We start from the raw sequence: 409,823 nt of genomic DNA, 5'->3' as shown, positions 1-409,823 counted from the left end.
GATTGAAACAAGTGCACACTTTCTGCAAGTAAATAAAACCTTTTAAATTCTTGTGTTGGCTAGAAGTGAACTAAACAAAAACCCACTTCTTATTTAAAGTCATGCTGCTAGAAATATAGAGAGAATACGCCACTAGTCACAACCCCTTTCTCTTCCACTTTTACTCTATCCACACAACACCCAGGGACATATTTTGAAAACAGCACACTGCCCTGGCCTGAGTTGAGGTAAAATGTTAACAGTCAGCATGCCCTATTACAGATGTGTTGACCCCACGGCAATCATGAGCTCACATTGGCCTGAGATCTGCACATTAGTGAAAGGTGGACCAATTGCTGGAAGTAGTCAGTCAATTTTTCACAGGCAGCAACATGGTCTGCTATTATAAAATGGCAGAGATCCCCTTGCAGTGAGTGACTGCACCTGCCTACAAGGGAATGCATGGGGGTGGACCTCGACACCTTTCCCCACTTTTAATCGGCACTTCCTTAAGAGGTCATTTCTCTGTGATGCAGTCAGTGCGTCTCCTGACAGCTTCTTTACCTCTGTGCCTATGTCTTTAATATGGCACTGGCGCAAAGTATTTAGTCATCTGAATGGGACTACACCCCAATGCAAATGAGGAAGCACCCCCTTATGAGCTTGTTAACACTATGAGTGCAACATCACAATCTTTATTACAGAAGGGGCTTCACAGGCATCAGCATTCCTGTGTATAATACTGATGTGCGCTGGGGCATCAAAAATGGGCGCATATGCCGGTTATGTTCCCAAGCCACTTGGTGTAATGCGGCCCCAGCTCCTTTCCCCTCCTAATCTCTAAATGTAGCAACTTGCCTCTGCAACAGAAGGAAGGGGGAGCAAGAACTTAGTTACCAACACTAACATTCTGTCCATGCATTAGTCTTTTTCAACCACTCCACGGATCACTTTTCTCTTCATCTGCTGTACCATCATGGAATAGTCACTCATCCTTGGATTTTGATGGTGTTATTGAATTGGCTTGTTGTAAATGTTCCTAACCATGCCACAACTTTTAAATTTCGAATGGCGTCGTCCTAATTCCTCTTCCTTGACTCTCAGAATGATTTCCCTATGTTCTTGTTTTGTTTCTCCTGTGATCTCCGTCACTATATAGTATCTTCAGGTAATGACTAGGAATCCTCCCTGCTCTCTCAATTTCATCAATGGCCGGTTCCTTTCGGTTGCTAGCACTCCTGTGCTCCCACTGGATACGCTTTTTCTTGCTGACAGTGACAGTGTCGCAACTGGCCTTCACTGTCCATGGATTCATATTTCTTGTTCGATATTGATGCGGCATGTGTATATTGTAATCTGTATATATGAATTGTAAATGCGGCATTTATAGAGTAGAATCAGTCTTGCAAGGGGTTGTCTGGCGTCCTCCCTTATTGGATAGCACTAACTTTGTCTTTAAATTGCAGGTATCTGCAGGAACACATTTCAGACAAGACAAGCGAGTCAAAAAATATGCATAATAAACTGATGCACCAAAAATGTATATTAAAATAATTTATTTGCTTTGTACATTTCGTATCAATGTAATTGACAGCCGAACCCAGTATTGCAGAGCAATCCGATATTAAAAATGTTGGGATTTTAAGGTGGAACGGTTAATTTAAGTCCATGATGTGGAAAACACATTAATGAATGTTTAAACCACCCAAACATACGTGTTTGAATGGAATCACACTTTCCCATAGTGCAAGTCTTCTGAGGACATGGCACTGTATCGAAAAAGCTCAGTTCAATGTTGTCTCCGATATGTCTTTATTCCTATGCGTGGAGAAATACAAAGTTCAACCTGTGAATTAATGTCCCACACAGTGAATTACAAGTTTCATCTATTCCTACGCTTCTCCTTTTTGATTCTGGCGTTTGTCGGCTCAACCTCAGGAGACGCCTGTAGTACTGTTGCGTGACCTGTAGCCTTCAGATGATCAAAGAGTTTATTCCGAGATGAAAAGTTAGAACGGCAAGTAACACAATGTAGTGGTGCTTGGACCTAGAGGGAGAAAAAAGAAATATTTCTTCTTAGGAAGTACAAATCTTTAGACAACTGGTTTGCATAAATATGTCCTAAAAGCACAGATTTATCTGACCGTAACAATGTTTCAGATGGATAAGAATATGTTACTGACCTGTACCGCTAGTTTTCAATCTTGCCGGTATCTCTATTGTTGTATTGTTAGTGTTCCTATGCCCACTTCTGTTAAATTTGTTTTGATGAAATGAAAAATTGCCTCATAGTTGCTATGTGTAGAACCCTACAGTGATTTAAATCCAATGCCATGATGATAGGTTTGTGTAAGTGCTGCACCCAAGGATCTAGCAATTATACCAAGCAATTTCCTCTGGGAGAGTGTGTTTAGGTTCCACATCAAGCTATGAAGGAAACCAAACTGGAAAACTAATGCTCCAGACATGTAACTGATTTGTCCGCAGCACAGAATTTCAACTGTAGATGCTTGCACTCTGCAAGTGTCATTCAGATCAGGTGAGAGCGATGCAAAGCAGGAATGCCTAAATACATTGTGTACCACAAATTGACCCACTTCAGAATCAGCTGCTTAACTAGTATTGTCTTGGTAAAATAAGTAGAATGCATCAAGTCACTCCTCTTTAGATTTTTGGCCTTGGAAGCAATAAATAATCGCAACTTATTTACACAACCTGGGTCCTATGCTACTCTTCCATTGACTGTTGCTCTTAAAGCATCAAAAGTAGACTAGAAATCCTAGTAAAAGCACTGCAAGCCATGTAGAGCCAGATTTTTAGTTTTGTTGACACAGAACAGCCATAAGCCAAATTTCGCTGGGACCCGGGTGTCTTTTTTTGCCTAAACTGCTTTTACTGACAAGGTTGGATATCCAACCATACCATGGAAGGCATGACAGATCATATGAAGACTATCCCGAGCACACATACAGATTGAGATTAGACAATGCAATTAGTGAAAGAACAACAAAATGGTTTCCATCCAACGATGGTGTCTTGTATTTTCTTTTAATTGGTGGTTCTACACAACGCAGCCAGCCGACACGTGTTTCATCAGAGATAAAGTTATCTCTGAATCTTCAGGGCTGTGTGGCGCGTTCCAGCTCTGTGTAATCCCACAGCCGGTGATACTTCCAACCCAATGGGGTCTAAGTACATCAGAGGAGTAGCTCATAAAATGAGTACCGTATGCTGGATCAGGCCGATGGTGGCAGGGAACATGAGCGCAGAGAAGAAGCACATCCAAGTCGAGGATGCTCACTTGTCTAGTGAGGTAGAAGCTATGGTAATCTAACTAGTACTTAAATGGTCCATAACGCCAGTACGATCACACCAAAGAGTCAATATAAATTAAAAGCGTGGGTCCTAATAATGGTAATAGGGTTCAAATAGTGCAGCACAGTAGCAAGGCGGAACACGGGTATTGTGTCCGTAAATTGTTCAGAAGTGCGGCGATCGTGTCCTGGCGGCTCCACCTCAATACCATGGAAGCCATGACAGATCACCTGCCATTTTTTTTCATTTTCAAGGGCGCCAGGCTGTTGTCAGAAAATGCACAAGCATTGGTAAAGCCAATAAATCTGGCATTGTTTACCAGCCTTTTAGCAAATCTTATTTTGTTTTGTCATGGATTTTGCAAAAGTGTGTTTGGTAAGCTGCAGGGCATTACCATAGTTCTCCTTGGCACGGAAAGGAATTACATTGGGTGGATGCACTCCTTTTTAAAGGGAAGCATGCCTTAACTCATAGATGTCAGCCAGTGACTAAAACAGCCACTGCCCCTTAGTGTATGCTCGATTGGGATGGAAAAACTGTGAATGACACAACCACAGACAAATAGATGAAATGTGGCTGAAAACCCCTATACGCAACGATGCCCTACACACAATTCTATTAAAATCAAAAGGTCCTGGTTAACACTGAATGAAAGAAGGAAAGAAAAAAGGAAGGAAGGGAAGAAAAGAAAGCAGGAAATAAAGCAGGAAAGAAGGTTAAAGAAGGAAAGAAAGACAAGACAGAAAGAAAGACTAAAAATGACAGAAAGAAAAAAAAGGAAAGGAAAGAAAAGTCACAAAACAGGAAAGTAAGAAAAGGGAATAAAATTAGCAATAAAAGATAAATAGAAAAGTTAAGAAAGCATGAAGGTCTGAAAGAAAGCAAGAAAGACGGAAAGAAAGCAAGGAAGGCAGAAAAAGTAAGCGAAGAATGAAAGGAAAAAGAAAGCAAGGAAAAGAAAGAAAAGAAAGCAAGGAAAGAAAATAGAAAGAATAGAAAAAGGGATAAAATGAAGGAAAGAGGGAAGGAAAGAAAGACAAAAATAACAGAAGAAAGAAAAAAGAACGGACAGAAAGGTAGAACGAAAGATGGATGACGGATAGAGAAAGAAAGAAGGAAAAAGTGAAATAAAAAAGAAACAAGTAAAGGAAAGAAAGATGGAAACGAAACAAGAAAGATGGTAAGAAAAGAAAGATGGAATGAAGAAAAGAAAAGAAACAAGGATGGAAGGAAATAACGAAAGCTGGAAGGAAAGAACGAAAGATGGAAGAACGAAAGATGGAAGAAAGGAAAGAAAGATGGAAAGAGAAGGAAAGTAACAACAAGCATTTACAATGCAACGGTTTCGCCTTTGCCAAAGTTAGAGCTATTGGCATTGTAAATGACAAAATTTTTATTTATGTGTTGGTTTTGAAAACAGATAAATAAATGGCATTGTCATTTACATTGCCAAGCTTAATCTCTTGCAAATGTAAGACCTATTGTACCCTACTGGATTTCACTGAAGAAATTCAGAGTCTGGTCTGCAGGTGTCACGTGACAGACGGCCAATTGACAGCTGAGGGGGTTTAACCGTGCTGGGGTGGCACATTAAGGCAACGCTTGCTGTCCGTGCTTGTGAGGAGGTAGTGCACCTGTTGAGGGAGAGAGAGTGTGTTTGCATATGTGCGTGCATGCATGTGTGTGTGTGAATAAGCACTTCCAAGATTTAGTGGGACTAGAGTTTTTATCTACAAATCATTGTTTTCAGCTGTGTTCTAATGGAATCAAAACAACACTACACCCCCCATAATGCATAGTGTGATCACATAAAAGTACAGAACTGGAAAGAGTGTCCATAATGACCAGCTAGACGGTTGTCACCCTAAGAAGGATGTGCTTCAGTCTCCAGTGCCACGGGCGAGTGGAAACACACACTGTGCTGGTGGAGAAGTAGAAGAAGTACAAGTGTCCATAGAAGAGCAGTAGAGGGGATGCACTCTCCACTCTCTATCCACTCTGCACTCCCTATGCACTCTCCACTCTCTATGCACTCTCCACTCCCTATCCACTCTCCACTCCCTAGGCACTCTCCACTCCCTATCCACTCTCCACTCCCTATCCACTCTCCACTCCCTATCCACTCTCCACTCCCTATCCACTCTCCACTCCCTATCCACTCTCCACTCCCTATCCACTCTGCACTCCCTATGCACTCTCCACTCTGCACTCCCTATGCACTCTCCACTCTGCACTCCCTATGCACTCTCCACTCTGCACTCCCTATGCACTCTCCACTCTGCACTCCCTATGCACTCTCCACTCTGCACTCTCCACTCCCTATGCACTCTGCACTCTCCACTCACTATGCACTCTCCACTCCCTATGCACTCTGCACTCTCCACTCCCTATGCACTCTCCACTCCCTATGCACTCTCCACTCCCTATGCACTCTCCACTCCCTATGCACTCTCCACGCACTATGCACTCTCCACGCACTATGCACTCTGCACTCCCTATGCACTCTCCACTCTGCACTCCCTATGCACTCTCCACTCTGCACTCCCTATGCACTCTGCACTCCCTATGCACTCTGCACTCCCTATGCACTCTCCACTCCCTATGCACTCTCCACTCCCTATGCACTCTCCACTCCCTATGCACTCTCCACTCCCTATGCACTCTCCACTCCCTATGCACTCTCCACTCCCTATGCACTCTCCACTCCCTATGCACTCTGCACTCTCCACTCCCTATGCACTCTGCACTCTCCACTCCCTATGCACTCTGCACTCTCCACTCCCTATGCACTCTCCACTCTCCACTCCCTATGCACTCTCCACTCTCCACTCCCTATGCACTCTCCACTCTGCACTCCCTATGCACTCTGCACTCCCTATGCACTCTGCACTCCCTATCCACTCTGCACTCCCTATCCACTCTGCACTCCCTATGCACTCTCCACTCTGCACTCCCTATGCACTCTCCACTCTGCACTCCCTATGCACTCTCCACTCTGCACTCCCTATGCACTCTCCACTCTGCACTCCCTATGCACTCTCCACTCTGCACTCCCTATGCACTCTCCACTCTGCACTCCCTATGCACTCTCCACTCACTATGCACTCTCCACTCTCCACTCACTATGCCCTATCCACTCTGCACTCCCTATCCACTCTGCACTCCCTATCCACTCTGCACTCCCTATCCACTCTGCACTCCCTATCCACTCTGCACTCCCTATCCACTCTGCACTCCCTATCCACTCTGCACTCCCTATCCACTCTGCACTCTGCACTCCCTATGCACTCTCCACTCCCTATCCACTCTGCACTCTGCACTCCCTATGCACTCTCCACTCCCTATGCACTCTCCACTCCCTATGCACTCTCCACTCCCTATGCACTCTCCACTCCCTATGCACTCTCCACTCCCTATGCACTCTCCACTCCCTATGCACTCTGCACTCCCTATGCACTCTGCACTCTGCACTCCCTATGCACTCTGCACTCCCTATGCACTCCCTATGCACTCTGCACTCCCTATGCACTCTGCACTCCCTATGCACTCTGCACTCCCTATGCACTCTGCACTCTCCACTCCCTATGCCCTCTCCACTCTCTATGCCCTCTCCACTCCCTATGCACTCTCCACTCTGCACTCCCTATGCACTCTCCACTCCCTATGCACTCTCCACTCCCTATGCACTCTCCACTCCCCACTCCCCACTCCCTATGCACTCTGCAGTCCCTATGCACTCTCCACTCTGCAGTCCCTATGCACTCTCCACTCTGCACTCCCTATGCACTCTCCACTCCCTATGCACTCTGCACTCCTTATGCACGCTCCACTCTGCACTCCCTATGCACTCTCCACTCCCTATGCACTCTCCACTCCCTATGCACTCTCCACTCCCTATGCACTCTCCACTCTGCACTCCCTATGCACTCCCTATGCACTCTCCACTCTGCACTCCCTATGCACTCTGCACTCCCTATGCACTCTCCACTCTGCACTCCCTATGCACTCTCCACTCCCTATGCACTCTCCACTCCCTATGCACTCTCCACTCTCCACTCCCTATGCACTCTCCACTCCCTATGCACTCTCCACTCCCTATGCACTCTCCACTCCCTATGCACTCTCCACTCCCTATGCACTCTCCACTCTGCACTCCTTATGCACTCTCCACTATGCACTCCCTATGCACTCTCCACTCCCTATGCACTCTCCACTCTGCACTCCCTATGCACTCTCCACTCTGCACTCCCTATGCACTCTCCACTCTCTATGCACTCTCCACTCTGCATTCCCTATGCACTCTGCACTCCCTATGCACTCTCCACTCTGCACTCCCTATGCACTCTCCACTCTGCACTCCCTATGCACTCCCTATGCACTCTCCACTCCCTATGCACTCTCCACTCTGCATTCCCTATGCACTCTCCACTCCCTATGCACTCTCCACTCCCTATGCACTCTCCACTCCCTATGCACTCTCCACTCCCTATGCACTCTCCACTCCCTATGCACTCTCCACTCCCTATGCACTCTCCACTCTCCACTCCCTATGCACTCTCCACTCCCTATGCACTCTCCACTCTGCACTCCCTATGCACTCTGCACTCCCTATGCACTCTCCACTCTGCACTCCCTATGCACTCCCTATGCACTCTCCACTCCCTATGCACTCTCCACGCTCCACTCCCTATGCACTCTCCACTCCCTATGCACTCTCCACTCTCCACTCCCTATGCACTCTCCACTCTCCACTCCCTATGCACTCTCCACTCTCCACTCTCTATGCACTCTCCACTCTCCACTCCCTATGCACTCTCCACTCTCTATGCACTCTCCACTCCCTATGCACTCTCCACTCCCTATGCACTCTCCACTCCCTATGCACTCTCCACTCCCTATGCACTCTCCACTCCCTATGCACTCTCCACTCCCTATGCACTCTCCACTCCCTATGCACTCTCCACTCTCCACTCCCTATGCACTCTCCACTCTGCACTCCCTATGCACTCTCCACTCCCTATGCACTCTCCACTCTGCACTCCCTATGCACTCTCCACTCCCTATGCACTCTGCACTCCCTATGCACTCTCCACTCCCTATGCACTCCCTATGCACTCTCCACTCTGCACTCCCTATGCACTCTCCACTCTGCACTCCCTATGCACTCTCCACTCCCTATGCACTCTCCACTCTGCACTCCCTATGCACTCTACACTCCCTATGCACTCCCTATGCACTCTGCACTCCCTATGCACTCTGCACTCCCTATGCACTCTGCACTCCCTATGCACTCTGCACTCCCTATGCACTCTCCACTCTGCACTCCCTATGCACTCTCCACTCCCTATGCACTCTCCACTCCCTATGCACTCTCCACTCCCTATGCACTCTCCACTCTCCACTCCCTATGCACTCTCCACTCTCCACTCCCTATGCACTCTCCACTCCCTATGCACTCTCCACTCCCTATGCACTCTCCACTCCCTATGCACTCTCCACTCCCTATGCACTCTCCACTCCCTATGCACTCTCCACTCCCTATGCACTCCCTATGCACTCTGCACTCCCTATGCACTCCCTATGCACTCTGCACTCCCTATGCACTCTCCACTCTGCACTCCCTATGCACGCTGCACTCCCTATGCACTCCCTATGCACTCTGCACTCCCTATGCACTCTCCACTCTTCACTCCCTATGCACTCTCCACTCTCCACTCCCTATGCACTCTCCACTCTCCACTCCCTATGCACTCTCCACTCTCCACTCCCTATGCACTCTCCACTCTCCACTCCCTATGCACTCTCAACTCTCCACTCCCTATGCACTCTCCACTCTCCACTCCCTATGCACTCTGCACTCCCTATGCACTCTCCACTCTGCACTCCCTATGCACTCCCTATGCACTCTCCACTCTTCACTCCCTATGCACTCTCCACTCCCTATGCACTCTCCACTCCCTATGCACTCTCCACTCCCTATGCACTCTCCACTCCCTATGCACTCTCCACTCCCTATGCACTCTCCACTCCCTATGCACTCTCCACTCCCTATGCACTCTCCACTCTCCACTCCCTATGCACTCTCCACTCTGCACTCCCTATGCACTCTCCACTCCCTATGCACTCTCCACTCTGCACTCCCTATGCACTCTCCACTCTCCACTCCCTATGCACTCTCCACTCCCTATGCACTCTCCACTCTCCACTCCCTATGCACTCTCCACTCTCCACTCCCTATGCACTCTCCACTCTCCACTCCCTATGCACTCTCCACTCCCTATGCACTCTCCACTCCCTATGCACTCTCCACTCCCTATGCACTCTCCACTCCCTATGCACTCTCCACTCCCTATGCACTCTCCACTCCCTATGCACTCTCCACTCCCTATGCACTCTCCACTCCCTATGCACTCTCCACTCCCTATGCACTCTCCACTCTCCACTCCCTATGCACTCTCCACTCCCTATGCACTCTCCACTCTGCACTCCCTATGCACTCTCCACTCCCTATGCACTCTCCACTCCCTATGCACTCTCCACTCTCCACTCCCTATGCACTCTGCACTCCCTATGCACTCCCTATGCACTCTCCACTCCCTATGCACTCTGCACTCCCGATGCACTCTCCACTCTGCACTCCCTATGCACTCTGCACTCCCTATGCACTCTCCACTCCCTATGCACTCTCCACTCCCTATGCACTCTCCACTCCCTATGCACTCTCCACTCCCTATGCACTCTCCACTCCCTATGCACTCTCCACTCCCTATGCACTCTCCACTCTCCACTCCCTATGCACTCTCCACTCTCCACTCCCTATGCACTCTCCACTCTCCACTCCCTATGCAATCTCCACTCTCCACTCCCTATGCACTCTCCACTCCCTATGCACTCTCCACTCCCTATGCACTCTCCACTCTCCACTCCCTATGCACTCTCCACTCTCCACTCCCTATGCACTCTCCACTCCCTATGCACTCTCCACTCCCTATGCACTCTCCACTCCCTATGCACTCTCCACTCCCTATGCACTCTCCACTCTGCACTCCCTATGCACTCTGCACTCCCTATGCACTCTCCACTCTCTATGCACTCTCCACTCCCTATGCACTCTCCACTCCCTATGCACTCTCCACTCCCTATGCACTCTCCACTCCCTATGCACTCTCCACTCCCTATGCACTCTCCACTCCCTATGCACTCTCCACTCCCTATGCACTCTCCACTCTCCACTCCCTATGCACTCTCCACTCTCCACTCCCTATGCACTCCCCACTCCCTATGCACTCTCCACTCCCTATGCACTCTCCACTCCCTATGCACTCTCCACTCCCTATGCACTCTCCACTCCCTATGCACTCTCCACTCCCTATGCACTCTCCACTCCCTATGCACTCTCCACTCTGCACTCCCTATCCACTCTCCACTCCCTATGCACTCTCCACTCCCTATGCACTCTCCACTCCCTATGCACTCCCTATCCACTCTCCACTCCCTATGCACTCTCCACTCCCTATGCACTCCCTATCCACTCTCCACTCCCTATCCACTCTCCACTCCCTATGCACTCTCCACTCCCTATGCACTCTCCACTCCCTATGCACTCTCCACTCCCTATGCACTCTCCACTCCCTATGCACTCTCCACTCCCTATGCACTCTCCACTCCCTATGCACTCTCCACTCCCTATGCACTCTCCACTCCCTATGCACTCTCCACTCTCCACTCCCTATGCACTCTCCACTCTCCACTCCCTATGCACTCTCCACTCCCTATGCACTCTCCACTCCCTATGCACTCTCCACTCCCTATGCACTCTCCACTCTCCACTCCCTATGCACTCTCCACTCTGCACTCCCTATGCACTCTGCACTCCCTATGCACTCTCCACTCTCCACTCCCTATGCACTCTCCACTCTCCACTCCCTATGCACTCTCCACTCCCTATGCACTCTCCACTCTGCACTCCCTATGCACTCTCCACTCCCTATGCACTCTCCACTCCCTATGCACTCTCCACTCCCTATGCACTCTCCACTCCCTATGCACTCTCCACTCCCTATGCACTCTCCACTCCCTATGCACTCTCCACTCCCTATGCACTCTCCACTCCCTATGCACTCTCCACTCCTGCACTCCCTATCCACTCTCCACTCCCTATGCACTCTCCACTCCCTATGCACTCCCTATCCACTCTCCACTCCCTATCCACTCTCCACTCCCTATGCACTCTCCACTCCCTATGCACTCTCCACTCCCTATGCACTCTCCACTCCCTATGCACTCTCCACTCCCTATGCACTCTCCACTCCCTATGCACTCTCCACTCCCTATGCACTCTCCACTCTGCACTCCCTATGCACTCTGCACTCCCTATGCACTCTGCACTCCCTATGCACTCTCCACTCTGCACTCCCTATGCACTCTCCACTCTGCACTCCCTATGCACTCTGCACTCCCTATGCACTCTCCACTCCCTATGCACTCTCCACTCCCTATGCACTCTCCACTCCCTATGCACTCTCCACTCCCTATGCACTCTCCACTCCCTATGCACTCTCCACTCCCTATGCACTCTCCACTCCCTATGCACTCTCCACTCCCTATGCACTCTCCACTCCACTCCCTATGCACTCTCCACTCCCTATGCACTCTCCACTCCCTATGCACTCTCCACTCCCTATGCACTCTCCACTCCCTATGCACTCTCCACTCCCTATGCACTCTCCCTATGCACTCTCCACTCCCTATGCACTCTCCACTCCCTATGCACTCTCCACTCCCTATGCACTCTCCACTCCCTATGCACTCTCCACTCCCTATGCACTCTCCACTCCCTATGCACTCTCCACTCCCTATGCACTCTCCACTCCCTATGCACTCTCCACTCTGCACTCCCTATGCACTCTGCACTCCCTATGCACTCTCCCCTATGCACTCCCTATGCACTCTCCACTCCCTATGCACTCTCCACTCCCTATGCACTCTCCACTCCCTATGCACTCTCCACTCCCTATGCACTCTCCACTCCCTATGCACTCTCCACTCCCTATGCACTCTCCACTCCCTATGCACTCTCCACTCCCTATGCACTCTCCACTCCCTATGCACTCTCCACTCTCCACTCCCTATGCACTCCCCACTCTCCACTCCCTATGCACTCTCCACTCCCTATGCACTCTCCACTCCCTATGCACTCTCCACTCCCTATGCACTCTCCACTCCCTATGCACTCTCCACTCTCCACTCCCTATGCACTCCCTATGCACTCTCCGCTCCCTATGCACTCTCCACTCCCTATGCACTCTCCGCTCCCTATGCACTCTCCACTCCCTATGCACTCTCCGCTCCCTATGCACTCTCCACTCCCTATGCACTCTCCGCTCCCTATGCACTCTCCACTCCCTATGCACTTCCTATGCACTCTCCGCTCCCTATGCACTCTCCACTCCCTATGCACTTCCTATGCACTCTCCACTCCCTATGCACTCTCCACTCTCCACTCCCTATGCACTCTCCACTCCCTATGCACTCTCCACTCTCCACTCCCTATGCACTCTCCACTCCCTATGCACTCTCCACTCCCTATGCACTCCCCACTCCCTATGCACTCTCCACTCCCTATGCACTCTCCACTCCCTATGCACTCTCCACTCCCTATGCACTCTCCACTCCCTATGCACTCTCCACTCCCTATGCACTCTCCACTCCCTATGCACTCTCCACTCCCTATGCACTCTCCACTCTGCACTCCCTATGCACTCTCCACTCCCTATGCACTCTCCACTCCCTATGCACTCTGCACTCCCTATGCACTCTCCACTCTGCACTCTCCACTCTGCACTCCCTATGCACTCTCCACTCCCTATGCACTCTCCACTCCCTATGCACTCTCCACTCTCCACTCCCTATGCACTCTCCACTCCCTATGCACTCTCCACTCCCTATGCACTCTCCACTCTCCACTCCCTATGCACTCTCCACTCTCCACTCCCTATGCACTCTCCACTCTCCACTCCCTATGCACTCTCCACTCTCCACTCCCTATGCACTCTCCACTCCCTATGCACTCTCCACTCCCTATGCACTCTCCACTCTCCACTCCCTATGCACTCTCCACTCTCCACTCCCTATGCACTCTCCACTCTCCACTCCCTATGCACTCTCCACTCTCCACTCCCTATGCACTCTCCACTCTCCACTCCCTATGCGCTCTCCACTCTGCACTCCCTATGCACTCTCCACTCCCTATGCACTCTCCACTCCCTATGCACTCTCCACTCCCTATGCACTCTCCACTCCCTATGCACTCTCCACTCTGCACTCCCTATGCACTCTCCACTCCCTATGCACTCTCCACTCCCTATGCACTCTCCACTCTCCACTCCCTATGCACTCTCCACTCTGCACTCCCTATGCACTCTGCACTCCCTATGCACTCTCCACTCTGCACTCCCTATGCACTCTCCACTCTGCACTCCCTATGCACTCTCCACTCCCTATGCACTCTCCACTCTCCACTCCCTATGCACTCTCCACTCCCTATGCACTCTCCACTCCCTATGCACTCTCCACTCCCTATGCACTCTCCACTCTCCACTCCCTATGCACTCTCCACTCTCCACTCCCTATGCACTCTCCACTCTCCACTCCCTATGCACTCTCCACTCCCTATGCACTCTCCACTCCCTATGCACTCTCCACTCTCCACTCCCTATGCACTCTCCACTCTCCACTCCCTATGCACTCTCCACTCTCCACTCCCTATGCACTCTCCACTCTCCACTCCCTATGCACTCTCCACTCTCCACTCCCTATGCACTCTCCACTCTGCACTCCCTATGCGCTCTCCACTCTGCACTCCCTATGCACTCTCCACTCCCTATGCACTCTCCACTCCCTATGCACTCTCCACTCCCTATGCACTCTCCACTCCCTATGCACTCTCCACTCCCTATGCACTCTCCACTCCCTATGCACTCTCCACTCCCTATGCACTCTCCACTCCCTATGCACTCTCCACTCCCTATGCACTCTCCACTTCCTATGCACTCTCCACTCCCTATGCACTCTCCACTCCCTACGCACTCTCCACTCTCCACTCCCTATGCACTCTCCACTCTCCACTCCCTATGCACTCTCCACTCTCCACTCCCTATGCACTCTCCACTCTGCACTCCCTATGCGCTCTCCACTCTGCACTCCCTATGCACTCTCCACTCCCTATGCACTCTCCACTCCCTATGCACTCTCCACTCCCTATGCACTCTCCACTCCCTATGCACTCTCCACTCCCTATGCACTCTCCACTCCCTATGCACTCTCCACTCCCTATGCACTCTCCACTCTCCACTCCCTATGCACTCTCCACTCTCCACTCCCTATGCACTCTCCACTCCCTATGCACTCTCCACTCTCCACTCCCTATGCACTCTCCACTCCCTATGCACTCCCTATGCACTCTCCACTCTGCACTCCCTATGCACTCTCCACTCCCTATGCACTCTCCACTCCCTATGCACTCTCCACTCCCTATGCACTCTCCACTCCCTATCCACTCCCTATGCACTCTCCACTCCCTATGCACTCTCCACTTCCTATGCACTCTCCACTCCCTATGCACTCTCCACTCCCTATGCACTCTCCACTCCCTATGCACTCTCCACTCCCTATGCACTTCCTATGCACTCTCCACTCCCTATGCACTCTCCACTCTCCACTCCCTATGCACTCTCCACTCCCTATGCACTCTCCACTCTCCACTCCCTATGCACTCTCCACTCCCTATGCACTCCCCACTCCCTATGCACTCCCCACTCCCTATGCACTCCCCACTCCCTATGCACTCTCCACTCCCTATGCACTCTCCACTCCCTATGCACTCTCCACTCCCTATGCACTCTCCACTCCCTATGCACTCTCCACTCTCCACTCCCTATGCACTCTCCACTCTCCACTCCCTATGCACTCTCCACTCCCTATGCACTCTCCACTCCCTATGCACTCTCCACTCCCTATGCACTCTCCACTCCCTATGCACTCTCCACTCCCTATGCACTCTCCACTCCCTATGCACTCTCCACTCCCTATGCACTCTCCACTCTCCACTCCCTATGCACTCTCCACTCTCCACTCCCTATGCACTCTCCACTCCCTATGCACTCTCCACTCTCCACTCCCTATGCACTCCCTATGCACTCTCCACTCCCTATGCACTCTGCACTCCCTATGCACTCTCCACTCCCTATGCACTCTCCACTCCCTATGCACTCTCCACTCCCTATGCACTCTCCACTCCCTATGCACTTCCTATGCACTCTCCACTCCCTATGCACTCTCCACTCCCTATGCACTCTCCACTCCCTATGCACTCTCCACTCCCTATGCACTCTCCACTCCCTATGCACTCTCCACTCTCCACTCCCTATGCACTCTCCACTCTCCACTCCCTATGCACTCCCCACTCCCTATGCACTCTCCACTCCCTATGCACTCTCCACTCCCTATGCACTCTCCACTCCCTATGCACTCTCCACTCCCTATGCACTCTCCACTCCCTATGCACTCTCCACTCTGCACTCCCTATCCACTCTCCACTCCCTATGCACTCTCCACTCCCTATGCACTCTCCACTCTGCACTCCCTATCCACTCTCCACTCCCTATCCACTCTCCACTCCCTATCCACTCTCCACTCCCTATGCACTCTCCACTCCCTATGCACTCTCCACTCCCTATGCACTCTCCACTCCCTATGCACTCTCCACTCCCTATGCACTCTCCACTCCCTATGCACTCTCCACTCCCTATGCACTCTCCACTCTCCACTCCCTATGCACTCTCCACTCTCCACTCCCTATGCACTCTCCACTCCCTATGCACTCTCCACTCTCCACTCCCTATGCACTCTCCACTCCCTATGCACTCTCCACTCCCTATGCACTCTCCACTCCCTATGCACTCCCTATGCACTCTCCACTCCCTATGCACTCTCCACTCTGCACTCCCTATGCACTCTCCACTCCCTATGCACTCTCCACTCCCTATGCACTCTCCACTCCCTATGCACTCTCCACTCCCTATGCACTCTCCACTCCCTATGCACTCTCCACTCTCCACTCCCTATGCACTCTCCACTCTCCACTCCCTATGCACTCTCCACTCCCTATGCACTCTCCACTCTCCACTCCCTATGCACTCCCCACTCCCTATGCACTCTCCACTCCCTATGCACTCTCCACTCCCTATGCACTCTCCACTCCCTATGCACTCTCCACTCCCTATGCACTCTCCACTCCCTATGCACTCTCCACTCCCTATGCACTCTCCACTCTCTATCCACTCTGCACTCCCTATCCACTCTCCACTCTCCACTCCCTATGCACTCTCCACTCCCTATGCACTCTCCACTCCCTATGCACTCTCCACTCCCTATGCACTCTCCACTCCCTATGCACTCTCCACTCCCTATGCACTCTCCACTCTCCACTCCCTATGCACTCTCCACTCCCTATGCACTCTCCACTCTCCACTCCCTATGCACTCTCCACTCCCTATGCACTCTCCACTCTGCACTCCCTATGCACTCTGCACTCCCTATGCACTCTCCACTCTGCACTCCCTATGCACTCTCCACTCTGCACTCCCTATGCACTCTCCACTCCCTATGCACTCTCCACTCCCTATGCACTCTCCACTCTCCACTCCCTATGCACTCTCCACTCCCTATGCACTCTCCACTCTCCACTCCCTATGCACTCTCCACTCCCTATGCACTCTCCACTCTCCACTCCCTATGCACTCTCCACTCTCCACTCCCTATGCACTCTCCACTCTCCACTCCCTATGCACTCTCCACTCTCCACTCCCTATGCACTCTCCACTCCCTATGCACTCTCCACTCTCCACTCCCTATGCACTCTCCACTCCCTATGCACTCTCCACTCCCTATGCACTCTCCACTCCCTATGCACTCTCCACTCTCCACTCCCTATGCACTCTCCACTCCCTATGCACTCTCCACTCTCCACTCCCTATGCACTCTCCACTCTCCACTCCCTATGCACTCTCCACTCTCCACTCCCTATGCACTCTCCACTCCCTATGCACTCTCCACTCCCTATGCCCTCTCCACTCCCTATGCCCTCTCCACTCCCTATGCCCTCTCCACTCTCCACTCCCTATGCACTCTCCACTCCCTATGCACTCTCCACTCTCCACTCCCTATGCACTCTCCACTCCCTATGCACTCTCCACTCCCTATGCACTCTCCACTCTCCACTCCCTATGCACTCTCCACTCTGCACTCCCTATGCACTCTCCACTCTGCACTCCCTATGCACTCTCCACTCCCTATGCACTCTCCACTCCCTATGCACTCTCCACTCCCTATGCACTCTCCACTCTCCACTCCCTATGCACTCTCCACTCTCCACTCCCTATGCACTCTCCACTCCCTATGCACTCTCCACTCCCTATGCACTCTCCACTCCCTATGCACTCTCCACTCCCTATGCACTCTCCACTCCCTATGCACTCTCCACTCTCTATCCACTCTCCACTCCCTATGCACTCTCCACTCCCTATGCACTCTCCACTCCCTATGCACTCTCCACTTCCTATGCACTCTCCACTCCCTATGCACTCTCCACTCCCTATGCACTCTCCACTCTCCACTCCCTATGCACTCTCCACTCCCTATGCACTCTCCACTCCCTATGCACTCTCCACTCTCCACTCCCTATGCACTCTCCACTCCCTATGCACTCTCCACTCCCTATGCACTCTCCACTCCCTATGCACTCTCCACTCTCCACTCCCTATGCACTCTCCACTCCCTATGCACTCTCCACTCCCTATGCACTCTCCACTCCCTATGCACTCTCCACTCCCTATGCACTCTCCACTCTCCACTCCCTATGCACTCTCCACTCTCCACTCCCTATGCACTCTCCACTCCCTATGCACTCTCCACTCCCTATGCACTCTCCACTCTCCACTCCCTATGCACTCTCCACTCTCCACTCCCTATGCACTCTCCACTCTCCACTCCCTATGCACTCTCCACTCCCTATGCACTCTCCACTCTCCACTCCCTATGCACTCTCCACTCTCCACTCCTTATGCACTCCACTCCCTATGCACTCTCCACTCTGCACTCCCTATGCACTCTCCACTCCCTATGCACTCTCCACTCCCTATGCACTCTCCACTCCCTATGCACTCTCCACTCTCCACTCCCTATGCACTCTCCACTCCCTATGCACTCTCCACTCCCTATGCACTCTCCACTCCCTATGCACTCTCCACTCCCTATGCACTCTCCACTCTCCACTCCCTATGCACTCTCCACTCTGCACTCCCTATGCACTCTCCACTCTGCACTCCCTATGCACTCTCCACTCCCTATGCACTCTCCACTCCCTATGCACTCTCCACTCCCCACTCTGCACTCCCTATGCGCTATGCACTCTCCACTCCCTATGCACTCTCCACTCCCTATGCACTCTCCACTCCCTATGCACTCTCCACTCCCTATGCACTCTCCACTCCCTATGCACTCTCCACTCCCTATGCACTCTCCACTCCCTATCCACTCTGCACTCTCTATCCACTCTCCACTCTCTATCCACTCTGCACTCTCTATGCACTCTCCACTCTGCACTCCCTATGCACTCTCCACTCTGCACTCCCTATGCACTCTCCACTCTGCACTCCCTATGCACTCTCCACTCCCTGTGCACTCTCCACTCCCTGTGCACTCTCCACTCCCTGTGCACTCTCCACTCCCTGTGCACTCTCCACTCCCTATGCACTCTCCACTCTGCACTCTCTATGCACTCTGCACTCCCTATGCACTCTCCACTCCCTATGCACTCTCCACTCCCTATGCACTCTCCATGCACTCTGCACTCTCCATGCACTCTGCACTCTCCATGCACTCTGCACTCTCCATGCACTCTGCACTCTCCATGCACTCTGCACTCCCTATGCACTCTCCACTCTGCACTCTCTATGATGCTCTTCAGCGCTTTGCAGTGCGGTTAGGATATGAAGCGCTATATAAATTCAACTGTAATGCATTACGAAAAATGCCAAACCATGAAAAAACTCCCTGTTGCAAATCTTATGAGCAGTTTTACAAGTGTCTCACGAGGGGCACGAGATGCTTAGCCCATACGAGTCTATTTAGGCCGTTTGGGTACTGAACACCCGCAGTTTTAAGGACATTATTAAAACGGACTGTAAAGTCGAACTGAAAGAATGAAAAGTTATGCATGCTGCAACAAAGGGGATCAGCCGAGCAATTTCACATCAGACAAACCACTGCGTAGTCCTCACTACAAATAAAGGGGCAAAAATTAGTTTTAGCGCCCATGCACTTGATGAACAGCCAGATCGTGGCCTGTGTCTTCATCATGTATTTTTAACTAATGTACACTGAATTCACGTGCTCCACCACTAAAAAACAAGCACTCACCTGGGCTTCCTCGCATGGAATGACCAAAACAAACACAGAAGGAAAAAAAACGAAGCTCCGCCCACCGCCGCGATGACGACATCGCAGAGGCGGAGAGGGAAAAAATCGCGGGAACGCCCCCGAATCTGGTCCGGCCTTGACGGACAGATCCGGCTCCCAATGGCTAGCCTCCATTTATGGAGCTAGCCAATGGGAGGTGGGGGACGTTCCAATAGCCAATATGGTAAACAAAAGATTTCACCTGCGCGAACTGCTTGCGCAGATCGCCAGGTCGAAACCTAAAAAGGAAACAAAAGAAAAAGATGATGGAAAAGAAATAGGCAAGAAAAAAACCAAGAAAGAAACAAAGGAAGAAGGAAAAAAGGCAGAAAATGTAAGTGTTACAAGTTCTGCAATTTAAACACGATGAAGGCCGGTTTTCATCGTGGGCATAGTTTATTAAAGAATCACTGGTGAAATCAAGTCCAGAATTAATGCGTTCTGAAGAATTGTTCGTTTATGAATTCACATGGGTAATATTGAAGCTTTCGGTTGGTGTACTGCATGCATAATAAAAAGAGGATAACTTACTACAGAAAGTTTCAATTTCATGCAATCAGCTATGCTTGAGAAATACCAGCAGACAAATAAAGGACACTCGAAGAGGAATTTACAACAGTACTGGTAGGAGGCGGGAACTATGCTCACGTCTGGTATAAAGCACCCTGCTTTCACCTCAACTCTAAACACAAAGGCAACACTAAAGTGATTATAAAGTGAAACCAAAAACACTGCATTGAAGGGAACTCCATGTGTGCGGATGTTGTTATTGTGAGAGCAAAATACAGTCATTCAAAGTGATGTTAACCAGTGGTTTGAGGAGGCTAAACCATTGTCCTATGCTGTTTATTGTACGTTGTAGTGGGCAGAAGCAAAATGTGGATGTCACAACCCAGACCAATGGATGAAGAGAGGTGGCTGAAAGCCCCTGTGAGTAAGTATATCATGCATATAATTTTGGAAAAATCAAAAGGTCTTGGCTAATGCCAGACCTAAAGAAGCATTTGCAATGAAATAGGTCTCGCATTATTAAAGTTTGAGCTATTGGCATTGCTAAATAATGCAACACCAACAGCTCAATCTTTAATAATGCGAGACCTATTGCATTGCAAATTCTTGTTTATATATGAGTAGAGAAGGCCTTTCATTTTGTTGTGCCTAGCTGAACATTTAGTTGGCTGTTGAATCTTGGTACCAGCTCTACATAAGTCACATGACCATCGCACCATGCACTGAACCCATGAGACTGTGTCCCATTATGCATATAGGTAATGGCTACTAATGTCATGGTTTCGAGCAGCTGGTGATAGCAACAGTTACCCTCGGTCTCTGTGACATTTCAGATCACGGATAGCAATCAGTAGTAGAGCCAGCAACAGGCAGTATAACGTGTGCTAAGAGTGTTGCTTATTTTCTGCCATGTCTGTTCTCTGCCTGCCACCTACTCTCAATTGCAACAAAAAGGAACACGAGGAACTAAGAAAGAAGTCGACCATGAAATAATTTAAAAGGGCAGTTAACTTACCCCCGGCATTTTGGTGAACAGAGGCCACTTTGAATTGGTGCAGAAGTCATACAGCAAACAGGGCAGCTTTTCTTTGAAAGTGTTCATGTTGGATGCAGTAGCAAAATACCAGCACGGTTTCCTTTCTTTATACTTCCGAAATTGATGGTCACATACCTGGTTTGTGTATCGATTACATTGCAACTGCGATCTATTTGGAGCAAGGGCCATCTGCCTCCTGTCCTCCTGGTTATGGACTTCCTGACTCATTCTGACCCTGCACCACCTCACTGTTTTCACAGTGCCACCTGCATTAACTTCTTTGCCATACTTTGTATAGTGCCAATGTAAGCCACGTGTGCCAAGGCAAGTGAAGAGGGGCGCTGCAATGCAAGCTATGCTGTGCCAATGCAAGCCATAACAGACTGTGACAATGCACGCTACAAGGTGCAGTGATAAAACAACCAATGAGAAGCTGAGGTATAGTGAAATAAAATATTTGCATGGGACCACACAATTTGCCCATGTGGGGTAACCGGGATGGATTCCAAATTTTTTGGTTTCACATTGTGTGATTCAGACACTAGATTGACGTCTCTTTCTCCTGTTTTACATCAAAAATGAATGGTTTGTCTTTCATTCTTGATGCACGAGGCCTGAGCGCAGGAGGGCGGGCAGTGGGGAGGTCTAAGAGGAGAAAGAAGCCACATGAAAGTTCGGTTCATTTGGGCTCGAGGGTCCGAGAGGGCCTCGAGATGAGCCAGAGGCACAGAGCATCTGTCCGCACCCATCAGTGGCTCTTCCACCTTTACTGCCATTTGCCAGTCATGAAGAGTGAAGGGCTTTGCCAATGCAAGCTGTGGGGTACTGCTCCACTGAGAGGCCTTGTAAAGTCAGGGTCAACGGGCAGTTATGAAGAGTGATAGGCTGTGCCAATGCAATCTGTGGGCTACTGCGCCACTGAGAGGCCTTGTAAAGTCAGGGTCAACGGCCAGTTATGAAGAGTGATAGGCTGTGCCAATGCAATCTGTGGGCTACTGCGCCACTGAGAGGCCTTGTAAAGTCAGGGTCAACGGCCAGTTATGAAGAGTGATAGGCTGTGCCAATGCAAGCTGTGGGGTACTGCGCCACTGAGAGGCCTTGTAAAGTCAGGGTCAACGGCCAGTTATGAAGAGTGAAGCTAAGGGCTGTGCCAATGCAGGCTGTGGGGTACTGCGCCACTGAGAGGCCTGTAAAGTCAGGGTCAACGGTTAGTTATGAAGAGTGATAGGCTGTGCCAATGCAAGCTGTGGGGTACTGCGCCACTGAGAGGCCTGTAAAGTCAGGGTCAACGGTAAGTTATGAAGAGTGATTAGCTGTGCCAATGCAAGCTGTGGGGTACTGCGCCACTGAGAGGCCTTGTAAAGTCAGGGTCACCGGCCAATTATGAAGAGTGAAGCTAAGGGCTGTGCCAATGCAAGCTGTGGGGTACTGCGCCACTGAGAGGCCTTGTAAAGTCAGGGTCAACGGCCAGTTATGAAGAGTGAAGCTAAGGGCTGTGCCAATGCAAGCTGTGGGGTACTGTGCCATTGAGAGGCCTTGTAAAGTCAGGGTCAACGGCCAATTATGAAGAGTGATAGGCTGTGCCAATGCAAGCTGTGGGGTACTGTGCCATTGAAAGGCCTTGTAAAGTCAGGGTCAACGGCCAATTATGAAGAGTGAAGCTAAGGGCTGTGCCAATGCAAGCTGTGGGGTACTGTGCCATTGAGAGGCCTTGTAAAGTCAGGGTCAACGGCCAATTATGAAGAGTGAAGCTAAGGGCTGTGCCAATGCAAGCTGTGGGGTACTGTGCCATTGAGAGGCCTTGTAAAGTCAGGGTCAACGGCCAATTATGAAGAGTGAAGCTAAGGGCTGTGCCAATGCAAGCTGTGGGGTACTGCGCCACTGAGAGGCCTTGTAAAGTCAGGGTCAACGGTGAGTTATGAAGAGTGATAGGCTGTGCAAATGCAAGCTGTGGGGTACTGTGCCATTGAGAGTCCTTGTAAAGTCAGGGTCACCGGCCAATTATGAAGAGTGAAGCTAAGGGCTGTGCCAATGCAAGCTGTGGGGTACTGGCCACTGAGAGGCCTTGTAAAGTCAGGGTCACCGGCCAATTATGAAGAGTGAAGCTAAGGGCTGTGCCAATGCAAGCTGTGGGGTACTGCGCCACTGAGAGGCCTTGTAAAGTCAGGGTCAACGGCCAGTTATGAAGAGTGAAGCTAAGGGCTGTGCCAATGCAAGCTGTGGGGTACTGCGCCACTGAGAGGCCTTGTAAAGTCAGGGTCAACGGTTAGTTATGAAGAGTGATAGGCTGTGCCAATGCAAGCTGTGGGGTACTGCGCCACTGAGAGGCCTTGTAAAGTCAGGGTCACCGGCCAATTATGAAGAGTGAAGCTAAGGGCTGTGCCAATGCAAGCTTTGGGGTACTGCGCCACTGAGAGGCCTTGTAAAGTCAGGGTCAACGGTTAGTTATGAAGAGTGATAGGCTGTGCCAATGCAAGCTGTGGGGTACTGCGCCACTGAGAGGCCTTGTAAAGTCAGGGTCACCGGCCAATTATGAAGAGTGAAGCTAAGGGCTGTGCCAATGCAAGCTGTGGGGTACTGCGCCACTGAGAGGCCTTGTAAAGTCAGGGTCAACGGCCAGTTATGAAGAGTGAAGCTAAGGGCTGTGCCAATGCAAGCTGTGGGGTACTGCGCCACTGAGAGGCCTTGTAAAGTCAGGGTCAACGGTTAGTTATGAAGAGTGATAGGCTGTGCCAATGCAAGCTGTGGGGTACTGCGCCACTGAGAGGCCTTGTAAAGTCAGGGTCAACGGTTAGTTATGAAGAGTGATAGGCTGTGCCAATGCAAGCTGTGGGGTACTGCGCCACTTTGAGGACTTGTCGATGGGAGGCTGTCAGAGGGCCTTGTTCTTCAGTAAAAGGGCTTCTGAGGAACCAGCACAAAGACAATGTGCGAGCTGAGCCCGGAGGCTGGGCACCGAGGACGCCAAGGGCAACGCGAACGATCAACTATGAACGACAGCTCTGGCAAAGGGACTGGAATTAGCATTCAGCTCAGTTATGGCGCCTGGAAGTCAAATGACCACTTGAAGCTTGACTGGGCTGATTTGACGCTAATACCTGGATGGAAAACCCTGAAACTGATGAACAGTTATGTCAAGTCGATTTTGCACCATTGGGAAAAGGTAACCTCTGCGAGGAAAAAAATCAACAAGGTTAAAGAGACAAGGGCTTTTCACGTGTAACGCCACCGCGGATCATCCTGCTCTCTGTTTACCACCGCTCATAAATGTCCTGGTGGTGGAAAGGCACACAGTGTGTCCTGGTGCAAGTCACGGGACGTAAAGCTGCAAGTGGGAAGGCACACAGCGTGTCCTGGTGGTGGGAAGGCACACCGTGTGTCCAGGTGCACGGGGAGATAAAGCTGCATGTGGGAAGGCACACAGTGTGTCCTGGTGCACGGGGAGATAAAGCGGCACGTGGGAAGGCACACAGTGTGTCCTGGTGCAAGGCACAGGACGTAAGGCTGCACGTGGGAATGCATACAGTGTGTTCTGGTGCACGGCACGGTATGTAAAGCTGCACGTGGGAATGCACAGTGTGTCCTGGTGCAAGGTACGGGAGGTAAAGCTGCAACTGGGAAGGCACACTGTGTCTGGTGCATGCAAGACAAAGCTGCACGTGGGAAGGCACACAGTGTGTCCTGGTGCACGGCACGGGATGTAAAGCTGCACGTGGGAATGCACACAGTGTGTTCTGATGCACGAGAGATAAAGCTGCACAAGGGAAGGCACACTGTGTTTGGGTGCACGCGAGACAAAGTTGCATGTGGGAAGGCACACAGTGTGTTCTGATGCACGAGAGATAAAGCTGCACAAAGGAAGGCACACTGTGTTTGGGTGCACGCGAGACAAAGTTGCATGTGGGAAGGCACACAGTGTATCCTGGTGCAAGGTACGGGAGGTAAAGCTGCACGTGGGAAGGCACACTGTGTTCTGGTGCATGCGAGGCATAAAGCTGCATGTAGGAAGGCACACTGTGTTCTGGTGCACGCGAGACATAAAGCTGCACATAGGATGACACACAGTGTGTCCTGATGCACGGGACGTAAAGCTGCACGTGGGAAGGCACAGAGTGTGTCCTGGGAAGGCACACAGCGTGTCCTGGGAAGGCACACAGCGTGTCCTGGTGGTGGGAAGGCACACCGTGTGTCCAGGTGCACGGGGAGATAAAGCTGCATGTGGGAAGGCACACAGTGTGTCCTGGTGGTGGGAAGGCACACGGGACATACAGCTGCACGTGGGAAGGCACACGGTGTGTTCTGGTGCACGCAAAACAAAGCTGCACGTGGGAGGGCACACAGTGTGTCCTGGTGCACGGGACGTGAAGCTGCTCATCGGAAGGCACACAGTGTGTTCTGGTGCAAGGCACGGGACGTAAAGCTGCACGTGGGAGAGCACACAGACTGCGTGACACAGTGTATCCTGGTGCAAGGCATGGGACGTTAAGCTGGGTGTACTGCGAGCTGAGGACTAAGCATGTAGTGTGCATTGTGAAGAACATGGTGTTACGAAGGTCGCTGGTGCGTCGATCCTCAGAGCCGGGATTCAGATCTCTCCGGACCAGGACCTGGAAAGATGTGTTGTTCTTTGTCAGTAATTTCCATACCTTTTGTTGCTCACTGTATCCTCTCACACATGTTCCGTGTGTTTTTAAAATGACAGTCTTGCACTTTTGTGCAAATCTCGATTAAGTTGTGCCCAGCGCCTTGACGCACACGAGGGGTCATACCCGCTAGACTACACTATCGGTATAAATACAAGACATTGGCGTCCTGAACTCACGAGCACAGGGCACAATACCCATAACTGCAAGGTACACAGCCTAAGTGTATAAGACACAATACGCACAACCAGAGAGGGGGCGGGCCGAAAGGCCGGACCCTCTGTAGTGCAGAGTTCAGGAACAGAGGGCACCTTGTGCGTGCTCACAAGAAGCAAGTGAGCCATTAGTGTGACCTCTGCTTCCACCGAGGGGAGGGACTTCCTCCCTAGGGGGGGCTGCACCCGGTGCCCGGTACCCGGTGCTCCGTCCTTATCAGGGCGCCCTAGGCACACGAGCACAGAGGCCTGGCACTGAGTGGCACCCAGAGATCGCTGGCATCAGGGTGCTGCACAGAACACGGAGAGGGAACAAAGAGTTTACATCTCACTCCTGCACTGGACAGGGAGATTCAGCTCCACAACGCACCATGGAAGGGGGACAGGGTCAAGAGGTTATATCTCATTCATACTGCAGGAAACAGGCAGCTTAGGCTGCGCCGCACAAGGAGAGTGGAAGCCCACATGGAAGTAGTATAGCGCCAAGAAACAAACTCAGTGTCAGAAGAAGAGGCGCTTTAACTCTGGCAACAGCTGTCCAAGGGGTCTGCCTGGTGCAGGCAATGCTGATATGAGAGGGAGTGGGTAGGAGTGGGATCCTGTGATTAACAGAGGGGAGGGTTGTGTGACGACAGAGACTGGTTGTGTGGCGGACAGAGTGAAGATGATGCAGATGATGCTGCTCACAGAACCCATACCATAAAGGATGCTCTGACCCCACCTCAGACTCCTGACCCCGCCCGTGAGCTCTTCCCATATGTTCGATATGCACGGACTGATGCCTTATCGATCAGGTGCTCATTACAAGCAGGCACGGTTGCACGGTGCACACCATCAGTGTGTGATGTGGGACGCCCCGTGCTTGGGACTGCACAGCGAACAACTCTCCTAGAACCGAGACCTCGGGATATGGTACTGAGGATGTAAACCTTCCACCAGACCCAGGTCTTTAACAGTCACTACTGGATGAACGCCTCACCCCTGACACATGGCAACTGGGGGTCTGACCCCTAACATCAGACAACTGGGGTCTCCGGCCTGGGTGAACGTCTCACCCCTGACATGAGACAACAGGGGGTCTCTGCAGACGAGAAGCACAGCCATTAGAATAAAAAGAGGCGATGCAGGCATTAATGCAGCAGCTTAATTTGTGAGACTACTGGAAAGGTAGAGTTAATTAATATTTAATTACTTTAATTACCAGGGGCTACTCTTTTCTTGTCGTCTTGAGATAAGTGTTACAGTACCTTGCACGCGAAGGCTGTCACTAAAACACAAAGAGCAAAAGCAGCATTGCAGCCGGTGTCCCTTTTTCAGCACACTAGGGCAGGGGAATAGGCAAGAAAATAATTGATAAATATTCTGAAACTTAAACACGTGCTCGATTCTAGTCAGGATGCAGCAAGGTTAATCAGAAGAGATTTCAGCAAGCGTGAACGCTGAAATGAGTGCGAAGCCCGCGAGTGCGAGAAGGAGCGAGCGTGTTTTATGTCTCTGGGGGTGCTGGGTGTACGGCAGGCCGATACTGCACAGTACGTTCAGCAGCTGCGGCAATGGTGGTGTACACCAAGGCTGGGTGGCGGTATGGGAGATGATGGTGGGGACGAAGGCACAGAAGTGCATCGCGGAGCGCAGTGCAATGAAAACAAGCTGTCTTCGTGGAGCCGACGGGGGGAGGGAAAGTAGCATGCTGGGCTGGAGGAATGCCCCGTTCTATCGCGAACACGGGGAGCTCGTCTTAAATAAATAAACAAACGCGGGGCGAGAAACAGATGGCACACTGCAGTTAATTAAAACAAGTGCCAGTTGCGGACGAAAACTGTACTTAGGCGCCGCTGCTTTGAAACTACACGGAAGTAACGGGAGGATCAACAGCCAACATAAAGCAGGAACACAACACAATGCCTCAGGTAAACCAATCACAGGCGGAAAAACAAATTATACTAAGTTTCAACCAACATAGACATTACTTTAGGTCTCGCTGAGACAGTGCATGCAGCGCATGCGCTGCCAAACACGAGACCTAAAAAAACACTAACTGGCATGCTAGGAGTTTTCTCCCAGAGTATGAGGTACATGTTTTTTTTTTTGATCGAAAAGGAAAAAGCACAGTGGACATTGTATCTGAAGGTCCAATCTAAACCAGGCAGGTCTTCACTCATGCTTGCCACAGGATGGACTGGGAAAAAATGTTTTCAATAACTGGGTTGGCAGTGGCTCCACTGTGTCAGAAAAAAAGCATTTTCTCTGCCGGTAAGTTTATTTATTTTATTTATTTTGAAAGTTTTGTATAGCGCGAACAAGATCTTTGCAGATATCAGAGCGCTTCAAAAAGAAAAGGGGAGCATGAGGGAACATAGTCAAACAGGTAAGTAAAAATGCTAGTAGTACAAACACGTGGTAACCAAGAAAATCACATAAATCATTAATACATATAAAACAAATAATCCACGGTGTCGGACAAGGAGTACAGAACAGTGCGGAGTCTTAACAAAGTTCAGAATAGCACTTCAGGTGTATTTAGCCATGAGGATAGCTTTTACTTCTTTCTTAAACAGAGTAGTGGAGGAGATAAGCCTCGTTTCAGGGGGAAGTGAGTTCCAGATCCTGGGTGCCATTCCTGAGAAGGAGCGTTTATAAGTTTTTTCCTTCCGGAATCTTCGAGGCTTCAGCAGGAGATTGTTTGTGCCTCTGGTGTTTCTAGAGCCACCAGAGATTGTCAGCTTCTGAGTGAGATAGCTTGGTGAGCTCATGTGGACCGCTTTGTGCGTCATGCAGGCGATTTTCAGATGTATTCTGGCTTCGAAAGGCAGCCAGTTCAGGTTTTTAAAGTCAGGGGAGATATGTGAGTGTTTTTTTGAACCAGTGATGAGTCTCTCTGCAGCGTTTAGAGAAGCTCTTAGTGGAGCAGTAGTAGTTAGGGGGAGTCCACAGAGGGCGCTGCTGCCATATTCTATTCGAGGGATGACTAGTGCTTGTACTGCAGTTCGGAAGTCATTGGCAGGGAGGAAGGGTTTAAGTTTCCTCAGGGTATTGATTTGAAAGTTCGCTCCCTTAGTTGCCTTGCTGATATGTTGCTGCATGTTGAGATTGGTGTCAAGTGTAATGCCTAAGGATTTTGCTGAGTCTACGATGGTGGGTTGGACATTGAGTGCAGTTAGGTCTTTAAGCCAGAGTTGTGTGGTAGAGGTCTTGGCGGGAGGTGAGATAAGAAGGAACTCTGTTTTCAGAGCATTGAGTTTGAGATGATTATCGGCAAGCCAGGATTGGGTGCTTCTGATCGTTGAGTTCAGGAGCAAAATGTCTTTGGGGGATTGTAATTTGAGATATAGTTGGGTATCATCAGCGTACATGTGAAAGTGTATATTGGACTCTTGTAGCACGGTGGTGAGGGGTTCCATGACTAGGTTGAACAAAGTTGGGGATAGGGAGGAACCTTGTGGGACGCCTAACGAAACAGGTATAGGCGAGGACATCAGGTTGTTACTCTTGAATTTCTGCGACCTGTTGTGTAGAAAGGAAGTGAACCATTTGAGGACTGTCCCAGATAGACCCATTCTTGTGTTTAATAGTTCGAGTAATTTCTCATGCTTAACGGTGTCGAATGCTGAAGAGAGATCAAGAAGGATGAGGAGACAAGTATCGTTTTGATCTAGCATTTGAAGGGCGTCGTCAATTATGTGAGTCATAGCCGTTTCAGTGCTGTGTCCCGCTCGGAAGCCTGATTGATGAGGATTGAGGAGGCCAAACTGGTTAATGTGTTTAGTCAATTGTAGTTGTGCGCATTTTTCCAACTATTTGGCGAGAGTGGGGATATTGGTAATGGGGATATTGATGCGGGGAACCAAGAGATTAACAAAGGTGCATCGGCCAATTTCTGGCAATGCCATTACCATCAACTTTTAAATGAAGACATTAGAACTCAAAATATGTCAGGGCTTCCAGGTGCAAGTTAGAACTGGAATTTACACTGCCTCTAGGAATTCTTATTGTATGCAGGAGCATTTTAATCTAGGAGTTATCAAGTTGGGCTAAAACGGAATAATACTTTTTTTTTTTTTTTTGTTTTTTTTTTTAATCGAAGGGAATACTTCTACTCCTACCAGATTTTTGGAGTGAAGTAGATCGTGCGGATTGCAACTTGGCTGGGACTATGGCACTGTTGCAGCCACTAACAATCCTTGGCGCACCATGACTAATACTCCTAGTTGAACACAATAAAACCACAATACGAACGGTTCTAGATGTAGGAAGATGCAGGAAACCCACATCTCCAATAAAATTCTGATATATATATTTTTCTTTCAGGAATGACCTTGCTGACACACATTCCAGGTGAACTTTCACATGTTTACTAATGCTGTACTGAAATTCTATTTATTGAAGGGATCAACTTCAGCTTTTCCAAAAATATAACTGGTAATTTTCTGAGGGGATTGTAAAGAAGCTCACAGACATTATTCCTTCCCTATTCAATGGTCTAGGCAAAAATACAACGAAATAGCTTCCCTTTGTGCCAACGTCAGCACTCATGCTAACTATGTCATGCTAACTATACAATGAATTGAAGATCTATGACACTGTTTAACCTGGCTTGATGTTATACTGAAGATAGTTTCTCGGTAGAAGACAAACGGGTCAGTGACAACAAGGCGTTCCAGCATCTATAGTGGTCATGATGTTACCTTTACGTGACTAATAGTATAATATTTTTGACACATGCAATTCTCCTTGAAGGGCTGTACGCGAGTTCTATACCACTGTACTCTACGAGTGAGACGAAAGAGCAGAGGCCATTAAGCATAAAAATGCTGCAGAAAAAGCTTGGAGACCAGCACAGAGAGCTTATGAACTTAAGTGAAAGAGGACAGAAAAAACACAGTGTTCCCTATTTTAACTCCTAAAGAAAAGTTTTCTGTCAGTCACAAAATAATACAATGAACAGAATTACACCAAAAATCAGTTTAGTACTTTTTCAGTTAGCGTTACAATTGTGTATTTGGTGCACTTCAAAAGGGTAAAAGTTAGAGCTATCTATACCACTAGTTTGAAAACTATCCTCTAATCCGGGTTCAGGGACAGATAGAAAAAATAAAGGCTAAAAGCAGGCAGGGCAAACACATCATGACCACCGTGACCCCAGGCCTAAGGAAAGGACATCCAAACCTTCCTCCAAATATACATTAAAAAAAAAAAAAAAAAAAAAAAAAAGATTTGGAGTGCTGGGTCCACAAACTCACCCCAGAGTACACGAACCCTGACAGGCAGACCCACCCTGAAGCCAGTTAGCCAAGTTCACACACCTAATAAAGTGTTCATAAACTTTGAAGCTCACAGACCCATTCTGGTTCCATTCCTCTTCTGTAGTTTATGGCCTATGTACGGAGATCATGAACTATGAGACCCATGTTCGGTCTCCTTCAGTAGGCTGCAGTGCCTTTAGAGAATCTGCAAACTGAAACCTGTGGCCCCATGATGGGTTCCCTGTCATAGTTAATTTACTCTCGAATTGAGGAATATGCTCGCCATTTGAATATGTTGCATCTGCAGACTTATTTTACATCTGCAAACTATAGATACATTTGGGCACTGTCAAAATGTTAAAATACTTTATATGTGGGAGGAGAGAGATGGGTTGGTAGTTCTTGAGGTCCATGGGGTCTGCGGAGGGATTATTGAGGAGGGGCTTGAAAGAAATTTCACAAGGGACAGTGTGTGATTCGTAATTGCATCTGTCACATCAAGGAAGAAGTTAAAAGGATAGTGCAACCTATTAATATTCTATGCTTTACATATTAATATTCTATTTGACATATTAAGAAAATATTTACCCGGTCACTTACAAACACACATATATACACATATGTATATTTTTGCAAAGGCAAGGAAGCCAGAAAAAGAAATAGTCTCAGATAAATGAATGTGGTGAATAAGAAAGAGCCACAAAGTTATTTTGTGTGCAAAATGAGTAAAGTTTCTTTATAAAAGCAAAATATACGTAATGTGTTTAATTTGCTTAGGAAAGGGAAAAAAATCACATTCAGAACTCATCATGGTATGGATTTTGATAATCAGAGGGGGAATGTGTGGCAAGACTTGAAAAATGCAGTCCTTGGTGAAAGTATGGTGTATCATATGCAGTAATTCCAGTTCCAATGGCATAGATAAAAGCTGTGGCACTTAAAAAGCTTGTACATGGATACTGGGATTCAACTGTAAAACTCTGGTGTAACCTTAACACTGACAAATCCACTGAGCGTGCATTGTTAACAAGCTCATTACTGTGGATTATAACTTCAGAGACCTAGTTGTTGGTAAAGCATTGTCATCTTTGGGGTGCCACTCATTTCCTTCTCTGCTTTAAGTGACTATTGTTGGAGAACAGACTGTACCTACTGCCTGTATTTGGGGACGCTGCTCAGCTGGCCAGATGAACATTAACCCCTAGACCACTCCTTAGTGAAGTCTTAACAAAGGGACAGCCTTAATCAGTCTGAACTACAATGGAAAGTCGCACAGACTTTAATTGGTCCGCTCATCCAACACCACTTCTACTGACCCCAGGACCACAATATGGGTGTGCACTAAATAAGAGACAATGGCTGCTTTGCCATCATCAAAACTACCTACACTGGACTTTAAATAAGGCAGGTCAGGGAGGAGCCACGCACGAGACCAAGATGGCCGTGTGAGGGCTCGGCTCCGCCGACCCCTTCCTCCAACAACACTATCCTGCACGGTATCCTGAAGTCAGACCCCACCAGCTGGCAGCCGGACTCAAGCGACGCTGATCGCTGTGCCCCCTGCGAGGTCTGGAGCCGGAGCTGCGCCACCCGGCGGCCCACAGCCTGCTTGCCCCCTGAGCCAGGGACTTGCGTGTAGACTGCAGCCAGCCCGAGGTGATAACACCGGGGCCAAAAATCGGAAGTCTCCGGTCCATCCCCGGAAGTGCGGCGAGAGTGACGAGGGGGGACCCAGGGAGAGCCAGGCGCGAGCCGGTCTCTCCCTGGGCAGGTTCGCGCGAGGAACATCAACAGGTGGGGGGCTGATTAGCAGAGGGTTGAAAAGGGGAAGTCAGGCGGGGATTAGCAACTGCGTGGCGGGAGGCGTGTAGGGAGGTTGTTTTGCGGCGTGTATTTGTCGTACCTGGGTTTTCTCTGACCACATGGAGGACGTGGAGGAGGTCAGGAGGGCCGTGCGGTTCCTCTGCGATGCCGGGCGCGAGGACCTGCTGCGGCCGGGTGTCCCAGCGGAGGCGTGGGTCGGACTGGCCCGCCCACCTCGCAAGGCTTCCGAGGGCGTTTCCAGGGCCGTGGACGCTTGTTTAACCCCGGGCCCGGAGGAGGAGGAAGACGGCGAGGCGGCCACGCCTGCGGACGGGCACATGCTCGTTTTGCCGGTCGCTGCAGTGGAGCCCCCGCCGGGTGACCCGGGCGCCCCCCAGCAGGTATGTGCATTCCAGTTACTTGGTGCTGGTTCCCGCGGGGCGCCCGGGGGGAGGCGGGGGCGTTCTGCGGGCCGTCAAGCTCCGCGTTCAGGCGGCTTGGTCTCGGGGAAGACGGGGAGGCTGCAGGCGGGCCCTAAACCAAAGCGGGGGCGGAGCCTGGACTCCCTTGGGCACGCGCCGACCCCTCCCCCTGCCGGTATGCCTGTAGTCCCTGCCGTTACGGTGCCCAATTCTCCGGGGGGGGTTTCCCCACTCCTGTGGCTTAATGGCCAGTGTTTTATGCTCTCTCCTGCCATGCTGGGGCCTGGCCCTGCCCCCCCCCGCGATGTTGGCTCCCCGCACACGGGTGACGCCGGTGCTGGGCCACTCACTGCTGCATTGCCGGCTCCAACCCCTCCTGTGGTCCCCACTCCTGCCCCTGCTGTGGTTCCAGTGGGCACTGTCTCTAGATTGCTGCCCCCCCCGGCCACTGCGGCTGTGGCAGCCGGTTTGCCTGGCCCTCGGGCTGCCATCCCCACGCCCCCGGCTCCTGGTATGAGGGGTTTGTTCAACGAGGGGGCGCCCCAGTACCCGGGGCAAGCCTTGTTCCCGGTCCCCAGGGGGCGGCCAAGTGGCCACTTGGGGGGTCAATCGACTGGGTCGGGAGGTGTCCATGGTCTGGCGTCGGTGGGCCGTCCCTTGGGGGAAAATTGCGGTTCAGCTTTCAGGGACCATGTTGTCGCGCACCCTTCATCGTCTGGCTTGAGCGGCAGCAGTTTTCAATCTGCGCCTTCGGCTGGGCGGCTGTTGGCAGTTTCTACGGGCCCGGGAACTGTCCCCACGGCTGTTTCCAGTGGTGGGCTTTCAGGGGGGCTATCTGGAGCGGATACCTCTTCTACAGTTTTCTGTCCACAAAGCTTTCAGACCATTGATTGGCAGTTTTATGATGGGGGTATTGGTGATGGGGCTATGCCCAGTGGAAGTAATCAAGTTGAATTTTCTGATGCAGCTTTCGGTGGGAGTTTTCATGATGATGAGTTGGAAGAGGGGGAATTGAGGGACAAAGATGTTGGGCTTTTGGCAGCACGGGCCCAGGGGGGTGGGTTGGGGCAACCCACTGTTTCTCGTGTTTTGCAGGAGTCTAGAGCGGACCCTGCAGGTGTACGAGGGGCAGTGTGGTCTGGACCTTCTCAGCGGGATCGTGGGGCCGTCGCCCAGCAGTCGGAGCAGTTACCAAGAGGTAAGGATGGGTGGTGGTCAGTGTGGCAACCTAGGGAGAGTCTCCCGGTTAAGTGTACAAGATCTGTTGGTATGGGTGATGGGGTTGTGGTTGAGCGAGTCGCTCTGGCACCGAGGCTTGAGCGGCCCGTAATTTCAAATGTGCAACCTAGGGAGAGTCTCCCGGTTAAGAGTACAAGATCCTGTGGTACGGGTGATGGGGTTGTGGTTGAGCGAGTCGCTCTGGCACCGAGGCTTGAGCGGCCCGTAATTTCAAATGTTTCTACTGTGCAAGTTGCAAAAGAAGTTTCTATATCGGGGGATGGCGGGGTGGATGCCACTCGGGTAACGGAGGATAGTATCCTACCGAAAAAGTTGCCTTATTCTGGGGTGGGGATGCCCTTGGGGTCCCATTTATCTGAAAAAACAAAGAATCTGATCTGGTCTGGGGCTTTTGTAGATGTTTTTCGTCTTCTCCACAGGGATGTCCAGGCAAAAGAAGGGTCGAAAGAGGAGGAATTAGAATTGGCTCGGAGGCCTCGCGTTCCGAAGTCCATAGAGAATTGGACTTCGGCCTTTCTCATTTATGCCAGCGTTTATTGTCAACGTCATCCTGAGAAAGCGATAGACATGTTTAAATATGCAGATGTCATCCGCAAGGCTCACAGTTATTTTGGAGGCTTTGCTTGGTTGTCCTACGATGACGAATTTAGGGCGCGCATGGCCGCTTTTCCTGAGCGTTCGTGGGGTGCGGTTGACTCTGAGTTATGGTTGCAATGGATGGCATCGGCAAACCCTCCTGCTACGACCCACACAGCTAGCGGGCAACCTGTGTTTTATCGGCCCTTTTCAGCTCGCCCCGCTCAGTCTGGGGCGGGGGTTTGGGGCAGAGGTCAATCAGCCGCTTCTGGCACTTGCTGGCATTTTAACAGAGGTTCCTGTAACAGACCCGCTTGCAGGTATAAACATGAGTGTTCACAGTGTGGAGGGAAGCACGCCCTCACCCAGTGTTTTCCCGGCCAGAGATGGGGTGATCAGGGACGGGGTTCTGGGGGCAGGGGGCAGCACCATCAGTCTGTTTACAAGGGCCCCTACTCCTATTAGGCAGGAGGTTCTCGACCTCTGGCTGGTGGATTATCCGGATTTTGAGGCAGCTAAGATTTTGTCTTGGGGCTTCAAAATTGGGTTTCGGATTGGGTATCAGGGACCCAGGGTGGGCAGGTGGTCGGATAATTTGAAGTCTGCGAAGGAGAGTCCACATGTGGTGCGGAAGAAACTGGATGCAGAGCTTGCGGCTGGTAGGATTGCTGGTCCTTTTGTGCATTGTCCCCTGCCTGACTTGATTGTATCACCCCTGGGCGTGGTGCCCAAGAAGGCGGAAGGGGAGTTTCGTCTTATTCATCACCTGTCCTGGCCCGAGGGTTCCTCAATCAATGACTTTATTGATCCAGCTGACTCAACTGTCACTTATGCTTCGGTGGACGATGCCTTACGGCTCGTGCGCACGGCTGGTGTTGGGGCTTTGCTGGCGAAGAGCGACATTCAGTCGGCTTTCCGGCTATTGCCCATTCATCCTTGGGATTTCAGTCTGTTAGGAATGCATTTTGATGGTAGTTTCTACGTGGATCGGGTGTTGCCCATGGGCTGTTCAGTGTCATGCTCCCTGTTTGAAACCTTCAGTACCTTCCTGCAGTGGCGATTCACTTTTGTCAGTGGCCACGCGTTGGTCTGTCATTACCTTGATGATTTTCTTTTCATTGGGGAGGGTTGCTCTGGGCAGTGTCAGTCGGCTTTGAACATCTTTCAGGCTCTAGCGGAGGAATTGGGTGTCCCCTTGGCGCCGGACAAGACAGAGGGTCCCTGTACGTCCCTGACTTTTTTGGGGATCGAAATTGATACTCTGTCTATGGTGGCGAGACTGCCTGTGGCTAAAGTGAAGGAAATGTCTGCTTTCATACATCTGGTGTTGGGGGAGCGGAAAGTGGTTTTGAAAACTGTTCAGAAGTTGTTGGGTTATCTCAATTTTGCTTGCCGGGTTGTTCGGGCGGGCAGGACGTTCTGCAGACGTCTGGGTCTGTCCATGTCCGGAGCAAGCCTTCCCCATCATAGGGTGCGCATTACCACCGCTGTGCGTGCCGATTTGACTGTCTGGCTTCGTTTTCTGCAAGACTTTAATGGCGTGTCCTTGTTTTTTGCGGATGAGGACATGGTGTGGCAAGTACAGTTGTTCACTGATGCGTCAGGGGCTCACGGATTCGGAATATTTTGGGAAGGTCGATGGTGCGCGGCCGGCTGGCCGGCGCACTGGAAGGATCAGGGTCGCAGCATTGCGTTTCTGGAGCTCTTCCCGCTGCTGGTTGCTTTGCACCTATGGGGGGATGAGTTTCAGAATCGTTCCGTCTTGTTTCACGTGGACAATTTGGCTGTAGTACACCTTGTCAATCACCAAAAGGCTCGCGATTTGCGGGTTTTGCGGCTCCTGCGCGCATTCATGCTGCGGTGTCTGCAACTGAATATTGTCTTTAAAGCGCGGCATGTTCCTGGTACTTCTAATTGCATCGCTGACTCTTTGTCTCGCTTTCAGTGGTCCGAGTTCCGCAAGTTAGCTCCTGGGGCGGACCTGGCACCAACACCGATCCCACAGTACGTATGGGACCTGGGGGATTGAGGGTTCACCACTTGGTGGAAAATTCTGTGGCTGAATCCACCAGGCGGGGTTATGTGAAAGCCTGGTCTGAGTTTCTGCAGTTTTGCAAGGTTTCGATGGGGCCGTTCAGGGCTGGTTGGTCTGATGAACAATGCATCTTGCAGTTTGTTTTACATCTGGCGGACAAAGGCCTGGCGCCCACTACCATTTCGGGTAAATTGGCTGGGGTTTCTTTTTATGGACAGCTTTGGTGGGGGAGGGATCCGGTTGGGGGGGTGTTGGTTCGTAAATTGTTGAAAGGTTTGGCCAGGCTCCGGGCTGGGGGTCAGCAGCTCCGGCAGCCCGTGACGTTTGAATTGCTCCAGTTGATGTTGCCGGAACTGGAGGTGTGTTGTCATGATGCTTTTGAGTGTGCCAAATTTCGTTTGTGTTTTGTGTGGTTGTTCTTTGGGGCATTTCGGGCATCAGAGTTGCTGGGGTTGCGGGGCAGGGTAGGCATGACCAGCGGTGAGGTGGTGTTGGAAAGTGACAGAGTGCGACTTTGGCTGCGGGCATCCAAAACCGACCAGATGGGGAGGGGTAAGTGGGTGTTCCTTGGTAGGAGTGGGGTCTCTGCATGTTGCCCGGTTGGGGAATGGGAAGGGTTTGTGTCCTCTCCGCATTTTCTACAGGGGTCCATATTTTGTCATGCGGATGGTAGTCCCATAGTGGCATCTCAATTGTTGGCTGTATTACGTAAGGTCTTGTTGCGTTTGGGGAAGGACCCTGTTCAGTTTGGTACCCATTCCTTCAGAATTGGTGCGGCGACGGAGGCCGCCCGCCTGGGGTGGGACTGGTCCCAGATCCGACGCATTGGTCGTTGGCGTTCCAAGTGTTGTGAAAAGTATGTGAGGAAATAGTGCATTTTTGGCTGGTCTAACATTTCTTTCTCTCCTAGGTCCCTGGCTATCAGTCGCCGGATGCAAAAGAAGGGTGTGGATACTGGGGCACTCTTTTATTAAACGAGCAGCTTTAGCCGCTGCCAGCCAGCTTTGTGGGAGATCACTTGGCCTGAACAGTATGACACATGAAGTCTCATGGCATGGAACAGGGGGAATGCGCTGGGGTGGGCTTTTTCCCGCCTTGGCTGCTTTGGTTTCGCAGTGTTTGGGGGGCCCTCCGGATCTCCTGGTGCTACATTTGGGAGAGAATGACTTGGTTTCTCTCTCTGGGCTGACCTTGTTAAAATTAATGAAGCAGGACCTGGAAATCATCCGAACCACATGGGAGAGCACCATGCTCATATGGACTGAGTTTGTGCCCCGTTTGCACTGGCGTGGGGCACGGACCCATTCTGCCCTGGAAAAGGCTAGACGGAAAGTGAACAGGACAATGCGCCTTTTTTGTCAACATTGGGGGATATACAGTTTGAACCATTATCATTTACAAGTATCTGAACATCATTTATTTTGTGAGGACGGTGTGCATCTCTCAGCTTTGGGCCTCTCTTTTTACCTCCTTGAACTCAGGGACTTGATTAGCAAGGTTCTTCAAGTACAGTTGTGGTGTGCTCCTTCCTTTCCTTTAGGTGGGGCAGGAAAACGCTAAAGGTTTTCCTGGGTGGCGGGTTTTTGTTAGTGGGGGTGGGCAGCCTGGAGCGGGTTGGCCATCCTGAAGGGTAGCGTTGGGTAGGCTAGGGTTAGTAGGCAGGAGTTTGTTCGGGGTTTTGGGATTTAGGTTTCGTAGGCTCACTGTAGAGTTGAATTATGTAAATAATAAATAAATAATGAATATGTTTATGATATTGATGATGCACCTGTCCTAAAATAAAAGTGGCCTTTCTTGCTCCTAAAAGAAGGTGTGGACAATGTTTTCTTGCGCGAGGGGGGACCCAGGGAGAGCCAGGCGCGAGCCGGTCTCTCCCTGGGCAGGTTCGCGCGAGGAACATCAACAGGTGGGGGGCTGATTAGCAGAGGGTTGAAAAGGGGAAGTCAGGCGGGGATTAGCAACTGCGTGGCGGGAGGCGTGTAGGGAGGTTGTTTTGCCCCACCCACCCTCCCTCTTTTTTCTTTTTCTTTCTTTATTTCTGGGTTTGTTCTTTTGCGGTGCTCTAGGCACTGTTTTAGTTTAGGTAGGTTTGCCACTGTTAGGATGGGTGCCTTTGTTCTTTTGTAGGCGGGTTTTTGTTAGTGGGGGTGGGCAGCCTGGAGCGGGTTGGCCATCCTGAAGGGTAGCGTTGGGTAGGCTAGGGTTAGTAGGCAGGAGTTTGTTCGGGGTTTTGGGATTTAGGTTTCGTAGGCTCACTGTAGAGTTGAATTATGTAAATAATAAATAAATAATGAATATGTTTATGATATTGATGATGCACCTGTCCTAAAATAAAAGTGGCCTTTCTTGCTCCTAAAAGAAGGTGTGGACAATGTTTTCTTGCGCGAGGCGTCAGAGCCGCAGAGACGGAGGTGCAGAGGGGGCCGAATTGTACTGGGGAAGTCTCCAACCCCCCGTGGAGGACGCGAACCAGCCGGAATTGAAAGGTGCGGTGATGGGAGGCGGCCCGGTGCGTTGACGGGAGGCGGCCCGGCACTGTGCTGGGGGAGCACGCCGGCGATCCCTGCGGTCGGTGGGAAGCTCTGTGCTGGTTCCTGGCCTGTTGAGGGCCGTACGCTGTAATCACTTGCTGCGAGGGGCACTAGTGGGGGCAAGAGACAGTGAAATAAGCGGCCTCGCATCTGCAGAAGGGCCCAAACTTATAAAGCCTGCAGCTGCAGAAGACAGAGAGTTGGAGTCTCCTAAGGCCCCACTGACTTTGCACGGAAGTGCGGCTGGTTTGGTTGGCGCCTGGGTATGCGCCTGGGCGGGGAGCCCTGAGACAAATCCGGCCCAGAAGTAGTCATTCCTGGAGAGGTAAAGGGGTGCAGTATTAGGGAGCAGTGAGTGAAGGCAGCAGCGAGGGACACACTTTCTGTGGCTTGTGGGCCCATGCTGGATTGACCTCATACCTCTACCCACTGCACCATTGACCTTGCCAACGGGACGCCACAGGCGTCATTCAGGAACAGGTCGGCGGCCGTGCGACCCCTGGAGTGCCCGACGATTATTGGCTTTGACCCCCCGTGCTGCTGACTGTCGGTGAGGCGACCCGGGTGTTCTCCTGTGGTTGGGGTCGGGAGCCTTTGTGGTAGAGGGAAGGCGGACGCCTCGTGGAAGGCTTGCCTTGGCCACTGGATGTGACGTGACTGGTGGAGTCTCTGCATGACTCCTGAGATGTGACGGCCTCCACTGGCATAAGGTATCTGTTTAGTGGTAGAATTGTTGTCAGTCAGGGGACGGCCCGGAGATACGAGGTGGACCCTGGGACTCGGGACTCTGGCAGAGTTCTCGTAAGTCGATAAGGGGGGGTGGAGGGTGATTCGCGTCCCGATGGCGACTAAGCCAGATGCAGACAAGACCGCTCCTCTAGGGGGCCGAAAAGTGTTCAGTCAAACAAACTGGATCAATACACGATGCCGAAGGGTTCCCCTACTGACTTGAGTCAGACCCCATAGGCGGGGGGAACTACTTCTGGCTCTCCTGCGGAGCCCACAGTCACTGATGTCATGGCTGCCATAACCGGTGTTCAAACATCCTTGGGTTCTAAAATGGAAGCATTGGACAATAAACTTGACGCCGTCATGATCGAGGTCAACCTGATACGAGCAGATCTTACAAAAGCAAGTGAAAAAGTTAAATCGCTCGATATCAAGACTGCTAGCCTAATCGACGATGTGGCTCTGCTGCAACAGGAGGTGCGTGATCTTAAGACCTCTAGAGATCTGACAGACCGGAAGTTCGATGAATACGAACGAAGGGCCAGGCGCAGCAATATACGCATTCCTGGGGTGCCCGAGAGAGCAGAGGTCCCGGCGCCAGACCTGTTCGTGGAGGATATTATCCTCAACCATCTCAAGCCTAAAGGGCTTTGCAACCTTTTCATGATCGAGTGGGCCCATAGGGTGACGGGGTGGGGTGGGGAGGCCAGGCCTGGCGTTCTCCCTCGCCCGATGAATGCGAGAGTACTGAATTTTCGTGACAGAGATGTGATCCTGCAGGCGGCTCGAGGGGGGCCCCACTGCGATATGAAAATGCCACGCTTTCCTTTTTCCCGGACTTCACCCAGATGGTGCAGAAACAACGGCAAAGCTTCCTTCAGGTGAAGAAAAAAACTCAGGGACAAAGGACTCATATATGCGGTGATGCACCCGGCTCGTCTACGTGTGGAAGTTGGAGGGAAGGCCTGGTTTTTCGATAACCCTGAGGTTGCTTCGGACTGGGTTGACAGCAGACACTCGAATGAGCAGGAGAGACAGGACCGAGGCGGAGAAGAGGAGCAGCAGGAGCAGGAGTAAAGAGGGCCGCCGGAACATACTACCGGTTTTGGATTGTCAGTTGGTGAGGCTGATCCGCAGCGGTTTTATTAGCTGTATCCTGTTGACTGTAAGATAGCTGTGGATTGCCCTGAATACTGGGGTTGTGGTTCTGGGGGTTGGGGGGGTGGGGGGGAGGGGTTTGGTTCTCCTCCCCATTTCTAACTTTAGTTAGCTCATAGGGTAGTTATTGGGCGACAGGCACACTACTAGTTGGGGATGGGCGTCAGCCATATGCAGGGGTGCAGGGTGGGTGGGTGGGTGGGTGGGTGGGTGGGAGTTGGATTCGAATGGGTTTTTTAGTATTGAGGATTTATTGTATGCAGGATTGTTAGCACAATGTGGTCCTTTTTTATTTTCCCTTTTTCCATCAGGTGACAATGTTATGACAAGGTGGATTCCATATCAGTATAATGTTGAAAATTAGACGGGGATCGGGGATGAATGTGATTCGTTGGAATGTGAACGGCCTCGGTGACAAAATTAAGAGAGGAATGGTTAGCCAATTGATTAAACGCAATTCCCCAGAAGTAGTGCTGCTTCAAAAGACTCACCTTGTTGGCAACCGTTGCAGGCCCTGCATAAAGGGGGTTATAAGTTGGCGGCACATGCTGGTTTCACTACGGGGTCTAGGGGGGTTGGTGTATTGGTAAAAAAACTCTTTTGCCCTGCATATTTAAGCTACCTGGGCTGACCAGCGGGGTCGATACGTTGGGGTATCAGGGCAGTGAGAAGGTTACTTTCATCTCTGTGTATGTACCGCCCGGCCTCCAGTCCGACACCTTCAGGGACCTGGGTGCAATTTTCTTGACCTTGCCACTGGGCCTCCTAGTAATAGGGGGAGATTTTAATGCAGTGGTAGACGGAGAGGAGGACAGACACCTGCTCGAGCCCTGCGGCCGGTGCAGAGGTGGCTCCCCGCATTTTTTGAAACAATGGGATTGGTGGATGGGTGGAGAGTGCGTAATCCGCATGGGATACATTACACGCACATATCTGCAGCTCACCACAGCCTCTCCAGAATAGATTATGTTCTGGTGCCAGCGGCACAGGCTGCTACGGTACGGGAAACGTGACACCTGGAGAGGGGAATCTCCGATCATTCCCCAATTTGGCTTCGGCTGGAGGTGGGGCAAATGGACGTAGCAGAGTAGCCCCTGTCAGCGCATAGCACTTGAAAGACCCCGCCACCAAGAAGGAGATAGTTAAAATCACGGAGAGATACTTTCAAGTAAATGAAGCTACGGTGGACTCGGCGCAGACTCTGTGGGAGGCATATAAAACGGTTATTCGGAGGGAGGTTTTATCCCTAGTTGCGGGTAAGAAAAGGCAAAGACAGGCAGACAGAGAGGGCGGAGGTGGAGCGATGGGAGGTATCAAGGGCAACAACCCCAGAGGGTGTACATCGGCTAAAATTGAGGCAGGATGAATATAGAGGCCTAGCTAGGGATACGGCACGGGCGCGGAACGAGGAGACTCAAAGCAGGGTGTTCGAGCATGGGGATAAAGCCGGTAAATTGATAGCGTGGCTTGAAAAGGTGGAGTGGGCCTCGAGGCTGGTGCCCGAATTGCAGGGAGAAAACTCCAGTACTGTCACAGACCCACAAGCTGTAGCTGTTGAATTCTCGAAATATTATTGTGGGGTGTATGCCTCGGCTGGGAGATACTCTGAAACGGAAAACAGTGAAATGATTAAAGACATCCAGATGCCCACGCTGTCGGATGACAACCGGGAATATTTAGACTCTCCGTTTACAAATGACAAGGTGGCGCAGGCTATGAGAGGAGTGCGTTCCGGGAAAGCCACGGGCCCGAATGGTATTCCCATTGAGCTATACAAACTGAGTGCCAATAAACGAGCTCCGTTTGTCCGATCCATGTTTGAGGAGAGTAGGGAGAAGGGTCAGCTCCCTTACGATCAGCATGTGGCCAACATAGTGGTCATTCACAAAGCGGGAAAGCCCAAGACGCTCTGTTCATCCTATAGGCCTATTTCATTGCTGAACGCTGAGCCTAAGGTGCTGGCGAAGCTGCTAGCGACAAGGATAGTCAAAGTCGTCACCACGTTGATACACCCGGATCAGTCCGGCTTCATGCCGCGGCGAAACACGGCCCTCAATCTACGCAGGTTGCACGGGATACTGGGTAAGATGCCGACGATACAGGAGCCGGCAGCACTAGTGTCATTGGACGCCACCATGGCTTTATATAGAGTCGAGTGGCCCTACCTGTTCGCAGTTCTGGAGAAAATGGGTTTTGGACCGCAGTTTATTGCCTGGATAGGCCTTCAATACGCGAACCCCCTGGCTAGGGTGGTGGTAAATAATCGGAAGTCGGACGATTTTCTCCTTGGTAGAGGCACGAGACAGGGTTGTCCCTTGACCCCGTTTCTGTTCGCCCTGGCCCTTGAGCCCTTGGCGGCGTGGGTCAGGTGGGATAGATCTATTCAAGTCTTGCGGTGGACGTTGGATTGGGAGGACAACATTTCATTATACGCTGATGACATCCTGCTTTACCTCACCAACCCGAGGTGATCCCTGGTGTGTTTTCTTGATATGCTAGCCATATTTGGGAGGTATTCCTGTTTTGCCATAAACTGGTCGAAATCAGTGCTTTTCGTTCTCAGAGGTGACCCACCGGTCATCCCAGAAACCTGCCTGATGCAAATGAGCCGACAGGATTTAGGTATCTCGGTATTTATGTCACACTGGACCCGAAGTTAAGATATGCCAGTAACCTGGGCCCTCCCCTGGCTCAGTTTAAAGTGGATGTGGCGCGTTGGAGGGCACTTCCACTTTCGCTCCTGGGAAGAGCAACACTGTTCAAGATGATAGCCATTCCCCGATTTCTCTATGTACTACAGAACGCGATGGACTCAGTGCCGGTCTACTATTTCAGGGAAATAGAGGACCTTCGGAGACAGCTTCTCTGGGACGGTGTACCCAGTATTGCATTTTCTAAACTCAGTCTTCCCTGGTACGATAGGGGAATAGGTTTGCCTGATCTGCGGAAATACTATTGGGCTTCCCAATTAGCAGCGGTGAACCATGCTAGATATGGGCCCCCCCGGGGATCCCGGGTATGCCATGGACCGTTGGCAGGTGCCGGGGGGTGATTTCACTAGGGCACTCTACGCTGCACCCGCCGGTTCCCCCTTGCGGGACCAACCGCGCACGCGGTGCAAGTGTGGCATGGGGCAAATAGGCATCTTAAGTGGGAGGGGAAGATACCCTGGCCACCCCATTGTGGAACTCAGAGAAGCTGGGGAGTTTATGGAAGACCAAGGGATTTGACAAATGGGATCATGCAGATCAAAGATGTTTGGGGGAAAGGTACGGTACATGCCTTTAGTTCACCTAAGGAACAGTATCATCTTCATGACAATGGGCAATTTCGCCACCTTCAGGTCAGGCACGCACTACTCACGCATATTCCTAGAGACAAGACTCCTCCTGAGGCCTCCCCACTCGAAGACCGAGTGTTGGACGGCCATCTCCCGGAGAAGACTATTTCATTAATATATAAAAAGCTTATAAATTGCATGGAGGACCCACTGGTACTTGTCAGGGCCCACTGGACTGCTGATGGGGTTGAGATGGCCGATGAAGACTGGCGTGAGGCGGTTACTTCACCGCGGGTGGTGGCGGTCCAGATGAGGCTTAGATTGGTGCAATTAAAGATCCTCCATAAGACCTATGTCACTGGGCCTCGCCTGGTTCATATGGGTCGAGCGGAGAGCGATGAGTGTCGGAGAGGGTGTGGGGAGATCAGAACTTTTATGCATATACTGTGGCATTGCGCAGTGGTGCAGGAGTATTGGGTGAGAATCCATGTTACACTGGGGGTGGAGCTGCGACTGGAAGCCCGCAGATGTCTATTAAGTGTTTGGGAGCCCACAGATTTCAACATGCACAGGAGACAATGGGTTACGTTGGCGTGCATGTTAGCAAGGCGTAATATTGCTCAATTCGGGAGAGGTCGGTGTATGTGACACGGGGTCTTCCTGAGAAATGGGGTAAGGTCTGGGGTGACTGGAATCAATACTGTGGAGACATTTGTACGCCCCGTCGGTGTGGAAGGAGTGGAGGAACATGAATCCCCTTGATCCACTATCTGTATATTGTGATCATCATCTTGCATAATATGGAACTGTATTCATGGCAATTATGAAAACGGTTAATGTCACCTGATGTTTTGTATTGTTGGTTGTTAATAAAAATATTTATAATAAAAAAAAATAAGGCAGGTCAATATAGAGATAGGTAGTTGAAACATCAGCAGATTTCTTTACCCCCGCCTGGAAATGAAGCCCAAGTAAGTTACACAATATTGAATATGCTACTTACCAGTATGCATCTGTTCTTGGCATGTAGGGCTGCTAACATTCATATCTTAGCATTAGATCGCCGCCTAGTGTTGGGCTCGGATGATTGCACATTGTTGTCCTGGAAGAGTCTTCGAAGTATCCTGAGATAGGTGGCTCCTCCCCTGGACTACAGTGCGCATGGGCATCGGCTCCATCCCCAGATTGTTTTTCGCCATTGTGGCAGAAGATGGAGTGAAAAGTGTAAAGGATGTCCATGCTAATGAATAAATACAATAGTATATCTGCAGCTGCGACAGGCACCGGGGAGGAGGGCGGGCGATATGAATGTTAGCAGCCCTACATGCCAAGAACAGATGCATACTGGTAAGTAGCATATTCAGTTCGAGGCATGTGGGCTGCTAAATTCATATCTTAGCATAGAATACATAGCAGTCCCTCCATCAGCGGCGGTTGCCCGTGCCAGCTGCAGAAACTTGAAAAAGTGTTTTGAGAACAGCCTGTCCTACAGCAGCTTGCTGTTTGGAATGCACATCAACACAGTAGTGTTTTGTGAAGGTGTGTGGTGTGACCCACGTGGCTGCTCTGCAAATGTCCTCCAAAGGAATGTTACCCAGGAAAGCCATGGATGCCCCCAGTTTGCGTGTGGAGTGCGCCCTGGGGGGTATTGTTAAAGTGCGCTTCGCTTTCTGATAACATATTTGGATGCACTTAACAATCCACCTGGCTATCCCTGTCTTGGAGATTGGGTTGCCTTTGTGTTGTGGTGCGAAGGCAACAAAGAGTTGCTTTGTCTTTCGAAAGTGTTGTGTCCTGTCTATGTAGTACATCAACGCCCTTCGTACATCTAAGGTATGGAGCATCCTTTCCGCCACCGTTTGCGGGTTTTGAAAGAATGCTGGTAAGTCAATGGTCTGATTTAGATGAAACTGTGACACCACCTTAGGAAGGAATTTAGGGTTAGTGCGTAGCACTACCCTATTTGGGTGAATTTGAATGAATGGCTCTTGTATTGTGAGCGCTTGCAGCTCACTGACACGCCTCAGAGACGTAATAGCTATAAGAAAAGCCACTTTCCACGTAAGGAATTGGAGCTCACACGAGTGCAGTGGCTCAAATGGCGGTCCCATCAGTCTGGTGAGAACGACGTTGAGGTTCCACACCGGAGCTGGTGGTGTCCTTGGGGGAATGACTCTCTTCAGACCTTCAAGGAAGGCTTTAATGGCGGGCACTCTGAAGACAGAGAGGTGCTGCCTGTTCTGAAGATAAGCCGCTATGGCTGATAGATGTATCCTAATGGAAGTGTACGCCAGGTTGCACTTGTAGAGATGTAACAGATAACAGATGATGTTGGGGATAGATGCATCTAGTGGGTTGATGTCATTGGACGTACAGTAGATGACAAAACGCTTCCACTTAGCAGCATAGCATGCTCTAGTAGTTGGTTTCCTCGCCTCCTTGATGATACTCATGCATTCTGGAGGTAGGTTAAGGTATCCAAACTCTAGGACTTCAGGAGCCAGATCGCCAGGTTGAGCTGTTGCGGATCTGGATGCTGAATGTCTCCATGGTTCTGCATCAAAAGACTGGGCGTGAGGCGCAGTCTTTGATGCGGCACCACTGAGAGTTCGAGGAACGTGGTGTACCAAGCCTGGCGCGCCCACGTTGGAGCAACTAGGATGAGAGTCATCTCGTGCTGCCTTAGCTTTCTTGCGACCAGCGGTATTAGAGGGGCTGGCGGAAAAGCGTACGCAAATTTGCCTGACCAGTTCATCCATATCGCATTCCCCTGCGACTGTGGGTGAGGGAACCTGGCGGCAAAGAGTTGGCATTTTGCGTTCTCTTTTGTGGCAAACAGGTCTATCTCCGGATGACCCCACTGCTGGAAGTACGGGTGGAGAACAGATGGGTGTATCTCCCACTCGTGCATTTGATGGCTGTATCTGCTGAGCAGATCCGCCATCTGATTGTCCTTTCCCGGGAGGTGTTCTGCCATGAGGAAAATGTTCCTCTGAATGGCCCACTTCCACATGCTCTGAGCCAGATGAGACAGCTGTGGCGAGTGGGTGCCTCCCTGCTTTTGAATGTAGTACATCGCTGTCATGTTGTCCGTCCGGACTAGCACGACTTTGTTGCACAGATGTACAATGAAGGACTTGAGCGCCATGAAGATTGCCATCAGTTCCAGATAGTTGATGTGCATCTTCTGTTGCTGCGTCGTCCATAGTCCCTGCACTGTGTAAGTGAGCACATGAGCTCCCCATCCCTGGAGAGATGCGTCCGTTGTCAGGACAATCTGCGGCACGGGCTCTTGGAACAGTCGGCCCTTGCAAAGGTTGTGTGGAGTCCACCAATGCAGAGAGTCGTATGCCCGACTGGTAACCAACACTAGGTCTGTCAATTGCCCACGAGCCTGTGTCCACTGATTCGCTAGGCACTCCTGGAGCGGGCGCATATGTAGCCGTGCGTGAGGGACTATGAAGATGCAGGAGGCCATCATGCCTATCAACTGCATGAACACTCTCGCCGGAAGCGAGTGTTGTGGCCTGAACTTTTGGATCAGAGCCTGCATGCTGTCTATCCTGACTTGGTTTGGCTGAGCCATGGCCGTCAGGGTGTTGATCGTTGCACCTAGGAACTGCCGGACATGCGCCGGCTGAAGATGCGATTTTGGGTAGTTCAGGGAGAAACCCAGATCGTGAAGAAGGTGAATTGTAGTCGACATGTCTGCGGCGCACTGTCGCTCTGACTCGGCTTGTACGAGCCAGTCGTCTAGGTAGGGGTAGACATGGATATTCTGCCTCCTGAGGTGCGCCGCCACTGTCGCTAGACACTTGGTGAACACCCTCGGGGCTGTTGTGACTCCGAAGGGTAGGACTTTGAACTGGTAGTGCCTGCCTTGAATAGTGAACCTGAGGTATTTCCTGTGTGACGGGTGTAGTGGAATGTGGAAATAAGCATCCTTGAGGTCTAAGGTTGCTAAGAAGTCTCCCTGGTTTAGCAAGGGAAGAATCTGCTGCAGTGTAAGCATATGGAAATGTTCTGACAGTATGTACAGGTTGAGGGGACGTAGATCGAGAATGGGCCTGAGAGAACCGTCCTTCTTTGGAATAAGGAAGTACAGGGAATATACCCCTGTGCCTTCCTCCCCCACCGGCACGAGCTCGATTGCGCCTTTTTGCAGCATCGCCACCACTTCCTGCTGCAATAAGTGCAAGTGCTCTGCGGACATAGGCCTTTGCCTCGGTGGGATGTTGGGTGGAGTGGATTTTAACTCTAGGCAATAACCATACTGGACTAGTTGTCGCACCCACCTGTCTGTGGTGATGTTTCTCCAGACGGGCAGGAACTGCTGCAGTCTCCCCCCGACAGGTGTTAGGTGGTCGGGGGGCAGTGACAGAAAGTCACTGTTTGCTTGGAGTAGAGGTGCGGGAGCTGTTGTTTCCTCTGCCGCGACCTCTGTTGCTGTTATTCCTGTAACCTTCCTTGTTCTGTTTAGGGAACGAGGATTGCGCCCCACCTTTGGAGAACTGGGATTGTTGACCCATTTGTCCTCTGGTGACTCCACGTGCACCTGAGCGACGAAAATTGCTGCCACGAAACTGTTGGGACTGTAGGGCCCCCATAGACTTCGCTGTTTCTGTGTCCTTCTTTATTTTCTCTAGGGTGGTGTCAACATCCGGACCAAACAGACCATCAGGATTGACTGGCTGATTAAGAATTGTTGTCTGAATATCCTGCTTAAACCCTGAGATGCGGAGCCACGCTTGTCTTCTCAGCATAACGCTAGTGTTGATAGCCCTAGCAGCTGTGTCCGCAGCGTCAAGTGCACACTTGATGGCTGCGTTTGATATTAGCTTTCCCTCCTCAATAAGCATCTTGGTGCCTTCTTGGAACTGTGGGGGCAGGTGTTGTATAACCTGTTCTAGGGTGTCGTAGTGCGCCCTATCATAACGCGCCAGGAGCGCCTGTGTATTTGCGATGCGCCAAAAGTTCGCCGCCTGTGCAGCCACCCGTTTGCCTCCCGCCTCTAGCACTTTGGACTCCTTGTCCGGGGGAGGAGCTTCACCCGTTGTCTGGGAGTTGGCACGTTTCCTGGCATTGGCAACCACAAGAGAGTCCAGTGGCAATTGTCCCCGGATGTAGGCGGGGTCCGCAGGTGCAGGCCTGTACTTCTTTTCAATGCGAGGGTTGACCACCCTCGCCCTCGTAGGCTCCTTAAAAATGTCCCCAGCATGTTTGAGGACACCTTTCAGCATAGGAAGAGTTTTTACTGTCCTTTCAGATATTGCAAAGGTGTCGAAAAGGAAGTCTTCCTCAACCGGGTCGGCATGCATGTTTACATCATGATTGGCCGCCGCCCTTTCAATTAGTGCATGAAATCCTGCTGAGTCCTCAGTCGGGGATGCACGTGCATTAAAGGTCTGCGGGTCTTGGCCCACACCTTGGGTGCTCTGGTCACCAGTGTCGTCGTATGAATCCGGTTGTACATCAGGTTCATCGATAGGGAAATTGTACTGCTCATCCTCATCATATTCCTCACCCACAGAGTGTTCTGGGGAGGGAGTAGGGCTCCGTCTTGGAGGAGGCTGAATCGGTTCCGTGAGGCCTGAGGCGTCAAGGGGCACCCTCTTTTTCTTCAGTGGGATGATGTAGGGGTCCACCGGCTCAGAAGTGATCTTCCTTTTATAGAGTGTCAGCTTGCCGGTGGCAGCATCGATGAAATGCTCTGAATCGTCTTCCGATTCGAGTACACGACGTGGAAGAGGGTCAGCCAGCGAGGAACCCTGTTTCGGAGCCGATTTCGTCGAGAACGCTTTCGGCGCCTCCTTAGGTGGCAAGAGAAAGAGGATTTTTCCAGAAGGCTTTGCCGTAGCGTCCTTTTGCGGCTGCGGTGATGGCATCGGAGCCGATGGAGCAAAGGCTTTCTCCCTGATTCTCTGCAGTGACTCCGCAATGGGGGACGGTACACTGCCAGTGGGTTTCGTCGCCGACAAGGATGCTTTGAGCGGTCCTTCGGATCCGACGTCCTCGTGGGCCTTGTGCGGTTTGTGCGCGGAAACCGTCTTCGGCACCTCCGATTCTAGAGGCCGGGGCGCAGGCTTCTTGTGCGTAGCCTCTTTGGAGCCGACCTTGGCGGGCTTGGACGGCGCCGTAGCCGCTGATCCGTGCCGACCATCTTTCTTGGGGGCCCCTTCCTCGGGCGTCGGTTTCGATTTTGGAGCATCGGAATCGACAGACTTCCTCGGCTTCTGCGGACCGGAGGTCGACGGAGCCGATGGGGTGACGGGCACCGATTTCTTCACAGGCACGGCAGCCATCTTAGGGACACTCGAGTCCTTAGGTTTCAGTTTCGATTTCGGGTCGGCCATTTTAGGTGTTGACGACCCCGATGGTTTCGGTTTCGGTTTCGAAACAGCGTGCCCAGCAAGTGAGTCCGTAGCCGGGCCCGAAGGCGGGGCTGTGGCTTGCGGCAACGGGTCCTGGGTAAGGCCGACAGGCGATCCCGTGTCCCGGTCGGTATCTTCGTAACCTTCGGGGCAGAGCTCGTCCCCCGAGCTGTCTGCCGCGGCCCCATAAATCTCATCGTCGTCTCCTACCTCTTCGACGTATTCGAGGACTTGACCCGCGACTCCGTCGTCGTCTCCCGGATCCGCCTCGACCTCCGTCTGTGATGGGGAGATCTGTAGATGGTGGCCCTGGACCTCTTCTTCCTGGTCGCCGAAGATGTTCTCCGGATCCGGGGCCGCTTGCCTAGCTTCCAAGCGCACCGCGCGCCGAAGCTTGAGTGTTTTCTTGGAGCGGAACTGTGCACAGGCCTTGCACTTGCCGTCGTCGTGGTCCGGCGAAAGGCACTTGTTACACACGGGGTGTAGATCGATGTGTGGGTACTTGGACCCACAGAGCGGGCAGTACTTAAACGGGCTCCGCTCCATGTCCGTAAAGGCTTGCAGTCGTGTCGCGATGAGAAGGCCTCAAAGTTAGAGAGCGAAGAAAACTCCGCTTATACCGGCTCCAAGAGACGGTAGACTCGAGACCGTGCGCAGACAATACCGACGCAAGAAAATCGAGGCCTTTTGGCCGCTAAAAGTCAGTTTTACTTGGTTCCGACAGTAAGACGTCGAGACCACATCCGAACCCAATGGCGGAAAAAAACAATCTGGGGATGGAGCCGATGCCCATGCGCACTGTAGTCCAGGGGAGGAGCCACCTATCTCAGGATACTTCGAAGACTCTTCCAGGACAACAATGTGCAATCATCCGAGCCCAACACTAGGCGGCGATCTAATGCTAAGATATGAATTTAGCAGCCCACATGCCTCGAACATGGGTACATGAATAACAAACTACCACATTTGCATAATAGTTACCACTTCAAGATATCATTTGGCACTCCTCATTTCAAGTGGGGAGGTGGAGAAAGGTGGCTCTAAATACTAATACACCCCTGTATCTCTGCACTAATAAATAACTGAATGTTTCCAGTGACACACCTAAAAGCACACTATCCAGTCCCATTCAATGAGAAGGCCTTCATAACACTTGCCTCTCCTACCTAACCAACGCATTAGCCTCCACAACGTACCTGGCAGATTATTTAAGAAGTGAGGACCTAATAATGGGTATAGGAATTAGTTCTAGAAGATCTGCTGGTCTCACCCCCTCATCAGTCAGGCTTGGGGTGAATGTTTGACAATGTTCAGCATTCTGTCCTTCATCTTTTTTGTGTTGCCATAAGTCGCCCTAAGGGGGAAGAGCATGCCTAGACGTGGGTCCCGTGCTCACTATGCAACTGGATTCAAGCTAGCCTGGCTGATGAGGGGTGATACCCCTTATCCGGTCCCAGGATGCTTGTTTCCGGTTCAGGGAGGACGTGGCCTTGCAGGCCGGGATAGAATGTTCCCATGGGGACCAGGGTCAAGGCTGATTTGCGTACGGCTGGGTTCAAACTGGGGTGGCATGGTGAGCAAAGAAACAATGGATTTAACACAAATCTGTGACTGGGGATGAACGTTTGACAATGTTCAGCATTCTGTCCATCATCTTTGTGTTGCTATAGCATAACACCGTTGCACATGTTATCAATTCTGGAATGCAATTTCCTTATGGCATAACTGATTTTATCTAGTTAAGTTTTGGTCCATCAGATGTTATGCTCAATCCTTTGGAACATGCACATGATATTAGACATGAATGGAAATAGGAGCATAAATGTTCCTTCAAGGTAGTAGTGTTGTCAGTAGTTGTATAGTAAAATTACTGAGGGTATGTTTTCTGGATTTCACAGGCCTTGGTGTCACAGTGGCTTCTAGTCAGCACATCCGTTTAACTTTTGTCAGTCTTATGAACACTTAAGGAACCTTTGAGTTTCCTGGTTATTGTCCACTTGACTAAGTCACTGCACGGTCATTAGTATGCCGGCAATAGACCCACATGTCTGCCTACCAGCCCAAACAGCACTCATGTCGGGAAGTTCCAAAACCACTTTCAAGCACGAGCAACAATGCAATGTCTCACCAGCATTTTTAAGATGCTTTCGCACATGGCTCCACTCTCACCTGGACAAACCACACCATCCCACTTATCAAACAACCCCATGACTTCAAAGTAGGACCCAGCAAATTCCATGATAAAGATGTGCAACCTATCTGCCAGGCGGTGTCAAATATCAATGGGTAAGTCATTGTTCTGGGAGTACAGAAGGGAACCAAAAATGGAGAGGTAAGATATATATATATATATATATATACACACACACATGTACATACATACATATACACACACACCACTTCAAGCTGGATGGGGATTTCAATCTCCACTTAAGTATAACTTACAAGAACCTTGCCTGGCGGACCTTGCCAGGCATCCTCTCCCACACCGCTTCTCATCTGAGGGTGTTCTAAACAGAATAATCCAATATTTATGCAAAGCATTGTTGGGATGAGAAGTGCTGGAGAAATGTAGCCATCTTGGCGGGTCCTGAAGCTAATGCTTCACATTACGATTTATTAAAATTGACTCAAATTCCTTGTACTCTAGGTCCTCCACAGATGTACAATACTAATAATCCTCTTCCTTCACTCTTCTCAAGAGTCCTTTCTAAAAGATGAATACTTAAAAGGCTCAGCCCTCCCAGGATGTAATATTAAAGGCCATAGTAGCATTAGAAGGAGACTCCTTCAATTGGTTGCAAACTGAAGGTTTGGAGAACATGTCTGGACTCAGGCAAATTAGATGCTTAAGAACTTGTTAAGAGTGAACAGTAAGCAGGAGGCCAGAAAAGCAGAAGCTAAATCATGTTATAAAGGCTTTGTAGAAATTCAGCTTTAAAAACAAATGGACCTATGTTCGCCTTACACCCAGAAGAATTTCTAAGAAAAAGATATCCCCAAATAAAACTTCTGATTGGTCCGACCCAGTGTCCTTAGACACCTGGAAGCATCTAAGTCCCTGCATTGGCAAATTAATTAAAAAATAATGGTCTCTTTCCTCAAAACATGACAAACACGCCATAACAATCAAATGGTTAACAGTATTCTGTAATAAGTAATTAATGTGTCCTATGGGGAACTTGATACAGCTAATAAATACTAATTTGCCCAAAGCTTCGTATAAATATGTCCGCATTTCTCAGAATAATCAATAGAGACGGAAAATACTATGCATACTTCAACTTGTGGCTCCGTTGATTGCTTTGCAGTTTTTTTCGACTCCTTTCCTTTTTTCCCTTTAGGCTTAGGGATGCTGAAAAAAGAGAAAAGTAAAACATATTGAAAACAAACGTCTTTTTGCACAGAGCACTAGGTTTAAAAAAACAATCCTGTGTGGCTGAAGAGTTGGGCTATCTTACATACTAATGTGCTAGAGCATGAACAAAGCAGGATATGTGCTCATAGGTGAAAATCTGCAGAGCCAAAGTTCTATGGGTTGATCATCGTCCTATGCCAGGTTACAGCAGCAATGAGATCTATATAATTATTGTTCCTGTTATAAGACACTGGATTATGTGCTGAAGAGGCTAAGAATCTACTTCAAATAATAATCACAATCCTTGTGAGGATGAATCACCCAAGTCACGAAATGAACCTGTGCTTAACCCTCTGGTAACTTGGCACAAACGCAGTCAGGCTTAATTTAGAGGCAATTTGTAAATGATTTATAAAGTACTCAAACAGCAACAACGTGTCACCACAAGAACAATCTCAAACAATTTAGAACTGACAATATTGTGATAAATTAAATCACACCAAAATGCCAAAAACCCAATCAGTAGAACCGGAGTCATTAGTCTTTAAGGATTTAGGCGAAAATAGCCCCAAAAGGCGTGAAGCACCAACTGTGGGTGTCTGGTTGCCCAAGACCAGGACAAAGTCAAAAGTTCAGACCAACCATGATGGAGCACGGCTGGTTACTGGACCAGGTTTGGGCCACTGGGAGTAGTACCTTCTGTCCTTAGTGCGGGGATGGGGGGGTACAGCAATGCTAGGCTATTCACTAGATTTGGTGAAGCTGCCAATCAGAAACTGCGCGGTGCTGTGATGCAAGGGCCTGCGCTGGATCTGGTGAAGCCACTGATTAGGAACTGTGCTGTGTTGCAATGTGGGGCCCTGTATCGCATCAGGTGAAACCTTCAGTTAAGCAGGGAGACGTACACTCTGACTCCAGCCACAGGCCAGGGCTAGGAAGGCAGGGCTCACTCCCAAAAGGGCAGCAGAGGGGACCAGGTCAGGTTCAGTTTGGCCTGGCCAGCTGGAAAGCACAAAAGGCCTCTAGAAGCTGGTTGTGTCCCTGTAGCTCAAACAAGAGGTCAGCTGACAATTTGAGTCACTTCTGTGGTTCTAGGTTCAAGGCGAGCATGTCCAGTCTTCCTTCTTTAGACAGCTAGCAGTCTTTCCTATAAATCTTCTCAGGTCCAAGAGTGTTCCGATTTTAGGTTTTGGGGATGCCAGGAACCAGTGCCAGCCTATGGTTGGGGGACACCCCTTTGTCCCAACTCTAAAGCTGGTTCTCGTTCATTCTTCCCCTTCCCCTGGAGTCTAACTCCAGTCTGCCCAGTGTAACAAAAGCAGGCAGGCACAGAAACATTGTATACAACAGTTCAAAGAGTGAATCCTTGCTCCAGAATGGATGGCTTTCATGCCAATCTCAGCTGTCTTGTTCTTATTTGTGGCTTTGATCCTTTCCTGTATTTGATACTGTCCACAGGAGCATTTTGGTTTCACTGTTAGCAGAATCTTCATTCATTCTGCTTTAAAACGTTGCACTACAACTAGCAACTGGCAACACCAATCGATCTTGCCTGTTTATAAAGCTAAGCAAGAATGATTGGCACTGCTAATGCTTGTTTACATTACAGCCCACCCTGCATTCAGAGTGCAGCCAGTTTTGCAGATGCTGGATATGATCCATGAGCAACAAACACTGGCTGAACACTAGAAGGGGCAATGCATTAGTTCATGATAGTTACCAATTTAAATTGTCAAAACCAAGATATGGGACATTCTTATATTATTAAAGAGCTCCTTAAGAGTTTCAATACAATGACAAAGAGATCATAAATATACTGTTACACGGATTCGGGTAGCAAAGGTTTACAATATTAGTGATGATGTTCAATAGGGGGTTCAGCTAAATGGGTGATAGATGGAAGCCCTGAAGAAAACCACGATTAGTCGTGAAACGGAGACAAAAAGGACTTCATGCAATTGTAAACTCACAACTTTGATGCTTGACATTCCAGTCAAATTGACTCAATTTGCTGGTAATCAACAAAAAAGAAACAATTAAGTTGATCAGCAGCATCCATTTCATCCAATATGGTCACAAGTATAGTTTCCGTACCATGTTCATCTGTTTATGCATAAAGTACTATAATTGCATATATAATAGAATGCTGACCATATATCAAGAAGCAAAGCACTTTCCACAGACAAAGCGTATGGCTATTGATGTTTCTGTATTAATCTCAATACTGAAAATATCTTGCCCTTAGGCGGGATGTATTCTGTGGTAAAATACAGGACTTTTCAGTGATGTAGCCAACATGAGATCCGTGATTTAAGGTGTGAAACTCAGGAAAGTGGATGAATCAACGTAGCATTAAAGTTTACATAGGCGTCGATAAAGTGTAAAACAGATTTCAGTTCCAGGATAGCACCTCAAACTTGTTTTCCGCACAATCAGAAAACGTATAATTAATCTTCTCAAGTAAACTGAATCACAGACTTTTCAACAAAAATAAAAGTGATAATTCAAAAGAATTATACCAACTGTTTCAGTGAGATTGAACAGGGCAACCAGCAAAAACAGTGTATTTACTGAAATAGTATCGCGTGCACCAACCACGATTAATTACTTTGCTAAGAAATAAATTGTGTCTTATTTCTCTACTAAACACAGCATCACACATTTTTCTGTATTTGTTCTTTACTTTAGAGTTGACTTCTAGTGTGACTTTGATTTGATGCACTGACTTATTGTACAATTGAGAGGTTTTCTGTTGAAACACTCCGTAAGCGTCTGACGTATATTCTTTGTGCTTCATCTCAAAATGTATATACTACAGTATGTTTATGTTGTCAGGATATTTTATACATTTTGCTCTCAGTTTACATTAGGTTGACTTATTATATTTTGACGACGTTGTAAGGCTTTTTAGGCAGTGTGCCATAAATGACTATTTTTGTGTATTTTTTTTTGTAAATAAGTATTTCAAACTGCAGTTTTTATCTATAGACACATATCTAAAACAATAGGAATAATAAGTAAGGGAGAGCAACGGCGGATCAAATAAGATTAAAGTTACGTCACCACTTGTGATCAACAACAACAAACCTTTTTTCTCATTTGCATTCCATATAAATCTCTGGATCTGACCCCATTTACAAACATTGGCCAACACAATATCAAATTAAGACCTTAATGGCCAGATGTACAAAGCTTTTTTGAGGATGGCCCGATTTGCAAAATCGGGCCATTTTGAACCGCAAAAACGCATTTTTTAATGCACAAATGCTCAAACTGTTATTTGGTAACCTATTAACGAACCGCAAATTGGCTTTCCGATTTGGTATTAGGAAGAGGCGTGTTTAAGGCGTTCCTTCCTTATAGCGAATCACAGTAGTGTGTGTGACTGTTTTGCAACCGAAATGGGTTCACAAAACATTCACATTTTACCGCCAACTAAGAATTGGTGGTAACCCATTCGTAAATAGGAAAGCGCCTCCAAATGACCCCTTCCCCTTTGTGAATGTGGTGAAAATTTTTTTAAGAACAGGCAGTGGTCCCACAGACTACTGCCTACTCTTAAAAAACAAACATTGGCAATGCCAATCGGTCTCGCCATTAGGATATTATATGTATTTAGCTATGCAGCACATTAGCGTGGGTGCAGAATCACTTTCGTACTAGAAGTCAGGGTAAGTGCTCATCAATAAGGAAGGCGCTTTTTGAGGTAGCAGAAGCCCTCCGCAGGCATCAGCTAAAATGCATTGTCGTGCTCCCTCCGCTAATGCTAGCATAGCTAAAAACATATAACATCTCAATAGCGAGACCGATTGGCATTACCAATGCTTGTTTCTTTTATTTTCAAACTGCCGGTTTGTATCTAAAAAGGAAACAATATCCCTGTTCTATGCTTAGACCTGTTGATTAAGTGTTAAATAAAAACAAATAATCTGTATAATAGATACCCAAGAGGATATTTAACACAGTTTGGCAATCTGATTTCTGCTTATCGAGTCACATTTAACTGTCTCAATACCATTCCATCATTAAATGAACTGTAGCTTTTCACAGAATTTAATTTAAATTGATTGAATGCAGTTATTCTTGGAAACAGCTTTTTAATGCAAATTTACGTTAACAATAATAATCCTGTTCGACAAAAACATTACCTTAACAGCAACGAAAAGACCACAAATGGTTTCACTTCATAAACTTCCAATTACAACCCGGAAGCGAATTAAGATTAACACCATATTAAGAATACACACACCCTGACACAAATAAACACTTTACCCCTTGAGCTCAAGTAGTAACATTAATGAAACGATACGTGTCCTTGTGAAGTGGTTTCCAGTCTTACTAAGGGGCGTCTGGCTTATGCCGTTATAACACAAATGACCACAATCAAACCCACTTTTAAGTGATGTGTCTAGTACATGACTGGGCAGGGGCAGCCTTCTGGCACAATATAGCGACCATATGTGGAATGCCATCCGTGCTGGAACCGTTGTAGAGAGGTAAGCATGTGGAGTTTAGGGGACATTTGACCTTGGGAATGGGTTCGGGAGACAGGACAGCTTTAGAAGGCCACCACTGGGGGCCTCTCATCATTATGAATGAATGAATGAATGAAAATGTATTTGTAAAGCGCGGACTAAGCCCAAGGGCATCAAGGCGCTCATCATTAGAGCCTCTAGCAAAGTCGACAGGTCCATTTATAACACAAGCATTTGCAATGCAATAGGTCTCGCCTTTGCGAGAGTTTAAGTTATTGCATTGTAAATGACTATGCCTTTTATTTATCTTTTTTGATTAAAAAACATAAATAAAAGGCATTGTTATTTACAATGCCAACGGCTCAAACTCTTGTAAATGCGAGATCTATTTAATTTCAAAGAAGTGGCCACCATTGTCGTGGGCTACTAGATAAGTTAAAGCATGCACAGAGCGCTGAATGTTGCAGGAAAGCAGATCCTGCCTGCAGTAGGAGAAACTCATTAAGAAAATAGTGCTTTCAGACTAAATAAGTCATACTGTGTAGCAGAAGTAAAAGAGTCAGTCCTCATGGGAGATTACAAATAAAGACAAGGCGGTACTAAGGAGGTACTAACCAGCCTATTAACGAATGTGAAGCCAGCATTTACAAAACGACAATGACACAAGCCAATGAAAAATATGGGCAGAGCTTCAAATCTATACTCTAATACAGAATGCCTCGCAGCGCTGCCCAGGCTTGACCTAAAAAAAAAAACTACAACCACGGGTAGAAAGGTAACAGAGGTGGGTCATATAAAACAGCATTTCTCTTATAAGTCGCATATATCACAGTGTGACCAGTCTCCTATCAAGTTGTCACAGCATTTGAGGTGAAAAGCAAGAGAGACAGAGATGGAGAAGATATTCTCTTCTGAATCCTTGTATGTGTAGGTTTCGAAAAGATAACATTATAAATGACAAAATGCCGCAATACGACCTTATACTGGGAGTTGCACAGTTATGTAGTCCAATTTACCTAGAACCTGCTTGACTGACTGCTGAAAAAACAACATCAAGAGTCATTAAGATGCTTTATATACGAGAAACCTCCTCTCAGGTTCATCTGTCTGGCTGCTTAACAAAATGCCATACTTGCTGAAGTATTCCGGATAACCGAACACATTCAGACACCATATCATCTCTAGGGACACTGCTGTAGAACAGACACTTTCAGGCACAGGTTGATGGCTATTGACGATTACCAGAAGTCATGGCTTGAACACAGATGCAAAGAAAAGAAAACAGGCAATGGGAGCAAGGGAATGAACCTCAGTGTAAAAACATACGCATCATGGCTGTGCCGGGCCGCCGCGCTGCCCGCGACGACCCGGAAGCGGTTGGGAAGCCGGCCAATGCCAGCGCGGCCCCAACCGGAAGTCCCGCCCCATCGCGCCGAGAGACAGAGAGAGCTGCCCGAGGAGCCACGAAGGCTCCGCATTGAGTCCCGGTCCCGAGATGGGGGACCGGGTGAAGAGCGGCCGGGCGCATGGGGAAGGCGGGGCTCTCATGTGGTGAGAGAGCCCCGCAAAGCGCTACCGCCACCCGGGAGAAGGAGCCGCCGCCGTGCACCGCCAGAACAGGTAAGTTGAGTGAGAGGAGGGGTGAGTGGGGGTGGGGTGTACGCGTGTGTGTGTGTCTGTTTGAGTGTGTTTGTGCGTGCGTCTGTCTGTCTGTGTGCGCGTGTGTATGTTTAAGGGGGGGTGCGTGTGTGTATATGCAGTGTGTGGATGCCTTTGTTTGTGCGCATGCGTGAGTGACGACGTGCGCGCTCACGAGGTAGAATCTCCGGCAGGAGACGCTCGTGACAGTGACAGTCTGCTGTCCACATTCCCCGGAATCCCTGGAAAGTGGCGACATAAGTAGTCTCCCTAGACAGCAAAAAGCTTCGCTTTTTGCTTTCGTCTAGGCGAGACCTAACAAGAGCACCTTTAAATAGACAAGTTCAGGATGTGGGCGTCACCAAAACCTCTCGTCTTTGATTTATTGGCCTATAATGTTGCTCCATCAATAATGATCTACGCCGCAATATAGGGTGCATATCACTGGAGTCAATGGTGGTAGTGGGTGGAGTGAGTGGCAGTGGATGATGGCCTATTAAGAACATTTTTGACCACTTTCACTTTTTATTTTACAAATTAACCTCCGAGGTCTGAATTTCATGTTCCAACACTAATAGTAAATAAAGTTCCACACACGGGAGGCAGCCAGCAGGGACGGACAGAGAGGGCTGTAGCTGGAAAGTAGCCTCTCACAGTTCCATGTAAGAAATCAAGTGGAGGCGGAAGGTTGCACCCAAACAGACAATGGCCTTAGAGGCAATATGAATACTCCACTGGGATGACAAACACATGATTGACAAAGTCTCAATTCAATGGGCGAAAGAAGCTGGTCCAAACAAGCCAATGGATGAAAGGGGAGGACCTAAAACCCACTTCCTTGTTTACGGTTAGCAACAGGTCTATTTGACAGCTGTGCTGTTACAATTCAGATCAAAAGAAAAGAGGCGAAGAAACGGAAATGGGTCAACGATGGTGCAAACCCAAACCCCTTGTGAAAACTCAGGCTGTGTTAATTATGCATATGGAAGAAATACTTATTAAAGGGAATCGGTAACAAGCAATAACACACACTGCATTGAAAAGACAACATTAAACTGCACGTCCCGTTTTTTTCAGTAGTCTGACTTTAGAGACCTATGTAATAGAACAATCTTACCCTGCAAAGTTGCTACATGAAGGCTTTGACTCAGCAGGCCAATAAGCAACTAGTAGCACAAGCCAGGACACTACACATTACCCCCCCCCCCGTTTCGGCAATATACTGAAATCTGTTTTAACCAATGTTAATTTCCACTATCAGCAAGGGAAACACTGAATCAATGTCAGTTTTTCAAACGCCCATCAAAGTAAGCTTGATGAACAGAGAACCCTATAGACAGAAAGTATATTAAGGGTAACTCGCTACTCATTGTAGCAAGATTTAGGTTCACTATTTTGCAAAAACATGGTTTCAAATATCTTGAGCAGAGTTGCTGAGGGAACTGCTAACTCCCCCGTTGCTTTTCCTCCAATGTATTCTTTTAATTTTCTGCATGCAAGCCTCTCCCTCTAAAGACATGCATTTACTGTTTAGATTCCTGCTTCTTTAGGAAATACACTATTTAGCAAAATATCAAGTGCAAAGAGAAGAATCTATGTAATAATGCCAATAGAATATTTTGAGAAAAGCTGTAACTATGATAAACCTATGTGCAATAACAATATGAAAAAACACATTGATGGAAATAAGCAAACATAAAAATAAAGTGCTTTGAAGCAGATGCCATGACGGACACCACCTAAGAGACCAACATTTCTCAAGGTATATACAACATAGTTTGACAACTTTTGGGATGCAAAGCGCGCCAAAAAATACATAGGATTTGTTGAATCCCATACACACTTAAGCAGCCTGACGAAGTCGTATGTGGACGAAACACAATGGCTACTGGATTTTATCATTCATTTCATTGATGTAATTCTGATTGAGAAAATGATTTAATAAAGAACAAATAAAGAAAGAAAATTTCGACACTGAAAGTTCTTACTTAATTACATAGAGACTGTGATCTTTGATGTTGGTGACTAAAAAAATTGTTGTTTGTATTTTTGAATTTTTCCATTTTGGAGTAGAGAGGGGTTATACTCGTAGGTTCATTGCAAATTTGAAAGTATTTTGTACCTTTCCCGGAATATTAAAGTTGGCAGGTGCGGTTTCTCTTTGCCTCAACCCTTTAGTTCTGTGTAGAATAAAAATAAAGTGCGAAGATTGGAGTCTCAAAAATAAAAGCAACTGGGAAAACAGCCAACCAATCAAGAAGAAATAATAACATTGATTGATGTAGCATGGATTGTACTGATGGGGAGATAATATGCAGAAAGTGGGGTTGCGATTGCTGTGCACAAGGTGGCTACGTTTTGCGGAGAGGAGCATGCAGACAGCAAAGATGTGGAGGTCAGTGTGTGACAGAAGACCGGACTATGGATGAGTGGAGCCTGAATTAATATGTGGAGCTTATGCGAGTAAAGATTAGATGTAATTGTGAGTACACACTAGGTGCATGAGTAAAGCCCACATGTGTGTCAATAAAGACTAGTGCGTGTTTGTGAGCAACTGTTGAGGGCGACCAGAGGGCCGGTAAAAAGCATGACAGATCTTTTTGTTCAGTAGGATGATAATGTAAGCTCTTCAATTTTCATGTCAGCACTTACAGGGCTGAAGTAGCAAATATATGCACATCCTCGGCCACTCTGCACATGCACTCTTACATGTTTAGCCACTGTTTGAAGAACCTCAGACATGCTAATTGGATAGGGCGAAAAGGGAGAATCCAGTTTTAGACGCGATCTTGGGAAGGTACAAAAGATGAGCATTACCGGAAAAGATGATCAGAAGAAGATGTGTAGGAAGACCACAAGGGGAAAATACGACCTTGTACTTTGATGTCCCCGGACAGTGTTTGTGAGCATCTGGAGGTTAATTGCATCTTGGTGGCACACATGATCCTCAAGATAAGTTCCTGCAAGGCTGAGCAGCACTTTCCAGCAGACAGTCTTGACTTAGATGATTTGTTTAAATATTCCTGTGGACGCCAATGCAGGGAACTGGCGCCACCAGTACTGAGAGTATTAGAGGCAGAAGTATAACACAGAACTGACAACAAGGCTTTCCAAAACTCTGTCACGCAGACTTCGTTCATTTCTCAAGCAGAGTTTCTAATAGCAATAGATCAAGCAAATAAGCAAGGGTAAACTAGTTTACGAATTGTAGCGATCCCTAAACCATTCCTAAATAAACCTCCCACTTCTCCCACAGTGTGATGCAATTCCTGTATTGAAAATGTGTTTTGTTGCATCAAAGGAGTATCGAGGTTCCTTCCACCTAAAATACAAGATGGTGGGAGCTTGTCTCAGCTGGGCAAAGCTCTTCTCTGTCACAGTTCGGCATAGGTTTCCCAGAAGGAAGGGACATAAGAAGGCCTCACTAACCTCCACTCTTAAAGGGAAAGCGTGTAACAGATTCAGTACAGCAACAAATATGACAACGATACAGAGACGTTTAAAGGCATTGGCAGAGTGGGCACTGGCCTAGGGCTGCAGTGCTTCAGGGGGGCCACTGATCGAGCCTGCTCAGTTTTGCAGACAGTCTTCCCCTGATGATCTTGAATGATTCTTCAAAACAGTTTGGTTAAAAATCAGTTTTCCTTTCATTTAGTTTTAATGTGGATGATCCGTAGGACTCGAACAGACATTTTGCAGAGAAATGTAATGCTTGTTTTTCAACAAAATGCAACATCCATAACAAATAAGTTCATTTTATGTCGGAACAGGACTTTCCATTTGAGGAAAGAGATGGTGTCACAGAGAATATTTGCAATAATATTCATGAGGTGCTGCTTTATTACGATATTGAAACCACGTCACTATCACCGAGTATCAGCTGTAAACACACTTAGACTGTGGATCAGTGTTCCTCTGCCCTGTTACTGACCCTGTCACAAGGGCATACTAGGCCTGCAATGTGATCATACATTCACAGCTGTTCTGAACAGGGCCCTCAAAATCCTTAGGATGCCCCTGAAACACTATGCCAAAGCGAACAACTACTTTTAGTCCAGCATCGGCGCCCGCCTCCCAACAGTGCACCCCGGAGCAAAAAGGCTGACCTGGTCAGGACCCACCAACCTCTACCAGGTCCAGCACCGCCGCTTCTGGGACTCTCCGCAGTGCAGAGACCACGGCGGGAAGACAACGGGGGTCAAACGGGCCTGCATCGGGAGGTGGCTACAAAAATCCAGGGTCCTCCACAGAGATTCCAGGCAAAGAATTACTGCAGCACCCTGGAGGCGCCCACCCGCAGGAGGCACATAACAAACTGGGAGCTGTAAAAGTGGAAGAAGCGTGGAGTGCTGGCTGTGCTACAGTGCACACCTAATCCGGGGCATGTGGTACTGCACGTCCCGTTTGGCAGCCATTTAAGAATCAGGCAACTCCCCTAGCGACAACACAAGTAGCTTTAACAGAATTTAATCCCCAACCAAAATACCCCTGGCTCCCTATTGAGACCAATAGAATCCCTGTCTAGAACATTAGAGTCATCTTCACCACAACTCCTCCCAGTGAAGCCAACCACCCGCAAAGGTGGCACCATCACTTCTACCCTTAAGACTACTAAACGCAAGACCGGAAATGCGATAGGAAACAAGAGAAGGAAAAACCCAGTTTTAACAAACAGTGCTGAGGGAATAGCTAACAGTGCAAGTACGACTGAACCCCCCACCAACCCCTTGACAGCTCCTGGCTGTTCTCCCTGGGCGAGGAACTTGATAGTGGAGCGGGACAACAAGATGAGAGCAATTGTAAAGGAAGAACTTGCACTCTTACTCAAGCATTTAGATGCAGGGCAACATACTGCGTTGAGCAGTAAGGGCAACCCCCTGGCACAACCACTATTGTCTTAGGGTAGAGACAAGATTGTAGCTCACAGACCAATAGCATAGCCAATTTTTCCACTGGCAAAAAGGGGCCTATGTTGGCTCCAATCTCTGCTGCACTATCAAGTGATGGAAGGGCAGAGGCTCGCACTGCCATGCCGACTGCTAACCCTTCAACGCACTCTGAAACATCTGGCATTTATCCTCCACACAAGTCTAGGGTAATCTCCTGCCCGCTCCACCTAGGGAGGACTCACACAGAAGAGGGCCTATCCATCCAGAGCAGAGGGGAGGCAGAGAAAGGCTATACCCAGCAGAGGATGAGGACACCAGTCCAGCAATACAGATGACACCAACTATAAAATCTACCCCCTGCCTCACTCTCCTATATCATTATTTTAACCAGGGTCCCGGAGATCAACCACGGGCAGAAAGAATCACAGCTAGAGCTTAGGAACAAGTGTCTTGTTTGGCTAACCAGGCACAAGCAGTTCTCTAATGACAAGGCTGGGGAAATCTTAATGGACCGAAGAGTTGGACGGGTGGGCAACAATCCAAAAACAACCCAAGGAGATTGTATAGTCATCAATTTTAGCACTCCTCTGACCGTACAAAATATTGCAGGTCAGTTTGTTAGCACTCATGTACCGCACACCGTAGTACGTGCCCATACGTTGGACTTTTTCTACCCAGGCAATCACATCATGCCCTGGACACCAGCACTTAGGGCTCCAACAAACAGATTCCAGCCATTTAAAAATTCAGGTAAAATACGTAGACCTCTTTTTAACATTCCATTAGCAAACAGATACAGGCCCCTCGAGGAGGTTGATTGACTGGGGTTGCAAGGGGGCTTCAACCCCAATACAGGGACGGGGGGACCCAAGAAGGCAGCAGGGTGAACTTCAGTGGGCCACTGACACAGCACACCCTCAGTAGCAAAGACCATTAATCAGGGGTACAGTTACCCTCACCTCCTGGAGGAGCCCTTGATTTTCATTAGTTAGGCCCAGCCATGCCCAATAATTTTGCCTCAACTCTTATGGATATGGTAATTCCCAGCCCAGCCCCTACAATGGAGGAAGTAAAAGTTATCCCGTTGGCAGGGCCAGCTGTCATCCGTAGTTCTAACAACATCAGTCAGGATGCCTATGGCGGTATTACCTCCTCTGGCCATAAGCTAAGGATCCCGGACACGTGGTTGGGGGCTGAAATCTTCCCACTGTTTAAGAAAGGCTCACCCCTCTAGCCCTCCAACTACAGGCTGATTAGCCTCATAGATGTCCCCCAGAAATTGCTAGCCAGGATCCTCCTTGAGCGACTCCATTTCTGGATGGAAGGCCATAAAGTCTTGAGTGTGTATCAGGCTGGATTTAGGAAGAATACCTCCACCATTGATTAGCTCTTCAGGTTCCAACTTTTATAGTGGAAGACGGTGTCAATAGAGGGTGGCAGTCTCTATTTGATATTCGCCGACCTCAAATCGGGCTTCGATCTGGTTCCCAGAGCCAAATTGTGGGATGTTTTGGAGCAGCTGGGTATTCCGCCCTACCTGGTGTCATTGTTCATGCAATAACATACAGGAAACTTTGCCCAAGTTAGGCATGGGAAATCTGGAGAACTAACCCCCGCCTCCCAGTGAACAGAGGAGTGAGACAGGGGTGTGTGCTGGCCCCCACTCTGTTTTGTCTGTTTATCAAAGCCCTGGTGGCTCAATTAAACAAGGTGGCGAACAACGATGCCACTAAGTTGGAGCAAGGCAGGTTGCCAGCAACAATGTTCACAGATGACACCTTGTTGTTGTCCAAATCTCCCATGGGCATCCAAAGGATCCTAGATAGTTTCTCTATTCTGTAAAAATCGAGGGCTAGAGATTAATACCACAAAGACCAAATTCATGGTTTTTAAACCAGCCAAAACATCTCGCCCAAACCCCTCCCTAAATGGTACCTTCTTAGAGAGGGTGACTGTCTTCGATTACCTTGGCGTCACGCTGTCCGAAACATTTGAATGGGGCCCACAACTAGCCAAGGCAGGCTTGATGCTAGCGCAGCTGGTCGGGGGGAATCAGTAAATCTTATAGGATCTCCTTATACAAACTGCCAGGCCCTCTAGTTGAAATATATAAAGTGCAAGTGAGGAGTGCTGCAATGTATGGGGCTGAACTATGGGACCACCGCCAAACCAGAAAACCAATTTATGAGAAAGCTCCTGGGCTTACTGCCTAGCACTCCCCTCATCCCGCCACGCCTGGATTTAGGAGTCAAACCAATTGCAGAAGGGATAGGTTTAAGACTACTGACCTTCTGGTGCAGACTGTGGGCAACTCCTGAATTAGCATCCTACCGAGTCCCACCCTGTTTAATCTATACATGGCCCCCCTGGCAGAGGTGGTGCAATCGTTCGGCGTGGAGCTTGTCTCTTACGCCGACGATACGCAACTCTTAATATCTTTGACGCAAGCCCCCTCCAGGGAAGATGACAACTTTAATAACTGTATGAGCAGGCTGGCCTCTTGGATGACAGAGCACTGTTTAAAACTGAACGGAACCAAAACGGAGGTCATCATTATTGGAGGCAATGAGACCAATTGGACTAAAGAATGGTGGCCCACCTGCCTGGGTCCCCTGCCCCCTCCTAGTCGGGAGGCAAAGAATCTAGGAGTCTGGGTGGACAATAAGCTATCTTTTGATAGCCATATAAAGAGAACTGTAGGCAAGTGCTTCGGAGTGATGAAGACACTCAACCGCACTCTGGACTTGTTGCCTCTCAACTCCAGACGGACTATGACGCAGGCACTTATAACTTCCCGGATTGATTACGGGAATGTTTTACTCTTGGGCACTTCAGAGAAAAATATAAAAAAATTACAGGTCCTACAAAACTCGGCCGCTCGCCTAGTATTAAGACTGCCCCGTAGAGCCCCTTCACGACCCTCGTTGGCAACTCTCCATTGGCTGCCGATCAAGAAGAGGATCATTTTTAAAGCTCTGCTATGGTGTCACAAGATCATCCATAATAAGGCACCTGCCTATATGTCGGACCTGGCTTCTCTATACGAACCCAACAGAACCCTCAGATCCCAAGGGACAGGTCTGCTCACAATTACCCGTCCTAAAAAGGCCAGAATGGGCGGCAGATCCTTCCGCACGATGGCAGCGAAGCACTGGAACCTCCTGCCTTTGGACACCAGATTGGAGGGCAATGAGACCTCCTTTAGGAAGAAACTGAAGACTTGCCTTTTTAATCTGTGATAGGCTCCTCTCTCCTCAATTCTCACTCTCTCCACAGCGCGGGGACACGCCGGGAGGCGTCACCAGGCGCTTTACAAGCTCTTTTAAACTAAACTAAACTAAACTAAACCGAAATGAACCTAAGGGGGTCTTGGGTCTACTGGGGGTGGTAAAATTGCCTTGGTTCAAGCACATCAAAGAAACTTGTGCCAGAATAGGGATGCCCAACCTGTGGACTAATCTAGAGGTAGTGTCCCTAACAATATCTGGACTACAACTTGTCAGAGCATATAGGGCACACAAATTAGTCGATTTGCAGGTGAACACCAAACTCGGGCATCTAATGGCTGAATTTCTTAACATGAAAACAGAGTACCTCTTTGAGTCTTTTTTGGATGACATACAGCCTCCTATCGCAAGGAAGCTGTATGTCCAGTTTAGAACAGGGACCCTCCCGGGCAATGCGTTTGTGAATAACTGGTCAAATGAGCCCTCTGTTGGTTGTCCTGACTGCAACAGCCCTGACGAGACCGACATTCACGTCCTTTTTTTTTTGCCCAGGCTATAAATCTGCCAGACAGCGTTGGCTCATACCATTATGCAGAAACATGGGATGCACACAGTGTTTGGACGTGTATAGAATGTTAAGATCTGATACGCACTCACCCTATAGTCTTTGCCGTGTCTCGTTTCCTTAATTCCATGTGGCACAGGCGAAGGGCTTTTATTAACATTTCAGCAATTGTAAAAAAAAGTTTCTACACTTTTGTCTTTTTTAGCTTCTAAATTATAATCGTTTTTATCTGGTTTTAATCATTCTTGTTTTCAATTTGCATAAAGATTTTGGACATATCAAAATGTCTTTTTCGGATGTACTGTAATATACAATTAATGAACTGTCAAAATATGTTTATCAATGCTATATTTGTATTGAATTTCTTCTTTTTATGGCCTTTAATGACCGAAATAAAGTTTGTGGAAATGGCATTTAAATATTTCCTTTGCCCGGGAGCACGAAGCATTTGCTTTTCTGCACTGACGCAAGTCCATTTCAGACCAACTGTCCTGTCCCGGTTCCAGTCCCGGTCCTGCAGGATAAGAAAAGGGGCTCACACTGACCCACTGCTGGTTTAGCCATGGTGAGCTGTTCGGTGCCGGGAGCTGGAGAAGGCAAGAGGTCCGGGCGCGGCAGTAGAGGCAGAGAGAGAGGTGGTGCGGGCGGAAGGGGCAGTGCTGTGATGTCAGGCATCGCGTGCATGTCAAAAATGTAAATGACTGCGCACTACTTTAAAAAGCACTTGCAATGCATTAGAACTCGCATTATGCGGGTCCTATTGCATTTAAAACAAGAGTGCGGGCGGGTAAAAAGGCACGAACAGGAGGGGGCGGTAATGGGCCAAGAAGTCACAGCTTGCAGGAGGGGAGTGGGGAAGCCACAGGAACAAAAGAGTTTTAAAAATAATGGGGCCAGTAGCTATGGAAGTATACATAGGACGACATGGCCATGAGGAGGAGGGACTAACAAGGCTAAAACCAATCGGAATGCAGCATATAGGACCTAAGCCAATGTAAAAGGTGGGCCGGAGAGTGGGCGGAGCTTGCACAAAGCCTCCACACTATAGTGTATACTGAAAGCCTGGCAAAGCGATAGCAGCGTATTCGCGCGCAACGCACGGCGAGACCTAATGGAAAGAAAACTTTTCATTTTACAATTTGAAACGCATCCAGATTTCCTTTAAGGTAAACGGGCTGTATTTTTAAAAAAAACATTGCTTTATTTAAAAGCAATCACAGACATGGTGGTCAGCTGACCCCAGCAGGCCAGCATCCCTGTGATTTTTGTGATTCCCATTAGGCACAAACCGAGACCTAGGTCATGAATATTAATGAGATTTATGACAAATATATCACATGAAATATTATACTTCAAAAGTCAGATTACTTAATTAAACTTTAGTTTTTTTCAACGCCCTCCTAGCACTCATAACCATAAAAAAATGATAGGAAACTAAAAGTAAGAACAATTACTCTATAATCCACCACAAGAGAGAGCACAGGTTAAAGTTAATATTAATAAACCAGCAGAAAAGCATCCGAGAGTTGAGAAATCTTTGTATACCAAAAAAGAGATCAAAATGATAAGGCCCAATGTGAAGAACGGCTGGCCAGCATTAACATTAGCAGAAGCAAATTATTGATAGATAACATCTGCATGATCCTGGACAGAGGTGATATAGCAGCATCATCCTCCTGAACCTCTCAGCAGCATTTGACAGGGTCTATCCTCATCAAACCTCTACATGAAATAGGCAAAGGCCCTGCTCTTCATTGGATCTGCTCCTTCTTGCAAGAAATGACACAAGCTGTTAGCATGGCACGGTACTCAGAAGACCCCAAACTCATATGTGAAGTACCTCAAGGTTCGTCTATCAGACCTACCTCTCTTTAACGCATGCATGATCCATCCCTCTGGCCAGTGTCATAAGTTCACACCACATCAACATCCTCTCCTAGGCCCATGGGGCGTGGCTTGGCGGGCTGCATGATGGCCGCACTTTGAGTGGGCTCTGCCGGCCAAGCGCTTTCATCCATTATAATCCTGCAGACATCACACCACTATCTGCACTACGTAGCTGATTCCCATCCCCGGGGAGCACCCTGCACCTACCTGGCCAGTTCCGGCACTCCTACGTGCATTCTCGGCGGAGTTGCCCCCCTCGTGGCTGGCACCAGACACCTGTGCTGTGGACTGCCTGCGGCTCCCGGTCGACGGCTTCGCTGCGGGGCTGCTGCCGGACTTCAACGACCGACCCCCGATTTCCGCTGTGAGTCGTGCCTCTGCCCGAGGAGTTCGCCGGTGGGGGCTGGGGGCCGCCTGCTGTGTGGCCCAGCTGTGCGGCGCTGCATTCCCGCGGTGGCCTAGCTGCACCATCCCGGCCCCGCGTGGGTGCAGCGCTGCCGGTGCTCGGCTTTAGGAGCTGTGGGCCCCCCTTATCTCCCCCGCTGGTTGCGACCCCCCCCCCCTCGGTCGGTGCCGGCTCCCGCGATCGGGTGAGTTGGGGCCTGCTTGCCTTTGTCATCACGCTGCCTGGGTTGCCCCGCGGCGAGGCCTAGCTGGGGCCTGCCTGCCTCTCCCGACTCCTGGCTCCGAGGCTCGCTCCTGCGAGGGGGCGGAGTGAAGATCGCTACCTATCCATCGAGACGCCCTTGTGTGCCAGCCTGCCTGACGAGGGGCCCTGCTGCCATGGTGGGCACCCTGGAGTTTTGTGGCCGTCCCTGAGAGAACCCTTGAAGCTCTGCTCATCTCCGCCTCCCGCTCTGGTCGCTGCTGGGCCCGGTTTTGTTGCTGCTGGTGCCCCACCTCACTCACTTCAATCTGATCCTGCTCTGGGGGCATCGACTCATCGCCTGTAGTCCTGGTGGGCCCTCCTTGCCGCTGACTGGGGCCGCCCGACTGCTGCCACCTGCTTGGGCGCTGGGGCTCCTCACGGTCTCTACGGTTTGTGTGAGGTTGACCCGGGCCCACTGGGACGCTACTGCCGCCCTGCCCGCTTTCTCATCGGCGCTGGGCACACTGGTCTGCGAGGAGTCGCAGCGGCAGCACCTGGAATCCCTCCCTTGCTTGTCGTCACTGGCCATGTGTTGCTGCTGGGAGTGCCTGCATCCTGCCCTGCGCTCTCGCCTGTAATCTGTCCACGTCTGCTTGTCGCGGTCCCACTTTGTAGTGTGTGCTGCAGTCGGCCGTCATCGTTGGAGTGCGGCTGCTTTGCTAGATTGCAGATTGTGTGGCGGACTGTCATCCAGGCTTCACGCTGGAACTTACCTCTTGACAACTGTAGTGGTGCCCCTCGACACCCTGTTCTTTTTAGGTCTCGCCTAGACGAAAGCAAAAGCGAAAGCTTTTGCTGTCTAGGGAGACAACTTATGTTGCCGCTTTCTTGGGAATGAAGGGGAATGTGGACAGCAGACTGTTTCTATTTTCTTCTGGTGGAGATTAGACCTCGTGAGCGCGCCTTGACTGTATCTAATGCGTGTGTTTTTTTTTGTTTTTTTTGAAAGTGTGCCGGGCGCTTGCTTCAGTCAGTTTCACTTTGAAGTGCAGCAGTGCCTTTTGACCTCGTGAGCGCGCTTTCACTGCATCTAATGTGTGTGTTTTTTTTAACGTGGTCCGGGGGTTGTTCAGTAACTTTCTTTTTTTTTCGCTTTAAGGGGCTGGCGTCAATGCGTCTGAGATTTGGGGATTGATGTACGGTGTGAAGTGGCGGGCGCGCAAACAACGCATCCACACACTGCATATACACACACGCACCCCCCCTTAAACATACACACGCGCACACAGACAGACAGACGCACGCAGAAACACACTCAAACAGACACACACACACGCGTACACCCCACCCCCACTCACCCCTCCTCTCACTCAACTTACCTGTTCTGGCGGTGCACGGCGGCGGCTCCTTCTCCCGGGTGGCGGTAGCGCTTTGCGGGGCTCTCTCACCACATGAGCCCCGCCTTCCCCATGCGCCTGGCCGCTCTTCACCCGGTCCCCCATCTCGGGACCGGGACTCAATGCGGAGCCTTCGTGGCTCCTCGGGCAGCTCTCTCCGTCTCTCGGCGCGATGGGGCGGGACTTCCGGTTGGGGCCGCGCTGGCATTGGCCGGCTTCCCAACCGCATCCGGCACAGCCATGATTCGTATTGTTTTTTTTTTTTTTCCCCATTTGTGGCTCGTTGTACATCCGAAGACTCCGTATTCCTGCACTTATAATGGCAAAGCGAAAGCGCAAGTACTACAATGCAAACTTTGCTACTTGGACTGGCGAAGGTACTCGTAGCATACAGGTCGCAATTTGAGAGCGGTGGATGGACCCATGTGTTGCAGAAGAGAGCCCCAGGTCTGATTGACGCTTTGGGAATATGACTGACGAGGGTGAGAGGTTGACAGGTCAGACGAACTCTACTTGGCAGCAGTGATTACGTTTCAGCGGTGAGGTCTGACTTTACAAGTGTGATGCCATGCAACCTTCTTTTAGTATTGGCCGCTGTTCATTGCTTTTTACGGCACTCCAGACCACTCATTTTAATGATTGGAACAACAATTTTAGTCGAGTGATTTTCTTCAGCTATTCTCGTGAGAAATGCACTCTTGCTTTGCTTTTCAATAAATGATCTGCCGAGAAGGCATGAGAAAACAATTTGAACATAGCAGATAATATCTGTAAGGTAGAAATGCACGTTGCTTAATCAGTAAAAGGTTCGCCTGGGTCCAGATTTAAAAGCACCGATTGCAATCGTGTAAACATGTATATTTTCCACATTGCTATGTTTGAACTATTGCCTTAAATGTTCCCCTAATTCCAAAGCACTCAGTGGCGGAGAACAAAAGATGTTGTTTAAAAGGGCATTTGTTGCCGAAATATGGAAACGTCGTAGGACAGTTATTTAAACATTGCTAGTGCACAACTGCTGGGTCATTCGCAGCACTTGAATGTTAACAAGAAATCACTTGCTTCCGGCGACAAAAGGGAATAGCTGTAGGCACGACTGCTTGAATTACCTACAGATGATGGCATTAGTTTGAGTCCTACTCCTCACTTTTATTCATTACGCATGGCGCTCCTTGCCTCATCAGACCACTCACATGCCAATACTGTAAACATTTCCCTCCCACCTCCACACCAGCAAGCTCTCACTCATCCTATATGTCAGTTGTACATACTGGGAGAGCGGAGACAGTCACTGTCCTCTCTCTACATCCCTTTCTCTGTACACCTCTCTTCTAACCCCTCCCTCTCTACACCCCCTCTCTCTCTCTACACCCTCCCTCTCCACCCCTCTCTCTACACCCCTCTCTCTACACCCCTCTCTAAACCCCTCTCTCTCTACACCCCTCTCTCTCTACACCCCTCTCTCTCTACACCCCTCTCTCTCTACACCCCTCTCTCTCTACACCTCTCTACACCCCTCTACATCCCTCTCTCTACACCCCCCTCTTTCTCTACACCCCTCTCTCTCTCTCTCTACACCCCTCTCTACACCCCTCTCCCTACACCCCTCTCCCTACACCCCTCTCTCTCTACACCCCTTTCTCTCTACACCCCTCTCTCTCTACACCCCTCTCTCTCTACACCCCTTCTCTCTCGCTCTCTCTCTCTACACAACCCTATCTCTCTACACCCCTCTCTCTCTCTACACCCCTCTCTCTCTCTCTACACACCCCTATATCTCTACACCCCTCTCTCTACACCCCTCTTTCTACACCCCTCTCTAAACCCCTCTCTCTCTACACCCCTCTCTCTCTACACCCCTCTCTCTCTACACCCCTCTCTCTCTACACCCCTCTACATCCCTCTCTCTACACCCCCCTCTTTCTCTACACCCCTCTCTCTCTCTCTCTCTCTCTCTCTCTCTACACCCCTCTCTACACCCCTCTCCCTACACCCCTCTCCCTACACCCCTCTCTCTCTACACCCCTCTCTCTACACCCCTCTCTCTCTCTACACCCCTCTCTCTCCACACCTCTCTCTACACCTCTCTCTCTCTCTCTACACCCCTCTCTCTCTCTACATCCCTCTCTCTCTGCACCCCTCTCTCTCTCTACACCCCTCCCTCTACACCCCTCTCTCTACAACCCTCTCTCTACACCCCTCTCTCTACACCCCTCTCTCTACACCCCTCTCTCTACACCCCTCTCTCTACACCCCTCTCTCTACACCCTCTCTCTACACCCTCTCTCTACACCCTCTCTACACCCTCTCTACACCCTCTCTACACCCTCTCTCTACACCCTCTCTACACCCTCTCTCTACACCCCCCTCTACACCCTCTCTCTACACCCCCCTCTACACCCCTCTCTCTCTCTACACCCCTCTCTCTCTCTACACCCCTCTCTCTCTCTACACCCCTCTCTCTCTCTACACCCCTCTCTCTCTACACCCCTCTCTCTACACCACTCTCTCTACACCACACTCTATCGCCCTCACTCTATCTATCCATCGCCCTCACTCTATCTATTATTTTCACTCTATCTATCTATCATTCTCACTCTATCTATCGCCCTCACTCTATCTATCTATCTTCGGCCTCCCTCTATCTATCTATCGCCCTCCCTCTATCTATCTATCTATCTATCTCCCTCACTCTATCTATCTCCCTCACTCTATCTATCGCCCTCACTCTATCTATCGCCCTCACTCTATCTATCGCCCTCACTCTATCTATCGCCCTCACTCTATCTATCGCCCTCACTCTATCTATCGCCCTCACTCTATCTATCGCCCTCACTCTTATCTAATCGCCCTCACTCTATCGCCCTCACTCTATCACCCTCACTCTATCACCCTCACTCTATCTATTCATCTAACTATCGCCCTCACTCTGTCTATCTACCTATCGCCCTCACTCTATCTATCTGTCTATCTCTCTATCGCCCTCACTCTATCCATCGCCTTCACTCTATCCATCACCCTCTATCTATCTATCGCCCTCCCTCTATCTATCGCATCACCACAGCATCACTCAGCACCACCACAACATCATTATGCGCTACCACAGCATCACTGAACGCCACAGAGTCACTCGTCGCCACCACAACATCACTCAGCACCACCACAGCATCAATCTGTGCAACCATTCAACAACAACTGGTTCAAATATGTTCTCTCAATGTTTTAAGCTTTATTACAAATGTCACAAAAAGATGTTAATATTTCACTTCTTTTCTTGGATTTTCGTCACAATAAAATACAGTGAACATAATCTTCACAAAAGTTTAAGCTATTGCCATTATAACTTACAATAACTTTTATTTAAGTATTAATTATTAAAGAAAAATAAAAGCCATTGTTATTTGTAATATCAATACATCTAAGTCACGTAAATACAACACATATTGCATTACAAATGCTATAGGTGTCACATTTGAGAAAGTTAAAACTATTGGCATTGTAAATGACAAAGCGATTCATTTAGCTATTTTCAAAACCAACACATAAATACAAAATTTGTCATTTACAATACCAATAGCTCAAACTTTCCTAATGCGAGACCTATTGCATTGCAAATGCTTGTTTTGGGGGTGCGGTCTGACCGGCTGACGGTGTACCCCGCTCCTCAATCTGCTGCATGCTTCCCTTTGCTGGCGTATTTGCCTGGAGTACGGGGTGGTGCTGCCCCAGCTCGTTCCGCTGCCCGCGCCACCCTGTTCGACTTTGGACATTTCCCGCCTCCTCCTCGCTGCTCCCAGGGGTCCCTCTGATATACCCACTGGAAAGGTCCTGAACGTAATCCATCCCCGTTCGCTCCCTCTTGTCGCTGGCTATTGGGGCTGCTGCGCTGCTGACACTTCTTCAACCATCTGGGCTGTCACTGGCTTGCTGAGACATTACATCATGGGGAAAAGCACTCCTAAACAGCCCAAGACTGCCTTCGAGCTGCGCAGATCTTCCCGCCAGGACGTTGCGGGCGCAGAGGGTGCCGACTCTGCTGGTGGCATAGAGGTCCCCCACGTCCCGCGAGGACGATCACAAGGCCATCATGCTGGATGTCAAGTCCACGGTGATGGGTATTGCCGCTCAGCTGGACCAACTCTCGGCCCGCCTGGACAAGGTGAAGTCCCGTGTGGACTCCCATGACAATCTTTGTTGTACGTGGAAACCAGGGGTCTCTGACGTGGAGGATGCTGCCACCCAGGACCGGCAGAAGCTCTTACAGATGGACAAGATCCTCGCCATAATCTGGGACAAGAATAAGGACTTGGAGGCCCGCTCCCGGAGGTGTAACCTACGCATTACTGGCCTCCCGGAATCCACAAGTATTTCCAAGATGGAGGACTTCGTGGAACAGTTGATTAAGGGACTATTCGGTGATGTCCTGTCCTCTGTCTTCATCGTCGAGCGAGCTCACTGCTCTCTGGGCCCCCGCCCTGGTCCCGGACTGCCCCGCGTCCTATTATAGTTAAGATCTTGAATTACCGGGACCAGGACGCCATTTTCCGGCGGGGCGCGTGACAGAGGTGCCATCACCCACCAGGGTAACGCACTTTCCTTTTACCCTGACTATACCCTCGCAGTGCAAGCCGCTCGGAGAGAATTCCTCCCTGCCAAATGCCTCCTTCTTAAGCATGAGGTCTCCCACTCACTGGCCTACCCGGCGAAGCTAAGAGTCCACCAGGGGTCGAAAAAGCTTGTTTTTCCAGACCCTAGAGGCGCCCTGGCGTTTGCTAAAAGACTGGACAAAGATGCCCGCTCTTCTCCCTCTAAATCTCAACCTGATGGGTCTGGCCGCTTAAGCGACTGAAAAATAAATAAATTAAAAATCCATTGCCGCGGTTTTGCGGTGGCTCTGGTTTGCCGCTGTTTTGTTTCTGGATGTTACTATCATATGTTTTCTTATTGACACTGTACTGTGCGTATTGCCATGGCTATCCTTGCTTAATCTGCTAGGTCAAGCTCCTCAGTGCCTCTTAGCATACATTGCCTTTGCTTGCTGGTTATTGGTTGAAGGTCGACCTGTTGCTCCACTGGCCCCTCCCCCCTTTACCATGCTCCATCCCTCCTGGTATGTCACACGCTCCGCACGTGCTGTCTGCGGCTGGCCCGCGTACTTTGGACCTCGCCTGCCAATTCCTTGCTGGTGCGTCCTCCTTCCCCTGCCCGGGTTGTGGCCCCCCTTTGTGCCAGGACCTCTTGTACCTGCTGCCCCTACCCGCGTGGGCAGATTGCCTCCGGACTCCTTTCCTCGGCTCCATGGGTTTGTTCTGCCTCCCTTCGTGCCCCACCGGTGGGCTGTGTGGTAAACCTACTCGCTTCATCCCCCCATGACTGATGTAGTATGCTGGTCCTGGAATATCCGGTGCTTGAATGATCACCGTAAAGCCCGTTTAATCCTTTCTCACCTGCAGCGGCACAGGGTGGATATTTGTCTCTTGAAGGAGACGCACCTGCTGCCCGGGACTACTTCTAGGCTGCGCTCCCGGTATTGGGGGGGAAACCCACTCCGCCACCTACTCTTCCTATGCCAGAGGGGTTTCAGTTTTGGTAAGGCGGGGCCGTCCTTGGCAGAACATCGGAGTGATCCAGGACCCGGAGGGCAGATATGTGATCCTCAATGGCGTGCTTTTTGCACAGCCAGTGACAATCGCCGTGGCCCCAATTGGGATGAGGCAGAATTTTTTACAAATGTATGGCACCTTATCTCTTCATGTGGACCTGCTGCTATTCTCTGGGGGGGAGCAGTGGGGGAAGGGGGGACTTCAAAATTGCTATTTCTGCCTCCTTAGATTGATCTGGGTCCTTCTCGTGCAACGGCAGCTCTCTTATCCATCCTCTCCGACAATGATCTTTACGATGCCTGGCGCCACTCCCATCCCACGGTGAGTGAGGGCAGCTGCTTCACTGGTGCCCGGGGTTGCTGGTCGTGCATCGACTTTTGGCTGACCACACGGACGCCCTATCCTGGCTTATAGACGTGGCGCACATGGCTCGAACCTTTTCTGATCATGCGCCAGTCCAGATTTGCATTCATTTGCCCTTCGCTCTCTCCACGCCGAGCCTTTACCTGGCGTCTCCCTCCTAATGCCCTTCGCGATACTGTTTTTTGTGCGGACATCCAGACAGCGATCAGTAATTATTTTGATCTCAACGCGTGCACTGTGGACTCTGCGTGGCACCCTCTGGGAGGGATTTAAGGTAGTCATTTGTGGCGAATGCATCTCTATGCAGGCCGGTGTGCATCGCTCCATCCGCGCCACTTTGGGAAAGCTTGAGGTGGAGATTCAAGATCTAGAAGCTGCCCAGGTGGCCTGCCCCAGTCCTGAGACGCTGGCCCTTCTACGTAAAAAACACACTGAATTTTCGGAGGAAGCTGGGCGTGAATTATCCTTTCTGGGCAGGGAGGGTCGAGCTCGTCGCTTTGGTGAAGGGGATCGTCCGGGTCATACACTCGCCAACCTTCTTCGTCCTCCAAGTGCCGCTTCATATGTTACGGCCCTGTGTGATGGTGGCACCGGTAGGACCACTTCCCCGGTGGAAATTCAATCTCGTTTTCTTGACTTCTACTACTGGCTCTACTCTGCTGGTCCTCCCCTGCCGAGTGCAGATTTAGATCAATATTTCAATTCTATTGCGCTAGTTTGGTTGGAGGACTACCCCCGCAAATTCCTTGACGAACCGCTCTCCAGGGAAGAGATACTGGCTGCCATTGGCGGTCTCCCTGGGGATAAGGCCCCCGGACTCGACGGCCTCCCAGCCACGTTTTATAAAACTTATGCTGACATACTGGTGCCACACCTTGCTGCAATGTACAACAATTCACTGGACAATGGCTTTTTCCCGCCTTAGCTTCGTGAGGCGTTGATAACTTTACTTCTGAAACCCGATAAACCTGCGGATAGTCGTGATTCGTACCGCCCCCTTTCTTTAATTAACATTGACAACAAAATCTTTGCCAAACTGATCGCTTCCCGTTTAGTCTTACTCATGCCCTCCATTGCCCTTCCCGACCAATCGGTTTTATCCCCGGTAGAGCTACCTCGCACAACCTCCGCAGCATTTTTTCGGTCCTGCACCAAATTAACCCCAAGTTACCGGCCGTCGCCGCCTTACTAGACGCTACGAAGGCGTTCAATACGCTAAGAGTGGCCCTTCTTGTTTTATGTCCTGCCGCTTATGGGCTTCAACAACAACTTCCTTTGCAAGGTTAAACTCCTTTACACCAGACCCACGGCGCGCCTCCGTGTCAACGGCCAGATCTCCGACCCTATTTCCATCGCAAGAGGCACACGCCAGATTGCGACAGCACCACACTCGGAGGCATCGGGTTCTCATCCCGTTCACTGCTAGTATCTATGTACGCGGACGATGTCACATTGTACATTCGCCACCCTCAGGAGAACCATAGCCCTTTGATCCGAGAGATCATTCGCTTTGGTGGGCTGTCGGGATACAGGTGAACTGGGGCAAGTCAATTCTGTTTCCCTTGACTGACACCACTCTACCCTTCATATCCGATTTAACTTTCTTGTGGGCCTATGGCCCCACGCGCTATTTGGGTATTTGGATCAGCAGAGATATGGACGAGCTCTGGAAATCGAACTTTGGATGTGCCGTGGACTGGTTGGAGTCCAGGATTCCATCATGGAGCCGACTCCCGCTATCCCTGGCAGGCCGGATCTCAATTGCTAAAATGGTGGTCCTCCCTAAATTCCTTTACCTGTTTCTAAATATTTCCATTCCTCTTACCTCCCATTTCTTTCGTAATTTAAGTTCTTAATAATCTCACTGGTCTGGGCGGGTAAACCGCCAAGAGTTGCTTATGACATCCTTACTCTTCCCATGGCCGCTGGCAGGATGGGCCTGCCTGACTTCCAGCTTTACGCCTTGTGTGCTCAGGCTAGCTTTCTGCACTTTTGGATCCATCCCTCTCCTTATCAGCCGCACGTCGCGGTGGAGACGGATGTGGCGTCTCCCTGGCCCTTATCCACGGCTCTGTTCGCACCGGCGGTGCACCCCCGGACTGAGATCGACACGGTCGCGATGCTACGTAGGGCCTGGTCAGGCCTGCGGCAGTTTTCTGGCGCTCCCCTGCTCTCCGCTAACTCTATGCCCATTGTAGATCACCCAGATTTTCCCAGGCGTCCAGCTTGTCCGCAGGTGCGAGGCGTCTGGGCCTATTGACCATCGTGGATCTTTATGCGGGGAACACCTTTTACACTCTCCCTGACGCCTCGGGACTACCGGATACGCTTCTCTATTATCACTTGCGTGCCACATGTCGGAAATTGCACCCTACCTTTCCTCAGCCTCCACCCACCATGCCTGCTCTGGACTTCATTTACACTTCCTCGTCCCCGCGTAAAATTGTTACCCAACTATATGTGCTCACTTTGTTTTCCGCCCCCATCTCCTCTGATCGTGCTCGGGTGGCATGGAGTACTGATCTCAGCACCGAAATCTCGCCGGCGGACTGGCTTTATTGTTGTAACCAGACGAAGAAGCTATCGCCTAACTACCGACTCCGATTGATTCATTTTAAATATCTGCACAGGTTGTACCGCACCCCGGTGCAGCTCCACAGGCTCAGGCTTATACCGGGTGATAACTGTGTGCGTTGCTCCGCACCGGCGGCAGATTTTGCCCATCTTGCTTGGCTCTGTCCTAGGGTGTCGGATTTCTGGCAGTCGGTGTGTTCCGCAATTTCAGATATCACTGGTGCGGCAGTGCGTCCGGATCCCTCTCTGTGCCGCCTCGGTTTCGTCAAGTTCTGCCCCGATACCGCCCGCCGTCTCATCGCGATGCTGCTGGTTCTATCTAGGCGTAGGGTGGCCATCTGCTGGGGTCGCCGCCCCGCCCCCAAGGTTGAGAGTTGGTTGGAGGACGCTTCTCTGTGTCAGACCCTTCTATCGTAATTTTGGGATTTAATGCCTGCTAGGTCCCGGCCTGTTGACATCTGGGGCCCTCTGGTTGCCTATTTGCTTTCCCGTCCCCGTTCCAGCAGTGCTGCCTCTCCCGCGCTCCATGCCCGCCTTGGGTCCGTGGCGGCCGCCGGTGTTGGTTAGTTACCTGCCCCACCCCCCCTCACATGTCCACTCTCCCCCCCATCTCCTGCTCCCTTCTGCTGTTTCTTCGACCTCTGTCACGTCCCTGGGAGTGGGGTGGAATCATGGGGGGGCTGTCAGTCCTGAGTCCTGCACTGATTGACTTGTCTATTAATGCATGAATAACTGTACCTGGATACTGCAAGTTGTACTGTGTCTGCTTTGAATTTTTTTAATAAAGGTTTTCAAAAGTAAAAAAAAACAACAAAAAAAAACATCCTCTCTTCTCCTCGGCTGACGGAGCACAACTCATACTCTGCCTCTCAGATAAGACCCCCCAACACAAGGACCAAGTTCACAGCCTGCATGAACAAAGTTGCCAAATGGATGAAGTCCAATTGTCTCAAGCTCAGCAGCCCACAAAGCGACAAGACAGAAGTAGTGATTTTCAGCAAGAACACCTGTCAATTTGATAGTCTGCTAACCCGAAATCCACACCCACTCCCATAATCTATACCAGAAACTTCGAGATTGTCACTGACAACAAACTGAACATGGGTGTGGAAGTCAACACCATCATAGCAATCCTTTTTCATACCCTAAAGATGCTGAGGAAAGTGTACAAATAGCTCCCAAGAAACACCAAAAAACCAGTCACCCATGGCCTTTCCACCAGCAAGCTGGACAACGGGACCACCCTCTACACCGCAAATCCCTAAGCAACTCACCAGAAGACTACAAACAATCCAGAACTCGGCAACCAGGCTCATTCTGAACTTCCTCCCTACTTGAGGTCGTTAAGAAGCTTTAGACCTGGCTTTTCAATTAACCCTCCCCTCGACCCCCACCCTAGCCAGGACTAGGCAAATATATTTGCTCTATGCCAGGACACCATCGCAAATAATAGTGCACTCTACAAAAACACCAACATAACATAACAAATTCCACAATATTTGAAATATGTACAGGCTGTGGAGACGAATTGGCAAAAGTATTGTTACCACCAGTAATTAAAACACCTTTTCTCAATAGCTGCTAGAGATATTTTTGACAATTAATGGAAGGTGCACAGTATTAGAAGACTTCCCTACTATTACTGCAGCTACTGGTAATAAATGGAAGGCCTAGATCTTGCAAAATATCCGGTGCCCCAAATACTAACCATTACCCCTTTAAGAAATACTCACTAGAGATTATGAATAACGTTCTGAACTGAAGACTAATTGTATATCAAAGCTATAAACTTTCATATCGGAATACTGTATAATTAATATTCAAGATGAGAAATGACCTCCATTAGGTATCTTATGAAAGTCACTAGTAGGATGCGCAAACCTAAATTATGCTTGTGCTAGAATGAACATAAACACCTGCAACTAATGTACCATTTGGCACCTTATTATAATTCGTTGATCACTATTAGACCTGACAGTACCAGTTTGATAAGAGCAAGACAAAGCTTCGGAACCCAAGATTAAGAAAATCAAGCACGGAGGGGGAGAGGATTAGGGAAATCAGGAGAAATTGTCTTATTTACTGGGCACTGGGTCTTACTTTTTCACTCCACTGCCTTGGCAATTCGGAGAAGAATGTTCTGTTTCTTCTTGTGTAGCATTCACAGAGGAGCTCCCAATTTCTTCTTGTGTATCATTCACAGAGCAACTCGCAGTTTCTTCTTTGGCAGCATTCACAGAGGAACTCATGTTTTCTTCTTGAAAACTATCAGTTCTATGAATTTTTTCAGGTTCATCTTGAATGAGCTCATTGTCCAAACTATCAGCTTCCTGACTGACACTTGTTGATTCAACAACATTATCCATAGGTAAGGGTTCTTCACAAGACTAGAAAGAAAAGGGCATTCAGAGAATGTTAATAAAATCCAAGTACAACATCATGGTTATATTCATTACCACTAACCCATTTACATCTAGTTAAACATTCACAGAATATGGCCTGCAAAGAGAAGTGTCTGTTTCCAAAAACATTTATAAGCATTGCCCATCTAAACACATTTTCTGACATTATGTTTTAAAATGGCTACAGAATTAAACATCCTTCAATAAGCAGAATTGGCAAGGTATTTTATTAATGCCATTTAAATTGGGAAAAAGAAGGAAAAAACAAGCTACTTACCTGTACACTGTGGTTCTCCAGTATTGATATCTTTTATCAATTCAATTCAATTAGTTTATTCGTTACGGAACTCCAACGGAGGTCCACAAAAATACACCAATACAGTAAAAAAAGACATACTTTATAACAAATACAATTCTAATAAATATCCAAGAATGTTTTAAAAAATTGAAATATTCTAAAACAAGTAATTTCATTTGGAGGGGACACCACGAAAGATCGTGCCTCCTGAGCAGAACAAATATTACATTTAATGAATAAAGGTCTCAAAAACATTCGCCTTGCCCTTCGAAGTTCTGGGCACACAAATAACACATGATTAAGATCCTGTATTTGGGAACAACAAAGTTCACAAATTCTCTCCTCTCTAGGAGTGTTTTCCCAAATGCCCATTACTTCTCTCAGGGGCAACAAGTTAGTTCTTAAGCGTAGTATTAGCCTTCTAATTCCGTGTGGGATATTCCATGAGAGATAGGGCTGGGGTCTGGTCCCCATCGCACTCGCACAGATCACCCCGTTACGGGCTTTAGGGTGACTTAAAGCCATATCTCTTGCCGTACTAATCGGGCTTATTGACTTCTTTAGAAATAACTTCAATACAGGCTTTGGCATGGGTAAATCACAGTTTAATAGTTTCTTTTATAGATTCACATGCCTGAATCTTCCCCGTCATCATGGTGGGAGTCCCACGTTAACAGAAGAAATAGCAGTAATAAAACATCACCATAGACCTCCATAGAACAGAAAACTCACTTACGTAACTTTTCAGCCTAATTTTAAAACATCTAAACTTCGACCACTCACAGCAGAGACCTCAGAGTTCCCTTCCCCACAGAGCCACTATACCTCGGATTTCGAGCACAAGTGTACAAGGTACTTACCTTGGGTAACGGTGTATCTGGAGACGATTCTAGCTGCAAATTTCTTAACGAAGAATTATTCCAAGGCGCGAGACTGGATCTGGAAAACTTCCTTTGCCACAGCATCTCTGCGCGCCGGGGGCGGTACCACGTGACTCTGCCCTGACGTCGTCCGCGGGCGTGATGTCAGCGAGGTCACATAAGGCCCACCCTGGCGCACTGACGTCAGTTTTCCACGCGGAGCCATCACAAACAAAACTGTAGTGAGTATGGCAACAGTGTGCGTAAAAACAGTAAATAGAGAAAGGACAAAAAGAGAGAAACAGCACCATTTGGAGAAGTGCTAGTCACTAAGGTACTGAAAGCCACAGCAGGGAAAGAGCAGAGCACCGCTCTGAGGAGCAACCTTGCAAGCTAAGGGGACATCCTCTCTGGAGGCAGAAAGCATGTGAGGAACATATTAGCAGACAAAGAGAGTCTGCAACCACTATCCACAACAGTGAAGGACAAGAAGTCCGGAACAGACGAGTAACAGCAAGTTACCCCAAGATAACTCCATCAAGGAAGCCCGGATCCCCTGGAAGGAGCCAAAGGCTGAGGCCTAGCCAAAAAACCCCAACGAAGAGGACCGCAGAGGAGTCAGAAGACCCAAGCAAATAAAAAAGGTAAGTAGAGTAAAAGTAGGCCCCCACACCGGAAAAGAAAACCAGGGTGTAGGGACGCTGAAGTACACATGAACCAACCTACCTTGTACCAGCAAGGAAAGGTTAAAACAATTAAACAGAGCAAGCATCCCGACAGGGAGGAGGTGAAGACGAGTGCCCCAGAGGGGGAGAGAGTGCAGAAAACCAAGCCGAAGGCCCTCGCAGAACGGGGAGGAAGGGTGAGTCATGAAGGAATTTGCGGCTAGAAGCGTCTCTACCAGATACACCATTACAGAAGGTAAGTTACTTGTATATCTGATAGAAGCTACTAGCCGCAGATAACTTAACGTAGAATAGATACCCAAGCCATACCCAGAAGGGAGGAGGGCCTGTGAAAGCCTCTCAGTAGGGAGAGAGAGAGACATAGGATCCCGGCAGGGGACACGTCACGGGGACAAAAGGGAAGGGCAGGGGATCCCAAGCCCAACCAAGGGAGAACCGCCCTAACACCCCGCCGGGACAGACCGCGCCCGAAGCGCCACAAAAACAAAGAACCACCTACAACGCCGGGGAGAAGAGGTAGAACTGGAGGCAAGGCCCGCTGTAGAAACACAAACACAGTGATGGGAACAGCTGAGCAGACAGCAGCCGCAAGGCAGCGGACAAGGCAGGTACAGCCCCACTGCCAACAGTGCAGGTGTAAGAAGACACAAGGGCACAAAGCCCCAGCCAGACAAGAGGCAGGGGCACAAGGGAACCCACCAAGGGCCACAACGGTGGACCAGAGCAAGCAGGCATGCCCAGCCAGCAAGAGGCAGCCCAAAGGAACAGGGCACCCAGAACAATCCAGGTGCAAGCCTAAGGCAGAGGCCAGGGAAGGCCAGGACACACCCCAAGGGGAGGAAGCAGGACGAGGTAGAAGAGAAAGGGAGAAAAAGACGGAGGACGGCCCAAGCCGTCAACCAGAACACAGAAAGCTAAGAAAGCTAGTCCCCTTGGTACACCAGACAGAGGACCAGGCCAAACGCTGGCCAAAAAGGGTGGAAGCACCACAACACGATGCGGAAGACAGGATGCCAGGCTGGTCTAGCAATGAAGCAAACATGGAAAAGGTCAATCGGGCGCAGTACAGGCTGCACAAAGACAAGTGTTAAAGAGACCGCACCTGCAGTATACCATGATGCCATGGAGGACACGGAACCTGAAAAAGGGAAGAGGGGGTTGTAGGGGGGGGAAGGGGGGCAGGGCGCACCTCCCCAGCCCATGACAGAGCTATACAATAGCTACAAGTACCCCACATAGGGTAGGCTATGCCCCAAGAAAACATGGAACACCTCTTAGGAATAACTTTCCGCAGCAGAGGACAAAACAGGAAGACCTTCGGGTAGAACCGCAGACGGCTTACTAGTCAGCCAATAAAAAGACGCAGAAGGCCCAATCTCAGGACCGACAAGGCTTTACCGACAGTCAAAGCCACAAGTCAAAATAGCGGGTGCTGAACCAGCAGCCAACAGCACCGAAGGGCCAAACGAAGGGCCCTGAAGGCAACTCAACCACACAGAACACACAACCAGGGTCACTAAACACCAGGCCCCAGACAAAACAATGGGAGAATACCTCCCAGAAATACATCAGGTGACATCCAGTTTTACTAAGTGGGAGGGGGAGGAGGAAGAGGACGACGAAGCCCCGCAAGGTACCGCTGAATGAGAGAATCCAAAGGGGCATGAAACAAAAGAGTGCCATAGAAGGAGTAGTTTCTGTCCTGTAACTCCAGTTCTGTAGTAGGGGTATCTCTGTTATAGTCATAATCTAGTGAATAGTCCCGCCCATGTGCGTGGACCCCGGCAATCAAAAATAATCTCTTAAGGTGTCAGAAAATTGCAGAACTGCAAAGACACTTAAGAGAAAATTTAAAGACAAATAATGCAGCCTATATCCACAGGCTACACTGTCCAGTACTTCAACTAGAAAAATTCCACCAAAAATCCACAAACAGCAAAGCCTGTCCAGATTTCCCTTGCTTTAACAGCAAACACCCTCAGAAATGATAGAGAGGAAGGCATGGACAGAAAAGCCCCATAGGCTGCCATTATGTGGCTTAAATAGGATACTGTGCCTTTAAGAGAACTTTCCAGAACTTCTCCCAGTATCCCAGAATGCATAGCAGGTCCCTCTCACTTTCAGTTCTTTTTGAAGGCGCAACACACCAGACCTGTCGCATTCCTTACATGAACATCTCTCTCCACCGGGGAGGCGGGAGGGCGCTTATGACTATAACAGAGATACCCCTACTACAGAACTGGAGTTACAGGACAGAAACTACTCCTTCTGTAGTAGGGGATCTCTGTGTATAGTCATAATCTAGTGAATAGAATGGCAAGCCCATCCCCACACCAAAGCGGCGGTGGAGAAAAGAGAAAAAACGCCACTATTGTGCGAACAAATTCCGCAGCGAAGCCTGCCCAACCTGAGCGTCTGCCCTGGCATCCGTGTCCAGACAGTAATGCTTAGCAAAGGTATGAACCGACTTCCAAGTGGCCGCCTTGCAGATTTCTGCAATCGGAACATTACGGAGCAAAGCTGTCGTGGCAGCTTTTCCCCTGGTGGAATGAGCCTTAGGCTTACCTCCTAAGGTCTTATTAGCTTTTTGGTAACATAACTGTATGCAGGACACAATCCACCTAGAGATAGACTGCTTAGAGGTCGCAAGACCCGTCCTGACAGATCCATAATTGATAAACAATTGGTCAGACCTACGAATATCTTTGGTCTTATCCAGATACAATTTCAAGACCCTCCTAACATCCAGGGAATGTAACGACCGTTCCGCTGGAGATGAAGGATTCTGAAAAAACGTAGGCAAAGTTATGGTCTGGTTGACATGAAAATCAGAAATAACCTTGGGAAGAAATTTAGGGTGAGTAAGCATAACAACCTTAGCAGCATGAAATACAGTATAAGGTTCCTGGCAACACAACGCCTGAATTTCACTCACCCTGCGGGCCGATGTAATGGCCACAAGGAACGCCGCCTTCCAGGACAGGTGCTGCAACGAAGCCTTATGAATAGGTTCAAAAGGCTCCTTCATCAACCTGGATAGCACCACATTCAGTTCCCATGAAGGCGAAGGAAGCCTGACAGGAGGAAACACTTTCTTCAAGCCTTCCAAAAAGTCTTTGATCACAGGGATCTGGAAAAAGGAAGTCTGCGAAGGGCATTTCCTGTAGGCAGTCAAAGCAGCAAGATGAACCTTAATAGAATGGACATTGAGGCCAGACTGAGCCAACTGTAGAAGATAAGGAAGGATGACATCTTCCTTACACGTCGTCGGATCATAGTTCTTAGACTTGCACCAGATACAAAATCTCTTCCACTTGTAAGCATAGGAAGTCCTAGTGGAAGGTCTCTTAGACTCCTTCAGTATGTCCATACAATCTGCAGGAAGATTCAGATGACCATATTGCACTAACTCAGGAGCCATGCCGCCAAACTCAAAGACGAGAGGTTGGGGTGCAACATCAGCCCCCCGAACTTCGTGAGAAGGTCCGGCCTGCACGGCAGCCGAATGTGAGGAAGGAGAGACCGGTGAAGCAGGTCCGTGAACCACCACTGTCTGGGCCATTCCGGGGCAATCAGTATCATCCGCGCCCTGGACTGGGACAGCTTGATGAGAACCGTCGGAATCAGGGGAATGGGTGGAAAAGCGTACAGAAAGCTGTTCGACCAGTTGATCCATAACGCGTTCCCCAGCGTCCCCGGCTGGTAGTACCTGGAGGCGAAGCCTCGGCATTTGCTGTATTCAGTGGTGGCGAACAGATCTACGTCTGGAGTCCCCCACCTTGCGAAGACTTCTCCTAGTACTTCGTCGTTTATGACCCATTCGTGGTTTTCCTGAATCAGTCTGCTCAGTGCGTCTGCCTGAACATTCTGCACACCTGGCAGATGGGTAGCCGTTATCCTCAGCCCTCGAGCCAGAAGCCAGCGCCAGATCGCCTGCGCCTCCTGCGACAGGGTGCGTGACCTCGATCCTCCCTGCTTGTTGAGGTAATACATTGTGGTTGTATTGTCCGTCTGCACAAGTAGAGAGTCGGTCTGGAAGGACGGGTGAAAAGCCTTCAGTGCCAAGTGAACAGCTCTGAGTTCCAGGAAATTGATGTGGTACGTGGACTCCGTCGGGGACCAGGTCCCTTGAATCTGTAGGTCTCCGTAATGCGCTCCCCAACCCTGGAGAGAAGCATCCGTCACGATAACCTGGGTGGGAATGTCCTTGTGGAAGGGAACCCCTCTGAGGAGATTCTCCACTGAACACCACCACTTCAGAGACTGAAGAGCATGCAGAGATAGACTTATCTTGTCGTCCCAAGATCCTCTCCTCTGATCCCACTGATCCTCCAAGCACTCTTGCAACGGTCTCATGTGCAGCCGTGCATGCGGCGTCAGGAAGATACAGGAGGCCATCGATCCCAGTAGAGAAGACACCGTCCTCACTGTCGTGGATGGAGCGGCCATGAGAGCCCGAGCCTTCCGAAGCAGTGATAATCGTCGCTCCTCCGAAGGAGACACGCTTGCTGACAGCGTATCGATGGAGGCTCCCAAGTACTGAATGCACTGGACTGGAGTCGGAACCGACTTGGACATGTTGATGTGCAACCCCAGCTTGTTCAAAAGAACGCACGTCTTCTGGAAGTGTGCTTGCGCTTCCGTGAAGGATGAGGCCTTGATCAACCAGTCGTCCAGGTACGGGTAGACAAACACCTTGTTCTTCCTTAGGTGTGCTGCTACCACCGCCATGCACTTTGAGAATGTTCTCGGCGCGGACTTCAGTCCGAATGGCAGCACTGTGTATTGATAGTGATTGGCGCCGACTTGGAACCGCAGGAACTTCCTGTGTTTGTGTGCAATGGGCACATGGAAGTAAGCATCCTGGAGGTCGATGGCACACAGCCAGTCCCCCCGTTGCAGCTGAGGATAAATCTGATGCAACGACAGCATGCAAAACTTTTCCCTGCGAATCCACTTGTTTGCTTGTCGCAAACCCAGAATGGGCCTGAACTCGTTCTTGTCCTTTTTCGAACCAGAAAAAACCGGGAGTACAGGCCTCTTCCCCTTTGAGACAGAGGTACGACTTCGATCGCCCTTTTCCTTAACAGGATATCGGCCTCCGCCTGGAGCTCGCGCAGCTGATACTGCGAGCCGACCGGAGGGATCGATGGAGGAGGGCTGGTGAACCGAAGACTGTATCCATTGCAAACAATATTCAGCACCCACTTGTCCTGAGTAATTTTTCTCCACTCTGCCAGAAAAGACTGAATGCTTCCCCCCCCCGGAGCGGGTAACAGTTGTCGGGGAAGTAAGTGCTCAGGGCCTAGACCCGGCCTGGCCCTTAGTCGCTGGTGCCGACTGATGGCCGCCTTTGCCTCTCTGGCGTTTCTGGAACGGTCTTCTGAACTGCTGCTGTTGTTGCTGCTGCTGTTGTCCAGAAGACTGGCCACGCCCCCTGCCTTGACCACCGAACCGGCGATGGAACGGCCGGTACGTCTTCTTGGTCTCCTTGGGCTTCTCCAAACCCACCGCTGTGAGCGTTTCAGCCTCCGCCTTCATGCGGGCCATTTCGTCATCAGCGTGCTTCCCGAAGAGGGTTTCGCCAGAGAATGGCAGATTGGCAACCCTCTGCTGAGCGTCCGGTTTCAGAGACGTAAGGCGGAGCCATGCATGTCGTCGGTGGTTTATTCCGTGGCAGAAACCATGCGCCGTAACAAGAGAAGAGTCGGCTGCAGCGCTGATGACTTGATTCGCCACCAACATTCCTTCGTTGAGCACCTCCTGGAAGTCTTCACGCTTGTCCCGCGGAAGGAGCTCCGCAAATTGTTGAAGGGACTCCCAGAGGGCTCTGTCATACCGACCCAGCAAGGCAGTGGCACTAGCTGCTTTCATTGAGGTCGCCGATGTCCCACAAACTCTTCTCCCAGATGAATCCAACCACCTAGATTCCTTATCTGGCGGAACTGTGGAGGAAGGCGTGGTGGCATGCTGTTTGCCCGCCGCCGTCACAATCACCGAGTCTGGAGGGGGTTCCAGCCTGAGAAAGGCCGGGTCCGAGTCCGGAGCCCGGTACTTCTTCTGCAGTCTGGAAGGCGCCGCCTTCGTCACTGCTGGAGTGAGGAAAAGATCCAGGGCCGGTTCTTCCAGGCCCGGCACCAGTGGTAGTAACGGCCGAGACAAGTGCTTCTGATGGAGCGTCTCGAAGATGACCGAAGTCTTTGGAGTGGGCACCGTCAAAGTAATGCCCAATTTCACCGCACCCCGTAACAGCACGTCCTGGAAGGACACCAGATCGTCGACCGGTGAAACCCTCGTGTCTGGCGAGTCTGACAATGTCGGGGAGTAGTCCCTGGTCCCAGACGACCGGGTCCGTGAACGAGACCTGTGTCTCCTGTGGCACCGTCTAGATCGAGTAGAAGACCTGTGACGCGAACGTTCCCTTCTCCGGGAGCGGGAGCGCGACCTTCCAGCACGTGGGCGCTCCACCGGTTTCCGTGGAGGCGTCTTCCGTGGCCTGTCCATGGGCTTCGGGGTAGGAGTACCCTTAGGAGGTGTCGGAAGCAGAGGCAGCGACACCGACCTCGGCGGCCTATGAGGGGGTACCGGCGGTGGAGGCTGCCCCGCAGGAGACGGGGGAGGCAGGGAGGGGAGAGGCGGCTTAGCCGGAGGAGCCTCCTTCGGTAGAGGAGGAGGAGGGGTCACAGGTCTTGGCGGCGTATATACCACCGAGTACGCCGTGCCCGATGACTTCCTCGAGGGAGGGGCCTGTGATCCAGACCCTCCAGAGCGAGAGCGACGCCTCCGACGTCCACCATCAGATCCAGCGTGACTTTTGGCGCCAGAATCCCTTCTGCGCCTCTTAGAGGAGGTTGAGACCCTTGGTGACGCTGATCTCTTCCTGCTCGACGTCGAGCGTCGTTTTACAGGCGTGGAACGGCGATCCCTCGACTCTGGCGTCGAACGCCGTCTCCTCGACGTCGAGTGTTTCTTCCTCGACGACGAACGTCGTCCCTTCGACGACGAGCGGTCAGACCTCGACGGCGAGCGTCGACTCTTTCTCCTCGACGACCGCTTCCTCGCGGTCCTCGACGCCGAGGATCCCCTCGACGTCGACTGGTCGACGGCGACCGGCGGTGTCGCTTCGACGGCGAGCGCCGGTGTCTTCGTCGACGGCGATGCCTCGACTTCGACGACGTCGGCGGTGACTACGACGGCGGCCTAGCCAGGCCTCTCGACGTCGATCTTCCACGCTGTCTCGACCCGGAGCCCCGGGGAGAAGGGGAACACACCGTCGTCATCCCTCTCGACGTCGTCGTCGATGCTATCGACGTCGACGGAGACCGGGACCTTTTGCTGGTCTTCCTGCCTCTGGGAAGCCCCCCAGAGGCCTCAGCAGGGGCAGAGGGAGCCTTCCCAGCCTGCCCAGACCCACCTGCAGCCTGCAGTCGCCTCTCTTCCAGGCCTTGGAGCCTAATCTTCTGCCTTTCCCTCAGGGTCCTCGTAGAAAAGGTCTGGCAGATGTCACAATCTTCAGGGACATGATCATCAGGGAGGCAAAGAATGCAGACGTCGTGTGAGTCAGTCTTGGCCTTCTTCCTTCCACATGCTGGGCACTTGTCGAATAAAGCAGGCATTTTGGATCCCTAAAAGCCTGAACAAACACACAGAAGTGAAAAGGAAACACCAAGAATCAAATGAGAACACTTTTAAATCCAAAAAGTGTAATAAAGTCCAATAAACCCTTGAAAAAGGGAGAGCTCAATGCACAGGGTCCTGTAAGCAGGAGCCGGAAAAAAGAACTGAAAGTGAGAGGGACCTGCTATGCATTCTAGGATACTGGGAGAAGTTCTGGAAAGTTCTCTTAAAGGCACAGTATCCTATTTAAGCCACATAATGGCAGCCTATGGGGCTTGTCTGTCCATGCCTTCCTCTCTATCATTTCTGAGGGTGTTTGCTGTTAAAGCAAGGGAAATCTGGACAGGCTTTGCTGTTTGTGGATTTTTGGTGGAATTTTTCTAGTTGAAGTACTGGACAGTGTAGCCTGTGGATATAGGCTGCATTATTTGTCTTTAAATTTTCTCTTAAGTGTCTTTGCAGTTCTGCAATTTTCTGACACCTTAAGAGATTATTTTTGATTGCCGGGGTCCACGCACATGGGCGGGACTATTCACTAGATTATGACTATACACAGAGATCCCCTACTACAGAAAGGGAGGTCAACCAGATGCTCCTTCACATTCTCAGGGAAAACACTATCCCTCAAGGCAGAGGACAAAATGGACTCTGCGGAATCCCACAAGCTGGAAGTAGCTCTTGCTAACACACAAAGCGTATTGAGCGCCCGCAAGGCAGCGCTGTAGGAAGCAAAGATATTACGCCCCCAGGAATCTGTGACGGAGGAGACAACACCGAAGGCAGGGAGGGAAAGGCAATCTGCAGAAGAGGGCCCCAGGTAGAAGAGTGGAAGGAAAGGCAGACCGGATCATGCGGAGCAGGACAGTGGCGGTGCAGGAGCAACTGGGGCACGGGGACCCCCGTGGCAGGACGCCCCCAGGCCCCCAAAAGAGAATTATGTAGCCAAGCTTCGAAGGGAAGAAGCAGCTCCAGTCCACCAGAGCCCTGATGGAGAACCTCAAGCAAATGGTCCGTGGGGAAATGGGCAGCCGGGTCCCCCATGTGCAAAATCCCAGCGGCCGTGGAGATAGCCCGGGCAAAGGCAGCACTCGCCTCAGTAGGACAACGCGGTGGGGAGAGCAATTCCTCTGTGGGCGGCGGCTGTATACTAAGCCGGCCATCCCCCAGCCCAACCGGAGTTAGAAATAGCCAAACTCAGAAAGGTGGAGGGTTGACAGATGAGTGGGGAACCTAAGACGCCTCTGGGGAGGACTGAGGGCGCGGGGACGGGGAAGAGCTCTTCTTGGAAGACGCCGGGGAAAAGGCCACGACGCATCGCCCCATCTCCGGGGAAGAAGAGACAAACAGTTGCCGAACCTCTGGCGAAGAGGGGGCCTCCGAAGAAGAGTCGACGACCCGGCGCTGTGGAGTCCACCAATTGCGCCAGCACAACGACCGGCACCGAAGGGGATGCCTCTGCGACCTCCACCACCACCTGTGCAGCAGGAGAGCAGGGTGGGGGTCTGAGCCGGGGCAGCTAAAGAACGGTGCCGAAAAAGGCACCGACCCCACGACGCGCCCCGGCCCTTAGCCAGACCCCTGCGGCGCCCCCAAGGCCGACAGCCACCGGCGCCAGAGCAGCGTCAGCTCGGCCTCGGAGAAGGACGCTGCCTGCCCAGAGGACCGGGAGCCCAGAGTCCCAGCAACCTCCTGTGACACCACAGGGATCCCCACGGGTGTTGCGGCAAAGCGGCCGTGTGCCGAAGGGGGGGAACCACGTAGGGCCGCACCCCTACGACACCACACCTCCAAGACCTGAAGCGGCGGCCCCGCACGAGACAAGGGATATGCAGCCGTCCCAGGAAGAGGAGGAGAAGGAGGAGCCATAGAGGCCTGCAGGGCTGCAGCATCAGCCTCCATTTGGGCTCTGGTCGCCCCCACACCAGGAAAGGGCGGGTAGGATGACGAAGTGCGAAGCCGCACGACCCGCGAAGAACCCGTGCCCCCCACAGGGCGGGGACCAGGCCGCCGGGACAAGCTGCGACACTTACCAACAGGCGAGCGACGCCCCTGCAGCCTCGAAGGACGATGTCGGAGATGGAAGCAGCGGTTCTTGGCCCCTTGCGTAGGGGACGTACGTGGCGACGAAGCTGACCTGGACATGCAGACCTAAAGGAGTTTCATCCGGCACTCCTGCCGGGACTTCGGCTTCATCTGCTGACAAGCTTCGCAGTCCGTGGAGTCATGATGCTCACCCAAACACCACATACAAATGAGGTGAGGGTCCGTCGCCTACATCTGGCGCACACAAGACGAGCAGAGCGTGAAAAAAGAAGGCCTGAAGACACGCCAGGACACGATCCGGATGGCAGGCGGAAAAGAAGGAAACTGACGTCAGCGCACCGGGGTGGGCCTTATGTGACCTCGCTGACATCGCGCCCGCGGACGTCAGGGCGGAGTCACATAGTACCGCCCCCGGCGCGCAGAGATCCTGTGGCAAATAAAGTTTTCCGGATCCAGTCTTGACCCTGGAGATAATTCTACGTTAAGGAATCTGAGGCTAGTAGCCTCTATCAGATACACAAGTATACAAAACTCTGAGGTAAATGGTGAACCTAGTCGGGAAGGAGGGAGGGTCACATGTGAATCTATAAAAGATATCAATACTGGAGAACCACAGTATACAGGTAAGGAACATAGTTTTGCTCCAGTACTGAATCTTTTATAGATTTACATGCTTGAATCAGACTAGTAGGCAGTACAAACACATTAAGAGAAAAAGAAGGGTGGTGGGCAGGAGAATCATCCAACCAAGACGTAACCTTGTAGCATCAAAAACCAAGACGAGAATAATAGGAATACAAATTTACAAACAGCATGTAAAGAACATAGAAGGCTAAAAGCTGCCTACCTTAGACAAACAAGTGTCGAAGTCTAGCTTGTCCAACAGAAATATCTGCCTTTTTTCAACCATCAAGGCAGTAATGCTTTGTGAATGTGTGAGCGTTCGCCCACGATGCCACCCAGCCTATGTCAGGGAGTGATGCTCCCGCAAACAGGGCAGAGGAAGTTGCCACTTTCCTAGTAGAGTGAGCTTGTGTTTTCGCAAGAAGCAGGCGGCCAGCTTTATCGTGACAGAAGGAAATCATGGAGGTGACCCAACAAGCAATGCTGGCCCGTGTCAAGTCTTGTCCTTTCCTAGGTGCAGAGAAAGAGATCAGTAGCTGAGTGGATTTAGGTAGGTCTTCATTCTTTGTAGATAAAACTTTAAACAACGTTTAATGTCCAGAGAATGCAAAGCTCTTTCCGCTGCTGAGAATGGATTAGGAAAGAACGTTGGTAAATTGGAAGGGTTAATGTGTAGGATAACTCTGTCCGGCAAAAATTGCAGATACAGTTCTTTTATAGTGAGAGTTTGGATTTCACTGATGCGCCTGGCTGACATAATGGCCAAGAGGAAAGCCACTTTCCAGGAAAGGAACTTCAATGCACATTTGTGCACTTGCTCAAAGTCTGTTGTGACAGGACGGTGATTAATTGCTACAAAACTGGAAGAGGAAAAGCTCTAAAAAGACCCTTCATAAATTATTTGCCGATTCTAAACCTAGAAATCGAAGCATGGTGAACTCTTATGGAAGAGTGAGAAAGTTTTGATTTTGCTAAGTGCAAGCGATAAGGCAGTACCTGCGCCGGAGATGATGAGAATGGATGTAATAATTGCGAGATACACAACTAAATGGAAAAGATTCTGTGCTTGGTGTAACATGTCAACGTAGACGGAGCTCCAGACTTCTGTAGTAGGTTAGAACACTCCTTGGAAAGCCTCAAATCCCCAAATTCAGCATGGTGAGGAGCGAAGCTGACAAATGAAGAGAGGGAATTTGTGGATGAACCACTTGGCCCTAGTTCACGTAGAGAACTTCCTCCTTTGGAGGGAAGAGAAGAGAATCGGAGCACACTCTGATAGGCGTTGCAGCTCGGTGTACCAGAATTGTCTTGCCCAACCTGGAGCAATGAGAATGATCCGACAAGGCTCTTGCTTCATTTTCTGAAGTATCCGAGGAATAAGTGGAAATAGGGGAAATGCGTAGGCGAATATTCCTGTCCAAGGAAACTGGAAGGCATCTCCCAATGAATTTTGATGAGGATGTCTGCTTACAGGAACGTAGCAAACAGATCGAATGTTGGGTAACCCAAGGACTGAAAATCCACCTTCAAATGCTGGTTGTTGAGCTCCCATTCGTGACACTGTTGGGAACCCCCGGCACTTGCTTAACTCGCAAGGGAATATGGTTCACTAAGAGCCATTCCGATATATTTGAGCAAGAAAGGAAAGTATTCGAGATCTCATGCTGCCTTGCTTTCGAGGTAAAAGATTGTCGTAGTGTTGTCCGTCCTGTCTAACACTGACGCACATTTCATCTGAGAGAGGAAGGCTTTCAGACCCAGAAAGACTGCATTGAGCTCCAGAATGTTTATATGGCACCCTGAGTCCTATTTGGACCACTTGCCGTGAACCTGTAATTCTTGAAGGTCACCCCCACCATCCGTCCATCGACGCATCCAAGATCACCACCAGCTGTGGCACAGAGTGCATGAAAGAGAGGCCTTACAAAAGGTTTCCTTAACCATTCACCAGGCTATTGCGGCTGTCATCGCCTCTGAAATGCGACCTTGTCATTGAATGAGCCTCGAGTCTGAATCCACTACGCATCGAGCTACTCCTACAGCGGTCGCATGCGAAGTCAGCAATTGGAGATGAGCAGGATGCAAGAGGACATCATCCCCAGCATGGTCTTGTACTGCCTCACAGAAATTAACCTTTTTGTTGAAAGAAGCTTTGTCATTGCCAGAATCCACATTATTCTTTTTTGAGTGGGAAAGGCCTTGCCCAGCTCTGTGTCGAGACGTGCACTCAGAAAGACCAACGATTTGGGCGGGTTAATAGACTATTTTTCCAGATTGATGAGAAGACTTAGAGACTGCAAGAGAACTCGACAGACCCTTGTTGAAATCTCTGCCGCTTGAAAAGACAGAGCCTTTATGAGCCAATCGTCCAGGTAAGGGAACACCTGGTTACTGAACCTCTTAAAAAGGCTACTATCGGTGCCATGCACTTGGTGAACACCCTGGGAGAGGACTTCTAGCCGAACGGAAGCACTTGAATTGATAATGGCGCCCTGCCACTTTGAACCTCAGAAATTTTCAATGGTGAGGGTGGATGGGAATATGAAAATAGGCGTTGAGGAGATCGAGAGAAGCCAGGTAATCCCCTTTTTCCATGAGAAAAAAATCTACTGAAGAAAGAGCATCCTGAAAGATTGTTTTTTTTGATGAACTTGTTCAGCATTTTGAGGTCAATGACCTGCCTCCATTTTCCATGAAGTGGGAATAAAGTCACTGCTTTTGCTGGTTGAGGGGGTACTTCCTCTATGGCCTGCTTGAGAAGAAGTGATTTTATTTCCTTTTTGAGATCTGGAAGGTGACTGAGCAGAACTTTCCACAGTGAAACATTTGGAGGATGCTGACTGAATTCTAGCGTGTGGCCATGCTAGAAGATATCTAGAACCCATTTTTCTGAATAAATGGATTTCCATTTCCGAAAGGTTGTGGAGAAGACGTTCATCGTGCTGTGGGATATGGTGGCAGGGGTCTGATTAACTTCATTGGCTCCTATTGCAGTCTTTGGACTTTCCAGCAGGTTGCTGCCTCTTGCATCTTGCCGGTTTTGAATAAGTCTGAGCGGAACTGGATTGAAAAGACCGGTTGTATGGCTGGTAGGTACTCTGCAGATATGGCTGGTACGGCTGCTGAAATTGCAGACGGGATAAGAATTGCCCCTGACCTCTACCTCGAAAGGACTGAAAGCGGCGCAGCTGGATTTTGCCTAAGGCTTTGACCGTGTCAATGTCCTTCTTTAGAGATTTTAGTGCCTCTTTGATGTGGTTACGAAACAAGCACTTCGAAAGGCATGTCTAAAACCCTGGCTTAGACCTCTGGACGAAAGGTGGTTGTTTTTAGCCATCCCTGGCGGTGCAGAACTACCGCTTTTGCCATTTGTCAAAACACAGTGGCTATTTCAGTGAGCTCCGAAGACGCTCTTTCTCCCTCCAAAAGAATATCTTTTGCCTCTTTCTTTTTATCTTCCGGGAGATACTCCAACAGAGCAGAGATGTCCGACCAAATCTGCCAGTCATATCTCCCCAAAATGGCCATGGCATTAGAGGCTCTGATGGAGGCGGCCGCCAGTGAAGAGAAACTCTTACCAATATTGTTGAGGTAACGGCCCTCCTTGTCCGGTGGGGCAGTGCAGGGGGATGCTGGATTCTTGGCTCTTCTCTCCGCTACTTGCATGATGACAGACTCCGGCCTAGGGTGACCAATGAGGAATGCAGGCGAATCGTCAGGAGCCTGGTCTTTTTGTCCAGTTTTGGAATAACAGCTGGAACGGAGGCAGGTGTTTTCATTAACTTTAGCCCTTCTTGCCGTAGAAAGTCAACTATAGGGATTGCCCTCACTGAATGTGGAGTGCCTGGTTTAAAATCATATAGAAAACACTCAGTTTGCTTAGTTGGCATTGGCAGATCAAAGGGTTTGGAGGCATGTTCAAGAAGATCATGAAATCCCCTGATATCCACCGGAGAGGAATCCGCAGCAGGAGGGATCGGAGAACGTGGCATAGGGGCTGTGTAGACATCCCATTAATCTTGGGCATCCATGTCCGTTTGTATTTCTCCTTCTTCTGTCTGAGCAACCAGAGTATCTTCTGTGATGACAACAGGAGGAGGGAGAGTCTTCTCCATCGTGGATTTGGGAGTGTTTTGGCCCAGAAGAATAGTGGGTACCTCTTAGGGGGGGTAAAGGCCTCTGAGGGGTACTTGAGTCCGGAAAACGACTTTAATAGTCGTCAATCATATGACGGAGATCAGACACCGGAGACACTGGAACGTTCACTGATGGTTCCCTAAACGGATGATGTTCCTCCTCCCTGTCTTCGTAAGGATAACGTTCCTGGAAAGAATCCGGCTTCATCATGACGGACGTGTCTTTTTGCAAAAGAAAATTGTCCTGCCAGGTAAGAAGATGGATCATTGTCCTCAATGTCCTCACCATCCGAATCTTGGCACTTGACCCTTAATTGGAATTGACTGGATGCAGGGCCAAACATACTTTCATCCTCTGACTCTTGGAAGTCCAAAAGGCGAGCAGAAGGTAATGGGGATATTTTGGAGAAATCCTGAATCTACCTGGGCTGAATTAGACAGATTTTTTCCCTCCGTTGATGGTCCTATCGACAGGTATGACGGTGCAACCACTAATGCGAATGTCTGTGGTACCGTCAATGGTGCGTGGACGGTCTTCGTCTGCGGGGACGTCGGAGTCGTCAACGAACCTGTGGTCGATGGTGTAATTCTCATCGACTGTGAAGCCCTTGTCGACGACATCCTCTTTACGGTCATCAAAGCTCCCGCCGCCGATGCTGCCGTAGACTCTGGATTCACGCTAGCCTTGCTGAAGAAGGGTGACATACCCACGGATGCTTGTTTCTGGTCCAGGGAGGGGATGGGTATGCCCAGATGTGGGTCCTTTGCTCACTGTGCCACTGGATTCAAGCTAGCCTGGCTGAAGAAGGGTAACACCCTGAAACCGGTCCCAGGATGCATGCTTCTGGTCCAGGGAGGACCTGGCCTGGCAGTTCGGTCTGGACTATTCCCATGAGGCACAGGGTCAAGACTGACTTGCATATGGCTGGGTCCAAACTGGGGTGGCGTATTGGGCAAAGGAACAATGGATTTAATCCAGATCTTTTGACTGGGGGAGAATGTTTGCATTGTCAGCATTCCGTCCATCATTTGTTTGCTGTAACGCCGTAGATGTCTTGACCGTCGTAGTTGTCACCAGTGAAGTCGTCAATGGTGTAGGAACCTCAGGTTTTATTGAGGAGAGTGGCATCTTTGACGACGAAGCCGTCGACGGTCAAGAAGATTGGTCTCTGAAAGGAGTCAGAGAAGCAGACGCAGGAGCTGAAGAGGGCTTTGGAGCCTCTATCTGATATTCCTTGTGTTGTTTAAGCTCAGATTTGTCCTGGGACTTAGATCTCTTAGAGTCCCCATGATGTGAGGAGGGACTGCCCTCTTTTCTTTTTCTTGAGGAAGAATGGGCCTTTTCGTCAGGTTCAGAATCCCAATCTGAAGCAGCCTTTCCCTTCAGGGAGCCAGAGTAACTGCCTACCCTCCCTATCTTTGAAGGTTTTTGCTGAAAAAGTGTGGCAATACCTGTATTCCCTGGGTTTGTGGCCAGGGTAGAGGCAATACAGGCACTGCTTGTAGAGGTCTTCAGAAAATAGCCTACACTTCCCACTTGTCTTACAGGGCCTAAACAGCCCTTTTTAGGCTCTGACATCTCAAAAACAGGAAGGTCAAAAGTATAAATTGAGAGTTGCTAAAGCTGAGACTGGAGGTCAAAGGTTGAGAAGAAATACTGTAACTGAGCAAAGCTCAGGGAGACTCTCTATCACACGACGTGCGGTAAGAAATCTAAGGTATGGTGGCTCTATGTGGAAGGAAACTCTGAGGTGTCTGCTGTGACTGGCTGAAGTTTGGATGTGTTAAAATGAGGCTGAAAAGTTACTTAAGTGAGTTTTCTGTTCTATGGATGTTTATGGTGTTTTTTTTACTGCTATTTCTTCTGCTACTGTGAGACTCCCACCATGTCGACGGGGGAAGATTCAAGCATGTGAATCTATAATAGAAATGGAGTAAGAGAAGGAAACATCCTAACTGTAAAGAAATTGACACACTTTAAGATGCCAGACTGCTGCCTTGGTCAAAGATGCACAGTAGTTTAAGTTAGATCTCAATAAATGTGCACTATAAAAATAATCTTAATCACTTCCTTACAATTCAACCTCATGACTTAACCAGGGATGCCAGTGGGTGGTTTATGAATTTAATGAATAAACCGAAGAGGCAATACTTTGACCACCACAACATTATTACCAATAGCAAACATTAGTATAGAACACGTATCCCTAGCCCACATGACAGGAATGCTGCAAGAATAGGAAGACATGAGAAATAGAGATGATGATGATTCAAACATCAGGTAAACAAATTCTGCAGAAAAACTAAGCAACTTGTGTGTTTGTTTTGGGGTTAGTGGTTAGGGCTGTCGTAAGTGTTTGTAAAAGCTTAGACTGTTCCCAAAGTGACTGTTCAAAACAGCAACGTTAATTAACAGAGTTGAGAAAGTACAGTGCCTACACCTATTCAGAATCTGGTTAAATGAATATGATGGAAGGGAAACAGTGTGGTTCAAGTGAAAACCGTAAATAACCTTTAGAAGAAAGTAAGGCGGAGCTCCCAGGAAGACTATATGGCGCAGTACATTAAAAGGTTCATGGAAATGGGTGACATTTTCGCACTGCTTCAAATAGCGTTCCTATCACATTTGGAAAAGGTTAAATATAACTTTCAGGCAGCTCCGAATCCCAGATAGATCATATTATTCAACAACACTGCTACACAAGATAGGACAGGCGCCCACACAATACTGCATAAGAAAGAAACTGCGATCAAGAGGGTACATTTCTACATATATTATGGGCATAGCCAATTCTTTTGAGAGAGTGTAACAAGATTAATGTCCAGAGTAGGGCTACAGAGGTCCATATGGACGCCAAATGTCTTCTTCTGAATGGAAAAGGGGAGGGTTCATGGCCTAAAGTTACAAACCTATGGCTAGAGATCGGGGCTCGAGTAGCAAAGAGGAATATAGTGAACGCATGGGGCACGTCAATGCCTTCCAGGATTCATGACTGGGAAAGAGACATGGATTGGTCCCAGCGGGCTGAAAATGTGGTTACCAGGGTAGGATCTGTGTCCAAAAAAGGGACAAACTTTGGGGCAGTTGGTGCTCTTCCCATGAAGATTGGGTGGAACTGGAATAGCGTTGTGCTGGGTGGAAGTGATTGGCGACACTGGAACCTGGGGTTAGTTTACTTACATATATGCTTTTGAGAAATCCTGATGCCTCAATGCTTTATATTATGTTCTGTTTTATGCTGATGCACCCTGAACCATATGTGTAGTATTATACCTGCACTATTGTTCTTCAAATAAAAAGATTTAATATATATATATATATATATATATATATATATATATATATATATATATATATAACTTCCAGGAGAAAAGTGATTTATTGGGGGATATCATTTATTTAGTTCCTCTAAAAATCTTTAGTCACGGGGATGGTAAGCAGTAAAGACCACTAAATGAAACTTAATTGAGACAAACTAGCAAGATTTAGCCATGGTGGGTATTTTATTTTATACAGGCAGAAAAAGCAGAACACTTTCTATTTGAAGGCATAGAAGCATTAGGTCACAGGACGTTTTGCCTTCTAAGATTGTCAAGTACATTGATGACTGTCAAGTTCACGGATGGAAACTTGTGGTTAAGGATACTGCTTACATTGTGAATAGGAAAGCCGGAGTGCATGGCAATCTGTGTGGACTCTTTCAAAGGAAAAACAGAGCCAGAAAATGCAAATTCGACCTCATTATGGTTAATCTAGATGTTACATGGCTTGAGGTTGATCATGAGGACACTTGGTTCAAGAGGAACAGAAAAGAAAGCAGGGAAGATAAAGCATGGAGAAAAAAAAAAGTCTGACAAACTGAAGTCTGTTCATCGGCGTCAAGATGCTCATTGGGGTAAACCAGGTGCTTAATAAACATTAGGCAAATCTAGGCATATCTGCTAACTCAGATTAAATAGGTGTGCCCATGGAAGGTCGGTTAGCGTCATCCTTTGCTGCACTTTAAATTTAGTTGAGAGAAAAGGCTGCCATTTATTATAATCCAAGCTAGTTAGGTGACAGATTCCTAGTCTGGAATATTATATTATTTCCTCTGGTCTCAGATTAAAGGATTTTGTATAAACAGGTGTTGGAAAACCTGCATATACTACTCTTAACAAGTCCCCAAGAGAAACAAACGTTCCGATCGGGAAGGAGAAAGTGAAAATGACTTTGCTCTCAATGGGGCTAGTAGGAAACGCCTCCCTAGCTGAATCCATCACTCTAAAAGTACCCCACTGCTACTATCATACTCGGACCCGGTTGATGGTGCTGGAGAATATGTATGGTATGTCCTCCTTGTGACAATATCCCAGCAACCCTGTTTATTTTTATTTGTGACCCACTAAAGTAGTAGTACGCTTCATCGTCAGGTCGCATTCTGGTCCCTAAAATCCAGGATCGTCTCAACCATATCCCAGGGACCACTTCTGAGAATATTGTCTTAGCAAGTACTAAAGGATAAATACCTAGGTATCCCTTTTAATAAATGGTGTTTTAGATATAGATAAAAACGAATCTCCGGTGGTTCAGTGAGATTATGAATCTCCACCCTAAAACCAAGAAGACCTGTCTTTGCCCTTACTGGCAAGTGGCCCGAAAGGGTCCACTGGCTTTCATCAGGACTAGATTATGCCCAGATCTGAATGAAGAGGATTACTTTACTGAGATACTATTGGGCTACTGAATTAAGCCACGTGCCCTTAACGATTTGGTGGACAGAAAAACGAATACAGATAAATTCAAGCGGGGTGACTTGCCCAACAGATGAGTTAGTCACTTCTGGTTCCTGTAGGAAGAGAAAGAAATCATTGGCACGGTATAGATAACAAGCAATATATCTGCTCATTTCCCTGACTTGGTTTCTTGTTGAGAGCATGAGTCATACTACATTAAAATGAATTATAGCACTCACACATACACACATATTGCGTAGTACAGGACAAATACACACGCGTATGCATAGGGGAAAGGATACATGAATGTGATCACTCAGTGTAGTTCACTACATGTGATACACTGCAAAATAACACATGAAGTGAGATCGAGAAGGGCAACATATAACACTATATTACCTTATCTATTACTGGTAACTCTCTACTGTGACATAGGAAGGCGGGGCATGCCTCTGTAGTCACACACTGTATAATGGAGATGCCAATATTTTGCTGTAAAGGTATTTAGAGAGAAAAGATAAGATAAATATCTCAGTAGCATTTACTTTCAGAATTAGAGATTGGAAATGTCATCAGTCATTGGTTACACATATCCTCAAGGGTGTCATGTCGCTTGTAAACACCCATAGTAACCCACTTGTTCTTTCCTGGCTGCTTGCTCCAATGTGCAGCAAATTTTATTTTTTTTATCCACGCTACTCGTGTATGCAGCCTCCTTCCAATTCGGACTGGGTCGCCGCATCATACGCATGACGTCAGTATGCGGAGCGGACATGTTCTATGAGGGATAATGGGTTACCGTGTAGTTAACAGTCATACTGCGTACACTACAGACTGTAGCTCGGAGATGCTGTTTGATCATTAGAGGCAAACAACATATGGTGCCAGTCACTCTTGTATGCAAGTGTTTTCAGCAGCCACAGGGGATTATACCATGTTTCTGTGGGGGTTTAAATAACGATTCATTTTTAGGTCGAGCTAGTCACCGCAGCGGTCTCTTCAAGACCTGTTGTAATCAGTGTGTGGGCATCAAGTACATCTTCTTTCTTGACATTGCATTTCATTTGTCTATGTCAGTGTCCTTCAAAAATCCCTGCTTGCTAGTGGTCAGTCCTGTCTCTTTGTCACTCCTTTCGCTCGTGTTGCTCCCACAAAGCAGGGACTTAGTACTGTCTCATTCCACCATGGTTCTTGATCTGTTCTTTGAGGGCTAGTTTTTTGCTTGGAATCCTGCTCTGTTTGTCTGTGTACAATTTGAGCTCCCTACCTGCTTACAATAAAATATAGCATTCTTACGCTCATCCCCTATTAATGTCACAGAAACGTTACTGCTGCCTCCCCTGCCGTGCCTCCTGCTCTGTTGTTTGTACTTTATGTAGGCTTTTTGCACTTTTAAATGTTCACCGTCAGTTGGGATTTTGTTTTGTGAAGGATAGTTTGGTTTGGGCTTCCTTTTAAGGTGGATTGGGCTTGTTTTATTTCCCTGCTTGCCTCTGCTCACTTATTTGACTGTCCACTTAATTATTCATGTGCTCTCAGCCCACACCCCTCCCACAATAGTGCTTGTGTGGGCTCCCACCACCCCTCCAATATCGATTAAAAAAAATGTGTGCATTTTTGGATGAAAATTTGCCTACAATCATTCACAGGATGTCGAACCGATGCAGAGGCTCGAAAACGGATCCCAAGCTCTGAAGTCTGCAGCTCTGGCTGCTGAGCATGTCCCCTTACTCTGCAACCTGCTCACATTAGCAGCAGCTCGCTCTGCGGGCTTGTTTAATTTCATAGTGCTTTCCACAAGCACCAGTTACATTACACATTTACAGTTTCATATTATTTGTAGACACAGGAGATTAATCGGAAGCACATGACATTACTTAAATGTCTTTAACAGAGATGCAAATTCATCTCCGTGCATCTACAAAAAATACGTATACGTCATTGTGTAATGTTACTGGCGCTCGTGGAAAGTGCTACGAAAGTGAAGGCTTTGCTGTCACTGGATTAAATACAATAAATAATGAGGATTCCCAGGTATCGGGCTGCATGAATTTAATGCAATTCTTCCTCAAAATCTAAAAGCGTGCAGCTTTTATAGAATTTTGGAAAAACAGATTTGGCAAAGTCTTTCCACTCTTTTAAGGGAATACCTTTGATGATTCTTTAATACCTCAGGATGTCAAACCGATGCAGAGGCTCGAACACGGATCCCCAGCTCCGAAGTCTGCAGCTCTGGCTGCTGAGCCACGTCCTCTCACGCTGATATATATATATATATATATATATATATATTTACTACAAAACAAAACTAAGGTTAAAGTGATTTTATAGTTAGGTGAAAATGGCAATTAAAAACATACCATTTTAACCAAACAAAACCACTAAAATTCACAAGATATAGTTCACAGAGCCAACTAGAACTTGTTCCCTCACCAAGCCCAGTGTTGTCATCAATGTAATTTGAGATGTTGAAGTCACTGAACATGTCATGAGTGATGCAATCTTTGAGGTCATAAGCATAGCATGGTGGTGGCACAAGTTTTAGTTAGCTCAGTCATTTATAACTGCTGAAAGTCCGTTTGTTTTAGTTTAAAATATTCAAAGAATTCAGTTGTTTTTTTTAATGTAAAGTAAGCTATTATTAACATATCCAACTGTAAACCTTTTTTTCAGTGAATTTCAAGGGCTTTTTAAACGTAAAATAAGATCGTATTACTATATCCAAGCCTTTTCAGTCTTCGAATTTTAGAATTACTCGTATGCCACAGTATGGCAATGTAATTAAAAAGTTGGACATGTACTTTTAAGTTTTACAAGTCTTGGTAATGAACAACACACAAATTCGTATTTCACTGTTGAGACCTACCTCTCCAATCGGATTATCTTATTACATTTAATACGTGCTAACTTTTGATTGGGAACAGATAGGAAAGTCAAGTTTGGTGTCGGAGGAGTTATAATTTAAAATCCTCTTTAATGGTAAAGTCAGATTTAAAGTTACAATTCTGAAAAAAACACTTTAGAAAGTTGGCATTTTCTTGTCCTAACCATTTGGTGTCTGCAGCCTGTTCCTGGGTCACATTCCTCTGAGATAGCATCACAATAGAGGGTCCGAGTGTTGGCAGGATGGGTCATATCTGACTAGATAAGACGTGCAAAGCTGTCACCTACCACATTTGCACTGTAAAGGCACTGACTCAGCCCACACAAAGGAATTCAAACTATCCTATTGTGCCCACTAGACAGACTGGGACAAGTGCAGGGAGGCAGGAAATCCCAGTCACCTCTGTAGGAGGAAACTCAAGAAGCTTCACCTACTTCAAAGTGAGCACAGGTATAAATATTGGACCTATCAAGGAAAGAACAAACGGCAGACATCCAGTCCGTATGTACTATAAATTCAAAGGGTGCAATCTCTTCCCACACCCGCCGTCCAGGGGTGTCATTAGTAGCCAGGTTCACCAAAGAAGAATGGAAGGTGCACTCGTTGCGGAGTCAGTACACAAAAGTTAAGAATTGTTCCAAAGTTGTTTCTTTTTATTCAATAGATCTTTAAAACTGGCACACAGCCAACGCGTTTCGTTCCAGATTCTTTGCCAGAGGGAACTTCATCAGGGCTCCCATCTGTTCTGCTGGTCAAATACCAGTAAAGGTATATATATTTCGGATATTGAACCCAATGGGGCAAAAGGTAAGGCTCGATTGTGGTGTATATGGCGAAGCTTCTAATACTGATCATTTGCTCAATGAATAAAATAATTGGCCTCAATTCGGGTACGATGTGCAGGGCTTCTCACAACTCCAAGTAGTGGACGTGAAAGCTTCCTATTCAGTAAGGTAGCACTGTAAATAGGATCCCAAAAATTATTTACATCATCGAGCTGTAAATTTATGGAGTATCGCTGTAGAGGCTGATAAAAGAAAGACTCTTCGTAGCGTGGCAACCAACAATACTGCATAAATATTGGACCTTCATACTCACTCTTTAGAACACTTCTGGACATGTGGAAGACTGCTCTGCTGGAAAAAGGACTGGTCTGCGACCATGCTGCCTGAGTAGTAAGGACTGGACCGCACCTTGAACCAAGGACCACCTCAGTGACTCCAAGGGCTAGCTGGCTGGCCTAATAATCAGAGACTCTGGAACAGAAAAGGCTCCATCTTGAACACTGCACCTGGACTGACTGATGCGAGTCCTGTGCCTCTCTACCCCCCTCCAAGTGGTACCTCCCCAGTCAAGGACCCTTGGAAGTGTGATTAAAGGAGCTTTACCACCCCAGTTTTTGCCCCCATCAGAACTGACTGAACTGGACACAGGACCTCGCCTTTGCAGCCCCTCATCTGAACCGAGTGACTTAACTCAATGTAAACATTGCCCCGCTCATTGGAACCCGCGTTGTGCAACACATCTTGACGCAGAACCTAGCATCAAAGTTCAGACCCGCCGCTGTGTTGCATAACGCCCGACAATAAGGACATAGGGTACATTCTCAGCAGGCCTAACCTGGTCCCTGTACCAGCCCGCGCTCCATCACGGTTGATCTGAACTTGTGACCTTGTCCCATATCCGGTGTGACCAGATAACCACAGTTGGCGCTTTGTGCTTTTTAGAGCTATTTTCACGGAAATAGTCAAACTGTCATATCTCTGGTTCTGCCGATTGTATTTTTCTTATTTTGCTGTAAAGGTATTTCTTAAAACTGACTATTTTTCTAAATTGGTATGGCAAGAACAGACCAAACAAGCACATGATAAATAAAAGTGATTTACTTTATGTTACTCTTGAAAAGGCAAAATAGAAACCTGTTGATTATTAATACAGGGAGGCTATATTTTAGTATTATGACTTGTCTCCGAAAATGTTACTAAGAGAAAGAGATTTCAAGAAAATTGCTACCACGGCAGACAAATCCCTATATTATTGCCCAACCAAAATTAGAGTTGAAGATAAGAGACAAAATAAAAGATATGGGTTGGATCATTATAAAACTATTTATAATGGACTGGAAATCTATTTATCAAATTTGAATAGGTTTCTTATCACACTAATTATCCCTGAGCAAATGGCATTAAGTATGATAAAGCCTTTTACAATGAAAGAGCTAGATTTTGAAATTTAGTCATGGCCAAATGGGAAGACAAGTGGAGAGGATGACTTTGACAGAACCCTTTAAAACTTTTAGGGAAGTCTTAGATTACCATTTGCTAAATTTAACTAATCATAATTTAAAAGGTGGCAAGATCCCTCTCTGTTTCAACGTTGGGGTGGCAGTGAGCTATTTATAAATAAAAAAAAAAAGGGTAGGTATCCAAAAGATTTTAATTAAAGCCGACGATCAGTCTTTTGAATTTGGATTACAAGACTATTGCAGAATTGATAGGCAATCACATGAATATAACTGCTAATTAGTTGATTCACAAAGATTAGAATTGTTTTATAGCAGTGCAACAACTCTATGTCAATACTAATTTTTCTATCAAAGCTTCAGACATTTTTTATATAAATCATACTCCAGCAATGTTATTTCGATTAGATGCCGAAAGGGATTTTGATCTTGTTTGTTGAGAGAGCCTTTTTTATTTTTACAAAGGTTTCGCTTCCCTTCACAGATTATTAAGGTTTTGGAAAAAAAAATCGATTTAGTTCAGCTAAGACAAGGCTGATAATAAACTCTTTAGATATTCACTTTAAAAGTAAACCTTGGAACAAGACAGAGCTGTTCATTATTGCTGATGTTATTTGCTTTTTTATAGAGTCTTTAGTCACAGCCAACTAATCAGATAGAATCATAAACCTTTCTATTTCGGAAATAGCCAAAATTAAAATATACGTGGATGGCATCATGACATTTCTGAAGCCAGATAAGAAAATTCAGGAGTAGATTTTTAAGATTTTTGCTCAATTTCAAGAATTAGGCGTATATAAAATTAACAAGCCAAATACACTTTTTTTTAGAATGCACCTGCAGCCCAAAGTATTAATTGTAGAAATTAAGGGCCCATTTAACCCCTTCGCTGCTAGGTTTTTCCCCCCCCTTGTGCGAAACCTTTTTTTGGCTATTTGGGGTAGTTCGTGCTTAGGCCACAAAAGGTATCTGCCAAAATGAAAGCCCTGCATATGGTATCAAAAAAGGGGACGTGTTGCTGAAATCACTATCTTCGCAGCTTTCAGGGACAAGCAGACTTTTGTCAGAAAACCAAAATGTTTTACACAGTTTGGGCATTTTTCTGGGACATAGCTTATTTCTGCTATTTTTTGTGCTTTCAACCTCTTTCCTGTTAATGGAAGAAATTGGTATGAAAGCAATAATGTATCCAGGAAAGCTATACATTTTAGAAAAGTAGAAACAATTCTGAATTCAGCAAGGGGTCATTTGTGTAGATCCTTCAGGTTTCTTTATAGAAACTAACCGTTGAATATCGGATTTTTTTTTAATCAGTTGAAAAAAAACAGCCATTTGGGTCGACATTTTCACCTGTAACTTCTTCTAATTATGACAGCTGTTTGAAAGCAATACACCGTTACATCCGCTGGCCCTTTCTGGTTGTGGGGATATATAGGACTTGCAGGTTCACCGAGAACCCGACGAACCCAGAGCCAATAACTGAGCAGCACCTTGCAATGGTTTTTTATATGTACCGGGTATATAGCAATTAATGTGGAAAATATATACATGGAAAAATCGGTATGAAAGACACCTATGTATTTCTAAAATTAGAACAAAATATAGAGTTTAGAAAAAGTAGACATTTGTACATTTACGAAATTGTGAGTACCCATACTAGCATGAGAATTATAGCTCATTTTTCAAAATGACTAATTTTTTTTCACATTGTCTTTCATTTGGAAGGCAGAAATGCATCGAAAGTCAATAGGTATTAATAGTTGCTCTACAATTTTGTGTTACCCTACGTCTCCTGATAAAAATGGTACCTCACTTGTGTGGGTAGGCCTAGTGCCCGTGACAGGAAACAGCCCAAAACACAACGCGGACACACCACATTTTCACAGTGAAAACTGACCCTTTTTTTGTAAAGTGACTAGCTGTAGAATTTGAACCCTAGCTCTGCCGGCACCTAGGGAAACCTAGCAAACCTATACGTTTTTGAAAACTAGACACCCATGGGAATCCAGGACAGGGTGACTTGTCTGACTCTCACCAGGCTCTGTTACCCAGAATCCATTGCAAACCTCAAATTTTGTCCAAAAAAAACAATTTTCCTCACATTTCAGTGGTGGAAAGATCTGGAATATGCGTGGATCCACAAAATTCCACCCAGCCCGCATTCCCCAAAGTCTTCCGAGAAAAATAGTACCTCACTTGTGTGGGTGGGTCAAGTACCCGTGACAGGCAAGGGCCTAAAACCTATTGAGGCGACATCAAAATTACCTATCACAAAACAACCTGGTTTTGCAAGGGGGTCCCACGAGTTTTTGGCCCTGGGCTCGGAGGCCACCGAGGGAAACATACCAAACCCACACATTTCTGAAAACTAGACACCCGGGAAGTCCAGCAAGGTATGGCTTGCGTGGGTCCCCCAATATTTTCCTACCCAGAATCCCCTGCAAACCTCAAATTTTGCTGAAAATAACACATTTTCCACATAATTTTGTGTGGAATCACTGTGGCAGCACAAATATCCTACCCCACAGCGTTAACCTTAGTGTCCAGAGTAAAACGATACCTTCCTTGTGTCGGGGTCCAATGCAGAATTGGCTAAAAACTTATTTTTAATAAAAATGTAGCGCTTAGAATTCTCTGTACTTTACCCTTATTCCCTATGTTTTGGGCTCTTCCCAGTCACAAGCCCTTGCCCCACCCACACAAGTGAGGTATCATTTTTACTCAGAAGACCTGGGGGAATGCTGGGTGGTAGGAAATGTGTGGATCCACGATTCCAGAAGTTTCCCACACAGAAATTTGAGAAAAAAGTGATTTTCTTTCTGCTAAATTTGAGGTTTGCGGGGCATTCTGGGTAGGAAAACATTGGGGGACCCACGCAAGCCATACCTTGCTGGACTCCCCCGGGAGTCTAGTTTTCAGAAATGTGTGGGTTAGGTAGGTTTCTCTAGATGGCTGCCGACTCGGGAGGGAGGGGTGGGTGGGTGGGTGGGGGGCAGCGGTGGGAACTTGGCCACAACATGGACCCCATACTTATTTACTGGCGGCCAAGTATGGCAGACGAAATGACTTTAAACTCTGTGGGTTAACAAAATCCATGCTTTTCCAAGAGTCTTCTTTTTATTCCTTTTCGTTGTTGTTCTTATAATAGGGGTTCGTTTTGGGGCCTCCATTCACCAAGTAAATTTCTCAGAAATCTTATCGCATATACATAGATGCCTGCTAGGGCTAGGTTGGTATACCAATTAGTGCGCTTTTTAAAGGGCAGAGTCCACGCTGGAACACGATCCATGCACTAAGAATGCAACCCACTAGACTCAAAATTCTTACCCTCAATGTGAGGGGAGTCAATAATGCGATTAAACGTAGAGCAATTTTGTCATACCTTGAACACACCAAGGCAGACATTTGTCTCCTACAAGAAACCTACCTCTTAACTAGGGAGAGAGACTCAAATCGCGTTTATTATCCAGCCAATTCTTCTTGTCAAACTCCACCAAAAAGGCAGGGGAGGCCATCTAGGTGGCCCGCTCCTTTCAGGGGAAGATGATACAGAAAGAGGCCGAAATCAGAGGGAGATGGCTCTCTTAACTCTTCACAGTGGAAGGACAGGGGCTGATAGTGGGAACAATTTACTCCCCAAACGAGGGACAGGAAGAATTCCTACACAAAGCATTAGTGGAGGTGCTAGCCACAGACGAGAGATCCATTCTGTTGGGAGGAGATCTCAATCTGGTTTTTGATAATAATGACAGATCATCCTAACGACATGGCCAGGCAGGAGCCCTATTTAAGAAGGGACACAATAGACTAGGGGAATTACGTGTAGTGGATTTGTGGAGGGCAGCCCATCCCCAAGCAAGGGAATGTTCCTATTATTCCAATGGGCATAAAACATATGCCAGACTGGACTACCTCCTTGACACCAGAGACATAATTGCACTAACTACAGACACAGAGATACTCACTGTGACGCTGTCAGACCATGCTGCAGTGGTGACCACAGTGGCGTTCCCTCAACAGGTCCGCCTTTACAGACACTAGCGCCTGAGGGACACATTACGGGACAGTCTTGCACTATAGATCCGGGAACTAGAGGACATACATCAGATGACAGGGGCTCCCAGGATATGGCGCAAACTTACTTCACTGCACGCCCAGCTGGCTACGCTAGACTTAGACAAGGCAGAATATGCCGTCCTCCGCTTATGCCATTCCTTTTATGGGGGAGGAGGGAGGGTGACGACAAATGCAGGCATCGCTGAGCACAAACTGCACGAGCAACAGCATAGGCAGGACATCCTATGTATCAGAAGGGTATCGGAAGCAGAAGGGTAACCCAGTAACGACAGACACTGAAATGGCCGAGACGTTCTGAGAGTTGTATGAACACCTCTACTCGGGTCAAACATTAGACAACTCAGAGAGCTTTAGATACCTTAGTGAAGTGCATACCTCCAAGTTGACGAATGACCAAAACTCAACATTAGAGGAGGAAATTCGCATCGAAGAGGTGATTGCTGCGATAACACATCTGAAACTGGCCAAATCACTAGAAGTAGCACCTCGATTGAACCAACTTTTTAATACCTTTTGATACCTTTTCCAAACAAGGAGCGATCCCAGCATGTTAGAGGCTGCCATTATAGTCATTCCTAAGCCCAGGAAGGACAGCACACACTGTAGCTCATACCGGCCCATTTCATTACTTAACATTGACTTTAAATTATTTACAGGAATATTGGCCCAGACAGTAAGTATATGGCATCCCTGATTGACCCAGATCAGGCGGGCTTCATCCCCCAGAGACAAACCAGTGACAATACCAAAAGAATCTTGCACATTTCGGCCTGGGGGAGTGCTTTAGGACACAGATACTAAACTGCTATCGTCTACCCAAAGCAAAATTTAGAGTCAATGGCCACACATCTGCCCTGTTCCGAATAGCTCAAGGTACGAGACAGGGTTGTCCCTTATCACCCTTGTTATTCACATTATATATGGAGCCACTGGTGCAGAAGGTAAGAACACACCCACAAATTCTTGAGGTACAATGTTGGGGGGGGGGGGTGGGAGGAACACAACCATATCATCAGTCTCAACGCAGACGATGTATTAGTGACTCTCAACAACCCTGACACTTCCCTGGGAGCCTTCCTTGCAGAGCTGGATTGCTTTGGTAGGGCCTCTGGGTTTAAAGTAAATGTACGGAAATCTGTGGCTCTGAACCTCTCACTTCCGCCGCAAATGGTGGAACAGCTCAAGACACAGTACCCAGTCCAGTGGTATCACGACACCGTCACCTACCTGGGAATCTTGATAGCACCAACTACACAAGCCAAGGTCACGGTCAACTACAATAATTTAAACAGTAAAATTCTGGCTGACACACAGAGATGGAAACCCCACCAGATCTCATGGTTAGGTAGAGTGGAATCTATTAAAATGGTGATCCTTCCTAAATATTATACTTGTTTCAAACACTTCCCCACCAGCCACCCCCAGACATAATCCAGAAATTACAGTCAGCGATTTCACACTTTATTTGGCTGGGCAGGAAGCCGAGGATGAATAAGACTCTTAGCTTTCTTCCACCTAGCGAGGGTGGGTTGAGAATGCCAAATCTCCAACTGTTTTTCCAAGCAGCGCAACAAAGATACTTAGTAGAATGGAATCGCTCCGAGTCCAAAAAGCACTGGCTAATTCGGGATAGTGCAGTAGCGGGAACATCTTTGATGAGGATTCCCTTTTTGAGGAAAGCGCATACGCCAAGAAGCCTGTACCTCCCCTCCATAACCCAGACAACAATGGCGGTGTGGGACTGAACTAGTGTTAAGCACAACCTAACGTTTTTTCCTTCCCCTCTAACACAGTTGTTTGACAATCCATACTTTGAGCTGGGCGTGGGGGAGACCCAATTCTCTGAGTGGCACCGCACAGGAGGTGGGGCCATTGGTCACTGCTTTCATGTGGAGGGGGTGCTGTCTTTTCAGCAGATAAAGACCGATTTTGGTATTCCAGAGACAGGGCGCCTGTGATATCTGCAGCTCAGACATTGGATATTACAGCCCGAAAATAAAGTTGCAGCGCAATGCCACCTTACTCATTATGAACGCTGGTTATTGTCCGAGACCTAGGATAAGAAACTGATTTTTGAACTGTACAAGATGCTAAATGCGCGGAATAAACATGTACAATGCAGGGTGAAGTAGAAGGGTAAAGGACTTGGGGAGAGCTCTAAGTAATAAGGAATGGAAGGGAATATGTCACAGAGCCCGCCACACGGCCATTAACATAGCTCTAACTGACAAACTCACAAAGGTAACGACGTACTGGTACTATACACCAGCATGAGTACATAAGATCAAACCATCAAGGAGCGCAGAATGCTGGAGAAACTGCGGCACTCTGACCCACGTACTGTGGGAATGTCCCCAGCTTCAACAATACTGGACCCAGGTGATAGATTAGATAGGCAGGCACCTAGACACCCAATTATTGAGATTTCCTGCACATGTTCTGTTGGGGGTCCCTAACCCGCTGTCTTACCCATTGAAATCTAAGAGAGGCCGACTAATAGGAGTGGGGCTGGGAACAGCATTGCAGAATATTCTTGCGCACTGGGGCATCCCGCAACTCCCTACACACACCGGTTGGCAAACACGACTTTGGCACATTCTAGGAATGGAAAAAATAACACTTACACTGGCCGGGGAGGGCACTACTTTTCATGAAATATGGCGCCCCTTTCTGAATTTGCTTTTGCAAGAATTCCGAGAACTTACCTCCCCCAGATATCCGCGTCTGCTACATCTACCCAAGACACACAAGCCTGCATCGCCTGAGCAACAATAAACATGAACGAAATCACTATACACTTTAAAGCAGATACATTGATGAATGGAGGGTGGGTGGGAGGAGTTCTTTTTATAATAAACTGCTGGCATGTACATTAACCAAGAGGGGCTCTGCGAAGCCCCAGATTTGCGCTAGAAAGCTGGTTGGCAATGTTTGTTGAGTTTTCCTTTAAAGCATTTACAACTACAATAAAGATTTGAACCATAAAGTATGTCTTGCCACATTTACTGGTGCTTCAAAGACAGAGGTCAAATGTTAGGTTATGTCTTCTGACAAATTGCTGCTTATTTTTTTTTAACATGGGCATTTGTTTGTGACTGCAAAGTAAGAGGAGGTTTTAAAGTGACAATCTTGCTGGAGTACAATGCGAGTGAAATGAAAGGCTGTAGGATGTTGTTTTTTGCAACACACAACAGAATGCACTTACCTGTAACTGAACTGTATGCATTCAGCGGTTAAGAAAACAAAAAGATACACATGTATTTTTGTAATTCTAAATTGTGCTGGGAACAAGAGAATTTAATGGGACCTAAATAGATCAATATACTTTACCTGATGACGCACTATTTCCACACATTCCCATGCTACATAGTTTCATCATTAAAAACCTATATAGAAAATGTGCTGTCTCAGATCTCAATCTGAAGTCTTGCCTTGGAGAATGCAAGGATACTGTAGAAGAAGTCCCCTCAATGTCTTGCAGTTAATCTTTTTACTTCTGCCGCTGGGTCTTCGGATCCACTTTATAGCTTCTCAGGCAGATCCCCTCACTGTCCTTAAGTGCTCCTTCACAATTTGCAACTGGATGCAGTGTGAATAGATGGCAAATGGAACACACACACAGTGTTGATCTAGGACAGTCTTCTTCTTCCCAGAAGTAGGACACTTCACAAAAAGCAAAGGCATTGTGAGAGAAACATCCTCACAAAAGAAGACAAAAAAGGGACGCTTTTAATGGAAAGATGTGTAAGACATTGAATTAAGTATACTGAAGGGCAAAAAACGAAAAATAGTGAAAATAACTCCCTAAAATATTCTATTGAACCAGTCAGCATTAGTCGGAAAAAAGAATTGAGGCTGTGAGGCAAAGTGCCAGTATAGTGCTTGCTCAGAGCTGGAATTGTTTGGCTGCTTACAAGAGCAGGGCCTACCAGACACCATCCTTTATTTTTTCTCTTTTGTAAGGTAAAATTTGAAACCTCTTTATGTTGAATGATTACATTGTTTAGCTGGCTGCTGCAATGAATATTTTAATTGTCTTTGTCAAATAGAGAAACATTCAGTAAATACTGACTTCCTTTAATCTATAGAGGGGATGCATGCAAATACAAGTTTGGAACGGGTCTACCTCCATTAAAGATATATCTCTGGATTTAATGATAAGCGCTTGACAGTCCATGCACGCAGTAGGAATAAGTCTAAGTTTATGACCATCAGTGAGCATTCTATGATGCAGGACCACCTCGTTTCCTCATGCCTCAGGAATCCGTGATAGTGTTTTGATCCCCCTCACTCAATGGCACTGCTGTTCCTTTAAATTGGGTCAAGTGAAATGTCTTAACATGGTAAAAGTGAGACTGACAAATGTAAAGAATGAGAAGATTTGAACACATGGAAAGAACAGCATAGATAGTAAGAAAAATGAATTATGTTTCTGCTTCAATTCTCAATAAATGTTCATTACAATCCTATTTGTAGAAGAGGGTCCTACGGAATGTTCAACAGTAGGTGAAAAACATTTTACCAAAATAATACAGCACATCCTGAGGGGCAGTAACTAGGAGAAGACTGCTCTGGTGCACCAGTATTTCTGGTTGTGTGCTCAGGTAGGTTATTTTATTGACGTGTCACGATAATAAGAGGACCACATGAGACAACACAAACTAAGTTACGAACCTTTGAAGAATGAGTTTACAAAGCATCACATACCGTCATGTTTTTTTGTTTCTTTTTCTTCTTTTTGGATAATCTATAGAAAATGTCATTTAAAAAAATACAGTAAATATCCGATACTTATATGAACAGCTGCTTAATAAGATCAACATTTTAGATGTAAATACTCAGTAGTTTCATGGGTACAGGAAGTGGCACACTACTAAATATGGTGGAAAAGGGCAGGTTAAAATAGTGTGGTACCAGAATATAGTGTAAGAATATTGGCAAACAAAAATATTTCCCCCTAACTACAAACTACAAAAATATTTTTAAATAATTTTCAGAACACAATATTTATGTCAGACTGTATTTCAGTATACAATATTTTGACATATAACTGTTCAAGAAACCTTCGAGGATAGATAAATATTATATATATATATTCATATATCTATATACATCATCACAGCTCTTCCGCCGTAAATAATAAACTGAATGGCACTCCGCGTAGTCTTCAATCGAAGTTTATTTGCACAGCGGATTCACACTGAAAGTGTCAGAAGAGTTTCGGCTGACTTAACCTTTTTCACAATGCCTGCGCACAACAGGCACTGTGATTATATTGCCTAATGTCAACACTAAAGAGGGACAATCCATGTAATTCTATTACAGCGGCCATCTTTGAATGTGTTCTTATATATATTTTAAATTGGGATCCAGTGTGTGCAAAGTCAGATTCAGCCCATTGGGCACAAACATTACATTTTATACATGAAAAATGTCTAGAATTGTGTGTATTAGAACAATACTGATTTGTATACGTTTATACATGTTTCTTCACATTTTTGCACCAATTGATACCTCTATGCTCATCTGATATAAATATGTCAGACCTTCTGTATTGTGCAAAATTAATTTATTTAAACTATGCAGCCAATACGTTATCGTAATTCAATATTCTGTTGACCTTAATCAAAACCAATTGGTAATCACTACAACATAATTTTCTCGAACGATTTGGCATGCAATCACAAAACTACTGGGTCATGCCCCATTGGCTATAGTGTATTAAATCCTACATTTCTAAGCTAACTGTGGCAAACAGACAATAAAACAAGCATTTGCAATGCAATAGGCTTTGCATTTGTTAAAGTTACAACTGTTGGTGTTGAATTTTTTTTATTTGCAGTCGAGTAATTACATATGCATAGTGCTATTGCCATTGGTATAAAAAAGCAAAAGTAAAAAACATTGTCATTTTTAACTCAAATAGCTCTAACTTTAACAAGTGCGAGACCTATTTAATTACAAATGCTTCTTTTCTAAGCCATGCTGTAGTACCATGTGTGGCTTAAAAGATTCATAAGGATTTGCAACATAAATATGTTATAGGTATTAAAGTATAAAAATAATGTAACTGCACATTTATGAAACACTGCAAAGAAATGCAATATATAGTGTAACCTAACTAGTTAGTATAACACAGACAACTTAGTACTAGATGTTATAAAAGACAAACCGCATATTACTGAACATGCACATTATACAGCACTCCCAAAACCAACTTTGCGCAGAATATATATATATATATATATATATATATATATATATATATATTCGTCCAAAGTGCCCCTGCAACAAGAGACGCACTCATCCAGCCACTGATTTAACAAAATCATTTATTGAAAAGAAACAGGCATTCCCATTCCGATGATGTCTTCCTCTTGCCTGACACGTTTCAGAGCATTCATGCTCTTTCTTCAGAGGCAGTTCCAATGTACACGCTTTTTCGAGATTCCCACAGTTCCCTGCGCCTTTTAAATTACTCACGTGGCCTCTGGTGTGCCTAATTCACCATTGTTTGCATTAAGGTGCACGCTGGGAATCAATATATATATATATATATATATATACACACACACACACACATATACACATATACTAAAGTAGAAATACTTTTATTTTAGCAAAGAAACAGTATATTACAGAACTAGGACAAAAAAAACTTTGGCAAAAATAAAAGGAGAAAGGTGGCAACTTTGAAGCTGGGGATTAGTTAGAGTATTGCCGTGGTCCCAACATCCTGTGCTCCTGGGCAAATACATTTGTTTCCTTATTTGTAAAAACATATGTTATAGCCTTAACTGCTGCTATTTGAATTCACTTCACTATGTTTGGGTGAATTTGTTTGCTATAAAAGCTGGTGTTACCAAGTAATTGCCCTGGTGTGCACCAGAAAACCCTGGCTCCAATTTAGCACTCATTTTAAGGCTAAAATTGTTTAAAACAAAGGGCATGTTACACAGCTCTAAATATAAAAAAAATACCTACTCTGGCATCACGGGTTGCACAAGCAAAACACATGATGTGCAGCCTACAACAATAAACGTGGCTTAACAGCATGTGTGTTTGGGAAAATCCTGTAATGTATTTGTCTGTATGAAAATGTATTATGTCCTTAAGGGATGTTAAAAAAAAGTGTAATATCTTTGGGTTAAATAAACAGACTTGCAGAATGGACGGTACAAACATTTTGCAGACACCTATAGTAAAGTGCAATGGTGTTTTGAAAGCAGGATATTAATGTATCCAGCAAGGAAATAATTTAGCCCATTGGCTGAAAGTCTACAACAAACTGTGAAATGAAACAGCATGTGGTAAAGTACACGTTCTGTTTACTGTCTGGGTGCAAATTAAATATATAGAAAAGATGGCGATGCTGATAAATATCAAAAGGCCTTCCGATGCAAGTCGGAAACAGGATGCTTAATGGCTAGGTTTTTTAAAACAAAAGAAAAAATGCCATGTGTGCAATGTTGACTTAAAGGAAAGAGTGTTGTACATTAAATATGAAAGAAAACATTATTTAACCAAAGAGACAGAATAATTATTTATTTTATCTGTAAGAACATTTATTATAGTATTAAGTGGTGTTATTTAAAACTACTTTCAATACTTTTGGGTGATTCTTTCGGAATGAAGTGCCGCGGTATGCACTGGAAAACCCAGGCTAACATTAAGGACTAATTTAAATACAGTTAATTTCTCTGTGAAATGTGTCCTAGGGAAAAGAGTGTAAGAGAGGGAGGCGGTAAAACAGAAGAGAAAAGAAGAAGAGGAGAATGAGAGAAAGTGAGGAGAGAGTGGCTAAGAGGCAAACAAAATAGGAGTAAGCAGGGTCGAGAGTGGGTAGAAATTAGTAAGGTGGAAGAGAGAAGGAGAAGATGTTATCAGGAAAAAAGTGTGAAGGGGTAAGAGCAGAAATTAAGGAATTGATCAGGTGAGATAGGTAAATGAATGTGCTGTAAAGAAGGAACAGAGTGTGTGATTGAACAGACATTGTGGAGAGTATGTGGTGTGAGGGAGAAAGTTAAACATTCTATGGTTGGGGATTAAAGTTTAAGTGGACCCAAAAATTGTATTTACATTGTATGTACATAAATGTATTATGTAAAAAGTGGTGTTATTTTTAAAATCACTTAAATACCTTGGGGTGATTATTTTTTATTATATCAAAGATACTCTGGTTAAGAGTCAGATCAACACTCAAGGCAGCTGGCTGAAACCCAAGAATGGGTTCAGGAAATGTAGTGACTGTACGGCTGCCTACAGGGGTCGAACACTGCAGAGATCCATACAGATATGGGTGAAGGAATGTTGATTAAAAAAACACTGAATTGCAAATCAGAATTTGCAATATATATGCTAACATGCCCTTGCTGTAAGAGGTATATTGGCAGCACTATACTACAGGTGAATAAACTGATCTTACAGCACATTCGGGCCATAAGAAATGTAGATGAAACATATCCTGTAGAAAGACATTTCAAAGAATATCATGCACATAATTCTAATCTTCTAATTTATAGTGTGAGTGATCGGGTAGTGAAATCCCCTAATGGTGGGAGGGAGGAGGCGCGGGGGGGATAGAGAAAGAACACTGCAACGGCTAGAATGAAGGTACATTTTACGATTAGGTACTAAGAAACCAAAAGAACTGAACGTGGATGAAGAGATATATACATCTCTTTAGAAACAGCTAAGAAGATTAGTCCTAGCCTCAGATAAATTGAATCAGTTTTTAAATGTTGCATTTTAATCTTGTACAGTAGAGGCAAAATTAGAGTGATTAGAGAATTGTAACAGAGTTCTTTTGTGTGCAGATCTATTGGAAGAATATCTATTTCTTTACAGAGTCATTGGCTAAAGTGTGAAAGTCGAAGAACGCAGTGTAATTGGAAAACAAAGGAGTAGTATAATTGAAACGCAAAAGTGCGAAGATCTCAAATTTTTCATATAATTGTATTTTTATCACTCATATTGATTGCTGTTTTTTTAGTTGTCTGTTTGCCAGAATTATCTTAGAAATGCGGGATTTAATAGGCTATGGCTAATGGGGAATGACCCAGTAGATTTGTGATTGAATGCCAAATTGTTAAAGAAAATTATGTTGTAGTGATCACCAGTTGCTTTTGATTAAGGTCAACCGGATATTGAATTACAATAAAGTTTTGGCAGCATATTTAGTTTAAATAACCTAATTTTGCACAATAATGAAGGTCTGACATATTTATATCTGACGGTCATACAGGCAGCAGCAGGTGCAAAAATGTGAAGAAACACTTATAACTGTGTACAAATCAGTATTTGTAGGAAATTAGGATCTGCTTTATGGTTACCTACACTTTTTGCCCGGTGCTATGCTGTTTCTGACTAGTCTGACTGGGATCCTGCTAATCAGGACCCCAGTCCCTGTGTTTTCTCCCCTAAAGTGGTATGGTACATTCCAGATTGCACAGTGGTATGGTACATTCCAGATTGCACAGTGGTGTACCCTTATTATTCCCTAGTATATGGTACTGAGGTATCCAGGGAATAGGTACACCAGGGGTCCCCCATGGGCTGAAGGATGCATTATGCCACCCACGGGGGACCACTCAACCTGTAACTACAGGCCTGCCATTGCAGCCTGTGTCAGCTGGTGCTAGCACCACTTACGAAATATATAGTTTTCCCTATATCTAAGGTCACTGCACTTAAAACCTATAATTCACCCCTAAAGCAGGCCTTTCAATCCTGAAGGCAGGCGCTTGGTTCCAAGTGTGAGGGTGCCCCTGCATGAACAGGACACCCTAACAGCCTTCTGAGTCCATTCTCCCAGGCTGCAAGTGCATCAGCCATTACGATACATAGAGTGGCCATGTGTCATTACGTGATGACCATCTCTAAACTGGCTCTAACTAACCCGGTCATGTTTGGTATCAAACATGTTGTTATGATTCCATGCACTGTAAAGCTCCTCCTGGAGGCCCTCAGTGCTCCCGGCACTAGTCTTGTAGACCTGGCAAGCACAACATGGCTGCTGCAGACCAGAGACAACTCTGACCTCCTGCTGCCGAGCCAAGCTCGGGCAGGGGAAGGCAGAACAATAGGTATCCTGTCACAGGGAGGTGTGACCACCTCCCAGACAAGGTTTAGTATATTGGGGCCAGGTGGGAGCACTTGCCAGCGACACTCAGTCTGCTTGAAGGGCACATTTGGTGCCCTACTTGCATTGTCTAGTTCAAACCAGCCCAGGGAGCCGTTGGTTCCGGCTCTCGCTCCAAACTGGACAAAGGACATAGGAGTATCCTCCACACTGTCCGACCCTTCCCCTGGGAGGGAACTCTGAATCGTCCCAACAATTTCCTTAGGGTCCTTAAGGGCTTACCTGAGGGTGAGTCCCTAGATTCGTAGTGGGACAAGATTCATTTCAAGACATCACCTCTTCTTCAACCGTCTGGGCACTCACGACTACGATGGACTTCGGTCTGGGCATCACGGCTACAACTGGGAAAACTACTACTGCTGCTGATCGTATCGCCCTGCTCGTCTGCTGCAACGTCAATGCCTGTGCTCCATAAAGGAACCTTCCAAGGCCTGTGAGTATCCAAGACACCTGAAGGAATCTCCCTTGAAGTGAAGGAGTCACTTCCCTGCATCTGCAGGCACCGCAACTAACCTTACCTAAGCTCCTGGGCTCCCATGGACTCCGAAAGGCTCAGTAACACAGGTGGTGGTTCTTCACATCCCTCGATGCCTGCCCTTTCCTCTCCCCAAGTTTGAGGCCAATATCACTCGTCGGAGCTACAGGAATCGAACCCCTGTGCACTATGTCAACTGGTTGTTAGAAAGGCTTGTTGGCTTCCTCCACCAAGATCTTCGGGCTTCAAGTAGTCCCCACCTCAAGCAACTCCTGTGACCAAGATCTACGTCCTCACTGCGTCACTTGCATCGTGGGCCTGCAACTTTGGTGAGCTGCTCGAGGCCCTCTTGCGCCTCCAGAGCCTCCGGCTTGTGGGTCTCCTTTGATTTCTGCGGGATCCCCTGTCTCCCCTGCTTGTGGTGAGTCACCTGGACCTCGCTGGTCCTGACACTGTACCTTCTTCACTTTCCACGTTGGTTGCAGTTGCAAACTGCTTGTTGGTGCTTCCGACGGACACCGACTCCTCAAACCTCGGCATTCGACGTGGGACAGCTCGTTTACAGCTCCTGGTCTTCCACAGCGTCGCCTGGTCCCCAAAGCTGCAGTTTCAAGCTCACTGTTAGCTTAACATTCAACTTCGTGGTCATTCGTCTTCCGGGCCTCCTGGCCACTTCCAAGCGGCTAAAACTCTGTCCCCTCTGCTTGCAGATACTGCTCATCCTGAATCCATCTTTGGGTTCCAGCAAGCACTTTCACCTTCTCTAGCAGCGGCATCTTCCTGAAGTCCTCCATTGAGTTTGACTGCAGTTTCCAACGCCACTTCACACCTATACACCCAGCTTCCCTGGTGTAGGTATCCTGGTTCCTAGGGTATTCACGGGTCGGGTAGCTCTCCAACCTCCTGTCTTCCACTGCGTTTCTTCAGGACCCACTGGGAAAGTTCCTTCTTTAAAATTGCAACCGCGACTTACCCATTGACTTTTATTGAGCCCGCGGTCGTGTTCCCATGCTGTTCACGGCCTCCGTGGGGTTCCTGGTTACTTACCTTGGGTGGTTACTTGGGTCGGCAGCACTTCTATGTCTTCTGGATATAGTCTTGACTGGAGTCATGGTTCGCATACCACTATTCTAGCATATATATATGTATTGTGGATATCTCCGGCTATGTAGTGGTGCCCACTTACATAAGTGTGCACCATGTACCAAGCCAGCTTCTCACAGTATTATTCTAATACACACAATTATAGAAATTGCTCATATATACAATGTTATATATATGTGCCCAAATGGGCTGAATCTGACTTTGCACACTATGGTTCCCAGTATAATATATAAATAAGAACACTTACAAAGATGGCCGCTGTAATAGAATTACACGGACTGTCCCTCTTTAGTGTTGTCATAAGGAAATATAATCACAATGCCTTTTGAGCACAGGCGTTGTGAAAAAGGCTTAGTCAGCTGAAATGCGTCCAACACATTCAGTGGGAATCCGCTGTGCAAATAAACTTCGATTGAAGACGAGGAGTGCTGTTCCGTTTATGTATGAGTTGTGAGGTTACATACGCCCGGGAGCGGGTGTTCTGCGATCGCCCCCGCCAATTGGGCTGCATGCCGCCTTTAAGCAGACAAAGAAGGACATATAATATGTGTATATATGTGTGTGTGTGTATATATATATATATATATATATACATATACACACACGAGTGAGTTCCTGCTATGCAAAGAACTGGAGAGACACAGCGGGGATTCCAGGTAAGTAGCTTTTAATTTTGAAACAGCAATGGCATGACGCGTTTCGACTTCATGTCTTCCTCAGATGCCTGCTGCCACCTCACTTATCTGCCAAGAACGCTTTAAGTACTGTCCCTCGTTTCGTCATCAATGACGTGTCCAGGTGGACCGGTTCAGAGGCAATCAATCACTGTGGTTAAGTTAACAAACTACAGTGCCCAGAATGCTCCTCTCACAGGCAACTCTGGGAATGTCTCGTATGCGGTTCCCTTTGTCCCTCATGGGTGCCTGGATGCAGACTTTAAACGGGGTATCCGTGCTCTGGCACAACGCTGTGGTCGAAATCAGGCTCCTCACCTGGGCCCCCGAGACGCCTCAACCGTAGAAATCTCCATGCAGCCAGGCCGGAAATTGCGGATATATATATATGTATAAACACACACACACATACACACATATAATAACACTCCTTTTGCTCCTTTGTAATAATTATAAGTGATCATTCTTTGAACTACCCAATTTAGTGGATGTATATGCAATAGTCCTTGAGAGTTATTTGAAAAAAACAGTCTTTGCTTAGTAGGACCGGGATTTGCTTTCAATCAGACCCCTCATGACACTAAATGGAATACCAACAATGAAGCTCAAGTCAACACTCTCCCCATATCATTTTATTGGCCACTGTGTGAGATCAGTTTAGAGGACAAAGGCCTCTAAACTGATCTCACATGCTCATGATATTTAATGAACAAGTGTACATCAAGTCTTACATCAGGGTTAAAACAATGCTTGCAAACACTGAGTCCAAAGTCCATTATTTACCTTTCCCGCTGGAAATTTCACACCCACGTGGTATTAACTTAGGGCCCAAAACTCCCCCTAATTGATCAAGTAATTCTATGCTTTTCACATTCTGATAGAGACTTCTAGACACAGATTACTGAAAATTCCCCAGGTGTCAGACTGGATGGTGAAACTTTTTCATAGTACGTCTGCGCACCGGAAGGTGGCACAGTGCAGATCTGCATTGACGCCGTTCCGCTTCAGAAGTGATGTGTGGGTCCCATAAAGACACCAATACCGAATGCTGACATTGCTTCTCAGAGAACACATTTTGCATTCTCTCTCAAAAATGCAAGAGATGTTACCCCTTAAGACAACAGGTTTTAAGCCTTGTAAGGACGGTTACAAAAAGAGGTCTGCAACATATCCCCATCAGGTTTGACAGTGGTGTCTGGGGTAGAGCCACAAATCCTAGAACTGTGGAATCTGCGCACCAAATGAGCCGAAGGCCATCAGGTAACGCAAGGCAAAACTCCATGTCACCAAGCACAAGACAACACTGTGCCGGGAAAGCTCCAAGTCCCGCTTCAAGTCCAAAGCTCGCTCCTGGAGTCGTCGGAGCTGCTCTCGCGGATGGTCCTCGGTCCTTGGTTCTTTAGTGATTCCCTCTGGCACACCTTTGGGCTTCACAGAGCAGAGAGAGGCATACCACCTGGATTACCACCAGAGGGTTTGCCCACTGCTCCAACTGGACTCTGAGCTGCTTCTGCCCTCAGATAGAGTATCTACATTGGCTCTGGCACCCATACTCACTCACCTCTGAAGAGGTGTTCCTTTCCAATGCCAACTCGCCGCTGGTTTGAATTCAACCAAAGTCCCATTCGAGTCCGACTGAAGTTTTAGCACTAGCATTATCACAAATCAGGCAACACTTCCTTTTTGGAACAGACTCTGATAATGATTATGACCAGGGTGACGAGTTCACTCAGCCCTATGCCAATGCCAATGAGTAAGCGCTTTCCTCCCATCCTAGCCTGGGTCACAGAAGAATCTGCGTCCTATGCATAGGGCAGGCGTTCCCAACAATGGAGGTAAAAACAAACTTCCTGACGAAGTCCTGCAGTCTGGCCAGACTGCTTCTGAGCCAGTCCTACCTTTAATGAGGTCTTGGCAGACACCAAACTAGAGACTGGGGCTAAGCCTTGTACTGGCCCTCGTATTTACCAGCAAATTGGCAGACACCATCACCCTGCTCCAGGTGGCTCTCCAATTTGTAGCAGAACCCTTGTCCGACAGCCTCATGGTGCAGGCTTCCACTAGCCAGACTAACCTGAACAATTTCCGTGCCAATCCTCATGACAGAAATTCAAAGAGAGTGGAGACATGGAAACCCCCTCTTCTCTTCAATATGTTTGGCTCTAGGGTCAATTAAGGTCTCTTATTTACTGAGCTGCTATACTCATGCCCTCTGGGATACGTTGGCACAGTCCTCCTGTGTCTTTCTGAAGACCTTCTCAATGTCCTATCACAGGCCATTCAGGATGGTTGTGATGCGGCCAAGTTCACAATTCATTGTGGCTTGGACGCTACTGACTCCATCAAATGGGCTATTGGTACCAGTGCAGCCATTCATTTCCATGGTTGATTACGATCAACTGGGTTCTTGGGCGATGTCCAGTCCTCCCTGATGGACATGCCGTTCGATGGGACTCGCCTGTTCAGGGACAAGGCTGAATTTGCCCTTAATGGTTTCAATGAGAGTATGGCTACCGCTCGCTCTCTGGGTCTTTCTAACGAACCATGCCAGCAACAATTTCAAAATTCATTTTGTGGCTTTAGACAACGCATTCCATAACACCAGTCTGTCCCTACCCAGCAGTTTTGCTGCAGGGGCTGTGGTGCCCACCGACCCCTTGGCTAAGGTCAGCGTGTCAGTCTGCCACCACCCCTACTTGCCAAGTCTCTTTAGTGTACCCTTACAAGGTCATAGCCACCCAGTGGGAGGCAGAATCCAACAATTCTATTCAAGTTGGCAGGAGATAACATCGGACAGGTGAGGTGGGAACTGCAAATTGTAAAAACCAGTTATTTCCTACCCTTCCTTGCCACACCTCCCAGCGTCACCCCAGCGACTGGCAGAGGATCATCTCTTCATTTTGCTGTGTCAAAAGGGTGCCGTAAGTAGGGCATGGTTTCTATTCCCACTACTTTCTAGTGCCCATGAACGACGGAGTTCTTCAGCCTATTGTAGATCTGCGCCCTCTCAATGCCTCCACTTGTCCCTGGAGACTGGATGGTGGTGTTGGATCTGCAGGATGCTTATTTCCAGATTCCCGTCCTGCCGGCCCATTTTGTGATGGAGGAGGATCATTTTCAGTTTTCTGTCTTCCGCTTTTGTCTTGCTAGCATCCCTTGGTTGTTCACTAAAGTGATGGGGTGGTGGCAGCACACCTTTGGCGGTCAGAGGTGCCAGTTTTCCCCTAGCTCAAAGACAAGCTGTTGAAGGCAGGCTTACCTCAGCAGTCATCCATCAGCTTCAGATTATGGCAAATCTGGTCATCCATGGGGTTCAATATCAACGCACCAAAGTCTGAGTCCTTCTTGGATGCTCCTCTACAATCGAGCCAATCTGGACACAGTTCGGTTTGGTGCCATTCCCCCGGAAAGAGAGTCCAGGATATCCAGGCTATGATATTGATCTTTCATCTTCTATCCTGGATTTCAGCGAGGTCGACTTTAAGTCTTCTGGGGCTGATGGCCTTCTTCAGGTCAAGCACACCAGGTGGCATATGCAGGCTCTGCAGTAGGATGAAGTCCTAGTGGGCCCAACATTCAGGTGACCTCTCGGATCATGTTCAAATCTGGGAGGAGACTGCAAAGGATCTGCAGTGGTGGTTGCTGAACCAAAATTGGGTCAGCAGCGGCCCCTCTCCCTTTCCCACCCAGTGCGGACAGTGGTGATCAATGGGGTGGGGAGGCCTTCTGGAAGAGGTGTAAATCAGAGGCCTTTTGTCTCTGGCAAAGTCCCAGGTCCAAATCAACATACTGGAGCTAAGATCCATCCACTTGGAGCGGAGAGCCTTCTTGCCGTCCATCAAAGGGAGGCTGTTGCATGTGCTCACAGACAACACCACCACCATGTGGTACAGCAACAAACAAGCCGTGGTGTGGTCCTGGACCTTGTGCCAGGAGGATTTATGCCTCTGGAAACGGCTGTACCTCTAAGGCATGTGTACTCACAAACCTTCTCTCTGGGCCAAAATAACAATGTGGTTTGTGGCAGAGGCCCGCACCGGTGGGGGCGGGGTCAGAGGGGGAGGGGGCAGGGCTAATGCAAAAAACAATTTGACCATGAGGTTGAACACAGGTCCCTGCAGCAGACGCCTTCGTTCACTGAGCCGCCAGACCCAGCATACACACCTCTCTCTATCTTCCCTTTCTCTCTCCCTGTTTCCCTCTCTCTCTCTCTCTCTCCCCGTCTCCCTTTCCCTCCATCAGTCTCCCTTTCCCTCCATCCGTCTCCCTTTCCCTCCATCCGTCTCCCTTTCCCTCCATCAGTCTCCCTTTCCCTCCCTCCCTCCGTCTCCCTCCCTCCGTCCATCTCTCTCCCTCTCTCTCCCTCTCTCCGTCCATCTCTCTCCCTCTCTCCGTCCATCTCGCTCCCTCCGTCCATCTCCCATTCCCTCTGTCTCCCTCCGTCTCCCTCCCTCCATCCTTCTCCATTTCCCTCTGTCTCCCTCCGTCCGTCTCCCTTTCCCAAGGTCTCCCTCCGTCCGTCTCCCTTTCCCAAGGTCTCCCTCCGTCCATCTCCCTTTCCCTCCCTGTCTGTCTCCCTCCCTCCGTCTCCCTTTCCCTCCCTCTGTCCGTCTCCCTCCCTCCCTTTCCCTCCCCCGTCCCCGTCCCCCTTTCCCTCCCTGTCTCCCTCCCTTTGCCTCCCTCTGTGCGTCTCCCTCTGTCCGTCTCCCTCTGTCCGTCTCCCTCCCTCCCTTTCCCTCCCCCGTCCCCCTTTCCCTCCCTCTGTCTCCCTCCCTTTCCCTCCCTCCGTCCGTCCGTCTCCCTTTCCCTCCCTCCCTCCGTCCATCTATCTCCATTTCCCTCTGTCTGTCTGTCTCCCTTTCCCTCCCTGTTTCCCTCAGTATCCGTCCGTCCCCCTCCCTCTCCCTTCCTCCCTCTCCCTTCCTCCCTCTCCCTCCCTCTACCTCTCTCCCTCCCTCCCTCCCTCTCTCCCCTCCCTCCCCCTCCATCTCCCTCCCTCCGTCTCCCTCTCCCTCCCTCCGTCCGTCTCCCTCAGTCTCTCGCCCTCCGTCTCTCTCCCTCCGTCTCTCTCCCTCCGTCTCTCTCCCTCCGTCTCTCTCCCTCCGTCTCCCTCCATCTCTCTTCCTCCCTCTCCCTCCGTTTCTCTTCGTTTCTCTTCCTCCCTCTCCCTCAGTTTCTCTTCCTCCCTCTCCCGCCGTTTCTCTTCCTCTCACTCCCCCTCCGTCTCTCTCCCTCCGTCTCTCTCCCTCCCTCTCCGTCTCTCTCCCTCCGTCTCTTTCCCTCCCTCCCTCTCTCCTTCTCCCTCCCCCTCTCCCTCCCTCCCCCTCTCCCTCCCTGTCTCTCTCCCTCCGTCTCTCTCCCTCCCTGTCTCTCGCTCTCCCTCCCTCCGTCTCTCTCCCTCCCTGTCTCTCTCCCTCCCTGTCTCTCTCCCTCCCTCCCTGTCTCTCTCCCTCCCTCTCCCTCTCCCCCTCCCTCTCCCTTTCTCCCTCCCTCTCTCCCTTTTTCCCTCCCTCCCTCTCTCTCCCTCTCCCTCCCTCTCCCTCCTTCTCCCTCCCTCTCCCTCCCTCTCTCTCCCTCTCTCTCCCTCCGTCTCTCTCCCTCCCTCCCTCCCTGTCTCCCTCCTTCCATCTGCCTCTATCTCCTCTCTCTCTCCCCCCCTCTGTCTCCCTCCCTCTGTCTCCCTCCCTCTGTCTCCCTCTCCCACCCGCTGTCACCCTCTCCCTCCCTGTCTCATTCTCCCTCCCTCGGTCTCCCTCCCTCTGTCTCCCTCTCCCACCCGCTGTCACCCTCTCCCTCCCTGTCTCATTCTCCCTCCCTCGGTCTCCCTCTCCCTCCCTCGGTCTCCCTCTCCTTCTCTCTGTCTCCCTCTCCTTCTCTCTGTCTCCCTCTCCCTCCCTTCCAGTCTCCCTCTCCCTCCCTTCCAGTCTCCCACTACCCCCATTCCAGTCTCCCTCTCCCTCCCTTCCAGTCTCCCTCTCCCTCCCTTCCAGTCTCCCTCTCCCTCCCTTCCAGTCTCCCTCTCCCTCCCTTCCAGTCTCCCTCTCCCTCCCTTCCAGTCTCACTCCCTCTCCCTCCCTTCCAGTCTCACTCCCTCTCCCTCCCTTCCAGTCTCACTCCCTCTCCCTCCCTTCCAGTCTCCCTCCCTCTCCCTCCCTTCCAGTCTCCCTCTCCCTCCCTTCCAGTCTCCCTCACCCTCCCTCCCAGTCTCCCTCACCCTCCCTCCCAGTCTCCCTCCCTCCCAGTCTCCCTCCCTCCCAGTCTCCCTCCCTCCCAGTCTCCCTCCCTCCCAGTCTCCCTCCCTCCCAGTCTCCCTCCCGCTCCGTCCGGAAAAATAAAATGTCAGAACATCTGTACGTTGGCATTTCCAAGAGGTCTCTCGATCAGACATGTAGACTCCTGTATGCCTTCCTGCTGACAACACTCTTGCCGAAAGTTCTAATGAAGATTAGGACAGACCAGGTCCAATGCATACTAGTGGCTCTGGATTAGGCATGGAGAGTTTGATATCCAGAAGTCCTGGGCTTAAGCATACTTTCTCTTATCAAGCTGTCCCTCTGGGACGACCTGCTGTTGGAGCCACAGGGCATAGTTCTGCAACTGGACCTTTGCAACCTTCAATATGTGGAGATTTAACAGTGACAACTAAACTAAACAACCAAACACCTTTGATCTTCCTAAGGAGGGGATTAATGTCATCCTGGTAGCCAGCCGCCCCTCGACGAAAACTGTGCAGGACAGTCGGTGAGACAAATTTGTGGTTTGGTGCAGCACTCACCAGGTTGACCCCCCCCCCCCCCACCCCTTTACAGGCTAAACTGTACGATGTTTTATTATTTGTTCTGTCTCTCGCCCAGCAAGTCCTTGCTCTTGGCACAGTTAAGGTTTTTTTTTCGGTCCTCTTGGCTGTTTTATGGTTGACTGAACAGCCCTTGTTGCTTAGATCACCAGTTGTGATGTAATTATAAAAAGGGTCGAAACACATGGTTCTAACTTATAAGTTTGTGATTCCCCAATGGGGCCACAATCTTGTCCTTATTTAATGTGCACTCAATTTGAGTCACTTCACAGCTGTACTTTCGGCTTCCCACCACTAAAACTGTGTTCCGGACAGCCATCACCTATGCAAAGCATATGAGTGAGGGTAAGGCTGTGTGTGTTCATCAGCCCTACACCACCTTCTTCCCCGATAAGATGCTTCAGCAAACTAGAGAGGCCTTTCTTCCAAAAGTTGTGACATCATTCCACTTGGGTCAAACCATCACCCCACCCACCTCCAAATAGGTACTTCTTTGGCATCTATTCAAAGGTGTGGAATCTGCAGCTAGAAGTCTGTATCAGAAGAACAAGTTATTTACCTTCGGTAATACTCTTTCATGTAATCTCACAGACCCTTCCATCCTCCCCGTTCTACGATTGGACTCTATCTCTCAGTAGGAATGTGCACACTGATATACTAGTTCGCTTTTGGAGCACCACATCTGTTGGCGCGGAGAGTCTCGAAAGCACTGTAGTTCCAGAGCAGATTGGAGTTAGTGCAGGTCTACACAGCACCACCGACAGGCGCGCAGAGGTACTATGAAAACATTTTTCCAGGTCCAACCTAACGGCTGGGGAACATTCAAAAGATGACAAATCAGTACCTACATTGTCTCTTCCAGAAAAACTGTTACCAAAGGTAATTAACTTGCTCTTCTAGTCCAGTCCACTTTTACATCAGTTTACCTCTTGCTAACTACCCAATTTGACTTACAGTTACTGCATCTTTACTGCATCATCATTAGACTATGTGATGCTTTTCTGTAAGTATCTTATGGCTTAGAAAGAATAGTAAGATATTAATGGTTCGATTCTCACAACCACTGGGTTGCTAATAATTGTTTAATCCAATGTAGAAAGCAACAATTTCATTTTCTCTAAACAATACTAGTAATCATGTCCACTTAATTTCAGAAGTTGGTGCGTGTCTTTGCTTCCATATCTATGTTCATGAACCAAAGATCAAAATTAACATTACCAAATTCAATGATCTATGGAGCCATGTTCATAAGTTCATCACTCAGTGTTTGTAAAGGGTAATGCAGCATATCCACATTGACTATCCCATCCTACTTTAGCAACTTCTTTTATTACTGCAAGTATCTCCATGAATTGCAGGAACCATGACCTCCTTGCCTATGTTATCTATAATGAGGATGTTCGGTAGGATTACTGGTTCCGCTGGAAAAGTGTGGAGAAATGCCTTGCATCTATCTATGAATAGTGAACAAATGATTTTGTCTGCAGAACCTTGGCATTAAGGACAGTATATCCAGTTTTTCTTAAATTAATGATAAATCTATGTTTATTGTCCTACCTTACAAACCGGTTTAAAGATATTTTTATAGAAGTTGATGGTCTAAAACACAAAAGGTGCTGTAGTTAAGAACTACATCTTGAATAATCACTACTTTGTTTCTCCTGGGTAATGCCACTAAAATAGGAGTGGATCATACTGCTGGGCAGAGGGTCACAACCAGGATCCAGTCTTTATATAAAAAAAAAAAGCATCCAAGTAGACTTTTGCTGCAAAATGTGATACATAACAAATGCGTTCCATTTCCCTTCCATTCAAAACTCAAAAAAGCAGGGGGGCGCTGTGAAAATCACCTGAAGGTATTAGGCCACGAATATTCTCCCTTTCCTGTTATACACAATTTGTAAGGGATTCAACAGCCTGTAGGAATAGGTGAAGAAGCGGGACACTTTATTTTCACCTTTTTCACTGAGTAAGCTACCCTCACTAATTTATACATTTTTTAGAACCTGCTGTGACTTTAATAATTAATTTGGGTGCAATTAGTCACTAAATATCAAACTCCATGATAATTTTCAGGAAAAGAAATATAAAATTAACTCCACTGAAGGTAATGTACTTTTTATGGATACACGCTCAGTGATAATTATTTTGTTTGAAGATTGCATTCAAACAATGGATTCCCAAAATGTACTTATTTCCCCACTATTTCTTCAACCAGTCTTACAGCAGCTGCACCCTCAATTGCATGATGAAATCACGGCCATCAACTCACAGAGAGTGATACTCCATATAAGAGAGGGAAAGGGACGGAGTATTAAAAGATCTTTCTTGAAGTTTACTTTGGACTGTGACTGGCAGGAAAGACGTTAGCAGATCCTTAGAAGCTACCTCACCCCCACAGATGACATATATGTCCAATACGACTCTTACTCCCACAATATGCATTGTAAAGTTCTAGGACCTTGTTGGAATGGTAGCACATAAGATAATACCGGATGACTGTTGCTAAAACAAGAGTGCTGCAAAAGTGTAGAGTATATAAACAGCAAAGCTTAAAGTAAAAGCAACATAGAATAAGCCACCAGAATTGAAGAAAGGGGTTAAAAGGATAGAGAAATAATAAACTGGGCCAGAGTCCCGCGTATGTGATCATTGGGAGAGGCAGGTTACAACCTCATAATAAGTTACAGAAAAGTAAACTAGCAATGACATGAAGCATACAGGGATGTGGGTGATTCCAAAACTCTCAAAGGTCGAAAAGCTGTTTTTTTAATCTTACTACTAGGCAGAAGTAGACTAGGGAGAGGCATGCCGACATCCAACAGCGGTGGCAATCAGGGCTGGGTTTCATCTGGTACAACTTAAAATGCTTCACAGATCCTATTTTACTAGGACTAGGAAACAATGTTTCTATTAGGGGCAGCAGCTAATGATAAATGCCTTTGGCACACACTATGGGATTGCCCATGCATACCACCCTTTTGGACTCGGGTGCTTCGCCAAATCCGAGGTGAGGCCCGCCGTTGGCCACACTGGGAATCTTGGAAGCACAAACCCTACCCAAGTACACACTACTGCTGTGCAGAGTGGCTTTAGTTGTGGCCAGGAGATACACTGTAAGAATTTGGGGAAGCACAAAAGTGCTGAGGCTGGAGCAGTGGTCAGCAAACAGACTGGGGCATGCCTGCGGACAAGTTAGTGCGCAGGGCTAGAGGATGTCCACAGAAATAAGAGAAGATATGGGGCTTGTGATGGGAATTTAATTATATTGGCTAATACACTTTGCCGGCTTTGGTGTCTTGTGAGACGATCCAGTTTATTAATACTGAGTGCCAAAATATGAATATATGATATTACCACGATTACAAGTTCCACGCATGGCATTACCACGCGAATTTTAGTTCGCAAGTGGCTTTACCACGCTGGAATTTGCAACGAAGGATTATACCACGCATTTTAACGTCCTTTAAGCACAAAAGATAAAGATTAATTTCTTACCTGACACCTTCCTGTCTTTCACCAGCAGCCCGTACTTCAATTCACCATCGAAACAAGCGTCAAAACACGTCTACCAAAACTAAAAAAGGACTGCTATTTTCACGTACACGGCACGTCTTTGGGGGAGGCACTTTCCTTTTTCTTCGGTGGTACTGAAGTTCGTTTTTTTAATTTAAGTAATCCGCTCCTTTGTTTGTTTTTTGGGGGGGAGACCCCCCCAGCCCCCCTCCGAGCCCCCCCCCCTGCCCCCCAAGCCCACGCCCCCCCCTGCCCCCCCAAGCCCACGCAGAACGACTTGAAGGAATACCACGTCTCCCCCCCAGCCCGTGGTAAAGACGTCGTGGAAGGCACCCTCGTTGTAAAGACGTTTGCGTGGTAAGTGTCACGTGGTAAACGTTATTAGTGGTAATGCCTTCGTGGTAAATGATGTTTCCCCCAAAATATATGGTGTGTCTACACAGAGTCAAGTTATAGGTTACAAAATGGTTATTACATACGCAGCTGATGAAAACAAGATTTTTTTTTTTTTTTAAAGAGAGAACAGTAAATAGCAAGGACATAAGGTTAGCCTGGTGGTAAGAAACAAAGAAAGACATTGTGTGCACTGTCATTAGTAATTATCTAAAAAACAAGATTGATCAATACTCAGACAAGGAAGTCAACATGTCAATGGCTAAAAAGGAAAAACAGCCCAAAATATCCCCCCCCCCCCCCAACAGCATAGGATTAATAATTCCACTCTGCAATCATTGCAGGTCTATCAATAGTTTACTCTGAATTGCACTCTAAACTATTAAAACGGGACAGTCAATTACTAGGGAACAAAATATGTTGGAGCACAGTACTTTTGTTTGGGCATCTCCTCCAGATCCTCTTCCAAATCTTCTGTATTCTCGCCATTTTCATTGCTGTGAGGTGAGGAAAACTTCTGCTCCTCTTCCAGAAGCTGTTGACGTAACAAGGCTACCATCTCTCGATGTTTCTTAGACTTTTCATGGTTCTTCATGCTAGTGGGTTTGAAAAGAAAGTATCAAAAGAAAATAGCTCCATTTGAGAATTAAGACAGATATACCCACCATTTGCACAACAGCACATAATAAAATTAAGAGCATGTACTCAAGAGCACTTTCTGACCCCCTGCCCATCTTCCACAGAGCTGCCACTGCCATCACACCCGAGCTACGCTGAACTATCAACTGCTCCCTCGAGACAGCCACATTCCCTGACAACTGGAAGTCCGCCAAAATCAACCGCCTTCTAAAGAAGCCCTCCGCAGACCAGATGGACTCACTTCTTCCTTTTAGTGCAAAAGTCATTGAAAAGATTGTCAACACCTCGCTAGCACACATCATGGAAACCAACAACATCCTAGGCACCTCTCAATAAGGATTCCGCAGCAACCACAGCACAAAGACCGCCCTCCTATCTGCCGCCGACATCCGCGCCCTCCTCGACGTAGGCCATACGGCAACCCTCATGGACTTATCAGCAGCCTTCAACACAGTCTCCCATAGCATACTAGCCACCAGGCTCCACGACGCAATCCAAGGAAAGACCTTAGACTGGATACAATCTTTCCTCTCAGGCAGAACACAGAGAATAAGACTTGCACCCTTCCTCTCTGAACCGACAGAGATCAGATGCGGAGTACCCCAAGGATCCTCCCTCATCCCCACACTCTTCAACGTATCCATCGCCCCCCTCAGAACCATCGTCAGAAACCACAGGCTCAACAGTATCCTACACCGATGACACCCATCTAATCCTCTCCCTCACCAACAAACCCGACATCACAAGGAACAACATCCAAGAAGGGATTAAAGCGCCGCGATCTGGATGATTAGCAGCTGCCAGAAGTCCTTGTCCTCAGCTCCACCCCCTTCTGCTTGGGACAACACCTGATGGCCCCCTCTGCCCTCTGAAACCCACCCACCCCAACGGACCATGCAGGCAACCTCGGCATCATACTCAACACATCACTCACCATGAATCGCCAGATCAACGCCATATCCTCCGCTTGTTTCAACACCCTCAACATACTTTGCAAGATGTTCAAGTGGATTCCCAGAATCCAGGAAAACTGTCACTCACACACTCATCACCAGCAGACTGTACTATGGCAATGCCCTCCAAGCCAGAATCAACAAAAAACTCCTCCGCAAACTCCAGACCATCCAGACCGCCGCAGCCAGACTTCTCCTCGATATCCTACGACACAACCACATCACCCAACAACCCCCACGACCTCCACTGGCTCCCCGTCGATAAATGAATAACCTTCAAGCTGCTCACAAACGCCTACAAAGCCACTCAACACCGGACCCCAATACCTCAAAGACAAAATCTCCTTCCACGCCCCCAAGAGAAACCTCCGCTCAGCCAACCTTGTCCTAGCCGACGTACCACATTTTCACAGGACATCAACAGGTGGAACATCCTTCTCCTACCTTACAGCCAAGACCTGGAACGAACTCCCCCTTCACCTCCGACGGAGCCTGGCATTGCACAAATTCAGGAAGGACCTCAAGACCTGGCTCTTCGAATTACCCCAACAGAGCTGCTCAAACCCTCTCCCTTTCCCGTGCCTCGAGACCCTCCCAGGTGAATGATTGAAGCTTAATGATTTACATGTATTCAGTTGTCCATTGCAGGATTCTTCAATTATGTCCTAAATGCAATAACCATACCCATCGATGGAATCCTTATTACACTGAACTCTTGAGAGTGCATTACATAATTAAAATGGATTTTCATAGTCAAAAGAAGCTAAATGCATTTATAGATTAGACAAACTGAATTGCAACCTGTTAAATTTACTTGGTGGTACAATTTTGGCAGAAGTGAATCTTTCTAGACTGGAGTCATAGATTACTAGTGAATGAATCCTGTAACTCAATCAAACTGAGTTCGAACAGTCAATGTCCATGAAGGATCACAGATTTACACACCACTGGCTAGTGTAGAAATATATCATAAAACATATAAAAGCCTCTTTTTTTGGGAATGTATGGACTTTGTTTGCTTTTTACCTAGAGGATAGGGCACTCCTGTCTAAGACAGCAAAAAATGAGCACTGATTTACTGGACTTAGTCATGGATTTGTCAAGTCAAGTCAAGTCATAACATTTGTATAGCGCACTACATACCCAGAGGGTTTCAAGGCGCTTAGGAAGGGGAGGAGGATTATTTGTCAAATATCCACGTTTTAAGCTGCTTTCTGAACGCTAGGTGGTTCTGGGTGAGGCGAAGGTAAGCGGGGAGTGAGTTCCAGGTTTTACCAGCCAGGTATGAAAAGGATCTGCCTCCCATGGTGGTCTTGTTGATGCGAGGTACAGTGGCGAGGGCTTGGTTGGAAGAACGTAGTTGGCGGGAGGGGGTGTAGAAGGACAGTCGAGAGTTGAGGCAATCTGGTCCGATGTCGTAGAGTGATTTGTGTGCGTGGGTGAGCAGTCGGAAAGTGATCCTCTTATTGACGGGTAGCCAGTGGAGGGCTTTAAGGTGACCAGAGATGTGTTCGTTGCGTGGGATGTCTAATATGAGCCTGGCTGAGGCGTTTTGGATTTGTTGGAGTTTCTTCTGGAGTTTAGCGGTGGTACCTGCGTAGAGGGTGTTTCCGTAGTCCAGTCGGCTCGTGACCAGGGCGTGGGTGACTGTTTTCCTTGTTTCGGAGGGGATCCAGCGAAATGTTTTTCTGAGCATGCGAAGAATGTTGAAGCAGGAAGAGGATACGGCGCTGACTTGTTTGCTCATTGAGAGTGAAGAATCCAGGATGACGCCAAGGTTCCGTGCGTGGTCTGTCGGGATGGGTGCTTTTCCGAGGGCTTCCGGCCACCAGGAGTCGTCCCAAGCAGAGGGGGATGTGCCTAAGATGAGGACTTCTGTTTTGTCTGAGTTCAGTTTCAGACGGCTTTGTTTCATCCATTCGGCAACTTCTTTCATTCCTTCGTGTAGGTTAGTTTTGGCGGTGTTGGGGTCATTGGTGAGAGAAAGGATCAGTTGAGTGTCGTCCGCGTAAGAGATGATGTTGAGGTTGTGTTGGCGTGCGATGGCCACGAGGGGGCTCATGTATACGTTGAAGAGGGTGGGACTGAGTGAGGATCCTTGTGGTACGCCGCAGATGACTTCAGAGGCCTCGGACTTGAATGGAGGAAGGCGGACTCTCTGGGTTCTTCCGGTGAGGAACGATGTGATCCATTCAAGTGCTTTTCCTTGGATTCCGATGTTATTGAGGCGTTGTAGAAGGGTGCTGTGGCAGACTGTATCGAATGCTGCAGAGAGGTCGAGGAGGATGAGGGCGACTGTGTCTCCATTGTCCAGTAGAGTTCGAATGTCGTCTGTTGCTGCGATGAGGGCGGTCTCAGTGCTGTGTTTTGCTCGGAAGCCAGATTGTGAGGGGTCGAGGGATTTGTTGGCTTCGAGGAAGGCGGCGAGCTGGTTGTTGACGGTTTTCTCAATGACTTTGGCCGGGAATGGAAGAAGCGAGATGGGGCGGTAATTTTTGAGTTCGGTGGGGTCCGCTGTTGGTTTTTTCAGAAGGGCGGTGAGTTCAGCGTGTTTCCAGTCTTCTGGGAAGGTAGCGGAGTTGAAGGAGCAGTTGATGACGTCACGGAGGTGCGGTGCTATGACGGAGTCTGCTTTGTTGAAGATGTGGTGAGGGCATGGGTCTGTGGGGGATCCTGAGTGGATGGAATTCATCAGGCGGATGGTGTCCTCAGTGGAGATTGGGTTCCAGGCGTTAAGTGTGTTCACGGGGGGAAGATGGTCAGCAGATGGTAGGGTGGGTTGGTTTCCGGGTTGGTTGTCGAAGCTGTTGTGGATGTCTGCAATCTTGTTGTGGAAAAAAGAGGCAAGGGAGTCGCAGAGGGTTTGAGAGGGGGTGATGTCGTTGGAGTTGGCCGAGGGATTGGAAAATTCCTTGACGATGTTGAAAAGTTCCTTGCTGTTGTGGGCGTTGTTGTCAAGTCGATCCTTGAATGCAGTTTTCTTGGCTTTACGGATCAGTTGGTGGTGAGTGCGGGTGGCGCTTTTGAAGGCGTCCTTGGTGCTGGTGGTTGGGTCTTTTTTCCAGGCCTTTTCAAGGGAGCGGCAGAGTTTCTTGGACTTCTTGAGATCATCGTTGAACCATGAGGCTGGGGAGTTTCGAAGGAGCGATGCGGAGATTTGGTCCGTGGTGATTTTGTTCCAGTTTCTTTGCAGGGTAGGTTGGGAGTGGTTGATGGGTTTCGGCTTGTTGTAGGTGAAGTGAACGCAGCTGTGGTCGGTCCATAGGAGCTCCGTAGTGTGGCTGAAGGAGACATGTTTGCTGGAGGTGAAGATAGGGTCGAGTGTGTGACCTGCGATGTGGGTGGGGGAAGTGACTAGTTGTTTAAGTCCGAGGTTGGCGAGGTTGTCCACGAGGGTGGCGGTGTTGTGGTCGTTTATCTTTTCAAGGTGAAAGTTGAGGTCTCCCAGAAGAATATAGTCTTTGGAGGGGAGCGCGTGTGGAGAGATGAAGTCTGTGATGTCTTCACTGAATTTTGCGCGGGGTCCTGGTGGTCTGTAGAGGAGGGTGCCTCTGAGTGTTGTTTTGGGGTCGATGTGGATCTGGAAGTGAAGGTGTTCGGAGTTGGCGAGGTTGGCGTCAGAGCTGGTTGAGATGCGGATAGATTTCTTATGGACGATAGCGATTCCTCTTCCTGTGTGGCTGGTACGGTCTTTGCGAGTGATCTTATAGTCTTCAGGGATGGCAATGGTGATGTCTGGTGCGGAGGAAGCATTCATCCATGTTTCCGTAAGGAAGGCGACGTCTGGAGAGATGGTGTCTAGTAGGTTCCATAGGTCAATGGCGTGCCTGTGCACCGATCGGGTGTTGAGAAGGATGCATTGTAGGTGGTTGGGGTCGGGAATCTGTGGTGTGGTCGTAGCGGAGATGTTGTCGGTGCCGCTGAATTTGCAGGAGTAGCAGGAGAAAGGTCCATGGGTGTGTCCAGGAGCGGCTTGGACGCAGTTGGGGGCGCGACCGGGGTCAAGGGCGAGGAGGGTGGCGGCATCATAGGTAATGCGGGAGGGCTGGGGAGCGAGAAGGGCAGGGGGTCTGGCGCTGGGCGCGGTCCAGGCGCGGACGGGCGTAGACGGGCTTGCCTTTGGCGCACCTTCGGCGTGTCCGTAGCGCGTGGACGCTGCGCGTGGGGGCATTGTCCATAAATGGGTGGTGGAGGGGGCGGAGCGTGGGAGGGGCCGCTGGGAGGCGTGAGCGAGGTCGAGGGAGGGCTCGGGTCAACCAGGGAAATGGCCGCAGCAATAACAACAGCGCGGAGACAGGGTTACACACAGCCAATGCGATCACAGACAAAGAGCAGCCAATATAAACACAAGGGTATGCACAGCAAGTATAAAATAGTTTACAGTCTGCCAAAGCGCTAGGATAATGTTTAGCCAAACGTGCGCGCTAGCAGAAAGGCAGATGCAGAAGTCAGCGCTATACTCAGCCAAAGCGCTATGAGAATAATAATCAAACGAGCGTGCTAGCTGGGAGCCAGATGCGGAGGTCAGCGCTACGATACCACAGTTGGAGGCTGAGGGAGGAGGCGAAGGGAGCGACCACTCACGTTGTAGGCAAGATGGTCACAGCTCTCTGTGAGGGTGAGGACGGCCCGTAGCTCTCGTGGGTGGGAGGGGCCGCTGGGAGGCGTGAGTGAGGTCGAGGGAGGGCTCGGGTCAACCAGGGAAATGGCCGCAGCAATAACAACAGCGCGGAGACAGGGTTACACACAGCCAATTTTGTATACTGCACACGTTCCCATACGGGTAACCAAGAAATAGTGATGGTCAGAACCCACAAGGGACTAAAGCAATGACCTTCACTGGCACTAAGGCTTATTTTGTTTGCAGATGACATGATGTTTGATGATCTTGGATGTGTACCCCTCAAAAACGGGGCCACTGAAAATACCAATCCTGCAATACACATATGATGTGGTTTGCTTGCCAAAACACAAAAGGGTTACAGCATCAATGTAATGCTTTATGAGAGAATGTAAAGCTAAATAATTTACATCAAACCATCCATGTACAGATAACCAAGGTGATCACATTTTTAAGGACAAAATAATCAGAAAACAACTGTACTAAGTGTGCTTTAAGATTGTATGAGTGGTAAAGAGACCTAAAAAGATGTAATCTAGTATATGGGGGCATATTGTTAAACTCAATATTATGAGTCTATGAAGACAAAGCGATCCAGATTTTGCTATATGGTTCCCAAGCACCCGAGTGTGTGTATGGATGTCAGGGGAATTGCGACTCCATTACTGCAAAGTCTGTCAGCACTCAAGGCAATGGTCTTCTGTGATATGCAGGGGCTACTGCAGGGCAGGCTGGCCTTAAAAATTATAGTGCAGTAGGCCTGCTCGCAATTCATTTGTAAGCTGAAGTAAGCAACATGACATTTACAGACCAGAACCAAAGAGAAATCGTAATGATTTTGCAGTACTAGCAGCTCGTGAACCGAGAACGAGTGCCTGACAAATGAAGGGAGTGGTCAATGAACTCTTTGCCAGTCTTTTAGCCGAATAAGAATTGGCAATCTCACTTAGGGATGAGATGCAATAATAGGCAAAAGCAGCAGAACAAAAGTGCATACACAAAGTATACATTTGTAAAGGCTTAAAAAGCCAATAGAGGGACAAATAGCTTAGTCAAGAACACATTGGTAGATAGGGTGGTATTACAACCATTTGAAAGCAGAATGAAGGACTAAGATCCAAGCCATACAAATTGGCAAAGTAGACGTTTCTGAAGAGTGGCATCAGCATATAACAAAACTCAAAATAAAAAGATGCAATTGTGGCACTAATATGAAATTAGATTGAATCCATATACTCTTTTACTACAACTATATGGACTTGTGAGTAAAATGGACTAACCACTAAAATGGGGTCTTGAACAGACAAAGGCAGACTGAAACGGCTCTGTACTAACTCTACAGCTGAGATTCGCAATGTTATAATTTTTTTTAGATAAATGTGTGCGGAGAGGAGAAGGAAGCATAATTATAAAGTAAATATGCACTTATTTATTATGTGTTTTTATAAAGTGTTATATTTGGAAATTATCTTATTTAATCTATACAAAAAGCAGTGTGACATTTTGTTATGTTGACTTACCACATGCAGAATATCTTCGACTTCTAAGTATATGAGGCCTTAGAGATTGGTCACTTACTTTCCCTTCAAAATGTCCATGCAGTCTTAAATCAATTCTAGAAGACTATACAACAAAACCCGAGGAGCCATAAAGCCTAGCTCAGCAGTGATGGGTTAGGATGGAGAATTCCAATTTAAAACCTCATCAATTGGCACAGCAACCTCCCGTGAGGTCTCCAAAACATTTACAGTACATATGACTATCATACAAATCAATTTAAATTCTAAGCCTTTGTGATATTAAACATCTTTCCATCCTTAAAATGACATTGAAGATGCTGATTACGGCTTTAACCCCATGCGCGCTGCGGGTTTTCCCGCTGTGCGCTGACTTTTTTAAAAAGCCGCGGTTCATGACGAGCTCAGCTCGTCATGAGTGTACGACAGGCGTAACTCATGACGAGCTTAGCTCGTCATGAGCGTGGAAGGGGTTAAGAGAGACAATATTGTGCAGTCAGGAAGGTTCAGTTATCTGAAAGTACTGTGGCGTTAGCCCTACGTTGTTTAGGGATAGATAAATCAGGGGTTATGGACTGCTATTTAAGAATGACTTAGAGTTTTAGATTGATGGGTTCATGTACTTATATCATGTTTCATGGGACAGCTTTTTGTGATCTATGAGATTATCATACTACATATTTTTATTATAGAGGAGAGTTTAGTTACTTGATATGACCCGTGAAGCCTTTTCTTATTTGCAGTTTATAAATAATCTAAACTATGTATATTGACTGCAAGTAGAGAGAGACACATGCATTTTAGAGAGATTTAGGCTCCTTTTAAAAGTGATGTAGGATCCTACGATGGGTGTGACTATTAAGTGTTTATCAGTCAGATACCATGAAACTGTTAATTTGAGCCAGTGGTTGCCGATGGGGGTCACGGTCACTCAGTTTTGAGGATCAGTACTTTTTTGTCCTCATCAGACATTTCCCTAAATCAAGAGGGGGCAAGGTGAAAGACAGAAAAAACCTCATACAGGGAAAAGCAGGGACTGGCGAGATTAAGATAAAGGGACAGGGAGTGTCTGGCTGTATATTAAAAAGACCAGAGGTGGATTCAGGAATAAACAGCCTTGGTATTCGAAATGTCGATATTTTATAGCGCAGGCTGTGAGTTTCTCAGAAGCGCCTTGGGCACTGGGAGTCATTGTTTGACAAAGCACGGCATAATGCAGAACTCCCCAAATACCCTTTAAAAGAAACCTCTGAGAGGGGTAATATTTATAAGTAGATAGTCCATCTGATTGCTGTCTTTTAACGGCATTCTCATGCATAATGTGCTCAAACTGCATCTCACTGATGAGACACACAAATTCTGGGGTTGCTGAAATTCCAGTTCAGTATCTTCAGTTACTACTATAGCAGGCAGGGACACAGCTAATTTACATATGACTGCTCCCATGTCGCAATAGTACAGTAAGCAAAGCAAGCACCAACAAAGCCAATAGGTCTGGGTTTATAGCATGTAAACACAAACACTCACAAATATGCTGTTCATCTCTTAAAAAGCCTGAGCCATTGGCTTAGTCGATGCCAGGAAAAAGCAAAAAACAATATCGCTTTCTGCAACTGAATGTTACAAGCAGAAGGATGACCGAGTGTACTTTGTAACATAGTCCCTCGTACATTCTAAAGGACCTACTTTTGTTAATGGCGGAATGACACACCAAATAGCATGAGGTGTGAGAGTAATACTCCTCAATGGTGTCAAATCCCACTGTAAGTGATTGTAAGCAATATGACACAGTAAGTCTGGCAGACAGCTGCACCCTGAAGCCAAACGTAAACGCTGCTGCCCCGAGTAATTATCAGTGGCTGAGATTACTTCAAGCATTCCACCTATCACACTTTAGTTAATGTATTAAAAGAGGGAAACTGTTGTTTGTAATGTTAATTGAAAGGATTTTAAATCCTAACAAGCCAAAGCAGATGTTGAAAGCTTTGAAATTGCAGTTTTCTTCAGCAGACACAGTAGATATAATATACTCACGCTTTATCTGTTTTGACAGTTTTATCGCAAGCAGGGCAGTACAAATCATCATACAAGTCAATATCATCGTCCGCTTCATTACTTGCTTTGTCTGCGAAAAAAAAGAACCCAAGCTTAGAAAATAAATGTTATCACTGGGGACTATTTTGCTTTCTTCTGAAGCATCGCTCAGACATGAACACAGACCATAAACAGTTCTTGAAAAGGAGCCAATAGTGAGACCTTACATACTGCATTTACAGAATAAAACACAAAGATATGCAGGAAGTAAGATTTCTGAAAATGAAATGAAAATATTATCTTCTGTCTTTCAGCTTTTTGCTTGTGTACGTAAGCACCATGGCCAAGTCACAAAAGCATGCAAGAGCACGAACAAGAGTTCTCCAGTAGTACTCTTACATGCCTTTGTGAATTGGCCACAAAACATCTGGAATGGGACTAACATAGGAATATTCATTTACAGTGTGTGAAAATTGAAAGGACTGTGCCCTATGCACTTTTGCAAATAGGGAGTTGGACGTTCTGGGGCCCATTCAGAAAGGCAAGTAAGAGCACATAAAAGAGTACTCCCATACTCAAATGCTTTTGCAAGATTATTTATGTACATCAACTTATGTCCCATAATTCTGTTATTCCTTTTAACACTTTACAAGAACGTTATGATTTACCTTCCTCCTACCTACCCCAATATTCTCAAATATCACGGGCACTTCAAACTTTTATATCAAATAACAATTTTCCTCCTAATGTCAGTCCATTTTCCCCCTTGACTCCTTTGTAGAACATCTCTCCTGATTCTAATGTGAAAGCTTCCGTTATATATAAATTAATTTCCTCTTCTAACTCCGAAAGACCAAAAACATTGATTGAATTAGCTTGGGAATTGGATCTTTCGATGATTCTTTCAATTAAAAAAATGGGATAAGCTACGGCACAAAGTTTTCACCACCTCCAAACCTGCAAATATTACACAATCGCAGTTTTTTCTATATAACAGAGCTTATCGAACACCTGTATTTATACATAAAATTAACTCTTCTCACTCTCCTCTTTGCATATCTTGGCTATCTTCTAATGGTACGTTACCTCATATACTGTACCATTGCACTAATGTTTTAAAATTTTCTAAATCCGTTTGGTTCAAATGGTCTAAGACTTTTCATTTTTGTATTCCATTATCTCTTCAAAATGTATTTCTCGGTTCTATGTCTAATGATCTTCATATTACTTCACAGAGGTTTAATTTACTTGATCTCTTTATTGCGATTGCATCTGAAGTTATTTTTACTTGTTGGAAAGACAACTCTAAAATTCGTATGCTAACTTGGTGGAAATTTATCTGTGATTGTTAGGACTGGGATTTCTGGTTGGCTAAGGCTTGCGCCAAAGCCAGGCAGAAATCACCACTCTAGTCAGGGGAAGGGAGTTACACGCCAAAGATAACACCTGCTCACCCCCTTGGTAGCTTGGCACGAGCAGACAGGCTTATCCCGGAGGCAATGTGTAAAGCAGTTGCGCACGCACACAGCAACAACATCCCAGGGACACTACAAAAGGAACTCCACACAAGGTTATATAAAAATAACTTTTGTATAGTCAAAACACATCAGATAGTAATCACACAATATACATGGTGCCAACTGGCACGGGCAATACTCACAAGGGATTATTTACACCAGGACAGAGCCACGTGGGCCACTGTCAGAATAAGCACTTAGAATAACTGTAGCACACAATAACAATTGTAGAACACAACCAGTAACCACTGGTAAAAGGTAGGTACACACTACGCAATACTAATCAAAATAGGCATAGATCACCCAGGGACACAAACTCACTAGTATAAACTATACTAGGCAAAACAACCTCCTAAGCATGAAAACACATTTAGAGGTATCACAGGCATAAAGGCATTGCATATTACACATAATCGCACTAGGCCTAACCAGTATAAATACAGTAGGCAATCTCCTCACTAGTCTGAACACATTAGACCCTACCTCCTAAGTATAACTCACATTTAGGAGTGTAAATCACAGTGAAGTACAATCTCACTAACACAAACCTCCATAGGTAAAACCATCTCTAGAGGTATCAACACAGGGTGCATAAACATACTAGATGCATTACATTTCCTAGCACCACATTTAAAGCACATATCAATCACATTAGGGCCTTACGCCCTATACCTCTACCAGTCCCCCAGGCCAACTGGCCATCAAGAAGGGGCTCAAATGCCCTGTGTCCAGAATGTCAGGGCGCGCTGCCAATGAGGCTAGTCAGGGGTGCGCCATTTGCGCAAACCTAAACGCTGCAGGTGCCCACTACTTGCTGGGCAGCTGAGAACAAGAACAGGGCCTAAATGCTGCAGCTGGCACTAAGTGATGTGCAGCTGTGGAAGGCCTGGCACCTCTGTGCCCTCTCTGGCCCTCTCAGGGGCTCTCTCATGAATTGCGCCTCCCGGTGGAGCCATCTGGCTCTGGAATTGTAGGGCCAAACTGTGGAGCGTTGGAGCCTTCTGTCTCTGAAATCAACTGTGCCCAAGGAGCCCACTGGCTCCTTAAATAATCAAATATTGTCCCAAACGTTGGAGCCACGCACAGGCTCTGGAAAACAATTCTGCCCCAAGGGCGAGCACTGGGAATAAAAATCAACTTGCCCCCATGGAGCACACTGGCTCCGGAAAGAAAACTTGCTCCCATGGTGGAGCCTCCGGGGGCTCTAAAAGCAAAAATGCCCCTGGGAGCCTCATGGGCTCCAAATTGCTCCCCACGTTGGAGCAGCCTGCTGCCTTCCGGGGCTGCTCTGATGTGGCTGGTTTCGTAGGAGCAGCCGTCTGTTAAGCAGGGCTGCTCTGACAAAGGGACCTGCGTGGTACCTGGGTTTCCGCTCCCCCCAGTCGGCTTCCACTTACCGGCGCTTCCGCAAGGGGAGACTCCTCTTCACCTGGTCCCTCTTCTGGGACCGGGACTTCACTGGGGAGCCGGCGAGGCTCCAGCCGCTTCCTTCGTCGGGCGGGGGATCCGCGGGGGTCTCTCCTCCTTACGAGAGCTCCGCCTGCTATCAGGATCGACGAACGGGAGCCCTGCTGGAGAAGACGCTTCTCCCTTTTTCCACTGCCATGCTGGAGGGGGGGCGGGGTAGGCTCCCGTCCTCCCCTTTCGCCTGCAATGCTTCCTGCCCCTGCCGCCGGACCCGCCCAGAAGCAGGCAAACTTCGCCTGGCTTCCGGGTCGGCACCCATCTGCTCGGGCTGCGGCGGTCAACTCTTGGGGGCAATAACGAGGGGTAGGCTCCCTCGAAATCCAAAATAAAATTAGCGCGCGGGGTGGGCACCCGCTAGGACTCCAATAAGCAGGGTGGGCACCCGCCGTCATTGTAATATTGAAGGCCTCATGGGGGAATCCCTCACGCCGGGATTCCCTCCCACCGGACACGCAGCACCACGCTGCACGGGCCCATGCACTCCTCCTCAGCTGGGAGAGTAAAAGATAACGCTTCCAGGCGCAAGAGGCAGCGACAGCACTGGGGCCAAGGCAAAGGAGGAATAAAAAGGTCCCAACAAGGTCCTTGACATCAGATGGGGCAATGTAGGGCCCAGGGGCCAGCACACAGGGCACTCCAGCAAGGAGACAGCCCCCATGGCGGTCCCTCCTGGGCCCCACCAGCAGCAAGCCCCCTCCTGTTAGGATCCAGCAACAAGGTAAAGAAAATAGGGTCCCAGCCACAAGGTCCTCAAGGCATCCAGGGGCTGGGTAGGGCCCACAGAGGAAAGCCTCCCTCTGGGCCCCAGCAGCAGCACGCCCCTGGTAGTTTGAAGTTTTGAAAACAAGAACATTTACTTGGGGTCACAGCCCCTCTTTTATACACTGAAATCCTTTGTTGTAAAAGGTGCAGGCAAGGGGCGAACCAGACGCAACTGGTTCTTGAGCACTTTGTTTCGCTCAGCCCCTCTGCCTATTCACAGGTTGGGTCAGGGACATCAGACACACCACAGGGGGTGGAGCCAGCATTGTGGAGGGAAGGCCCAGCCCTATTCAGGTCCCAGGTACACTCCACAGTTCCATCAACATGCAGATCTCTCCATTCACCACCGGGGCAGACCCATCCTGACTCCTGGAGCTAGGCACACCAGCCAGCTCCAGCCAATCACAAGCCAGACAGTCAATTCACATTTACTGCACAGACATGCCAACATCTAGAAGTGGCACTTCCACACTAGACACAATAAAACCGCGCACAACATCGCGCAGCATTTAATCTCACGAGTTCGCACATACCAAACTCGACCCTGCACTCCCCACACATCAGGAACTACCATGGTCACACATATTCCCCATGCATTCCTATGGGAGGGCAGGCCACTCTCACCACACCTACACTCTCTGAGCGCACGCACTTTACACTGGACCACAGTGAAAAAGTGTGCAGAGGCCTAAAATCACCAACACCAGGTTACAGAGACAGGCTAGGCAAATGCAAAAAGTTTGGGGGTGAACCTGCCAAAAGGGCCAAGTCCAACAGTGATGAACATAGAATCTCTACTGTCTCATCTTCTTCAATAACTCGAAAAAATAAATTCGACTTAGTTTGGTAACCTTTTACTACTTTTCTATCTACACACTCATCCTTACACTAATAATTATAATACCTTCTTTCAATTACCTCTCCCTTTTGCTCTTTCGCTTTCCTTCCTTCTTCAATTTTATCTATCCTTTCTTTCTCTTTCTTCTAAAAAAATTTCACATAATTATTAATTAATAGGTACCTAATTGTTCATTTTATTCATATGCATAACCCGTTCCGTGCTCTTGTCGGCCAGCGGCCGACGGGAGCACTACCTGACTGGTGCTGCGAACGACCGTTGGCCGTTGCAGCCCTGCCCATTTCTTCGAACGTTCCGCACTGGCGCGGAACGTTCAAAGCAGCTAACATGTTAAGGTTGTATATTCTCCTGTTATATTTCTCTTGCCAACACGTTACTTTTCTTCCTTATGTTTTTTATAACTAAGATACGGTTTTAATTATTCAATAAAAATTATTTAACTAAAAAAAATGGTTTTTCGAGTCAGTCCCTTTATTTTAATATTTTTAAACTACACAGGTAATTTGTATTTTATTTTCTGCCCCCAAGTCAAAAGAGTTAATATAATATAAAATATAATGTTAGAACTCAGCGAATACAATTTAAAGCTAATCATGATGGTATGCACATTATGAACAAATAAAGTGACAGTGAAAAAGTGACCATGATTAGTTAATGATAACGAAATCACAAACTTACTTCTTAATTTCACTTTAACGTGCTGTGGGTTAATTTCACCTTCTATTTTCTAGAGACAAGTGTTTGTTGTGCCTCCCAGCTCCAGAGCTCACCAGTTTAAAATTTGCAGCTCAGGAATGAGAGGTGAGAAGGGGGAGGAGGGGTGCAGGAATTCAACACAATATTGGGAAAGGAAGAAGCACAGCAACGGGAGAGGGAAGTGCACAAAGATAGTGGATGAGTAGGGCAAGGAAGCAGAGAAGGAAGACAAATAGGAGACAGGTTCAGAGAGGGAGTTATGGGAGAAAGGGAGGCAGACCGAACTCTTAATAAGAAAGCTACACTCACGGACATCCACCATTAAGATTCCAATAAGTATGCTTGCTAAGCATTCAGCTGTTTCTCAATACTCTTACTTGGTTTTATTTGTGTGGCTGACCAACTTAATCAGATTCTTAATGTAACCGTGCAATTTGCAAACCGTACTCAACAGAAAGACTCACCAGCATCCTGTGCCATGGCTGCTTCTTGTGATTCCACTTCCAGTTCATCTCCATAGTCTGAACCGTCACCAAATTCCTTTTCATACTGGGCTTCCATTTGCTGCAACTCCCTCTCCAGGTCAGACATTTTAACCCAGCTCTGTTCCTTGTATTGTTCTGCAAGCCTTTAGATTAAGTAAGAGTAAGGTCTGATAAATAAAAGTATGCAAAACGTGCATCATAAATTCTATATAAAGTACATTAAAAATAGCTTGTCTTTTGTTTAAATTAACGGAAATTAAGAAAGTTCTGTTTGACTTAATACAACTTAAAAAGACAATCAAAATGTTGCACGGTTAAGAATTTTTCCTAATTCTTTATGGAATTTAGTGAATAGAACAATACGCCCTATTATAATATGCAAGGCAATGGCAATAGTTATGGCTTTAAAGGAATGTTGTATGGTAATAGGAAGCATTACAAGTAAATACCAAGGGAATTAAGTGATATTTTTGTGTATAATAATAATGGTTAAATGGTCAGGTGACTGTTGCACTGTCAAGCCAGACCTAAAAATCGATGTAGGTTAATGACTGTCCTCCCATCTGTGCTGCTGCCAGAGAGAAATAACAAATTATCTAGTTATCTAAGACACTTTATTAGGTAGGTGTGTGTGTGTTTCCGTGCGCGTCTGAAAGTTCAAGCTTAGTCCGCTAGATAATAAACAAAACGATTACAGCTACGTGGAGGGCAAGCTCTTTTTTTGTGAAAGAACACAACTTCTGCCTTATCAAAACATGTACTCCTGGCTCCCAACATGTGGGTGGAGCCAAAGCCCTTCTTTAGTGATGCGCACATAATTGTCTGGCGACAGCTGCGCTCTCAAAACAGACAATAAAAAGGGACGTGGCCCCAGCTCCCCAAGAAATAGCCAGAATGAGACCGCAAATCATCCTAAACTTGTTTGGCTAGCTGAATCTCAACATCACCAGTCAACAGAGAAAAGACTGATCGCAGTGATGTAGCCAATTTAAGAGATCACTCAAAGACTAAGCGTACCTGGGCAGGTGATAGATCACAGTCTGATATTCACTTGGTGGGCAATGGGAGCTGGCAGAGAAAGGTAAAATGTCCAGTGGCCGTGACAGGCCACGGCAGCGAATGTGCACTGAGGCGACCGCCGAGGGGAGAGGTCAGACTACAGGTGGCTGCAGCTCTGGGAGTGCAATTCATGAAGAGTCACTTCTGGAGATTTTGCTATGGATAGGTTCCAAGGCCCATGTCTGAGCTTCAGACCATACTGAACTGCAATAGTGCAGTATCCGTAGGACCGATTCTACTATATACCAACTACAACAACAACCTTAGTAGGGTTCTACAAACATAAGCATGAGCCAAAGCCCTGAAGGTGCTACACTCAGACGCACGAATAAGGGATCTGGGCTACAACCTAATCTAGTGAGCAAAGGATAAAACAGCATGACCTCCAACCTAGGGGAAGTTTTCAGAGCGGGATACATCAAATAAACGAGTAGACTCTTGAAAAGCCTCAAGGAGGCACGTGATCAGAGTAGTCAACTTACTTCTGCGTTCAAGGGAAAATGTATGAAAAGCATGTCATACAAGAAACAATATTACAATAAAGATAATAAAGCACCCACTAAAGCATACAATAATTATAGCACAATAACAGAACCGGATTGAAATCCCCACATGCACAACAACATAACAGAGACCAATCGTTTTTGCAGAGACTTATTTGTAAATGACCATCTGGACTAAACCACGCGATAATAATATCTCAAGGACCTCCACCTCCCATGAGTTTTGCCTTAACTGAGACAGGAATTGCACTTCCAGGGCACGTCAAATTATATATGACAACATTTGCCAGAAATAAAGGTCCTAGTGAAGGTGGCATTGTTTCTACCTTCTTCCCTCGACAGTACCAAGTTACTAAGTGATATTTTTGAAATACGACTTGGTAACAAATACAAACACCAAATCTAGATGCTGCATTATGTATAAATAGATCATAACTTCAGATAGTTTATGAAAAACAAAATAGTAATTTGCCGGATTGATTTGGCAACTTCTAAAGTGCAAACAAATGCCTAAAAGGCGTCAAGGCGCTGCTGATGAATCGAGATGCATATTTGCCTCGCTGGTGAGAGTTGGATGCCTTTCAGAAGGTCGCTCGGTTGAAAATAATCCAAAAAGCAAATGGAATGAAATTAACAAAAACAATCGGTACAATCTAGTTCTAAAAAGAAAATATTGTTTTACCTGTGGAGTGCAAATAGGAGACTGCCTTAAGTAAACCTAATATATGCATATATCCTTTCTTACAGACACAACAGTACATATTCAATATCAACTTTCCAGTGACTTAAATAGAATGAGAAAGCTAAAGATGTTATGGCTAGAGTTAAGATGACATCCCCACCTCACTTTCTGTAAACTGCTAATTTATTATCTATTCACATCCCTAAACAAGCAGTGCACATACAACCATGCATCATTTTGATTAATCTGGTCACCTAAACAACCCTTACTAACAACACGTTTCTTCTGTCATACCTCCAGAGTAAACCGTGACCTGGAGAGATACATAGTAGTAGTAAAGGTAAACAAGCATTGGAAATGCAATAGGTCTCGCATTAGAAAAGTTGGAGCTATTGGTCTTGTAAATGTAATAATTTTTTAAGTTATGTTTATGTTTTATAATAACAAATGTATTAATTTTGTTATTGTAAATGCCAATATTTATAGAATTTGCAAATGTGACACCTATAGCATTATTTAACATCTTTTTGTGACATTTGTAATAAAGCTAGAAACATTGAGAGAACATATTTGAACAAGTGGTGCTGTGGTGGTGCTGAGTGATAATGTGGTGGTGCTGAGTGATGCTGTGGTGGTGCTGCGTGGTGCTGTGGTGGTGCTGCGTGGTGCTGTGGAGGTGCTGCGTGGTGCTGTGGTGGTGCTGCGTGATGCTGTGGTGATGCTGTGGTGGTGCTGAGTGGTGGTGCTGAGTGGTGCTGTGGTGGTGCTGTGGTGGTGCTGAGTGGTGCTGTGGTGGTGCTGAGTGGTGCTGGGGTGGCGCTGAGTGATGCTGTGGTGGCGCTGAGTGATGCTGTGGTGGCGCTGCGGTGGTGCTGTGGTGGTGCTGAGTGGTGCTGTGGTGGTGGTGTGGTTGTGGTGTGGTTGTGGTGGTGCTGAGTGGTGCTGTGGTGGTGCTGAGTGATGCTGTGGTTGTGCTGAGTGATGCTGTGGTTGCGCTGAGTGATGATGTGGTGATGCAGAGGGCAGAAAGGCACAAAAAACGAGTCTAACAGAGGGCAGAAGGGCACAAAAAACTAGTCTAACAGGGGACAGAAAAGCACAAAAAACGAGTCTAACAGAGGGCATGGAAATTCAATGAGGACTTTCCAGGTGGCATATGGACTCATAAGTACAGCACACAGAAAGTTAACAACACAAAAGGGTTCCAGGGACCAGAACTTACAATATGGCACGAATGAGATACAAAAGTAGAGAAAAAGCACCCAACCACTTTGATGAAAGCAAATAGAGTATATGAATTAAATACACACAGGACATACAAATGGGAGGAATAGAAGTAAGAAAGCAAGCCCAAGTGAAGTATGTTTGTAGAATCCCTGGCAAGGTGCACAGTGATGTAAGCAGATGGTAAAAAGACAAGCACGTGTAAGTACAGGCTGATATCAGCTGGTAAATCCCTAGATGTTAATTACTCTTGCGTGCTGCTACTAGAGAACTTGCTCGTTGCTGTGGATGTCTGTTAATGCGTCATCTGATGTTTGCAAGGCAAGCGTGGAGGCATAGAGAGGCTTTATACAAGGAGAGCCCTTGCCCCCATTAAAAGGTGCGGGATTCACAGGAATCCAACCACGGCAAGGTGCCTGAACAATATGACGGGGGCATAATACCACGTGCTCGGAGTTGCATTAAACAAATCAATGAATTCTGGGACTTGCAGTTTTTGTTGGCTTAAATTGAACCAAGTTAACTAAGAAACATTATAACAATGATTTATACAAAAGGCGAGCACTGCAACCGATGTCTTCCGAACAACGAGTGATTTGATAATGCAGAACAAGGAATTATTTTAGTATCCAGTCAGGAGGGGGGTCATTTCAAACGAGCAAAGCCGAGAGGTTTGGCTTTTGTTGAAGAGATTAGTACAGTGCAAACATGTGGAACGGATACAATTTGGGAACATTTTTACTTTATATCCTTGATGCAGTACATTGCAGAATACGAGAAGCAGTGTACGTAAAACTGTGTAAATATTTTAAAGAAACGTTAAGGCCAAAGATGCATGGCATGGATTTCGGGAACGAACTTCTCTATGTTCATCCTTCATTACGGACATGGACATATTATTGGACAACCAAGAAACAGCCTTGAGAACAAGCGTTCATGTGAAGCCGGGGGGGGGGGGGGGTAGGGGGGAATGCGTGACAGAAAGTACCGCTGGCCGGCCGTGGGCAGTGAATAATTAGGGGAGGAAAAATGCCCGAGGCCGAGCGAGCGCATGCTGGGGGAATCTTCAGAAGCCAGTGGGAGGGAGTCTGATTGCTTTGATGTGGACGCAGATGGTGGCTGTGGTGGGAAAAGCGCGTGCGTACAGCACACAGAAAGTTAACAACACAAAAGGGTTCCAGGGACCAGAACTCACAATTTGGCACGAATGAGATACAAAAGTAGAGAAAAAGCACCCTACCACTTTGATGAAAGCAAATAGAGTATATGAATTAAATACACACGGGAAATACAAATGGGAGGAATAGAAGTAAGAAAGCAAGCCCAAGTGAAGTAGGTTTGTCTTGAAAGGTTACGGGAATGGACAGAATTGTGATCCTTGTCCGCTGCCAAATTGCATGTTTCGTGGATGGGCTTCACTATGAGCACACAAGCGAATCGACAAGCAAACCGGATCACCCCCATGTCAACAGCCAGGTTAATAGGAACAAGTTAAAAAAAATAAAAGGAGAAACGCGAGACACGGCCTGGCGGCCGTGACAGTGAAAGTTGGGAGGGGGGAGGAGAAACGCAAAGTGAAGTGAATAATTAGGGGAGGAGAAATGCCTTCCTGAGACCGAGCGCACGCTGGGAGAGGCGCGCGCTGGACAGGGAGAGGGTGGGAGGACTTAAAGTGAAGAGCCAATGAAAGAACTTAAAAAAAGTGCATCTGGCGAGAATGCGCGTCCTTGTATTCACGTGAACTGCATGAAATCGCCCGATGGTTAAGCTCTGGTTCAGCCCCAATATCTCTCGCAAGCTCAATGCGCAAGCGCATTGACAGGCGAGACCTAAAAACGATGGTTTAATCAGGATTTGTGACTGGGTGAGTGTTTGACAATGTTCAACATTCCGTCCATCATCTGTTTGTGTTATAGTCATCCAAAGGGGGAAGGTTAAGCACAGACATGGGTACTGTGCTCACTATGCACTGAATTCAAGCTAGCCTGGCTGATATGGGGTGATACCTCAAACCGGCCCCAAGATGCTTATTTATGGCCCAGCATGGCAGCTCGGGATGGACTGTTCCCACAGGGAGCAGGGTCAAGACTGATTTGCATATGGCCGAGTGAAAACTGGAATGGCAAGGTGAGCAAAAAAAAGAAACTATGGATTTAGGCCCAGATGTCTGTATTGAGGTTGAAAGTTTCACATTGTTCAAGATTCCGTCCATCAATTATTCTTTTTGAAATTGATAAGAAGCCAAGCAAGGACTCATTTCCATCATCTATCTGCATAGAAGTAACATCACTGGATTTCCCAATCATCCATATGCACAGAAGTGACATCACTTCTCCCTTCTCACAGGATCTACTTAATGGTGGCTGCAGCACAAACGTAACAAAGGCAAGCCCATCTGCTCCTGGAGCACTGTATCCAGCGTATGGAACCTCAGTCCTCCCCATCCCAATGCCACCTTCCACGCCCTTAACCCCAGGTCGCTGCTCCACATGCTGCTGCCTTGCCACACCAAACAACAGAAGGGAGCATTCGACTGTGCTTCCTGCAGGTTTTTATTCAATTATCTACACCCAACACTCACGCACCTGCGCAGACAGCATCCAGCACTCCACTCTCTCACTTACACAGTCCTGCAACCACCCACATAAAACTTTGCGCATGCATGCTCCTCAACTTCTGCTCACTCACCAATCACATCACAGAGGTCTCTGGTTGAACTCCACATCTGCACCGGACATCACCAAAGCCACCCATCTCTCCCCCCGCTATCAAAGTGTCATGTGCTGGGAGGGAAAAGTCCTTCGGATTGTGATGGACATGCAACCCTGTCCCGAATGCCAAAACTGTACTGATGTTTAGATCTCAAATGCTGATTTTTGGTGTCATGGGCGAACATAGATCATGCGTGTGCACCATGACACAGGCATGTCTCACTCACTGTGTTTATTTGGATGAGGAGGGGTACTCAAAGCACTACCCTTGTAGTGGTGAAAGGTTACAGCCTTTGCCAGGAGTTAAGCAGCACAAGAGTGATAGTGGTAGAATACCATGTAGTGATCAATAGGAGTGAACAAGTCTTTTCTGTTTGTGTCGCTGGAGTGAGGTCTACAGGCCGACTTGTGTAAAGTTCCCCTGCTGTGTGCTTAACTCACACTTGGCCTACATCGGTTTGGTGTGTAGTGCTGTATACATGTGCTGGGTGCATGTGTGCCTGTGAATGGTAAAATACAGGGATTGTGCAGTGCATGTATGTTATATGAATGTGCTGGGTTTAAGTAGGCCTGTGAATGGCACAGTACTGCTCTGTGTTTCCTGCATGGCCCATTGTAGTTTTCCTTGGCTTAGCCTAATTGTGCATGCTGTAGGCCGCATTTTCATTTGCACATGTTACTGTAATAAACCCACTTGCCTTTGTGACACATTGTATTTTAACACAGAACCTGCATATGCTTTTGTGTTCTGTTCTTTTACTGGTATTTAGTCAGCACACCATAGACATGGTCAAATAATGATATCCCTTGTTATTTTCTCTGTGCAGGAAATAGCGGATACACATAACAAGAATGCAGTTGTTGTTTGTGAGAACCCATGTCCTGCAATATATAGGAGTACAAAGGTCTAAAAAACACACATAGAGAGAGAATTCAGAGAGCGTCTATCTGTGTATGTTAAGGTACGGGTCCGCACCTTATCCCAGGGATCTTTTGATGTATAACCATTTAGCTTCACTAGAAGCGGAGGAGGGTTAGACTACTCTGCCTTATAAAATGACAGTGCTTTTCATGGTATACGGTTTATTGATCATGCTAACTGTATTTTGGCATGCACTGGTTGTCCAATTGTTGCATGAATACTGCAGGGCACAATAGTTTAAAAGATTTCTAAACTTTGTGTCTCTTGTTCATCTTCTTGTGGACAAGTACGAGTGAGAGAGCAAAAGGGTGATCCCCGAGAGGGTCGTGAGTGTTGTTCGGGGTTGCAAATTCACTTGTCTCTCTGGTAAGGTTAGGAGGGCAAGTGAGGCACTATAGCTAGTCATAGATAACGCAGGGGTATGGTCACTCACTCCCTACATGCCAAGGCTCTATGGTCCCAAGCATAGTTCAGTTCATGAGCAAAATCCCTGCAACAGTACATGCAAGACTGCGGGTTCCATTTTGAGTGACCCATGCCTGACTGGAGGAAAATGAGGGGAGGTGGTAGGGGAATTCCTTTATACAGATTTGTGTATTTCTGTATTCTTGCAAGCTGGGTGGGACACACTGGAGGAACAGAGAGCCAGTCTTTTTGTTCACTTTAAAGAGTGCTCTTCCATTCAAAGAGAGGTGACTGGGAAGGGGCACGCGCATGTCCCAGGAAGAAAATGGGGCTGTTAAGAGAATCATAAAGAGTAGGGTTGAGGCCCTGCGGTAACCTATTGATACACATATACCACTGTGGCTTACATCCAGGTGTGAACTTTTAGTCACTCCCTGTGTTGGGGGGCTATCAGACTTGGAGGTGCTCCTGCTGTGACAGGCTACTTTTTGGAGCAAGAGAGAACACAGAGGAGGGCACTTCAAAAGGAAGCAGAACCCCAACATTAACGTCAAAGACCCAGACTTTAAATCACAGTTGGTGTCTGGAAATTAAACGAAGGAGAACTTGAGACCCCAAAAATTGTCGACTGTCAAGCAGCCAGACGGGCTTTGCTATGAGGAAAAGTTCTACAAGGCTTCTGCTTGTGACGATGATTGGGGGCCAAGGCCTGGTAGTCTCCAAGCTGATCACCTAGAAAATCCAAGACCATGTGTAATTGAAGCCTCGAGCACCATAGAGTGCCTGCTTGCCAAGACCAGTGTGCCGTGAGGCAGAGGAGAGTGTTGGATGGAGCGAAGTCCTATGGACGGATCCTGGTGAGTGGATCCCCAATACGAGGTGCAACGAGACAGCTATTGCACCGATTCAGTAACTGCCCGTGCGTAGCATCGATTCAGTAACTGCCCGTGCGCAGTACCAAGTCGGAGAACCTGTATGTTAGGTGGGGGTGATGTGAATATTGCTCCTGTGCCGACTGGGCCGTAGCCCTTGGGCGGTATCAAGCTGGCGACCCCATATGGCAGGGGCGGCCACCATAAAGTTTGTTGCTGCGTCGATCGGGTAGTAGCCCATGCATAAAAGAGGAATGGTGATTCCGAATGCCATGGGCCACGAGGACAAAGCAAGAAGTCTGGTCTGGTTGAGACCCTCGACAGAGGAAAGAGGCTGGCCATGGCGACAGAGGAGTCCCAAGCAGTGACCGAGAACCATTGCTAGTATCGTCACCCCATGGAAGGAACTAGAAAATCTTATCTAGCACCGAAGGAGCATTGAGAAAACCACTGCCACAGCAAGACTACGTTAGGAACTCGATGGCACCGGACCGCAGCACACCTGGGACTTGTATGATAGACATACCGGAGGCTGCCACTGCAGCTTAAGCGCCTGTGAAGGAGGTACGCTCAGAGACTCCAGTTGCTCGATACTGCTGGTAAGAGTTATTGTCAGGTTAGACAGCCATAGGGGAACTTGTCGAGTGGGCCTCCAGAGACTCCGACTGCTAGTGGGGGTTATCCTAAATGTTGCCTATAGTGAATGGGGAATAACCACTAGCAGGAGGGAAGTGGGACTCAAGGAACGGTCTTTGAAACACTACAGCCCGTACAACAGGTGTGAGTAGTTTGTGAATGTTGTATTTTACTTGTTGGTCTTATATAAATACTCCTTTTTTCATAATAGCAAATATTTGACAGTGTTGGTATAAGGTTTTTAGTTTTTGACAGGAAGAATGGCGCTCGAGCTAATTATACGTCTGTTAGTTAAGCTATGTGTATGTACGGTGCCATCAGGTCGAGGGAGAAACACCTTGAAACCCCCATAGATATGAGAGTACAGAAACCCACAAATTCAAATCAAAAACAAAGTCCTGAGCACATGTAATTGGTATCAATATGTGGTTCTGCAAGGTTTCGTATTCAAACAGTATCTGTGGTCTACACCAGATGAATAGTTTCACGTGTGTTTAATGAATGAAATAGCGGAAAAGCAACCAGCCAACACATGTTTCGTCACATGAGGGAGTGATCCTGTGACTTCTTCAGGGCTGAGAGAGCTGCAATGTAGGATGAGTGTAACAGCAAGCCGGTGATAATTCCAACCTGGCTGGGTAGTCACGAGGAGTGTTTGGAGAGAGGTGAAGTCAAAAAATCACGGGTGCACAGGCCTACAATTGCGGGCGCAAACATCTAGGCGGTTAAAACCAAGGAGGTGTGCCACCGTTTTCAAGTTATGGAATGCGGTCCAGTGTTCAGTGCGGGAAAAGGCGGACACGCCTAAGCCGCGGCGAGTCTGATTTCACAGGAATGGGTAGAGGGCCACATGATTAAGGCCACCAGAGCTCTAACTAGATATACTGCTGGGCCCCGAACACCAGGACCTTGGTTTTATCTGCATTTAACTATAAAAAGTTTTTTCATCCAGATACTACAACCAGCAATGCAATATCTGAATTTATCTTCAATCAAAGGAATATTGTCGGTAATCGACACAATGATTTGCGTATCGTCAGCACATGATAGAACATGGCATCTAGACAATAAAATTAAATGACTGCTGGCCCTACACAAATATCATTAAGGATGCCAAACGTATAATGCTCAAAAGAAGCCATTTGGTACAAATAGTACAAGCAGCTGTATATGAATTTAAATTTGAATTTGAATTTAAAATTATTTATTAAGCGCACGTTCACCAGCGGTTTCATGGCGCTGCAACTAGCAGATAACAGGGCAGGAATGGTAAAAACTAAGCTAAGGGAATTAGAACTGCAGGAGGACTAATTGAAAACTTTGGTGAACAAATGAGCTTTAAGCTGTTTCCTGAACTGCGGATAAAGAGTCGAGGCTCTGAGCTCTGGAGGCAGGGAGTTCCAAAAAAGTGGAGCAAGGGTCGCAAATTTCGATCCTCCCCATTTCTTCCTCCGGAAACGCGGGACTGTGAGAAGGGATTTGGTGGATGAACGTAGTTCCCTGGTAGGAACGTAGGGGATGATCTCAGATGAGATAAAAACCGGTGCCGTGCCCAGTCGAGCTTGGAAGGTGATGGAAGCGAGCTTGAACTGGACACGCTCACGGACTGGGAGCCAATGCAGAGATTTGAGGAGGGGGGTGACATGGTGAAACTTTGGCAATTTAAACACCAAGCGCACCGCCTGGTTCTGAATCTGCTGCAACCGCCTTAGACTATATGCAGGTATACTAGCATATAGTGCGTTGCCGTAATCCAGGCGGGAGATGACCATTGCCAGGGTAATCAGTTTCAGAGCGTCAAAAGAAAAGAAACGGGACACCTTGCGTATAGTACGCAGTGAAAGAAAGGAAGAGGACACCACAGAACTAACCTGGGAGTGAAGGGTGAGCTGGGAATTGAGTTTGATGCCTAATGTTTTTACTGAGGTAGAGGGGACAGGTGGAGAACCTAGGGAGTGGGGCCAAAACAGAGAAGACCAGGGACTGGATGAACCACCCGTCAACACCAGCTCAGTCTTGTCTGGGTTGAGTTTCAGATGGTTGTGGTTCATCCAGTCTCGGATGTGAATCATAATAGATTGAAAATTAGAAACAGAAGAAGGGGAAGAAGACAGATTAAAGACAAGTTGGAGGTCATCCGCATAATTATACACGGAGACCTCCATCTGCTGCAATGAGAAAATAAGAGGGGCGATGTAAAGGTTAAACAGGAGGGGTGAAAGGGAGGAACCTTGGGGGACCCCGCACTGAACTTTCCGGAAGTCCGCAGAAAAGTCACCCAGGCGAACCGCCTGGGTGCGGTCCCTCAGGAAGGAGGATAACCATACCAGGGCGGTACCCCCGATCCCCGCCGCCTTGACACGGGAAAGTAAGATGGTGTGATCAACCGTGTCAAAGGCGGCTGAGAGATCGAGGAGGACCAGGGCCTGGGTCTGGTTGGTATCCATTCCCTCCCTGAGGTTGTCAAGGACCGAAAGTACTACGGACTCCGTAGAGTGTGCGGGGCAGAAACCGGCCTGACGGGGGGCTAAGACCCCCTGCATCTCCACAAAAGAGCTCAAAGTGCAGGTGACATGGCGCTCGAGTACTTTTGCCAAGAATGGCAAGAGGGAGATGGGGCGATAGTTGGCGGGGACCGAGGGATCCGCGCCCGGTTTCTTTAGGATAGGGACAATGATTGCTGTTTTCAATGGGGCGGGTACAACGCCCTGAGAGAGAGAGCTGTTGAGAAGATGAAGGGGGGGGTCAGGGCAAGAGGAAAAAATGTGACGGAGAATGTGGGAAGGGCAAGGGTCTAGGGGGGAACCAGATTTAACTAAAGGAATTATTGAAGTCAGGGATTCCTTGGTCAAAAGGGGAAGGACACCAAGTTGTCCCTTGGGAGGGGGGCACTGAGGATCCACAAAAGTAGGGGAAGGAGGAGGAATGTTGGCTTTGATGGTAGCAATTTTCTGGATAAAGAAGTTGTTAAGGGAGTGACAGAGTTCCGGAGAGGGGGTGGGCTTCAGAGTGGTTCTGTCGGAGAATGCCAGGTTGTGCACAATCGAGAAAATTTCCCTCGATTGGTTCTCCGCAGCGAGGACTTTGGAGGAGAAATAGGTTGTTTTCGCCGCCAAGATGGCCTGTTTATATTGGGTCAAGATGTTAGTGAACTCCAATCGGAGTAAGGGGTAGTAGTTTCTCCTCCAGGCACGCTCCGCTCTGCGTACCGCTAATTTGATGGTCTTAAGGTCCTCATTAAACCACAGGTTTGCATCCTTCTCCCGCTTTTAAGTGACCCGCTTCAGGGGAGCGATGAAATCGCAACCTGAGGTGAGCCACTGATCAATGGACGTGACCTGGGAGAGAGTAGACAGACCTTGTAGGAGGGGGTAAGAAGCGGTGAGTAGGGCAGATAAGTTGTCGGGGTCTACTCGCCCCCAAGCCCGGACCCAGACATTTTTAGGAAGTGGGGGCTTGACCGGGGGATGGGTAGGGAGGGTAAATGAGATCAGGTGATGGTCCGACCACGTGCAAGGTGAGATGGATAAGGACTTTACAGGGCAATTCAAGGACCAGATCTGGTCTAAGATATGTCCTTTAACATGGGTAGGGGAGTGGATATGGGATGTGAAATTAAGAGATTGGAGGATTTCTGAAAATTCCTTTGAGGAAGGGCATTCTGCGGGGTCAGAAGGCCAGAAGTTGAAATCACCCAGGAGCAGAATGGAGGAGTTATTAATCGTGATCGTAGCTAGTACTTCCAGAAAGCTAGGGAGAAACAATAAGGGCGATTGGGGAGGGCGATAGATAAGTACACAGGTGAGAGGGGGGGGTAATGGAGGTGGTACGGATAGCCAGGTACTCCGTGGTGGCAATATCTGGCAAAGAGAGAATTTGGAAAGGGAAGTCGGCTCGAGCGATGACCGCTACACCTCCCCCGGCCCTGCCATTAGGGCGATCTAAACGTAAAGCATAGTATGGAGCTGGTAAAGTGGCCAATAGGACGGGGAGGGAGTCGTCGCAAAACCAGGTTTCTGTAAGAAACAGAATATCTGGTGAATGGAGGTCCAGCAGCACCGACAGTTCATGCGAGTGGGCTACAGCGGACCGGGTGTTCAAATAATAGGCCGAAAGGGTTTTAGTGGGTCCAGGATTGACAGCACCCCCAGAAGAGTTAGGGGAAATGTGATGAGGGGGAGGAATGACGAAAGCAGGAGACAAACCGAGGGAGGAGATATGGGAACAGATGGTGGCAGCTAGAGGCCATGGGCCCTGGAGACTGAGAAGTTTTGCCGGGGAATAGATGATACATTGGGCAGAATGACGTGCCCCTCGCCCCGGCCGGCCGCGGACGGGCGCAGACGGGCTTGACTTATGCGCGACATCGGCGCGAAGTCGGCGCGAAGTCGGCGCTCCCGCTGCGCTCGTCCGCTGCGCTTGCTCCAGGTCACCATTTATGTCCAGTTGCTGTGAACCACTAGACCGCTGACCTGCACGGTGGAGAGGCAGGGCGGAAGTGGTGCAGGACCAGGCAGGAAGTGTCGCTCATGGGCTGACCCTCCGCTCAAACGGCACACAGCCGGGGCGGACCGGGGTCGGGAGTGAAGAAAATGAAGGTAAGTTGGAATCAGTTACCAATCATCTAAATCAATGTGCCGGCGCGATGCTTTTAGTCAGCAAACAACAATTTTAGGAACACACAAAATGCGCGATGCCATTCGTCAGGACAGAACAGTTTTAAAAGACACAAAGTGCGCGATGCTTTTAATCAGCATAAAACAGTTTTAAAAGACCCAGAGTGCGCAGCACAGCTATCAATCAGCTGGGTTGTGCAATTTTAAAAAATGAATGTATTCAGCGTGAGAGCGCGCCAATAGCCAGCCCACCGCTGCAGTCTGCCGTGGTACAAATAGTACAAGCAGCTGTCTTCTCACTGTTAAGCTTTTTCTCTTTAACGAGATAAGCCCTAGAAGAACAGCTATTTCACAGAGTGGCAGAGGCGACTTACGTACTTAGCTTGCTGAAGTTTCTGCTGTCTTCTAAGTTCCTCAACTTTCTTAGCTTTTTCTGCATTCTGCTCTTCCACGAGTTTGCGATGAGCTTGCACCCTTTTGTCTCTCTTTCGGATAAAGCTCACAAGCTGGCGAACTAGCTCACTTCTTTCTTTTCTGGCCTTCTCTCGAGTTTTCTTGTTCTCTTTCTCCATTGCCCGTTTTTCCCATCGGTTTGATGCTTGACGTGTATCATATTCCTCTTTCCAAGCAAAGTTTTTTTGTGTACAGAAGCTCTGCCAATGTGCATAAAAAGCATGCACCACCTATATAGAAAAACAAAAGTAGGGAAAAGAAGTGAATAGCAGCAATCTTTACTACCTTTTCTATACAAATTCTTTTTGCGCAAACTACTTGTAGATGTTATTTGATGATATAGATAAAAGAATAAAACTGTAAATTATTTTCAAATATTATGCTTGTGTAGGAGAGTTTGACATTAGTATGATTGGAAACCATACCGTTTATGCATCACACGTCATCCTGCATTCAGCACAGTTGCTTATTTTACTTTAAAGCAGAATCATAAAGTCGCTCCATAAATTGGAGACCAGAAACCCTGTCACGGAGAGCCTTACAGATATATTTGTGAAGAATACTTGCATGTATTGTACTTATATCTGGGAGCGAAGACGAGACGGAATTCTACAATACACAGAATCATTCACACAGATTGAAAGCGTTTTTTTGGGTGCAGGAGGGGATGTTGAATCGCACACATGCCTCTTAAAGGGCAATCACATGCTACCTACACATGGATATGAACATAGGTATGCAGTGCTATGTGCGTTTTATCTTTTCTTACTTCGCTGGGTATGAGGATTGAAGTGGGGATTACTTACGTTTTAGAAAGTAATACAAATCAGACAGACCTTAAACTATAAAACCAGAAACAAACCAGGCCGGCTTTTCTGCTTTTATTAAAAACAGAGAAACATGTTGTAGAGGGGGTGGGGGCCAGGGGGGAACGACATACGGTCACAATAAAAGTAATCTGATTCATACAGCACTGGAAACATGGGAAAACCATATGCTGCAAAGTGTGATTATAATTGAACTCAATCATATACATTTTATGAACCTGAGAATGATGAAAAGTAATGTTGACCCAACTACATTTCGGAACTATAACTCAAGTTACACTCACATTTCTTCAGAAATTACATTAATTTAGAGTGCGATCTCGGGCACTGGCTACACCAGTCAGCTTTTAGCAACACACAGTGCCTACATCAGTGATGTGCACGCTGAAGAACCAGAAAAAGAAACAATCATTTTCAGATAATCTGAGATTTCACCTCATTGTACTTTTTTTTTTTAATGAATTGGCAAGCCTTAACGATATTAAAAATAGTCTCTTTAATCATGTTGTGCAACAGAAGAGGGGGTCCTCTGTGAACACACGCACTTATACTTTGAAAGGCCTGTGGTTCTAAATATAGTTCAAAAACAAATGTGACAGAATAAGACAACAGATGATGAACTACCAGAGATATAAAATCCCTTCTTCCAAAATAATCTGTTCAAGTAAGGCTAGTTCACCTGTTCGAAGAATGCCACAAACACCATTATTGTTTTTTTTTAATTTAACTATAGACAAAATATTTATATCATATCAGTCAAGATGTCCAGCTAAGCTACTTTTCTAAGCTATCCAATTGGTGAATAACCTAGCAATCTACGTAATCAAGACATCCGTGTACTCTGGAAGAATTACCTTAGGACTTAGTTTTAGATTACCCCTCATAATTTTGTCCGGGAAAGTTGTGAGCATAAATGGCAATGTCCAAGCATTCTGGCCTCCAATTAGAGGAATGGGAATCAGCTCAGGATTCCAATTTCTATCATATGGTATGGTATAAAGCAGTCTCCCAATATCTCAGTAGATGACATACTATCTATCCAGTGTCGCTGGATAACCTATTTCTCATACATTAGGCTTTTATAGCCATAGGCTAAAGGTCATGTGACATAGCTTTGCAACACACAGTCACGAGTTCATATTACGACAACAGAATGTATGTAAATGTAAATGTATTGCGACTTATATAGCGCACGTATCACCCGAAGGTCTCAAGGCGCTTGCTTAGGGAACCCGTCCTGGTATTCCCCTGTGAGATACCCCGGCAGGGTATCCACAAGGTGAAAGCCAGGCATCCCGCCGCGAGGGGCCGTAGTGGAGATTAAGCAAGCTATTGCCCAGAGTCACAGAGTGTGACCCCGTGAGTCGAGTAGGCACCGGAGCGAGAATTGTCGAGTCCGTGGAATTTTTGAGCCCGAGACCCGCCGAGGCGGGGAATCGAACCCTGGTCCACGGCCGATCTCAGCTTCCGGGTCTGCCGCCTCTAACCACTGAGCCACCCTTCTCCACAGAATCCACCTCAAATTGTAGAAAGCCATGAAGAATGATGACCCCAATATTTGCACTTCCCATCGTAGCATATGCCATGACAGTACAGGACATACCATTGGACAATGAAGCTTAAAAACAGAATTGCTCTATTAAGTCCAGGCTCCGACTGATACAATTTAAATATCTGCACAGAGCATATTATGATAGGGCGCTACTACATCGTATAGGGAGGGCTGAAACACCACACTGTTTGAGATGTGGAGTGTCGCGGGGTATATTTTTTCACACGGTGTGTGATTGCCCACGGATTCAACAGTATTGGGCCAACATGCTGGGAAGGTTCGGTACAGTCCTGGGAGAGACGATACCACTCAGTCCGCAGTTCGTATTGCTGGGGATATCCACTGACATTGATCTCCCTAAACCAAAGTTAACCCTACTTCAGTTGGGATTGGTGGTTGCAAAACGTAACTTGCCAGTGTTGTTCTTATATGATGTCGATGTCTCGTGAAGGTGCCACTGTGTGTTGCTATTAATCAATGTCTTTGTAATGTATTAAAGAAAATGTTAATAAATACTTATGAAAAAAAAACAGGATTGATTTTTAAAAAGTGACTCAATATCTGCAAGGGATGTTTTCTTCTGGAATATTTATTACTCTTTTCTCTCCATTTTTTGCTATCCTCACTATCACCCTCATGCACCTCGGATTTCGGATGGGAGCGGCCTAAATTTAGCAATGTCAACCCTTCTTGTCCTTTAATGTTGTTGGTATCTTAATACTACGTCCCATGCAACATCAGGCACAAACAGCTTCTGACTAGGGGTGGAGCACTGCAGACATAACGATTTGTCTTGGGGTTACAGTGGCTGGGACAGAGAGTCAGTATTCACTCACAACAATGCTGGGCTCACTGGTCATATAGGGTGAATGAGGGAGGAGCAGTAAAGCCTCAATAAAAGGACTACATGCACACAATATGAATGGGCAGAGGTTAGAGGCTGTAGCTAACTCAGTGACATGGTGCCACACCACCACCACAACATTAACAACCCACTTCAAAATGGCAGGCAATCATTAACATGCAAATCTGCTTGTTACCGTATCATAGTCACTTTGCGAGTCTCCAAATGTTGGAAATTCTTCAGAGTCTTCTTCATTTGTAGATTCCACCTCTTCTTTAACAATTTTCTCAAAGACATTGCGATATACAGCATAAAATCCCTGAAATAATCAAACAGTTGAAATCATTAAAGACTAAATGAAGCTCAAAAGCAGTCCGTGAATGGGTGCAATAGAAGACCTACAGTCATTTTAAAAACAACTTTACCACAAGTGAAATTTAAAGAAGCCACTAGCAAGATCATGGTTTAAGATTTTGGATATCCAATTGACTACTTTCTAACCAATCTATGGAACCAGCTTATCCGGACTCTGACTTGCTTTGGTCCCTCACATTTAGTGTCACTGCAACACATAAGTAATACAGTAGGCTTTCATCTGTACCCTCTTGATCATTCACATTTGCTCATTTACTTTTACTTATTTCCTCAGATGCTCTTAAATGCACAAAGCGGTTTTCGAACAGCTTCTAAATGATCTCTTAGATCCTTGAAATATACTACTGCTCGTGTACTTCGAAGGGTTGGCAACTTGTCGCCAAAATGATTGTGCCAAAACCACACCCTTATGCAGATAGCAAGCTCAGCACTACAGACCGATAAGCCAATCCATTCCAGTATTTTTAGGCACTCATGATCGTACCAAATAGGTGCCAAGTGTAACACTATATGATGAGAGCACCAATTGACACAGATTCATTTTCAGATCTAATAGATTACAAACTGAAGAAAACACAAAGTACAGACTGGGTAGGGGAGAGGGCTCCAGATTTCTTGGTCAAAGGTCCATAATATCATCACAGGAAACACAGCAGAACAATACTCGACATCTTTTCATTCACATCACTGAATTTCAATGCTATACATGCACACCTACATGCCTGAAGCCGAACGATTCTGTTCTCAAAGCAGCTATCTGCATCTTAGGCATTGCTTAAAATGTCACATCATGTACATTGGAATCAACTAAACGAAATTTAGGAGAACTGTTAAATCAGTAGGGCAAACGGTGCAATTAAAGAACCAGGACAGACTTTGCAATCATGGGGCACATAAGACATACAAGATCAATCTATAAAACATTCAATCAAATAACGTTATACCTAAAATCAGAATTACCTCGTCATCATCTCCATAGCCTGAGTAGCAGGTCACTGTAAAATACTGGAGCAGATCCAGGCTGTCATCCTGATACTCTTCACCGCTTCCTCCCTTCAAAAGAGCTTCCCGGTGATTGTCATACCTCCAATGGAGAAAGAAGGGCATAACTAATTACATTTCCATTCCTATATTCATGGCTATGCAACACTGAGCATGTCTGACCGGATATTCCAGTTATGTTGCAAAGCTTTTCTCTGCATCAGAACCAGTTAATATTTGATTAATGATCCATTTCGAATTTACCTTTTGCTCTCACTCCACTCCCACCAAATGTTTAGTTATTAGGAGGATTCAGACTGTAAATGCCACTTACCTGTGCCCTTTCTGCTAAGCTCCCATTTTGAAGGAAGGCCAGTATTAATAATGTATGGCTATTAGAAAATTGAAAATCTTGCAACCCATAAAACATTTTTAAAGAGGAAATTATCTACAGCGTGGCTTGGACGCCGATCGGGATGGCGGCGTGAGCTCGCAGCTCCGCGCAGAATCCCGCTAATTCTCCTGTTTTCGGAACCCTAGGCGACCCGGAGACGACGCTCCTGCCCTCTGAAGTGTGAGAGGACAGCTGGGCACACTTGGTGGACTGTTGGGGGACTGTTGGGGGACTGCCGCCCCCGAGGAGACCGAGTCGAAGTAGCGGTTGAGGTGTTGCCGAGGGTGCGAAGAAAATGGCGGCGAGGTGGGCGGACGGCCCCGAACTTCAGCCCTGAACCGAGTTGTCGCCGGCTGGCGGAAGATCCTGGCGAGAGATCCTGTAATCCGCTGACCGAGGCGCTAGGGTCAGCGGGGCTGTGCCTTGCGGCCAAGGAACGCTGCCTTGCCATGTCCGGAGCTTGGGGACCCTAGCTGGCCACCGCCCTGAGACTCATCCTATCCCCCTCAGGCTCCCGAGGGGGGCGGCGGAGTGAAGTGTGCTTCGCGGGTGTGACTCTTGTGCCTGTGAGTGTCGGTGGCGAAATTGCACTGCCCGGTGCACGGCGACCGGCCCTGCCTACGGGCGCTGACGACGAACGGGCTCCTGGACCTGTGACGCAGCACCCTGGAATGGCGGCGACTGGAGGGCCGATGGCCGAGAGCCGCACTGAGGGGGACTCGGCGACATCAACTCAGCGGGGCGAGAGTCCCTCCCTGGAGCTTGACCGAGAACAACGGCTGCACCGGCGACTAGATGCCATACTTGATGCGATCGCCTCGACTAAGGACGCACTGCACCAAGACATCGCCCAAGTGGCCACGGGCCTGGGGCTGCTACGCGCAGATCATGCGAAGCTGGCGGACAGAGTTAAGGACCATGACCAACTGTTGCTGGACCTGAAACCATCGGTAGTGGCCGCGGAGCATAAGATCACTGACATGTTGGCCCGGCTGGACTCGTTGGAGCGGAGAGCGGAGGATGCAGAAGGCCGCAATAGACGGAACAACGTGCGGGTCGTAGGCCTTCCGGAACGGATTGAGGGGGAGGATTCGGTGGCCTATATGGAGACCTGGTTCCGCACTGTGGTGGCGCCGGAGGGGCTCACTCCTTTCTTTACGCTGGAGCGGGCCCACCGGGTACCCGCTCGCCCGCCGGAGCTTGGCCGCCCCCCCCGCCCGATGGTGGTGAGGCTCCTCCACTACAAGGACCGGGATCTCCTCATTCAGCGGGCCAGGATGTCGGGCCCCTATGAGGTGGAGAACAGTAGGGTTACGATCTTCCCGGACTACACCCAAGCGGTCCAGAAAAACCGGGCATCGTTCCTGGCAGTGAAGAAGGAACTCAGGGAGGAAGGCATTCAGTACTCCTTGCTCTACCCAGCTAAGTTGCGGATCATGATGGATGGGTCTACGCACTTTTTCCAGACTCCGGACGAGGTTTGGCACTGGCTGGAGTTGTATAGGGCGGGGACGGACAGATCACATAAAAGTAGACGAGATGAGCCCAAGCAGTCCCGGGTGAGGCAATCGCAACGCATCAGATCTCGCAACAGGCGCCAGCGGGAGAGGCGGGAGGCTCTAATGGCGGCGGAAAAGAGGGATGCACTCGCAGCGACGGCGGCCATTACAGGGTCGCAACAGAACAGTGAACGAGCAGAAACTAACTCGGGAGGGGAAGGCAGCAAGACGGATGAGGAACTCTCAGAAGCGGACAGTTCGAAGGGGCCGGAGGTGACCCCACAGACTTCGGATGGTATCTTTTGCGGCTGAGATTGGATTGGGCTAGATTGGGACTTCATGGTAGGGTGGTATCCTGGTGATTGGGGACGGGATGCCGGAAGGGGGGGCTCTGTGCTTCGGGTGGGATGGAGGCGCGGGGCGTGGGCTCCGCTTGCTGGGGTCGGCGGTGATTCACCCCCCTCGGGCCCTTAAGGCCGACTGTGGTGGAGACCACAGGGTTAGAGTGCGAGAAGTTGGTTCAAGGTTTGGATGGGGGCGGACTTTGGGTTCGTGTGCTCTGTCCTGGGGAGCGGGGTTTGGGAAGTTTTTCTGTTTTGGGTATGTTCGGGGGGGGGCAACTGCATTGGGGGGGCTATGAACATTCGTTATTTGATTCGGACTGTACGAAGTTGGAATGGGGACATTACCTAATCTGAAATGCCTGACGTGGAATGTCCGGGGGCTACGAACTATGGTGAAGCGTCATAAGGTCCATGCATATCTAGTACGCAGGGGGGTTCAGATTGCCATGCTCCAGGAGACTCATCTCACTAAGAAAGAGTGTACTGCCTTGCAGAAGAGATGGAGGGGCCAGGTGTTTGGCACCACTTACTCAGCGTATGCCAGGGGGGTGCTGATCTGGGTGAGGGCGGGGATACCCTTTCAATTGCTGAATCAAGTCGTGGATCCGGAGGGTCGGTTTGTGGCGGTGGAGGGGAGGTTATATGGACGGGATGTGGTTTTCTGCTGTGTGTATGCGCCAAACGCTGATCAAGCTCGATATTTTGATAGCCTCTCGGGGGCTTTGGCCTCCTTCCTGGCGGGCCCAATAGTGCTAGGGGGGGACTTTAACTCGATTACAGATGTGGCTCTGGATAGGTCCCATCCCCCTCTGGTGGACTCCCCGGTGCGCAGGTTGGCCACGCACAGGAAGGACTGGCAGGATAGATGGGGGTTGCTGGATGTCTGGAGGGAGCGACACAGGGAGACCAGGGATTACTCCTTTTATTCTGCACTTCATGACCTGCATGTCAGGATTGATTCGGTGCTCTGCGGTGGACCCCTAGCTCCGTTGATCTCCCATGCGGAGTACTTGGCTAGGACTATCTCAGATCATAACCCCCTATTGGTGCACATTCAGTGGCAGAGAGAGCGCTCAGTAATACCAACGTGGCGGCTTCGGCCGGAGACACTTGAGGATCCTGTCTTCAACGACGCGGTTCGGCAAGGCATTGATAGCTATTTCGGAATGAATGCGGGCACGGCCACGAGTAGGTCCATTGAATGGGATGCAATGAAAGTGGTGGTGAGAGGGGTGTGTTTGGGTAGGTTTTCGAATGCTCGCACGGCTGTGTTGAATGACCTCATGAAAGCGGAAGATAAGTTGAGGGACTTGGAGCGCCGTAGGCCGGCTAGGCCGGACTTACAGGCCCAGCTATTAGAAGCGAAAGAAGTGGTCGCCACCGAGACGGAACGTTTAAGGTGCTATGACTACAAGCAGTATATCATCAGGGCGCATGCGGAAAGGGACAAGGTGGGTACCCTCTTGGCCAGACTGGCCAACCCGGAACTTAGGGGCTCCCCGATCCTCGGCATTCGTACTGCGCAAGGGGAGATGGTGTACACCCAGGCAGCGGTATTGGAATGTTTTAGGGGGTATTATGAGGAACTGTACCTGAGTCAGCTGGGAGTGGGGGTCCAGGATATTGAGGGATACCTGGGGGAGAGGCAGCTTCCGGTCCTCGATGAGGAGGACGCGAAGGAACTGGGCAGCCCGGTAACGCTCACGGAAATACGGGCGGCCATAAAGCATATGGCCCGCAACAAAACGCCCGGGGTGGACGGACTACCGATTGAATTTTATCAGCAGTATGCAGATAGTTTGGCGCCCAGGCTGCTGGCGGTGTACGCTGAAGCTTTCGAGGCTGGGGCACTGCCCGGATCCATGCGGGAGGCCTTGATTGTGCCGCTCCTGAAGCCTGGCCGGGATGCCGCGGATGTGCGGTCTTACCGCCCGCTATCCATGTTGACGGTGGATTATAAGATTCTGAGCCGAATTTTGGCCACCAGGCTGGCCCCGTATATGACGGGCCTGGTACATAGGGACCAGGCCGGGTTCATACCCACGAGGAGCACGGCGCTGAACGTTCGCCGACTGGTGGGGATAATGGACGCCATCTTGGACGAGGAGGGAGCCCCGGCGGTCCTATCTGTGGACATCGAGAAAGCCTTTGATAGTTTGGAATGGCCGTTCCTGGACGGAGTCTTAGAGAGGTTTGGTATGGGCGAGGGGTTCCGCAGGTGGACGAGGGTCTTATATGCTTCGGCGAGAGTGCGTTTGGGCAGCCTGGTGTCTGCGGCGTACCCGGTGGGCAGGGGCACGCGGCAAGGATGTTCTCTGTCTCCCCTGTTGTTTGCTCTGGCGATGGAACCTTTAGCGGTCCATGCGAGGTCGGGTGTCAGGTATATGGGGATAGCCAGAGGCGGACAGTGGCATTATATATCGCTGTATGCGGATGACTTGCTCCTGTACCTAGCTGACACCTCGCGGGCGTTGGCCGGGGCAATGGGGCTGTTGTCGGAGTTCGGCCGGCTGTCGGGCCTTAAGGTTAATTGGGCGAAGACTTGTGTGTTCCCGCTGCGAGCGGGTTCGCCTGATCCTGGTGGCAACTTGGACGTGGTGTGGGAGCCATCTTGTTTCACCTATCTGGGTGTTCGCATCTACCACGCAACCGCGGACCTATTGGAGGGCAACATTGGTCGCTGTGTCCGGGCACTGAGGGGCAGCTTGTCCTTTTGGTCGACCCTCCCGCTGACGGTTCTGGGCAGAATTGCACTTTTGAAGATGGTGGCACTCCCCCGCTTCCTCTATTATTTCCGAACGCTGCCTATCTGGATTCCCCAAGGGGTCTTCAGAGACCTGAGATCGATGATTATTGGCTTCCTATGGGGGCATGGCCGCCGTAGAGTGGCCCTGAACACGCTTCTCCGCCCTAAGGTAGAAGGGGGCATGGCGGTGCCTGACTTTGAGCTGTATTATCTAGCGGCACAGCTGCAGGTTCTTACACAGAACGTGGCTAGGGTGTTCAGGGGCCCAGAGGAGGACCGGGACCGGGGGATCCAACGCCATGTGCTATCCTATATTGTCATGCAGCAGAGGCTTGAGTTGCGGGCCCTCACCATGGAGGAAAGGACGCTCCGCTTGTGTTGGCAGAGGAGCCTTCGGAGAGCGAGGGCTTCGCGGCCTTATGCGCCGGAGATTCCGATCGGCATGCTGACGGCCTTGCCGCACGGGGGAGATTGGTCCCCGTTGCTGGCTTGGGAGGAGATGGGACTACAGGTGGTAGGTGATTTGTACATAGATGGGGTGTTGGCACCGTTCGAGGCGCTCCGGGATCAGTTCGGGCTGCCCGACGGGGGGTTCCTCCTGCACGTGGCAGTGGTGGCTGCCATACAGAAGCACTGGCAAGGGGGGCTCGCAGAACCGACGACGACTATGGCGTGCCAATATGTGGTGATGGCAGCAGGCACGATCAAAGCTGTGACGTGCCTCCATAATAGGATGCTGAATGAGGGACTGGAACCACTCCAAGGGCTCAAGGCTAAATGGGAAGAGAGTGTGGGCCGGCCCATACCGGATACGGCATGGGGACACATCCTGAGGCGTACGTGGAAGGGCACGAGAAATGCGCGCTTTCAGCAAGTGCATTTCTATGTGCTTCATAGGGCCTATTTAACCCCAGAGAAAATACAGCGGCACTTCCGGGTGCCGGATGCCCGATGCCCACGGTGTTCGTCTCTGGGTGCGGACATGGATCATTTGTTTTGGAGGTGCCCGCAATTGGGGACCTATTGGGCGGAGGTAGGGGTACTCCTGAATGAAGTGTCTAACAGGGAGGTGGACTTCGATATGGCGGCGTGCCTGTTGCTCTGGTTCCCGCACACTAAACACACCAAGGTGACGAGCAAATTCATTGATCTGGGTCTGATATTGGCGCAGAGGGAGATATCGTGGCATTGGAAATCCAGGGGGGGGCCCTCGCTGCGTAGATGGAAGAATGAATTGCTGCGGTGGTCTGCCTGCGAGAGTGTGCTCCGGATGAAGCAGGCTGTTAAGTTGGGGAATGAGAAGGTTTTGGAAGCAGCGCGTGCATGGGAGCTAGTGGTGCAGGCTTTGCGTGATTCTTTGGTAGATGACGAGGATGGGGAGAATTGAGCCGGTGGACACCGCGGGGCGAACACAGAAGTGCTATATTCCGCGCTGTGGTGGATCCATCTAACTCGACAGGACGAGATGTACTCCTAGCAGTTGCCAGGGGGGGGGGAGCCTTGGGGGGGACTGGTTCATGGGAATTTGGGGTGGGACGGAAGCCATTAGAGGGTGGCCCACCTGGGTGCCTTAGCTCTATTAGGGAGGTGTGCACAGTGTGGAGTATGGTAGGGCTGAGGGGAGCGGCCAGGCGAGATAGGGCGGTGGCGCCTGGGGGAGGCCCCGACGTGTGAGGTGTCGCTGATTTATTTCTGGGATGGCTGAAGGAGGTTTTGTTGTGGGTGGGGGGGTAAAAGCAGATACGTACAACGACTTTTCGACCATGGTCCCCGTGGGACATGCACCGTGATTTTCTCCTATTGAATGTAACGACATGCCGCCCGGCCCCCGGGATGCGGGCTGAATGGCTGTGTTCAGTTTGGATTTATAATTGGACGGAGGGGTATCATGAGTGCACTGGTTGATTGATTGTATCCTGTGGTTTCTAACTCTGCAATAAAAATATATTTGAAAAAAAAAAAAAAAAAAAGAGGAAATTATCTACTAGGGTAGACCCTCGATGGCCCATTGAGGGGGCATGCTTACTCAAGCTAAAACATACACAGCTCCTATATAACCAAATTACTATACTAGTACCAATATTTCTACTGCATCACTTGTGAAACACTAAATAAAGCACAGTCGTATCTGCCGAGACATTCTTGTAATATATTTCTGTGTACACAACGTATGAATTAGGCAACCATGTACGCTTATACATTCTGGAATTTTTCAAAGCACATTCATAGACTCCTAAGCTCTAGGCCATAGAGTTAAATGATACGTCTTACGCCGATAAATAGATTCTTGAAAATGTTTGCTACATTCCAAAGAATCAGAGTATTTTTCAGCACCACATTGTTTCATTGAGCATGTTGCTCTTTGGCATGACAATCCTCCTATTTAACAATGCAACAACGCCTGTGGATAACAGTTAAAAACGCACCACTTACTGAACGAAAGAAGACAAAAAATCTGAGAACATTTGAATGACTTTGTACCCAAGATATTTCACCTCTTCTGCTGATTTATTACCTAAAGATTGGTTGTTTCTTATAGTCCACACCACATTTGGACACAGAGGCACTCTTCTACAACAGAAAATCTAAATTCTAAATCAATCAATGAAACAAGATTTATAAAGTGCTGATAATCATCCAGCATGGTATCCAGGTGCTGAAAGCCAAGCTGTTAGGGTGGAATCAGTTGAAGAACCAGGTTTGAGTTTCCCGCTGAATTCCTGAAGAGAAGGTGAGGTCCGGAGGTAAAGGGAGGCGAGGGGTTGGGGGGAGGGGGGGAGGGTAATGCTGTTCCAGGATTTTGCAGCGAGGTAGGAGAAGGAGCGTCCTCCACTGTTGCTTCGGCAGATGCGGGTGTGATAGAGGGAGGCGGAGCGCAGGTGTAAGGATGGTTGATGGAAGCTCAGACAGCCTCTGATGTATGCTGGTGCTTGATTGTGCAGGGCTTTGTAAGAGTGGGTCAGCATCTTGAATTGACATCTGTTGTGAGAAGGGAGCCAGTGAACTTTTAATAGGTGAGGGGTTATATGGGTCCATTTGGGTAAGTTGAGGTTGAGTGCGGCTACGGAGTTCTTTACGGTCTGGAGTCTCTTCAGGGGGTGTGTGGTGATTTCTACATAGAGTACATTGCCGTAGGCCATGAGGCTGGCGACTAGTGCTTGGGTTATGGTGCGTCTGGTGGTGCCTGGAAGCCATCTGAAGATCTTTCGGTGCATACAGAGAGTGAGGAAGCAGGTCGATAAGTCATAAAGAGCATTTTATGTGATTGCTAGCAGTTCTATATAACTACAGAGATAGGTGAAGCAACAGCGGTCTCCCACATTCGTGAGTAAGCTACCTACACAATGTCAGGGCTATTGCTATGAATGTTGCCTGGTATCAAAAATCATACTTTGTGGATACCTCTATCAGCAAGGGGGGAGCCTCAAAGCAAAAATAGTTCCTTTATGTGTTGTAATATAGCAAGAATACAAGTACTGTACTGAAACTGGAAAGTATTTTCTGGTTATGGAAATGAAAGCACACTTTGGCTCGAGAAATGGTAGGAACATACTGAATCTTTCTATATGGACTATATTTTAGCAATCAATGCTGGCCAGAGAACTACTGTTTCATAGCCAGTGCAAAGCCTCATATGCACGTATTTAAATTTTCTTTATAGCATTACGTTGTTTAGTAATATTTTCCCAATTCACTTGGAGATTGGGTACTATTTTCGAAAACTAAGGGGTGTGAAATCAGTAAATAAATATTCACCTCAGACGGCAGATTTTGAGTATTCAGAAACTGAAAAATCTTGACAGTGCTCTAATTCCTGGAAAACTAATGCAGGCCTGGAGATAGAAAACAATTGCCTTAATATTTGAGAAAGTGATACTATGAATCTACCTAATACACTGGAGAAATGTCCCAGGAATTGAGGTTTGTAAAGATAGATTTGATAGAAAATATGAAAACTACAAACGTTCAGAATGTGTTGAATAGGGAAACATAATTCAGTGTATCAAATAGTTTGACTGTTGGACTTTGTGCGGTAACTCTACAACCTCTACATGAAACCCAAAACTGTTAGATCAAGTCAAAATGAAGTAGCAGACCAAATCTAAACCTACAATTAGGGCTCACGCTCATTACACTAGGCTATCCCATATCACTAACTCATGAGAATTTTGCAGCACCCTGAAGTGGTACTGGAAACTGCTTCTCTGTTTGGTAAATCCATAAAGGTTAGTAATCAGTACTGGGAAGACAACATTACCTGTTTATGGAGACACATCCTTCCACATTCAAGATGTGTATAAACTTCAGATGCTTTCATAAACGAATCAAGATGACAAACACATCCGAAGGCTTAGAGTTGTTGGATTCAGTAACATGAGTGAACCTACAACTAGGAATACCAGTCACCATAATAAAGACCACAACATGTGGTTCTCTAATTACCAAATCACATGAGTAGATCTCCAAAGAAGATAGAGGTACAAAGAGAAGACTGTATACGTAAACCTCACACAAACTTCCTGACCATGAGTAAGACTATAAGATTTCTGTGGCCTTACAATGTCTCGGATAGCAGCTCAAAGGTGTTCCAGGAGATCACCTTCAAAAATATACAAAAAGGGCTGTGAAGCATATGTTCCTTCTGCCGCACTGTACTAAATTAGTACAAGGGTAGACGATCCTTTTGAAATGTCTTGGAGCACTTGATTCGAATGTGTCACAATCTGAAGAGCCAGTACCAAGAAAATTATCCTGGAACTGCTGCCATTGGTTGTTTGATCAATTATCTGAATCTAAGTTTCATAGACTGCAGAATAAAGCACTGGTCAGCTGAATTATGGTATCCAAATATTTCCTGAATTTTCTACAAACATTTTAGGAGGCGTTCTCAAGGAGTGGTCACATACTCGTCTGACAGCTTTTAGAAACACTGACCTGTGAGTGTCTGCAAATTGTTACAGAGGAACATGCCTTATAACGTATGTGGATTGACATAAAACTTAAAAATACTTTAAAAAAATATATAGATTTAGAGAAAGAAAAAACAGTCCAACATGGGCAGACTAAATGCATCCCTCTTCTATGTAGTTAAAGGTACCCAAGCCCACAAGTTCAGAAGAATATTTTGATGCAGTGTCAGGCGAAAAAGAGGGAGCTGAGAACAAAACTTGCCCTAAGGTGCATAAATAACCCTGTGTGCAGTGCCGGCTGTGCACAGTTTTAGTTCACAGCTTAAGAAGCCGTTTTTAATACTGACAAAATATAACGTCACTAGAAATAATTGGGTTTTTTCAAATCCGTGATTTGAAAAGTGCCTTTTCACAACCAAATTATACTACATTTAAGAAACCACCTTTAATAACAGTTTTCAGATCCTAAGATAACAATTTAGTTCATAACAAGCACAACTAATACGACATTACAACCAACCAAATTATACTACATTTAAGAAACCACCTTTAATAACAGTTTTCAGATCCTAAGATAACATTTAGGTAATAACAAGCACAACTAATACATTGCAAGAAATACCTGCATATTTAGTAACATACAAATGTTGGCAACGGCCTTATGTTCTACAGTTTGTGGTTATGACCTATAATTCAATTTTTATAGCTCGAGTCATAAAACACACACTTTAAGCTTAAATGAAACAGGCTGGAGGAAATGGTATTTGGATGTGTTGGCCTTTGTAGAGCGCAGACCTAGCTTGAGAGCAAGGTTAATGCCAGAGCAGTTGACTTTGGAACCAGTTTCAAGTCTTGACTTCAGCTCAACATCCTATGATTCTGGGCAAATCATTCATTCTCCCCTAATAAAAAAATTAATGTGTCCATGTGCAAATTAACTGTTGCTCATGTAAAGTGCTCCAATACCTTTGGGTCCAGTTCTTGATATATAAAACTGCAAAATGAAACAAATATATACAACTACATGAACACAGTCACCTACCATGCTCTCTCCTGGGGATCACTGAGGACATCGTATGCTGCTTGGATTAATTTGAACTGTTCTGCTGCGTCTTCTGCATTATCAAGGTTTTTATCTGCAGAAGAAATGTGAAGTTAAACATTATTTCATTGAACTCCTACCAAATACTCCACTTTGTAATAGATCACGCAATGTAAGAGTCCAAAATGTCTGGATTACTACAAAAATTGCTGAATTGTTATATATACAGCTGGATTGTTGTCCTTAGACACTGGATGTGTAATACATCTTTTTAAGCAGACAGAGGTTTCTTACTAAGTACCTGACAGAGTGAACTATAATAAACCATACATCTGAACATTCACAAGAAATGGTTAAATTAAGACAAAAGTTAAACACCATGTTGAATATTAAAATTGGGAACCCTAGGAGGTTTCATCAGTTTGCCTGGTTCACACAAAAACATAGAGAAATTGTGGCAGAACAGTTCTGACCTCAAACAAAGCAACATTTTAACGTTTGACTATTTTAATATTCCAGATTAATATTATTTTGGATACATGTTTGTGAGAAAGTGGGTTATTGGCTGGGGGAGTGGGGGTGAAACTCCTACTCAGGCAACAACATCAATCCTTGTCAGGGTGAAACACAAAAGTCACTAGATTAACCTGTGCTAACACCTCTAGTTTCTTGGCACAAAAGCAGTCAGGCTTAACTTAGAGACATTGTGTAAAGTATGTATGCAGCACACAAACAATAAATATATAGTCGAAACACAACACAAGAAAAATCCCACACTAATTTAGAAAAAGAGAGTAAATTCCTAACTACTCCCAATCAAAAGTTATCACTTAATAAATGTAATAAGCTAGCCCAGTGCTACTCAATGGGAGATATAGGCCTTACAGTAGGGAAAAGCAAATTTAAGAGTTTTTCACTACCGGGGTATGTAAAACCTAAATGTACATGACCAATTTTATTAAATACGCTGCACCCTGTCCTACGGGCTGTTTAGGGCCTACTTTGGGGGTGACGTGTATTAAAAAGGGAAGTTTAGGCTTGGCATAGGGGTCATTTTTCCCAGGTCAAAATGGCAGTTTAAAACTGCACACAGGCTGAAATTGCAGGCCTGAGACATGTTCTGAACGGCAGCACAAGGAGTGCTGCTGGCCCACTAGTAGCATTTAATTTACAGGCCTCATTTACATGTTGTACCACTTTGCCAGGGATTACAAGCAAATTAAATCTGCCAATTGGGCGTCATTCAATTTTAGTATTTTAAGGGAGACGGCAGAAGCACTGTAGCACTGGTAACGAGCACAGAGTCCTAAAAGCCAACAAAAACTGGTTCAGAAAATAGGAGGGGTAAAGGCAGAAAGTTTGTAGGTGACCCTGTTGAGAGAGCCAAGTCCAACAATGATTTAAAGAACTACACACTGAGTGAAGTCTAGAGAAAGTAGGATAGAGATGGGAGAGAGGGATGAAAGTAGAGGGTCAAATGGCAGACAGCTTAAATATTTACATTTCCAAAGTTGTTTAAGATGTATAAAGCTCATCAAAAAAAGGCTATCCCTTTCATCCCTCTGGCACGATGTGCAGAAAGACAAAAACAACTAAACCACCCTAGTCCTCTTCAATATTTTGGGGTATGTTTTCCACCAGCTGACTTTGCGACCTACGTGTGTCACCTGAAGGCACTTTGTGAGTGTTCCTGAAATTCCCTGATCATGGAGTGGACACAAAGTGTACTGATAGTTGGACGTTGCTACAGCCTCAGCATACCAGGCTAGATGGACAGGTAGATTGATGCTTGGTGGTAGCTGATTATAGTTAGAGGCAGAGGCCTTCTTACCTCTACCCCTCAAGGACAAGTAATTTCTAAACCCACTCATGTTAAATCCATGTAGTCCAGGATACCGGCATCCTTACTTCAACCCCAAAACGACTCTGTAAAAATTGGGTTCAGCACACCGCATGCTCGTTGGGTGACTGGGAAACAGTGCCCAGAAGATCAGTGGCCTTTACTGGACCAAGTGAGTGCCATAACAGAATGGTAGTTACTCTTCAGTATGTGTTTTCGCCTTTCCTTGGGACACTACAATCTGCATACTGTTGTCTGAAGCCTTGGCTCATGGGACTCTACAGATGTCAGCTTTTTTTTAAAAAAATGCAGTTAGTAAAACCTTATGCATTACATAACTTTTACTAAATCACCATGTGACAAAGTGCTTAGAGCCATTACACAATACATCATGTTCATCTCAACCAATTTAACCATACTGCTACACACATTACAGATACAGTATTTCCCAAACATACTGATCCGTCAACATCTCAAGCTACCAAAGGTATTCCAGTACATTACATAGCATTAGTCTAAAAGGAGTATGAATCAATGTTGTTCGGGGCGTGGCCAAGATGGCGACCGGGTTAGATGGTCTATAATAGATCTCCGGCGCCAGCCCAACATTTATCCTGAATCCAGCACATTCCTGCATATTAAAAGGTGCACGAAGCGGGAGCGGACCTTTGCCGGAAGACCCCAACGGCAGGGTGCCACCGTGGGCTGGATTTTCTGCGAGATACACCCATGAGGAGCCGAGTGCGAGGAGGGGAGCTCCCGGCTGCTGCGATGTGCTTAAACATAAGCAGCTAGTGGGGGCGGAACAGGACGGGGGTGCGATACCTGATAGAGCGGTGGTGGGACCCTAAACGAGAGTCGGGTTCAGACGGCATGCTCCTCATGGGCGGATGAGACAGCATAGCTAGAGAGGCGAGTGGCCTTGCCCGAGAGCTTCTGACGGAAAAGTACGCAAAAGCAGAGGCTCCGGAGGCCTGACCAGCAGAGTGACGCAGCCGCCAAGGGCTGGATTTGTGAGTTGTGGCTGCAGGCTGCCACCCTTCTTCCTGTTGTCCCCTTGTGGCTGTGCCCACCCCCCTCCAACCCCCACCCGCCGCCCCAGAATGACCCTCCACCAGAGTCCATTAGTCTACAGCTAAATAAGATTCTGGAGAAGATTCCAGACAGCAGAAATACCCTACAACAGGACATAGGAGTAGTGCCTGTGGGACCAGGTCTGCTTCAAACAGAACACCAACAATTGGCAGACCGCGTAAAAGGAGTGGAGCACTAGATTGAAGATGTGCAGCCGGAATGTGCGAGACTATCCAGAGTTGTATTAGAGCTTAGAGAAAGAGTAGAAATCCTGGAACGGTGCGTGGTAGGCCACAACAATATAAGAGTGGTAGGCCTTCCGGAAGGCATTGAAGCAGGCCGCATGGTAGAATACTTAGAGAACTGGATCAAATCAGAAGTGGTCCCGGAGGCTCCAACTCCTTTCTTTGCGCTAAAAAGAGTGCACAGAGTCCCTTCCAGACCGCTCGAACCTGGCAGACAGTCGAGGCCTGTAGTGGCAAGATTATTGCACTATAGAGGCCAGGATATCATAGTACAGCAGGCTTGCACGAAAGGCCCATTTTCAGTAGAAAACCAAAAAGTCTCTATATACCTGGACAACACAGCTACAGTGCAGGCAAAGAGAGCCTCATATTAGGAAGTCAAGAGAGCGCTGAGACCTGGGGTTACAATAATCTCTAATGTACCCGAAGCTCAGAATAATTATGGATGGCTCCACCCATTTCTGCGACACCCCAAACCTATCCTGGTCATGGCTAGAAGATCACAAAGCGGGGTTGTCCCCACTAAAGGCACGCTCGAAAGCACTGCCCCAGCGAGGGGGAAGGAGAGGGCGCTTCCGCAGAAAGTTGTTAGCTGTTGTTTGAAATGGTCCCATAGCCTCACAAACTGAAATGGAAAGAGCAGCGGCACTACAAGCGGTTGCAGAGACAGGAGGGTCCCAACAAACATCCACAGACAGAGCCTCGTCATCGGCATGGCAATCAGTGAGAACTGACATGACCACCTCTAAAGACGAGGAGAGTAGATTGCCTGAAGTGACACCACAAACTGCAGACCACATTGTCTGATATGCTTTATTTTGTATGAGCTGTCTCAGGCATACTCAGTCGGTGGGAAAAGGGGAGGCGGGCTAGGTGAGGCCGATCCATTCTCAAAGACGGGGAGATGGTTCATGGCTGAGGCCGCAAAGAGGGCAGGGAGCCGCCTCTCGCTCCAAAAAATGATTATTTCTAAGCCAGAAGTCTTGAACCTGCAGTATATCTGGAGACTAGACAGCATATTAAGGCACACCCACTCTGGTAAAGCACGCACAGGCTGACCAGAAAAGATATTCGGACATCACATGGTTGTTGCATGTAGTTTGGACGGCAGGCCGTTGCTTTGTTGCCCTAGGGTATGGTAGTTGACGTTGGGGTTTAGTTTGTTCCTTTTTGCCCTTAGTCCTCTTTCCTTTGCCCCTTTCCCCCTACTGCACCCTATTTTATGGTGAGGGCTTGTGTCCAGCTTGTGGGCTTATAGAGGAGAGAGGAGGGAAACTGAACGGGTGTGAAGCACTGACAACAACGTATGGCGAATATACCTAGCTGCACAAAGGGGGTAGCAGTTATATCGTGGAATGTCAAGGGAATGGGATCTCCACTTACGAGAAACAATATCCATAGATATCTTACAGGTAGAGGAGCCCAAATCGCCCTTCTCCAGGAAACACACTTACTAGGTCCCAAAATAGACAGGTTAAGACGAAGATGGAGAGGCCAACTCTACGCAACTTCCTACTCTGCATATGCCAGAGGTACATTAATCTGGATAAGAGCAGGAACACCATTCAAACTAATACATTGAATAATTGATAAGGAATGATGATATGTCCTGGTTGAGGGCAGGATTTATGGTAAGGTGGTTACTTTGGGTAGCATCTACGCCCCTAATCAGGAGCAGCTGAGCTACTTCAGAATGCTACCTACACATTAGGCAGTTTTTCCACCGGACACTTTTTTGTTAGGAGGGGATTTTAATTGTGTACTATACATACACCTAGATAGGTCATTCCCTCCACTGAAGGGGACAGTGATGAGAAAATGTGTGATTCGTCTGCGGGAATTGCTTGCGGATTGGGGATTGATAGATGTGTGGAGAATATGCTATGAGGTGGATCACACCGACTCATACTATTCAGTAGTGCACAACTTACACACCAGAATAGACCGGTTTGTATGTTCACACAGAATATCGCAGACTGTCACATACTTAGAGTATCTGCGAAGAGCCATTTCTGACCACAGCCCAGTGTTACTGCATTATACTCCAATAGGAGAGAGACCTCTGGCCCCCACATGGTGCCTAGACCCAACAGTATTGGAAGATGCACACTGCCGAAATTCCTTAGAGGAAACTATTTCAAACGATTTCACTAATAATCAAGGGACTGCATCTACACGTTCGGCTGAATGGGAGGCATTTAAGGTGGTGGTGTGAGGGTAAGGTTTTAGCCAATCGAGGGCAAGGTATTAGCCAATCGATTGGGGCTTTAGCGGAACTACATAAAGAGTTACACATGATAGAACAAAAACTATGTGTACTGGACAATGCAGTGTGAGGTACTCCGGAAACAATAGCATAGGTCCAAGTGATGAGAAAGCAATACCATGCCACATTAGAGAAGTTGAGGAATCATGACCGAAAGCATTATATCACAAAGATACATCAAGAGGAAGAAAAGGAGGGTAGAATGTTAGCAGGGCTTATTAATAACGAATATAGGAGCCCTCCCATTGCTAGGATATATACACACGGCGGCAGCCCATATTCTGCCTCACAGGAATTCTGCAGCTACTAAAAGTTGTTGTATGGAGCCCCTTCTAACCTCACTGAGGAAGTACTAACAAATTATCTGTTGCAAATCCCGATAAAACAACTAGATGCGGAACACTGTGAGACACTAGGGGCTCCTAGTATCATACAAGAGATCCACGCTGCAGTAAAAGGGTTAACATCAGGCAAAACGCCAGGCCAAAATGGAATACCGGCCGACTTCTATAAAACATATTTAGGGGTGCTAGCGCCACACCTTGAGAAAGTATATGCAGAGGCTTGGAAAATAGGCCAGCTTCCTGAGTCGACTAGAGATGCAGTGGTAATACACTGGCTTCGCGGGGCTGGAACGAGCTACCTCTGGTTTTACGAAGGGCAAGTAACCTTCTTGTTTTTAGGAAGGAATTAAAGACTTGGCTCTTTTCTGCATAGGGTTTCTTTGGCTTTTTTCTCTTCAGTTTTTAGTTGTTGTGTTGTTACGCTGTATCAAGTTCTCTTCGCTAAAGCGCCGGGATGCTCTTCGGAGTAGCCGTGCGCTATAGAAGAAAATAAATAACATAACATAACATAACTTACCAAAAGGCAAAGAAAAGGATGCTAGAGTAACGGATTATCGACCGTTATCCATGCTAAACCTAAACTTTAAGATCATGAATAAAGTGTTGAGGCTTCTCCCCCATATACAGTATCTAGTGCATGTAGACCAGAATGGGTTCATACCCACACAGTACATCACACAACCTCCCGAGACTGTATCACATCATGAATCACCCAACAGCGCAGACTGACCAAAGAGCAATGTTGATGTCAGTAGACTTAGAGTAAGCCTTCGACACAGTTAGATGGGACATTTTACTGCTGGTAATGAAACAAATGGGCTTGGGTGATGACTGAATCAAGTGAGTCAAGCTATTATATACTGCCCTGACGGCAAGAGTTAGAACTGAAACCACACTTTTGCGGCCATATGATATATCACGTATGTATAATGCACTAGACAGGAGTGTCCTCTTCCCCCCTCTTACTTGCCTTGGCGATTGAACCTTTAACTCCACAATTTAGAGAGAAGGGCAGGGGCTGGGGAGTAGAAGTGGAAGGCCGAGAGCATATTATTTCACTAAATGCTGATGACATCCTCCTTTATTTTAGGGATGGACTGACAGGCATTCCTCAAGCTGTGACACACTTGACGCAATACGCTGCAGGTTCCGGGCTCTGGGTAAATACATCCAAAACACATATTTCCAGTATGTAAAGGACTAGAGAAACCCCTAGGGCTCCTCTCAGACCTGAATTGGTCCCCGGTATCCTATAAATACTTAGGGATACAAGTATTTAACACACTAGAGGATTTAGGAGATAGTCTTTTGGGAGGGGGCTCGGCAATCCTTGAGAGAATGTGTTCAATTCTGGAGATCACTGAAATTGTCCATTATGGCCAGAATAGCGATCTAAAAAATGGTAATACTGCTGAGACTTCTTTATTATTTTGCCAATTTGCCAAGATAGATAGATGATAGATGATAAAATATACAGGGCAGCTTTACTTTCGCTTTTAGGATGTATCTGCTTTACATGTACATGACTGTTGTGCAGGTTTTTTCCACCGATTGTTGATTATTTTCACCTGTGGAATGTCATCCATTAATTTGAAATAATTTTTCTGAAAATGTTTCCTTGAAATAATTTGATAACGTTTCTTGTGTTGACAGTTTGTCTTCCTTAAAATATGCACAGGACTAGTAAACATGAAATGTAAATGTCTTCTATGTCCATTGTCTCAAACAGGAAATGCTCATTCAAAAGACATGGCCACTTATGGGTTAGTGTATGACTTGCTGACAAAGACTGTGTCGAAACGCGTCGAGTCAATAAATACTTTTCCTGAATCTAAAAGATCCTGAGTGCGACCCTTCCTTGCGTTGCCTGCAGCGTGAGATATTCACATATATATTACATATCCCCCCGCACCCCCAGTTCAAGAAAATAGACACGCTACTCCGAGATTTAATATGGGATGGGGGCAGACATGGGGTGTCTCTAATGACACTCAGGCCCCAATGGACGAAGGGGGTCTTGGAGTTCCAAACTTTGAGCTGTATTTCCTGGCGTCCCAGCTTCAATGGCTAACACAATGGTTAGACGGGGTAAACCAAGAAGAGCTACAGCAATCGGGAAAAACTATGCAAATAGACCTATTGGTGGCCAAGCTATTAAATAACTCCATTGTGATCCCTAAGTCTGGCATATTGCTTGACACTGCATTGAAATGTGTACAAAGAACTAAAGGAGTAACATTATATGCCCCGTTGCTACCCTTAGCAGGTTTACCACATGGCTAACCCCTCACTTACTTTGCCCAAAGACAATTGGCAGCTTGGACGGAAGTGGGTATACATACGGTGGAGCACTGCTACCTTCAGGGTACATTAATCCCTATGGAAGATCTGATGGATTCTCATCAATTGCCCCCTGCTCAATTTCTTAGTTACAAAGCACTGGGAAGCACATTTCAAACCCTATGGGGCAAAGGAGTGTTGGAACCCCCAAACACATAATACATTGCAATTACTGATGTCAATGGGAACCACTAAGCACTTAATGACTTGTTTTTTTTTTGTTTTTTTTTTGTTTTTTTATCCTCATTTGCGTGCATAGCTCCACTCTATCCAATCCGGAATGTGCCACAGAGATAGGAAAACTGGCTGTGCTTCAGTACCATCTCAGCGTTAGCTGGGAGGGAGATCTTAGTTAGAGGGAGTGGAAGCCAAATCCCATCAGTACATTCACACAGGCCTGGAAGTTCCTACTTAGGGCTCGTTGGAGGATAGTGCCCGTGACACCGTAGCCCCATTTGTTCCATGTTAAAAACAATGGTTGGCAATGCTCGCATTAATCATGGGACTCCTGGGAAAAAAAAAAAAAAAAACCCAGGCTCAGTGTGACCGTGCCAGCTGTGTCCAAAAAGCTCTCCTACTTGGATTTCCACCTCTAGCTAGGTCAAGTTTGGAGATCTGGAGTACCGAGGTTCGCCATTCATGGATTGTGGGAGGCTGGGCGTCCTTCCAATGTCTACAGATCTCTCTGCGAGCTGCCAAAATGGAATAAAATACGAGGTTGGAAGCTGCATTACGTGCTTTGTTCTTTAAGCCAAAAATGACAAGAGGCAGATCTATGGAAAGGTGAGAGCCCAATGCCAAAGATAAGTCATTTCCTATTGACTCCCAATATGTTGATATTTCTGGGCATTCATAAAACATATGGATATCAGATGCGGCAACCATTCGGCATCTTGGGCATGAGACCGGACCTGTCGATGAGAATTTTGACAGTCTCAAAGGGGAGTAATAGGCCCTGTGAATTGTGAAGATATGGTTCCGACGTAGCCAAGCTGGCTTCACCAGATCCCATAGTACCTCACATGAAGCTAACCAAAGCTCCTCCAAATCTATATCTGGCAATGCGTCGGCCCATAATGTTGCTGGGAGGCAAAATTTGCCGTCTATTTCCTCCATGATCTTCTTGTACCACAAAGATATTTCCTTTTTTGCGGGGGGGTAATCTAGCAGACACGTTACTAAATCGCTAATGGCTCCTATAGGTAAACTGCTACTTCGGGATGTCTGTGTGTTGTATACATGGGACCAGCTTGAAATTTGTATAAATTTGAATCTAGACAAACTCGGCCCCACCTTGTTTATTAAGTAGTCCCAGGGGAGTGGTGTACCGTCCATAAACAAATCACCCCAGGTGTTGATGCCAGCCGCTCTTAATGGTTGGGTTAATGTATCTTCTGCCCAAGCTGGGGGAGATGGTAGGTCCCATATTGGAGCTCTCTCTGGATAATATCCTAATTTAATTGCCTGCCTCATTCTATACCATGTGGAAGCTATCCCCTTTAAAGTCTTTAGTTTTATTTTAATTTTGGGTCTCCGAATTTGAACAAAAAACTGCTCTGTCCGACTCCCTCGCAGTTCAATAACATAGAGAACATTTGGCATACCCCTGTTGCTGCTGGTATTTTTAGCAACATGCGAATGTGTGAGAGCTGAAAAGCCCATGCATAAATCTGAAGATCCGGTCCCGCTAACCCTCCCTTCTCTCTGCGGCGTCGTATTTTCTTCCAAGAAATTCTTGGATTTTTACTATTCCAAATGAAAGTTGAAATCGCGCTTTGTAGTTTAGAAATTAATTTGGGATCAAAAAAGAGTGGGATTGAATTAAATAAAAAGGAAATCTTAGGCAGAATACACATTTTTACTAAATTAACCTTGCCTAGGATAGTGAGTGGGAGATGTGCCCAATCCCTCATATTTTTACGACACTGTGCTGCTATTATAGAGAAGTTTAAGGAAGCGATCCGGTCAATGTCTTTAACTATGTTTACCCCCAAGTATCGTAGTTGAGGTCTAGATGACTCGTTAAAAGTAGTTAAGACTGTGTTCCAGGTCATTGACTTTGTTTTGGAAGCATTTACTTCGTATCCAGAAACTTTTCCAAATTTAAGAGCAAGATCTATCGCTTCTGGATAAGCTGCATTGATGTCTGACGTGAAAATCATTATATCGTCGGCATAAAGTGCCAACTTTTTTTCCCAATCACCAAAAATAAAGGGTTTAATAAGTGCGCTATCTCAACGTTTGTGCAAAAGGTTCTATGTACAAATCGAAGAGGAGAGGAGATAAGGGACAACCCTGCCGGGTTCCTCTGGTTACATTAAATGACGCTGTAAGGCCCCCGTTAATCAAAATTGAAGCAGAAGGACTTCGATATAACAGGTCTATTGCCCTACGAAATCTATCTCCAACGTTAAACTTCCTCAAGGCCTCCGACAGGTATAACCAATTTACCCTGTCGAAGGCCTTGGTAGCGTCCAACGTCAGAACAGACAACGGGAGAATCTCCTTTATAGCCACATCAATAGATCCTATTAGCTCGTAAGTAAGCTCATTTTGTCTCCCTCTTATGAACCCTTTTTGATTCGAGTGAAGTATATCAGGGGCTACCTGGCCAAGCCGTTTGGCTAATATGGTGGCAAAAATTTTACTTGGTTTTATCGATCCATAGCAGACATGACCAAAGGCCCACTCAACGCGTTAAGAAATAAGTGGCAAAAAACTCTTTACCGAGACTTGACAGACTCAGAATGGCAAAACCTCTTTGCCACCCCGAAGAAAATCTCCAGAAACACTTGATTAAAGTACATTCAATACAATTATGTACATATGACCTATATGATGCCGCATAGATTACAGGTAACGAATGGAGGAGAGCCATGACTTTGTCCCAGGTGCGGACACATGGACTCGGGGTTTACACATATGGTATGGCACTGCCCACAATTGCAGGCCTATTGGACAGGAATACTAGAGGCCCTACACATTGCACTGGGACTAACTCCGGTAATCTCAAGGGGGTAACAGTTTCTGCGAGGAGAGCAGGCTGACCTGATTCAGTCGCTTACAAAGTCTGTGGGGACTAGTCTCACAGAGTAGGTTAGAAATGATACAGGAAAAAAGGTGTGGGGGGGGGAATTTCTCTTTTTGGAAAAAGTGCCCTCACACACCCATGCAGGTGTCATGCTTCATCATCGGGCGTTGCTCCTCATGGGGTGGCGCTGCAGTCCCCCACAGGCCCCGCGAGCGGGCTCTTTTACAGAGAACTTTCTGAAGTAACGCCGCAGTTGTGAGTGCGGGTGTGTGGGATGGAAAAGTGCATGATTAAAATACCACGTTGGGGGAAATTTTACCTGCGAGGTGAATGTTTTCCTTCTTTTTCTGTTGTCAGCCAGTGAGTGAATGGTGATAGTGAGTGGTTATGTTAGGTCTAGGTCGACATGTTTCACGCCTAGTGGTTCCCTAATGGATCCTGTGGCGTCTCTTCATGACCGTGAAAAAAGTGTTTAAAAAAAGGGGTTAAAATAAGGATCTGAGACGCGACACCCAATCTCCCTATATTCAGGTCCTTATGTGGGTGTCAATGCACCCATGAGGAACATCCAACTCGGTGTCCCTCTGTCCAACCTGTATCGAAGAGAAAATTATAAGAAACAAAATTTCTGCTGGTTATGGAAACAGGAGAATAGCACTTCTTGGCATGCTAATACATTAATGCATTCCGTGCAGACTGTACAAGCAACGAGGCATGCTATCCTTCTTGTGCCTTGAATGCCGGGGAAACTGAGGGTACGGTGCTCATAATCGTACCTTAAGGTGCAGCGCATGTCATTTTCATCCTAATCATGCCTTCTGCACTGTAAAAACTGTGGCGAGATAATGAGACTAGATAACAAAAGGTGGCTTGGTGGTATGTGTGTGGTACAAGGACGCATCTCCAAGTGATGCGTGAAGTGGAAAATTTTGATTTTTGCAAAGAGCCCCATATGCCATGATCCTTGGTATGGAGCGTGAGGCTGACTATATCTGGTCGCTTTTGCAAAAAGCGTGAATTAATGCTGCCAAAATCCACTTAAAAATCGTTTAGTGCAGGCCGGACACCAAAACACACACACTTAGTTAAGGGTGCACACGTATAGTAAAAATCTATGAATATATCATACCCCACCAATCGTGGCGGCTGGATGTGGCGGCGTTGGTCGCAAGATGGCAAAAGGATATCTGTGAGCGACAGGCTAGGCCACAGTCAAGGTGTGCTAGTTATTAATAGGGTTACCCATTAGGACGTGGAGATCCAGAAGGAAAATACTCACATGGCCTCTCCCCGAAAAGCAGCTTATTACCTACCCGTAGCTACTCAAGTGCCAGTGATCGGCAGACGGCATGTGCAGGTTATATACTGGGACTAACTCCTCCTTGAACATTAGAGGTCTGCATATGAGGATTATATGCAAGACCTAGATCAAAAAAAGTTGGAACCAGGTTCATAATCTGGCACTGGGCCTGGCCAATCGGAGAATTTTTATAGAGTGGAATTTAAGGACAGGACCAGTTGTGATGGCATGGAAAACAGTGGGCTAGAGCAGAGGAGCGGTCATTGATCAGGGAAGAGACTAGAGGGATCAGAATTCGACCAATAGCAGACTTATAGGCTGAAATTTTGACCACAAGACCACCCAGAACAGAATAATGATGAAGACAAACATACGAGTGAAAACGCCACCGAAGATGAAGAGAAGGGGTCCTCTGTTGTTGGGGTAGAGGGGACACAAAGCAGCGTAGATGCTGAACAATTATCACAGCAATTAGATGTTAGTTACCACCCTTCAAAAATGATACACTCAGCCTCTTTAGAGGGGCTACTTTTGCCATAGCCTACATAACCCGCTGAGTGCAGGGAAATGCTGGAAGCGTTTGACACCCCCATTGCTTTTTAGAAGCACGATATTTGATTACAAATCCCTCTCACCATCTCTCCTTCCCTCGCCTGCCCCTCCCTTATAGTTAAGTAAAGTTAGTACAAATGAGGTACGTACCTTAATGATAAAGAGAAAGCTACAAAGGATTGCTTTATTAGATGTATATAATACTCATGTGGATAAAATAGGGAATGATTTGGCAAACACCCGAAGAATGTAATATGGCATTCTTCTGCAAAGTAATCCATTAGGGTATGAACGGACAATATGACACGGAATAATGTTGCACAGAACTTTAGAGACAGCCAATTGTGATATAATTACATGCTGTAAAGTACAAAATGCTGTATAACATGTATATGCAAGAGAAATCTTACAGACGAACCACGGTCGAGAACAAGCATTGGCAATGCCAATAGGTCTCGCTTGTGGGACCTTATAAGTATTTAGTTTTGCAGCACAATATCTTTGTTGCATAATCGGATATTGTGCTGCAAAACTAAATACTTATAAGGTCCCCAAGCGAGACCTATTGGCAATGCCAATGCTTGTTTTTTTTGTCAACCATCAGCGGATCACGCCACGCTTTCATACATTAAATTAGATGTTTGTTTTCAGTCTGAGAGCCAGCGACTGACTATAAATAACTTGGTTGCCATTAATGTTTGACACTGCATTTTCTGCAAGGATTTAAGACCTTAGTTCGAATTTGTCATTTGGTTTTGTGCTAGATGTTACTATTACGTGTAGTCTAAAGGGAATGTGCGTGAAGAGATTATTACCGTGTGTAGTGTACTAAAGTGTTCTGTTTTGAGCGGCGACACTTTTCTGTCTATTTGAGGCTTCTTAATCCGATTTTGTTTTTGTTTTTAATCCTTTAGCACGTGTTACACGTTATGTTAATTTATGCGTCCAAATGGTTGCTTGGTGGTGTGGAGGGCTTGTAAAAGCACACATGCCCATCTTGAGCCGGCCGTAGACATGTGGAAAGTGTGCTTGTGAACACAGCCATGTCGCTTCGTCTGCAAAAATGTAATATAATTGCTGCATGGACATATTCCGAAGCCCCTTTGTCTTGCATTGTAAGGCCGTGAAACACATGAACAGCATGAGAGAATCGAAAGCACATGCCTTCTGTGCTTAAGCTGAAGATAGACAGGAGTGAGGTGGTGAAAGGGACAAGCAAGCAGCAAACAGACCACGTACGCTGGGAAAATCACAAGCTCACTACCACAATCGGTGAATTCTTTGGAGAGAGTCCTAATGATCATGTGTAATGAAATTGGAAGGTGTTGTCATACATAATCTTAGAAATCAGAAAAGGAACGAGAAGTACATTTAAATGCGTGCGCCGGGAAAGGAAGGCAGAAGGCAGGGGAGGGGGGAGGGGGGAGGAGAAATGCGACACGGCGGGCAGGGGAGCGGCGAAAATGACTAATTAGGGGAGGAGAAGCTGAGAAGCCGCAGAGCGCACGCTGGGCGAAGCCCTTTGATGTGCTGTGCGGCAAATGGAGGGAGGCTGATGCGCGTTCATGTTTGAACACGTGGTTTACATGAACTGCATGAAAACGCCAGCAAAAAGCTGGTGGTTTCATGATGTTTTCGCCACTTGAATTCTCGCTCCGCTCGATGCGCGCATCGACAGGTCGCGAGACCTAAAAAGCACCAGGAGTAGCGGATTTCTTCGGAATAAAAAGCCACGAAAACACGATGGTAGATGGGAAAATTGAGACCCCTATTTGTGTCACACAGGAGACCGAGACGTGTTCTGGTTTTTTAAACAATAATATTGATACTTAAGTCAGTCTCTAAAGGGAGCAATAATGGACCTACATTGAATCCATCCTATATGCTCCAAAATTGCTTGACCATTTTTAGAGGAATTCGTTTGAACACCATTTTTTCTCCTGCTTATCTGGAGAATCTTTTACTGGAGAGCAGATGCACCGGTGTGATTAATGGTTGATATAAGATCCATTTCTAAAAGGAGAAAATATCTATGTCCTGAAGAAGGTGGTCCTATTGTGAATGTGCCACGGAAACGCTGGTTTCGATGCCTAGTATTTTTTTGGTGTTAAATGTGGGTAAGTTAGCAGTTAGTCATAGACAGGGAATTCATACCCATGCTTTGTACTGTCTATAGTGTATCCAAATTAACATTTGTAAGACAAAGTTGATGGTCTTTGTGAATTCTCCTTTCCAGACTTATGAATTCTGCTTTTTAGATATATGAATACCTGTGCTTACAAGTCATATGTTTTTAAATATTTTATGAATTGACTGTGTGGACTCAAAATCTGTACAGTTTTATATTGATTAAAAAAATATTTTTTATTTGTTTGCATACAAGTGCTTTAATGCATTCTGAGTGTATTGATAACTGATATTTGTTTGAAGTATGAATTTGGTAGCATTTTTGGTGTGAATTGTTTTATATAGATCTTTGCCAAAGGGAACATTTATTTTTAACTATGCAATAGAAATGACAAGATATCAATGTTTAACGTTTGTGAATTGATGCATTAAAAATACCAATAAAAAGATGTTTTAAAAAAATAATCAGTGTTGTTCAAAGGAGACAAAGCGATATCTGACCTACAGTTCTGCAATTGCATATGGTATACCCTTAATGGCACCCATATATCTTTGGGTCTATATAGGCTGCATGTTTGCGTATAATTCGGACCTGGTGTTAAAAATGACAAAGTTCCTAAGCAATCTTTCCCTCCCCCATAATTACATCGCTGGTATACGATTTATTAAGTGTTTTCCCAGTGTTAGTTTATAGACTTGTGAGACCCAGCCACTAGCATATTCAAGACCGAGGAGTTTAGGGTGGGGTGGCAATTCCCTAGGTTCTTGAGGGATCACTGGGAAGTCATCTTTTAGACTGTTCATAATCTGCAATACATAAATATGGAAGGTGTATAGGACGAGGCTTTATCAGAAAATTGCTTAACTCTCCATACCATTGTGTTTAATAAGAGTCACCTCCTCATTAGTGATGAGTATTTCAGGTTTGTCGACGAGAAGACCTCTGTGAGTACAGCAGCTAGTGTCCAAAAATAGATTGTTGGTTGCAGCTACAATGTCCACGGAAGCCCTAGGAAATGGGATTTTACTGAAAAGGCGATGGTCTAAGTGGCTATGGTCGCGGTTTCAACAACCATATGCAGTATTAAAGGCTGAGAGAGATACTAACACACCGATAAAAAAAAGCTTGGCCAACAAGTAATGCAGCTTGGGGACAGGAACAGCCAACCAACCTCCCTTTACCAAGTGGTAACGTCACAGCCTCCCATCTTAATCTAGGTTGATCTCTGTCCTAATTAACCCACTAAGATCCGACTTCAAATTTTGAAGTGTTGTGTCAGAGGAATCTGTATATTGCTGAAAAGACAGAGAAACCCGAGCATCATCACCATTTTAATAATCGCCACTTTGTCTGTGATGTATAAGGGTAGTTTAATCGATCTATTCACTTGTGTAAGCAAACTAGATCTCACTGGGCCATATTTATCAACAACCAGCTGTTTATATCTGTGAATTTTAATGCTTAGGCATCGAATTGATTGGGTACTCGGTGGCAAAAGTCTGGGCAGATGGCATAAACAGGTATACCTTTGTTGTGCTCCACTTAATCACAATGCCAGAGTACTCACTAAATTTAGTAATCACACGAAGAACAGCTATCAGGTTCTTCATTGGGTGCTTCACAAACAACAAGATGTCATCTTTATACACTGATACTAAACGTCTCTGTGTACGTCACCCCTCTGCATGGTGTTGTGCAGTGTGGAGCCCGAGGCACCGACGGAGAGGGCGGGTCTCACACACCTGAGTGGTTACCGGGTGAAGTGAGGCTAATACCTCATATAGAACAGGTGTGACAATCACTCTGCCTATATGAAGGTAATAGGACAAGCACATAATTATATGTTTTCATTTTATGTTTTCACGTATGCAACAGCTTATTGTCAGAATTGTCCTGAAAAAAACCAGGGCTACTAGCCCTCTATGGCTGAAAGTAGTCGACCAATTTTTCGTAAGCTGCGACATATCTGGTTAACGTTGTTTCTGCAATTATTTTATTAGGTTTGTGAGAGTTGTCAGAATAAAAAGGTTTTCTCCTACATATCCTTTTTAGATCACCACGTCACTTGCACTGCCCTTAATCCTTTTCATCACACAATTTAGTGGATAGCCTTTAGATACACCAAAAGATTCAGTAGTATTATTGGTTACTTGTTTCTTCATCTTTGCTACTTCATGCAAAGGTCACAAAGACCGATGCGAAATTCACACCACATCATCTCTTATTGTGCTGAAAAGGTTGAGTGGTGAGAAAAGAAGGATATCCAAATGATGACACTGGCCATGTGTGGCAGTTAATAGAAATCTGACTGATTCGTAATGGTATTAGATGTATGGCAGATGGTTGCTTTGTCTCTTTTACTTTTTCTCAATGGTTGTTTGTGTGACCTCCAGATTTTTAAATAATCTAGTACTCTCAGTGCTATCAAAACTCCACCACGGATAGTCTCCTTGTGCTGAGCTCTGACAAAAACAATTCGGACTGCTACTGGTATCTTCCGGAGAAGTGTGACTTTTCTGAATACAGTCTATCAGATCCACATAACCTGCACACATGAACTATGTGAACTAGGCCATGGGTCGGGTTGTGGATCATTAACTTTTTTTTTCTACTTCTTGTTACTGAATGTTCAGAAATGTGCTCACAGACCATGGAAGTACCCCACATTACAGTGGCTGACAAACTAGAACAGAAGGGAAACAGATGCAACGTGCTATATTGTGGCCTTCCCTCTGGTACCTCTGCTTCCTTGACTGCCTTTAGTAAATGTACACAATAATAGTAAATGAAGAGTTCATTAAAACTGCTGAGGACATCTCAACGTGTCTCTGTAGATTAACGTTGGCCATACACCTCAAGCAATGTTATGTAATTATCTTGTGTCTAAAAGACACCATAGGCATACAGCTAATCAACTTACTGTTAAACCTGTCAGTATTAGGGTGGTCTTTCCACAAACTTTTTTTTCTTTCACCCTCCTAGTTTTCTGAATTCGTTTTTGCTGGTCTTAGGTCTTTGTGGTCTTTAACACTGCTAAACACTGCTAAACAGTGCTTGTGCTCATTGCCTAAAATATGGTCAAATTGTCTTACACCCGATTGGCATATTTTTATTTACTCATAAGTCTCTATTAATGTGGGCAACCATATACCCAGGACCCCTAAATTAAATGCTACTAGTAGATCTGCCAGAGAAAAAAAAACACAGGAGATAACCCATAAACCCAGTTGAGACCTGGGTAGTTAATGTGTAACACATAAACCCAGTTGAGACCTGGGTAGTTAATGTGTAACAATCAATAACGTCTCAAAAGGTAATATTGCTAGGCAAGTATTTAAACTGTTAAACATCAATTACACCTGAAAGGATACAGGGACACATCAATAGTTGGCATAAGTTATATATAGAGGTCTATATTGAAAGAATATTTAATACAATTAATATATCAGCACTATTTACATTGTATGTGCGTGTAACACAAACATTGATGTGCACATCAGTGCTCATGCAAAAAGTGAACGGCGCAATTAGCAAGTGAAATAAGTGTATAAAACAGCGAAGAAATTGCGAGAATTATAATTTGGAAATTGCTTACAAAACAAAATATTGAGAGAACATAAAGTAATCAACATATTAAAGGAAACAATAAACATCCAAGAACGCGTTGAGTGTTGACTGCGTTTCAACCCATATGCAATTCAGGTCATCATCAGGACCTGGTTACAGAAAATTCAGTTGGTGCTGTAGTGGAGTGAAATGGTCCACGAGACAGGAAACTTCAATTAAAGCACCCAAGAAACGGTATGAACAATTTCCAAAAAGAGCGGAATCTTAGGGGAACACTTGCAATCTGGAGTGCACACAGTGAAGTGTTACAACCAGGCAAAGCAAGAGTTGTGTGAAGAGTGTACGGGTCGCGGTAAATAGATTAGTTGGAAGGATGTATGATGTCTTTAAAGCATTGCAAATCCGGCGTCAGAAACAAAGGTGTCCGGATTGCGGAATCTCGGTTGTCCAAGGAAGATGACTACGGTGAATCCAGTGTGAATCTGGAATCTGTGGGGGCCTGTCAAGAAAGAAAGCACCCCAGGTGGACAATTGAGATTCCACGATCCAGATGCTTTCCTTTCCAACGGCAAAAACAACAGTTGATGGACAGAATGCAGAACAACATCGTACATTCAACCCAGTACAGAGATCTGGGCCTAAATCCATCGTTTTTTTGCTCACCATGCCATTCCAGTTTGAACATAGCCATATGCAAATCAGTCTTGACCCTGTGCCCCATGGGAACCGTTCAGCCCGACCTGCCAAGCCAGGTCCTCTGTTGTATATTGATTCTTCTTGTAATATGGCTGACAGTAGTCATTAGCCCTTCCTTAGTGTTTTCACCTTCTCAGCTTCCCAGAATACCTGTGAGAGTTCTAACTTGTGCCAGAGTGTTCTACCTGTGTCAGTTGATGGTCTGGTCAGCTGGCGAAGTTTGTACTCCGCTGTGTCTTGGAATAAATCTACATGTAATCAACTAGAAGTATCCTGTCAGCTATCACCATCTTATTTACAACATCCTCCCTGGACTGGAAACACGCATTCAAGGACAGTTTTCGGGCTTTCAGACCTCATCAACCTGGATAGCTTGATTCCAGTGGCATGGAGAGCACGGGACTCACGTCTGACCATACCCGTCCCACTCAGGGTGACAAATGTGCAACATTCCGTCCATCATCTTGTGTGTTTTGCTGTTCACCCTATGTGGGAAGGGTATGCCTAGACGTGGGTCCCGTGTTCATTACGCCACGGGAGTCAAGCTATCCTGGCTGATGACGGCTGATAGCCAGAAGCGGGTCCTAGGATGCTTGATTCCGGTCCAGGGAAGACATGGCTTGGCAGTTCGGGCTGGACTGTTCTCATGAGGCACAGGATCAAGACTGATTTGCATATGGCCATGTCTGAAATGGGGCGGCGTGGTGAGCAAAAATAACGATGGATTAAACCCAGATCTATGACTGGGGGTGAATGTTTTGCCATTGTGCAACATTCCGTCCATCATCTTGTGTGTTTTCCTTTCCAGCGGGGCACCCCAACGACAAGACCTCCTCTTCCTTGGACGGCGCCTGCAGCCTTGTCCTACTAAACTTTACCTTCTCAGACATTTTTCCACTAAATGTATTCTAAATCCGAACTTAAGCAAGGATCGGGCCCAATGCACCCTTTGTATCCGACCCACGCTCTATCGCAATCGGCTATATTTTTCCACATAGAGCAGGTCTCAAAGGACTATTTGCCCAGGTCTCAAATGACTAGATGTTTGCGTTTCACACATTCAGCTTTTAGGCACTAGTTTTTACCTTAAACTTAAAAAATTCATAACTCCAGTTCTACTGATTGAATTTTTTGCTATTTTTGGGGTCAAATAATTTATTAAAATGTACTCTAGTTTTCTAAATCGGTCAAGGGATTTTTCTTGCGTCTTCACTCTATTACAGGTTGTGTGCAGTATAATTACTTCACACATCGCCTGTAAGTTAAGTCGGACTGGTTTTGTGGCAAGCTACCAGGGGATTAAGCACAGGTAAATGTAGGGACCTTAGTTGTTCACCATGACATGGATAGTGATGATTGCTTGAGCAGAGCACAATCCCCCCCCCCCTTCAACCAACAACCCAATATCTCACAACTACCAATTAGATCTGTCATCAATGTCTTATGGGTTGGTAAATGAGCATCAATTTATTGTGTAAACTGAAAATAGTATTATTTTAGCACCCAGCCAATGAGCATTTCAGAAAGGCTTAAGCACTAAACTACCGCATGGAAAATAACTAGAGACATTCACTGCATATTTGAGAAGAGAGATCCCAGAATACTTATCCTCTAGCTATAAATTGCCTCTACACAACTGACATTACACCTTTGGGGTGAGGAATATGGCGGTGTTGAGTTCGAATGTCAGTCCAGACACGTCTCAAAGTTCAGGTGGGCCGCGGTTTGAGACTTATTTTAAAAAAGGGATATAAATAGGAGGACAAGAGAGTCAACATTCAACTGAATGTCGATGACAGAAGGGCAGACACAGGGGAAAGAAAGACCGATCGACGTAGAGTTGGACAACAGAAGAGCTGGAGGCTGCATGGCAGTACCCATAACTTGTATCTTAAGGTTCCTAGATGTCATCATCAGGCCAAATGTGTTTGGAATTTCCACTGTCGTAATCGAAGTAAAAGCAAAGGTAAATTCTGATGGTCATACCTGAACATTTCCCACCACTGTTAATCAAGGTACACTGCCTCGTATATCACTCTCAGTAGCACCCCACTTTTCTCCCATTTCCTTAACAATGATATTTTGATTGTCCATGCCCTCAGAGTCCGGTACCTGGGTGCCATCGGAGAGCCAGGCGTCGGTAAGCCTTCTTAAGGTCATCATCTGTGGCGTCCCTGCGCACTCCCAAAGCTTCGTAGTGACACTTCATGCTGACAGCAGTCCACAGCCCGCCGCCACGCTGAGACAGGGACCGGCAGAAACAGCATAGCAGGGGGTGGAGACAAGAACGGACATGACGTAGCCGGTACCTACAAACGCGTGGACGCTAGTCACACTAGCACTGATCACAACGAGAGAAAGACACAATTAGGGTAGTTAAGGGTACTTTAACCATAGCAACTCGGGAATCTCGGCAATCTTAGACTCACATTGGTTCACCTCTCTGGTACGAAATAAGAACATTCCGACCTTTTTTGCTATCCCCCATTATTTTTATGCTGCAGTGTTGTACACTGATTTTTAGTGTTTTGTCATTGCAAAAACATTAATCCTGTGGAACAAAAGAAGAAAGACAATACATATTGACGAGCGTTCTATTGATTCAAGAAAAGCGTAGTGACGCGAACACATGCCTCTGATTCTCGAATAAAGTAGGTATCGACGATACATAAAAAAGTACCCTCTAAGATGGCCGCTAAGATCACTGCTGTTTAGTCCTATTGCTGTTTGCGACGCACGTCACGTGCGAGGTCAAGCTCTTCGTGACGTTCCGGGTAACACGTGAGCACCAATCTTGCCCTTGTTTTGAAGGGGCGCGAATCCAGTGACACTATGCGTATTTCTTTGATTTTCCGTAACGTGTATTCGCTGCAGAGCTCAATAGAACCTTAATCTGGTAAGTGCCTTAAGTTTGTGTTGTAGTATAAAGGCAGACATTTTGGTTATGAGCACACATTAATGGAAAATAAAAGAACACCCCCAGCCATGGCTCCAAAACACTCAAACTTCTGCAAGAAAGTTGTTACCTATTATATATGTGCATGCATGCCAACATGTTGAAACAGGAAAGATGGAGGTAGTGAAAACTAAAATCGCGGGTATTTAGTTTCCCTTTTGACTAGACGGGGGACAGACTCTGCTAGTGAACTCCAAAGCACCTCCCGTAACCTCCACCAGTGATTGACCCACAGATCAGTTCAGTTGTCATTTGGCCCACCTAGTGTATGCTGGCAAATGTTAGAATGGGAATCGAGCAGTAGTTTACCTCGGCTTGCGCTCAGGCACACTCTCTTTTCGGGCAGACAAAGTACTCTGTTACCTGCTTAATGCTTACATGATAACAAATAGTATTCAGGCGGGAGACTCACAATTTGTAAAGACAAAACTGCTTTATTTTAGCTGTCTCATGCCTCACATTGTTGTCTCTGTTTCCATGTTATTCAGTGAGGAAATTCCCCCGATTTTTTTTCCTCAAGCGCCCTCTTTCCATGTTGACATGTATGTCAGCGACACTGGTGGGTTCCACCTGGAACTGTGTAATCAGCGTTCATACACTTTCGAGCTTTGATGCTGAGGTTGGAGACAACAGACTGTGTTCTAGCCCACTTCAGGATCAAGGGTGCAGAGCGCCATGCTTGCTGGGCTTGTCGGTAACCACAGCCTTCGAGCGAACACAGGCTTTGGTGTTTAATATTGGCAATTGCAACTGTATGGACTGGTGCATGCAAATGCTCAAGTTTTGCAGTTACGAAGTTCGAATCAGATGCAGGTGGACCCTTATGTAGTTTCGGTCCTTTAGGGCCAATGTATAGGTACACTCTTTTTTGACAGTTGTGCGCCGGAGGCCGGCGCAGACGATGCCCGTGTTTGGAAGTTGCAGCACTGGACGCCGATTCAGGACTCTTATGCTCAGCAGTTGTTGTAGTCTTCCGTCCCTGGAGTAGGGTGACCAGATCCTCAAAACAAACAAGCATTGGAAATGCAATAGGTCTCGCAGCATTAGAGTTAGTGCTTTTAGAATTGTTTATGGGTTTTTTTTGTAAATCTTTAGCATTTTTGTTTCCTGTAGGCAATGCTAAAGAATTACAAAGAAAAAAAGCCATAAACAAATGTAAAAGCTCTAACTCAAATGCTCCGAGACCTATTGCACTGTTCCACTAAAGACCACCACTTCAGTAAACACCGCTGATCAGTTCAGGGATTGAAAGTGTTAAGTAATGGCTGGACAATACAATACAATACAATACAATATTGCCAAATAAGCAAGTAGTGCCATTTAAATACAGTCAAAGTGAAACGAAAACATAATTACCAATTTGTTCTATAACAGTAACACCTAACATTTAAGGCACAGAGAATGTGGCAGCAAGTCGTTTAAAACAATCAAGTTTAAATGTTCATGCCTTCCAACGTTTGATAAGACTATAAGAGTCATTTGGAGGAAAACAATCAGGCTTTACTATCCTCATTACCTTGCAACAGAAGAAAGGGAAGACATTTTGAGTAGTGAATAGTTGAACTAACATCCTTTTTGCCTCAAAAAGTAAGGTGTGTTGGCAGGCATCCATATAATCAAACTAGGAAGGATGAATCTATGACGTTTGCCGCTCCGTGATCGAACGTGTGGCCTACAAATATTTTGCTTCCCAACTTAGTGTTGACTCATCCCACTTCCTGTCGTCAAGACACCACGCCTTACCACTAATGAGATTTAATTTAGCAACAAATGTGTTCTTGGGGTTGTAGACACGAGTGCGTGCCTCTGCTAAACCAATAGGATACGAAACCTGTGAACAATAATTTGTTATAGTAATTGCCAGGAATGGAAACGCAGTGTCCTATAATTACGACACTATGGGGCGAGGAGTAACCACTCTAGAAAATAATCCCCCAGTCTATACCGATGCATATTTTTTTCCGCAGATGAGGTTGAGACACTGCCTAGAACACATTTGGAACATGGCGTACTAACTAACTTCAAATCCCAGCTTCGGCTCAATATCCTGCGAATCTGGGGACATATCACTAAAGCACTTGTTACGAGGTTCTCACTACCACCGAGATGCAGTAATCAATCGAGCCACTGTAATGATGGCAGCAGCCTACCTGTACCGAAAGAGACCGTAACGTGGCTCTGCCTTAAAGAGCTGTAATGCGCCAGGCTCGCACCACGAAAACGATAGAAAATAACTATTCTCCGATTAGAAGCCTCACTGCCTTACGTTGTGACGCTTTTTGAAGATATTCCTATTAATAATGAATCAAAGGAGGCATTTATTAGAATATACAAAAAGAGAAGAAAATCGAGCCACTGTAATGATGGCAGCAGCCTACCTGTACCGAAAGAGACCGTAACGTGGCTCTGCCTTAAAGAGCTGTAATGCGCCAGGGTCAGGCTCGCACCACGAAAACGATAGAAAATAACTATTCTCCGATTAGAAGCCTCACTGCCTTACGTTGTGACGCTTTTTGAAGATATTCCTATTAATAATGAATCAAAGGAGGCATTTATTAGAATATACAAAAAGAGAAGACAAGAGCTGGATGCAACAGGATTTGCATGTGTGCTTCCTCGGCAGTCTCCTCCCCCCACCCCATTGATGGTTTGTGAATGGCGAAGAATTTGCACACAGGCTCAGGTTGCAGCGCTTCTTGGTCAGAGCGGGGAGCAAAGGGTTAGATGAGTCCAGCCACTGCCTGTCATTTCCTGAGCACGCCGGCTATAGCCACGCCTCCGTAATAACATTAACGATTTGATAAAAAGCTGTGCAAATCCTATTTTATCCTCCGTTCTCCAAAACAGAATGAAGCAAGACATTAAGAAGGAAGCTTCGTCGTGTTTTAGATTCTTAAATAGGCACTGCTGGTTCGCCTCAAGACCAAGATTTAGTATTTTTGATGCTGCCGCTTTTATCCGTCTTCTGCCAGTCTAGCACCTTTAGTTTTGATGTGGACAATACGTGAAAGTTTAATAATTTGCCTTCACCGGGCTTGAACACTAAATACTAGCATCATTTGCTCACGCAAAATAAAAATAAAAGGCTGCTGTTTTAGGCTTTGTTGTCTTTACCTATGCTGCGTAGTTTAAACAGATAATCTACAGTGTGTTGTAAAAGCGCACGGGCTTTGTGGGGGTATTGGTGACCAGCCTTCTGGTATTTTAGAGGAGGGTCAGTTCGTCTTCATCAGTGGTAAAGTGTGTTTATAGCAAGTGCTATTAAAGATGTAAACACTGAGTACAGGATCCACGTTTATGCAAACAGACGACACTTTCTTATGTGCCGGACCCGAAAAAAAAGCCCCGGAGACCACCCATGTCCCTGTACATTGGATCCGAGTACATTGGCGTAGTGGGTGGGGTGCGGTTTGGTCGCCAGTCAGTGAGGATGGAGGCTGGGGGGGCTAATTGGGGAGAGGGACTGAGGTTTCAGTGGGGCGGAGTTGGGCTCGCAGTTTGGATGGGTGAGGGAGGTGGGGGGTAGCATGGCTCGGGAGGAGGCGGAAAGGGGATGGGTACTGGAGGGGGGATGGGGGGGTGGCGTCCTGGGATCCGGGCTTTCAATGGAGGTGGAGGAATGGGGGGGCTGTCGGCGGTGCGCGGGAGGAGGGGGGTGCTTGCAGGAGAGACATTACATTAAGGGGGTGGTCGCAGCAGGGGCCTTTCATCCTTCTGAGGCTGTTTGGGTTGGGGTGCAGTTCGGAGGGCGATGGGAGGACAGGGCGGGGGTCGGGCACGGTCTGTTCCAGAGTGGGACCACCAAAAACAAGGGTGTTAAACGATGGAGAAGATAGCGGCCAAGCAGCTGTGAAAAAATATATTAGCAGGAAACTCGTTTGATGTCCGACCTAAATAATACATTACGACGGGTAAAGAGAAGTCTGTGTGACCCCGAGGGAAGCAGTGCGATTCGAGTCACACGCAGATCTGCAGGAAATTAATGTGCGTAGGGAAGGTGCCAAATAGAGGGATAACAAGACGGAGGGAAGAGAGGGGAGAGGGGAGGGGAGGGGGGAGGGGGGAGGAGAAATGCGACACGGCGGGAAGGGGCAGGCAGGATGACTCAGGGGAGGGGGCGGAGCGGGGCAGAGCGGCATATGGGTGTGAACAAGCCGGGCCTTTGAAGTGAAGCTAAGCTTCACTTCAAAGGTGTCGGAGGAATGCGGGCGGCTGTGCACGCGCTTTTAAGCTCAATGCACATGCGCATTGAGCTTAAAAGTCACGGGCACTGCAAGGAATCGCCACGATTCCTTGCAAGTTAGATAAAGTGTGGATGAGCCCCTATAGTCTCGCTTGCTCGATGCGCATGCGCATCGACAGGCGAGACCTAAAAACGGGGACAGGTCATAGACATAGAAGTAGGACTACAGTTTGCAGTAACCATCGACGTAAAAGTAGGACTATGTGACAGCTGTCAGACATAGAAATCTGAGAGACAGTGGTTATGGAGACTTGAGGGGCACGGTAAAGGGTACTAGTGAGGGAATCTGTGGCGGAGGTGGCCTCTCCCTCCATCTGTCTCTCTCTGAATGTCTCCCTCTCCAACTGCCTCCCTCCGACTGCCTCCGTCCGACTGCCTCCCCCCAACCGCCTCAGTCTCCCTTCCTCTGTCTTACTATCTCTGTCTCCCTCCCTGTCTGTCTCCCTCTGTCTCACTCCCTCTCTCTGTCTCCCTCCCTGTCTGTCTCCCTCTGTCTCTGTCTTCCTCCCTCTCTGTCTCACTCCCTCCCTGTCTCACTCCCTCCCTCCGACTGTCTCCCTCCCTCCGACTGTCTCCCTCCCTCTGTCTCCCTCCCTCTGTCTCCCTCCCTCTGTCTCCCTCTCCCCCGACCAACATTCTGTGAGTTCCATAAGGGTCTGTGACAAAGAAGAAAAAATGTTGCTTTCATTCTTAAATACTTTTAATATTTTCCTGTATTGGTGGTGCCCAGGTGCGCAATGCCCCTCTCCACTCCCTCCCCCGCACTCCTCCATGCCCATGGCTCACAAGGGCATTTTCCATTCAACTGAATTGTTTAGGTTTTGTTTTCGTAGAGGTTACAAGCCACAGTGTGCAGAATGATGTAAATGTGAAAGCTTCTATAGGGCTTCTTGGCAGCTTTTCTTTCCAATGCACCGTGATCCCGAGGCTGCTGCAAACCCAAGGCCAACACACTGGACCCAATAACCCACCGTATTCACCCATTGAAGGGCCCTTTGCCAAAAGGACTATCCACAAATGCACAGGGTGCAGCAAAGCTGGGTAGTGTCTGAGTTAAATGGATCTGACCTCTACATTCTTGCTGTGTGTACATTACTGCTCATAGAATGTATGGATTTTCTGACAGACCAAACCCATTTGCGTGATGTTAAACATTTTACGTGTCTAAACCAACTGTTTCCTTTAATCAGGCATAAACCAGACCACAAGTTCTTCTGGGAAATGTTTTGTTATTTTGGTTTACCTTTGACGGCTGCCGAGCACCACGAATTTTTTTAAAGAAAATCTTTAATGGTGTATAATTGTGATATTGTAGTGGTTTGGGGATGCACAACGCTGAGAATAACACTGGGTTATATTTTTTTCTCGCATAGAAGACCCTCTGAATCCCGCCCCCCTCCGTCGTCTGTGTGTGCCTGGGCGGAGACAGCTTCCAGGGGACACACACAGCCGCACCCGAGCACTTAAGAGGTCTTTAAAATACCATTTTCGTGCTAATGAGGCTTTGTTGTTATTCACCCCTTATCAAAGCCTCTGCAGCGCCACTCTGCCTGTTGCTGGAAGGCCCGCGGCGGGGGTATGCTAAAACCGGGACATTTGAATGTTTTACCCGGACGCTGTTGCAAAACCCGGACATTTCTCTACTTTAGAGAAAAGTGTCGGGACACCGGGACACTTTTCAAAAAACGGGGACTGTCCGGGGAAAACCCGGACGTCTGGTCACCCTACCCTGGAGGTCAGTGCAGCCGCTCTTCCCGGGTGGGCACTTGAAGTGCCAGTGGCAGTACTAGGCCCGTAAGCTGCACTATAAGAACCTCAGGACACATGAGGACAACCTGGTGAAAACCTCTTTACAGAGCTACCGTGGGAGCCCTGGAGTGTCCTGGCAGACTTTGGGTCAGGAATGGCTTTGCTCTCTCTCATCGGACTGGGAACCAAAACCGGCCCTGGCAAAGTGTTCGGCCGGCCTCCACTCCCCCGGGGGGTTTGGGGGTGCGACCGCGCTCTTTGCCAAGGCCGGTTTTCGTCTGATTTTGTTACAAGGCGGTTTTTTCAGCAACGCTGCAAAAACGGCCTTGTAACAAAAACGGCCCCCAGGGGCCCAAAACCGGCCCCCACCCTTGCGGCGCACCGGGGGATTGCCCGGTGCCCGCAACGGCCAGTCCGGGCCTGCTCAGCTACCTCTTTGTGCCCTACACCCAAGGAACGCAATGGGTTTCTCCTTAACATTCTGTCCCCCTGAAGGGCCAATCAGTTTCCCTTTGTGAGTAGGCAGGCTTCTAGCCACTTGGGCAGACCAGCAGGTTCTCCAGCAAGTTGCAGACTTCAGGTGATGTATTCATAGAGTATATAGTAGTGTGGCTTGAATGGTACTTGTTTTTCTTACATTTTCTAGACAAGGGATGTGGATCTACTGGTCCAGGCTTCAGAACTAGTTTGAGTTGGTTCTCTTTCAGTTTCCAGGTTTCTCTCCACACACAGTTCTCTTCAAAGCAGCGTTGGTGTTCACAGCAGGTAGCTATGGGCCTGGCTCCAAATAGAAGTGCCCAAAACATAGGCACAATGAAGGTTGATTTCAGTGCACCTAGCTGCCATCACCTTTCCAAAGGAATAATCAAAGACAGAATACGTTTTGCCTAGAATCCTACTCCACTTGAACAACAGAAACTCCCATACCTCACTCCTGTAGCGTCGTGCTACCAATAATGACGCTACACAGTATTCACTTATCACGAGCTCTTTATTGTACTTATTTACTGTTCCCCGTCCCTACTCTAACTAACCCTTTCCTGTCGCCGCTCCTCCTCTTCCTCTGTCCCCCTAACTCCGCCCACCATCAACTAGACTGCACACAACCCTACATCTCCCCCTTTGTTAGCAAAAATAGAAAATGAAGTCTGGCTTGGTCATAGTTCTTCGATCAGCCGCACAGGTCGTCGAATATCTCGTCTGGGTCGTAGAACCACACCTCTCTCTTCAGGTTCAGTTTCGGCCGAAGTCCCAGATCTCTGTCCTGCAGCTGCACTGCCAGATCTCTTGGTATCCAGTCTCTCAGTCATTTTCTGGCGAGCATCTTTAACAGTAGGGTTGCACCGTTGAAAGTGCGACACGTTCCTAGTAATTCTCCTGTTCTCTGACTCTGCCGTTATCATTGTACCCTTCTGTTGAGTGATCATTAAGGGTTCAGCTCTGAACTTGCAATCTGTCTTTTTTCTGCTGTTCCTGCTTGACCCCAACACACAGTCCCCTTCATGTAGAGATGGGGATCTGACTCTCCTCCGAGTGTCAGCGTAGGATTTCATTTTGTTCTTGCTCTCGCGGTCAGCCACTACTAGCTCCTCATGTGTTCTGGTTGGCGATACCGGTCGCAGGGCCCCTTCCCACATGGGTACCCGTGTTCTGATCGAGCATGAGAGTGGCAGGACATTTCCCCGTAGTGGCATGAGGTGTTGTTCGATATGCCCTCAAAACTTCATTGAGAGCCACTTGTAAGTCCTTCTTATCACTGGTGGCTTGCTGGAATGTCTTTTTTAAAGTTGCCATGAATCGCTCCACCATGCCATTGACCTGAGGCCATAGGGGAGTGATCTTGCGATGCCTGAAATTTAGGTGCTTCGCGAATTCTCCAAATTCGTGCCCATTGAAGGGGGGGCCGTTATCTGTCTTGAGTTCTTTAGGAACACCCCAGGCCGCGAACACTTCATCCAACACCGCAATGGTGCTGGTGGCACCGGTAGATGATACAAACTGTGCTATCGGAAATCTGGAGTACTCGTCCATTATCACTAAGACATATTTGCCCGACTGAATGGGTCCATAAAAGTCCATGGCGAGTTCTTGCCATACACCACTAGGTAGCTTTGGCATCTGAAGGGGTGCCGGAGGATCTCCTTGATTGACCAATTGGCACTGGGGGCAGTCTTTTAGAGTGAGTTCCACCATCTGGTCAAGTAGTGGGAACCATACTCACTCTCTAAGCGCTCGTTTTGTAGCGACCACTCCACGATGACCCTCATGGGCTAAGTTGATGACACCCTGGCGGAGTTGCATCGGAATGACGATCCGTTGATCCCTCACTAGAAGCCCCTCTGAGGTGGCAGATAGTTCTTCGCTCACGTGCCTAAAAGCCTGCATCTCTTGGCGGATGTGTGGATCGCACCCTTCCTCCTCACTGTCGTGACGCCATCGATTGGTCCGCAGTCGGCGCATCACCTTTTGAAGGATGTCATCTTGAGCGGTGGCTTCACATATGGCCTCCAGAGGAACTGCCGGGGTCTGGCTTGGTCCACTCTGAAGTGTATGTACTCTTCTGCCACCGAGGGACGTGACGCCTGTGATGCTTGAGGGTGTCTCGACATATAATCAGCCGGATTCGCTGATTTTCCTGGTATGTGCACTATTGTATACGTGTACTCTTGTAGACGCAAACCCCAGCGCTCAATTCGAGGTGGCATTTTGGCTCTGGGATTTCCGAAAATGGTCACTAGTGATTGATGGTCGGTCACTAGCGTAAAGTGCTTGCCATATATAAAAATGTGGAAATGCTCGCACGCCCACACAACCGCAAGGCTTTCCTTTTCCGGTTGGGAGTAAGCTTTCTCAGTGTCTGATAAACTTCTGCTGGCATAGGCCACGATATGTCTCTGGTCTGTCTCTTTGTCAAACTGAGCCAGTATGGCACCCAGTCCAACCGGGCTAGCATCAACAGTGATCTCAGTATTTCTCTTGGGGCTGAAGTATGCCAGGTTATCCGCTGACCCAACAGCATGTTTGATTTCCCGGAAAGCTTGCTGACACTGGGGAGTCCAAGTAAATGGCTGCCCTTGTTTGGTAAGAGCCCGTAACGGGTGACTGATGGTGGCATAGTCCTTTATGACCCGGGCACAATAGGTTGCCATGCCCAAGAAAGATCGAATGTCACTCACATCTTGGGGACTCTTGGTATCATTTATAGCGATCACCTTTTCAGGATCAGGCTTCATCCCAGCTCCAGAAAACACGTGGCCAAAGAATTTTAGAGTGGATTGATGAAACTCACACATATCTTTGTTGAGGGCGAGGTTGGCCTCCAGAAGACCCGGTCTAGCGCTTTGTCATGTTCTTGGACATTCGACCCATAGACTAGAATGTCGTCGCTATAGTTTAGTGTATTTGGTATATGATGTATGGTCTGGCGGATAGCTTCTTGAAAGATCTCTGCAGCGGATGAAATACCAAAGCTAAGTCGTTTGTAGCGGAACAGCCCTAGATGAGTGGCAAATGTTGTTATGTATCGCGACTTCTCATCTAGTTCCAACTGGTGGTATCCTTTATTCAAGTCTAATTTGGAGAACACTCTTGTGCCATTTAAAGATGAAATCATGTCACTCAAGTGGGGTCCTGGATGACGTTCCCTTTCGAAGGCCGTATTGGGAAGCCTCACATCCACACACAGGCTCACCTTTTCGGGCGTGCCCTTCTTTGGCACGATGACTACTGTTGACACCCACGGTGTTGGCCCTCCCGTCCGCTCGATAATGTCTGTGCGTAGTAATTCTTGAATTTCGTCTTCCACCGCTTGTTGAAGGTGGAACGGCACTCGTCTGTGATGTTGTGCGACGGGACGTATCCGCTCATTGATGTGCAACCGGATCTGACACTTGTTCATTTTCCCAAGTCCGGTGAATAGTTTGGGGAATTTGTGTATGATGTCCGGATCATCGCTTACCCAGTATAAAATTTCAACCAGCCAAAGACGCTCCGCGGTGGGCAGACTGAGGAGACAGTCAGCCTCCGGGCCTTCAATCACATGGATATATGCCGGCACAGAGGTGTTTTTGTGCTTGAGTGTGGTTGCAAATTTCCCCAAGCAAGGGAGGGGTTTCTTTGACATCCACGTGAACACTCTGACATAGGCCGGGCTCAAGGTAGGTGGCGGTCTCATTTTGTTGTATTCAGTCACAGGGATATAGTTCAGCTACGCCCCACTAGCCAGTACAAACTTGGTTGCATGGGTTCCCACACTTATGTCCAGTCTGGGGTATTTTTTTAATTGATCTGGATCAGCTACCATGCAGACATATTCATCGGTGTACACCGATTCCCTAGATGCTGACCTGGATCCTCTGGATGGGGACCTTCTCTCCCACTGGGACCTGCGAGACTCTCTGCTGGAGTGTGAGGAAACAGAGGATGACTCCGGCCGATCCTGGACTGCCTTCACATGATGCCGCCTTGTGTCAGGACGAGACGATCTCGTCGTCTCCTTCATCCTTTCTTTGCGGTATTCTCCACACATAGCCTCAAAGTGATTTTCTCTCCCGCATTTTCGACACTGCTGACCAAGTGCTGGACATACATCAGTGTGTGGAAAGTCGTATCCGCACCGATAGCACTTGCAGGGGCGATCTCGTTTCTTGTCTCCACGGCCAGACTCATGGCGTCTGCGCCCTGTGTAATGTTGACGGAACGATGGCCTGGATGTCCGGCGTCGATCTCGAGAGTGTCTGCGAGTGTCCTTGGCTTGTACACGATGCGCTTGTTCCCGCCTCTCACCATGCCCCGTCTCCATTTTTCTAGCATGTTCCTCCGCTTGATCATGTATCCGGGTCATCTCTTCAATCTCATCAAGGTTATGACTTTTCCGTAGTAGTCGCCTTCTGAGAGTTTCTGATTGACAACCTTCAATTATTCGCAATCTTATGGCATCTTCCGTGGAAAACGTATCAAACCCACAATATCGAGCCAGTCGTCGTAATCTCATTATAAATGTATTCATCAATTCCTCCTTTTCTTGACGGGCTTGGTGGAACATGTACCTTTCATAATCCACATTTCTTTATGCAAAAATCTTTTATTTAAAGCATCTCGCACCTTGACATATGATCCTGTTTCGGCAGTCGGTAATTCCTTGATAAACTTGCTGACTTCTTTCCCGACCAAATTGCGTAATGCAATTAACTTTTCTTCTTCATCCGTGACTTTCGATCCTTTCATATAGTCCTCAAACCACTCCTGCCACCTTGGCCCCATACCCCCTCCAGCTATCAGGGGCAGTGGTTCAGGAGGACGCAGATATGAGATACCAGTTGTGATTGGCGTGATTGCCGCCGCGTTCCGTTGCGGTGACGTAGCCATCTCCGATTTATGTCTTGGTCCCTTTGCCTTTCCTTGTGCTGGTTTGTCACTCTTGCGTTTGTTTGTGCTTGTTTCTTACTTTGTCTCTTGTTTTTGCCTGGGCTTATCTTCTGTTTTCTTTTGCATTTGCGTGTGCTTGCTTCCTTTGGTTGTTGCCTTTGCTTGTTGTCTGCTTTTCTTTTGCAGTTGCTCATGCTTGTTTTTCATTCTTCTCTTGCATTTACTCGTGCTTGTTTACATTTACTGTTGCCTTTGCTCGTACTTGTTTACTTTTGCTGTTGCCTGACTGCAAGATGGCCGCCCTATGCTCTGAATAGGGATTGGGGCTCACCGCCTGACTTCAAGATGGCCACCGCTATGGAAATCTCGTTTCCCACGAGATCTTAGGCTCATTCACTCCTGCAGGCTCACGCTTCCACCGGGGCTCACCGGCAGCCGATCTCTGCAGCAGACAGCACCTCCACACGCTCCTCGGACCTTGGAGCAGCAAGTAAAATCGGGGTGGGCTCCCAATCTTCTTTATTTATCCACACCACGCAACTTCGCACATTCAGGGTGGGCACCAGAATCCAGCGCTCGACTGCGCAATTCAACGGGCAATTTCAGCGCTTCACTCACTGGGCTTCTCCCGCTTGGGCTCCACGCGATCGGCTGATCGCGGAGCATCGAGCGCTTACCGCTGGCCGGACACTATCGGCGGCGGTCTCCTGCGCAGCACACGTGTCGCGACGGCGACTTTCTCGGCGTGCTGTCCGGGGACGGGTCACTCGTTGTCAGGGTTCAGGGGTGGCAGACTGTAGCGTCGTGCTACCAATAATGACGCTACACAGTATTCACTTCTCACGAGCTCTTTATTGTACTTCTTTACTGTTCCCCGTCCCTACTCTAACTAACCCTTTCCTGTCGCCGCTCCTCCTCTTCCTCTGTCCCCCTAACTCTGCCCACCATCAACTAGACTGCACACAACCCTACATCTCCTATCATCTACAAAATGGCAGTGGCGGGAAAAATTAACAGCCCCCCTTTGTGACCAAGGCCTTCAATGATGCTCTGGTGAAAGGTCTCTTTCCGTCCTTCTTTCTTCCATGCCTTGGTCTCCAGCCACAGGAATGCAGTCAATACAGTTCCACTGTCTGGGAAAGCTGTATACCTTGTGCTGTGCTAAACCGTGGAACTCATTCTGTATTTATATTGAATGGGACAGCAAAATAACTGATTTTCAGTTACAACAAAATTCATTCTACTTGTAGAATTTTAGTTACGCAAGTGAATTTATTTCACCTTGTAAGTCACAATTTCAATGAAAGATAAATCACTGAAAGTGCGTAGCCACCTCCAAGTGATTAACAACCATAACCAAACAAAAGTTTTTTTTTTTGCTTTAGCATTCAATATATATATACAGAATGTGTTCCATGTGAGCTATTGTATGAGTTTTGGTTAAAGACCCAAGTTTGCATGGACGTTTTGGGTTGCTCTTTTCTTACTTAGATATGCTAAACCAGGGGACATACAAAATAGATCCCTCGGGTCCAGGTACTCAGACTTTCACTACACATAGCCCTATTATCATTCATGTGCTGCACATACAAGTGCTCGCACACATACAGAATGTCAGTCCAAGGATCTAGTGTTCACACAACAGCAGACTTTACAGAAGAGGAGCCAGTTGACCACACTCTTTTTGAGAAAGAGAAAAGGGTACAGTTACACTAATGTTTCATAAATAACTCATTTTTGCCACCACAGCTTTATATGATTCAGCCAGGGCATGGACTGTAATCCAATTTCCTCTAAGAAGCCATGCTTAGTGCACTGCACCCCTCTAGGTCACAGTCCAGAGTCTGGACCCAACATTACCAAGGACAGGACTAGGTCTGTGCACACATGCTAGATAAGTGGGATGCCAGGGACAAACATAAAGTCAGGATACCTTTTTTATATGCAAATTGGGACTCAGTGCAGGGGTACACATTCATCTACCATGTAGATGTCATTCCAATCTCAGTATAAAGGTCAATTTGCTAACATTTTTATAAGATAAATCACAATAGGGTTGATAAGAGAGAACGGAAGAAAATGTAACCAATTTAATTTTAATGGTGAAGGGCAACGAATGTGACATGTCCATGTGCATTTTGATCATACAGAACATATTAATCGACTGTCTCCTATAGCAATAATTGATCATGAGGTATTCAACAATGAATGGTCTGACATAAAGTTAAGGTACTCTGACATCAAGCTAGGTTACCAGAGGAATATGAACTTACATTTAATTTCAAGGACAAAGAAATGAAACAATCACATGAGCACACATAAGTGTAAACAGCCACGTTGAAAGCACCTGTTGTGGAACCTAGTAAAAACGATCCCATGAGCGCCTAGTAGTCATAAACAAAACAAGCCAGCGCATGAAGTAAACACAAAAACTTCTTATTACACGAGCAGAGGCACGCCAATAAAAAGAGTGTTCCGAAAGTATTGTAAATAATATGAAGAATAAGAGCACATGTAACAGGGGTAGTCCGTATCGGAGGTTACAAGCATGCAAAAGGAGGGACTAGTAAGCCATTTCACCAATCAAATGCTGGAATTTATGAAGGACAGTAAGACGAACCAATGAAAAAGATGGGCAGTTCTTGAAGCCCATAGAGTCAATACCACATGTCTTGAAGATAGCACATGCATGCTGCTTTGACTCGACCTAAAAACCCAGTTCTTACAGTTGAGGCCCAGCAACTTCTGATAGCCATGCGTTTCTCCGACCTGGATGGCTCACAAAGGATTTAATACTACCCTTTTTTTCTATTTTGCCCCCTGGGCATGTGGCAACCTTCCCTTTTTTTCGTGGAGCCAAAGTTGTATCATTTTCATTATCTATCCATCATGCAATATGGTGTATTAGTGTGTATCTGTTTGTTGTTTGGCATATGCAGAAGTACAGTATGCTTGGGAGGGGGGTACTGCATGGGGAGGACAGCAACCTGCATTCCTTTCAACACAGGCATGTGTGTGCTCTGTTGTGTTGACAGGGCTAGAAGTACAAGAATAAAGAGGGATAAATACTTCATGCCAGGATACATTACCTTCCTGTACCCCGATCTTACTGTTCCCAGATAATAAAGTTTTAAAAATAATTTTACATTTCAAATATGTGCTTCCTTTTAAAATAATGGCAATACATTTTGGCCTGTTAATAATTCGCTGACTTCGATAGGATCTTCATACGAAGAACCCCTATTATAGCTGTTGTGTATATATATATAATCATAAAAAAACAGGGAAAACTCCTATAATTGTAATATTCATATGGCCTAAATGTTTAAATTTTTTACTTCCATGTTGCCCGTGTCACTAAAAAGATGCGTATAAAATTAGTCTGTCGCACCCTCAAATGGTGGACTTAGTCAATGTTCCTTTCCCGCTCAATAGATAGGTACCTACACACACTTGCAGGCACTGCCTTCAACTGGCCATGCTAGTACTCACACATTGCCAGCTTGCACTTCCAGCACTATCACACACTGCCAGCATCCACCTGGTGTCACTAGAATCTACCCAAAGTGTCATCAAATGGATCCTTTCTATACATACTCTTTTACAATCTGTTTGAGCACCTACTTCAAAGACTACCTATTAATTCATCAGCATTCACAGATACTGTCTGCTCATTCATCAGGCCTCTCTATTTATATATATATACATATTGGATTGCTTAAGGGGCCACGGTGCGAAATCATGTCGACGATACATGTGGGGAGACTGTTTTGAATATGGACATTACCTGCGCTTCACGGTCCAATGAGGGCTGAAGAGACTAATACTTACCGCATCCCATTTGGGCAAGAGGTGGGCAGCATGACACTACGAATCCCAGCAGGCGTTTGAAAAATGAACTAAGATCCCATTGGAGAAAGAATATTTAAATAAAGTGTCCGCTGACATACTAATCACTGGAGTCAGCCTATGATTATGGAATCATCCATAACGCGTCAGGCTCATTCAGAGGTTGGAGTGCTGGCGGTGCCTAGAAAAAGATTTCAGTCTCCCGAGTGCACCCTCAAGTGTTGAGCACTCGTATGGTAAAATATATATATCTACACGCGTACAACCACTGACTGCCACCAGCACTTGCTATACAAAGTGGTAGTCCGTGCCTCTTGCACACACTCAGTGAGTGTCTCTGGCATTCACATGTATTGCCAAGCAATGCTTCCAGCACTTATTAACATCCTACTGGCTCATGCTTCCAGCGCTTTCACACTGTATGTTAACATCCTACTGTCTCCTCTCCTGAGCCTTAATACACAAAGCATGGCTATGTGGAAAGTGTTGGCTGAGGAGGAAGATGAGTACGAGGTCCTTGTAGACAAAGAAATGGCAAATGGCATAATGCAAGGTCAAAATCAACATATTTCCACACCTTACCCCACAAACTCCGAAATATATACCTGGGGAGACTCTCCATCTGGCCAAGACGTGAATACCCTGACGCCTCGTTTATACATATGACATGCCATTGCTGAGTACTGGTAGAGGCTAGTGGCAGGCTCCATTCCGACTGTCTCAGTAAAGCTGTGTCTTCTTGGCATTGAACTAAAGCCCACAAACGATATTATGAAGTACATCTTTGGTGTCCTGGGGCTTTACTGGAGAAGTACAGGATATCCATTCTGAAGCATCCTGGGAGATGACTTTAAGAGAATGGTTCGTAGCAGATAGGTTGCACATAAAAACCACAATGGAGGGATATGAGAGTTATAGCAGGTTGTGTGCAGATGATAAAGAAACTGTCCAACCAGACAGACGCAGGAAATAAAGAATACTCCGGTACCTGGGGACGCCTGTAGTTGGGAGAGAAGAGAGGAAGACCACATTAGCAAGTAACAGACATTAGGAAAGAGAAACAATAGACAAGACTATACAGGGGCCACAATAAATAATTTGGGAAGGAAGAAGTAGGTCATGTTATGCTCAACTCAGATTTAAATGATAAATGCTATATAGCCTACATTTTACCTACCGCTTCATATAGCACTTGCAGCAATGTGGTACGACATTTTTATGTTGTTTTGTAATAGTTATCATTGTTTGCAAGATGATAAATACAAGTGATAAAAAGGTGTTGACTGTTGAAGAGCCCGATAATTAATCCTTTTTCTAAATGGAGGAGAGTTGGGTGAAATTGTGTGCCAGAATGGAGGAAAGGTAATTTTTTCAATTTTTTGGGGAGCTGCAGCTACTTGGGGTTCACTTTGTATGCGAGGCAAAGGCATCAACCCATATGCAGTATGTTGTGCTGATTAACACTGAAGTAGTTCTTCTATTTCCAAAAGGAACACGCTGAAAGAACAGAAATGGCATAGGAGCTAGTCACTTACTCTGGTGTTGAGGTTGATTGAGGAATTTCAGTATGCGTTTTATGGATGGGAGCATCTGAGCAGCTTCTGCCGCAGGACCAAAGATATAAAGTAAACGGGGGTCCTGAAAACAGCTACTGTGAGTGCCCACACACTACAGGGAAACTGTGACATGCTTCTCTTAATTGCAGGCAGCATTGTAGAAATTAACAGCCTACTTATTACAAATGAAAGTAATTGAATAAATAATAGTAGCACAAGCTGAAGCAAAGTTATTGATCTGCAAGCAAGCTGCTATTATCAAGCAGTGCAGTGTTTCTCGAATGGGTCATGGTAGGTTTATAGAGTGCAGGTGGCGGGGAGGAGGCATGGGTGGAAAAATTTCGAGGATGCTGCAAGGACTTAAAAGACACAGAAATATGACAATCCCGGTGTCAGAAATAGTAAGATACTTTTCTTGATGTCCCCAAAGCAGGTTCAGCAGCAGGCAGAGGTACTTTGGAGAAGTTGTGTAAGTGGCGCTGGAGCGAGAATCAGCTTTAATTTGAATTTTTGGTTTACCATCATCGGGGCAAATTCCCACTCTAATTATCTTTTCTGGGGCTGCATGAATCTTTGCCGTTGTTTTTGAGAACAGGAGAGCAATGCATCAGATAAGTGATCATACATTCATTAGTTTCTTTTCAGTCAATAAAGAGAATTTGGCATGAGCTGAAGGGTTTTTATTAATCAGAATCTTTTAGTAAATAGTCTATTGTGTTTACTACATCAGAAGATAAATTCATTAAGTTTAGTCATTAGAATCTTATTGGATATCAATAAGCAATACATTGAATAAAATGCAATAAACAGCTTCCCTAAAGGAAAATAATCTGTATTCTAAGAGAATAGGAGAAAGAAGTCCGTCAGAACCCATAAAGAGTTCTAGTTCAAGAGAGGGAGAAAGAGCATAACGCTTCAGCATTAAAATCAGCGGAATAGATCAAACATATCAAATCAGAACTTTCCATAAAGAGAGGTTCAAGAACGTCCATAGAGTCTCAAAGCAAATGTCATAACGTCTGGGTAAAAGGCGCTGGACAAAAAATTGTGCAAAAAGATGTGGTAACCTACTGTAGGAACACTCATTTATATAAACAACACATTTAATGATGCTTCCGCAACATTTGTTTCTTCCATCTCGTGTCAGCCATTCAGCGTTCAATGCTGTCCTGGGAGCAGAATCACTCCTCTTCTCACCAAGAATACAATAGTCGTCAGACAGCAGAGTTAAGTTTACATCTACTTGTAGCAGTAATGACTTAGTGTGGGTCAATGTCGCATTCAGATTCACTTTCCCATGTATTAGACTACACTTCTAACCTTGTATAATATCAAGTATCTAAACAATGATCTATGTAGAAATGAAACATGTACATACAAAAAGAAAACATTCAGCAGTAAGCATTTACTGAAAAGAAAACACAAGTTAGTTGGAAGGGTCAAGATCCGGTTTAAATGCTGATTCTGTGTGACTTCTTAATTTCCCCATTAAAAGACTTTGTTTAAGTAGAAACATTCTGTAAAAATATATTAAACTTTTAAGTAACTTTTACCTATTATGAAAAGTAGTTCCATGAAAAAGGCAAGAGTTAACCATTAGTTATAAATGCATTCTTTATCCATGTCATCTCCTGGTCAAGAAATAAACATTTTATGTATGTTTAAGTATTCTAAGCAAATCAATTTTCCGAGCAGTGTTGAGCCATTTGAGGCCTATTACGTGTAAATATTATGGCTTTTGGCAATTTTTCGCATTTTAAATATTTTATTTTCATTAAAGCTTGTACTTTAATACTCTAAATGTATTATTTATAAACTATATTACTTTGCGTTTTAATCGAACTCTCTCTCAGTGGTTATGAGACTAGCAAACTGAGAAACCATTTCTAAATGTATGGAAGTAAAGTACACATCCCTGTTAACTGGGCGAGTTAAAGGATGAAGCACAAGGTTCATATTTTAATGCAAAAGGAGAAATGGGTAGAAAGCTAGTGGGAATTATTAAAAATAATACTTTTGATCAGTATTCACATCATAAATCATAGAGGGGCAAAAAGGTTCTGCTTCATTGTTTTTCAGACACTCTGTTCATCACCACCCCCTTTTCTGAATCGTTTTTGGCCACTATAGGTGTGGCAGGGTATACTCAGACATGAGTCCCTTGCTCACTGCTCCATCAGGATTCAAGCAAGCCGGGCCGACGAGGCTGAAATGCCAGAAACCGGTCCCCGGTAGCTTGTCTCCTTTCTGGTGAAGAATTGGCTTGGTAGTTTGGTCTGCCCTGTTCCCATGATGCACTGGGCCAGGGACAGACTAATTTGCATATAGCCAGGTTCTGAGCTGGGATGGGGCAGTGAGCTAAATAACGGTGATGGATCAAGCCCTGATCTTTGGACTGGGTAAGAGTGGTCTGCTTAATTCAGACACTCTGTTCATCACCACCCCCTTTTCTGAATCATTGTTTGGAAGAAGCAGGAATTTCGGGCCTGGCTTTGGAGTGGTTTAGATCCTTTTGTGTCTCCACTCCCCCTTTTCTATCCCAGGAACGACCTATCGAGCAGGGGGTACCTCAGGGCTCGGCGCTAAGCCCCACATTGTTCAACCTTTATGTCCAGCCACTGGCTGCGGTCGCCAGGCAATGGGAACTCTCAATGGTCTCATATGCGGACGACACGCAGCTTGTGGTTGCTCTGGCGGATGGCACTACCCTGAATGCCTCCAGGTTTAGAAATGGTCTGACGGCTGTGTCGGACTGGATGACTGCTAATTACTTGCAATTAAATGCCAGTAAGACAGAATTTTGCTAGTCGGCAAGAATACCAATCTCTGGGGTGAGCACTGGTGGCCAAATACTTTAGGCAAGGCCCCGGAACCCAAGAGGGAAGTAAAAAACCTAGGGGGTGTGGATAGATTCCTCCCTTAGCTTTTGTATTCACACTAAAAAAGTGGCAGGGACTTGTTTTGGTCTTTTACGGGGTCTTAGACCTATTTTGAAATTCTTCGATCCACCAACCCGCCAGCTGATAGTCCAGTCGACTATTCTCTCCCGCCTGGATTATGCCAGCTCCTTGCTTCTGGGGGCCAACCAAGCAGAGATCATGAGGATGCAACGTATACAAAACGCGGCGGCCAGAGCTCTGGTAGGACTTCCACGTTTCCATCCTATTGCAGGTACTATTCGAAAACTGCATTGGCTCCCTGTGGCAGAGCGGATCCAATTTAAGACTTTGTCTCTCTTTTAAGATCCTGAAGCTTGCTACACCTCAGATGCTCTGTACTCTGTTAACCCCGTATGTTCCTCCGCGAGCACTGCGCTCTCTTGGGCAGCAACTGGTAGCGGTTCTGCGGGTGAAGCGGTCCCGGGCGAGCGGTCTCTCCTTCCCCTATCTCGCAGCCAAACTGTAGAACTCATTGCCGGTCCAAATACGAGGCTTAGAGGATTTGCTGACTTTTAGGAAGGCCATCAAAACCCACCTCTTTCCTTCAAAGTAGGCTTCTGGCGGCTGTTATGTTGAGTTATGTTGAGCTTCTCGCCGCGGCAGTTAGTTCTTCTTGCTGTTGAAAGCGCCGGGATGCCCCTTGGCTGGGGCAGCTGAGCGCTATATAAACCCCTATAACATAACATAACATAACATTATGGAACACAATTCAATGGCGGCTGCAAGAATATTTAGTATTTAAAATATTTGCGCGTTGTTCAGATTTGAATATTTTCTATTTTTGCATATGGAACTGACACGAGATGGGAGGCACTTAATGGCATAGTGGTTTAATCCCCTGGACCACGGAAAGATAGTTTTCTAGGCAAGACAATGTGAAGGTTAAAGATGGTGCTTAATGACTGATTGAATTGTATGAACACCCGTGTCTGAGGTGGGGAGCGGAGATCTCACAGCCAGAAGCCCCTTAAGGGCAGGGGCCCAGGAGGGATGAAGCCGTTCCTTAGTTTGTGTCAAATTCGAGCTCTGGCTAAGGTATTAGATGCCTGGTGTTGGTCCTCACCATGATGTGGGCTGAAAGGGCCCCTGACATATTTTATGATTGTGCACTCATTGATTTAGGCACACGTGACCACATCAGCATTTAGAGTGTGATGCCTTGCTTTAGGTGGGGTCACATAAAGGGTTTATGAACAATAGTTTTCTATAAACCCTAATCATTGTTTTAAAATCTTGTCATTACCTGCCATCCACCATGTTATGGATTAATGCACTTTTTTGCCTTCACAGATCTCCCTGGTTCGTGCTGCTTTTTGTTCATAACTTTTTAAGCAGTATAAAGCAACAGAAGCTGTCATGCCCTTCTCTACACAGCCTGACACTGGGCAGGACGCGTACATCTTAACTGCGTGCCTCGACAACGTCAGGAATCTCTCCAATATCCTCAAAGCCATCCACTTTAAGGACCACGCAACATGTTTTGCGACCAAGAACGGACTCAAGGTGACTGTGGAAAACGCAAAGTGTTTGCAGGCAAATGCCTTTATTCAGGTATGATCTAACACATGTTTTCAAGTCGGTGCTTTGCAGAAAATGCTGACACGAATGCATTATTTTTGGGCACGACCAGGACGTATAACGCATGCAAAATCCATTCGCTCTTTCTAGATAAAGAGTCAAACATGACAGTTTTATAATTGTTCAACATTACAATGCTTCTCAGACAGATAAGAATGACCACCTTCCCCTCAGGCTTTATAGGGAGTCCAGCGTCCTATAGAGGAGAGTGCCATGGGCACTGCCAGGCCTGTTAGTTTCTCAATTTGCACCTCAATTAAAGTGCGATTTTATAGGTCGCCCCAGCCGAGGTTATGAACATGCAGAGCATGCCTGATCTGCAGGTAGCAATAGTTTCTCTTTGTCAAATCTAAGTTTGTCTGTCATTCAGTAAAGAATGTCAACCTGTTTTTCATACCATGTTACTTTGTTTGGAAATACCAACAATATTCCAGGCCTTTCAGCTCTGAGGCATCTCGGAGTATGGCCACTGCCTATGAAGGGGTTTCCTTCATTAAATTACATTTTCATCTGACCAGCGTACTCACTTCTGTCAGTGCCCTGTTCACGGTAGCAGTTGATTGTAGTAGTGTTGATTCCAATTCCTCTCGAAAGCATGTTTAGGTTTGTTTTATTACCCATGGCCAACTAGATAAGGCAGGCAGAGAGTTGTTCTTAGGGAAATATGCTAAATCATTCACAAGTACTAAATGGGCAGACCCATAGTTGCCCAGCACATAGAGTAAATAGATACCCCTTCATGTACCACTCAGCCTGATAGAAGGGTATCCTAAGTGTAGCATGCACTTCTTTAAAGCATGTCGCAGGGATTACATAAAAATCTTTGAAGGCGTATCATTTTGAATTGGTGAGCCCTGCCCAAACGGAATAGGTGTAATTTACCCCAGAATACAGTATCTGCTCTGAACTTGTCTATGAGGACTAAAAGGTGATGTCAAATAAACTGTTGCTAGGACCTCTGTTTTTTTCCCATATGCACATCCTGGAACTGGTCTTTTTCTACATTGATAATATATCTTCGCAGAACCGCCAAAGGTCTACACAAAATAGTGTAGACGTGGTCGAGGTAAAATATTGGGCACCCCATGGTACATAACCTAACACTCATGAGCTGGTTCATTTGATGTACCTTATGGGGACTGGTGGCCACTAAACAAGGTGGATTTAAAAAAAAAAAGACTTGGTTGAGGTTATATTGAGCACGGAGCGTGGTTCAGAGTCATAAAATTCATGCAATACCCCGAGTATCTTGAATCAGGGATCCTCAATTAACAGAAGGATATAATCTGCATCGAATGATAGTCACTCAACAATACTTTCCTTCAACCAAAACCCTCCGATCAAAAATGCCCAACCGACCCACAGCTCGAATGCTTGAACATAATTGTGAATACTAATGTAGAAAAAGGACAGCAGCCCTGTGTCTGTTCCCCTACCCAGAATGGATCTGTCTAATAAGGTTCAAGTTGACCGTTACAGTGCGTCCATATAGAGCAGTTGTCCTTAACCTTTTGACTTCTGTGGACACACCTAGATCATTACTGGAATCCAAGAGACCCCCACTGAGTCATTACTGGAAGATGGGCATCTGGTTGAAAGCGATTTCTATAATTTGAACCTCGAAACAATACACACAAATCCCGAAACATTGGTACATCAAAGTATTTTATGTAATTCACAAATCTAGGAAGATCAACATTTACATTTTAATGAGAAGGTTGGAGCTTTTCTAAATGTTATTTTTAATTCTAAAGGACGAAGTGATATGATAAATTCCAGCATATCACTTTGTCTTTCTTGTTCCTAGTGTATGCTCTCTTCTTGTTGGTGCTTCAGTTGAGGCCACCCATCATCTCTACTATATTCGGTTTGCTGTATTTTCTCCAGAAAATCAAATTAAGTATGCAAACTTAATATTTACCATCCAATTTTAAATTGTTTCACGTGCACAGAAAATTTAGGATTTTCAATTTTATATATTGCTCCTTTAGGCATACTTCATTATTCCGCTAATATTCAATTTTCTAAACAGTCGTGGTCTCCCTATGTAGGGGGATGCGGACCACAGGGGGTCTGCAGACCACTGGTTAAGAAGCTTTGGTATAGAGAAAGGTATCTAGAACGAGAACTCCGGTCCACAGCTTATTTTTTGTAGGACTCCTTTTAGGAAGTGCTATTCACTGGAATCAAAGGCTTTGCTTTTGCAAAGGTTTATATCACTAAAGGGCTACCCATATCCTTTAAGTATTCCTTTTTAGGTCGAGTATTTATACTCGAACCTATTACATCTGAACCAAAGTCTCTTGAACCAGCAGATTTCCTACAAGGCATGTTGTGCACTCGAGCATGAAGCTTCCCCAGGTGCGCGCCTGGCCTCGCACACCACCGTCTACATGAGCCCCCTCGCAGCCGTCGCACGCCAACACAACCTCAACATCATCTCCTACGCCGACGACACCCAGCTGATCCTCTCCCTCACCAACGACCCCGCCGCCGCCAGAGCCAACCTACACGAAGGGATGACAGACGTAGCCAAGTGGATGATGAACAGCCGCCTGAAACTGAACTCGGACAAGACGGAAGTCCTCATCCTGGGATCCTCACCCTCCGCCTGGGACGACTCCTGGTGGCCCCCCGCCCTGGGCAGCGCTCCCAAACCAACAGACCACGCACGCAACCTGGGCTTCATCCTGGACTCCTCCCTCTCCATGACCAGACAAATCAACGCCGTCTCCTCGTCATGCTTCAACATCCTGCGCATGCTACGTAAGATCTTCCGATGGATCCCCACCGAGACCAGGAAGACGGTCACCCAGGCCCTCGTCACCAGCCGTCTGGACCACGGCAACTCCCTCTACGCCGGTACCACCGCCAAACTCCAGAAGAGACTCCAGCGGATCCAGAACGCCTCAGCACGACTCATCCTGGACATCCCCCGTCGCAGCCACATCTCCGGACACCTGAGAGACCTGCACTGGCTCCCAGTCAACAAGAGAATCACCTTCCGTCTCCTTACCCACGCACACAAAGCCCTACACAACCAAGGCCCAGGATACCTCAACAGCCGCCTCAACTTCTACGCTCCCACACGCCAGCTTCGATCGACCGTCCACGCCCTCGCCACCGTCCCCCGCTTCCGAAAAGCCACCAGAGGGGGAAGGTCCTTCTCCTACCTGGCCGCCAAGACCTGGAACTCCCTCCCGACCCACCTCCGCCTGACCCAGGACCACCTCGCCTTCAGGAAGCAGCTCAAGACCTGGCTGTTCGAGCAGTAGCGGACCCCCCTCCCCTAGCGCCTTGAGACCCTCCGGGTGAGTAGTGCGCTATATAAATGCTTTGATTGATTGATTGATTGACCATCAAAGGCTTCTGCTCACCCTCACTCACACCCCATCCCCATATGCTCCTTTCCTCCCTCCCACTCGCTGGCTCCCCCGCCCCCCCCCCCCCACATCAGGCTCTTGAAGCGCGACGCTTCACCAGCGCTTGTGTTCTAGAGCTGTAAAATACTCAGTGCTTCCCCAGTTCACAACATGCACTATTTACCTACTCCTGAACTCTGAATGATATCTCTGTGCCTGCACCCAGTGCTCTCAGGAGACATATCACCATGTGCACCCATCATGCTAGCAGCATTTTTCGTCCTGTTTCACATTGCCCTCTGTTGCTCTTGCATATGGTTATGGATGACTCTTTAGTTATGTCAATGCGTGTTGTTTGTTGTGTATATGTAGGTAGGCATACATGCTCATATGTTGTGTGCTTCCATTTGCATGCAGTATGCAAAAGGTAGAATTTATTGGCTTTGTAAATGCTTATTGAATGTGTTGACCAAATGAATCAAGCATTGATTCTCATCAGTTGTCAATTAAATGTGTGTAACCTGATGCCACTAAAGATTAATATAGTTATCTTTTAATAATGCCTTTTCTTTGCAGGCTGGAATATTTCAAGAATTCAATGTTCAAGATGACGATGCTTCTGTAACCTTTCGTATCAATCTCACAGTGCTTTTAGACTGCTTGACCATTTTTGGTGGAAGTGCATTACCAGGTAAGACCAGCATGATTGTGGGTACCGATTCTTAGATCGTTTTCTTAGAGGGTACAGCTTAAGTCTCGTAATGCACTCTGTTCAACATTAGGCCCTTCTGCTAGCTTCCATATTTTTATAGCTCATGGGGTTGCTACATTGTTATTTTCTTTCTAAGACAGCACCAGATGCAAGCCCGCATGCAGTCATTAATGGGTGTGATCACTTTCACCTCACGTGCTATAACTATGCAGATGACACACAAATACTCCATCAGTAAAGCACCAAAGACATTGGAAACTCACAAATTATCAGTTGTCTCAGAGCTGTGGATCAATGGATGACTCAAATTGAATGCTTCCAAAACGGAAATACTCATGTGTGGCGAGTGGAAAAATTAAGATCCACTAACCGCCTAGCCTGATTGTCTGGGAACACCGCCTAGAGTATCAAAGGAAGTAAGAAACCTTGGAATTACCATGGACTCCAAGCTATCAATGAATGCCCAAGTGGACAAACTAGCAAGGTCAAGCTTCGTTACTATAGCAACTCTGCAACACATCTTCCGCCACCTGGGATTTCCACACAAGGTCCAGGCTACCATCTCTCTTGTTCTGTCTAAACTCCAGGGGCGGTTCCTCCGCTAAGGCGGAGGAGCTTCGCCACACTGCTTTCAGAACAGTGCAGAGGAAAAATAAAATGATAATAACGGGACCTTATTATCATTTTATTTTTCCTGTTCCTATGTGCGGGGAGGGCGGGGCTGGCCAGAGCAGGGGGCAGAGTGGTGAGCACACTTTTTTTGGCCAGCCATCTTGGCTGCATTATACAGCCTGGTGGGGAACATGCCCTGGCTCCTTGCCCCTGTCTGAGCGCCAAACCACTGTGCTCAGACCAATCACAACGCTGCATTGCAGCTTTGTGATTGGCTTAGGGGAACGAATCACATCGCTGATTGGCGGAGAGCCTGGGTGCTCGGAGGAGAGGCTGCAGAGAGGCAGTGACTGGTGACGCGAGCAAGAGATAAGTTTTCTGTTATTTATTTATTTTCTTCCCAAACCCAATACCACTACTATGATCCCCAAAATAACCATTTCAAGACTCTACCCTCCACTATCCCTCCTTGCATCATCTCATACCTCTTTTACTTTTCAGATCTCCCAAACCCTTTCCTCTGACTCTTCCCCCTCCACCTCCCCTTTACTCATCCCAAACCCCCTCCTACTGCTAAGAACTAAAAAAAGAAAGAATTCTAGACCCTTCCCTCTTCTATCCCTCCACTATCCTTTTCAATCCAAATAACAGACTAACACATACACCTCGCAAATTGACTTCATATTTCACTATACTAATTTACCACTAATTCTTTTTGGGTTCCGGAGTAGCATGCTACTCGGCAAAAAAGTGCTTTGATGCCTCGTATGCGGTAGTAAGCACTATATAAATGCAATTACAATAAAATTACAATGGAGCAAAAAAGCGAGACCTTTCGCCTTAGCCATTGATTTTTTTCTAGCAAGTGCTTTGAGCTGAAGGAATACCTCCTTAGCACATGTATAATGACCAGGTCAAGTGTCAGGAAGTTAATCTCAGTGCAGGTAGAGTACCATACATTGAGATTTGGGAAGTGCCCTTATTTCAGGTGACTTTTTTATTCAGGTCTCAAGGTTTTGCTTCCTGTCCTCTGTTATAGTCTGATGAAGAGCTCTTGGTGGGAGCAGGGGTTTACCTGAGGGGATTGAGGAGGGCGCTTTGGCATTGGCAGAACATTGAGTTCCATGAGTTGGCCCTCGGGCACCTATAGAGTGCTTCACATTAAGGTAGCCCAGTACAGTCGGGGCGTAAAACAGGCCATGCAGCCCCTGCGTTGCGGGGGGCCCCCGTACTACAGGTTCCCCTGTACTACAGGTTCCCCCCCCACCCAGTGGAAGCCAGCAAGTGCGAAGCCTCTTCATCATGATGGTGCGCATGCCCGGCCTCAGACTAGTGTTGTTAATTAAATCAAATTCAGGACTGAATGAAATGGTGCGCAAGTTCAACTAGGCTGTGCGCAAGCGCGGGCCCCGGCCGGGCCTCTGAGGTACAGCTCCTCAGTAATTAAATGGTGGGTGAGAGGGTGCGCGGTGCGCAATTGTCTCCACATCTGCACAAGTCCAGGGTGGGGCTGGTGACCAATCCCATTGCATTTGTCATGCGCATTGCGGTGCTGCAATTGAAGTGTGTGTGACTTGTGAAGTGAGGCAGCCACGCCAGAGAAGGACCGTCCGTCACTCACCGACCATAATAATTTAAATCATTACAAGAGCCCCTGCCTGCCTGGCTAGCCTTGCTCTTGCCCTGTCTCGCGCCTACCTCTGAAGCTGCAGGCCAGGCCTCAGCCGTCGGCATCAGCCCTTCAGGTGAGTCAGAGACAGAGTCTGTCAGAGGCAGGAGTGGTCCTTGGGTGGTGTCGAGCCAAAGATCCTAATTTTTGGGATCAGGTAGGGCATCATGGTGGGGCAGGGCCAGGAATAAAAGTACAAGTTTACAACATAATATAGTGTAGGCCCAGTGAGTAACACAAGCCCCTGTGAGGCTCTTCATTTTATTAATTTATTTATTTATTTTTATTTTGAAAGTTTTATATAGCGCAAACAAGATCTTTGCAGATATCCGAGCGCTTTACAATGCAGTGAATACCAACAAGAGAGTGAAAAGCAGGTCATTAGGGAGTAAAATAGTACAGGTACAACAATAATGCAAATATTACAAATACATGAGTGCATAGATAGTCAGGTAAGACAAAAATACAGGTAAAACACCTAATCGTAGGGATCGAGCGGAATAATACAGATCAGTGCAGAGTCTTTACAGATCCACATTAATAGGTCAGATGTATTTGGCCATGAGAATAGCTTTTACTTCTTTCTTAAAGAGTGTGAAGGAGGAGATGAGCCTGGTTTCAGGAGGGAGTGAGTCCCAAATCCTGGGTGCCATTCCTGAGAAAGAGCGTTTATAAGTTTTTTCCTTCCGGAATCTTCGAGGTTTTAGCAGAAGATTGATTGTGCCTCTAGTGTTTCTAGAGCCGCCAGAGATTGACAGCTTCTGAGTGAGGTATCCGGGAGAGCTCAGGTGTACAGCCTTGTATGTCATGCAGGCTATTTTCAGATGTATTCTGGCTTCAAAAGGCAGCCAGTTCAAGGATTTCAAGTCAGGGGAGATATGCGAGTGTTTTTTTGACCCAGTGATGAGTCTCGCTGCAGCGTTTAGAGAAGCTCTTAAGGGTGCAGTAGTCGTTAGCGGGAGACCGCAGAGGGCGATGCTGCCGTATTCAATTTGTGGGATTACTAGTGCTTGTACTGCAGTTTGGAAGTCTTTGGCTGGCAGAAAGGGTTTAAGTTTCCTCAGGGTATTGATTTGGAAGTTCGCTCCCTTAGTAGCCTTGCTGATATGATGCTGCATGTTGAGATTGGAGTCGAGAGTTATGCCTAGAGATTTAGCTGAATCCACTATGGTGGGTTGGACATTGAGTGCAGTTAGCTGTTTAAGCCAGGTTTGAGTGGTAGAGATCTTCGCGGGAGGTGAGATCAGAAGGAACTCTGTTTTCAGAGCATTGAGTTTGAGATGATTGTCGGCAAGCCAGGATTGGGTGTTTCTGATCGTTGAATTCAGGAGTAAAATGTCATTGGGGGATTGTAATTTGAGATATAGTTGGGTGTCATCTGCGTACATGTGAAAAAGTACATTGGATGCTTGTAGCAAGGTGTGTTGAAATCTAGTTTGTGAGCTGAACATCATCCGCGCCATCTTGTCCATTTCCTCAGACACACGCGCAAATATGCACAGCAGCCATTTTAGGTGCCATGGCCTCCCTGCCTACTGCCGATAGCCAGCGCGTCTCACCCCCTCACTCCCCGGCCTCGCAAGCACACACCCCCCCCTTGACAGCCCCGGTCTCTCCTGCTTGGGCTCTAAATGCACCTCCAGCGCGACCCTGCCTCCGAGCCACATCCCGTGCTGAACCCCCACACCCTTTCATCTCATTCATAAAACAGGCCCTTTGATAACCTCTTCCTCCTTGCCCGATTGTTCGGCCTGATCCCAGGCCATCACTTAGCCCAGCAGATGCAGTTTATTGTCCCTACAGTAGGACCTCGCCTCACTTCAAAGGAGCGGGGATTAATCAATGCCCTCACACCCCAGATCCGATCGATTACCCGCATTTCTGTTCCCAGCGGAATGTCCAGCTGCGCGATAGCCATCATGCTGAGATTAGGGGTGGGGACTCCTACTGTAGATATGTGTGGGAACGGGCCTGAACCGGGGATTTCAAAGATGCCTTTTCCGTACTTCAAAGCAATACCACGGATGTCACAAATGTAATAAAGCCATAAAACTGTATAAGAGGCCAGGCCTCAGAGATGCGGGTAGAGCACCTCGAAACGATACCTCGTTGTCTGATCTGATGTGTTCTGCTCCGTCGGAAATAAACTCCTGTTTCCTGCCTACCAGTCTCCAGCGCCTGCCTCTTTATTTGATAATCGTGAGTTGGGTGAGAAGGGGCTGACGCCGGGCAAACACTGAAAGGGGTAATCAACCTGATCTGCCTGAACCCTTTGTTTAACAATTGGCGTCCCAAACGTGGGGCCCATCAGCGACACGTGGATCCAGAGGGAGAGGTCCTGACGACGGAGTGAACGACTGCAACGATCGGGAAGTGCACCTGCCCGATAGACCCTCGTCTGGCAGCCGATTATCCGAACTTCACTGGTTCCGAACAGACCTCTCTCGAGTGATCTACGGTCCTGACTGGGAACCATCAGGAGTGCCGCGACAGAAGATAGAGGACGATCGGGCACTGGAATCGGAAGACAGGAAACTGTCCATGCGGTCCGGGTAAGGTCATGTAACACGACAAACTGTGAAATATTTGATTGATTGGGAAATACTAGTATTACTCTCCGAATTGTTGGTTCTCTTGGAGATTCTCTGTCTGCAAACGGAGAGGAATAGAAAGTATTCTCTCTTCCTTTGCAGGTAGTGAAGGGTAGGTAACGCAGGCTTTTGCCGCCGTTGTAATCCGTCGTGCCTATCTTTCTCCCCCACTGATTGATTGGTTGCCCGAACATTGTTTGTTCGAGGATTGCTTTCTCGAGAATTCTCTGTCTACAAACGGGGAAGGATAAAAGTATCCTGTCCTCCTTTGCAGATAGTGAAGAATAGGTAACGCAGGCTTTTGCCCCCGTTGTAACCCGTCGTGCCTATTTCTTTCTCGCCACTGATTGTTTGATTGAACGGACATTGATTGTTCGATATTGGTTCTGTGGAGGTATTCTCTGCTTACAAATAACGTGGAATAGAGATATTCTGTCTAGTCTTTGTAAAAAGTGAAAGGGTAGGTAGCGCAGGCTTTTGCCCCCGTTGTAACCCGTCGCGCCTATTTTATTCCTCATTTGATTGATTGATTGTTTGTCCGAACATTGACTGTTTGGAATTGGTTCTCTCTCTCTGGGTATTCCCTATTTGCGAATACTGTAGAATAGAAATATTCTGTCTAGTCTTCGCAAAGTAGTGAAGGATAGGTAGTGCAGACTTTTGTCCCCATTGTAACCCGTCATGCCTATCTTCTCCCCATTGTTCAGTAGTTGGTTCAGCCCGGACCGCTTATTAGAGGTGGATCATCCGGCTCCTCTGGAGGGCACCCCTAATAAGGACATGTTTTTAAAGTATGGACTAGTCGCCGTAGCTTATAGTAAGTTATGGCATAAATATACTAAAAAGGATCTGGAAAGTCAGTGGCCACTGATAGGATCCTTCGATGACGCAAAAATAAGCGTGCTGGAAACAGCCCTTTGTAACAATAAAACAACGCCCACTATGCTTGATAGTTTCGGCATGTGGCGCAAAGAAACAGAACAACGAAAGAAAAGAGAAGAAGCAAGAATAGGAAAAGAGTTACGAAAGGCAGCCCACCTGATCGCTAAGAAACTAGAAGAAGAAATAAAAGAAAGAAAGGAGGCCAGACAAAAGCAGGAATCTGAGTCGGCAGGCCAATGCCCTGTTAGGACCCCCTCTACGCTCTACCCTGAGCTACCCTCCAAACAACGGGCGAACGATGAGTTACTGCTAGGTCCTCCGATCATCTACATGCCCCCCCCATATGCCCCCTCCCAACCTCTAGTACAGCACCTGCCAGCCACGAGTGCAAATGAGAATGACCTTGGAGCTGGTACCCCAGCCCTCACGGCCTCCGCACCGACCGCATTAGTAACGACATCAGATGAGCTCGAGACTAGCAAACCGCCACCAGCCAGACTGAGTAGATTGAGCAAAGATGAGCGGGATGGAATTGACAAGATAGTAAAGACACTGGTAGAACGGAAGGAGAGCGAAGAATACACGATAGATATGCACAATTCACATGCCGGTAGTCACAGACGGCATTTAGTTTTACGGTTTAGCTACCACACTCTGAACGCATATGAGGATAGGTATCAGAATCAGGGTCCTGCTAAACTGACAGCTTTATATAGAAAAGTCAATGTTGGAGACGAGGCTGAGCATGACGTGACGGACCTCTTCATGCAAACGCTTGAGGTCTTCGCCACCTCACGGAACAGAAACCAGAAGTTAAGATTACAGTCCCTGACACGACTGGGTCCTCATCAGAAGTAGCCACCACTATGATGCCTATCAGAGAAGCCGACCCCTACTGGGTTCCCCCGCGAGGTCAGGGAACAAACGACGATATCAACCACGCAGATGCAAAGGGGAGGGTTGTGTACAACTGGGTTTATCAACCATGGGATCGGCAAGATATTTTAACTTTTAGGCAAACCCTGCCCGACAGCATTTTATACCGAACTAGGTACAGCCTTGGGTTCAACAATAATGACTCTAGGGGACATTGACTTGTTTTTCGGGCTATGTCTGCCGGCTGACGTGTGGAAGCAAATCCGGAAAACCGACCACACAGATCTGTTCGGACATACCTGGAATCAACTCAGTGAAATAGATAGACAGCGAGAGCCCGGAAAGAAACCTGTAAAAGACATACTGGAACTCCCGGACAAAATAGTTCAGAAGCTAAAGACATTGATCCCAGAGAAGAAGGTAGACTGGTCGATAGTCACGGCTTGCCGTCAGAAACTCCAGGAAGACGTATCAGAATACTTCTCCCGATTTGAGACGGTGTTCTCCGACTACAGTGGCCAAGACATGACCACTGCAACCGGACAACACCTATTCGTGCAAAACTACGTAAAGGGTCTATCGCAAGAGGTCTCCCAAAAGTTACAGACGAGCGAGAGTAGTTGGGGGGCCTCCAAACCTGCAGCTATCCTTCAGATGGCTCAGTACTACGAACACCAAAAGAACGAGAACAATAGGGCGACAGAGAAAAAGAAAAAGGACTTGAAAGAACGAGTGATGATTGCTCAATTGCAAGGAGTGACGACAGGAAGGGAACAGTATAGAGGAAACTACCAGTCGAATGCCCCTAGAAATCCACCCCCTAGAGACCGCACACCCACACCCGGCACTCCACGAACAGACCTCGATGAGAACCAGTGTGCGTTTTGCAAAGGATTTGGCCATTGGAAATCTCAATGTCCGGTTCTCCTGGAAATGATTACAAATAAAGAGACGAGGGACATGACGAATGGCCCCAGGACTAGAGGGCAGGGACGAGGGCACACCCACGACACCAACAATGACAGACCTGGCAGACCGAACACGTTTGACCGTCCCCGTTAGAATCAGTGCCAACAGTCTGACTGCGACAATGCCCACGACTTTGCATAGGACTGCCAAGGGCAAGGAAGGGATCCAGTCGAGCTCTATGTTGAACAGCAAGGTCCTTATGTCACCGCTAAGATCCTAGGTACAAAGTCTCCATTCCTGGTAGACACTGGCGCGACACGTAGTGCGTTATCTAAACGACTGATTCCAAGGGCACCCTTGTCTGGCTCACACATAACATCAATAGGCTTTGATGGAACGCCCTCCACTAACCCCTTATCCGCACCGGTCTCCTTCGACTTGGACAGTAACCCCACTGACACGACGTTTCTGCTTTCCTCCAATACCCCCGATGCCATTATGGGACTTGACTTACTGAAACATTTCCGAGCTACTATCAGGTGTTCACAAGACGGAGTTCGAGTCATTCTGTACGATAACCCGACTCTGCTCAGACCTCATCCCGCATGACACATGTTCTCCATCTCTGACACTGACGCATCCTTACTTGACTCTCTAACCCTGTATCTGTGGGCTAAAACTGACGCTGATGTAGGACGAATGATGATCGACCCCGTGCGCATAACTGTTCGCCAAGATGCGACACTCCCAAAACTCCCACAGTATCGGATATCGCCCGAAGGTGAGAAGGCATTGGTAATGATAATCCAGTCCCTGGTAGAGGCAGGAGTGGTAGAGGAAGTAGTCAGCAATATTTGCAACAGCCCTATCCTACCCATTGTGAAGAAGCAGGGCGAGGGAGATGAGAAAGTGTACCGCTTCATCATCGACCTTCGAGAGGTCAACAAGGTAGTTGTACCTCAGTACCCCGTAGTCTCAGATATCGCCACCATTCTGACCCTGATTCCTTCCACAGCCACCACCTTCACTGTAATAGACCTCAAGAACGCTTTCTTCTCCATCCCCATCCACCCAGACAGCCGCTACCTTTTCGGCTTCACGTTAAAATCCCGCTCATATAGATTTTGTAGAGCTCCCCAAGGTTACACTGAAAGTCCCAGCATCTATAGCCAGGCCCTCAAGAGACAGCTGGACGCCGTTCAGCTACCGGAGGGAGTGGTGTTGATACAGTACGTCGATGACATCCTTTTGGCGGCCGACACCACTCCACTTGCAGTCACAGCCACCATCCAACTCCTGCACTTCCTCGCGGAAAATGGCCACAAGGTCTCCAAGAAGAAGTTGCAATTCTGCCAACCCCAGGTCACCTACCTAGGCCACCTCTTGTCCAAAGACGGGAGAAAGCTTACACCCGATCGAATTCAGGCCATTCTAGAAACCCCTGTCCCAAAGACCCAGAAACAAGTCCGCTCCCTGGTAGGCCTCACCTCCTTCTGCCGGCAGTGGTTGGCAAATTTCAGCCTCATTGTAAAGCCACTACTTTCCCTACTAGCCAAAGATGTCCCCTTCACACTCCCTTGGACCCCCGAATGCCAATCCTCCTTCAAAGAACTTCGAGACGCCCTTTGTTCTGCGCCAGTCCTAGGAACCCCCGATTACACCAAGCCCTTCTCTCTCTACACTCACGAAAGGGAGGGGTGCGCTTTGTCTGTCCTAACTCAAACTATTGGCCCCAAGCAACGACCATGTGCCTATTTCTCTGCCACCCTTGACCCCGTAGCGAGAGCCTTGCCTGCCTGCCTTCGAGCCGTAGCTGCCGCTGCTGTCTCTATCCGACAAAGTGAGGGGATCGTACTCTCGAATTCCCTCACGGTATTAGTGCCCCATGCTGTTGACACCCTCCTAAACCAGACTAAGACGCAACACCTGACTAGCGCACGACTGACCGGATACGAACTGACTCTGCTTGCACCCCACATCACGCTGAAAAGATGCACCACACTGAACCCAGCCACCTTGTTGCCCCTGCCCGAAAACGACCCAAATGTCCCCCCCATACATGACTGTGTGACCCTCACAGATGAACAGACTAGGAGTAGAGTTGACCTCCGAGACACCGCCTTCACAGACCCTGACGGAGAGCTATGGGTAGACGGCTCTTGCATAAAACTCCCCGACGGCACCACCTCAGCTGCCTATGCAGTTACCACAGCCCGAACTGTAGTTGAAACCGCCCGCATCACGCAACGATCCGCACAGGCGGCAGAACTGATTGCCCTCACACGAGCATGTATTATAGCGACAGGAACTACGGCAAACATTTACACGGACAGCCAGTACGCCTTCGGAGTGGTTCACCATTTTGGACTCTTGTGGAGAGAAAGGGGATTCTTGACGTCCCACGGCACGCCCATCCTCCACGGAGATCTAGTCTCCGCCCTGATTGAAGCAGTTCTCCTCCCCAAACGATTAGCTGTAATCAAATGCCAGGCACACAGGAAGGTGACAGACTTAGTCGGACAGGGAAACGCACTGGCCGACATCACCGCCCGAACCACAGCTGAGAATAGGACGACGACACGCATGTATGTGACCAGGTCACAAGCAGAAAAATGGACTGACGCTAGGGAAACGATTAGGGACATCCAGATGGCCAGCTCACCACACAAATTGACTGAATGGACACGGGTGGGAATGAAAGACGATGAAGGCTGCTGGCGGACAAAGGACACTAACAAATGGTTGCTACCCAATTCATACCTGATCCCCATACTGACTATGGCTCACTCCCCTGCACACATAGGATCTGCCCCCATGACCGAACTCGTCTCCAAGGTCTGGCACAACAACAAAATCCCCGACGCAGCCAGACGCCTGGTCCAGCATTGCCTTATCTGCCTGCAACATAACCCTGGGAAAGGAACTGTGGTACCCCGGGGAGGGTTTGGGGTCCCCGACCATCCTTTTGAGGTCCTCCAGATGGACTACATCCAACTAGAAAGATGCCAAAGCCTGAAGTATGTATTAGTCATTGTGTGTGCTTTCAGCAAATGGGTAGAAGCCTATCCAACCCGTGATAACACTGCCATGACCACTGCCAAGGTACTGCTGAAAGAGTTTTTCCCTCGCTACGGTCTTTGTCGAATTCTATGGAGCGACAACGGCCCCCACTTCATCGCTGAAGTTATCCAACTAATCTTGAAAGGGTTGGGTGTAAAACAGAGGTTTCATGCAGTCTTTCACCCCCAATCTGCTGTCTTAGTTGAGCGACACAACGCCACTCTGAAACTAAAACTGTCGAAGATAGTGGCCACCACAGGACTTAAATGGCCAGATGCCCTCCCACTGGCATTGCTATCGATGCGCTCCACTCCCACTAAGCACCATTTGACCCCCTACGAGGTTGTATTTGGGCGACCGATGAACCTCTGGACTGCCCCTAAACCGACCTCCATTCACGACGTCCCGGACGTCCTACTGTCTGATTACTTGTGCAAATTGACTAAAACACTGTCTGTCATTCATCAGCAGGTGCAGCAGGCCATCCCCGATGCTTCCAGGGGTCCGGGTCACGATATCCAACCGGGGGATTATGTGCTGATCCGAAATTTCCAACGGGCAAAGAGTCTGGAACCCCGGTGGACGGGCCCCTGGCAAGTACTGATCACCACCCGGACGGCTCTTCGAGTGGAGGGGAAACGACACTGGCTGCACGCACACCACTGTAAGAAGGTCTCCTCGACCCTGGCCACGACAGAAAACGTCAGCACCCAAGAAGAACTGCTGAACCGGCCATCACTGAACTGTTATCCTGATACCGAGGCACTTGAACTTGCAAAAATCTCTGATCCCACTGTGCCATCCAGGGAAGGGTATTTCCTGCGTCGAAGGGAGGGAGCTTCGGCTAAGTAGACCACAGACTGAGTTGAACCTCAGAACGGTAGCCTAAACACAACCAAGGGTTACCCGGAGAGAAGCTAAACGAAGTCTGCGGTTCTGCTCACTACCGAGCACCTCGAAGATGATGGAAGCGCCAGATAAGAAGATGATGGAAGCAACCAGAAATACCCACTACCGGAACCCAAAGACTGACAGTATACACAAATCGAAGACAATTGCCCTATTCATTGTCCTCCTCTTTTGCCTCCTCCTCATGACTTCCTTCTGGATCGTGGAAGAGAGCGCACCCGCTCATCAGATATTGCTGACCACTGCACAGCCAACCACTATGAAAGAGCATCACCTGATCTCCCTTTCGCCTCAGCTCCGAGAAAGGCGTAAGGAGTTCTGGAACAATTCCTTCGTGCAACTGTTGCACCAACACAACCTTGCCGCCAACACCACCAACTGCTGGATCTGCGGGTTGCTCCCGCATGCCACCGGACACTCCATCCCTTTCATCCCTTCCCCTTTCTCAGTTCACGGCTCCTGCCTTGCCTGGTTGATTCTCTTGCAAGAGAGCTACAAGGACAACGCCACTTCAGGTCAAACAGTGTCACACTTCTACCATGGGTTCTGGCTGAACAAAACCGGAAGAACATCTGCTCCCTTCTGTCCTTTGACCTCTGGTCCCTCCTTCCAGATGGACATCCCTGCCAAAGAACGAGTCGAAATGCAGGTGTTCCATAATCCAGCCAGACCCACCTCCTCCTACCTACGGAAACGAACTGCTGCCACACTGACTGTGGCCCTGTCTGTTATCAACGTCACGGGCCTCGTGTGCCTCGAAGGCCTGGGAACACAGCTGGTGGGCCACAGTTCCTGCCGCATCACCAGAACATTGGACTCGATTGATCCCCCCTCCTTTGTTGCTTCTCCGAATATGTACTTTGTTTGTGGCACCAAAGCTTACACTTGGCTTCCAAAAGGTTGGGGGGGTACTTGCTACATCGCCTTCGTTCTCCCTCCAACGTACGTGGCCCCAGCAAACCATCACCGGCAGAAGCGCGCAAGAGACATTGAACAAGCCGACTCCACTGGAGCACAGTTCCTGGATGCAGTGAAGGGGCTTGTCCCTCTGTGGGGCCCAATGGCAAACAGCCGCGCCATCCGACACTTGACCCAGGCAGTAGAAACGACCATGAACATCACGGCTGGCATCCTCACTAACAATACGGCCGAGCTTCAGGCAGTCCGCCTGGTGGCTCTTCAGAACCGCCTTGTTCTAGATGTGGTTCTAGCCGACCGTGGAGGAGCATGCCGCATCATCGGGTCTAGCTGTTGCACCTACGTGCCAGATAACTCGCCCTCAGTCTACAAAGCAATCGAGCACCTCCACAGACTTTCCTCGGAGGTTCACCAGGAGCAGGAAGGATGGTCGCTTGGGAGCTGGTTCTGGGGTACTTTGAAGGACTGGGGATGGAGGTTGTTTACATTTATTTTGATACCGGTCGTGGTACTGTGTGGGTGTTGCCTAGGTATTCAATGCTTGCCACCTTTGTGTTCACTCATTGCCAACTGCATGTGCCCTAAGACTTTGGACTTTGGAACTGAACATATGAGTCCCCTCTATGAAGTAGAAATACGTGGCCTTATGGGGATGGATCCGAATTGACAAGTTGGCGAGACATGTTAAAAGGGAGGACTGTTGAAATCTAGTTTGTGAGCTGAACATCATCTGCGCCATCTTGTCCATTTCCTCAGACACACGCGCAAATATGCACAGCAGCCATTTTAGGTGCCATGGCCTCCCTGCCTACTGCCGATAGCCAGCGCGTCTCACCCCCTCACTCCCCGGCCTCGCAAGCACACACCCCCCCCCCCTTGACAGCCCCCGGTCTCTCCTGCTTGGGCCCTAAACGCACCTCCAGCGCGACCCTGCCTCCGAGCCACATCCCGTGCTGAACCCCCCACACCCTTTCATCTCATTCATAAAACAGGCCCTTTGATAACCTCTTCCTCCTTGCCCGATTGTTCGGCCTGATCCCAGGCCATCACTTAGCCCAGCAGATGCAGTTTATTGCCCCTACAGTAGGACCTCGCCTCACTTCAAAGGAGCGGGGATTAATCAATGCCCTCACACCCCAGATCCGATCGATTACCCGCATTTCTGTTCCCAGCGGAATGTCCAGCTGCGCGATAGCCATCATGCTGAGATTAGGGGTGGGGACTCCTACTGTAGATATGTGTGGGAACGGGCCTGAACCGGGGATTCCAAAGATGCCTTTTCCGTACTTCAAAGCAATACCACGGATGTCACAAATGTAATAAAGCCATAAAACTGTGTATAAGAGGCCAGGCCTCAGAGATGCGGGTAGAGCACCTCGAAACGATACCTCGTTGTCTGATCTGATGTGTTCTGCTCCGTCGGAAATAAACTCCTGTTTCCTGCCTTCCAGTCTCCAGCGCCTGCCTCTTTATTTGATAATCGTGAGTTGGGTGAGAAGCGGCTGACGCCGGGCAAACCTTGAAAGGGGTAATCGACCTGATCTGCCTGAGAGGTTCCATAACTAGGTTGAACAAAGTTGGTGATAGGGAGGATCCTTGGGGGACTCCTAACGAAACAGGTATTGGCGAGGACATCTGGTTGATACTCTTGAATTTCTGCGACCTGCTGTGTAAAAAGGAGGTGAACCACTTGAGAACAGTCCCAGATATACCCATTCTTGTGTTCAAAAGTTCGAGTAAATTCTCATGTTTAACAGTGTCGAATGCTGAAGAGAGATCAAGAAGGATGAGGAGGCAAGTATCATTTTGATCTAGGATTTGAAGAGCGTCGTCAATTATGTGAGTCATAGCAGTTTCAGTACTGTGTCCTGCTCGGAAGCCTGATTGATGAGGGTTGAGGAGATCAAACTGATGTGTTTAATCAGTTGTAGTTGTGCGCATTTTTCCAATAGTTTGGCGAGAGTGGGACTATTTGTGATGGTACGGTAGTTGTTTAGGTCGGATGGGTCAGCGGTAGGTTTCTTTAGTAAAGGAGTGACTTGTCCAACTTTGAGGGAGTCTGGGATGGTTCCTTGTTGGAGCGAGCTGTTGATAATTTTGGTCCAGAGTGGAAGGAGCAGTGGGGTGAAATCTTTGACAGCGTTAGCAGGGAGGGGATCCGTGAGGTGATTGGAAGGTTTCAAGGAACTGAGCAGTTTGCCTATTTCTTCTTCGGAGTAGGTGTCAAAGGAGGACCAAGTAGCATTGTTTTTTGGTTCGGTGGGTGTTATGCAGTTGGGTGTGGCGAAGAGGCTTGCGTCAGTGCGGAGATCACTCTTTATTTTGTCAGTTTTTTGGGAAAAGAAAGCGGCGAAGTCTTCACAGGAGGGTGATTCGCATAAAGTACTTAGAGGTTGAGGATGTTCCTTGACTTGTGTTCTGATTAGCTCAAACAGTTTTATTGGGCGGTTTTTTGCTTGGTCGAGCTGGAGGCTAAAGAAGTTTGCTTTTGAGCGCTTTATTTTCCTAAAGTAGGCGTTTCTCTTTTTCCTCAGGATTTTCAGGTGCAGTGCAGAGGGAGCTGTTCTCCAGGTGCGCTCTGCCATTCGCATGGCTCGTCTATCTTCATTGAGACTCCCGTCGTACCATGGATTGGAAATTTTAGCGGAGACTCTTTTTAGCTGCATAGGGGCAGCCTCATTAATTATTGAGGTCATGGCGTTGAGATAGTGGTCCGTCAAGGATTGGACATCTGTAGCGTCCGTAGGAGGGAGCAGGAGGTCGCGGCTGTTTGGGGGTAGGGAGTATGGGTTGAGTTTTTTCAGATCTCTTTTCCAGACTTTAGGTCTGGAGGATTGCCCCGTGTTGAGTTTGACTTTTTCATTGATGAAGAATGTGACAATATGATGGTCTGACCAGTCACATGGTTGGATAGACTCAAGTTGGATAGCGTCCTCTTTGGCAATGATAAGGTCGAGGATAGAGCCTTTCTCGTGGGTCGGGCTGTTGCATATTTGGGTGAGATCTAGGGCGTTGAGGAAGTTTTTAAGGCTATTTACCACCGCATCATTGAGATCATTCCAGTGGAGGTTGAAGTCACCAAGGTATATTTGTGTGAGCTGTCGTCCGGAGTTGGTTGAAATCATGTCCATGATTTGTTGAATGAAGGAGAGGTTGTCTCGGGGTGGGTGATAAATGCCGTGAAGAGAACATATCGGTTTGCCCTCACTGATAATATCGAAGCAAATGTATTCGTGGGAAGTTGGGGAGGGTAGGGACGATGCGGAGACTTTCAGAACAGAAAGGTTGTTCCTGTATATGCATGCGATTCCACCACCTACCTTGCCAGACCTGTCAAGCCTAATGATGTGGTAGTTGGGGGGGACTACAGTAGATGTAGAGGGTGCACAGCGATGTGTCGAAAAAAAATTCTTCAAGGAAATGGTTCTCTCGGTAGGGTGCACTCCTTGGATGCGTTTCCGTCGAAACGCCCAATTAATTCATAACGAGTCGTGTGCGCATGAAACATGCGGGTACATCCCAGGGAGGCACACCTGGGTGGCTCAAAAAACAATGATTCCACTGTAAGTTGAAAGTATTTATTTTTGTTCAAATTATACTTTTTAGTGGTAGGTGATATTGATGTTCATATCAATAACGTTAGATGTATGATCAACAATTCATTTCAAGCATATAGCTCCGATGCATTTCGGGCTAAAACGCCCTTTTTCAAGGAGCGCTGAAAGAAGAAGAAAATAACAATGATGAGGATCGTGTGGATGGGTTACATAGTGAAAATCGTTTCTTCCGTGATTAAAAGTGAATAAGTTTAAGTGACTAGAAGGTGAATGGGGTGAAGACAATGGTTACATATCGCGGTGGTGAAGCGAACGTGAAGGGTAAAGGTATCATGCCCGCGGTTGAATAGTTAAGGTGTGCCGGTTGGCTCAAACTTAAAGCTAAACGTATCGAGAATAAGCAAAGTCGGGAACCAAGTCAGACTACAAACTAGACGAGGTATATTCCTGGGCTGATATATACGCCCAAAGACGTCGCAACCGACCACCTAATACTCAAACAGACACATCATCTTCAGGTAGTGACTCTACCTACCGACCAGCGCGACAAACCGTTCCAAATACCAACACTGAAACCACGGAAAAAACTCCGAGCACTCAAGCCAGTACCTCAACCACCTACGCACAACCTTCATCTCAGGTTCATTTTTTAGCGTCAGGCCCAGAAGTCACCGAAGACTCAGGAGGAGCAAGAAAAAAAGACACGGAGAAAAGTCCACCATTAACCAGAAGTACAGTTTCCAAGAAGGACACCAAACTGAAAAAAGTCACTTAGTCATTAACATTTCCGACACCCAGTTGACTCAACATCAAATCAACTTACTAGAGAAAGGCACATTGTTCATCCCAGTCACCCAAACCAACTTACTTGAACTAGAGGTGTCCACTTTCAAACTCACACGTAAACTCCGTTTACGACATTTTTTCGATAATATCCTCACCAGTCACCCCAACCAAAAACCGGATCAACTCAGAGGCTTACGACCATCTAGTACATATCAAGCCCCTAACAGCCACAAAAGTATTGACCTTTTTGAAAATCTCGTCCGTCAAGAATTATCCAGAATCAACTTCAAAAGGAGATCCAAACATACCAATCTCACACAAAAGGATAAAGATACCTTAAAAAACCTAGCCAACAACACACAAATTAAGTGTACAAAAGCCGACAAAGGTGGAGCCATCGTTATTTTAAACAGCAGTCTTTACAATGAACGCCTACTTGAACACATCCAAGACGATAACATCTATCTGGAACTAGAGTACAATCCTACCAATGAGTTTCAAACCACTCTCTTGAACCTAGTCACTAACGCTCATCAAGCCGGCATCATCGAAGATCGCACCAAAAACTATTTGCTCTGCAACTACCCCAAAAGTCCAGTCATTCACATGGCACTGAAAATACACAAAAATCTTCAAAACCCCCCCTTCAGACCCATCGTATCCACCAAAGGATCAATACATGAACACATCGGTAAATATATCGACAAATATTTACAACCTTCTGTCATCAACATGACGAGTTATATTAAGGACACCACCGAATTTCTCTTGAAACTACAACAAGTGGACATCAGCACCCTTGAATCCATCATACTGTGCACTGCTGATGTCAGTGCATTGTACACTTCGATACCACACCAGGGAGGCATTGAAGCGATCGAACAAGCCTTATCACAAAGTGACATTGAACCATCCATGCAATCGTTCTTAATGGAACCTATGGTATATACCTTATACCACAGTTACTTCCAGCACGACAATAAATGGTATTTACAACTCTCAGGAATGGCGATGGGAAATTGTGCGGCTCCCACGTACGCTAATATATACATGCATAACTACGAACAGCGACACATCTATGACAACCCCCACTTCTTTGACAAAATCAAAATGTACGTTCGGTACATTGATGACCTGTTTTTCATGTGGACCGACACCAAGGAATCTCTCAACGCACCTTTGAATACCCTTAACACCAAGGACGAACGAATTAAGCTCACATGGCTAATGAGCGACACTGAAATTTCATTCCTGGATGTCAACATAAATATCATCAATAAGAAATTCACCACGGATCTACATCGCAAAAGCACAGACCGCAACAATACATTGCACTACTCCAGCTTCCACCAAGAATCTCTGAAAAAACATCTTCCTTTTTAGGTTTTGCCTAGCGAAAGCTGCGCTCTGCGCAGCTTTTTCGCGCAGGCGAAATCCTGTTGAGAACTGTAGGGTGCTTTGGGTCGGCCCTCGTCATTGATTGGCTGGCTCCGTAAACGGAGCCTTGCCATTGGACGAGGGGCCTGTCCGTCAATGCCGGACCAGACACGGGGGCGTTCCTGACATTCTTTGCCTTTTGCCGACGTCACGCGACGCCGGGAACGCCCCCGAGTCTGGTCCGGCATTGCCGGGACCTGCGTTTGCTGAAGTGTCGGGTTTCTTTGCTGTGGCGGAACAAATTGCAGGTAAGCTCAGCCCACACTCTGGTAAGCAGCTAAATTACTCCCAGGTCAATCAGGAACAGGCGCTCTCCCCCCGGGTGCCAGGCTGCCCCCCCCTCGGCCCCTCCATCCTCTCGCGCAGGATCTCCGCCACCGTTCAGCAGGTTCTGCGCGGCGTTAGTACCTTTGTTCCCCCTGGCATGCCTGGCATTCTCAGGGCCCAGCCTGACTACCCACACGTCGAGATGTTAAAGATGGATTTTCGGGCATTATGCGCAGCATTGTGGCGGCCACAAAAAGCGCCGAGTGCACACACAGTTGAGCCGGCCCCTGCCCTGACGCGTTCACATCGAGAAGCTGAGGTTAAATGTTTACGAAAAGCATGGAATCTGCTTGCAGCGGCGGTAGGGGCGAACGGAGGGAGGGGCTGGATTTATCGCTTTGGTTTGGTGATCTGCTGGGTGGTGTGTGGCGAGTGGGAGGGACGGTGGCGCGCCCGCAGATTCCCCCTCTATCACACTCGCCTTCTCTTTAGATCATCGTCATGGTGTAAACAAACAAGCTAAACTCCCGGAGATTTACAGTGCCCGGCGTCCGTGACTTCCTCTGCCGCGCTGTGAGATATTTCCGTACAGGCAGGCTAAGCTCTTTCCATTTTATACCTCAGCGGCTTTATAGCATCTTGAGGATTTTATTTTAAAGTGCCAGCAAACACTCCCTGCGCTCCCCGTTGGAAGTGAGCACGACGCTGCTATCTGCATTGTGCGGCGGGAAACTTCCTGTGTGTATTGATCCCTTGCTGAGAGCACTGTCCGTCATGGGGCTGCTTTGTCTGGCAGTCACTTCCATTTGACTTTGACTGACTGAGGGAGCCTGGTTTATTTGTAAAGGACAACAAGGATTTTCATTTATAATTCCGGCAGCGGGGACGGGTGCTAATGACAGAGCCCTGAATAATGAGGGCGCGGTATTCAAGGCAGGAAGGAGCGCGGCCGGGGTTGCCAAATGCGGCAGCCAGAGACGAGACGGACTGCAGGGAGCGCAGGCGGCGCCGGCACTCAGGGATCCACATCTGCAGCACGCCCTGTGTGACCCTGCACACCCAGAGAGATCCGCAGCACGCCCTGTGTGACCCTGGGCACCCGGAGAGAACTGCATCAGCAGCACGCCCTGTGCGACCCTGGGCACCCGGGGAGAGCCGCATCTGCAGCTCACCCTGTGTGACCCTCGGCACCCGGAGAGATCTGAAGCACGCCCTGTGTGACCCTGGACACCCGGAGAGATGACCGTTGAGGATGGCGCGCCCCTTACGGAGGTCAGACTGCCCATTTCACGTCCTAGAGAGAGGGGGCGAAAGGGAGAGGAGAAGTGGGAAAGTTTGAGATGTCGAAAATGAGTGAGAAAAGTGAACGAAAAGAGAGCGGAGGGCGAAAGAAGACAGGGAGAGAGGCAGTGAGGGACGGAGGCACAGAGGAGAGGAAAATAAGCTGAGCAGTGTAGGGGGTTGGGGGGTGGGGGTGTAGAGAGGCTTGGAAACGGAGACGGGGTATGTTTGTGTTTCGGGTGCACACGCGCGTGAGCGTTTGAGTCACTAGTTGTCTTTTCCGAAATTAATTTTTCAGTTGTCTTTCTTAAATACGCTGATATTCCCTTTCCGTTTGTCTGTTATCTCGGCATTGCTTTATTTTTGTTTTTAAAATGCTTTTGTTGTTGCAGTGAATCATTTTCTGTTTGTGTCATTTAGGGTGGGTCAGATGGGGTTCTAGGCGCCTCCAGGTCAGATTTTCACTTGGGTCGGAGCCTTTGATTTACTGCTTCCTTTCTGGGGTTTTATTGGTGTTGTCGGCTGCGCCGTCCTTTTCTTGTAATTATAATTCGGGAGAAGTAAAGTGAGCACGACCCCGAGTGCTGTGGAGTGGAGTGTGACGTCCAAGTTCAGGTCTGAAGGACGGAGTCAAAGCTTTAACAGCAGCAATATTCAAAGTGCCGCCATAACTACTGGAGTGAAGTGCTGTGTCTTTGGGGTTGGAGGGTTGTGCGGCGATGTCCATTCAGTGCCGCCTGTAACCACCAGTGCAAAGCTCTGTGGAGGTCCCGGGTATATCCCTTCAAAGTGCCACCCGTACCTACCGCTGTAAAGTGCAATGTAAAATGTAACTTGGAGAGGGTCTGGATGTTGAGTGTGACCTGAAGCTTTTATTCCCTGCATAGCAGACAGACATATAGCTCATGCAAGTGGGTTCTAGCCTGCACCAAAATAACAGATACAACTTGGTTTTGTTTTTTCTTGCCTTCTGCCTTTTGATTGTGCCTGTGCCTGTTCCCGCCCCCCCCTCCCGCTGTCCGTGTCTCCGGCCCCACTTGTAAATGCTTGTTTTATTTTTGCAGTATATTTCCTTGGGAAAGCACATGTCTGTAGTTGCATTTGGGGAATGAATCTCTGAAACTGAGATCTGTTTTGAATTTGGGAAGTGCTTCTCTTAGAGACAGCAGCATAGTGTGGGCTGTGAGGGCTGTGTGGGCTGTGAGGGCTGTGAGGGCTGTGAGGGCTGTGTGGGCTGTGTGGGCTGTGTGGGCTGTGTGGGCTGTGTGGGCTGTGTGGGCTGTGAGGGCTGTGAGGGCTGTGAGGGCTGTGAGGGCTGTGAGGGCTGTGAGAGCTGTGAGAGCTGTGAGAGCTGTGTGGGCTGTGTGGGCTGTGAGAGCTGTGAGAGCTGTGTGGGCTGTGAGAGCTGTGTGGGCTGTGAGCGCTGTGAGGGCTGTGAGGGCTGTGAACTGTTGGCAATGTAAATAACAATGCCATTTATTTATAAGTAAAAAAAAAATAAGAAATGTCATGAGCAATGCCAATAGCTCTAACTTTTCCAAAGGCGAAACCATTGCATTGTAAATGCTTGTTCTCAAATGCTACGCATAAAACGTATAGTTTCAGACGAAGACACATGTAAAATCAGATTGAAAGAAATGCAAAATCGCTTCACCGAAAGAGGTTACCCACACACTATCCTCAAAGATGCTCTAACACGTGTTGCAACCATTAGCAGACAAGAAAGCCTGCAAAAAAAACCAGTCAACACCACCAAACGGATGGTTCTCGTATCCAAATATTCAACCACCAGCCACATTTTTTAAAAAATCATCCTCAAATTCTGGCCCATTCTCCAAATGGAACCTGATTTCAGGGAATGCTTTCAAGATCTACCATTGTTTGCATACTCTCGCAGCAATAATCTAAAAGAAATTCTGTCAAAAACACCGGACAGCCACGTTGAATATAAAGGAACCATACCATGTAAAAATTGTAACAATTGCAACTGTATCATCAAAGGCAACACCATACCACATCCGATGAAAGGTAATCCAATCAAACTACATGTCAACGCAACTTGCGATTCAACCAATCTTATCTACGCCATAAAATGTCCATGTGGACAACTATACGTTGGAAAAACTGAAAGAAAAGTCAAAACACGCATGAACGAACATAAGTCAAATATTCGCACCAGAAATTAAAAGTCCAACCTAGCTGTACATTTTAATGAATTCCGTCATACCATTGCTCAACTGCAGTTCATTGTGTTAGAGACAGCTCTCAAAAAAGAGGGAACCGACATTCGCAAATTTCTCTTGAAAAGAGAATTAGAATGGATTTACAGACTGCAGACCCTTAAACCTAACGGACTCAATGACCGGGTCGAATACAGTTGTTTTTTGTAATCAATTTGCAGCATTCGAATGTTATCAGGCACATTGTTCACTTGTATCCACTTTCAAATGGCCACTTTACCTTTTGGTTTCCCGTTCTAAGATGGCCACCACTGTTATTCACTTAACCCTTCGTTTATGTTGATTACACTTCCCGCCTTCTTATTCTTCACTACCCGTAACCCAAACACATCCAGCACGCCAGCAGCGAGACGCATGTTTTCTTGCATGAAGTAAGTTTGCACCCGTAAATTCGTACCCTCGCACTGAACGCTGACACCCGTATTCCCTGAGCACGCCAATAGGGCAGCATGACCTGACTTGGTTTCCGACTTTGCTTATTCTCGATACGTTTAGCTTTAAGTTTGAGCCAACCGGCACACCTTAACTATTCAACCGCGGGCATGATACCTTTACCCTTCACGTTCGCTTCACCACCGCGATATGTAACCATTGTCTTCACCCCATTCACCTTCTAGTCACTTAAACTTATTCACTTTTAATCACGGAATAAACGATTTTCACTATGTAACCCGTCCACACGATCCTCATCATTGTTATTTTCTTCTTCTTTCAGCGCTCCTTGAAAAAGGGCGTTTTAGCCCGAAATGCATCGGAGCTATATGCTTGAAATGAATTGTTGATCATACATCTAACGTTATTGATATGAACATTAATATCACCTACCACTAAAAAGTATAATTTGAACAAAAATAAATACTTTCAACTTACAGTGGAATCATTGTTTTTTGAGCCACCCAGGTGTGCCTCCCTGGGATGTACCCGCATGTTTCATGCGCACACGACTCGTTATAAAGTAGTTGGGGGGGTGGGGGGAACCAGAATGTCCATTATAGGTGTAGAGGATTCGGTTAGCCAGGTTTCAGTCAAGATAATTAGGTCAAGGTCCAATGTTAGGATTAGGTCGGCGATGGCGGAGGAGTGTATAGAGGCCGATCTGCAGTTTAAGAGAATGCATTTGAGAAGGGGTGTGTTAGGGGAGGTAGAGGGTGCTAGAGAGAGGGGGACTTTTCTAAGGTTATTCGAGACGGATATTCTGTTGTTTAGCGTGGAGGGTCTACAGGGATTTGAGTGTATCGTGGGAATGGGGCGGTGCGAGGCGGTTTGGTGGTTTAGGGCAGCTGTGTCGTAGGAGCGTAGAAGGGTGAGAGTGTCGAGATTCGAAAGACGGTTACATGTGCGACGGGGGCGGTTGTTGCGGTTGTGGGCAGGGCTCGCTGTCCAGTGTGGGCAACGGGTGCGGTTGTTGCGATAGTAGGCGTGGATCGCGGTCCTGTGTGATGGATGTGTCTTGGAGGCGTCATCGGGACGGGTGTAGGGCAAGTTGAGAGGGGGTGGTGGTGGTGAGTGAGATGTGTCTGGAGGGTGTGATGAGTAGCTCTTTGATGGTGTGAATGTCTTCCTTGATGTTGTGAATGTCTTCTTTGAGCTGGAGGAGGGAGGACATAATCATGTCCAGCGAGGGATAAGTGTGAGTGCTGGGGGTGGGAGTCATGGGTGAGTGGCTGCCCTGGGGATTATCGCGCGAGTGGGGGGATGGGTTGGTGTCCACGCAGGGCTCCGTGGTGTCGGCGTACGGGGTGGTGTTAGGGAGGAGAGAGGGTATGGGGGCGATGGGAGTGGATGAGGTGCGGAGGAGGTTGGTGGCGTATAGGAGGGCATTGGTAGCGGGCGGAGAGGGCGGGGTGGAAGTGGAGTGTATGTTGGTGGTGATGGGGGAGCCTGAAGGGTAGTGAGGGCTTAGATTGGGGGGGGAGATGGGGCTGGGGATGGTTCTGTCGTGGGGAGGGGGAGTTATCATAAAAGGTGTGGTGTGCTCTGCTTGGTTAATTAGTGGGAGATAGTGGGGACTGAGAGTGGGGGGGGACAAAGGGTTGGATTTTTGTCGTTATGCTTGTCGCTCTGGTTCTGATCTAGGTTAGAGGGGTTGTGGGTGGGAGTTGTTATGTCAGGGGAGAGAGGAATGGGAGTGGTATGTGTGGGGGTCAAAAGGTTAGTGTTAGAGGGGCGGCTAGTGTATGAGGGGGAGAGATTTGTACCTGTGATTGAGGAGTGTGGGGTGGTAACAGCAGGTGGGTGATTGACTAGGGTGCTAGGGGTAGAGGTGAGGTGCGTGTCGGTCTGATGCTGAGCTAGGTTAGAAGGGTTCTGGGTGGGGGCTGTGACGTCAGGAGTGATAGTGCTGGAGGAGTTATGGGTGGAGGTCTGGAGCTTGGAAAGGTGCTCTTTGAACTTGGGGAACATGTTGTCTAGTATTTCCAGGTTCTTGTCTGTGGATTGAATTAGGATAATCCCGTTATTGTATATAGTAATGGTGGTTCTGCCAGGGAAGATTTGGGATGGTGTGATGGAGAGAGTTAGGCCATGAGCGGTTTTCCTGGTGGTGGAGACGGTGAGTAGGCTGAGGAACGCTTTTCTCCATTGAGCTCTGCGTGAGGTGTGGAAGATGATATCAATGTTCAGGGCTCCATTGACCGGTGAGAAGTAGGTGTCGGCAAAGGGGGTTTCAGGGTGGGACCTCAGGAAGTTGTGCTTAAAGCGTTTAGCAGATTTTTTGGTGAGAGTGGATGGGTAGTTGATTCTATATGTGTGCTTGCCGATGAGATCCATGTTGGGATGGCTGTATAGGTGGGTATGGGAGGACGATAGTAATACACATATGCAAAGAACAGCTGTCAACCGTGGGTTACATAGTACAAGAGTGACACTAGTGAGTGGCCAAAAATAGCCAAAAATATAGGAGGTAGCAATCGGTGCAGTCCAGGATCAGACAGTGAGTGGGTGCAGCTTACAAAATGTACAAGATATAGTAATACACATATGCAAAGAACAGCTGTCAACCGTGGGTTACATAGCACAAGAGTGACACTAGTGAGTGGCCAAAAATAGCCAAAAATATAGGAGGTAGCAATCGGTGCAGTCCAGGAACAGACAGTGAGTGGGTGCAGCTTACAAAATGTAAAAGATATAGGAGTAGCAGTCAGTTAAATGGAACCAAAGTGACCATAGCGGATGGCCAAAAATAGTCAGAATGTAAGAGGTAGCATCGGTGTAATCCAGGAATAGACAGTGAATGGGTGCAACTTACAAGGCTGAACAAAATATATATGAGGTAGCAATCAGTGCATAATAGGGATAAAAGTGAGATGGGTGCAGCTTACAGAGTATACAGTATGCAAATAGGAATAAAATACTAAAGAAATATTGGAACCATATAGGTGCAAATAATAAACATGTACACGAGTAATACTCAAATGCAAAGACCAACTGTCAACCGTAGGTTACATAGCACAAGAGTGACACTAGAGAGTGGCCAAAAATAGCCAAAAATATAAGAGGTAGCAATCGGTGCAGTCCAGGAACTGACAGTGATTGAGTGCAGCTTACAAAATGTACAATATATAGGAGGTAGCAATCAGTTAAATATAGGAGGTAGCAATCGGTGTAATCCAGGCATAGAAAGTGAATGGGTGCAGCTTACCAGACTGAACAAAATATATATGAGGTAGCAGTCAGTGCATAATAGGGATAAAAGTGAGATGGGTGCAGCTTACAGAGTATATAATATGCAAATAGGAATAAAATATTAAAGAGATACTGGAACCATATAGGTGCAAACCAAAGGCTACAGTAGTCAAATATTACACTAGTGTGCAACCGGTAGCATATGAGGTAGCGATCAGTGCCCTACCGGTGAGGAAGAAGTGAAAATGGGTGCAGGTTACATAAAGTGTATAAAATACCAGTAGAAGTATAATACTGGAATAAAAGGCCGACACTTAATCACACAATCACTTAATCAGTGCCCTACCGGTGAGGAAAAAGTGAAAATGGGTGCAGGTTACAAAGTGTATAAAATACCAGTAGAAGTATAATACTGCAATAAGAGGCAGACACTTAATCACACAAAGTTTAGATACATAGATATGTAAAGTCTGTGGTAGGTGAAATAGATGATAGTTCTCTTTTAGGTGTTGTTGCTTTTAGAGCAGGGGAGGAGAGTTTGAAACCAATAGTCAGCAATAGTCAGAGAGACTAGTCCCTGATGGCCGCCAAAGAGAAAGAATAGACTAACATGGCTGCCAAGTAGGGGGAATAGCGTCATTAGTCCTCTTTTAGTTGTTACTGTTTTGAGAGCCGGGAGGAGCAGTTTCAGATTCTATTCCGGCTGGCTCAGGAGCTTGCTTGCTGTGGAGAGTCTTATCTCTATTTTGGTAATCTTAGGAGGGACTGTTGAGGGGCCTCGTGGGCTCAGGCAGTACACGAGGGGATTAATTACTCCGTTTAAAGCCCCCGCCATTTTGAACAAAGAGGGTTGGAGGATGTAAAACAAAAACGAGTGGTGCAAAGTAAATACCTTTTCCAACTTTCTACACAATATGTGTTCTGTAGTCCCAGCCTCAGGGGCAACGACGATCTTTATCAGCGTTTGCAGGTCTGCTCCCAGGGTGGCAGTGACAGTAAGTAGTGTGCATGCCCGAGTCCGGGCCAGACCGGGACTCTTGAGGCTCTTCATTTATTAAATAGTGCGCATGCCAGGGCTTTGGCCGAGCCTCTGAGGCTCTTCATTTTATTAAGTGGTGCGCATGCCCAGGCTGTACCGGGCCTCTGAGGCTCACTAAGACTACAAATAGCACAACTCAAAACGTGGACACAAATTTTGGTTTTAATGGTAACCTTTAAAGCTACAAAATAAACAGACCCGAACTGCCCAGAAGCCTATAACAATGTCCACCGATAGCTGCCTGTATCAGAGGGAGGGTTAGTCTTGCCTGACAAGGACATAAAAAGTACCTTTGTTTAGGCATTCACGAGTCCGTCCCTGGAATTCTCGTTCATTGTTGTGAAGCAAGTGTAACAGTTTACCCAGTCGAAAAACAATATCCTTTGTTTGTAGAGTATAAATCATTATAATGAGATCCACAGTAGTGAGTTTGGTAAATCTGCTGAGTACCTGTTGTACTTCTGTATGTTATGTGAAGGGGAGTTGATGAGCAGTATGTTTTCCATCTCCATGATCTGACATCACGATGTCAGATCATGGAATGTTCATATGCTATTTATATGACGTCAGCTCAACTGTCAGAGAGATGACAGCTGGCGCCCGTTACCACCTGTTGTTGTTATATCCGCTCCTTGCGGGTCCTTTACATTTTATCTTAAATAAATAATTGTGACATCAACTCGTTATTGATTTATCTGTCACACTACAATTGGCGACGAGGACGTGGGATGAAAAAAGGACCTGCGGGCATATAAAGTGAAGTTTCCATCGTTGCGGGTTTGATTGATGAAACCTGTAAACTGGGAAATTTTTTAAAAGCGGAATGGTGGAGAACTTCTCTACGTGAGTACATTGTCACATGTAAGCGGTGCCGGAATGAGAAGTGCAGCATTAATAGAATAAGCTAATGGATGGACAGCGTGGATTCATATGAATTGAAAATGAGCGCGACTAAGGATTAGCATAAGCTGCAAGCGGATGTGAGCGCGACTAAAGATTAACCAGTTCAAAATCGTTATGTGCGCTTGATATCGACTCTTGTGGTAAACTGAAGTGAAGGACAAGCGCTAAGCGTATGTTCGTAATCTTGAAGCGGCAGCTGTGAGGACTTACTTTTTGGCGCGCTATCCTGTCAGGTTCGAGCGTCCGCTGAAGGCTGTGATTCTCCTCAGCTGTGACGCGTGAAGCATTCTGGGAGCTTGTTCCTAGTGCTGATTGGACCGCATATGAACAACGTCATCGTATGTGGAAGCGTGCGGCCATTTTGAAAAGAAAAAAAATTGCATATGTAAACACAGAGTGTTTTTGGAATTCACGGCGAGCACTGTGCTGTGTTAAAAGAAAATCTTTCTAAATGGAAAAGAAAGGATATTTCAAAAACGGATAAGCGATATTATTGTTAAATGTGTGCATATATTACACAATAGGAAGTGAGCAAGTTAAATAACTTGAACAAGTATTATTCAGAAATATAAATACCACACTGGAAAATTTACTAATTTCTTTATAATAATAATATCCAAATAGAAGTATGGCTGAGAGCAACAATATATGTGCACCTCCCCGTTTTTTGGAAGAGCCTGGTAAACCCACTATGAAGTGGAAGAAATGGAAAAGGGCTTTCGAGAATTATATAGTATCCATTGATGGGAAAGCATTTGATGCAGAAAGAAAGTGTTCTTTATTGTTTGGCCTATTGGGAAAGGCCGGGCAAGATGTTTTTGACAGTCTACCCGAATTTGAAAACCCACCAGGAACTTTTATACCTATGAATGAGTATGAGGAAGCTTTGAAAAGGCTTGAAAAACAATTTGATGAGGAAAATAACATAATGGTCGCAAGGCATAGGTTTGCTCTAAGGAAGCAGCAGGAAGGGGAAACCGTTGATGAATATATTGCTTGTTTAAGAATTCTTGCTGTTGAATGTGAATATGATGAAATGACTGATATTTACATAAGGGATCAAATCGTTTTCTATTGCTACTCTAAGAAAGTTCAGGAGAGGTTGTTGGCATGCAAAAGGCCAACATTGCAGGAAGTCATAGACATAGCTAGGGGTATAGAGAGATCGCTAGTGTCTACCAGAGAATTATCACATGCTGGGAATAACACTAATGTATTTTACTTGCAGGACAGAAAGAAAAATGATGGTAAGACATATGTGAAAAATGTGGGGGAAATGAAAGTAGGAGGTAAGCAAGTGAGTTGTTTCAGATGTGGATCAAATGATCACCTAGCAGACTATAAAAATTGTCCCGCAATTGGTAAGAAGTGTATCAAATGCAAGAAATATGGCCATTATTCCACTCTGTGTAAAACAAAGGGAACGAGTAACAACATGAGTATTAACACTGTGGGAAACTTTGATGAGGAAATGTGTTCGAATATTATCCTTTATGTTGAAATGGAGGACGGTAAGATTAGAGGTCCAATAGGGGATGTGAAGATTGGGGAGGTTGAGCTCAAGTTCACTGCAGATTCTGGTGCACCCATAACAACCATTTCTGATGTACTTTTTGAAGAGAAATGGCATAATGTACCACTCACTGAATCAGATGTAAACCCTAAAGCATTTGGAGAGAAGGAAATAAACATGTTAGGATATTTTAATGATACTGTCACTTTCAGGGGAAGAGTCATTGAAACTAAGATCTATGTGGCAGAAAAAGGGAGGATTTTAGTGGGGTGGAGAGACTTAGCCCAATTAGGAGTTATATTGGTTCCTGGAGCTAAAGACCCTGTTATTTTGAGAGAAGAATGGGTGAACAATATTGTTGTTGATGAAGGTAAATCAAATTTGAATGACACTCTAGAAAGACATAAAGAGGTTTTCAAAAATGTTATTGGGTGTGTCAAAGGTTTCAGCCATGATATAAAACTTAAGGAGGGTGCCATACCATGCAAACATAAAGTCAGAACGGTACCTTTGTCAATTAAAATGGAACTCAAGGAAGTACTAGAGAAATTGATGAAGGAAGGAGTAATTGAAGAAGCGGATGAATCCGAATGGATTTCTGCAATTGTGGTTTCCAAGAAAAAAAAAACAGGGGACATCAGGTTATGTGTGGACCTGAGGTCATTGAATAGGAACATATTAGTGAACTGTCATCCACTGCCTAAAATTCAGGACATACTCCAATCAGTGTCTGGTTCCAAGTTTTTCTCATTAATTGACCTAAGAGCAGCTTACCATCAAGTTTGTCTATCAGAAAGGTCAAAAATGCTAACCACGTTTATAACACCTTACGGAGCATTCAGGTATGTGAGACTACCTTTTGGGCTGGCTTCGTCCTCAGGTGTCTTTCAGAAACTTATGGACATTCTGTTTGGAGGAATGAAAGGAGTCGAAGCCTTTCAGGATGACATACTTTTACATTCTGAAACAGAGCATGACCACTTGGAGCTAATTGATAAAGTTTTGGGGGTCATTGAGAAGAAAGGCATGACTGTGTCAAAGGACAAATGCAAATTTATGACCAATGAAATTGAATATTTAGGGCATGTATTAACTGCGGAAGGAATTCTACCAAAGGATGATCTTGTACAAGCCATAAGGGAGGCCCCAGAACCCAAAGACAAAGAAGCACTTAAGAGTTTTCTGGGCCTCAGTGAATACTATGCTAAGTTCTTGCAGAAATATGCTGAAAAAGTAGAACCACTCAGGAAACTTTTGAGGAAAAATGTTGTGTTTAAATGGACAACTGAGCAGGAACAAGCGTACAAGATGGTGAAGGAAGAAATAGCTAATGCACCTGCATTAAAACCATATGATCCGCAATTGGTAAACATAGTGACTGTAGATGCAAGTAATGAAGGTATTGGTGCAGTATTTTGTCAAAGAAAGGGGAAGGAGGAGAACACAATTGCTTTTATTTCTAGAAGACTCAGTGAGACGGAAAGAAATTATAGTACTATTGAACGTGAAACCATAGACTTGAATGGGAAGACATGCCAAATAATTCATACCAATCGCATGCAAGTGACAACCAAAGGTTTTCCTTGGAATTAGTTGATAGTTCCGGGGGTACCTATGGAGATGGAAATGACTCTGTTGTAACGCAAGACATCACTAACTCGAATCCTAGAAATGTTGGCACAAGAGCAACTACTGAAAATGCGAGTGAGATCATTTCTGAAACCATAGAAGGAATGTCTACTAGAAGTGGGAGAAACATCTGTATGCCCGCGAGATTCAAAGACTATGTAATGGAGTAATTACTTTGTAAATGTTTTATTCTTCATGGGAAAATTGGGAGATGTTGTACTTCTGTATGTTATGTGAAGGGGAGTTGATGAGCAGTATGTTTTCCATCTCCATGATCTGACATCACGATGTCAGATCATGGAATGTTCATATGCTATTTATATGACGTCAGCTCAACTGTCAGAGAGATGACAGCTGGCGCCCGTTACCACCTGTTGTTGTTATATCCGCTCCTTGCGGGTCCTTTACATTTTATCTTAAATAAATAATTGTGACATCAACTCGTTATTGATTTATCTGTCACACTACAGTACCCGGATTTTAAATCATCCTCCACAGTTCATGTCAGTCTGAAAATGTGCAGATAAGAGTTATAGCATTTTAGCCGGTGCCTGGCTTGGCACTTCTAGTCTTGGTAGCTGAAACTGTCTCATCATCTTACTTCGAGCAAGTTTTAGGAAAGGTTACACGTACAAGTCTAGCACAAGCCATGGGTCAAAGATGAAGAAAAAATGCCCAAAGGACGTGCTATGCCTTTTGTAATGCATGCAGTGTAATATGATTCTAATAGCACCTTGCAGGTAGTATAGAGAGGCCTGTGGGAGCCAGAACTGATCTTATCTTTTGTTAGGGGGTTGTTCCTGAAGTTCATTTGAGCACGTAAATATCAGTAGTTACAAGTGTAAATCCATCTTTGCTATTCACAAAAAACAATTTGCACTAGTGAAGGATATTAACTACAAGTAAAATTTACATAAATGGGAGAGGACTGCCTGTCCACTCTTCGTTTATTAAATAGTGCGCACGCCAGGGCCCTGGCCGGGCCTCTGAGGCTCTCTTCATTTTATTAAGTGGTGAGCACGCCCGGCCCCGGGCCGTACCGGGCTTCTGAGGCGAGGCTCGTGACACTTTACAAGGGATGTTTGAAGACATTTCATTTGTCTCTTTATTTGCATTTCACATGCCTATTTTCAGCCCCTTCCTTTTGCAATTTTAGATACAAAAGTGCAAAAAACTTTTCATTACGATAAAAAAAATGGATTGACTCGCTGTCAATCAGGATACAGGAATTATATGTACATAAAATCTGTGGTGACGAGGCTCGCCTGTCACACCAGCTCCGGTGCAACAAATCTGAGTTCCGGCCAAAACGGAAGTTAGTGGCAGGGTAGCACGTCCTGCTAGGAGTGCCAAAGGAGACGCTTTCAGCTGAGATCTAGCGCCTGGTTTCTGGTACATGCCTAACCGCTTCCCACAGTCGCCTCAGTGTAGCACCGGCCCTGTTTAGTCCAGTCACTCTCTTATAACATGTAAAACATAATGCCAGCAGAGGATACTACTGCTCCATCAAACATATGGTAATGCAATTGTGTTATATGGTCTTGGCACATTTCTACAGTGCTTTGGAACCATATGCACGGGGCTCAAAGCGCACTGTAAACCGGTTCATATTAGTTGTGTGTGTGGTTGCTAGAAGTGTGTTAGTGGTGATGCTGTCAACGGACGCAGAGATTGTGACTGTGGCACCCTCACACCCATTAGTTAGGGCAAATTCGTGGGCCCTGTTGCTACCAGTCCCTTTCATTGCTACATTTAGGCGCTACATCTGCGGATGTTAGTGATCACACAAGGGGTGCTCGTATCTCACCCTCACAGATGTGCGAGGCTAAATCGACGTCTGTAGCATGTGTTAGTATCTCACGTGCTGTGTCCATACACTCCTGTGTGCTCCTTTCCTTAAACACAGCGCCTCCACTGAAACACACCGTGTTTGCATGAATGTGTACATTCCGTGATAGACACACGGGGACATAGTTGTTCAACATTACAGAACCACTTATCTGACGTGGCTCATGTGTACTATTTGAGTTTGCAAAAAGAACAATTGATGGACAGAATGCAGAACAATGTCATACATTTACCTCAGTACAGAGATCTGGGCCTAAATCCATCGTTTTTTAGCTCACCATGCAATTCCAGTTTGGCCCCAGCCACCGGATCCAGACTCATTTGCATATGGCTGGGTCCAAACTGGGGTGGCGTAGTGGGCAAAAGAAAGATGGATTTAACCCAGATCTTTTGATTGGGGGAGAATATTTGTATTGTCAGCATTCCGTCCATCATTTGTTTGCTGTAACACTTTTCGCCCTAAGTGGGATGGGTATGCCCAGATGTGGGTCACTTGCTCACTGTGCCACTGGATTCAAGCTAGCCTGGCTGAAGAAGGGTGACATACCCTGAAGCCAGTCCCAGGATGCTTGTTTCCGGTCCAGGGAGGACCAGGCCTGGCAGTTCAGTCTGGACTGTTCCCATGGGGAACAGGGTCCAGACTGATATGCATATGGCTGAGCCCAAGCTGGGGTGGCGTAGTGGGCAAAATAACAATGGATTTAACCCAGATCTTTTGACTGGGAAGAATGTTTGCATGGTCAGCATTCTGTCCATCATTTGCTTGCTGTAACAATATTATTTGAGTTTGATCTGCAAGGAAGGCTGATAAGCAGCCTTGAGCAGAGCCACTTACACCCTGAAAGCGTTTGAATAAAGACACAGTCGTCTACAGTATCAAAGGTAGGAGACAGACCTAATAAAACAACCTTCACTGAGTAGCTTTCGTTCAGCATCATCGTTAGATGATCAATTATACACGTCCTCGCCGGCTCCAAGCCTATGCTGGGATTATTTGTGTTTTGTCCAGGATTTTAGTAATTTCCCCATATTGGTGGGAGACGAGCTGTGAATATTTGCTGTAATAACCTCTGCCAAGTCGGACAAGCTGCAGATTGACATAAAATTAGCCTGGACCTCTAGACCCAACCCTGCCTTCCTAAGTAGCAGGTGGATTATTCCTTTCTTGAAATCACTTGGCACCACCACTGTATTAAGTGATACAGTGATGTCTGTGACATGAAGGCTCAAAAGCTTCTTTTCCATGAGAGGCTCTGATGGGCAATTAGGACTCATCAAAGTTTCTACTGAAATAAGGGCTTGCTTATTTTTCCCAAAATGTAAAGATACTGTCTCACCAGACTATCCCCTCGAGAAACCCAAAGATTGGTTCCAAGTTCCTCTCTGGTCTTCACCACCTTCTCAAAGAAGAAATTGGGAAATGTATTAAACAGTTCTGGTGAAGGAGAGTGTTTGTCAACAAAGGCCACCGGGCTATTCAGACTCTCAATTTAAAAAATATTGTGAGTTGAGTTTTTCTTATTTAGAATTCATTCCTCTTCTTTGTGGTGCTGAACATTTAATGGTGTTTCTACAGATTTTGGACACACTTAATTTCATTTGACAGATCTTAATCTCCTGGCCACTAACTTTTTAGTTGCGTTTTCTGCTTTTTTAAGTTGTGGGTAAACCGCTGGCAGTAGTTAAATCATGCTGTTGTATCTAATGCTAAGGAAACCACCCCCTTAAAGCTATAACATTTAGTTTCCAAATTAGTGATTTCCTCCTGGAAACCAGTTGATTTATTAGGTTCCTGGTAGATCTCACTGAAAGATTATGCAGTGTTTCGAATCCTCTTGGTTGTTGCTCTTTCATTGACCTACTCAGACCTGTTGGTGATGGGTTTTCCCTAATGATGATAAAATACACACACAGAAAGGGTCTCTCCAAGTAATTTGCATGACTTGATTGAATTCAATATGCTGATGTAAGCGGAAAATTATGTCTGGGGTATGACCTGCCCTGCGGGTAGAGACTTTTAAACACTAACCGCCTAGAGACTGCCCTTTGTATACTTCAAAGAAGCTCAAATTCTGGTTCTCAGGGACTAGACAGTTCCCTGACTAATAGAAGATCTGATGGCAACTTGTGAATTCATACTTGCCTCCACTGCTAGCAGATGTGCAACTTGCTCTTTGAAGAGCTCTTTTAACTACCAAGTAGAGTATGCACTTGCTTATACTGGTGGTAAGTACTTTATATAAGGTAGAGACCCTTAGGCTCTGTTCCAAAGTAATGTAGCTGCCTCTTGGCTGGCAGCATACCTCAAAATGAGCCCAAGGAGCAGATTTTATTTTAGTGCAGATGGAGTTCTTCACATAGATCTGAGTTTATTTATGTAACGTAGGTAGGTTGTCTTACACAGATCCTGCTCCTTGTTGCAAAGGTGTTCAAGTCACATTCTAAGGTTTTACGGTGTTACCCTGTTTCCAATTTATAGAAGAACTGAAGACACTCTTCTTTATATAACACCGCACAGCAATGAAGTATCAGTCTCCTTCTGCTCTCGGAACCCAGCTACCCCTCTAATCATTAATTGTCTGTATCTTTTCCCCGGTACAGCTATGTGCTTCCTTTCCGCAAGGGTCATGCTATTCAGATACTTCAAGCATTCTGCCTTATCCTATGCATAATACTGTCTCATGGGAGAGACTTTTTTGTGAGGGTAGAGTGCCTTACATCAAATCACTAAGCCTAAGTTGTATTAATTAAAGTAGAGTATCTCATAATACCCTTGGGATCTGCTTTAACCCTTAGTCTGAGCACCAAGAGTCTTTTTTTGTTTAGGTAGAGTGTGCTTCATGCTGAACCCAATCCATAGACCCCCTGGTTTGGTGCAAGTATTGTGCCTTACACTGTACTCCATGTCATTGCAGGTAGAGTGCTTGTACTAAGAACCAGGAGTGCATCGTTATTACAGACATAATTCAGTAGGCCACAGGATAGCACCCATAATGCAGATAAACGATTTCAACCTGTAACTGAAATGGACTTCAAATTATTGGTAGACTGCCTCACATTGAGGCTAAGAATGGACTCATTAGAGCAGGTAGATTACTACACAGTGAGCTAGTAGAGGTCTCTCTGGGTTACGCAGACTTCTTGACATTGAGCACTCGGATAACCTGAGGACAAGCAGAATCCTTCACTCTGCGGCACTTGGGGGTCTCAGTAGCGTATGTTTTGTAAAGCAAATGTTTTTATGTCAATTGAATTTGTTTATTTATTTATTTATTTATAAAGTTTTATATAGATGCCTAAATCGCCCTGTGTACATTTAACTCATTGCAGGATCTGTTGCAGCTTCTGAATCCTGCCTGGCGGTGGCCCTTTTGTGTACCCATTTTCTTTATGAAATTCCAGATTGTCCAATTAGTGCAATATCATTATTAATAGAAATGTTTGTTGATAACTGAAATATAGCAACCATAGTCCATGTGTTGCTCTACTAGGTTGATAACTGGATTTCAGCACTTACTGCTAAATGTCCTCCGCAGACCAAAAGACCCAACTACGGTCCTTAAAAGTGTATCTGAATAAACACAAGCTCAAACTGTTGAAAACTGCTCGGATAGTCATGTATTCTTTTGGAGAGGTCAGTTTTTTTCACATAGTCACTCAATATATGCTATAAAATGAACTATCGTATTTATCACAAACACTGGTTGAGTCTGGATTTTAGTAGAGCTATTCTCAGAATAGCTTCAGCTGTTGTTGTTCTTAAGAGTCTCTTTTTTAATAAGCATGCTGCTTCCTTTTTTCTTCAGGAACCTCAACAGCTCTGCGGATGTGTTACCAGGGCTATGGACATCCATTGACGCTGTTTCTGGAGGAAGGTGGGGTGGTGACGGTTTGCAAAATTTACACCCAGGAACCCGAAGAGACACTAGATTTTGACTTCTGCAGCACAAATGTCATCAATAAAATCATTTTGCAGTCTGAGGGCCTGCGTGAAGCGTTTTCCGAACTAGACATGACCAGTGAGGTCCTGCAAATTACCATGTCTCCAGATAAGCCTTTTTTCAGGTATTGTGAAATAGTCGAAGGCTGCAGCTGTTGATCAGATAGTGTGGTGTTTTGACTGCTTTATTATTTTAATTTGTATGATTGCTATTTGTAATTGTATGTGAATGCAAGCAAGGGCTAAAATAGATTGTTCTGCATTGTATTTTCATGGAAGGAGTGTATGCTAGCCAAGATTACATATCGATTAAGGAATATTTACAGTTATTCATTCTAAATGATCAATGCATATTTTAATAAATTAATTACCATAGATTTCAATCTCAGTTAAGTTCAAAACATTTATTTGGTATGAATTCATAAACCATAAAGAACAGTGTTAATATCCATACAAATCCACTTATGGTTAATTACATTGCTATATTTAGTCTGTAAGGGATGTGTTGGGTGAGATGGATATATTGGGATAAAACATTATATATTCATGAGGTCCAAAGTTTTGTTAGTTCGAAGTGTTTACTAGACTTACTCAGGGAACAGTGTATGGACAGAAATAATCTTTATTTAAACATTTATAGAAATTTGGAGATAAAAGTGATGAAGAAGCATGCTCGAAAATCTTACTGCTGATCAAAGTTGTGTGACTTTCACTGATAAAAATACCAAATTGCAAGTAAGAGAACAAAACGAAATATGAACGTGGTAAACCAAGGTCTACTGATAGCATATGGTGATGAAGATGGTTCGTAATTTAAAACTTCTTTTTCATTGATTGTCAAACAGAAATTTAAAGAGGATTATTAAAGAGGATTTATTGTCCCTTGTGCAAATATAACATAGTACATCATCAGGGTTATTTCATTTAACGTGCCTCTTTAGGGAGTTTAAGGAATGTCCTATCTTTGGATAGGTTCGCCAAAGTTGTGTATCTTCATCTGTTTACCGTTATTTCTATGCGGTTTCATTTTATAGTACATTTCATTTTATAGTACAACAAATACAGATTACCCCTTACAATAATCATTATTATATGAACTCTTTTTACAGCCTGATGAATTAGTCTTTATGTTCTTTTCGAACATCTAACGTTCTAGCTGGTCAGCAGGGATTGTTTCCATATCTGTCTATCAGTACTGCTGTGCTCTGCAGCACACAGTGTCCCATGTTGGGATATTGTTACCGAGGTCTTAGAAGAGAGCCTTTTATACAAAAAGACTCAACCCTTTGTTCCCTCTCTTAGGGAACCAATCCAAAGCCTGGAAAGTAGATGGGACAGTACTGGCTATTCCCCTTTGGTTCACTGGTGGCAAAACTCAGTGATTTTTTCCATGCGGGACACGCCACCTACCTTTTTGTGCTCTCCTGCAGCTTTTCCTTAACTGGGCATACATTTGTTCAATTTAATTTGACTTTTAATGCCAATTTCCCACTTCGGTCTCAGGTTGTCCACTTTTGGAAATGCAGGAAGTGCCCACCTGGACTATCCCAAGGATTCAGATCTGATGGAAGCTTTCCATTGCAGCCAAACTCAAACAAACAGGTATACAATTAATGCATTAACATGCTGCTGTATTATATTTAGTTCTTTGGTTTTCCACAGCGTCCGGTTTCGTTGGATAAATGTGTAGTTTTATATAACAATGCTCACCTATTGGTTTACTTTCTGTATCACTGTAATTTTCTGTATTTCTCAGAAACCTTATTGTATTCCAATCCTTGTACTTCTTCTCCTTTGTATTTTGTCATGGTATTTGAGTCCAACCCCGAATGCTGCCGCTTGAATTATGAGCACTAGTCACTGAGTTGTTGCCTTGGAAGACTAGTGGAAGCAGAGCAGACTGCAGTGAGGAATAAACTTCTGTCTCTTTACAATGTCCCTTTTCCTGGCTGAAAGTAGCGTCCTTGCCCTCTCTGTGTAATTTACATTCTAGCCACTGCAAACACGTTTCCATTTAAACAGGGATTTGGGCTAAATTAGGCTCTCTTTCAGGGCTAGTGCTGAAGTACATCTCTACGAGCATTAGTTACCCACAGGTTCAATGCAATTAAACAAACTAACAATATAAATGTAGAGGGCATGCAGATGATCCAGTAAGCACGAACCATTAAAATCTTGCATAGTCGATTTATTTATATTATCAACTGATATATTTCCAAGTCATCTTACACGTTAAACATTTCTTCACAAATTTGAAATACAGCCTGCATGTGCTTTGCAGTTATCTAAAACCGCTGTTGAATGGCTGTTGGTAACAGAAAACAGCAAGGTACAAAAATAAATGGAAAAAACGCTAATGAGACTTCAATCAGTATATGACATAAGCATACACCATAAATCAATATTTACAAATACAAACTTAGCATCACAATCTCATGAATACACGTTCTTGGAAAGGTTTTTATAACATATCCTTTAATTAAACTGCTCTATGTTTATGAATTCTGAAGAATGGAGCAAAACCATTAATTAAGAATCACCTCAACTTCAGAAAAGCAAAGGGAATTTTTAAAATCCTAATCAAATTTTGTAGTGTCCTAACACACAAGCACACTCTCTCTCTCTCCCTCTGTCCCCCCTCTTCCCCTTCCTCTCTTTCTCTCTCCCCCCTCCCCCTTCTCCATCTGCAGTTTTATCCTGTGGTGCTCAACATAATTTATGAAACAGACAACCTTACATCATCCAAAAAGAGGAATGGTAATCTAGAAATAATCCATAATAAGGGTAGTATCCATAAGGAAACATGAAATAGCATATGAGGATGGATTCCGCAAGGCAACCCTTTTTACAATGTCCATGACACACACGTGTCACGGACACGGTAAAAAGGATTTGAAAAAATCACTCACACACACACGCATACGCTTTATCAGAGAGCAAGCTCACCTTTGTATTATGGATTATTCTGAAGATGTGATAAAAATGTACAATATAGAATATGACTGTGATTACATCACCTAGAAGAAATAAAGAACAAATTTAGTTACGGTATCTGGTTTATTTAATTATTATGCATCCGGTAACCTTTTATTTTTAGATGAGTGTTTATGGTTATCTTCCCTCTTTTACTGCCCACACGGAATTCCCCACTGACCTCCAGTGTATTTACAGGAATTTTCACTTACTACTACTTGCCAGAAATGTATTCTGACTTTGGTACTTATAGTTGGGGTTTAGTCAGATTGGGGGCACCAGGTCATTAAAGCCATGGCGAGTATCTCGGAGAACCAATGGAGCCCAGTAGAAAGCTGTAGGTGTTGTTTTCTTTTTATTGCATCTGTTATTTTTACATTGACTTTCATATGTTTATTGTATCTCTCATTGGGATTTTAAAAATTAACCCGTTTACCACGGCTGTTTTTTCGCGGCAGTGCGTCCGTTTTTAAGAACGGGCGGGGCTGCGTCGGCCGTTGAACGTGCGCAGCACCAGCCAGGTAGTGCTCCGAACGTTCAACGGCCGAAGGCAGCACTTAACGGGTTAATTAATCAGATTGATTTGGGACTGTTTGGTAAATACCCTGTTGCTTTTCGGTTAGGTTAACAATTGCAAAAAGAGGTGACATTTGAGTTAATCTAGGAATGCAAGTAGGGAGCTCCGGTCTATGGGCAGGTTGCCTTCGAAAATGGGGTCTCTTAGAAATGCAATTATTTCTGCCCCAGTGCACACAGACAGTTCGTATGACACCAGACGTTAGGGTCAGCACTTTCTTATGCGTTCATCCACCAAGAGTCAGTGTAAGGCATAGTTAAGATTGTGAATAAACATTGTATAACTGGCTCCTTTGTAGTCTTTGATGTCCTCATCACAAATGGGTGTGCCATGATGTTGGGTGAGCCCTCTGAAAGAGTAGAAAAAGAGAAAGCAACAATAAAAAGTCAAAATATGATATGAAACTAATATATCGCCAGAAAAATACATGCGTCAAAAGCGTACACAGAATGTGCCATGCTAAATAGTTTACATAGGTTTATAGTACAGAGGACAAGTTCCTTATTATTTTAGGATCAAGATTCACTTAGCTACTACAAAGGTGTTTAAAACTGTGAAGATGGTCAGCAAAAGCCATATTTGAAGTGCCGCTTCTAAACTACATAGTGCGAAGGAATGCATGCGTTGTGGGTTATGGATGTTTGGCTCTTTTCAAGATTGCAGGGAGTCTTATAAACAACTGATGGGACTTAATGTGATATTACAGCAGAAAATGTCACAAGTGAATTTCTTGGGTGCTTATCAAACAATCTTGACAGTTCCTAATAATACAGAAACTAATCCCTGGGAAATTAAGCTTGGGATTCTTTTTAGAAATATGACATTATGAAGGTAGGGATGCAAAATAATTTCTGCGTGCATCTGTAGTATTATCATGTGGTGCTTAATATAATTTATGAAAAAGACCATCTTGAATCATCTGTAAAGAGGAATGGCAATCTATAAATAATACTTAGTAAAAACCTAGTAGGCCTAAGGAAACATGAAATAGCATATGACAGTGGGTTCCTCAAGGCAATAGATACAAGAAAGACACAGTGTCTCAGATAATGAGGTTAAGCTTTGGCATGAGAATAGGCAGCATATGGGAACAGAAGGGTTGAGAGCATGTAATCATGGCTTCAGTATAGATCAGTTAGGGGCTCTTCAGCTTTGGTTTCAGAGGGAATTGAGGAGTGCAGTCTGTGATCAAGTTTGGAAGTGTATCGTTTCTAATTTGTCTCTTGACAGATGATCGTTTTTATTCACATGTTCAGCAAAGAGCCCTTTTTAACTAGATTGTTATTTCTAAAGCTGATAATGTAGGCACTCTAAGCTACCAACATTTTAGCCATAGTTATTTTCAAGATTTTCAGTTATTTGTGTCCGATAACTCACACCACACCACTTTCCTCAACAATCTCAAGTTTTTTTCTGAGGGCTTACTAAATGACCAATACCAAGCTCTGGACTGTTTTCCTCTAGCAATAATTGCATTTTTATTTTATGAATTTAAAAGGGGAATTGCTTCTGCTGATGCTCTGAGTGCGACAGAAAGTGGGAGCCTTCAGCTTTAATTTAGGCTTTTTATCTATGTTGCTCTTGGCAGCGGAGTGAAACATTGTAGTGGAATTTGTGTCCTCATTAATTGCCTCAAGAATTTGTTTTCCATTTGGAGTTTCTAGATTTGGGCAATACTTGGCCTTTGCTGTGAAATGTTTGCTGTTGTAGTAATCAGAAATACCTGAGATGCAGGGCACTGCATACATTAGGGTTTTGGGTTGATGCAAATGGCTTGAAGAGTTCTGATTTTCCTTCTTATTTAGTCTAGACAAATTATAGTTTTGGTTCAGCTCCTCTTTTAGACTAGTTTATTCCTTTCTCGGTTCTATTGTGGCCATCTCCCATCTTAATAGTATACTATATTGTATCCAACCCTATGCTCGATTTAATATTCTGAGATTTTTTTGTAATAACCTTTGCTGCTGAAACATGCCCAGTTGAGTGTGGGGCAGTCATAGAAGTTTTGGGGTTTAGAAATATTGGTAACACTTTTATTGAGACACATCTTGTTTTGATCATGCAATATTTGAATGTGCTTTTTGCTTTTCTCAAATTTTACCCCCATGGGCTTTTTCACTACATTGTTCCTCCCTATACTCACGCTGTTGATTTTCCATACCATACTCTTCTGCCGTAATAAGGAGTTATGATTAATGTGCAAAGTAATAGACTGATATGCCAGCTTCATTCAATGATGTAGTGCTGGACCTCTGAGGTAGTACATTTGTTGAGCAGCTTCTTTCAGTTATGTAATTTTGCTTCATGTTTTAGCTTTCTTGCGTGAACCGCCTATTTCTGCTGAATTTAATGTTCCTTTTCATTCCCACTAGGTATAAGATCTCTTTGCTGAAGCCGTCAACCAAAGCTCTGGCTTTATCGTGCAAAGTTTCCATTCGAACAGATAACCGGGGTTTCCTCTCCCTACAATACATGATCCGAAATGAAGATGGGCAAATCTGTTTTGTGGAGTACTATTGTTGTCCCGATGAAGATGTTGGTGAATCCGAGACATAACTACCAATTATTGAACAGATATTTCATCCATAGCACTGCAAGGAATGCTCTCGGTACTAACCAAATTTAAAGGCATAACAACAGAAACCTGTAACAGCAAACTATTAATTAAATACTACACACACAATTGATATTTGATTTCACACAAACTGAACTTAAAACCATGGTTTATGTTACTAACATGTCAGCAGTAGAGCACTGGGTGAATTGAAAGATATGCTGAAGATCTTGACAATCTTAAAATGGTAGTAATTGGAAATGTAATAAAAGGGAGCCGTCAATAGGCTTCAGGGTATCTCTTTTTTAATTCACCCCAAGTGTCATAGCATCCTACGTATATGCACAGGGAAGGACAATGTGGATTCAAATTTAAAAGAGGTGTAATAACCAAAATCTGTGAAAGCAGCATTTGTTAACTACAGATGTGTTCAGACTTAATTATGAATATTCTTCAGTACTGGTGAACTTCATGCTCGTCACTTACATCTTCTACAAAGGTTAGTCTCAGGCAGTGTAGACGGTACGAAAGCAACACATTTTGCTGCCCAATGTCTGGGAGAATCTAGATGTAAAGGGGGTTTTGTTATAAAAAATATTTGCATGCAAAGGTTTAGATTCCTAATGTAAATATATAAGTGCACAGCGAGATGTTTCATTAATGCTCTAATCTGGCTAATTTCACCTCACTGCTGTACCTCCCTGATTTGCTAGGTTGTGATAAGCCCCATACTGTAAATAAACGTGTGTGCTACATAGTCATTTACTTTCCTTTACTTACACATGCAAGCAAATCACTCGAATGGCTTAAGCAACAAGTGCGATGTAATTAAGAGGTTACAGCCTATGGAGAGAGTGGTGAATGTGCTTGGAAGGTTCTCTGTCATGGGAGTGTTGGCTGTAAATGAAGACGTTTTAATATAGCCTTATAGTCCGCCGTAGCTGGCTATACCGGTTTTAACAAGGGAGTGGGACTTTAATAGCTGGTATAGCCTAGCTATACCGTCTATTAAAGGCCTGCGCCGAAGGCGATAGCCTTTAACAAGGGAGCGGGACTTTAATAGCCGGTATAGCCCAGCTACGAAGGGCTATAAGGCTATTAGAACATTCTGCCACTAGAGGGCAGAATGTTCTAACAAATAAAACAAAGGCTTTAGGGCGCGCGAGGGGATTGAAATCCCCTCAGGCTCCCTGAAGCCTTTGTTCACAGCCACAGCTGTGAACAAAGAAACATTGGAATGTTGGAGCTCCGGGCTTATACCAGTCATTATAAACCTGGAGCACTCCATTGTTCTCAATGGAGCTCCCAACATTCCAATGTTCTAATAATTGTTATTGCGTATTTGTCTTTTTGGCGTACCTATTATTTGATAATTCGCGTAGCACAAAAAATACCCATTTTTGAATGTATACTTCTTGAAAGCCAATGCCATTTGAAGTCACATACATTAGTATACAAGTCAGCATGAGTAGTTCTTGTTTTTCGCCAAACTTAACTAGCAGGGGCAAGTGACTTTTGAAGGAAAGAAAGGCAAAAATGCACTTGTGCTTTTTTCAGAAATAAGTCTGACAACAGTGGAGCATTTCGAAAGGTTTTCATTTGTGAATATAAAACATATGAAAAGCCTTCACCCCTGGCATAATTTTATTCTGTACGTTTGGTCTTTTCTCAGGTTAACTTTGTTCAGCTGATATGATATATTTAATTGGGAAAAAGGCTGCTGAAAAATCCTAAACTCCTATTTCTGTGGAAACTGCCATAAACGACAGTGCTTCGAAACATTCAGATTTTGACCAGCTGATATACATCTCTATAATATGATGGGCGTGTCTATGAAGAAATTGCAAAGAAACATTTAAAGACCCACTCTAATATCCTTACCTTAGCGACTGTGCAGTTACTTAAATGAAAATCAAAGCCACTATCATGGGCATGTTATTGCTTTTGATTGACTGCAAACTCCGTTATGCCTTGTAGCAAACTCTGTACAGGTCCAGGATATTGAATTTATTTTGTACATTTGTAATAAAAAATAATGTTAAATACTTTCAAACTGAGTTTGTGTTATGTTTAAGGAAAAAATGCGGCCATCTCGTAACCTGAATTTGGATTATGGCAAAATTAGTTAAGTAAACACTTGAATCATCTTGTTGTGTTGACTGAATTTCTGACCCAGCCTTTAAGCCAAACGTCATAGTGGATTGTTGCCATATATGTAAAAGTAATATCTTGCTCCTCTCACCTAGCCAATCTCTAATATATTGTGCAGGGTTGGAAAAAGAAGGAACGTTCACAAAGTGTGGCAAACATAGCTCCTCGCTCCCCGATTGTGAATGTCTACAGGGAAAGGCAGTTATGGGTACATTAAGCTCTTTTATGTGGGGACATTTACAATCGGGTGTATCTAAACTAATCTTCGGAGCGATTTTGTAGTTGTGCTCACATTTTTTGTCACTATTTAGCACAGTCATTTTGTCTGTAGGTGGCATTAGTAACAATGTGTTTTCATCGCCAGTTTAAATAGAACCAGTCTAAAACAATTCACACCTGTTGGAAGCTTTTCAGGTAAAGCTTGCATTTTAAAGGATCAAACTATTGTTTGAAGTGCTTGCTTCTGGGCTTTGCTGTGAAACGTTTCCACATCACTGTTCGGTGATAGTGTCTTAATTAACATGCGTGCCTCTTAGCACTTGCATCTTGATGGCTTTCACAGATAAAAGCGTTGTATACAATTTACACCTTGGCACCAGTTTGTTCTCATGACAGTGATATAGAGCTATTTTTACAGCACAGTGTATCCAAGAGCTCCAGACAATGTCACCATTAAGCATTTGAAGGAGGTTCCACATGTGTCCTATTTTAAAAAGCGGCATACACATCCAATAATCCATTTCTCCAATCAAATGGATTCTTTGTCTGCAACACAAGGTGCCAACTCTTCGTAACTTGAATTTTTATGATGCATGCTGATGACTGCTATTGCATTAGAAGGTTTAGGCTTCATCCATTTCCATGGCAAATGTTTCTGTATTAATGTCATGTGTCAGATTTGCTCAAAGTGCAAATTCCAAATGCATCATTTGATTGACTTTTTGCTTGCATACTGCTGCATATCCCCGTGTCCACCCCCATGCTTCATGTTCCCGCCTCCCTTGTGCTCTTTCTACCTGTGCCAAGAGATCCATAACACAATTCCAATTGCTCTCTTGTTTATGTTCTTTCCTCCCCCACAAGTTTTCTTGCCACTGCCTGTGCTCAATCTTGGTGTTTCCCTCGCATGAGCATCCCCCTGCAATTTGATGTCCAGTCTGTGCTTCATACCGGTCTCCTTCAACCATGTGTTTATCCCCCCCCCCCCAAACACTTAACCACCTCTCCCACAAACCATTTTGCTTTATCTCCACCCAGTGCTCGGTATTTTTTCTTTGTAGTGCTTCTGTAAACCAGCTCCCACCCGTATTTCCATTTCTTACACGTTGCCGTCTCCCATCCACAAGTATCCTGTTTCATGCATGCACTCCATGCTTTATTTGGTTGTGTTCTTTGCACCCCTTCAAGTTAACTTTTTTGCTTGTGTGATTTTTTACCCCCAAATAAAAAAGACCCACCTGCCTCTTGCACTGCTTTTATAATAAACTCGCTACAGTGTTTTCAAGTTGAGAAATTGAAAATATTTGTCTAAGCGGACACCTTTATAATCTCCTGGTTGAGGCAAATACATGTAAATACAGTGAAAGTCCAACTGAGATTTTTATACCTTTTGTTTATGCCCTTCAGATCGGAGTTGACTGCACGTTCCTGGAACAGACACAGAAACAACTAACAACGTTTGTATGGCTGTGGCACATATGCAGACTTGGGGTCTCCACAAGACTATTACTGCAAGCCAGAATAGGTGGGGACATGGCTCTTACCTAAGTACAGACATGATATTAAGTCTTGCAGCTTAGGGTCATCACGAATGGTCAAAGGAGGAATCAAATAGAACTTGGGTCCATGTGGATCACGCAATAACTGGTAGACCTTTTATGGACTTTGTATGACTAGGAAAATCAAGTATGCCCCCCAAAGCATATGAGTACACCGGTGGATACAGCACTGACCGTGTGGGATGAAGAAACTAACAGCATTCCCTTAACCATACACTCTCATTACTTTCATCCTGATTTCACCCCGGCCTTAGATGAGGTGAGAATTAAAAAAGGAAGATTTAATTAAATATCAGATATGTTTGTGAAGGGGAATGCTTGATCCTTCAACTAGTGTGAAATAGATTTTAAGGTAGACAAAGTGGAATGACTACAGTATGATCGAATACAACACTGAGGCCTACAACATTTAAATAAAGAAGCAGTGACTACAAAAAATACCATTATTTGAAAAATTGCTACACAAATAGACGAGTTCTAGGACAACCACATCTAATCAATATAAAATCCTTCAAACATCTGAAAAGCTAATGCGGTCATGAGACAACGGGGAAGGCTTTGGATAGGGTGCTTACGCGAATCAGAGGGAAACATTAAGGACAGCATTACAAATAAAGAATTCACTATAAAATAATGTACGGGTGGTATTCTACCCTGATGCGCTTGAAACTAATGTATCTGGAGGGGATGTGAAGCACAATGTACAACCTTGCATGAATGGTGGGAATGCCCAATAGTGAGGCCATTTTGGAAGGAAGTGCTGAAAACTCTGCAGCGGACATTGGAATACCTCTGCTAGAAAATCGAGCAGGTAATGACTGGGTCTAAGACCACCATGTTATAAATGTCAGGCCGTCATTCGGAAAACTGCACGGACTGAGTGAGACGTCCTTTTCAGCCTGCCTGAGCGCTCACCACGGCGGCCCTGCATTCCATGATCTTTCCACAGTCCGGTGTTGAAGATCAAAATAAAGACTAAAGAAAACTGCCCTAATAACGCGCCTGGAGTTAGTCGGCTGACAATCTCCACCCCTACAGTCCAGGAACTATTGAATGACACACCTACTACAATTGAGGCTGTCCCATCACATTCCAGTCCTGATGAAGACCCACTCTAGACGCTCATAAACCACCGCTATTCATCTAGGGTCGAAACGTCGACGTTCTGTTTATATATCCACCTGCACAAAGTCCTAATGAACCATAGAAATAATTTATTTACCTAGGATTGTTGCAGTTTAAAGTGGATTTTTGGCTGTATTACTGTTTTGTCTAATTGTATGATCCGGCTTGTCTCTGTCTAAACCGTTTTTCACACTCCGTCACCAGTCACGACTCACTTACTCTATTTATTTGAATTTGTCTTTTTGTGGACAGTTTGCTTAATACATTTTGAATTATCCTGCGAAAAGGTAAAATACTAAAGATTTACCTTGCCTTCTTTGTGGTCAGTTGTGGTTTGTTTTCTAAGAATATTACTCATTTGAAATAATTGTCCTTATATGTATTCAATACACTGTACAAATCAGTTGCGTCCCCAACAGAACCAATGTTTATATATATATACGCTTATTATATATATGGCGCTTATTGAAAATGACTTACATAAGAACTTGGTCACATGATGCAATCGAATATTTCAGAGACTATGTGTATATAGATTCTTGAATACCCACTGGGGTTATGTCTTGAGTTTGCAACATGCGGTGTAATAGTAAATGGATGCACGGAGATGCACCAATAATTTAGTACAAAATTCATTATGTGTGACAATAATTGTTGAAACTGTTCTGGTAACATCCCTAAATATTTTTAAGGTGACACCATATATGTGTATAAATTAACAACACTGAAAATGACGTGCATGTATAAAGTTGCCAGCTTATACAAAGTTACAGTATATTGAACACTACAAGATGGCTGCCGTGTAAAGCCTCAGTTAGTCCTTTGTTTATTTTCATTTATGCACTTTCGTAATCACATGAGATTTGTGTTCTGAAAGAACTTTATTTAAAGTTTCTGCTAAAGTATATGAAATACCTGTGATCAAGGCGAAGGTTTTGCCGAAACGCGTAGGGTTTTGTTCCATATGCCTGATTACATGCTGCAAGGAATTTAATAAAGCAACCTTGGACCACATTTCTGATCGGTGGTAATATTTTTTCTCGGAGCGGAGTGCATCGGCGTAATGTTGTTACGTCTTGTGACTTGGGATAGAGAACAGGGAGACCTCTGACCCTGTGGTGCACCGCAGTGAACGTGTCCTGGAGTGTTTGGAGGACGAGAAACATTATATTCGTAAATTTCTACACCAGTTGACCGCGTTATTGACAGGAGCTGCAAACGCATTCTTCCGCTTTTCCGCTGTGATTTTCAGCCGCGGCGTCGCACAACAAACTGCTATGGGGACAAACGGAGCTCAGCCGTGAAATGTAGAGGTGGATTTAACACCCTATCGACTGAGTGGTTTCCTGGTGGTAAGAGATCGTCTTTGCTGTGCATTGCCGCTGCGCTTCCCAATCACTTAATTAACACAGCGTGGTAGTACGCGGACAAATACTGTACTTGCTAACCAGTCGGATCTATCGACTACCTGCATACTGAAATAACGCAACTGTCCGCTGCCCGACTATCAACGTAGCAGCTTGATATTTAGAGGCATAGGCGTCCGAGTTTAACCACTGAATACGAACTTTCGACCTGTGGGGGTCCAAGGTGAATTGAAATTGCAATAAAGAAGCATGTATAGAAGACGCTGTCTTCTATAAATCAGAGCAATGGATGAAGAAACAGAGGCACGTAGAAGACTTAGAGCGCAGTCCATGTTTATTCAAACTCCAGCCAATGGTAACAGCAGTGTATCCTTAACCTCCTTGCCCTCTGCTCACCAGAAATATCAGAAACTTGAAAAATTAATTCGGAAGGAGATATCAAAATGGTGGGAGGCTATTACCCTCGAGAAATACCAAGAGGAAAAAAGAGTCCCTAGAGGCTTGAGAATTTTAATAGCTCCCTCGCATGAAGAACCTGATATGGAGCTGGCTGAGGAATGGGCAGATAACTTGATGGACTGCTCAAATAGGATGTTATCTATACTCATTAAACATGCTTGGAAAACAAGATTGGCATTATTAAGAGAAATTTCCGAACTTAAAGACGACCTTTTGAAAGAGGAATCCGAGGAGAATTATAACAAAAAAATGGAAGAAATAACCAAACGGATTGCTAAACATGAGGATGAGATTGTGGCCAAAAAAGAAAGGAAATTCCTTAGGGATCAAATAGATTATCAATCAGGTCGGATCTTCACGTTTAGCCGTAAATACGACAACTTAAAGAGAAAAGGAGTGCAGGCCAATATTGATAAAGTTCGACCTAATGGAGAATCAGATGGAGAAGTGGTCGAAGGTGACGTCTCAGAAGATGGTCAAACACCATTAGACACAAATCCAAGCAAGTTGCGAAATTTTTGGGAGGAGTTCAAATTAATGAATCAATCATCACAAGCCCAGAATTGGCAAATAGACAGAGGCCGGGGGAGAGGTCAAGGATTCAGAGGAAGAGGCAGAGGAAGAGGATCCTTTGGAGGAAATACCACCAAAACCAGCAACAAACCAGGAGGGGCGGAAGGTGGAGAGTTAAGCAAACCTCAAGTGGGAGTAGAAACACGGGGCCAAAAGAACAAAACAAGAGGAAAATGAATCAGCAAAACGTGGTAAATCTATCTTCCCGTTTACTAACTACATGTGAATATGATGTATTGCAATATGGTCTCTCTTTTTGTCCCACTTCCAGCTTTTGTTATTCAAAAGAACGAATCGACCTGTTTAAATTCACGAGAAAGTTGCGCCTTCACAAGTGGAACAAGCTTAAAGTAAAAAATACTGGCAAAATGTCGATTCCCACTGTGCCCGCTTGTGAAACAATTAATGAAGTTGAAACTTTGCTTGCCCTTAAGAATCTTGAACAGGGCACTCCTGTTGATAATCCTATTGATGCTACCAGTTTGAGTTTCAAAACCAATCTTAACCATCCTAATCCTTTCAAATCAAAATCAACTTTTAATCCGACTCTTCCTTTTTGTAGTATAGATACTTTTGAATCTTTGGTCATTAATGACTTAAAAAATTTGGCCAAAAAGAAATGCTGGATTAATGACAATTTGAGCAAAACTGAAAGACTTGCCATTAAGACATTGGAATCTGATTCTTCAATTGTCATCCGACAATCAGACAAAGGGGGGAATGTTGTTATTTTGGATGTACAAGACTATCTGGGAGAGGGAATGCGACAACTGAGTAGTACAGAATGCTACGAGATTACCTCTATACAGAATATAGAAAGTAGTAACAACATTTACTTTGATATGCTTAAAGAGTGGCGGACGAAAGGTACAATTGAATGGGATGAATATTCCTTTCTATTGAATCGCAACCCGAAAGTAGCAGTTCTTTATTTGCTGCCCAAGCTCCATAAACATCCAACAAAACCTCCGGGCAGGCCAATTGTGTCTTCGATAGGTTCTCTGTTAGAGAACACATCGAGATACATTGATTTTTTGCGCCCCTTTGTAGAAAATGTACCTTCGTACTTGAAAGACAGTAGAGATTTCATCAACAAATTGAAAAATGTGGTGTGGCAGGAGGATTACCTTTTAATCTCCTTAGACGTGTGTAGTTTATATACGTCTATTAGACATCAGGATGGTATTGAGGCATGTCACAAATTCTTAAAATCAAGGTCTTTCGTATTTCAACCATACTGAAATGATCTTACAAATGGTGACCTTTTGTCTGGAAAATAATTATTTTATTTTCCATGAGACTTACTACCGTCAAAGACAAGGGACCGCGATGGGGACTTGTTTTGCTCCCAGCTACGCCAATCTTCTTATGGCGAGCTGGGAGCAGCAAGTGTCAAGATCGCATGATCTATATCGCAGCCATGTAATATCTTGGCTGCGCTATATAGATGATCTGTTTATCATCTGGGCAGGTCCAAAGAACCTTGCTGAGCTCTTCATTGAAGATCTGAACAAAAATGATTTGAATCTTGTATTACAGGGTCAAATCCATAATCAGAAAATGGTGTTTTTAGATCTAGTTGTGGAGGTTGCCGGAAAAAACTGGTAACAAAACTTTACCGGAAGGAGACTGCCGGTAATACATTGTTACATGCAGCAAGTGGCCATCCTAAAACTTTGATCCGAAGTATTCCCTTTGGAGAGTTCCTCCGGGCACGGAGGAACTGCAGTACGGATGAAGATTTTAGATCTGAAAGCTTGTGTATGAAAGAACGTTTCAAGGAGAGAGGCTATCATTTGAATATTGTTGAGGAAGCCTTTTTGAAAGCTAGCGGGATTGATCATTTAACTTTGCTAGTATCTAAGGATAAACCATTACTTGCTAATGAAACTATCAGATTCATCTCTACCTACCATTCTAACTCTTGGCAAGTCCGCAAAAGTTTAGCTAGACATTGGAATGTACTCAGGACTGAACCTGCTTTGGAAGAAGTCGTGGGTGATATTCCTAGCATGACATTCCGCAAGGCAGATTCACTCAGGGACAAGTTGAGCAAGAATGAGATTAGCATCAACATCTGCAGGGACAATGAAATCAAAGGCTTTTTTACATGCATGAAATGCAAGGCGTGCAAATACAGTAACACTGTTAAAAAAGTGTTTTATCCTGTGGAAGAGAAAGAGAAAATGATAGGGAAACATCTTACATGTTTATCCGAGTATTGTGTTTATGTTCTGGTTTGCCCTTGCTCCAAGAAATATGTTGGTAGCACGATGTTCCCGGCAAAAAAACGAGTGTTGGAACATATGAGGGCAATTCAGAATAAAGATCACAACTCTCCGATTGCCCGGCATTTTGAAGATCTACATAGCAGTAATCGCAATCTTCTAAAGTTTTCTGTCATCGATAAACTCCCACTAATGAAGAGAGGGGGTGACAGGATTAGAAGGTTGCGACAATTGGAAAACCGTTATATTCTGGACTTAGATACCCTTATTCCTAGAGGTCTTAATTCAGAAGAGGAAATGTCATGGCATCTGGGGGAGTGAGCTGTAGTTTCCTTACACAGTAGATCTTTTTGCTCTAAATGTCTTCTGTATCTTATACACGGCTGTGTACAATCTTGATGAAAAGAGTTTTGAAATACTAGACGGTAATTGAAATGTTGCTGGGCGGTATTCTACGTGCCATCTGATTTTAACTGTATTAGTTTTATTTGGAGAGCACATTTATTAGTTTATTTCACTATGACTAAATACTGAGGTATATAATTATGGTATGCTGATTTCTTAAGACTGTGTAATATTCAAGTTTCTGAATTAGTCTTTTTTCTTTGTCTAGGCATTGAGAAGTAACTGCTTTCCGGTGCCTTATGCCCACTGGGGAAATCACATGAAGCACAACTAATCTGGCGCTTATTGAAAATAACTTACATAAGAACTTGGTCACATGATGCAATCGAATATTTCAGAGACTATGTGTATATAGATTCTTGAATACCCACTGGGGTTATGTCTTGAGTTTGCAACATGCGGTGTAATAGTAAATGGATGCACCAATAATTTAGTACAAAATTCATTATGTGTGACAATAATTGTTGAAACTGTTCTGGTAACATCCCTAAATATTTTTAAGGTGACACCATATATGTGTATAAATTAACAACACTGAAAATGACGTGCATGTATAAAGTTGCCAGCTTATACAAAGTTACAGTATATTGAACACTACAAGATGGCTGCCGTGTAAAGCCTCAGTTAGTCCTTTGTTTATTTTCATTTATGCACTTTCGTAATCACATGAGATTTGTGTTCTGAAAGAACTTTATTTAAAGTTTCTGCTAAAGTATATGAAATACCTGTGATCAAGGCGAAGGTTTCGCCGAAACGCGTAGGGTTTTGTTCCATATGCCTGATTACATGCTGCAAGGAATTTAATAAAGCAACCTTGGACCACATTTCTGATCGGTGGTAATATTTTTTCTCGGAGCGGAGTGCATCGGCGTAATGTTGTTACGTCTTGTGACTTGGGATATATATATATATAAATGTTTAGGGCAGCAGATGTACCACATGATGTTCCAGTGCTTGGAGGCATCAAAAACTACTATTATTTCATATGGGGGAAAAGGGCAATCCCTGTTATCACAGTGGTACTATAGATTGTGGTCACAATTGGCACAGGAACGTCTAACAAGGTATATTGGCCATACACTTTTGAATTTTGAGGCTAAATGGGAACCACTATTGAAGTCTAGGGGAGTGGGGTTTCAAGACTAGCATGCCCTCTAGATGGACAGCAATGGTTATTTAAAAGATGGTGTGGGAAGACAACTCTGACAAAGGATAATAGTGCCATGTTGTGTTATTCTGTATATCTGGCTGGTAGAAGTTAATTACTTCAACGGTGCAATGTGGATCCATGTAAACTCTGGGTTGGGGAGAGGATTTCCCTTAATAATACCAGATGGTCTCAATATTCATTGTACTATGTTTATTATGTGAAGTGAAATCACCCATAAATACCTTTTACAATAATTGGCACCGTTTCCTGATTTGAAAAATAATATGAAGACCTTTACAAAGAAACACATACAGCAATGTATTACGAGTTATAAGACAGTATTCCATCGCAATGTCTGCAGCCAGCAGCAGTGTTCTGTTTTTACTACCACTAATCATTTTACTAATATCTAAAGTGCCTAAGAAACAAAACTGCTAAGTTCATTTATAGACTTTGTACAAGTGCCCACTTTTTTTGTTTTACTACAATCATGCATAATATACTGCACCACGTCCTTTTTTATGGCGATATTTCATACTGTGGCAAGTTCGTTACACAAGTTAATTACCATAGTGAATAACAAATATCTGTACTTTAAATTTACAACAGCATCCTAAAGAGGAACCCAGATAAGAAAGAAAAAGATAACTAACAAAAAAGTCATTAAGGGTCAATTTCATGATTAACATACTAAATATGCAACTACATTAACCAACGAAAAACACATTTATACTACCAGTTAATGAAAATTATGAAGGAATCAATATTTTACAATAATCAGTAGTACAATTATTTAAAATTACCTTTATACAAACAACCAAGAATACCGCTAGAAACTCTATTACACCAAACTTACATATATTAACTTTTGCTCCAATTTATGCATAATATTCTTGGCGACTTTAGCACTGATGCTACAAAACAAGATAACCAAACATATTCATTACAAACATGTGTGCAGCAAATATTTCAGTGTTCACAATTAATTACACAACGACTTACAAATCACTTTTCAATTACATATGCATGCCACTACAGATGAAGCAGTGGATCCCGCACAATACTCCAAGAAGCAGGAGGGCATGAACACCTCTGAGCATCCAGGAATGGCCTTCAATACCCTGCCGCAATGTGGCCACAGTTTGGTCAGATCCCCCTTCTCCCTCCTGGCCTCAGGATCTCCAGGTGATGCAGTGAGAGTCGGTAGGCGCCAGACCCGGTTGTCTGTCAGCTAGGTGAGTGACTTTAATTGCATGAGGATTGGGGCAGAAGCTCTCCTCTACAAGCCCAGAGGTGACTGGTGGTATTATATTAAGGCTCAGAACTTCTCATATGTCGGGTGATTAGGATTCGGTGATCTCCTCAGGTTGTGGTTCCATTATGTGTCACCCTTCCTTCATCAGCCCAGAGGCAGGTGCTGCTAGGTTATTCAATCCACACAACGGTATGTTGAGGCCAATTCAGTTTAACTATCTTAACAAACTTAGAGCGAAACTCGTCAGAACCGCAAGTTTAACCTCCGTCTTTCAATTTTAGACGGTGAATGTATCTCCCGACACCAACGAATCAATGCGGGCTCCTCATCCATTGAATTAGTATCATCGTGAAGCATTGTGTATTCGGATTCAGTTCTGATACATGCAGGTGAGCTAGCTTTAAGTATGCAGAGGGCGATACCCAGATGAGTTCTTATCTGCATTCCTTAGGAATTCCTTTTCTAAATCCCGTCCTTAATTTCTAGATGACGAGTGTATTTCCAGACGCATTGCGATAATTCCCGAATAACGAATGAGCACGATGGAATCATCAGACCAGCTTTAGAAATGAGAGACATATACATGCTCCAATTTCTGTAAGTTACTTTGCAATACCCACGAGTCCATTCAATCTACAACTTAATTTGTGGGTGATAACCCATTACTTATGGTATCTTCACCTTTGACTCTCTTTGTAGACCGACTGGCTGCTCGACACCGTGATTATATGTAAGTGGGATTTCCTCCCGTTTTAATATGGACAATTTTAAATTTTAGGTTACTAATCATGATCCCCTCAATTGTAGAATCTGACTACCACCCTCCCAGAGAGCGTTCTCCTCGTCATCCTGCCTAGAGACAAGCAACCTCTGGTATGTCTTGTCTCTATCTATGTGTGCTCAATTAATAATTGCCTTTTAATTAATGCAAACATATGCTAAATACATTTATATTGTTTATTAAATAGGTTGTCTGCCCCGCCCCCGTCCTGATGAAGGCCCCGATGCAAGGATACAATTAATGCCTGCCAATTATAGAGGGTCGAAACGTCGACAGCTTTCTGTATTTAGTCAGCTTCATTTCCATAAATTACTCATTTAATGTGATAGGTGGAGCATGATTATCATAATATGACGTATTGAACCAATGGTCTTTTGTTTTGTCTATGTCTGAAATTCGGTTACATAGTACATTGAGGCCCTTCATGGCTGTTTTTTACTGTCACTATTCCTACCAACACTACCCTGCACTATCACTTCCCTCCCCATCAGGGGCACTATGAATTATTGTGTGATTTTGTATTGAAAATGGATAATAATTAGCTTATACCTACATTGTGAATAAACAACAATGCAGGCCCATAAAGTTTCTTGTATTTGATTGCGTACTATTTGTAAATTACTTCATATGATTGCTGGGACCCCTCTCCTTAGCAGCTAGGTTATTCCCAGCACCTCTTACATGTGTTCAACATTAGTCGTTTGTTGCTCCATTGAAATTCTCTTGAGGGACCAGTCAGTCTAGCATCATTCCCGGGAGCCACCGACCAGCACACTGGAAGCCCCAGTCACCCGAGACCTCTGAGGGAGCCTACCTTCCGATGTGTTGGCTCCAACAGAACCCAGTGGTGCCCAGAACCATCTCTGGAGGCATCTGAGTCACCCGCAATCACTCCCTCAAGCACTCTTAAGTATTTTGGCTCCACAGAGAGAGGCCGCATGTTGTTGGCCAGGGTTCTGCATCTCTTAAACTGGGTGGGGACTCTCTCCTCCCTTCAGCTTCCCAGCTCCTCCAGCACTCGTGACCTCATCAAGGTGCTCCACAGGCCCCCGAGACTTGGGCACTCAATTTGATGGGTCACTCCGAGACGCTGCTTGTTCATTGTTTTTTGGGGCTGCCAGCGGGAGCTTATAGGATAGTAACTGTCGTCTTTAGTGGTCAAACCATGAACCAATATGATCAAATATTGTATGTAGTAACAAATGTTTTTTTTCATTTCAGATGCTTTTGAGTATGGACATAATTACAAAACAACTAATCAGAACAATAAAGCATGTCAAGTTCATAATAAATATATTAAAATATTAATAAAATGCTCTGCTAAAATATTGAACAGATGATGAGCAGAAATAAGTATATAGTCTTGCTTTAGCATACCAAACGGAAATAATTAAAGAAACATGCTACAGTGAAGAATATTATAATCAAACAATGAAAAATTATGGTTTTCTTATACAAAAACATCTTATTAAAATGATATTATTGACATTACTAAACAAAGCAAGATAACACACACCAAAAAAAACTTAAAAAGCAATTATGAAGGAAACAGACTAATTACTTGACTAATGACTTGACCCACCTGCTCCACCAACAATTCCAATAAAAATGTAAAGCAAGCACATTCATTTACTTTAACTAGAAATTCTTTTCAGCTAAGCAATTCTGTAAAACAGTAACTATATTAACAACGATCTAATTAAAATACTTAGCTACATTAATCCAAAATCCAATCAGTATTAAAACAAGCATTGGCATAGCTAATAGGTCTGGCCTTTGGGACCTTGTAAGTGTTTAGCCATGAACCATGCAACTGTACAGTTTGAAACCGAAGTTAAGGGTGCAATGCTGTTTACTGCATCTGTAAACAATATATTTCGCACATATTTTGAACTGTACCTAGTGCTGAATGACTACCATTACGCCATAAGACATGACCTAGCTCTATGCATCTTTTCAGGAAGATTTACGGTACTTTTGAGGAAAGCAGTGCTTCATTTGAGCTGGTGGTTTCCATTGCTCGGCACTGGCACCTAGCTGTCAACACCAGCACTTATCACAGTCTGCCACATGGTGACGCTGATTGCCAAATTTAGAGATGGCTATGAGGTTAAAATAAGTGTTAGTTTAGGCAAACCCCCTCTTTTTTATCTCTTCTTTATCTTAATGCCATAATATTTCTGCTTGACTAAAAAGTCATTAAAAATAAGCAATACACCTAACACTATAATTAGTTTCATCACAGGGAATACTTTCAATGCTATATTTGTGGTGCTATAAAGTTTCACTGACGAGACAACAAAATACAACAGCAGGATAATCAAACAAACTCAAAGCATTCACACACCTTAACACAGCTCTTTAAATAAGTACCAACATTATAAAAGGGTTACTTCAAAAGGTACTCCTGGAATCAAACCGCCTTGTAAGCTTTATAACAATTCAAATATCTATAATTTCTGCATCTGTATGTTCGAGAGCACCCAGAGAACCTGGGTGAAAGTCCCAGCTGACATCTAAGGGGTAAAAAGTGACCTTCCTCGTGTGACAGAGACTAAAATGTTGCGTTTTGGTGGAATGTCACACATGATCAGTACATGATGTGTGTCGTGTGGTGTGTGTCATCCACTGCTGCCTACCACAAAAAAACTGCAATTTTAAATTCCATGCGAGCTGTGTGACGAAAGGCTGGGCAGGTAAAAAGCTAAATGTGATGAAGCAATTAAGACAGTAAATCACCACAAGAAGGCAGCAGAATTGCAAATATATGATCTCAAGGACCACACGCAGCAGAATAATATTTCTGTGCTTTTTACAGAAACTTATTACATCATTCTAATTAGTCATCTGTCGGGCAACCACGCTTTGAGCTGCTGCCCACATTTGTAATAGTTTGTAGCACATTGACACAGCAGACTGTCACCAGAGAAAGAGCAAACAAATCCAAACGAGGGTTGTGGTGCCGCTGGTGGATGCACTGCTGAACTTGTACCTCGTGAGATGGAGGTTTTAGACAAATCAAAATGCGTCTGACTGTGAGCAAAGTGTGACTTTCCTATGGCCAATTTGTGTTTTTTTGTGTGCTGGTTAAATGGGTGACTAGGAAGAGAGAAACACAAAGAGCACCTCAGGGTACTGCTGAAGTACAAATGTCTGTAAAATGTTCTGCTGCTGCCCAGACAAGCTGCAGCTATAGCACATATATAGAATTGAACGCTCTATAATGGGGGCTGGAATGCCTTCCTTCTAGGCAGCCACCATGCTTTACCGCAGGCTTTGCTGGAGTCCTTACATTTTCTTGGATGTTGCGGCCCTTTGCCCTCACCTGCAGACTCTGCAAGTGAGGAAATGAGACGGCTTATGTGCGTTCTTGTCTAGGCGCTGGAATTTTACAGCAGTTTTATAAATAGATTCCAGTACCTCGGCCTGCTTGAGAGTATATGCGGCCAGCATGATAAGTGTGGCTTCGTGCCACATGCCAGCCACAACTGGTTTGTAATTTACCGTCAGAGCTAGGAAAGCTCCTGCTCTGGTCTCTTTTTGAAGAAAATAAAACGGCATGTATCAACATAGCAGCAGTGGAACTGAGATTTAAAAGAGGATAGTCTCGTGTCTAGCAGGTGAAGGGCAAGAAGGCCTCTCCCTTATTTCACATAAGTCCCACTGTCCCACAGTGCAGGGGGCAGGGTCTCCAGGGTGGGGCACTGGCACCAGAGCAGCAGTCTGGCCACTTCCCTCGAGCTCGCTTTCTCGAAGGACGCTGCTTTTAGACACCCATGGTTCGTGGAAAGATGATACTGCAGAGGTCACCGATTCTTTTCACGAAAAGGGTCTCTATATCACACAACAGGAGAATTATAAGAGGGTTAATATGCCTGAGAGCAAGAGGAAAGATGCGGGGAATATGAGGAGGAAGTGAAAATGGCTGTGGTGGTATGGGCACAGGTGGGAGACTTGCGATCAAGGATCAAGTGAGCTACTTAGAACTTAAACCTAGGTCTGGAGGACATGAAGTATAGGGCTGAATGAGAAACCTCTAAGTTCAAACAAAGAATAAGAACAGCAGTCAATGTGGGTGATGTTCACAGGTTAAAACCAGCGCGAGCCTCGCGCAAGTATGGGGTTGGGGGGTGTGGCCGAGAGCAGGCAGCGTTTCCCTTGTGGGAGCGAGCGCGATAATTGCTAACATATGGCGCCGCTCGCTCACGCAAGGGAATCGCCAAACGTGCAAACGTTGACATTCAAAGTAATGCAACGCGTGCACGTTTTTGCCTGCAAAACCAGACCGATGCCTAAAGGTATTTTCCTATGCAGCGCATGCGAGACCTAAAACTCCCTTAAAAGTAAAACTAATCTGTTTCCAGTACTAACAAAATATTGTTGTAGTTTTAAAAAACAATATGCATACCACACAACATTTAAACAAACCTTCTTTATAATACTTTTTAAAACACTTATTATACTAATACTTTCTATACCCAGTCCATCAATAACGCACACTAATGTAGGTTTACTCAGTTCATTACATCCTTCTAACCTACAAATACAACAAATTCTAAACATTCACTTAAAATGCATATTTGAGTTGTTTTGTATTTTTAAAGAAGAACCTTCAAAAACTATTACAGGACAAGCAACTCAGCTAAAATCAGTTACAATCAAAGACTGATGTGACAGAAACAATCAAAGTATGTTGTGGCAGCATCAAAATAATACTTTGGAGAAATCTACCAATTTCAAACTTTAAAATAGAAGATTATGTAAAGATTACTCATGTAACTGTCCATGAAAAGTAAATAGGACACCTATTTCATTTATTGTCGACACTGGTGCTACCCATTCCACTGTGAGAACAGCGGAAGTTCCCAAACTACCCCTCTCGGGAGAAAGAATCCAAGTTGTAGGAATTTCTAGCCGATTAATGTCAACCCCTGTAACTGAGCCTGTAAAGGTACAAATTGGTTTGGTTGAGAATTTGCACAAATTTGTGATATGTGATTCCAGCCCTGTAAATCTCTTGGGTCGAGATCTGTTGTGCAAATTGAATTGTTCTGTCTATTGTACTCCAAAGGGAATAGAGTTCCATACCAATCATTAAGATATTGAGTCCTGAGACCATTGCCGGTATAACACCTTTGATTGAGTCCTTGATTGAACAAGGAGTTTTGAGAGAGATCATGGGAAGCCCATGCAATTCACCTACAATGGGAATTCAGACACCAAACGGAAAGTATCGAATCATGCAGGTTTTGCGCAATGTTAATCAGATTGTGACATCATGCTATCCAATTGTGCCAAATCTAGCTGTGATACTATCTCAGATTCCATGCAAAGCGTGGTTATCGGTCATTGATCTGTGTCAAGCTTTCTTTTCCATCCCTTTACACCCGGATAGTCTATTTTTATTTGCTTTCCGGTTCGGAAACCGCATCTCGACATGTTGCAGAGTTTCACAAGGGTATACCAAAAGTCCTTCCATTTTCATCAAACACTCAAAAAGAACTTAAAATCAATGGTAATGCCAAATTATTCTGTTCTGGTACAGTACATTGTCGACTTGTCGGTAGCGACAGGTACTCATATGTGACACCATTACATTACTGAATCATCTGGCAGTGATTGGACATAAGGTATCACCAACAAAGTTACAGTTTTGCAGGAGGAAGGTCCTTTACTTAGGACATCACATTGAGAAAGGAGCCAGAAAGGTATCACAGGGTTGGATTACTGCTATTTTACAGATGAAACCACCAAGCACCCAAAAGGAAGTTCATATGTTTCTAGGAATGATCGGCTATTGCCTCCAGTGGAATCCAAATTTCTCATTGACTGCTAAGGCGGTAAGGGACGACGGTGGCAGCATCTCCTGACCCCGCTTGGCGCCAGAAACAATATTAGAGCGGATGCTCTGCATGTAAACTGTTTTTACCTTGACAATTGCCTATTTTAAAATTGATTACGAATTTTTAAAAAGAACACTTTTTAATTGAGCCTAGCATTCTGCAATAGCGGCGCACTTCAGCTAAAGTTGAATAAGAATTTTAACTGTACTTGCACTTTAGATTGCTATTTGCACACTGCATTCCACCGGTGCCGCTAGGGCTCACAAAACACTTCCCAGCCTCTGAGCTCAATACTCCAGCCTGCCCGCCCCGGTCCGACTCGGTAGCCAATACCGTTGTGCGGAGGGCGGGGCAGGCAAGAGCCAGACGCCCACAGGAAGTAGAGCGGTTAGCGCTCTAGCTGATCACTATCTGAGGGCTATTTAGGCGGCGAGGAGGCACAACCCAGCGCGGTAAGGGACGATGGTGGCAGCATCTCCTGACCCCGCTTGGCGCCAGAAACAATATTAGAGCGGATGCTCTGCATGTAAACTGTTTTTACCTTGACAATTGCCTATTTTAAAATTGATTACGAATTTTTAAAAAGAACACTTTTTAATTGAGCCTAGCATTCTGCAATAGCGGCGCACTTCAGCTAAAGTTGAATAAGAATTTTAACTGTACTTGCACTTTAGATTGCTATTTGCACACTGCATTCCACCGGTGCCGCTAGGGCTCACAAAACACTTCCCAGCCTCTGAGCTCAATACTCCAGCCTGCCCGCCCCGGTCCGACTCGGTAGCCAATACCGTTGTGCGGAGGGCGGGGCAGGCAAGAGCCAGACGCCCACAGGAAGTAGAGCGGTTAGCGCTCTAGCTGATCACTATCTGAGGGCTATTTAGGCGGCGAGGAGGCACAACCCAGCGCGGTAAGGGACGACGGTGGCAGCATCTCCTGACCCCGCTTGGCGCCAGAAACAATATTAGAGCGGATGCTCTGCATGTAAACTGTTTTTACCTTGACAATTGCCTATTTTAAAATTGATTACGAATTTTTAAAAAGAACACTTTTTAATTGAGCCTAGCATTCTGCAATAGCGGCGCACTTCAGCTAAAGTTGAATAAGAATTTTAACTGTACTTGCACTTTAGATTGCTATTTGCACACTGCATTCCACCGGTGCCGCTAGGGCTCACAAAACACTTCCCAGCCTCTGAGCTCAATACTCCAGCCTGCCCGCCCCGGTCCGACTCGGTAGCCTATACCGTTGTGCGGAGGGCGGGGCAGGCAAGAGCCAGACGCCCACAGGAAGTAGAGCGGTTAGCGCTCTAGCTGATCACTATCTGAGGGCTATTTAGGCGGCGAGGAGGCACAACCCAGCACGGTAAGGGACGACGGTGGCAGCATCTCCTGACCCCGCTTGGCGCCAGAAACAATATTAGAGCGGATGCTCTGCATGTAAACTGTTTTTACCTTGACAATTGCCTATTTTAAAATTGATTACGAATTTTTAAAAAGAACATTTTTTTGAATGAGCCTAGCATTCTGCAATAGCGGCGCACTTCAGCTAAAGTTGAATAAGAATTTTAACTGTACTTGCACTTTAGATTGCTATTTGCACACTGCATTCCACCGGTGCCGCTAGGGCTCACAAAACACTTCCCAGCCTCTGAGCTCAATACTCCAGCCTGCCCGCCCCGGTCCGACTCGGTAGCCAATACCGTTGTGCGGAGGGCGGGGCAGGCAAGAGCCAGACGCCCACAGGAAGTAGAGCGGTTAGCGCTCTAGCTGATCACTATCTGAGGGCTATTTAGCCCCTCGTCGGCTCGAGCGCGCAGCGGTTGCGCGCAGCGGGGCGCCCTGGACGGTGCCTAAGACAAGCCGAAGACCTGCCCGTCTGCGCCCGTCCGCGACAGGACGGGGCACAGGGGCCATGGGGGCTGCATCAATTGGTCTCTCAGGACACCCCCCACGAGTGCTCAAATACACACCTCAGGTACTGCGGCAACTCAAATCTGCCCCACTATCGGGCTGTAAACGGGATGTGTTCCCTGAGATAGAGGGCCCTTTTTCCTGCCATCATTGCCACAGTCAGTTTAGTACTCTAATAATAGATAATATTGGGGCGAAACACTACCAACCATGCAAATCGCCTAGCAATACTGAGAATGATTCTACCCAGACTCCCTCGGGGAGGAAAAACATACTTTGCAATATTAGGTCACTTTCCAAACATACTGCAGAAGTATGGGACCTAATCTCCTCAAAACAGCCCGACTTATGCTATCTTACAGAAACATGGTTAAAACCACACTCCAACCCTGCTATAACCCTAGGAATCCCTGTCGACTACAAGATAGTCAGACTGGATCGGCCAATAAAAATTGGTGGTGGGATAGCCATTGTACACAAACAAGAGATTAGCATCACGATATTAGACGAGCTGAGTACCCCTGAAATTGAACTACTAATTTTTAAAATTGTATGGTCCCCCAAAGAAAGTCAAAAAGGTGCCCTAATATACCGTCCTCCGGGGCCCTGCACAAACTTCTCCAACAGGCTGATTGAGTTACTGGCCCCTCATATAAATAATGAGAGTAACTTCATACTAGTAGGGGATTTTAATGTACACAGCGAAAGGCTGGATTGTAATGAGGCACAGACCTTACTGACAGATTTATCCTTACTAGGACTTATAAAACGAAATTCCGGGCCCACCCATCAGGCTGGACACACTCTTGACCTGATTTTAACTAACTTCCTGTCAGTTTCATGTCTACCTGGAGTTCAGGTTAACTGGACTGATCACTTCTTAATGGAATTCTACACCCCGTATTCTAACCCTACCCCTGCAAGCACTATCTCCCTACCTAGTGTACGCAGACAATGGCACAAAGTTACTGCTGACTCCTTCAAGGAAAAATTCAAGCCCTTTGCCATCCTCCCCACTGATAATGCTGAAATTGCACTTGGAAAATTTGAACGCGCAACTAGGGATGCGATAGATAAAATTGCTCCCATGAAGCAATTTAAACCCCGACCTGCTAAAAAACAGGAAGTCTGGTTCTCGGACCGTCTAAGGACGTTAAAGTTAACCGCCAGGAAGCTGGAGAAGAAGTGGAGAACTTCTCATTTGGTAGAGGACAAGAACAAATATTGGGATTCACTATCCATCTATCACAAAGCCATCCGGGTAGCACGAAAAACCCATATTACGGCACAAATCACAGCTGCAGGGAATTCACCCAGGGTCCTCTATCAAATTCTTCAAACATTTGTCAAACCTATAGCATGTGAAACATCTGAGGTAGCATCACAGCAGTTGTGCAATGAAATATCTCAATTTTTTACAGAAAAAATAGACAAAATCTATGAGAAAATAATTTGTGCCAGCAAAACCATCACTACAGATACAGCGCCTCTCCAAATAGATGCCGACCTGAAGCAGAGTACTTACTCGCTTGATACCTTCCCTCCTATTTCGTCTGAGAATATCCTCTCTTTGATCTCACAGATCAAAAGTGGTAGCCCAGACGATACTATCCCAGCGAGGATAATGCCCGCCCTAGCGGACCAACTCTGCCCCATGATTGGAGACATGGTAAACCTCTCTCTGAGCACAGGCAATGTCCCTAGAGAATGGAAACGAGCCATTGTTAGGCCAATCAGGAAAAACACTGCGACTCCGTGGACCGAATTGGCTAATCTGAGGCCCATCTCCTTACTACCTTTCCTAGGGAAACTGACTGAGAAGCATGCCAACCACCATCTCTCCAGCTATATCGAACTTGCTGGGGCTCTGGACTACTCTCAGTCAGGTTTCAGACCCAAACATAGCACTGAATCCACCCTTCTGTCAGTCACTGATGACCTGCACATGTACCAGGACAAGGGCATTTCAGTCATCTTGGTTCTTTTAGATCTGTCTGCAGCGTTCGACACCGTGTCACATTCCATCCTGACTGAGCGGTTGTCGAACGCTGGCATTAAGAACAAAGCCCTTGCCTGGTTAAGGAGTTTTTTATCCGATCGCACCCAGACTGTCACCATGGGTGCATATCGTTCTGCGGAGATGGAGATATCGAAAGGGGTGCCCCAGGGTTCGTGTCTAAGCCCGACCCTCTTCAACATTTATGTGGCACCCCTGGCTAGAGTGATGCGTAGGTACGGGTTTATCCCAGTATCCTACGCTGATGACACCCAGCTCCTCTTCCCCTTTAAAACCCTCTCCGCTGAAGTAAGAAACTCCTTCTCATCAGGCATGAAGGCGGTGGCGCACTGGATGTCCTCCAACTGCCTTCAGTGCAACGTCAGTAAGACGGAAGTCATGCTGTTTGCAGAAGCCAGGATGCTATGGGCCCCGGATTGGTGGCCACAGGATTTGGGAGCAGCCCCAGAACCCAAGCAGATAGTGAAAAACCTGGGGGTCCGTCTGGACCAAGAACTATCTCTAAAACAGCATTCCAACTTCATCTCGGGTTCTTGCTTCCATACCATCAGCATGTTGCGTAAGGTCTTCCCTCTACTGCCGGATTCCTTTAGGAGGACGTTAGTTCAGGCACTCGTGCTAAGTCGGATCGACTATTGTAATGGCCTGCTGCTTTCTGCCAATGAAGGCGTGCTGGCTAAACTCCAGGTCATTCAAAATACAGCGGCCCGCCTAGTTCTGAATGCCCCGCCAAGAACTCCATCCAAACCCCTCCTTGAGCAATTACATTGGCTCTCGATCCGGCAAAGAACAAAATTTAAGATAGCTTGCCTGATCCACAAATGTCTTCATGGACAAGGGCCTGCATATCTTGGAAACAAATTTATTCCCTACATGCCATCTCGAACACTAAGATCAAGCAACAATCTGCTCCTAGTGGTGCCTCGCGCCAAGAAAGCGAGGCATGGGAATAAAGCGTTGTCAATTGCAGGACCCACATTATGGAACAGACTTCCTCTGTCCTTAAGACAGTGTACTGAGCACTTAAAATTCAGAAGGCAACTGAAAACTGTTTTATTTAAAAACGAGATCTAGCATCTGCTCCAAATTCTCATCTTCTGTTTAGCCGGCACCAAAAGCGCAGAGATACTCCATCTGGAGTCGATTCAAGCGCTATAAAAACCAGCAAATAAATAAATAAATAAATAAGCCACTTCAGAAGCTTACACACATGGATGTGTCAGATCCAGTTCCATGAAATGATGAATGTAAGCGCTCTTATAATGAACTGCGAGAGAGTCTTTGTTGAGCTCCAGCTTTGTGAATGCCCAACTTTAATAAACGTTCTGCAGTGAGCACGGAGGCTGCGCATTGTCCGTTCTAACGCAGATGCACCGAACTACGCGCAGACCTGTTGCATACTTCTCTGCTACATTAGATCCTGTAGCTGCAACATTGCCTGGATGTCCAAAGGCCGTTACTGCCACATGTATGAGTGTGGAACAGTGTGAGAGCATTGTGATGGGTCACCCGCTGAAAGTGCATGTACCACATTCTATTGAAATCTTGTTTACTTGTACTCTAACGCAACATCTCACAAGTAGTCGGCTAACCAAATACAAATAGGTGATACCGGGTGCTGAGAATGTGTAATTGGTGCAATGTACAAGCTTGAATGTGGCTACACTTATGCCCTAACCAGGAAATAAGGTTTTGATTGATGAAGCAGATCACGATTGTTTGGATGTGACTGAATTATGCACAAACATTTTATATGTCCCATTGCTTGAATAAGATCATGTGCTATTTGTGTATGGATCCTACTTGAGAGATTCAGGAGGAAACTGGAGAGGTGCATATGCCATCTGTAGAGTTGTGGGACTGGTGGAAGCTTTGTGGTTGCAAGGATTCAGCCCAGGTAGTTGAGGTGATTGCGCTGACCAGCGCTTGCAGCATTACTGAACAATTGAGAGTTACCATTTTCATGGACAGCCAATCTGGATTTGGGGTTGTCCATGGTTTTGGGCAATTGTGGTCTCAGTGTGGGTTCATGACCTCTTCAGGTTCACCCATCCGAAATAGAGAGAGCGTGAAAAACCTACTGCTGTCATTGCAGTTACCCGCCTAAATTGCGTGGTAAACTGTCCAGCCCATTGACAGGGAAATGATTATGCGACGGTCGGTAACCGCTATACGGATGAAACTGCACACTATGCGCCCTAAATTCTGCATCTTCAATGGGGACCCATTAAAAGAACAACCTGTTGTCACAGAATGCAGGCTGATGGTTTCAGTTATAGAAACATGGGAGGAAATAAAAGCATTACTGGATGAAGAGCCAGAAACAAGGAGACAGGGATGGATCAAAGCGGGTAGCACACAAAGGCAGGAAGATGAGGTGTGGGTATACACAGATGGAATGCCAGTTTTACCTGATGGTTTGTTGTCACCAATGACAACAAACTATTATGGTCCCGCACATGTTGGAAGAGATGAAATGATGCGTCTTTTTTGACAGACACGGTTCATTACCCAATGCTGAGCTGTTGCAGATGTGCTGTGCCAGAGGTGTGTGATATGTCAACAACAAAATGTGGGAAAGAAAACACTAGACACAATGAGTCATGTAGGAAGATCTTGAGGACCATTTCATAAGATACAACTCAATTTTATCGATAATGGCCTGAAATATGTTCTAGTGATTGTGTGTTTGTTCTCTCGATGGGTAGAAGCCTATCCAAATAGGTGTAATGACAGGCTACTCTCTAGAGAGCTTATGCCACGGTTTGGATTTCCGACCAACTTTGAATTGGATAGAGGGACTCATTTTAATAATGAGTTGATGCCAATGCTTCGTGCAGCTTTGCAAATTGAGTAGAAGTTTCACTGAGCATACCGACCAGAGACGTCTGGAGTGGGCAAGCAAGGTAATGGAATGCTAAAGTCCCACTTGGCAAAGGTGTGTGTGTCTACGTCTCGGAAAAGGCCTGATACCTTGACATTTCTGTTCAGTTTGAGAAGTACCCCACACAGAAGAACTGGGCTATCCCCACACAAAATCATAATGGGAGGGCTATGAGACAGCCTACAGTTCCAACCAATCAGCTAGTAAACATAACTGATGATTTGGTACTCGATTACTGGAAAGCATTGGCTGGTGTGGTCAGTTCTGTGTCTCAGCAGGTCAGGGAAGCTGCCACCTCACTACAGCAGGAGCAGTTCCATGACCTTTGTCCCGGTGACTGGGTACTAGTGAAGAAACATGTGCACAATTCGTTTTTGGAGCCTCGTTGGTGTGGGCCATATCAAGTAATCCTAGTTACCACAACTGTGGTAAAATGTGGCGGTCTGTCTAATTGGGCACATGCTGCCCACACTCACTGAGTCTCATGTCCCCTTGAACACGTGGTACAAGTAGTGGATGTACCAGTGGTAACAGTGAATATCCAACTCAGGTCAGTCACCGAGTAGAGGGGGTGCCAGCTACTGGGTCTCGAAACACTTGTTCAAAGAGAGTCAGTCCCTGTAGGTAACGAGGGTCAAACGGAGAGGGGCCTGACTAAGCAAAGTATTAACCCAGCTGCTGTGACCAGTGCATGTGAAAAGCGAGTGATAAGTGAGTAGGGATCTCTTACAAAGTGATTAATTTGTAAAAAAATAAGTGCCAGGGCTCTCGTGAAGAGGCCACTGCAGCCTTCACCACACATTGCCCCTGCCAGCGCTGCCAGTGATAGCAGCACAGCTACTAACCATCACACTCTTACAAGTGTGACAGTTCAGACTATTTCAGGCCCACAAAGCTATAAGAAGGGCTTGGGCTGCAGGTAATAGTAATTTTTAATGACTATAGCATTAATAATTAACTGTTGTTGGGGTCATCTCTAAATTACCTAGACAGCGCCACCTTGTGGCAGGCTGTCCCATGCACTGGTGCTGACAATTAGGCGCTGAGCACCGGAAACCACCAGCTCGAATTAAGCACTGCTTTTACAGGTGTGGTCTGACCAGGATAGAGTACTACACTGTACATCGGACCTCCTGAAAATAAGCAGGCGCCTGCTAAATTGATAACTGCATGCAGTGAATAGAAATGTTTGGCGTGTCTGCATTGTTCAATGGTGTTCTGTCCTCATTTTCATATTTGGAATACGATTGAGTAGATGACTTGTTTGTGTAAATTAGTCGCTCACTGCCTGCATACCAGAGTAAGGACATACATCGATAGGACTGTTCTGTTCTGCCTGGCTGCCCACTAGCCTGCACACCACACGTGATACAACTCTCACAGCCATACGACAACAGCACTGTACTCGGTGCAAAACATGCCCACACAACTTACCATGACTAGCCTCTCGGAGATCCAGTGACCGCTTCACCACCCTGTACACACAGAGGAAAGTGCTGCTCTTACTGGTATATTTTTGCAGGCCCAGTTAAAATGTCATGACTTCATACACTCCATTGTACACCCCGAAGTAGCACTGGTCTCACCAATGGATGTAAAGGACAAGCCCAAAATTAAAAACACGCACACTGACATGTATTCTTTGGGGCATGTACTTCGTTCACAACACATCTAATTCATGGTCACTGGCTACACCACTGCCATGCAGATTCTGGAGGGACTGTTTTTAAATAGAACACTACTATGAGTTAGAAACCTATGCAACCGCTTTTTGCCAAATGTTCCTTTTTTTGGTATAGCGTTCCCCTTTTTTCTAAATGATCACTCCACTGCAAACAAACAAATCTGTAAAAAACAAACATCGTTTACAACAATTGCTCTAACTCACAAATGCGAGACCGACTGCATTGCAAATGCTTGTTTTTAAGTGTAGTTGCACAAAGGTTTTCTTTTCAGCCTGCCGCTATCGAATGCCAGGGTTGTCGAAAACAAAGGTTACCTGGTCTTAATTCCGCCTCATGTTTCTTTCCTTTACCACGCTACACTTCTTGCATATATCTTTAATTTTACAGTTCTTTTTAATGTAATTTCTCACTTTTTATTTTGCCGTTTCCTTTTTCCTAATGCTTGCTCCCTTTTCTGCTTTTCTCACTTGTCAAAGTGTGATGATGAATAATCCTGGTCCATAGAAAAAAAGACTAAGTACCAAACTCTGGCATCTGCTAGCACAAGTTAAGCACTGCATGCTTCTCTATACTGCTGCCTCTCTAAGGGCCAGATGCATCAAGCTAAAAACCGGTCGCAAAGGGGCAGATTCTCAGAATCTGCCCCTTTGCGACCGGTATTTTTGCATTTGGGATGCATCATCCCAAATGCAAAAAGTCGTTAATAGAGAATTCGCTAAATTGCGATTGTTTGCATTTAAGGAATCTCAAATTGAGATTCCTTAAATGCAATGCATGAAAGATTCAAAAATAGCGAATTCGCTAATAGGGCACGCAAATTACCACGAAGTACAACTTCGTGGTAATTTGCAAAAACTTATAAAAATGCATTTTTGTGTATATTTTAAAGTTTCATGTTGCGCACACACATGCCCTAAGGGCATGTGTGTGCGCAACATATGTGCACAGATCAAAATCAGGGGTGTAACAGGGTGTCCTTTGGACACCCCTGCACCCTTGAACTCGCAATCTCAATTGAGATTGTCTTCCCATTCATTCCTATGGGCCTCTGGGCCCATAGGAATGAATGGGGAGGTATTCATTAATTGCGAGTCGCAATTAAGGAATTCTAAGGAACCGCTATTTATGTAGTGATTGCTTGATGCATTCCATTTTGCTATTCCTTATTAGCGATTCCTTATTTTTCGCTAATAAGGAATCGCAAAATGGATGCTTGATGCATCTGGCCCTAAATCCTTTCTCTGGCTTGACTCCACCTCTTTACTACACCTGGCGCATATCTAAAGCCTTTTCCCCTCATGCATCTCACAACCAGTTTCCTTCTACTTTTCCACACTTTGGGCTGGCAGAAGAATCCTATCGTCCACAGAGCAGTGGTGGACAAGGTAGGAGAGAACAGTGTTTCCCCCCTCCAGTCGCTCTTAATCAGACAACGAAGAGAAGACAAATCAACGTGAACTGCAGAACTTTGTTTTTATTGCCAGACACTGCTTAGTCCAATGTAAGTAGCCACAATCAGTTGTGACAAGGCTTTTCAACTACGTCAATATCAACAACTTTATATCTTAAAACCTTTCGAAGCAAAATCCGATAGCACAAATCATCAGGCTTTTCACTTTCAATTTCTATTGTGAGACAACTGGGAAATGTTGATGGAAATTGTGGGGATAATTCTTTGTATGATAATGTATCTTGTCATCTGAACAGTGATAAGTATCACTTTCCTTTCAGGTGTTAGCCATCTTTCAGGATATATGATACGAGTAGCATTACGTCTGGTAACAACGAACATCTGGTATATCAGTGCCAAGGGACCCAAGGGCCAACGTGGGCTTCACAAATACACATTATGTTAGGTTATATACTTTAAAAAAAAAGTATTTCCCATTGTTAAATAACTACAAAAAGGCGTTATGGTAGCCATAGGTTTATTTCAATGCCAGTTTACTAAACCCAGCAACGGGTAGTGGTGCTGCTTTTGATTTGCCAGTCTTGACTTGCCGCACTGAAGGAAAAAGCCTTTCTTCTGGCAACAATGCAAAGAATTTAAATCGTTCACCCATTTTGTGAGGATTTACCAACATATCGAACCCACTGAGCAATTGCTGCTTGGTGGTTGAATCTTCCGATTTCCACAGCAGTGCCTGCAGTCTAATGTCAATGCCCATATTGGTTAAGAATTCCTGTTGAGATATGGGTCCAAGAGAGACAACCTTTCCTTGCAACATCCTTCTTAAGTAACTGAAATCCACATCTGCTGTGAGGTCTGCAGACCCTGGCTCTATTAACACATCATGAAGCTTATGATCACGAAAACCTCTGAAAGTGTCTGTCTTGTCCCCATCGTGCCCATAATCAGCAATCAGAGCAGCTCCCCCATCTGCGTCAATGCGCGAGGCCAGCTTTTGGATGATGACAGCTGCATCTGGACACACTTCCACATGATCTCGTGTTTCTTCAGCATGTATCAAGGTCCTCGCAGCCAACGTGGCATTTGGAGACAGAACAAAACACAGCATATTGGGAACATTAGGGTCCTCTGTAATTAGAACTTCTACCCATCCTCGTTCAGTTTTCTGAAATTTGTGTATGGCCAAGGCATCAAAGAATTCATGTGCTAAATACAAGCTAAAACCTCGTGGTACGGCCCCTAGGTCTTGATACCAGACTATTGGAAGTCCAGTCTTGGTGGTGCCTTTCTTATAAGATATTTTGTTGTGATCAGATGGTATGTTTTCTCCAGTCAACTTCAGTGCCTGAATATCGCTCAGCTTTTGGCTGATCTCCACCATATGAAGGGAGATGTCACAATCCTTCAGCAATGGCTGAAACTGTTTGAAAACCCTAAGTATGTCTTCAGCCAGGGTGCCCCTGCCAGGACCCAACTCGACCAGTTGCAAAGTTTTGGGCCTCCCAGCAGCCATCCACTCACTGATGCACCAGACAGCAAGCAGCTCTCCAAATATTTGACTTATTTCAGGAGATGTCACAAAGTCTCCCTCTTCTCCAATCATATCATGGTGGACATAGTAGCCCTTGAGAGGATTGCTCAACACCTCCCTCATATATTCAGCCACAGTAATGGGGCCTGTGGACTTGATTTTGAACAGAAGGTGCTTGAGCACTGAAGAGTCTTTGGACACCGCTCTTCGGGTACTGCATCTTCCTGCAACGTGACATGTTGCTGCAAGCACAGGTCTCCGTGAATTGCACATATTTACAGATGTCCTATGTAGGACACCCAGAAGCACATTCATGACTCTTGTCCACACTGGAAAAAAGACAAAAAGTGAGGCTTGTAAATAGTCTATACTAGATTCAGTTTAATCATCAAAAATATGCTAGCAACATAAATGTTACTTATTAAAGTCAAAGCATTGTACAAATCGAAGTTAAACAGTCAGCTATCAAAACAATATTGCGTCGATGCTTGCCATATTGTTTTTCTATCATTCTTTTTTCCTCTAGGCCTGCCCTTTCAAAACTAACTCTAAATAATCGCCTGACGTTCACTTCAGAAACACCAAATGTTGTAAAGCAGTATTTGTCAGCACAGCAACAAGGGGAGAGGATGTAGCCTTAGGGCTAGAGCGACAATTTAAAAGAAAATGTAATCAGGCACTCCTTAAGAATGTATGTGTGTTGCTGGCCTCTCAACCCTTCCCCATCCCTCCCTCCCACCCCCTCTCCTGTTCCTATTGTTTGCCCTGGCTCTCCCAACAGCTCCTGCTTCCCTGTTTCTTGCAGTCCCTCCCACCTCCTCGTGTCCCTTTTTGGCCCCCTCAGAATAATAAAAAGCGCTATGATGTCCAGCACTGGCCACGCCTTAACACTTTGTTTTTATTTACTTTAAGCCATCTTTAAAAACATTAACATAGCCAAATAGCTCACGCAAAGCTATTTGGCATTGTTGATGCTTTTTTTTAAAGATGTAGTACAGCAGCGTGGGCTGTTGTGCAACATGGCTTAAAATAAATAAAAGGAAAGCGCTATGGCATCATCAATGCTGGAGGCCATAGCATGTTGTTTTTATTTATTTTGAGCCATGTTGCAGCACGGGCTGCTGTGGAACATTTTTAAAAAACATTGAGAAAGTCACTGAGTCTCGCATAGGTGAAATCTATTGGCTTTGTCAATGCTTGTTTTTAGTTCTGCTATTTTGTAAAGTCAGTTCAAGCCGACTCCTGCATAGATTTGAGAGGAAGCCCAATAAGGAATCCGGATTGGCTCGGCGAATTGCATTGCATGGATCAGACAGATGCACGTTGAATTAATCAGACATATGCTAAGGGACCAAAGAAGTTCATATGTGCATGTCGACCATGAGGAGAGCGCAGTGTAACAGGCAACCATTCTGATGGTAAACCCCATATTAATACCTTTTGAATGACCCCCTCTTTTTAGTGACATGATGAGGCCAGGACAGGATGGAGCGGTTGGGAGGGCCATGACACCATATAGGAACAGGAAAGGGGTGGCAGGAAGGGATGGGGAAGGGGAAGGGTAGAGAGAGCCCGCTAACACATACATTCTTAAGGAGTGCCTGATTAAAAATTAAAAAAAATACTCTACAAGCAGCTAGTGGTAGGACACTATACTTGGTCCAAGCTCCATAGACAACTGGATGATGAAAGAACTGCAGAGAAAGTGGAAGCCGCAGGGGACCCTGACCAATAAGAAGCAATGTAATGAGCGCTACATGGGATCCAACCAATGGTAAGTAACGGTAAGTATGGGGCAGGCTCTAAGCCCGTTTTTTAAGCTTTTTTTAAATGTACATAGCTTTCGCTAACAGCGCTTGCATGCTGTAGGCAAAACCTAAAAATAGCATTCAGACAATAGGAACTGAACCTCTATGTTATTATTTTTTTTTTTAATCTTTTTATTCGCATTTCGTTATTTTACAAGGTCCACATTTAATGAGATCAGCATCGCAGATGGTTAAAACATTAATCACAAGAGTTTTTGTTCTCGGCTGTACAGTATTAATTGGAAACATGAGTTGTAACTCAACATTCTTCTTAGTATCTAGGGCAGATGTATTCGTACAGCCTGTGCGAAGAGCCGTAGTTCATTTACTTATGTGTGGACCTCTGTGCTGGTGCTAGGTAACACCGGCTATTGTATTTTCTTATAGTATGAATATAATTCTTCAACGTAGGTAAATTGAACTGAGATTCACTGTATATAGGAACTTGTGTGTTTATAAGAGTTAGGACCTTCAATGGACGACGTTGGTCGCTTGGTTCTATATGGCATGGTGCGGGCTGTGCAGGACTATGTGGGGGCGGCGGTAGCCTCCCAAGGTCAGATGGAGGAATGCATGACACTGAGGGACCAATTACGGGGGGAATTTTGTGTGTGCTCCTGGCGTGTTTCCTATACCGGGATATAGCGGCTTGCATGGGTAACTATGAAGGCATGGAGCATTGTGGCCCATTGCATAGAAATGTGGTCTTTGCGTGTGACTATGATTTCTTCCGACCTAAGCACCTCTTCCTCAGAGGCTCACCACTTTTTAACCACGCCCGCCATGCCTCAATGGACGGCCCCGCCAGCACTCTCCAGTACATGGCTATGCATCTCTTCGCCAAAAGGATTGTCAGGGAGGCAAAGAGCGTTTCCACTTTTTGGTGCTTTCGGCGTTTGCCTATGCCCTGTGCGCAGACCTCCCATGTATTGAGACCCTTAAGCCCGGTGACCTCTAGTGGGTTGCATGTATGTGTGGAGTGTCGGACAATCCCAAAACATGTGCAGGAAGGAGGCCCCGGGTTCCGGGCATCTGGGGCAGGTGAAGTGTGAGTTAGGGTAATAACGCTGTAGCATTTCTGGGATCAGATATGCCCGATGTAGCATGTGGTATGGTATGTTTTTTAACCAGTAGTTGTGGGACACCTTCTTCGGGAACTCAAGGGTGTGTCCCTACTCTTTATCTGGAGCTCCATCTCCCATTTTTCCTGTAGAGGAACCAAAGTGACCGCACTTAGCTCGTGCACCGCTTTGTACAGCCATGTTACTAATTCTGAACCTCTATGTTATTTGATTACATATCTGTCAAACAGAATCTTTACTTTTATATTGCAAATTATATCGCCAGCTCCTTTGATAATTGCAATACGTTTTGCTCGCTTGAGTACTGACCTGTGACGTTGTTCCTTTTCCTGTACAAAAGTTGTTGACACATACTGTTGTATTGGACAGATTGGATGATGTAAATCCTAACATCATTTCATATATCCCAGGTTTCATGTGTGGGCATTCCAATCTCACTAACCTTTGGACTTTAGCAAAAGAAAATAATTGTTGAAATTGATTTTCTAACGTTAGGTAACTTTGCACTCCCATACTGACATTTACCATTCAAATATTTTAAAGCTGCACTAATGACTCTGAAGCAACTCCCCTTTTCAATATAAATACAGATAAAGCCCCTAATATCAGTATATCTCATTTTTGCACATTCGTCTTCCTACGCAGCATGCTGTTGCAAACACAGGTCCCGAGGCAAAATAGCAAATAAGATGGGATTTGGTAAAACATTTTTAACTGAAGTAACCAAAGAGAAATATATTCATAAATTAACCAAAAACAAAACCATCAGTAGGAGCAGAAATGAAAAAAAACAGTTGAGCAGGAAAAAATATAACAGAAACTGGTGGCAATATATTCATAGAGACAAGAAAAAGAGCATATCAGTTTTTTTCGGTTTCAGGTTGAAAAACTGAAGATGCCAAGCACGACACAATGAAAGACAATCAAGCTGACATGTTATTATGGAAAGAAGCAGATAATTAGGAAAAAAACATATTTGTGAATCGCCTTCATAAATATGAGCCTTGCTTCTAAATAAAGAAATAAGAATGAAAGTAGAATAGTTTAGAGTAACGTAAGGCCATTTATAAGACAAGAGGGCACATAAAAAATAAGAAGTACATAAATGCAACATTGTTCTAGAGATAACGAAGGAAAAAATGGCAAGAAGAATGGTCGACAATGTGAAAGGATTAAGGTAAATCAAAATAGAAGAGATTTTATAATGAGTAGCATCATGCAAAAATTAGACAGAATAGCATTTTTGGTGAAATCTCCTGATTGGAAAGCACATGGACTGGACAAAGAGGCTTTTGAGAATAAAAAAAAATCCCGTGAGCTTGAACTGCATGATTAATTCCAAGATGTAAAAATAAACAGGACATAATTTAGGTGATCAGAAGATCAAGTGAATGTTTTTAGTATGTGAAGAGGCCAGCTGCTTTAGATGAATCAGCAAAGTGCTAATTGAGATACAGAAACTTAAGAGCAAAGTAAAATAGGTAGGAAAATATGGATGGGTGGCTGTAATCATGAATGCAGGAGGTGGGTCTATGCATGCAAGTGAAATTTCTAGGTCAAACCTGGCCAAACGGCGATGGAGCACTGTACAGCGTCAAAGACAAGCATAAAGTCAATGCGTGATAGGAGAGGTAGCTTGTTTGTGGACTATTAATGCATTGTGATATGGCGTTTCTTAAAGAGGTGTGTCTTCTACTCTTTCTTAAATTTGAGCAGCGTTGGGGCGGTAATAATTGATACGGGTATGCTGTTTCAGATACTGGGTTCACAGATAGAAAAGACTGACTGCCTTGTTTTTTAGTTTTTTATATCTTCTTTAATGGTGTCTTGGTTGCGGGTGTGTTGAGAGCTACCAGAGATAATGAGGTTGTCTGCATGATAAGGAGGATGCTGTTCGCAATAGCTTTGTAAATGATGTAGCTGGTTTTGAAGATGATGTAGAAGGCAAGGGAAGCCAATGGATTTCCACCAGGATGTAGGTGATGTGAGCACTGTTCTTCAGGCGAAGGATGAGACATGCAGGGGTTTTTAGGATGCTGTTAAGTGGTGTAATTGTGGAGTCCAGGAAACCACTGAACAGAATGTTATCACCCTCCAGATGTGAGAGTACGAGGGCTTGAACAAGTTCTGAAGTTCCTACCTATAAGAAATAGTTTTACTTTCTTTAGAAGAGAGAACTGGTACCAGGCTGTCATTGTTTTTTGGATGGTGAGGTTGATTTCCAGGGTGAACCCAAGGGGCTTGGCATTCAGTGAGTTCATTACACTGAGCCAGGTTTGTACTGTTTCCCATTTGTTGTTCTTGGCCAGTAACAGGAATGCTGTCTTGGATGAGCTTTCGGCAAACACTGGACATACCGGTCTGGGTGAGGTGCAGGCAGTATTTGAGGCGTTTAATATTTGAAGTAGAGGAGACTTTCAATTAGAGTTGTGTATCAACGTCATTCTGGGCAGTCTTGATGCTAATATCAGTGAGTAACGATCGAAGCAGCCCCACGTCAACATGGGAATACAGAGGGATTCCCAAGTGAAAAAGAAAAATATATCTGCTTCAGTAACAGGGAAAGCATGAAAGAAAAATATATCTGCTTCAGTAAGAAGCACAGGAATCAAATTAAGCTTGGTCTGAATAAATCAAAGAAGGAAATTCTAGTCCTACAAAGGTGTGGAGTCCGTCCTTTCATCTGGCTTTAAATCTAGGGTCTCTTCCCAACATGTCAAAGCCTTGGAAATAACTTTTGACTCGGATCTGAACTACACTCAGCAAATCAACTTAGTGATCAAGGAAACTAGTTTCTAACTCACCGTCATCTGGAAAATTATCTCGCTGCTTCAAGCTGACCGCTACAAAGAGCTAATGTGTGCTTTGGTCATAGCACCACTGTCTACAGTCATGCAGCAATGACTAAAGCAGTCTGAAAACACAGAGTACAGTGTTCAGTGATTGTGCCTCTCCCAAATTGACCGGTTGGAAAGTGTTTAGGTTCCCAGCAGCTATACACTCACTGTTTCACCTGAAACAAAGCTGCATACCAAATATCCAACTTATTTCAGCAGAGGTCACAAAGTCTCCCACGTCTCCAATCATATTTTGGAACAGCCTTAGCCCCAATTCCACGCAGAAGCTTGTTACTTCCATTTCAGGGAAACTAAACTTTTCTAACTGCAGGGCTCTAAAGTGACCAAAATGAGGTGAAGTGCTTTATAAAAATCCTAGTGGGTCTGTGATGTCTCAGTATTGCATTGGAATAGTTGTGCATTATGCAGGTAAGTGAAATGACTCAATATTGGATTACCAATAGATGGTGCAGTACGAGAAAGAGGTGCACTGCAAGAGTGCTATGAAAATATCAGCACTGGGATATCAGAGCATGATGATTGCCAGAGACGAAGTACAATGTGAGAGCTCTGTGGATGTCTCAGTATTGAGATAACTGTGCACTCTGCAAGCCAGAGTAGGTATGCATTATGAGAGAGAGAACTGCGAATATCAACTTGTTTAGTGTAGGACAAAAGAGGAGGGACATTGGTAAACTACGTAATAGATTTAAGTTATAAAGTGATAACATTTGCTATTTACAAAAACACTTAGGGCTCAATTGAGTCTGGTGTCCACGGACCACCAGACTCCCGGGGGCATGGTACCTTCCGACCTCCCTATTACAATTAGGGCAGCCGGACTGCCATTGCCCCTGGCAGTGTTGTGACAGTCTGAGACCACAATATGCTTGGCGGGACCCCCACAGTCCCGCCAAGCATATAACGAGTTTCCTCTCCCCCACGGTTTTTATGGCGGTTCCTCCTCCATGAAAACCGTGACGGACAGGAAATGAAGAGAGCACTACAGGGCCCGGTGTTCCTCAGGGTTATGGGGTGCATGAGGGAGGGCACAACATGTGCCCCCCTGTGTGCATGCACCCTGGTTCCGGAGTGGCATGGACTTCACAGTCCATGCCACGCATGAACTGTTTTTGGCGTTCCCATTTTCTGAGAGAATGCCAAAAAACCTGCCAGACACAAGAAACACTCGTAATCTGGCAGGCTGCCCGATCACAGGTTTGACGGTGGGCGGATCAGGCGCTACACTGCCAAACTTGTATTCAGGCACTTAGTGTTGGTGCAAACCCTCTAATGTAAAACATAACAATCACAAGCTATCAACCACAACACCAAAAAATTATAATTTACATAGCAGAGCAGTTGAACTCCCTTCCAACCAACCACACCACTTGGAGTAGGGCACTACCTACCTGCTATTATACTTCAGCACCTTATTAGGGGTAAGCTATGCTATTTAAATGTCAATACGATTCAACTTAACTATTTAGAGGGAACAGCATATCGAGTGTGAAGACAGAGTCCGCACTTTTATGAGCAAATAGCATTAGTGATCTTGGAACCAGTCAATAATGTCACCTATCATCTGCAGCCTGCAGCTAGGATTGACAACTTGAGTAATGATACCATTTTAAAAAACCCACATCCCTACATTTCATTTACAGCCATCTATCCCATGGATATTCCCAGAGCAACAAAAGCAACAACTAGATCCCGGTATTTAACAGGGTCTTTGTATTTGTTAGATCTGGGGGTCTCTAGTTGGCATAGGTAGGTACCGGTGACAAATAAGAACCCTTGCTTCTGGTAAGGGGGTAAACTCCTAAAATAATCCCTGCTCACCCCCTTGGTAGCTTGGCACGAGCAGACAGGCTTATCTCAGAGGCAGTGTGTAAAGCATTTGTGAACACATACGGTAACCAAGTGACAACACTGCAGATGGACACCACAAAAGTTGTATATGAAAAATAAGTAGCTTTTATATAGATTTAACACACGACCACAAACAACAAAAATCCACAATACTGTACCTAAAATGGTAGAATTGGCTTAGTTCTCTTTAGATGGTAAATGCGACACTTTAAGTTCAATGTACCTTAAGATGCGTAACGCTCCTACAACAGAAGTGTTGCAGGGAAGAAGATGCAGTAGTCCCTTACACACAAGGACGGTGATGCGTTGAAGATCTGGTGCAAAGAAACAAAGATGGCGCTTTCTTCTTGATGCGACACGCTTCCCGGTGATGCGGCAGCATCTGCTGCAATGTCGATCCTCTTCTCCTGCGATGCGAGATGAGTCACAGAATGCGAGCCGCGAAAAGCCCTGCGACACGCTTCCCAGTGATGCGTCGTCGTCTGCTGCGACGTCGATCCTCTCCCCATGCGATACGAGTTGCTTCCACAAGAATGCGAGCCGCGACAGGCCCTGTGACATGCTTCCCGGAGATGCGATGGCTTCTGCTGGGACGTCGATCCTCTCCCCTGGCGATGCGAGGTGCTTTGGTGGCCCTACGATGACTCAACGATTCTTCTGCGACACGCTTCTCGGTGATGCGGCAGCGTCTGCTGCGATGTCGATCCTCTTTTCCAGCGATGCGAGGTGCTACGTGTTGTCAAGCGGCAGCGGCAGTTCGGCGTCACGCTTCTTGCTCTTGAGTCACACTTCCAGCTCCTTGCAATGGGCAGTCCTCAAAAAGTCCAGCACAACTGCAGGCACTTCAAAAGAACTCTTGGGGAGCTGGTGGGTGAAGTCTGTTGTCCCTGAGACTTCAGCAGGAGGCAAGCTCTTTTCTCAAGCCCTTGGAGATCCTTACAAGTTGATGAAAGTACACAAAGTTCCTTTCTCCTTTCTTTGGCAGTCAGGCAACCACTGTAGGCCAATCCCCCAAGCAGCCCTTCAGCTTAGGGATAGTCTCTCCTCAGTCTCACTGGTTCCACTCCTCAGCAAAGGTTTCTTCTTGTAGTCCAAAAGTGATCTAATTCTCTGGGGTCTGAGTCCCCTCTTTTATACACAGTTTCTCTTTCTTCTCTGAAGGCGGAGAGGCCTTTGCCGAGTCCAAACCAGTTCTGGTCAGCCCTGGAGCACTCTGTTGAAATGACTCCTTTCCTTTCACAGTGCAGGGCAGAGACATCAGACGCACCACAGGAGGTGGAGCCAACTTTGTGGAGGAAAGGCACAGCCCTATTCAGGTCCCTGGTGCAACTCCTCCCTCCCATCTAGATGCAGATCTCTCTATTCAGCACTGGGCTGACTCAATCTGTCTCCTGGAATCCCCCAGCCCCTGTCACTCAAACTCCAGACAAGGAATACACAACCTAGCAGAGGCAGGCTTGGATAGTTAGACAAGAAAATACCTACTTTCTAAAAGTGGTATTTTCAAACAGAGAATGTTAAAACCAACTTCACTAAAAGATGCATTTTATCATTCTGAGTTTAGGCATACTAAACTCAAATTTCTACCTAGTTCCCTGAGTCAGTTAGGATTATAAGATGTAATAATCAAACTGCCCATTCTGGCCTATGGGGAATAGGTAGCCTTGCAATAGTGAAAAACAAAAATGGCTGTAATTCACTATTAGGACAAGCCACACACATCAGGGCTTGTCCTACCTTATACTTACAATGCACCCTGCCCTTGGGCCTAACATAGGGGTGTCTGATATAAAGAAAAGAGAAGGTTGATGAACTGGCAGGTGGTTGCACTTGCCCATATGACACAAATCGGTTCCAGCACACTCATAACAGGTAAGTCACAAGATTTTATATATAAGCAAATTGTGCTTTCAATAAAGTTTTTTTTCCACGAATTGTTTGCACACAAGGTGAAGAAAAAGTATCGAAATCCAGTCGTTTTGTGTCTTGTTTCAGAAGAGGTTCTCTTTATTGTTCACAAAAAACTTCTTCCATCACAAACATAGCCAATGCGTTTCGTCTCTCTATGAGACTTCTTCAGGGCTTCATATCTATGGTGTGGCCTATGTGTCCTGATCGATACTTCGCAGTCACAGTAAGTATTTTGTACATAGGATGGTACTTCACATAAGCTCTTTAAACCGGCATGGTAACTGTCCGTCCAGCAATCTTCTGAAAAGATAGTACCAGTCAGCATGGCAGTACCAGACTGCACACAGGCTCTGCAATGGCAAGACTTAGACACACTTTTACAGGCTGCATCTGTGGGTGGCACAACCAGTGCTGCAAGCCAACCAGCAGTATTTGGATTTACCAGCCCTGGGCACCCCGGTGCACTGTACTAGGGTCTGACAAGTAAACCAAATCAGTCAATCATGGAGTCACTAATCCATAAATCAATTTTAAAATAGGGAGGGCATAGGCACTTTAGCACTCATCAGCAGTGGTAAAGTGCCCAGAGTCATAAAACCAACAAAAACAGGTCAGACACAATACAGGAGGAAGACAAAAAGTTCAGGTATGACCCTGCAAAAAGGGCCAAGTCCAACAGTGTTTTACATAAAGAATACTTTGCAGCAATTATACATTGTCTTTTATAAAGTGCCTCACTACCACTAGTGTTGCTTCAAGCCGCTGTCCGTGCATGCATGGATGAAAGGTTTGTTGGCAGGTGTTATTTAAGTATAGAGCAGACAGTGTGCTTTAGGTTTTTATGGTTTAACTTTTATACATGTAACTGTTTATAAACAATTAATATATTGCTTAATGTTGACCTGCATCTTTAGTTCAAATTTAAGATATGATAATGAGCAACACAAAAATACATATCCCAACACAGGACTTTTCTCGACAATTAAACAATGTGGGTCTTGGAAGACCCTTGGTAAGAGGAAGGCTCAATGATAGCACATCAAAGCATTTTTTTTAAAGTCACACAGTCACATTTTAAATGCCCAGATACGCTATTGCGAAAAGGCCTTGTTGTACAGCGGCATAGGGCCTGGCCTTAATAAGCAAAACCCCCTGCCGACCAAGCAAGGTTCACAAGCAGAAAAACATATATTTGTCTTTTTCATAATGCATCACGTTTGTCTGAAGCCTCACTTTCAAATCCTGGTTGTGTAACTTTCATGAACAACACCAATGCATTGGACTATTTGAAGGGCTTGGGGACAGGAATGATGTTCCTGACGATGTTACTTGAGACACCATCGAATGAGACTTCATGCCCACATCATACAATAATTAAAAGATAACAATTTTTATAGTGGAGAAACAGTGTGGTAGAATTTTGCCATCGCAAGAAAAGTTTGTGAAAACGCACATACAATCAGGAGATATATCATAGAAGCTGTGTTTTTAAAAATATTTTATTCCTATTCTGACGCATTCATAACTTCTGGAGATATATTAAACAAGCATTTGCAATTCAATAGGTCTTGCATTAGGAAAGTTTGAGCTATTGGTATTGTAAATGACACATTTTTTATGTGTTGGTTTTGAAAATAGCTAAATTAATAGCTTTGTCATTTACAATGCCAATAGTTAAAAATTTTGCAAATGTGACACCTATAGCATTTATAATATAATATGTGTTGTATTTACGTGACTTTCCTGTATTGGTATTACAAATAACAATGGCTTTTCATTTTTTTAAATAATTAATACTTACATAAAAGTTATTGTAATTTATAATAGCTTAAACTTTTGTAAATAACGTTTGTGAAGATTATGTTCAGTGTATTTTATTGTGACGAAAATCCAAGAACAGAAGTGAAATATTAACATCTTTTTGTGACATTTGTGATAAAGCTTGAAACATTGAGAGAACATATTTGAACCAGTTGTTGTTGAATGGGCGCACAGATTGATGCTGTGGTGGCGCTGAGTCATGTTGTGGTGGCGAACGAGTGATGCTGTGGCGTTCAGTGATGCAAGTGATGTTGTGGTGCCCCTGGGTGATGCTGTGGTGGTGCTGAGTGATGCTGTATGCTATGCTATGTTTTGTTTTGCTAGCCTATGTTTTGTTTTGTTATGCTATGCTATGTTTTGCAATCCTATGCTTTGATTTGTTATGCTATGCTATGTTTTGTTATGCTATGCTATGTTTTGTTATGCTATGTTGTTGTGTTGTGCTTTTATTATGCTTTTATTATGCTAAGCTTTGTTTTGCTATGCTATGTTTTCTTATGCTATGCTATGTTTTGTTGTGTTTGGTATGCTATGCTATGTTTTGCTATGCTATGTTTTGTTGTGTTTTGTCAAGCTATGCTATGTTTTGTTGTGTTTTGCTAAGTTTTGTTATGCTATGTTTTGTTTTGCTATCATATGCTTTGTTTTGTTATGCTGTGCTATGTTTAGTTTTGCTATCCTATGCTTTGGATTTTTATGCTATACTATGTTTTGTTGTGTTTTGTTATGCTATGCTATGTTTTGTTGTGTTTTGCTATGCTATGTTTTGTTATGCTATGTTTTGTTGTGTTTTATTATGCTATGCTTTGTTTTGCTATGCTATGTTTTGTTATGCTATGCTTTGCTATGTTTTGTTATGCTATCCTAGGTTTTGTTGTGTTTTGTTATGCTATGCTATGATGTTTTGTTTTGTTACACTATGCTTTCCTATGCTATGTTTTATAATGCTATGCTATATTTTGTTGTGTTTTGGTATGCTATGCTATGTTTTGTTGTGTTTTGCTGTGTTTTGTTATGCTGTTTTGTTCTGCTATGCTGTGTTTTATGTTATGGTGTGTTTTGTATGTTATGCTATTCTATGTTCTGTTATACTATACTATGTTTTGTGTTGCTATGCTTTGTTATGCTATGCTATGTTTTGTTTTGCTGTGCTTTGTTATGGTATAATATGCTTTATTTTGTTATGCTATGTTTTGTTAGGCTATGCTATGTTTTGTTGTGTTTTGTTATGCTATGTTGTGTTTTTCTATGCTATGTTTTGTTTTGTTATGCTATGCTATGCTATATTTTGTTTTGCTATGCTATGCTTTGTTTTATTATGCTATGCTATGTTTTGCTATCCTATGCTTTGTTTTGTTAAGATATGCTATGCTGTGTTATGTTATGCTATGCTATGTTTTGGTATGCTATGTTTTGTTATGCTATGCTATGTTTTGCTATGCTATGCTTTGTTATGCTGTGCTATGTTTTGCTATGCTATGCTTTCTTATGCTATATTTTGTTATGCTTTGCTTTGTTTTGTTATGCTATGCTATGTTGTGTTTTATTATGCTATGCTATGTTTTGTTATGCTATGCTATGCTTTGTTAAGCTATGCTATGTTTTGTTATGCGATGCTATGTTTTGTTGTGTTTTATTATGCTATGCTTTGTTTTGCTATGCTATGTTTTGTTATACTATGCTTTCTTATGCAAAATTTTGTTATGCTTTGCTTTGTTTTGTTATGCTATGCTATGTTGTGTTTTGTTATGCTATGCATTGGTATGCTATGCTATGTTTTGTTATGCTATGCTATGTTTTGTTGTGCTATGCTATGTTTTGTTGTGTTTTGTTATGCTATGTTTTTTGTGTTTTGTTATGCTATACTATATTTTGTTATGCTTTGCTTTGTTTTGTTATGCTATGCTATGTTGTGTTTTGTTATGCTATGCTATGTATTGGTATGCTATGCTATGTTTTGTTATGCTATGCTATGTTTTGTTGTGTTTTGTTATGCTATGTTTTTTGTTGTTTTGTTATGCTATACTATGTTTTGTTATGCTATGCTATGTTTTGTTATGCCATGCTATGTTTTGCTGTGCTATGTTTTGCTATCCTGGTGTGTGTGTGGTTGTGTGTTTGTGTGTGGGGGGGTTGTGTGTGTATGTGAGGGGGGTGTGAGGGGGCAGTGTGTGAGGGGGCAGTGTGTGAGGAGGCAGTGTGTGAGTAGGCAGTGTGTGAGTGGGCAGTGTGTGAGTGGGTGTGTGGTTGTGTGTGTTTTTGTGTGGGTTGTGTGTGTGTGGGGTTGTGTGTGTGGGGTTGTCTGTGTGTGTGTTGGTATGTGTGTGTGGGGGGGGTTGTGTGTGTGTGTGGGGGGGGTTGTGTGTGTGTGGGGGGTTGTGTGTGGGGTGTGTGTGTGTGGGGTGTGTGTGTGTGGGGTGTGTGTGTGGGGGGGTTGTGTGTGTGGGGGGTTGTGTGGGGGGGGTTTGCATGTGTGTGTCGTTGTGGGTGTGGTGGGGTTGTGTGTGTGGGGGGTGCGTGAGGGGGCAATGTGCGAGGAGGTAGTGTGTATGGGGCAGTAGTTGAAAGCAAGCTGGATGGAAGGGTGAAAAGTTCGCAAGGTGAAAAGGTGAATAGATGGAACGACAGAAGAATGGACAGATGGGAAACAGTGAATGAGAGGATATATATATATGAAAGGATGAATTGACGGAGGAATGAAAAAGGTTGGATGGGGCTGATAGAAATGTGAAGCAATGGCAAATAGATTAATAGATCAAAGGGGCGAAAGCATTGATGGATGAAAGGAGTGACAGCCTTGCTCGCATTCCGCACTCGGTAATATTAGACGAGTGTTTCAAGTAGGCTGGGATTTTCTGACTAGTGCCCTTTGTAGCTTTAATTTACAGACACGAGCATGCACAAATGTTGCATTGTTTCACAAAAATAAAGCCAGACGCATTGCAAATGGCAATGCATGTTCTTGTTATAAGTGTGTCAAGTAGAAACATTCTCGTAACAGGAAAAGAACCACAAAGTTTTGGTAGGGAGATTATCCCCCCTGCATTAAAGTTGGTATTGCTTACTATCGGAATCGGTACAATATATAAAGACATGAGTTTTAGCTGTAAGGCACTTTTGGGCCATCAGGTTCTGAAAGTAACCATCAAGCCACATAGTTTGTGAAATCCTTCCCTGCATCCCCTAGATAATTTCAATACGTTCAGAAAAAGTAATTACTGCTGAATGTTAATTATAACAAACTGTAAAGTTGAAAAATCTTGGACCAATGACTGGAACTAGCAAAACATCCGGGATAACAGAGTGCTGAAGGACTGGAACAGTAAGGCCTCTAAATTGCTGTAAAAAAAAAAAAAAGCTCTCGTCATTGCATGGCGGGGGAGCTTATTTCTTTGAAATCTGATGCCGAGGCGCACAGGCTCCCAAATGGCGTGCGATGTGCACGCGCCCGGCTCACATGCACTGTAGCCGAGCCGCAGTTTGGGTACACTTTTGAAAGCCTTACTATAATCTCGCCAGCATCCCTAACGGGATTGCTTTAGGCGAGACCTAAAAAAGAAATACTGACAATGAGAAACATTTTGCCTTTTTGGAAGTGAAAACACTCTTGCAAAGTTTTCTTAACAAAAAACGTACACAGCATTGGCAAAAGCAGTGTAAATTCACATTATACAAAGAATAGCACTGGTAGCTCTCCCACTGCGGAACTGGCAACACGTGCAACCACTGTTGTGCCTAATCCCAAACTCCTGAGGAAGTAGAAAGATGAGTCTGCTAATATAATTAGAAGGAACTTAAAGCACAGACACCCAACTTCAGGATACAGGCGACTGGCAATCAATTAATCAAGATCTTTATTCGGATACGATGTATCCATAAAAGCACAATAAAAATAGCAGCTAACAGTAATACATAGATAAAATAAAAGAGAGGAAAGTTTAGAAGTGACAGGCAATTGTGCATTTGTTCTCTCTTAACAAATTATCTCTTATTGCCACATGATCAGACAGAAATGGAGTAAGTTAAGGTCCAAAGGAATTGTGCAATTCTGCAACCATTGCATTTTCCCTATAATTATGAATTTGCTACATAATCCATTATCTGCGGTATAATTTCCAGATTGAAAAAAAATGGTATCTTAAACTAATTAAAAGTTGCTAAGAATGCAACGACACGTGTTGTCACATAGTGGAAGGCCCATTTCAAAGACTGACGGGTCACCTCTCAGTTGCTTATCACTTTAGTTGGGTGTCAAACTGGTACTGAGGTGAAACCTTTGCCCAGATAGTGTTAACAAGTGTAACAAATATCAAAATAATGCAGCAGTAAAACCACAAAATGTGCCACAATGCGCTGCACAGTATTCCTTTTCTTGTTGCATACTTTTTGTTCACCCTGCAACATAATTTGGTCATCCCCTGTCGCATAATTTCAGCGGGTCCTGATTATAATGCTCCTGTGACTCCTCAGGGTCCTAAACTGGTAAGATAATATAGTGGGTTAAGGCACATTGCTGCAGATGTGATCCTACAATATGTGGCTTAACTTGTTCAAATCTTGCTAGTCAGCCTTCCATTTCTGAGGAAAGAGTGAGACTGCAAATGCTGTATATTAAAACAAGCATGTTCAATGTAATAGGTCTCGTTTTCACGAGCATTTAAGCGATTGGCATTATAAATGACAATACCTTTTATTTATGTGTTTTGAACCCAACACATATATAAAAGGCATTGTTATTTTTAATGCCAATAGTTCAAACTCTCGCAAATGTGAGCAGTTTAACATGGCGTTTTAGTTAATGATGCTGTCTTTCTCGAGGAAGGGTGTGTTTGGGAATGGGGAGGGTGGTTGAGCAACGTGGTGGGGATTCCTCTAGGCAAGTACCAGAGATATGTCCCAGGAAGTTTCGTCTAATTGGAGTGGACAAGAGGCAGTAAAAGAGATGGTTGCACTGGAGTGTGAAGTGGCGAAAGCTCCCTCCTATGTTGCGTGTTCCGGACTCTTCCAAAACCTTGCTGAAAGATGTTTATACGTCACATGCTACAACCGAAAAGCAGTGTAGAAGACCACCTTTCTGATTGAATGAAAGGACACTGATGATTCTCAAAAAGGAAACGAGAGCCATGAATTTAGATTTTTTTTGTAATCCATGTATATTTTTTTTCTTCCCTCTTTGGTATCAGCACAGGGCTTTGTTTTCTTGGTATTAAAAGGGGAGGGTGTGCAGTGGGGGAATGTTAGAATGTTGGGATCGTCTTCCAGAATCTGCTCGGTTAGGGCGGGGGCTGGAGGATGGAACCCAAGCACTGGCGTACGAACCTTGAGGGGGGCCCCCCTGCAAGGCACATGGAGGGGTCCCCTCCGCACTCTACCTGGAGCTCTCCGGCCAGAGTACTGTGCTGAGGGGGCCCCTTGGAGCTTGGGGGCCTGCCAGCACCGCGGGGGCTGGGGGGGCCTGTGTTACGCCACTGAACCCAGGGCAGGCGGTGATGTGGGAACTCTCCACGTCTGTACCAGAATAAAGCTAAGAAACATATTATTTCTACCACAGAAGGCCTTCTTGGCCAGCTGCCCAGGTTCGTTGTCATATAAAGCAAACATTTTAATATCATGATGAACAGGAGATAGGGTTGGCTGGATGCAAAGGTTACTACACTTTACCCATTAAGAAAATAGCACGCCGTGTATATGTGTTACCAACACAACCACGGCAAAAGAAACAATTGAAGGACGGAATGCTGGACAATGCAAACATTCACCCCCAGTCACGAGGATATGGGTAAAATCCATCATTCTATTGCTCATCACACCACTCCAGTTTGGACACAGCCATATGCAAATCAGTCTTGACCCTGTTCCTTGTGGGAACAGTCCAGCCCAAACTGCCAAGACAGGTCCTCCCTGGACTAGAAACAAGCATCCTGGGACCAGTTTGGGGGCATCACCCTTCATCAGCCACGCTAGCTTGAATCCAGTGGTGTAGTGAGCAAGGGACCAACTAAAACCGGTCCTAGGATGTTTGTTTCCAGTCCAGGGAGGACCTGGCCTGGTAGTTCGGGCTGGACTGTTCCCATTTGGCGCAGGGTCAAGACTGATTTGCATATGGCTGGGCCCAAACTGGAATGGCATGGTGAGCAAACAAACTATGGATTTAGGCCCAGTTCTCTGTACTGGGGTGAATGTATGACATTGTTCTGCATTCTGTCCATCAATTGCTCTTTTTAGGTCTCGGCCGGCCAATGTGCTTGCGCATTGCTGGCGGAGATTATAGTAAGGGTAAAAGAACAGTCTACCAACGGCGGATTTGCCACAGTTCATGTGTCTATGCGCGTGCACAAACCAGCTACTTCACAAACCACCATTTGTCTGTGCCTCATCACACTTCAAAGGCTGCTGCTCCCCGCCCCCGCGTGCACATCGCACTCTCCTACTTCCCCACCCACCTCCCACGGCCGCTCTTCCCATTCACGCGCTCTGCAGGTCACCATTTGCTAGCATGCGGCCGCTAGCGCTTTCATCCCTATCACTCCCCCCTCGCCTACTTCCCCTCCCACCTCCCAAACAGCATCGAGCCGCGAAAACTGTCACACGCTGCTACTACTATGTGCATTTTGTATCCTACTCCATTCCTTGTTTTCATTCATAGGAACAGCATCAACAATGGGGCTGAAACACATGCAATGTTGCAAAAATAATTGTAATACTGCTTTGAAGTTTACATTTTTTACCACAGCCTTCTTCCTCCCTCTGTCTCCACCGCCCTTTTTGCTGCCAAACTCGTCTCCTCTCTGTCACTTCAGGTTCTTCCTCCCTCCCCCTTTGCTGCCCGTTTTCTCTCGCTCCTATCTCATCTCTCCCTGTCCTCTCCTCATTGTTTTTAAGCCCCCTTTTCCTGAACCCTTCTTATTCCTTACAAGTTCACCCGCACCCCCAACCTCTTCTGCAGCCTGTCCCACACTCCCTCGCTGCGGCCTGCACCCCCTTCACCCCTCTTCTGTTGCAGCCTGTGCCTTCTTTCTCTGTCGCCTGTTCCCCGCCCCCTTTTCAGCAGCCTGCACCACTCTCTGCACTCCTGTTTCTGCAGGTTGTACTCTTCCTGTGCCGCCTGCGCCCTCCTTGTTTCCACAATGGTTCTTTTCTTTCCGCATTACATGCCAGCACCTTTTAATACATCAGCACGAGATGTGCGCCGCACAAAAACAAAGGCCAATAAATTACTCCATTCTCATGGCTTTAAGTGGGATGAAAAAACTGGGGGGTGTCTCTCAATGTGGCGTGGTCTATATAATTAAAGGCTTGGCTTAAAACACCTAGGCTAAAACCTGTTCTTAGCAAAGTGTGCTGCCCGACTTTTATTTTGCTGTTTCTGTCATTGCACCCAGAAATGTAATACAGCAAGTAATATTATACCTAACAGCCAGGACTATTGGCTTTTTCAATGGTTGTTACTACTGTCCTGTGAACGCACTTGCCCTTGTGCCGCGATTGCTTTCCGCCCTTGACATGGGCTCCCCTCCCCCAACGCTCACCGCCACAACCCCAGCCTGCTACTGCAATTACATGCCCCGACACCAATGATCAGTGTGGCAGGGTAAAGCGCGCTATCGGTTTCCGTGACTTTGCTGCAGGTTAGAGTATTCTTCATGAACAAAACATGCATTAAGTAGATGCCATTGCCATAAAATAAACCATACATTTCTCATACACAGATCAGAATTACTGGGTCATGAGGCACGGATCTTTTGAGAAGTCAGTCTATGAAGGTGACATTCGTCGTAGTGCCCTTTTGTGTGCTCCTATCTGTATACCCGTGCTCTCTCCACAGTTGTCTTGTGGGGCCACCTCATATTCTCTTCTTACTTCATTCCCTCGTCTCCTAATGCTTTACATCAAACTCCGTTTTGTACATGTATATTTTTTCCCACCAAGTCTATTCACAGTTTTGCACCGTTCAGTTAGTGAGTCCGACACTGACCAATCTTGCATTTTGTTTTGTAGTTTTTATAAAGCGCAAATGCGACCTACAGGTTTAGGATTGCTTTACATGAGCACCAGTTATATTACATAAGGACAGATTCATATTTATGTAGGGATCTCTGACCATTCCGCCACATCCTCTCCAAATGAATCTTTTGTACCACTACTGCAATAGCGTGCTGCACACCTTCACTTTGGTATCTACTGCAGGTAAAAGTTGGGCGGGTCAGATTGGGCCCTTTAGTGAATTATATACCTAAAACAGTAGACTTGTCTTCAAACAACCCGGGGCAGTTTTGAACATGTTTGAGACTGCATGCATGTATGCTTGCTGCAGCCAATGATTTTGGTAATATCAGGGGAAACAGCCTTTATAACGAAGGGTGAACAACGAGATGCCTTTACAATGAAGGCATTACGACAATATCTTCATGATACTTGTTTTTAACATGTTTTCAGTTCGGTACTAAAATGTACTTTCAGCTGTGTACTTCTAGCAATGACCTACTTCATGATTTCGGACCAGTAATGTGAGTGAGACATCCTGTCCAAAATAAATATGCATACCCTCAGCGAATGACTGCAGTAGCAGTTGGATGGTGACGGCCGGTTTGGCTTGTTGGTGAGTGTAAAACAGTGTAAAGTAGTAGCCCCACGCTACTTTCACCACTCTCTTATCCCCCTACTATCACTAGCCGCTCACAGCTCTTCCACACTAGCAGTTCCACAATACCCACAACAGCCATATCCCTCACAAACTTGCAGTCTTACACTACCAACAACACTTGCACACTCCTCATGAGTAGCAGTCTCCCACTAACAGCACTATCACACCTTCACACTACGTACAACACTCGCACACCCTTCATAGACTAACAGTCTCACCCGCCTCCCAAACTAACAGTCCTGCACTACCGGAAGCACTCTCACACCACTAACATCCAGTACCAGAAACACAGTCACAGCCCTCGCAGACCAGCAGCGAAGCCAACAGGTCCGGCACAGGCACTGTATCTAAAGCGCCACTCTCAGGTCGGTATTCCTAATGCCTCGGTATGGTAAAGCGCTGACACAAACTACGCAGAATGCCCATTGGCGCAGTTTGTAAAAAAAATGAAAACCCACTCCCATCTGACCCGTGGTCCCCAGCTTGTGGTTGCTGTGATACTTTTCAGTTTTTTGCACCGCACGGCGGCTTGTCTTATGTCGCGGGCTGGTTTTATTTAATGCAATTTTATATAGCGTGAACATTACCTGAATGTGTCAACAACACACACCAACACACAGACAACCACAACCAGACATACAACCACATACACACAACCACACCATCAGTGCACTTTTTCACCAGGCACAGACACCATCAGTCGTCAGTGCACGCTTTCATCGGGCACAAACACCACCAGCTGTTAGGTGTTGGGTTTCAATGGAATTTAATGTCAATAAACTTAGAATACTCACCCAGCCTTGTACAAACAATGTGTAGTTGTGGAGAAGTGTGGCTCAATGGTTAGAGCGGCAGACCCTGATGCAGAGGTCTAGCCCGGGACCAGGGTTCAATTCCCCACCTCGGTGGGTCTTGGACTCAAAAATTCCACGGACCTGATAATTCTTGGCTTGGTGCCTATTCCAATCATGGAGTCCCACTCTGCAACTCTGGGCAATAGCTTGCTTAATCTCCACAACGGCCCCCACAACGCTAAGGATGCCTGGCCTCCACCTTGGGGGTGCCCAGGAGTGGACACCTCACAGGGAAAGCCAGGATGGGTTCCACAGCGGTATTCGTACAAGCGCCTTGAGACCCTTGTGGGTGAGTAGTGCGCTATACAAGTATCAATTTACATTTATTTAGTTACTGCAAAATTTCCATGTTAAATGAAGAACTAATATACAACAAAAATGTTAGCATATATGGGTAGAGACTAGCGTATGCAGTGTAATGTACTCCACAAGACCATCCAGCATACTCGATATAGTTCTCAGACACCTGGATGACGCAGGACAACTTCTCTAAACTTTGAATCCACCAATTGCCTCTCCATGGCCCACCCTTAGCATGAATCCTGGAACCGGTTCTGCTTTTGCTCGTTTGGAGGGGTCGCATTCGTTCAGGGTAGGTAGAGATCTCCCGATTAGAATAGAAACACGTTGGCTCCACCAACACTAAGAAGAAGCTGAATACACAGCATTAGTTGTATTAATGTGTGTCGAAAATAGTTATGTTTATTAAGGGGTCCTTTATTACAATTACAGTTGTTTAACATTTACAGAGCTTTTTGCTTTGCACAATAAATATAAGCTCACTATTACTTATACACTACTTGATTAGAAAATTATTTTGTTAAAGCTATCCATTGATTCTGTACCAAAAGCGCAAAGAGTCTACGTCTACCTCGTAGTAACGCCAATTTCCCCGGAGCCACACCAAAGAGATGAAAGCGCCTGACCAGCCGAGGGTGAAATAATAGACATAAAAGAAAGACAATGTCAGATAAAGCGGCATGTTAGTGGACACTCACTGCTCCATGTCATAAAGCTTCACCAGGTTTGTTTCTTGCCCTGAGTTGGTGGGTGTGGCGGGCTCTGGGAGGTCAAATGTAAACTTGGCCCACAGACGAGAACATTTCAACATGCTCTAGAATCACAAATCTGCAGCGTTGTTTTGTGTATCAGAACGTTTTGCTACAGTTAAAAAAATGGAGATTCTGAATATAGTTTAGTAGAATATAGTATAGTTTTGTTTATTATTTTCCTCTTCTGAAGCATGTTCAACATGGCCGCCTCGTATTGCAAATAAAGAGACATCGCAATAAAAGACTTCTTTTATTTCTATTCTTCGTTCGTGTATCTGTTGAAGTCCGTTTGGTGATAACTTCCGGGTCGCTCAAGATGTCTGCTTACAAGCGAAAACGTGGCTCCGCAGCTGAAGCTAAGAAAAACAAGAAAAAACCTCGGGTCAACGATGAGCAGCAGGCAGCGGCCGTTCCCGGGCAGGGTGAAGAGCATTGCGTTCCTCCCCCGGTTTCCATGGTACGAGACTGTGTTTGGCTAATCACCTCAGTCTGCTAGATGCTGTTCTTGTTCCATGATATTATCCCCACTCTACTAGTGCATCTATGCCATGTACATATGTCTGAAGGCAGCAGCTAGTTCTCCGCTTGCCGAGCTATCTGGCTTATCAGTTCTGTAAAATGAGGGATACGTCCAGCCTAACGTTCTCTCCTTGATTTGCCCAATATGTGCAGCTGTCGGTGACTCATTTGAAGGCAGTTTGAGTTCGTTAGGGCCCCCACTAGATTTTGTAAGCTAGTGTTGGCATGATTTGATGAACTGGCAATGTTAATTGCTCCGTTAACTGTAACATTTGGATTGGTGATATTCGTGTAGGTGGGCGAAGCATGTAAGGTGGAAGTGTTCAAGGTTACCAGATATTCTAAACTGGCTTTCATTAGTTCCCAAAAAGCTTCTTCGTGGGTTACGAGTGTATGAGGAGGTCCCTGTTTGCACCCTGGTTATGAGAAGACTATGGACTTATTGGTAATGTAGATACAGCATTGTAGGACTGGAGTTAGTTCATTATTTGTTCTCCCTAGTTGCTCTTGTAGTCCGTTTTGTTTTTTAACAAGGGGATTGGTGCTGCAGATTGTTACAAGATGTATTTGTGAAGGCCAAACTTCTTAAAGTGGTATAAATATTCACTGGGCGGCTGGGTGTTCCAGAGTTTTATGTCTTGTAATGAGAACTTTCAAGTGTCAATGTTAACATAGCATACAGAAACCGCCCTTTCCCCAAATATCTTGCTCTTTTTGATGCAAGAGTGATATGACTGACTTGCGCAGTCCATGCAGCCTGTCACAGATGAGCCTGTAAAATTACTTCAAGTTGAACACCACATTTTGTACACAAATGTTACATATAATGCCTTTAAATGATTTTATTCGTTCATATGTTGGCCAACAACATATATAATCAAAATCTCTTACTTACACACTATGTATACCAGAATTCCAAACGTAGGCAAAACAAAAATGTGTATAGTTGGCATTGCATAAATGTGTACCACTAAGGAATATGTATGTCAGGCTGAAGTCTCACATGAGTGGCATATCTCAATTGAGTAGAATGTTACCACTGGATAATTTGCTGCACACAAGATAATATAAATATCAATGTGATAATCAGAGTTCAGATTTATCCCAACATATAAATAAGTACATAAACTATATTTCCCCTCAAATTCTGTATCCTATCTAACAATGATCTAGATCGCTAGCACGAACATTTAGCAAGACACGGTCTAATTTCTCTGTACGTACCTTACTATAGTTCTCATATAATTTGAATTACAATTGTCTAAGCTTGCATTTAGGTAGGTGCACAATTAGCTGTAGTGGAGACTGTCAATATTTGTTCAGCTTCATGCTCTTAAAATACATATAATAGTATAGGAAAACAAGGGTACCCCAATAAGCGAACCTGGGGCTGTAATAGGTTTATAAAAAACAGTGGTTCAGGGTTGGCCTTACAAGGTCCGGCGTTTCCGCCCCAGTGGGGCGGAGTACAATTAATTTCAGAATGAGCATTTAATCATGGAGGGAGCAAGGGTGTAGGGAGACATATACAATTTATTTTACAATTGATAACAGTCAGGGATTCATCAGGTGCTCACATAAGTGATAAGGTGTGTTTTTGTGACAAAGTGAATGTGCTCTAAATAATATAACATCACAGGTACAACAGAAAAAGGAACTCCAACTAAATATGTACAAGGAAAAGGGGTTCCTGTTGCAGGGGGGGTTGTCGACGACGTTTCGATCTTTAATTAGTTAAGATCATCTTCAGGACAAAGGGGTGAGCGATATGAAATTCTCATTTAATATGTGTTTTTGGGGGCTGTGTTGGATGGTTCTATTCTTAACCACGAGGCTGAGTGTTGGGTGTGAGAGGAGGGCAGGCGGCTTAGGTCAGCGGGTGGTTGTCAGATGGTGTCTTTCGTCTGATGTGCACGGGCACAAGAATTGCGTATGGATGGCGATAGTGACTGAGAATCGGTCATATGTCATAGTGGTATCTGTATGCCTGGTGTGCTCTTATTCGCCGTACCTGGGAGCAGTGAATGGTCGTTAGGTGCGTGACTAAGCTACCAGACCCTCCAAATTAATTTCGGAACCGGTTGCCACCACTGAAATTATCACGCACCAACTTATTTTCAGCCTCACCAAATATTACCTGGCTCTTTGGCTGGCTGGAACAGCGTCTGCGACTTCCCCAGGCAGACTGATGCAAGTAGCCCGCACCATCAAGCCTCACTCTGTCGGCATCCCTATAACCTAATCGCCCACCTGACGACCATTCACTGCTCCCAGGTACGGCGAATAAGAACACACCAGGCGTACAGATACAACTATTAAATGCTCATTCTGAAATTAATTGTACTCCGCCCTACTGGGGCAGTAATCTTAAAATACATATAACATGAACAGTTAGGTAACATATATAAACCTGCTGCCTGTCAAGTTAATGTTGTGATTAACCACATTTTTAGATTTCGCCTGGCGTTGCAACTGCATAGCAGTTGCTCCGCCCACGGCGAAATCTCATGTTCCTACATTTGGCTTTGGTTCCGCCTCTGTCTCCCATTGGCTAGCTCCATAAATGGAGGCTAGCCATTGGGAGACAGAGGCTGTCAATCACGCTTTCTTGTGAAAACGCGATTCGGGGGCGTTTCTCGGTGTTTTTAAGTCCCGCCCCTTTGTCCTGCGCCGCGCTGTGATTGGATGCCTGCCCGGGACACCCCCGTGACGTCATTCCCGGGCCGCGCTGTGATTGGCTGCCTGCCCGGGACCTGACTTGTTTTAAAATTTCATTTCACGGCCGAAAAAGTAAAGCCGTGCGGCCAATGCTTGTTTAACATGGAGTTAGAAATCTATGCACTTCCAACGCTATCAAGAACTCCACATCACATTTCGGCAAACGTCACTGTGTATTTATCCATCTTTGATCCCTTAAGCACCTTCTTATGTTGAAGGCCATTTAATTGTCTATACATAGCAAGAACAGGGTTTTAAGATACTCAACTGGAGTCATGTCGGGCTTAAACTAGCCTCCCTACATTTGTCTGCTGGAATGATGGTACAAGCTGCATCACTTTGTAGACCAATGCACTTAAAGACGACGCACCATCAATTTATTAGAGTCAAACTTTTTTTAACAAGATGGCAGTTCATCAGTAGCGACTCTGGAGCGGGCACGGAGTGGTGGTAAGGAAGCCGTGCGGGAGTAGGCGGCTTCGAGTTTCGTGGACAGTCCGCAGGCCATTTGTTCATCCCGCCAACATTCTACTCCTGCAACAATAAACGCACCTCCACCTCGGGGACTGCGGCCGGGAATTAAAGCGATTCTGCTTTTCATTATCACCAGATTCGGTAACTCATAAATTTAGTTTGCGCTTGCTTAGTATGCCAGGATGACAACTAAAATCCCTGATGTTGGAGAGTTGGTAAGGCCTCCATCTTCCCAGAGCTGCGGGCTTTAAGCTACTTGGGACGCGGTGTCAAGCCTGACAGAACCCCGTTGCTCACACCCAATAGCGCTGGGATACCCACTGGGTGACTACGCGCTCTATAAAACTTAAATAAATAAATAAAACAATACTCATTAAGGCCTGCTGGTGATTTGTGTGGCTGTCCGTCCACCTTGCTCCCCGGCGGCCATTTCGATGCTCTGTTTGTCCTCTGCCTTTCGCTGAATTCATTTCCTATTGTTCCAAGTGCTGGAAAGAGCTTCGGCTCCATTCCTAGAGCGACCACGGTCTTTGGGGTATTGTAAATGAATGCTGCTGCATATTGGTTTTGTAGGGACACTTATTTTTAAAGCTCCCCCCTCCGCGTCAGAATTGCCTCGTCGCCAAATGGAAAGGTCCTACCACTGATGAAAAGTTTGTAGGCGAGAAACACGTAAACTCCAAAGCTACACACGCCTTCCAAATAATAAGAATAGTGCGGTCTCAACTAAAGCATCTTAATAACTCCCCATTTATATAGTGCTTGCTACCACAGAGTAAATAAAAAGTGCTACTGCGGCTCTCCTCGCTGTTCGTCAATTTACCGACTTCTCAAGGAAAAAGAAGCGTCGTCGGGCGCGCCGGGCTTCCAACCAGTGAGCTGCTGGTAGCACACCGATGCAGATGAGCAGGTGCATGGCTCACTGAGCTGACACACGCGATGGGCTACCTGCAGGTTCAAATGCCGGCCAGGCCCACACAGCCATCTAGTCGACTGAGCTCAGTAAACGGAGTACCAATGCAATCGGCAATAGTAGCATCTACTGTTTAGTGCACTTAGAGGTGGCAGCGGGTGGTACAAGATGCTATATACAAATGTGATTGTTACTCTAAACAGCAAACTCTTAATGCAGTGATCTATCCTGCTGCCTAGAGAATACCGGTGCATTTAGTGCACATTTAGAAAACGTAGGTTTTAGCAATCAATGAAATGTGTTTACTACTTTCAGTTTGCTGTGGAAACGACATCACATAGGCACCTTAAAAAGAGTACAAAGGAGGAGGGAGTCATATTGGCTAAGACCGTAAATCTATTGAAAGGTTTGCATTTATTCAGGCGAGTGTATCCCCCCAGCAAGCAGGCCATAGATGACAAGTAATCACCTGATAAGTAGTTGCGCCTCTGGCCTGTTCCCCCAAAATCATTCAAAGCTGATGAGTTTGAGTCCGAAAGACTTCCTTAGTTGCCAATGAGAGAGCGATTTACAGAGCACTCAAAATATTTCTGTTCAGTTCACTGCGCTTACTTGGGATTCTTTCTTTTCTGTTTTTTTGTGTGTGCACATTTATACAGCGCAAACTCGACCCGAAGGTTTTGGAGCCCTTTACAAGAGCAGTTAAATTACACCAGGACACATTCAATTTTTGGTAGGCGCAGGGAGATTAAGTGACATGCCCAGAATCACAAGATGCTGAGCTGATGACGAGGCTCGAACCTGGTTCCCCAGCTCCAAAGTAGAGGAGATCAGAGAGACACTGACTTATTTCTGTTCCCCTGTAGTAGAGTCGATGATCTAATTACTATTCTCGCCTAACTCCACTTTTATGGTTAGTAATTTTTTTCAAAGGCACATCTACAGTATCCGGAAGCAACAGGCTTAAATGTACACATAAATAAATTCCGTCACTAAAAACAACACATTTGAAATCGTTCAAACATTGTACAGTCAAACGCCTTGTGATAGGAGGTCACAAAAAATGTATCTACTACTGAATATAAAGTGCATTTCCTTTCCAACGTGCCATTGCCTAACATCCGCTAATTTAGACTTAAGTACACACTAGTTTCCACATGTCTTATGTTATGCTACAGTGCAGTCACTGGGTAGGAAACACAACTGAAGCCTGTAGAATTAACCAGGTAACCCCAAGACAGAAGTCTAATAAACAAGCAATGGCATAGCCAATAGGTCTCGCCTTTGGGACCTTATAAGTATTTAGTTATGCAGCACAATATCCTTACTGCAACAACATTAACGGTTGCATGGCTAAACACTTATAAGGTCCCAAAGGCGAGACCTATTGGCTATGCCAATGCTTGTATTTATCGGTTTTCAAAACCAACACATAAATAAAAAGTTTGTCATTTACAATGCCAATAGCTTAAACTTTTGCAAAGGCCAAACCGTTGCATTGTAAATGCTTGTTTAAAAGTGTAACACCACATGAAAGGTAGCTCACAGATGCAGGCTGTAGCCTCACCTCGATTTAGTGCTTTGGTGAACCTGCACCATTTTGTTATTTATAGTGAATGTGTTTCTTATGGGAGCTATCTTTAGTGGCTGTGCATTAGTGAAAAGCTTTAATAGCCCAAAGACTTCACTTCATGTTTAACAACTATTAATTAATGTGAATTCTTTCTATTCGTATTATCACTCGATCTTGAATCTCATGTATTCCAGCATAAATTTCATGACTGGGCACTATATTGGAATTTTGTGTCTCATGCCATATAAGCATATACGAGCAGCTCATGATGCCATCCCAATCACTATCGTACAATAATATAACTCAACAAACACTTTCAGTTCACTGAATTTGAAGTAGGTATATCTGATCCAGCACTGGATCTTACATTGTAGCGATCCAGTAAAAATTTAATACAAAGGAGTGCTTCATCAAATCACCTCATCCATTTTGGAAGTAAAATTCTTGTCGTGCAAGCACATTCAAATAGATTGGATATGCATAGGCACTTGCCACCGTATACTTAGAGTTAAATCGCACTATCCATTGAGAAGCCTTTTTTTATTTACTTATAACTTTGGCATCCATTGACAGAGCAGCACTGAATTTGGCACTCGCTTAGCTTAATCGACTAAATTCTGCATGCCAATTTCATTCAGTTCCATGCATGGGAAAAACAAGCATTTACAATGCAATGGTCACGTCTTTGTTAAAGTTAGAGCTATTGGTAGAGCTATTGGCATTGCTCATGACATTATTTTTTTTTGTTTTTAAAACATATAAATGAATGGCATTGTCATTTACAATGCCAATAGCGTAATCTCTCGCAAATGCGAGACCTATTGCATTTGCACCCACACACAGAGCCACCCACACAGAGCCACCCACACAGAGCCACACACCCATACCGGGCCCTTTGCAAGTTCACACCTCTCAATTGTTCTTTTCACCCCATCCTTACCTGCCGTGCTACACCCAGCTTTCAGAGCAGTGTCCGCGTGTGCTAATAAGTGACTTCAGGACCAGGGCGTGCCAAGTGCGGATATAATTATGGAAAACAATCCTTGGCAAAGCCAAGGCACGTGTTTAATGTACTAAGGCATGGAATGTTAGCACATTGGAGCGAGATACACCGGGGGGAATCAGCAGGTGCAAGAGTTGTAAAGTAGTCCCACCTGCAGTTCAATGTAAGCGTTCAAGGAGAGGCGGAAGGATATACTCAAATAGCCAACTATTAGGTGAGAGGTCTGTACCGCTGAAGCTGATTGGGTAAATCTCAAGCCAATAACTGAAAAAGATTGTTTGTAAGAAAGCCAATCACTGAAAGGGGTGGACCTGAAGCCACCTGTATGTATATTGTTAACAAAAGGCCACTTGACAACTGCGCTGTCAAAACACAGATGGATAAAAGTCCTAAAAACAGAAGGAAACTGTCCAGAGTTTCCCCAGGCGTCTCTGCGTCCAGTGAACCCCAGAAGCATGGCAGATCTCAGACAGGAAACATCTTCGAAATACATGAGGTGGGGTCCCTCAAGATTTATTTACCCACAATGCACCCGGGGCAGCACCAATGTTTACAATACAGCATCTTCAGAAGTTCAAGAGTTACTCAAACTTAATGAGGAGAACGGCTGGCGTGTCTGAATCCATGGGGCAGATACAGGGGCAGTTAGAGGGAACTTTGAGGAATAGATGGGGCAGACATATAAAAGATGTCGGAGTTTACAGCAGAGGAAAGCAGAAAAGGAGAAAGAATGAAAGAAGGTAGAAAATAGATGGAAGGAAAGAGCTGAGGGGAGACTACAGGGAGAGAAGGTGACTGGAAGAAAGAAAGAGATAGGAAGTAGTGAACGAGAAAGTGAAAGAAAAAGAAGGGAGAAAATAAATATTTTAAAAGGAAACAATGGAGCTGAGGCAGGTGCAAAGGGATATGGAGAGGAAGGAAGGGGAGAAGGAAGGAAAAATGGAAAGACCGGATAATGGTGGAAAAGACAACTGAATTGATTAAAGAGGAAAGGAAAATAACAAAGATGGAAGGAAATGGAGAGAAGAAAAAGAATGGTTTAAATGCAGACGACAATAAAGAAGGGAACTTGGGAGAAGGAAGAAAAGGGCACACCAAAAAACTGTAAAAGTGGAAGGACAAGAGATGAAATGACGGAGAAGAGAGAAAGTGAAGAGAAAACAAATGAGATGGGTTACACAGAAGATATGAGGGGATGAACAGTGAAGAATAAGAGTGAGAAAGTAAAAATTGAGCGAGATAAGGATGAAGAGCAACAAGGACAGGAACCATGGGTGCGGACAGAAAAAAAGAAATCGAAGGGGGAAAAAGTAAGAATGAACAATAAAAACTCGAAAGATAGATTGAAGAGGGGTGGGTCATGTTTTTTAAATTTTTTAAGTCGTGATCAGGGTGATGAGGTGCTGAGATGCAGCAGGGAGGATTAGGGAAGGGAGCTGGGGCAGCTGGAGAGTAAGTTAGGCAGGAGCAAGTATGTCAGAGACTAAGAAACCATTGGAGGGACGAGAAAGGATCAGAAAAGGGGCAGATAAAGGAAGTATTTGAGAGTCGGAGGGAAGCAGGATAGGGGCGTAAATATGTCAGATTGATGGTGCGTGTGAGGGCAGATGGGGAGGCAAGAGAAGGGCAGTTAGAGGAACAGATATGGGGCAGTGGGGACAGAGTGTAAAGAAATGGCGCTTAATGGAGCGGATGAGGGTTGGCATTGGCGAGGTCAGGGGCGGGCTGGGGCAGATGCAAGAGAAGGGGCAGTTGGAACAAATGGGGCAGAGAGTGGAGAGACTGACACTGGGGTACATTAGGGTAGGCACTGGCGAGACAAGGGCAGACAGTAGGGTTGGGACAGGTACGATGCAAGAGAAGGGGCACAGATGGGGCAGAAAGTGATGGAGCACAGAGTGGAGAGAACTGACACTCGTTGGGGTAGATGAGGGCAGGTACTGGTGGGGTCCTGGGCAGAGCGGTGGTTGGAGCAGGTATGGATAGAAGCGAAGGGGCAGTTAGGGGGAACTTAAGGAAGAGACTGGGCAGAGAGTGGTGGGAGCTGGCACTCTGGGTATATGAGGGCAGGCTCCAGCGGGGTCCAGGGCAGGCTGGGGGTTGGGGCAGGTATGGATGCGAGAAGGGGCAGTTAGTGAACTTTGGGGCGCAGACGGGGCAAACAGTGGTGGGTGCTGACACTGGGGTAGATGCGGGCAGGCACAAGCGGGGTCCAGGACAGAGAGGTGGTTGGGGCAGGTTCAGATGCAAGAGAAGGGGCAGTTAGAGGGTACTTTGGAGAGCAGATGGGCAGAGAGGGATGGAGCACAGAGTGGAGAGAGCTGACACTTACTGGGGTAGATGAGGGCAGGCACTGGCGGGGTCGGGGGCAGACCGTAGGGTTGGGGCAGCTACGGATGCAAGTGAGGGGGCAGTTAGAGGGAACTTTGGGGAGCAGATGAGACAGAGAGTGGAGGGAGCTGACACTGGGGTAGATGCGGGCAGGCACCGGCGGGGTGCAGGGCACAGAGGGGGCAGTTAAAGGGACGCTGGGGGCAGGGGGCGGCCCAGGGATGCGCTGCTTCCTCCCCCCCCCCCCTTCCTGCTCACCTGGGGGGGGGGGCGGAGGCTGGGGCGCACCCAGGGGGGGACAGGACTGCCTCAGCTCCGCCGGGGGGGGGGCCTAGCGGGGGCTCCGGGCCTCCGCCATGGCGTGGATCCTGCAGCACAGGCTCTTCATGGGGCTCGGAGGGGGGGGGGGGGAGCCTGGCCCGCTGGCCCAAACCGAGGCAGCATGGCCGCGAGAGAAGGAAGGGTATCTGGAGTACCGGAGGCCGTGAAGCCGGAGTGCGCCGTGCCGCAGGAGCGCTGTGGTTGGGAAGTGCTGGTGGCACAGTGATCACCGCCACAGGCCGGGCCCTCCAACTGCATGGTAAAGCGGAGTTCTCTTGGAAGTGTGGACCGCCTCAGCCCCGCCGGATGCTCCGGGCGGCTGTTGGACTGCACCCCGGGCTACTTCTCGATGAAGCCCTCGAGGCTCCGGACGGTCTTGCCTTGGCAGGGCTCCCCTTCCTCACATGGGAGCCCCTACGGGAGGCGGGCCGCTGTTTCTCCTTGTCTCGCTCTTACTCCTCACACTGGGCACCACGGGGCTCTCCCTTGCTCTCGGGGGCCTCGGGTGCAAATGCCGCCCATGTGCTCGTGGGGCGAGCCTCCTCCCGGTCACAGGAGCGCGGGGTGGGCTCCTGTCCGCTTCCTGTTTTCCTTGGCTCCTCCAATCGCAGCGCGGCGCTGGGTCCAATCCCAGCCCGGCGCTGATTACGTTGCGGGGGTGTTCTCTTCGGGGCCAAAAACGAGGGATAGGCTCCCTCGTGAGCGATAATAAACAGCGGGGTGGGCACCCGTGCAAATAAATATTTAAAACATGGGTAAAAGCCGCGGGGTAGGCACCAGCGAAAATTAAATAATTAAAGGAGCGGGGTGGCGCCCGTATCCATAACGAGATAAGCTGGGTGGGCACCTGCTAGTAACAACCATGCAGAGATGCGCAGAAACGCTCTCCTGCCCCCCTCCCTCCCTCCCTGCCAGTACAAACATGCTTCTGAGAAGTGCTGCTATCGCCTGTTGTCTGCTAACGCTGCCTGCACGCGCCAGTCGGCCCTCTGATTGGTTAACCCCTTGCATGCTGATGATGGCCCCCATCCGTCATGCACTACGGTGCTCGTGTGCTGATGACGGCTGGGGGCCGTCATAAACCCATCCACTCGCGATTTTGCAGCACACAGGGAAAATCGCTGCAGCATGGAAGGGGTTAATAAGGAACACCAATGGTAGTGTTTATTTGGTAGTTGTCAACCAATCAGAGAGCCGACTTGGGCGTGTAGGCAGCGTTGATGGGGGGGCGTGTTTTGGAATGAGGACGTCACGGGGAGAAAGAACCTAAAAAACACCTCCCTCCCCCCGAATCCAAAAAAGACGGGGCTTGAATTGACAGACAAACCTCTTCTCCAATGGCTGGCCAGCATTTAGGAGCCCAGCCAATGGAGAAGAGGGGTGGGTTCAAGCCCCACTACTGGAAAACATAAAATCTCGCCAGCGAGACTGCGCAAGCGCAGCCTATGCTAGCCGAGACCTAAAAATGTAAGAGTGAGCGTAAATAAAGATGTTTTTCCATTATAGTGCCCATTGGAATTTTTGCTTGCACCTACATTAAGAACCAGTGACTGGATTTTCACCAAACGTGGCATGAAAGTAGAACTTTACCCACAGTCTGCTTTTCTTGTATTACTCCAAATCTGTTAATTAGTTTTTAGGTTGAGGCTGCTAGACAGCAAGGCGTAATGTCTTACCATGAATTTTGACTTGAAGCCTGTTGTTTTCCATTGGTTGACTGTCCTTGTCACTCTCAAATACCTGTTTCTTAGTACCAGCTTATGAATCTTGTGTTTATCACTTCTAAGGAGCATTGCTCTTTGCATGTGCACGTGGCGTGTGAATGGTTAAGCTTTGTGGGGCTATGTGAATTGTTCATTCCTTGCCGGGCATTGTGAAATCTGCCACCCTGCAGGGACTTGTACGAGTGTCTGTTTCCCTCTGTGCACAACATACAGTTGGTGTTCATGGGGGTAATGTTAAACGGGAAAGATTAAATTGTAGTTTTAGTACTCTGGAAAAAAATTAGAAATGTATCCCAGGCGAGCTGAATCAAACTTAAAACAATGTACTTGACCTGGACAGAATAAAATATATACAGTGATGTTTGTCCTGAGCACATGTGCAGTGGCTTCTTAAAAAATCTGATTTTTATTCTAGATTTCCTTAATGCCGCAGGTAGTAATCAAGTGCTAGGCAAGTCTGAACAAACTGAAACTTACGACTAACCAGTGTGATAGGTTTTCCCCTAATTTCCCATGTTCCCGGCTTTACTTGTTCCAGGTAGTGACAGTAAAGAAGCATTTCCAATGCAAAATGTCTTGCATTACTGACATTTTGAGCAGTTTCTTTGCAAATGATAATGTTTGTTAGGTTTATTTTGTTAAAAAATATCAAATCAGGTTTAATTTGTTAAAAAATATCAAATCAGTAACATAAATAATAAACTCTACAAAAGCAAGAAAAGGGTGCAGTACCACAGGCTTTTACTAGATGTCCCTGTGGAGTTGTAAAGGGACCTCTATTAGCCACATAAGGTCTTGCACCCTTACTTAAGCTACTGCTGGGATATTAAAAAAATATATATATAATAATAATCGAACAATCAATATTATTTCAAGCGCCAACTTTTAGCCATGCTGCACAGCAGCTGCGCTGGTAAGTCGTACTGAATTTGCCAATGATTGTTTATTTTTGTGTAAGCACTCTCAGAGAGTGCATGTCTTTTCAAGCCGTCACCCTTGTGTACTACTTTTTAGGTCGAAACCTGCGTTGCAGCACATGCGCTGCTGCAGGCGAGAGTTCTTGTAAACAAGAAGGGGCATGGAACCACGCCCCTTCTGCCATTAGCCGGCCTCGCAGAACGGAGGCCTGCCATTGGACAATGCCCCTGTTTGGGTGATTTGTCCGTCTGTGATCCCTCCTTTTCAGGACTCTGTGACCTGAGTTCTGGTGTCGCAAACTGATTTCCAGAAGCGATGCTATGGCAACCACGAGGCCGGTCACGGAGTACTGGAGGGGAGGGATTCAGTAGCTGTTCCCGCCCCTTTTTTCTTTTTTTTGTGTGTGCGGTTTTCGTCATTGTTGCCTCGTTCTCCTTGCTGGAAGGAGGCATTTGATGGACCCTCCTTGTTTTTTTCGTTTTCGGGATGCGCTTGTTTCCTTCTCCGTTGTCCCCTGTTTTGACTTACACAACTGACGAGCCCCCCGATCTTCGCGTAAGCTGCCGGCCTGGCACACTTGCTGTTTTTGTCTGGCAGCGGCTTTGTCATGTTTCTGCGCAGCAGAAAACACCCCAGGTGGTGGCATAAATATGCGTCTCTTTAAGAAGATGAAAAGGGGGGGGCGGGGTACGAGGGGTGCGAACGCTCAGGTCAGGGAAGCGTGCGCAGAGAACAGGATATTGACTTCACTCTTATTCTATGTGAAGGCTATATGCGCCGTGATGTGCCGCAGGTCACACAAAGCGTCGGAAGCCTCGGGGGTGGAGCATTAGGGTGATCCCGACCCTCGGTTGTCAGAGGGACATGGTACATGGGTCGCCCTGCTCTCCAGGAGGCTGGAAATGGTGAAGAGGGAGTGAGATTTTAAGGCGTCTGAATGTCGGCAGCGCCAACTCAGCATTTCATTCTTCAAAGCGGAACACATTGAATAATTGTAACAGCGGTAATTTGTAGCGCCTAGCAACATCAAAGCGCTACGCAAAAACCATTGTTATTATTACAAATATACAATGTCTACTTGTTTTTAACTTTGAAAATGAGCGCGGGTCCGCTTCACGGACTCCGCGCTCGCTTTCTTTATATATTTCTTAACTTTAGCACTGAGCGCAGCGCCCACTTCAGGGACACCGCGCTCAGTGTTAATGTTAAGAAATATAAAAAGAAACTGAGCCCGGTGTCCGTGAAGCGTTGCCGCGCTCAATTTTAAACCTAGGCATTTGCAATGCAATCTGACCGATTACGTTGCAAATGCTCGTTGTTTTGGGGCGTTGAATCGGCCAAACTGTTGTAAGCGGCCTCTTCCAGTACATTTCCTTTATTAGTAACGCCCTGCCTGCTGCAGTGGTAGCGGCTTCAACGTCTGTCTGATTCTTACAGCACCTAGAGGCGATGACTTGCCCATCATGGCTCTTTATATAAATCCCCACATTCGTTAAGGCGATGTGTAAGTACTCGTCACCCCCCTTCCTTGCCTCCGGGTGCTGACGAGCCCCCCCCCACCGGCAGAAGAGGGGGCTCACGTGGAAAGGAGTGAACCAATTCTAGTCTTCTCAAAACAGCTCCTTAAGTATAGCTCCTTGAAGATAGCGCTCTCCAACTACCTGGAGGAGCGAGCAGGACGTGAAAGTGTTGGGCAGCTGCTCGTGTGGCGACAGCGTCACCTTGTGGCCACGCCAGGGCAGGGCAGCTGTCTATTAGTTTTAAGGGGCATGAAATCAAGGGAAGACCCCGTGTCTTCACTCTAGTACTGCCCAAGTGGGGATCAGTAAAGAGGAACACGACCTAAAGACTTTAAGTGCTCTTCCTCCGTTTCTTTGTTGTTTGCTCTCCCCAATGTACTATTTAGTTAACAGTGGAGCATTGCAGCAGTGAGGCTACTGTAGAGAGACGGGAGTCCTATTTGTCCACTTCAGTGCCGGATGTGTAGTCTGTAATTTGAAAATGTAAATAGCAGAACAGCAAAGCAGTGTACTTATTTAGCTGCCCGCGCGCCGCGCTTCCTCTCAGAGCTGCTTGACGAATCGGGTCCGTATTTGTTTATATTTAAGTTAATTGGAAAATAATGTGCTTCACATGTGGTGAATTGCGAAACATCCAGCCTGTGAATTGGAGCCTGCTGGCTCAGCAAAAATACCCTGCTTGTTTCCCAGTGATATCCGTTCATCCCGGGGTGCTGCAACCAGACTAGTCACGGGCCAATCATTTCTTTTTCTGGTGCGTCGAGCAAAAAAACATCCCTGGTAAAAATAGCACACCTTCTGGAAGCATCAAGGGAGGAATTAACCAGGAAAGTAGATGTATGCAAGTTTGGAGTACTTATCTCAGGGCTTTCAGTGGGTTGAAAAAACTGGTAGGTCTCTCGAAGGTGCGTGGCCCATGTAATTAAGGGCGTGGTTTAAAAACACCTGAGCTAAAAACCTGTGCTTAGCATAGTGTGCCGCCCAACTAGTATTTTGCTGTTTTTGTCATTGCATCCAGAAATATAATAGAACAAATAACATTACACCTACAAGAAGCAAGGACTATTGGCTTTGCCAATGGTTATTGGTTACATAAGTCATATAAGCAACAACTTATTATTATTTTGTATTTTATAAAGCGCGCAGCTACCCCAACGGGGTGTACGGCGCTGATTGATTAGAAAATGATCTCCCAGACAAAAGCTTACAGGCAGAATAAAAATGTTTTCAAGGAACGACGGAATGCAGGTTCTGATATACTCATACGCAGATTGAGAGGCAGTTTGTTCCATCTTCTGGCGACGCATACTTCAAAAGTTTTGCCTCCTGAACGGGCTTTTTTAAATCTGGGGGTTACCAGTAGGAGTTTGGTGCTTGAACGAAAGGCTCTCGAATTACTGTGAGGGCGGAGGGTGGATCTTAGATGGGCGGAGCCATTGCCCTTTGTAGTACAATAAGCTAATGTCATAGCTTCAAAATCAATTCTCTTAATTACGGGTAGCCAGTGCAATTCACGAAGATATGGAGAAATATGCTGCCTGCGGGAAAGGCCGCCGATCAAACGGGCGGCGGCATTTTGAACCATCTGGAGTTTATGGCATAGGCCTGTGGATAATCCCAGATAAAGTCCGTTCGCATAGTCCAGGTGAGAGATTATAAGCGCGTGAACTATCGTTTTCCTGTTAACACAAGGCATAGTTTATACGTTTTTCTAGACTTTAATCTTGGAAAAACACGCCGCAGAAACAGTTTGGACCTGACTCCCGAAGGATAGTTGATGGTCCCATCGAACTCCCAAATTTCTAACTGAGTCCTTCGGGATGGGGCTTGGCTCAAGTCTTCCGGCCACCATAAATTAGAGTTTAATGGGGATGGCTGATTAAAAAAAAAAAGCACTTCAGTTTTTCCTGCATTCAATCTGAGAAAATTTAGATCCATCCATTTGGCAATATTTCTAAGGCAGGATTTAAGGGGGTTAAAAGTGAAGGAGGATGGCTCATCAAAAGTAAAAAGCAGCTGAATGTCGTCGGCATAAGACGTTGTTTTAATGCCCGAGCGAGAAATCATTTCACCTAGTGGGGAAAAATACAGATTAAATAGGAGAGGGCTTAACGACGAGCCCTGAGGGACACCCCATTTCAGTGGCCTGGCTGTGGAAGTAAAGGGAGGGGTGTGGACCTGTTGTTTTCGGTCCGATAGGAACGAGCCTATCCATTTAAGGACCTTGCCCTGGATTCCTATAGTCCTCAATCTTTTCAGCAGTATAGGATGAGAGACGATGTCGAAAGCTGCTGATAAATCCAGCAGCACTAACACCGCCCTCGAGCCCCGATCAAGTGTCGAGCTAACAGAATCCGCCATTTCTATGAGGGCTGACTCTGTACTATAGCCCCTACGGAAGCCATGTTGAGAGTCATGGAAGAGGCCGTGGTTCTCTATAAAGCTAGCAATTTGCTGGTGGGCTAGTCTTTCCAAAATCTTAGCTGGAGCTGGAAGGAGTGATATCGGCCTGTAATTGGCCGGATTCTCTTGATCTGCATTGGCTTTTTTTTGAGGATTGGAACTAGGAAGGCATGTTTCCATGCCTCTGGATAGATACCGGAGCTCAAAGAAGCATTCCATATTGGGTTAAGAAGGGGATTGAGTAAGGACGCTAACGCTTTATGTTGTTTTGCAGACCAAGGATCCCCGGGAGATCCTGACCTGCAAGTTAATAATTCCCGGAGGGAAGACTCCTCAGATATTTCCATAAATTCTGTAAGAACTGGGCCTGGGGTGTTAAGGTCCATCTGTGCCTCATAAGAGTCAGAACTATCGCTAGTAGGAAAGGAGGCATAAATCTGAGCAATCTTTTCCTCAAAGAATTTGGAGAGCTGAGTGCAGAGTTTTTGGGACACTGACTGCTGTCGGATCAGAGCTTGGGGGTCTGTAAACAATCTCACAATTGAGAAGATTTCTCTCGGGGCATTACTAGCCTTATCAATTTTATCAGCTAAAAAGCTTCTTTTATACTTGATGATCAGTTTTCGGTACTCCTTAAGGGCTTTACGGTACTCTAGTTTACTATCTGTCGAATATCCTGATCTCCAGCGCCTTTCCAATACTTTACACGCAGATTTCTTTTGTCGTAGATCGTCCGAATACCGGGGGGCTGCAGGTGAGGCCCTGAATGTTTTTATAGGCCTGAGAGGAGCCAATGAGTCAATAGCCTCCCCGACCCATTCATTGAGATTAGAGATGCGTGAGTCCAAGTCATCGGCGGGAGAATAACTGCCATCTTTTAGATATTCTTGAAGGGTGATCTGAGAGATTTTACTCCAGTTTCTACCCAGTTCCCTCGGGGTTAAAGTGGGTCTATCGGAGCGGGTCATTAGGATGGAAAAAGGGATAAGAAAATGATCTGACCATATAACTGGAATAGGATCATCAATCGAAATATCGGAAAGATTGGAACAGATTAAGTCCAGTGTTTGGCCAGCTCTATGGGTAGGATGAGCAATTAACTGGGGCAGGTCACAGGCTGCTAGAGTGGATATGAAGTTCGAACTTATAGGGCAAGTGAGATCTTCTACATGTAAATTTCAGTCTCCAAGGACCGTAAAGTTAGCATAGCGAGTGCATGCTTGAGTTATGTAATCCAGTAGTGCCGGGAGGTGAGAGGGACTGGAGTTAGGGGGGCGATACAACAAAAGACCCGCCCATGATATTGATGCTGAAAGTTTGATACAAAAAGGAAGTCCTTCAATACAGTCAATAGGATCAAAGTGGGGGGAGGTGATTGTCCATTTATTTTCATAAATAACTGCCAGTCCACCCCCCTTTATCCACTCTGTCGGTTAGCGCAAATAATGCTGAAACCCTCAGGGATGGACAAGGTAATGGCAGGGTTAGTCTCCTCATTAAGCCAAGTTTCGGTCAGGAACAGAGAGTCCCAGTCGTTATCCTTAAGGGATTGCTGAATGTCGAAGGAGTGCTTAACCAGTGACCTGCAATTTATTAACGCTGTCTTGAGGGGTATGGTCATTTTGGGGCCTCGTGAGGGAGGCAGGGGTGAATACATGTTAAGAGCCATGAAATTATTTGAGGAGAAGCCACACTGCCTACATGATATGTCCGCACCTCGAGGTTCTAAAGGGTTGGCCCGGCTGTAAGAACATCACGTAGAACTATGGCTTCTTTGTACATCATATTGAGAACGCTTCAGTTTTGAAATGATGAGGCTGTGAAAGAACTATAACGAGTTTATTTAAAGTTTTAACAAAATGCAGGTATGGGTGGTACTGTTGCAGTGTTAAGATTTTTTTCTCCAGCCTGAGGGTGGAGGCAAAAATAGAGGGCCCGATATGGACCCGTCTCAGCACCTGCTTTTTAGAACTGCTGGTGCTGAGCCCCGGCAGGACCCGGCCCATTTAAAGCCCTGCATATCACATTACTCAGTGATACTAACAACTGAGTGAAGTTGCGGAGGATTTGCTAAATCTGGTTTGAAATATATTACAACTGTCATGTTGCAGATGGTTTCTAATGGATCCAGTGCTGGCGCATTGGCTGATCCCTTGCACTACCATGCAATGGATGGAGTGCGGTAAATGGCCATCGACTGGGACAATGCCCTGCCTCCTCACGGTCAGGACAAACTTTTAAAAGAAGCATTGAAAATGCAATAGGTCTCGCCTTTTATTAAGTTAAAGCCATATGCTTTGCTATACAATACCATTAGCAAAGCAAATGGCTTTAACGTAATCAAAGGCGAGAACTATTGCATTTTCAATGCTTGTTCTCTCGTGCTGTTGCCTGACCCTATGTGTTTCTTCCCACCCCCTACCCTTTTCTTATGTGTGTGCTTCTCCATGTTGCATCACCCCACCCTCTCCTGTCTTATTTCCACATCCCTTGGTCTCCCTATCTTACGTATGCACCTTCCACCCTGTCTGTGTTGCTTGCACATTCCAAGACAATACAGCTTTATGTAATAATTCTTGTCAGTCTACTAATTGATGAATACCACTGGTTGAGACGGAACATGGACAACATTGAAATCGTGATTGTTGGAAAGAATCTATTGAGCAATACCAATTTGGGCCATTTCCCATATACCCAATAATTAAAAGCCTCAGCGTAAAAAAATATAGTTTTACGTCAGATTGGCTGTCAACTCTGAGGGGTTGCATCTTCCTTCTCGTTCCATCTGAAACTTCCTCGTACTGTGCTTCCATTACTCTCAGATTGGAAATAGCTGTGCGTTTGCTGTTATAGGTCTCCGCCTGATTTATTGCAGCAGTCTGTATTTAGGGATGAAGAATTTCCTTCTCACCATACTCCACACAATATAAAATCAGGCAGCCAGATTAGTCACTGGTGCGCCAAGATGTATTTGAGCATACCTTATCCTAATTGAGCTTCACTGGCTTCTTCTACAAAGCAGATATTCAAAACGCTCTTCATTATACATCTCTCTGTTTGGCACAATACCTACTTCCACTTCTAAAGAACTACAGCAATTCACCCGTGCTAGACATTTACGGCCTCTGATTCAGTTTCGCTTATTTCTTCCTGGTTCCATTGCATCTGTGTCTCTGATTCTGCCTTTTGTATCTGGACACCTTCGTTATGGAATCTTCTTCCTCTAAGGATTCAATCTTTGTTAAATCTTCAAATGTACGGGAAGGCCATGTGGTTTGCCTTAACTAGAGCACAGAAAGACCTGCTGGTGTCAGTGCTTTATACAATCTTTTGTAAATGTAAAGAGATTGCTAGCAATGTATGTTGCTGTTGTATCCGCTTTATTACATTTCAAGTTCAGTTTTGTAAGCCATTTTAAAGTCTTGTGGATTGAAGCATATCAGAGCACAATATTAGTATTTCTTTTCTCTCTTTTTTTCAATGCAAGTTTGATATATCGACTAATATGGAAAAAGGATTGAATACAACATTGAGTAGCTAATTGTTATGTCTAACTCACAAATGTTTCAATATTTGTTCTAAGTAGATATGTGATCGTGATTAGAGTTGTCAATTAGCGCTTTTAGAAAGACAAGATTATTTTCTTGTTATGATAGATGCATATGGAGAACAATTAATAATTTGGTGTCTAGTGAGGGCCCTCAAAAAAAGTGATGTAATCCTTAAAACAAAGCAAACTTAGGCTTTCGTAAAAAAAAGAATATGGGTAGAGTGGGTCATTAACATTTTCAACCTCAATTTCAATTGCTTGTGAGAATTTAAGAGTTTTTATTTTTGCCCCAGCTTTTTGGCTCTTCTTAAGTCCAAGCATACCTGTTGAACATAATTACTTTAATTTGGATCTGGATTGGTTCTAATGCACATCAGCCAAAGGTTATTTTCATGCTTATTTAAGCTCTTAATAATTTTATTAAATATCATTCCTATCATTTTTATGTCTCTGGTTCGTTGGCGAGAAGGGACTGAATATGCCACCTAGCTCTGTAATTGCTAATTACTTTATGTTCGGTAAAATGGGTTTCTTGGGAGACAGCAGTGTGTTTGATGATTTTTGTGATGCTACTGTCATGACTGAGCCCTCCTCCCAATGACACACCATTTTAGAACTAGTGATCTGCCCTGGTGGATATGCAGTTGTTAGTCTTGTAGTGAAACCACCTTCTTCTAATCGGGTATAGGATGAGGAAATAGCTGTGCGTTTGCTGTTATAGGTCTCCGACTTATTTATTGCAGTATGGGAGTGGGAGAAAGAGGGTCGACAATGCAATATATGAGGTTGTTCAGGCCTAGCCGTTTTCATGGTGGTGTTGAGATGAAGATGTAAGTGTTTTTATGGACATGTTTTTTCGTTTCAGGGGAAATGGAAGAACAAGGAGCGTGTGCTCGTATTTTCTTCCAGAGGAATCGATTATCGGACAAGACATTTAATGCAGGACTTAAGAACATTGATGCCGCATTCTAAAGCAGGTAGGCACCCTGCTGTAAAATAAACCATGTATGTCTTAATCCTGGTGTGCTTTCATGTTCATGAACTTCCATGGAGGCCCCAGCCCTCCCTCTGCGCAATCTCACTTTACTAATATAAATTCCACATCTTCCACACTTGCAATGGAGCACCGCCTTTTATGTTCCCCTAGTCATGCTTCACTGCAAGTTCTATGTCCAGACCTATTTGCCTAGTTTAAGCCTCAAAGCAATTCAGGGGACTGCAAGATGCCCTGAATTGCTTTGAGGCTTTCTGTCGATACGAGGATTTGGTTAACGTATCCAAAACCAAATTCATGGTCTTCAACAAAAGTAAAGCCGTAAAGGGGAGGGTTAGTCTAGATCAGGCCCCTCTAGAGCAAATAGACACCTTCTCTTAGCCTAACAATAGGGAATAACCTTTCTTGGAAGCCCCATATTAACGTAATGAATTTGAAGCATTCACAACTGGCGGGAGTTCTCCTAAGAGAGCACAAGCTATCCAAATCCAAGCCCATCGCACCCGCACTTCAAATTTACAACATTAGGGTGGGTGCCTCCATTCTTTATGGGGCTGAACTATGGGGCTTCAGAGACTTATCATCCTTAGCTGTGGCGTATAATAACTTTCTAAGAGCACTCCTGGGGCTCCCCAAATCCACACCCCTGACCCCTCTGTACCTCGACACTGGCAGCAGAAATATCAGGGATCAGGCTCGATTCCGCCCAATAGCCTACTGGTGACGACTCCAGAGTTGACACAATATGCACAGGCTTTGAGTGAAGTTAAGTCCATGACCTCCTCATCAGATACCGTGGTTTAAAGAGCTCAAATTATCCTTATTAGCCATGGGCATCAGGTCTCTATGGGAATCCCCCTCTTCTTGCGGCTTTTCCATCAAAGAAGCTCTTAAATGAAGCCTATTGGAGCTATATAGAACAGCGGTCCCTTTCCCAGAGAAACAACATACTAACATCACGATTCTTAGAGCTTAAAATGACCCAGACTCTCGAACCGTACTGGGATCTAATCACAAACACCCTGGAACGAAAACTATACCATCAGTTCAGGGTGGGCTCCTTACCGCTGGGGTCTTTTATGGCCAGTTGGGAACGGGGATGCGGAGGTGACTGCCCGTTTTTCCCTGAAGTGTTGGAATCGACTGCACACTGCCTCTTTGTGTGCCCGTCCTACAGAAACCCTAGACAAAGGTGGTTGAGCCCCATCTGCAAAAACCTGGGGTTCAGGGTAGCTATGGCAGCCTTGAGGGTTCTTAGGACTGACACGAGATAAGCAATAGTAGTAGCTATGGCAAAGTACTTGGGATGGGCCTAGATAATCAGAGCTAATACAATGAAATTCTCCCAACAGTCCATGCATTTGAAAGCCAACTCTACCCCCCCCCCCCCTCTAGGAAAGTAGCTGCTATGCATATGTACTCCTTTCTATTTAAAATCACGTATTCTGTTTTAATGGTTTTTAACTGATTTTAACTTGTTTCTAACATTGCTACTCGATTTAATTATGGTCGTTTTTTAACATTATGATGCATTTTTATGGAGATGTCTTTTATGATTTGCACAAAATCGAAATAAAGACTGGAATACGAGTGCCTAGTTTAAATGCACATTTTATTTCCTATGTGTATAGACAGGAGATGTAGTCTAGTGGTTGAGCTACTGTCTTGGCTTCAGGACTTGATTTATATAGTTGGATTCTGAGCAAATCATTTACTCTCTGCTCAAAAATATAAATGTGTGAAATATAATGAAATTGTTAATTCGTGAACTGTAATGTAATTGATGTAAATTATTTTCTATCGTCTCCCACCCACACTTTAATTTTCATGTCTCATATATATTTTCAAACAGGTTTTGTAAAAAGTAAATTACAGAATGGCACTCCAAGCAGTGTTTAATCAGCGAGACAGAAAAGCATGTACAGCGTCAGATGCATTTCGGCTTCCAAAGCGCCTGGGGCTGTACACACTTTTCTGCCATGCTGATTAAACACTTCAACACTGCTTGGAGTGCTGTTCTCTAATTTACTTTTTAGGGAACCTCTTTGAATTTATGTATGTGCAGGCGTTTAACGAGCACCCCTGACGTCTAGGTTGCAAGTCATCTTTGCGCACTGAATGGAGGATGTGTGTGTGTGTGTGTGTGTGTGTGTGTGTGTATATGTATATATATATATATATATATATATATATATATGTCACACACCCCCTCACAACGAGGGATTAAGTTCGCACTCACAAAGGTTTTCCAAGTTTTCCAATTTTTAGTTTATTTTCTTATTGTCAGCTCATCAGTCACAAAAAACCGGCGCGTTTCGCTGCTCCCACACGCAGCTTGCTCACGGTTAAACATTAGATTCGTTCTGACCCCTCCTATTTCTACAGGGTAAAACGCCAAACAGATTTCATTAAAGCACGTCACTTCCTGTATCACAACCGGAAGTTACCTGGGGATTGTAGTTTTTAGCTGTTTCAAAAACTACAATTTCACGTTATGTATTACATGATTAGCTTGGTATGCATTCGTTTATACATTTTTACATTTTCGACCTTGTATGCAACAGTATGATATTAATCACATTTTCGTGCGTGTGCATTCTATTGTGGTCGCACACACATATCTTCGATCATTTTATCCACATATGGTTATTGCCCCCTAGTGGGCTTTAAGGTACTACCTTTATCACAACACATAACTTGATACAGCTTGTATCTTATGATGTGCAAACTGCGCACTATTTCACCATTGCTTCCGCCCTCTGGTGGGCCATTATCATTTATGCATATAACCAAGGTCATCTCTCACTGGGTATTGAATGCAAAACAAATACTTAATACAATTCATTTAAAGTCCCCTCTTGGATAATAAAGTTCATTATGAATATTGTGCACTGACATTCAAATCATCTTTTTGATACCACAAACTGTCCCACTGTTATATTACTGTGCGTCACAAATGTACATGCAGTTCTTCACTCTGGTTGAGCCCCCTCGGGGTCATCGTCCTAAAATTTAGAATTTGACGCGATTCTCTGCATCTCAAAGTTTTTTCTCTGTCACCTCCCCTTTCATGTGGGAGAATTGTTTCCAAGGCATAGAATTTCAACAATGTCCAATCACTATTGTGTAAAGTCTCCATATGCTTTGCCACCGCATTATTTCTGTCTTTATTTACTGTGGCTCTTACATGTTCAAGGATTCTTTTTTTCAATTCATTTTTGGTGCTTCCTATATATTTCAGTGCACACGGACATTCAATCACGTATACTACATGTGTAGTTAAACAGTTGATTAGTTCTTTAATTTGCCACATTTTGTTATTGGGCATCAACACCTCCTTTTTGTTTACTGCTATCTGACACACCTTGCAGTGCTGACATTTTATGAACCCTTTGGTTTTCATCCATTGAATTCCTTTTGCCTTTTTGGTATGGTCTTTAAAGTGGCTCTGTATGAGTCTATCTTTGAGGTTTCTCGCCCTTCTATATGTAATCTCAGGATGTTTACCCATAATTTTGTTGACAGTTGGATCCAGTTGTAGCAGTTTCCAGTTTTTTCTGATAATCCTTACAATTTGTTTGGATTCCCGTGTATAATCCAAAATCAGTCTTACTTTTCTGTCTTCTGGTTTATCGGTGGATACTGTGTTTTTACGTTTCAAAATTAGTACATCCTTTCTTTCTTTGGCATTGGCTCTGTTCCACGCTTTTTTAATGACCTCTTTGTTGTATCCCCGGTTTTTGAACCTCTGTGCCATTGCAAAGCTCTTAGTTTTCCATTCCTTCTCCTCTGAACAAATCCTTCACACTCTTAAAAATTCTCCGTACGGAATGTTTTCCTTCACTGCAGCTTTATGGAAACTGCTTGCATGTAGTGTTGAATTTGTTGCAGTTTCCTTTCTGTGTAGTGTTTGTACACGTTCATCTTGGATGTATATTTCTGTGTCTAGAAATATAGCTTTGGTTTGGCTGATACTGTACGTGAATTTAAGATTAGTATTTGACGAGTTCAGGATTTGGAAATATGCATCAAATTCTTGTTTGGTTCCCTCCCATACAATCAAAAGGTCATCAATAAATCTGACCCATTTAGCGATTTTATTCACGTAGAAGTCATTATCAGGGTGCCATGCAATTTGTTGTTCGAACCAGCCCATTGTCAGACATGCGTAGGCTGGGCTGAATGAAAAGCCCATCGCACATCCTTTTACTTGTTGGAAGATCTCTTCTCCAAATAAAAAAACATTTTGAGTTAAACATAGTTCCACCATGTCAATAAGCATCTGATTGTTTTTTAAATTGTATGTCTCTGTCTTTCAGGAAGTGTGCGCATGCTTTTAATCCAATATCATTTTCAATGTTAGTATACAGAGATACTACGTCCATTGTGACCAGCATATAGTTCGATTGCCAAGGTAAATCTTCAAGATGTTTCAATAGGTCAGTGGTATCGCGTAAATAAGAACTCAAATTGGTCACGAAGGGCATTAGAAAAAAATCAATATAGTTGGCTATTGGTTCCATCAGTGACCCTTTTGAAGAAACAATGGGCCTCCCTGGTGGTCTAAGTGGATTTTTATGCACTTTGGTTAGGAAGTAGATTGTAGCCACCACTGGATGATCTGTTGTAAGAAATTTCTTTTCGTCTAAATCTATTAGATTTTGATCATTCCATGTTTCGAGTTTTTTGTCTAATTTCTCCTTAAAGTGGTTTGTTGGATTTTTGTCCAATTTCCTGTAGTATTTTTTTGTCTCCCAATTGTAAATGTGCTTCCGCCACATAGTCTTCAGTCTTTAAAATAACAATATTGCCTCCCTTATCCGCCATTTTTATTGTTATTGTCTTGTCTTTTGTTAGATCATTCAAAGCCATTCTCTCTTTTTCATTTAGGTTGTCTTGATATTTTTCTCCCTTTATTTTGTAGATTTCATTGATAATGGCTTCCTGGAAGATATCAATTTTATTACCAGGTGGTAATTGTGGGTAAAATTTTGAAGATTTTTTCATGTTGCTTAAACCTGCACCTTTTTGGGGGCATATTCCTGATTCTGGAATTGTTTCTTCCTCATTTGTTATATCCAAATTCACAAGGTTCGCCAATGCCGGTAGATCTCCAGTTGTCAGTCCTTGTTCTTCTTGTATGTTATCCATTCTTTTTTCTTTTTTTGTTTTGTAAAGTTTGCCATTTGTTCATTTTCTTCAAAGATTTTTGCCAATTTTATTTTCCTTATGTATTTATATACATCAATACGAGTTTGTGCCATGTTTATTGATTCTGTCGGACAGAAATTGATACCTTTTTTCAAAAGTGATGTTTCATATTCACTGATGTTTCTACTTGATAAGTTGATGATCTCCAATTGTTCGTCATTGTCAACTATATCTGACCACTCTATTTCTGATTTCTTTTGCGCATCGATCTTGTCTTTATTCCTATATTTTGGGGGCCACTTCCTCCTTTTGCCTCTTCTTGTTGGTTTCTTGGGGCTGTCCCAGATCTTGGGACCCATTTGCGACCTCTTCCCCTTCCTCTCATTGTTTGTGATTGGTTTTGTTCCCAAAATCTGTGTTTTAGAACCAGTCTCATGTCGTCTAAAAAATCATTCGTGGTCTTATTTTCATTCTCTGATCCGTCCTCTGATGTACCTGTAGATGTCATTGATGTTCCACTTGTTGCGGTTTGATTTCCTGAGCCTTTCCCGCTCTGATTTTTGAAAATATCGAACTTCCTGGCATACGTAAAGACTCTTCCATACATATAATCATCAGCATCCCGTTGAAATTTGGATTGTTTGCGGTTTCTTACAATCTCTTCATGTTTCTCCACATACTTTTCGAAATCCTCCCTTAATTTGGTCATTTCTGGATTCATTTCTATTGTTGCCAATTCCTTTTCTAGGTCAGCCAACTCTTCCTTGATTTTGACCAATGCCACCTCGAGATGTTTCACAAGGATCGTGATTAAGCCTAGAGACGATTCCAGGATGTGCTCACCCCATTCCTTTAATAATTCGTCTGTCACATCCTGTTGGCTGGGCATTAATGATAATCTTAACCCCCGGGGAACTCTCCGTACTTCAAGATATTTCTTTAGGGTAATTAGTTCCCACCATTTATTAATTTCTTTCTTGCTTAATCTTTCCCATAACTTGAGTTTACTCCTCGTATCTGTTTTGGAGTTATCAGATTTGTTTTTGTCCTTATTCGTTGTTTGCAGTTTTTGTTCAAAGAATGCAGAGTCCAATAATTCAGTTCTTTTGGCGTCTCTCTTATCCATGTTTTCACTATGTCTCCTCTGCTGATCGCTGGATTTTTTAATACTTGTTTGTAATTCCTCTTTTTTCCTTCTAAGGAATTCAACAGGGAAAACAACCTTTGTGCAGGTAGGTAGTTAACAATGTCAGTACCGTTTTGTTTATCAATTCCGCTAGCTGAGATTCAAGTCTATCTTGCGGTATTTACTAGGTACGACTGAACATACCATTCACTTGCAAATTAACCAACCTTAACAAGTTACTAGTGTCACGTATTATTGTGTCTACCGTGTGCATTCTATTGTGGTCGCACACACATCTTCGATCATTTTATCCACAATGGTGAAATAGTGCGCAGTTTGCACATCATAAGATACAAGCTGTATCAAGTTATGTGTTGTGATAAAGGTAGTACCTTAAAGCCCACTAGGGGGCAATAACCATATGTGGATAAAATGATCGAAGATATGTGTGTGCGACCACAATAGAATGCACACGCACGAAAATGTGATTAATATCATACTGTTGCATACAAGGTCGAAAATGTAAAAATGTATAAACGAATGCATACCAAGCTAATCATGTAATACATAACGTGAAATTGTAGTTTTTGAAACAGCTAAAAACTACAATCCCCAGGTAACTTCCGGTTGTGATACAGGAAGTGACGTGCTTTAATGAAATCTGTTTGGCGTTTTACCCTGTAGAAATAGGAGGGGTCAGAACGAATCTAATGTTTAACCGTGAGCAAGCTGCGTGTGAGAGCAGCGAAACGCGTCGGTTTTTTGTGACTGATGAGCTGACAATAAGAAAATAAACTAAAAATTGGAAAACTTGGAAAACCTTTGTGAGTGCGAACTTAATCCCTCGTTGTGAGGGGGTGTGTGACATAATTAAGGCTGGGCTCAGCTGAGGAGTTCTGCACCGGATCTTGGAGCGCCAGGGGTCTTGCTAATCAGGAGCCAACTTGGAATATATATATATATATATATATATATATATATATATATATATATATATATATATATATATATATATATATATATATATATATATATATATATATATATATATTAGCCTTTCCTCTCTAAATACTCTTCTCTATTACAAATTTCATATTCATAACCATCCTATGCATCGTCACTTTGCAGCACTTTGGCAGAGTGAGGCATGCCCAGCTGTGGGGAAAACGGTCTTGTTCAGCACTGTTTTGATAGAAAATACAGTTTGATATGACATAATAAATACATTAAGACTTAATGACATTTTCGGAAATATCTTTCATCTGTATCTTAACATTTGTCTTATTGTCATTGCAGACACTAAAATGGACCGCAAGGACAAGCTGTTTGTGATCAATGAGGTACATTTTCACCATCAGTATGAATAGTCTCCGTTCCATGGCAATGGTGTTGTTAAAGTTTTGTGAGCTGACAATACTATATAGATTTTAATTCTGTGTTTCTCCTATTCAAAGTACTGTTGATTCTTTGATGGCTAGTCACAATCTTTAGAGTCCTACCGATTTGAACCAGACTATCTGTGATGTTTGTCGTCTGTGAGACTAGAGGACACTGCCTAATCTTGCAGAGACTGAAGGCTCTGTCACTGTGTGGTGGTGGTTCGTTCTCACTTCCGTACTTTGGTCTTCTTCATTATCTCATCTGTTTTTCAATGCCTGCTTTGAAATATGGGCGTATGCAGAAATGTTTATTTAATGGTAATACATAGTAGGTTAATTTTTTCATAAGTTCTCACATTACGAAACTGCAAGCAGGCTGTGCTGGCCATCCTGTCGCCATCACTTTTAAACATGTTTTCATCATAGACTGATCTTGGTTTATCAAAATCATAATATATACACATATGTGCTGGATCACTTTAAAGTCAGAATTGGTTTTTTCTCCTTCTTCATTGAACTCTAATGTAGAGGAAATACAGATCATAATAAGCAGTGAGGAAGTGATCTGTTCCCTTACCAATTTTAAAACTGTCACTGTAAGGCAGAGCATCCATTTTGAAAAAAATCTAATTCTCTTAAAATTAGAAGCTCTAAGAAGTTGTTTACGAAAAACAGCCCAGCGAAATTACCAGAAGAAGAAGAAGAAGAACAAGCCTTGAGAAATCTGCTTATCTGGACAAAACTAAACCTAAGTCCAGCTCTGCACACAATACGAAATGAACTGACCTTTTCCCAGGTCATCCAAGAATCATTGCTATCAAATTAAGCCTCATTGTATTCCAGTTGTAAATTGTTTAATGGGATAAATGTAAACCCACACTGGCAAAATCAACCAATAGCATGAGTACCTCCCTGACAGTGAGGAACGATTTTTAGCTAAAGACATTGAAGCCGGACATTAAAAGAGGGCAATCTACCAAGTAAAAATCTAGTGTGGTTGGTGAAAAGAGCACGCAATAATGAAACTATCCACTCTCTGACGTTAACACTGGGCAAACAATTGTGGGGGGGTTAGGTCAAAGTCTTCCACTAGTTGAGATCCTACTATTCAAGCCTGTATGCCAGAAGGACCCTCACTGCGGTCTCTGAAATACACCATTACATGAAAGATATTGCCCCTGCTGGGATAGAGGGTGGCTCCTGGGAATTCTTTCTTGAATCCATAACTGAACAAGAAACCAAGCCATTGATGGACTGGCTGGGGGGTGGGCAGACCTCGGACAATGATGACCTCGCAGCTGAATTTTAACAAGCATTGGCATAGCCAATAGGTCTCGCCTTTGGGACCATTTAAGTGGTTAGCCACACAAGAAGGTACTATAAGTAGGTATGTTATACAAAAAAAATAGGTAAAATTAAAAGGCCCTGGCTCTCTTAAACGTCTGAAAGAACTCGCCTCTCCAAAAAAGGCCACATGTGTGAAAAGGTATCCCTCCCTACCCTACCAGACATCACAAAAACCAAGGAAAGAAGTTGGGCTGATGTGTATTCATTAACATACTGTTGAACCAGGGGCATTGCTAGTGTACGAACGGCAAGTCGACTATCTACAAGATAATAAATGGCCAAAACTTGACTCCTCAATCCATTCATTTTGCTTTCCCTCCAGTTCTTCTTTTTTTATCCTAAGGACAATTCCAGCTACATGTGAATCTTTGATCAAAACAATATAAACTCATTTTGATTTGTTCTTGTGTCCGCTGTCTTCTTCAGATATGCCCCTAATACTGACCTTGTCCTTATTTCTGTCATCTAAGGAGAACTGTAATCACTTCCCATTATCTGCCTCTTTGCCAGCTAGTCACCCTAAATCTGTCATTCTCATCTAAGGCTACCATGTGGCTCTTATACCGCGTCTCCCTTCCTCCCCACCCACCCCCCACCCCCACCCCCTCCCTCAGCAAGACCAGTATTTTAATGTCCTGGACCATACAAAAAGCAGGAGCATCATCCATATGAAGTATTTTTGTCTTGTATCAGTAAATACCTAGAATACCAAATATAGAAAGAAAGGAATATAAAATGTGCCCTGGAACTGTCTTAATGATCCATTGCTGATCTTTAACAATAAAAAGAAAGGTCTTAAAAATTTCCTAACAACGTAGTGATAGTTGTAGCTGGTGAATCAGTGGTGAAGTATACTAAATAAGGAACGTAAAGGAAGGGAGAGTTAATCAGTCGAGATGATGTTTTGGTAAATGTGGAAGTGCAGTAGGTACCTGAAACATTAACTAAGCAAGGACCGTGAAAATAACGGCAAGTGAAGGAAGGCAGAAGGCGTGATGCTTGAGAGGACGAGTTTGCCGTGAGGAGTGAGAAACTTGCAGTCTAACATGGGGGCTGGATTCATGACACATACCACGGGGTTACGAAGCAGAGGCCAGATTGCATTAATAAAGCAAGGATTGTGAAAATAACAGCGAGTCAAGGAAGGGCGGGATGCTTTAGAGGACGAGTCAGAAACTTGCAGTCTAACGTGGAGGCTGGATAAGTAAGACTTATCAAGTGATTAAGAAGGCGAGGCCAGGAAGAGGGTTGTAGTTCTAGAGAATTTGGAAACGCCGTCAGGGTGCTTGTGGGAGCCTAGGTAAATACGATACAGATGTAAATACGGTGTAGCATGCGCAATGGAACAAGTGAGGAGGTGCTGGGATGAAAGGCTTACTGTGATCAAATAGAAAAGCTCGTACGGACTCTTCTCGTAATATAAATACAGAGCCTCCAGGAGCGTAGGTATTATTAAACTGTAGGCAGATTTAGGGCAGGCGTGAGGGCGAAAGTGAGGAGTGAAGGAGCAAGGTTTACCGTGCAGAGAGCACAATGAAAAGCAATCCTATGGTAGACCGTGTTCGGGTGTCAACTGGCGAAATTTCATAAGGCAGCATTAGAGGGAATTTGGAAGTGAGAAGCCTGTGAAGAAGAAGATAAATGGATCAGTAAGTGGAGCGGTGCAACAAGGATGTGGTCAAACCCGGAATGGTGAAAACCAGCGCTTACCTTTCGGTAAGGCACGAGAATAATCTAAATAAATTGGCAGACCACGGCTGCATGTCCACAGATGAAAACCAGCAATGCTGGTAATGAAACGGTGCGGTGACCGGCGGAAGAAGGAAGGCCTCATTAGGGCACTTAGAAAGCTAGTGCGGGACGGAGACACCGATAGTGTTGTGCATGGCTTACTGTGATTTAGGGAGGTATCTGCTGCGACCAGGAAGCTAAGTGAGACACCGTAGTGGTGGGATTAAATGCAATGGAGGGTGTGATCATGTGACTAGTCATATGATCCGTTCAATGTGTGCTCGGCCGTGAAAGTGATCGCGATCAAGTGCTGCGCTTTATGAGCATGATGATGAAAGCCATATGGCGCCTCTGCTCATAAGCGTGTGCACATGCAGGCAAGCTGTAGGCCGGCCATGGTAGCATTTTTTGAAGCCCTTACTAAAAGTTTCGCCAGCCCAGCACATGTGCTGGGTCAGGTGAGACCTAAAAAGCGCTCAAACTGTTACTGTCACTACAATTGGCCACCCTCTAGAAGGAGGTTCTGGCAGTCAGTGAAGTTCCCCCTCTCCCCTCACCATGAGCACTAGGGAGGCAATTATTACTGCTCTTTTGAAGCCAGGCAAGGAGGGGTAGCATTGTCCGTCTTATAAACTGCTGTCCCCTCTCAATTTAGATAAGATATTGGCTCCTTCGATAACTAGTCTGATCCTACCTTAACAGTCAGGATTCATCCCGGATAGGGCTACATCTAACAACCTGCGTCTCCTCAAACACTGACACAGTGGACATATATTTAAAAAAAAAGCCTGGGTTGCTGTCGCGCTATACTGATGATGAAATACTTTATAGCAAAAACCTAGAAGCATACCTTACTCCACTCATGTCTGAAATAAGAGTACAGAGATAGGCCAGGAGTACTAGGCAACTGGCCCAAATCTGAAATGTTAACCTTGACCTCTGCATCTCGTAAACCAACTATAGCATTTTTACTACCTTGGTTGATGGCTCGGTCTGCTACTTGCGGATCATGCTGAACAGACCGATCCCAAATAACTCTTGGCAACTATGGCCTGGCCCTTGCTAGGTTACCATTTGAGAGATGGATAAGGCTTCCTCTTTCAAAGGCAGGCAAAATAGCCCTTACTAAAATGGTGGTCCTACCAAAATGTGTGTATCGTTTTAATAACTTCCCAATTCCACTTAACCAAACCTTTTTTCTCCAGGTAAGATACTTGGTAACCAGACTTACATGGGCAGGACGCACCCAAAGTCTAAAATGGGAGACATTGACATTACCCTGTGGTTGGGAGAGGCTTTGCGGTCCTAGATATGGAATGATACTTCCCTTGCTGCACAATACTGCTATATTGCATTTTAGTATGCCCCCACGGGTGGAGCTCCCATGTTCCTATCCTATAGAAAAAGACCAAGTGCTGACTGGGGACTCTGCACTGCTGTAACCACTGCTGAAACCAATACATTTCGTACAAGTGGTCTGTGGCTCACTCTGGTCTCTTTGACACTTGGCTACTCAAGCTGGACTTGCACAATCATACTCGCCAATCGCTCTCTCCTGAATAACCCATATTTTCCCAAAACTTTAGAAAAGAGTGTGAATCTCAGACTACAGAATGCTGGACTGTTGCATGTAGGGCAGCTGTTTGTGGGCGTTAAGTTCTTCACTCTTGATCAGTTTAGGGAGAATCAGACATGTGCACCACTAGCTACATTCGATTACATGTGCCACGCCACAATGTCGACTTGGCCTGACTTCCTAAACAAACCTTCAGAGTCCCCCCCAAACCCCCTTTACCAATTTGATATAAAAATCAGAACTGCAAGACTCGGTCTCTATACTATACAACCTGTATACAAAGATACATACATGCACAGATCATGGAGCCTGGGAAAAATGGCGGCTAGATATTGGTTGCGATAGTACCCTAGAAACCTGTAAATATTGCTGTGTCCAAACTAAACTAATATCCATCCATTATAGCACAAGCTCCTTCGCTTCAACTTCCTTTATAGATTATACTGCTCCCTGTATAAGTACAGAGAATAGACTCCGGAAAACCTGCAAAATGCACTGGATGTCCATGTGACCCCACTAGTTTCTTCCATCTGACATGGGAGTGCCACCCTGTTAGGACTTACTGGGATGTTCTTTTTCTCACCGGCGAAGAGATAGTTGAATCTCCTATTGAACACAACACCTTACTTGCACTTCTTACTGGGATATACAAAACACCTCCCACAGCAGACCAAAAGGTCGACTGTAGTTTTTGTTCCTTCTGGCTAAAAAATGATTAGCCCGCTACTGGATGTAAGGCCCACCACCCAAGGGCAAGGACTGGCTAACCGATACAGGCGTTTCTCACCAATGGGCTGAAAATGATGCAGAGCTGCAACCTTCTTGTAGCGTCCTGCCCAGCTTGGGTAACAGTCAAATTCAGGGCTTAGTATTACGTGTCTTTATTCATCCGTGTGTAACCGCAAGCTCAACATTCTAAACCTGCATTCACTTGGCTCCGCTCCAACGCTCAGTTCTACAGAGTCCATCAGGATCCAAAAGAGTTCCGTCATTGCTAACTCACGCAACTCTACATCTTCCCCTTCTGTTAAATAAAAAAAATTGTGTATGTATAATATATATATATATATATATATATCGATACACGCTCGCTTTTTCGAAAGAAAGCAGACGGCACTCCAAACTGGTGGTATTTTGATGGATTTATTAGCAGACCCCCTACCCCATAAGAAGACAAACGCGTTTCGCACTTTGACACTGAGGAAGCCGTAAAACGGCTTCCTCAGTGTCAAAGTGAATAAACTCATACGCCATTATATCTCCACCTCTTCAGTAACATCAAAAGAGGACTAAGCCAAAAATTCAATAAAGTTATGGCAGACATCTTGTAATGTGCAAATGTTATTCTTAGCGTTGATACACAGAAAATGGCGATTCATAAAGTGCTCGTGCATTTAAAAACAAGGGAAAGAACCCCCATATGGATTGATTGTTGAATACTTGACTTGCTAGGTGAGAGAAAAATTATGTATATAATAAAAACATATAATTCATATATATACACACATTATTTTTCCTCGCGCATCATGAAAAAATTACATTCTTTTTATAAGAAAAAGTCAAGAGTTTGCATAAAGTGCAACACATAATGCAGGTATTTTGTATAACTCTTTGTGACGGTCATCACATATTTCAACATTTCTATGTAACGAGTATCAATCAACAATCTATTTGCATACACCGTGTGTTTTGAATATCTTTCTCTGTGTAGTTATTGACTACAGGCAAGTAACTTTTCTCATTAAGCCCTGAATGGGCATATTTTCTTGTTCTTTTACAATGTCTAGCCCTGTATGGGCATAGACCTCCCTAATTCAATTGTATTCATTTCATGATTAATTATACAAAAAAGCTTTCGGGAGAGATAGCAGAAGATGTGTCCTGATTTCGTTTCAGATGTTACCTGTTTATTTCAATACAGTTGCCCTCGCTATGATTTTAATCCAGGTGTACCCATAGTTCTTCATCATTATTTAGACCCACCGGCTTCATAGTTTGGAGGTCGATGATGGATTTCGACTCCATGGCCCTCAGACTTCTAATTTTATCCCCACCTCTTTCCTGTTTCTCCAGCTGATCTATCAAGTAGAAGGACAGTAAGTCTCTGTTGCTGTTATGGTGGGTTTCGAAGTGGCGTGCCACTGGATAATTTTTATCCTTATTGGTGATGGCACGCATGTGCTCTAGGATGGGCTTCTTTGCTAGATTGATCGTACTTCCAACATACCTCTTGGAGCACGGGCAAACAAGACAGTATACAACAAATTCCGAATTGCAGTTCAAGAACTTGTTGATAACTCTGGTCGGTCGGGGGTCATTGGGTCTACCCTCGTACTTAGTCTTCTTCTGACTGTATTTACATGCTTTGCAATGCATACAGGGGTAGAAACCCTGGATTGGTTTGGATCTAGATGGTTTCGGGGGGTCCCTGTAGTGGCTCCTTGTTAGATGGTCACCTAAGGATTGACAACGCCTGTATGTGATTGTTGGTCTAGGCGATATTCTATCCTTCAGAACATTGTCTGTTTTCAGAATATGCCAATTGTTGTTAAAGATCTGGACCACCTCTTTTGATCTCATATTGTAGGTCGTTATCATTCTAGTTACAGGTTTTGTTTTCTGTTTTCTCTGTTTTTTTCAGGTTTTTGTTCACCAGCAGATCTTTTCTGTTTACTAGTTCCACTTTTTTTGAGGCCTCAGAGTGATTTTCTCGAATAGCCTCGTTCTAGAAATCTAGAGGTTGCTGCTTTTTGTGCCTGTAGGAAATCGCTGTGTTCTGAGCAATTCCGTTTCAGGCGCAAAAATTCACCATAGGGAATGTTTTTTACCATAGATCTGGGATGGTGACTAGCAGCGTGCAAGACGGCATTACCTGCCGTCGGCTTGCGGTAGAGCTTCGTTTGAATAATGCCACCTTCCGCAAAAACTTCAAGATCAAGGTAGTGGACTGTTTTGTCACTGATCTCACTGGTGAATCTTAAATTGAGATTGTTTTCGCCTAGCGTCGCCACAAACCTCTCAGCCGAGGGTCTGTCTCCTCGCCAGACGACAAACAAATCGTCAATGTATCTGGTCCAAACCATAATGTTGTCCAGCCAGTGTTCGTTGGTCCCCCCCCAGGCCACGTGCTTCTCCCACCAGCCCACGAATAGGTTCGCGTAGCTGGGGGCAAAGCACGTGCCCATGGCGGTCCCCCTGATCTGGCGATACATTGTGCCTGAAAAAAGAAAGATGTTATTAAAAAGACAAAACTCAATCATTTTTAAAAGCATGCGATTATGTTGATGAAAGTGCATGCTTTTCTTTAGAAACCATTCAATGGCTTGGAGTCCATCTTGGTGCCCAATGCAGGTGTACAAATTGGCGACATCTAGAGTGATGAGAAGCATGTCATCATCCCATTGTATGTCGTCAATGATCCTAAGGAAGTCCTGAGTGTCTCTTACAAAAGATGGAAGATCCTTGACATAAGGGGATAGATAGTTATCGATGAATCTGGAAGTGGCTTCTAGAAGACTTCCTATGGACGAGACAATTGGTCTCCCTGGTGGGTGCTTAATGTTCTTGTGCACCTTCGGCAGGTGGTAAAAAGTGGGGATGATTGGGTGTTCGCAATATAGGTATTCATGTTCATTTTTACTCAACATGCCTTCATCCAACCACGTTTTTAGGAGTCCGTGATATTCCGTTCAAAGGCTCCGACACCTCCCACAGCACAGGGTCTGGATCCCCCGTCAAAGTTGCCATCAAGGGCATCTCGAGTACTTCCGCTTCCCGCAGTGGAACAGGATCCGGTCCAGTCCACTCAATTCCAGTCAAGCAAGTTATCATTGTGCGTAGGTGTGCATCAATACACTCATGGAATGACCCTATGGCCGCCAACACAGTTAGTAGTGACGGGACACTACCGGTTCCTTCCACACCACTGCATTCGGTCTCAATCATAGTGTTGGCTCCGGAGAGCCCGGTCCCTCTGAGGGGAAAACAAGTGGATGCGGAACGGAAGACTGCAGAGGGGGACACTCCGTTGGTGACAATGATAGTCCGGATGCAGCTACCGCAGGCGGAGAACCCCACCCGGCGAGCACCGGCCGCTCCCAAAACCGGGCCACGAAGCCCGGTCCGCTGCTGCAATTATGTGTCGTCACCCCTCTTTCAACATATACCAAGCACACCAATCGCCGTCCGTAGCGGGTCAAAAGAGAACTTGTCACCTCAGCTGACCGGACCCTGTCACACAACCACGGCCGATGTTGTTTAACTTCAGTCCGGCTGGGCCAGTACTCGAGACCCCGGCTTTCAAGCTGGTGTAGGCCGCAAAGTGCCACACAACGTATCTTTTTCCACCGGAATGGCAGAAATCTCAGGATTGCACCATTTCAATCCAGACCAGTTCAGACACAAGAAGGCAGGGCGCAAATTCAGGATATATGACAGGATCTACTGGCAGGAGACGGAGGTCGGCGGAGCCGGGAACTCACGCGGCCATCTTTGTTGCTATCGTAGCTCCTCCTCTCAAACCAAGTCTTTTAAATGTGTTTCTTCCTCGGTACTTGATCTTCTGTTGGTCCATTGAGGTAACTTGGTAGTCATGGGTCTCTTCAAGATTGCAGGGCTTTCACCTGTTGCAGGAACGCCCTATGTTTCAAAGATGCCATCTAATCTATCGATGACTTTCTTGAGTGATAGATGCGAGAGTTTCTGTCAATGGAAAGTAGGAGTATTCATCAGCAATCGCCTTCAGGTGATGTCCATTGTCAATATGACCGAAAAAGTCGATGGCAATTCTTTCCCATACATACTTTGGCAACTCAGAAATGTTTATAGTGTGTTGAGTGATTTTCGATGAAGGGTAGTTACAGAGATGGCAGGCCTTCAATTCTCTTTCAACTCTCTTCGAGATGAGAAGACCAGACTTGGTGTCGGAGAGCTCGTTTTGTGGAACGATTCCACAATGTCCTTCCTGAGTCACTTCAATTATCTGTCGTTGCAGACTCTTCGGAATAAAAATTCCCAAACCTTTCAGAATTCCTGCTTGAGTAACAGGCAGTTCATCTTTGAGATTTCTAAACTTCTGGTACTCTCTTTCACTGTTAAGAGGTTGAGTGTGCTGGTTCCAAGACAAATGGATAATAAGGTCTTTTCGTTTTAGCATGTCACTATCATGACTCGTTGCGTGATGTTTTGTTCCAGCTAAATGGTAGATGATGTACTTGATTTCGCAATGAAATTTATGTAGACTTCACGCGTCTTGCAATGGTTACCATGGCACTGTAGAGGCACTCATGAGAAGTAGTCTGCAGGGTTTTGATCTTTCTCTGGATGGTGCACAATTGTGTAGTTGTATTCTTATAATCGTAGACTCCAGCATTCAATGCGAGGTGGCATCTTTGCCTTTGGATTTCCAAGGATGGTCAGCGATGCTTAGTGATCTGTCACAGGCGTGATAGGCTTTCGATATAAGAATACGTGGAAATGTTCACAAGCCCACGTGGAAATGTTCACAAGCCCACACCACTGCTAAACGTACTTTCTCAGGTTGTGAATAAGCATCTTCGGTTTGGGACAAACTTCGCTTGCATATCCCACAATGTGCCTTTGAGCATTTGGGTGTTTGCTTTGCTGTGAAAAGATTGCACCTAACCCGAAGGGGCTAGCGCCAACAACAACCTTGGTATAAAGCTTTGGCTCAAAGCATGCCATTTCAGTTGCATTCTCAATAGCTTGTTTGATTTTTCTTGAATCTTTGCTCGCATTCATGTGGCCAATGAAATTAAATATTCTTTTTCATCAAGTCTATTAATGGAGCACTTATGGTGGCAAAGTATCTAGAACAGTAGCTGGGCATGCCAAGAAATGAACGTAACATGGAAACATCTTGCGGGGGACTGGCAGTTAACAACTCATGCACTTTAGCTAGATCGGACATCATACCCCCATCAGAAAAGATATGCCCAAAGAATTTTAGCTTTCTCTTATGGAACTCTAATTTCTCAGCATTCAAATTCAAACCTGCATCAGTGAGGAAACAACACACTTGCATGAGAGCTTTATCGTGCTCTGTCTGTTTAAATCAGAAAATCAATGTCATGACTATAATTGAAAGCATTTATGACAGGCTGTATAAGTCGATTGACATCTTGAAAAAGCACTGCAGCTGATGACGCACTAAAACATAGTCGTTTATAACGCAAGAAACCAATATGTGTAGAATAGGTTGTGATGTACCTGCAATTCTTCTCTAGTTCCAATTGATGATATCCTTTATTCAAATCAAGGCGAAAGAATACCTTCTCACCATTTAATTGTGTTATGTCAGCAATCTGCGGACCTGGATGTCGTTCTCTTTCGATTGCCTTGTTCGCTTGTTACATTTGAACAAAGATGTGTACAGCTCCTTCACTGTCCTTCTTGGGTACCACCTCTGTGGAAGAAACCCACGGCATTGGGCCAGTGGAAAGCTCAATGATACCATGTTTGAATAAGGATTCAAGTTCTCTTCCAACAGTTTCCTGTAAATGAAATGCAGTTTCTGTGTCTTTGAGCTATAGGACGGATGTCCTCATTAAGTTGTAATTGCACTTTGATAGTCTTGAGTTTCCCTAATCCATAAACCATCAAAGGAAACTGACTTAGTATTTCGTGATGAGCATCTGTTATAGTTCACTGATATCAGTCCGTAGCAGCAGTGCTGAAGCTGAGTAAACAGGCACTTGATGCTGTACCTTGAAGCGCATGAATGGGTGCTCCTACTTTTGTTTTCGTGTCTACAAATGAACCATGGCAAACGTGGGCTTTTAAAAAAATAGTTTCTCTGGTAGATTGTTCTCAAGCGGAGAGCTTGTTTTAAGTTCTACTAAGTCTAAAGTAGATTTTATAAATTTTCCCCACTTGAAAACGGATATCTTCTGATTTCCTTTCAGGGGACTGCATTTGTTCTGCCTGAACCCCAGATAAATGCATTTTCTTTATTACTCGGTGACATGTTTAAATCTTTTTTTTTTTTAGAACATTATTTGAAGAGTATTGTGGTACTTAATTCAGACCTTGGAGTGGAGTGGACAGCAGGGAAGGTGCACAAGCTCCGGCCCTTTCAAGTCCAGAGAGACAACACAATTTCATATGTGTATTTGAGTGCGTTTTCAATACTTTCGTTATGGGTAATGGCTATTTTTACAAGATAAAAATTTAAACGCACTCAAATACACACCGCAGAGTGGCAGAAAATGGTGCAGCCGCGCCGAAATCCTTGCCTGGTGGCCTCCGACGCCCACCCCCTGTAAGAGTCCAAGCGATGCCTGCACTTTCATTTACAATGACTCCGTGATACATGGCGGCAAGGGTTGAAGGTCCGAGTTGATGGGATGGCGCGGAAGCAAGAAAAGCAGGGCATATCCTTGTACAGGGAGCTCAACTTAAGCTTATGTACTGCTAGATCAGTGGTTCCCGAATTATGAACCACGACACCCCGATGCGCCGTTAAAGCGCCGCTCACCAAGCACACAGTTTGGGAACCACTGAATGGTAAAAGTCGGGCTTCTCCTCAGAGGACCATGTTTGTGCGATCCTCTTTCATTCCAATCACTATAAATTTAAATGTTTTTGCTTTCCTTCCTGTGGCCACTAGGTGGCAACCTTTCTCTGGTTTCTTATCATCATGACATGTTTAGCCTACAAGGCTTTATGACCAGCAAAGCAATTTCAAACGTGCTCATTACAAGCCCATAGCCCAATTACTACATAGCTTCCACTGGAGGGGAAAAGCAGCTTGTTCTAGCTCTGTATTGGCAGACTTAGTTATTTGTTAATAAAAATTTGAAAACCATCACCAAACAAAAACCTCTTCAGAAACTGCAAATAATCCTGGAAAGTCAGCCTTTGAGGTTTCGAAATCTTCTGGGGTATAATATGTGGGAGCTGAGTTTAACTCACTGCGTTTTTTTCTTTCAGTAAAAACCCACGGTTATCACCCTTATCGGATAACCTTTCCCTAAATAGGGAGTTGGCATTATAGACTCTACTAATGTGGTTCGGAGAACTAACTACCTTCAAGACAGTGCAATAAAATATTTAGCAGTGTGTGACTGCACACAGTGACCCTGAAATGTTGAAAGCTACAACTGAGGAATATGCTTCCATGGGAACCATACTTAAAACGATGTTACTAATGCAAAAGACACTACACAGGATTTTAGAAGTTTCGATATCGATTTAATAATAAAGACAGTTCGGATTAAGACGTGAGCAGGGTCCAAACAGAAACTGCAGCTATAAGAACTGGCTTATTTAAGCCACATGCAAAGGAGTTGAGACCAGTTACAGAACCCTTGCGTAATTAACCGACAAATAAGGAACTGTCTAGGCCTCATTTTTTATCGCAGAGCAGCCAATACGGAGTATTCGCACTGGGCATCTGTTTGGTAAATTTTTAACCAGGTTTGGAGAATTAACAGAAATGGCAAAATCGGACAAATGAGACCTTGTCATCACCTTTGTGTCACATTGTGTTTCCAAAGGCACAAAAGGAAAGCTCCTCTTTTGGAGAGAAAATCCCGGTGCAAGTGAGAGGCCCTGTAGTAAAGATTATTAAACAAGCACCTTGTAAAACATAAATTAGGTTTGAAAGCAGACCGAGTGTGCTACCTTTCTCTGTTTAGTTCTGAGAAAATAAGTAGTAGTGCTCCTTGTCATATTAGAATTCACACGGACGCCGTTTCCTTGCTGCTGCCGTCTCTTTGCTGGTGCCCACGGACTTTGCTCTACACCTAGTGGAACCCGCTTCGCGGGTCCCACGTCGCTTGAGAGGGTAACCCGAGGCTGTGCTCTGCTTTGCTGCTGGGCGGTGAGCGTGCGACAGGGCTGCGAGCAGCAACCCGGACTCAGTATCCCAGGAGTCCCGGGTTGCCCAGGCCGTTTCCAGCTGGCCCGCTCTCCCTGACCGCCCCGCCCCACCTGACATTCGACGGCTCCTCCCCCTTACCTCCAGACAGTATATTTTGAGCCAAGTGCTCAGCCGCGCGGGAGGGCGCGGGAGAAGCCCGGGACAAGGGTGGGACCGTTTGAGGCCGTTTGAGGCCGGAGAGGACTGGACTGGCCCACCCTCTATCGCTTTTATCTTACTGGCAATCTTCCCTTGTCTCACAAGATATGAGTACTAGGGCCACTCGGAGTAAAGCCTCTAAGGCAGCATCGCAATCTAGCGGCCCTATGGACGATTTTATCACCCGCACCAATATAGCTATTGATAATGAAATATCTAAATTGCAAACCCGGGTGTCATTAGAACTAGGTGCTGCCAGAAGACTGTCACAAGTGATAGCGCTCTCAAAAAAATCCTCCCTAGGCCATATAGCCACTGCGGTTACACCGGAACGCCCTGCCATTCCTCCATGTGTAGTTACACAGGCTGATGTCCATCGGACCTCTACCAACTCCATTGCCTCTCCGTCGCTAGAGCGACATTCCAACGTAGATGAAGCCAACCTTCCAGCTCCATTTTGCGCCCAGAACTCGACCCCCAACCCTCAGTTATCCCCAAACTCCACTACTGGTAAACCACCTAAAAGGAAGCGTCGAACAGGTACTGCCTATGCTCGCAAAAAAGCGAAAATTGGTCTTCCCCAAAACTTGAACTCCACAAGAGTACTGTCACCTAATGCGACTCAAGAAAAAAGCATAGGGTCTCAACCCCTTAGGGATGGAGGTACTGTGGACTCCGACGCCACCCCACCTAGCATCGACCAAAAGATCGAGGGATTGCAGACTGAAGGGTTGGGCAACAATGAAAGCGAATTCATAGATCTGGTTTGGTCAACCTTAAAAAAACTTCTTTCCCCTCTTGATCTTAGACTCTCGAGAATAGAGAATAACCTGCTCGAGATGGAAAAAAGTATTATTGCCCTGGCCACTCTTGGGTTGAGAACTCTTGAAAACCAGGGCCACCCTGTACTGGATGTAACACCACCAATTCCTACCATTCCAGTGCAGGATGTCCCACTCTCAGCCCCAGCTACTTTACGGCCAATTCCCAAGCCAAGATCTGTGGCGGTGGACCAAATTCCCCTTGCCACTAAACCTAAGGTTTCCGAACGAGCCCCAAACCCCCAATCAGGAAAGTCCAAATCCGGCGCTCAGTCCAAATCGACCTTGAGTACCGTACAGGATCCTCCTACAAAGGACAACTTTAGAGGGGGGTACATTGACCTTACCCCTGAGGCCAACGATTATGTGGTGGTACTAACGGGTGTTCCCCAGATTGGTGTAGACCAGCATGAGAACCACTGGTCGCTTGAAAATAAAATAATGTATTGGCTAAATATAAATAGACCTATCCCCAATGGCTGGAGAAGCAGAGTCCTGATGGTTCGAAGAACCCGCTGGGTGGGCCCAACAAAGAAATCCAGTCCAGGGGACTGTATAGTGGTGACCTTCGAGGACCCACATACGGCACAATTCATCTGCTCCTGGCCTGGTTCTGAAGGGTCCCCAGTTATACCCAGACCTCTGTCTTTCTTTTATCCACCACGTGTCCAGCATACCCCGGTGGATGAATGGTCCTTAGTTCAGCGCCAACCTTGGAAGAGCCATCCTAAAACTTATAATCAATTCCAACCACTTTGGAACGGCTTTCCAACTTCAAACAGATATGGCGGCCTGGAGGAGGTGGATTGACTTTTTAGCCAGTACACTCAACATAACCCTGGGAAATCTTTCTCCCTGCATACACGAAGGCCAGCTGAGCACGCACCCCCAGTCTATCCATCGGGCCTAGTAGGAATTACGAATAGCTTAGACACTAAGGAAGGGTTGGTGCCTCCTGTTATTCTTGGCCCACTTGTTTTGGAAGTTTTACCTAGTACAACTTCTCAACCATTAATCCGATGGGGCGCAGTAGAGGTGAACCATACTGATACAACCAAGGCTCTATCACCGCAACATTCTGATCCCTGTGTAAATGTTTCCAGAGGGGCTGCACCCGATTTTTCCCTACCTACTCACCCCTTCTCACAGCCCACCACTGGTGCACCGGTAACAAAGATCCTGAGTTGGAATGTGGCTGGGCTTGCCCGCAATTTTGAGAATCCAGATTGGATCGCCTTTCTAGAACCCTATAGCATCTGCCTTTTACAGGAAACCTGGTGCCAAGAACCAAAGCACAGAGTGGGGTTTACGTCCTACTTTGTTCCAGCCGTACAACAAGTTGGCTCTAAAGGTCGTCCTTCAGGCGGTCTACTGATTTGGATTAGCATTGCCTTAAGGCTAGGTGTTACCCAAAGGTCTACTAAATCACCTGACCTACAATGGCTATCACTGCATCGTAAGGGAGGTAGGACCCTAGAAGTCTTCAACATCTACCTGAGGGGCTCTAATGTTGGGGCTTCACGTTTATCATCAACAGGCCTAAGCAGCGAACTAGCCTCTTGTAACATCGATTCTTATGTCCTTCTTGCGGGGGATTTTAACTGTTGCTTTGAGCCATTGTCCAGGGAAGACATTCTGGATACCTTTGACGAGGACTCAAGGAGAGGTATTCCTATTTTAACTATCGATCCGATCCCTAAATGGACGCAAAGCGCAATAGATATCAATGCCCTTTGTCTGGAACACAACTTGAGACCAGCCAATGGCCGCTCCAAATCGGACCTTATGGGAGCCCATACATACAACAGAACGGGGCGAACTTCCAGAATTGACTTTGTCATGCTCAATTTTAATCTTTGGCCCTTCCACCAAGACATGGAGGTCATTGTATCTTGTGACAGTGACCATAATCCACTCTCCCTTTCGATCACCTTCCCATGGCAAGATGGGACTCATGTTAGCCCAGACCACAAGTGGAAAACCTCACGTGAAATCGTTCCCTCTAACTGTAGTAGGCGCTTGAAGTGGGCAAGAGTCTCGGCGGACGAAGAGAGGCTAACACAAGCTGGGTCTATTTTGCTAGAGGCTGATTCCAAGCTTGATACACTAAGCCCCACTGGTAAAAAGATCTTACCATTGTTTACAGAGACCATAGAGGCTTTGAGTGATTTGTTTACTATCTCCCAATCGAGCAACAAGGTGGGTCCAAAAGGTGCTTCCACGTCCAGAACCAAGTGGTATTCCTCGAAATGCCGGGCAGCGAAGGGGGCTCTTATCTCTGCAGTTAAAGATAATGAGCCAGATAAAGTAAGAGCTGCAAGGAAGATTTATAAAAAAGCTGTGACCGAAGCAAAAGAGGCATACGATCTAAATTTCTGGCGGGACTTGGCCGAAGCAAGTAAAAGGAAAAACGCCAAAGAGTTTTGGGATCTGTTAAGAGCCAGGGAAAAGCCCATTGATCGGCAAATAACTTGCAATATACCTGGTGCTGTATGGTTGGAACATTTCGCCAAGCTGTATTCCATCCCACTGGGGGCTTGCCACCACATCTTGGCTCCTTTACCTTGCCCTACAACTGTCCTCACAAGTAGTGATGGTCCATTTTCTAGGCAGGAGGTAGAAAATGCAATTAAGGGCATTGTTTCCAACAAAGCTGCTGGCCCTGACGGGATTCCGGGCGACTTGCTAAAAACCTATCCGGCGCGGTGGAGCAGATTGATCACTTCCCTCCTAAACGAGGCCCTGCTGGGAGGGTCTTTCCCCGATTCTTGGAGGGGAGCGGAAGTGGTCCCTATTTTCAAGAAAGGCTCCAGAGACGACCCGGCAAACTATCGCCCCATCAGCTTGCTGGACTCAACCCAAAAGGTGGCGGGCAAAGTTGTCCTGGCCAGGTTATTGCAGTGGGCAGAGGAAAATCGGATACTGTCCAATTATCAAGCAGGCTTTAGAACGGGGACTGGCACCATCGAGCAGACATTTCGCCTCCTTATGCTCTATTGGAAAGTTGTGGTGTTGGGGGGGGGGGGGGGCAGCTTGTACTTGGTCTTCATAGACCTACGCACAGCGTTTGATTTGGTCCCACGAACTTTATTGTGGAATGTTCTTAATGAGTTAGGCCTACCACCTTACCTGTTAGCCTTACTGATCAAATTCCACGATAGCAATTTTGCCCAAATTAGATGGGGCTCACAGGGCGAAAAAACACCTCGCATTCCGGTGAACAGGGGCGTCCGCCAGGGTTGTGTGCTTGCCCCCACTCTGTTTTCTCTCTATGTTAACGGAGTGGTGGAGCATCTCTTACAAGATCCATCTGATGCACCGACCCTGGCGGGGAAGAAAATTCCGACGCTCCTGTTCGCGGATGACACCCTTCTAATTTCTAAGTCTTCAGTGGGTATTCAAAAATTGCTATCTAGTTTTAAGTCCTTCTGCGATGATAAAGGCCTGGCCATAAATATAGGAAAGACCAAGTTCCTTGTCCTCAACCCCCCCAAAAAAACAGTTGTTCCTCCTGTTCTAGACTCTGTCCATTTAGAGAGTCAAGGAATTTGACTATCTGGGCATACGATTATCCGACTCTATGAGCTGGAGGGCACACCATCAGAAGGTGTTTCTTGCTCACAAGAGGGTAGCTGGAGCCCTGCTTAAACAGCAGCGAGCATCGCCATTGAAACCCATTGGGGCAGTCCTAGATATTTACAGGGCAAAGGTTGCAAGCGCAGCACTATACGGCGCAGAACTGTGGGGCTCCCAGAAAACTGATACCCTGGTCTCCCTTGACAATAATTTTCATAAAGATCTTATGAGACTGCCCCACAGTACTCCTACAATCCCCATTTTTCTAGATGCGGGCTCCCGCCCAATATGTGACCAAGCAAAATTACGACCTCTTTTATTATGGTCTAGAATCTGGAATGTCCCTGAACTCCACAGCTATGCAGATGCTCTGGAAGACCTTCTGTCCCTTCCAGGATGCTACAAAATTACCTGGCTTAGGGATGTTAAGTGCCTTCTCTACAAACTGGGGCTAGGTGATGCTTGGGATAATAAATCAGCTCCGTCAAAACAAGTACTAAAAAAGGCATACTGGTCGTGGGTGGACAAGAAAGAATGTCCAATACTAATCACTGTAAATCTGTCGCCCAGTTTTTGTTAACTAAAGAACTCCCTTTTAGGGAACCCTATTTGGATTCTATCCACAACTCAGGTGACAGAGCACTGTACATTAAATTCAGGTTAGGTGTACTCCCTCTTGGCCAATTTACCTCAACCTGGAAACCGCCCTTACAAACTGTGCCATTTTGTCCCTTTTGCGAAATGAGGGTTGAATCTGTTGCACACCTCTTGTTCGAATGCAACACCTATGTAGCACCTAGAAAGTTGTGGCTGAGACCCTTATGCAGGAGTCTGGGAACAAGATCCCATTCAGAAGCTCTGCGTATATTGTGCACTGACGCGAGACCCTTTTTTGCCTGCGGTATGGCAAAATTCTTAGGCTGGGCCTGGCGCTTAAGAACTGCAAAAAAACTGTTGATACAGTAGTATGCTTTCCTATATTTCTTAAAAACTATTTTTGACTGTTTTATATTGTATACTGCTAAATATGTTGCTCATTGTACTGCAAGTGCCAATTATGTTTTTATTGTTGTGAAGTGCAGCTTTTATGATATGTTTTTATATCGAAATAAAGCTTACAATTACAATTACATATTAGAATACCTTCATTGGCTTCATTCCTAATATTTCCTGGGAGGAAAATGGGAGTACTCCCAAGGCCGGGCTTATATTCCCACCCACCTTCCCCGGAAATAAAGGAACATAATTGTTGACAATGGGCAATAGGTCAAGGGAGCGGCTGGTCAAAAAAGTTTGGGAGCCGCTGTACTAGATCATGCCATGTCAATGTGACTACTGTAGAAGACAATGGAAGGCCAAAACAACTTCAGACAAAAACTCACCTACTTAACATTCCCCCTGGGCCTCGTGACTGGATTGTAGTGGCACAAACTAACCATAAAAGCTGCTGGACTCCACCCCCCCACCCCCCTCCACCCCCCTCCCCCTTAACCAAACTCCAGCCCACCTATCATTGGAAAATAAACCAGAGTTGCCGGGTCTTGGTGGAAGAGGCAGAGACCACTGACACACCCACTCCTACATTGTCTCAGACAGCCTTCCATGCCCCCAGCTATTGAGCTAAATGGAAGTGTTCTGACTTCTCCGTGGGCCATGTGAATAAAGCCCAAAGTAAAACTCTATCCTCTGCAGTAACATCCACTAGTGTATCGTCACTGCCCTGATTTATGCCTCAAGGTCCAATAAATATTTGCCCAGCCAATGCATGTGCATGGCCAAGGGCTATCACCCCCCCACTCCCTCCAAAAAAGACCTCCGATTCACACGGCGGAGTCCCCAATCAGCAAGCACAATGTATTGCTAGCTGCTCGGTGTTCCTTCACACACTTTTTTTCTACTTCTCCAGGGTGGCAGGGAGACGCCCATCTCACCCCTTAACACCAGCTGTCTCTGCTCAAATAGCCAAAAAAAAGTCTTGACATTCTTGGGTGAAAAAGGCCTAGCAGCGAAAGGGTTAAGTTTGGTAATGTTCTCAAGGAGGATAATAGATGATATCGAGAAATATAAATGTTGTCGTATAAGAAGGTTCACGCATTTAAGCAAGCAAACCAGTTCAAACATTGGAGGCAGAAGTTATTCTGGTACTCGAGTTGCCAGAAATATGCTTTGTAAAAATGAAATTGTTTTAAAGTCCAATACTCCCAGCATTATGCAGACAAATAGGTTTCATTTGGATAAGCATAGCAGGTTAAGCTGTCGTAAGTAGGGGCCATGGGTGAAATGTTGACCTCATGAAATAATGTACACTCGGTTCCCCTTTTTTTCCCCGCACTTATCGTTACAAACTCTTTCCAAATTCTTAATGAACTGAGTTACTAATAGAAACTGAAAATTGTAGTGAAACATTATTTGAATAGTTTATTTCATGCTGTAAAATGCCATTTAATACTTGGTTCTTCTCCATGCGTTGGTCTATTCTGCAGCAATAGTGACAGCTGGCGCTGCATGATCACCCATCAGATCTCTGCAAATTTGTGATTAAGGCTTCTGTCTTTAAGTTGGAACTTTCTGTCTGTGATGCTTGTTTCTCTCCAGGAGAGGTGCTGTCTAGTAGCTTTGAGCTATTCAGAGTTGCAAAAGTTAAATTATCTGAGCGGTCACTTTCTGGAGCTAAATGCCTGTAGGCCCCTCCTAGGTCTGTAAATGCAATTGTTCTAGTTTTTATGAAATCATTAAATGCTTGTCCTTAGAACCTTTTTGAGATTTCTGTTTAATTTTCAATGTAATATTATAATAGTGTTAAGCTACCCTTTTGGCAAGTCTGTTGCAATGTATACATATTGTTCCAATCATTTTTATCAATCTTATTTTTTCTACATTACTTCGTAGGTCTGTGAAATGAAAAACTGTAACAAATGCATTTATTTTGAAGCCAAGAAAAAACAGGACCTCTATGCATGGTAGGTAGAGTTTGTATGTAAATTTAATAAGTGGATCCATGAATGGTGCATTTTATAAATCCAGTCCAGGTCTTTCAGTATAGCTCCGAGCACAGTGCTCGTAAGCCCCTGATGTGGTTTGTGTTGAATTCTCATTGTAAATCTGTCGCTTTTGGTAACAGTGACTTTCCCAAGGTTTCTGATGTGTTGTGCACTTGAGTGCCTTCACTTGCATGCTGCGATCTCGTCCGATTAATACTTTTTATGTTTTAACAGGAGGGCACTGTCTATGAAGAAATCTGTCAATTTTAATGTTGATACTGGACTTCCATTTGATTTTAGAGATATTCTGTTAGCAAATATGAATGAGTATTTTTTCCCTTGAAGTCTACCTTGCAGTTAATTACATGGAATATTCGTCCTTCTCCAAACCAGTCTTCCTGCATCTCAGAAGTTTTCTGTTTAGGGATGCTTGGATTTTCTTAGTACATGCCACGCAAAAGATGGCAAATGGGACATATTTATTTGGACTATGACTTGGTTGTCCTTCTGACCAGACGAGTGAGCGCATTTATTTACATACCTACGAAAGGATGCTATAGATACAGAAACGTTACACGTTGCTTTTCTAACACTTTTAAATTGTCCTTTCTCATATACATTATTTGGAAAAATACTTTCATTTTTATTGGTTAAAATGATGTCTAGCCTCTTCTGTGTATACTCAAAGTTTGTATAGTTAATTAAATGCCTTATTTTTCCTGCCCTTTAAATGATCTATGTTTAGAAATCTAAGATTTCGGTAAGCTGGTTCACTTTTTGAACACCTACAAGAGACCAATATCTATGACCAGGACACGAAGGCCTGCATTTCCTACCGCTTGTTTAAATGTTGAGAAAAAATTCTGTTTGTGATGGCATTAAATTCAAAACTGACTATTTGCAGTGTGTTAAAGTGTAAGTATGCTGATGTGTATTTAATTTTCTCTCCAATCAACTTTGCCTTTCTGACGTGATAAAGCTACAGCCTTTTCCGGTCTACGAAGCAAGAGTGTTCACTTCATGCACCAGTGAAAATGTTGTAAAATAGTCACTGGAATGTGTGAGGTGATACTGTTAACTCTGATTAACTAGCATAAACGGGATGACACCTAATAGAGACTCACTCAGTGACTTTGTGCAGTTTACTAAAATGCACAATACTGTCTGACATGCCTGACTTGCCTTTTGTATAGTCTGCTTTAACAATCAAAAAAAGTTTAAAAAATAGCATACAAAAATAAAGAGTGAAGTTGAATCAGTACCACTGAAGGATATATATTTTTTAGAACTGAGCAAGTATTTATGTAATTCATATGTAGTTAGTTATTTGTGTGTGAAATCGAGTCTCGAGTATACGTTGTTGTTACTGGGCCACGATTTTGTGAACTGAGGTCTTTAACCTCCAGTGTTCTGGGACCCTCGTATTACACACCCTCAAATTGTTGTTCAGGTCCCTGTAACAAAACATATGATTTGCCTGCTTGGCTTTGTCAGTGGGTTTTCAGTGATGAAACCAGGCATACAGCTTTTACCAGTACAACATTAAGAAACAAAGACATACTGGCTTAAACGCAACAGGAATATCATTGTTAATTAACAAAAGTAATACTTATTGTCGCTCACAGGGTTTTCCTCCTATCAACATTAGCAAACTAAAATGTCAACACAAACGCAATGATTTTTATTTTACACCTACGATTTCAAGCATTCTCTTGGCACCCACAACGCGGAGGGTCAGTCACTCCCGAGGGCGATATATCAGATAAAAAGGTGATCCCTGTGAATGGATTGATAGTGACTCTGGGAGAAGATGGGTTTCACTAAGTCGCTCTCCTCAGAGGCTTAGAGTGGTACAGGGTGGACTTCAAACATCAAGTGAAAAACACAGGTGTGCGCCATATGGCTCTGGAGCACCCTTGAAAATATGCATACAAGTATGAACCTGGGACCTATGGGGATGTCATGATGCCTTACTTATGATGAGGTCACAGAAACTGAACCATTTCTCCTTTTTCTTATACTTTAAACACCCGATGGATGTAGATTTCCTTTACAAGACTGGTGCCCCAGCCTCTCCTCTGGGGCATACTGATAGCAGACTGCACTGTGGGCTTCTTGGTCCATACCGTCTCCTCCCTTCCCTGTTGGCCTAGCGCACTCCTGCTTTTGGTCAGGTGGAGAAGTAATGTGTGTTCTGTTACCTGAACTCTCCTACTTTTGGCATTGGGAGGAGTAGAGAAAACTCCTGGCGTCCACCCCTCCTTCAAAGCCCTTTCTGCCTTAGCCACCCAATCCCCACCTGTGGGCACGGCTACGTGGAATAGGAGCTACCTTGGGGTCAGAAATTCAGTCCCTCCAGGTGTGGAAAGGTATGCTCATTCCCACACCTATAACGAAGGGGGAAAGCCTTTTAAATGGCACAGGCATGCTCCTGTTCCCCTGGGTGGTAGTACCCAGGGCCACACTGGCACCCTGGTGGAAATCTGATAATGTCATTTGGGATCTCTTTACGGACGCAGGTTCACCAGGCTCCCTGGCATTCACAGCAAATATGAAAATAACCCATACAAGCAATGAGCACTTTTTGAAATATCACAGACCACTTTAGGTCAATTTGTACTGGCTTTGCTATGTCATAATCCTGGTGATCTGTTCCAGCAATCAGGACTATGCTTGTGCAGTCTCCTGACTCAGCATTGCCAGACCCTTGGCCTTCCTGGCAGCAGCACCACCAAAGTCCCACATGGCAGCCACCCTCCCTGCCCTCACCTCCCAAACACTCCGTCCTTCAGCCCCTTGCAAGGTATTTGTGTATTCAGCAAGAGCCTATAGTGCCCGCTCAAGGGGCGCCCACATCAGGAAAGGCCTCACCTGAATGACACCTAATCCTAACAGTAATGACAATACAAGGGTTTTCAATAACCTTCTCAATTCCCTTGAGTGTGATTACTTACACTACTCCGATTGTCACGGTGTATCAATAACTACTTTTAAAACAACCATCCAGGCTAGGTTCCACCTGCCACCAATAACTATAAAGAACAAGCATTGGAAATGCAATAGGTCTCGCAATAACGCGAGTCTGAACTATTAGCATTGTAAATGATAATGCCCTTTATTTTTGCGTTCTGGTTTTTGGAACATAAATAAAAGGCTTTGTCATTTACAAGGCCTATAGCTTAAATTTGCGTTAAAACGAAACCTATTGCATTGCAATGGTGGTGGTGCTGCTGAGTTTTCTCTGAATCTGCACTCTGAATCTGCACCCACAATCGGCACTCTGAATCTGCACTCTGAATCTGCACTCTGAATCTGCACCCACAATCTGCACCCACAATCTGCACCCACAATCTGCACCCACAATCTGCACCCACAATCTGCACTCTGAATCTGCACCCACAATCTGCACCCACAATCTGCACCCACAATCTGCACCCACAATCTGCACTCTGAATCTGCACGCGCAATCTGCACCCGCAATCTGCACCCGCAATCTGCACCCACAATGTGTGAGTGGCGTTGCGTGGGTGAGTGGCGTTGCGTGGGTGAGTGGCGTTGCGTGGGTGAGTGGCGTTGCGTGGGTGAGTGGCGTTGCGTGGCTGAGTGGCGTTGCGTGGCTGAGTGTGGTGTTGCGTGGGTGAGTGTGGTGTTGCGTGGGTGTGAGTGGCGTTGCGTGTCTGTAAGTGTTGCTGTGTGGGTGAAAGTGGCACAGAGCCTTTGATGTGGCCTGGCGCAGGAGAAATGCTGCTGCTGCTAATTAAATACAAGAGTGGCCGGGAAGCGGCCGGGAAACACAAGTACGGCCGGCCACATAATTAGGGGAGGAGAAGCCGCACAGCACACGCTGGGAGAAGCCCTTTGATGTGCTGTGCGGCCGCGATGCGCGCTCTGTGCTGGGGGAGGGGAGAGGGCCATTAGCCTGAACTCGCGGCAAGATCAAACGAAGGGTGGGAGGGACATTGAGGAACAGATGGCCATGAAAGTGTATGGGCCAAAAGCGCGTGCCTGTACGTGCACTCGAAGAAAACGCCACGAAAAAAAGCGGTGGTTTGACAATCAGTTCGAGCACTTGAATTCTCGCCATTTCCCATTCCTTCGGAATGGTAAAGGACGAGACCTAAAAATGTTAAAGGGGAAGAGAGAGTACCTCACGGTAGGAACACCAAAGGGGTTGCTGACTGGTACTTGCCAGCTTACCCACTTATCATCATCGGCCACTCTCTCTCTCTTTGTGTGGAGAAAAAGGAAAGAAAAAGTGTATGCTCTCCTTTTAAAGAACCATAACATAAATGTAATGAAAAGTGATAGTAAGTAAACCAACCGTGCTTATTATTTGTTATAAGTGCCCATTGAACCCCTGTGAGAATCATTGAACATAATTCTCACCGTTAAAAAACGGATATGTTACTAGGCTGAATATACTGCAGCTACAGAGTCCCATAATTCCACTGGGTCATCCATTGAAATTTGTTTGATCAGCAGTGTATTCATGAAAAGTAAACAAGCCCTGAACATCCTAATTCCAATCCGCTCCCTTTGTTAGCTGCACCATGAAGAGAACAACTTATACAATCTTTGTTTTACAAAAGGAATGTTTTTACCAGCATAGAGGTTGTTTTTTTTCCTTCAAAGTAAACATTAACTACATAATTGAATTCTCTTCCCATTATTGCAGAAATATGATGGTCCCTTTTTTCAATTATTATTTTCAATAAACATTTCTATGGTTGGAAAAGAAACTTCTATTACGCTAACTAACCCAAAACTACTGCACTTTACTTTCCCTCATAGTTGCTTAAATTGATGTTAACCATAGATCTCTGCTCGAAATTGTTGAACTCTATGTCCAGACTGGAAGCTCAGATTATACTAGTTCAACCTTGATTCCTTGATCCAGAAGTGTATCGCTTGTGGGCGGAAGAAGCACAAGCTTCTTGTATGAAGTGGGCAGTTTCCTTCGAAATTTTAGAGATTCGGCCGTGCTGACTGCTATTTTCCAGGCTATTAGTGTTAACTGATTTTGCACCACAAGGTCCGACTAAAGCTCCATAAACACCAGAAGTGCTATTGGGAATTCTGCTGCCATTTCCAGAAGTGCAGGGAACTAAGATTAGGTCTTCCAGATGGGATTGACCAGCACTAATGTTAGCCACTGACATTTGGGGCAGGCTGCAACCCTGGAAATCATTGCAACCGGAAAACAGGCGTATTCACCTGAGTCGGCCAGTCCTGTAGAAAGGCATCCATGGCAATTACCTCCAGATCCAGTCACGAACTGTAGAAATGTTTCAACTGATAATTTAGTTGGGACGCAGACAGATCCACCTTGCGGGGCCCAAGGTTCAATGAACCTCCTGAAAGTCCTGAGAGTGACGCACCCAGTAGCCGGGATCCGAAAGAAACCTGGAATTGAAACCTGGCGTTCCAGTCCACCACTGTGTGTTTCCGTCCTGGCAGGTATTCTGCTATCACTGTAATCCAATGGCAAAGGCAGAAGTGTCCAAAGTCCGGGCGATAATCCGCAAGCATCCGAGACCTGGTTCCACCCAGTTTGTTTATATATCATACCACTGACTCATCCATTCTTAAGAGAATGCAACAATTGGTTTTCCTGGGTGAGAGTGTCATGATAAAGAAAGAACTTGCCAGATGCTCTAGACAAGTGATTTGTATACTTAACTTGTCTTGTGACCAGCGACATCCTCTGAGAAAAATGTCCACATCTGGCTCTCTAGCCCTATATGTTTGTGTCGGATTCAATGATCACGTCCGGAACTGGCCCAAAGATGGCTCTGGCATTTTGGGCCTTTATTTGTTGCCGCCGCCGTGTTTCTTCTGCCCTCTCTTCTTGAGATAACAGAATCTGTGAATTGTAGGTTGGTGTGTGCCGAAGATGTTGAATCTCCATTTGCAGAGCTCCCAGAAAGATCACCTGGATCAATGAGGTCAGGAGGCCCACCAGCCTTGCAACAGATCTCAACCAGACCATCTGTTTGCTCAACACAGACCGCAGTTCTCTCTTGATTGTCTTAATTTTTATAGAGGGAGCAGTAAATGATTTTTTTCAGAATCCACCTGGTAGCCCAGAAATTCCAGTTGCTGAGAGGGAATCCGGGTCGACTTATTCTTATTCAGGATGAAGTCTAAGTCTTTGCAACAAGTTGATTGTCGAGGCAAGATGTTGGAGCAGAACCAGTTGAGTCTGGGCCATAACAATCATGTCTTTGAGATAGACGTTCAATATCACGTGTCCTTCTCCCTCAGCGTTTTGACTGCTGGTTTCATTAGTTTGTTGAAGGCCCAAGGAGCTGAGGATAAACCGAAGGCCAGGGCTAGGTATTCGAACCATTGGGAGTGCCATTGGAATTGCAGGAAACATCTTTGTGGGGCAAGAATGAGGACTGCAAGGTAGATGTCTTTGAGTTCCAACTGGACCATCCAGTCCCCTTCCTGAAGAATATCCCTGAGAAGGTGGATAGCCTCCATCTTGAAGTGATCCACTCACCCCCCTTTCTTCTGTACCAAGTAGAGAGTGCTACAGAAACCTCTGGGATGAGGACAGGCGGGGGCAGTAGCCTGGTTTGGCAACACATACTGAAGTCTTAAAAATGTACCCCTTTCGGGGGGAAAATAGAGTTGAGGAGATTTGCTGTGTTGGACAGGAATCTGAGTATACTGTATTTTGTAACCTTAGACAGAGTTGAGTACACAAGCATTGTTGGTGATTTTGACCCAGTTGTTTACAAAGTGGTGAATCCTGCCCCCCCCCCCCCCCCCGAGGACTAGGGAATAATTGTTACTTGTAACTTGGGTGTTGGCAGTGGAATGGGTTCCTCTGTGAGAACCTCTGTTGAAGCAACCCCGCACAAAGCCCCTTGATCTGGAGGGGAAGAAACCACACATCTGGAGTTTGTGTTGATAAAATCTGAAACCCCTGTGAGGGCCTTGTAAGAACGAGTGGCTGGACAAGTGTCTTCTGCCTCAACCGTCTCGCTCTAAAAAGGTTCGGCTGGAACACTTGTTTTTTAGGCTTTGTCTAGTGCTGTGAACGTATTTACACATTTCCTTATGTCCTTCTCAAACCGGTCCCTGAACAGCTTTCGCTGAGCCATGGGGCCGCCTTCAGAAGTAGCCAGTTAGATGAGTTTGAGGTCAATTCTCATGAGAACCAACTTGCGACAGTCTTAGCAGAGCGCAAAGTTGCATTTCACAGGAGGAAAACTGCCTGTTAGGGCCATCTGGCAAAGACCTCTGGGTCAATCACCTTGCCTGTCTCTTAAGCTTTAAGGGCCAGTTTTCAAAATGTTTACAAGGGGCTGGCGACGTCAGAGTTTCTTAGCAGGCTTGTAAGGTGCCATCAGTGGTTTTGTTGTTTTTTGGGGTCCCGGGCATTTTTTTTAGAAAGGTGAACATACTAGGATCTATATCGGGGGGTTTTGCCAGAAAGATCAGGTCTGAGGCATTCGGATTCGAGGAGACTGCACCATTTTCTTAACTTTTTTGCAGGTGAGACTGTATGAATTTGTCCACTGGGGTGGAGGGAGGGGGGAGGGGGGTTAATCCATGGGTCTTGGCTGTATAATATCACCCGGTTTAAAATCCATGGGGTTAAGAAGAAAATGTGATGAAAGAGAGCTACCGTAGGGTGTTGTTGTCGGGTGCTTGCTGCTCTATTACATTTGCAGCCACAATGTCTACTGTAATCAGAGTGAGGAGGAAGGAAATGGAGAGAGGCAGGGTCTATATTGAGCGGCATGAGGTGTTCGCAGTCTGACATGCTGGAGAAAAGGCTGTAGCAGCACCCAAGGCTTATTTTGAAAAAAGAATTGGGGACCCCGCAAGAGGGAGCAACACAGACACTTGAAATGTAGTAGAAAAGCTCCTTGGGCCAAGCTTGAAATTATTGCAGCCCTGGGAGACTCTGCTGTGCGGGGCGTTGGTTTGGAACAGTTCAAGCAGTAACGTGAAATGAAGCTCATCCTGGGCCCTACCGGGAATGAAGCAGGATGCATGGTAGAGCAAGGGAGGGAAAGCAAGAATGCTGTAAAACATCATTTAGGAGGTGCCAGGAGAGTGTATCTCTGCCATCCCCTATTCTTGCAGCTCAGGGAGTGGTGACGGACCTCTACCGTGTAGAGAATCTCACGGAGCCACCGAGCACGCAGAGATGTGTCGACAGCATTGAGGCAGAAAGAGGACTAATTGGGCTATCCACGTGTCCTTTGCTCCCAAAGAGGGGTGCCACTGCAAGGAAAGCATCTGGGCCTCTCACTAAAGCCAAAAACAACTGATGATCGGGGAAGGTGCAACTTGGCAGCTTTGTAGTTCTGACACTTATTAATTCCCACTCAGACATGTTGTTGGCTTATTCTTCTGTGTTACTACTTTGATTAGATGCCAATTGTTCATTTATCTGCTGGGGCAATTGCTCCTTACCAATGATGTCTGACTTCAGTGTAGCAGATTTGTGTCCCAAGTGTGTTTTTCCGGGGTTCTCTGATGTCTCTGGTGGGATTCAGGACTTCGCTGTACCATTGTTGATGGATTTCACTGGTTCTCTGCTTTTGACTGTGTGTCTTGCTATGTTTTTTGGGTGCGAGGATCTCGCCATGTATCTGGTGGATGCCAGGTGTACCTAGCCTTGTGTGTAGCCTCAATAAGAAGGATGAAGACCTGCATAAGGATGCAGTGCTGTCAGATTTGTCTTTCCAAAGCTGTCTGGGGCACTTGAGGATTAGTGGAATACTAAACATTGGATTCCCTACCTTTTGGTCTCTCTTTACGGCTTCACAACTTCACCTGCAAATGAACTAATATTTCCATTATATTTAATGAGAAAATAAGGTGGATGGTAGCTTTTACTCATGCAAGAGTCTCGAGCACTTGAAATAGAAGTGTCAAACACGAGGACAGGTGGATAGGTGAATAGGCATGTGAACGGATTGACGCTTAATGGGTGCTCTGGACAGTTGGACTTCTTGTTAACTTATAATATAATATTTCACTCATGTGCAGAGCTAACTCGCTTTGAAGGTAGAGAAAGTAGTTTATTGTCCCCGACAAATCAATTCTTGGTCTCACCTTGAAGAAATCCAGTCCACCGGGCGATGGAAGTCTTTAGATTTCATGCTCTCTAATCCCCTCTTTAAATATCCTGTAGGTAACCAAACTGGGTACTGTGCCTGGCCCATTCCATCCTATGCCTCTGACTACAGTGCTCTTCGCACATAGACTTAATTCTCGAAATTTTTGCTATTATTTTTAGTATGTAGTACTGTAATAAAGCACATGTATCTCTTAGATAAACATATTTAAAATGTATGGTTTCAAGACACTTCCACGCACACTCTGCAGTGTCCAGTCCTGAGCATTTCTTTTACAAAGCCTTTATATCAAATGTTGGATCGAATTATGGAAAGATTTCTATAATATACTTTTTTCCGAATGGAAACAGAAGAATCCTGGTGTTCTGTGTATTGATAAATCTAGGTCATTAGTATGTAGAACAATTCTCAGTTGTCGATCATAATTTAATTATAGAGATAAGATAGAAGCACAGCTATAGGTACTGAGTCGGCTGACCAGCACCGTCCCAACTACAGGACCAGACATCAAAGAGGAATCTTAGTCCTCAGAAGGTGAGCATATTAAGGTTCCTCAACTCACCTGTACGTTAACACTGACCCACCCCTGACACATGTCCATTGCATTCATAGGCTGTCCCGCATCTATCCAGTCCTGATGAAGACCCGCCCCTGATGCGCATAAACCAGCGCATCACCCCCTAGGGTCGAAACGTCGACGCACCTCATTTGAGATTCGACTGCACAAAGTCTACTAGGACCATAATCTAATTGATTAACCTATCGGACTATTGCGCATATAGTTGACATTCTTCAATAATTGTTTCATCACGCATTTTTGTATGTATGTTTTAATGTATATCAGTCCTGCACAAATGTTCGTGTTTTGTATTGTATATGTTCAATGTTCGCTTGGACAGCATAACTAATGTTTGGAAACAATTCAAAAAGCAAGAAAGTATATGACTAAAGCTTTACTTTCACTATCATTGTGGTTAGTGATTTTTGTGTTTGCCTTGGGTATAAGTACCACTGTATATGTACCCCTACAGGGACGTATTGATTAAGTAATATATTTGGAATACTGTAAAACCGTTAAAAACAGCAGGAAAATGTTGCAGAGTCTAATCCATTCATGAAGCATAACACTTGCATGCCTTCCTTAACCAGCCAGGCACAAACCCAGCAATAGCGCTTTACCTGCTTCAGTCCATATTGCATTTGTTGGACCTGATCATAAGTCAAACCCCCACAAAACAGTTATCTTTGTTGACTGATCTCATTGTAGTTTTCCTGTTGCATTCGGTATTGGACCCTAATTTTATGTATTACAAAGTGTTGTTTTTGTTGCACGACTTTACAGACTGACTAGCACTAAATGACACAGGCTTAAAGTACCGCCTTGGTAGAGCATGAGTTTCATTCTGGGTCTGCAGACACAGTGGTCTTTTTCGGTCTCACCTAAAGACTGCCTTTACTTGTCTGTTGTTGAAAAACTATTGTGTATAATTTCAATACTTGGAGTGCGCTTTAGGTTAGCCAGTTGCTAACAAAAGGTTGACTTAATTGTCCGTCTCATGTGCTTGTTTTTAATTCAATGGATTTCTGTACTCTTAATGTGTTTGTCCCTCCCTGGAGCATACTTCCTTTGCTCCACATCTGGGAACTAATTTTTCGTTTTCTTTCATCACCTCATAGGAGTGTATGGGTTTTATTGCTTTTGTGCTCTGTCTCCATTCACATCCCCATAGATGAGCTTTTTGGGTAATTTTTATATTCCAACTGCTTGGCGGGTCTACCTGCTCCACCATTGCTCTTCCACTTTCTTTTTAAATTTGTTTTTCTGGAGGGTCCAAAATCTGCAATTTGTGTCAGGCCACCCCTTTCTAAGGAAAGAACTTTTGCACACGTTCATATATTTTTATTTGCTGCTCAAAGATGGACATGTGCCATCTTGGAACGGTAATTCAGAAAGAAGAAAATGGGCACCTCAGCCTCCAGACTCATATGTGCCCATGCATGGTGACAAATGCGCAAATGTCATCATGCTGGGGCACCAAAGCATTAGGCTGCATACAATCACTTGAGTGACCACACCTGTGCATGTGTACTTCATCGCACAGTTTTCATTTTTACTAATTTTGTTTGGCATCAGCAGTTACCATTGTATTTTTCATTTTGCCAATGCTGACGAACATTGGGAAAATCTTTGGCAAAGCCAGAAGGTGAAGCTTATTGGATTTGCCAATGCTTATCTCATATACTTTTTGTTCTTTACTGCCCCAATAACGGTATCCATCATCTTGGAACAGTAAATTCAAAAGAAAAAAGGTGTGTCCTGTGACCTCCCATGCATGGTGAATCATGCAAAACCTCCCTCTGGGGCTGCCGTTGAATCGTGATAAATGCATGTTTAAACATGACCGACAAATCATTGGGAAAGTCAAAAGACAAGCCCTATTAGCTTTGGCAATGCTTGTTTACTGTTTTGGTAACTTTGGGGAATGAACAGACGAATGCAGCTACAGAAATGTTTCGAAGTGTGAATTTCATATTCTTAAGCATTGATTTGAAATCTTACTTTTTTTCAAAAACCGAGAAATCCTGCTATACAATGTTTGCCCTTTCTTTCACAAACTAACAGAACTGTTTCAGGATTACCATTCTGCTTGACTTTTGTATTCTCTTTCTGAAACCTTTATTACTGGTTAAGTTACTCTGTACCCATAAATCTTTGTTTTTGTTCTTACAGGTTTTCAAATTCTCCACAAGGGCCGTCAGCTAAATTTTTAGTTCAGAATAGTAAGTACAAACGTCTGTTTTTACAACTGACTTTGTGCTACGTTTGGGGGAGTGTATGTATTGTTATTATTATTATTATCATATATACAGTGCACGGCTACCCCCGACGGGGGTGTCCCGGCGCTAGCAGCGGCAGGGGAGGGAGACTAAATGTATCATGTATGTATATAATTTTTTTTTTTATAAACCTTCTTGCATGAATTTGAATTATGCTCATTTTTTGGTTTACTCAAGTTCACACCCTGGCAGAGCTGAAGATGACTGGAAACTGTCTGAAAGGATCCCGGCCACTCTTGTCTTTCGACCCGGTATGTTCTATGGTCAGCCAAAGTTACCTTTTAAGCACTTTCATAGTAAAATGATTTTATTACGGTATGTTAATGAGTTGTTATATCAGTTCAGACATTGAAGAGGAAGGTTTTGCGTTTCTATTATATTAAATGTTTTTTCTGTTTTACAGATCTTTGATAAGGAGCCTCATTATGCTCTTTTGAAAGAGCTTTTTATTCAGGTTGGTTTGATTATTCATATCTTTACTAAATGTTCAAGGCATTTTTGAGTTAGTAAGTGATATGTAGGAAACATTTAGTTTAAAAAGCATTTAGAAAAAAATGTTATTGTAGTCTGTGGTCCGGTGGGTATGACGTGTGGCTGGAATCCTGGGGAGATGACACTAAAGAGCTGTTGGATGTGGACGTCTTCGGCTGGGCTCTGTACTTGTATACTGCATGCTTCATAATATACCTTAACAATAAAGAGGTATTCATATGAAAGTCTACAGTCTCTGAGTTCAGCTTATTCACATTTAGCAACAAGGAGCACACCAGGATCGTGAGCACCTCATCAGGGAGTGTTACAGCATGCTAAATTGGTTTGATTGTATTGATGTGAGCCCAGGAGACCATTTCTTTGTGGCTTACTGAATTTGGTTGTAGCCGGCACAGCGGGTGTCCAAAAAAATCTCCCAGCAGCTGGTAACTGTATATTTGCAGTGCGGTGCTCGTTGTGGCTGTTAGCACGCTGCAGCGCATTTATTAAATTTAACCTGCCTGTCTTAGTGCGTGAAGCCATTGGCTCAAGGAAGCTTTCTGCGGTTGATTTGCCTGTCGCGTCGCGCATAGCCATGCTCTCGAGTCATCTCTGAGGCTTTGCCTATGGCGTGCGGCAGTACTTGTGTGCGAGCCGGCAACATTGTTTTCTCATCAAGTGTCTGCCACGCAGTTCTTGTGCGGCTGCTTTAAGAGACCATCTCAAGTAAAAAAAAACATTAAAAAGGAACATCAAAGTACTTGCGTCTGGTTTGCACTCAAGCAGCTGGGAGGCTAGTTTGCTGTTAAACGAGACGTTACCTCGCTGTGTTCATCTGGCAGCACGCTGTCTATGGGTGGCTTGTGCATGGTAGCTGTTCTTGTTGGTCTTCGTGTGGGTAGACTGTTTCCGGGCTTTATAGTGTAATGCTGCCTCCTGGAGGTTTCAAGTGCTAACAGTGATTGGCACACTTGTTTGTTTTGCAGTTGCACCATCTAGTGGAGTCTTTAAGCATTAACAGCGATTACTACGCTTATTGCTTATTTTTACCCCTTGGCTGTGGCGGTAATTCCGCCGCGGGGCGGGGGCGCGCAGCGCCGCCATGCTCATGACGAAACCATTCCGTCACGAGCCGCGGTGGCGCTGTGCTTGTGACTGAATGGCCCCGTCCGCTCAATAGAACGCGCCGCGCAGGCGCAAAATCAGCCGGGCCGTGACGGAACCATTCCGTCACCAGCACAGCCCCACCGTGGCTCGTAACGGAATGGTTCCGTCACAAGCACGCGAGGGGTTAAAGAGTATCACAGGTCAACAGTCTCCAGTTTTTCAGCGTTTGGCGCACTTACTATTGTGCTAATTTCACTGTACTCTGATATTTCAGCGATGAACACGCTACAGGTTATTTTTATCATTTGATTATTATTATAGGTTGTGCTGTTAAACATTTATTGACCATTCTATTTATTGTTGGTCAACAGGATGCAAACTGTAACTCCAACTGCCCCTTTTTTCCAGGAGCCTGGGGAGCCACAAGTGAAATGAAGACTGTGGGTCAGATCATTTATCGCCCATTTAGTTTATGGATGGTCAAAAATGTCACCCTGATGGGAAAATACATTTACCGTATTATATGGGGGTGTAGAATGTCAAAATATTTTTGATCATTTACCTGATATAGATCTAGCAGAGCTGATGAGTTAGACAAGTATCAAACTGCTGTTAAACAATTGGAAGTTCATTTTGAGGGCAGAGTTCATCTTCACGTGCGTAGACATACATTTTTTACCAGTGTACAAGCACCATCTAAGTCCGTTGACACATACACAACGTATTTAAAAGGGTTGGCCTCCTATTGTGATTTTTATCAGGGATCAGTTGCTGGTGAGTTGCAGCTCCCAAAAAAAAAAATCCAAGAAAGACTGTTAGCATGTAAGAATTCCACCTTCGATGAAGTGGTGGATAGTGCAAAGAGAACAGAGTCTTCTAGAGAAGATTCAAACATATTTTAATATAGTGCTGAACAGGTTGCTAGTATTAACCGGGCTGACAACCTAATTTAGCCTAATAAAGGTCAGCAGTCAGGTAGGGAGGAATCTGGGACCACGTCTTCAATGAAAGGGGAAGGAAGTTCTAAAAAAACTCTGTTTTAGATATGGTTAATTGTACTATATGTCTTCCTTTAAGAATTGTCCTGCTGTTTCACAAGAGTGCTGGAAGTGCAACAGACTTGGGTATTTTAGGGAAGGTGTGTAGGGCTGGTAGACGTGGCACTGGTAAGAGGTAGCTTGAGAGGGATGCACATGAGAGCTGTGCAAAGTCAGGAGTAGGATAATGATTTTCAACATGTAGAGAATAATTTTAGGAATTAGGGTTGACAGTGAATGTGGTGGAAGCAAAAGGGGCATTAAACACTGTTACAGTGATCCGTTGGTGGAGTTCACCATTAATGGTGTCCTTTTTCCCTTGCTAGTTGATTCAGGGGCCAACGTAACCATTATTGATATTACAAAATGTAAGGAAAAATGGTCCGATCAAGTTTTTCTCCCTCCGGATGTGGTCGCGCCTGCTTCTGAAGGAAGCGGATCCCATTTGCATGGCTATTTTTGGGCAACCATTGGATTTTCTAAGAAGACAATCAAGGGAAAGGTTTCTGTAACTAAAAAGAGGTTTAAATATACTTGGTCGGTGGCCCTCGGCTGGTTTTGGTATTGTTAAACCTGATCGACAGCCTGCTGCTACCCATGAGGGAAGTATTGACATTGGGGGTGTGATTTTCAGTGAGAATGCCCATTGAATTTCTGAGAATAGTAAAGTTTTCACTGATGAGGTGGGTGTGATTAAGAATTTTAAACATGTCATCCTGGTTCTGGATGGATGCGTGCCTATTAAACTTCGCAGTAGGTGATTTGACAAATATTTAATCAAAAAAAGAAAACCACAAGATGGCATCGTTGAACCAGTGGATGCCAATTTATGGTTATTTCCAGAGATTCTAATGAAGAAGAGTTCTGGGAAGTTACGACTTTGTATCAATTTGAGGAGTGTAAACAATGCAATTTGGGTGGAAAGTTTTCTTCTTCCAAGCATCGAAGATATGGCAACTGTAGTAGGTCACACCGGATGGTATACGAAACTGGATTTGAAAGCGGCACATCACTAGGTGATGTTGGGAGCTGAGTCCCGTTATTTGACTGCTTTTGTTACACCTGATGGTACTTTCCAGTTTAGCGAGATGCCATTTGGCCTCATCTCTGTTGCATTGGTTTTTCAGAAGCTTATGACAAAAATGTTGCGGGGGTTGAAAACTGTTGTGGCATTCCAAGACTTGTTTTGTTATTTGCCCACACTTTGGAGGAGCACTATTATACTTTAAGACTAGTGTTAAAGGTGTTATGTGAGAGTGGTGTTACTTTGAGAAAAGACAAATGTGTTTTTGCAGTTAAGGAGGTGGAGTACCTTGGTCACATTCTTTCATCTGAGGGTGTCAAACCCAAGCCAGGCTTGGTAAAGGCAATTGTAAAGCCTTTACATCCCTAAGATAAAGATCAACTTAGATATTTGTTGGGGATGTGGGAGTTTTACTCCACATTTCTACAAAATTGCTCTGATTTGACAGAATGCTCCTGAAATTTGCCCCCCAAAAATACAGATTTCACTTGGTCAACCAAATGTCAGCAGAGTTTTGATCTCATCAAGGAACACATGGTATCTGCCCCAGCTCTGCAACCATATGTGGCAGGCTGCAAAACATTTATCCTATTTATCAAAAGAGGGGGACTCTAGGAACTATTCAAAAGGTCCGGTAACCCGTGCTACCGAAGTTAAACTTAGAAACGGTGAATCCCTTTTGGTATAAGTAGAGAGAGAAAGAAGGGAAGTAATTGTGGGGCGCAGTGTGCCCTCATCGTGATGCCCTCACACACCCCGAAGGATATCATGCTTCATCATTGGGCTTTTGCTCCTCGTCGGGCCGGCGCTGCAATACCCTACGGGTCCACCGAAGGGTCTCTTTTTCTGAGATCTTCTGATGAAACTGTATGGATGCGTGGGTGTAAGTGGCAGTGAAGTCCTAGAGAGTGTATTTAAAAAATGGCTGGAGGGAGAGTGATTAATTTTTATTAAGATGATCCCTCTGTCATTATTAAAACAAAGTGTATGGTGCTGCTTTAAGAGGTATTATGCCCCTTGGTAGCTCGGTAATTCTCAGGCGGAGATCTAGGGAGCTTCGTCAGGACCGAGTAAGAAAGTTGCATTTACAGTGGCCCGAAAATTTCAGTGCCCCCGGATAAATGGAGGTAGTAGAACTTCCCTAGTAGGTAGGGTAAGATCCCATGAGATCAGTGAGGGTCACTTTAGAGTGTTCTCTCTGTGCATCTGGGCTGTATGCCTATCGCTGTCTCTGCTGGATGCCACTGTAGATACAACTTTCTTATTCGGTCCTTTGAGTCCAGGGAGTGTTTGGCAAAAAAGTATCTATTGATTTTTTGGGGGATTTTTGGATCATTTAATGTTTTATCCTTGCAGATGCAATATTTTACTGTGATCGACCAGTTATCTAGATGGGTGGAGGTGAAAGGAGTAGCTGAGCCCAATGCTTACAAGTGTTTTGAAATGTTTCAAAAAAATGTTTTACAAAGAAGGTATTCCTGCAGAGGTTTTATCTGCCTATGGGGTACAATTAATTTCAGCGCCAATGCAGGATTTTTTCTAAAACATGAAATTAAGCATGTACGTACTCCTATGTATTGCCCAAAATTCAACAGTAAAGTTGTAAGATTTAACAAAGTGTTGGTGGACAGATACCCTTTAAGTTGATGAGCCGGAGGAGTGTGAGGTCTTGTCTGTGTCCAAATTGAATGTCCGGTGTGATTGATGTGCAGGTATTGGCTGAGAGAGCCTGAGTGGCAGGTGATGAGGCCATTAGGCTTCAGGTGGAGGATGTTCTGGAAGGTAAGAGGAAACTCAAGAATGCCGTGGTGGTGCAAGTTTGTGATTGGGTTCATATCAAGGATACTTTACATTTAGAGAAACCTTTTCTCAAAAGCAGAGATATTATTCAGGCGGAAAGAGTGTATGGGAATTCTGTGCTGTATGCTAACCGTCCACGGTGGAACTTATCCTGTGTGGCTAAGGTCATTGTGAGAGCTGAGAAGGATGTTGATTGAAACACAGGATTGGTGGAAAATGCGCAGTCCAAAAGTACTCCTACTCAGTGGAAATCTGGTTGAGATTCGTAGGAGGAGTTCTCGTGTTAAGAGATTACCCAAGAGATTTATTGCTTAAATATTTTATTGGTTTAATGTATGTGTGTGTGTGCGCGCTGCTTGTTGTTTATGTATTGCGAGTTTTACTTTGTGTTGGGTAAATGTCTGTGAAGGGTAGATGTGTGGTATGGTCTGTGGTCCTGTGCATGTGACTGTAGGTATGACGTGTAGGTTCTAGACTCCTTGCTGGAAAGATGGCACTAGAGAGTAGTAGGATCTAAATGTCTTCTTTTGGGCTCTGTACTTGTATACTCTATGCTTCATAATATACCTTAACAATAAAGAGGTATTTATATGAAAGTCTACAGTCTTCGTGTTTAACTACTTCACAAAATAGTGTGAAAATCATGTCAAATGCAGACTTGGACACTTTGCCATTACTACACCTTGGAGCGAGCCCCAGAGTGTTTAAGGCGTAAATTAGAATGGTAAACCTCCCCAGCTGAGGTAATGGCCAAGGCCAAACGTACAACAAGGTTAAGGTGTTTAAGTGTTTCTTTCTTAAAACTTTGTCACAACTTAACAATAAATAGATCATTGATTTGCAATGCATTTTCAGTGCTCTTTTGTGTACCCTCTGCTCCACGGTGTTAGTATTTTGATATTATGTTACAACATTTAATGAGCAGTGGTGTGGACAGACTATGAGCTGGTTATGTTTCAATATATTGCAAATCCTGATGTTAATTTAAACGCATTGTCTGTTTTAATCTTTTCTTCCCTTTAGATATTTTCCACGCCCCGGTATCACCCAAAAAGTCAGCCGTTCGTAGATCATGTTTTCAGCTTCACTGTAGCTGATAACAGGATCTGGTTCCGAAATTTTCAGGTTAGTTGTGTTGATGTCCTTGGGATCTCACTTTCTTCCTTTTTACCAATCTCTAAAACTGAACTCTCCACTTATCTGCAAGGCACTAAACCAGCTAATACCCTCAATGTTTCCCTGATGTCCTCCAGTAAGAGTCAAACCTGCCCTCTTTACTTTACTGCAATTTTTAACCTCTCTCCTGTGGATTTTTGCAATGCATTATAGCATCCTTGAAATGCCACCCTAGTTAAAAAAAAAACCGGCCTGTTTCCTTCATACAGTTTCTTTATTCCCTCAATTTACGTGAACACGGGTGCTTTACAAGCCACTGGGTTGCTGCTAAGTGAATCTCTTCTGTGCCCTCTTAAATCTTTCTTCACTCGTTCTACAAAAACTGTTCCCCTCTAATTAAGCAATGCCCTTCCATTATGCAAACATTTTTTCTGTGTTTCTGTCTCACTTTATCTGGCTATTCCTTTCTTGGATTATCCCAGTGTCCCCCGAGAGATTAATGAACACATTTCTAATTGGTCATATTATTTAACTTGTGGAACATTTTCTCTCCCTTCCCTATTTAACTTGGAGATTACCAGGACCCCGTTCTGCGACACATAATTGTCTGCATCCGCCCTTCTCCACTGCCTCTTCATTAAATGTGTGTGGCATTCCATGGAGAAGATGTTAAAATCTACAATTTCTCCTCCTTATCTCCATTAGATTATTTTCATCAGTTTATCTTCAGTGAAATTCCTGGATATCTTCCCATTGTTTGCAGTTGAATCATACAAGAAAATAAGACCTTTATTCCCTGCCCCACCACACTATATTTATTTCCGTGCTTGCATCTTCGTTCATTATTCTATGGTTGAAACCTTGTAGTCATCTATGACCTTATTCTACTCACTTTTCACCACAGCTCCAGAGGACTCTCGAATCTATACATTTCACCACTAACACTGAAAAGATGAGCCAATGTATTAATTTATAGGCAAACAAACCCCTTCTTCTCATGGTCTCTGTAGTGCTAGGACGTAAGAATTCTATTGTGACTTGGCATTTGTGTTGGCATGGTTTACTCTACTGTGTAATGTTGAGTGGGAATGATGCTATGAAAATGTGATGATAACCAAAACATTGTCCAACAGAAATATTGTGTCCTAAATATTGTTTACCAAAGTATCCCCCCCTCATTCTATTTAATGATAGAAAATCTACATCAAAATATACAATATTTCTGTCTCCCATATCAATAATATTTCTTTTAGAAGATATTTTTGTTAAACATTGACATGTGACTGGTGGAGATTCATGGAATGTTTGTGTGTCCTGGACTAAGTCTGGCAGTGATTTACAGCTAAAGGTAGTATGCAAAAACAAACCTAGACTTGTCTCTTATAGGTTCCTTCACACAATCTTTATTAATCGTTGTTTGCCGGATTGTAATTTAAGGATTGGCATTTTTTCTTCCAGATTATTGAAGAAGATGCGGCTCTTGTTGAAATTGGTCCTCGCTTTGTTTTAAATCTGATAAAGATTTTCCAAGGCAGCTTCGGGGGGCCAACTTTGTATGAAAACCCACATTATCAGTCTCCAAACATGGTAAACCCCTTTTAGCCATCTGCATCCTGACTTGAACCCCTGCATCTGAGCCTTCAGAGGCTGATGAAATGAGCACATTTAAGTAGAGAGCACCTATAGAAATGTTAGGTTGAAATGTATATGTAAATGGACAACATTGTTAACACTTTGAGCCAATTGGAGTATTATTTATTTTATTTGAAAAGTTTTATAAAGTGCAAACAAGACCCAGACTGGTATCAGAGCGCTGTACAAAGAGGAAAACTAACGTTGGCGTGAAGAAACAGTACAAGTACAATACAATAAAGCAACATGAGAGTAACCTGAAACATAAAAGTAAATGTGGGTGCTAGGGGAATAAGAGGTAGCTAGAGAACTAACAGATAAAAGCCCAACTAGATGGGGCTGATTAGCAGTTTTATCATCGGTCTACTTCCAAAGAACGACAAAATACATTTTAAAGCCCAAGTAAAAATGATTGTCCAGCACATATTTCAAGCACAAAGTGAAAATAATTGTCAAGCATACATTTCAACACACAAAGTAAAAATGATTGTCAAGCGCGAGAGGGAAGTGTCTAGCAAATGACATAGAGGCTATTGCTGAAGAAGTTCTTTCAACAGTAGCCATTTGACCTGTTTTTTTAAGAAAGCAGTCGAGGAGTTGGCTCTGATCCCCGTTGGAAGGGCATTCCAAGTTCTTGGAGCCAGCCCTGCGAAGGTGCCATTGTAAGTTTTTCTTTGTTTGTTTTTTTTTAAATTTCAGTGGTGTCAGTAGAAGGGTATTGGAGCTTCTTAAGTTTCGCCTGGATCCGGAGAGCTCGAGTTTTTTTGCCAGATAAACTGGGATATTGAAGTTAATAGCTTTGAGTGTCAGACAGGCTATCTTGAAGTGGATCCTTTCTTCTATGGGAAGCCAGTTAAGCAGGACTAAGTCAGGTGTGATATAATCATGCTTTCTGGCGCCTGTGATTAGTCTGGCAGAGGCCTTCAGAGTAGCTCTTAGTGGAGCTAACTTAGATTTAGGAAGCCCAGATAGGGTCACCAATCCGTATTCTACTTGTGAGATAACTAAGGATTGGACTGCTGACTGGATGCGCTCGGGAGGTAGGAAAGGTTTGATTGTCCTAAGAGTGTTGAGCCGATTGTCACCCTTAATGGTGGTACTGATGTGACCTTGCATGTTAAGAAATTTGTCCAGGGTGACACCTAAAGAGCAAGCGAAGTCCACCATATGCGGGGTGCAGTTAAGTGCAGAGATTTTTTTGATCTAGTTTTGCGTGGAGGGCCTCATGGTTGCAGAGGTTAATCAGGAGAAATTCTGTTTTGAGGGAATTAAGTAATAGATGGTTAAGTGTTATCCATTGTTGAGTTTTTTTTAAGCGCTCCATTAAGAGTTTTAGTGTATTCTGGAGAGGACCTCTTCAAATTCAGTTGAGTGCCATCCACGTACATGTGGTACTGAATGTTTGAGTCATTCAGAATGGCAGTTAGAGGTTCCATGATTAGATTGAAGAGGCTGGGCGAGAAGGCAGATCCTTGAGGCACCCCAATAGAGACCGAGGTGCTGGCAGCCAAAGAAAGGTTGACTTTGATTCTTTGTGTTCTGTTATTCAGGAAAGAGGAGGAATTTAAGACGGGGCCAGATAACCCCATCCTATATTGAAGGTTAATCAAGTTATTATGTTTGATCGTGTCAAAAGCAGAGGACAAGTCCAGAAGTAGTAGAAGACAAGGCATATCCTGGTCAAGAACTCTCAAGGCGTCCTCAATAATGTGAGTTAGAGCTGTTTCTGTGCTCTGACCTGATCTAAAGCCTGACAGGTTGGTCTAGGAGCTGAAATTTCTCGATGTGGTCACAGAGCTGTGTGTGGACCCATTTCTTGAGCAGTTTTGCTAAAGGCTGATGTTGGTAATCGGCCGGAAATGATTGGGATCTGTTAGGTCTGTATTGGGCTTCGTGGGTATGGGGGTGACTTGCCCCATTTTAAGACAGTTAGGAATCCTCCCCTGTAAGAGATTGTTGGATGATTCTGGACCAGAGAGGTAGAAGGGCCACGCCAAGGTCTTTGAGCAACTTGGCGGCGAGTGGATTACAGAAATGGTTGGATGGTTTAAGAGAAGCCAAGGAATGTGACAGATCCTCCAAATCCAGTAGCCGGAAGGTATTTCATTAGGCATTGTTTTTGGGTGCGTACTCTGTGGGGTAAAGCGGAGCGCACACTGCGGTTGGAACAGTCAAACCCAATGAGCTCATAGACAACCGGTTAGTAGCGGCACGTTGCAGCTCCTGCTCAATACTCCTAGACTTTTCAGAAGAAATTGATATTGTTCCATAATAGCTCAAATGTGAAGGATACTAGAAGTCATGGCCAATTATAAAATGTTGCCACTTTCCCTTCTAAAGTAGTTTATATGTTCCCATTGAAAATCTGTTTATAGCGCATAGTTATAATGTCCTACAAGGCAGAATTGATATGTGCATTACGTGGATAAAAGTTGTGATGTCACACGCTGTGTATGTATTTTCAAGTGTGTTATTGCTCGTTCAGTCGTGTCTCGTGTAAGCGTGGTAAATGTTGGGAGAAGCTTGGAAATGGGCCAGGTGTGAGGACGACCTGGTCAGCTTTCCGAACAGAGAGTTAAAAATAAATGGCATTCTTATTCACCATCATCAAAAATTTCTTTTTTTTTTTTTAAAGCATTTGATTCATTATTATATTGTCACCCGGCAGGAGCAGTTCAACGTTAGTTAACAAACTAGCTGTGAGGGCATGAGCAGCATAATTAAAAACTACATATGGTGCTCTTTGACGAAACCATGCCTCTATGAGACATGCTGGTTTTATTAAAAATTGTATGTCGGTCTCTGTGTCAGGTAATGCTGGTCTCTTGGACCACATGCTCCCTTTGAGCTTTATGGTAACAAAGAAGTGTTCATTTAATTTCCCATGTGGTGTTTCACTAGATTTGTACATGCGTTTTACTGAGCTTTCTTGCATTATAAAGTAACTGAGAAATTGTGTTGCAGTTATCAGGGATGCTGATTGGTGGATTCCTCAATGTTTGTTTGTTGCTGGTTACTGCACGATATGGGTGCTTGAGAATAACAAAAGAGAGAATAGGTGGGAGGTGCACAACGCAGTTGGTTATGATTTAAATGTTGATTTGAGGCGCGGATGGGTGCACTCCAGGGAGGCGGTCCCGCCTAGCGTCTGGAGATATAAAGCTAATAAGTGTATGCAAAAATTTGCAAATACATCCCCTGTGTGAGGCACTCCTTAAGTGTTCATCGAAATGATTACAAAGTTCAATGATGAAATGTAGATTTATTCATCCGTATTATTTCATTAAGTTAATGTTTCAATGATATTACAATCATATCACTGTAAATCGGTTGACGATGCAGTTTGTACACGTACTCCAATGCATTTCGGGCTGCACGCCCTTTGTCAAGGAGAGCTAAAAAAAGAAGAAATAAGCCCATATCAGGGGAAAGAATTAAATGTGCGTGGACGTTAGTGGTGACTAATGGTATGGTCTCTCCACGACCTGGGCCCCAAGTACCTCAACGACCGCCTGACCTTCTACACGCCCACCCGCCAGCTACGGTCCACCAGCCTCGCCCTCGCAGCCGTACCACGCATCCGAAGAGCCACCGCCGGAGGAAGATCCTTCTTTTACCTGGCTGCCAAGACTTGGAACTCCCTCCCCATCCACCTTCGGCTGACCCAGGACCATCTCGCCTTCAGGAAACAACTCAAAACCTGGCTGTTCGAGCAGTAGCATACCCCTCCCCCCAAGCGCCTTGAGACCCTCCCGGGTGAGTAGTGCGCTATACAAATGGCATGATTGATTGATTGGAGTGCCTCACACAGGGGATGTATTTGCAAATTTTTGCTTGAGAATAACTCCAACAAGATAAACAAGAACACTTGGGTTGATTTATCTGCCAGGTTGCATATGATACTGGAATGTCTCAGCGTGTAAAAAACAATAGTCTGAAAGTGACCCACAGTACTCCCCAAAGACTGAGATCAATATAGGCATTCCAGCTATGACCTTATGGATATAATGTAGCAGCTGGAATGGTTTAATTACCCTCACAGTAGTTGCTGTTCCGTACGATCTCACCTTGAAGAGTATAGAGGTTGACCATCAGTGGGCAGTCGTTGACGGTCATTGTAGATAGGTGCCTTACCCAATTCTCTTTTTCTTCAACGTAAGAGGTTATCATGGAGCTTATTGAAAAATTGCTATACTTTTTTTTTTTTTGGGTAATACCATCCAAATTACATACATTATCAATCTCAATGAAAAACATTTACTGGTACTTTCATTAAACACAATAAGAATTAGTAAACTGAGCTAACCTCTGTTAAGGTGGAATATATCAAAATAGGTTTCTTGTTATGTGACGGTGTATCCGTTTAATGCCTGCTCCAGGTCTGTACAAGTCATCAGACCACAATACATGTACTCTCTCTCTGCACTAAAGGTGATAGTGCCATAATTCTATAAAATTGAGTAGGAAACAACTTTTTATGATCAGTGCTGAAATTTTCATTTTCTGAAAATCTTAAATTACATTTATTTTGCAAATATAATTTGTAAGTATGCATTTATAATTTTTAAGTGTTTTTCTTGTAAATGCAGAAGTCAAAGTATGTCTTTCTAACATGTTTGTTGTTTGCATTCCTTAGCATCGCCGGTTGATACGCTTGGCCACAGCAGCTAAATTCAAAGAGAAACAGCAAATGAAGGACTTGCAAAAATTGAGACAGACTGAAGGAAAAGCCATTATTCCAGCAGATCCCACAGAGGACGTCTTCAAAACCTATGCTGAGGAGAAGCCAGTTCAGATAGAGACCAGTCCACCAGAGAAGCCCCTCAAACCAAAGAAAAAAGGCAAAGAATTCAAGCGACAGAGGATGGTGATGAAGAAGAAGAACAATGCTTGATCCCAAAAGACTATTGGAATAACACTTGGGGAAACTAGATGGATTCTTACAGTTGGGTCTTTGAATCAGAATGTTCAATGTAGCTATTTTTGTACGAATATGGATGTTTTTATCCACGGAGATGGTGTAGAATGCAAAGATGGGATCAAGCCTAGTTGGGGCTTGATTCATTCATGGGCATGTACAGCCGGGTTTTTAACACTTACATTGCAATCTATAGCTAACTTCGAAGATGGCAATCTGTGAATATTCTATGCATATGCACATTGTGCATACAATGTCCCTAGGGCAACTTAAAGGTTTGCAATTCAGGAGTCAGTTAATATTGTTTTCTCCCATTCACTCATACTGCGCCCTAAGGCATCCAACCACGCTATGTGAACTTGTGTTCAGCTGACTCCTAGTCCCGACTACTTCAAGGGTCTACGTTCGATGTTCGTTTCACAATGGAGTGTGTGCCTGTCCATCTGTTTAAATATGGTCAGTATTAAATCCTAAAAATTGTTCAAGTGTGTAATTAAAGAGAAGCAGAGTAATACTACTGTTTTCCATATTGGAGCAATACCTATATCAGGAGAAAATAATAAATAAGGTTTTGCAAAACTCCTGCTCATTGCAGACAATCCCGTTTGTCCTCTAAATTATGTACTAGAAACATTCACGGTATTACAGGTTTTATTTTAAAATGTATTGAGAACTTTACTCCTGCAAATAATACACCCAGGAGTATGTTACACTTTGAAAGTGCCTGTTTATATTTATTATTTTAGACTGATCGTTTAGTACAATGCCACCGAGGTGATCTTATGGTATCTAGCTTAATTTATTTATTTATGTATTTATTTATTAAGCTTATAGAGTGCGACAGCTACCCAAAAGGGTTTCCCGGCGCTAAAGAGACAGTATGCTGGATAACCAAAAGTTAAAACCTTGATGGAGAAAAGATTTATTGATTGAATAACCAGGTCTTAATTGCTCTGTGAAAACGAGCATAGCTTGTTTCAGTACGGATATTCAAGGGGAGAGAAATCCACGGTTTAGGGCTCAAAAGTGAAAAAGACCTTCCGCCCATTCTGGAGAGTCTGACTTTGGGCAGGCTAAAAAAGCCTTGAGCTGAGGAACGGAGACAGCGTGCAGGAGTGTAAGTATGCACAAGGGATTGTAGGTATCTGGGGGCAGTACCCAGTTTTATTTTGTACATGTAGCTCAGAGTTTTGAACTTGACTCTACTCCACCCTGAGCCAATGTAAATCACGGAGGTGCCCGGAAATGTGTTATATTTTATGACTTGCATAACAGCCTTGCAGCGGCATTTTGGACTCACTGTAGGCGTCTAGTGACTGCCTGTGTTGCCCCTAAGTAGAGGACATTGCCATAGTCTAACCGTGAGGTTATAAGGGCATTGATCACAGACTTCTGTGTGTCGCAGGGCAACATCCATATGATTTTCTTTAGCCATCGCAGAATGGTAAAGCATATGGCCGATAACTTCCTAACCTGAGGCTACATAGTTAAACCTTTGTCAATGGTAACCCCCAAATTTCGTACGTGGTCAGGTGGAAGAGGAAGGGGACCCATCTCTGATGGCCAGTGCCTGGAACTCCAAATGTCATGTTTAGGACCCAGTATTAGAACTTCGGTTTTCCCTCCGTTCAATTTGAGCAAATTGTCATTCATCCAATTGGCAATTTTCCTAAGGCCTGATTGAAGAAAGTAGATGGAAGCTTGGTCCGAATTTGAGAGGGAAAAGGTGATATGAGAGTCATCTGCATATGTGAACAGAGTTAGACCTTGTTCAGCAATATGTGCCAATGGTGTTACATATAGATTGAACAACAAAGGGCTGAGTATCGAACCCTGAGGTACTCCATAAGGGGACGCATGAATGTTGAAAGTGGCAGTATTTGAGAAGATTTGGAATGTGCGGTGATTTAGAAAGGATGTAAGCCAGCCCAGAGCTTGACCGCCAATGCCCATTGAAGTGAGAGACTTTATCAGTATAGTGTGAGAGATGGTGTCAAATGCTGCGCTGAGATCAAGTAGAATCAGCGCAGCTGTGTCTCCTCTATCTATAAGATGGCGTAGGATTTCTGTAGCGCCCAACAAAGTTGTTTCAGTGGAAAACCCAGGGCGGAGACCTGATTGGGAAGGGTGAAGTACGTCATTGGCCTCAATAAACTGGGCGAGATGGAAATGGACGTGTCTCTCCAAAATTTTGGAAAAAGCGGGCAAAAGAGAAATAGGACGGAAATTAGCTAGGATTTTCGGGTCAGCCGTAGGCTTTTTCTAAAGCGGTGTCACCATGGCATGTTTCCACATTGCTGGGACAGTGGAATTTTTTAAAGACAGATTAAGGGTTCTGCAGATCACGGAAAGCTGAGGAGTGTCGAGTAGTTTAAGTACAGAAATAGGAAGTGGGTCAGCTGGAGAGCCTGATTTGAGTTTGCCTAGATTATCCATTGGGCCTTGAGCGTTGATATCTGGCCAAGAAATTAGGGCATCATAGGTATGAGATGGATGAGAGGCGGTAAGATGTTTGGTATTATTTATACCGGACACTGCTGGAGACTATTACTATGCTGTTTCGATATGTCCAGATATATATTGTCAATCTTCTTTGTGGAGAACTGCGCAAGTTCATCACATTGGTTGCTGCTCAATGGGGGTGGTTTGGCAATGGTTTGGGTGCCTGCTAGTTCTTTAACTAGACTAAAGTATTTTGGATTTATTTGTTGCCTCTGCAACAGTCCTAGCGACATAGCTTGCCCTAGTTGTGGTACAGGCCTTGTGATATGACTTTAATTCTTTTTTTTATAAGAGAGCCCTGCTTCTAGGGAGTAATCTTTCCTCCAGATGCGTTCCAACCGTTTGCATTTGGATTTATCCGCTTTTAGCAGTTCATTAAACCAGAAAGCTGGAGATTTGTGGGCATTCACTTTTTTATACGACAGGGGAAGACAAGTATCAATAACCTCCGTAAGCCAAGTATTTATCTTAGTTGACACATCATCCATGTCGTCCATATCTCTAAAATCGCACAGGAGCTGGGAATCTAGAACATACTTAAGGCGGTTCACATCTAACTTTTTCCAGTCTCTTTTGCAGGTTGTTAATGTCCTGTTAGGGAGCATCAGGGCAACAGGAGCAAACAGACTAAATTTGGATAAAAAATGATCAGACCAATGAAGAGGAAGTGCGGGGAAGCAATGTATATGGGAGAGGTTCGAAAATATTGGATCGAGTAAGTGGCCACCTTTATGGGTGGGTCCAGAATTCCATAGCGCGATATTCATAGCCGCAAGGTCATCAATAAGATTTTTACCTATATTGTTTTTAGGATCCTCTAGATGAAGATTAAGGTCACCAAAGATAGAAAAATTACTAGAATTTACAAGTATTGAGGCTATGATGTCGGAAAATTGTATCGCCCATGAATGTATAGGGCCAGGAGGCCGGTAGACTAGTAAGCCAGTGAGGGTAAAATTCGGGAGTAAGGTGAGTTTAAAAAGGGCGGACTCGCAATTGCTTAGGGTAATAGGTTAGAGGGTTCATTGCAATGAGTTTTTAAATATTATGGCAATCCACTCCCCCCCCCCCCCCCCCTGATTTTATTAAGTCTATCCACCCTGACTATTGGATAATTGCATGGCAGGGCTTCAGCGATATCTGGGCCTGAACTATCGTGTAGCCATGTCTCAGTGAGAAACAAGGCGTCTGGTAGCTCATCATTCAAGAGATCGTAGATGTCTCTTTTGTGCTTAGCTAATGAGCGACAATTTAAGATGAGGAATATAAAATTAGGAGAAGACTTAGTGCCAAAAGAAAAACGTCTGCATAATTGGGGAACATCAAGATGAAAATTACACTTATGGCAAAAACTGGAGCTATGGAAATCCATGTGGAGAGTTTCACAATTCTGATTTCCCCAAGCTGGGCAGAAGAATAGATAATCCGTGCCAGAAGTTTTGGACCAGGGATCGTGGTCCCTGGGCCCGACCTGGCGCAGACGGGCTTGCCCTTGGCGCGCCCGGGTAATGATGGCCATTATATACAGGTGAGGGCGTGAGGGGCCAAGAAGCTAGACCCGGAAAACTTCCCTCAAGATGTCTGCCTCTCTGGCTGTTCCCCGCACCAGCGCCTAATTGGCTGCGAGGGGAAAATGCGGTAATAAGGTGGGTAAAATCGTCTCAAGTGACAGTTTTAAAAAACAAATATTAACAGATTCGGCTAGCTAGCTTTCCCCGGCTTCCGCCTCAGGAAAGCCAGGAATAACCACTTTTGGCCATTCAGTAAAGAAACAGGGGTTTTGGAAAGGAAATAGATGGAGAGAAAAGAGCAAAGAGACGACGAGAAAGTAATTTCGTAACAATCGCTCCTTCAGGTTTGAGCAAATTGTGTAAGTAGGAATCTGGGATCTCTATAGTAGAGTGTATATACCACAGTTTTCACATTATTTATTGGACTCTCACGTTCCCCAGTTCGACAGAACGAAGAATTATTGTTGTTTTCTTATTTACAAACACATCTAACATGCCTGGTGCAAAAGGATAGGCTTTTACTTTTGTCTTAATTTCCTTCGTCGGTTTTAGATTTCCAACCAGTGTGTTACTGTGTGTTGCAGGAGTGGAAACTGCATCTCACATTAAAGGCTAAGTTAGTGTGAGTGGTAGTGTACATGCATACACTGCATATATATTCCGCACCTTCCGTTGGGCAGGTGTGTCCAATCATTAGTGTTTTAAAAAAAAAAATGTTTGGCACAGTGAGGTCAGTACCAATCTAAAAGCAATGACCGAGAAGGCCTCGTTTTTATTCTTTATTCTCCCTGTGTGTAGTGAGTGTCTGTTTTCCAGTCTGGCAATGTCCTGGCTTGTAGTGTGATGCGATCTGCTCTGAGGTGGTGAATGTCTCCTGGTTATGGTTGGTGCATTGTAAGTGATGAAGGTGATCTTGAATATGATGGGGTCTTATAGGTGGAGACGGGATAGTTTCGTTAAGGTCAGAATGATATGTTCATAGCTTCTTTAGGCCTTACAGAGGTACTGCTGCATGTACAGTGCTTTGCAGAGCATGGTGTTTACTCACAGAAGGTAGGTTTGTTTTTTGGGGATTCATTCAACTGATTGTGCATGTGCTGTCTGCTGGGGACTTACAGCTTTCCAAGTTAATTTTGAAGAGCCAGGTGAGAGCTTCGCCTGTGGTGGCGAGACATAGAGCACCATCCCCCTGGAGTGGACCTGAGTTCTCCGAGCGGGATCCGTGCCCCGAAGCCGCATGTTCCGCCGGGTGAGTCTCTAGCCTGCTTTGTCGACTTTTGGGCATCTCAAGAAGAACACCCCCTCAATTGTGTGCCTGCCGGCCTGATTTTCCGATCTGCCCCTGCGACATTGCTTTGCCGTACTGGGGATCAGATTGCTAATTGCCGTGAGGTGCCGCTGGAGGAGCCTGGGGCCAACGAATCGAAGAGTGCTGCGATTGACTTAAGTTATTGCGCTATTGTTAGCCCAAAAACAACTTTGATTTTGAGGGACACGGAAGCTGCAATGCGAACTACGATGGACTCCGCCAGTGTTTCCTGACCAAACATCGGAGAAATCACACGCAGGCAAGATACTGACTGCTATTTGTGCGAGAAGTGAGTGTGTGCAAAGGAAAGCGGAACTTTCACGGATGATAACTGCAGGGTTTCACCTTTGTGCCTCATCGCCGATTGTCGTGTGTGCCCTGTGGCGCGACCCGGGTAAAAGCAAAAATCAAATGGCGGCGCAGATAAGTAAAACTTTGAGACACTTGTTACAATGCAGGTCATGCACTCCCTCTTACCCCCCCCCCCTTCTATTCTTCATTATAACACTGTCCCTCAGGGCCGCACTGAGAGCCGTTGTACCCCTGCAGTGCATGGAGTATGCCAATGCGAACTGGCAACAACTTCCATAACCCGTGACACGCTAGGGACACCATACAGACAGAGTGGGGCACAATATTGTAAAAATACGCTGGATGATGTGCGAGCGTACGTACTGAACACCTGTGCTGCTGTGGCACCTATACTTCTCTTCCAGGGGATCCTCATCAATAGTCATAAGCACTGAATATTCCCGCCCACGTGCGGGAATATTCAGTGCTTATACCCCTGGAAGAGAACTAGGATTACAGGTAAGTAACTTATCCTGATCCACACATCTTCCAAGAATATTGCTGATACCGCTGCCCCCCCCCAACCCCCATTTTTTTATGTCATATTCTACACCGCCGTTTACTCGTATGTTTTAACACGAAGGTTCGTACCTCGCAACACCTCATCTATCTATTGTTTGACCATCCCTGTGAAGTCTGCCAGTACCGCCCTGACATTAAAATGGCGACCAAACCTTCCCCCGGGCCACATCTTACCTTCCCCCTCTGCTATGGTTTGTTCCCAATGTTTCTCCGATCTCCTTATTCTGCCTACTCTCTTTCACCCTTAACTCACTTTCTGCTGGCCCTCCCATTTTAGACCATGAGGGTTCTTGACTTTGAATTAACTACGTTCAGTTCGGCAGCCTACTTATTTTATATTCGTGGTTTTTCCCTTCTACCATTGTTAGCTGCTCTAGGGCAGTAGGCGTCAGTACTAGAGTACCTACTCTCATTTCTCCTTGTCTGCTGTATCAGTCCCCCACTACCGCCCAACTGTCCCTAAATGGCCTCCATGTTTGTGCCCCTTGCCAAAGCACTCCCTCTCCCCTTGTTGGGGAGTGATCCAGCATTTTTGCCCCGGAGCCTCAGATTCCCCTCTGAGAGAGTCCACAGTGTTAAGGGTTTCACATATAGTGGAAAAGGCCTTAATTGGCCTACTGGGATGTGCCCCTTACCAAAGCACTCCTTCTCCCCTTGTTGGGGAGGGATCCTAGCATTCATGTCCTGGAGTCTCAGACACCCCTCTGAGAGATTCCACAGTGTTTAGGGAGTCTCCACATAACGGAGGTTTGGGAATGTTCGCTCTTTAAATGTTTTTCCGTTGAGACCTAGCTATCTGACGGATGCCCGGTGGAGCTACCTGATAGCTGAAGAGGAGATGGGCTGTGGATTCCACCGTGGCCGTCACCTACCCAGCCGGACGTGGGGCAAACTGTTCCTTCGTCGTGTCCATACCTTACCCCCTTTCCCTACCCCGTTACCTTTTTTCAGTCCATTTTACTTACCCTCTATGTTCTTTAAATGTTTTAAATGTTATGTTTTTTTGTAATTTGGCAACTACCTCCGGGTCTAGCCAGCGCTATATAAAACTCTTAAAATAAATAAAATAACATATATGAGGACGATACTGACAGGTCTTATCAATTTTAAATCCTGGTGTAACAGAAAAAAGCCTCAATTTGAGGCTAAGACAGTTTTTTCTGAGGGTATAACAAAAGTTAAAAGAACCTTTTTAAACAACAAACCTGTGACCTCACCCCAGAGACTCATAGCTAATTTTGCAGGAAAGAAGTTGTGAAAGCACTGCAGCATAAGCCCTAATGTCCGTGGTAGAATACAATTCATCCAAGCACTGAAATGCCCATTGGGTGGGAGAAATACAAGAATAGGGAGGAAGACTATTAAAATAATGAGCATGGAGCACACACAAAACCTACTTTAAGTCTATATTGGATACAATTGGTATGTTGCTACTGAAAGCGAAAGTTGTCTGTTGGTGAAACCTACAAAACGTAGCAGTTACTAGCTGTATTAAACATTATACGTAGCAACCAGCATTCACTAACCAACCATATGGTTGTGAAAAGAGTGAACGAGTGAACGGACCAGAGATCCTGATACTGGATATGAATCCCTAGTGTTGTAGGTGGAACTTTTGCTCAAGGCTCTGGACCTTTACAGCCTTGAATAAACAGGTGAGGGAAGGATTGTGAGCAGGTGTTCCTCTTTTCCAAAGAATATTATTGTTAGAGGGTAATTCCTTGTTCAAATAACACTCATTAGTCCAGGGTGATTTGAGTGAAAGTAGGTCTTTTTATGCACCACATTATTGTATTAATTTCACTCGTTTTTTGTTTTTTCGTTAAGCAAATTAGGGAAAGTGAACAGTCGCCACGTGTTTCGCCCTATATGGCTGGTGGAGCCAGGGCTTTCTCAAGGCTAGATTATACATTCTAACATGGTTTCAGCAATGAATCCGTACATTTTCAAATTAGTAATGCAACATTGTGATTAAAATCCAAACTTTGGTGTTCATGAGAGGTAAAGTCTTTCGTCAGGTCCTAGGATAATTCTTCAACACTAACCAACCATATATTGTCTGGTAAATATACAATGGCCACAACATCAAGTCTCCTAAATAATTGTGCTTCACAGGTGCATTCTGGTGTAATCTAATTATGCTAATGAGGTCAGAGGGATTAGGCTGCCAATATCTCACTGAAACACATTTGTGTTTGGCTGGGTGTGGCTGTGTAAGACCTGGGGACTCAAAGAATACATAAAGGCATACCACCAAGACAAGGTACAACCAACATAATACACAGTTTATTGAAAAATAGCAGTATCAAGCATGGAAAATAATCCGATCTCTCTAAACAGTTTGGGATCAGTGACCATTTTCCACCAAGCTCCCTGTCTCTCATTAGCAACCTATCTTCTACATTTGTCTGACTTAGCACGTGGTGTCTGTCATGCAATGGGGTTATTTTCATTTAGATTTGTAAAGCATTTTAACCCAAAAGCTTCATGGCACAGCATTGGCTAAAACCTCCCGCCTGTTCTCTTTTTATTCTTACTCCTTCCCTCTGACACCCCTGTTGCTTTCCTCCTTCCTCGTCAGTCTTTACTCTTTCCCTGTGTACTCTGGGCCTCCATCTTATCCTCTGATCTTTCTCTCTCCTTCCTCCACATTCTTGTGGACTCTTGTGTCTCCTCTTTCCTGTCACTGATCGCTCCAGTTCATACTCTATTCTTAACTATGCTCTTTACTCCCTGGTATCTCTCATTCCGATTTTGCGCCATCGCTCAACAACGTCTCTCCCTAAATGTCTGGAAATTGAAAGGCATAGGCTAGTATCTTGGGATGTTCTGCTGATGTAGCTCAGTCAGTTCAGAACTCCAGGAGTCAAAGCCATTTTAAAGTGTATGAAAGACACTGGAGACAATCCCTGGTGTATGTCCAGGGTTATTCAAGCTTCTTCCTGTGAAGAGGGTAGCATACTGAAATTCCTGGGACAGGCAGCTGGCACGGTCTATGTTGTGAAGCCAATGGGCTGCCTCAGAGGATCTTGTATGATAAGCCTGATTGTATATACTCCGGTCCCTTCATGAGAATTGGCTCTAGTGCTTAATGTATCACAGGAGGATGTCCCTTTGAACATCTGATTTCAGGGCCCTTATAATTTATTACATCCTTGCAGTGGCCAATTC

The 409,823-nt window shown here is 45.7% G+C and overlaps 5 protein-coding genes across 6 annotated transcripts; 3 read left to right on the top strand and 2 right to left on the bottom strand.

Annotated features, from left to right (window-relative positions):
• Positions 1-1,518: 1,518 nt before the first annotated feature.
• DNAJC21 (DnaJ heat shock protein family (Hsp40) member C21) lies at positions 1,519-204,700 on the bottom strand. Its single transcript, XM_078674932.1, has 12 exons — positions 204,495-204,700; positions 183,000-183,093; positions 172,044-172,167; positions 170,905-171,027; positions 167,411-167,715; positions 153,382-153,545; positions 147,617-147,707; positions 138,287-138,448; positions 119,461-119,500; positions 84,269-84,555; positions 54,883-54,958; positions 1,519-2,026 (listed from the first exon to the last, which is right to left on the bottom strand). Exons 1-12 carry the CDS (start codon positions 204,589-204,591, stop codon positions 1,862-1,864), a joined length of 1,728 nt encoding a protein of 575 aa, XP_078531058.1. The 5' UTR covers positions 204,592-204,700; the 3' UTR covers positions 1,519-1,861.
• On the top strand, positions 21,750-38,643 carry LOC144819092 (uncharacterized). The gene is made up of 3 exons (XM_078677100.1): positions 21,750-21,796; positions 35,965-37,503; positions 38,445-38,643. The coding sequence occupies exons 1-3, from the start codon at positions 21,750-21,752 to the stop codon at positions 38,506-38,508; spliced, it is 1,650 nt and encodes a 549-aa protein (XP_078533226.1). The 3' UTR covers positions 38,509-38,643.
• A 439-nt stretch (positions 204,701-205,139) lies between the features above and the next one.
• On the top strand, positions 205,140-284,197 carry RAD1 (RAD1 checkpoint DNA exonuclease). Of its 2 annotated transcripts, XR_013607010.1 has the most exons (7): positions 205,151-205,278; positions 226,332-226,592; positions 230,558-230,672; positions 267,050-267,308; positions 268,687-268,785; positions 273,106-273,342; positions 283,582-284,197. XR_013607010.1 is itself a non-coding variant. In XM_078674929.1 (6 exons), exons 2-6 carry the CDS (start codon positions 226,398-226,400, stop codon positions 273,287-273,289), a joined length of 852 nt encoding a protein of 283 aa, XP_078531055.1. In that variant the 5' UTR covers positions 205,140-205,278; positions 226,332-226,397; the 3' UTR covers positions 273,290-275,340. The 2 variants fall into 2 exon arrangements, 1 of the variants encoding a protein (XP_078531055.1); XM_078674929.1 differs by lacking the exon at positions 283,582-284,197 and having other exon boundaries at positions 205,140-205,278; positions 273,106-275,340.
• An 18,155-nt stretch (positions 284,198-302,352) lies between these two features.
• On the bottom strand, positions 302,353-325,652 carry NDUFAF7 (NADH:ubiquinone oxidoreductase complex assembly factor 7). Its single transcript, XM_078677285.1, has 2 exons — positions 325,541-325,652; positions 302,353-304,169 (listed from the first exon to the last, which is right to left on the bottom strand). Exon 2 carries the CDS (start codon positions 304,153-304,155, stop codon positions 302,827-302,829), a length of 1,329 nt encoding a protein of 442 aa, XP_078533411.1. The 5' UTR covers positions 304,156-304,169; positions 325,541-325,652; the 3' UTR covers positions 302,353-302,826.
• Positions 325,653-326,004: 352 nt separating this feature from the next.
• On the top strand, positions 326,005-401,056 carry BRIX1 (biogenesis of ribosomes BRX1). The gene is made up of 10 exons (XM_078674928.1): positions 326,005-326,178; positions 346,554-346,665; positions 354,256-354,299; positions 375,319-375,389; positions 387,246-387,295; positions 387,530-387,603; positions 387,756-387,806; positions 393,815-393,916; positions 395,366-395,494; positions 400,176-401,056. The coding sequence occupies exons 1-10, from the start codon at positions 326,038-326,040 to the stop codon at positions 400,431-400,433; spliced, it is 1,032 nt and encodes a 343-aa protein (XP_078531054.1). The 5' UTR covers positions 326,005-326,037; the 3' UTR covers positions 400,434-401,056.
• Positions 401,057-409,823: the final 8,767 nt, after the last annotated feature.

The sequence above is a fragment of the Lissotriton helveticus genome, chromosome 2_1, assembly GCF_964261635.1.
Source record: "Lissotriton helveticus chromosome 2_1, aLisHel1.1, whole genome shotgun sequence".
Lineage (NCBI taxonomy): Eukaryota > Metazoa > Chordata > Amphibia > Caudata > Salamandridae > Lissotriton > Lissotriton helveticus.
The sequence above is the reverse complement of the archived record's forward strand: the minus strand, read 5'-3'. Positions and strand labels throughout refer to the sequence as shown.

What these genes read in the sequence shown, in the direction of transcription:
- LOC144819092 (XM_078677100.1), top strand. Translation starts at nt 21,750, where the DNA reads ATGCACGCTACAAGGTGCAGTGATAAAACAACCAATGAGAAGCTGAG. An exon ending in ACAACCAATGAGAAGCTGAG is followed by an intron (nt 21,797 to 35,964) that starts GTATAGTGAAAT and finishes TACTCCTATTAG; the next exon opens with GCAGGAGGTTCTCGACCTCT. An exon ending in GCACCAACACCGATCCCACA is followed by an intron (nt 37,504 to 38,444) that starts GTACGTATGGGA and finishes TTTCTCTCCTAG; the next exon opens with GTCCCTGGCTATCAGTCGCC.
- RAD1 (XM_078674929.1), top strand. Translation starts at nt 226,398, where the DNA reads ATGCCCTTCTCTACACAGCCTGACACTGGGCAGGACGCGTACATCTTA. An exon ending in TGGTGGAAGTGCATTACCAG is followed by an intron (nt 230,673 to 267,049) that starts GTAAGACCAGCA and finishes TTTTTTCTTCAG; the next exon opens with GAACCTCAACAGCTCTGCGG. An exon ending in CCAGATAAGCCTTTTTTCAG is followed by an intron (nt 267,309 to 268,686) that starts GTATTGTGAAAT and finishes CTTCGGTCTCAG; the next exon opens with GTTGTCCACTTTTGGAAATG.
- BRIX1 (XM_078674928.1), top strand. Translation starts at nt 326,038, where the DNA reads ATGTCTGCTTACAAGCGAAAACGTGGCTCCGCAGCTGAAGCTAAGAAA. An exon ending in AAACAGGACCTCTATGCATG is followed by an intron (nt 375,390 to 387,245) that starts GTAGGTAGAGTT and finishes TTGTTCTTACAG; the next exon opens with GTTTTCAAATTCTCCACAAG. An exon ending in TGAAAGAGCTTTTTATTCAG is followed by an intron (nt 387,807 to 393,814) that starts GTTGGTTTGATT and finishes TCTTCCCTTTAG; the next exon opens with ATATTTTCCACGCCCCGGTA.
- DNAJC21 (XM_078674932.1), bottom strand. Translation starts at nt 204,591, where the DNA reads ATGAAGTGTCACTACGAAGCTTTGGGAGTGCGCAGGGACGCCACAGAT. An exon ending in GCTATGGAGATGATGACGAG is followed by an intron (nt 171,028 to 172,043) that starts GTAATTCTGATT and finishes TGATTATTTCAG; the next exon opens with GGATTTTATGCTGTATATCG. An exon ending in AGAAACAAAAAAACATGACG is followed by an intron (nt 84,556 to 119,460) that starts GTATGTGATGCT and finishes TTTTCTTTCTAG; the next exon opens with TCTTGTGAAGAACCCTTACC.
- NDUFAF7 (XM_078677285.1), bottom strand. Translation starts at nt 304,155, where the DNA reads ATGAATGTGCTTCTGGGTGTCCTACATAGGACATCTGTAAATATGTGC.